The sequence below is a fragment of the Homo sapiens genome, chromosome 15, assembly GCF_000001405.40.
Source record: "Homo sapiens chromosome 15, GRCh38.p14 Primary Assembly".
In the NCBI taxonomy this organism is placed as follows: domain Eukaryota; kingdom Metazoa; phylum Chordata; class Mammalia; order Primates; family Hominidae; genus Homo; species Homo sapiens.
In genome coordinates, this window is record NC_000015.10 from 72,340,572 (window position 1) to 72,889,841 (window position 549,270).

Genomic DNA, 549,270 nt, shown 5'->3' on the forward strand with positions numbered 1-549,270 from the left:
GACTCATTGCAGCCTCAATCTTCCAGGCTGAAGTGATCCTTCTTTCTCAGCCTCCTGAGTAGCTGGGACTACAACCACACACCACCATTCTTAGCTAATCTTTTTAATTTTTAGTAGAAATCAGGTCTCACCATGTTGCCCAGGGTGGTCTTTAACTCCTGAGCTCAGGCAATCCTCCCACATCGGCCTCCCAAAGTGCTGGAATTAGAGGCATGAGCCACTGCACCTGACCCTGACATTTCGATTTTTAAAAATTTTGTTGAAAAACGTCACACACACACACACACACACACACACACACACCTGCTTCAAAGAGGATTTTTAAAAACAATGGTGGCTCGGCTAGAAAAGATACTAATTTTCAACCTTTATTTCAAAGTTTATTTATAAAGGAAATACAAATTTTGATAAACAAAGCACCCAATTCCTACTTATTTTTTTTCTTCGTGGAAAAAAAAGTATGTGACACATACTTGTCATGCCCTGTATTGATTAAGCTTACAAAAGATATTGACAGAAACTATACAAATCTAGAATTTAGAGTGCTAGGAATGTTGCCATAAGGTATGTGTACCTACATTAATACTAAATAAATTCCACCTACATCCTTTCTTTCACCCTTTCCCAGTATCATTTCAGCTTTCCTCACAGTCTCACTGTCCCAGAAGTCTAGGGGCAATGACTCTCCATCACTAGTGCTGTGGTGGCACCTGTGCTCCCACATCCTGATATCCTACCCCTACGGCAATCCTTTGAGAAGCACCTGAAAACACCAGTGACCTAGCTTTATTAGATTCCTCGAAGGGAAGGTACCTGGCATGCAGCCTCAGCTCCTACCAAGGAGAGGAGAGGTTGAAGACTCTCCCAGTCTCCATTCACTCCTTTGCTTTGATACCCGTTAGGCCTGCTTTGCCTCCTTAATAGACTCCTGGAATGGGAAGGGGTGGGGGTGGGGAGCGACTGGAGAACTCTTTTCCTAGGATGACTGGAGCCAGGAAGTCAGTCTGGAAACTTCCCCACCCCCTGGTGGTGCACAGCACACAAGATGGCCTGTGTTCCGCTCAGGGGTGGGACTTTCAATTTACAGCCTAGGTGAAGGGAGATGAGTTGGGGCAACAGCGATTCTGTTCATTGGAACAGACTGGGTGGTAACTGCAGGCCACTGCAGTTGACCTGTTGGCATTCGAGGTCTGACGACCTTCAGGTAAATGCTCTTATGATCAGTGGACCAAAGGAGCAACGGTGGAGGGTGAGGAACAGCACACTTTACCAATGAAAGTCGTGACCAGGCCACGTTAGTTTAGTGGTAAAAATAATAACATTAAAGAAAATGTTTACAACAGGAATAGAAAATGACAGAACCCTACTGCTTTAACTCAAGTGTATCACGATCTCTGCCTTCATCCACTTGAGACTTAAAACTCAGTGTCTGCTATTTTTACTTAACATTATCCCAAGCAATAGTAACATGAAAGTTATGACCAGGAGGGAAGCAGGGTCGCACCTGTGCAGGGTCCTTGTCTGCGGACCACCCCTCCTACAAGCTTCTGGGTAATAGAGGTAAGGGGGCTCCTGTGGTGGGTGCCAGTGCTGGGACCTTAACTTGTGTATCTGGGCTATAGCCCTGGACTTGGCTAGGCTGGGCTGTGTGAAAATTCCAAGAATTCTGTTGGTAGAAAATGCCCACCCTGTCCTTACAGGAACAGCACAAGGCTAGGCTTGTCTACCTCCCACCAGGACCTCGAAGGAACATGACCCAGGGGCTGAAGGATGGTGTTGAAGGACCGAGTTTTACTCAGATCCTTCTCAGCCCTGCCTTCCTGAAGTTTCTGTATCCACTACACTGGAAGCTTTCTGAAAAAAATGCCTGGAACCTGTCCATTGTTACCCCAGCCCAGGGCCCAGCCAAAGAACTTAACAAATAACCGCCAAGGAAATCCTCACCTAAAATGGCTGCGATGCATTACTGCCCCCGCCTCTGGCTTACAGTATCACTTCTGCATCTGAAACCAGGAGGGGGCAGTCTGGGTCCACGACGAGACATTTCCTTCTAGAGAAAATCACACCTGCAAAGACCCTCTCCAGAGCCACCGCCCACCTCCGCGCAGCCATCCATTCCCTGCGAAGATGCTTTGGGCTGAAAATGGTTGGGAGGAGGGGGATGGAAGTCGCCTACGTTATTTTGGAATTGACCAGGGCCTCTGAGTCCTTCAAATTCAACAATTTACCACAGGCCCGCGTGCGGTGGCTCACGCCTCTAATCCCAGCACTTTGGGAGGCCAAGACAAGTGAACATCTGAGGTCATGAGTTCAAGACCAGCCTGGCCAATATAGTGAAACCCCATCTCTACTAAAAATAGATGAATTCGGCCGGGCGCGGTGGCTCACGCCTGTAATCCCAGCACTTTGGGAGGCCAAGGCGGGCGGATCACGAGGTCAGGAGATCGAGACCATCCTGGCTAACACGGAGAAACCCCATCTCTACTAAAAATACAAAAAATTAGCCGGGCGTGGTGGCGGGCGCCTGTAGTCCCAGCTACTGGGGAGGCTGAGGCAGGAGAATGGCGTGAACCCAGGAGGTGGAGCTTGCAGTGAGTCGAGATCGTGCCACTGCACTCCAGCCTGTGTGACAGTGAGACTCCGTCTCAGAAAAAAAAAATATATATATATGAATTAGATGGACATGGTGGCACGTGCCTATTAATTCCAGTTACTCAGGAGGCTGATGCACGAGAATCGCTTGAACCCAGGAGGCAGAGGCTGCAGTGAGCCAAGATTGTGCCACTGCACTGTCAGCCTGGGCGACAGAGTTTTTGAGACAGTCTCAAAAACAAAAACAACAAAAAAACCCACTACCACAGTGCCTAGAGAACAATATGTGTTTAATAATATTTAAATAATGGTTGTATAAAATTGAAGCAGCAAGAAACCCAAAGGAGAATAGCTCTAGGGGAGGGAGGTGGATGAGTATGCATGGGGGAGAGGCTCTTCTGTGACCAGGTTGGGTCTGGAGCCCTCCCCACTGTCCAGAACACCTCCAAGCCCCTACATCTTTTTCCATATACCAACGCCTTGGAGATATAATGCAGAAGTGAAGTGAGCAGGCTGAGGATTAGGGCAGGTGTCTGGAATATGGTCAGGAGTGGGAGGGGAGTGACATAGCTCACAGGCAAGGCAGAACAGCACAAAGGCTATAGGTTTCATTCCCAGCCCTCAACTTAAAAGACCTCAGGGGCAGACACTGACTCCAGCCTGGCTGTGCCCTTACCCTAACGCCATTCACACTTTTTTTTTTAAACACAGGTAATCCATGTTTATTATAGAAAAATGCCACATTACTCTTTATTGAATGCGAGCGCCAGCACCGGCCCCTTTCTCTCCAAGCACAGGGGCACGCAGGCAAGGGGCACGAAGGCAAGGGGCTCCGTCCCCTGGCCAGGATGCAGTGGAAGCCTGGCTCCACTACCATTCACCTACAGCCAGCACCCTCCTCGGTGCCTGGGGCTCAGGTCTGTTCAAACTCCTGCTCACAGAAGCCTACATTGAGGGGTTGGGCCTGGACACCTCGCCTGCAAGAGGACATGAAGAAATGGCAAGATAAGCCCCTCAGAAGGGGCCCCAGCAACACTTTTCACACCAGTCAACAGTCTCTCCTTCCCCATTTCGGTGACTCTCAAACTGTCACTGTACACCAAATGCACCTGGGAATCTCAATTCCAGAGATTCTCACCTGGGGTGGGGCAAAGTATTGGCAAGAATCTGCAAGCTGAACAGGTGCCTCAGGTGATTCTGATACAGGTCTTGGAGATCCAGAAACGTTGGCGACATCTATTTATATCCTGCCCATCTCTGTACCCTAACCCCAAATAACTCAATCCCTTTAGAATATAGATGGATGTCTGAAAGGCAGCCAATGCTCTTGGTCTACTTAGCCCTCTGTTCCTGACTCTAAAATGCTGTAAATATGGTGGCACTGGGGGACTTAGGTGCTGTCCTGTCCATGAACATGGATGCGAAATCCTGTCCTTGGGTCTCAGTCTATAACCTGACCAATCTCCTTAGGGGACCTCTAGGCATGCTTCCCTTATCATCCAAGTAAGCAACATGCTTAGAGAACCAGCTGGAAGTTACCCAGTGAATGACATAATTGAGGCTTAGACACCATCATGCTTGACTCTCAGCCCAGGACTCTGCTCTGCACTAGGCTATGTCCCCCAAGTACTCAAGACCTAGCCAACGAAGGAATCAGGGAAATGACTATCTTACACAGGCACATCCCTGACAGAGGCAAAGGTGTCATGACATCCTGTAAGTCAGCCTGGTTCAAATCCTGCTTCTTAGTGACTTTGGGCAAGGTCCTGAACTCTGTGCTTCAGTGTCTATCTCTAAAATGCACCTGTCTCATGGGGCTGTGGTGAAGACTAAATGAGACAATATTTGTAACAAACTTAGCACAGTGTTTGCCACAAAATACAGTTGTCCCTCAGTATCCACAGGGGATTTGTTTCAGGACCCCCGTGGATACCAAAATCCAAGGATGCTCAAGTCCCTTATATAAAAATGACATAGTATTTGCATATAACCAATGTACAACTTCCCATATACTTGAAATGATCTTAGATTACTTATACCTAATACAATATAAATGCTATGTAAATAGTTGTTATACAGTATTTTTTATTTGTACCATTTTTTGTTGTATTTTTTTTTTCCTGAATACTTTTTATCGCAGTTGGTTGAATCCGTGGATGAGGGCTGACTATAAGCCTCTGTAAGTGTTAGCTATTGTTAATTATTGTCTTCCTCTCTCTAAGGGGTTCCCCAGCCCTGGATCTGGCCTGCTCCGCCTTGCGAAGGCCCCACAGCTTGCTTACCTCAGCAATTCACAGCGGAAGTGTGACAAACGTTCATAGGCAAATGTCAGGTCAGATGTCAACTTGTTGCTCCACAGCCTTTCGGCAACAGCCCCTGCTCTGGGCCTGGAGGAAAAGGGGCATGTGCCAGATTGGGCCCTGTATTCCCTGCAAAGGTGCTGGACATCCACAGGCTGCTACCTCTTGTCTAGGCACCCTGGACTCACTCAGGCCAAAGGAAGTGATCAATACCTTGTTATGAGCCACAGCCAGGTTGGATGGCTCCCAGAGAGTTCTACGGCTCAGCTCCACCTTCATTAAAATGTGGGTAGCAATCCCACTCTCTTCCTCTCTCAAAGATATGGGAATAAGAATAAACCTTAAAGCCATCATTAACCACAATGACAGTGGCAGCAGCAGAGGTCCTTAAAATGTAAACTTTGCACACCCAACCATACTTGGTAAGGCTGCAGTGAAAACAGCAGAGGGAAGCCTTATTACAGGAATCATGGATGCTTGTGCTGGGTCTTGAGCAACTCACCTATGTTCTCCAGGCCTCATTATCTCTCTGGGAAGTAAGGTTAACAATCCCTATCCCACATACCAAAGGGCAGCTGGAGGGATATAGACGGAAGTCATGTGGAGAGTGAATATTGCACACAAATCTTCAGAAGGCTCGTTGCACGGCCTGCTCTCTCTCAGGCCTGAAAGAAGGGTACTAGTCCAGAGGTGGCTAGATGGGATTGGGTCTCTAAGGGAGAACTCCTGCTCTCAGGCCCAACCCTCCACCTCCCCCCCGAAAACCCTTACCAGAGCCTGGGGACCAGGTTTGTGTTGTCCACATATTCTCCCCACATACAAGCCTCTCCACCAATCACCAGAGCCTTCTGCTCAGGGGTACCTGAGGGAAAACAAGCAACAACAGTCTGGTGATGGTGGGGTAACTCCAGGGTCCCTCTCAACCACCTTCCCAATGTGGCCCTCACCCCAGCTAAGTTGTTTCATTTACTAACTGGAAATGTCTGGCCCAGACCTTCCTGCCTCCCATCCTGTGCCCCAACCCAGCCTCCTTTGGTTAGCAAGGAGAGCTCTCTGCTTTCACCTTCAAATGCCAGGGGTTCCACTATGTAGAAATCCTTCCAGTCAGGGCCATAGGATATACGGTTCAGGTACCAGGGGGCAGAGAGAAGGGCCCGGAAGCCGGCCTTGGTGACCAGTTCCAGCTCCTTCATATAGTTCACTGGAATATCCTCTCGCCACACCTGTATGATTGTGTCTGGCTGAATCTGTTATAAAAGGTCAAATGGCAGTAAGGACACAAAGCTGAGGAGATTCCTGGGCCTTATTCATACACAGGCAACATGGGACAACAGGTATGTGCTCCCTCTGTTCCCCAGCAGCAAAGTATGTCTCTGTGACTCCTGACCATTGAGCTCACACCTCAGGACAGAGGCCAAGGAATCCAGGGCCCTAAGAGGCCTCCCTGCAGCTCTCCTCCCCGTCCCTCTGCAGCCTCCCTGTCCACACAGAGCTAGTAATACCAGCTGTGAGCTGAGGGAGGCAAGCAGTGGGACCCAGGAGCTGCCATGTCCAAAAGTCTCCAGATGTTTCTGGGGACGGGACAAGGTTCCTGAAGAGTCCTTGCATGTGACAGGAGACTGGGATCTTACTGATCAACAATAAAGGAGAAGGTAACCTTGGTCCCACAGACCCAGAAGACCCTCATCTATGATTTAGGAAGAAAAATCCAGCCTATCCAAGTAACCTAACAGCAGAAATAGTTCTTAATTAAGTTTGTAGTGAGGGAAGATAGAAACTCTGACACATAAACCCAGGGCTCATACCACAGCGGCCTTTGGTTTTTTTGAGGCAGGGTCTCACTCTGTTGCCCAGGGTTGAGTGCAGAGGCACATCTTGGCTCACAGCAACCTCTGCCTCCTGGGCTCAAGCAGTACCCCAACCTCAGCCTCCTGATTTTTGTATTTTTTGTAGAGATGAGGGTTTTGCTATGTTGGCCAGGCTGGTCTTGAACTCCTAGGCTCAAGCAATCCCCCTGCCTTGGCCTACCAAAGTGCTTGGATTACAGGCGTGAGCCACTGCACCCAGCACTCTGTGGCCTTTCTAGAGAGAAAAGGAGAGTGCTCCGACCATTAAAGCCCAATCCAAACCAGGAGGATCAGTCTCTGTAGAGGCAGGGAGGAGCTGGGGAGACCAGAGGGAGGCACTGCTGGTGGCTTCTTCTCTTCTCTGCCCCGGCTCACCTTTACTTTATTATCAAACACCTCCTGCCACACCACATAGCCCTTGCCATAAGAAGAGACGATGTCCAGCAGCCTGGAGAGGAGAGGAGTGTCTAGTAAGTGTCTGCTTAGCTCAGATGGGTTCTAGACTGTTTGTGCCAGTGCTCTAGGGGTTGAGCCTGGCCAGGGGCCTATTCCTCATTAAGCAGTGTCTTTCCCCTGGGCTGAAAACCAACCACTCCAAATCTGAAAGGATGGGACAAAGGACAAGGGAACCCTGCAGGGACCAGACAGTGGCCAAGCAGGGCCTGACTCGGTATGGAAAGGGAGGACCCCACAGGAGGACCCCCAAGGGACCCCACCCACCCTCCTTCCTTCCTCACGTCTGGATGTAGAAGGACTCCAGCTGCTTGAAGTCCTCACCGAAGCCTTTCTTCCTCATAAAGTCCTGGATCTCTGGGTTGGACTTCCTGAATCCCAAGAGAAAATGAAGATTAATCTTTCAACATCCTGAAAGCCTAATGCCTGGGGATTAGTCACCTGGCCCCCTATAACTTCCTCTTTTCACCTGAAAAATCAAATAAGCAAGGATCTCAGAAGCCCTACATGTGGAAAGTGTGGCCAAGCAAAGTTATGTGAAGCAGGTGGGCTGTTGACACAGGCTGAGAAAGGCTGAGTCTGGACCTGAAGAGTTTTAAGTTCAAACTCCCAAAGAGAAAACATATTAATCCTCTCTGGACTGCAACATGAGAATCCAAGGTCTTAACTTGAAGCTCCAGCACACTGGATTTCGGCTTTCCTATCTGCTCTTCCAGTTGGATGACAAGCCTTGCTGTCTAACACCTGCTGCAGATCCCTTGCGTTATGACGTCCACATTTTGCTCACATTGTTCTCCTTCTGGAATATTTTCCCCTGCTCACATCTCCAAAAAGCCAAATTGATTTCCCCAGATTCAGCTCTAGCGCCCTCTTCTCAAAGAAGCCCCTCAGCCTCTTTTGAGCTTACTAGAACCAAGGGTTTGGACTTTACAACTGAATACTAATTAGACATTGTCACCTATTAGTCTTGAATTCTGTGTCTTGACTCTTCAACTAGACAATTTTAAGCCTTCATAAACAGGGATTATTTTTCTCTATCCCGAACTTTTCCAAGACAATTCTGTGCCCAGGGCTGTTTTTTCTATCAATACCTCAAGGATATGAGAGTAGGAAGGAAGAGGTTCACAGTGAAAGCCTTGCCAAAATCAGGTAGGATCTCTACGTAGATGGGCAGAGGAAGGCCTAAGACCTGAGCAATGTGAGCCCATACAGACCCCTGAGAGCAGCAGCTGAGCTAAGCAGCCCCTCGGGTGCTAACTTCTATTCTGAGTAAGCAACTGATCAGGCCACAGTGGGAAGATCAAAGGGCTCATACCAGCAGGTGAAATCAACCTCATCTCCTCCAAGATGAAGATAAAAATCTGGGAAGACAGAGCTGACTTCTAAGAAGAATGTGCTCATGAACTCATAGGTATTATTGAGACTGGGATTCACTGGTCCAAAGGTGCCAGAGGGCTCAGACCCAGAGTAGCAAGGAGTCAGTAATCCAGGGATACCTAAGCCAAGAGAAAACCCCATATGAGTGTCACAAATACATAAACCCCCACGCACAGTCCTACACGTAAGGACACGAGTCACACAAAGCAAGACAAGTGTATTCATAAACATCACACACATTTAGGTAGGCACACTTAGGCACTCACAGACACTGGTAGTCACCACCATTTAGTCACAGTAAAAAGATACAAATATATCCACAATCATAGGCAGAGGCTAAGTTCCAGCCAGACAACTGTCAGTGCGCACACTCTTGCCTGGACACACTGCTTCTAGCAGGTGCTACCCTTGCTCCCAAGGCTGCTCTCCTCACAGGCCTTGAGGCAGAGAGAGAGCCTAATCCAGCCAAACTGGCAAAATCTTTCTTCTCTATCTCCTCCTGTAGGTGGGGTCAACCATCACCCAGAATCTTTTTACATTTGCTAAGGGATATCTCCCTTGGCCCAGAGACTACTTCCTGACGCTGAGGTCACAAGATATCTTCAGGGTTTTTTTTTGGTTGTTGTTGTTTGTTTGTTTTTGAGACAGAGTCTTGCTCTGTCGCCCAGGCTGGAGTACAGTGGCATGATCTTGGCTCACTGCAACCTCTGCCTCCTGGGTTCAAGCGATTCTCCTGCCTCAGCCTCCCGAGTAGCTGGGATTACAGGCGCCTGCCACCACGCCTGGCTAATTTTTGTATTTTTAGTAGAGATGGAGTTTCACCATGTTGGCCAGGCTGGTCTTGAACTCCTGACCTCAGGTGATCCACCCGCCTTGGCCTCCAAAAGTGGTGGGATTACAGACATGAGCCACCACGCCCGGCCAATATCTTCAGTTTTCTATCAGGCCAGTAGCCCTTTTCAACTGTCATTTAACCTGTGTTGGGGGCTCACACTGGAGGGCTGAGGGTATACAGAAGAAAGGGAGCAGGGGTACTGACTGACTCTGACCTCTGCAGGCTGCCCTTGGGCTTCTTTCTTTCAGATTCTACCCTGGTGGTCAGATTCCTCAGCATCCACTCTAGGCACAACTACCTGCAACGGCATCTGAGAAAAATGTGCCCTTACATAGTCTAACAGTACATATTTTAATAGTAAGAAGCAGCCTCCATTGTCCAAAGTGAGTTCTTCCTATCTAAATTCCCAGGTGGAAGAAGTCGATGGAAAACATTCTTCTAAGGACCAAGGCTGGGATATGCCACTTCCATGAGCCAGTGCCCTGAAGCTTCACTCTGAGCATAACAAGCAGAGTCCCTCTGGTCCCAGACATCATTCTTACCTGGTCCCCAGGACAAAGTGTGGCCAGGAGTGTCAAACTCTGCAAGCACACGGATACCCCGGAGCCGTGCGTATTCAATGACCTCCTTCACATCCTGTGCTGTGTAGATGTGGGTGACAGGGTTGTAGGACCCCTGAAAGGCACAAGACACCCTTCAGGTTCACACTTCCTGAAAGCTAGCAGAGTAGAAGATACTCAAAATGCCCACAAGACTCCCCAGATATCAGAAAACCTGCCCATAGCCCTTTGGTGTCAGGGACTATCTTCAAAAAACTTGATCATAATTTCCCAGAAGTTATCACATCTGTTTTATCTGAGTATCATAATGCCAGTGAGATAATCATGGTAGGTATTAATACTATGTCCATTTAACAGAATATAAATACATAAAAAGGGAATAAGGCCAGAAGAGATTCTCTCCTGAAGGTCACAAGGCAAATTATCGGCAAAGTTTTGGACTTGAACTCAAGTCTCCTGACTCCAAATCCAGTGTCCTTCCCCTATATTGGTCTAAAACTGGCTGGTTAGGATGAGAGACCCTGTTCTTGCCAGCAGGGCCACAGCCAGATTCAGACATTGACCCATAAACTTGGTCTGAGTGAAACGGGAACATACCTTTCTCATGAGCTCTGGAAAAGTGAAGCTCTCATATGGGAAGGAAGGATCATCTACCAGATGCCAGTGGAACACGTTCAATTTATTGTACGCCATGACATCCTGTAGGTTAAAGTGCACACTGTGAACCCATCACAGTCTCTCCGGTTTCAGCCTCAAACTTGCGATGTTGGGCGAGCTCTCAGGCCGCTCCACACACCCCTACAGGCTTGACCTGCCTCAGCTCTCAATTAAGTATTTATGGGGTCTATCAAACCTTCCCATCAGGGAGGGATGGCATGGAGGGAAGGCCCAGCACACTTCTACTTTTCCCAGAACACATCCAAAGATGGATGATAGAAGTGGTCTTTCCTCTTCTTGAAATAAATTCTGGCCACATTAAGAGGAGGGCTGCAGCTACTGTGGTAGCCTGGAATCTTCCAAAAGCCTGAAGATCAATACTTCCTCTTGCCATTTGTGTTCGGTTGTCTGACTGATGTTAAGCCCAACTGTGAGACCTCCTGGGAACTTAGTAGCCTCTTAACTCATAATCTCAGAAGCAAAGGCTGGCAGATGTGTGGCCTCCTTTGGTTCCGTCACAGGAGCAAAGGAAAAGGCAGACACAGGAACTGGATTGGGAACTGTCAGATAAGACTGCACATTAAACTCAAGAGAGTTAGGAACTTCCCCAGGAAAGGCTTTTTTTTTTTTTTTTTTTTTTTTTGAGACAGAGTCTTGCTGTGTCACCCAGGCTGGAGTGCAGTGGCACAATCTCAGCTCACTGCAACCTCCACCTCCCAGGTTCAAGTGCTTCTCATGCCTCAGCCTCCTTCCTTCCTTCACTTATTTATTTATTTATTTATTTTTGAGACAGGGTCTCTGTTGTCCAGGCTGGAGTGCAGTGGTGCAATCACAGTTCATGCATCCTTGATCTCCCCAGGCTCAGGTGATTCTCCCATCACAGACTCCTGAGTAGCTGGGACTACAGGTTTGCGCCATCGCGCCTGGCTAATTTTTTGTATTTTCAGTAGAGATGGGGTTTCACCGTCTTGGCCAGGTTAGTCTCAAACTCCTGAGCTCGGGCAATCCACCCGCCTTGGCCTCCCAGAGTGCTAGGATTACAGGTGTGAGCCACTGCACCTGGCCCCAAGTTAAGGCTTTGAACGTCTCTCTCCTATGACCTTGTTCTAACTAAAGTTAGCTCTGCCGGCCAGGTGTAGTGACTCATGCCTGTAATTCTACCACTCTGGCAGGCCAAGGTGGGCAGATTGCTTGAGCCCAGGAGTTCAAGACCAGCCTGGGTAACATGACGAAACCCCAGCTCTACAAAAAATACAAAAAAAAAAAAAAAAAATTGAGACGCTGTCTCAAAAACAAATATAGTTAGCTCTGCCAATGAAGCCAATTCCCCTAAACATTTGTATCCCTGGAAACAGCCTGAACATTGATCTACAGTAGCCTGTAAGGTAGATTTAAGTCACTCTGTTATTTTTTGAGTCTTGGAGCAGCTCATCTTCTACATTTTTCCCAGGAGCTCATAGAATTACATACAATTTTTTTTTTTTTTTTTGAGACAGCGTCTCACTCTTTCACCCAGGCTGGAGTGCAGTGGCGTGATCTCCACCCACTGCAACCTCTGCCTCCTGGGTTCATGCGATTCTCCTGCCTCAGCCTCCCAGGTAGCTGGGATTACAAGCATGCACCACCATGCCCAGCTAATTTTTGTATTTTTAGTAGAGACAGAGTTTCACCATGTTGGCCAGGCTGGCCTTGAACTTCTGACTTCAGGTGATCCGCCCACCTCGGCCTCCCAAAGTGTTGGGATTACAGGCATGAGCCACCACACCCAGTCCATACATTCCCTCTCTAACTCTTTAAGAATTTGGAACTTGGTCTGTCCGTTGCTCCATCACCCTAGAACTCTTAAGTGTGAAGAAGGCCTTAAGGCCTGGTTACCAGAGTGTCCAGGATGCTAGAGAGTGGCAGGTAATGGCGAGATGTATCCAACAGCAAGCCCCGGTGAGGAAAGCGGGGAAAGTCCTCAATCTCAGTCTTGTTGATAAAGAACTGTGCAGAACAAACATTGAACATGTCAGTTTCAAAGGAAGCTTACTATGGGGGCACAGGGAGATGAAGACAACTCTCCCAGGATTCTTAAAAAGCCAATCTGTGACTGTTCTCAGGGTCGCTCTCTCCCTAAATGCTCCCCACCTCTATAAATGACCATAAGCAGCCACCTTCCCAGAGAGCAATTGTCCAACGCCAGCCTAATACAACTGTCCCAAACACCACTCAGCCTACAAATTCTGGATTTTCCTGTTAACATAGTTTATTTTCTTCAAAGCAGTGTGGCCTCAAGGTCATTACTAAATGATGACTCAGGGGGACCAAATTACAGTGATTCCAAACAGACCAAATCTACCAAACCAGTTTTCCACTCACATCTCCTCTTCCATTTCTACTGGGGCTATCTCAAGCCACCAGGATCCTAAGGCAAAACAAGATTTTTCTAGGATTCTCAATATTGGGATCCAACCCCAGAGATGAAAAAGGAGCCCTTTTTGAGGGTCCACACTTACTGTGCCCTCAGCAGATTTCCAAACAAGCTGGCTAAAAGTCTCCAGACCTAGGAAGATGTAGAGAGGCAGAGTAAAGACTCAGGGAGTGGAAAAAGAGATGTCTCTATTTGGAAGGTTCTCAATGTAGCAGAGCATAACATTTGGGTACACAGGGAAAATGGATGTAGTGTAGGCTTGACGATTTTTAACACTGATGAAAAGGGGATATTAGGAAGCCACTATCCATCTTTACTTCTGTATTTCATTTTGGGAGATGTCAGAGTAAGGGTTTTAGTGCCCTTCCTTACAACATACTAACCTTCAAAACCCACATACCTCTTATCTATATTTCCTGTGCCTTCACAAGAATATTGAGAAGAGAGGCCAAGACATATACTCATGAGGACAGACACAGAGACAACTCAGCCTGCAAGAGTTGGACTTTTCATGGATAACCCCTATCAGGAGCTAAGAGAGCTGAGAAAAGGGGTCCCAGAATAAATTGTGAGAAAGTGATCATAAGCTTGGGTTTCCAAGGAGCCTGGGTTCATGGCTGGACCTAGAAGATAAAAAAAATCATCCACTCTTCCTCTTCAGAGTCTAAGAAGAGACCCAGCTATAGGGAGCTGAGGTGTGGTGGACAGCAACTGCCCCAGAAGGACTCCCCTAGTCCACTGACACTGTCTCCTAGAGTCTAGCAAGGCCCACACACAGGTATGTTGAACCCAGAGTATTGTATGTTCTCAACAGCTGGGGCCCCTCTTCTGGAAACCCTGCAGAAGCCCCATGAAAATTATCAGAGTCCCCAGTTTCAAAGTGAAAGAATCCATGAGACCTCAGCAGTCACTCAGCACCTGATTTGAGCAGACTGCTAGTGTACTGTTTTGGCTTCTCCCCACTCTGACTCTGACACCCAGCATTCTGGAGTTCCAGGTCCTCCCTTACCTCTAGCCTGACTCACCATCAGCACCTGCATGAAAGGTACAAGAGGGCAGGAAGGGGAGGCAGCATGCTGTTGCTCCAAGCATAGAAGTGGAGCAAGGGAATGAAGACAAACTAAAGCAAGGTGTGGAATTCCGAGAGAGTTTCCCACATCATTCACCAGCAGAGGGTTTACCAAAAGTGGGAGAGATATTTGGCTAAGTCTGTATCTAGGCACCAAATGCCTTCTCAGTAAACCCAGAAGAAGGGCAAGGGCCAATAGTTTAGCCAGTAAACTCATTTTCTCCAGAAATAATGTAGTTCTAAATATTTCACTACTATTTATCTTTTTTTTTGCATGTATCTATTTCTTTTGTTATAGTTTTCCTTTTAAAAAAACCTTTCCAATTACATGTCTTTAGCAAGAGCTGGACAGACAGTGTCTGTGGTAGCATCATTCCCCCTGCCCCCAGCTACCTGTCCCCTGCTGGCACCTAGAACATCAGCCCACAGACTCTCCTACTGCTTCCCAGAGCCCCTGACTAGGGCAGCAGCAGTTGCTGATGCTGCACAGGGTAAAACCTGTCAACTTCCAGGGACAATTCCACAGAGACGGGAAAACACGCCAATTGTTCCCATAAAAAAAGCTTCCTGGCTGGGCGCGGTGGCACACACCTGTAATCCCAGAACTTTGGGAGGCCGAGATGGGTGGATCACTTGAACTCAGGAGTTCAAGACTGGCCTGGGCAATATGGTGAAATCCCATCTCTACTAAAAATACAAGAATTAGCTGGGCATGGTGGCAGGCACCTGTAATCCCAGCTACTTGGGAGGCTAAAGAGGGAAGATTGCTTGAGCCTAGGAGGCAGAGGTTGCAGTGAGCAGGGACTGGGCCACTGCACTCCACCAACACCAACCTTCCCACATCATCCTTTCTCTCTCTCTTTTAATCAGCCCCAATTTGTTACCTCGGAGAGCTCCCCAGACAGTCTCAGAGAGGAGTAAACACTGGTCATCATTTATGGTCAGGGTATCTGAAATGACAGAAATGAACTCATTTAGTTGGTTAAGGTTTTCTATTCTCAGATTATAGACCAGATATTCTATATAAATCACTGGACTAAAAAAAAAAAACAGTAAGACCATATATTTTAAAAAATCTTTCAATGAGGAGATGTCCCCAGAGCAAGACAGCTGTAGGATGGCCTGGTCTGGGGCCAGAGTGGGAGGGTGGTCACCACAGTGACTCTGTAGACCCTGGATGATGATGTACAGCAAGAGTCAGGCTGGAGTGGAGGTCTGTACAAAGCACCACCTACCTCATGGGTCAGTTTCCACAGCAGAAAGATGAAAGAAGTCTTCTCCTGGCAAAGGGAACAGGGATGCCTGCAGGGGTGAGTGCAGCACGCGATGCTCCCAATGCCTTTGTAATCACCCTCCTTTCCCCTTCCTCTATGCTTCAGCTACTTCCTCCAAGAATGTGAGGAAGGAGCCAAACTCAACTGTTCACTTTGGAGACTGAGAAGTCCCCAAATGCTGCTCAGGGAAGACAGGAGGCAGTCACTGGACTAATGACTTAACTTCATCTCAGTATAAGTGACCAGAACCCCTGCTTTCCCCAGTGTAGGGTCTATTAGAGAAAAGTAGCAAAGTATACACTTTCCTAAAATAGAAATGTATTCAGTACACCAGGTAGAAGTCCTGTGGGACTCAGTGAAGAGCCAGTGTGATGTTCCACAGCCAACCTTTAGCACTGGTTAAGTTTCTGCATAGGAAAAACTCATCTTCCATGGCTCTCAGCACTTGGTGACCCTCGGTCCCCAGGGTCAAGGGGGACTCCAGGCCGAGCATCAGCAGTTTAGGCCAGGCCATCCAGAGTTACAGCTTCAGACAAGTGTTTGCTCTTCTAAGACAGGGAACAGGATGGTACTTACAATTCTCCACTGACTCCAAAGTAGGAAGCTGGTTACATCCAGGTGTGACTACAGAGACAACCAACACATTCTTCTCCAGTGTATGCCGTTTCCCTAGGAAGACAGGGTAAGCTTGGTGCGGCCAACCTGCCATTAGAAGCAACAGGCAAAACCAAGACCCTAGCTCTAGTCCCTCAGCTCACACGCCTGTGGTAAAGGAAAGGGAGGACATGGCATTTACCCTTGGCATAGGCAGTGCCTGATCATCTGTTCAGCTGTCTCACTCTCGTTGTGCCCCTCTTCTCCTCAGTAGCTGCCCTGACCCATGTCTGAATGCTCTGGGTGACAGCTCTTCTTAACCAGGGCTCTATATTTCTGACTGCCCTTGGCCTGTACCAAACAAACAACTCCATGACCTCAACAACTGCTTCTGAATGAAAGGCAGCTCTAGAGCACTGCTACTCCAAGTATGGTCTGCAGATTAGCTGCCAATTTGCAAACTGTGTTACTGGCTGGTCACTATATAGAAAACTTATATGAAGCCTGAATGTAAATCAATTATGTCAGAGTAAACACACTGTCTAGTTCTAACATTTTTTCATACAAGATTTTCTTGATGAAGAGATCAGTCTTACATTCTGGTACATATGCTTCTTATCTCATTGAAGATTGGCATATTAAGTAGTACTGCTCTTGAGGGCTCCAGATGAAGGGTTTCCAGTTTTGCAAAAGCCTAGGAGCTAATGGAGCAGATGACAGAAGGATCAGGCAGAGGAGGCCTGAGATGATGCAACTGATACCTCAGAGAAGATCAGGGTCACCCACCCATCTTGCTTCCTTCCTTCCTCTTCCCAAACAGGTTCTCTATCCAAGGTAGATTTTACCCTAATAGTGGAGGGTTGAACCAACATAGTATCTAATATAGCTTTACAGACCCTTGTCTATGCAGAAAAAATGCCAAAGCCAAAATATGAATACACTGTCTCTTCTCACCCTCCTGCTGGTTCTTCCCTGTGATTTTCAGGGTGGCTCTGGTGTTATAGCCCCAAGCCTTAACTTAATGAACCCCTCTCTATTCTATTCTTTCCTGGAGCCATATTCATCCCACTGGCATCACAACATCCATGACTTCTTATGGCACTACAATGTCAGGGATAGGATGGCCTGGCAGAAGGCAATGAGAGAATTCAGAACCAAACTGGAATCTCAAATGTTACCCATCTCCAGGCAGAAGGAATCCAAGCGCTCAGATCATCTCACGGAAGCCTGCTCAGACCTCTTGAGCACTACCACATGGCTGTATCTCAGCTCTTTGGTCTGCCAAGAAGCAAGCCAATAAGGGGGCCTTTCCTACCATCATGAACAACACATTCTTTCCCTTACCAGTAAATACCCTGGATCCCCACACCAATACCTGCCTACATTCTGCAAAGAGGAGGGAATCTGAGGCAACTCTGGGCCAGGTCAATTCACAGCTCCATACTTGAACCCTAAAACTACATTGTTACAACACAAAAGGACAAGCAGACCTTCAAGGCAAAGACCACACTCAAGGCAGAATCTGCAGGGCCATCCAAGCAGACAGGCTACAAACCCATCTCCACAGGAGACTCTACAGGGAGACCAATGAGGACTTAACCTAGGAGCAAGGGTGAGGAAAAACTATACCCCATCCTCTGACTTCTTGCCCCCACTCCCAACCCCACACATCATGGAGCCCCAATATCATTGTGTGGAGAATTCATCTGCATATCTACCCAGGCAGCCATCCAAAAGACAGCCGAAGTCCTGAGCTTTAGTTCTAATCCTCTGGGGCTCAGCCTGCCACATAAGGAGAAATCACAACTAATCCATATGCAACTACCATGGCTCGCTGCCCTCATGACAAAATAAGAGAGGCCACACAAACACCAGGTTTATCTGAACTATTACTTGGAAGACAGAAAAATACCTAATCTTTCGATTTTTAAAAAATTTATTTTTCTAAAAGACACCTGCACTGTACTCCCTAAATCTGTAGTCTTTTGGAGAGTCACAGACTCCTTTGCAGATCTGCTGAATAGGAAAACACTTTTTTTCCCAGAACAATGCCCCTAATTTAAGGGCTGTTTCTCCAGAATTACAATTCTTCCACTCCCTGCCATCAATCTCATGGTGAAGAATCCCTGTCCGAAGTTCTCTCAGTGACTCATCTGGGTTTGGGCTGAAAGAAGTAGATACGGGGGCATGGCTGCTGTTTAAACAAATTATGAGAGGGATGTTTGGGGGAGGCAGCAACATGAGAGCTGGCAAAACAGGAGGGACACTAGGTCATTGTAAAGGATGTAAATAGGGTATCACCACTGTGGTTTTCCGCCTCCAAGTTGCTACTTTGCCTGGCTATGAAGAGGGCAGGAAATAGGCAGGGGACAGTAGTACAGCCGCCTCTACACACACCCGCCCACACCCTGAACACTGAGAAGCACCAACGTGTGGGAAGCACAGTATGGCAAACAGCCCGGTCAGCCAGCAATGTCATGAGCACATGTGCCATGAGTCTGGCTGGAACAGCAGGAAATTGAGAAGCCTCCAGGGCTTAGGAGGTAGCATGAAAAACAGACCAGAGGGCTGGGAAATCAGGACAGGTTGCTTCTGGTTCTGGTTTTGCTGCTGCCAAGCTGAGCAAGTCTCAGGGCTCCCATTTCCTTCCCTGTAAACAATGGCAGGGTGGGACCAGATTCCAGCTACTCCTCTTCAGATCTAAGACCTTGTGATTCCATAGACAGATAATACACTCCAGGGTCCCATTCCAGGACCACAGCCTGCTACCTCTGCAGCTCACTCATCTCCCTGCTTTCATGTAAACCTACTCTTCTCTTTGGGTTCACTGAAAACTTTGTATCTTTTTTTAAAATCAAAACAGTTGTATAGGCCTGGTGCGGTGGCTCAGGTCCATGATCTCAGCACTTTGGGAGGCTGAGGCAGGCGGATCACTTAAGGTCGGGAGTTAGTGACCAGCCTGGCCAACACGGTGAGACCCTGTCTCTACTAAAAATACAAACAAATTAGCTGGTCATGGTGGTGGGCCCTGTAATCCCAGCTACTCAGGAGGCTGAGGCAGGAGAATCACTTGAACCCAAGAGACGGAGGCTACAGTGAGCAGAGACTGCACCACTGCACCCCAGCCTGGGCAATAGAGTGAAACTGTCTCAAAAAAAAAAAAAAAAAAAAAAAAAAGAGTAGTACATACTGGTTAAAAAAAAAATCAAACAGTACTACCAAACAGTAGAAAATATTTACGATTAAAAAAAAAAAGTATCTTTGGTACCCTTCCTTAGTCCCCTCAGTAAAGAGACAAACATCACTGGTAGTTTTCTACCCCTGTAGTACCTTATAGAGTAATTTTGCCTTATTCATCACAGACAGGTCACCTCTGGACATGGAATTCTAATAACAAGGACGCTCTATCACCAAAGTCCTACTGTTGAACCTTCTCCAGACTCCAGTACTATGACCCCTCCATTTCCCTTCTGTTCTCAGTCTTCTCTCATTCTTGCTTCCTTCCCTGCTGGCCTACATGTAGTGATTCATCACCTCAAACGCAATCTAGCCAATACTCCCAACGATCTGTCTCTTTTCTTCTGTCACAACCAATGGGCAAAACTTTCAACCCTGGATCAATCTAACATCTGCCTGCTGTGCCCCTGACCCCGGCTACTGTACCCTACTGGAGGGAAGGGAGAAAAATCACAAAACAGCAGGACTGGACCACTGCAAAATAATGGTCTCCATCTTGGCTGGGCCCTTGATGCTACCCTGAAAATCTTCTATCTCCATCATTGCTTCATTCTATTCTCTACACCTTCCTCAAGTCTACTTGATCACCACCTCCCTTATGCTCAGCAGACAATCAGAAGAGAACTTTCAACTATCCCTACCCTCTTCCCCTCTCCTCGCTGACAAAAATATCTGCAACACACACCTGCCTGTACCCTCTCCTGGACCTCCACCTTGATGGAAGGGGCTTCCTTTTACCTGTGCTCTGGAGCTCTTCTCAGTCTCCTCTTGTATAAATTATTTCCCCTTTTCCCAAAGCCTTCAAATTATTTCTTTCAACTCTCATCAGCATTAAAATGTTTGCAATCTTCCTGGCCTCACTTACTCTTTCTTTTGCCTTCCTGCCACAAAGACTCCCTAGAGGAAATGTAGCCTGGGCAGCTAAGGACCTGAACTCCAAAGGAAGACAGATCTGGATTCAAATCTTGGTTCTAACACTTTCTAGCTGCAGGCCTTCTCTAGGCAAGTTATTTACCCTCTCTAAGCTGCAGTTTCCTCAACTGTAAAATAGGGATCATAATACCTATATAATTGGGCTGCTGGGAAGGTTAAATGAGTTAATACATGTAAAGTGCTTAGCTCAGTGCCTGGTACCTCCTATGTGCTCATGATGTTGGTCATACTTAGTATTTTGTAGCTGCTTCCTTACAACCTATCTATTCCTCAATCCACTATAATCTGGCTTCCTTCACCACCACTTCTCTCAAAATGGCTTCACCAAAGTCCTGTGGTTCTGTAACCAAATTCAAGGGACTCTTTTCAATTCATTCATTCATTCAACAGTAATTTACTGAATGCTTACTATGTGCCAGGGTGTTGTAAGTGCTGGGGATACAGCAGTGGTCAAAACAGACAAAAATCCCAGCTGTCAGAGAGCTAATAGAAACCACTCACTCCTTCTGGGACCTCTTGACAGCATCAGACATCTCTGACCTTCTTGAAACTAAACTCCCTTAGCTTAGGGGACATTGCTCTCTTGGTTTTCCTTCTAACTCCTTGAATATGCTTCTTCATTCAACTTCTCCTTTACCAATCCCAATGTACTAATGTTACCCAGGGTATCCAAGGTTCCAAACTTCTCTTTTTCCCTTCGCTTACACTCTCCCTAGACAATGTCATCCACTCCCACAGCAGGCCAATGACTCCCAAATCTATCTTTCCAAGCCAACTCTTCTTCTGGAGCTCTAGACTTGTACACCTCCACTCAAATGTCTCAAAAGCCACTTGAATCTTAAACATAAAACTAATCTAACTCTTCATTCCTCCTCCTGGCTGATCCTCTCTCTCACTTTGATAACAGCCCCATCTATTCACCTATACCAGAAATCTCCTTCTTCTACACCTTCCATCTAACTGAGTAGATCACAAGTTCATCAACTCAAAATAACATTTACAGACTGTCTGATATCTCAAACATTGTGTTAAGCACTGAGATTACAACAGTAAAAATACTTTTTAAAAGTCTTACAATTACACAATCCTTATAATCTCTTAACACATCGCCATTTTCCCAGCCCCACTGGGCCAAAGCCTTAATTCAGCCTCTTGTAATTTCTCACCTGGATGACTATAAAAAATCTCCCAGGCAGTCTTCCCCTGCCTCCAGGAATACCCATGTCAATCTACTATCCTCAGAGATATTAGAATATGAAGATAAGAGCATGACAGTCTCCGCTTAAAATCTTCCAATGGCTCCCATAGCTTTCAGAATACAGTCCAGAATTCACTGGGTAATCATAAGAAAATGCCTTGTCTTTTTCTGCTCCTGTGCAGGAACTCTCACAATGAACAATGAACTCTTAACAGAACCCTGAAAATGCCATATTTTCTCCATATTTTTCTTTGCACATATTGCTTCCTCCAATTGAAACAAACTTTGCCTTCCCGCCACATCTCCCCTAATTAAGAAACAGCTCTATTTTCCTTTTAGGAAACTTTTCTGTTATTCCCCCCCTCTTTCCTAAGAAACCCTCCTATGTGATCATGCAGCAATGTATACATACATTTTTCAAAACACTTTTCTTAAGATATGCTGTTTATTTGTCTATCTCCTCACCTAGGTTGTGAGTTCCTCAACAGGAGGGACCAATCTCAGTGTCTTTGTATTCCCAGTGCCTGACACACAGCAGTCATTCAGTACATGTTTGCTGAAAAAATGAATGATGTTGGAATTCAAAAAATGCATATTTTATGATTGTGCTATGTGATAATCAGGCATAAATAGCAAGTAGTTAATGTAGAGATTACTTTTATATCCCCAAACCTAGTATTTCTGAAATCCTGAGACTGGGGTGGGCGATGCTAAGAAGACGCCCAGACTTACACAAAGTGCCTTTTCAGACACTGCTCTGAAGACCTCTGGATCCATAAATTCTAAGATTTAGGTCTTTCCACTTCTCTGAGAGGAAGAACTCGTTGCTGTATTAGGGTCACTAATAACTATTAGGGTAACCTGGAAACTATCAATCTTTACCTCAGTGCACAATAGCCTTTCCCTCTACCACCCGTTCCCTCCTGAATCAAAACACTTCCATCGTATCAATGTGTTTGATTCACAGAATCCCAGCACTATGGAAAAAAAACACATTGGTTTCGGTTATAAAGTGGTAGCTGATTTTGCTTCTGGATTGAAAACTAAGAAAGGCAACCCAGACTTTGCCACCTTCCCACTCTTTAATGTCTACTCTGCTCCCATATCCCCTGGTACCCTCCTAGGCTGGTGCCAAAGTTTGTTCCCATGCCCACTTTCTTCTCTTCCCCCTCCCACCTTTATACACATCATATCCAGGTTTCATCTCCCCCATATTCTGCCTAATAAAAGCCCATTATATCATTCATTTCCCACTCATTTCTTCATTCCAACCAAGATATATTGTGCATTTAATGTGCATCAGGAACTGTGCTAGGTGCTGGGGCAGTTAAAAAGAAAAACAAACCCTGGTCCCTGCCCTTGAGGAGATCACAGTCTAGCAGGAGAGATGAACACAAACAATAATTACAAACATTGTGATAAGGGCTATGGTAGATTTAATAGCCACGTCCAGGAAAGGTGGAAGGCTTGACGTTGAAGGGGACCTCTGAGTGGGATCTTGAACCCTGAATTGGTGTTCACCAAGCTACCAAGAGGAGAAAAGGTATTCCAAGCCTGGGAAGTGAATTGGTGTAGCTAGGAGAGAAGTCAAGGCCAACCTTGTCAAACTTCTTATCCCAGTAAAGTGGGAGTCTGTGAAGCCGACTGCCCTGAGCTGGGGCCTTCTCCTTAGTGCTGCTGAATTTAGTCTAGATCATGGTACCTCCTCCTGTAAGTTCCAAGATTCTTCACCCTCCACAGACTATTAATACCTACTTGGAAGTATCACTCTCTCCAGCCCACAGATGAATCCTGAATGTTCTTCCTTCCTCTCATTCCCATCCCATATTTTTTGGGTAAAAGTTGTACCCATCTTTTTTTGGGAAAAGCTGTAGTTAAAAATTTTCTATTTTCCCCTACTTTTAAAACTGATCTGTCCCTCCCAACCCTATCCCCACTGGAAAGAGAACATCTCCCTAAAATTCTAGATCTCAAGGGATAACTTTAGTTATAACATTTTGCACAATTTTCCAATTTTTTTGTAAATACATAAATTTATTAATTTTTAAAATAAAAATGGGCCCAGGCTAGGTGGCTCATACCTGCAACCCCAGCACTTTGGGAGGCTGAGGCAGGTGGATCACTTGAGTTCAAGAGTTCGAGCCCAGCGAACGACTTCAAGGTTCGCCAGTCAACATGGCGAAACCTTGTCTCTACTAAAAATACAAAAATTAGCTGGGCGTGGTAGCAGGCGCCTGTAAACCCAGCTACTTGGGAGGCTGCGGCAGGAGAATCACTTGAACCTGGGAGGTGGCAGCTGCAGTGAGCCAAGCGACCACGCCACTGCACTCTAGCCTTGGTGACAGAGCGAGACTGTCTCAAAAAAACCCCAAAACAAAAAACAAAAACAGAAAAAAAAAATGGGATCCTAATACTATTAGTTTGTAACATTTTTCCCCTTACCAAAATGAGCTGTAGATCTGTTAATGTCAATATATATAGATTTACATCCTTCTTGTAAATGTTGAATATAATTCCAATGATGAGATATACATTAACTTACCTAACTTCTCTTCTGTTTGTAGACATTCGGTAATGTTTCTAAGTTTTTAGTATTATAAACAACACTCTAGTAAACAAATATTCATATATATGTATATAAGCAATTGTGAAAGATATCTGTAGGATAAATTCTTGGAGGTGGAAATGCTAGGCCACAGGTAAGAAAAGTTTTGGTTTTGATACTGCCAAATTCCTCTTCCAAGTTACTGTACTGACTTACACCCAAATCCACATATATGGGCCCATCTCTCCACATCTTTCCAACACTAGAACATCTCAATTCTTTTTCACCATTGCCAGCTGGATTTAAAAAAACACATACATTGTTTCAATTTCAATTTGTATTTCTTTTTAAGTTTTAATTTAATTTTTTTTTTTTTTTTTTTTAGAGACAGGGTCTTGCTCTGTCACCCAGGCTGGAGTGCAGTGGCACAATCATAGCTCACTGCAGCCTCAACCTCCTAGGCTCAAGTGATCCTCCTGCCTCAGCCTCCCAAACAGCTAAGACTACAAGCGTGCACCAGCATGTCAGGCTAATTTTTATTTTTATTTTTTGTAGAGACAGGGTCTCACTATGCTGCCCAGGCTGGTCTTGAACTCTTGGCCTCAAGCATTTCTTTGCATTTACTAGCCAAATTTTTTTTACTCTTTTTTTTGAGACGGAGTCTCGCTCTGTCGCCCAGGCTGGAGTGCAATGGCGCGATCTCGGCTCACCGCAAGCTCCGCCTCCCAGGTTCATGCCATTCTCCTGCCTCAGCCTCCTGAGTAGCTGGGACCACAGGCGCACGCCACCGTGCCCGGCTAATTTTTTATTATTATTATTATTTTTAGTAGAGACGATGTTTCACCATGTTAGCCAGGATGGTCTAGATCTCCTGACCTCATGATCCACCCGCCTTGGCCTCCCAAAGTGCTGGGACTACAGGCGTGAGCCACGGCACCCAGCCATTCTTTTTACTTTTTAAAGTTACTTTTCTTTTATTGACTTGTTGCAAATATCTGCCTCATTTTATCCCTTATTTTTTAACCTTATGCTTTCTTTTGCTTTAATTTTTATGTAGTCAAAGCTATGACTCTTTTCCTTTACGGTCTCTTTATTTGCTTACTTAGAAAGGCCTCCTCTACCCCTAAAATTATAATAATAGTTTCCTTCATTTCTGTCTAACACTTCAATGGTCTTTTATCTTCAGATCTTTAATCTCCCTGGAATTTACTTTTGAGTTTGATATGAGGTAAGGATTTATTTTTTTCCCAATTGGATAACCAGTCATCCTTAGGTATTTATTGACTAATACATCTTTTCACATTTGATCAGAAATACTTCTTTGATCATATATTAAATTCCCACATATATACACATGCTTGCTTGTCTCTGGAATCTATTTTCTTGGTAATCTTATTGTCAGGGAAATCCGCCATGTCATATCTCTACCATATTTTGTCACTTTGCCCAATATATAACCCCCTTTGCTCACTTCTGGTCCTGCACTTCTATTTTTATACATGTTGCTTCCTCTTCTCCACCAGACCACCTGTGTACTACATATCATTCACCTTGTAAACCCTCTGAGATCTTGTTGTGTAGTTACTTAATTACTCAGCCTCTTCTACTTCCTCCCTAACTGAAGCCTGGCTCTCCCCAGGAATACCACACACCACTTCCCCTACAACATGCTCTGAGAGGCAGCCACTTCCCACATCATAGGGTTGAGATATGGGGCTGCTTCTGGGTCATCCATTCCACCACCACCAAGTAATAAAACACCTTTCTTCTGTGGTTCATGTCATCCAGCTGTTAAATCTTCAGCTCTCCTTGTTACAACACTCTGTAGCTTCCTGATCACTTCTTTATTCACTTAATTTTTTTTTTTTTTTGAGATGGAGTCCTCCTCTGTTGCCCAGGCTGGGGTGCAGTGGCGCGATCTCAGCTCACTGCAATCTCCGCCTCCCAGGCTCAAGTGATCCTCCTACCTCAGCCTCCTAAGTAGCTGGGATTACAGGTGTGCACCACCACACCTGGCTAATTTTTCTATTTTTACAAATTAGACGGGGTTTCACCACATTAGCCAAGCTGGTCTCGAACTCCTGACCTCAAGTGATCCCACAGCCTCAGCCTCCCAAAGTGCTGGGATTACAGGTGTGAGCCACCATGCCCAACCTTATTTACTTAATACTTTGGATCCTGTTGCCCAGTATTCCTCTCCACCTCAAGGCTGGCTATTATCCTAGATGATTTTCACACCCAAGAGGAAGAACTAACCCATGTTCTGGCTTAGCAGTCATCCAACAACATCCTCCTCCTCCTCCTCAACCACCCTCCTGTGGTTGCCTTTTGGACCTTCTTCTCCTCGGAAGTGTTCAAACTCATTCTCCCAAGCTCTAGTACTACATAGCTAACTGTTTGCTTGATACCTCATAGTCAACACGTCAAAATCAAATTTACTTTTCATGATTCTCACTCTACCTCTCAACCTCTTAATTTCACTGTTTTTTTTTTGTTTTGTTTTTTGAGATGGAGTTTCACTCCTGTTGCCCAGGCTGGAGTGCAGTGGCGCACTCTCGGCTCACTGCAACCTCCACCTCCTGGATTCAAGCGATTCTGCTGCCTCAGCCTCCAGAGTAGCTGGGATTACAGGAATGCACCACTATGCCCAGCTAATTTTGTATTTTCAGTAGAGATGGGGTTTCTCCATGTTGGTCAGACTGGTCTCGAACTCTCGACCTCAGGTAATCCACCTGCCTCAGCCTCCCAAAGTGCTGGGATTACAGGTGTGAGCCACCACGACCACCAATTTAGCTCTTTTTACTCCTTCCCTTCCTCTCCTACTATTTTCCCTATCTTTGTTAATGGCAGCACGAGTGAATGAGAGCCAACATTCAAACTGCTAAGTCAGAAATCTGGGAGTCATCCTCAGCACCCTTTCCCTCCAACCTAACTCCCACTTCCAAGCAGCCACCTCCTAAATCTCTCTTCAGTCTTTCTAGTTTTCTCTGTCCTTACAGCCATCAACCCAACTTCAGCCACTACTCTCTCTTATCTAGACCACTGTTGGCAGCCTTTTAACTGGGTTTCCTGCCTCTAATCCCACTCTACAGCAAGCCCCAATGTAGCTAGAGTTTAGTCACATCACTTATCCTGTTGACTGGACTTTACTGGCCTTCTTTGACCTTAGGATAAAGCTCCATTCCTTACCAGGGCTTATTAGGCCATTTCATGACCTTTCCATCTATCACCTCTTTAGCTTCAGAACTTGCTGATCCACCCTAGAGTTGTGTACTTCAGCTAGACACCTTGAGTTCCTTGAATATGGCATGAAGGCTTCTCGCCTGTAGGCCTTTTCCACGCGCAGTTCTTTCTATGCGGAATACTATCTTCACCCCCACTAACTTCTACTTTTAGATCTCCTTCAACAGCTCTCTAGGAAAGCCTTTTCAATGTGCACTTTCTCCTTTTCCCCCCATACACTTAGGTCAGGTGTTCCTCTTCTGCACTCCCAAAGTACCTTGTGCTTCAGTTATCATAGAAAAATATCACACTCTGTCTGTATCCCCACTTCCAGAAACTGTAAATTCTTTAAGGACGGGGAAGTTCAATTTAATATTCCTTGGACCTAGTACTATTGACAATTAAAGTTACTTAATAAATACTACCTGTACTAAGAATAGATGGGAGGAAGGAAGAAATGCTACTGGAATCTGGTAACAATGGGCCAGGGATCAAAATATTCATAACCTGAGTGCTTATGAGTAACTAGATGTTAGAAGTTACTACCTATTTGAAGTAATTAACACTAAGATGTGATTAGAGCTTAATCCTGCCAGAGGCCAGTAGTTTTCCAAATTGCTAACTGGACTGACAAAGACGTGTATGAGTATATTACAAGACTGTACAGTGACAAAAGCAAAATTTATGCATGACTGGAATTTCTGCTCCATCCCTACAAGCTGTGTAACCCTGGGCATGTTACTTAGCCTCTATGTCTCCATTCTCAAAGATTGGGATAACACTGACCTCACAGAGCTGTTTATGAAGATTAAAGGGCAATAACATACATCAAGTGCCAGACAATAAATGCTAGTTTCCTTCCGTGTTCTACTTCCCTTTTCCCAATAAGACAGTTTTGCCCCAGCAAACCTCGACTCTCTCATTTGGCCAGAGGAGTCCTGGGGCAGGGTCTCCTATGGCAAAGCCACACTCTAGGAGCAGCTTCCCTGAAGGGTTTTTCATGAGCCTCTTATAGGAGACTGAAGGCTTCACTACTGTGAGATGCCATTCTGTATATGAACAGGCTGACACTTCAAAATACAAGAGGGACATGGCCTTAGAACTCTGAATCTCCCCCAACCTAGGACTGCAGCTCCAGGCAAAACAACAAAGCCACTAATGTGGAATCCTAGTTACAACAAGGACAAGGTTGAACAAACAGTAAGTAGTTAAACTTTTCATGCATAACAGTGTACCTAGTAAGGCATCTCTCTTACCCCCTCAATCCCAAGAGCTTTACAAAAGAAGGGGAAGGCTGCTTAATGACAGCTGACAAACACCCATACGTCCTGTATTTTTGAGTATACGCTTCCACAGAAAGGAGCTCTACACCACACCCAAGCCTAACCAGCCTCAAGATGTGGACACAACAATAGCATACAGCAGTTGGCTGGGGATCAGGGCTGAGTGTGTGGCCAGGAAGCTTAAGCAAATGCCACAGCTTGAAACAGGAACAAAGGACAAGAAGAGAGAAGACTCAAGTTCCTGACCCAATAATGGGTTTTATTCATTACAGCCAGGAATACAGAAGAAAATATAATCCATTTCTGTATTACAATGGACTGTAAACATGTAAACCTTGAGACAGCTCACACCACAGAAAACTCTTCACACATACACCTCTCTGACCCCTACAGACCCAACCTCCTTTCTTCAGCTGACTTTGTTGTCAGTGGCTCCAAAAAGGTCATGGAACCTCTTGAGGATGATGCAAATTGACTCTATTTTATCACTTATTTTCAGGACCAGTAGAAGAAATTTAGGAAACTGCAGAAACATAAGAGTGATCCCTTTCTTTTGTTTTTGTTTCTAGGTTTTTGTTTGTTTGTTTGTTTGTTTGAGACAAGGTCTGGCTCTGTTGTCCAGGCTGGAGTGCAATGACACGATCTCAGCTAACTGCAACCTCCACCTCCTGAGCTCAAGCCATCCTCCCACCTCAGCCTCTGGAGTAGCTGGGACTATAGGCATGAGACACCATGCCCAGCTTTATTTCTTAAAAGAAGTACTGGTAAGGCTGTAAAACTCCTTTCCCTCTATATAACAACAGGAAAGGGATTGAGGCTTATGCCTTGAACAGGCTAAGAAACAGACAACATGCCCTAGCATGAGACGGTTAAAAACAAACAACAACAAAACGACAAGGTATCCATTGTCAAAAACCTTCCAATGCTATGCTTCTCGCTCCTGTTTGGAGGTAAGGAACTGGGGTAGAAGGAAATGGAAGGAAAGGCATCTCTGGGGCTTGGACTTTTAATTTTTATTGTTTTATTTTTAAAATCACCAAGTTCTTCCCACTATTATACCCTCCCTTAAAGACTGAAAAAACATTCATAACTATTTTCTTGTTATCCTCGGAAATGTCTGGAAGGCAGGCAGAGTTAAAAAAAAAAAAAAAAAAAAGGAAGTAGCAGCAACAGCTTGGAAATTAGGCAATTAGTCTGAAGGCACAGAGTTAAGGGGTTAATAAACACTTTCTCAGCTGACTCCTGAATGAATCATGTTCCACATCCTGAGTCCTCCAATGTATACTGTGTTCAAACAGAATATCCAAAGCAGGGGAACACCTACAGCTCACAGAAATAAAACTCAAATTTTTCATAAACCAGGCCCAGGCTACCCACATACACCTTGATCAAGTTTAGCTTCTTGGACTCAGTACTATACAGGGATACTAGAAAAGTATCATGCTTTAGGTAATAAATGGTGGCTCACACCTGTAATCTCAGCACTCGGGGAGGCCGAGACAAGAGGATCGCTTGAAGCCAGGGGTTCAAGACCAGCCTGGGCAACACAGTAAGACCCCCATCTCTACAAAATGCAAAAAATAAAAAAATTAGCTGGGTGCGGTGGCATGCGTCTGTAGTCCTAGCTACTCATCAGTGAGGCGGGAAGACTGCTTGAGTCCTGGAGTTCGAGGTTGCTGTAAGCCGTGATCACACCACTGCACTCCAGTCTGAATGACAGAGAAAGACCTGTTTCTTAAAAAAAAAAAGAAAGAAAAGAAAAGAAAAAAACAGGGCTGTGAGAAGAGAGGCTGGTGGAAGACTGCAGGCCAAGCTAATCTAGGCCCTGGGATTCAAAATGAAATATGACACTTATTTTGCCCTTCAACTAAAAACTGTGCTTCTGCCATCACCTTCTTTCTAAAGACAATTTATTCATCACTGTATTTCTCCTATGTATCCCTCGTTCTCCAGAAACCCCTTCATGAGAAAAAGTAATTCTACTACAAAACCTTCTTCCCGTGTTGTTTTCTTCCTCTTTGCTTTTAAAACAATAAACTTAGTGGCAATCATCTTTGGCAGGAATATGCCTTGTCTTTGCCGTGGGAAAGGTTAAAGTATAGTTAGCCGCTAGCCCAATTAAAGTGGAGAGAACTAATCGGCCTTATTCTTTCTCCCCAGCCCAGCTGCTTGACCTTATCTGTTTCCCTCCTAGATGCAATCCCAATGCATCTCTCACTGCATGCTGAGTTAAGAGCAGCACGAGTTGGGATCACACAATAAGCAGCATAGTGTGATTATCCTTTGCCTGGAATCACACACTTACACTCCAAATTGGTAACCTGAAAGGAAAGGTAATCCTCAATGAAAACCTGCAAATCATATCTTTTTGATGATCTTCTCAGACCTGTAATCCCAACACTTTGGGTGGCTGAAGCAGGCAGAGTGGTTGAGCCCAGGGGTTCGAGACCAGCTGGGGCAACATGGTGGTACTCCATCTCTACAAAAATTAGCTATGCACCTGTAGTCCCAGCTACTCAAGAGGCTGAGATGGGAGGACAGCTTGAGCCTCGGAGGTCGAGGCTGCAGTGGGCTGTGTTTGTGCCACTGCACTCCAGACTGGGTGACAAAATAAGACCCTGTCTCTAAAAGAAAAAAAAAAAAAAAAAAAAAAGAAAACAAAACCCAAACCCATAAAGCCTTCTTACAAATGTTTACACAAAGTAGCTCTTTAACGTTAATATATTTTACAAATAATTACTACATATCTACAACGTTCCAGATACAGAAGAAATGGCCAAAGAAGGTATTTTAGGAGATCCAGATTATAATGAACTATGCCATTTATTAATTTAGTCACTTCTTTAATATCTGAGGATGAGCAAATCAAATACTGATAATGGCTGCAGAAGGACACAGGCTCTTATATAATAATCTTACTTCCATTCCAGAATAAAAGGGCTGGAGAAGGGGGGCAGGATTATTCTGTTGAAGGACAATGGCATCCTCAGCAACTCACAGGGATGTGCAGGTGAACATCAGACCAGGATGGGAACCTTATAATATCTATGATATACTATGGCTTCTATCAACCAGTTTCAGGAAAAGCAAAGAAGAATGCAGTCATGGCCAGGTGCAGTGGCTCACACCTGTAATCTTGAGGTGGGCAGATCACATGAGGCCAGGAGTTCGAGACCAGTCTGGCCAACGTGGTGAAACCCCATCGCTACTAAACCCCGTCTCTACTAAAAAATAAAAAATTAGCCAGGCATGGTGGTGGGTGCCTGAATTCCCAGCTACTTGGGAGGCTGAGGCAGGATAATCACTTGAACCCAGGAGGTGGAGGTTGCAGTGAGTCAAAATCACACCACTGCATTCCAGCCTGGGCAACAGAGCAAGACTCCATCTCAAAAAAAAAAAAAAAATGCAGTCTAATGGCAGAATTAGACTTAGCCACTTTACTTGGAAAAATTTGGACTTTATCAGCTCCATCAAGCACCATGCTCCACACCATGCTTATTAAATGTCTGGAGCAACATTAGATGGGTGCCATTCCAAATTCCAAATAATCACATCTTTGCTTTGCAAACAGGATGTGGCTTAATAATCAAACAGGGAACTAGATTCATTCAAGTATCTAGTTCCTAAAATAAGTCTATTTAACAGGTTCAACAACATGCAACACACACCCTCCAATTGGTAGAAACACCTCTCAATGACAAAGAAAGGTGGCAAATACTAAACACCTTCACAGACCATTTAGCAACTGGTGGGACTAACCCTTGAAGGTGAATTCAAAATAGAACTGAACCTCAATACCAGACTTCTTTTTCAGAAAAGGGAGTATGAATTCTTAGTTTCAGGTTCAGACAAAAACCAGAAGTTGTATTGCATTAGGAAAAACACTGGGCTGGTCAGGTGGCTCATTCCACCCTGTAATCCCAGGACTTTGGTAGGCCAAAGCAGGGGGATCACTTGAGCTCAGGAATTGGAGACCAGCTTGGGCAACATGGCGAAACCCCATCTACAGAAAATACAAAAATTAGCCAGGTGTGGTGGCATGCTCCTGTGGTCCCAGCTACTCAGGAGGCTGAGGTGGGAGAATTGCTTGAGACCGGGAGGCAGAGGTTGCAGTGAGCCAAGATTGTGCCACTGAACTCCAGCCTAGGTGACTAAGCAAGATTCTGTCTCAAAAAAACAAAAACAAACAAACAAACAAAACCTACTGGCCCAGAGCCTACAAATAAGTTGTTTGGAGGAAGAGGATGGAAATCTGTTAGTTAAGATTTAACCTGCATATGTTGCCTTCTTTACTAAAATCAGACTCATAAAGAAATGTATTCTGGCTTCAGCCTTGTTGGTATTGCTCTACCTCTATTTGTTTCCCATGCTATTGCTTCATCCTTGTTTCTGCAGAACTAGGATTTTAGCTCAAAGTCACCTAAAAGCCTCCACAGGAAACTACATTCCAAAGGGAAGACTCCATGGGAAGAGCAATAGAGAAAGAAGTTACTTTTAAGTCTTTGGTAATGTTCACCCAACCCAGTTTTCATTTTCTCTCAATGGACAAGAACCCTCAACTAATAAAGCTAATGAACTTACAGGAAGGTAATATATGGAAATAAACATCTTATTGAATTTATCTGGCTCTAAATCTCTTTTGTTAGGGAATTTATAGTATTCCATTATCTTACAATCTCTCCATTTCTATCTACTTGATTAAACTATGGTGCTATAGCAATGGAGGTGAAGGCCTAATTTAGAAGTATAGGAATTAGGTATGGCGCGGTGGCTCATGCCTGTAATCTCAGCACTTTGGGAGGCTGAGGTGGGTGGATCACTTGAGGCCAGGAGTTTGAGACCAGCCTGGCCAACATGGTGAAACCCCATCTCTACTAAAAATACAAAAATTAGCTGGGCGTGGTGGCAAGCACGTGTAGTCCCACCTACTCGGGAGGCTGAGGCAGGAGAATCGCTTGAACCCAGGAGGCGGAGGCTGCAGTGAGCCAAGATCGTATCACTGCACTCAGCCTCAGTGTAGGCTGAGTGATAAAGCGAGACTCCGTCTCAAAAAAAAAAAAAAAAAGGAAAGGAATTATTCTCATGTATACAATAGTAGGAAACAACCTATAAAGCTTTTGAGAATCTTATAATTCACTGTGTACCTCCCTCTGTTTCATATTTTCGCAATTGAACTATAGAGCCTAGGCCTAGGTCTTAAGACTTTTCTTGTAACCTTCAGAGTGCCCAGCACTGGGATTGACATATACCAGTTAGACGGATTTTTTTTTCCATAAACCAGGCTCAAACTCTTCTAAACCAAAATCAACATATTCTGAGTGCCAATCTTGGGTAAGGCACTCTATTATTTGTCATGAAGGATTCAGAGGAAAATGTGATCTACCACACTCAACAGCAGGCCTCTTATCCTCTCCAGCTTAATGCATTTTACCAGTTAAGGACTACCCTGATGCTGAGATTGTGTTTCTTTCCCCAAATCAAATGTCACTCTCTAAGGGTCATCTGTATAATTAAATGCTTTTAATTCTATATATCAAATGATAACTTTTGTGAAAGTAATTTAAACACACTTGAAACATCATATAAAATATTACTACAAGACTTAACCGTAAATGTGGCTCCCACCCCCATAACATCTATACAATATAACCAAAGAGCTAGATTCCAGATTATCAAGAAACTTCTAAATTTTGAACCCATGCAGCAGAATTGTATTCCTTTACATTGTTGGCTCGACTTACAAATGTGCTGTGGAATAATTATCCTCAAATACAATTTTCAGTACTGATTACATAGCTGCCTAAAAGAAAACTGTTAGCCCCTTCCATTTTATGTGAAACCAATGTCTAAAGCGCTCTTGACTCTTCAACCCCACATTTTCCCCACCCTCATCCCTCCTCAATCCCCAGCCCCCACTCATCACATCCACTAGACCTGAACTTTGAACTCAATCATAATTCTTTGTGCCTCTGCTCAAGCCCTTCTTCCTGCCTGGAATACCCTCTTTTCAGTCCCGGCTAATTACATCTACCATCCCATTCCAAGTGGCCGCTGGAAACTCACTTCCTTATGTTCTATGATTTCTTTCACAATTTACACTTTTTTTGTTTTGTTTTGTTTTGTTTGGGGGGGGGGGTTGTTTTTCTGAGAGGGAGTCTTGCTCTGTTGCCCAGGCTGGAGTGCAGTGGCGCGATCTCAGCTCACCACAACCTCCACCTCATGGGTTCAACCGATTCTCCTGCCTCAGCATCCCGAGTAGCTGGGACTACAGGCGCGCGCCGCCACGCCTGGCTAATTTTTTGTGTTTTTGGTAGAGACGGGGTTTCACTATGTTGGCCGGGCTGGTCTCGAACTCCTGACCTCGTGATCCGCCCGCCAAACATTCTATGTGCCAGAAACTTGTATGTAACTTTGCATAGTTCTTGTATTATGTCTCCCCAATTTTGAGTGTTTTCTCTGGTCTCTACTCAGCCCTTGCTCACAGTCTCACTAGGACCCTGGCTAGCTTGAACACGGTCAGAAGGATCACCTTAGATTTCTGCTGGCACAGTATTTTCCATAAATTAATCTCCTGATTGAACCGTAGTCCTATAGTAGTTATCTTTGGATGAAAACCTAATGCAGCTCGAGGAGGAAGTGGAGTGCCTGTGATCAGAGGGCTGGACAAAAGCCCATAGGGCGTCTCTGGAGCCCTGGGGGAACTGTCCCCAGGCAGGCACTCTCAGGGCCCAGGAACAGGGCGGGACAAGTCCGACTCACCTGTGAGGTAAGGACGGGGCCAAGACCCGGAACCGAAAAGCAGGTCACGATAGCGCTGGAAGGCCTCGTCGAGGACTGAGCAGCCGGGCTGCGCGGCCGAGCTGACATCGTACTGGAATTGAAAGTTGTTCGGGTAAAGGACGTAGCGCTGGTCGGAGGTTTGGAAGTTCTGAGGCCAGGGCCAGAGGGCCGTCGCCCGTCCTGCGAACGCTGCCGCCAGCAGCAGCGAAAACCAAAGCCTGGAGCTTGTCATGGCCCGCTGGTCTCCCCTCTCGGAGGGGGCTGGCCACGTGAGACCCTGGTCAGGTGAGCGGCGCCCCCGTGACTTATCGGCGAATCACGTGACCAGAGGCGGCTCTGCGCCTGCGACCCCAGGAGGACCCACACCCTGCCCTTTCACTTCCGGCCTGGACCTGAGGCTCCTGCTACGTGCAGCGGATTGTGCCGGGCGTCGGCAACTGCTCGGCTCGCCAGACTGTTCACGGGCCCAGTAGAGCAGTAAATAACCGGCCACCCCTGCGGCCGTGCCGGCCGTGATGGAACTAGACAGCTCACCCGACTCGAGAAGAACGGGGTGGGGAGGCGAGGACGCAGGGCGACCTGGAGAAGAAAGTTTCCCAGATGGCTCTAGGGTGAATCTTGAATGTTGTGATGCAGCTCGCCAGGCCTACGGGGAGGTAAAGGACTTGCCAGGCTGAAGTAACTTCAGAAGCAGAAAAACGGAGGATTAAAACCACAAGTCGTTGTGATGTGAAATTTCGTGGGGCAAGAAAGGGCCGGAAGTAGGTAGTCTGCACGGCTCTGCTAGAGAGAGGATCACAAGATCACACAAATGTGATCTACTTATGACTGGAAAAAATGTGTACTTTCAGAGCCAGCTTGAGGCATTCCATTGCCTCCAATATGAGCTCTTCCCTTCAAGATTGACTATAAATCTCTTAGTTACAACTCACATCCCCTTTCCCCAGACAAAACCCCACATAGCCCGGTGTGTATTTACTGAAAGCAGTAAGATATTGCTGGGGCTTTGGGTGCAAGATGGAGAGTGCTCAGAGATAATGACAGGGGCCTGGTCCTGCAGGGCCTTACGTAGAAAGTCAAGGAATTTATTCTCTGAGCAATTGAAAATCATCCCGAAAGATCTGCATTTTAGAAATACCATGTTGAGTAGTTGCATAAGAAACCAGTTAGGAGGCCCCTTTTTATTGGAGGTAGAGAATAATGAGAGACTGAACTACAGAAGTGGGGAAGGAAGACAGCTGTAGATCCAAGAAATAGTATCCGGAAGAGAGGCTTGAGAAGTGATCAAGGAGAATTCCACAGTTATCAGAGACCCTGTCTTCCTTGTTCACCACTATATTACCAGAACATAATACAAATAATGCTATTGTTATTGGGTGGCATTATTTGGTTAGTAGGTACTTTTTAAAATTTTTAAATTTAATTTTAGTATTAAAATACATGTAAAGATCAGGAAAATGAACTTTTAAAAATAAAGGGCTTTCACTGGGCATGATAACACATCCCTGTAGTCCCAGCTACTCCCAGCTATTCAGGAGGCTGAGGCGGCAGGATCACTTGAACCAAGGAGTTCAAGTTTAGCCTGGGCAGTATAGTGAAACCCTTTCTCAAAAACAAATAAAGGGCTACTGAAATAATGATAATTTATATTCAGGTCGTAGGTACCTAATTACTAGTTACACATACATGGCTTTGATGGGAAATCAAAGAAACATTCTGACAATACAGAGATTCATCAAGCAATTTGTCTTTGAAAGTTGATTATTCAAAAACAGAGCTTGTAGCAAAAGAAGCAGAAATTAGATCCCACAGTCATCAAGTTTCAGATCCTAAGGCTTGCATTCTTACACCAATTTCTTCTTTGCTTAAATCTTAATTTTCATCAGCATTAATTAAGTGTCTGGGTACTCTGCCAGTCAGGAGAGATGTTACCAAAGGTACAGGATTTGAGAAGTATTGTCAGAAGAGCCAAGTTCATAATCAGGCCCACAGGATCAATAATTTGGGGGAGTGTTTAGAGCAGTTTCAAAGATGAGAGCAGTAGATCAAAGTAGAATTTCAGGACTGAGCACATGCCAAGGCACCCTTTTATGGATATTCAACCTGTACCAGAAGGGAGGAGTCATTTACTTAAAAGAGTTACACAAGATGAAAGAGCTAGATCCAAATAAAGACGCTATAAAAATTACTAATGGGGCTGAGCATGGTGGATTACAGGGATTCAGTTATTTAATTATTACTGAAAGAGCTCTTTTAGACTTAACCAGATTTTTAAACCAAATATTCTTATGCATACATAAAAGTAAGTTACACAAGATAAATTTGTTGATCTTCCAAAATATCCCCCCTTACTATACACTAGAGTGGGGTTTTGGCATAATGGCAGACAAATAGATGGAACGGAATAGAGGGTCCAGGAAAAGAGCCATTTGATTATTACTCCATTTCAATGAAGACACCAATTTAATTTAGTGGGGAAGGCAAGTTATTTTCAATAAAAGGTGATGAAGAAAATAGATATCCCTATGTGGGAAAAATGAACTATGATCCCCTACCTCACAGCATACACAAACTTAATTAAAAATGGATCACAGGCTGGGGATGGTGGCTCACACCTGCAATTCCAGCACTGTGGAAGGCCAAGATGGGAGGATCACTTGAGCCCAGGAGTTCAAGATCAGCATGGGTAATACGAGGAAATCCCATCTCTCTTTATTTTTTTCTTTTTTGAGATGGGGGTGGTTAATGGGTACAAAAAAAGTAGCCTGAATAAGACATACTATTCGAGAGCACAATAGGGTGACTATAGTCAATAATAATTGTATATTTTAAAAGAGTGTAACTGGATTGTTTATAACTCAAAGGATAAATGATTGAGGGTATGGATAACCCCATTCTCCATGATGTGCTTATTTCACATTGGATGCCTATATCAAAACATCTCAGGTACCCCATAAATATATACACCTACTATATACCAAAAAAACTTAAAATTAAAATTAGACTGGGTATGGTAGCTCATGCCTTAATCCCAGCACTTTGGGAGGCTGAGGCGGGTGAATCACTTCAGGTCAGGAGTTTGAGATCAGCCTGGCCAACACGGTGAAACCCCATCTCTACTAAAAATACAAAAATTAGTGTGGTGGCAGGCACCTGTAATCCCAGCTACTTGGGAGGCTGAGGCAGGAGGGTCACTTGAACCTGGGAGGCAGAGGTTGCAGTGAGCCAAGATCACGCTACTGCACTTCAGCCTGGGTGGAGGTTCTGTCTCAAAAAAAATTAAATTTAAATTTAAAAATGAATAAACAGTTTTTAACAATATGAATTATTTAAATTAGTATATATACAACATTGCCATCAATTTGGACAGTAGATGAATATAAAAAATAATAACATACTGTATATAATATTTGATGGTTTTTCTTTTTTTTCTAGTTGTCAAATGATCCTTTATTGAAATATTTTCCTTTGTGCTTAACTAGCTGGGCATTCCACAGCACCACTGTTGATGTCATCTATGATGTCATGAGGGTGCTGGCCATCAACATTACAGCCCACAGACTGGGCAGTCCCCAGGATCTCTTTAATGGTTCCAGAGAGTTCTCTGGCTAAGGATCAGTGCCGCATCTGTTGAGCAATGTTGACGATCTCATCAAAAGTGATATTCCCACTGTGTTTAATGTTTTTCTGTTTCTTTCTCTCTCGGTGGTTCTTTGAGGGCTTTGATGATCAGAGCAGAGGCAGAAGGCACCACCTCAATCTGGGCCTGTCTGTTCTGAGTGGTTAGTTTCACTGTAATCCTCAGGCCCTTCCAGTCACCCGTTGCCTTGGCAATGTCATCACCAACCTTTTTTGGAGACAGACCCAGGGGGCCGATCTTGGGGGCCAGGGCAGAAGTGGCACCGACTTCACCTCCAGTGCACCTCAGGTATACAACTTTGATCTCGTTGGGGTCAAACTTTGGCGGCATGGTGGAGGCAGCTGGTGTCGAATGAACCCGGATTCGGGATGACCGAAGAAAGTTGCACCTTGGCCTCCTCCGAGCCAAAAGCTGAGAGCTATTTTTTCTTTATTAAAGGCAGCTTGTTAAATGAATAAAAACATGATTTAATTTTCATATCTATAGCTTCTAATAAAATTAATTTACATATCAGAAAAATAATTCACTGTCAGACAATGTGTTCAGGTTTTTGGCTCATAAATTAAGGGATCAGAAAGAAGCAGGAAATAAATAATTTGCCTCAGGAAGTCTTTTACAATGGAGGTGAACTTTGAATTGACTCCCAAAGCATGAGTTAGCCAGGCAGGGAAGGGGAGCATAGGCAAAGCACAGAGATGTGAAAGAGATGACATATTGAACAAAGGGTTTATGGGGCTAGCAAAAGAAAATGTGCCACGATTACCTCACTTCCTGGTCCTCTACCATACTCTCTTCTCTCTGCAATGCCTTTCCCACTTTCCAATCCCTCCACCTACTTGAAGGTCTAAACTTATATTTTACCATCCTGGAAATTTCTGACTTCTCAAATCTGGGTAAGATCCCCCTCTGTGATCTCATAACTCTCTGAGTTAATCTCATGTATCTGAAAGTACAGTTGACCCTTGAACAACGTGGGTTTGAACTGCACTAGTCCATCTATACACAGATATTATGCAGCCAAAGGCAGATGGAAAACACAGTGTTCTTGGGATGCAAACCCCATGGATATGGAGGACCATATGCAGGACTTGAGTATGTGCGGAGTATATGCAGATTTTGGTATCCTTGGAAGGTTGGGGACGTGGGGGAGGCGGTTCCTGGAACCAATCCCTTGAGTATACCAGGGTATGGCTCTATTGTTATTGTTTGTCCATTTGTCTGTCTGTTCCACTACAGTAAGAGCTTCTTAAGGGCAGGTTCTGTGTTCACTAGCCCCTGGAACAGTGTCTAGCACACAGTAAATGCTCTTTAGCATGACTTTATTCATTTTAAGAGTATTTCTTGGCCAGGCACGGTGGTTCACGCCTGCAATCCCAGCAGGTTAGGGTCTGAAACTCGTGGGCTCAAGTGACTCTCCCACCTCAGTTTCTCAAAGTGTTGGGATTACAGGCATGAGCCACTGCGCCTGGCCTAGTATTTCTTGAATCTCCTACTGGTGTGCTGAGACAGCCAGCCCCTCAATCCTTGGGGTGGTAGGGCCTGGGGCAGCTAGACATCCTGGCGAGTCACCTGCAGTCAAGAGCAGTCTCTTCCTGTGTGTGCTGTGATGTGTGGAAGGGGAAACATCATCTCCTCTTGGGTACTTTTGTATAGTACCCTCATTATAGCCTCTTTACTTGTCCATGTCCTCCACAGCCCACATGCTGAATGAATGGTACCTTTTTCACAATTGTATCCTTACTGCCTAAGCCAGGACTCTGCACACAGTAAGTGTTCAGCAAGTACTTGTTGAATGAATGCATGAAAGAGGAAGCATTTGTGTTAAATTTTGAAAGAGTTTGAATTTCAATGTGTAAAGGAAAAGAGCAGTCTATAGAGGGGGACCACAATCTAGAAGGATAACTCTATGTAACTTGTTCACTTTAGGATCTCCAGGTTCTGGAAGAGTGCCTGGCACATAGCAGACACTTAATGAATATTTTCTGGATGCATACAATGAAATGGCAAATGAACCTAGGCAGAGATCTCCAAAGCATCTGGAGAGATACCAGGGAAGTAAGCAATTCTGTCTGGCTAGAACAAACAGTGCATGAAGAGAAATACTAACAGAAGGAATGTAAGGAATGTTAGAAAGTAGGTTGAGGCCAGGCGCTGTGGCTCACACCTGTAATCCCAGCACTTTGGGAGGCTGAGGCGGGTGGATCACGAGGTCAGGAGATCGAAACCATCCTGGCTAACATGGTGAAACCCCGTCTCTACTAAAAATACAAAAAATTAGCCGGCCATGGTGGCGGGCGCCTGTAGTCCCAGCTTTTCGGGAGGCTGAGGCAGGAGAATGACGTGAACCCGGGAGGCAGAGGTTGCAGTGAGCCGAGATCGTGCCACTGCACTCCAGCCTGCACTACAGAGCAAGACTCCATCTCAAAAAAAAAAAAAAAAAAAAAAAAAAGAAAGTAGGTTGAAACTGGATTGTAAAGTAAGGAAAGTAGGAAATTGAGTGAGGCACCAGACATATGTTGTCTTATTTATCTCTCACAACAGCTGTGTGAAAATGAGTCTTAGCTACATTGTACAGGTGAGGTAATTGACTCTGAGAATTAAAATAACCTGACCCAAGTCCCATGTAATTGTCAGAACCAATGTTTGGACCCAGGTCTTCTGTCCCAAAGTTCATTTCTTTTTATATCTATCACAGTTCCTTGAAAGCTAGGCTGCAGATTGTATTGAGATTTTACTCTTGAGTCCATGGGAAGCGAGAGAAACTTCTTTAGTTGAGGAACAACAAGGTCAGAGCTAAGATTCACTAAGATTAATCTGTTAACGTATGTAGGAGAGATTGAATGGGAAAGCCAAGTGCAGGGAGATTATCTCTGAGACTGTTAACTAAGAGTTTAACCTGACCATCCTCATGTGCTATGGGACTCAGAAAGTGTAGACTCAAATTCACTTGGGACTGATGGTTTCATTTCTCTTCTCCCACACTAGGTGGCCAGACCAGCAAGACTTAAGCTTTGTTTAACTTGTCAATGTTTACAGAAGTGCAGGTTGCCAAAATTCTCTCTGCACCCTGACTCCCACTCCCTTTTTTAATTTTTTATTTTATTTTTTGAAATGGAGTCTTGCTCTGTTGCCCAGGCCGGAGTGCAGTGGCTCAATCAGCTCACTGCAACCGCCGCTTCCTGGGTTCAAGTGATTCTCCTGCCACAGCATCCTGCATAGCTGGGATTACAGGCGCCCACCACCACCCACGGCTAATTTTTGCATTTTTAGTAGAGACAGGGTTTTGCCATGTTGGCCAGGCTGGTCTCAAACTCCTGACCTCAAGTAATCCACCCACCTCAGCCTCCCAAAGTATGAGGATTACAGACATGAGCCACTGCGCCCGGCCACCTTTATTTTTTATTAAAAAAGTTTTTTTAGAGACAGAATCTCCCTCTGTTGCCCAGGCTGGTGTTCAGTGGTGCAGTGGCACAATCAGCTCACTGCAATCTCAAACTCCTGGGCTCAAGGGATCCTCCCACATCAGCCTCCCAAGTAGCTGGGACTACAGGCACATGCTACCACACCAGGCTAATTTTTAAAGTTTTTGTAGAGATGGGGTCTCCCTATGTTGCCCAGGCTGGTCTCAAACTCCGGGGCTCAAGCGATCCTCCTGCCTCAGGCTTCCAAAGTGCTGCGATTATAGGTGTGCGCCACTGGCCCAGCCATCCTGACACTCTTTAAATCCATTCCATTTCACATGCCTCTGCTTCTCCTTTTTCCTGTTGCCTCCAAGCTCTTCCCTTCCTATTTCTAGATTTACAAAACTCTATCCAATTTATCACTACTGAACATATACAATTTTCTGTAGGGTTTCTAAAAATGTGTCCAGGGCCCAGTGTGGTGGCTCATGCCTGTAATCCCAGCACTTTGGGAGGCTGAGGCAGGAGGATTACTTGAGCCCAGCAGTTCGAGACCAGCCTGAGCAACACAGGGAGACCCCATCTCTACCTCTACCAAAAAGAAAATGTTGTGTCCAGTTTCCCTTCTTTTTTAGCCCAATCCCCTCCTGTCTTCTAGTTTTATAATTATCCTAGTTATCTTATTCAGGTTTACTCACTAAGTCTTAGCAGACTTTCCTAAATCTAGACATACACCCCTTACAATAACTGGCTTTGTCCTATATCCATCCGATCCGAGGCTATAAATAGACCTTTCTTTTCTTTTCTTGTCTGTAGAGACTTGCTGTACTTTTTAAGGATCTTGCTCTGTTGCCCTGGCTGGTCTTGAACTCCTAACCTCAAGCAATCCTCCCTCTTAGGCCTCCCAAAGTGCTGGAATGACAGTTGTGAGCCACCACACCCAGCCAGACTTTCATTTATGGCCTGAATTTTTTACAAAGGTTTTTCTGTGTGTCATAAAACTAGAAAAACTAGAGCCCCAAGGGAACTTTCAACAGATCTGAGCTAAAGGAGTGACAGTGGAAAGGAGGCTGTGGGACAAATGCATGTGGGACAAATGCAATAATATTTCAGATATGGAATAATGGAACTCAGCAGCTAACTGGGTGCTGTGGGAATGGGGACAAAGGAAAGGGGAGAGGAAAAGATGTGAGGGTGTACCAGCTTGGAAAGGAAAAGAGCATGACTTTAGTCATTCGTTTAAGGATTATTTCTTTTTTCTTTCCCTTCTTTCTCTCTTTTTTTTTTTTTTGAGACAGGATCTCTGTTGCCCTGACTGGAGTGCAGTGGCACCATCACAGCTCACTACATTTCCCCACGGAATGATGGTGTACTGGCTCAGTACAAATGGAAGAGCAGATATTGGGAAAAGAGGATGAGCTCTGAGACATGCTTTTTGAGGGATTTTTTTTTGGAGACGGAGTCTTGCTCTGTCGCCCAACCTGGAGTACAGTGGCACAACCTTGGCTCACTGCAACCTCCACCTCTCAGGTTCAAGCGATTCTCCTGTCTCAGCCTCCCAAGTAGCTGAGATTACAGGTGCACGCCACCACGCCTGGCTAATTTTTGTATTTTTAGCAGAGACGGGGTTTCACCACGTTGGCCGAGCTGGTCTTGAACTCCTGACCTCAGGTGATCCACCCACCTCGGCCTCCCAAGATGCTGGGATTACAGGCGTGAGCCACTGCACCTGGCCTGTTTTGAGGGATTTTAACAGACAATTAGGATGTCCAGCAGAGCTGAGATTGGTGGCTCACCAGAGAGCTTTAAGAGTCACCTGCCCAGAGATAACAGTTGAAATCATGAAAATGTATGATATAGTCAAGGGAAAATGGGAAAAGGGAAAGTTAGCTAAAAATTAGAGGTAAAGATGAGAGAGGTTTGTGAGAGACAAGAGAACAGGGGAGAGATGGTGGCTAGTAGAGTAGACTCAGATCAGAGGTGGTGTTGATGAAGGGAAAGGCAAGAAAGGACCTTTTCAAGGTCTCCTCAACATCAGGAGGACATTCAGCCTCTACATCAGGGGTCCCCAGCCCCCGGGCCATGGACTGGTACTGGTCTGTGGTCTATTAGGAACCGGGCCTCACAGCAGGAGGTGATCAGAGGACCAGCGGGAATTACTGCCTGAGCTCCACCTCCTGTCAGATCAGCAGCAGCATTAGATTGTCATTGGAGTGGGAATCCTATTGTGAACTGCATATGTGAGGGATCTAGGTTGCACACTCCTTATGAGAATCTAATGCCTGATGATCTTAGGTGGAACAGTTTCATCCCGAAACCATCCCAACTCATTCTCCCCCTCCCCACCCCCCACCCATTCCATGAAAAACTGTCTTCCACAAAACCAGTTCCTGGTACCAAGAAGGTTGGGGACCGCTGCTCTACACTACTGTCGGAGTTTTATTTATCTAAATTGTATTTCTGATCAAGTCATCTTCCTTCTCCAGAACTTTTAATGGCTATGGAATGCTATCAGGATGAAATCCACTGTTATGATCAGAGCCTTTTGCTTGCAAGGAATAGAGACTTACGTTATTTCGGGAAAACAGAAGTCTATGAAAGGGATATACAGAGCAAACCCAGAAAAGCACAAAACCAAATTTCAAAAAGAGCAGAAGTCAAGGGCCTGGCTACTCTCTCATCTCCCTCTCTCTCTCAGTGTTCTTCTATTCCTCTCAGAACGTCCGATCAGTTTTCCTCTTTGCTTGTCAGCTACTTCAACTGCCTTATAACCTCTATTTCCTCCTGACTGGAGTGTTGCACAAGACATGTAATGGCCACCTCAGCCCTATTCCATCTAATGTTCCAGCTCCAGGGCCCTCTCATTCTCCCATCTATGCCAGTGGTGATCCTACTGTCCTCCAAAGCTCTGTGCAAATCAAGATTGTTCTGATTCCCCCAGTCAGAGTTAATCCCTCCATTGTAATTCCATAGTCTGGGTTCCACAAGTACAGCTCTTACCACAGCCAAACTCGTGTTGTGATTAATTATGCATGTTCAGCACTCCCATGTATCTAGGAAGGCACATGCCATATCTTAGCTCTTTTTTTTTTTTTTTTTTTGAGATGAAGTCTTGCTCTGTCACCCAGGCTGGAGTGCAATGGCACCATATCGGCTTACTGCAACCTCCACCTCCTGGGTTCAAGCGATTCTCCTGCCTCAGCCTCCTGAGTAGCTCGGATTACAGGCACCCGCTACTACACCAGGCTAAGTTTTGTATTTTTAGTAGAGACAGGGTTTCACCATGTTAGTCAGGCTGGCCTCGAACTCCTGACCTCAGGTGATCCACCTGCCTCGGCCTCCCAAAGTGCTGGGATTATAGGCATGAGCCACTGTGCCTGGCCATACCTTAGCTCTTTTAACTGGCTTTATCATACCACTGTAATGGTATACACACACACATATATGTGTGTGTATGTATATATATATATATATATATGCAGTATGTATGCTAATTATAAGCTATTCCTATGAATTTACATATCAGATCCCTTAAAAGGCTGTTTTTTAATCTGTGTGATGATGGTGTTGATTAAAACATATATAAAATTTCTTCCAGATCCATGATTTTATTTTGTTAGAAAAAATTAACACACCTTCAGCAGTCACATTTTAAAATAACATTTAAACTATTATTTTTTCTATAGTGTACTAGGCTGAGAGCCTTAGAGATCTATAGATATAAAATGAAATAGCAACTGTCCTTCATTCTGTCTTCAAGATATTTTTCCCCCAATGAAACTTTAGGGATATTTGTATCCATATCTCCATTGCAGGCCAGTAGAATAAGAAGAACAAAACTAATGACTTGCATGCAACTCCTAACACTTGAGGGTTTTAGACCTTTTACAAATAAGGGACAACAGGATTGGACCCATTTTAGGGACACAAAGTTACACTCAAGATAGAAAATGACTCAAGATATACCTTGGAAACCTTGCTAGTGCTAGGCCACACAGGGTGATGCCCTCAGCAACTTTTTTTTTTTTTTTTTGAGGCAGAGTCTTACTCTGTTGCCCAGGCTGGAGTGCAGTGGCACAATCTTGGCTCACTGCAACCTCCACCTCCTGGACTCAAGCAATCCTGCCATCTCACCCTGCCGGTAGCTGGGACTATAGGTGTGCACCACCATACCCAGCTAATTTTTGTATTTTTAATAGAGACAGTCTTTCACTATGTTGGCCAGGCTGGTCTCAAACGCCTGGCCTCAAGTGATCTGCCTACCTTGACCTCCTAAAGCACTAGGATTACAGACATGAGTCACTGCAACTGGCTGTCCTCAGCATCTTTATGAAAATGCATTGAGTAGGCATCAGTTGGGCACAGTGCTGAGAAAGGCACTAACAATAAAAATAAGGAATTAAAAGATTTCTCTCTGGCGTTATAAAGAAGGAAATGCTATTAAAAGAAGGAAAATATGTGATGTGTGTTTTCATCTGTATTAGCATAGACTATGTCTCAAAGCACATATATGCAACCGGTGCCTCTGGAGAGGGATATTGGGTGGGTAAAGCATAAGATGGCAGGGGGACTTCCTGTATATCCTTTTGTGTGTTTCATATTTTGTACTATGTAAATATGTTCCACCTATAACATTTTTTAGTTTTTTAAAAAAGTCTATGTCATTTCCTTTAATTCTCACAATAATGCCTCGAGGAATGTATTGTTAATATCCCCTTTACCATGGCAGCTGTTTGATTAGGGCTCTTCCCACTTTAAGCTTATATCAAGGTTGGCTAAACTCATGGAAAAACATCAGAAGTCCCATCCAGGGTTAGACCAAGAGTCCAGGGCCCCGATATTGGGATTTTTAGATCAAAATTGGACAAATTTATAGGCATATGACAGCTCTATGGGGTTTAAGGCCCTTTTAGTGGGGACTCCTTCTGCCTAGACTATATCCTCCTGCCCCAGGCATCCTGAGAGCTGCTTCAGACTAGGATTATCTTGAGTCTAACCTGGTCCCTTAGACCTCATTCCTAGAGAGGTGATGGTGATACATTTTATGGCAGGGCTGCTCATGTTGACCAAATCCACAAAAATAATCTGAAATCCCCTGAAGGGAGGTGGGACAATGATGAAATGGAGTATATAAATCCTTCACAGAAAGTGATTCAGATCTTATGTTATTTTGCACTGGAATTTCCCAGTGGGCCTTGCTCACTCCTTGCCTTCTTCCCATTCTCTTCCTGCTTGAGTCCTCTATATCTTATTTTCCTTCCTTGACTAATAGCCAGGCTACACCCTCCAGGAACCCCAGAGCACAGATCCCTGTAACATTTCTGTCCTTTGGCCATCCACTAACATTTGGCTTCATAAAATGTTAGTGACATATTACTGTGATACAGGTTTCCAAAACACACAATTCACTGATGCTAGGAGTGGACTCTTCAGTGGTAAGAGCACAGTCTAAATGTCTTACCTCTGTTGGAGTGCCTTTTGGATCTTTCTCTTAGATTCCTTTTTTTTTTTTTTTTTTTTTTTGAGTCGGAGTCCCACTCTGTTGTCCAGGCTAGAGTGCAGTGGCATGATCTTGAGTCACTGCAGCCTCCGCATCCTGGGTTCAAGTGATTCTCATGCCTCAGCCTCCCGAGTAGCTGGAATTACAGGCACACGCCACCAAGCCTGGCTAGTTTTTGTATTTTTAGTAGAGATGGGATTTTGCCATGTTGACCAGACTGGTCTCAAACTCCTGACCTCAGGTGAGGGAACTGAGAACCAGTGAGGTGAAGTGCTGTTCCTCAAGAGTAAGGATAGAATCCTATTTATTGTGGTACTTCCAGCACCTAGCACAGTGCCAGGTACCTAGTGGGTGCTCAATAAATATTTGTCAAATGAAAAAATTTTTTCCTTGTTGTACATAGTATAGTGCTTTGCATGCCAATACATTTTTAAATTGAAATTATTTGATCCAGGTCGAATGCAGCCAAAGGGTGGCAGGGCTGGAAACAGACCACAGATGTGTGGCCATCCTGACAAGGGCTCTCATTACCACACTGGAACTGTGCCTCTGGAAATGCCTACAATCATCTAGCCCCCTTGAGTTTGGAGTTTTTTGTTGGTTTGTTTTGTTTTTTTTGATGGAGTCTTGCTCTGTCGCCCAGGCTGGAGTGCAGTGGTGTGATCTCGGCTCACTGCAATGCTATGTTGCCCAGGCTGCAGTGCAGTGGCACAATCATGGCTCACTGCAGCCTCAACCTCCTGGATTCAAGTGATCCTCCCATCTCAGCCTCCCAAATCACTAGGACCAAAGGTGCACACCACCACACCCAGCTAATTTTTTTTTAAATTTTTAGTAGAAATGAGGTCTCACTATGTTGCCCAGGCTGGCCCCCTTGACATTGAATGCAGTTTAATCATGGAGCTTTCCGTGCCTACATCCTTTTCTTAGCCCACTGCCTTATTCCAGAAAGGAATGATAATTGGATTTGAAGGTGCATGGCCAACTTTCAATTAACCCTAGAACTGGAAAGAAGCAGTGATGCGAATAATCTAAGAGTCACTGTGTTTGGCCAGTGGTGTTCCTCCCCGGTAGTAGCTGACTGACTTATTTTCCTAAAGAAAGTTTGCTTAGGGGAGTATTAAAAATCCATTAACCTTCCTTGAGTTTACATTAGCCAGACAGTGGCAGGAGGCCAGGGGAAAGATAAAGCATTGTTCAGAGCCAATAAGTGAACATACAAGTAACTATGAAGTGATTATAGCTCTAACCATGAAGACAAAGGTCAAAGAAATAGTGATTCTTCCCATTGTGATAAACGATGTTATGTAATATAAGAATGTTCCAAAAATGAGAAAGATTCTTTGCATTCTAGGTGCAAAAGATTAAATACTTGATGTTCTTGTCAGAGATCTTTTAGTTGCAAGGAAGAGAACGCCAAGTAGCTCAAGAGTGAGGAGTTTATCATCTTTACAAGCACCTAGAAGTAAATTTAACTATAGCAATGGTCAAATGGGCTAGAATGCCTTATTAGGAACCAAAGCTACCTGTTGATCTCTCAGGACCCACCCTTCTCTCAACCCTTTTCCTGCATCTGCTTCATTCTCCTGTTATTTCCAATTCGTTCTCTTAGTGTTCCAGTGTTCCCAAAGAGAAAATTTGGTTGGCCCAGCTAGGAAGAGATGTCATTCTTGAGCCAAACATTAAAGACGCATACTGTAGGCTGGGTGTGGTGACTCACGCCTATAATCCGAGCACTTTGGGAGGCCGAGGCAGGTGGATCACTTGAGGTCAGGAGTTTGAGACCAGCCTGGCCAACATGGTGAAACCCTGTCTGTACTAAAAAAAATACAAAAATTAGCCAGGTGTGGTGGTGTGTGCCTGTAGTCCCAGCTACTCTGGAGGCTGAGGCAGGAGAATTGCTTGAACCGGGAAGGCAGAGGTTGCAGTGACCCCAGATCACACCACTGCATTTCAGCCTGGGCAACAGAGCAAGGCTCTGTCTCAAAAAAAAAAAAAAAAAGTTAAAGACACAAACTACAGATAAGAATGGTAGGGTCATCTAATCCATAGACGATCAAAGCTCCGTCTTTGAGCAGGTGCTAGGGAGGGGAACAGATTCACTTAGAAAAGGATATGGGACAGGCAATGACTGTCATTTATTTATTGTAAAAGCAACATGTATTTATTTTGAAAAATTTAAACACCACAATATTGTGTGTAGAAAGTATGACTCTCAGTTCACCAACTCAGCTATGTAGAAATTACAAGTGTTTTCTACAACAAATTAATTTCTAACTTCATGACCCAAGTCCCCAATCTGCTGGGCTACAGGGAAATGTCACCACAGTCCTTCCTGATGTTTACGCATTTCCCAGGGCTTATTTCGCACTCTTGAGCCCTTTATGGTGCCAAGAGGCCATATAGAAGCCTGAAAGATAAAGACTACCATCACTTTAGCACATATATCTGTTTATGTATGTATGACATAGTATGCATGGTTCTTTCTTTTTTTTCTTTTTTTTTTTCTTTTTGAGATGGAGTCTTGCTCTGTCTCCCAGGCGCCCATGCAGTGGCACAATCTCAGCTTACTGCAACCTCTGCCTCCTGGGTTCAAGCCGTTCTTTGCCTCAGCCTCCCGAATAGCTGGGATTACAGGCACCCGCCACCACGCTTGGCTAATTTTTGTATTTTTAGTAGAGATGGGGTTTCACCATGTTGGCCAAGCTGGTCTTGAACTCCTGATCTTGTGATCCACCCACCTTGGCCTTCCAAAGTGGTGGGATTACAGGTGTGAGCCACCACGCCTGGCTGGTTATTTCTATGTATGACCATCGTTTTCTTTTCTTTTCTTCTTTTCTTTCTTTTTATTTGAGACAGGGTCTTGTTCTCTCGCCCAGGCTGGAGTGCAGTGGCGCAATCACTGCTCACTGCAGCCTCGACATCCCAGGCTCAAGTGATCCTCCCACCTCAGCCTCCCAAATAGCTGAGACTATGCCTGGCTAATTTTTGTATTTTTAGCAGAGACAGGGTTTCGCCACGTTGCACAGGCTGGTCTTGAACTTCCATGTTCAAGAGATCTGCTTGCCTTGGCCCCACAAGCTGTTGGGCTTATAGGCATGAGCCATGGCGCCCAGCATATTTTCTCTCTTTCTTTCTGTTTTTTTTTTTTTTTTTTTTTTTTTTGAGATGGAGTTTCGCTCTTGTTGCCCAGGCTGGAGTACAATGGCACGATCTCAGCTCACTGCAAGCTCCGCCTCCCGGGTTCAAGTGATTCTCCTGCCTCAGCCTCCCGAGTAGCTGGGATTACAGGCAAGCGCCACCACGCCCAGCTAATTTTATATTTTTAGTAGAGACGGGGTTTCTCCATGTTGGTCAGGCTGGTCTCAAACTCCCGACCTCAGGTGATCTGCCCACCTCGGCCTCCCAAAGTGCTGGGATTACAAGCATGAGCCACCGTGCCCAGCCCAGCCCCACTATTTTCTATATACACACATTTATAATCCTTCAAAACAAAAAATCAGGGCGTGATGTAACCACTATTTTGTAAATTTTTCAGTTGATAATATATTAGGGGCGTCTTTTCATGTGCACCTATAAAGAGCTAACAGTCTATTTTTATTTCATTTTTATTATTTATCTGTTTGAGACAGGATCTCACTCTGTCACCCAGGCTGGAATGTAGTGGCATAAACACGGCTCATTGAATCCTCGACCTCCCTGGCCCAAGCAATCTTCCCACCTCAGTCCCCCCAGTAGCTGGGACCTCAGACATGCGCCACCACACCTGGCTAACTTTTTTTTTTTTTTTTTTTTTGTAGAGATGGGGTTTCACCATGTTGCCCAGGCTGGTCTTGAACTTCTGGGCTCAAGCGATTTGCCTCCAGCCTCCCAAAGTGCTGGAATTACAGGGGTGAGCCACTGTGCCAGGACTATTTTTTATTTTACCAAGTGGAGAAAAAACTAACAAGAATAGGAACAACCTGAATATTATTGATAATTTTAATGTGATAGATTTAGAATCTTATATTCTACACAAATATATTTAAAACTTTATACTTTACACATTGTTTTTATATTTTATTTATTTTTTATTTTTTTTACACATTGTCTTTAAATGCCTAAAGGACGTTTAGGAAAACTGGCTAAATGACAAATGTTACTAAATTCCAAAAGGAAAAGAGTTCTTGTAGGACATGTTATTTGACCATAATATATTAAAACTAAAAAAAAAAATCTAAACATGTGGATATATTTTTAAAATTCTAGATTATTCTTGGCTTGAGTATATAAACAAATACTCCTAGCAGTATATTAAAGAATAATGTACTATGTTCATAAATACGTTATTAGAGGAATGTAAAATTAGATAAATGTTAAGAAATGTATCAATGAAATTTTTACACTAAATAGATTAAAGAAGAAAAGCCATATTCTAGAGGCTAAGAGGGAATTTGATACAGCCATTCTAAATTTTAAAATCTTGATAAAATAGAAATGGAATGGAACTTCTTTAACACAGAAATGAATACACAAATAGACAAAGACCAATAAAGCCAGTTCCATTAAAGTCAAGAGTAATATAACGATGTCCACCACCCTTAATACTTCATGAGGACTATTCTAAAGGGTCTAATCAATGCAATATGACTTTTTTTTTTTTTTAGATGGAGGCTTGCTCTGTTGCCTAGGCTGGAATGCAGTGGTGTGGTCTTGGCTCACTACAACCTCTGCCCCCCAGGTGCAAGCGTTTCTCCTGCTTCAGCCTCCTGAGTAGCTGGGATTGCAGGTGCATGCCACCACACCCAGCTAATTTTTTTTTGTATTTTTAGTAGAGACAGGGTTTCACCATGTTGGCCAGGCTGGTCTCGAATGCCTGACCTCAAGTGATCCACCTGCCTCGGCCTCCCAAAGTGTTAGATTACAGGCATGAGCCACCGTGCCTGGCCAGTGCAATATGACATATTTTGTAAAGGGAGAAACAGAATGATCATCATTTGCAGATGATAGGATGTTTACCTAGAAAATCTAAGAGAAATTGGCCAATAGAATGATTAGAATTTAAATAATTCAGTCAAATGATCAGATAAAAGGTAAATACATTGAAAAAATAATTTATTCATTAGCAATAACAAATCAGAAAATAAAGTGAAAAAATGTGATTCAGAAAGCAAGTAGGTTAATGTATATAAAGCACCTAGCACAGTTCCTGGTAGATGGGAGGTTATAGAAATAAGCTGTAATAATCTTAGTTATTGATTTTATAGATTTTAGGGATGAAATTACTGAGACAAAAGATGCAAACATTTTTAAGCTTCTTGATTCATATATTCAAATTATTCTTTTTTTTTCTTTTTTTTTTTTTTGAGACAGAGTTTCGCTTTTGTTGCCCAGGCTGGAGTGCGATGGTGTGATCTCAGCTCACTGCAACCTCCACCTCCCAGGATCCAGCAATTCTCCTGCCTCAGCCTCCCAAGTAGCTGGAGTTACAGGCACCTGCCACCATGCCCAGCTAATTTTTATATTTTTAGTAGAGATGGGGTTTTGCCACGTTGATCAGGCTGATCTCAAACTCCTGACCTCAAGGGATCTGCCCGCCTTGGCCTCCCAGAGTGCTGGGATTACAGGTATGAACCACCACATGCGGCCTCTTTTAACTTTTAGTTGAAGTATAACATGCATATAGATACTTTGGGAGGTTGAGGCAGGCAGATCACTTGAGGTCAGGAGTTCAAGCCCAGCCTGGTCAACAGAGTGAAATCTCATCTTTGCTAAAAATACAAAAATTAGCCGGGCATGGTGGCAGGCACCTGTAGTTCCAGCTACTTGGGAGACTGAGGCAGGAGAATTGCTTCAACCTGGGAGGCAGAGGTTGCAGTGAGCCGAGATCACACCACAACTCTCCAGCCTAGGTGACAGAGAAAGACTCTGCCTCAATAAAGAAAAAACAAAACAAAACAAAACAAAAAAACATGCATATAGAAAAATTGTGCATACAGAAAGCTGGTCATCAGTGTACAGATCGAGAATGAAACTTTATAGTACTCCAAGAGCTCTTCGCATGTCTCCTTCCAATACCTAGCCATCTTCCTCCCCAGAGTGTTTCTGACTTCTAACAACACAGATTAGTTTTGCCTGTTTTGCACTTCATATGAATAGAATCATACATGTGTACTCTTTTGTGTTTGGATTCTTTTGCTCAGCATTATATAGAAAAGATTCATCCCTCTTTGCTCAGGTGGTTGTAGATTACTCGTATTGCTGTATAGTATTTCATTGTATAACTAGACTGCAATCTTCCATTCTTCTGTTGATGGGCATTTGGGTAGTTTTGAATTTGGGGCTATTATGGAGTGCTGCTGTGAGCATGCTGATACATGTCCTTTGGGGGCCATATGGAACATTTTGAACCCAGCACTGCTATGGTATCTTGAAGAGCAGTGGCTTTTAGCACATTGGCTTATAGTCTTCTGGGCTATAGATACTGGCATATTCATAGTGGGCCCTGTCAGCAGTGGCAGTGGTATAGCAGCACCCTTAAATGGCTTCATGAGTAGAGGACATTGAAAAGAGGGAACCAGAGCCAAAAAGGGAGAAAAAGATGGACGCTGTATGAAGGACCATGACTGACAGACTGGTTCATGAGCCTATTGAGACAAACCTGGCATGAACTCCAGGCTACTGGCTACTGATAGGGATATAATTTTAAATTATAACCACAACCAATAGAGTTCTAGAGACATCTGAGTTGCCCCCTTTTTAAATTTTTATTTTAAGTTCAGGGGTACATGTGCAGATTTGTTATATAGGTAAACCCATGTCATGGGGGTTTGTTGTACAGATTTCATCACCCAGGTATTAAGCCTAGTACTTATTCGTTATTTGTCCTGACTCTCTCCCTTCTCCCACCCCCCACCCTCCGATAGGCCCCAGTGTCTGTTGTTCCCCTCTATGTGTCCATGTTCCCACTGATAAGTAGGAACATGCAGTATTTGGTTTTCTGTTCCTGCATTAGTTTGCTAAGGATAATGGCCTCCAGCTCCACCCATCTTCCTGCAAAGCACATGATCTTGTTCTTTTTATAGCTGCATAGTATTCCATGGTGGATATGTGCCACATTTTCTTTATCCAGTCTACGATTGGTGGGAATTTATGTTGATTCCATGTCTTTGCTATTGTGAATAGTGCTTCAGTGAACATACATGTGCATGTGTCTCTATGATAGAATGATTTCTATCCCTTTGGGCATATACCCAAAAATGGGATTGCTGGGTCAAATGGTAGTTCTTTCTGTCTTCATGTCTTTGAGGAATCATCACACTGCTTTCCACAATGTTTGAATTAATAATTTACACTCCCATCAACAGTGTATGTGTTCCTTTTTCTCCACAACCTCGCCACAGTCTGTTATTTTTTTGACTTTTTATAGTAGCCATTCTGACTGGTGTGAGATGGTATCTCATTGTGGTTTTAATTTCTCTAATGATCTGCCCCTCTTTCCACGGTCTCCCTCTCCCTCTCCCTCTCTTTCCACGGTCTCCCTCTCCCTCTCCCTCTCCCCTCTTTCCACGGTCTCCCTCTCCCTCTCCCCTCTTTCCACGGTCTCCCTCTCCCTCTCTTTCCACAGTCTCCCTCTCATGCCGAGCCGAAGCTGGACTGTGCTGCTGCCATCTCGGCTCACTGCAACCTCCCTGCCTGATTCTCCTGCCTCAGCCTGCCGAGTGCCTGCAATTGCAGGCGCGCGCCGCCACGCCTGACTGGTTTTCGTATTTTTTTGGTGGAGACGGGGTTTCGCTGTGATGGCCGGGCTGGTCTCCAGCTCCTGACCGCGAGTGATCCGCCAGCCTCGGCCTCCCGAGGTGCCGGGATTGCAGACGGAGTCTCGTTAACTCAGTGCTCAATGGTGCCCAGGCTGGAGTGCAGTGGCGTGATCTCGGCTCGCTACAACCTCCACCTCCCAGCCGCCTGCCTTGGCCTCCCAAAGTGCCGAGATTGCAGCCTCTGCCCGGCCGCCACCCCGTCTGGGAAGTGAGGAGCGTCTCTGCCTGGCCGCCCATCGTCCGGGATGTGAGGAGCCCCTCTGCCTGGCTGCCCAGTCTGGAAAGTGAGGAGTGTCTCTGCCCGGCCGCCATCACACCTAGGAAGTGAGGAGCGCCTCTTCCCGGCCGCTATCCCATCTAGGAAGTGAGGAGCGTCTCTGCCCGGCCGCCCATCGTCTGAGATGTGGGGAGCGCCTCTGCCCTGCTGCCCCGTCTGGGATGTGAGGAGCGCCTCGGCCTGGCCGCGACCCTGTCTGGGAGGTGAGGAGCGTCTCTGCCCAGCTGCCCTGTCTGAGAAGTGAGGAGACCCCCCGCCTGGCAACCGCCCCGTCTGAGAAGTGAGGAGCCCCTCCGCCCTGCTGCCACCCCGTCTGGGAAGTGAGGAGCGTCTCCGCCCAGCAGCCACCCTGTCCGGGAGGGAGGTGGGGGTCAGCCCCCGCCAGGCCAGCCGCCCCGTCCGGGAGGGAGGTGGGGGGTCAGCCCCCCACCCGGCCAGCCGCCCCGTCCGGGAGGTGAGGGGCACCTCTGCCCGGCCGCCCCTACTGGGAAGTGAGGAGCCCTTCTGCCCGGCCAGCAGCCCCGTCCGGGAGGGAGGTGGGGGGTCAGCCCCCTGCCCGGCCAGCCGCCCCGTCCGGGAGGTGAGGGGCGCCTCTGCCCGGCCGCCCCTACTGGGAAGTGAGGAGCCCCTCTGTCCGGCCAGCCGCCCCGTCCGGGAGGGAGGTGGGGGGTCAGCCCCCCGCCCGGCCAGCCGCCCCGTCCGGGAGGTGAGGGGCGCCTCTGCCTGGCCGCCCCTACTGGGAAGTGAGGAGCCCCTCTGCCCGGCCACCACCCCGTCTGGGAGGTGTACCCAACAGCTCATTGAGAACGGGCCATGATGACAATGGCGGTTTTGTGGAATAGAAAAGGGGGAAAGGTGAGAAAAAGAATGAGAAATCGGATGGTTGCTGTGTCTGTGTAGAAAGAAGTAGACATGGGAGACTTTTCATTTTGTTCTGTACTAAGAAAAATTCTTCTGCCTTGGGATCCTGTTGATCTATGACCTTACCCCCAACCCTGTGCTCTCTGAAACATGTGCTGTGTCCACTCAGGGTTAAATGGATTAAGGGCGGTGCAAGATGTGCTTTGTTAAACAGACGCTTGAAGGCAGCATGTTCGTTAAGAGTCATCACCACTCCCTAATCTCAAGTACCCAGGGACACAAACACTCTGCCTAGGAAAACCAGAGACCTTTGTTCACTTGTTTATCTGCTGACCTTCCCTCCACTATTGTCCTATGACCCTGCCAAATCCCCCTCTGCGAGAAACACCCAAGAATGATCAATAAAAAAATAAAAAAATTAAAAAAAAAATACAAAGATTAATTTCTCTAATGATCTGAACATAGAAACCAGCAAAGATTTCATGATGAAGATGCAAAAAGCAATTGCAACAAAAGCAAAAATTGACAAATGGGATCTAATTAAACTAAAGAGCTTCTGCATAGCAAAAGAAACTATCAATAGCGTACACAGAAAACCTACAGAAAGGGAAAATTTTTTTGCAAACTATGCATCTGACAAAGGTCTAATATCCAGCATCTGTAAGGAACTCAAATAAATTTACAAGAAAAAGACAAATAACCCCATTAAAAAGTGGGCAAAGGGCATGAACACTTTTCAAAAGAAGAAACACATGTGGCCAACAAGCATATGAGTTCCCCTTTTTTTATTTGCTATGAGGGAACTGTGTCTTATTTATTTTTGTGTCCCAGAAGCTAGCACAAAGCCTGACACACAGCCACTGCTAACAAAATGTTTGTGGATTTATTTAATAAAAGAGTTGGGAGTAGGTGGAGAATGGAGGGTGGGGAGCATCACACATACATGCACATGCTTAAAATGTGGTGATTTCTTCCTGATCTGACCAGATCAAAAATATAAAACAGAAACAGGATCTATGCCATGGGTCCTGGCCCTTTTTGCTTCTGCCAGCATGTGTGAGGAGATGCAGAGACAAATTCCGTGGCAGTTAGAGAACTAACTGCCAAGATGGAGCGAAGGGAACATTTAACCTTGACTTTCCACAGTCCTGAGGTTCCCAAAATAAAGGGGAACCGGAAATACCAAAGGGTGAGGAGGTATCTAATTGAAAGTCAGATGGGAAGAAGAGAACTTACTTAAAGGCAGGGCTACACAGAGCATCCTAAAGACAGAAAAGATCACCCTGAAAATTGTGGGGTTTTTTTTTTTTAGGAGTAGGGAAAAATATCTATAAATCAAACACACATGGGAATGCTTGAGGTAGAGAAGAGCGGGTGACCCTGGGGATCAGGGGTTATTCTTTCGGGTAGGCAATATTTCCCTCATCCTTGTAGCCTACCGTCCCTGCCAAGAAACATCCAAGTGCCTCGATGTCATGCCAAAGGCAGCAGCAGCTTATGGATCAGGCACACATCTACATCCGAACGCTCTGTGGCAGCCTCTGTAGTTTTAGCCTCCTAATGCTGATCGCCATGTCCCCACTGAACTGGGTACAGTTTCTGGTGATCAAGAATGGCCTTGAGCTCTACGCAGGACTCTGGACCTTATGCAACCATGAGCTGTGCTGGAGCCACACACCCAAGCCACCCTGTGAGTGCCACCGAATTAAATGCCACAGGCCCCACACAATTGCAGAGCTTTCTGCTCACACAAATTGGCCCTTCATGTTTCTTCCTCCAAGATCTTTTGGCCTTCACCTCTCCAAGTGCAGGATGGATCTTTCTTTGGTATCCTCAGTGTGCCCTTTCTCTCTCCTATTCCAGGTTGTTTCCTGTCCTAAATAATGGGTTATACTCTCTTTATGGGAAGAACTGTTTTTGTTTGTTGGTTGGTTTTTCGAGACAGGCTCTTGCTCTAACGCCTAGCCGAAGTGCAAAAGCACTATCATTGCTCACTGCAGCCTCCACCTCCAGGACTCAAGCAATCTTCCTGTTCAACCTCCTGAGTAGGTGGAACTACAGATGTGTGCCAACACTCCTGGCTAATTTTTAATTTTTTTAAATTTTTTTTTCTTTTGTAGAGACAAGTTCTCATTATATTTCCCAGGCTGGTCTCAAAGTCCTGGCCTCAAGTGATCCTCCCAAAGTACCAGGACTATAGGTGTAAGCCACCATGCCTGCCCTAGGAATAACTCATTTACAAGGTGTTACTGCTAAGCAATGTGATTGGTATTCTAATGTGGCTTGCAGAATTAGAAGAGAAGTGATTGATCATAGCTGGAAGATAAAGCAAATATCTTAACCTCTATTAGATTTAACTTTCAAGGTCAGCTTGTTCTTCTCCTAGCAGTGGAATAGAACTTAAATGTACGTTAGATATGTGGTATAACAAATGCCAGCTATGAAGATAATGTTATTTATGTCAAATTTTATGTGAATTTAAATAAATCTGAAAGTGCAACACAAAATATTTTAAAATAAGTTTTTGGGGCTAAAAATAACATATGCATGAATTTTTCAATCAAACCAAAAACTTAGAGGAAAGATATCATTACACTGACAGTTTTCCCATAACCCGCAAGATATACATTTACACAAAGAAGTGGGTATTGTGAAAGAAAACATATGTGAGTAAAGCATCTATTCTCATCACATAAGCAGGGGTCCCATCTATTCTCCTCACATAAGCAGGAGGGGAGCACCTGTGCCCAACTCTGAGGTACAGCATCAGTTGTTTGGCCATGGGCTGTGACATTTGATATTAAGGGACAGTATCCTGCATGATCTTGAGAAGAAACTAAAATCAAAGGCAGACAGACAATTCAACTGCATAAAACGAAAACTAGAGAAAATATTTGCAACAATTATGAAAGATAAAGGTTAATGGCCTTAATATAGTAAAAGGATACACAAAGTATTACAAAGACACAAACTCAAATAAATAAGTTCTTTTTGAACAGACATGCACAAAAGAAGAACTATAACTATCTAATAAACATAGGAAAAATAATTTAACCTCAATCATTAAAGAAAGGTAAATCAAATGAATAACAAGATGTAACTTTTCAACCACCATATTAACAGATTTTTAAATGATAATGCAACTGCTATCACTCCCATACGCATTCCTGTACATGCCATGCAAATTGGTATAACTAAAGCAATATGATTAGGTGTATCCAGAGACTTAAAAATGTTCATCTCCTTTGAGTAAATAATTCCATTTCTAGAAATTAATTCCAAGGAAATAACTAGAAATGGATTAAAAGGTTTAGGCAAAAAGATTAAGCTGCAATCATATTTATGTAACTGGGTGCCCAGGCTAAAATTTCATCCTTAAGATTATTATTTAAATTTTTAATAAATTAGGGCTGGGTGTGGTGACTCACGCCTGTAATCCCAGTGTTACCAGAAAGGGGTCCTGATCCAGACCCCAGGAGAGGGTTCTTGGATCTTGGGCAAGAAAGAATTCAAGATGAGTCCATAGAGTAAAGTGAAAGCAAATTTAAGAAAGTAAAGGAATAAAAGAATGGCTACTCCATAGGAAGAGGAGCCCCGAGGGCTGCTGTTTGCCCATTTTAATGGCTATTTCTTTATTATATGCTAAACAAGGGGTGAATTATATTCATAAGTTTTTGGGGAAAGAGGTGGGCAATTCCCGGAACTAAGGGTTTCTCCCCTTTTTAGACCATATAGGGTAAATTCCTGACATTGCCATGGCATTTGTTAACTGTCATGGCACTGGTGGGAGTGTCTTTTAGTATGCTAATGCATTATAATTCATGTATAATGAGCAGTGAGGATGATCAGAGGTCACTTTTGTTGCCATCTTGGTTTTAGCGGGTTTTGGCTGGCTTCTTTACCACAGCCTGTTTTATCAGCAAGGTCTTTATGACCTGTATTTTGTGCTGACCTCCTATCATTCAGTGACTAAGAATGCCTTAACCTCCTGGGAATGCAGCCCAGTAGGTTTCAGCCTTATTTTAACCAGCCCCTATTCAAGATGGAGTTGTTCTGGTTCAAACACCTCTGATATCAGCACTTTGGAAGGCTGAGGTGGGGGATCACTTGAGCTTAGGAGTTCAAGACCAGCCTGAGCAACAAGGTAAAACCCTGTCTCTACAAAAAATACAAAAATTAGCTGGGCGTGGTAGTGGGCACCTGCAATCCCAGTTACTTGGGAGGCCGAAGTGGAGAGTTGCTTGAGCCTGGGATGCAGAGGTTGTTGTGAGCCGAGATTGAGCTACTGTACTCTAGCCTGGGTGACACAGTGAGACCCTGTCTCAAAAAAGAAAAAAATTAATACATTAGAATCCCGAAATTATGTCACTTAAAGCAGTGAATAGTTTATTTCTTGGAGCCCTGGATTCACCTTTATGCAGATAAAGAAAATCAAGGAAATCAAGCCAGCCTGTCACTCAGATTTTGTGGAGTCACTTTGTCACTCACCTTTGTTTATGCTTTGTTTTATCTCTACAGACTGTAATTATTTAGAGAAAGTCAACTGAATCCTTAAGGTGCATAAGTATAAATCAAGTATCCACCCTATTTTCCATGTTATTATAACTAGCTCTAATTCAAGAGTCAGTAATTAATCTGCAATACAGATCTCATAAGAAATATCCCACAATGTAAGCAAAATGTCCAGGCCTCATCTCCCTGTGACAATATAATGTTATTATTGCCCGAATACATTATTTATTTATTTATTTATCTATTTATTTTTGAGATCGAATCTCATTCTGTCACCCAGGCTGGAGTGCAGTGGCGCGATCTTGGCTCACTGCAACCTCTCCCTCCCGGGTTCAAGCAATTCTCCTGCCTCAGCCTCCCAAGTAGCTGGGATTACAGGTGTGCGCCACTGCACCCAGCTAATTTTTGTGTTTTTAGTAGAGATGGGGTTTCACCATGTTAGCCAGGCAGGTCTTGAACTCCTGATCTCAGGTGATCCGCCTGCCTCGGCCTCCCAAAGTGCTCAGATTACAGGCATGAGCCACTGCACCTGGCCTCCGAATACATTATTGTCTAATAATTACTGTCCAATTCAATGACTTCAAACTTTTACCTACTGGATTGCAAGAATTTCGTTCCCCTCCCTGACAGTTTCCTTTCATAAGTCATTTTCGTAAGTTTCACAGGGGCTATCTCAGGTGTGTTTAAGAATGTGCATGCTCATATTCCTATTCCCTGGGCTCACTTCAGGGTGTTGTGCTTCTGTCTCTGAGTTCACCTGGGTCTAGATGACTGACAGCCTCTCTGTTGTGGCTGTTGCTAATGGGATGAAGAAGGGATGGGGAGGAAAGGACAGTATTCTTCACTTTTACTAGGAAGTCTCAAGTGTAGAACAGACCCTTCTGTTATTTTCCCATAGCACTGGTGAGATCAGGCTGAAATATAAAGGATATATTGCCACAGAGAGTAGTTTGAACTGTTTTGCAGAGCGTGGGAAAGAAAGGGTAAGTCTTTTTGTCAAGGCACTGGGCACCCTAGAGTTAGGACCCTAGGAACAACCATATAGTACACATTGCCAAGCTGTGTAGGGATGCTTTATTCTGGCACTCCAACTGGGTTACGAGGGGACTTAAATACTAAGCAGATTTCATAGATACCTCTTCAGGGTCCTAAGTCTCCACCCAGGATCATTTCCATTCCAAAACCACCCACTTGGGGCACCTCATCTGAGCCTGGAGAAGTTGTATGTTGCCTTCCGTGCCTTGAAAGCGGTCACAATGGCAGCAGCGTGGAAGTTCAGATTTGGCTAAATAAGTGAGCTGATTCCCCAGCTTGTCTCCAGCAACACCACTTTCCAAAAGCTCCCTGGCCAACTTTTACTTCCACAACAGTAGAAGGAGATCCCGCCCATTATTTACAAACTGCCAAATGGTGAACGTTCTCATTTCACTGAGATCTGAGGGGATGCCACAGAACACTACTGCTTTCTGGTTGGGTGATGCCCCCTCCAATCTTGGTAGGGGTTTTACATCTCACCCAATGGTACTCTGAAGTGTAGCATCGCTGACTGATGCTGGGCTGATCCCGAGAACATCTACGAAAATCTTACCAAGTTTTTCAGATGATTTGTACTTCCTCCTCAAATTGAAAGTGACATCCTTTCTCTTCCCAAGGTATTAGTTTCAGTAAGCTGGGAGAAGTGCCTTGGTATTCTTGTAACTTAAGTCTGCATCAAAGTATATCAGTAAGGAAAACATCAAAAATGTTTGGATACAGTTGACCCAGACAGGTGACACAGGGGTGTTCGTTTTATCTCAGGCACTCCTTTTTCCGGACCAAGGCTTCTTACAGAAACATACAAGCAGAGCCTTTTGTGATTTAGATCCTAAGATTTTTGAAACTTTGATGAGTAAGCTGTTGTAAAAACTGTTGTTTAAAAGCTGAAATTAGCTTTGGTGTTACAGGAGATAGAAGCTTGAAATCAGCTTTTGGACATTTATTTATTTAGAGTAATATGAATTAAAAAACTATAAAGTTAACCAAATGCAGATGTCTTAGACTCTGAATATAAGTGTGTAGTTTGTTTATATAATTTGTTGTATATGATTATTCCTAATAGACTTGGTTACTTTGGGAAGGTTAGACTCTTCTATGCTGCACATCTTTAAATTGTTCCTTCAGAGTTGTGAGGATCTTGTTTATGTAGTTTTCAGGAGATGAGAAGGTAACACAGAGAGAATTGTAAGAAATATATAAAGTTGCAGTCTTCTCCTCATGGTAGAAGAGGAACTGGACTTTATATGTTAGGCTGGAGTTGGACAGGAAATATCCTCGACAGTGCTCCTTGGTGTTTTGAATATTAAAATCATTTGAATTAGTGCAAGCTAAAGAGTGAACTTATTTATAAAGATTCAGAAGAATCTGCCAGGTGTGGTGGCTCAAGACTGTAATCCCAGCACTTTGGGAGTCTGAGGTGGGCAGATCGCTTGAGCTCAGGAGTTTGAGACCAGCCTGGGCAACATGGTGAAACCCCACCTCCACCAAAAATACAAAAAATTAGCCAGGTGTGGTAGTGTGCACCTGTGGTCCCAGCTACTCAAGAGGCTGAGGTGGGAGGATAGCTTGAGTCTGGGAGTTGGAGGCTGCAGTGAGTAGAGATCATGCTACTGCACTCCAGCCTGGGTTACAGACTGAGACCCCGTCTCAAAGAAAAAGATAAAGAAAAAAAAATGTGGCTCAGAAGAATAACATAGACTCCCAAGGCAGGAAGTTCGCTGGACCTTAGGGGATTCCAGAGGAGGCTGGGATCTCAGATAAAGAAAATCAAGCCAGCCAGTCACTCAGATTTTCTACAGTCACTTTGTCATTCAGCTTTGTTTATGTTTTGTTTTATCTCTACAGCTCAGTTTTTCCTGTTTATTAGTGTGTAAGTGCCTAAAAGGTGATACCCCGGTCAAACTTTACATCTTCTCAGTTCAAGCAAGCAAAAGAGGAAATCCAATTTCTAAGCATAAGAATAAAATTGTCCCAGGATGGGTCAGGTTCCCATGCTTAGTCCAGGTAGCTATAGTCAGAGGGCTATACAGACAATAGTCAAGGGCTATAGACAAGGGCTGCTAGAGCTCATGGAGGATTGTGGACTAAATACCACAAAGGCTGCCTGTTACCCTGGGCTTCATACAGCTCAATCTGGGCTTATGTTCTGGCTGGCTACATATACTGCTAATTCTGCATAACCCAGTCTTCAGAAAATGTGCAGCTTGTGAATTACTATGTTTTAATGTGGCTCACTTGTTAGGGCTACAGAGCAACTTAACATCTGTGGATAGGGGTGTGGTTTCTCTGAATGGAAATTCCTGCAATTCATCATATTAGTAAGTGGCAGGTTCTGGAGAACAAAATGAAACAAGGAGGCAGATATTAGACTGGATAAGCTTGATACATAATTTCTGCTCTCTGGGTTACTCAGAAGCTGGACTTGGATTCTTAGGCATATAAGTGGTTAGAGAACTTTCTAACCACTGGGGTGGGGGTGAGCTGGTCCCTGCTACACTGGGACAGAAAAAGAAGCTAGATAAGGAGGCACCTTATAAGGGATACTGAAGATATTCCTGGGTGTCTGGTAGCTCAGAAAAGCTATAGCTACTTGTAATTATAAGTTATCTTCTAAATCTTCAGTAAAATATTGATGGGGAAGTCGAAGAACCTGTTCCATCTTAGGGATGTGGTAGCAAAAAGTAAGGTTGAGCATATCCCCGCTGCTCTCTTACCAACATCCAGTCCGCAGTGGCAGAGCCAAAGAGAAGACACCTAGAGCCAAAGATGGAAGAAGGAGAGGTGTGGCACTTGGATAAGAGCAACTTGAACAAATATGAGATAGGACTTTGGGGGACTCTCAGAATAAAAAAAAAGTGGAGGGAAACACTTTGTGGTAAGTTCCTGCAGCTTGGTAAATTGGGGCTTGAAATCATCATAATATGGAATTAAAGTAAATGAGGCTGGGCGAGGTGGCTCACGCCTTTAATCCCAGCACTTTGAGAGGTCAAGGCGGGCAGATCACCTGAGGTCAGGAGTTCAAGACCAGCCTGGCCAACATGGTGAAACCCTGTTTCTACTAAAAAAAAACAAAAATTAGCCAGGCATGGTGGCATGTGCCTGTAATCTCAGCTACTCTGGGTGACAGAATGAGACTCTGTCTCAAAAAAATAATAATAAAATAAAGAAATAGATAAATAAAGTAAATGTGACTTCATTTTGTAGTCATAGGCTGACAAGGCCTGTACATGCCAGATAGAGCTGGAAGTGAAAAACCAATGGAACTAAACAATGGGTAAGTCATTAAGCAAAGTATATTAATATGATAGAATATTTTGTAGCCATCGAAAATAATATTTACAACAGATAATGGGGAAAATCACATCATATATTCTTAAGAAAAAAACCCACATGATATCTAGTATCATATCTACTATGTACAGAGGGTAGAAAAATAAAATATTAACAATGGTTGCCTCTAGGTAGTCAAATTGTGGCTAATTTTTTTCCTGCTTCTTTGTTCTTTTGTAGTCTTTTGAATACTTATGTTGAACGCGTATTACTTACTACTTTTAGAATTAGAATTAGAAACAAGAAAAAGGTTTAATCTGTTTTGTCATTGGTGACACCTTTTATAAGCTAGTTTATATCTAAATCAATGCATGCAGAAGTATTTGTATATTATCTTTAGTTTAACAATCATAGTAAAGAAATTCCAAGCAAAAAGGATGTCATGTAGCAAGCTCTGCTCCATCATCCTTTGTTCTTAAATCCTTCTCTAAGACTCTATCTGGCCTTTTTAAGGGAAGGTCCCTCACTGGACTAACCACGGTCTTCCTTTCCTCTTCTTCATGCAGATTATCTCCAATATTCCAGGGCCTTCTTTCTCATCTCTGTCTTTACCATACTTACTGGCCTTGGCTGGCTCTTCAGCTCTTGGATCCTTAATCGAGGAAGCATGACCACCAACTTGGATCTGAAGGTATCCATGCTCAGCTTCATCTCAGGTACAGACCTAGACTGGCAGGGTATTTTACCATGGTAAAATAGTCAAGGTAACAAATTTTCTCTGTGGAACTCTCATACTCTTTTTCTTATCTCTTTGCTCTTCTTCAGTATCACACCAACTTGCCAGCTATCTGCCTTATCTAATTATATAGAACACACCTTAGCTGACTTTACCAGGGTATAGAGCCTTTCTCTCATCTTGGTCAGTCCCCAGGTTTTTATCTTTTTGATCCTCGCTATACATATGGCCTCTGGAGGCCAAAGAGCTGGGGGTGGCGGGGAAGACAGACTGAAGATGCTGATGGGTTGTGACATCTTTCCTTCTGGTCCTAGCTACCTGCTTGCTCCTCTGCCTCAACCTGTTTGTGGCACAGGTTCACTGGCATACTAGGGATGCCATGGAGTCAGATCTCCTATGGACCTATTATCTTAACTGGTGCAGTGACATCTTTTACATGTTTGCTGGTGAGTCACTTCCCTGCTCTATGCTAGAAGGATGGATAGGGAAATCGCTTCTGGAAAGGGAGGTATAATCCAGGAGAAATAGAAGCACTGACTGTTCCTTTTCAGAACACTGATACTTGGAGAGTCAGGGGGGCATAATGAAGAAAGGGTGGATTTTAGAGTCTGAAAACCTAGCATTAGTAACCTGCTCTATCACAAAGTGAGGCATGGACAAGTTGAGTAACTTGCCCAAGACCACACAGAAAATAGTGGAACTATGATCTGAATCCAGGAGGTTCAAGCTTTGTCCTAATCAGTCTGAGAAATATTATAATGCAATTAGAGCACAGGAGGGTAAAGTAACTCCACTGGGGGAGAGAGGGGTTCACTGAAAAGATGCCTCTTGAACTGGTTATTAAAGGATGCATAAGAATTTTAAAAGCCAAAAGACCATTGCCTATTGAACCTCACCTCAAATTATTCCCTTCCCGTAGGGATCATCTCTCTTCTCAACTACTTAACTTCCAGATCGCCTGCCTGTGATGAAAACGTCACTGTGATTCCAACAGAGAGATCAAGGCTGGGGGTTGGTCCGGTGACTACAGTATCACCTGCTAAAGATGAAGGGCCAAGGTCTGAGATGGAATCTCTAAGTGTGAGAGAGAAAAATTTACCAAAGTCAGGACTGTGGTGGTGATAGGAAAACCTAACTATAGCTTGTCTTAAAAGCAGGGGAGAAGCTGAGTTGGGAATGGTCACATAAATTCTGGGAAACTCTCCTAATATCATGTCCATATTACTTGAGGAGACAGCATTAAAGCTGATGAAATGTCTTTTGCGTGCATTGGATCCAAAATATATATGATAGTCATAAAGTAAATAACTCACTTAAGAAAAACATTTCTAAAAGAAAACAACAATGTTTAGAGTCATGAATGAAAGAAACTAGTGAAAGATGCAGTGTGTAGACCAGAGACCTCTTTGGGTATCAGGGATCTCATGGACCAGAATGGCCCGTGGAGAAGAATGTTAATTACTTCTGTTTGGAATTTTCTTTATTATGTGTGGCTTTGGGTATACTCAGGATGGAAAGCACTTGGACAAATACTGTTGAATCTGAACTTAATAGCATTACCAGAAATGGAATAAATATCAATGGATATAAGACCTACTACTCAAAGGAACTGAGAGGTGCTGGGTAGATTCCAGGGAATCCATGGGGTCCCACTTACTGTGAGGATTGGTAATTTGAAACATTTACAGTCTATTACGTAAAACCACTGCTTCTCCCTAGGCAGGGAGATACCTTAACCAGGCATCCACAAACTCCCTGAAATTCTATACAAAACTTGTATATGTATTCTTCTGTGAAGAGAGCCAGAGATTCCATCAGATTCTTCCTTCCCCCCGCCCCGCCCCCAGAAGATAGTTTCATGTAAACTCCATCAAATTCTTGACAGGCTGGTGACCGCTTTGATTCCTTAAGCATCAATTATGTTTTACTGAGCCAAATGGGACTACAGGGCTTCCTTCAGCAGATGGATAGATAGATAAATAGATAGATAGATAATAGATTGATAGATGATAGATCGATAGATAGGCCTATCTATCTATATCTATAATACATCTACATCTATATCTATACAAACTGAAAGATTTTCCATGTTTTATATATCCTGTAAAGCTAAGTACGGAGGGAGGAGGTGGTATTTTCAGGCAATCATATAGGTCTTTTGATGGCTAAAGATCCCTTTCACACTCAGACTAGATTTCACACATAAAGTTCCTGATACTCATTTTGTCTTTCATACCCTTAGTTGCTGCCACTACTGCTGTATTGGTTGAGATCCATTCTTCTCCCCAAAGCTGGCAATGAAATGGACTATAGTGTCCAGCTTCACCTCTTGCTGCATGTAAAGATAAGCCCTTGGGTCTATTTGGTTTAATTTAGAGATTCACTAGTAACCTTTGCAGAAAACCCAAATAATAGACATTGAGCAATTATATAATTCTTGTAATCCTGGTCCTGATCAGTAATTCCCAAACATTTCCAGATGGTAACTGGAAGCCCTTTAAGTTAATACTTATGCTTTTATTCCTGTGGGTTGGAGCTTATACACAGCACACACTTGTATGCACCCACACACAGATACACAAACAGACATATATACACACACCTCATTTTGATCCTGCCTTAGAAAACCCTTTCTTCACGCCCCTCTTCCAATCAGGTGAGTTTCGTTATGGCAGAATTACTTGTGCCTCCTTGCTTCAAGTGGCCTTAGTTCAGAGGCTCTTCAGGCTGTTTCTGGGCCTTTGTCTGCTTATAAGAACAGGCATGTAGTCAAAGCCAACTCTCCCTCCTCACATTACCACTCACACAAACTCTAACCTATACATTAACTGGTTAAGTACTCACTGGGTTCACAATCTTTATTCGTAATTTAGTTTGAATACTTTCATTATATGACTAAATTGACAGGATGCTGAACACTGATGACTCTTCAGGGAACAAAAGTTCTAAATGGGGCGAAGAGAAGAAAGTAAGTCTGAGTGAAGGTGGAAGAAGCGAGATAATAAGAAAGTAACGCCAGGTACGATGGCTCACGCCTGTAATCCCAGCACTTTGGGAGGCCAAGGCAGGCGGATTGCCTGAGGTCGGGAGTTCGAGACCAGCCTGGCTAGCATGGTGAAACCCCATCTCTACTAAAAATACAAAAATTAGCCAGGCGTGGTGGCAGGCACCTGTATTCCCAGCTACTTGGGAAGCTGAGGTAGGAGAATTGCTTGAAACCCGGGAGGCGGAGGTTGCAGTGAGCCGAGGCTGCGCCATTGCACTCCAACCTGGGCAACAGAGTGAGACTTCATCTCAAAAAACAAAAAGAAAAAAGAAAAGAAAGGAAGACAGTAACAAGTGCCCTGGCTATTAGAGGATAATTGGCAGTAATTATAACTAAGTTTTCCACTTTGCTACTGGAGAATTATCTTTTAAGCAAAGATAATTTTCATTGCTCCTTTAGAAACTGAATGCTTTCTATTTTCTTTTTTCTCTTTTTCTTTGCTTGTAAATAATTCCTTAAAAGGCTTAAGTGGGCCGGGTGCTATGGCTTACACCTGTAATCCCAGCACTTTGGGAGGCCAAGGCGGGCGGATCACTTGAGACCAGGAGTTCGAGACCAGCCTGGCCAATATGGTGAGACCCCGTCTCTACTAAAAACACAAAAATCAGCCAGGCATGGTGGCGCGCACCTGTAATCCCAGCTGCTTGGGAAGCTGAGGCAGAAGAATTGCTTGAACCTGGGAGGCTGAGGTTGCAGTGAGCTGGGATTGAGTCACTGCACTCCAGCCTGGGCGACAGAGTGTGAGACCCTGTCTCAAAAAAAAAAAAAAAAAAAAAAAAAAAAAACTTAAGTGAATTTCCAGTCAGATAGCTCAGTAAATTACCCTTTCGTGCACTCTCTTTGTTCCGTATATATTTTATAATAGGTTAAGTGGGAAGAGAGAGAGGGAGAGAGAGAGAGAATAGTCCAGTCAAAACGAGATAAACATTTTCATAGACTGGAAAAAAGAAAAAAGCAATGGTATGATTCAAGCTAAGCCCTAGACTTCGTAAGCTGTAAGTCCCAGAGAAAGCATAGGTGAACAGGGAGATAGCTCCTATGGGGTGAAAGGGACTAAAAGTGCTTCTCAAGACACGGACTAAAGCCAGCTTCACAACCCTACATCAAAGAGGAGCTCTAGAAAAGAAGCTAAACAAAAACTGCTGCCCAGCACTAACTAGCTTATTTGGAACAGCAGACCTAACGAGGGAGAAGGACACAAATATAACCTTGCTAAACTAAGCAGCCTGTGGGTTCATTAACTGTGTCTCTGATATTCCTTGGTAGCATAATAGAACAGAAAATCTAAAATATCACATTATCAGACCTGATTCTGGACTGAGGCCTTTGGCCAATGTAAGGAAACCCCAAAACTACCAGGTATGATAGAATAAGCATAGAGGGAGAAAGAAACAAAAACAAATAAACCAAATGTTTGTGCCTACAAATAAGAATTCCAGACATGTAAAGAAATGTTCAGTTGGGCGTGGTGGCTCATGCCTGTAATTCCAGCACTTTGGGAGGCCAAGGCAAGAGGATTGCTTGAGCCAATTAGTTTGAGACCAGCCCTGACAACATAGTGAGACCCTATCTGTACAAAAAATTACAAAATTAGCTGGGTGCGGTGCCGCACTCCTGTAGTCCTAGGAGCTTGGGAAGTCCTGTAGTTTCTGAATCCTTGAGCCCGGGAGGTCGGGTCTCCAGTGACCATGGTCATGCCACTGCACTCCAGCCTGGGCAACAGAGCAAGACTCTGTCTGAAAAAAAAAGTTCAGAAAAAAACTAACAAAGTCAACAATCAGAATATGAAATCATTCTAGATTAATTTGGGGTATAATGTGATAAAGACTATTCTTAGGATGCACAGATACATGACAGAATCATAAATTTAAAAAAAAGACCCAAAACTGTGAAACAAAAACAGGTAGAAATAAAACAAGAACAGGTTTAAATAAGAAAGAACCAACTATCAATCATTAAAATGAAAAAGTACTAATTGGAATAAAAATCCAATAGGATAAAATCTAGATAGCACAAGCAACAAAAAGAGAAACTTTGATTTTTAGATCTATCTAGAGTACTTACAAAAAATCGACCAAATACTATATAGTTTTAATAAATGTCAAAGGATATATCAGTCCATGGATCCTGACTGTAATGAAATTAAATTAGAACTCAATAATGAGAGTGATTAAAAAAAAATACTTGGCCAGACATGGTGGCTCATGCCTGTAATCCCAGCACTTTGGGAAGCAGAGGCAGATGGATCACTTGAGTCCAGGAGTTTGAGATCAGCCTGGCCAACATGGTGAAACCCCATCTCTACTTAAAAAAAGAAAAAATAGATTGGGGAAGTTCTCCTGGATAATATCCTGCAGAGTGTTTTCCAACTTGGTTCCATTCTCCCCGTCACTTTCAGGTACACCAATCAGACGTAGATTTGGTCTTTTCACATAGTCCCATATTTCTTGGAGGCTTTTTTCATTTCTTTTTATTCTTTTTCCTCTAAACTTCTCTTCTCGCTTCATTTCATTCATTTGATCTTCCATCACTGATACCCTTTCTTCCAGTTGATCAAATCGGCTACTGAGGCTTGTGCATTCGTCACGTAGTTCTCGTGCCGTGGTTTTCAGCTCCATCAGGTCCTTTAAGGACTTCTCTGCATTGGTTATTCTAGTTAGCCATTCGTCTAATCTTTTTGCAATGTTTTTAACTTCTTTGCTGTGGGTTCGAACTTCCTCTTTTAGCTCGGAGAAGTTTGATTGTCTGAAGCCTTCTTCTCTCAACTCATCAAAGTCATTCTCCGTCCAGCTTTGTTCCGTTGCTGGTGAGGAGCTGCATTCCTTTGGAGGAGGAGAGGCGCTCTGATTTTTAGAATTTTCAGTTTTTCTGCTCTGTTTTTTCCCCATCTAATGCAATATGGATTAAAGACTTAAATGTTAGACCTAAAACCATAAAAACCCTAGAAGAAAACCTAGGCATTACCATTCAGGACATAGGCATGGGCAAGGACTTCATGTCTAAAACGCCAAAAGCAATGGCAACAAAAGCCAAAATTGACAAATGGGATCTAATTAAACTAAAGAGCTCCTTCACAGCAAAAGAAACTACCATCAGAGTGAACAGGGAACCTACAGAATGGGAGAAAATTTTTGCAATCTACCCATCTGACAAAGGGCTAATATCCAGAATCCGCAAAGAACTCAAACAAATTTACAAGAAAAAATCAAACAAACCCATCAAAAAGTGGGCGAAGGATATGAACAGACACTTCTCAAAAGAAGACATTTATGCAGCCAACAGACACATGAAAAAATGCTCATCATCACTGGCCATCAGAGAAATGCAAATCAAAACCACAACGAGATACCATCTCACACCAGTTAGAATGACAATCATTAAAAAGTCAGGAAACAACAGGTGCTGGAGAGGATGTGGAGAAATAGGAACACTTTTACACTGTTGGTGGGATTGTAAACTATTTCAACCATTGTGGAAGTCAGTGTGGCGATTCCTCAGGGATGTAGAACTAGAAATACCATTTGACCCAGCCATCCCATTACTGGGTATATACCCAAAGGAGTATAAATCATGCTGCTATAAAGACACATGCACACGTGTGTTTATTGTGGCACTATTCACAATAGCAAAGACTTGGAACCAACCCAAATGTCCAACAATGATAGACTGGATTAAGAAAATGTGGCACATATACACTATGGAATACTATGCAGCCATAAAAAATGATGAGTTCATGTCCTTCGTAGGGACATGGATGAAGCTGGAAACCATCATTCTCAGCAAACTATCGCAAGGACCAAAAACCAAACACCACATGTTCTCACTCATAGGTGGGAATTGAACAATGAGAACACTTGGACACAGGAAGGGGAGCATCACATTCCAGGGCCTGTTGTGGGGTGGGGGGAGTGGGGAGGGGGGAGGGATAGCATTAGGAGATATACCTAATGTAAATGACGAGTTAATGAGTGCAGCACACCAACATGGCACATGAATACATATGTAACAAACCTGCATGTTGTGCACATGTACCCTAGAACTTAAAGTATAATAATAAAAAAAATAGCTGGGTGCAATGGCAGGTGCCTGTAGTCCCAGCTACTTGGGAGGCTGAGACACAAGAATTGCTTGAGCCTGGGAGGAAGAGGTTGCAGTGAGCTGAGATCACGTCACTGCACTCCAGCATGGGTAACAGAACTAGACTCTTCAAAACAAAACAAAACAGAAACAAACAGAAACAAAAACAAAAACAAAGCTCTACATCTTTTAGGACAAAATAATGCTCCCTAAAAAAATTGGGTAAAAAGGAAATCACAATGGAAATGATAAAATATTTAGAACTAAACAACCATGAAAGAATTACTATAACCAAAACCCATAGATGCATTAAAAACAAAACAACCAACAAAAATAGTTTAAAATAAATGAGTTATGCATGCAATTCACGAACCTGTAAAAGAATAACTAGAAAAGACCAAAGAAGGAAGAAAATTTTTAAACTAAACTTTGTAAAAATATGAAAAAACCTTAGGTTCAAATGACAGACTAAAATCTATTTCTTTGGACAAAAACTAAATGAAAGGCAAACTACAAGTAAACCTAATTAAGCAAAAAAAAAAAAAAAAAAGAGTGAAAGCATGAAAAGGACATAACTAAAGTATATACGTAGGTATACATATTTACATATACATTACTCAAGCATATTTTATTGTTTAAATCTTCTGTTTCTTTACTGCTCTTTGGTGTTTTTGTTTGTTTGTTTTGAGATGGAGTCTTGCTCTGTCTCCCAGGCTGGAGTGCAGTGGCGTGATCTTGGCTTCCTGCAGCCTCTGCCTCCCGGGTTCAAGTGATTCTCCTGCCTCAGCCTCCTGAGTAGCTGGGATTACAGGCACTCACCATCACACTTGGCTAATTTTTGTATTTTTAGTAGAGACGGGGTTTCACCATGTTGGCCAGGCTGGTCTTGAACCCCTGACCTCAAGTGATCCACCTGCCTCGGCCTCCCAAAGTGCTGGGATTACAGGCCTGAGCCACCACACCGCACCATCTTTACTACTCTTTGTTTTATGTTTTTCTGTGTTAAGTCTCCCATGATGGCTTCACGTTTTAAATTTTTTCCTTGTAATACTATCAATATCTGCTTAATATTTTGAATCTATAAGATGGTAAATATCCAAATTAACCTGTGGATTCAATGCAATTCACAACAAAAATCTCACAGATTTTTTTTTCTGTGGAAAATGAACAAGAGTCAGGTACCCAAATTCAGGACAGCTCATTCTGTCCTTTTTGCAAAGGGCCCAAAAGGGCCAAGATAATTGTGAAAAATAAAAGGATGGAGACATTTACATTACCTGATGTGAAGATGACTTATCAAATTATTGTAATTAAGACTGTGGAAGTCAGGTGCAGTGGCTCACACCTATAATCCCAACTACTTGGGAGATTGAGGTGGGAGGATCGCTTGAGGACAGGAGTTCAAAACAAGCCTGAACAACACAGTGACACCCTGTTTCTCCCTCCTTCTCAAAAAGAAAAAAAAATAGATAATGTGGTATTGGCACATGATTACATAAACAGAACAGAATAGAAAGCCTAGAAATACAGAAGAAACATTAAAAAAAAAAAAACAGAATGAGGGAACTATGGACTGTCCACCTAATGGGGCTGATGTAACTGGTTAAATACGGAAAAAAACATAAAACTACATCCCTGCTTTGTGATCTTTTTGTTTTTAAGTTCCAAAAGATCAAAGGCCTATATGTGAAAAGCAAACTTTAGGGACCTTCACTGGCCGATCCAGAGGAAATCTAAGCATCAAAAAGAGTAATGAAAGTACTAGATTATTACACTTTGAATTTTTTTAAAAATCCATGAGTCCTAGGAAAAATCAATATCGTGAAAATGGCCATACTGCCCAAGGCAATTTATAGATTCAATGCCATCCCCATCAAGCTACTAATGACTTTCTTCACAGAATTGGAAAAAACTACTTTAAAGTTCATATGGAACCAAAAAAGAGCCCGCATTGCCAAGACAATCCTAAGCCAAAAGGACAAAGATGGAGGCATCATGCTACCTGACTTCAAACTACATTACAAGGCTACAGTAACCAAAACAGCATGGTACTGGTACCAAAACAGAGATATAGACCAATGGAACAGAACAGAGCCCTCAGAAATAATGCCACACATCTACAACCATCTAATCTTTGACAAACCTGACAAAAACAAGAAATGGGGAAAAGATTCCCTATTTAATAAATGGTGCTGGGAAAACTGACTAGCCATATGTAGAAAGCTGAAACTGGATCCCTTCCTTACACCTTATACAAAAATTAATTCAAGATGGATTAAAGACTTAAATGTTAGCCCTAAACCCATAAAAACCCTAGAAGAAAACCTAGGCAATACCATTCAGGACATAGGCATGGGCAAGGGCTTCATGTCTAAAACACCAAAAGCAATGGCAACAAAAGCCAAAATTGACAAATGGGATCTAATTAAACTAAGGAGCTTCTGCACAGCAAAAGAAACTACCATCAGAATGAACAGGGAACCTACAGAATGGGAGAAAATTTTTGCAATCTACCCATCTGACAAAGGGCTAATATCCAGAATCCGCAAAGAACTTAAACAAATTTACAAGAAAAAATCAAACAACCCCATCAAAAAGTGGGCGAAGGATATGAACAGACACGTCTCAAAAGAAGACATTTATGCAGCCAACAGACACATGAAAAAATGCTCATCATCACTGGCCATCAGAGAAATGCAAATCAAAACCACAATGAGATACCATCTCACACCAGTTAGAATGGTGATCATTAAAAAGTCAGGAAACAACAGGTGCTGGAGAGGATGTGGAGAAATAGGAACACTTTTACACTGTTGGTGGGACTATAAACTAGTTCAACCATTGTGGAAGACAGTGTGGCGATTCCTCAAGGATCTAGAACTAGAAATACCATTTGACCCAGCCATCCCATTACTGGGTATATACCCAAAGGAGTATAAATCATGCTGCTATAAAGACACATGCACACGTATGTTTATTGTGGCACTACTGACAATAGCGAAGACTTGGAACCAACCCAAAAGTCCAACAATGATAGAATGGATTAAGAAAATGTGGCACATATACACCATAGAACACTATGCAGCCATAAAAAATGATGAGTTCATGTCCTTTGTAGGGACATGGATGAAGCTGGAAACCATCATTCTCGGCAAACTATCGCAAGGACAGAAAACCAAACACCGCATGTTCTCACTCACAGGTGGGAATTGAACAATGAGAACACTTGGACACAGGAAGGGGAACATCACACACCGGGGCCTGTCGTGGGGTGGGGAGGGATAGCATTAGGAGATATACCTAATGTAAATGACGAGTTAATGGGTGCAGCACACCAACATGGCACATGTATACATATGTAACAAACCTGCACGTTGTGCACATGTACCCTAGAACTTAAAGTATAATAATAATAAGAAAATAGCAAAAAGACACCATGACACACGTAGCCTCTCCTGTCCCAATAAAGTATATACTCTGGGAAAAAAAAAATCCATCAGTCCATAGTGACATTCAACAAAAGACAGAGTCAGTGAAAAAGGAAAAAAGTAGAGGTAGCTTTTTTTTTGTATAGAAGAATGTCAGCTAATAAATATAGAAGGAATGATAGAAGTTGAAAATCATTATTTTATAATCTGCAACATAATTAAGGCAAGGATCACCGATAGGTCATCATTAAATGGTTATTTGGAAACAGGATATCAAATTATCACTCCACTAAATATTTATTAGTTCCAAAGGGGAAATGTATCTTTACAATGCAAATATTTGGCAATCACAATCTTAACTAAGTGGTCACCATGTGCGGTTTTTTTTTGAGACAGGGTCTCGCTCTGTTGCCCAGGCTGGTGTGCAGTGGTGTAATCATAGCTCACTGTAGCCTTGAACTCCTGGCCTCAAGTCATCCTCCTGCCTTGGCCTGCCAAAATACTGGGATTGCAGGTGTGCACAACCACACCCAGCCCATCATGTGCCTTTAGATATGATACAGTAGGAGGTATACACCATCACTTGTGTGGTGTTTTGTTAGAAATGTCTGCCCGAAATCTAACGATAAATAGTCAAACAAAAATCCAGAATATGGGACAGTCTATGAGATAACTGGCCACTATGTAAGGATTTAATATTATGAAGAGCAGAAGGAGGTAATAGTATTGTTTAAACTGGAGGAGACTATAGGCATATAACAGTCAGATGAAATCCATTGAATCTGGACTTTTAAAAAATGTATAAACTGGGCCGGGTGTGGTGGCTCATGCCTGTAATCCCAGCACTTTGGGAGGCCAAGGTGGGTGGATCAGGAGGTTAGCAGTTCAAGACCAGCCTGACCAACATGGTGAAACCCTGTCTCTACTAAAAATACAAAAAAATTAGCTGAGCATGGTGGCGGGAGGCTGTAATCCCAGCAACTTGGGAGGCTGAGGCAGGAGACTTGCTTGAAACCAGAAGATGGAGGTTGCTGTGAGCCAAGATTGCACGACTGCACTCTAGCCTGGGCAATAAGAGCAAAACTCCATCTCAAAAAAAAAAAAAAAAAAGCATAAACCTTTTTCTTTGACAATTTAGGAAATTTGAGTATGAAAAGAATGTTGGAAGTTGTGTTGAATTAACGATTTTTTCCCTCAGGTGTGGTAATGATGCTGTGGATATGTAGGAGAATGTCATTGTTTCCTGGAAAATATGCTGAAATATTTATCTTTTTTTTTTTTTTTGAGACACTGTGTCACTCTGTCGTCCAGGTTGGAATGCAGTGGCGTGAGCTTGGCTCACTGCAACTTCTGCTTCCTGGGTTCAAGCGATTCTTTCGCCTCAGACTCCCGAGGAGCTGGAATTACAGGCATGCACCACCATACCAACTAATTTTTGTATTTTTAGTAGAGATGTGGTTTCACCATGTTGGCCAGGCTGGTGTCGAACTCTTGACTTCAAGTGATCTGCCCACCTCAGCCTCCCAAAGTGCTGGGAATTACAGGTGTGAGCCACTGCGCCCAGCCGAGATAAGCTGAAATATTTAGAGGTAAAATATCACAATGCCTACACTCACTTTCAGATGTTTTGTCAAAAAGGAAAAAAATACACATAGAGACAGAGAGATAGAGAGAGCAAATGTGTCAAGATGTTAATAGTTGATAAATATAGGTGAGAGGTATAACAGTATTCATTTTAGTATTCAACTTTTCTCTGGGTTTGAAATTCTGCAAAATAAACAAGAATATTTTTGAAGGTAAAAAATTAGAGAATAATAATAAAAGTTTTATGAATTTAGGTGTTCTTAAGAGAAACAACATTTACAAACCACAACAAAAAGTCTTGATACATTTTACTGTTTTAAAACTAAAACTTTGGCTGGATGTCGTGGCTCACGCCTGTAATCCCAACACTTTGGGAGGCCCAGGCGGGTGGATCACCTGAGGTCAGGAGTTCGAGACCAGCCTGACCAATATGGTGAAACCCTGTCTCTACTAAAAATACAAAAATTAGCTGGGCGTGGTGGTGCGTTTCTGTAGTCCCAGCTACTCGGGAGGCTGAGACAGGAGAATTGCTTGAACCCAGGAGGCGAAGGTTGCAGTGAGCCGGGATTATGCCACTGCACTCCAACCTGGGCAACAGAGAGAGACTCTATCAAAACAAAACAAAGAAACAAAATAAAACAAAACACAAAAACCTAAAACTTCTATACTACAAGATATAACATAAAGCAGTCAAAGAGATAAGCTGGCTTGTAAGTAGATATTTACTATATATAACAAACAAAGGATCAGTATCTAGAATATACAAATAAACTCTATGCAAAGAAAAAGGAGGGATGGGGCCAAATTACCCAATAGAAAAATTGGTGAAGGGGTCAGGCACGGTGGCTCATGCCTGTAATCGAGGCAGTTTGGGAGGCCAAGGCAGGAGGATTGCTTGAGCCCAGGAATGTGAGACCAGCCTGGAAAACATATTGAGAACTCGTCTCTACAAAAAGTAAAAAAAAAAAAAAAAAAAAAAATTAGCTGGATGTGTTGGTACGTGCCTGTAGTCTCAGCTACGCAGGAGGCCAAGGTGGGAGGATTGCTTGAGCCCAGGAGGTCAAGGCTGCAGTGAGCTATGATCACACCACTGCACTCCAGCCTGGGCAACACAGTGAGACCACAGCTCTAAAAAAAAAAAAAGAGAGAGAGAGAGAGAGAGAAAAGAAAGTTTGGCAAAGGATCTGCATAATTAATTTACAAAAGGAAATCCAAATGGCTAATAACACAAGAAAGATGTTTGTTCAATTTTACTAGTAATTAGGGAAATAAAAAACAAAACACTAACAATAAAATGTTTAATAAAATTATAATACATATTATGAGATTATTAATATAACGTTATAGTAAAATGTGTAAATACATAATAAAATTATTATTACATTTAAAAGGCTCACATTATCAGACTTTTTTTCTTCCCTTATCTTCTGATAAAATAGGAATTTGTATACACTGCTGGTGGGAGTACAAACTGGTTAAAAAACATTTTAGGTAGGGCACAGTGGCTCATGCCTGTAATCACAGCACTTTGGGAGGCTGAGGCAGGAGGGTCACTTGAGTTTAGGAGTTCAAGACCAGCCTGGGCAACATAATGAGACCTCATCTCTACGAAAAAGAAAAAAGTTAGCCAGCCACAGTGGTGCACACCTGTATTCCCAGCTATCTTGGGAGGCTGAAGCAGGTGGATTGCTTGAGCCCAAGAGTTGGATCACTCCACTGTCCTCCAGCCTGGGTAACAGAGTAAGACGTTGTCTCAAAAAAAAAATTTTAGAAATTAATTTCTTAATACTTAGTAATCTAGGAGCTTCAGATATCTTAGGACTCAGCAATTATATCTCTAGACAGTTTCATTTCCTGCTGTTCTCCCTCTTCCTCATTCTGCTTCAGCCACATTGGCTTCCTTGTGGTTCCTTGATCCTTTCAAGCAAGTGCCCATCTTGGCACTTTTTCATTCACTGTTCTCTCCATTATCTTGATTCTTTACTTCAGGACTCAGCTTTAGTGTCACCTTTTCCGAAAAGCCTTTCCTGACCCACCCTATCTTAAAGATTACTCATTCTCTATGCCCACAACTTGCTTTATGTATTTGATATACCTTAGTTTACTTTCTTTCTCCCACCCTTCCTGATGGTAGATTGGATAATTGTTTTTCAGTTAATAAAATTTTTTTTTTAATTGAGATGGTGTCTCGCTTTTTTGCCCAGGCTGGTCTTGAACTCCTGAGCTCAAGCAGTCGTCCCACCTTGGCTTACCAAAATGCTGGGATTACAGGCATGAGCCACAGCACCTGGCCCATTGTTCTCAATTCTTTACTGCCCCATCCCAATATTAGAATTATCCAGCCATGCCTATCACCACGTGACTTTGCAAAGCCTCCCACTGTAGTTGATGGAATATATTTCTCTGCTCCCTTGATGTTAGTCATATCATGGCATGGTTTGGCTAATGGAATGTAAGCAGAAGTGACCATGACAATCCTGAGTTGAGACCTTAAAAGGCATTATGTATTTCTACTCACCTCTCTTGTACTTCTGTCCCCCACTGTGGGAAGAATGTATCTCAGGCAGGCAACTTGTTCTAGAATGATGAAGACATGTGAAGCAGATGTAAACCTGACCTGAAGATTGGAGTCCAGCCTAGCCCAGCCAAACATAGACAAGCCCAGCCAAGATCAGCCAAACTTTGATCTGCAGACCTGTGAGTGAGGAAAAAAAAAAGTCTGTTATTGTATGTCACTGAGAACATTCGAAGTATTTATTGTGCAGCATTGTTGCAGCAATGCAGCTGACTAATATATACCCCTCTGGAATGTAAACTTCAGGACAGCAAGGCTTTTACAGTTTTGTTCACTGGTATGTGCTCAGTGAGTAGAACAGTGTCTAGTATGCATAGGTGTTTAATAAATATTTGTTGAGTTAATTAATGCATTTGTGCTAAAGCCATAAAACTACTCATAATCCCAAAGGGCAAGGTAAATGTTCAAGTGTGCAAAGAAACAGATATAATTGGCTCTGTTATAAATATAGTCAGTCAGAAGCTGGCACCAATGTATAGTGAATGAACCCTGCAATCAAATCAACAAGCAGCTTAAACTGGCAATAGATACATATGAAACTAAAGAATAGTTGATAAGAGGATCAGAAATAGAAGGTCCCAGTAGAATTTCAATAAAATAGATATTTACTCAAATATTACCATCACCTCTGAATTGGAGACTATTTTCAAAAATAGATGGGGCATCAGCTAAGTGTTCCAAAGAATAAATGAAATGGGCTATAGTCATCCATGAGCTGGCTGGTGGCAAAAATAGAAGTCAAGGAGGCCTTATAAAACAGCCCAATGTATATAGATAAATCAAGAGAGCAAATGTTAAAGTATATAGGGAAAAAGTGAGTTTAGGTGTTTTTGAACTATTATAACTTTTCTTTAAGTACGAAATTTTTCCTAATTTTTTGTAACAAGTAAGAAATGGTGGCTGGGCGCAGGTGGCTCATGCCTGTAATCCCAGCACTTTGGAAGGCCGAGATGGGTGAATCACCTGAGGTCAGGAGTTTGAGATCAGCCTGGCCAACATGCCAAAACCCCGTCTCTACTGAAAATACAAAAATTAGCCAGGCATGGTGGCACATGCCTGTAATTCCAGCTATTCCAGAGGCTGAGACAGGAGAATCGCTTGAATCCAGGAGGCAGAGGTTGCAGTGAACTGAGATCATGCCGGTGCACTCCAGCCTGGGCGACAGAGCAAGACTCAGTCTCAAAAAAAAAAAAAAAAAAAAAAAGAAAAGAAAAGAAAAGAAAAGGTTTGTTCCAGTATTTCCAGAAATAAACCAAATATGACTAATCCTGAACATGACAACTTTTGTGGTCTTGAATGACTTAAGTAGCAATTGTCTAGTTTTTGTGTGGGACAATGGAACATATATTGCCAGAATGACCATAGGCAGATTGCTTCCTACCGGAATGACCTTCTCTTGTCTGCTGTTTGTTCTTTACACTGTCCTTTGACTTAACTGGAGGTATGTTGAGGAACTATCATACTGTTTCTCTTGGAACTTTATTACCTCCCTTAGGTGTTGTGATTAAGAACCACAACAGTTTTGAGCAAGTAGTAGATTCTGCCTCTTTAGCTGGGTGTCCAATGTTCAGAACAATCCTAGACAAAGATTCAAGTACATGTATGTTGTTTGAAAGGTACAAATGGAATGCTGTGGGGAGCTGATGCCCCAACTAGCATCATCAACAGTTCCTCCTTTTCATATTTTGATCTCCACCTCAAGATGTAAAGCTGAACATAAGGTGGGAAAGAGAAGAGGGGAAGTGAGGAAGTGAAAAAGGGAAGAGAAGGGAACCAATAAAGGATGCATTATCAAGCTTGCTTCCACTATGGTCAATAAGAGCTTAATCCTGCAGAGATAATGGAAGCAACATAAAATCCATGCTTCAGAGTTATACCTCCCACACACAGGGGCAGGGATCTGGTTGAGGACTACTCAGAGCCAGATATTAATTCCTTAGAACATCTGGGCCAGCTTAGGGAGAGAATCCTTCCCTGGCTCCAGCAAAAGTCTTTAGGAAAACAGATGCAGATGTTGGCTACTGGAAGTCTGCCAGAAAACACACAAGCGTTAAGGCCCACAGGATACAGGTAGAGCACTGAAATCATCTACTACTAGGTCTGAGAAGGTCCACAGGACACACACTAGTGATCAAAGGAACTAATTAGCACTACGGCCCAGAAAGACAACTCAAATTAAAGATGTTATATCGTTCTCCTCTTGACAAATAGACATCATCTACCTTAGTTGAAACTAGAATGCTACTTCTTAGGACATTGACATTCCATCTGTAACTACTTTATACATGAAGATTCATCCTGTTTTCTACCACATTATACAATACCTGGCCCCAAATACTCCTTTTTCTCATATTGTATTCAGTCCTGTTATTCTGAGATGAAGAAGAAGAGTGTGAAATGGGAGAAAGTATTGATGCCAGCTGGATGTGGTGGCTCACGCCTGTAATCCCAGCACTTTCAGAGGCTGAGGCGGGCAGATCACTTGAGGCCAGGAGTTGGAGACCAGCCTGGCCAATATGGTGAAGCCCCATCTCTACTAAAAATACAAAAGTTAGCCAGGTGTGGTGGCGCATACCTGTAATCCCAGCTACTTGGGAGGCTGAGATGGGAGAATCGCTTGAACCTGGGAGGTGAAGACTTCAGTGAGCCAAGATTGCGCCACTGCACTCCAGCCTGGATGACAGAGCGAGACCCCGTCTCAAAAAAGAGAAAGTACTGATGCCATTTGGGGCATTAAGTTCAGCTTCTATCAATGATATACTGGGAAAGAGATGAGCCAGAAAAATGAGAAACTGCCTCCTACCTGAATAATCACTAAGAAAATCATACCAGGCAAGTCTAGGAAAACTTCGCTACTTCATATGAGGAGGAGGGAGCTGGTCTCATTCTTGGACCATTGATACAGATCTACCAATCTATATACAATGTTGACATCATGTTTACCACTCAGAAATTGGCCCTGGCTTGTTTTATTTTGATCTCATTTCCTTTTCATTCATTAATTTAACAAATATTTCTTGAGTGCTTACAATGGATCTGAGATAAAAAGACAGACTCATGCTGTTTTCTGGAGCTTGTAATTTAGTGGAGAAGCAGATTATGCCACAAATAATTACTTAGTTACAATTGTGTTAAATGCTAAGAAGGACAAGTATAGAATACTATGAGTGTGTAATACAGAGATTACTCAATCCATGCTGAAGTGTAATGTCAAGGAAGACTTCACTAAGGAAGATTTAATCTAAGATTTGCAGAGTAGAGTTTGGCCAGGAGAAGGAGCAGCTGAAGAACAGCATTTGCAAGAAGGAGTTTAGGATGTTCCTGATACTAAAAGAAAGCCAGCGTGGCTTGAGAGCAGTAGTCACAGAAAAGAGTGGCAAAGATGAGGCTGGAAGGATGTGAAGAGCAGACAAGGACAAGATTTTGGAGGATTAGGGTGACAGAAGATAACATCAATTTTTGCTATTCTACATTTTTGCCAACATTTGTTGTTGTTAATCCTTTTAAATTTAGCCTTCCTAGTGAATATAAAATGGCACCTCATTATGTTTTAATTTGCATTTCCCTGGTGTTTAACGATTTTGAGTACCTTTTCCACACCCATTCGTATAACTTCCTTTGTGTCTTTAATTTGTCCTCTTATTTTTAAAATTAGGTTATATTTTATTATTAATTGTAGGAGTTCTTTATGTATTGTGGATACAAGTTCTTTGTCAGATATGTTTTGCAAATCTTTTCTCCCAGCTTGTGGCTTGCCTACTCATTTTCTTAATAGTGTCTTTTAATGACCAGAAGTTTTAAAAATTATATTAACCATATCAGTTTCCAGTTACATGCATTCATCACTATAGATCTGAGTTACTACTTGATGGCACATCTCATCAGACTGAATAACTTCTTTTAACATTTCTTGTGGTGGAGGTCTGCTGGCAATGAATTTTCTGTTCTTATGTGTCTGAGAATGGCTTTATTTCACTTTAATTGTTGAAAGATAATTTTGCTGGATGTAGAATTCTGAGTTGACAATATTTTGTCTTTTGACATTTTAGCGATGTCATTCCATTGTTTTCTAGGCCCCATTATTTCCATCGAGAAGTCAGCTGATATATATATATATATATATATATAATATATTATATATAATATATATATAATATATTATATATAATATATTATATATAATATATATAATATATTATATATAATATATATAATATATTATATATAATATATATAATATATTATATATAATATATATATAATATATATGTATATTTTATATATTATATATGTATTATATATATTATATATATACACATACATACACACACACACACATACACATATAATTGTTCCTCTGTCACATGTGGCTTTCCTCTGGCTGCTTTCAAGACTTTATTTTTGGTTTCAGCAGTTTGATTACAGTGTGCTTAGGTGTGGAGTTTCTTTGTATTCATCCTACTTTGAATTCTTTGAGCTTTTTGGATCTGTATGTCAAAATCTTTTATAAAATTTGATCAGTTTTCAGCCATTACTTTTTCAAGTATTTTTTTCTGCCTCAATCCTACTCATTCTAGGGCTCTTGTTCTACTTCTTGTTGTTATTCAACAGGACTCTGATGCTGTTTGTTTTTCTTCAGTCTTCTTTTCCTCTCCATTCTTCAGATTGGTCCAATTCTATTAACTTATTTCCAAGTTCACTGGCACTTTTTTCCTCACTGCCTCCAACCTGCTGTTGAGAACATACAGTGAATTTTTCATTTCATTTCATTTTTTTAATTATTTTTTTTTACTGCTCCTTGTGGAGCAGGGTTAACCCATAGGCCAATTTTTAAATTTTACTTGTTGTATTTTTCAATTCCAGAATTTCTAGTTTGTTTTATACTTTCTGTATCCATGTTAAGAGGCTGTAACTGTTCATTCATTATTCATTTATCTTCTAAGTTATTATAAAAATGATAATTACTTTTACTCAAGTAAAAGTAATGATAACTTTTACTTGAGTATGGATTATATTTTCCTGTTTCTTCACAGGTTTAGTGATTTTTTTAATTGACTACTGTACATTATGTTTGATACATTGTAACAACCTCTACACTTTTCCATCTTCCTCCGAAGATGAGTTTGCTCTAAAAGACAGTTAACTTGCCTGACCTCATTCTCCAAATGCTGTCTCCTACACAGTAGGCAACAGGTAAAATCTTGCACAGTCCTTTAAGCTTCCAAATGCTGTTTTTCCATAAGGCTCTCCGGAGTCACCCCCATGGATATGTAGTTTAGTCATGAGCCAAGAATGTAGTCTGATTTTATATGCAGGTCTTAAAGCTCATCTCCTCTGCAACCCACTCTTTTTCATGATTTCCCCCTAACTTTCTGGATACTCTACTAGGCTGATATTTTGTTTTTTGACACATCAAGCCAGTAAGCCATGGCTTTCTACTTCCTGAGCTGCATAGAAGCTGGGGAGTTATCTCAGGCAAAAACCCACAAACCCACAAATCTCTGACTTTATAGACACCTTTGAAGGGTAGACTTCCCTCCAGTTTGTGACTATTTTTGGTCACTCTTCAATACCTTCAAAGTATTGCTTGTTGTTGTGTTGGGTTTTATGCACTATTTTCTTTACATTTTCTTTCTTTTTTGCATTTTTAAAAATTGAGATAAACCATATAAAATTTATCATTTGAAAGTGTACAATTCACCAGACTTTCTTGACAATAATTTTTAATAGACTTTATTTTTCAGAGCAGTTTTGGTTCACAGCAAAATTAAGCAGAAGTTATAAAGATTTCCCAAATACCCCCAGTCCACACACATGCATAGCCTCCCCTGTTATCAATAACCCCTAACGGAGTGTACACTTGTTACAACTGATGAACCTACACTAACACATCATTGTCACCCAATGCACATAGTTTACATTTGTGTTCACTCTTGGTGTTGTACATTCTGTAAGTTTGAATAAATTTGTATGACATATATCCACCATTATAGTATCTTACAGAGTAGTTTCACTGCCCTAAACATCTTCTGGTCTCTGCCTAATGATCTCTCCCTCATGGCTAACTACTGTCAACCACTCATCTTTATACTGTCTCCATAGTTTAGCCTTTTCCAGAATGTCATATCATTGGAATCATGCAGCATGAAGCCATTTCAGACTGGCTTCTTTCACTTAGTAATATGCACTTAAGTTTCCTTTGTATCTTATCATGGCTTGATAGCTCATTTCCTTTTAGCACTGAGTAATGTTATTTTGTTTGGATGTATCAGAGTTTATTTATCCATTTGCCTACCGAAGGACATTTTGGTTGGTTCCAAGTTTTGGCAATTATAAATAAGGCTGCTATGTGCAGGATTTTGTGTGGACATAAGTTTTCAACTCAACTGGGCAAATACCAAAGGGCATAATTGCTGAATTATATGGTAATGGTATGGCTGTTGCTATGGGGTTGTTTTGGGGATATATGGGAAATCTCTGTAGCTTCTGCTTAATTTTGCTATGAACCTAAAACTGCTCTAAAGGTTAAAGTCTATTAAAAATGATTGTAAAAAAACCCAACTGAATCATACACTTTTGAATGGTGAATTTTATCTCAAATTTTAATAAATGCAAAACAAAAAAAGAAAGAAAATATAAAGAAAACCGTGCATAAAAACCAAACAACAACCACCACCACCAATTCATTGAAACTACCAAACTTTCTTCCAAAGTGGCTGTACCATTTTCATCCCTACCTGCAATGCATAAGAGTTCCTATTGCTCCACATCCTTGACTGCATTTGGTGTTGACAGTGTTCTGGATTTTGGCTAATGTAATAGGTGTTGTGGTGTTTCATTTTAATTTCCATTTCCCTGATGACATAGGATGTGGAATTTTTTTTTATTATACTTTCAGTTCTAGGGTACATGTGCACAATGTGCAGGTTTGATACATATGTATACATGTGCTATGTTGGCGGGCTGCACCCATTAACTCGTCATTTAACATTAGGTATATCTCCTAATGCTATCCCTCCCCCCCCCGACTCCCCCCACCCCACAACAGGCCCTGGGGTGTGATGTTCCCCTTCCTGTGTCCAAGTGTTCTCATTGTTCAATTCCCACCTATGAGTGAGAACATGCAGTGTTTGGTTTTTGGTCCTTGCGATAGTTTGCTGAGAATGATGGTTTCCAGCTTCATCTATGTCCCTACAAAGGACATGAACTCATCCTTTTTTATGGCTGCACAGCATTCCATGGCGTATATGTGCCACATTTCCTTAATCCAGTCTATCATTGATGGACATCTAGGTTGGTTCCAAGTCTTTGCTATTGTGAACAGTGCTGCAATAAACATACGTGTGCATGTGTCTTTATAGCAGCATGATTTATACTCCTTTGGGTATATACCCAGTAATGGGATGGCTGGGTCAAATGGTATTTCTAGTTCCTGATCCGTGAGGAATCGCCACACTGACTTCCACAATGGTTGAACTAGTTTATAGTCCCACCAACAGTGTAAAAGTGTTCCTATTTCTCCACATCCTCTCCAGCACCTGTTGTTTCCTGACTTTTTAATGATCGCCATTCTAACTGGTGTGAGATGGTATCTCACTGTGGTTTTGATTTGCATTTCTCTGATGGCCAGTGATGATGAGCATTTTTTCATGTGTCTGTTGGCTGCATAAATGTCTTCTTTTGAGAAGTGTCTGTTCATATCCTTTGCCCACTTTTTGATGGGGTTGTTTGTTTTTTTCTTGTAAATTTGTTTGAATTCATTGTAGATTCTGGATATTAGCCCTTTGTCAGATGAGTAGATTGCAAAAATTTTCTCCCATTCTGTAGGTTCCCTGTTCACTCTGATGGCAGTTTCTTTTGCTGTGCAGAAGCTCTTTAGTTTAATTAGATCCCATTTGTCAATTTTGGCTTTTGTTGACATTGCTTTTGGTGTTTTAGACATGAAGTCCTTGCCCATGCCTATGTCCTGAATGGTATTGCCTAGGTTTTCTTCTAGAGTTTTTATGGTTTTAGGTCTAACATTTAAGTCTTTAATCCATCTTGAATTAATTTTTGTATAAGGTGGAAGGAAGGGATCCAGTTTCAGCTTTCTACATATGGCTAGCCAGTTTTCCCAGCACCATTTATTAAATAGGGAATCCTTTCCCCATTTCTTGTTTTTGTCAGATTTGTCAAAGATCAGATAGTTGTAGATATGCGGCATTATTTCTGAGGGCTCTGTTCTGTTCCTTTGGTCTATATCTCTGTTTTGGTACAAGTAGCATGCTGTTTTGGTTACTGTAGCCTTGTAGTGTAGTTCGAAGTCAGGTAGCGTGATGCCTCCAGCTTTGTTCTTTTGGCTTAGGATTGTCTTGGCAATGCGGGCTCTTTTTTGGTTCCATATGAACTTTAAAGTAGTTTTTTCCAATTCTGTGAAGAAAGTCATTGGTAGCTTGATGGGGATGGCATTGAATCTATAAATTACCTTGGGCAGTATGACCATTTTCACGATATTGATTCTTCCTACCCATGAGCATGTTCTTCCATTTGTTTGTCTCGTCTTGTATTTCATTGAGCAGTGGTTTGTAGTTCTCCTTGAAGAGGTCCTTCACATCCCTTGTAAGTTGGATTCCTAGGTATTTTATTCTCTTTGAAACAATTGTGAATGGGAGTTCACTCATGATTTGGCTCTCTGTTTGTCTCTTATTGGTGTATAAGAATGCTTGTGATTTTTGCACATTGATTTTGTATCCTGAGACTTTGCTGAAGTTGCCTATCAGCTTAAGGAGATTTTGGGCTGAGACGATGGGGTTTTCTAGATATACAATCATGTCATCTGCAAACAGGGACAATTTGACTTCCTCTTTTCCTAATTGAATACCCTTTATTTCCTTCTCCTGACTGATTGCCCTGGCCAGAACTTCCAACACTATGTTGAATAGGAGTGGTGAGAGAGGGCATCCCTGTCTTGTGCCAGTTTTCAAAGGGAATGCTTCCAGTTTTTGCCCATTCAGTATGATATTGGCTGTGTGTTTGTCATAGATAGCTCTTATTATTTTGAGATACGTCCCATCAATACCTAATTTATTGAGAGTTTTTAGCATGAAGAGTTGTTGAATTTTGTCAAAGGCCTTTTCTGCATCTATTGAGATAATCATGTGGTTTTTGTCGTTGGTTCTGTTTATATGCTGGATTACATTTATTGATTTGCGTATGTTGAACCAGCCTTGCATCCCAGGGATGAAGTCCACTTGTTCATGGTGGATAAGCTTTTTGATGTGCTGCTGGATTTGGTTTGCCAGTATTTTATTGAGGATTTTTGCATTGATGTTCATCAGGGATATTGGTCTTAAATTCTCTTTTTTTGTTGTGTCTCTGCCAGACTTTGTTATCAGGATGATGCTGCCCTCATAAAATGAGTTAGGGAGGAATCCCTCTTTTACTATTGATTGGAATAGTTTCAGAAGGAATGGTACCAGCTCCTCCTTGTACCTCTGGTAGAATTCAGGTGTGAATCCATCTGGTCCTGGACTTCTTTTGGTTGGTAAGTTATTAATTATTGCCTCAATTTCAGAGCCTGTTATTGATCTATTCAGAGATTCAACTTCTTCCTGGTTTAGTCTTGGGATGGTGTATGTGTTGAGGAATTTATCCATTTCTTCTAGATTTTCTAGTTTATTTGTGTAGAGGTATTTATAGTATTCTCTGATTGTAGTTTGTATTTTTGTGGGATCGGTGGTGATATCCCCTTTATCATTTTTTATTGCATCTATTTGATTCTTCTCTCTTTTCTTCTTTATTAGTCTTGCTAGTGGTCTATCAATTTTGTTGATCCTTTCAAAAAACCAGCTCCTGGATTCATTGATTTTTTGAAGGGTTTTTTGTCTCTATTTCCTTCAGTTCTGCTCTGATCTTAGTTATTTCTTGCCTTCTGCTAGCTTTTGAATGTGTTTGCTCTTGCTTCTCTAGTTCTTTTAAATGTGATGTTAGGGTGTCAATTTTGGATCTTTCCTGCTTTCTCTTGTGGGCATTTAGTGCTATAAATTTCCCTCTACGCACTGCTTTGAATGTGTCCCAGAGATTCTGGTATGTCGTGTCTTTGTTCTCGTTGGTTTCAAAGAACATCTTTATTTCTGTCTTCATTTCGTTATGTACCCAGTAGTCATTCAGGAGCAGGTTGTTCAGTTTCCATGTAGTTGAGCGGTTTTGAGTGAGTTTCTTAATCCTGAGTTTTAGTTTGATTGCACTGTGGTCTGAGAGACAGTTTGTTGTAATTTCTGTTCTTTTACATTTGCTGAGGAGTGCTTTACTTCCAACTATGTGGTCAATTTTGGAATAGGTGTGGTGTGGTGCTGAAAAGAATGTATATTCTGTTGATTTGGGGTGGAGGGTTCTGTAGATGTCTATTAGATCTGCTTGGTGCAGAGCTGAGTTCAATTCCTGGGTATCCTTGTTAACTTTCTGTCTCGTTGATCTGTCTAATGTTGACAGTGGGATGTTAAAGTCTCCCATTATTATTGTGTGGGAGTCTAAGTCTCTTTGTAGGTCTCTAAGGACTTGCTTTATGAATTTTAAAAATATTTTTTAATATATTTTTTGCCGTCTGTGTATCTTCTTTAGTGAGGTGTCTGTTAAGATCTTTGGCCCATTTTTAAATTAGGTTATTTGTTTTTTTATTGTGAAGTTTCAACAATTCTTTGTATATTTTGAATAACAGTCCTTTAGCAGATATATTTTTGCAAGTATTTTCCCCCAGTGTGTGACTTGCTTTTAATATAAATAAATATATATAAACATATATATACATATACGTATATATACACACATACATATATACATGTATACATATATATATTTAAAGACAAGGTCTTGCTCTGTTGCCCTGGCTATAGTAAAGTGGTGCCATCATAACTCACTGCAGCCTTTAACTGCTGGGCGCAAGCGATCCTCCCATCTCAGCCTCTGGAATAGCTGGGACTACAGGTGGGACATGCCACCATGCCTAGCTAATTTGTGTATTTTTGTAGAGATGGGGTTTGGCCATGTTGCTTTTATTCTCTTGACAGTGTCTTTCACAGAGCAGAAAGTTCTAATGAAGTTCAGTTTATCAATTATTTATTTCATAAATCATGCTTTTGGTGTGTCTAAAAAGACATCATCATACCCACAGTCACTTAGATTTTTTTCTATGTTATCTTCTAGGAGTCCTATAGTTTTGCATTTTACATTTAGGTCTGTGGCCAATTTTGAATTAATTTTTGTGAAGGGTATTATGTCTGTATCTAGATTCAATTTTTTTGCATGTGTATGTCCAGTGATTTCAGCACTATTTGTTGAAAAGATTATCTTTGATCCATTATGTTATCTTTGCTTCTTTATCAAACATCAGTTGGCTGTGTTTATGTGGCTCTATTTCTGTGTTCTCTAATCTGTTCCATTGATTTATTTGTTTATTTTTTCACGAATACCACACTGTGTTCATCACTATAGCTTCACAGTAAGTCTTAAAGTCAGCTAGTGTCAGTTTTCTAACTTTGTTCTTCTCCTTCAATGTTGTGTTGGCTATTCTGGGTCTCTTCTCCATGTAAACTTTAGGATAAATTTGTTTACATCTACAATATAACCTGCTTGGATTTTTTTTCCAGTTTTTTTATTGTGGTAAAATATACACAACATAAAATTTGCCATCTTAACCACTTTTAAGTGTACACTTCAGTGTTAAATATCTTCATAATATTGTGCAACCATCACCATCATCCATTGATAACTCTGCATCTTGTAAACTCAAAACTCTATACCCGTTAAACAATAACCCTCCATTCTCCACTTCCCCCAACTCCTAGAAACCACCTTTCTATTTTCTGTCTCTATGATTTTGACTACTGTAAATATCTCATGTAAACAGAATCAAACAGTTTTAGTGAATGGTGCATTTCACTTAGCATACTGTCCTCAAGTTTCATTCATATTATAGCATGTGTCAGAATTTCCTTCCTTTTTAGGAGTGAATTATGTTCCATTGTATGTATATATCATATTTTGCGTATTCACTCATCTGTTGATGGGTACTTGGGTTGCTTCCATGGTTTAGCTATTGTGAATACTGCCACTATGAACAACAGTGTACAAATGCCTCTTCAAGACCCTTCTTTCAATTATTTTGGGTATATACTCAGAAGTGGAATTGCTGGATCATATGGTAATTCTATTTTTAATTTTTTGAGTAACTTCCATACTGATTTAAACAGTGGCTACACCATTTTACATTCCATCAACAGTGTACAAGAGTTCCAATTTCTCCACATCCTTGCCAACATTTTAATATAATAACCGTCATAATGAATATGAAGTTGTATCTTACTGTAGTTTTGATTTGCATTTCCCTAATGACTGAGATGTTGTGCATCTTTTTATGTGCTTGTCAGTCATTTACATATCTTCTTCAGAGGAATGTATACTCAAGTCTTTTGCCCACTTTTGAATTGGGTTGTTAGGATTTCTGATGTTGAGTTCTGTATTGTTTTATTATCTCAAAAGTTTAAATAAGATGGTCTGCTGCTATACTTGTTCTTGCTGTCCACTGTATTAGCACTTTCCCTGATGTGCTTTGGAAGTTGATCCATGAATTTCTTAAACTTTTTGCTGGAATTCCTTTAAAGGGGTCTGATTAGATGGTGAAAAGTAGACTGAGACAACCTTCAAGTGACCATGTCATTGTTTTCTTGCTATGTCTTTGGCTTGATGATTAAGATACAATTCTTTTTAAAACCAAATGGCATTTGTTATTATGTTTCCCAAATTAGGAATCTATTTTAGTTAATATTTTAAAGAAACACAAAGGCATAACAAATACTATCATTGTTTTTACTCCAGAGTGTTAATGAATGTAAAGAGGTTAGAGAGATGTAGTGTTTAATTAATGATGCTTATTTTAACTATATTTAACATGAGTGATTTTTCATTGTCTTTAAAGAGGAATAATGCTTATTGATTAAAGGTGAGAAATTATGGTTAAGACACTGATTCTGTGTCAAGGTCTTTGACTACATTATGCATTGTGCAAATAATTTCATTTTTCATGAATGCCTTAGTTTTCCTACTATAAAATAAAGACAATGATGAATAAAAAAGAAGAAGAAGTTTCTCTACAGATTCTGGATATTAACCCTTTATCAGATATATGACTTGCAAATATAGTCTCCCATTCTGTGGATTGCCCTTTTACTCTATTTATATTGTCATTTGAGGCAGAAAAATTTTAAATTTTCATCAAGTCCAAATTGTCTATTTTTTTATTTTTCTTCCTCTTGTTCTTTGTCTTTTTTTTTATGAGTCAGGGTCTCACTATTTTTCCCAGGCAAGTCTCGAATTCCTGGGCTCAACTGATCCACCTGCCTCGGCCTGTCAAAGTGTTAGGATTACAGGCATGAGCTACTGTGTTCAGCCTCCACTTTTTTGTTGTTGTGTCCTGTGTTTTTGGTGTCATGTCCAAGAAATCCTTGCCAAATCCAACGTTGTGGAACATGTTCCTTACATTTTTCTTCTAAAAAATATTTTATAGTTTTAGGTATTTAATCCATGTTGAGTTAATTTTTGTATACAGTGTTAGATAAGGATCCAACTCCATTCTTTTGCAAGTGGATGTCGAGTTTTTCTAGCACCATTTGTTGAAAAGACCATATATATGAGGGTTTATTTCTGAGCTCTCTATTTTATTTCATGGGCTACATGTCTGTCTTTACGCCAGTAAGTTTTGAAATCAGGACTCGTGAGTCCTCCAGCTTTGTCTGTCTTTTTCAAGATTGTTTTCGCTATTTAAAGTTCCTTGAGATTCCATATGAATTTTAGAATGGGTTTTTCTATTTCTCAAAAAATGTCATTGGGATTTTGATAGGGATTGCATTGAATCTATAGATCACTCTGGACAGTATTGATCTTAACAATATTACATCTTCCAGTCCATGAGCATTTATTTATATCTTCTTTAACTTATTTGAGTAAATTTTGCAGTTTTCATTATACAAATCATTTACCTCCTTGGGTAAGTTATTTCCTAAGTATTTTATTCTTTTTGATGCTATTGTAAATGGAATTGTATTTATAATTTCCTTCTTAGATTCTCCTTCTCCTTCTTCTTCTTCTTTTGAGACAGGGCCTTGGCTCTGTAGCCCAGGCCGGAGAGCTGTGGCATGACCACGGCTCACTGCAGCCACCACCTCCCAGGCTCAAGCAATCCTAACACCTCGGCCTCAAGAGTAGCTGGGACTACAGGCACGCAGTATTTAGCCTAATTTTTTCAATTTTTTTGTAGAGACAGTGTCTCACTAAGTTGCCCAGGCTGGTCTCAAACTCCTGAGCTCAATGACCTTCCACCTCAGCCTCCCAAAGTGATGGGATTACAGGTGTAAGCCACCACACCCAGCTTCCTCATTGTTAATGTATAGAAAGGCACCTGATTTTTTGTGCTGACTTTGTATCCTGCTACTTTGCTGAATTCATTTATTAGCTCTAACAGTTGTGTGTGTAATCCTTAGGGTTTTCTACATATAAAATCATTCATCTGCAAACACAGATAATTTAACTTCTTGCTTTCTGATTTGGAAGCCTTTTATTTCTTTTTCTTGCCTAATTGCTCCAGCTAGAACTTAGTACTATGTTGATAGACGTGGCAAAAGTGGGTAAACTTGTCTTGTACCTGGTCTTGGAGGAAAAGCTTTCAGTTTTTCACCACTGAGTATGGTGTTTGCTGTGGGTTTTTCACACATAGCTTTTATTATGTTGAGGTAATTTCCTTCTATTTCTAGTTTGTTGAGTGTTTTTATCATGAAAGGGTGTTGGAGTTTGTCAAATGCTTTTTCTACATCAGTCAAGATGATCATGTGCTTTTTCCATTCATTCTGTTAATGTGGTGTATTCCATTGATTGATTTTCATATATGGAACCATTGTTGCATTCCAGAAAAAAAAAAACCACATGGCCATGGTGCATATTCCTTTTTTATACGTTACTAAATTCGGTTTGCTGGTATTTTGTTGAGGATTTTATATCAATGCTGATATGGTTCGGATGTGTGTCCTCCTTCAAGTCTCATGCTGAAATGTGATCCCCAATGTTGCAGGTGGGGCCAAGCACTATTCCCTTGGTGATGAGTGAGTTCTCACTCAGTTAGTTTACATGAGAGCTGGTTGTTTATTTTTTTGTTTATTTAATTTTTTTACTCAGATCATTTCTTCTCCAGAATTTTTCATTTGGTCGTTTAAAGAATCCTGGCTCCTCCTCCTCTCTCACTCCCTCTCTCACCATGTGATACACCAGCTCCCGCTTTGCCTTCCTAAGGCCTCACCATAGACAGATATGGCACTATGCTTCTTGTACAGCCTGCAGAACCATAAGCCAAAATAAACCTCTTTCTTTATAAATTGCCTAGTCTCAGGTATTCCTTTACTGCAACACAAAACAGACTGACACAAATGTTCATAATACTTTAATCTCTGAAAGTTATAATGAGTTATAACACTCTAATTTGAACTATACCAGCTTAACTTCAATAACATGCAAAAATTCTACTCCTTTACAGCTCTGTCTCCACCCTTTGGTTGATGATGTCACAAAATTATATTTTACAGATTGTGTGCCCCAAAATATAAACTAACAAGTCTTTTTTTTTTTTTTTAATGGAGTCTCACTCTGTCGCCCAGGCTGGAGTGCAGTGGTGCAATCTCAGCTCACTGCAACCTCTGCCTCCTGGGTTCAAGTGATTCTCCCACCTCAGCCTCCCAAGTAGCTGGGATTACAGGTGCCCACTACCGCGCCTGCCTAATTTTTGTATTTTTAGTAGAGATGGGGTTTCACCACATTGGCCAAGTTGGTCTCAAACTCCTGATCTTAAGTGATTTTCCCACCATGGCTTCCCAAAGTGCTGGGATTACAGGCATGAGCCGCCATGCCTGACCATAAATGAATAATTCTTTTAAATGCACTACTCTCTTAAATTGTGTAGAAAACACAATATGGGGTTGTAAACCAAAGTTACAATAATACTAAAAAGTGTTAGTCTTTTAAAGCATGTAGAAAACAAAAAGTGAAGTTACAAACCATTGTTATAATAATACTAGCTTTTATAATTGCCATAAATTTACCTTTATTTAGATCTGTATTTGTTCATATGGCTTTGAGTTACTGTTGAGTGTCCGATCATTTCATCCTGCAGGACTCCCTTGAGTGTGTTTTTCTTATTTTGTCTCACTAGTGATACTTTGAGCATTTCTTGCAGGGCAAGTCCAGTGGTAACAGGCTCCCTCAGTTTTTATTTACCTGGAAAGGTCTTAATTTCTGCCTCACTTTTGAAGGACAGTTTTGCTGAATATAAGATTCTTGGTTGACAGACTTTCCCCTGCCTGCCTTTTAGCACTTTGAATATAATGGCCCACAGCCTTCTGACCTTCAAAGGTCCTGATGAGAAACCTTCTAATAATCTTATTGAGGATCCCTTATATGTGATAAGTCACTTTTCTCTTGCTTCTTTAAATATTCTCTCATTGTTTTTGGTTTCCAAAAGTTTAATTACAATGTGTCTCAGTGTGGATCTCTGAGTTCATCTTACTTAGAGTTTTTTGAGCTTCTTGGATGTTTATACTCATGTCTTTCATTTAATTTGGGAAGTTTTCAGTCATTATTTCTTCAAATATTCTCTCTGCCCCAACTCTCTCTCTCTCCTCTTTCTGAAATTACCATAATACACACTTTTGTCCACTTGATTGTGTCCCACAGGTCCCTTTGGCTCACTTTTCTTCAATCTTTATTCTTTCTGTTCCTCAGACTCAATACTTTCCATTGTCCTTCTTCACATTCACTGATTCTTTCTTCTGCCTACACAAACCTGCCTTTTCTTTCTTTCTTTTTTTTTTTTTTTTTGAGACAGGATCTTGTTCTGTCCTCTTAGTAAAATTTTTATTTCAGTTATTGTACTTTCAACTTTAGAATTTCTTTTTGGGCCGGGTGCGGTGGTTCACGCCTGTAATCCCAGCACTTTGGGAGGCCAAGGCGGGCGAATCACAAGGTCAGGAGATTGAGACCATCCTGGCTAACATGGTGAAACCCGGTCTCTACTAAAAAAAAAATACAAAAAATTAGCCAGGCATGGTGGTGGGTGCCTGTAGTCCCAGCTACTCGGGAGGCTGAGGCAGCAGAATGGCATGAACCCGGGAGGCAGAGCTTGCAGTGAGCCGAGATTGTGCCACTGCACTCCAGCCTGGGCAACAGAGCGAGACTCCGTCTCAAAAAAAAAAAAAAACCAAAAAACGGCTGGGCGCGGCGGCTCACACCTGTAATCCCAGCACTTTGGGAGGCTGAGGCAGGCGGATCACGAGGTCAGGAGATCAAGATCATCCTGGCTAACAAGGTGAAACCCCATCTCTACTAAAAATACAAAAAATTAGCTGGGCGTGGTGGCGGGCACCTGTAGTCCCAGCTACTCGGGAGGCTGAGGCAGGAGAATGGCGTGAACCTGGGAGGCGGAGCTTGCAGTGAACCGAGTTCACGCCACTGCACTCCAGCCTGGGCGACAGAGCGAGACTCCATCTCAAAAAAAAAAAAAAAGAATTCCTTTTTGGTTTCTTTTTAGGTTTGCTGTTTTTAGATTAATATTTCCATTTTATTTATACATTATTTTCTTGATTTTTTTTCCCCACATCTTCCTTTAGTGATTTGAGCATCTTTAAGACAGTTGTTTTAGAAGAATCATTTGAACCCGGAAGGCAGAGGTTGCGGGGAGCTGAGATCACATCACTGCACTCCAGCCTGGGTGACTGAGAAACACTATCTCAAAAAAAAAAAAAAAGTTGTTTTATTTATTTATTTATTTATTTATTTATTTTTGAGATGGAGTTTTGCTCTTGTTGCCCAGGCTGGAGTGCAATGGTAGGATCTCAGCTCACCGCAACCTCCACCTTCCAGGTTCAAGGGATTCTCCTGCCTCAACCTTCTTAGTAGCTGGAATTACAGGCATGTGCCACCACGCCTGGCAAATTTTTTGTATTTTTAATAGAGATGGGGTTTCTCCACGTTGGTCAGGCTGCTCTAGAACTCCCAACCTCAGGTGATCCGCCTGCCTCGGCCTCCCAAAGTGCTGGGATTACAGGTGTGAGAAAAGACAGTTGTTTTAAAGTCTTTGTTTGGTATGTTTGCTATCAGGTCTTTTTCAGGCACAATTTCTGTTGCTTTATTATTATTATTTTTTGAATAGGCCAAACTTTTCTGTTTCTTTGTATAACTTATTTTTTTTTTGTTGAAAACTGGACAGTTGGATCTAATAATGTGGTTAACTCTGGAAAGAAGATGCTCTCCCTTTCCTACAATAGCAGGTAACCATCCTCCACCCCTGAGCCACTTGGCAGGCAGTTTGTGCATGTGTTCCTAGAGCACCTTGCAAACATCATGCGGGAGCCCAGGTGGGGAAAAAGGTCCCTGTCCTTCAAATATTAGGCATCTAAGCCATGATTGCTGATTACCGCTTCTGATCATAGAGGTGCAGACAAAGAGGTTGGCTGCCAAGGTTTGCTATTTTTATTACTGTTTATTTTTATTTGGGTAGGCAGTCTCTGTGCCAAGAATCATCTGAGATGTGAATTTTTTTAGTTTTTTTTTTTTTTTGAGACAGAGTCTCACTCTGTTGCCTAGGTTGGAGTGCAGTGGCGCGATCTTGGCTCACTGCAACCTCCATCTCCTGGGTTCAAGTGATTCTCCTGCCTCAGCCTCCCAAGTAGCTGGGACTACAGGCACATGCCACCATGCCTGGCTAATTTTTTGTATTTTTTGTAGAGATGGGGTTTCACCATGTTAGTCAGGATGGTCTCGATCTCCTGACCTCGTGATCTGCCTGCCTTAGCCTCCCAAAGTGCTGGGATTACAGGCGTGAGCCACCAGGCCTGGCAAATTTTTTTAACTTTTAAGTTCAGGGGTACATGTACAGGTTTGTTATACAGCTAAACTTGTGTCATGAAGGTTTGTTGTACAGATCATTTCATCACCCAGGTGTTAAGCCTAGTATCCATTAGTTATTTGTCCTAATCCTCTCCCTCCTCCCACCCTCCACCGTCTGGTAGGCCCCAGTGTCTGTTCCCCTCTATGGGTCCATGTGTTCTCATCACTTAGCTCCCATTTATAAGTGAGAACATGTGGTATTTGGTTTTCTGTTCCTGTGTTTGCTAAGGATAATGGCCTCTAGCTTCATCCATGTTCCTGCAAAGGACCTGATCTTGTCCTTTTTTATGGCTGCACAGTATTCCATGGTGTATATGTACCATCTTTTCTTTATCAGTCTACCTTTGATGGACATTTATGTTGATTCCGTGTCTTTGCTACTGTGAATAGTGTTGCAATGAACATATGCATGCGTCTTTTTTTTTTTTTTTTTGAGATGGAGTTTCACTCTTGTTGCCCAGGCTGGAGTGCAGTGCCGCGAACTCAGCTCACTGCAACCTCCGCCTCCCGGGTTCAACGATTCTCATGCCTCAGCCTCCCGAGTAGCTGGGATTATAGGCACCGGCCACCATACCCAGCTAATTTTTTGTACTTTTAGTAGAGATGGGGTTTCGCCATGTTGGCCAGGCAGGTCTTGAACTCCTGACCTCAGATGATCTGCCTGCCTCGGCCTCCCAAAGTGCTGGGATTACAGGCGTGAGTCAACACACCCGGCCTGCATGTGTCTTTATGATAGAACAATTTCTATTCATTTGGGCCTATATCTAATAATGGGATTGCTGGGCCAAATGGTAGTTCTGTTTTTAGGTCTTTGAGGAACCACCACACTGCTTTCCACAATGGGTGAACTAATTTACACTCCCATCAACAACATATACATGTTCCTTTTTCTCTGCAACTTTGCCAGCATCTGTTATTTTTTGACTTTTTAATAATAGCCATTCTGACTGGTGTGAGATGGTATCTCATTGTGGTTTTGATTTGCATTTCTCTAGTGGTCAGTGGTGTTGAGTTTTTTCTCATATGCTTATTGGCCACATGTATGTCTTCTTTTGAAAAATGTCTATTTATGTCCTTTGCCCACTTTTTAATCGTTTTTTTTCCTTGCAAATTTGTTTAGGTTCCTTATATATGCTGGAAATCAGGCTTTTTTCCAGATGGATAGTTTGGAAAATTTTCTCCCATTTTGTAGGTTGCCTGTTTACTCTGTTGACAGTTTATTTTGCTGTGCAGAAGCTCTTTCATTTAATTAGATCCTATTTGTCAAATTTTGCTTTTGTTGCAATTGCTTTTGGTGTCTTTGTCATGAAATCTTTTCCCGTTCCTGTGTACAGAATGGTAATTGCCTAGGTTGTCTTCCAGAGTTTTTATAGTTTTGGGTTTTATGTTTAAGAATTTAATCCACCTTGAGTTGATTTTTGTATACGATGTAAGGAAGGGGTCCAGTTTCAATCTCTGCATATGGCGAGCCAGTTATCCCAGCACCATTTATTGAATAGGGAGTTCTTTCCCCATTGCTTGTTTTTGCCAGCTTTGTCAAAGATCAGATGGTTGCAGGTGTGCCACCTTATTTCTGGGCTCTCTATTCTGTTCCATTGGTCTATGTGTCTGTTTTTGTACCAGTTGATGTAGAAACTTAAGGTCCTCTCAGATCTTTTCTGAGTTTTTCCCTGTGCATTCATGGTCACTTTCTGCTTTTCCCCATATATATAGTTATGTTTCAATGTCTTAGTCTTTCAAGTCTGGATCCCAAAAGAAGAAAAAAGAGAAAAATGAAGGGGAGAAAGAAAGGGCATCAACCACTTAAATGCCAGTCCTTTCAATCCCTTGGAAGTCACTTCAGCTGGAGTGGGAGGGGCTTGCAACAATTGGGGAAGATGCAACAACAATGGCAGCCAACCTCTTTGTCTGCACCTCTATGATCAGAAGCAGTAATCAGCAATCATGGCTTAGATGCCTAATATTTGAAGGACAGGGACCTTTTTCCCCACCTGGGCTCCCACAAGATGTTTGCAAGGTGTTCTAGGAACACATGCACAAACTGCCTGCCAAGTGGCTCAGGGGTGGAGGATGGTTACCTGCTATTGTATTCAGGAGCTGAATTTGACCAAATTTATACTCACTTTAGCATCCAAGCCTTCTCCTGGATGGTGCAAGCCTTCAGTAGACTCTAGAATTTCAAAATAGTTTCATCAGACAAATTCTGCCAGTGCAATTGTTGTTAGGTTGGGAGACAGATTCCTGGTGCCTTCTATTCTGTCATCTTCCCAGAATCCTGTATCAAGTAGCTGGGATTTTAACTGGGAATGTATTGAATCTATAAAGTCAGGAAGAATTGACATCTTAATAATATTAAGTCTTCCTCAGTATGGCGATTCCTCAAGGTTCTAGAACTAGAAATACCATTTGACCCAGCCATCCCATTACTGGGTATATACCCAAAGGATTATAAATCATGCTGCTATAAAGACACATGCACACGTATGTTTATTACGGCACTATTCACAATAGCAAAGACTTGGAACCAACCCAAATGTCCATCAATGATAGACTGGATTAAGAAAATGTGGCACATATATACCATGGAATACTATGCAGCCATAAAAAATGATGAGTTCATGTTCTTTGTAGGGACATGGATGAAGCTGGAAACCATCATTCTCAGCAAACTATTACAAGGACAGAAAACCAAACACCGCATGTTCTCACTCATAGGTGGGAATTGAACAATGAGAACACTTGGACACAAGAAGGGGAACATCACACACGGGGCGTGTCATGGGGTGGGGGAGGGGGGAGGGATAGCATTAGGAGATATACCTAATGTAAATGATGAGTTAATGGGTGCAGCACACCAACATGGCACGTGTATACCTATGTAACAATCTGCATGTTGTGCACATGTACCCTAGAACTTAAAGTATAATAAAAAATAATATAAGTCTTCCTATTCATGAACAATAAATAGCTCTTGATTTATTTCTTTGATTTCTTCCATCAGAGTTTTGTATTTTCCCTCATATAGATTATATGCATATTTTATTAGATTTATATCTAAGTATTTCATTTTTGGTGGTGCTAACGTAAATGGTACGATGCTTTTAATTTCACATTCTACTAGTTTACTGCCGGTATATTTAGCTGGTATATAGGATAGTGATTGAAATTTTTATATTGACTTTGTATCCTGCAATCTTGCTATAATTGTTTATTAGTTCCAGAAGGTTTTTTTGTAAATTCATTTGGATTTTTACATAGAAAATCATGTCTTCTGTGAACAAAGACAGTTTTTATTTCTTCTGTCCAAATCTATATAACTTATTTCCTTTTCTTTTCTTATTTCATTAGCTAAGAGTTCTAGTACAACATTGAAAAGGAGTGGTGAAAGGGAACATTCTGGCCTCGTACCTGATCTTAGCAAGAAAGCTTCCAGTTTCTTACCTTAAGTATGTTGTTAGCTTCAGGCTTTCTGTAGATGTTCTTTATCAAGTTGAAGACATTCTCCTCTATTCCTACTTCAATGAAAGTTTTTTTTTTTTTTGAGATGGGGCCTCACCGTGAACCCGGGAGGCGGAGCTTGCAGTGAGCCGAGATCCCGCCACTGCACTCCAGCCTGGGCGACAGAGCGAGATTCCGGCTCAAAAAAAAAAAAAAAAAAAAAAAAAAAAGAGATGGGGCCTCACTTTATTGCTCAGGCTGGAATTCAGTGGCGTGATCATGGTTCACTGCAGCCTCGACCTCCTGGGCTCAGGTGATACCTCCTGAGGAGCTGGGACTATAGGTGCATGCCACCACACCCAGATAATTTTTGGATTTTTTGTAGACAATTTTCGCCGGGTGCAGTGGCTCACGCCTGTAATCCCAGCACTTTGGGAGGCTGAGGTGGGTGGATCACCTGAGGTCAGGAGTTTGAGACCAGCCTGGCCAACATGGCGAAACCCCATCCCTACTAAAAATACACAAAATTAGCTGGGCATGGTGGTGGATGCCTGTAGTCCCAGCTACTCAGGAGGCTGAGTCAAGAGAATGGTGTGAACCCGGGAGGTGGAGCTTGCAGTGAGCCGATATCGCGCCACTGCACTCCAGCCTGGGCGACAGAGCGAGACTCCGTCTCAAAAAAAAAAAAAAAAAAAAAAGAAAGAAAGAAAGGAAACAAGGAGACAATAGAGGACAGACAGGGCAAGAAGCATTAAAAGATATTCTTCTTAGTAAATATGAATTAACAGAGACCAGTTTTAAAGTACGAATTCTCTAAGAGGATAGTTAAAATTTCAGTCATACCTTAAATCAGATTATTCAAATCAATCATATAGTGATATACTGAAATATTACTAAGCAGACGCTTTGATAGTTAAGAAAAGAGAAGGAAGAAGAAACTTTGCAAAGGAAAGGTCTAGATAGGGGAAGAATTTTGACAGCTTTCAGGCAGGATGAAGGGGCTAATTACCTGGAGGACAGGGATACTGAAAAAGCATGAAGGCATGAAGGAGATTGTTAATGACAAACTTTACCTCCTTTATAATTTTGCCTAAAACCATGGAGGCATCAGATGTTTGACTGGCTTGAAAACCTGTAACTTTCATTTTCTTTTATTCATACCTGCATTCCCATGCATCGTATTTAAATAAATATTCTTAAAAAGTAAAAACGAAAAATGAAATTTCCTCAGCCATTTATATTCCTTTGACTCTAGCCTCTTGTCATAAATGCTTAGCTTTACTATCTTCCTTCTTTTCTCGTCCTCTTTTACTTTTTGCTGCCCCATTCTTTGATGGAACAAAATCCTATTTCCTTCTATTTTTTTTACACACAGCAATTCATGTTTCTCTAGTCTTTATCCCAAAATCAGCTCTGGGGCTATGGAGATTCAAAAGCTCAGCTAATTATTTGAAAACCTTGTGTTTCAAACTCTGGCCATTAGAAAAGATCCATACCCTCTAATACCCTAGTATTAGAGGAGGGGTTTATTCTGTTATTACATTTTCTCTTTGGAGTGTTTTGCAAAGCTGCTGCACCCATTTTTTTTCTAAGAGTAGACTGAAAAAAAGACCAAACACATTATTAATTGTGGTAATTTTCTTGCTTATCTTTCTGTTCTGGGAAATGACTATAGCTTTTCTGCCTTTAGAGGGGTATTAGCTCCACTGCTCTCTTCAAGCTGTGCTTTTGGATTTGTGCCAGGCCTTACTGGGTAGCTAAGCTAGTTCAAAGGGGCAGCATATGCAGTAAGATCTATGGAAGAAGCAGTACTTCCAGGGTATCGGTTGTTACATCTTCCTCTTCTACCTCACTACCCTAACTTACCATCAGAACTAAGAAGAAACTTTACTTATATGGATGAACAAAAGAACAAAATAATCAACACTCAAAAATCAGAAACTAATTTAAAAATTAGCAATATAACCAATTAGAAAATGTAACAATAAACTATATTCAAAATAGTAAAGAATAAAACACCCAAGAATAAAAATAACTGTAGAAGATATATATGAAGAAAACTTTAAAACTTTCCTACAGGACATAACAAAAGACTGATTTCAATAGTGGCATACCACATAATCACTTTCTTTCCTCCTCTACAGCTAGAGATAACTATACGATATATTTCTGTCCAATGAGACAATAGAGTAAACGTGTATTTGCTTTGTAAACACTAATAGTGCTGCTCTCAGCTTTTTCCTTTTTGTTTTGAGATGGTCTCGTTCTGTCACCCAGGCTGGAGTGCAGTGGTGCTTGATCATGGCTCACTGCAGCCTCAACCTCCTGGGTTCAAGCAATGCTCCTGCCTCAGCCTCCTGAGTAGCTGGGACTTCAGGTACATGCCACCATGCCTGGCTAATTTTTTTTTTTTTTTTTTTTGAGACAGAGGCTCTCTCTTGTTGCCCAAGCTGGAGTGCAGTGGTACGATTTCGGCTCACTGCAACCTCCCCTCCTGGGTTCAAGTGATTCTCCTGCCTCAGCCTCCCGAGTAGCTGGGATTACAGACATGTACCACCACGCCTGGCTAATTTTGTGTTTTTATTAGAGAAGGGGTTTCTCCATGTTGGTCAGGCTGGTCTCGAACTCCCGATCTCAGGTGATCCGCCCAGCTCCGCCTCCCAAAGTGCTGGGATTATAGGCGTGAGCCATTGCGCCCGGCCTGCCTGCTAATTTTTAAATTATTTTTTGTAGAGACAGGGTTTCACTATGCTATCCAGGCTGGTCTTAAACTCCTGGGCTCAAGTGATTCTCCTGCCTCAGCCTCCCAAATACTGTGATTACAGGTGTGAACCACTGTACCCAGCCTCCTCTGGTCTTAAATGCTATTGTGATGGCCAGAGCTGCAACAGTCATCTTGGATGTATGAAGAAAAAGCATGAAGTCAAGAGCCAACATACTGAGGATGGAAGAGCAGAAATACAGAAAAACCGTTAAGTCCTCAATGACAGTGTTGAGCAGGGGAAACTGCCAAGAACTACCTACTTCCAGAATTCTTGTTATATGAGAAAATTAAAGCCATATTTTCAAAGCCAGTATTAGTTGGATTGTCTATTACAGGGAGCTACATACTTTTCTAGCAAAGTGTAAATACTACAAAAGACAATAAGTCTAATATCAGCCAGGTGCAGTGGCACATGCCAATAACTCAGGAGGCTGAGGTGGGAAGACTGCTTGAGCCCAGGAGTTCAAATCCAGCCTGGGCAACATAGCAAGACCCCATCTCCATACTTGATCTTAGCCAAAAGGCGATAAGCAGTAAGATCCGATTTCTAAAAAAAAAATAAAATAAAATCAGATGATGGAAGACAAAAAGAATAAAGGGAAAGAACAGGAAAGATTCCATTATCAATTGCGTCCTTCTCATAACAGTCATTAGATCAATCCAAAGAAAATGATCATTAGGGCATATATAAAGTTATTATAAATGCATTCAATAGAAAAAATTCAAACATTCTAAATTATCGGAATAAATATAAACAAAAACAAAGGAAAGGAAACACAGACCACATTTTGAAAATAATTAAGGCTATAGACATGAAAAGCATATCCCAATAATATGATATATTCCAAACCAAATACAATTTGTGTAAATAAATGTGAATACTTGGGAGTCTCTCTAAGCCTTCTCTGGCTAGAAGGGCTGCCCATAAAAAAATTTAAAAACATTTTTAGGCTGGTCACCGTGGCTCACACCTGTAATCCCTGCACTGTGGGAGGTCAAGGCGGGCGGATCACGAGGTCAGGAGATCGAGACTATCCTGGCTAACATGGTGAAACCCCATCTCTACTAAAAATACAAAAAATTAGCCAGGCATGGTGGCGGGCGCCTGTGGTCCCAGCTACTCAGGAGGCTGAGGCAGGAGAATGGCATGAACACGGGAGGCAGAGCTGGCAGTGAGCAAAGATGGCGCCACTGCACTCCAGCCTGGGCGACAGAGCAAGACTCTGTCTCGGAAAAAAAAAAAAAAAATTAGCTGGGCGTGTTGGCACATGCCTGTAGTCCCAGCTACTTAGGAGGCTGAAGCAGGAGAATTGCTTGAATCCGGGAGGTAGAGGTTGCAGTGAGCCGAGATCATGCCATTGCACTCCAGTCTGGGTAACAGAACAAGACCCTGTCTCAAAAAAGAAAAAAAAATTAAAAATTAAAAATTAAAAAAAGTGAATACTTAATATTACCTAGTAGGCTGGGAGCAGTGGATCATACCTGTAATCCCAACACACTGGGAGGCTGAGGTGGGAGAATTGTTTGTGGCCAGGAGTTCCAAGACCAGCTTGGAGCAACATAGCAAGAACCTATCTCTATAAAAAAAAAAAAAAAGTATATATAAAAGGAAAAATTGACAAATTGCATTTCATGAAAATCAAAAACTTCTGTTCTGTGAAAGACCCCATTAAGAAGAGGAAGAACAAGCTATAGAGTGGAAGAAAATATTTGCAAACCACATCTGACAAAGGACTAGGATATATAAAGAACTTTCAAACCCCAGCAATTAAAAAAGCACACAAAGGAAACAATCCAATGAGAATGGGCAAATACATGAACAGGCATCTCACCAAAGAGGATATACAGATAGCAAATAAACACATGAAAAGATATTCAACATCAATAGACATTAGAAAAATGCAAATTAAAAATCACAGTGAGACATTACTACACATCTATTGGAATGGCTAAAATAAAAACTAGTGATATCACCAAATGCTTTGAAGGATACAGAGAAACCAGATTATACAGATATTACTGGTGAGAATGTTAAATAGTACAGCCACTCTAGAAAACAGTTTGGCAGTCTCTTATAAACTAAACATGCAATTACTATATAACCCAGCAACTGAACTCTTGGGCATGTATCCCAGAGAAGAGAAAACTTATATTCACACACATAAAAACATGTACATGAATGGTCATAGCAGTTTTGTTCATAATAGCCCCAAACTGGAAATACTCTAAATGTCCTTCAATGAGTGAATGGTTAAACTGTGGTACATAAATACCATGGAATACTACTCAGCAATAAAAGGAACAAACTATTGATACACACAACTTCGATGGATCTCAAGGAAATTATGTTGAGTGAAAAGGCCAAACTTAAAGGTTTTATATTTATGATTCCATTTATAAAACAGACTTGAAATGACAAAATATGAGAGATAAAGAAAGAATGTGTAGCTGTCAAGGGTTAGGAATTGGGGGATGGGAGAAGGATAAAAGGGAGTTGTGGTTATTAAAGAACAGGAGGAGATCCTTGTGTTGATGGAACTGTTCTGTATCTTCACTGTGGTTGTGGATACACAAACTTACATGTAATCAAACTGCATAGAATTAAATACAATTAAGCTTCTAGAAGAAAACAGTTATCTCCATGACATCAGGGTAAGCAAAGATTTCTTAAACAGGACCCACACATAAAAATAACAGTAACCATGAAAGATCATTTGATACTTTGGATTTCGTTAAGATTAAGAATTTTTTTTTTTTTTAGATGGAATCTTGCTCTGTTGCATGGACTGGAGTGCAGGGACACAATCTCCGCTCACTGCAACCTCTGCCTCCCAGGTTCAAGTGATTCTCCTGCCTCAGCCTCCTGAGTAGCTGAGATTACAGGTGTGCACCACCACACTCAGCTAATTTTTGTATTTTTAGTAGAGACCGGGTTTCGCCATGTTGGCCAGGCTAGTCTCAAATTCCTGACCTCAAGGAATCCACCTGCCTTGGCCTCCCAAAGTTCTGGGATTACAGGCGTGAGCCACTGCGCTGGCCAGGCAAATATTAAAATTTTTGATAAGACAATCTTAGAGTGGGGAACATAAATTGGCACTGCCTCTACAGAGGGAAATTTAACAGCAACAAGAGAAATGTTTAAATGTTTAAAATATACTCTTTAATTCAATTCCTAGGAATTTAATCCTATAGATAAATTCATACATATGGAAAGTGATTTGCATTTGTAGTCATTCACTTCAGGATTATTGGTAAATCTGTAAACAACTTAGTCTATCATAGAAGACTGAAAAATAAATTATTATTTATTCAGTCAATAGAATACCGTTAAACTGTTGAGAAAAAGGAAGCTTTTTTTTTTTTTGAGACGGAGTTTCGTTCTTATTGCCCAGGCTGGGGTTCAATGGTGTGGTCTCGGCTCACTGCAACCTCCATCTCCTGGGTTCAAGCAATTCTCCTGCCTCAGCCTCCCGTAGCAGGGATTACAGATGCCTGCCACCACACCTGGCTAATTTTTTTGTATTTTTAGTAAAGACGGGGTTTCACCATGTTGGCCAGGCTGGTCTTGAACTCCTGACCTCAGATGATCTGCCTGCCTTGGCCTCCCAAAGTGCTGGGATTACAGGCGTGAGGCACGGCACCTGGCCAAGGAAGCTTTTTATGAATCAGTAAGGAAGTGTTAAAGACAAAAAAAAAATTTAAGGTGAGAAAACAATTATATGTATTATATATTTTTTATTTAAAAAATTTTAAAGTTTAAAAATGTTTAATTTTAGGGGCAGGGTCCTGCTGTGTCATGCAGGCCAGAGTGCGGTGGCCCAATCATAGCTCACTGCAGCCTCCAACTCCTGGGCTCAAGCAATCCTCCCTCCTCAGTCTCCTGAGTAGCTAAGATGACAGGCGTGCACCACCATTCCCAGCTAATTTTTTAAAAAATATTTTGTATGTGTGGCTGAGGAATTTACGTGGAGGTCAGAGTGGAAGCAAGTGTGAGAGGGTCCAGCAGAAGGAAACATGGCTGCCAAAGTGTTTGAGTCCATTGGCCTGGCCTTAGTTGTTGCAGGAGGCATGGTGAACTCTGCCTTGTTGCAGGAGGCATGGTGAACTCTGCCTTATATAATGTGGATGCTGGGCACAGAGCTGTCCTCTTTGACTGATTCTGGGGTACAGGACATTGTGGTAGGGGAAAGAACTCACTTTCTCATCCCATGGATACAGAAACCGATTACCTTTGTCATTCTCGACCACGTAAGGTGCCAGTCATCACAGTAGCAAAGATTTACAGAATGTCAATACCCCACTGCGCATCCTCTTCCTGCCTGTCCCTAGCCAGCTTCCTTGCATCTTCACCAGCATGGGAGAGGGCTGTGATGAGCCTGTGCTGCCATCCATCACTACAGACATCCTTAAGCAGGTGGTGGTTCGCTTTGAGGCTGCAGAAGCAATCACCCAGAGAGAGGTGGTCTCCAGGCAGGTGAAGGATGACCTTATGGAGCAGTAGCCACATTTTATTTAGCTCATGCTGGATGACACCTCCTCGACACATCTGACCTTTGGGAAGGAGTTCACAGAAGCAGTGGAAGCCAAACAGGTGGCTCAGCAGGAAGCAGAGAGGGCCAGATTTGTGGTGGAAAAGGCTGGGCAGCAGAAAAAGGCAACCATGATATCTGCTGAGGGCGACTCCAAGGCAGCGGAGCTGACCGCCACCTCACTGGCCACTGTGGGGACTTGCCTGATGGAGCCATGCCAGCCAGAAGCCACTGGGGATACCACGTGCCAGCTCTTATGCTCCTGAGGCGGGGCAGTACCTGCTCCTCCAGCTGCCCCAGTGAGGCCCCACCTGCCTGCATCTATGCGGGCCAACTGGGCCACAGCCCCGATGATTCCAAACACCGCCTTCCTTCTCTCCCTACCCCAGGAATCACTGTGAAATTTCATGATTCGCTTAAAGTGAAGGAAATGAAAGTAAATTACTTCAGGCTGGGAGCAGTGGCTCACGCCTGTAATCCCAGCATTTTGGGAGGCTGAGGTGGTAGATCACTTGAGGTCTGGAACTCGAGACCAACCTGGCCAACATGGTACTACAAATACAAAAATTAGCTGGGCGTAGTATGCCTGTAGTCCCAGCTACTCGGGAGGCTGAGGCAGGAGAATCGCTTGAACCTGGGAGGCAGAGGTTGCAGTAAGCTGAGATTGCACCACTGCACTCCTGGGCGACAGAGCGAGACTCCATCAAAAAAATAAAAGGACAGGGTCTTGTTGTGTTGCCCAAGCCAATCTTGAACTCCTGACCTCAAGTGATCCTCCTGCCTCGGCCTCCCAAAGTACTGAGATTATAGGACTTAGCCAGACATACATACATACATATATATAATATATATATCATAATATTTATATATACACAAACATACACATATATACACCACACATTTTTAAAGGTAAAAAAGAATTGTACATATATATATACACTTTATATGTATATATACATTTATAGCTGAAAATGCATTGTATTTGTATATATACATATACTTATATATGCATATATGTAAATATGTAAAATATAAAATTTTGATTAAAAGGAAGACATAAGTGGTTAAAAAAAAACACACAAAAACCAAGCCTATCCCCTTACTTCTAGACTGCTTCTCTTCACTTCATACTGTGTATCACTTGGTCAATTCCTAAAATGCCAGCCTTCATCAGTTTGTTGTTAAAATGTAAAATTGTGATTCAGTAGATTCTGGGCGAGATTGGTGGGATTGGGATCTGAGGTTCTGTGTTTCCTTTTTTTTTTTTTTTTTTTGGAGGCAGGGTCTTGCTCTGCTGCTCAGGCTGGAGAGCATAGTGGTGCAATCACACCTCACTGCAGCCTCAACCTACCCTCCCACCTCAGCCTCCCGGGTAGCTGGGACTATAGGCAAGTGCCACCATGCTCCGCTATTTTTTGTAGAGGTGGAGTTTCTTTCACCATATTGCCCAGGCTAGTCTTGAACTCTTGAGCTCAGGTGATCTGCCTGCCTAGGGCCTCTTGTGGATTACAGGTGCGAGCCACCATGCTTGGCTGGTTCTCCAATTCTAACAGCTCCTACGTGATGCTTCTTTTGAGTAGGAAAGAGCTAGAATGTACAGCCTTTGAATTCACATCACATTTACTATATGCAACTTTGTTTTATAATGTGTGAATACCTTGCCTACTCACTTGTATTTTAAATTCCAAGAAAGCTTCTAGCAGCACTTGAACAGCTGATTATTCTTTCCTTCTCAAAACATTTTTTCTTTCTGCTTCCTTGACATTACAGTCCCCTACTTTTGCTTGTACCTCAATGGCCTCACCTTTCAGTCTTTGCATGTGCTTAATAAGTAAGTAAATCTTTATGTAGACTCATTACCTATTATTAAGTATAATATATACTGAAGTGAACACCATGCCATAGCTCCTGAATGGTTCTAGAGAGCCTTTCTCAGACTGTGTCCCTCAATAAGAGTTTACATATTTTGTAGGTAGGACAATAGCCTTATGAATGAAGTCTTGGTGATGCAGCCAGAAACTCAGAGACTCTAAGTCAAATACTCATTGGTTAGATCAAATATAATTTTGCCATAGTCTGAGGATTACAGCAGGTCACATTATGCTAATCTTAAAGTATGTGTTGGGCTGAACCTTGCCATATGTATTTTTTAAAAGACTTTATTTTTTAGAGCAGTTTTGGAGCAGCAAAATTAAGAGGACAGAGATTTCCAACATATCCCCTGCCCTCCTCACAATATATTTTACACATGAATAGTTAGGATATTTTCAGCTGTATATAGTGAGACCTAATTCACACCAGCTAAAACAATATGGAATTTTATTATCTCACAAAACAAAGTTCAGTGGTTAGGGTGTCTAGAGCCACGCTCTGGCTCCATTTCTATGCTATTTTCTCAGCTCTGCCTTCCTGAGGGTGTAGGGTTCATCCTTAAATGGCTTTCTTCTTGGCCACATGATGGCTGCCAGCAGCAGTAGTGATAACATGTACCCTTCTTCAAGTATAGGTGAAGAGAAAGGAAACCTCTCACCTACTATTGAATGTAAGTCTTTCCCTTCAGTTTGATTGGTCAATGTAGGTTCTCTCCCTGACCAGTAATAGTCACCGTAAGAATGCTATGTGCTGATTGCCTTAAGCCTAGTTCTGGAGCAAGTAACAAACATTGGCATGGAAGTAGGAATACCATGTTTTCACTAGTCCTAATAAAACAGCTAGGGCTAGGGATAAGGTGAGCTTCAAAGAATTATATAGAATTCATGGAAGAGAGGAGGAATGTTAAACAAAAGCAAAGTTCTTTAGGAAGGAGAAGGGGAAAAATAAATTCTGAAATTAACTAAGTTATATTACTATGCTAATAGTAATTGTATAATAGCTTTTATAATAAATTTTTTGCTTGTTCTCTATATAGCTAGCCTCAGAGTGAGATGTACACTGATATATTTGATAGTGAAACCTTAAATACAAGTGCCAAGAAGTATGAGCACATAATTCATAAATTAAGACACAGAGTCTTAATTTGTGAAAAAGTACCATTACATCCAGCTTCCTGGGTTTTACCATTGAACTCAACAGATATTCTGCCTATTTCCATGTTTCCATTAACATAGCCCCAAATTATGTGAAAACTGACACGTATGCCCAATTGATTATTAAGACATGGAGAAATTCTACTTTCTTTTTCTCTTTTTTTTTTTTTTTTTTTTGAGTCAGAGTCTTGCTCTGTTGCCCAGGCTGGAGTGCAATGGTGCAATCTTGGCTCACTGCAACCTCTACCTCCCAGATTCAAATGATCCTTCTGCCTCAGCCTCCTGAGTAGCTGGGATTACAGGAGGATGCCACCACACCCAGCTAATGTATTTTTGGTAGAGACGGGGTTCCACTATGTTGGCCAGGCTGGTCTCGAACTCCTGACCTCAGGTGATCTGCCCACCTCGGCCTTCCAAAGTGCTGGGATTACAGGCGTGAGCTATGGTGCCCTGCCGAAGAAATCCTACTTCTCTGCCTAAACTTGAGTAGAGGTTTCTAAAGTTTAAAATAGAATTTAAACCTCGTCCCCATCCTCCTTTGCTTAGATATCATACTATCAAGGACTTGTTTATGTAATAGATTTTATATTGAAGGTATTCAAGCAGAAGCTATACTAATGTTATTGATGGTACTGGTACATCTGATAAATGACTGGTCTGGAGAATGCTTCCTAGGCCTAGCTGATTGAGAGAATAACTCAGAAGTTTTAAACAATACAGATTCCATATCCTGATCATACTTAATCAGAATCTCTGAAGATGGAGCCAAAGATATGTATCTCTCAGAAGCACTACTAATAATTTTTTACAGCCAATCCAGGACCAGCTCCTGGGTAATTATTTAGGAATCTCTGGACTAAATTTTCTAAAAGACCCATTTAAATATACAATTTTAATAACTTTTGACAGTGGAAATAGCATTGCACTAGAAATTAGGTGACTGAAATTCTAGTGCCAGCTCTGCTATTGGTTACTTTGATGACAGGCAAGTTGGTTTACCCTGTGGAGCCTCAGTTTTCCCTTCTGTAAAATTAGGGATGTCTAAAGTCCCTTCCAGCTCCAAACTCAGTCAATTTTACTTGTTTGGGCATTCTGAGGAACCAAGAGTTGATTATAAAGATTCTAATTTCTAATACCTCTAGCTGTTTTTAAGGGCACATAAAGAGCTTACATAGACACTGCCATCTCAGAAGAAAGGTTCAAGATGGGGTCCATAGAACTCTTAAGAGTGCTATCATTGTTTTGGTAACTTTGAACAAATTTTCCTATAAAAACTGGGGACAAAATACTATAAATATGTGAACAAAAGTCTCTTTGTTACCAGTGGTTAATGGGTATCCCTGCAGCTACCACCTGAAACAGTTTTGGCTCTGACTCCAGAACCAAACTTTCTGGCCTTTAACTGTTTGGTAGGGTGATATAATTCATGTTATACAGCATACTGGTCCAGCTTTTAGAATATATATATATATATATATATATATTTTTTTTTTTTTTTTTTTTTTTTTTGAGATGGAGTTTAGCTCTTGTTGCCCAGGCTGGAGTGCAATGGCACAATCTCGGCTCACTGCAACCTCTGCCTCCTGGGTTCAAGCAATTCTCCTGCCTCAGCCTCCTGAGTAGCTGGGATTACAGGTGCCCGCAACCACGCCCAACTAATTTTTGTATTTTTAGTAGAGATGGGGTTTCACCATGTTAGGCTGGTCTGGAACTCCTGACCTCAGGTGATCCCCCCGCCTCGACCTCCCAAAGTGCTGGGATTATAGGCGTGAGCCACAATGCCTGGATGTAGTTTGTTGGTTGGTTTGTTAAGAACTAATTGTTATGGTAAGATTTGCCTTAGCCTGGGCATGGTGGCTCATGCCTATAATCCCAGCACTTTGGGAGAATAAGACCAGAGGATCCTTGAGTCCAGGAGTTCGAGACCAGCCTGGGCAATATAGTGAGACCCTGTCCCTACAAAAAATTTTAAAAAGTTAGCTGGGTGTGGTGGCGTGCGCCGGTAGTCCCAGCTACTCAGGAGGCTGAGGTGGGAGGATCATTTGAGCCCACGAGGTTGAGGCTGCAATGAACCATGATCACACCACTGCACTCCAGCCTGGGAGACAGAGTGAGGCCCTGTTTCAAAAATTAAATAAATAAAACAAAATAAAATTATCCTATGGTCCACTTCTCTTCTGATTATCTTACTGTAATTAACTCTAGTTTGTTTCCTGACTCATAATTTCCCTCTCCACACCATGCCCTTTTCTCTCTTCTCTGCTTCCATACACAAATTCAACTTCTTCAACCCCTTGTTTTACACATTTTTAGTGACACTCTTGCCCGTGATGTTATCATTTAAAAACTTTATTTAGGCTGGGTGCAGTTGCTCACATCTGTAATCCCAGCACTTTGGAAGGCTGAGGTGTGCGGATCACCTGAGGTCAAGAGTTCGAAACCAGCCTGGCCAGCATGGTGAAATCCTGTCTCTACTAAAAATACAAAAATTAGTCCGGCATGGTGGTGGGCTCCTGTAATCCCAGCTACTCAGGAGGCTGAGGCAGGAGAATCACTTGAACCCAGGAGGCGGAAGTTGCAGTGAGCCTAGATCACACCATTGCACTCCAGCCTAGGCGACGGAACGAGACTCCATCTAAAAAAAAAAAAAAAAAAAACAAAACTCCAAAAAAACTTTATTTACACTGAGTAACAAATAGCTAGTGTTTATTGAATGCTTACCATGCGCCAGGCACTGTATTAAGCATTTTACATACAATATATCAATTGTTATACTTTTATTTTGAGTACTATTAGATCCTCCACTATACAGATAAGACCCAGAAATATTGAGTAACTTGCCCAAAATTACATAACTAGTTAGGTGGTGACGTAGGATTTGAAATCAAGCATTTAGACTCCAGAGCCTCTACTCTATTGTCTCCTATAAAAGCAAGGATTAAAGAAAAGTAGGCCAGGCGTGGTGGCTGATGCCTGTAATCCCAGCACTTTGGGAGGCCGAGGTGGGTGGGTCACGAGGTCAAGAGCTCGAGACCATCCTGGCCAACATGATGAAACCCCGTCTCTACTAAAAACATAAAAATTAGCTGGGTGTGGTGGTGGGTGCCTGTAGTCCCACCTACTCGGGAGGCTGAGGCAGGAGAATCACTTGAACCCGGGAGGCGGGGGTTGCAGTGAGCTGAGATTGTGCCACTGCACTCTAGCCTGGCCACAGAGTGAGACTCCATCTCAAAAAAAAAAAAAAAAAAAAAAAAAAAGAAAAAGGAAAGTGTACTACACTATGATGAAAGAGATGAGAGTTTTGTGTTTTTTTGATAGTAACTAGCTAATATATCACTATGGACAGGTCATAATTGTTCTGATTTTCTCATTCATATATAAGTTGAAGTAGAACCAACTACTGTGTCATAATACTCTGTGATTCTGTTATGTGAAAAGTGTATCTTTTGATCTTTTGTCTCCTGATATGAAAGGACTTTGGCATTTCAGCCCCTTCTCCTATATTTTCATATTTATTCTAGCACTAGCTTACATTCTAACAGTGAAACACAGGTAAATATGTATTTTATGTGTGTTCTGTTTCTATTTCTGTAAAGCAAAATGTATCTGAGTAGCATAAAATTTTTAGAAAATTTCAAGTCTCATCCCTATTTTTCTGGTACTTTTAGATCTGATATCTTGATGATGGCAGAAGTGGCTTAAAGTTGGAAAATTATTGTGGTTTTGCCCAACGTGGCAAATCAGTGCTTTTTATTTTGTATATAATGTGTAATTTTCACAGCTATAACAATTGGTTATTATATATTGATCTTTGAAAAAGCAATGTATTCCAGTAGCATTTTTTTAAACAGGGTCTTGCTCTGTCACCCAGGCTGTAGTTCAGTGGTGTGATTGTAACTCACTGTATCCTCAATCTCCCAGGCTCAAGTGATCCTCCCACCTCAGCCTCTTGAATAGCTGGGACCACAGTGAGCACCACTTTTTAAATTTTTTGTAGAGATGGGGTCTCAATATATTGACCAGGCTGGTCTCAAACTCCTGGGTTCAAGCAATCCTCCTGCATCAGCCTCCCAAAGTGCTGGGATTACAGTGTGAACCATCATGCCCCACTAGTATTTTCTTTTGTGTTCCTATCTATTTCTTGAATTCATGTTTCCTTATGTTTATCAAGCCTAGTTTCTTTTACTTTTAGGAATTAAGGCTGAATTAGGACTTTTAATGACTCCCATACTAAAACTTCTTATCCTTTTAAAGCTGAAATACATTGGGAGGATCAGCAAGGTCAGAGAAAGAGAGGGTAGGTGGGGATAAGAGAGTAAAGCCCTTTTGCAAATAGGCATACTTACACAGACTGAAAGCAGGCCCTTCAATCTCTCTGCAAGTATTTAATCTCTCTACAAAAATTAAAGTGTGTTTGCTTGTTATCTTTTTCATTCTTTGGAAAACATTTTAGCTATCGTTACTATTATTTTGACATTTTATATTTGCCTTTTTTTTGGAGGAGTCAGTACTGAAGGGGGAATTTAACTTTTAAAATGGCCACTTATACATAACTAGCATAGAAGCAGAAGAAAATATAGGTAAGCAAGAAAAGAAAGATCATTTTAATTGGAATGTGATGGTGGCACAACTCTGTAAATGTATTAAAACTCATTGAATCATATACTTAAAATGGATGAATTTGCCTCTTTTTTCTTTGTTCAACCACATACGATAACCATCTTTCCAGGTCAATTCATATTCCACAATATCATTTTAAATGGGGACACAATTTTCGATTTTATATTATGTAATTTGTTTTAATTTTTTTTTTTTTTTTTGAGACGGAGTCTTGCTCTGTCGCCCAGGCAGGAGTGCCGTGGTGCGATCTTGGCTCACTGCAAGCTCTGCCTCCCAGGTTCAAGCAATTCTCCTGCCTCAGCCTCCCGAGTAGCTGGGACTACAGGTGCATGCCACCACGCCCGGATAATTTTTTGTATTTTCAGTAGTGATGGGGTTTCACCATGTTAGCCAGGATGGTCTCGATCTCCTGACCTCATGATCCGCCTGCCTTGGCCTCCCAAAGTGTTGGGATTACAGGCGTGAGCCACCACGCTCGGCCATAATTTGTTTAACCAATTGATTCCCTGAACATTTTTGCAGCTAAAGTTTGGTACAAATTTTTTTAGGTTAAATTACTAAAAGAATTATTGCTAGATCATAGGGCATGCTCATTTAAAGGTTTTTCTTACAAATTGCCCTCTAAAAAAACTACCAATTTATACTCCTATAAGTAGTCATTCTGTCCTTGCACTTCTCCCTTCGAAACTCAGTATTAGTATTTTATAAAGTCTCTATTATTCTGAAAGGTAGAAATGATAGCTTGTTATCAATTTCCATTTCAATTACTAATAAAGTTGAACTTTTCGTCATTTATTAGACATTTGTATTTCAGTTTATGTTCTCTGTCCCTCTCTCCAAAACACTAGCATGTGTACATGTGTTTCTTATTCATTCATATGACTTTTATACATTAAGGATAAATAACTTCATGTCATATATTTTGTAAGTATTTTTCCAGTTTGTATCTTTTATTTATGTTGTTTTTGCAGAAGTATCAAATTATATGGTCATACCTATCAATCTTTTGCTTTATAGATATTGCCTTTGGTGCTATCCTTGATAAGGCCTTCCCCACTCTCAAATATTTAAATATTCAACAATATTTCTCCCACTAATTTTATGTTTTCTTTCTTCAGACCTTTATGTAGATTTTATTTTTATATATAACATAGGACAAGGATATAACTTGGTAAAACGAATGGGGAGACAAATTTTTACCTTATTTATTGCATGTCTTCTAAATATCAAAAACTGTGTTATATATGGTTTGTAGTAATAAACACAGCAGGGATGTTCTCATCCTTATGTAATTTACCAACTCAGAGAGACAACATACTGTTTAAGTGCAAATTTGATAAATGCTATAAAGAAGTGCTAAGTTCTATGGTAGTGTATAGTATGTGGAATCTATCAACTGTTCAGGTACTTATTGAACAGTTGATCTTTAAAAGGAGATGGTTTGGTGGAAGTGGAGGAGAATTCAATTAAAAAACAACAGGGCACAGTGGTGTACGTTTGTAATCCCAGCTACTCAGGAGGCTGAGGTGGAAGTACTGCTTAAACCCAGGAGTTAGAGACCAGCTTGGGCAGCATAGGGAGACCTCATTTTTTGGGGGGAGGGGGAATACCCAAAAAACCCAACCATACACACACAAAACCAACCAAACAAAAAACAACAATGAACATTTATTATTTCAGAGTATCCCTGGGTCAGAATCTGGGTGTGGCTTAGCTGGGTTCTCTGTTTCAGGATCTCTCGCAAAGATGCAAACAAAAGTCTTGCCCAGGGCTGCGATCGCATCTGCAGGAAGATTCACTTCCAAGTTTGCTTACATGGTTGTTGGCAGAATGCAGCTCCTCATAGGCTGTTAAGCCAAGGCTTTCAGTTCTTTGGTAGGAATTCAGTTCCTCACAGGTTTTTTGGTGGCTGGAGATCTCCTTTAGTTCCTTGGCATATAGGTCAGAATAATTTATTTTTGTCCTAGGGTGGGTACTTAAGCTTTGATAAAACTGATTTATAATGTCTTTATGGAGTAAAAATTAGCACAGCATTCATGTTCTTAGCTCTATATTCAAGAATAAAATAAGTGTGTATATTCTGTGAATATTCTGGTTGGTATACATTTTTGGCCTGTATGTAAATTAATATGTGGGTGACTTAAACATTCACAGAGAATTAATTATATATTGCAAAGGACAAACACATAATTCTGTTCAAGATAGGAATGTCAAGAAAACTTTAAGATGATTTTGTCTTTTAATCACATCATGGTTATAATTTCAAATGATTTTTCATTCCCTCCTTTCCTTCCCATCACACAGACTATACTGTAAATATACTCTCTGAAGTTGCACAACGTGACAAGCTTAAGCTTAGCCACACAAGTATGTGCATATACAATTATTTTATTTTTTGATCTGATGCTGACAGTGCTGTGCGTTTTACCTGAACTCAGAAAATTTAATTTCTAAATTATAATATATGGTTAGATATTTACTAAAATCCTGAAACTAGAATTTTACTCCCAATCTTAGACCTTGCAAATGGTAACTCTAGTTTAGTGTACACATTTTCAACATGGGCAATATTACTCCCCAAGAGGAAAAAATTGTTTTTTTGGGAGGGTATGAAAAAAAGTATGTTTTATATATAAAGCATAGATACACATACAGTCCATTAAAGCATATACAGTGTATCTATGGTGTTAAAATTTTACAGTGGGGTGCTGAATAGGAAAAACAGGTCTAAAAGGGTTCCATAAGGGGGCTGATAATGGAAATAAAAGTTGAGAAACATGGCCCTAGTGCTAAGCTTAACAGACAGCTGTTTGACGAACCATCTGGCATTAGATTTTTTTCCTGCATGATTTCCTGTATTAGAATATAAGCTTCTTAAGGACAGAAAATGTAATCTGATTTGTATTTTCAATAATAGCTAACACAATAGTTACGTTCAACTGCATTCAGTATATGTATATTTAATTGAATTAATATGGAGTACATCTTCCCCTACTTGCACTCATCCTATTAGCTCTATAAAATCTAAATGTAATGACCAAAATTAGTCTAGTAAAGCACAACCTATCACAATCTCCCTCACAAAAATCCTAGTAAAATAATGACAAATTTTATTCAAAGAATGGAAAATCTTCAAAGTAGCATAAGAGAAGGAGTACAGACTAGAGACAGAGAGATGAATCAGGGCTTTGATTTCCACCTCTTATCATTTGCAAGCCGAGGAGCCTTGAGCCAAGTTATGTAAAGAGAAAGTGAAAGAGGATAAAAAAGAATAAAAAAGGGACCTTTCTAGGGGAAGGGTACAAGAAGGGACAATGGCATTTCTAGCAGGTTTTTGTTTTGTTTTGAGACAGGGTCTCGCTCTGTCTCCAGGCTGGAGTGCAGTGGTGCGATCTTGGCTCACTGCAACCTCTGCCTCCCGGGTTCAAGCGATTCTTGTGCCTCAGCCCTCCCCCCGAGTAGCTGTGATTACAGGCAAGTGCCACTAGGTTTGGCTAATTTTTTGTATTTTCAGTAGAGACAGGGTTTCGCCATGTTGGCCGGGCTGGTCTCAAACTCCTAGCCTCATGTGATTCGCCTGCCTCGGCTCCCAAAGTGCTGGGATTACAAGCATGAGCCGCCGTGCCTGGCCCTAACAGTCTTATATACACCCAAAATTTCAGGCATGCTGAATTTCTGGCAGTTCCCCAAATAATGCATGGCTCAAATATGCCGTATTTCACACTTACATATTTTATATATACATTCACATTCCTCTTCCCAGAACATCATTTATTTGTCCTCCAATACTCAGCTCAGGTCACACTTTTTTTTTTTTTGGATGGAGTCTTGCTCTGTTGCCCAGGCTAGAGTGCAGTGGCACGATCCTGGCTCACTGCAAACTCTGCCTCCCAGGTTCACGCCATTCTCCTGCCTCAGCCTCCCAAGTAGCTGGGACTACAGGCGCCCGCCACCACACCTGGCTAATTTAAAAAAATATATATTTTAGTAGAGACGGGGTTTCACCGTGTTAGCCAGGATGGTCTCGATATCCTGACCTCGTGATCCGCCCACCTTGGCCTCCCAAAGTGCTGGGATTACAGGCGTGAGCCACCATGCTTGGCCAGCTCAGGCCACATTTTCCCTAGGAAGGCCTCCATGACACGCTTGTGTGCCTTCTACACTGAGTTAGATACATATATTCTTGCTTCCCTAACATTCAGATCATACTTCTACTATAGTACTTATAATTAATGGTTTACATGTCTGCTTCTCTTACTAGCCTGAGAACTTCTTGAGAGCTGAAATGGTTTTATTTATTTATCTTTTCAGACAGAGTCTCGTTCTGTTGTCCAGGCTGGAGTGCAATGGCGGGATCTCGGCTCACTGCAACCTCCGCCTCCTGGGTTCAAGTGATTCTCCTGCCTCAGCATCCTGAGCAGCTGGTTTACAGGCGCATGCCAGCACACCTGGCTAATTTTTTTTTTTTTTTTTGCATTTTTAATAGAGACAGGATTTCACCGTCTGGCCAGGCTGGTCTCAAACTCCCAACCTCAGGCGATCCGCTCGCCTCGGCCTCCCAATGTGCTGGAATTACAGACAGGCGTGAGCCACCGCGCCTGGCCTATTTATCTTCTTAACCTCAACATCTAGCACAGTGCCTGACATGTTAGTGAACAACTGACTTGTTGAATTAACTAATAAAAATACAGGCATACAAGAAGAGCACAGTAGCATTTTCAGCAATTTGACAAATGAATATTGCTTTGTTTTCTTCAAAGGGCCACTACTTTAAAATTGAATAATCATCTTTGTATATAGTCAGACCTAAAACAAAGCTCTGTACACTTCCTGTGTCAAATAATAATAATGTAAGTCCTTTACACTAACTCATTTCATCATTGCAATCCAATGAGGAAAACCTTATTATTTTTCCTTTTTTTTTCCTCAGATGAGGAAACAGGCTTGTAAGAGGTAAACTAATTTGCCTAAGGTCACATATTTAATAAGTAGGGTTTCTAGCTCTGGCATGTATGGTGCTAACTACCACACTATTGTGCCTCTCAAAGTCAGCTGAGTAAGAATACTCACTGTTGCACAATATCTCATCCCTCTGTCTGACCCTCTCCACCTGCAATCTCCCATATACACTCACTTAGGAGAAACAAAGGCTCACGGCTCATACATGCAGCTTGTGATTTAGAAAAAAAATGTGCCCACATATGCTCGGCTTTGCTTAATGTAAACAAATATACTAATCAATATGGTATAAACCTCCAGGACTATTCTGTTTTAATAACATGTAGATACAATGTAATGATTTTAATTACTTTATTGTCCTGTCAAATTCTTTAAAATGGGAACTTGAGGCCGGGTGCGGTGGCTCACGCCTGTAATTCCAGCACTTTGGGAGGACAAGGTGGGCGGATCACCTGAGGTCGGGAGTTTGAGACCAGCCTGACCAACATGGAGAAACCCCATCTCTACTAAAAATACAAAATTAGCTAGACATAGTGGCGCATGCCTGTAATCCCAGCTACTCAGGAGGCTGAGGCAGGAGAATTGCTTCAACCCGGGAAGCAGAGGTTGTGGTGAGCTGAGATCGCGCCATTGCCCTCCAGCCTGGACAACAGCGAAACTGAAACTTCACCTCAAAATAACAAAAAAAAAAGGAACTTGGTATGCTGCTCCAGCAATTTAAATGTGTCAATCCACGTATCCAATGTTAAATTATCTTTTCCAGAAAGCAAAATGTGAAGCGGCTTATAAAGACTTCTTGTCAAGTATCACAAGCTCTCCATTATTACTTTACTAAAGATGTCTGTGATGCCACTTTGCAAAATAACTGTAGGGAGTGGCATTTGGTTCCTGGGGTGGAAGAGGTGACTATGCCTACTAAATCATGGTATTGTCTCAAATGAAACCAAAAGAACCAAAAAACCAAGAGAGAAAACAAAAAGACAAAAAAAGAAAGCTTTTTCATTTCTGAAAACTTTGGGGCTGTGTGGTCCTATCAGGTGCTGCTATTTCTGGGTTTACTATTACTACAATCTTCAAGTCCTAAAGATTTTTGCTTCCTGTTGCAGTCCTTTATTCATTCATAACCAAGCTGCATTGTACCATTTGTATCCAATTTAGCTGGATTCCAACATCAATCCTATCTTGCCATGAAGTATTAAAGGCTGAGTTACCACTGGGGATGTGGGAGGTAAAATGAGCATTTGCCCTAGAGAAATCCTAGATAAGGAGTGCCACGGAGAACATGCATATCAGACCCCCTCTTCCTTCTGCTCCACACAACCTTCAAGTTTTCATGAACACCTAGAAGAATTAACAGGCAAGAACACCAGTGTTGATTTAATGTTGGCAAGATTCAACATATTTTGAGGTAAGAATACAATACTACATGTCTATTATTTTCAGACATTTAGGTTTATACTAATTCATAAACTTTAGGTTTATATTAATTTATTCCAGCATTAACAAAAGCTTGGAAGTTTGTTGGGAATGGGCATTACATAGATGACTACATGTTCTAGGCATCAAGCACCATATTAGAAATGATACGAAAAAAATAGTAGTTTTGAAGCACATGAATTAGTTTGTGGGAAAGAGTAGGTGGAAAGGAGATCAGGCAGAGGCAACAGCAGTTACAAAGGCAGGACGCATAAGAAAGTCTAGCAATTATGCTTTTGTAGAATATGCCAGTCTAGTGACTTCTATCTTTTTTTCCCTAGCTAGGATTTGAACCTATCTTTTTTTATAACTTTTTTTTTTTTTTTTGAGATCGGGACTTGCTATGTTGCTCAGGCTAGTCTTGAACACCTTGGTTCAAGCAACCCTCCTGTCACAGCCTCTCAAGTAACTGGGATTACAGGCACATGGCACCATGACCAAGAACTCCTTTAGCACTACCATTTGTGCCAGTCTTCTTGGCTTGTGACATCTCTTCAACTGTGCACTTATCATTTTTTAAATTAACCTTTTAATTTATCTCCTTCCCTAAATTATAATCTCTCTTTGTTTCTCCAGAATGCCAAGAAAGGTGCTTTGCATTGAGTAGACACTAATAAGTAACTATTGATTGCCTGACCAAAAAAATCATGGCTTATGTACTGTAAGTCTTCATTAAGAATGCTAAGATTAAGTCAGGTGCAGTGGCTCACGCCTGTAGTCCCAACACTTTGGGAGGCCAAGGTGGATCACCTCAGGTCAAGAGTTTGAGAGCAGCCTGGCCAACATGGTGAAACCCTGTGTCTACTAAAAATACATAAAATTAGTCGGGCGTGGTGGTGGGTGCCTGTAATCCCAACTACTTGAGAGGCTGAGGCAAGAGAATTGCTTGAACCTGAGAAGTGGAGGTTGCAATGAGCCGAGATTGCGCAATTGCGCTCCAGCCTGGGCGACAGGGCGAGCCTCTGTCTCAAACAACAACAACAACAACAAAAAAAAGAATGCTAAGATTATATTTATAAGAATAAAGTAGAACGTTGTGAACAGAAGATAACACGTCTATTCGCTACGCTACTTTTATTACCTATTTCCAGGAGGAACAAATACTACATACAGTCAATGTTTATGGCTGTCAATCTAGAAAGCAGTAGGATTGACAGCAATTACTCCCTTATAAAAATACAAAGACAAATTTTAGAATAAGAATAAGATCTTATTATAATCACTGAGAATTAATATGGAAAAAAACTGGACTTGAACTCTGAAAACTTGGATCTGAATCAAGGTTCTGCCACTTGTTGTGTACTTTGGTAAATTACTTCCACCTTTGAGCTTTTTTCTCATCTATAAAATGAAGTTAAGACTTCCAACTTCACAGGATCATAAAGAAGAAATTAAAAATGCATATGCAGCCGGGGGCGGTGGCTCACACCTGTAATCCCAGCACTTTGGGAGGCCGAGGCGGGTGGATCACGAGGTCAGGAGATCAAGACCATACTAAACATACAAAAGGTCACGAGGTCAGGAGATCGAGACCATACTAAACATACAAAAAATTAGCCGGGTGTGGTGGCGGGTGCCTGTAGTTCCAGCTACTCGGGAGGCTGAGGCAGGAGAATGGTGTGAACCTGGGAGGCGGAGCTTGCAGTAAGCCAAGATCCGCCACTGCACTCCAGCCTGGGCGACAGAGCAAGTCTCAAAAAAAAAAAAAAAAAAAATGCATATGCATCTAGTGTGGCATCTAGTATAGACTCAATAATATATTTGCTCACTTTTTGCCCATTCATCCATTTAAATACATCCATAAAGCAACAAAATAAACTAGAGATATTGTGAACTACAGAGAAATGTTTGTTTTGCAAACTTTAGCTACAAAAATACTTTTCCTTCAAGTCCTTAAGTCATTACGATAAATATACGTTCACTTTTTGGAAGGTCATCATATGTTACTTTTTGTTGTAGTGTAAGCACACATTTAAGGCCAAATAAATGTATATTGCAATCATGGGGCACATAGACACTATGGTTTTGTACATTTGTCCAATTGTATGATAGTATATACTCTAGTTTCAGCATTATCTTTTTTTTTTCTTTTTTGAGATGGAGTCTTGCTCTGTCGCCCAGGCTGGAGTGCAGTGGCATGATCTCGGCTCACTGCAACCTCTGCCTCCTGGGTTCAAGCAATTCTCCTGCCTCAGCCTCCCGAGTAGCTGGGATTACAGGTGTCTACCACCACGCCCGACTAATTTTTTGGTATTTTTAGTAGAGACGGGGTTTCACCATTTTGGCCAGGCTGGTTTCAAACTCCTGACCTCAAGTGGTCTGCCCGCTTTGGCCACCCAAAGTGCTAGGATTACAGGCATGAGCCACTGTGCCTGCCCTCTAGTTCCAGCATTATCTTATCACACATTAGATAATTACTTGTATAAAAGCTCAGGCTCAATAATAAAGTCTATAGACCCTGTACAATAGGCCCCTTTGTATCTGCAGTTTCCACATCCACAGATTCAACCAACCATGGAGTGAAAATATTAAAAAAAAAAAAAAACATAAAAAGTAAGAATACGGCAATTAAAAAAATCAAATGTAACAATACAATATAACCACCATTTACAAAGCATTTACATTGCACTAGGGGTTACAAGTAATCTAGAGATGATTTAAAGTGCTTGAGAGGATGTACGTAGGTTATATGCAAATAGCATGCCATTTTATATAAGGAACTTGAGCAACCATGGATTTTCTTATCTGTTGGGGTACTGGAACCAATCTCCTGCAGATATCAAGGGACAACTGTATTTCTAGAATAAAGGTGAGGTAGCGAATATCTTTTATTTTTATTATTATTTTTTGAAACAGGGCCTTGCTCTGTCACCCAGGCTGGAGTACAGTGGCATGATCATAGCTCACTGCAGCCTCAAATTCCTGGAGGATCAATGGATCCTCCTACCTTAGCCTCCTGAGTAGCTGGGAGTACATGCATGCACCACCATGCTTGGCTCATTTTTTCTTTTTTTTTTTTTTGAGATAGGGTCTTGCTATGTTGCCCAGGTTGGCCTTGAACTCCTACGCTCAAGTGATTCTCCCATCTTGGCCTCCCATAGTGCTAGGATTACAGGCATGAGCCACTGCACTCAGCCCTCGCTAATTTGCTTATTTTTTATTCTTTTGTAGAGGCAGGGTGTCACTATGTTGCCCAAGCTGGTCTAAAACTCCTAGCCTCACGTAATTGTCCCACCTTGGTCTTCCAAAGTGCTGGGATTACAGGCATGAGTCACTGTACCAGGATGGGGAGATCGTAAAGAAATGGCTGCAGTTAAGAATCTTGGGTTCTACTTTTGGTTGTCACTATCTCTACCAGACGTCTAATGTGGCAGGTAACTTCAGTTTCTCTATACCTTATTATTATTATTAACACTTAGAACTGGTGTGATATGATCTCTCAATAATGCTGTAATACTTCATTGGTATCTATAGCAAAATTTGAAATACATAGATGTTTTTACAGAAATGCAAAGTACTCAGCTTATCAGTGTCTCTTTTTGTGCTTTGATAAAAATTTAATTTCTTTACCTCCTTCCTGGTAAAACACAGGAACACCTAAAACATTAAAAAACAAAAAACAGGCCAGGTGTGGTGGCTCACGCCTGTAATCTCAGCACTTTGGGAGGCTGAGGCGGGCGGATCACAAGGTCAGGAGATTTAGACCATCCTGGCTACATGGTGAAACTCTGTCTCTACTAAAAATACAAAAAATTAGCTGGGCGTGGTGGCACGCACCTGTAGTCCCAGCTACTTGGGAGGCTGAAGCAGGAGAATCACTTGAACCCAGGAGGTGGAGGTTGCAGTGAGCCGAGATTGCACCACTGCACTCCAGTCTGGGCGACAGAGCGAGACTCCGTCTCAAAACGAACAAACAAACGAAACAATAGAAAAACAGGCCAGGCGCAGTGGCTCACGCCTGTAATCCCAGCACTTCGGGAGGCCAAGGCAAGTGGATCACTTGAGGTCAGGAGTTCGAGAACAGCCTGGCCAACATGGTGAAACCCCATCTCTACTAAGAATACAAAAAATTGGCCGGGCGTAGTGGCGCATGCCTGTAATCCCAGCTATGCGGAAGGCTCAGACAGAAGAATCACTTGAACTGGGAGGCAGAGGTTGCAGTGGGCCGAGATCATGCCAGTGCACTCCAGCTTGGGCAATAGAGTGAGACTTTGTTTCCACCCCCCCCCCACCAAAAAAAGACAAAACAAAACAAACAAAAACAAAAAGTGCTGCATTAAAACTGATTTTATAAACAAAATGACAAAAAGCAATTTCTTCTCACTTGATTTTAGAGACAATTGCTTACATATAAGAATTTTTGGTCAGATGCCCTGTAGGGTGACCAAACCATCCCAGCTTGCCTGGGACTTCCCAGTTTGGGTACTGAAAACTCCATGTCCCAGGAAACCCCTGTCCTGAGCCAACTGGAACAGTTGGTACAGTTGGCTTTTCCATAGCTTACACTTCTATTATCTGCCCTTAGAAAAATTCCAGTGCTACTGTAATTTATATTTATCTGAAAAGCACCTGCATAGTCTTCCTGTTGGTATTCAGTACATAATCATTTGGTTAGCATATAAATATTTATGGAATTTTGTCCCATGAGTAGATATTTTATAAATGTATACGAATATTTTTTTACCTTACTAGGACTTGGGGACAATGGGAGTGCCAAATTACCAACAATGATTATCTCGGCACCAAAAAGGTATTAATTTGTGTATTTTCTTTTTCAAGAACCTTTTCCTGTTGTTGTTTAGAGACTACTGTGCTTCTAGCTAGTAATCACCATCGCTGGGAAAACAATAACACAGGCAATACCTTTAAGAACAAGTCATTAAAAAACAATACAAAATAATGTATGTGGGTCATCCCTTGGCCAATGTGGGGCCAGAGAGAAGTTGTTCTACTGGTTTTCCTTAAATAGCACCATAACCTAACCTGAATCTAAGATGGTTTCCAAAATATGTATAGAACGAATGTTAACTAATTAATTCTATAAAAATATGTATAGAATGAAAGCTAATTAACCATCAAACCATGGTTATAATGGTTTATCCATGGATAGGAGACCCAGAAATTCAGAAGCACTGTAATACTTTTCATGATATTAATAAAAAATGAAGTCATGAGATCATGGAAAAGGTTTCTGAGAAAAAAATCAGACCAATTTTCTTCCCTAGAAAATGGGGATGACACAGGCTGTGTACATATAAGCATAATTAAAATAAAACTGATTAGGCTGGGTGTGGTGGCTCACGACTATAATCCCAGCACTTTGGGTGGCCGAGGTGGGAGGATCATGAGGTCAGGAGGTCGAGACCAGCCTGCCAACATGGTAAAACCCGTCTCTACTAAAAATACAAAAATTAGCCAGGCATGGTGGTGCGTGCCTGTAGTCCCAGCTACTCAGGAGGTTGAGGTAGGAGAATTGCCTGAACCCGGGAGGCAGAGGTTGCAGTGAGCCGAAATTGCTCCACTGTGCTCCAGCCTGGGCGACAGAGTGAGACTCCGTCTCAAAACAAACAAACAAACAAATAAACAAAACTGATTAAAAGATTATAAAGGTGACTTATGACACTTTTTAAAAGCTCTGATTTTGTGAGTACTTAGCTATGTGCCAGGTACTGTGTCAAATGCTTTAAATACATAATTTCATTTGATACTCACAAATAATCCTATGAGAACAGGAATTATGATCCTCCAAAGTAAACCTCTAAAAGAGAGGCTTAGTAATTTGCTTAAGGTTACAGACAGCAACGGGGCAGGGGGGTGCATAGGCAAATTCAGATCCATCTGCTTCAATAACTTTTATCCTCTTCACCTTTATCCTATGCCGCTTCTAAACATTGCTGGTGTAAACTCTGGTAAAATTGTATCTCCAGCTCTAATTTTTCCTGACCTTCAGTCTTGTATCTTAGTTTATGGAACTGCCTACTCAACACCTCTACCCTGATGTCTAACGAGCACCTCAAATAACATGTTTCAGTGAGTGATGCCACCATTCACCCAGTCGCTCAAGCTCCAAATACAGTAGGCATCCTTGTTTCCTCCATCAAACCCACTGTCAAGCCACCAGCAAATATTTTGGCTCTTCTTTCAAATTCTATCTCAATCTGACCACTTCTTATCACCTCCACTGCCACAACCCTAGTTCAGGCTATTATCTACTTACCTGGACTACTGAGATAGCCTCATAATTGCTTTGTTTTCGTAGTCCATTCACCATAAAGCAGTCAGTTATCTTTTTAAAAACACAGATCATATAGTTTCACTCTTCTGCTTAAAACTCGTTAATAATTGCCACTGGAATAATGTAAACTTCTTAAGATGACCTACAAGGCCCCTACTGGCCCCCTACCTTGATCTGCTTTCTCTGACTTTATCCCTTAACACCCTCTTCTTTGCTCAGCATGTCTCAAGTCACATTGGTCCTGATATTTTCAAATTCCTCTGTGACTAAAAGTCACATGTTTTGAGAAGATGTGAAAGGGCAGGGCTGAAGTTTGAGGAAACTGCAAAGGTGTGAAAGAGTTGTCGAGAGTGGGAGAACAATCCAGAAAAATTTAATAGGATTGCTGGGAATTATTGAAGGTTGAGTTGTGCTTGGTGATTGAAATTAAGTAGGCTGGGTGTAGTGGCTCACACCTGTAATCCTAGCATTTTGGGAGGCCAAGGTGGGAGGATTGCTTGAGGCCAGGAGTTCCAGACCAGTCTGAGCAACATAGTGAGATGTATCTGTAAAAAAAAATAAAAAATTAGCCAGGTATGGTGGTGTGCACCTGTAGTACCAGCAACTCAGGAGGCTGAAGTGGGAGGATCACTTGAGCCCGGGACATTGAGCCTTCAGTGGTGATCGCACCACTGCATTCCAGCCTGGGTGCCAGAGCAAGAGTGTCTCCAAAAAAAAAAAAAAAAAGAAGAAATGTAGTAATAGAATACAGATGGCTATGCACATTTCTCTAATAGTGGTCAGCTGCTCCATTTATCAAAGTGGAGACTATGGATGGTAGGGTTCATTCAAGATAGGGGTACAATGAAAAGAAAGGTGAGGCAAAGGAGTTTAGGGTACTGACGAGTGTTACTGAATTTTTCTGTAGGTAATATCACAATGGAGACGGGGTGGACAGAAGTGTTCCTTGTGTCCATGGCTTGCCTTAGTTGTGGCAGCAATCTAGAATTGCTAAATAGAAACACTGAATCAAAGAACCTAGACCTGGCTGGGCGCTGTGGCTTATGCCTGTTATCACAGCACTTTGGGAGGCCGAGGCAGGTGGATCACCTGAAGTCAGGAATTCGAGACCAGCCTGGCCAATATGGTGAAACCCCATCTCTACTAAAAATACAAAAATTAGCCTGGGGTGGTGGCATGCGCCTGTAGTCCCAGCTACTCAGGAGGCTGAGACAGGAGAATCGCTTGAACCTGGGAGGCAGAGGCTGCAGTGAGCTGAGATCACCACTGTACTCCAATCTGGGCAACAGAGCGAGACTCCGTCTCAAGAAAAAAACAAACAACAACAACAACAACAAAAACCTAGACTACCAGTATTGAGGTTAAATGCTTTACTTTGTAAATCCTGAGGTTAAGAAATATAATTATCGGTATTTTAAAACTTACAAAATGGACAAATTGGAAGAGGCTTTTTAACATTATAATGGAATTTTTCACTTTTCAAAATCAATTTCCAAAGGGAACCTATAGGTTGAACAGTAAGATTTATCAACAAATCAGGGGTTTTGATTTTAAAAGGTTTTCAATCTGGCCAATTCTTCAGATTATCTCAAGAGGGAGCCTTCTTATGCCTCTTCTTCCTTCATAACACTTCTCTGGCTCGCATGTCCTGTTTGCAAAGATTTAAGCCCACTCTTAGGCATAAAATGCTCTTAACTGACATGACCCCTGACTAACTTGCCTAATATTTTGCCATGTACCCTCCATGCACTTTAAGCTCCCCAAACTATTACTTACTTGACACCTTCTGCGCTTTTGCTTGTTCTCTGCGGCTAGACCATCTTCCCTACCTTCTCTGTTGAACTCCTAGCCATTCATCAACACTCAGCTCACATAGCACACTTTCAGATGAGATTCAAGCATTATCTCTCTGGCTACATTTGGCCCTTGTAGATATTTCTATTATTGCCTGTATTTTGTTGAAGCATTCATGTCTTTTATGTACTACATAGTACATAATATATCTACATTACAAAGCATTTTTATGATTCATGTTTTGGGGCATCCAGCGGTTAAAATAGGGCAAGGGTTATGTGGTCTTGGCCAGGTCCCTTTTCCTTTCTGAGCTTCAGGTTCCTCAGGTATAAAATGGGTACTATGGCTCCGTGAAGATGAGACAGAATATATGTAAAGCCCTTACACAGTGCTCAATTCATGAAAATCATCGCTGTTTACATTGTTTAGGGCCCTCAAGAGGCGCTCTTGTCAGCGGGGTGGAGGAAATGCCTCTTTAAAATGACGTCATTATAGGAGACTTAAAAACCACTGCACGTCTGTACAAGTGGACAGAATCACACAGCTACCTAAAGTGGGTTCACCTGTCATACAGTTTAGAGGTTCCACTTACAACAGGTTTCCATCAGTAGCCAAAGCAACAGAAATTTTAGCTTAACGGCTGAGGGCTTCCGGGATTACCGCAGGGCGGGCGGGAAGCGCCTTTCCGCTCCGGAGGGAAGGCCGCGTCCCCAAGGGACTGCCTAAGTGGGCTGGATCCCTATGGCCTGCGGCAGACACCACCACGTAGGCGGTCCAGGGGTCCCTCTCTCGGTGACTGGTGACCAGGAGGCCGCAATCTCTTCACATAAAAGGTCTACGGGTTTCCGCTCGGCCCTCACAGCGGCAGCGGATCGAACCAGGAAAGCAATTCCCGCTCGGCTCCCCTCGGGTCCCAGGCCCAGGAAGGCCGGGCCGTGGGGTCTCCCCGGGCTCCACGCAGGGGCGGTGGGGCGGGGCGCAGTGACGCAAAGAGGAGTGACGCGACGACGCAGCGCGACGCGGTGACGCACGCCCCTTTGTTGGCTCAGTAGCGATAGCAGCGGCCGTGGAGGTGGCGTTGGGGACTGTTTTCTCTCGGAGGCCGGAGCGGAGCCGCGTCTGACTGAGGCGGGCAGCAAGCGGCCCCCTCGCTCCCTCCCTCCCTCCTCCGCGCCCTCCCCGCCGCCACCAGCCGTCAAACGCCAACCGCCGCTCCTGGGGAGGAGCCGCGGCTCGCGGGGCCGGAGCCAGGCCTGCGTCCGGACATCAGCCGGAGCCGGAGCGAGAGCCGGGGCCTCGGCGTCCCCGCCCTCTCCCCGCCTCGGCCAGCGTCCGCCGGGCCCCCGCGCGTCGCGCCATGGACTCGGACGAGGGCTACAACTACGAGTTCGACGAGGACGAGGAGTGCAGTGAGGAGGACAGCGGCGCCGAGGAGGAGGAGGACGAAGACGACGACGAGCCGGACGATGATACCCTGGATCTGGGCGAGGTGGAGCTGGTGGAGCCCGGGCTGGGCGTCGGCGGGGAGCGGGACGGACTGCTGTGCGGGGAGACGGGCGGTGGCGGCGGCAGCGCTCTGGGGCCCGGCGGTGGCGGCGGCGGCGGCGGCGGCGGTGGTGGTGGCGGGCCGGGGCATGAGCAGGAGGAGGATTACCGCTACGAGGTGCTCACGGCCGAGCAGATTCTACAACACATGGTGGAATGTATCCGGGAGGTCAACGAGGTCATCCAGGTGAGGGTGGCCGCCGCGCCAGCTGGACCGGGCCCGACGGGGGAGCGGATTCAGGCGGCACGCGCGGTCCCGAGGGACAGGCCTGGGCCTGGTGCGCAGCCTAGCCCGGTGCCTCCCGGCCTTGTCTTCTCCGCTGCCTCTGCTGGGGATAGAGGGTGTCGAAAGCAGAGGTTCGCCGATTAGCCGGGTGTGGGGAGGTGCGCTGGGGGCGGTGCTTCCCAAGTCCTGCTATGGCGGAGGCCTTCGGTCGCCTAAGCCTTCTCTTGCGGGCAATTTCTGCCAGTCCCTGGGCCGGGTGTCCTTTCTCTGGCCGGGCGATCGCCTACTGGGGCGGGGCGGAGGAGGTGGGGTGGAGAAGAGGAGTCAGGAAGAATTGGGCCCTGACGGGACTTACCCCGGCCGTAGCCTCATTTGAGCACTTTTGGAAGGGATTAGAGTAGGCCTAAGAGCAGCTTGGTGTACAGTTGCCCCAAGTGGGCACCAGTTAATAAAGAAATGGATCTTGGCAGTCTCAAGTGCCTACTTAAAGGTGGGGGAAGGGAAGTATTTCTCGGAAGAGGTGCTGATGGGCCTTCTTTTCAGATGGTGAGGCTTCTGCTTACATCTTTTTTATGTCTTTGCTGTTTGGGACCTAATTGCTACTTTTTCTAGTCGTAGCAGATGACTTGCTTGAAGCTGTTGGAATAGTTACTGCATATTGCATACCCTTCCTTGTAGCTAAAACAACAACAAAACGCAGTGTTGTCTAATATTGGACAAGACTCTATTGTGAGTTAGAAAGCAGAGGTTTTCTGCTTGTGAACTCCTTTCTCTGATATTTTCTATTTTGTGGTAAGTTAGGCTTGGTGTAAGTTGATAACCACATCTCATTTAACCATGTGCGTCAGATTTTGCATTTTTGAGCTTTAGAAACTCAAAAGTTTTCATTTGGGGAAAAAAAAAACCTCAGTTCTCCTGAGGAGTCAGGGATATGGCTGAAGAATAAAAATGAAGCTTGATTCAGTGCAATTTTTAGAAAACCTGGAAGGAAACATATATGAGCAGCAAGTTACTATTGCCTCTTTTATCAGTATTATTTCTTTTTTGTTTAACTTAAATTGGTTGGCTAAATATTCATTGACAAATTAGAAGTATGTCACTGTCAACTCGTTGACTTTCTATTATTAACTGATTTTTATAGTATTATAAGTAACAGTTTTAAAAATTGAAGCATCTATTCAGGCACTGTTTCAATACAGTGTTTTGCATAATAGAAAAATCTCTGATATCTAGTGCCATTACTAAATAGTGGAAGTCTTCATTTTTAATCTAGAGAACACAGTCTAAGAAGGAAGTTGAGGATTGTAGAAGATAATTTTTTGTTTGTTTGAGACGGAGTCTTGCTTTGTCGCCCAGGCTGGAGTGCAATGGCGCAATCTCTGCTCACTGCAACCTCCGCCTGCCGGGTTCATGCAATTCTCCTGCCTCGGCCTCCCAAGTAGCTGGTACTACAGGCGCGCTCCACCATGCTCAGCTAATTTTTTGTATTTTTAGTAGAGACGGGTTTCACCATGCTGGCCAGGCTGGTTTCGAACTCCTGACCTTGTGATCCGCCTGCCTCGGCCTCCCAAAGCGCTGGATTACAGGCGTCAGCCACCGTGCCCGGCCTGTAGAAGATGCACATGTAAGAAAAATCTGATTAGGTAAGAAAAAATAAAAAGACAAAACAAGCCTGCCACCCAGAGACGTACAACAAAATGCGAACTGTAGTTATTTTTCTAGACCTTTGGATAGCCATTAATATGGTTCCACGTTAATAACAGTGGAACCATACTGTATGTTCTGTTTGTGTTTTCAGTGGAAAAACATTACAGAAATACTCTGAACAACCTTCTGTCAAGTAAATTTTTCGAGAACTTATATGATTATAGATCTGAACTAATTTATTTAATCAATCTGTTATTTGCCTTCCTTTTTATTTTCTAGTTTCTGGCTTTTATAAATATTGAAAATATCCTCATAGGTCAGTCTTTGAGTGTTCTTATTTTCTTGGGATAAAGTGAATTGCTGAGTCAAAAGAATTTGCTCATTTTCAATGCATTTGATACATACTACCACATTGCTTTCAGAAAAGTTATGCTAGTTTTCCCAACCAGTGTTTGATGGGCAAAAAAAACCTGGTGAGATTGAATTTATGTTTATTGGGCTTGGTATTTCTTTTTTAAATTGCCCCTCGCTTTTTGCTCATTTTATTCTCTTTTGCCCATTGCCCCTCTTTGGGATATTTATCTCTTACTGGTTTGTAAGACTTCTTTCTATTAATAGAGGTTGGAAATAGCAGTTATCTAGGTTTTTAATGTTGGTTTGATAAACACTGAATTTTACTTAGTTTGCATTAGAGAGCTTACTGTTAACTCTTAAACATTTAAATTCCCTGTTCTCAGTTCTAATTTTCAGTGTGAAATCAGGTAAGATACATTTGCAGGTGAAAAAGTTTGAAATGTAAAAAGATAACCAAATTAATTTAATATTTCCTTGGGAATTTGATTACTTTTTCTGGGAGAGGAGTTCTGGGCAACAACATAAATACTGTTATTTGTGGATATTTGCAGGTTAGGTTTGGTCTTCAAATAAGTCAACATTATTTTCTTTCAGAAAACTTGGTTTTCTGGCTTTCTATAATTTCCCAATTAACATTTAAATAAAAGACCAAATTAAACAATTAAACTTTATTTAATTTGGTCTTTTGTTTAAATGCTTTGTGGCTACCTAGCTTACCTTTTCAGCTTTTAAGGAAAAAAAAAATCAGAGTTTTTTATTTTGTTTTGTTTGGAGACAGCCTCACTCTGTCACCCAGGCTGTAGTGCAGTCGCGTGATCTCAGCTTACTGCAACCTCTCCCTCCCAGGTTCAAGAGATTCCCCTTGCCTCAGCTTCCCCCCCTACCCCAGTATCTGGGATTACAGGCACCTGCCACCAGGCCCAGCTAATTCTTGTGTTACAGGGTTTCCCCATGTTCATCATGCTGGTACTGAACTCCTGGCCTCAAGTGATCTGCCCTTCTCGGCCTCCCAAAGTGCTGGGATTACAGGTGTGAGCCACCATGCCTGGCCAGGGTGTTTTTTGTTATTTGTTTATTTTGAGACAGAGTTTCATTCTGCTGCCCAGGTTGGAGTGCAGTGGCGTGATCTCAGCTCACTGCAACCTCCGCCTCTTGGGTTCAAGCAATTCTCCTGCCTGAGCCTCCCGAGTAGCTGGGATTACAGGTGTGCACCACCACACCCAGCTACTTTTTGTATTTTTTAGTAGAGAGGGGGTTTCACCATGTTGGCCAGGCTGGTCTTGAACTCCTGAACCCAGGTGATCCACACAGCTGGGCCTCCCAAAGTGCTGGGATTACAGTCTTGAGCCACCGCGCCCAGCCTAAAAAGTAGTTTTCTAATGTAACTATATAAGTAGCTAGGTAATTTATTAAAAGAACCCTGTTCAATTCTGCAGTTGGGAGTATTTAAACTTGCCATTTTGTTTTTCCACAACAGTGTTCAGCAAATGTTGATTGTGCTTTCTAAGTATGCCAGGCATTATGTTAAGCAGAGGATATGCTCCTTGCCTAAGGAGCATATAGGGATAGGGAATATGGAGGTCCTTGAACTCCACTTCCAGAGATTCTTACTCATTAATGAAGTCTGAGGTGAAACCTTAGCATCTCTGTATTTTAGCCTTCTAGTGATAACCAAACCACTGGAATAGTGATAGTTAATCCACTGTCACGATTTTGACTCAGGCAGGGTGAGTAGAGTGAGAAGAGCAGCAGCTCTTAGGGGCACAGATTGGGTATACCTAATCAAAAAATCAGAAATGCTCTGAAATCACTTTGTGTTGTTGCCCAGACTGAAGTGCAATGGCAAGATCATAGCTCACTGCAACCTCAACTTCCTGAGCTAAAGTGATTCTCCCGCCTCAGCCTCCTGAGTAGCTAGGACTATAGGTGTGTGGCACCACTCCTAGCTAATTTTTTTTCTTTTTTGTAGAGACACAGGGTCTTGCTCTGTTGCCCAGGCCAGTCTCAAACTCCTGGCCTCAAGCGCTCCTTGAACCTCAGCCTCTCAAAATGGTAGGCCTGGAAATCCAAAACTTTTTGAGCACCGTTGTGATGCTCAAAGGAAATGCTCACTGCAGCATTTTGGATTTCGGATTTTCAGATTAGGGATGTTGATTGTAAGTATAATTAAATATTCCAAATCTGAAAAACTTCTGGTCTCAAGTATTTTGGATAAGGAATACTCAACCTGTACCATATTTAGAGTGTGTGCCGAGAGGAATATGGACCTGGGACTATTGAATGTGAGTGGTCAGAGGAGGTATAAAAAACAGTGGATAGGTATCTTGCTTTTATAAGATCTGTTATGCTAAATAACTTTTTTTTTTTTTGGAGACGGAGTCTTGCTCTGTTGCCAGGCTGGAGAGCAGTGGTGGCGTGATCTTGGCTCAGTGCAACCTCTGCCTCCTGGGTTCAAGCGATTCTCCTGCCTCAGCCTCCTGAGAAGCTGGGACTACAGGTGCGCGCCACCACACCCAACTAATTTTTGTATTTTTAGTAGAGACTGGGTTTCACCATGTTGGTCAGATGGTCTCAACCTCTTGACCTCGTGATCCGCCTGCCTTGGCCTCCCAAAGTGCTGGGATTACAGGCGTGAGCCACCGTGCCCAGCCAAATAACTCATTTTAAAGAAAAAAATATCTAAGCCTTACTGAAGAAATTTTCTGTTGGCTGTTGGTTCGAAAGCTGTATTTCACTTATTTAATTAAGAGATTTAATTAAAGAACCTCAAGTTGAGGTTGCAAGCCTAAACTAAGGAAGACAGTGTACTATTCTTTTTTTTTTTTTCGTTTGAGACGGAGTCTCGCTTTGTTGCCCAGGCTGGAGTGCGGTGGTGCGATCTCGGCTCACCGCAAGCTCCGCCTCCTGGGTTCACGCCATTCTTCTGCCTCAGCCTCCCGAGTAGCTGGGACTACAGGCAGCCGCTACCATGCCTGGCTAATTTTTTTGTATTTTTTAGTAGAGATGGGGTTTCACCATGTTAGCCAGGATGATCTGGATCTCCTGACCTCGTGATCCGCCCACCTCGGCCTGCCAAAGTGCTGGGATTACAGGCATGAGCCACCGTGCCCGGTCAACAGTGTACTATTCTAGCATATTGTTTACTGATTGGGGAGTCAGTTATAGCCCTGGTTTTTACTCTGTCTAGTTAATATCTCAGAACCTTCAAATTTTTTTTTTTTTTTTTTATACATGTCTCACTGTGTCACCCAGGCTGGAGTGCAGTGGCCTGATCTTGGCTCACTGCAACCTCCACTTCCAGGGTTCAAGCGATTCTCCTGCTTCAGCCTCTCAAGTAACTGGGATTACAGGCACGCGCCACCACACCCAGCTATTTTTTGTATTTTATTAGAGATGAGGTTTCACCATGTTGGCCAGGCTGGTCTCGAACTCCTGACCTCAAATGATCGACCTACCTTGGCCTCCCAGAGTGTTGGGATTATAGGCATGAGCCACGGTGCCCAGCCACACTTTTTGTTGTTGTTGTTGAGATGGAGTTTCTCTCTTGTTGCCCAGGCTGGAGTGCAATGACGCGATCTCAGCTCACTGCAACCTCTGCCTCCCAGGTTCAAGCGATTCTCCTGCCTCAGCCTCCTGAGTAGCTAGGATTACAGGCGTATGCCACCACGCCTGGCTAATTTTGTATTTTTAGTAGAGATGGGGGTTTCTCCATGTTGGTCAGGCTGGTCTCAAACTCCCGACCTCAGGTGATCTGCCCGCCTCGGCCTCCCAAAGTTCTGGGATCACAGTGAGCCACCTTGCCCGGCCTTGTTTTGTTTTTAATCTGGGACTGAAAATGAGGGAGTTGAAATACTAGGTTGGTCCTTTTTTACATTAAGTGTTTTATTCGTTTAACATCATTTTAAAAACCTCAGTTAATTGGAGATGTTCATTTTTTCCAAGAAATTGAATTCAGGTGTGCATATTGTGGTTATGTTCATTAATTGGGAGAGGAGGAAGAGGGTGTACAAGCCTGTGCATGATGTGTGCAGGCACATGTGTTTTGAAGTTATTAAAGTGTTTGATATAGTTTAGATTTATTTCTTTTGGACTTTTATATTTTCCCAGCTGATCTCCTTGAGCTGTAAGTTTAAATTACACTGACTTGTTGAATTGCTATGGCAGTAGTCCTATGAATCAAACTCTGGGGATGGGGTCTGGCTGTCTGTTTTAACAAGCCTTCTAGGTGATGGTGATGCAAGCTAAAGTTTGAGAACTGCTGATGTAGTTGAAATTTAATAGCAGTGTTTCTCTATGTGTTACGTGTAGTGATAGATTACTACAGAGGTGGGTTAATGAGGGAAGATAAATTGTTTAAGAAACTAATAATAGGGGACCAGTCACGGTGGCTCACACCTGTAATCCCAGCACTTTGGGGACTGTGCCAGGCAGATCACTTGAGGTCAGGAGTTTGAGACCAGCCTGGCCAATATGGTGAAACACTAGCTGGGCGTGGTGGCCTGTGCCTGTAATCCCAGCTACTTGGGAGACTTGAGGCAGGAGAATTGCTTGAACCTGGGAATTGGAGGTTGCAGTGAGCTGAGATAGTGTCACTGCACTCTAGCCTGGGTGACAGAGGGAGACTCTACTTCAAAAAAAAGGTAATAATGGGAAAATTTCCAGAACCTAGGCAACGTTTACTAGGCTAATCATAGGGTTGGAAGATGTTTGTCATCGTAGATGCTATCCTTCATGCTATGCTATCCTTCAGCTAAGGTGGTCTTTACTCAGTATTTTCTTTTCTTTTCTTTTCTTTTTTGGAGACAGAGTCTTTTCTCTCTTGCCCAGGCTGGGGTGCAGTGGCGCCATCTCGGCTCACTGCAACCTTCGCCTGCTGGGTTCAAGCGATTCTCCTCCTTCAGCCTCCCGAGTAGCTGGGATTACAGGCGCCCACCACTACGCCCGGCTAATTTTGTATTTTTGGTAGAGACGGGGTTTCACCATGTTGGCCAGGCTGATCTCGAACTCCTGACCTCAGGTGATCCACCCGACTTGGCCTCCCAAAGTGCTGGGATTACAGGCATGAGCCACTGCACCCGGCCAGTATTTTCAAATAGACAAACTAAACTAGTGACATCTGACATTCTAGATTGGAGTTCTTGATTTCCCTTCCAGTCCTAGATTTTTTTAATATAGAATGTTGAGTTTTCTAATTTATTAGTATGCTGGAAGAGATATAAAGTCCTGGATAGATATAAAGTCCTGTTTAAAGGAATATGAGAAGACTTATTCTTAAGGAGTTGAGAATCTCTTAGAGTTAAAGCTGTTAGGTTAGTGAGTAATTTAAATAAGTGGATAGTAATAGATACTCATGGAAGAGACCTCTGTAGGTGTTGTCAAAGATGGCTAGGATTTGGGTGGATAAAAAAGAGGAAGTCATTCTAAGGAACTGAATGAGGTGAGAATGAGGAGAGTTTTTGGGTAATGGTGAAATCAGCTAAAGTAGAATGGAGCTTATAAATGCTGGATAATAATGTAGAACCTGGGAGATTAAATACTGTGATGAAAGGTAAGCAGAAGTCATCACATTAGATTCTTTTGGGGTTGACCTGTGGTAACTATGTAGATTGGTTATCTTTTGCCTTATGTTACCCCAAAACTTAGTGGCTTAAAAAAACAAGGATCTGTTATATCATAGTTTCTGTGAGTCACAATTCTGGATGCAGCTTACCTGGGGGCCTCTGGCTTATGGTCTCTTACAAGGCTGCAACCAAGGTGACGGCTTGGTAGCAGTTCTCTCTCTCTCTTTTTTTTTTTTTTTTTTAAAGACAGAGGCTTGCTGTGGTGCCCAGGCTGGAGTGCAATGGCATAATCTCGGCTCATTGCAACCCTCACCTCTTGAGTCCAAGTGATCCTCTTACCTCAGCCTCCTGAGTAGTTGGGACTATAGATGTGCACCACCACACCCCAGCTTATTTTTTTGTTTTTGTGGGTTTTTTGGTAGAGACCAGTATTTTTTTGTTTTGCCATGTTGCCTAGGCTGCTCTTGAACACCTTAATTCAAGGGATCTGCCCGCCTTAGCCTCCTAAAGTGCTGGGATTACAGGCATGAGCCACCGTGTCTGGCCTGGGTAGCAGTCCTCAAGGCTTGACTGGGGAAGCTTCCCCTTCCGAGCTCACTCATTTGGCTGTGACCAGGCCAGATTTTCACTGGCTGGTTGTTGCCCAGAGATATCAGTTCCTTGCCATGTGGGCCTCTCCATAAAGTGGCTGACAACACAGTAGCTTGTTTCCTCCAGAGTGAGGGATCTTAGAGAAAAGGCCCATACGATGGAAGCCACAAAGTTTTTATAACTTAATTTCAGAAGTAACGTCGCATCACTTTGCAATATTCTATTTGTTGTAAGTGAATAACCAAATCCAGCCCATACTCAATCGGAGGGGATTATACAAAGATGTGAAGACCAGGAGGCAGGGGTCTTTGGGGGCTATCTTAGAGGCCGGCTGTTTGTCTCTGTCTCTCTCTGTTAAGAGGTAAATTACAGCTATTGTATAATGCCTTTCTATCCAATCTTTTTGTATGCTATTGGGAGAACATAGTGTTTTGGATTTTTTATTTTGGATTAACCGTAAATTAATTACTTTTGGCTTTGCAAAACATTATACCTGTAAATGATAAACATTCCTAATAACCTTTCAGTGGCTTAAGTTTAAAATAGCTTGTAGTCTCAGAATTGGTAGGAATTTGAGATTCTCCAGTTTACTGATTTTTTTTTTTTTTAACTCTAGCTACGTAATGGAATCACCTGGGGATTTTTTTCATTACTGTTTTTAAAATAGAAAATTGTAGATTCACAGCCGGGCATGGTGGCTCACGCCTGTAATCCCAGCACTTTGGGAGGCCGAGGCAGGCGGATCACCTGAAGTCAGGAGTTCGAGACCAGCCTGGCCAAATGGCGAAACCCCGTCTCTACTAAAAAAATACAAAAATTAGCCGGGCATGGTGGTGGGCGCCTGTAATCCCAGCTACTCGGGAGGCTGAGGCAGGAGAATCACTTGAACCCAGGAGACAGAGGTTGCAGTGAGCCAAGATTATGCCATTGCACTCCAGCCTGGGCAACAAGAGTGAAACTCCATCAAAAAAAAAAAAAAAAAAGAAGAAAAGAAAAGAAAATTGTAGATTCACATGCAGTTACAAGAAATAATGCAAAAATCCCACATATTCTTTTTTCCAAAAAATTTTATTTCCCTAGGTTATTGGGGAAGAGGTGGTATTTGGTTACATAAGTAAATTCTTTAGTGGTGATTTGTGAGATTTTGGTGCACCCATCATCTGAGCAATATACACTGAACCCAGTTTGTAGTGTTTTATCTCTCACCCCCTTCTCACCTTTTTCCCCCGAGTCCCCAGAGTTCATTATATCAATCTTAGGCTTTTGCATGCTGATAGCTTAGCTCCCACTTATGAGTGAGAACATATAATGTTTGGTTTTCTGTTCTTGATTTACTTCTCTTAGAATAATAAGTCTCCAATCCCATCCAGGTTGATGCAAATGCCATTAACTCATTCCCTTTTATGGCTGAGTAGTATTCCATCATATATATATATATATGTGTATATATATATGTGTGTGTATACATATATATACGTATATGTATGCGTGTGTATACGTATATACGTATATGTATGTGTGTGTATATATGTATATATATATGTGTGCATACATATATATGTGTATATATATACATATATATACACACACACACACACACCACAGTTTCTTTATCCACTTGTTGATTGATGGGCATTTGGGCTGGTTCCCCATTTTTGCAGTTGCGAATTGTACTGCTACAAATGGCGTGTGCAAGTATCTTTTTCGTATAATGACTTTTCCTCTGGGTGGATACCCAGTAGTGTGATTGCTGAATCAAATAGTAGTTCTACTTTTAGTTCTTTAAGGAATCTCCACACTGTTTTCTATAGTGGTTGTACTAGTTTACATTCCCACCAGCAGCGTAGAAGTGTTCCCTTCTCACCACATCCATGACAACATCTATTATTTTTTAATTTTTTGATTATAGCCATTCTTGGCGTGACTGAAGTTGTATAGCATTGAATCCCACGTACTCTACCGATTTTTTCTACAGTGGTAACATCTTATAAAAACAGTATCTTGCAAAACATCTTGCACAGTATCACCATGAGGGTAATGACATTGATGTGATCTTACTCAGATTTTCTTACCTGGGGATTTTAAAAAATACAGGCAGGCAGGCCCTACCCCATACCAAGTAAGTGGGTCTCTGGGGGGTTTGGACCAGGCATTGCCGTTAAACAAGAATCTTTCCTGGATTATTTTAATGCACATCCAGGATCGAGAGCTCCTGCTTTTGTAAGAAATCTTTCTAAAACACTGCCGTCTCTGCTTAACTACAAATAAATAACAGTGAGCTATTTTTGTGATGCATCTCAATACAGTGTTTGCCTATTGATTTTTTTTTTTAATGGAAAGAAAATCTACTTCCGTATTAGCTTTCACTCATTGTTCTTAGTACCTGTAGCACCCTGAATGGTTTTGTTTTTTATATAACTATCATTTTGGAATCCTGAAGGAAAAATTTTTCTTCCTGAGGTTAATCAACCCCCCTTTCCTCAGTCATTCCTGCCTTCTAGGTAATTGCTGTCTTTCTTATAATAGGCATAGTATCATAGGCCATAACTTTGCTAAATTATTGACTGTATATACACAACTCATCGTTTGATCTTGACACTATATTACTATGTAACTTTGTATAAATAGCTTAATTATTTTCATTAAATGATGGGATAAATAGAAGAATGAGAATTTATTTAGGTTGACATTATTGGATGAGATAGTAATCAGGCTGTTTCTAACCTGGAGTGACTGGATCCTTTGGGGCCCATGGAGATAGTAGTGGTGGTCCTTGCATTATTTTCAGTGTTTTAAAAAGCCTCATGTATATTTTTTTAAAAAGCTGTCAAGCCACTTTTATAAAGTCAGTAGATTTCTATAATCACTTATGATTTAAGTTTCTTTCTAAATTTTTAATTTTTTTTTCCCTAAATTGTCATTCACCTAGTGATAGGAGGTCATCTGGCTTGACCATACAATGGTTTCCCCTTATCTACAGTTTCAGTTTCCAAGGTTTCAGTTACCTGAGGTGTGCAGCAGTCTGAAAATATTAAATAGAAAATTTCAGAAAAAAACAATTTGTAAGTTTTAAATTGTACACCATTCTGAGTAGTGTGATGAAATCTCTCACCATCCCACCCAGGACGTGAATCATCCCTTTATCCAGTATATAGCAGTATATAGACTACCTACCTGCTACTGGCCTCGGCTGGTCACTTCACTGTTACCAGATTGAAAAAACATAGCATGTATAAGTTCGGTATTACCTACACTTTCAAGCTTCCACTGAGGGTCTTGGGACATGTTCCCTGAGGATGAAGGGGACTGCTGTAATGTCTCATTTGATACAGCTTGGGGTATAGTTGATGCCCAGTTAGTGTTTAAGTGATGGATAGTATGCTATCTCAGAAGGTGGCTTAAAAAATTCTTAATGCTCTCTAACATCTGCTCTGGCAAATCAGCTTTCCAGAGCCCTACTTTTTTTTTTTTTCATTTTTAAAAATGACTTTTTTTTTTTTTTTTTTTTTGAGACAGAGTCTCTGTGGCCCAGGCTGGAGTGCAGTGGCATGATCTTGGCTCACTGCAACCTCTACCTCCTGGGTTCAAGTGATTATCGTGCCTCAGCCTCCCAATTAGCTGAGATTACAGGCATGCATCACCACACCTGGCTAATTTTTGTATTTTTTGGTAGAGACAGGGTTTCACCATGTTGGCCAGGCTGGTCTCGAACTCCTGTCTTCAGGTGATCCGCCCTCCTCAGCCTCCCAAAGTGCTGAGATACAGGCATGAACCACTGTGCCCAGCCTGACAATTTTGGTTTTAAGGCCAAAAGTTTGAAGATTTAAATGAAAAATGCCAAATATTCAGGAATTTTCTCCTATTATTATTATTATTTTTTTTTGTATGTAAATATTGTTGTGTAGTATTGTTCTTTCCTTTTTTGCTCTGTTCCATTTAAAAGTGTCAGAAGTGCCCTGACAATACATTTTGGCAAAAAACAGAGCAGGTAATGAAGTATTAGGTAACATTTTCTTGTTACTGAGACATTTGCTTAGACAATGCTAAGAATAGCTATCATCCTAGACACTTCTCCCCAGGCTTGCTTTGCCATTGCCTTTGAAACTGTCATACTTATAACTCAGATATTAACTGGCTCTAATTACCTGGTAATATGTCCTCTCTCCTAATCACAATTGTACAGTGTTTTTAGGGATAAAGTGTAAACTAGAAACCGAGAAGTATTACCTGATTCTTAGCAAGTATTTATAAGTGAAAGCCTCTAATGTGGACATTTATCTTGGAATTTGTGACATTTGGACAGATATTTATCTGAAACTTACTTGAAACTCAAATTTAATACCTTCTCTCTTTGAGGCTTTTCCCCCTTTTATTGGCTTATCTGAGAACCATTCTTGGGATTTGAGTCATCCTTTTTTTTTTCCTTCATTTTCCACATCCAGTTATCCCTGATCAAGTTACCTCTGAAATTTGTTTCATGTTGTTGCTATCCTTTTTACTAACTAATCCTAGTTTAGGACCTTTTTATTTTGCCTCCTTGTCTCTGGGCTTCCAGTGTATCATTCTGTTACCAAACACAAATTTAATAGTCATCCTCCTGCTAAAAAGAGACTTTCTGTCAAAAGTCTATCCCAGACTCCTTACTATGGCATTCATGGCTTCCCCATCTTAACATAGCTAATTTTTTTCAATCTCATCTGCAGTTGTTCCTCATCCCTTATCACCCCCAGTTGCACTGTTTGTAATTCTTTACTGTGTAACACATATTTGTGTTTTCATGCTTTTGTTCATACTTGTCCCTCTTCTTTTGATACCTTTTCTTTTCTTTCTGTCTCTCTTTTTTCTTGAGACAGGGTTTTTGCTCTGTTGCTCAGGCTGGAGTGCAGTGGCACGATCACGGCTCACTACAGCCTTGAACTCCTGGGCTCAAGCGATCCTCCCACCTCAGCCTCCTGAGTAGCTGGGACTACAGTTGCATGCCACTACACCTGGCTAATTTTTTGTATTATTATTTTTATTTATTTATTTTTTGTTTGTTTGTTTTGTTTTTGGTAGAGACAATTTTTTGCCATGTTGCCTAGACTGGTCTCGACCTCCTGGACTCAAACGATCTTCCCACCTCAGCCTCCCAAAGTGTTGGGATTACAGGCATGAGCCACCGTGCCCAGCTCTCTTTCTCTTCTTAACTGCCTGATATATTCCTATTGAGAATCTGCCAGGCTGGCTGCGGTGGCTCATCTCCTTTCAGGTTCTTCTCTACCTTTCCTGTGCTTCCTTATCTATGTTTGAATAGTGCTTCATATGGATATTTGGTATAGCCTATAAGAGGTTATGATATAGCTATCCCTATATCCAAGCCTCTAGCTATATATGAGGGTTTTGAAGGTGAGAACTAAAACTCCTTCATCTTTGTGTTCATAGCAGAGTTTCTTCTCTGACAGAAGAAACTCAGTAAATATTTGTTGAAGTTTGTCCTTGCCTAGTAAATGCTTGCTTTCTCAGTTTCCTTGTGGTAAACCAAAGGGATCCAGACAAGATTTTCTTCTGGCACTAACAAATTATTTTATGATTTCTAGATAATGCCAAAGTGGTAGTGTAAGAAGATGGCAAGGAAGAAATGTTTGAATTCCAAGAGGACAAGCTTCTTAAGGTCCCTGAATATTCAACCTTTTAGGTGAAGCTTTATTATTTGCGTATAGTTCCCTGGCGCTGGGTGTGAACTGACACAGTGATGATGTTAAAGACAGTGGAATCACCCAGGTGCAGTGGCTCACGCCTGCAATCCCACAACTTTGGGAGGTTGAGGCCAGAGGATTACTTGAGTCCAGGAGTTTGAGACCAGCCTGGGCTACATAGACTTTTTCTCTACAAAAAAAATAAATAAAATTAGCTGGGCTTGGTGGCATGTGCCTGTAGTCAGTTACTTGGGAGGCTGAAGTGGGAGAAGAGGATTGCTGAGCTCAGGAGGTCAATCAAGGCTGTAGTAAGCCGAGATTGTGCTACTGCACTCCAGCCTAGGCAACAGGGTGAGACCATGTCTCAAAAAAAAAAAAAAAAAAAAAAGACAGTTGAATCAGTTTAATACAGTACTTCTCAAAGTATGGTCCATAAGAACAAAACTATTTAATAATAACAGAAAGACACTATTTGCCTCTTAAAATGTTCTGGCATTTGTGCTGATGTTGCAGGGCAATGAGGAGGTAAAACCACTGGCACCTTAGTACAGAAGGTATCAGTGGCACCAAAGTATGCTAGTAGTCATTGTGTTCTTCACTATCACACACTCAGAGTAAAAAAATACGTTTCACTTAATCCTAAATGAATAAGTAAAAATTACTAGTTTTCTAAGTCTTTATTCCTTAAGGACACATCTTAATTGCTTGTGTGACAAAATGGGAGGTATGCCTAAAGCACTTCTGCATACTGAAGTATGGTGGTCGTCCCAAAATGAAAACATTTGTGTGTGCTTTTGACTTGTGAGCTTGTTTCTGTTTCTGGACCTACCCTGGGCAGGTTTCCACAGTTGAGAATCTTAGCGTATTGCTGTTACCTCAAATTTCCACACACTACCAGTTTGTCTTTTGAAATGTTATTTTTATAAGATGTCAACCCTGGTATGGTTCACTTTTGTTATATGTTGGCACCTCTGTGGGTTACGGAAAGCTTTGCCCTCCAAAGCAACCAGTTGGTTTTTAGGAAAGGGAAATATTGATCTTTGTGGATAAGTAGAGTCTTGTTAAAAGCTATTAGAAGGCTCTCTTTGGAAAAAAATCAGAAAAATCAAAAGAACTGTGAAAAGGATGATAATAATGGAAAAGAGGCCTTTGTAGCCTTGTGAATGTAATACGTATAGTCACCACAGATTTTTCAGGGAGGCCAGTCACGGTGGTTCAAGCGTGTAATCCCAGCACTTTGGGAGGCTGAGGCAGGAGGATTGATAGAACCAAGGAGTTTGAGACCAGCCTGGGCAACATAGTGAGACCCCATCTCTAGCAAAAAAAATGTTTTTCAGGGAATGCTGAAATGTCTCCTTCTCAAAAAAAAAAAAAAAGTCTCCTTCTCTTACAAGTTAGTCACCTTACTCAGTTTATTACAGCAGGAGTTCCCAATCCTCAGGCTGTGGCCTGTTGTGAACTGGGCAGCACAGCAGGAGGCGAGCAGCCAGGGAGCGTTACCACCTGAGCTCTGCCTCGTGTCAGATTGGCAGCGGCATTAGATTCTCATAGGAGTGCAAACCCTATTGTAAATTGTGCATTCAAGGGATCTAGGTTGGCACTCCTTATGAGAATCTAATGCCTGATAATCTGAGGTGGAATATTCATTGTTATTGTCTGACTCCACTCCCCTCCCGCTCCTTTCATGGAAAAATTGTCTTCCATGAAACCAGTCCCTAGTGCCAAAAAGTTGGGGACCACTGTACTGTAGTTTCAAAAATGTTCATATTTGGCCTAAATCTATAGTCTGAGGAAGCATATCACATCTTTATCATTCATGACAAGCAGGGATGGGAGAGGAAGCAGGGATAGGAGTGGTTATGTGGGCAGCCAATAGCATAGGAAACTTAAAAGGAACCTACTTAGCCAAACATGTTTTGAGCCTTTGAGTCCCAGTGACTAAACAATGCAGATTAGGATAAAAGATTTGCTCACACCTGTAATCCCTGCACTTTGGGAGGCCGAGGTGGGCAGATCATGAGGTCAGGAGTTCGAGACCAGCCTGGCCAACATGGTGAAACCCCGTGTCTACTAAAAATATAAAAATTAGCCCGGTGTGGTGGTGTGCTCCTGTAATCCCAGCTACTCGGGAGGCTGAGGCAGGAGAATTGCTTGAACCTGGGAGGCAGAGGTTGCAGTGAGCCGAGATCGTGCCACTGCACTCCAGGCTGGATGACAGAGTAAGACTCTTGTCTCGAAAAAAATAAAAATAAAAAATAAAAGATTTATTAGCATGATAAATCAGGCTTTTCATAATGTGCCCCTATCTACCTTAGCTGCCATTTCTTTATGCTTATTCGTATTATAGCATAATAATCACATTCCCTGTGGAAATTTTCTGTATGCCTTTGTAAGGTTTTTTTCCTATGCTTCAAATGCTTCCCCCCACCCCCCCATAAACCCATTCATACTTCATGACCCACTGTAAATATTGTTTCTTCCTTGAATCTTTCCCTGTGAGCCTCAGAATTTTGTATATACTTTTATAATAAAAAGCTCTTATCTCATTATTTCCTTACTAGATAGACTCTGAAATTCTTGGTTGTTTGATCAGTGTATTAATTTTGGTATTCACGTTGTACCCACAAAGTTCCTGGAACATAGCTGTTAGACATTGAGTGAAAAGTCAGATATGAATGAATTTTCTAATTGATTTTATTATTGATAAAAATAAGTCTTGGTACTATCCCCATTTTTTTCCTTTGTGAATTGTTCACATTTCTCTTCTACCAAATTCACTGAATTAACCCTTCCCTCATTCTCTAACATACTACTTTTTGCTCTTAACCAGTTATCTTACGGAACTTTAGTTATCACAACTGTTATGTGAAATAGGTGACATTTTTACTGTTTTGTGGTTAAGGAATTAGAGGCATAGAGGAATTAAATAACCAGCTTTTCATAGCTGGAGTTGGAACTCAGTATTTTATATCATTAAATATACACAAACGTGTGAATGTTATTGTTGTGTGTGCTGGGTATTTTCTGTTTGCCTCTGCGGAACTCTTCTACCTTTTTCCATCCTGCTGTGCTCCAGAAGACTGACTTATACAGGCTGAGTCAATGGGCTCTGACTTGTGACTTCATTGCTGTGGCCTCTGAATCCAAATAAATGACTAAGAGTGGAATAGAGTCAGAAGTCTACTACATACCCCATTTAAGACTTTACAGCTTACATATGTACCATCCTCAAGAAAATATCAAGCCAAAATTGCTGTTATATTTACTGTTTTCTACTCTAAGCATTTAAAAACACAAAGTTTAATAAAAAATAATTCTCGACCAAAGTAATAGAATACATATATATTATATAAAATTTGTTCGTTATTTATGTATGAAGTTACAAACTTAGACTAGTGGTCCAAAAAGCCCAGCATTCTTCTGAAAGAAGCACCAAGAGATTCTGGAAGAATAGCACCGTGAAACTGTTATGGAGGCACTAGATAACAAATGCTTGCTTTAAAGGGAGAAGAGCCAGTTTATTTTGCTCGGTAATGAGAAAATAGTTCTTTAGTAAAGTTCTCAGGTGAGCTTATTACTAATGCCGTTTAACTTCAAATGTGAGAAAATATGTTTACTTTTTAACCTGTTCACCACTTCACCTCTTATGAAGGGGAAAACTTAGGGAGTGGGCCTCAAATTACTTGTCATTTAATTTGGAAATGTTCCTTTGAAATTTGGAAACGTATGTACATAATTTTAGTCACTGATTTGTTACAGAATTTTTAAATGTAGTAATTACATTTCATTGGCCCTAAAAATGTTGTCTGTTTTTAATAATCATCTCTAATTGTATTGCATTAATATAATAGCTGGGTCCTTAGGATATATGATAATGTATGAAGCTTGATTATAATGTTGCATTCCACCCAGCTATAAAGCCAAAGTGGTGAAAATAGGACTTTTAAATATACAGAAGTATTCTAGTCACCCTTAGGAATGAAAGTATAACATTAAGCAATATTTGAAGATTTAAGGATGGCAGTAAGCTTGCCTAATCTTTGATTCATACCACTGTCAACACAGTTTTTGATTCATGTAGAGTCAAATTAACAAGGTTGGAAGGATCCTAATGGTTATCCTAGCCAACCACATATCAAGTACTACCTCCCTGGTAAGTGGTCCTGTAGACTATTCTTAAATGTCTACTCTGGCTAAACCTTCACAGCCACTTCCAGAAGACCTCTGATTTAGAGTTCTTTCATACTCTGATTTTGTCTTCCTGTAGCTTTTTACCTGAACCTACCTGGTTCTAACCCTTCTCATGATAGCGATTCTATAATTTTAAAGACTTATTTAACATATTGGAGACTAGCAGTGCAATAACCTAATCCAGACTAACACTTTTTGGGGGGGGAGGTCAGAACCCAGAATAAAGCTGCTGCTTATTCTGGGTTTACTTCTTATGGATTGTTGATTAGAAAGATTATTCTGCACTGGTATTTTGGATTGAGGCCTGTGCATGTCTGTTCAGGCAAAGTTTACATAAGGTAGAACACTACAGCAGCACATGTGCACCCTGCTCAATTAAATAAATATCAGGCAGATCTGTTTGTTCATACCCTCATTGCAGATACTGAAGGGTTGGTGGGTTTTGCAGTAACGAATGAATAATTCATCTTGATATTACTATATTAATAGTTTTGGGTTCTGTATATTTCCTCCGACTCAGAATTTACAAAAATAAAAGCACTTTCTAGACAGTTAACTAGTTAGCTCTGAGTAGAATGTTTTCTACTACCTTTTTAAAGATTCTAGATCATTTTGAGCAAAGAATATTGAAATTGCATTGCAAACTTATCTTTGTGAATCAGGTTTTTCTTCATTCTATGTACAAAACAAAATATAGAAATAAGATGTATACTGAGCTTTTCTCCATAACCTCAGATTTTTTTTAAAAAGTTAAAACAGTCTTAGTATGCTAAGAGTGACTGTTTATAAACTTTTTTAAAGGATTTTAAATTTTTTATTGTTTGTGCATACATATATTTTCTTGGTTCAAATTCAAAAAGCACAAAAGATTTAAAAAAAACATATATATCTGCCTTTATACCTCAACTACGTGGTTCCCTCCCTCACAGTATTATTGATGTCTTAGTACTTTTCTCATAAATGCAGAACCCTTCCCTAACCTGATTTTTATATTTCTTATAAGATCCTAAATAATCGTGTTATAGTTTATGAATTTCTGAGGTTAGTGGGTCCCTAAATATAATGCTTCAGTTTAATTGGGAACCATTTGTAAATTGAGTACTTGATTTATTTTTATCAGCTGAGATTTCTTTAGCTGCCACACTGCTGGGGGAATACAGATAATGGACAACTCTTTAAGAAATAATGTATAAATAAATTATAATGCGACGCTTTGTTTCATAGTAGAAGCATAAGGTCGAGAAGGAATATTTAATGCTCTTCTCTGGGAGGACCGACTTGCTGGTAGGAATGGAAGCTGAATTTTGAAAAATGAATGGTAGCTTACTAGGCAGATGGGGTTAGAGGTGGCATTCCAGACAAAGGAGGAAGAGGAATGGAAGAAGTTGTGGTATGTTGAATGAACAATAAGGAATTGAATATTGCTGAAATTACTGGGAAGTAGAGTGGTAGGAGCTGGGGCTAGACAGGCAGTGTGATCAGATTATGAAAGCTTTTAGCGTAGTGCTGTTGAGATGGACTTAATTCACTAGGACTACGTGAAACAACTTTAAACTTTTAAATTAATAAGGAATTAGAGTTTAAAAGGCCACTCTGTTGGTACTATAGGAAATAAATGAGAACAGGACGGGATTAGGAAACTGGGAGAGTAGTGAGTAATCCATTAGAATAACCTGTGAAAGAAATGGGTTAGCAAGGCTGGAATGGAGGAGGGAAGGCATTCAAGATACCGTGAGAAATGATGAATTATTAGGAAAAAAAAAAAAAACTTAGTGATTAAGTCTTTGGTGTCATTTAGAACCACATTCAGTTCCAGCTTTGCCTTTTACCAGCTCTGTGACTTCGTATGTAAATTTGATTTTAATAAATTCTGTTTCATCATCTGTGAGTATTGTAATTGTGTAGTTGAAGCTTTAAGCAACTTTCATTTAACTAACTTGGTGAATAGTTAATAGTTGCTCTCCATTCCCTCAGTAAAAGAGACCTAGGGCAGTGTTCATGACAGGCTCTCAGCTTGTCGGCCTAAGTGGCAAAATTAACCAGTCACGATAGCCCTTATACTGTGTGGTATCATTTATACAAAATGTCCTGAATTGGCAAATCTATAGAGATAGAAAGTAGATCAGTGGTTGTCAGAGGCTGAGTGGGGGAAATGGGGCGTGACTGCTAATGAGTATAGGGTTTCTTTTTAGGGTGATGAAATGTTCTAAAATTAATGGTTGACACAACTGTCACAATTCTGTGAATATAATCAAAACCACTGAACTACTTTTGAGAGTTAATTTCATGGTATATCTCAAGTTGTCACAGAAAAAAAGTCTAATTCAGTATTCCCCATTTGTCCAATACGTCTTTTATAGCTTTTCTTCTTTTGGTCAAGGATCATGGATTGCATTTGGTTATCATGTCTCTTTATTTGTCCATGTTCTTGATGGGTTAAAATAATAAAGAATATACAAATGGTTAGATCTCCTATAAACAAAAGAATATACAAATGGTTAGATCTCCTATAAACAAAAGTTTCCTGAAACTTCCTTAAACATGTAGCATGGATCTAGTTTATTTTAGTTGCATGCAAAATAAAACAATTGATTAAATTAAAATTGTTCTTTCATGGCTGTAAGCTCTTGGTGAAGACAGGTCAGACAGGTATTTGGGTTAATGTCAGGCAAAAATTTCTGTATCAAAACACAATATTTATACTGGCTTGAGCTAGAATGTTGAGACATTGTTTTAAGGTTTGTTTTTTTAAAATAGCTTTTAGAAGCTTATTGAGGTGTAACTATATATGCTATATAAACTATGATATACAAATATATATACTATACAAAAATATATCTTACAATTTTTTTCCTCAAGAGATACTGTTTTTCTGTCACCCAAGCTGGAGTGCAGTGGTGTAATCACAGCTCACCGCAGCCTTCAACTCCTGGGCTCGAGCAATCCTTCCGCCTCAGCCTCCTGAGCAGCTGGGACTACAGGCACACACCACCACACCTAATTAAAAAAAATTTTTTTTTGGAGATGGGGTCTGTTGCCCAGGCTAGTCTCAAACTCCTGGCTTCAGGCAGTCCTCCCACTTCAGCCTACCAAAGTGTTGGGATTACAAGCTTGAGCCACTGTGCCTGGCCATAGTTTTGTATATAAATGTCTTACTATTATAGTTTGGTAATCGACCTAAATAATACTGTTACATATTGTTTTAAGCCCCCAAAGTTGTCTTACCTAGATGTGGTGCTAGCAAACGTTTTTATAAAGGCAGGAATGTAGAATGGCAAAATGCTGAAATACAAACATACTCTAAGCACACAGACCTTAGTGTCACAGTAGAAACTTCCTGCTTGCAATAATTGCCATTTTAATTTTGGTGCAGAAAGCCTTCTATGGATGTGATAGTTTATGTACCAAAGAGCAATCTCTATTTGAAGAAACTGTGTGGCCTGGTTACAAAAGTGCCTGCTGTATCTGTAACTGTCAGTGGTATTAAAAATACTGATTTATTTTGCCTGTTGTGATAATCAAGAATAGCTTATTTGGATATATGCATGGGATGGTTGCAAATACCAAGTTCAGGTATTTTACTATGGAATATAGATAGGGGTGTTTTCTTCTGGTTTTCCCCACCCCTTTATATATACCTTGATTTTAATTTTTATCAAGTGTGTCTCTTTGGCCTTTGCCGCTGTGGCCCATTGATCTGTCCATCTGTCTGTTACAGTGCATATTGGGTACTTCCAGAAGTATGAATTCAGTGATGCAAAGGACAGGCGGGCTGCAGCAGCAAAGGTAGGACAGAATCATTCCAAAGACAAGTCATTAAAAGACCATTAAACACACATACTTACACACAGACATTGGCAACCAGTACCTCATTATTTAAGGGCACATCATTTATCCTATAAATCTTTGTGGGAAAGTTTGTTTTGACATGACAAATGTGATGTACTTGTAAAGGGCACAATTTTATTATTATGTTTTAAACCAGAAGCCTACTTGGCACTTAGGCAACAAAGTAAATGGCATTTGCCACTGTCTTTAAGATGCCGAATAATAGAAGAGATAATTAAATGGAGGATATTAATGGTATTAATTGATTCATGGAGCTGGCTGATTTTCAGAAACTATGATAAAGGATCCTATTTTGTAAACTGGGAGGAGAAACAGAGAAGATAGATTGAGCTATGTGTGTATATTTATGTGTTAATGTTTATTTATATTCCTGACTCTGGAATATTTTGATGAAAATAATCTAAATCTTCCTGTTATTTCGCTGACATCACTATGAGGAAGATTAAGAAATTCTATTTAAATGTTTGTACCATTTACTTAAGTATTTGTATCAGTTTACTTGCTAAATGATAGCAGTTATAATAGCAATTTCTGGCTTAAAAAAAAAACAGGGTTAGGATGGAAGGGCAATAGCATTTTTATACTGAATCCTAAAACATCAGTTATAGGCAAGTTTTAAAACTTAATCATACGTTGCAAACACTTGAAGATGAAATGGAAGGCTTATAAGGTTAAGTGTTAGGTTTTATGTGTCATTCTAGTATTGGCTGAAAAGTGAGTGCTATAGGGATGGTGGAATGATGCAGATATTTGCATCATTTTCTATGCTGTTATGCTTCTAAAAAGAAGAGGCTATGTTTTCCTAAATAGGTTAGTAGAGTGCTTCTCAAGGCTTCCCAAATGAAAAGTCAGACAAAAATATGTATTTGTTCTTCAGTGAAGATTGTTGGGTTTTCAAACCAGCAATCTTAGCTGTAAAACCTAAGATCTTACCACAGCCTAAATTGTGACTCAAATGCTGATGTTAGTTAATACTTTTATAAACTCCATATACTATATTGAGGAGATCTAGTTTCTTGAATGTGGAAGTGAAGCTTCATAATATACCATAGTAGGGATGTTTCGAATCAATAGTGTTAAAATGTTTTGGGTTTTTTAAAGATTTTTTTTCAGCTGGTCTTGGAAACCTTTTCAGTTATCTGTTTTTGATTCTACCAAAGGTATTAGGTATTTAATGCTCCACTAAATAGATCACAAAAGGGGAGTCTTAAGGAGGTGAAGATGTGAACTTCTTGACTAGATGTAAATCACTGCTCAGAAAGATTTGACTTTTTTAAATGATGCATTCTTATGTCAATAGACTTTAATCTGCAACCAAAATGTTTTTTTTTTAAATAAAAATGAGGCACATTTGTGCTTTCTCACTTCTGCTCCAATTCTACCTTATTCTGCAAGTTGCTATTTTTTCCTTTAGCAGTACACTATAGATTTAAAAATTGTATGGTATTTTCTAATATAACCATATCAATTTATCAGTTTTCCTATTGTTGGACATCTAATTCACTCATATTTGTGTCTTCTTCCTTTCCCTTACAGAGTTTTTGTAAAGAAGGCTGAGTGTTTTCAAAAGTTATGTTTATATTTACATGTGTGTGAACTACCATTTTCTGTATACCCTTGCTGATAACTATTAAGAATCTTGGTCTGGCGTGGTGGCTCACGCCTGTGATCCCAGCACTTAGGGAGGCTGAGGCGGTGGATCACCCGAGGTCAGGAATTGGAGACCAGCCTGACCAACATGGCGAAACCCCGTCTCTACTAAAAATACATTAGCTGGGTGTGGTGGTGCATGCCTGTAATCCCAGCTACCTGGGAGGCTGAGGCAGGAGAATGGCTTGAACCCAGGAGGCGGAGGTTGCAGGGAGCCAAGATCGTGCCACTGCATTCCAGCCTGGGCAACAAGAGTGAAACACTCCATCTCAAAAATAAAAAAAAAAAAGAACTCTTCAAATTTTTATTAATCTGGTAAAGAAAATACTAGTTGTTTTAATTTACATTTTTCTGAATTGCCTTTTTATGTCGTTTGCACCTTTTCATAAATTTTTTTTTTTTTTTTTTTTTTTTTTTTTTTTTTTTTGAGACAAAGTCTTGCTCTGTCACCCAGGCTGGAGTGCAGTAGTGTGATCTCGGCTCACTGCGACCTCTGCCTCCCGGGTTCAAGCCATTCTCCCGCCTCATCCTCCTGAGTAGCTGGGAGGCGCACGCCACCACACTTGGCTAATTTTTGTATTTTTAGTAGAGACGGGGTTTCACCATGTTGGTCAGGCTGGCCTCGAACTTCTGATCTCAAATGATCCACCTGCCTTGGCCTCCCAAAGTGTTGGCGTGAGCCACTGAGCCCAGCCAGTAATGGTATTTAATGTATAATTATTGTAGCTCTTTCTCCAGTTTGTTATTTGTAAGAAAAAAAAAAAGCAATACATGCATGTGGTAACAAATGTAAATGTTATATCTTACAATGATTACATTTATAGCTTTAATATGTCTCTTCCTTTTGACATTATCTCTTTCCTTTTTCTTCCTCCATCCTTGAGAACCCCACTTTATGCCAGCTATAGTTATATGTTATCAAAATATTTTTGTCTTGTGATTATAACCAAATGTTATTAGTTCGCTTATAGCTTGATTTTTGAAGTGACATCATTGAATGTTTGTTTTTATGGTTTATAAATATCAATGACATTCTAAGTAGTGTATTATGATTACTGTTGCTTTTTGTTTTTAACAGGTCTAATTTCAAATGCTGTGAACCTTCCTAAGAACAGTACTCTGGTAGCAAGATGGTTTGGGTTTATTTATACTCCTTGGAGCCCTTCATTCTGCTCTTGTAATCAGGATGGCTTTCCCTGTAAGCCTCTTACATATAGCTCTCAACCATGGACTTTGCATCATTCTCCTGTGTTGGAGCCTCTGATTCTTAGATACATGTCTTTTTCTTGACTGAATCTCATTGTGCTGGACTGCATCCTTAATTTAACTCTCACAACACTTTTTTCCCCCCTGCAACACTCTTAGGCTGTTACTTATTGTGGCTCTGATAATGTGCTTAATTTTCCTTCAAACTTGATTGCTAGATTGGCTAGGTTGGAAACTCTAGATTAGAATATTTGTGCAAGACATTGCCTTCTGCATTCACTGTTGGTGATAAGACTGATAGTAGTCTGGTTGTCATTTCTCTCTTTTTTTTTTTTGAGTTGGAGTCTTGCTCTGTTGCCAGGCTGGAGTGTAGTGGCACAATCTCGTCTCACTGCAACCTCCACCTCCTGTGTTCAAGCGATTTCTCCTGCCTCAGCCTCCCGAGTAGCTGGGACTACAGGCGCACACCACCACGCCCAGCTAATTTTTGTATTTTTAATAGAGACGGGGTTTCACTGTGTTGGCCAGGATGATGTCGATCTCTTGACCTCGTGATCTGCCCGCCTCGGCCTCCCAAAGTGCTGGGATTACAGGTGTGAGCCACTTTATGACTTTATTTATTTATTTATTTTTTAAGTTTCAGCCTTTTCTCTGAAGAGATATGTAAGTGTGAATCTTCTAATCCATTGTGCTGGATCTTCAGTGGACCCTTTCAACTGGAAGACTTGTGTCCTTATAAAGCTTTGGGGAATTAACTTCTGTTACTGCTTTGCTAATTTCATTCCCTCTCTTCTTCTTTTGGAATTCCTATCAGTTGAATGTGAAAAACAATGGATATAACTTAAAATAATGATAAGTTATGGAAGAAAGATTGAGAGGTGCATGTAGCGTGCCAGATCCTCATCTTTCACATTAGGAAGGTGACAGATAATATCTAAAATAGAAAAATAATAACTCCTTGAGCATAAGCATATTATTTAGCATAAAAGTAAATACTAGAAGACACAGAAGAGTTTAAAATGGTTACCTCAGAGGATTAGAAATCAGTAGTGACTGAAGTATGGCAAAGAACACTGTTAAATCTTGCAGTACCATTAACTTCTAAAACTATGTATGTATATTAAATAAAATAACTTAAAAGTGATTTAATGTAATCCTTAAGGTCTACATTTAATGATACCTTCATTCTTTAAAATATCGTCAGGAAGTTTATGTAGACGTGTTCTTAGACCAAATATACACTATCAGCCTTCATGGGAGGAGGTACACACTATGTATTCCTTTGTCATGATTCGTAATTATTGAGCTGTGTATTTTGAGAATAATTGATAGAGAATGTACTGGAGATTTACATGGCCTGTTATTGCTTGGTTTTAAAACTTAAAGGATACAGGGGTATATTTTTGTCTAATTCAAGATCATTTGGATTTATGACTTTTATTAGCTTTAAAGAAGCCTACAATGGCTTTTTTCAAAAATAGAATTTTTCTTAGAAAACAGTTTTTAAGAGACAAATTTATTTAAATGCCCACTCTTTTAAAATAAAGTTAGATGTATGGTTTTCAAATAATCTTATGTTTGTTATTGAACAAAATCTTATTTACTGTATATACAAATATATAGTATGGATGAGTAAGAAGCAGTGAATTGCTAATCAGAATCCCACCACTTATCAGTAAGTGTTTTGAGTTGCACGGTTTGAGAAAGTACTGGTTCAAATGCTGTTAAAAATCAAATTTTTGTATGCTGTCTCTAGATGGTTTGTTGATGACCTAGTGGTTGTGTTAAAGAAGTGGAGTTACATTGAAGTCACGCGAATGTTTTGCTTGTGTGTTTGGTGGAACATTTTTAGTATATGCCACAGCAGATACGTGGAATGCTGATACTTAGGGCTTAACAGTTGGAACCCAGAAGTGAGTATGTGAACAAATAACTGAAAGGTTACAAAATAACTTTAATCATCTCACAATTCTAATCACCACAAAAATAATAAAGTAGCATGAGGTGGTCTATATTTATGGTTTACATTAGCCCCACTGTGCCAGGGCAGTTTGGAATTTAAGTTACCTGGTTCTTGGCTCTACCTTTAGTTTGTACCCTTTTTATCAATAGGGCTTTTTTGCCCCTATAAGGAATAGCCAGTTAAGAGACTGCAACCCAAGAAAATCTTGCCTGAATGGAGTTTCAGGTAACGATAAAAGTTTAAAAACTAGGGTGTTATATATATTAGAAGTGACTTGTCTCTTGATGCAAAGTCATAGACTGCTATTTTAAGTCTTGAGTATTTTTTTTTGATATAACATTGAAGGATACCTTACCTATTGTTTCTATTGTTCATGTAAATATACCCTTCCATTATCTCTCCCCACTTTGGTTTGCCGCTGAATTTTTATGGAAGAAATCAAATGATTATACATAGTGATAACATCCTTCTACTTACAGAAACATTGTATTAAAACACTGATTAAACTCTTGATGTTTTCTAGAGGTGAAATCTTTATATTTGGGATGACATAGAAGGAAGTAATTTCCCTCATAAAATAAATGTGCAAAGAACAGCAAAGCCCAGATGTGTCATTGGCTAGGCACATTTATTAACAAGTTTGGATGCATCAGGATTACATATTTAAATCAAATGCATATCTCAGCAAAATTTCAAATTGTTATGTATTTATAGGATTGCCAACAGTTAATTGAAACTTGTCATTGTTAAATTTTGCTTTAAATAATCTCCAAGAGTAATGAGTGGCTGGGCACTCACTCATGGCTGTAATCCCAGCACTTTGGGAGGCTAAGACAGGCTGATTGCTTCAGCCCAAGAGTTTCAGACCAGCCAGGGCAACATGGCGAAACCCTGTCTCTACAAAAAAATAAAAAAATTAGCCTGGCATCGTGGCACGTGCCTGTAGTCCCAGTTACTTGGGAAGCTGAGGTGAGAGGATTGCCTGAGCCTGGGAGGCAGAAGTTGCAGTGAGCCAAGATCTCGCCACTGTACTCCAGCCTGAGCGACAGAGCCAGACCCTGTCTTAAATAAAATAAAATTAAAAAAAAGAGTGATGAAGGTATGACATTCCTGCCTGCTGAAGTAATCTGAGAAGCCTCTTTAAGGGGGAGTTCTCTCAAGAATATTATCCTCAACATTTTTACCTTTTACCTTCCTTCTCCTGTGGTAGCTTAGAAGTAAATATTCATAACTGGGAAGTTTGATGATCAGTGTTTAGTTGTAAATTCTTTTAAAATGCACATACTTTTAAGCCATCTAGAGATTGTGTGGATTGTCTCCCTTAGCCCCACTAGGTGCTTCTCTGTCCTAAGTAGTCTAGAAGGCCAAAAACTATTTCTCAGACTATTTTGCATTTAGGGTTCTAGATATAAAATAGTTGTGACAATTATAATATATATGTGGGAGATTTGAAGGGAGTTTATGTTTTCTTCGTTTTTGTGGTCTGGGTCATGAAGAAGTGAGATTTTGCCAACAGTAGCAGAAATGCAGCATAGCATTATTTATTCTCCAGCATCTTGAGTTATCAAGAGGCTTTTGTGGTTAAGGCAGCAGCTAGACTGTTTTATTGTGTACATCCCCTAGCTGGGTATTTAGAGGCAGTTGTGACAGTGGCAACTTCCTGATTCAAGCTTTCCAATCCTTGGATCACAGTTATCTGCCATGTGTTCTTGGATTTAGTGGTCCCATTGGTAGCTTCTTATGATTTCAGTTCTGTAGTGTTCTGGTAGTCACTCCTGGAGACATATTCCTATAGCCCCATTCCTCCATTCTTTCCCGTAACTAAGCATCTAATTCCTTTTTAACTCCCCTTTGCTCAGAATATCTAGTGGTTTCTATTCCCTCCACCAAATACTGATTGATCAAAGTCAAGAGCATCCTTTGGTGACAAAATGCTACTCTTACATTTAGTAGATGGTACTGTATGTGATGCAGGATTTTTCTTGACCCCTTCTTTGGACTTGTGATGGAGGTGCCCCATTTACTCTGCTTGCAGCCCTCAACCCCTTGCAGGAGGGAGCACGTGAGCAAGTGAATGCGGGATCTGGCTGGCTGCTTTGGGTGCTGGCAGGAGCAAGTTTCATGTGGGCCCTGCGATGGCACCCAGGTTGGGGTGCCTGCAACCCCTGAAGCCCTAGAGGGCATGTTACAATGCTGTCTTAGCTCCACCGTCTGTGGACAGCGGTGTGTTACCAGCTCAGTAGGCTCCTTGCCTTGTTGCGTGGGGCAGCCGCCCTCCACTAGTGAGGGCAAAGGGCCAGTGTGATAGCCTTTATTTATTTATTTATTTTTTAGATGGAGTTTCGCCCTTGTCGCCCAGGCTGGAGTGCAGTGGCACGATCTTGGCTCACTGCAACCTCTGCCTCCTGGGTTCAAGCGATTCTCCTGCCTCAGTCTCTTGAATAGCTGGGATTACAGGTACCCGCCACCATGCCCCACTAATTTTTGTATTTTTAGTAGAGATGGCGTTTTGCCATGTTGGCCAGGCTGGACTCGAGCTTCTGACCTCAGGTTAATCTGCCGTCTCAGCCTCCCAGAGTACTGGGATTACAGTGTGAGCCACCGCACCCAGCCAGACAGCCTTTTTTGGGTACCTGCACTTGGTGGGTCCCAAGTTCTTGTCTGGTGTCCAAGAAAAATGAGGTCCTGCCAGACGCTTGAAGGATGGTGGAGGCGGATAATTTTCTTTAGTGATGAAAATGGCTCTTAGCAGAGAGGGGAGCTAGAGAAGAGACAGGTTGGGCAGGTAATCTTTCCTGAAGTCAAGCTGCCCCTCTGAAGTCCAGGGACCTCTCTCCAGTCAAGCCGCTTCTCTCGTTCGTCTTTATCTGCACAGGATGAGGGGTGGGTTGGCCATCAGTAGTTTTGGAAAAAGCAACATTCGATTGGTAAAAAGACATTATTCGGAAAGAACCAACTGGGAGAGAATCGGCAGACGGAAGTTCTCATTTTGGGCCACAGGTTTCAGGCTTTTTGGTTTGAAGTTGGGGTTTCACTGGGAACCCACCCCTGTCTGCCTAGAATGTCTCTGCTTCCTGCCTCTATCATTGAACTTCAGATATATAAAGAAGTTATTCTATGATATGTCATTGACTAAGCATTAATTATGTTGACCCTTTTAGTGACTCTAAATAAAGAGCTCTCAACAAACCTATACCTTTAAAGGGAAGAAAAACTATACCTGAATTACACATGATAATTTCTTAGAAGGCATTAAGTATTTAATCATATCTGAGGAGAATTTGGAAATGAAACCATTTACAGTTGCAATTTAACCAGCTCTCAAGAGCATTACTTCCTGTAGCTTATATCAGTGCTCCTCAAACTTTAACATGCATACAGATCACCTCAGGAACACTTGAGGGTCTGTTCAAAGTGAAGATTCAGTAGATGGCTGTTGGGACCTGGGATTCTACATTTCTCACAAACTCAGGTGATTGTAATTTTGTGAACCACACTTTAAGTAGCAAAGCCTATAGTATTTACAGTTATAAATAAAGGTAATATTTTACATTTCTATTTATTTGAAATTTCTTTTTGAATATTACCATATCATAGAAATTTACTTTTTTAACACAAAAATGGAATATTGTGCACTACTCAGTAGCTTGTTTTTTTTCGCTCAGTGGTATCTCATGAATAACCTTCCATATTTTTTTAATGGCTGCATAATATTTCAAGTATGAATATAGCATAATTTATAGGCAGTCTCCTCTTGAAAAAATGTATAAATGGGAAAATGCTTTCCCAAATAATGTGGATGTGAAAATTCTTATACTTCTATACTTGGTATTTCTGTTGAGCAGGTTCCTATAATGGGTATTTCTAGGTCCTAGTTCATGTGCATTTTAAATTTTGATCACTTCTGCCAAACTACCCTCAGAAAAGGTTTGACCAAAGTTGCCATCTCATTAACAAATTATGACCTGTTTCTCTTGCCGTTGTCACTGGATAGTGTCTTTTTTTTCTCCCTGAGACGGGGTCTTGCTTTGTTGCCCAGAGGTGGAGTGCAGTGGTGCGATCTTGGTTCACTGCACCCTCTGCCTCCCGAGTTCAAGCAGTTCTCCTTCTTCAGCCTCCCGAGGAGCTGGGATTACAGGCTCGTGCCACCATAGCGGGTAATTTTTTGTGTTTTTAGTAGAGATGGGGTTTCACCATGTTGGCCAGGCTGGTCTTGAACTCCTGACCTCATGATCCACCCTCCTTGGCCTTCCAAAGTACTGGGATTACAGGTGTGAGCCACTGTGCCCAGCCAATAGTATCAGCTTTTAAAAACTTAGTCATTGTGGGCCAGGCGCGTGGCTCACGCCTATAATACCAGCACTTGGGGAGGCCGAGGCGGGCGGATCATGAGGTCAGGAGATCGAGACCATCCTGGCTAACACGGTGAAACTCTTTCTCTACTAAAAAATACAAAAATATTAGCCAGGCGTGGTGGTGGGCACCTGTAATCCCAGCTACTCAGGAGGCTGAGGCAGGGGAATGGCGTGCACCCGGGAGGTGGAGCTTGCAATGAGGCGAGATTGCGCCACTGCACTCCAGCCTGGGCGACAGAGCAAGACTCCGTCTCACAAAAAAAAAAAAAAGAAAAAAAAAAAGAACTTAGTCATTGTGGAAGATTTAAAGCATTCATTGTATTAAGGAGATTGGATATTTTCGTGTGTTTTTCAGCCAATTGTAATATGGGAATTGATGAACTGTCCATTTTTGTTGGATTATTTTCTTTTTTGAGTGGGTATGCTTGCTCATTTTTGTTGTAGCATTTATAAATATTCCTTAGAATACAGATGTTTTTATACTTTGTGACTTTTGAGTTTCTAATATTGTTTAAAAAGTATTAAAAAATTCTCTTTAAATTTTGGACCCATAAGCAGCTCATTTGAGGAGCTTGTAGATTTTATGCAAACATGAGCCCATGCTTCTGTAGGAAAATCTTAAAACTGAGGTTTAAGGTGGTGCCTCTAACCTGTTTAATTCTCGTTCAGATCAAATTCTGAAATAATAAAAAGGTGGGTTTTGGAGGTTTTCTGTGTATGTAAACTGGAATAAAAAAGTGGTTTTTTTTTGTTTTTTTTGTTTGTTTTTTTACTTAGCTTTATCCTAAAATAAGAAAGTTGTCTCTTGAGATTTTTGAAAAAGTAGTTGCCTCCCACTCTGCTAAATATAGGAATGTCATTCAGCAATTTGGTTGTGATTATTTTTATGTATGTATGTATGTATGTATGTATGTATGTATGTATGTATTTATTTATTTATTTTTTGAAACGCAGTCGTGCCCTGTCGCCCAGGCTGGAGTGCAGTGGCATGATCTCAGCTCACCGCAACCTCTGCCTCCTGGGTTCAAGTGTTTCTCTTGCCTCAGCCTCCCAAGTAGCTAGGACTATAGGCGCACACCACCGTGCCCGGCTAATATTTGTATATTTTTGGTAGAGACGGGGTTTCACCATGTTGGCCAGGCTGGTCTCGAACTCTGACCTCAAGTGATCCGCCTGCCTTGGCCTCCCAAAGTGCTGGGATTACAGGCGTGAGCCACCATGCCTGGCTTTGGTTGTGATTCTACCTGGAGAGTTTGTCATACTCTTGAATATGGGCCTGTCTGCACACATGTGTGCATCCAGATTATGATTCTCCACTGTGACTGCTTATTGGAATCTCTTGGGAGTTTTTGAAAATGGTAATGCCCAGGTGTCCCCCTCAGTCCTCTTCCTCACTCCCCCCATATTCTGATATATTTGGCCTGGGGTTTGTGGCTTGTTTAAAAGCTTCCTAGATGGCTGTGCACAGTGGCTCATTCCTATAATCCCTGTGTTTTGGGAGGCTGAAGCTGGAGGATTGCATGAGCCCAGGAATTTGAGACCAGCCTGGGCAACATAGCAAGATCCTGTCTTTAAATAAAAATAAATAAATAAATAACAGTCAATTAAGAGCTTATGTGCTACTAAAATTGAGAACTACTTGATCAAAGGATAGGGGATGATGGTGCAATTGATGTTAAAGCTTCAGCTAGGACAGTTGACATAATCAGACTTACTAATCAACTTTTTCAAAATGCAAAACTTTAAAGTAAATACAGCTGCTCTGAGCCTGGAATGTTATTTTCTTTAGATTACTAAAATACTATACTGCCACATTCATGGGAGTTCTACAGATGTACTTTTTCGGAGCCTGTGTAGTGGGAAATTGTTTAGAGCAGTAGTTCCCAGTTCTGTCTGCATGTTAGGATCATCTGGGGACCTTCAGATAAAAATGTTGGATGAAAATATATATATTCATATTCTACCCTTGACAGTTGAATCAGAATTGCTGGGGGCAAAGCCCAATTAATGGTATTTTTTAAGTTCCTCAGGAGATTCTTATATGTAGCCAGAATGGACAGGGGTGGGTGGTACTGATTTAGAGTTATAACTAGACAAGATGTAAGGTTTTAGGTTGTTCTATTGTCCTAAAAGTTAAATGTACTGCTGCTAGTATTAGTACTAGTTTTCTGATTATAGTGATTTTACTCAAACTGTTTTTGTTTGGTTTGTTTATATCCTTTAAAAAGGATGAAGAGCTCTTTATTTCAGCCAAGAGCTTGAATTGGCTTTTCACTGAACTATCAGTTTTGGTGGCACACCGAAGTGAATTTCTCTCCTTTGACAAGTCCTTGTAGGGAGTGGTGCTATAATCATAAATTAAAAAATAATTTCTCCATGTATTCAAATCCTACTAGCCTATTTTATCCTGGACCAAGACACTTAACCTCTGTAACCTCATCTGTAAAATGTAAATCATATCTAACTTGCATAAAATATTGATGTGAGTATTAAATGAAATAATGTATATAAAGTATCTAGCATTGTGCCCGGCACTAAATAATTTCAAATCTATGTTCTCCTTTTCAGCATTCCCTTTTACTCTCATTGTTCTTTCTTTCTTTTTTTTTTTTTTTTGAGACGGAGTCTCTCTCTATCACCCAGGCTGGAGTGTAGTGGTGCAGTCTCGGCTCACTGCAACCTCCACGTCCCGGGTTCAAGCAATTCTCCTGTCTCAGACTCCCGAGTAGCTGGGACTACAGGCATACGCCACCATGCCCGGCTAATTTTTGTATTTTTAGTAGAGATGAGGTTTCACCATATTGGTCAGGCTGGTCTCAAACTCCTGACTTTAGGTGATCTACCCGCCTTAGCTTCCCAAAGTGCTGGGATTACAGGTGTGAGCCACTGTGCCTGGCCCTTTTTTTTTTTTTTTGAGACTGAGTCTTGCTCTGTTGCCCAGGCTGGGTGCAGTGGCCTGATCTCAGCTCACTGCAACCTCCGCTTCCTGGGTTCAGGTGATTCTCATGCCTCAGCCACCCAAGTAGCTGGGACTACAGGCGTGCATCACCACTCCCAGCTAATGTTTATATTTTTAGTAGAGACAAGGTTTCATCATGTTGGTCAGCCTGGCCTTGAAGTCCTGACCTTAAGTGATCACCTGCCTCGGTCTCCCAAAGTGGTGGGATTACAGGTGTGAGCCACCACACCTGGCCCACATTGTTCTTTTTAAAAGAACTTCACTACAGGTGCTCCAGTGCAGGCTAGATTACGTTTATAGTTGAATACTTTAAGTTTCATACAATAAAATTTACACTGGAGCATACAGTTCTCTGAGTTTTGATAAATGCCTAGAGTTGTGTAAACCACCACCATAGTTAATTTACAGAACAGTTTCCCCTCACCATCACCCCTCAAATTTCTTTCTACCCCATTGTTTAGTCAAACCCTCCCCCACCTTTAATATTTGGCAGCTCTGGATTTGTACCCTATCCTTACTTATTTATTTCTATTTATTTTCACTCATTCATTTAAGACAGGGTCTTACTCTTTCGCCCAGGCTGGAATGCAGTGATGCGATCATAGGTCACTACAGCCTTGTGCTACTGGACTCAAGGGATCCTACTCACCTCAGTCTCTAGAGTAGCTGGGACTACAGGCATGTGTGTCATCATGCCTGGCTAATTTTTTAAAAATTTTTAGTAGAGGTCTTGCTTTGTTGCCCAGGCTAGTCTGAAACTCTTGGGCTCAAGCAGTCCTCCCGCCTTGGCCCCTCAAAGTGTTGGGATTACAGGTGTGACACCAATCGCCCACTCCAGCCCCACCTTTTTTTTTTTTTTTCCCCAAAGAGAGATGGGGCCTCACTGTGTTGTCCAGGCTAGAGTGCAGTGACTGTTCACAGATGGGATCCTAGCACACTACATCTTTGAACTCCTTAGCTCAAGTGATCCTCCTGCCTCAGCCTCCTGAGTACCTGGGACTACAGGGATCTCCCACCTCTTCTGGCCTGAGCCCTGTAATTTTGCCTTTTCCACTGTGTCATTTAAATAGAATTGTAAATCAATTTTTAAAATGGGCTTTTATTTTCTTGTTAGGTTTTTAGATTTTTAAAAAATTATTCTAGGTACAAATTCTTCATCAGAAATGTAATTTGCAGGTATCTTCTCCTAGTCTGTGGTATATCTTGTATTTTCTTAACAGTATCTTTTACTTTCGATGGATTTCAGTGTATCCGTTTTCTCTAATGGATTGTGCTTTTGATGTATGTACGAACTATTTGTGTAACTCAAGGTCACAAACATTTTCTTTAAGTTTTACAGTCTGATTTACATTTGGGTCTGATCCATTATTAATTTTGTATTAAATGTGAGCTAAAGTACATTTTAAAAATATGTACATCTTAATTATTCCAGTACTACCCAGCACTTTGGGAGGCCGAGGCGGGTGGATCACGAGGTCAGGAGATCGAGACCATCCTGGCTAACATGGTGAAAGCCCATCTCTACTAAAAAAATTAGGCGGGCTTGGTGGTGGGCGCCTGTATTCCCAGCTACTGGGGAGGCTGAGGCAGCAGAATGATGTGAATCCGGGAGGCGGAGCTTGCAGTGAGCCGAGATCACGCCACTGCACTCCAGCCTGGGCAACAGAGCAAGACTCTGACTCAAAAAAAAAAAAAAAAAAAAAAAAAAAAAAAAAAGACTTTTTCCCCGTTGAATTGTTTTATCACTTTTGTAAAAGATCACTTTTGCTGTATTTATGTGGGTCTATTTCTGGTCTCCATTCCATTCTTTTGATCTGTATATCTTTTTGCCAGTACTGTAACTTCATAGTTATGTTTTGAAATCAGGTGTTCTGTTTTAAAATTTTTCAAAATTTGGCCACTCTAGTTTCCTTGGTATTCCATATAAAATTTAGAATCACTTTGATGTTTATCCAAAAAATATTTGGAGTTTGATTGGCATTGAGTGGAATCTATAGGTCAGTTTGGGAAGAATTAACATTTTAATTATGTTGTTTTCCAATCCATGAAGATGGCATCTCTCTCCATTATTTAGGTCTTATTAAAATTTCTTTCATCAATATTTTGCAGTTTTCCGTGTACACGTTCTTCACATATTAAATTTATACCTATGTATTTCACGTTTTGGTGCTATTGTAAGTGGCACTTTAAATTTTTTTGATCTTCAGTTATTCATTACTAGTATGTAAAAATATAGCTGATCTTTTCTTTCTTTCTTTCTTTTTTGAGATGGAGTTTTGCTCTTGTTGTCCAGGCTGGAGTGCAGTGGCGCCATCTTGGCTCACTTGTAACCTCCGCTTCCCGGGTTCAAGTGATTGTCCTGCCTCAGTCTCCTGAGTAGCTGAGATTACAGGCGTCTGCCACCATGCCCTGCTAATTTTTTGTATTTTTAGTAGAAATGGGGTTTCATCATGTTGGCCAGGCTGGTCTTGAACTCCTCACCTCAGGTGATCCACACACCTTGGCCTCTCAAAGTGCTAGGATTACAGGCATGAACCACCGTGCCTGGCCCAGCTGATCTTTTTATATTGGCCTTGGACTTCGCTAAACTCATTTCTTCTAGGAATTTTTTGTAGATTAATGGGATTTTCTGCATAGCCACATACATAGTCATCTGATTAGAAACAGCTTTTTTCCTTTCCAATTTCTTTTATTTCTTTTTCTTGCCATATTGTATTTGTAAGACTCCGTCCAGTACAGAGTTGACTGAGAGTGACTGGGCAGCTGGCCTAGAAGTGCCTCTTCTAGGCACTTCTTTTTCGTTTCCTAGTTTGCTGAGAGATTTTTATAGTAGTGGATGTTGAATTTTGTCAAATGCTTTATTTATATCCTATCCTGTGACTTTTCTTCATTAGGCTTTTAGTGTGGTAATTAAATTGAATTTTGAATATTTAAAACTATCCGTGCAATCCCAGGACGAACCCCACTTGATTGTGGTGTAATTATCCTTTTTATATATTGCTAGATTGTATTTCCTAATATTTCATTGAGGATTTTTGCATCTTTGTTCATGTAGTAATTTTCTTGAAATGTCTTTGTCGGATTTTGATATCAGTGTGATCTTATGGAAATTGGGAAGTGGTCCCTCCTATTCTAGTTTTTGGAAGAGTGGTGTAGAATTTTTTTTTTTCTTCCTTGAATGATTAGTAGAATTTTCCAGTGACACCATTTTTGGTCCATGAGTTTTCTTTGTGCAAGAGAGTTAATTACATACTCAGTTTGCTTAATAGATATAGGATCATTCGTGTTGTGTCTTCTTTAGTGAGGTTTAGTAATTTGTGTCTTTAAGAAGTTGGCCTGTTTTATTGAGTTGATGAATTTAATGGGCAAAGAGTTTGTAGTATTTGCTTATCATCCTAGGTAGAGTTTTATTAGTTTCATTGATCTTTAGCACTAGCTTTTGGTTTTGTTTCTCGGTTTTTTTCTTTTTTTTTTTCCTTTTTAATTTCATTGACTTCTGCTGTTTATTATTCCCTTTCTTCTGCTTGCTTTGGGTTTTTCTTTTTCTTTTTTTTCCTGAAGTGTTTGAGATCTTTCTGATTTTCTTACATAAGCATTTAATATGATAAATTTTCCTGTAAACACTGTTATGTCCCACAACTTTGATATGTTGTATTTTCATTTTTGTCTAGTTCAAGATATTTCTAATTTTCTTTGAGATTTCCTCTTTCAAGCTTGGATTTAGCAAAAGATGGTTTAATTTGGAAGTAGGCTGTCTACATATTCAGTGGATTACTGAGAGAGGAGTGTTGAAATCTCTTAAGTATAATTGTGGAATCATCTATTTGATTTCTATCAGTTTTTTCTTTATTTTGAAGTTACTGCTGCTAATTTTTCTTGTTCTGGAGTTTGCTTTGTCTGATAGAAATATGGCCACTGTAGCCTTCATGTGATTAGTGTTTGCGTGATATATCTTTTCCCATCTTTTTACTTTTAATCTGTATATATCAATCATTACATTGAAAACTGAGCTGTTATGGACAGCATAGAGTTTTGCCCTTTTTAAAAAAAAGATCTGAGCGGTTGCCCTGCCTTTTAAATGGTTTGTTTTGAACATTTACACTTGATGTAATTATTTACGTGGTTAGATTTAGGTCTTTTAAAATTACTTTTCTCTTTGTTCCTCCTTTTTCTGCCTTTTGGATTACTTGAAATTTTTAAAATATTCTACTTGATATATTTATTGGCTTTTTAAAAGCTTTTCTCTTGGTCTTACTATTTTAGTGGTTGCTCTAGGGAGTATAATCTAACTCTTGACATTCTAGTTAAGGTAAATATTTTACCTTCTCAAAGTAAAACAGGTTTTTTTCCTAGCCTCTTTATATTACAGTTGTCGTATGTGTTATGTCTAGAAACATTTAACTCTTCCTACCAAGCATGATGTTACAGTTTTTTATTTCAACAGTTTTATAAGTTTTCAAGAATTTAAGTGGAGAAAAATAGTGTATAATATTTACCCAGGTATTTACCATTTCTGTCGCTTTTCCTTCTTTCCTGTAGTTCCAAGTTTACCCCCATATCATTTCCCTTCCACCCAAAGAATTTCTTATAGCTTTTCTTTTAGAGCAGGTTTCAATCTCTCTCTCTCCCTCTCCCTCCCTCCCCCTCTCCCTCCCTCCCTCCCCCTGTCCCTCCTTCCCTCCCTCCCCCTCCCTCCCTCCCCCTCTCCCTCCCTCCCTCCCCCTCTCCCTCCCTCCCCCTCTCCCTCCTTCCCTCCCTCCCCCTCTCCCTCCCCCTCTCCCTCCCTCCCTCTCTGTCTCTCTCCCTCCTTCCCTCTACCCCCCGCCCCGCCTCCGCCAAAGACAGAGTCTTGTCTGAGGCTGGAAGGCTGGAGTGCAGTGGTGTGATCACAGCTCATTGCAACCTCAGCCTCCTCAGCTACTGGGACTAATACGCCACCACGCCCAGCTAATTTTTTGTAGTTTTTGTAGAGATGGGGTCTCACCATGTTGCTCAGACTGGTCTCGAACTCCTGGGCTCAAGTGATCCTCCTGCCTTAGCCTCCCAAAGCACTGAAATTAGAGGCATGAGCCACTGCACCTAGCCTGTTTTTTGCTTTTTTGTCTGATAATGTGTTTGTCTTCATTTCTGAACTATACTTTTAGTGAATACAGAATTCTAGCTTGATACCTTTTGATATCCTATAGGGGCCTGAGAGATTGTTTGTTTTTAAAAAATATTTCTTCTCTCTTTTGTTAAGATTGGATAATTTGTGTTGCCATATCTTCAAGTTCACTGACTCTTCTGTCATCTTCTTTCTGATAGTGAGCCGGTCCAGTGAGTGAGTTCTAAAATTTTCATTTTTTTAAAAAATAGTAAACTCTTTCTTTTTTGAGAATTTCAGACCGGGCTCTGTAATCCCAGCACTTTGGGAGGTCAAGGTGGGAGGATCATTTGAGTCTGGGAGTTCGAGACCAGCTTGGGCGGTATACAAAACCCTGTCGCTACTGAAAATACAAAATATTAGCTGGGCACGGTGGTGCATGCCTGTAGTTCAGCTGCTCAGGAGGCTGAGGTGGGAGAATCACCTGAACCAAGAGGTTGAGGCTGCAGCAAGCTGAGATTGCACCACTGCACTCCATCCTGGACGACAAAGCAAGACCTTGTCTTAAAAAAAAAAAGAGGATTTTGGCCAGGCGCAGTGGCTCATGCCTGTAATCCCAGCACTTTGGGAGGCCAAGGTGGGTGGATCATTTGAGGTCAGGAGTTTGAGACCAGTAGAGGGGGTTTCACCCTCTCTACTAAAAATAAAGAAAATTAGCTGAGTGTGGTGGCATGCCCCTGTAATCCCAGCCACTCAGGAGAATTGCTTGAATCCAGGAGGCAGAGGGTGCAGTGAGCCTAGATCACGCCACTGCACTCCAGCCTGAATGACAGAACAAGACTCCATCAAAAAAACAACAAAAAAGATAATTTCACATTTCATTTGTTTTAAGGTGTTCTTTTTTTACCTAATGGATCATGGTTGTAATAACTGCTGGCCTGTAATCCGAGCACTTTGGGAGGCCGAGGTGGGCAGATCACCTGAGGTCGGGAGTTCGAGACCTGCCTGACCAACATGGAGAAACCCTGTCTCTACTAAAAATACAAAAAATTAGACGGGCATGGTGGCGCATGCCTGTAATCCCAGCTACTTGGGAGGCTGAGGCAGGAGAATTGCTTGAACCCGGGAGGTGGAGGTTGTGGGAGCCGAGATCGTGCCATTGCACTCCAGCCTGGTCAGCAAGAGTGGAACTACGTCTCGAAAAATAAAAAATAAAAATAAAAAAATATAAAATAACTGCTTTAAAAGTCTTTGATAATTGTAATATCTGGGTCATCTAGGAGTCAGCATCTGTTGATTATCTTCTGCTTTAAGAATTGGTCAGTTTTTTGTTTTTTGTATTTGCTGTGTTTGGTAGTTTAGATTCTATCGCGGACATTTTGAATATTGTATTGTGAGATTCTGAGTCCTGTTGAAGTGCTGTAGAGAAAGTTTAAGATTTGTTTTAGTAGACAAATTGACCTATTTAGTTTATACCTGCAAATTCTTTCTCATCTTACATAGGCAGTGGTTCCATTATCTCTTCAGTTTTCAAAGTCTTTGCCATGTTGTTTGCATTTGCCCCTCCCATTCCCACTTTGGTTGATCTAGCACTTGAGCAGTGATTTATATCCTAATTTTATTGTGAAAGCCTCCCTTACACTTCTTTGGATCTGTTCCATATATATATAGATAGCTTGCAGCTGGGCCCACAGACTTAGGGATCTACTTTTCTGTCTCTTAATCATCAGTGATTTCACCTATATTCTTCAGCTCCCAGGGGCCTTCTTTATTCCCCTAGCCAGAAGCATGGAATTATAGTTTGAGTCTCCTACCTGTCATGCCTCACATGGCAGTGAGCACATTTAGGGAGCCCTTGCCCTAACCATATTAAATAAAAACATGGTGGTGGAAACTAGGAATCTGTTTTAACAAAACTTACCATAGTTACTTTTGATAAACCAATAACAGATTTGGGAACTTGTGGCTAGAAACAATATTTGGCACTAGCAACATCAAGTTATACTCCCTCCCCTCTGTTTTTTCCCTTTTTGCAAGTTGAGGCTCTTAACAATTCCTGAAATAGTTTACCCCAAGCACCCTATCCAGTGGTAGAAAATACAGTGTACTGGATGCCACAAAGTTATAGTCATGCAATTTTAGTTAATAACAGGAGACTTAAGTCTCTTGATTGATGGAGAGACTTAAGATTTAGCTTATTTTACATATAGCTAAATCTAAATTAGTGACTTTATTTCAGTTGTAGGCAAATCCTCTTGTTAAAACTTGTTTTTAATTTCTGAGTTCTTTTAAAAAAAAAGTTTTACATCACATTTCTAAGAGCTGGAGATGACAGTGTCTCTGTTTTCTGTTTTCTCTACAAATAAACGTATAACTTAGGATCAGTTAAAATATTTCTTTTCACATCTTAACTCTTATAGATGGGTGGTGTCTATCAGCAGTGCTCTGTTAAAGACAGATTCTTAGGGGAGTGTGGGTCCAGAGAAGTAAGGAGTACCTAGATTAGCAAAATGTACTAAGGTGAGTAAGTGAGTGTCTGTATCTTTGGCTTTTGGAGGGGAGTATGCATGTGTGTAAATTTTTCTGTAACAAATGGTACTGTCGAAAACAATTGACATACATTTCTTTCATGACACTATTTTTATACAAGATTACTTTAAATCTGTAGCTAACTACGGTCTGCTTGTGGTGAAGTAAAGTGGTTTTAGTCCACAGAGATCTTTTTTGGAAGGTTATTTGATGTAGTAAAATTATATATGAGATAAAAATAAGCAGACACATGTTTGAGTTCCACTTCTGCTATTGTAACTAGCTCTTGTATCTTTGAATGAGTCAGGCCTTGCTGACTTCTTAGGCCCCGTTGCATTTTGAGTTAAAATTTTGTGCACAAATAGTGAGCTCACTAGTTTCATGGGAAATGGAGATATTTGTGACAGCATTGAATGATAAGGCAGTAAACTTTGGTTTTATTTCATAGTGGTAACTTTTCTTTCTTGAAATAGCAGCCTAAAAGTATGCCCTGTAAACTACTATGTGGTACAGTATTTTTTCATTTTGGTTAAATATCTCTGAAGTATCCTTCTAACTTAAAAGTGATTTGAACTCATTTGAACTATTCAGTGTATAAGGTATTAAATTATTTTTTTAAAAGAGACTGGGTCTAACTATGTTGTCCAGGCTTCACTCGAACTCTGGGGCCTGAGATCCTCCTGCCTCAACCTCCTGAGTGGTTAGGACTATAGGCACATGCGATCGTGCCTGAGTGTTGGAAATTTTCCTTTTTTAAAACAAATTTTTTTTTTTTTGAGTCAGAGTCTTGCCCTGTTGCCCAGGCTGGAGTGCAGTGGTGGGATCTTGGCTCACTGCAACCTCCATCTCCCAGGTTCAGGTGATTCTCGTGCCTCAGCCTCCCAAGTAGCTGGGACTACAGGTGTGTACCACTACACCTGGCTAATTTTTGTATTTTTATTAGGGACGGGTTTTGCCTTGTTGCCCAGGCTGGTCACAAACTCCTGAGCTCAAGCAGTCAGCCTGCCTTGGCCTCTCTAAGTGCTGGGATTACAGGTGTGAGCACCCTGCCTGGCTGAAATTTTGATTACATTTAGTGTGCTGATGTGGCAGTCTGCTGAAATTATTTTTTTTTTGCAATTAAGACAGCGCCGGATTTACTATAGTAACTTACTTTCTGTTTAATTTCTTTTTGGCTTATTTTTAATCCTAAAGAAACCTGACATAGTAGTGTGGCAGACTATGTTTAAATAGTCTTGATCTTATCATTCAAATATATTTCCTTAGAGGAATAAAGAAATAACTCTAGGGATGGAAATTTGGGTGGAGTATTGTGGAAATTTAACTTCAACCTAGGAGTTCACTAAATGTCCATGAAGTGCTATTACCTTAAAATGACTTTTTTTCCCCTCCTTCTTTAGAATCCAGCAACTATCACAAGAATACTCCTTAGCCACTTCAATTGGGATAAAGAGAAGCTAATGGAAAGGTAAGGAACTATATTGTCAGCTTTGTACTTAGAAGTAACACAGAAAGCCTATTGAACCGAATTTACAAGAATCAAGTAAGGGAATTGATGAATATACCAGTATGTGGACAACCCAGTGTGCAACTAGTGACTGCTTTAATTTCTTGTATTCCCCTTTTGTAAATTTTGCAGTAAATTTAATGTTAGGGAGTTCAGTCTTAGTGTTTCTTTTTATTTGGGAGTATGTGTGTTTGGGGGTGTGCTTCAGTATCTTCTACATATATCCTCTTGGGTACCAAGAACTGAAAGCAGGTAGAGAAAAAAAGCACCTGATAACATTCTTGGAGTACATGAGTAAGATCCTCCTTTAATTACTTAAAAAGATTTCTTGCTCATCCGGGCATGGTGGCTCACGCCTGTGATCCCAGCACTTTGGGAGGCTGAGGCAGGTGGAACACGAGGTCAGGAGATTGAGACCACCCTGGCCAACATGCTGAAGCCCCGTCTCTACTAAAAATACAAAAATTAGCTGGGTGTGGTGGCGTATGCCTGTAGTTCCAGCTACTCAGGAGGCTGAGGCAGGAGAATCACTTTAACCTGGGAGGCGGAGGTTGCAGTGAGCAGAGATGGCGCTACTACACTCCAGCCTGGCAACAGAGCGAGACTCTATCTCAAAAAAAAAAAAAAAAAAAATTCTTGCTCACAAACCTTTAACCTGTTATTAGTAGCATTTATTCAGTAGAAACAAAATTGAGAAGTTGCTTAGGCTTTTCTGGCCACCAGACCAGGTGCTTGGACTGGTTCTCTGGTTTCAGGGCAGGATTCTATTCCATTGGGTTTTTAAAAATATTTTCTTTCTGAAAATCTTTATAGTTTTAAAAGAGAAGAAATTAGTGGGACTGGAGAATGACAGTATTAATGTCATTCTTAATCTTGTTCTGCTCTTTGGTTTGGAAATTTGTTTGAATGGAAATTTGGGACACTTGTTAATGGTGAGGTTGACAACTTATGTTTATTTCATTATCAATTCTAAATTTAATAAAAAATTAAACCTAGTTGTTGGGAACTGACAACCCATATATTATAGAAATAAATGGAAAGTATTTCCCATTTGATTTTAAAATTCAGAGAGTACTTTATAAAACATAAATAATACCGAGAATATCACCCCATTTCATACACCTTGTATCTATTAAATTACATTGTAAATAATATCTATTGTTACTATTAAATTACAATTTAATAGTAACAACTATCTCAAAACAAACACATACTGTATAAAGCTTTCCCATGGTTCATGAAGGATAACATGTTCAACTAGTTTGATTTTTCTTTTTATGCATTCTGACCATGTTTTTTTTGTTTTTTTTTTTTTTTTTTTTTTTTTGAGACGGAGTTTCGCTCTTGTTGCCCAGGCTGGAGTGCAATGGCGTGACCTCGGCTCACTGCAACCTCCACCTCCTGGGTTCAAGCGATTCTCCTGTCTCAGCCTCCCAAGTAACTGGGATTACAGGCGCCCTCCACCATGCCTGGCTAATTTTTGTATTTTTATTAGAAATGAGGTTTCTCAGTGTTGGTCAGGCTGGTCTCGAACTCCCAACCTCAGGTGATCTGCCCGCCTCAGCCTCCCAAAGTGCTGGGATTACAGTTGTGAGCCACTGTGCCCAGCCCTGACCGTATTTTTTGACATCAGTGGTGTTTCTTAATTTTGGTAACATTTACTTTCAGGTTTTTTTATTTGATGACACCTCTACTAGGAGAAAGAGTTTTTATCGTTTACTTGTGAAACTCTAATGAATTAACACTGATTTACTCAGAGTTTCTCTCATATTAATGTATTTCTCCAAGACATTCTGAATTTTATCCTATAACACTGCTGAAAATATTTTTCCATTAAATATTGTACTTAATATTTGTGTACTATTGGATTTAATGTTGTACTAAATTTTGTACTTTATATGGGAACTGTAGCTTCTGCTCAGTTTTTCTGGGAACCTTAAACTGTCTAAAAAAATAGGTGGTAAGTGTGAATTTAAATTAAAAGGAGGTTTCTGGGAAACTTCTGAGTATGTGAACGTTTCAGTTTCTCCTTGTAGTTTCTGTAGAGAAGCTATTGGATACCTAAAAGATTTATAATTCAGTCTTTAAATAGTGTCTTTAAAATCAATATGCAATATCTTTTTGTCTCATTTAATGATTTTCACATTATATTTTATGTTGTCTGCTATTAGCACTGCCACACTTTTTTTTTTTTTAAAGCATTTGACTGATGTATCTTTTCCATTTTTTAAATATTCAACCTTTCTGGGTTTTAGGAGTGTCTTTTGTAAATACCATGTAGGTGCCGTTTAAAAAAATCTGAATGAAAAAACTATTATCTTTTAATATCAGAGATTAACATATTCATGTTTTATAATTAATGTTTAGATTAAATTACTGTCATTTTAAGTTGTGCTTTATATTTGTTATGTTTTCTGTTCGCTTATTCTGTTGGCCTCATCAGATTTTCCTTTTTCTCGAATAATTTCAAATTTATATATGTATTCTATTTCAGTTTTTCTAGTCACTTTTACAATTTGTACATGCCTACTTACAACTATATAAAAGTTTCTAACAATATTTACTTGAAGTTTTAATCCATCCTCTGTACAAGACAAAAACTGTAGCATAAATTTTTTTCTTTGTCCTTTCCTTGTCCCTATCAGCTTGATAAGTTGATGTTTGAATTTTTTTTTTTCTTTTCTTTTTGAAACAGGGTCTCACTCTGTCACCCAGGCTGGAGTGCAGTGGTGAGATCATGGCTCACTATAGCCTTGACCTCCTGGACTCAAGCAATCCTTCCATTTCAGCACCCCCAGTAGCTGGGACCACAGGCACGCATCACCATACCTAGTTAGTTTTTATATTTTTTTGTAGAGATGGGGTTTCACCATGTTGCCCAGGCTGGTCTCAAACTCCTGGACCCAAGCAACCCTTTCACCTTGAACTCCCAAAATGCTGGAATTACAGACATGAGCCACTGTGCCCAGTCGATATTTGAATTTTTTATTTGATTGTAAGCATTTTTACTATGTATGTATTTAATGCCCCCCCCCCCCCCTTTTCTGGCTAATTCGCTTTTTGCATACCACTATTTTTTTTCTAAATACACTGTTTTTCTTAGAATATATCCTGTAATATAAATTGTTTCACATGTGACAAACTTTAAGTCCTATAATAGAAACTCTTAATATACTGAAACTTACTGTAATATTTCTGGATGTGAGTTTTGAAAACATAAACTGTTGGGCCCTTTAAGTCTGACAATTCATATTTTTGGTTTTGGAAATTCTCAGCTGTTATTTGTTCAGCATACCTTTTCTCCATTCTCTTGATGCTTTCTGGAATTCCTGGATCCATGTTGAAACTTGGGGATCTCTTTCCATGTCTTCTAACTTTTTTTTTTTTAAGATGGAGTCTTGCCTCTGTCAGCCAGGCTGGAGGGAGTGCAAGTGGTGCCATCTCGGCTCACTGCAACCTCCGCCTTGTGAGTTCAAGGGATCCTCCTGCCTTAGCCTCCTGAGTAGCTGGGGTTACAGGCACCCACCACCATGCCTGGCTAATTTTTGTATTTTTAGTAGAGAGAGGGTTTCACCATGTTGGCCAGGCTGGTCTCAAACTCCTGACTTCAGGTGATCTTCCCCTCTCTACCTCCCAAAGTGCTGGGGTTACAGGCATGAGTCATTGCATCCAGCATGTCTTCTAACTTTCTAAAAAATACTTCTTCTGTATTCATCTCCCCACCCCCAGCACTTGGGCAAGTGCCAGTGACTGTACTCATCTTTGTTTTTGACTTTGTTCTGTGAAAATTCCTCAGTTTATCTTGCTTTTCTTCCTGCATCCATTCTGCTTTATAGTCGTATTGAATTGTTTATTCAACAGTATCCATCTTATTCCTTTTAATAACTTTGTTCTTGTTTTGTGGGTACAATTTTTGCTTTATCTCTCGGTTTATTCTTACATTAAAATAATTAGAATTAAATAATGAGAATACAAAGATGAGATGTGGCTGAAAAGGTCCAGGGCAATTTACAGTCTTAAGGGTTTTTATTAGAAAAAGAAAATGAGGTAAAAAACTGGGCTGCGCACCATGGCTCACACCTGTAATCCCAGCACATTGTGAGGCCAGGGAAGGCAGCTCACATGAGGCCAGGAGTTTGAGACCAGCCTGGCCTACATGGTGAAACCCCATCTTTACTAAAAACACAAAAGTTAGCCAGGCGTGGTGATGGACACCTGTTATTCCAGCTATGCAGGACGTGGAAGCTGAGGCACGAAAATGGCTTGAACCCGGGAGGCTGAGGTTGTGGTGAGCTGAGATTGTGCCATTGCACTACAGCCTGGGCAACAGAGTGAGACTCTGTCTCGAAAAAAAGAAAAATAAAAACAAGAGAATGAGGTAAAAAAAAGGACCAAGCCTTTGAAACAGGAAGTTAGAAAAATAAAATAAACCCAAAGAAAGTAGAAAAGGTATTTAAGATAAAATTAGATATTAATGAACTAGAGAGCAACAACAACAACAAAAAAGATAAAGATCTTTGACATGAATTTTCTGGAAGATAAGCTACAGACTGAGAAGATATTTGCAAAAGACACATGTAACAAAGGACTCTTGTCCGAAATATACAAAGAACTCTTAAAACTCAACAGTAAGAAAACAGTCTGATTAAAAAATGGGCCAAAGAGCTTAACAGACACCTCACCAAAGAAGTTATACAGATGGCAAATAAATGAAAAGATGCTCCATGTCCTATGCCATCAGGGAAATGCAAATTAAAACAACATTGAGATACCAGTACATACCTATTAGAATGGCCAAAATCAAAATACTGACTACCAAATGTGGACCAGGATGTGGAGCGGTAGGAACTCTCATCATTTCTCGTGGGAACGCAAAATGGTACAGCCACAAAATGGAAGACAGCGTGGCAGATTCTTAAAATACAAAATGTACTCTTACTATGTAACTCAGCAATCAAAACTTCTTTAAAATTACCCAAATGAGTTGAAAACTGTGTCCATACAAAAACCTGCACATGGATGTTCATAGCAGCTTTATTCATAATTGCCAAAACTTGGAAGCAACCAAGATGTCTTTCAGTAGATGAAAGGATGAGTAAACTGTGGTACATCCAGAAGTGGGATATTATTCCGTGCTAAAGAAATCAGCTATCAAACCATGAAAAACCGTGGAGGGACTTTAAATGCATATTATTAAATGAAATAAGCCAATCTGCAATGGCTGTATACTGTACGATTCCACCTATGTGACACTCTGGAAAAGGCAAAACTATGAAGACAATGAAAAGATCAGTGGTTGCTAGGGGTTAGTGAAGAGGGAGGGATGAATAGTCAACAGCACAGTTTTTTTTTTTTTTGGGTGGGTGGGGGCCTAAACTATTTTGTATGATACTGTAATGGTGGATATGTATCATTATGCATTTGTCCTGACCCATAGAGTGTATAACATCAAATAAGAACCCTTATGTAAACTACAGACTTTGGGTAACAACGGTGTGTCAATGTAGGTTCATTGAATGTACCACTCTGTGTTGTTGATAGGGAGGCTATGGGTATGTATTAGGACAGGGTTATATGGGAGCTGTAGCTTCTGCATATGTTTGCTGTGAGCCTTAAACTGCTCTAAAAAATAATAAGTTTTTTTTTTCTTTTAAAGGGGGAAATAAACCGTTGGCAAATGTGTTGGGGGAGGGGGAGAAGACACAACATTGAGAATAATAAGGCATAATTAGAGGTAGGAAAAATACCGTGTGCTACTTTTACATCTTTTTTTTTTTTTTTTTTTTTTTTTGAGATGGAGTCTCGCTCTTTTGCCCAGGCTGGAGTGCAGTGGCGCAATCTCGGCTCACTGTAAGCTCCGCCTCCCGGGCTCACGCCATTCTCCTGCCTCAGCCTCCTGAGTAGCTGGGACTACAGGCGCCTGCCACCATGCCTGGCGAATTTTTTTGTATTTTTAGTAGAGACGGGGTTTCACCATATTAGCTAAGATGGTCTCGATCTCCTGACCTCGTGATCCGCCCACCTCGGCCTCCCAAAGTGCTGGGATTACAGGTGTGAGCCACTGTGCCCGGCCTTTTTTTTTTTTTTGAGATGGATGGAGTCTTGCTCGGTTGCCCAGGCTGGAGTGCAATGGTGCAATGTCCACTCATTGCAACCTCTGCCTCCCGGTTCAAGCGATTACAGGCGTGCGCCACCATGCCTAGCTAATGTTTGTATTTTTTGGTAGAGATGGGGTTTTGCCATGTTGGCCAGGCTGGTCTGGAACTCTGACCTCAAGTGATCCGCCCACCTTGGCCTCCCAAAGTGCTGTGTGAGCCACTGCGCCAGCCCAAGCTGGTCCACTTTTACATACATTTGAAAGCTTAGAAATGGAAATTACCTAAATTGTCCCTCAAGAAGAAGTAGAAAAATAGAGTAAACCCATAACCAGAAAAATATGGTGAATATAGTAAAAGATTCCACTCCTTCCCCAAAAAGTACTGGATGATTTTATGGGTAAGTTCTGTCTCATAAACGTTCAAGGAACTGCCAGTTCCTGTAGAAAATTATCTCCAAACATTGAAAATGGTAGGACATCATTAATTCATGTTAGCCAGATCAGAATAACCCAGTTCCAAAATTTGACAGACAGTAGGAGAAAATGATACTTATAAATATAGCTGTTGAATTTATAAATAAAATAATGATTGAATCAACGACTCTTAGTAGGATTTCTCTTTTTTTCCTTTTGAGACAGGGTCTCACTCTGTCACCCAGGCTGGAGTGCAGTGGTGCAATCTTGGCTCACTGCAACCTCCGCCTCCCAGGTTCAAATGATTCTCCCGCCTTAGCCTCTCCCAAGTATCTGGAACTACAGGTGCGTGCCACCATCTCTGGCTAGTTTTTTTCTTTATTTTTAGTAGAGATGGGGTTTCATCATGTTGGCCAGGCTGGTCTCGAACTCCTGAACTCAAGTGATCTGCCCGCCTCAGCCTCCCAGAGTGCTGGGATTATAGGCATGAGCCACTGTGCCTGGCCAATTTAGTAGGATTTCTCCTAAGAATGCAAGAATAGATCATCATCGGGGGAAAATTTTTTCGTTTATAACATTTACAACATTAACAGATTTATGAAGATAAAGAATAATCATAATAAATGTCAGTTATGCATTTTAATAAAATTGTGTATTAACTCGTGATTTAGTGAAAACTAGATTCTTAGCAAACTGAGAAAGTGATTTCTCAGATTGATTAAAGGTATCAACTAAAATCTACAATAAAATTATAGTTAATGTTGAAGCATCAGAAACATGCCCATTGTAATCAAACAAGGATTATGGCTGTCACCACCATTTGAATGTATTGGAAGTTCTGATAAATAACGTAATACATGGAAAATTAAATAAGTGGCATAAAGACTAGAAAGGAAGATAAATTATATGTAAAGTATATAATCTAGGAAACCCAGAAGAATCGACTGATTAACTATTAAAGTGATTGCCCATTAAAATCACCTGAGAAGTGAAAAAAACCCACAGTGCCCAGTCCCTTTCCATTACTTCTTCCTTCAGTTCTCTTGGAAAATGAAAAGAAACATGGAATGTAAGTAGTTGTAGCTTCGGTGACCCCTGTGTTCCTCCACATTCTTTTTTTTTTTTCTCAATTTTTTTGTAGAAGCAGGGTCTTGCTATGTTGTCCAGGCTGGTCTCAAACTCCTAGACACAAGCGATCCTCTCACCTCAGCCCCACAAAGTGCTGGGATTGCAAGCGTGAGCCACCACGTTCAATCTCCACATTTTTTGCATATAAAAATTGAGGTTACCCATATGGTAATCCTGTAGGTATTTAGTATCCTAGGAATTGTTAAGAAAAGGTAAGCAATATACCTACCTTTAGTCTACATATAGCCCATAAGGTTTGTAACATCGTATTTTTTAAAAATCGTGCTTCCTAATGGGTAACACTGAATGTATTAAAGTGTCATTTCTCCTTATTTCGATATATTTAAAGATAAATCTTATCCTAGTTAAAATTGTGAAATATTTTAAAACTTTCTTTTCCTTTGTCATTTCCATATACCAGGCATATTAGTATTTCTTTTTATTTTATTCATTAGTAAGCCATAGTCCCTGCCCTGGAGGGAGGTGCCCATGGTCCCCTGAGGGCAATAGAGGTATAAATAGATCCTTGCCAGTTATTCCTCTTGTTTGCCCCATGCCTCTTAGTCTGTAGTTTAAACAAATTTATACTGACCCTAAAAATGAATGTGATTTTTTCTTTTTAAAAATATATTTTGAGGCAGGTACAGTGGTTCAACCCTGCAATTCTAGTGACTCAGGAGGCTTAGGTTGGAGGGTCACTTGAAGCCAGGAGTTCCAGACCAGCCTGGGCAACACAGTGAGACTCCGCCTTTAAAAAGAAGTAGGAAACTTAGCTGGGCATGATAGTGTGTGCCTGCAGTGCTGCCTACCAGAGAGGCCGAGGTGGGTGTCTCACTTCAGTGCAGAGACTGCAGTGAACCCTGATCTTGCACTCCAACCTGGGCGACAGAGGAAGACCCTGACTCTTAAAAAATTAAATAAGATATAAATTTTGGGCAAAGGTCGGAGCTGGTGGAGAAAGGACACCTTTAACTTTATGGTCTTTTCTTTTATCCATTATAGCAGTTTTCCAGACCACTGTCATTTTCTTTCTTTTACTGTCTAATGCTTTTTTTTTTTTTTTTAAATCTCTGCAGATTAATTTCTCTTCTGTTTTACAAACTAAATAGAATTTTCTATAATTACTAATTTCTTTCCATGCCTCTCCAGATGAAGCAAAGCAAAGCATAAAATCAGAAATACAGCAACAACTGTTATCTGTCAAGTCTTCCATCTGGGTTTTGATACTATCATGATTTTTGTGGGATATTGCCTCCATTATTTCATCTGTCATATCTTGAACCTTTTCCTCCTTTCTTGGTATATCAGTCAGGATTTTTCATTATAAACAAACTTTAAGAAGTTAAAAGTGAAATAGACATTAAAGATTGAGAATCTTAGGTGTGAAGGTTGTGCAGTCAGGAAAATGCCAAAATCAGAATGTCAAACTATTTTAGTGGAGGCACTGTTGCTGCTGCCATTGGGCACAGGTATCACTGCTGATAACATCAATATTGGGCATATGACACCACAACTAATACCTCTGCAACGTCTGAAAGCTGGATATCTCCTTACTCCTTTGATAGATTACCTCATTGAACCTTCTTTGAGTAGTGAGTTTTTGATAAACTGTCTCCCTGCTCCTGCCTGGGAGGAATTCTCTCACCTGGAGGGATGGGAAAGTGAATTGTGTCCTCTGTTTACCTTGCTAGCTTTTTTTTTTTATCTCCGTATCCTTATGTCTGTTCTCATATTACACTTTAGTAGTACAAAACTTTTGTGACAGTCACCAAATTCATTTTTCTGCTGCCTCAGCTTTGCAATTGTGTTTTGACCCAGGGCTTCTGTTTACTGTGCAGCTCTAGGGAGCATCTTTGGAATTGTACTGTCATTGGCCCAGGCCTGACTTGCCTTTCTTACTGTCTTTTTTCCTAATTTTCCTTCAAAACTCAAGTTAACCTTTTCTTCTGAGACAGCTTTTCTTATCTCTCAAGATCTACTTGCTTTGCACTGTATTGTTTATTTGATTTAGTATTTTACCACTTCTATTTGAGGTTCTTTGTGCAGAAACTATCCTACTTTTCTTGTATTCCTACACATAACGCAGTTCCTAATATATAGCCATTGTTTACTAAGTATTTTAATTAAATCCAGCCATTTATAGGTTTTCTTTTCTGTAATAGAATTTTATTGAAGTTATGACATGAATGTAAATCAGATTTCATTTTGGGAGCTTTTAGAAACAGCATCAACAATGGAGCTACTTTTAAGTTGATAACAAGTAAAAAAAAAAGTGTCTTTCTTGCAGCTCAGATTTCTTGTAGGTTATTAAATTATAATAACATTTAAAAACTCATTTCAGTTGATAGTATGGTAGTATATAGGGTAAATGCTAATGAATTAATTGGTGTGTTTGAGGTGGGATGAAATACAGGTGGTTGAAAACTTAACCACCTATAAAACTTAATTATACTTGGACAGGTATAATTAAAGAATCCTGAAGAAGGATTTCAGTCTTTCCTGGACTCTGTTACAAATAGCTTTTCACTTTTCATTCTGAAGCATTAATACCCATTTAATGGGTAGGTACTAGTGTTAATACTTGGATGTGATTATGATAACATGGAACTTTTTGTAGCCACATTATTAATAATATATAATTTCATAATTAGCCTCAGGGATGGTGAAAGTAAATTTGGTTTTTCAGAAACCTTGCCTTTTTGATGACATTTATCACTATTCTACAATACAGTGAAATTTTTCCTGTTTAAACAATCCACGGCCGGGCACAGTGGCTCATGCCTGTGATCCCAGAACTTTAGCTGACTGTGGCAGGAAGATCGCTTGAGCGTAGGAGTTTGAGACTAGCCTGGACAACATAGGGAGACCCCCATCTCTACAAAAAAATAAAAAATTAGCTAGGTGTGGTGATGCACACCTATAGTCCCAGCTACTCAGAAGGCTGAGGCAGGAGGATTGCTGGAGCCCAGGAGGGTGGAGCTGTGATCTGTGATCATGTCACTGTACTCTAGCCTGAGTGACCAAGTGAGACCCTGTCTCAGACAAAAAACAAAAAACAATTCACGTATTATTGAGGAGAGTAGTGAAGGGCAAGAGGCAAATGTACGGCTGGGTGTGGTGGCTCATGCCTGTAATCCCAGCACTTTGGGAGGCCAAGGTGGGCGGATCATGAGGTCAGGAGATCGAGACCATCCTGGCTAACACAGTGAAACCCCATCTCTACTAAAAATACAAAAAATTAGCCGCGTGTGGTGATGGGCTCACGTAGTCCCAGCTACTCAGGAGGCTGAAGCAGGAGAATGGTGTGAACCCAGGAGGCGGAGCTTGCAGTGAGCCGAGATCCACCACTGCACTCCAGCCTGGGCGACAGAGCGAGACTCCGTCTCAAAAAAAAAAAGCAAATGTACTATCTCATTATAGTACAGTGATTAAGAACACAGAATTCTTGCTCCCCCTATCTCACTATCTCACCTAGACTGGAGTGCAGTGGCGTGATCACAGCTGACTGCATCCTTGAACTCCGGGGCTCAAACTGATTCTCTCGCCTCAGCCTCCCTAGTGGGTAGGACTGTGCACCACAACACCTAGCAAATTTTTTGTAGAGATGGGACCTTACTTTGTTGACCACACTGGTCTGGAACTCCTGGACTCAAGCAGTCCTCCTCTCTTGGCCTGAGCCACTGCACCCTGCCAGGAATTTTTTAAATATCAGCTATGTTTAAGACATTGAGCAGGAGCTTGGTGATGAGGAGTTACACACAACAGTGTATCATACAATAGACCACCATGGTACGTAGAGATAAGTTTTTATGGCTCCATGGTACTTAGAGATAAATTTTTATTTTTGACCTAGGTGGGAAAGGATTTAGTAATGAGGTGTGGCATTTGATTGGACAAGGAAGGGCAGAAGTGATATGGGAACCTGGGTATTTAAGGCTCAGAAAACAAAACTAAGTGGGGCACAAAGTTTAAGGAATATATGTTGAACAATTATGAGATTGAATGTCTGGAGTATGCGAAGAATAGAGGGGAAATGGTTGGAAATGTTTAATGCACGTTATAAGGGCCTTGAATTTTAAGTAAGTGAATTTGGAATTTTTCTGTCTTTATTGGGAAGCCCTTGAACGTTGTTTTATGGAGAAATAGTGATGGAAAAGCATTATTTCAGAAAAAAATCTAGTAATAAATGAGCTGTTTTAACTATCCAGGTAAAAGGAAAATATTGTCCTGACTTACAATAGTGACAGCTAAATTGATAGCAGAGGGTAGATGGAAAGAGAAGTAAAATTAGTTTTAACTGAGACAAAATATAGGAGACTCTGGGAAACTTCTGGTAATTTTGACCGTTCCTTTCACTAAATACACTAGAAGAGGCTAGGTGAAATACTGAAACATGTTTGAAAAGTAAGATTATCAAATAATTAGTAAGATAGGAAATAGAGGTTCAAGGTTGAGAGTTTGGGAATCAAGGGAAATTTAGAGAAACAAGCTTCCAGTCCTTGTTGCTCTAGCAGTGTATGTTGATCCAGAAGAGGTAGCTAAGAGACTTAGCTGTGAGTTTTGTTTGCCCTTTGTTAGTAGAGGGGGAAGTTGGAATATTAGGTCTACTAAGAGCGAAAATTGAATACACTAGCTCCTTAAAGACTGAAGATGATCTTCATGTCTTTTGGGTAGTCCAGAAAACCTTAAACCTTGAACTTGGGTTAAGATAGCCCCCGTATATAACAGAAACAAACGTAAATCTTCTCTAGGGAAATAACATTATTTAAGACCTTAAACTATTTTCTCAAATTATTTTTCTAATTAAAACATAACAACCTGGAACTTAAGATACTGGAATTGTCAGACCTAGACCAAAATGAGTATGCTATCACCAGGGAGCTGTCATTCAGATTTGGAAAAAAATCAGAATTTTTATAACTAAACAAAATAAGCAAAATTAACTTTGTGACATAGTTTAACAGCAGACTGGACAAAGCTGAAGAGAGTTTAGTGTATTTGAAAATCAAACAATGATCCAGAATTAAGTATATCCATTAAAAGATGGAAAATACAGAAGAGATTAAGAAATACAGAGGATATAATGAGAAGGTCTCATTGAGTTTTAGAAAGAGAGGAGAGAATGTGGCAGAGGCAGTATTTTAAGATAAAAATGACTGAGAATTTTGCAGATTGGTAAAAGACCCAAATGTCATAGATTGAAGAAACATAACAGTTCCCATGTGTGATAGCTACTTGTTTCACTGATCCTAAGATACACAGTTTTTCACATTTTAACATCTGAAATCTGGATGCATCTTTCAATTATTGACACCTTACAGTCCAAAAAGATTGAAATTTTGACTCGTGAAAAATTTTCCATGTCAACTTCTGTTAAGATCATGAAATTTCAGCACGAAAGCATTTTAGATTTTATGAAATATGGTAAAAAGAAATCCACATTTTTATTTATTTATTTATTTATTTATTTATTGAAACACAGTTTCATTCTGTTGTCCAGGCTGGAGTGCAGTGGCACAGTCTCAGCTCAGTGCAGCTTGCACCTCCCGGGTTCAAGGCATTCTAGGGCCTCAGCTTTCTGAGTACCTGGAATTACAGGCACGAGCCACTAGGCCTGGTTAACTTTAGTATTTTTAGTAGAGATGGGGTTTCGCCACGTTGGCCAGGCTGGTCTCGAACTCCTGACCTCAGGTGATGTGCCTGCCTCAGCCTCCCAAAGTGCTGGTATTATAGGGGTGAGCCACTGGGCCTGACCAGAAATCCACATTTAAAAACATCTTAGTAAAACTACAAAATCAGCAAAAATAAAAAATCTAAATCAATGAGATACAAGAAAGGCTGCTTTCAAAAGAGTGAAAGTATAGGTATAATAATATTCTAGAGCACAGCTCAACAGCAACAGTGAAAGTGATAGTAAGATGATACCTCAGTCTTTTGAAAGAAAATAAACCTTACCTAGAATACTATGTTCATGGAAAATATATTCATAAACAGTATGTTTTAATTAATATAAATGGTTTTATGTTGTACCTAGCTTTTGTATCTTTTTAAAGCCAACCAACATTTTGTTCTGCCAGTGTTGATTGAAGTTTCAAATACTCATAATTGTTATTTAAGCAACTATTTGTCTGTTAAAGGGAAAAATCTTGCAGAATGTTGTACTTTGGAATTTATAACCTTAAATGCATAATGAGCTAAGCATTCATCTTAAAAGTCTCAAGTAATAAGCTTAGAGGTCTCAAGTTAGGAAAAGAACAACAAAATAAATATAGGGAAAATACAAGGAAAGAAATAAAGAACAGAATATAATAAAATAGAAAACATGCAGTAGAAGGGATCAAGAAGCCGTAAGATTTTTTTTTTTTTTTAAGACTGATAACGTTGACACTTTGATGAGGTTAGGAAAAAGAGAGATCCTAAATAACCAGTATTAGGAATGAAAACAGAGTATCACTAGGATCTTGTGGATGGTTTAAAAAAAAACTCTTAAAATTATGGACAACTATTCAAACTTGATAGACGAAATGGGTAGATTCCTAGAAATAGGCAATTTCCCAAAACTGACATAAGAAATAGTAAACCTGTATCCTTATTAAGTATAAAGAAATGAAATCCATAATTTAAAATGTTCTTATAAAGAAAAGTTGAAATTCAAATGGTTATACTGGAAAGTTCTACCATAACATTTAATATGACAGTAACTTCAACCTTATTCTAAAGAACAGAAAAATAGGATCTTCTGCCTTCATAAAGATATCATAACCTTTATACCAAAACCCAAGGAAAGATGATACACCAGTTTGTCTTATGTACATAGATACAAAAAAACCATACATACACACACGCACGCACACAAAACAAAAACTGGAACAACAGAAACACCTCAGAATATTAGCAAATTGAATTCAGCAATACATATATAAAAAGGAGGGTAACCCAGCATGGCCACCTGAGGTGAATCCTGGGAATGCTAGGTTGGTTTAACCTGAAACAATTCAGCATGATTGGTCACTTGAACAAATTGATGAGAAAAACATTTCAGAGATGCCAAGGAGCCTTTGCTTCATGATTTTAAAAAGAAGCTATTAGCAATCTAGAACTTTGTTAACCTTATAAATCTTACAGAAACATTTGTAGGAGATATCATAGTTTATCCACTGAAATGTTAAAAAAGATTTCCCTTTTAGATGGGAGTTCAAGATGTGGATATCGTATCTCCAGTTCAATTCAGCATTATACTAGAAATGATTCTAGCCAGTAGAACATCAAAAAATGAAAACAAAATACAGTGTTGTAAGAGAAATGCCTGTGTTTTTGGGGGTTTTCTTTTTTTTGAGATGGGGTCTTGCTCTGTCTCCCAGGCTGGGGTGCAGTGGTGAGATCATGGCTCACTGCAGCCCCCTACCTGCCAGGTTCAAGCAATTCTCCTGTCTCAGCCTCCCAAGTAGCTGGGACTACAGGACCATGCCCCCAAGCACAGCTGATTTTTGTATTTTTAGTAGAGATGGGGTTTCACCATGTTGGCCAGGCTGGTCTTGAACTCCTGAGCTCAAGGAATCCACCTGTCTTCAGAAGTGCTGGGATTATAGGCGTGAGCCCGTGGGCCCGGCCCCTGGCTGTTAATATTCACTGACAATGTGATTGTGTATTCACAAACAATGTGATTGTACATGTGGAAAAATCAGAATCTGGAGGTAAATTGTTAGAATAAATGTCTTTAGAAAGAAATATGAAAAATTTCTTTTTTCTTTGACCCAATAATTCCGCTCTCAGGTATATATCCAATAGAAAGAAATACGTGCACATCTACATTGAAAGTCATATATAAAACTGGTGGTGGCTCATGCCTGTGGACTCAGCAACATGGGAGAATCGCTTGAGGCCAGGAGTTACAGATCAGCTTGGGCAACATAGTGAGACCCCGTATTTACAGAAAATTAAACAATTAGCTATGCATGGTGGCATCTGCTTGTAGTCCCAGCTACTCAGGAGGCTGAGGTGGGAGGATTGCTGGAGCCTAGGAGGTCAAGGCTGCTGTGAGCCATTTTTATGCCACTGCACTACAACCTGGGCGACAGAGTGAGACCCTGTCTCAAAAAAAGAAAAAGTCATATATAAGCATGTTCCTAGCAGTATTTATTCATACTTCAACCTATAAACAACCCAGATGTTTATCACTATTACACTAGATAGATAATTATGGTATATTGACATAGTAACTATTCAGCAGTGCAAAATAAATGAGCAAAAGCTACAAGCCACAGCATAGATAAATCTTAAAAACATAGTGAAAAGAAAAGGACCCCAAGTAATACCTATCTACTATATGGTTCTACTTACATAAAATATAAAAACAGTTGAAACTAAGTTTATATTGTTTAAGGATGTGTGTTTAGGTGGTGTAGCTATTTAAAAAGGGCAGTGATTAAAACAGTTGAAACTAAGTTTACATTGTTTAAGGATGCATATTTAGGTGTAATTATTAAAAAAAAAAACAGGGTAGTGATCATACGTTTAGGGGGGCTTGTAGAGTACTAGCAGTCTTCTGTTTCTTGTCCTGGGTGGTATTTATATACTGGTGTTTGTTTTATAACAGTTTGTAAGCTGCATGTTTATGTACTTCTCTAGGATTGTGTTATTGCAAAATAAAAATCATTTTAAAACACATATACACAGACATAGGAAAAGGATCAGTCTTAAAGGGAAGGTCCATCTTTTTTCCTGGACATGTAGGATTAATAGTTCCTTTGTACCTACAAGTAAACTTACATTTTGCCAAGACAGCTTTTCTCACTGCTCTCCTAGGCTCTAGTATATTAAATCTATCCTAAATTTAACTTAGATTGTGTTAACTTACTTGAGCAACCTCTGCTACCCTTGTGGTTTCTGCCACATCAAAGCCATACTCCCCGGATTTGGGGTTTGAAAACCTTGTGTACATTCACTCCATTCTGTATGTCTTTGCTTATAACTGTATATTCCTTGGGATGCCCTCTGCTATTCAGGCCTCAATCTTAAGAGCTGTAGCTTTGTACAGAATCAGAGCGTATCAAGAATACTTCATTCTGGGGTTGTGCTCATAGCCATCACGTACAATTCTGTGCATCACAAATCGATGCCTCCTATGTCTTCTTATTGTCTGTATTCTTTTTTTTTTTGAGACGGAGTCTCGCTGTCGCCCAGGCTGGAGTGCAGTGGCGCAATCTCGGCTCACTGCAGGCTCCGCCCCCTGGGGTTCATGCCATTCTCCTGCCTCAGCCTCCCGAGTAGCTGGGACTACAGGCGCCCGCCACCTCGCCCGGCTAATTTTTTGTATTTTTAGTAGAGACGGGGTTTCACCGTGTTAGCCAGGATGGTCTCGAACTCCTGACCTCGTGATCCACCCGCCTCGGCCTCCCAAAGTGCTGGGATTACAGGCGTGAGCCACCGCGCCCGGCCTTATTGTCTGTATTCTTACCACATTTACCAACTTGTTTCAACATCTTGAAGTTAGTTTTCTGTACTTCTCTAGGATTCTTCTCCCATTCTTGCATGCTAAGTAGCATGTCATACTACAAACAGGTATTCATCTCTTTCCTTCCAAACAATTGACATTACAACTAACTAGCATAATTCCTACATATAGTTGCTGAATAGGTGAGGGAACTGTGTTAAATGGAACTTAATTATATTACTACCTTGTGTTTTGATGGATAATTTGTTTTAACATAGCTGAATTTTAAACATACTTGTTTGATTCATAGGCTTTCAACTTTTACAGCCTGAGGACTTGCATTAGATATATTGAAAAATCGTTATCAAAACAATAAAAAGACAATTTCTTTTTATATACTTGAAGAAACGATATTTCTCTTCAGTTGGAATGAGATCCACTGTTGCATGAATCACAAGTAGTAGTGTGTTTTATTTTCTAGATAAAAATGTATAGCAGGAGCAAAAGACCATTAAGCAGAGGGTGTAGATTTCCTTTAATGCACGTATTTGGAAAGAGGTGGACAAAAAAAGCCACTGTCTTGGTTTTCTTTGAAGTAAAAATAGTTTTTTAAAAATAATGGTTCTTGTCGTTTTGGGGACTGTAGTCTCTTTTGAAAAAGTAATACAATCTTGAACCTTCTCCTGGGAGTGCGGGGGTGGGGCGGGGGCAGAGAACATTTGTAAATAAGTTATAACATTTGGATTCTGCCCAATTGTTGAAATGCCAGGGACCTCCAATTACAAATTTATGTGTTTGATGATCTTGGTAAAACTGAAATAGTCATAAGCCAGAAGTCGTAGACAACCACCAGTAAAGATGACACATGTGTTTGTAGTGTGGCTGGAACACCCTGTGAAAACCAGCATCTGTGTCTTCTAAAGCCTGTATTGTACAGATGTTCTCCATTCTGTGTTAGAAAAAGAATAGTCATTAACTTCTTTTGTAAATGTCCTCCATACTTTTATTTTTATCTTTTAAATTTTATTTCTAATAGAGATAGGGTCTTGCTATATTGTTCAGGCTGGTTCCGAACTCTGGGCTTGAGCGATCCTCCCAGCTTGTCCTCCCACAGTGCTGGGATACAGGCTCACTAGCTACTGCACATAGCCTTTTTTTTCTTTTGAAATTTTATTTACCTGCATAGTTTTACATCTACCTTTAAAACTCATGAGAAACAATAAAATTTTATTATGTAAAAAAGCTTTTTGATTAGCAAAATTTTTTATCGTAAAAGCTGAATGGGGGGGATGTAAGAGGTCAATTTACTGTTCACTTGGCTTTTGGGTATTTAGGTTTTTCTGTAGTAAATGGGTATTGGATCCCTTTGGAAGATGGCATAGTTTATTGTAATTCTGTTATGGTTTTGCGAATTCGAGCCTAGAAAGAGTTATCTTAACATCTGTTTCACTGTGGTTAGTTCCTTAATCCACCTGCCTTCATCCTGGCTCAGAACTAAAAAGGTTAAAGTATGCAGTAAGATTTTTGTGCTGCCACTTGGAAGTAGTATTAATTAGTAGCTGCTCTATCAAGCATTCTTTTGCTTAGCAGTAAGCAAACTTAGGAGATTTTATTACAATGCTGTTTTTTTAGGTTTTATTTTATTATAATGCCTTTTTAAAAAAAATTAGGCTAATAAGAAAAATCTTATGGCCTCAAAAAGTATTCTACTTTTTCTGAAAAATATATGAGCAGTATGTATATTTAGCTATAAAAACTACATAGAATACCCATTTTTTTTTAGAGATTAGCTTAAGAAACCTAAGTCTTTTATAGCAAGCTGTTACAGATTTGTGTGAGTTCTCATTTTTGTTGTTGTTGTTGTTGTTGTTGTTGTTTGTAACATGAGGGCTAAAAGCTTTCCTTAGGATAAAAAGGTTTTCTATCCTTAACTCCTTTAGATGGTTTTTGTTCTTTGGAATTCTGAACTTACCTAGTAGAGGTATGTAGTTATGCCAGTCATCTTACATTCTTTTGAAAGAATAACTTTAAAAACCACAAAGGATGCAGTAATATCTTTTAATTTGTTTGAAAACTTACATTCTGCCTCAGGAACCCTTTTTTAAATTTAATTTTTTATCAAAGTAACACAATCATGATTTTTTAAAAGTCCAATAGTTTCCCAAGAGTTATAAATGAAAAATAGTGCTCCAAACCCTCAGTTCCAATCCCATTCCCCAGAAGAGAAAGAACTATTTATTTTAGTATTTTTTATGACTTATTATTCCGTATTGCTGTTTTAAGACAGTCATCTTCATACCTCATGTTACTTTTGCTTTTTATAAATGTGACGGCAGTTCTTATTCATTCGTATGATTTAAATGAATTTAAGATATTCCTTTGCTCCTTTGACATTTTCCCTTAAATGTACATTTTCTAAAAGTAGAAAAAAATTACATCATTAACAGGTTAATGTGGCTGGGGGGAGTTGAAATGGCAGTTCTTGGAAGGGTTTTGGCACCCTGGATTTTTGTTCTTTGTCAGAACTATAAGGTATAGAATAATTGTGACTTTTGTAGTATTTTGAAATTGCAATCCGATACCCATAAACTGCCATATGTGAGTGTTAAAACAGAAATGTTTTGGTCATTTAGAAGTAAACGTTATGTGTATATACATTTTCATACATGGATACATATAACCTATAATGTGTTTTTTAATACATTTTCATATGTGTGCTTATTTTTACTCCCTCTCAGGCTTATAGCAATAGCTAGTTGACTTGCAAATGTATAATGGAAGCATTAAAAGACTGGATAGGAGGATTGAGCTCTGATAGTTTAAGAATAAGCATAGAGGCTGGGCGTGGTAGCTCACACCTGTAATCCCAGCACTTTGGGAGGCTGAGGTGGGCAGATCACTTGAGCCCAGGAGTTTGAGACCAGCCTGGCCAACATGGCGAAACCCCATCTCTACTAAAATCACAAAAAAATTAGCCAGGAGTGGTGGCACACATCCGTAATCCGCTACTCCAGAGGCTGAGGCACAAGAAATGTTTGAACCCGGGAGGTGGAAGTTGCAGTGAGCTGAGATGAAGCCAGCCTGGGTGACAGAGAGAGACTTTGTCTCCCTCTCCCCCGCAAATAAATAAGTAAATAAAGGAATACAGCGTACAAAAGCCTACTTTATATCTTTAAATTGGTTTTACATTTTGCTTTTCTGATTCTATTGTGAGAATTAGTACTTCTCCAATAGTTGTTGGTCTTTATGAAGTATGAAGACTTAGTAGCTTTGAAGATAAAATTAAATATTCGAATGGCAGTGATGCCACAGTCACTCAGGATTCAAGAAGAAGCATTAGCCAGTGGTGATCCCTACCAGCCCCGTTTCCTCTCTCCTCAACCAGACATAAGAGCTCTTAGGCTGTAACTTTCCTGCCTTGAAATTTAATTCATATTATTTGGTATGTTTCTCTATAGCAGGCAAGTAAAATGAAAAATTAAGATTCAAATATTCTGGAAAGTTGTCTGAGTACCAGGTTGCTCAGCTGTATTTCTGTAAATATACTCAATGTGCAGAAATAATCCTGGAGAGAAGAGAATTTACAATCTACTGAGAAACTGCTTAAATCCAATATTTTTTAAATTGACAGATTATTGTCTATATGAAAATCTTAATGTAGAGAAATATAGGCCATAGGAATGGGTGTTAACCTGCTTGTGCCCTTTCTTCACTAAGGAAAGGCTGAAGGAGAAACCATACTGCTGCTTGTTTTTTTACTTTGATCAATATGATTTCCTGAAAAGGATAGGCAGGGTTACAGGGAAGGAGAGAAGCACAGTCCTAGGATAAGCTTTGCAGCTCTTTCAAGTCAATGAAGCAGAGAGAAGTATTTGGTTAACTCATTAAAGATGCCTCAACTACAGTGCTTTACATTGAGTCAGTTCCTTTTTATTTTGGTCTGATTTTCAGAAGCAATGATTTACATAGAAGCCAGCAAACTGAAGGAACTTCCAGATAGTGCCCAGGTAAACAGTGTGGATAGTTAAGAATCCAGCCTATTCTTCTATGCCTGGACTACTATCCAGGCACAGTAGTCTTAAATAAAACAATCATAATTAGAAGAAATCAGCTTTGTCTTAGGAAATTAAACATAAGACTCTTGAGATGAGGGATCAGAGGTAAACTGATAAAACAACAGAAGGTGAAAAGGGAACTGACAGAACAGAAAAAAAAAAGAAAGGATAAATAATGATTTTGTAGAACTTCAAACCATGTTGATAGCAGAAAGAAATAGAGCAGGCATTACAGAAAATAGGTCTGGAAGACAGGAAAAGGACAAAGAAGTAAGTAGCAACTGGTAAACATGGAGGACAAATTAAGAGACTGGATGCAAACCAAACATATTCTTAACAACTAAAGGATCTTGAGGTAATTAATATCCAAATGACATTTCAAAAGAGAAAGTTAAGTGCTTAGAATAAAGCCTAGTGGAACTGCTAAAGTTCAAGAATAAAGAAAGAAGAAAATGAGAAAATTATTTTGGCCAGACTTCCTCAGTAACAACAGGTAACAAGAAAATAGAACACTATCTCTATATGAATATTGAGGAGGGAAGGGATTTTGGCCAAAGTGAGCAGTTGAACACATTTAAACATTAGAATTATGTCTAAGTAGTTGGAGGTGATCAAGTTTATGAGACAAAAAACAGTTATCATTCTTGAAAGAAAGGCTACATGATATAAAAACAATGGGCCGGGCACGGTGGCTCATGCCTATAATCCCAGCACTTTGGGAGGCTGAGGCGGGCAGATTACAAGGTCAGGAGTTCGAGACCAGCCTAAACAATATGGTGAAACTCTGTCTCCACTAAAAATACAAAAATTAGCTGGGCGTGGTGGCAGGCGCCTGTAGTCCCAGGTACTTGGGAGGCTGAGGCAGGAGAATCGGTTGAACCTGGGAGGCGGAGGTTGCAGTGAGCCGAGATTGCACCATTGTACTCCAGCCTGGGTGACAAGAGCGAGACTTTGTCTCAAAAAAAAAAAAAAAAAAAAAAAATTAGTGAAAAAATTATATAAAACTGTAATCAACTGGGAAGAGCTTTAGGAAGTTCTGACCAAAACCAAAGGGATGATCAATGTATTATTTAAGTTTTATAAATTAAGAAATGTATTTAAGTATTAATTACATAGGCCACTCCTAGTAAAACTAAATTAGATTTTAGTAATTTCCAAATAAACATTGTGGAGTCAGGGGTGAATGGACCATATAATAAATACAGATCAGAACAAATACATGAAACTTTGGTAAAAGAAAAAGATTTCTGGGCCTACTACCCCCAAGAATATGAGTGGATTTTTAGCTTCCCACTCATATTTCATTTAAAATACTTAGCAGTATTTGAAAGTTCCTTTGGTGGCTTCTAGAATGGATCAAAAAGCTATAAACTCCAAGCCACATGTAGTGGTGTGCACGTATAGTCCCACCTATACTCAAGAAGGTGAGGCGAGAGGATCTCTTGAGGCCAAGAGTTCAAGGCTGTATGCTATTATTGCATATGTGAAAAACTGCTGTGCACCAGCCTGGGCAACATAGTGAGACCCTAACTCATTTTTTTTAAAAAAGGTATTAACTCCAATATACGCTATTTTTAAAAATGCTGCAAACTCCAGTACATGCTATCTAAAGCACAGGAATTCAGATTGATAGTAAAAGTGTTGATGTGATCGGACCCAACACCAGGCTGTGGGGGCGACAAAGTCCAGCGGAGTCAAAGGAATGAGAAAAGACAAGAGACAAAGTGGGACCAGGGGGCCAACGCTAGTATGGAGGCTGCGAAGGCCTGGAGCTCTGGGAGCCCACGCTATTTATTGGTGATCAAACAAAGAAACAGGTGGTGAGGATGTGGGGGTTAAAAGGAAGCGGTGTATCAAGCGAATGAGCTACAGCTGTGAGGGTTTAGCATTTTCTTTGAAACATATGGCTAGTTGAGATAATGGGAGTGCTAGAAGTAAGGAGCCAGCAGTCTAGCAGGCATGCAAGCCCTGCCTCAGCTTCTCTCCCGACACTCAGCTTTTCTCCCAACAAAAAGAACTTGAAATACCTGAGAATAAAGTTACTGGAAGATGTGCAGGATCCACATAGTGAAAAAAAGTTATAAAACTATTGAGAGACTGAATAGGAATTGGAATTAAGTAAATTAAAAGATACTTTGTTCTTGGCTAGGAAGACAATATTATAGAGTCAATTCTTTCAGTCAGTTTACTCTTGATATAATTGTAGTAAAAGTTCCAAGAGGATTTGAAAAAAAAATTAATGATTGTACTTAACTTGAAAAAACAAATATGGAAGAACAGAGAAAATTCTGTGAGAAGAATGATAAAGGGATCTTTGTCAAATATTGAGAATTTATCGACTACAAGAGCAGACAAATTAGTGGAATAGAATGGAGAGTCCAGGAATAAACTTGTCTAAATAGGAAATTTGGGTATATAGTGAACAGATCAGTGGGGAGAGTTAGATTAGTCAGTTACTCTTTAAGAAGAAACTAAGTGCTTGTAACATGCCTGTAGACATTAAGGGCTCCAGGAATAATAAAGTAGTCCTCATGGGGTTTACATTCTAGCAGAGCAAACATAAAGAGTGATTACAGTTAGTAATGTTGTAAGTGCTGCAAAGGACTGCAGAGTAACAATGGGATGTAATTCAAGGGAACCTTATCTAATGGGGGTGGAAGTGAGGAGCTGTCAGAGATCAGTTATTTGAGGAAGCTGGGTGTAAGCTGGAACCTAAAGGTGGGAAAAAGTGTTTCCAATAGATGAAACAACCCTTCAATAAGTGATTAGATTTTTGGATTGAAATGAAATGGAATCCTGGCTTTACTCCTTATTACGCAAAAATAAATCAACAGTTTTAATGGAAACAATTTAAAGGTGAGATCTAAATCATTAATGAATTTCCATTAAAAAATCTTTGGGTATAGAGGTCTTTTAAAGTGTGATATGAACTGCAGAAATCACAGTGGAGTAGCACGATAAATGTGCCTACATAAAAATTTTAAAGTGGTAATTAAACACTATTAAAGAAGGTTGAAAGACAAGAAAGAAATGAAAGAAAGCAACCCATGAAACAAAGATTTACTCTTCCTCTTTGCATACTGAACTTAATAGGGAATAAGATCACCACAGAAAAATGTGTTCACCTTCACTAATAAATAAATAAATACAAGTTAAGTCTAGGTATTTTTCCCTATCTGATGGGCTAAGATTTTAATCTAGGATTATTTATATGTGGCACATTTAAATGTCCTTCAGAATAACATTGGTTGGATATATTATAGTAAATAACTACAGTGGAATATTGTGCAAAAATGAAAAATGTAGACATTTAAAGACAAAGGTGTCTGTTAGATATTGTCTAGTGAAAAAAGCAGGTTATAAATCTGGACTAGGGTGTTACTTATATGAAATTAGGGACACATGTCTGTGTGGCTGTATACTCATAGAATGCTGTCTAGAATGTTAACCAAAGTATGAGAGTCATTAGTTCCCTGTTGTCAAATTTTGGATGACAGAAGTTTGTCTTGTCTTGGGAGCATGAATATTTTTATAAAACAAGGTGTTTAGCTGGTTTATGAATTGATATTTAGTGTTAATCTCTTATGCTTTCAGTTTTTCAGGTAAAACTTGGTATTTTATATTATCTTTTTTTTTTTTTTTAAATTTGAGACAGTCTCGCTCTGTCACCCAGGCTAGAGTGCAGTGCAGTGGCACCATCTTGGCTCACTGCAACCTTGCCTCCTGGATTCAAGCGGTTCTCATGCCTCACCCTCCTGAGTAGCTGGGATTAGAGGCACCTGCCACCGCGCCCAGCTAATTTTTTTGTATTTTTAGTAGAGATGGGGTTTCACCATGTTGGCCAGGCTGGTTTTGAACTACTGACCTCAAGTGATCCACCCACCTCAGCATCCCAAAGTGCTGGGATTGCAGGTGTGAGCCACCGCGGCGCCTGTAATCCCAGCTACTCGGGAGGCTGAGGCAGTAGAATCGCTTGAACCTGGGCGGCAAAGGTTGCAGGGAGCCGAGATGGCGCCACTGCACTCCAGTCTGGGCGACAGAGTGAGACTGTCTCAAAATTGTAGGAAAGCATTTGATTTTCTGCTTTAAATATATTCTGATTATCTGAATCATCAGAGACATTAATTTTCTATTTGTATGAGTTCCTGACAACTTTTAACTTTCTGATAATCCTCCTTTTTATAATGTGTTGGCATTTCGATTGATAATATGATTATTTCATTGAACTATGCTGTAGTCAAAGTATTTATAAAAAAGATATTTATTTATTAGTCTTAGGAGAAGTGATATGGTTTGTTCTCATTTGAATGATTTTTCTGGAGGTACAGTAAGATATAGTAGCCTTTGACACAAAGCCTAAACAAGACCTTAATTAAAAATATTGGAAATTTCTTTTGAGTATTGATTACTTTTAAAATTGAAAATCTCCTGTTTGTATATAAAGAGCATTATAGTTACTGTAATCTGGGCTTTACAACCCAAAAAGTAATTGACCAGATTGCACATTAATATTTTTGCTGGTTATATTGGTTTTACAGATTGAAAAGTTTTTTTTTTTTTAATATCTATTGCTTTTCCCTTTTGAATAGTAAGCTGTTTCAGGAGGCCAGGGAACATGTCTCATCTGAATTAATTGGAAACATTGTGCTAAGTATTTACTGTTATCTTAACCACCTCAACCCACCTTAAGGTCTGCTCTACTATCTTCTGTCCAGAGGTTTGCTATTTAGTTAAAACTCTAGGTAGTACTTGGCATATATATACTCTTGATGTCTTAGATATGGAACTACTCTATATTTAGATACATATTTTATGAAAAGCTAATATGTAATTTATTTTATATAAAATGTTTGAAGATACACTTCTTTGTTTTATTCCTCCTCCTTTCTCAGTAAATTAAAAATATTTCAAAATAATGTTTAGAAAGCAAGTCTATTATGTAAAATGAGACACGTAATAATTATATTTTTAAGATGATTTGTGCAGTAAGATAAATGCTTTACTGAAGCTAATATGTTTAAATTGCTTTAACTAAAATTATTAATAAAATGAATTCATTTGTATAAAATACAGCCTACCCATGTAAAATATTACTCTTCATAGGTACCCCAGCAACAGCACAACTTTAATCCTTAAGTTTTAGTTGCAGTACTGTTAAAATACTAATAGCTTAATTTCCCAAGATTCAGTTATTTAAAACCAAAGTTTAGGGGGAAAAAGGCAGCAAAACTCAGTCTACTAGTTTACATACATACACACACACACACACACACTCATATATATGAGAGTAGACTGAATTTTTGCTGTTTGCAATATATATATATATGCACATGTATACACACACCTTTATTTGCTATAATTTGTACCATGTAGCTTTTATTTCCTCTGAATAAAAAGGTTGTTATCTTGTTTTATTTTAATTCAACTTCTTGCTTTTCCCTATAGAAAGTCAGGTTTTTGGAGAGCTCTAACAGTGTGCAAGTTGCTGGGCTCTTATCCTTTCTGTTTAAATAATGCAGGTACTTTGATGGAAACCTGGAGAAGCTCTTTGCTGAGTGTCATGTAATTAATCCAAGTAAAAAGTCTCGAACACGCCAGATGAATACAAGGTCATCAGCACAGGATATGCCTTGTCAGATCTGCTACTTGAACTACCCTAACTCGGTGAGTATCTGGTAGTTTAAGGCTAGTGCTGACTTTGTATTTCAGAGGGTAAATCAACTTCCATTATTTAAACAAAGGAAAATTTGTGGGTCTGGGAGTAGTAACCTCTAAGCCATAACCTATCAATGTATTCAGTGTGAGGAAAGGAAGAAAAAGAGTAAAAGCTTGGTTCCTCTTACCTCCAACCCCCATTTGTTTTTTAAAGCAGCAACAACTTGTCCAAGTTGTCATTTATAGACCTAAATCTTTCTGGAGTTTATTCTATCACCATGGGAGAATTGTGTAATAGTAGGCAGTAAGTAGAATTCTTTCTCATCCAAATTAAAATAGATTTAAACTTTAAGTGTTTTTTAAATATCCAGAAACACTCATAAAATACCGTTAATACTATTTGCTAGGGAACTCTCAGAATTCTTCAGAAGATAAGATTTTCACTTAATCAAATCCATTCAAATGGAGATTGTTAAATATGGTATGTGGGGACAGAGTTGGAGCAGAACCAGTGATATAGCAAGAGAACCAAAGAACTGATGTTAATCCCTTAAGTACAAATAACCTTCCTAAAAATTTATTGAACTGAAGCTGGACTCAGTGGCTCATGCCTATAATCCCAGCACTTGGGGAAGCCAAGGTGGGCAGATCACTTGAGGCCAGGAGTTTGAGGCCAGCCTGGCCAACATGGCGGAAACCTGTCTCAACTAAAAATACAAAAAAATTATCCTGGCATGATGGTGCATGTCTATAATCCCAGCTACTTGGGAGGCTGAGGCATGAGAATTGCTTGAGCCTGGAAGGCAGAGGTTACAGTGAGCTGACATCATGCCACTGTATTCCAGCCTGGGCGACAGAGTGAGACTCCGTCTCAAAATATAAAATAGAATTTACTGAACTGAGATGATTTACTTACTTGATTTACTTGAGTGTTTACTAAGGAAGTTTAGTCTTAAGATGTCTAAGATAACTTAATTCTATGATAATTACAACTGTCTTGTTCATATTCTCTGCTTTAATAGTTAAGCATCTCTTTCTAATAATTACTATATAACAAGTCTTTGACACTGTTATTTTAACAATTATTTGGTTGATGGGGGTCTCACTATGCTACCCAGGCTGGAGTGTTATGGCTATTCACAGGCACAGTCAGTGTACTACAGCCTTCATCAGACTCTTGGGCTCAAGTGATCCTTTTCCCTCAGCCTCCCAAGTAGCTGGAACTACAGACGTGCACCATCAAGCCTGGCTAATATTATATTTATATTGAAGGATTTTTATTGTTTATCTTAGAGTTGTATATGTGTATCTCTAATGGGGTCCATTTGTGGGGAGTTAACTTGTTCACATGTACAAGTGATGAGAAAAGTTTTAAAAGAAAATAAAGTACTCTTAGAGAAATAGAATGATCAGTGAGTTATTTAGTAGGTAAAGTGGTGAACTGAATTTTCAAATTCTCAAGTTCTGATCGTAACTCTAACGTGAAATTTTTGGCTTTAGCGGGAGGTAAGCCATTTAATGTCACTGGGTTTTTCTTTTTTCTTTCTTTCTTTTGAGACGGCCTTGCTCTGTTGTCTAGGCTGGAGTGCAGTGATGTGATCACTGCAGCCTCAAACTCCTGGGCTCAAGCGATCCTCCCACCTCAGCCTCCCAAGTAGCTGGGACCACAGGCGCATGCCACCATGTCTGGCTGATTTTTCTGTGTGTGTGTGTGTGTGTTTTGTTTGTTTTGTTTTGTTTGTTTGTTTTTTTTGTAGAGACGGGGTTTCACCTGTGTGTGTGTGTTTTGTTTGTTTGTTTGTTTTGGTTTTTTTGTAGAGACGGGGTTTCACCATGTTGCCCAGGCTGGTCTGGAACTTGTCTGAGCTCAAGCAGTCTGCCCACCTGGCCTCTGAAAGTGCTGGCATTATAGGTGTGAGCCACCACGCTCCTCCAGTTTTGGTTTCTTCTCCTTTTCTTTTCTTTTCTTTTTTTTTGGAGGGGGGGGGGTGGGACGGAGTCTTGCTCTGTCGCCCAGGCTGGAGTGCAGTGGTGCGATCTCGGCTCACTGCAAGCTCCGCCTCCCAGGTTCATGCCATTCGCCTGCCTCAGCCTCCCGAGTAGCTGGGACTACAGGCGTCTGCCATCACGCCTGGCTGATTTTTTGTGTTTTTAGTAGAGACGGGGTTTCACCATGTTAGCCAGGATGGTCTCGATCTCCTGACCTCATGATCTGCCCGCCTCAGCATGCCAAAGTGCTGGGATTACAGGCGTGAGCCACCGCGCCTGGCCTCTTTCCTTTTCTCTTTTTTTTTTGACACGAGTTTTGCTCTTGTTGCCCAGACTGGAGTGCAATGGCACAGTCTTGGCTCACTGCAGCCTGCGCCTCCTGGGTTCAAGTGATTCTCCTGCCTCAGCCTCCCGAGTAGCTGGGACTACAAGCGCCGGCCACCACACCCGGCTAATTTTTGTATTTTTAGTAGAGACGGGGTTTCACCATATTGGCCAGGCTGGTCTTGAACTCCTGACCTCAGGTGATCCACCCACCTTGGCCTCCCATAGTGCTGGGATTACAGGTGTGCACCACCGCACCCAACAGTTTCTTTTTTCTTTCTGATGAGTTGAATAAGATACTCTTTCAATTTTCTTCCAACCTGAGTATTGTATCATTTCTCTTACCTTAAATCACAATTCTAATTTGAATATTTTTTAAAAAGTACTACTGTTACAATATATTAATATTTTGACTATTTTATTGTCTTTAACAGATTCTCCTTGCCAGTTGACATTTATATAGTGCTTACAGTTAAATGTTTCTGTGAGGTAATACTAAGACCCAGGTTTTACAAGGTTTCCTTACTTCTTGGCGTTTTTCCTCCTGCCCTATCATAGACAGTTCCTTCTTAACTTAAATCTTAACTCTGATTTGAGTACTGAAGCTTGGCTGCTTCCAAATATCCACTATAACTTTCTCGCTGTTCTTAATATGGTCTAACAATCTCAACAAACTAGAATTCAAAATCATGACTTGAGATTTACAGTGTAAATTTTTGTTTTGTACTTGTAACTGATGATGGAGAAACCTATTCATTGAACACACTAGGCACTATTCTAAGAAACAATGGAGAATAAATACATAATTCCTAACCAGATAATTTGCAGGTTAGTTGGGTAGATAAGTAGTAAGGTGACATATTCAGAAAGAGTGGTAAGTGCTTTGGTAGGGCAAATATAAGATACGATACTGTGGGAACGTGTTGGAGGGATACCTAACCCAGTTTTTGATCAGGCAGGACTTACCACAGAAATCTGAACTAACATCTGAAGGCATGGTAGTTAGGCTAAGGAGGAAAATGTAGCAAGTCCAAGGAAGAGAGAATGTACTTTCAAGAACTGGGGGATGGTAAATAGTACTAAAAGATTCAGAGAAAAGATTTAAAAAGTTAATTTGAAATGAAATGAAGGAGTGAGGTAGGATGGGAAACCAGACTTCATGGGCTAAAGAGTCACTGACTTGAAGGTGGGAAAGGAAATGGAAGCAATAAATGTAATGAAATTACTCTTTTACAAGAAATTTCACTATGCAAGTGATAGGATAAGATAGCAAAAGGAACAACATGGGTTGGCAAGTAAGGTAAGGCATTATGGAAACTGCTAAGTGTTCCGAAAAGTATCATGACAAAACTAGGATGTCCTTTCCTCATAATTTTTAGACTCATATAGAAGGATAATTTTAACCTCTTCAGTTTTGGAAGTAAATGTCACCTGAAACTCTTCATAAAGTTTTATTATTGGATGAGTGAGTTCTTCACTTACATTGTATAACTCCCACATTTTACTACTCTCCAAGCATTTGTACTTTTTTATTATATATATCTTCAGTATCTTTATCCTTCCAGAAAGCAATTTTTGCTTTATGCAGTGTCACATGCACATTTTAAAATAAGTGCTTTTGATAGCTTAGTTTACAACCCTTTGGAGTTAACTGTCCTGAGTGGCTGCTTCTTTCAAAACAATGTCCTGAGACATTGGAGCACTTTGTAAATTCATAGATTCCAACTTAATGTTTTAGGTTAAAGTAGTTAAGATAATAGCTGTACTGGCCCACCACTGTGCTAGGAAATGTAGCTTCGACTACAGCGTCTCTCTCTCTCTTTTTTTTTTTTTTTTTGAGGCAGAGCCTTGCTCTGTCGCCCAGGCTGGAGTGCAGTGGCATGTTCTCGGCTCACTGCAACCTCCACCCCGCAGTTTCAAGCGATTCTCCTGCCTCAGCCTCCCGAGTAGCTGGGATTACAGCCGCCCACCACCACACCTGTCTAATTTTTGTATTTTTAGTAGACATGGGGTTCCACCATGTTGTCCAGGCTGGTCTCCAACTCCTGACTTAAGGTGATCCACCCACCTTGACCTCCCAAAGTGCTGGGATTACAGGAGTGAGCCGCCACGGCCAGCCAGTGTCTCATTTTTATGAAGTAAATAATTTGTATTTTCTAAGAATAAGATATGTGAAGTAGGTAAAGGCAGAGTTGAAATTGTGAGGAAGGGTGGTCCACCATCCCGTCCCCCATTCCTGAAGCCCCTCTGTGGAATCTTGGTGCTGCTGGAAACTGCTTGAAAATACCTACGTCCCACCCTATTTTCCTTTTAACACATTACATTTTACACACAAGGGAACCGATTCCCAGGTCATTTGTTCAATTTTTATAAACAAAGGGGTTTCAATTTTAGAGGTTATATGGACAACTTATTATGGAAGAAAGATTCTTAATTTTCTTACTGCTATTTGACATTAGTTGCTGTGTATGTAAAGTGATGCAGATAAATGAAACCTTTAAGAGTGTATTCTTAAGTTTCTTTAAGTCCATTAATTTCTTTTGTAGATAATATTTCATGTATTTTTCGTGTACTCTCTTGATCGGATGTATTTGTGATATAAACAGGGATAAGTTTAGTGAATAGATAATATGATCCCCTGGGACAGGGGAAAGCCCAGGGAGCCATGTAGGTGAACCTAGCTCAAGGTTATGAGGAAACGAATATATCAGAGGAGGGAGAGGGAAAGGGAAGTAAGACAGACAGGAAGATATCTGCGATAATAATATGTTCCTCGAAAGCACAATGAATATGTATCTTTAGACTACAGATTTGTGTCTTGGTTTTTGGTGTTTTTATTTTTTTGCTCTATCTTTAGACATCCATGTATGATTTATTTTTCTAACTTGTTTAATCTTGTTATCTGATTAGAGAAGTTATTTAAAAAGAATAAAAAGCTTTTATCTGTGTGCTGAAGTTGTAACAAGGTTGAGAGAGGTGCATCTCACACGAGTGTGATTACATTTATGAACTATCTTTTTATCTTAAAATGAGCTCTAGACTAGAAGTCAAAAAAGGTTGAGACTTAAAGTGATCACTTAGTAACCATTGTGACCGTTGATCTCTGTTAAGGATTCCTACTTGAAAAAAGAATGAAGCACATATAAGCATGTGTATATGTTTTTAAGTTTTGAATAAAACATTTTAGAGTTGCTGATATATTTACTGTATTTGTGTCTTTTACAGAATACCCCTTCCTTTAACAGCCTTAAAAATCAAAGACTCCATTAGTGATGTGGTAACAAGTTAGTGCCAAATCTCCTTCTCTGATGGGGAGTAATGATAATAGATTCCCTTTAAGCTTGATATTTATTTTACATGTCATTCTTTCAGTAAACCTAATTGCAGGACTGATACACTTCATATATATATATATTTTAATGAGATGAAGTCTCACTCTGTTGCCCAGGCTGGAGTGCAGTGGTGTGATCTCGGCTTACTGCAACCTCCGCCTCCCGGGTTCAAGTGATTCTTCTGCCTCAGCTTCCCGAGTAGCTGGGATTATAGGTGTGTGCCACCATGCCCAGCTAACTTTTGTAGTTTTAGTAGAGACAGGGTTTCACCATGTTGGCCAGGTTGGTCTTGAACTCCCGACCTCAGGTGATCCGCCTGCCTCAGCCTCCCAAAGTGCTCGGATTACAGGCACGAGCCACTGTACCCAGCCCTCTCATAGATTTCTTTTCATGTCCTTGTCTTTGTATTTAAAAAATATAGTTGATGTGCTGTATATAGAATTTCTGTCCTAACGAGATATTTGTATCTAATATCATAAGTAACATCAGAAATTTTATAAGTACATGTCACATAATGGCTAAATAGAAAATCTAAGGGAATTTTAAAATACCCTTTATAAGAGCCACGAAAGGAAAGAATAAAAGAGCTAGGAATAAACTTGATAAGAAATGTGAAAGATTGCTATGAAGAAAACTTCAAATACTAAGATAAAAGAATGACTTGAATATTTGAGATAGAAGAAATAGGAAAATATTGAAAAAGAAGATTAAATTGACAGGGGAGAGCTGAGTGAGGACTAGTCCTGCTAGATACAAGAGTAGACAGAGCGGTGGAACAGGATAGAGTCAAATATGCATGAGGAGAATTTAGTGTATTACAGAGGAGGCATTTCAAATAAGGTGTATTATTTGATACATGGTAGCAGTGGAACAGGATACAGTCAAATATGCATAAGGAGAATTTAGTGTATTATAGAGGAGGCATTTCAAATAAGGTGGATTATTTGATACATGGTGTTAGAGCAACTTGGTAGCCATATGGAATAGAAACTTAAGATTCCTACCTAGCTTCATAAATAAAAGTTAATGAATTCACAAGCGGTAAATTTAAACGGTGATAAGTTTCACTGTGAGTGAAGAGCTTCTGTATGGCAACAAAATATGAACACTAAGAATTAAAGTGGGGGAAAAGATTTCCCCTACTTATAAATGGCCAATTTCCTACATAAGTAAAAAGCCTCCGTAAATAAGTGAAAAACCCACAGGCAAAGTTGGCAAAATATATCAAGAGAGTATACAGAAAAAGAAATATACAGTGTAAAACCTTTTTTGAAATATTATAATTTCATTTATAATAAAAATTCAAATCAAAACTAAAGAAGTTAGTGTGTTTTTCACCTATTAGATTGGCAAAGATCAAGGAGTTGGATCATATACTACATTGTCATGGGCATGAGAAATCAAGTACTCTTGCACGGCATAAATGACGACAATCTCTTTGCAGGGGAGCCTGATGATAGCTATTAGATTGTAAATGTATATATTTATTATAATGTCACCTCTACAGATTTGTCCTAAGATACATTCATAAGATCACAAAGATGTATATATAGTCAATGCAGTAGTATAGTAGGAAAAAAAAAGGCAGTGTAAAGGTTCATTAATAGTAGACTATAAATAAAATTGTGGTACCTTTCTATAAAGAGGCAAACCCACACCAGTGTGGTACCATATGAGAAATCCATTGGATTTATTTTTGTTTTTTTAAGACGGAGTCTTGCCCTGTCATCAGGCTGGAGTGCAAAGGTGCGATCTTGGCTCACTGCAACCTCTGCCTCCCGGGTTGAAGGGATTCTTCTGCCTCAGTCTCCTGAGTAGCTGGGATTACAGGCATACACTACCACACCTGGCTAGTTTTTTTGTATTTTTGATAGACACAGGGTTTCGCCATGTTGGCCTGGCTGGTCTCAAACTCCTGACCTCAAATGATCTGCCCGCCTTGGCCTCCCAAAGTGCTGGGCTTACAGGCGTGAGCCACCGTGCCCAGCCCTATTGGATTTTTTTAAACAACAACAACAAAAAAAAACAAGGTGCAGAAGAGAATTTGTGGTACTGTTACAGTGTGTGTGTAAGTGTGTACGTTAGAACACCTCTGGAAGAATATGTAAAAAACTGGAAATAGCAGTTGCTTCTGGGTAGAGGAAACAAACAACAGGGATGGGAATGAGGGAGGCCTGTTTTTTTTTTTTTTTGAGACAGAGTCTCGCTTTGTCACCCAAGCTGGAGTGCGGTGGTGCGATCTTGGCTTACTGCAACCTCCATCTCCTAGGTTCAAGCGATTCTCCTGCCTCAGCCTGCCAAGTAGCTGGGACTACAGGTGCCTGCCACCACACCTGCCTAATTTTTGTATTTATAGTAGAGGCAGGATTTTGCCATTTTGGCCAGGCTGGTCTTAAACTCCTGACTGTAAGTGATCCGCCCACCTCTGCCTCCAGTAGTGCTGGGATTACAGGTGTGAGCCACCGCACCCGGCCTAGGGAGGCTTATTTTTCAACATAAACTCTGAACTTGTACTGTTAAAGTAATTGTTTTTAGTAATGTCTATTTAACTTACTCAATTAAAAATAATTTAGAGGTAAATTATGGCAAAATGTTCTTTAAAATAAGGTAACCATTATTTGAATCTTTTTAAAAGACATAATCCTCCAGATCATCTAATATTATTTAAAGTATTTACTTAATGTCCCATTACAGGATACTGCTTCATTTAACGATCCCTTAACTCTTAAGATTTTAGAACAAAGTGTTAGTTACTATTATCCTTAGCTATTCTGAATAAATCTTTTCATAACAGGTTTATTGAGATATAATTTATATACTATCCAGTTCACCCATTTAAAGTGGTTTTAGTATATGCTACAGAGTTGTGTGCCATCGCCATAATTTTAAAAACATTTTATAACCCCCCAGGAGATAACTTTTTAAATTCACCCCCTAATTCCTCCCAAGTCCCCCAGCCCCTAGGCAACTGCTCATCTGTTTTCTTTGTCAATGGATATACCTATTCTGGACATTTCATATGAAAGAATCAAACAAGGTTTTGGTACGGTGGCTCACGCCTGTAATCTCAGCGCTTTGGGAGGCCGAGGTGGGTGGATCACGAGGTCAGGAGTTGGAGGCCAGCCTGGCAATATGGTGAAACCCTGTTTCTACTAAAAATACAAAAATTAGCTGGGCGTGGTGGTGCGTTTCTGTAGTCCCAGCTATTTGGGAGACTGAGGCAGAAGAATCACTTGAACCTGGGAGGCGAAGGTTGCAGTGAGCCGAGATGGTGCCATTGCACTCCAGCCTAGGTGACAGAGTGAGACTCTGTCTCAAAACAAAAAGAATCAATATGTGATCTTTTATGACTGGCTTATTTTCATTCTTTTACAAGAAATTTCACTGTGCAAGTGATAGGAGAACAACCTTGGAAACAAGGTTCATCTATATTGTGGCATTTATCAGTACTTTATTTCCTTTTATGGCTGAATAATATTTTATTTATGGAAATATGGAAAAATATTTTTTTCTTCAGTTGATGGACATCTGGATTGTTTTCATTTTTTGGCTGTTACGAATAATGCTATAATGAACACTTGTGTACAAGTTTTTGTATGGATGTATGTTTTCATTTCTTTTGAGTATATACCCAGGATTAGAATTGCTGGGTCCTATGGTAACTCTATGTTTAATATTTTGAGGAACTGCCTGATTGTTTCCAAAGTTGCTGTACCATTTTACATTTCCATCAACAGTGTACGAAGGCTCCAATTTTTCTACATCCTCACCAACACTTGTTATTAATATTGGCTTTTTTTTTCCAAATAGAGTCTCACTTTGTTGCCTGGTGTGGAGTGCAGTGGCATGATGACAGCTCACTGTAGCCTTGACCTCTCAGGTTCAAGTGATCTTCCCACCTCAGCTCCCCTGAGTAGCTGGGATTACAGGCATGTGCTACCACACCTGGCTAATTTCTTAATTTTTTGTGGAGACAGAGTCTCACTATGTTGCCCAGGCTGGTCTTGAACTCCTTGCCTCAAGTAATCCTCCGCTCTCAGCCACACAAAGTGCTGGGATTACAGATATGAGCCAGTGTGCTCTGCTTTATCTGTCTTTTTATTATAGCTGTTCTAGTGAGGGTGAAGTGGTGTCTTACTGTGGTGTTGCTTTGTTTTGTTTTGTTTTGTTTGAGACAGGGTCTCACTCCTTTGCCCAGGCTGGAGTGCAGTGGTGTGATCTCAGCTCACTACAACCTCCGCCTCCCAGGCTCAGGCAGTCCTTCCACCTCAGCCTCCCAAGTAGCTGGGACTACAGGCGTGCGTCATGATGGCTGACTCATTTTGTATTTTTTGTAGAGACAGGGTTTTGCCATGTTGCCCCGCCTTCATGGTGGTTTTGATTTGCATTTCCATGATGCTGAATGATACTGAGTATTCTTTCATATGCTCATTTGTCTTTTTATATTTAATACAAACATTGTTGCCCGCCTTTCCTAAGATGTATGTGTGTTCGGTGTATCTGCATGTCTAGATTCACCATGAAAAGTTCATTTTAGGAGCCCATCTATTGTCAAATTGGACATTTTAGCCACGTAAGAAATGTGACCTTACAGAGCCCTGTTGAGTCACTGTTTATAGTGAGTTTTCTGATAATACCTTTGTTAAGTTCATGTTTTGTTTTTCTTACAGTATTTCACTGGCCTTGAATGTGGACATAAGTTTTGTATGCAGTGCTGGAGTGAATATTTAACTACCAAAATAATGGAAGAAGGCATGGGTCAGGTAAAGATATCAAGTTGTTTTTCAGTTTTTGTTGAATTTCCTATAGTGTTAAGACCCTTGCACAAATTTGCACAAATAAAAACAGGTGAAGCTTTATGTGTCATGATTCTAGATTCAAACAACTAAAGATAATAGGCTTTTTCCTAAAGTAATGTGGCATTCCAGTTAAAGAGCCACTCCAGGTAACGTTTTCTCAGCCGGCATCAATATTGGTATATGTTAACTTAAACTTGTTGCACGATTTTGTCAGATTATCTCGCTTTTGCCTTTAAAATTGTGTGTTTAAAAACCAATTAGTCAGGTTAGCAAGTCTAGTTACTTTATGGTGATAAACATACTCTCACACACATTTCCTTTAAGGAGAAAGGGAAGGATTGAGATCCTGTAAACATTAAGGTATTCCCAGAACCTAGCAAAGTGCCTGGCGATGGTAAGCATTCATTAAATATTTGTTGAATGAAGACAGTTTAAATTTCAATCTTTTTCAGACTATTTCGTGTCCTGCTCATGGTTGTGATATCTTAGTGGATGACAACACAGTTATGTAAGTATTTTTGATAGATTCTGCATGTGAATATTGGTTAGTTGGTTAAACCAAATTAATTTTTACTTAGTACCTCAAAGGAAGTGAAACTTTTTAAAGTCTGAAGAAACTTTTTAATCTGCGTTCCTTAGTAGTAGTACAAAAGCCCATTTGTAACTTGGTTAAATGCCTGATCACTATTCTTACAAACTTAGAAATGCATGGTAGCTAGATTTTGATAAACCTTGGGATTGGAGATTAGAATGTGTGTATGTGTTAGTTGAGGTGTTCTTGGAAGCAGATCCCAAGATAGAATAAAAGGTGAAACTGACTTATTGTGGAATAGCATCTGTGCAAGGTAAACAGCAGGAGCAGATAGACATTGATATAGGCCTGACATCTGTTAAAAGACAAAGAAGGAAGATTCAATAGGAAGAGACTTTATATGATACAGCTATGAGAGTCTTTGGCAGCCCTGATGGGGGAACTTCAGTGCATAGATTGCCCATAGAGGAATACCTCAATAAGTAGAAAGAGCTGGGCCCAGTACACTTGATATGCTCAGTTGTTGGCTGGGACTACCCAGGGAGTCATGGTCTTTGCTGAAACACTGCTGCTGATTTCAGATACACTACAGCTGGATGCTTTCAGCTAACAGCTCTTCTTGTGAAAGGTTCTTTCTTTTTTTTCTTTTAACTTTTAGGTTCAGGTATACATGTGCAGGTTTGTTACATGGGTAAATTCCTTGTCCGTGAGGTTTGGTGTACAAATGATCCCATCACCCAGGTAGTGAGAACAATACCTGATAGTTTTTCAACTCTTGCCGTCCCACCCTACCCACTCTAGTAGTCCCCAGTCTAAATAGTCTTTTATTCTCATCTTCATGTGTACTCACTATTTAGCTCTCACTTATAAATGAGAACATGTGGTATTGAGTATTTCTGTGTTAATTCATTTAGGATGATGACCTCTAGCTGCATTTGTATTGCTGCAAAGGACATGATTGTGCTCACTTTTTTTTATGACTGCATAGTGTTTCATGGTGTCCATGTGCCACATTTTGTTTATCCAGTCCACTGTTGATGGGCATCTAGGTTGATTTCGTGTGTTTGCTATTGTGAATAATGCCACAGTGAACATACTAGTGAATGTGTCTTTTTGGTAGAATGATTTATTTTCCCTGTGATCTCACCAACATCTGTTATTTTTTTACTTTTTAAAATTATTTTTTGTTTAATTTTTTTTTACTTTTTAATAATATTCCTTATGACTGGTGTGAGATGATGTGGTACATCATTACGGTTTTGATTTGCATTTCTCTAGTGATTAGTGGTGTTGAGCATTTTTTTGTACCTGTTGGCTGCGTATATGTCTTCTTGAGAAATGTCTTTTCATGTACTTTGCCCTTTTTCTTTCTTTTTTTTAAGTGAAAGCAAGTTTATTAGAGAAGTAAAGAAACAAAAGAATGGCTACTTCGTTGACAAAGCAGCCTGCTCATTTTTAAATGGGGTTATTTGTTTTTTGCTTGTTTGATTAAGTTCCTTATAGATTCTGGATATGAGGCTTTTGTTGGGTGTATAATTTTTAAATATTTTCTCTCATTCTGTAGGTTGTCTGTTTACTCTGTTAATAGTTTCTTCAGCTGTACAGAAGCTCATTAGTTTAATTAAGTCCCACTTGTCAATTTTTGCTTTTGTTGCAGTTGCGTTTGGGGACTTAGTCATAAATTCTTTGCCAAGGCTGATGTCTAGAATGGTATTTCCTGGATTTTCTTTTAAGATTTTTATAGATTGAGCTCTTACATTAAAGTATTTAATCCTTTAGTTAATTTTTGTATATGGTGAAAGATATAGGGGTCAAGTTTCATTCTTCTGCATGTGGCTAGCTAGTTATCCCAACAACCATTTATGTGTGTGTGGCTATTATCGATAGGATTGCATTATTAATTTGGCGCTTACCTTGAATGTTATTGGTATATATTAAATGCTACTGAATTTTGTACATTGATTTTGTATCCTGAAATTTTACTGACTTTGTCAGCTCTAGGAGCCTTTTGGCAGAGTCTTTAGGGTTATTTCTAGGTATAGAATCATCATCAGTGAAGATTGATAGTTTGACTTCTTTTCTTATTTAGATACATTTTATTTCTTTCTCTTGCCTGATTGCTCTGGCCAGGACTTCCAGTACTATGTTGAATAGGAGTGGTGAGTGTGGGCATCCTTTTCCTAAGTGGAATGCTTCCAGCCTTTGCCTGTTCAGTATGATGTTGGCTATGGGTTTGTCATATCATAGATGGCTCTTAATGTTTTGAGGTATGTTCCTTCAAAGCCTAGTTTGTTGATAGTTTTTATCATGAAGAGATGTTGGACTTTATTGAAAGCTTTTTCTGTGTCATTTGAGATGATCGTATGGTTTTTAATTCTGTTTATGTGGTGAATTACATTTATTGGTTTGCCCAGGCTGGAGTACAAGTGGCACCATATCGGCTCACTGCAACCTCTGCCTCCCGGGTTCAAGCAATTCTCCTGCCTCAGCCTCCTGAGTAGCTGAGATTACAGGTGTACACCATCACGTCCGGATAAGTTTTGTATTTTTAGTAGAGACAGAGTTTCGTCATGTTGGCCAGGCTGTTCTCGAACTCCTGACCTCAGGCGATCTGCCCGCCTTGGCCTTCCAAAGTGCTAGGATTACAGGCGTGAGCCACCAAGCCTGGCCAATAACTATTTTCAATTTGTGATGGTAACAAATCTTTGTCAAGAGAATTGTCTTATTAATGACCAGAGTGACACTTGCTGCCACCTTCTTGAGAATGCCTATTCTTGAAGATGGATGCTCACTTTCTTTTACTTCCTTATCAATATCAGATAAACTAAGGGTGGAACCTTGTCCTAATAACTGTTGGCTGATGTTTGCTCTCACGTCCTGGTGGTCCATGCCAGGTTTAGATAGCTTTTTAGGCTAAGGCCAGCTATCAGAAATCATTAGGGTTTGTCATACCAGAAAAGCATTATGGGTAATACATGTGTAAATAAGATGTGTGTGTTTGGCAATCAAGGCATCTGACTTTTGGCCTGATACATTCCTTATTATTATTTATTGATATAAAATCTGTAATATAAAACTCATTTTAATTACAGTTATCCTTAGTATACTGGGGATTGGTTCTAGGACCCACGTCCTCCACCCTGAATATACCAAAATCTGCGCATGCTCATGTCAGCCCAGCAGAACCCATGTATACAAAAATTTGACCGTCCATATATGCAGGTTTCACATCCCACAAATAACTATTTTTGATCCCTGTTTGGTTGAAAAATATTCATAAATAAGTGGACCCATGCAGTTCAAACCTGTGTTGTTTAAGAAGCAATGGGGTTTTTTTTGTTTTTTGTTTTTTTAAGATGGAATCTCTCTCTGTTGCCCAGAGTGGAGTGCAGTAGTGGCATGATCTCGGCTCACTGCAACCTCTACCTCCTAGGTTCAAGTGATTCTCCTGCCTCAGCCTCCTGAGTAGCTGGGATTACAGGTGCCTGCCACCATGCTCGGCTAATTTTTTTGTATTTTTAGTAGAGACGAGGTTTCACCATGTTGGCCAGGCTGGTTTTGAACTCCTGACCCCAAGTGATCACCCACCTCTGCCTCCCAAAGTGCTAAGATTACGGGCGTGAGCAACCGCACATGGCCAGCAACTGTATTTTTAAGTATATTATCCAGTGGCTTTTAGTATATACATAATATTATTCTACAAACATCACCTAATTGCAGACTATTTTAATCACCTTATATCCGTTAAGCAGTCATTCGCTATTCCTTTCTCCCCCTAGACCCTAGCAACCACTCATCTGCTTTCTGTCTTTGTGGATTAGCCTATTCTAGACATTTCATATAAAGGGAATCATGTAATATGTTGCCTTTTGTGATTGGCTTCTTTAATGTTTTCAAGATTCATCCATGTTGTATCATGAATCATCACTTTACTCCTTTTCATTGCTGAATAATGGTTCCATTATATGGACATTTCCATTTTTTACGGAAATGTCTTATGTGAACATATGAACATTTGTGTACAAGTTTTTCATTGAACATCTGTTTTTAATTCTCTTAAGTATATATATTTCAAAGGAGAATTCCTGGGTCTTGTGGTAATGCTATGTTTAACTTTTTGAGGAACCATCAAATACACAAATTATTTTTAGACCGCAGGTTCCACTTCTGTGAAATATGGAGATTTACTCATTTAAAAAATATTAATTGAACACTTTCTACAGGCGTACTGGACACCTGGGGATCCTTTCATGGGGTTGGGAGGAGAAAGACAGATATTAAACAAATGATTATACAGATAACTGTCTAATTAAAATTATGATAATTTCTATAAAGTAGATGTTTAAGGTGCCATGAGAACTGAGAGGGTATCTATATCCAAACGAGTGTGGAAACTCAGGAAAGGCTTCCTTGAGTAATACTTTATTGTAACTGAGTGAAGTAATACAGTAATAGCGTCTAATATTTATTGAGTGCTTACTATCTGCCAGGCACTATTCTAGTCTCACAACCATGTTTCTGATATCTATTTTACAGATTAGTAACTGAGAAATGGAGAGTTCAAAGAATTTACCTTCAATTCATAGCTAGTGAGTTGTGAGGCTGGCATTCAAACCTAGGCTGTCCCACCTTAGAGCTCCATTACAATATTCTTGTCTTTCCAAGGGAGGCAGCCTTATGCACAGCCTCTGAGGAAGGGTGGTACTTACTGTTTTGAGGAAATACAAGAATACGAATGTGATAGGAGTGCACTGAAAGTGCCACAGGACAGGGTGGGATCTTGTGGAAGGAGAGAGGCCTATGAAGCTCAAGAGTCAAATGAGGCCAGATTGGTTCATTTAAAAGATTTTAATGGGGTTGAACTACATGCATGTTCTTCATGTCTTTCTCAGTGGGAATACACTCAGAGGAGTATTTACCATAGAACTAATGAAACTTAAACTTCAGGATTCCTCACTACGTGGGATCCTGTGAATTCTGGAAATTCTTGTGAGTTATAGTGTTCAGAAGAGGCCAGGATGCAGTCAGTGAGCATTTCTGGTTAATTTCTAAGAGCTCTCAGAAGAAGAAGGCTCTTAAAATTGTATCAGCTTTAGGTATCACAAAACCTGGATCCATTTCTTAACATTTCTGGCAACAATATCTGTCTCATTTCGCATACTGATTTGGGTGGGGTGTCTGAAGGAAGGTGGCTGAGAATTGCTGTCTTAAGGCATGATATGATATCAGAGTCAAAAGACCCTGAAATGCGCTTATACTTGGCACTAGTTGGTAAGTCATTAGGCTGTAATAAAAACTGGGTAAAAGTAGACTATTTAAAAAATAAGAACCATGGAAAAAAAGTCTATGAAAATAAAACTATACAAACTTTGAAATTATTGTTCTGATCAGTACAGTTATATTTGTTGATAGCCTATGTGCATTTCAGTATTTACAGCTTAGGGCATAAACATGTAGCCGTAGCATAAACAGCTTTTGAAACTATGTTTTATAAATGTGGAAAATACTCTTGACTGGAAACTTTCTAATCTATTTTTATTCTTGGTTTCAGGCGCCTGATCACAGATTCAAAAGTTAAATTAAAGTATCAGCATTTAATAACAAATAGCTTTGTAGAGGTAAGTGATTTGTTTTCCTTCTTGTAAGAAGGAATTCTGTTTATTAATAGAAATACTATTTTAAAAATTATAATTTATTGACAGTAAAAAACATCTTTAACATATTTATGAAGCATGCCAAAATACCTTTATTCTCAAAAGAGTATGACAGGCCAGGTGTGGTGGCTCATGCCTGTAATCCCAGCACTAAGGGAGGCCGAGGCGGGTGGATCACCTGAGATCAGGAGTTCAAGACCAACATGGCGAAACCCTGTCTCTTCTAAAAATACAAAAATTAGCTGGGCACAGTGGCACAAGCCTGTAATCCGAGCTACTCGGGAGGCTGAGGCAGGAGAATCGCTTGAACCCTGGAGGCAGAGGTTGCAGTGAGCCGAGATGGCGCCACTGCACTCCAGCCTGGGTGACAGAGCGAGACTCCCTCTTAATAAAAAATAAAATAAAATAAAATAAAAGAGTATGAGAAACCAGTAAGTACATCTCTCCATAGATCTTGACCTTGGATAATAAAATTATTTTTACTGTATTCTTCCTTTACTTTTCTTTATCCCTAGCTGAGAATTGTAGTAGATTACTAATCGTGTCATGTTTAATCATGTTTGAGATTCTAACCCTGCTATTTCTCTGCTCGTTTTAGGTTTCATTACCAGTAAATCTTGTTAATAAAGAATGCTATCCTTTATTGGACCATGCCTTTGCCCATTTGTTCTATGACTCCTTTTGTGCTACAGTGGCAGAGTTGAGTAGTTGCTACAGAGACTGTTCTGGCCTGCAAAACCAAAATTCTTTACCCTCTTGGCTTGTTACAGAGGAGTTTTTCAGCCCCTGTATGACAACATCAGTAACTTGGTCTTTTAATTCTAGAAAGTAATTATTTCTGTTAGAGATTAAACCTGGAAACAGCCTATTTTAGAAATAGTGTATTATTTGAAATGGTCAATGGACTTCTGAATTCTGGTGCAGAGTGTTTTTTTTTCATAATACTATAAAAGTTATATTTCCTTTTGAGGAACTAAAATGCAATCTTTGCCTGTGGTTTAGGAACTGGGTTTTTTGTTTGTTTTTTTTTTTCCTTCTTACAAGAGCTTTTTATGGGAGAAGTTGTATGTATATCCTTTAGCCTATCTTGAACTATTCTGTAGCTTCTAAACACCTTCCTTGATAAAGAGTATATCTGATTTTCTTGTGTCTTTTGAAAATTGTTCTGAAATAGAACTGTAAATAAATTAGTGGTTTTTAATGGTCACATACATGATATTTAATTAAAGTTATTCAGTGGGATTTTGAAGATAGAACAAGAGGTGATTCATGTATTTTATAAAACCAGGTCTTCAGGGATCAGTCATCTTTAAAAAAAAAAAAAAAAGGCACATCTGAAGTGTTGCTATAGAAGACCACAGCAAGTTTTCATAAGCTTGTGTAATTATCCCCCATTTGCCCCTTGTACCAGAGAAGCAATATAAATAGCTTGATGTACTAGGAAATCTTGCATCATGACCTAATTTAATTTGCTGTCTTTTTTTGAGGCAGGGCCTCATTCTAACACCCAGGCTGGAGTGCAGCAGATGATCACAGCTCTCTGCAGCCTCTACTTCCTGGGCTCAAGTGATCCTCTTGCCTCAGCCTCCTGTGTAGTCGGGACTACAGGCACATACCACCATGCCTGGCTAAATTCTTTTTTCTTTTTTTTAAGGTAGAGACAAGGTCTTGCTATGTTGCCCGGGCTGGTCTGGAGTGCTTGACCTCAAACAGTCCTCCCGCCTTGGCCTCCCTAAGTTCTGGGATTATAGGTGTGAGCCACTGTGCCCAGCCAGCTGTCATTTTTTATTTTCTAACTTGTATTTCAGTGCAATCGACTGTTAAAGTGGTGTCCTGCCCCAGATTGCCACCATGTTGTTAAAGTCCAATATCCTGATGCTAAACCTGTTCGCTGCAAATGTGGGCGCCAATTTTGGTAAGCAAGTGATTTCCTAAATTGAAATAGTGCACAAAGCGTTTCCATTTCTCCTGTTTATTCTTGGTAGTAAAATAGCAGAAAAAAAGTGTTTACCTTAGGCAGGGAGATGTTTGATACTGGTTTAAAATAGTATATATCTCTTTCAGAATTGAATGAAAAGGTCACATCTTAAAAAAATTTTTCCTCTTTCCTTGATGTTCTAACTTTTTTGAATTTTTTTTTATGGAGAAAATATACAACTCTAATCATATCTTCCTGTATGCTCCACTGTAACTTAATGGGAGCAAACTTGTAGATCTGGGACTATACGTTTTTCTTTACTCTGCCAAATTTTAACCTTACTTATGCAAAGGAAATGTGCAGGTAAATTCTGCTGATGGTCTCCTTTTTAACTAAGAGTTTTCCTGTGGCTCCTCTCGCCCAGCTTTCTTGGTAACTTGGGCTTTTGGAGTTCTATAGTATACTCTTCAGCCTCTGAATTCTAGATTTGAACTGCCAGGAAGTTTCCAGTGCCACATATTAGGGGATGTCTTAATCAGTTCAGGCTCCTTTATAGGTGTTCTAGTTTTTTCCAAAGTGGATAGGCTGAAAATTTTTCAAATTTTTGACTTCTTATTTCCTTTTGATGAACAGTTTATCTCTAGGTCATTCATCTCTTCTTGCATTTTCTATAAACATTCAAGAGAAGCTAAGCTGCGTCTTCAACACTTTGCTTAGTAATTTCCTCAACCAGATATTCAGTTTCATTTCTCTACCTTCCACAAAACAATTCAGCCAACTTCTTTGCCACTTTATAGCAAGGATGGCCTTTCCTCTAGTTTCTAACAGCATGTTCCTCATTTTCATCTGAGACCTCATCATAATGGCCTTTACTGTCCATATTTCTAACAACATTCTGTTCATGGCCATTTATTTAGGTTTTCTCTATGATTGAGGCATTCCCTGCACTTCTGTCTTTCTGAATCCTCACCAGAATTACCCTTAACAATTCAGTTCATTCACAGTGATCTAGGCTTTTTCTAGCTTGCACTTCCAAGCTCTTCCAGCCTCTACTTACTACCTAGTTTCAAATCGGCTTTCACATTTTTGGTTTTGTTAGAACAGCACCCTCACTTCTTGGTACCATTTTCTGTCTTAATGTTCAGGCTTTTATAACAAAAGACCATAAACTGGGCGGCTTCTAAACAACATAAATTTATTTCTTACAGTTCTTAAGGGTGAGAAGTCCAAGATCAAGGTGCCAAAAGATTTGTTGTCTGGCGAGGGCCTGCTTTTCTGGTTCATAGATGGTGCCTACTTGCTGGGTCCTCATATGGTGGAAAGGACAAGGCAGCTCTCTGGGCCCCTTTTTTTTTTAAAAAGGATGCCAATTCCATTCACCTCCTAAAGGCTCCACATCCTAATACTGTCACATTGGTTATTAAGTTTTAACATACACATTTTAGGGGGACACAAACATTTATATCCTGCTAGAAGTTAAGATGATTTTCTGTTCCTTTGAGGGTCTTGAGGAGTAAGAAGCCAATCAAGTCAAGGGGCTCTAGACCCAGCAAATAGATTTTTTGTTTTGTTTTGTTTTGAGAGAGGGTCTCACTCCATCACCCAGGCTGGAGTGCAGTGGCACGATCTCGCACTGTAACCTTTGCTTCTCAGGTTCAAGTGATTCTTGTGCCTCTTGAGTAGCTGGGATTACAGGCGTGTGCCACCACGCCTGGCTAATTTTTATTTATTTATTTATTTGTTTATTTATTTATGTATTTATTTTTAATAGAGACAGCATTTCACCTTGTTGGCCAGGCTGGTCTTGAACTCCTGGCCTCAAGTAATCCACCTGCCTCGGCCCTCCCTAAGTGCTGGGATTACAGGTGAGAAGCACCATGGCCAGCCAGATTTTCTTTTTTGCTGCGGGGTGGTTTGGAGGGGGAAATATTTTATTGGTATTCCATACCTTTCTTTTTTTCCTCCAAACATCTATAGAATTACACTTAACACATCATTAATAATAAATATTTCCAAAAAGAGCAGGTAAGCTCACAGAGATTAAGTATGTGTAAAATACATACTGTTTCGATAAAGATTAATTATGTATTGTTATTTTAGAGAAAAGGTGGATAATACCTACTTTCCAATGTATTTTTAGCGTGACACATTTCAAACATAAAAGTATAGAGAATACAGCAGTGAATACCTATATAGCTACAATCCAGTTAAATCAAAATTAGTATTTTGTTTTTCTTCATTAAGAGATAAAACATGACACATATATTTGAAGCTCCTTGGTTCCCTGCTCCTTCCCATTCCCCATCTTTCTTTTCAGAAATAACCATTTATCTTAACCTGATTTAAATCAATAGTAGTTTGTTTCTGTCTTTAGCAAAGGACTTTTTGCCATTCGTAAATTACTTAATTAGCTAATTAATCTGTCATTTTATTATTTTTTTCTTAAGCATTTGTGTTTGTTAATTATACTTCTTTTACAAGTGTATATGTCATGAACTTAGAAAACAAAAGTGAATTACTGATTAACACATGTTTAGTGAGTATTTAGTCTTTTTGTTTTATACCTTGCCCAGTACCATTTCCCTCTACAGGGCGGAGGTTCATTTGTTTAAATAATGCAAAGATGTGACCTATTTGCTTCCCATATATTGTTTACTGTGTATTAGTACTAAATTATATAAGTAACCTACAAAGTCAGCCTTTTATTCTTCATTTAGGGTGTTAAGTAAAAGATTAAAAATGCACTGATGAAGCATGGGTTGAAACTTCTCAATATAGTCTGAGGCACCTTAGCAACAATTATTATGAAATTGTCATCAAAGCGTGTCTTCATGCTTATAGTCATTCTTCACACATATTGAGTACCCACTATGTGCTAGTTCTACTACTAAATTCTAGGTAATTAACTGTAAAGCAGACATGGGTTCTCTCCTTGTATTTGCCAGTCACTAGAAACTAGTGACAATACTGTGGAACTATAAGGCATGAAATGATTGGCTTATTTACTTGCTTACAGTAGGTAGGCCTTAATTCTATTAACTCTTTGTGTCACTTAACAGCTTTAACTGTGGAGAAAATTGGCATGATCCTGTTAAATGTAAGGTGAGTTTGTCTGACATTTCAATTTTTAAATAATGGCACACTTCTAAGACTTAGTGACTAAAAATCATAGCTGATGATTTTGTTATCTATCTATTGATAGATTTTTTTTTATCCTTTTAATTTCAGATGATCATTACATGTATTCAGAGGTAATTCCTTAGGATAAGCCAAGTCAGCTCCTGATTGTTATTAGGATAACCATGGCTAAGGCACCTCTTTGTCAGGCTTTGTAATTAGGGGAATACACACCTTGCAGTTGGGCTTCTCTTCAAGCTCTAGGTTCCCCACTCAGCTTCTGCCAAAGAAAATCCTGCTTTGGTTGATTTTATATATACTGGACATTGTAGCTATGGGATTTCCCTGGCTTAAGAGGATGTGAGCCTAGTGATAATCTTATTCATTGGCTTTTACATTTAAGCTTGACTATAGTTAAGTGCTAAAGTAATTTGCTATTTTTAAAAGTCTTTTGTTGTATCCTAACCGTTGTTATTTTCAAACAGTGGTTAAAGAAATGGATTAAAAAGTGTGATGATGACAGTGAAACCTCCAATTGGATTGCAGCCAACACAAAGGTTGGTGTTTTCCTTCAGTAACTCTTGGTAATAAAAATGATAAGGATTGGTACTTTGGCATTAGCAAAAGCAATGAGGTGACCTACTTACAGGCTTTGTTTCATCTTTTTCTCCATTGAGTCTTTTTTTTTTTTTCCCAGAATGTTTGCCTGTTATTTCCTTTTTCTCTTTGAGTTTATTTTAGAGTATTGAGTACTGTAGTACAGCATCCACAGTTCTCTGCCTTAGGTTTCTTCTACTGGAAAAAAAATTAGTGTTCTGTAGAGGAAAAAGCTGATAATTTTTCAAGTGTGGGATTTGTGCTTGGCTGCCATTTAGTATACAAATGCATTGGAGTTTACTCCGCCTAGCTTGGTTCTGTTAGGCTAATTTACATTTTTGTTTCTAATTTTTTGTTTTGAAGTACATTGCTCTTGATACTAGTTTCAAAATTCAATTTCAAAATTCACTTTCTTAACCCCAGACAAATGTCTTAGAAGTGTTTAAATCTTGAGTACCCTTCTCCTCGATCACTAATCTAATGAGCAAGCATTTGAATGCCAACCGTGTACCCAGCTAGTCTTTTAATACAAAGTCGTATTATCCATCCTTTATGTAATTCAGTCCTATCCTATCCCCATAGTGAGTGACTTGGGTAATGAATGGTAGGTTGGTTCATGGGCTATTCATTTTTAGTATTATTTTGTACATGTAAAGATGATGCTTTAAAGAATGCTGAGTTGTTTGACCCATAGTATATAAAGCTATCTTTGAACTGTTGCCTCAGTCATCACAGGACAATGAGATTAAGAAGTGTGTAAACAATGAAGGCCGACGCAGGTTGTCTGTGTGTGTTTAAATATACATCTTACATACTTATATATAAAACATGAATTTATATTTCTGTCTCCCAGAAAGTAGTGAAACAGTGAATCTTGCCACATAAAACAAATGCCCAAGTCTTTAAGGAATATATGGTAGAAATTAATATTTTTTGTTCCCTCCAAAACCATCACGATAAGCATAACTCACGTCAATCAAAGAAAACCTTACTATAAATATACTGTAATGTCAGAAAGTGGTTACTTGTTTTGTTATTAAAAAAAAATTCTTAGCCAAGCATTCTTTTTTTGAAAATTGAAGATTTTCCCACAAGAAATGTTCCTTAAGTCCCAGAATTCTTTAATATGCTCTGAAAAACTAATATTTAGAATAAGGCAATTATATTTTCACTAAATTGTTTAATTAAATGGTAGCCTTTTTTCTACATCTAGAGAAATTCCTACTTGTAAGCCCCAAAGATGTTTAAAATAGGGAGTACAGGCTTGAATATGTTTGGCTTAGTTTAGATTGTAGATTACCAAGGAAGAATGGCAATTTGTAAAACAAATTTAGCTGCTCAGTATTTTTGAGAGAAAACTGAAGAGTTTTTCTCTTGAGGTTTTAGAAGCTTTTAAGATTATTAGCTCCCTAAACAGATATGCATATTGTCAGTGATATCCTAACATTTTGGAGGTTTAATACTATTAGGTTAATTATAACCAAGAAATGTAGAATGTAGAATGACGCATATTTTATGCCTGAAATTTGCTTGTTTGGAAAAAATGTAAAATTTCTTATGTGGGTGATTTCAAAAATTTGATTTGAAATATATAATTAAAAAGTTGCTATATTGGCCTATTTTAAATTGCTATCATTGATGGGCAGCATAGTCAATTTCACAAAGAAGGCCAAATTGTGCAAATACTAATATAGTGGGTGATCCCTCCTTGGGAGAGTTACAAACCTCAATCACAAATGCAAAAACAAAAAATCCATAGGCCTACAGAGCAGTAATTTTGGCTTACTAGCAACCAAGAATATGATATGAGGCCAGGTGCAGTGGCTCACACCTGTAATCCTAACACTTTGGGAGGCCGAGGTAGGCAGATTGCTTGAGCTTGAGAGATTGAGACCAACCTGGGCAACATGGTGAAACCCCACCTCAACAAAAAATTCAAAAATTAGCCGAGCATGGTGGCATGCACCTGTAGTCCCACTACTTGGGAGACTGAGGCAGGAGGATGACTTGAACCCTTGAGGTCAAAGCTGCAGTGAGCCATGATTGCACTGCTGCACTCCAGCCTGGTCGACGGTGAGACCCTGTCTCAAAAAGAAAAAGAAAATGATTTGGACTTGGAAAAAAACAATCTAACACGATCTCTGTAGCATACTTGTTAAGGAGTACAATGAAAAGAATTTAAAACATGGTTATTTGGTAGGAGAAAGTTGGAAAATCCAGTAGCCACAAAATGAATTTACCAATCAAGGTCTGATTTCCTAGTTACCTGACACTGAAGTCAGATTGCTTGGATTTGGATCCTGACTTGACTTATGTGACCTTGGACTAGCTTCTTTATAATTTTTCTCTCCCTTAGTTTATTCATCTGACAAATGGAAATAGGAATAGCACCACTATAAGAATTATGAGTTGATGCATATAAAACACTGAGAACGGTACATGGGATATGGGAAGTACTCAATTATTTCTAGATGACACTAGAGAGTATAGTATATTTATATGAATAGAATGCTTTTATCTCCTATAGTACTGTTATTACTATATATATGACTAAAAGTACTTAAAATGATTTGTCTCTCAGCCCTACTTAAAAAGAAATCCTAGGAAGGCTGAAGTGGAAAGATCACTTGACTCCAGAAGTTTAAGGCTTTAGTGACCTATGATTGGGCCTCTGAATAGCCACTGCACTACAGCCTAGGCAATGTAGTGAGACTCTGTTTCTAAGTTTAAAAAAACAAGTCCTTAAATTGTTGTATGTCTTAAAAGCCAGTGGTAATAATGGTAACAGCTCATTTTAAATAGTGCTTAAGTGTTCAACACTGTTCTAAGTGCTTTATATGTATTAACCACAATAAATAAAATGTTTAAAAACAAACCAAATCTAGAACTGGCTTTTCCTTAATGTTAGTAATGCAACCTAGTGTAGCATTGACACCAACTTTATAGTTTCTCTTCATAGGAATGTCCCAAATGCCATGTCACAATTGAGAAGGATGGTGGTTGTAATCACATGGTCTGTCGTAACCAGAATTGTAAAGCAGAGTTTTGCTGGGTGTGTCTTGGCCCATGGGAACCACATGGATCTGCCTGGTAGGTTGGGGAAATTAAGGGAAGAATGTGTTTACATAAGTATGTGCCATGTATTATGAATAACATTTCTACCTCATAGATATCACCATCTAACTTGCAAGCTAAATAAATACATAGTGTGTGATTAATGTTATAAGTCTATGCAAGACATAGAGGGATTAGTTAGATATATTTCATAAAGGAGGTAACAATTTAGATGAACTTTAAGGGGACCAAGAGTTCATTAGTTATAAAAGTAGTAGGAAAAACATTTAGGGCAAAAGTTGCAACATGAGCAAAGGTAGAATGTTGTGAAAATACATGACTTTTTCAGAGAATAACTGTATTATCAAATGTGCCTCTCTAGGCCAAAATTGAAAACTCAGATGCTGTTGGCAAAACCCAACCTGCAGGTGGTTTTACTCTGCATATCATTAGACATTGTGGAATGCTTTAAAGCCTTGCTAAAAGGCTTTGTCATATTTTTTCTTTAAATAAGCATATATATGTTGCTTTCCTTGTTTTATTGATGACTTACTTGAACTAATATAAGAATCTTGGGCCAGGCACGGTGGCTCACACCTGTAATCCCGGCAATTTGGGAGGCCGAGGTGGGTGGATCACCTGAGGTCGGGAGTTCAAGACCAGCCCTGACCAACATGGAGAAACCCCGTCTCTACTAAAAATACAAAATTAGCCAGGCGTGGTGGCGCATGCCTGTAATCCCAGCTACTCGGGAGGCTGAGGCAGGAGAATCACTTGAACTCGGGAGGTGGAGGTTGCACTGAACCAAGATCGCCCCATTGCACTCCAGCCTGGGCAACAAGAGTGAAACTGTGTCTCAAAAAAAAAAAAAAAAAAAAAAAAAAAAAGAATCTTACACAGCATATGAAGCAGTTTTCTCACTGGTTAAGGGCATAAGCCTCCACTGGGTGACAGGCAAAAGTTTAAGCTCTGAAACTCTGTAGTTATGTGACCTTAAGTATGTTTCCCATCCTCTGTAAATTTTATTCTTCATCTTCTCAATGAAGAAAATAATGCATATTTCATAAAATGTTTAAGGGATTAAATGTGTTAGTACATTTAAAGTCATTAGCCAAGTGCATGGTATATAGTAAGCACTCATGAAATAGCTGCTCCCATAATGTAGGCTCCCATAACTGATGTATAGTAACCACTCCAGGGGAAGTGCAAGTCTTACTCATCTATGCTCTGAGCTGACCTCTCTGGGTATGTTTTCCCCTTCCCACCATTCTGTATATCATGCAGTTTTAAATGACTCTGAAAAACTGTAATAGCAAAGCACATAGCACAGCATCTGTTACATGGTAGGCTGTCAACTGTTGGTTCTCTGTGGTTTATAAAAGAGCAGATAAGGTGAATAATCCTGGAAAATTAGAAATATTTGGCTTAAGTAACAGATGGCCTAAGAGATAAGATTATCTCTTTCTCAAAAAGTTGAGTTAGGAATTCAGACAGTCAATAAAGGTTCTAGAAGGACAGTGTTTTCTAATAATGATAGGTGAGCTGATTTGAAATGGACTGCCTCAGGAGGTGGGGAATTTCCTATCACTGGATAGAGAACTAATTTATTATAGAGAGAATTCAAACACTAGATAGGGTTAGAACAGTTCCTTTCAGCCTGCTAATTCTGTCATTATAGCAGTAGAACCCTGGGTGTTTTAACATCTCAATTTCTCTGTTATAAAAGATAACGTTGGTGTTAGATAATCTGTAAATCCAGGTTAAAATTCTGATTTTTTTTTTTTCCTTTTCATTGATTTTTTTTTTCTTTATGGAATCCTCTTTATTTACTTGAAGGTACAACTGTAACCGCTATAATGAGGATGATGCAAAGGCAGCAAGAGATGCACAGGAGGTAAGTATATGTATAACAGGACAATAGTTGACTAAGAATGCACGTTGTATATTCATATTCATTAGAGAATAATTTTTTTTTTTTTTTTTTGAGACAGTGTCTCGCTTTGTCGCCCAGGCTGGAGTATAGTGGCATGATCTCAGCTCACTGCAACCTCCACCTCCTGGGTTCAAGTGATTCTCCTGCCTCAGCCTCCTGAGTAGCTGGGATTACAGGTGCGCGCCACCACACCCTGCTAATTTTTGTATTTTTAGTAGTCAGTCTAGTCTCGAACTCCTGACCTCGTGATCCACTGGCCTCGGCCTCCCAAAGTGCTGGGATTACAGGCGTGAGCCACCACGCCCAGCCCAGGGAATAATTGAGTAGAACTTTTCAATTCTGAAGGATTTGTGAAAGACATTCCAGTAAATATTGGATATCTATTTACATTTAGAAAGGGAATCTTATCCAAAATATTTATCAAGAACATTCTTATAGTAAGTTTATTTTCTTTTCATTAATGTAGTTACATAGCACATTTTAGCTTTTGGTAGAGTCTTGCTTTCAAGATCCCTCCTACCCCAAGAAGAACAGTAGTGAACAGCATTTGTTAAATGGCCCTGGTGCTATTTATAGGCAATATCTTACTTACTTAAATTTTTTTTAAACCTTTTTGTTCATCAAGAAGCGCTGATGATTATAGGTGAGCTGATTTGGTATGGAGTGTCTCAGGAACTGAGAAATTCCCTATTGCTAGGTAGGGAAATGACCCACTGTTATAGAAGGGATCCAAACACTAGGTGTGGATTAGATTCTAAAGCACTTTTCATTCCTTTCAGTCTGGTGATTTTATTGTAATTGTGGAACCCTGGAATTTAATAGTTCCTACATTCACCCATTCCATATTGAAATTCCCCAGTTGTCCCAGAAATATTCTTTTCAAATGATTTTCCTAGCCAGGGTACAATCTAAAATATGGTTTGCATCTGTTTCTTATTTACTTGTTAACATATCTTCAAAATGTATTTCTAATAAAAATATCATATATAGAAATGAGTATATATGTAACCTAGTCTGTCATATTGCTAGAAGTGAAAGTTTTGTCTTTCCCTTTTTAAAAAGACTGGGAAATACGGCCGGGCTTGGTGGCTCACACCTGTAATCCCTGCACTTTGGGAGGCCGAGGCAGGCGGATCACCTGAGGTCGGGAGTTCCAGACCAGCCTGGCCACTATGGTGAAACACTGTCTCTACTAAAAATACAAAAATTAGCTGGGCATGGTGGCTTGCACTTGTAATCCCAGCTACTCGGGAGGCTGAGGCAAGAGAATCGCTTGAACCCAGGAGGTGGAGGTTGCAGTGAGCCAAGATTTCACCACTGTACTCCAGAGTGAGACTCTGTCGCTAAATAAATAAATAAATAAATAATAAAATGACTGGGAAATTATATTTTGTAACTATAAATGATGTTTCACAGACCTTCACAATGTTTGGGTCCATTTAAGGGGAAAAAATCCCTACAAATTCCAATATTGATTTAAATTATATTTATTATAATATTATTTAAATATGTATAAACAAAAACCAGCTATAAATTCTTGTGCTCTTGCACAATTCTACAGCCAAACCAAGAGAGCCACAAAATCAGTGAAACTCAAGTAAATGTTAATTTGGTAGATACTGTTGTTGGGGTTTTAAAAATGTATTATTACTGTACTGTTAAATATCATGAGATAACTTGTTCTCCCACCAATTTTCTTTTCTTTCTTAAATGATGTCCCTTAAGTCATATCCCACTAACTTTCTATATATTTCTATATTTCCAACATTAATTTTTATGATGCATTACTTGATTTGCCCAGAATGTATTATGGATATATGTTCTTATCACCTTTTTTTCTCCATTAACCTGATGTATTTATTTAGCCAGATATGCTGTTTATCAACAAAGAAAATATATGTGGTTTATCCTTGACCTCACCTGGTCTTTATTTGGATGCCGGTAGAATCCCTTTCTGAGATCTATAGGGAGGGTGGGTTATGTGCATAGCTTTTGAGCCAGAGTCTAATGTTTAGATTCTAGATACTAAAATAGATTATTTTTCTGTTTCACATCTGTTGGACTAAACTAGAATCTTCTATAACTGTGGGAGTACAAAGAAAGATTTCCTATCACTCCATTGGTTGTTTGGTTGATTGACTAATTGATTGGGAGCCACGCCTCCCTGAAAGGATCACACCATTGCATGCCTATCTGGCCTCCTCATCTTTCCCCACTCCCAAGCTCTTGGCCTAGCATTTACTGGGAGTTGTAGTCTGAAAAATTACTAGAAGGTTGACACATATTCAAAAGATCCTTGATGGTACCTTGACTGCCCTGCAAAAGATGTACCTGTGTTATAGAAAATTGTTGACTCATTATATTGTACCACAGTGCCGACAGTTGTGGATATTTGAATCTTCTTGTCCTCTAGACTAGGGTCAGCAAACTTTTTCTGTGAAGAATCAGATGGTGTATATTTTTAGCTTTGCGTACTACATAATCTCTGTTGTGACGGCTCAACTCTGCCTCTGCCCTTATAATGCAAAAGCAGCCATAGACTTAAATGAGTAGGTATAACTGTTCCAAGTAAATTTTATTTACTGGCTGGGCATGATGGCTCAAACCTGTAATGTTAGTGCTTTGGGAGGCCAAGGCCAAGGATCACTTGAGGCCAGGAGTTCAAGACCAGCCTGAGCAACATAGTAAGACCCCCCCGCCGCCCCCGCCCATCTCTACAAAAAAAAAACAAAGAAGGTTTTTAAATTAGCCATGCATGTTGGTGTGTGCCTATAGTCTCAGCTATTTGGGAGCTGAGGTGGGAGGATTGCTTGAGCTCAGGAGTTCCAGGCTGCAGTGAGCCATGATGACGCCACCCCTCTTTAGCCTGGATGGCAGAGACCCTATCTCAGAACAAAAAAACAACAAAGAAAGCAAAACAGTTTTATTTACAAAGACAGGTGGCAGCTGGATTTGTCATGCAGGCCAGAGTTTGTATACCCCTGTTCTAAGCAGTCAAGTTTGTTGTCTTTTCCACGCTCCCCAAACTGCTTTCAGGTCGCTGATTACATTTCTCATTCCAGATTCTGGCATTTGATTGGAGAATTTGTCTTGATCAGGCTCAGTGGCTCACGCCTGCAATCCTAGCACTTTGGGATGCTGAGGCGAGAGGATTGAGTGCGGGAGTTTGAGATCAGACTGGGCAACAACTGAGACCCTGTCTCTACAAAAAATTTATTAAAAATTAGCCAGGTATGGTAGTGCACGCTGGCTGAGGTGGGAGGATCACTTGAGCCTGGGAAGACTTCAGTGAGCCATGGTTGTGCCACTGCACTCTAGCTCAAGCAACAGAGCAAGACCCTGTCTCCAAAAAAAAAAAAAAAAAAAAAAAAAGTCTTATTAGCAGTGATGGTATGGGTGTTCTTTTTTCATGTTGAATTTTAGTGAGAAGCAGTTTCAGAATTCTTAGATTAAGTCAAGTCCCATAACATCATACATGTCAATATGGTAAGGGAGGGTTTTCATTTCATTTGGGGAACTTGACAGGCTTGGAAATATTAGTACTTTAGGGGAAGATAAAATGCCAAGCAGATTTTCCACATATTTTCAGATTGGCATAATTTTCCTGTTCATAAGCATTGGTTTGATACTTACCTGACTCTTGAAATAACATGGCTGTGGTTTTGTTGTTTTTTCATTGAGATGAGGGTCTCGCAGTGGCATGATCATAGCTCACTGTAGCCTTGAACTCCTGGGCCCAAGTGGTCCTCCTGCCTCAACCTCTGCATTAGCTGGAACTAGAGGCAGCTTGAGGTGTGCACCACCGCGCCCAACTTGTGTTGGTTTTTTGAAGTGTTTCGTTGTATAATGCTGGATCATGTGGTTAGCTAATTATGTGGCTCAGAATTAGTATTTCTAAGCAAGGGACCAACCATAGGGCCAAGTAGTATCTGTTATGTAGGCTTTAAAACATGGGGAGAGAAAGAGGAGGTAAGGATAAAGGAAAAGAACATACGTGTGTTAGGAACCCCTTTGATAGGGGCCGGGCGCGGTGGCTCATGCCTGTAATCCCAGCACTTTGGGAGGCCGAGGCGGGCGGATCACAAGGTCAGGAGATGGAGACCATCCTGGCTAACACAGTGAAACCCCATCTCTACTAAAAATACAAAAAAATTAGCTGGGCGTGGTGGCGGGCACCTGTAGTCCCACCTACTCCAGAGGCTGAGGCAGGAGAATGGCATGAACCCGGGAGGTGGAGCTTGTGGTGAGCCGAGATTGTGCCACTGCACTCCAGCCTGGGTGACAGAGCAAGACTCTGTCTCAAAAAAAAAAAAAAAAAAAAAAAAACCCTTTGATAGTGGTTGCATTTAGTAAGCATTTATTAATGGTTTTCTGCAAATCAGGTATTGGAAATACTTTATCTTTTTAAAAGTCCATTCCCTCTAGAGATTTATGGTATAATGGTAGAGGCCTCATATGAATAATTATATATTATAATGTAATAATACAAAACAAATCTAAACTAGATACATTGTTGCTTTGATAACAATATACTTTACATATCTCTAAAGACAGACTCTCTTTACATAACTGTAATACCATTACAGTTGACTCTTGAACAATTCAGGGGTTAGGGACACTAACCCGCCCTACCTCCGCAATGGAAAATCCACATACCACTTTTGATTTTCCCAAAACTTACCTGTTTTAATAGCCTACTGATGACCAGAAGCCTTACCGATAACATAGTCAATTAACACATATTTTGTATGTTACATGTTTTATTATACTGTGTGCTTTTTTTTTTTTCTTTTTTTGAGACGGAGTTTGCTCTTGTTACTCAGGCTGGAGTGCCAGTGGCAGGTCTCAGCTCCCTGCAACCTCCACCTCCCGAATTCAAGCGATTCTCCTGCCTCAGCCTCCCAAGTAGTTGGGATTACAGACATGCGCCACCATGCCTGGCTAATTTTTTTGTATTTTTAGTAGAGACGGGATTTCATCATGTTGGTCAGGCTGGTCTTGAACTCCTGACCTCAGGTGATCCACCCACCTCAGCCTCCCATAATGCTGGGATTACAGGCGTGAGCCACTCACTGTGCCTGGCATATACTGTGTTCTTAACAATGAAGTATGCTAGGAAAAAAGTTATTTTAAAAAATTGTGAAGAAGAGAAAATGTGTTTACTTTTTATTAAGTAGAAGTGGATCAGCCGGGCCCAGTGGCTCACGCCTGTAATCTCAGCACTTTGGGAAGCTGAGGTGGGCAGATTGCCTGAGGTTGGGAGTTTGAGACCAGCCTGGCCAACATGGTGAAACCCTATCTCTACTAAAAATACAAAAATTAGCTGGGCGTGGTAGCAGGCGCCTGTAATCCGAGCTACTTGGGAAGATAAGGCAGGAGAATCACTTGAACCCTGGAGGTGGAGGTCGTGGAGAGCCGAGATCGCACCATTGCACTCTAGCCTGTGCGACAGAGTGAGACTCCATCTCAAAACAAAAAACAAACAAACAAAAAAACGGATCATCATAAAGGTCTTCAAGTTGAGTAGGCTGAGGAGGAAAGAAAATACAGGAGGGCTTGGTTTTGCTATATCTCAGGTGGCAGAGGTAGAGGAAGTCGAATGGGATTCAGGAGATGCAGGCACACTTGGTGTAACTTTACAGGAAAACCTTACGAACCGTTTTGCATTTTCATTTCTCTAAAAATGTTTCTGTATAGTAACAATCCTCTTTCCATTTGCTTTAGTTTCAGTGCTGGTATAATAGAAGGGTCCATTCATAAAGGAAGTCCAAAGCAGTCTTAAGTAATCAGAACCCTTCTGCCAAATTGTCTAATGTCAATTTATTTTCTGGCACTGCTTCTTTAGTGTCTTCTTCCTCATCATCTGGCACTGGTTTGGAAGCAGCTCATCTCCATCAAGTGGTCTTTTAATTCCTCTGGTGTGGTGTCTGTTAGCTAACCCTTCACCTTCCACGTTTTCTTTGCCATATCCACAGTCTCTTTCGTGATTTCCTTGATGGGCTCTGTTGTAGATACTGCGAAGTCACGCGCAACATCTGGACACAGTTTTCTCTACCAGGAGTTTATTGTTTCAGTCTTGATGATGCCATGGTTTTTTCTATAACAACGATGACATCTTCAGTGGTGCTCTCCTTCCAGACTTCCATGATGTTCTGTGGGGGTTCTCTTCGATAGCATTGACAGTCCCTTCCAGAGTACCGTGTGCATCTTTACGTTTGTTTACATTTCTCTCAATGTGAATGGTACCATATACGGTCTGTAAGAGTTTGTGTGCATAAGTTTTGATAAATCTCAACTTTTTATTAATAGATTTATGTATATTTTATCGTAGTAAATCATAAGATAGGCTACATATGTCTTATGCATTCATGACAACTCTTTTTCTTAATTTTGGTTTGTCCGCAAGTGTTTTCAAATTGTTGGCAAACCTCCAAAAAATATTTCAATATATTTATTGAAAAAAATCCACATATAAAGTAGACTTACAGTTTAATCCTGTGTTGTTCAAGGGTCAACTGTATATGTTTTAAAGCAATACTCTGTTGGTATCAACTATCTATTGTTCAAATATCCCCAATTATCTTAAATTTTGCTTTTTTTTGTTTTTTGGTGTTTTGTTTTTTTTTTTCAGAGGTAGAGTCTCGTTCTCTCCCCAAGGCTGGAGTGCAGTGGTGCAACTCGGCAATTCTCCTGCCTCAGCCTCCCAAGTAGATGGGATTACAGGCACATGCCACCACGCCCAGCTAATTTTTTGTATTTTAGTAGATACAGGGTTTCACTGTGTTGCCCAGGCTGGCTCAAACTCCTGAGCTCAGGCAATCCACCCGCCTCAGCCTCCCAAAGTGCTAGGATTACAGGCATGAGCCACCACACCCAGCCTATCTTAAATTTTCTTTTATAGTTGGTTCAAATTGGGATCCACATAGGTCCACAAATTGGATTTAATTGATATCTCTTGAGTCTCCTCTACCTGTTGTTCCTTCTCTTCCCCCCTCCTTGCTTTTTTTTCTTTGTTGAAGAAACTAGATCGTGTTGTCCTGTAGAGTTTCCCACATTATGGATTTTGCTGGTTGCAACTGCATGGTGTCATTTAATAGGTTCTTCTATCCCTGCATTTTCTGCACTGGTGATTAATTCAAGAAACTTGATCAAATTCAGATTCAGTGGTTGGGGGGGGAGCCCAGAATACTTAATTGATTATACTTTCTATTGTATTATATCAGGAGTTACATGGTATGTAGTTGCCACTGTAGTTTTCTACTTAAAAATATCTCTGCTTTTTGCTTGTTTTACATCTTGTGGCATACTGTAGAACAGTGCCATCCAGTAGAACATTTTTGTAATGATGTAAATGTTCTTTATCACCAGTGTCTAATTTGGTAGTCACTAAGCACATGTGACTATTGAGCGATGAGGAACTGAATTTTTAGTTTCTTAAATTGAATTTTAAGTAGTCAGGTGTGGCTTGTGGCTACTGTATTGGAAAGTACAATTAATAGGACATTTTTCAAGAGTATTAAATAACAAAAGTAGCAGTAGATGTCTATTCCTGATTTTAGCCTAGATCACAGTACTGTTTCATCAGTAAATCAGCTTTTTAAATTATTAATATTTTTAATGGACAAATCATAATTATACACATTTATGGAGTACAGTGGAATGTTTTGAAATATGTAAACAATGCAATGATTAAATCAAACTAATTGTTGTATTGCCTTGCCTTAACATTTTTATGGTGAGACATTTGAAATGATACTTATTTTGAAATATATATTATTATTGACTATATTCACCCTGTTGTGCAATAAATCTCAAAACTTACTCATCCAGTCTATCTGAAACTTTGTACTCTTTGGTCACCAACTCCCCATTCCCTCCCTTCCTACCCCTCTATCCCCGCAAGCCTCTGGTAACCGTCATTATACTCTGTATGTCTGTGAGTTCAACTTTTTTAGTTTCTACATATAAGCGAGATCATGTAGTATTTCTTTTCTGTGCCTGGCTTATTTCACTTAGTGTAATGTCCTCCAGGTTCATCCATGTTGTCACAACAGAATTCCTTTTTTGAGGCTGAGTACTCGTGTGTGTGTGTACATACATGACGTTTTCTTTCTGTGTTCATCCATTGATGGACACTTTACATGGATTCCATGTCTTGGCTATTGTGAATAATGCTGTAGTGAATGTGAGAGTACAGAGATACCTTTGACATACTGATTTCAATTCCTTTTCATATATACACAGTAGTGGGATTGCTGGATTCTGTGGTGGTTTTGTTTTCAGTTTTTTAAGGAACCTCCCCATACCATTTTCCATAATGGCTATACTAATTTACATTCCCATCAACAGTGTATCAAGAGTCTCCTTCTTTCTTTATCTTTGCCAAGACTTATCTTTCATCTTTTTGATAAAAACCATTCTAACAGGTGTGAAGTGAGACTTCATTATGGTTTTAATTTGATAATCAGCTTTTATGTACAGTTTATGTGTTATAATTATATCACCCAATTTTTCTTAATGGGACAGCGATCTAGGGCAGCCCTGCAGAGGTACCTGTTCTACTGTAATCGCTATATGAACCACATGCAGAGCCTGCGCTTTGAGCACAAACTATATGCTCAGGTGAAACAGAAAATGGAGGAGATGCAGCAGCACAACATGTCCTGGATTGAGGTGCAGTTCCTGAAGAAGGCAGTTGATGTCCTCTGCCAGTGTCGTGCCACACTCATGTACACTTATGTCTTCGCTTTCTACCTCAAAAAGAATAACCAGTCCATTATCTTTGAGGTAGGAGTAGTTCTGGGTGAGGAAAAAGCCCACCTTGTATCATAGGTCTACCTGATCTTTCATATATAAGATACAGAGTTTTCAGGGTTCTTGTTTGTTCAGAACATGTAGGTAGACGAATGTATTTATTACAAAGATACAAGAAATTTCTATTTCTTGTCCTAAATTATATTCAGATCGATGTGGTTTAGCCAGCTAGTGATTAGGTATGCAGGTTCTGGAGTCAGCCCTAGATTTTAATCTTTACTTCATTATGTTTTAGCTCTGTTGATTTGGAGCAAATTCCTTAACCTCTTATTTGTCCATTTTAAAGTGAGGATAGTACCTTTCTAGGTTGTTATGAGGTTTAAGTGAGACAATTTGTGTTTTATGTGAGACAATTTGTGTTAATTGCTATACGGCACCTGGAACATCATAAGTTCTCAATAAAAGCCTTTATTCAGGCTAAACTAACCCTGCAATATTAGAAGTTAATGTGGTGGTTATCTTTAGTGGAGAAATAATGACTAAAAAGCCAGCTTTTAGCAGTAAAGGTTTTCTCAAGTAAAGATGTTCATTTAAAATTGATGCATAAAACATTGATATCTGTATATGACTAGACAATAAGACTGACTAGCAGATGGGACTTCAGTTGGGTAACAGGTACAAAACTAGCCATAGTGGTAAAGGATGATACAATTTGAATCTTCCATACAGTGTTTTCTTATAAGAAATAAGTATAGCCAGATGTAAGCAATAATAGGTTTCTATTTTTTCTCATTTACCTTTGAGTTTTCAGCAAAGAGCAGCTCTCAGAACGAGAAGATTCCAAAAGACATTTTAAATCCTTTCAAATGGTCTTCAGTATTCTTCCAAAAGTAATGGGTGAAATCTTTCGTTCTTTTAACATTTAAAAAATTGTTCTGGAAAAGAACAAACAAGTTATTAGAGATGAAAGCCCATAGAGCTTTACAGGTGCAGTTAAACCACCTATGAAAGTTACAGAATGAGTGTTGAGAGCAGTCTGTAGTCAACAAAACAGTGAAAATGGTTTATCTTTTAGCTTTATTTTGAAGCCAAAATTTACTTTCATTCTTCTTACAGAATAACCAAGCAGATCTAGAGAATGCCACAGAGGTGCTCTCGGGCTACCTTGAACGAGATATTTCCCAAGATTCTCTGCAGGATATAAAGCAGAAAGTACAAGACAAGTACAGGTAATTTTTTTTTAAGCTGTTGAATAAAACTTTCTGCCAGTGATGATCCTTACTGGTAAAGTTCAGTGATAGTGAAACTGGGTTTAGCATATCCAGCAACTGAGCTTTTGCCATGTTTCTCACAGATTGCTTCTGTCCGTTGGGCACTAAATTGCAGGTAATAGTATTGGTGAAGCATACATAGAGAAGGAATTCAGCCATTTATTCTATTGGCTAATTCCACTTCTGTTCAGTTATTTAGTTGCTACCTTGCAAGGAAGAAAGAATCCAAAAAGGCCAAGTGGCCTTTAGGATGAGAGTGAGAATTGAATGTTGGTCTTAGCCTGAGAATCCTATGTATGGGTCATGGCTATTCACAAATGAGCTATGGAAACTTACTTTTTAGAGTTTTTATTACATATATATATATATATTTTTTTAATCTAAGGAGATACTTGTCCTAGGAGTCGATTTTTCAAGATGTGCCGCCTCTTAAGCTAGAGATGCAAAATGTTTTATTTCTCAACATGAAGCTCTTTCTCCCAAAGTGACAAATGCTAGTGTCTTTTGAAAGTTGTAGGAAACTTGGGGAGTTTGGAAGACTTGGAGATTTAGTCCTAACCAATATCTTCCCTTCCCTTAGCCAATTTTAGCTACCATATTTTGTTTACAGTACTTTTACAGTTGACAGAGATTTTAAGGACGTGAATAAAGAACCCATGAAATTATTTCTGAACCTGTTTATCTGCAGAACTGTGGGATTGAATTATGATTTCTAAGGTCCATCAGAACTTGTAACACTTTATTGCTTTAAAATTAATTCCCATGGAATCATGGCTTTCAGAAAATACCATTTTAATATTAGAAGCAGTTTGATGTGTCTGTACATCTAGACCTGAACATGTGCCTATTAAAATAAAAAATAGGTGCTTGGTTCCGAGTCTGGATAAACTATAGGGATGCCTTAAAAATAAGTAAATGCCTCTTTTTTTATTATTAGAGGCTGACAACAAGTTTTTTTTTTTTTCTCTTTGATTACAGATACTGTGAGAGTCGACGAAGGGTTTTGTTACAGCATGTGCATGAAGGCTATGAAAAAGATCTGTGGGAGTACATTGAGGACTGAGAATGGCCCTGCATAAAATGAACTCTGAAAACTTTACCATCTAGAGTGCTCATGCAATTAAAACAAAACAAACACAAACAAGGAGGCACTAAGCCTATTCTGACACCACTGGTCTGTAGTACCAGAATTGTTTTGTTAATGGAAAGTTTAAGTAAATTATATTGTAATAAAAAGGTAGATAAACCATTGTACAACAGTATTCTAGGCCACCAACAAAAGTGTGACAGACACACTAAAAGCCCTCCAACTTTAACTTGTAACGTAGCTTCATTCTCAAAGCTGACTCCTTTTTTTTCTTTTTCCTTTTCCTGAGTGTAGTACAGTTAAAATTTCAAACAGCTCCTTGACACTGCTTTTCATGTTCAAACCAGCCATTTTGTTGTACTTTGGTAAAGGACCTCTTCCCCTTCCTCCCCTACACATACAGATACACCCACACACAGACTGACTCTCTTTCTCTCATACCCCAAGGTCATGAGTGAATGATGCTTAGTTCCTTGTAAAGAAAATCTTGGGATGGGGAAAGGGGTAGGCAGCAAGAGGATTCAACAAACGAAAAACATAAAAACTTTGTATATGACTTTTAAAACAAGAGGACAACACAGTATTTTTCAAAATTGTATATAGCGCATATGCATGGACAAAGCAAGCGTGGCACGTGTTTGCATAATGTTTAATTACAAAAAAATATTTATTCTTTAAAAATCTTCAAGATTATGTCTATTTGCTGTGCATTTTCTTTCAGTTTGCTTATCTTTCCCGGGTTGGGGTTGGGATAAAGGTGTGTCGGTTTAGCACCTCTGGAAGACCTATCTAGAGCTCTTTCACTTTCCTGAGGTTATTTTGCCCTTTCTGGTGTTGGTATGTCTGTTGCCGGCCATGGGCCTCATGCCTTGAATTCCTGCTCTTGATCAGGGACAAGGGAGGTCAAGCTCTGACTAATGCCATGACCTGATTAAGGGGTACAGCAGGGAGTTTTGTTGCTACAGCTCATGAATTAACCTGTCCCAACCTAATCCCCCTCCATGGCATCATGCCTCTACCCAAGCCTTTGTGTGCCCATGTTATGCACACAGCTGTAGGCATTCTTAAGTCCCCTGTCGCATCCAGTGGAAGCATTTTAAAATTTCTTTTACTTTTTGGTTTTCCCTTAATTGCTGCTTTTCAGATTTTAGTTATGGCTCGTCTGCTCACCCCTTCTCTACATTAGGGTGTCAAAGAGAATGTTTTGCTTTAAATATAAATAGCCATTCATTTAGTCTCAGATTGTGAATTTAAAATGGTGGATACCGAAATTGCTTGTGTGTGTTGCTGTGGGTTTGGTTTGAAGGCAAACACCCCTAGAACATGATATTCCCATCTAGTGCATTTAAATAGAAATCACTGAGTTTGCTGCTTTTTTATTGTCAGCAGATAGGAGAATTAATAATGCATTTTAGCTGTGATGTCCATTTTTATGAAATTCCTACTAAGAGCTATGTTAAAAGTAAAGGATGGTGGTGGTTGTATTAACTATATACCTGTTTAGGCCATTCTGGCTGTGGTATTTTTCAATAGGTCAGCATCTGTAAATCTGTCAGTTTTATACAGGAGTGCAGAGTGAACTAGGCAACTAGATTAAGAGGTCTAAATATGAAATACCAGTTGAGGCTGAGGACCTCTTCGTCTTCCTTTAAATGTCTTTTGCCTAGGGAGTGTTTACCATTTGTGAGGCAGCTTTGTCTGCTCTTACACTGTACATCCTATTACTCCATTGGGAAGTAGGTTCACTTTCCTCTGGCCTTTTGCCTAAGTTAGGCTTTGCTGAATCAACCCTACTTTTCCTTTTAGAAAAGGTTGTTACAGGAGATTTACTGGCAACTGTTCTTTTCCCATCAAAAATCAGTGAATGTTTGCTGAGTATAAATGCTGCTTCCTTAAACCACTTGTCGCTTTAGGATCAACTTTACCTGTACCTTTTCTCCTTTCCTCCCTTGCCACCTCAGGTGCAAATCTGAACTCAGTGTCTGCTTCTTCCATTTTCTCGTCTCTCTCCCCTCTTCCCCCATTATCCATATGACATTATTTTACTTCAAATGACAGCATCAATCTTAAAAAGATATACATTAAAACTAAGGAGTTTTTTTAAAGAAAGCCTGAATAAGTTCCTTTCCCTGGTAACTTTGAAAAGCAGTCAGAGTTGCTATATAGATATATGTGGCTCCTTTAAAATGCTTTGTGTATGTGTGGTGTTTAAAAAAAAAAAATCTTACCAGTTAACTTTGCAGTGTCTAGGTTTGAGTGTCATAAATCCACGTGTTCCTGTTGCAACAAATACCCAAAAATTGTGTGTGCACTTCCTAATACCAGTCTTCACCCATGGAGGAACAGTGCTTTTTAGAGATGCTTTCTATTTCAATGTTGGCATACTGCCTGAGGGTATTGCAGTTGTGGGTGCATTCCCTAATTTGTATGATCAAGATGAACTGGCCCTTTTCTACTTCCAAGCTTTTAACAGATACCACCATATTTGACAGAATTCCCAGAGTGAATTGCTTGTGTTATTAGTAGATTCAGTGCCCCCAGCTGGGATAGGCAAGCCATGACAGCTTCCCTGTTTCACCTACAGAAGTCTTATCTGAGGGATCTATTCACAGTAAGCACCAAGGTCTCCATGTCTTGAGGTCAGTTTCATTGTCTTTTGAAAAGTGCATGCTTCATTTGAACAATTCATTCAGCAGCAGATGGACTTTCAGTGATTTAAAATAAAATTTTGATCCAAAGCTCAGGACACAAACCACAGTGGTAAAATTGAGTAGCATATAATATCAGACTAAATTATCTGTAATTTTCCACAACCCAGATTGTATGTGTTTTATGTGTGTTTAAATAAATATGTTAGATACACGTGTATACATACACCCATATACAACAGATCCAAGACTGGCTGACTTCATTTGAAATGGTTGAATCTGCTGTGTAATAAAGTGGTTCAACCATGATTAGGAACTGAAATTTAGTAGAAGAGGGAAAAGGAGTTAATGTAACAAATTATTTTAGCTACAAACCCCGGTAATAGAGCACTTGGGGGATGGGATGGGGTGGGTTGGTGAGACAATCAGAATGGTAAATTGATTAAATGCTCCTAACCCTGTAATTTTGTGCATAGAGCACCCTATGCTGTGGAAATAACTGTTCTTAGATTTCATTGTAACTGGACTGTTCAGGTTGCCCAGAGGGAAAGAACATTCCTAATTCTAATAAAATAAACTTTTATTTTGTTATTCCATTAGTTACTTATGTTTATTTTTATAGTTAAAAAATGACTAAAGGTGGCTAATAGCCACCCGTATTATGTGCCTTATTCACTGTTCCCACTTAATATAAAATGTCAAAAATTGGTTGTTTCTTTGCAGGGAACTGTGAATGAGCCCATTCCCCCAACATTTAACTTGGTTAATGAAGCTTTCAGAGCATTTTCTGAAAGATTTCCAATTTCTGCATCTCAGATATTGAATTTAAATTGTTTGTGTTGTAACAGTGATACAAAAATGTTCAATAGCTCTTTGAATGCCACTTTTTTTAAAGAAAATACTTTAAAAGTCATTCTTAGCTAACCTCAAAACTCCTTTACATTACTTTCATTTTAGCTCACTCTTAAAGCTGATACTGTTATATAGGGATGAAGGGAGAGTTTTCTTAAAGAAGGTCCCAAAGTTGAAGATCGTTTGTCATTGATACTCTGGCCAAGTCCAGGTTTTAGGACAATTTAATTTACTCTTATTTGGATCTGTAATTATGGGAGTTTATCACTTTTCCTCTTCAAAGCACTTCAACTTACTGTCTAAAACAAGTGGAGAAGAAATTGCCATTTTTTATAAAGGAGGAAGATAAGGCTCACTGAGGTTAAATAACTCCCTCAATTTTTCATTTCCTTCTACCTGAAACTTAACATCATGCTACCTCTTTGTATCATATTTTGTTATTCTGGTCACAGAATGACCTAGTATTCTGTACCAGGGAAGGTAGTTCTTAACTATATTGTACTTTTAAACCACATTAAAGACTATTATAAATGCCTATCACTGCTACTGTTAGAGGTTGCTCTATACTATCTCTGATCTTTCATTTGTTGCAGTTTGCAACACAGTAGTTGAGAATAAGTGGTTTAGTATGATTTGCTTAATAGTACCCAAGTAATTTGCAGTTGTTGGTTTAGTTATTCAAATGAATTTCCATTGTAAAGAATTTTGGATAGTCTGCAGGAAATTGTTACAGGATGCACAGAACATCCCATATCCATTGGATCTCAGCCTTTGAGGCTTTAAAAAGATGATAAGCAGTGAGTTTTATGAGAAAATTTTGGCTCCTTCAGAAACAGGAAGATAAGTGGGCCCCTCAGATTTTTCATATATCTTTGGGGATAAAGTTGGTTATATCTGGTTTATTTTAGGGATTTTGCTTCTGTAGTTACCCAAGATCAAATAGCCAACTCAGAAATACTCAGTTGGATATCAATCAAATAGTGCCTACCAGGGGAGTAAACAGACAACTTTTAGGTTTTTAGTTTTTGCTTTTGTGTGGAGTTGAGTCCAATTTTTAAGGCAACTATTGTTGACCTTTCTCTAGGCGGTAGCATTTAGGATGGGAAAAAATAATATGAGTTATGTGCGAAAAGCAGTTTTCAGGCTATCATTTAGGGCCACAGATATGCTTATTTAGGACTATTTTCAGGGTAGGAGCCAGTTAAAGTTTGTATATCAGTCACACATTGATATGTAGCAGCTCTATCAATACCACAACAACCTTATTACCATAGTAATTCAGGGGTCTCAAGTAATCCAGGAGTCTCAAACTGAAATGTCAACAAGAGCCAAGTAAATATTTTAGAAATAGAGTACCCTGGAGTAGATGGGCTCTGAGAGGAGCCTGTGAAATCCAGACTTCATGTGAATTCTCTTAATTAAATGTGGGCCAAAGAAAACCCGGCCATGGGCAGTTTTTTTTTCCCAGCTTCTACTAGTCTTGGCTTGCAACAATGCCACTGTCCATCTGGCATTACCTAGACCAGTGATACTTAAACTTGACTGCGAATTGGAATCACTGAGAAGCTTTAAAAAATATTAGTGCCTGAGTGTTACTTTATGGAGATTATGATTTAATTGCTTTGGGTAGGCATCAGTAATTTTTGTAAAGCCCTTTACGCATTCTCACCCCTAATTCCAGCCGGTGATTCTCACATGCAGACTAGGTTGAGATCCTTGATCTAGACTGCCTTCTATAGTTGCAAAAAGAGAATATAGGCGAGCAACTCCAGATCATAAGGGACAAAATGATTCAAGGCAAATTGACTGGCTCAGAATAGGGCCTCACTGGAGGCCCTAGTTGAGTGGGTTTTGTGGAATGGTGCCTCCCAAGGGTCTGGTGTGCAGTGCCCAATTTGGTTTTTTGTTGGTTTTCTGGTAAGTGGTCCACCTTGGAGAAAATCACAAAACTAAAAGTCTTACCAAGAAGTAGAACTGACAAGCAGCCATGTTGATTGGCAGTACATTCTCTTACCAAGGGGGAGAAATCTATCTAGGGAAAATAATACAGAGTCTGAGCAAAGGAAGTTGAGTGGTTATAAGCAAAACTGTCATTAAAGCTAGTTGCGTCAAGTCTGCACAATTCCACGAGCACTTAAGAGTTTACAAGTTTCTCATGTCTATCATTCTTTTGATAATCTTGTATTTTTATTTCAAGTGTGGTATAGTAGTAAGAATATTGGTATTTCTCAGCCATAGATTTCCCTTTTGTAAAATGGGAATACTAATAGGAACTGTAATTTGTTGAGTGCTTTTTGCCAGATGCCTTACTTTTGTCTGTATCTTCCAAGCAGCCCTAAAGCAAAATGGGCATTGTTACCCTATTTTTATGAGGAAAGACACTCATATACTACTAACTTACTCAAAAGTTACACATTGAGTGTATAACAGGGCCATGCTTGTCTGATTCCATATGTTCATTCTATTATGCTGCTGTTGTCTGTTACATAGGAATATTGTGAGGATCAAAGAACATGTGAAAACAAAACCTAGTTACAATAATAAGCACACCAGTGCTAACTTGGGCAAAAGATAAGGATACAGAGCTGTCTCAGAGACTCCCAAAGGCAGGATGAGATTGGGAACTAGAAAACCATTTTGGACCCCTAAAGTGGTATTGTCTACTATCTGTACATCATTCTCTTACAGCTCTTACTGCTGCTTTTCCTGTCAGTTACCCCATAGCTCCAGGTATTACATGTTAACTGTTCCTGACACATGTAGACAGAACCAATCAGATCCATGGGGCAGGATCATCAATACAAACATGGGTGTTGAGAGCTTAACTTAATCGGGAAGGAGATCTTGGAGATCATAGTTCGCTGGGTTCACATCATGGAAATCGTCTTTGACAAAACTGAAATGCCCTGAAGTTTTAATTTTTTAAATACATGTAATGAATTGGTATATGGTAGATACTCGTGGCTACTTAGTATTTACCAAATGCTTTGTTTCCATCTCGTTTATTTTTATTTTTTATTTTTTTAAGAGACAGTCTTGCTATGTTGCCCAGGCTGGACTTGAACTCCTAGTCTCAGCCAACCCCTTCTGCCTCAGCCTCCTGAGTAGCTGGGATCATAGGCATGTGCCACTGCTCCTAGCTCTTCCATCTCAGTCTTATGATGTAGTTACTATTTTCATTTTATAAATAAGAAAATAGAAGCTCAAATAAAATGGGTAGTTTCCTTGAGGTCATCCTGTTAGTAAGTGGTGGAATGAAGTTACAAACCTAGGTTTTATTGGTCAGCACACACAGTGCCGGGCACTGGCAGTACAGCAGTGAACAAAAGGTCTGTTGGTTTGTCTGAAGCTCTCAACCTTGATTCTGCATAGACTCGGTGGATTGCCCAAGGCCACTCAACCAGTTAATATCAGAGCCAGCTCTGCTGTTTGACCAGTATATTATTTTCACCATGCTGTATCTGCTTCTCAGTCACCAAAAGCACCAGCTAAAATTGTATATAGACTGATTAGGGGACTTCCAACCTAAGATTGTCCTGGAAACTTAATTCTTATCTTGGCTCATCTCTTCAAAACAGATGCCTCTTTCGTTGGTGACCTCAGATACACTGTTCAGAAGTACTCAAAGTATTCCTTTTTTCTCACATTTGAGAGTCACTCTAGCATTTTAATGAGTTAAGCAAGCCAGCCCTGCATTTCCAAACCCTTCCCAGAAGTCTAACCTTACTTTGATCTGATGACATGGGCTTTTTAAAAGATTACTATTTTTTTAGAGGTGGGGTCTCACTATGTTGCCCAGGCTGGAATATAATGGCTATTCACAGGCACAGTTAGGGTGCACTACTGCCGTGAACTCCAGGACTCAAGCCATCTTCCTGCCACAGCCTCCTGAGTAACCTAGGACTATAGGTGCATGCCACCATGCCCAGCTGACAATGGCTTTATATACATAATATTTCCTCAGCAACAATTTATGTCTTATTTGGCACCTGTAAAACCCTCTTCACTGATTATGCCTGTTTAAAGGTTTGGTATTTACTCCAAGTCACCTGCCTTTAGCCATGGAGTATTCAAGTTTCTTTCAGAATGAGAATTTGGAGGGTGCTCATAGAAATATAAAACAAGGCTGGGCATGGCGGCTTACACCTTGTAATCCCAGCACTTTAGGAGGCTGAGGCAGGTGGATCACGAGGTCGGGAGTTCGAGACCAGCCTGGCCAACACAGTGAAACCTCATCTCTACTAAAAATACAAAAATTAGCCAGGCATGGTGGTGCATGCCTGTAATTCCAGCTGCTCGGAAGGCTGAGGCAGGAGAATCGCTTGAACGCGGGAGGTGGAGTTTGCAGTGAGCCAGGATCACACCACTGCACTCCAGCCTGGGCGACAGAGAGACTCTGTCTCAAAAAAAAAAAAAAAAAAAAAAAAGAAGAAGAAGAAGAAATACAAAACCAACTCTTTATAGTAGACAGTTTATCCCCCAGAAAGCTTTTTAGGCTGAAAACGTTTCTATAGATTTTGGATTTCCTTCTGATAGCTAAAATTTGTTTCTGTATAACAGAGTAGTGCCCTATAAGCCAGTTCAGTGCACATTAAATGGCTGTTCTTAGAATTATGAATCTGAGGCTTATGCAGTGAGGCTCTAGCTCTCTGGAGTCAGTTGGTCAAGTGGGATTCCTGAGGACTGAGCAAACACACACAGAGCAGGATTTTGTCCTAAGTTTTCTTAGGGATCCTATCCAAAAACACCATTACTTGAATTTCCCAGCTTCCTTTTACAGGGAGACTTCCTTGCTATGTGTACTCCCACCTCGGTATGTCAAATCATTTTCTCAGAGGAAGTACAGCATAAAATAATAACCAGCATTTGTAGAGCACTTCTTGTGGGCCTTCTTGGGCAAATAGACATTCTCATGGAATGCTCTAAAATTGTTAAGTTCTTGCACTTGCTCTCAAGTCATTTATAATCTAATTGCTGGTCTTCCTGGTATGAACAAAGATGTTTGCTTGTTAATAAATTCCTACCACATACCCAGACTTGTGGTTTATTTCTATCTAACTAGGGAAAGCACTAAAGAGTTTTCCAATAAGGAAGAATGATCTGAGTGTCTACCTGCTTTGGAAAAGATGTCTGCCATGGATAGGAAATGATTTTGTATCCCAAAATCCTAGTACTAATTTGGAGTGTTGTAAAGGTCAGGGCAGCAAATGCTAGAGAGTGGGATTAATGAAAAGTTATAGTGTTCTGCATGCCTTTGAATAATTAATTTTTACTCCATTTTTACTCGCTTGCAATAAAGTAGGTTAAGTGCTGTACTTTAAGGAAGTCCATGTACAAGCCAGTGCCTTAACAATGGTCAAATGGTTGCTCACTAACCAATGGAAATAAATGACTGTTGTTTCCACAAAATTGCTTTACAGATTCTAAATGCTATCTCTGGGACACTGGATTGTGTGCTCTTTAAGATAAATTCCATAATCAAGGGCCTGGCCCTGAATAGATTGGAGCCCAAAAATCTCACTGAAGCAAAGAGATAATAGGCCAGTAAAGAGTGGGAGACAAACACTCCTGGAATAGGAAGCCACTACTCACCTTTATTTTAAATTGATATATAGAAATTAATATTACAAAATGCACACATCTTAAGTGTGAAGTTTGATGTTTTGACAGTTGTATACGTCTGTGTAATAACTACCAAAAGAAGACATAATATGTTACAATTAACCCAGAAAATTCTCAAGTACTTTTAAATCACCCCTGAGCACCTCCCCACTCCAGTGATCACTTCTTGATTTTTATCACTAAAGATTTGTTGTACCTGCTTTTGGATTACATATAAGTGGAATCATATAATAATGTACTCTTTTGCATCTGGCTTCTTTCACTGATAATGCTTTAAAGACACGCATACTGTATGTATTAGGACATTGTTCTTTATTGCTGAGTAGTATTTCATTCTATAAATATACCACAATTTGTTTATTCATTCTCCTATTGAAGGACCTTTAGGTTGTTTCCAGTTTGGGGCAATTATGAATAAGGATGCTATCGATATTCTTACACAGCCTTTTGTTTTTGTTTTTTGTGGATATACATCTTCACTTGTCTTGGATAAATAAGAGTAGAAAATTACTGGGTCATATGGTAAGTGCATGTTTATAAGAAACTGCCCTCTTATTCTCCAAAGTGGTTTTACCATTTTGTACTCCTATCAGTGATGTATGAGAGTTACAGTTGCTTCACATGTCTGTCAACATTTACACTGTCACTGTTTTTTATATTAGCCATTTTAGCATATATGAAATAACTGATTTTAATTTACATTACATTTCCCTGATTAATGAGTTGAGCACTTTTTCATATGCTTATTTTTCATTTGTATATCTTTCAAGAAGTGTCTTTCATGTCTTTTCTCATTTTAAAGTTGGGTGTCTTTTTATTGTAGGTGTTATTCTTTGTATTTTGAATATAAATCCTTTGATAGATATGCTATGATTTTTTAAAGACTCTATGTATTCACTTATTGGGATCTTTCGATGAACAAATTTTTTTTATAAAATCCACTTTATCAGTTTTTTATTTTATGGTTTTATGACCTCAAAGTCACAAAGAATATATTTTCTTCTAGAAGTTTTATGGTTTGGGATTTTATGTTTAGGTCTGTGATCCATCTCAAATTAATTTTTGTGAACAGAATGAGGTTTGGTTTTTTTCCAACATGGATATACAGTTGTTCCAGCAACATTTACTTAAAAAGACTTTTCTTTACCCATTAGATTGACTTGGTAGCTTGGTTAAAAATTGATCACGTGTGTGTGTATTTCTACATTTTCTGTTCTGTTCCATTAATCTATTTGTGTATCCTTACATCAGTACCACACTTTGGATTATTGAAACTTTCTAGTAAGTCTTTAAATTAGTAAATCCTTCCTTTTTGTTATTTTTCAAGATCGCTTTGGTTATTGTCGATTCTTTGGATTGTCATAAAAGTTTTACAATTAGCTCATCTTGTTTTTCAAACGTAGATGTGCTGGGTTAGCTGTGTTCATGCCACTGCATTCCAGCTTGGGTGACAGCAAGACCCTGTCAAAAAAAAAAAAGAAAAGAAAAAACTGCTAGAATCTTGATATGGGGTTTTGTTGAGTCTATAGGTCAATTTAGAATGAACATTTTAATAGTATTGAGTCAGCTAATTCATGAACATATTAAGTCTTGTCATTTATTTAGGTATTAAATTTTTTTCTCAGCAATGTTTTGTAGCTTCCCTTGCGTAACACTTGCTTATCTTACATTAGACTTTTTCTTAAGCATTTGATTTTTAAAATATTTTTGATTTTCTTTTCTTTTTCTTTTTTTCTTTTTTTTTTTTTGAGACGGAGTTTTGCTCTTGTTGGCTAGGCTGGAGTGCAGTGGCGCGATCTTGGCTCACTGCAACCTCCGCCTCCCGGGTTCAAGCAATTCTCCTGCCTCAGCCTTTTGAGTAGCTGGGATTATAGGCACACACCATCATGCCTGGCTAATTTTTGTATTTTTAGTACAGACGGGGTTTCACCATGTTGGTCAGCCTGGTCTCGAGCTCCTGACCTCGTGATCCAACCACCTTGGCCTCCCAAAGTGCTGCCATTACAGGCGTGAGCCACCGCGCCTGGCTAATTTTCATTTTTAAGTTGTTTGCTGCTAGTATCTAGAAATACAATTGATTTTTTGTTTGTTTCTTTAGAGATGGGTCTCACTATGTTGCCCAGGTTGGTCTTAAACTCCTGAGCTCAAGGGATTCTCATGCCTCAGCCACCCAAGTAGCTGGGACTTTATTCACGTGCCAGTGTGCCTGGCTGATTTTTGTATGCTGATCTTGAATCGTGCCACCTTGCTAAATTCATTTATTCTAGAAATAGTTCTTGTAGACTCCGTAGAGTTTTATATTAAATAGATACACAACAGTGTAGTCTGCAAATAATGTTTTTACTTCTTTTTCTGATTTTATGCCTTTTCTTCTTTTTTTTTTTTTTTTTTTTTTTTTTTGTCTTTCTCCACTGGCTACAATATCTAGTGCAATGTTTAACGTGTGGTGAGAGCAGACACCTTGCCTTGTTTTCTTAATCTTAGGGATAAAGATTTTAATGTTTCATCACTAAGTATAATGTTAACTGTAAGTTTTTCACAGACCAGCCCAAAGAAGTTCCTTTCTATTCCTAATTTGTTGATAATTTTTATTAGGAAGGGTTATTAAATTTTGTGAGATGCGTTTTTAGCTTTTAATAAGATTATTATGTATTTCTCTTTTTATTTTGTTAAGATGGTATGTTACAGGGGTTGGCAAACTGTGGCCCATGGGCCAGATCCAGCCCATGGACAGTTTTGTTGTTGCTGTTTTAGAGACAGTCTCACTCTTTTGCTCAGGCTGCCAGGCTGGAGTGCAATGACATGATCATAGCTCACTGCAGCCTTGAGCTCCTGGACTCAAGCGACCCTCCTGCCTCAGCCTCCTGAGTAGCTAGGAATACAGGTGCATGTCACCACACCAGGCAAATTTAAGAAATTTTTTGTAGATCTTGCCGTGTTGCCCATGATGGTCTCAAACTCCTGGCCTCAAGCAATCCTCCTGCCTTGGCCTCCTACAGTGCTGGGATTAGAGGTGTGAGCCACCACACTTGGCTCTCATGGACTGTTTTTGTTTTTGTTTTGAGACAGGGTCTCTGTCACGCAGGCTGGAGTGTGGTGGCATGAACGTGGCTCACTGCAGCCTCAACTTTCTTGGCTCCAGCAATCATCCTGCCTCAGCCTCCCGAGTAGCTGGGACCACAGGTGTGCGCTACCACAGCTGGCTAATTTTTCTTTTTCATTTTTGTAGACATGGAGTCTTGATATGTTGCCCAGATTGATCTGGAACTGCTAGGCTCAAGTGATCTTCCTGCCTTGCACTCCCGAAGTGTTGGCATTACAGGCATGAGACACAGTGCCCAGCCTATTGCAGTGTTTTTTGTTTTTTCTGTTTTTTTTTTTTTTTTTTCATCTTTGTTTTTGTTTTTTTGAGACTGAGTCTTGCTCTATCTCCCAGGCTGTGGTGCAGTGGTGCAATCTGCAACCTCCGCCTCCCAGGTTTAAGCGATTCTCCTGCCTCAGCCTCCCAAGTAAGTGGGATTATAGGCACATGTCACCAAGCTCAGCTAACTTTTATATTTTTAGTAGAAACGGGGTTTCACCATATTGGCCAGGCTGGTCTTGAACTCCTGGCCTCAGGTGATCTGCCCACCTTGGCCTCCCAAAGTGCTGGGATTACAGGTCACTAGGCGTAGTAGGGCTACTACGCCTGGCCCTACTGCAGTTTTTAATAAGAGATGAGTTCTCTCAGCTTTTGTCTATAAGAGAATGTCCTTACTTTTATTTTTGAGGGGTATTTTAGTTGGATATAGGACTCTATGTTGACCTTTTATTTCTTCTTTCAGTACTTTAAAGAAGTTATTTTATTGTACTCAGGCCTCATTTGTTTCTGGTGAGAAGTCATTCATCATTTTAATTTTTATTTCCTTTCCGTAATGTGTGGTTGTTCTCAATGGCTGCATCTGTGCATTATATTTACTTTTCAGTAGATTGACTAGGGAATGTCTAGGTATGTTTTTCTTTGTATAGAGTTTACTGAACTTCTTGGATCTGTGTTGATGTCTTTCATTAATATTGGTTCTTTCTTGGCCGTTATCCGTTTACATTTTTCTCTTGTCTCATACTCTCTTGCTTCTCCTCTTCTTTGGAGATTCTAGTTACATGTATATTAGATGATTTGATATAAACCTACAGATCTCAGATGATTTTTCCCCTGCCCTGTTTTCTTTTTGTTTTCAGTTTGGATACTTTCCATTTAACCATCTTTAAGTTTTTTGATGCTTTCCAATGTTAACCTGTTAAACTTGTTTATTGAATTCTCCATTTAAAAATTTTTATTTTTAGTTATTTATGGATACATAGTTGTACTGAATTATTCATTTCTAATATTTTTATTTCTAGCATTTCATTATATTTGTATAGTTACAATTTTCTGCTGAAATTTCCTATTTCTTCATGCATGTTTTCCACATTTTCCATTCTACTTTTTAGCATTTTAATCAGTTATTTTATTGGGTTTTTTCTGTTTTTTCTTTCATTTTTAATCAGTTATTTTAAGGATCCAAACTGATAATTCAACATCTGGGTCTTTTCTAGTTCTGCTTCTATTGAGCCCTTCCTCTCCCTTACCATGAATCTTATTTTCTTGCTTTTGCACGTCTTGTATATTTGATTGGATGATGGACGTTTTATGTTGAAAAAAAAAAGAAATTGAAGAAAATGTTTACTTCCAAAACAGAGCATGCCCTTTGTTTTTTTTTCAGGCCACTTGAATGGTGGCTCAATCTGATGTATATGAATTCTAGACTGGGGCTTCACTGCAGTTTTAGTTTGATTCAGTTTGCCTCTAGCTTCAAATATTTGAAGGAACGTAGAATCAGAACTCTCATATCACCAGGGCCTGAGTTTTGGGCATTGGCAAGATTCCAGAGATCTGACTTTGCTTCATAGCTAAGCCACCAGCTTTTATCAATGTGGGAGATCTTTCCCTACTTTACAACCTTGCTGCCAGGATTTTTTTTTTTAATCAATGGGCTGGGGATAGGAGGATCTTTCTCAGCTCTCATGTGTGCCCTGCCCTTTTGTAGAGGAATGCCCACAATGCCTAGGGGATGGGTTTCTCAGCATTTCTGACCCCATTTAGGCTCCAAGAGTGCCTCTGTTGGATTTCACAACAATCCTGCCTCCCCTTTCATTTTTAAAGGGTATTTTGCCCTTGGGAGAAGTCAAGCTCTCTCAGCGTTCCTTCTATTATCCACACCTTTAGTGTACTACACCTTCCTGTACCTGGTTATCATCTAAGGGGTAAGATTGGTGGGAAGCCTTCCTCTGTGGATTTGGGTCATCTAGGTTCTAATGTCAAACCAGCCTCCAAGGGGTTGTGAAAATGTTGTTAAATTTCAGCAGGTTTCTCTTTTCTCCCCCCTGTAGTATTCCTCTTCCTACCATAGTTCAACTAGGAATAACAACAGCTAGGGGGTCTCTTCTCTCCTATGAAGGACTTGGCACTTTCTGGAGTTTGGATCATTTAGGTTTCTTTGGTTTTTGTTTTTATTTTGAGACAGGGTCTCACTCTTACCCAGCCTGGAGTACAGCCTGTAGTGATCTCAGCTCACTACAACCTCTGCCTTCCTGGCTCAGTTGATCCTCCCACCTCAGCCTCCTGAGCAGCTGGGACTACAGGCGTGTACCACCACACCCGGCTAATTTTTGTATTTTTTGTTGAGATAGGGTTTTACCATGTTGCCCAGGCTGATCTCAAACTTCTGAGCTCAAGCGATCTGCCTGCCTCAGCACCCCAAAGTCCTGGGGTTACAGGCATAAACCACTGCACCCAACCTAGATTTCTTTGTGTCCTTAGCTTTCTGATGAATTAAACATATGTTTTATTTTCTAGCTCATCTGGCCTTTTGTTGTTGTTTGCTAGAGTGGGAGGTATATTCCTTGTGACTTTGTTCATATCACTAGTGAATTTCAGAAGTAGGAGTTTATTTTTTTAATAAAAAATTTTTTTAGGTCAGGCACAGTGTCTCATGCCTGTAATCCCAGCACTTTGGGAGGCCGAGGCAGGTGGATCACCTGAGATCAGGAGTTTGAGACCAGCCTGGCCAACATAGTGAAACCCCAACTCTACTAAAAATACTAAAATTAGCCAGGTGTGGTGGTGGGCGCCTGTAATCCCAGCTACTTGAGAGACTGAGTCAGGAGATTTGCTTGAACCTGGGAGGCGGAGGTTGCAGTGAGCCGAGATTGTGCCACTGCACTCCAGCCTGGGTGACAGAGCAAGACTCCCTCTCAAAAAAAAAAAAAAAAATTTTTTTTTAAACACGTCTCACTGCCACCCAGGCTTGAGTGCCATGACATGATCATAGCTCACTGCTGGCTTGACCTTCTGGGCTCAAGTGATCCTCTTGCCTCAGCCTCTTGAGTAGCTGGGACCACAGTCATGTGCCACCATGCCTGGCTTTTTTTTTTTTGTAGAGTTTGGGTCTCGCTATGTTGCCTGTGATCCTCCCACCTTGGTTTTCCAAAGTGCTGGGATTAAAGGCATGAGCCACCATGCCTGGTTAGGAATGGGAGTTTAAACAATGGTTTTATTTACATATTTCATTAGCTAGTATTTTTTTCTTTTTTGAGACAGAGTCTGGCTCTGTTGCCCAGGCTGGAGTGCAGTGGCACGATCTAGGCTCATTGCAACCTCTGCCTCGTGATTCTCGTGACTCAGCCTCCTGAGTAGCTGGGATTACAGGCGCCCGCCACCACACCCAGCTAATTTTTGTATTTTTAGTAGAGACAGGGTTTCACCATGTTGGCCAGGTTGGTCTCCAACTCCTGACCTCAGTTGATCCACCCGCCTCAGCCTCCCAAAGTGCTGGGATTACAGGTGTGAGCCATCGCTCCTGGCCTCATTAACTGTTTTCAAAAGTAAAAGTACATGGATAATACAAAGTTAAATTTTGTAGAATCATAAAGAAAAGCAACACCTTCCCATCTTAACTCCCCTAGTGCCTCTACTCCCTCCACAGAGACAAATATCTTACCAGTTGGTTGTGTTTTCTTTTCCAAACTGTATTTCTAAAATGTGTCAATATCTCTTCCTTTTATTTTTTATTTTTTGTAGAGACAGGGGTCTCACTGTGCTGCCTAGGCTGGTCTCAAACTCCTGGCCTCCTACCTCGACTTCTCATAGTTCTGGCGTGAGCTACTGCACCTGGCCTCCCCCTTATTATTTTTTTAAACATGAATGGAAGCATACTATATTTTCTACACTTTATTTGTTTTATGTAACTATTTTAACAACCTGAGGACTTTTACAGGCTGCATAATATGTCTTAATATGGATGTATCTTAGTTTATTTAAACAGTTACTGGTGATGGACATTTCCATGTTTCCAGTATTTTTTCTCACAAACAATGCAGTATTATGCCTTTGTCCACATTCACCATTGATTGCTATTGAGTATATCTGTAGCATCAAGAATAGGCATACTGAAAATCCTCCATGAAGTCCAGTGAAGCTTCATATTATTTTGAAGTGATATTTCCCAGTGTTGGCTGGACTCTCAAGCGTTTGTGGTATAGGTTTTGGGAGGACTGGACACTTCCAAAGAGAAATAAGATGTTACAGACTTGTCCAGCAGGTGGCATCAGAACAAAGCTGGCTATGGACCTTGTCAGTACAAATGATAAAACATTAAAAATGTAAAAACTCAACTGTAGCTCCTTGTTTATACATATATTGGGGGTGTTGAAAAGTTACCGATGCCTGATTCCTCTTCTATGTCCTCAGCCCCCACCATAAAAATAGATAAATGCCATTTTTTTTGTATGCCCAGCACAGCTATATGATTTGAATAATCTTGATAAGCAGGGTCACATTTGAGGAGATTTGCTAAGGGAAATGAAGATCCATCTGTGACACAAGAAACATGTTCTATGTGATTTCTGGGATTTTCCTGTGAACATACTTCTTGTTTGTTTGTTTTACAGTGGATCTCACTCTGTCACCCAGGCTGGAGTTCAGTGGTGCAATCATAGCTCACTGCAACCTTGAGCTCCTGGGCTCAGGAGAGCCTCTCTCCTCAGTCTCCCAAGTAGCTAGGACTACAGACACATGCCATCATGCCAGGCTCATTTTAAAATTTTTTGTAGAGACGGGTCTCACTATGTTGCTCAGGCTGGTATTGAACTCCTGGGCTCAAGCAATCCTCCTGCCTCAGCATCTCAAAGTGTTGGGATTACAGGTGTGAACCATAGTATCCAACCTATTATGTTTTTTTAAAAAGAGATTGTTCTAATTATGTATATAATTAAAGTACATTAGGTTTAGTGATTGCAATTTGAGAAACCAATGTCCTTTCTTATTGAAAAAGGCCCTGGTACAGAAAGTGTTCTATCTTCCTCACAAGATCTGAGGTCAAAGGAGAGATTTTGAAACATTATAGCAATGGCTTCTAGTTATTGAATAAAGAATGTCATTTGCTCCTCACAGGACCCCTTTCAGGGAGATTTCACATATTGGGAAACAGCCTCATGAGCTTTCTACAAACATCTTTGTCCTTAAGTCTTCCCATTTCAGTAATTGGCTGTACCACTCATCCAGCAGCTTTCAAAGTAAGAAACCTGGCAATCTTCCTTTAACATCCATTTCCCTTTCCCTCATTCCCCCATATCCAATCATGTGTATTGGAGGTTTTTCCACCTCTAAACTTGAGAACCCATTTACTTTTTCTCCATCTCCTTTGCCATCACACTAGTCCAAGTGAAGTGTTTCATCATCTCATTTGCAGCATCCTTTAGTTTACCCTAGATTATCAATTTTTGTCCCCCTCCCAATTCAGTCTCTACTCATGAGCTAACATGAGTTTATTAAGTGTTCATTCTGACCATGCCATTCCTTGCTCAAAATTCTCTAGTGCCTTCCCAATGCCCTTAAAATAAAATTCCTCATATGGCCTTTGTGGATCTGCACTCCTACCTCTTCTCCTATTGCAACCAACCCTGTTACCTTTTTCTCTTTTCACACTGGTCTTCATTCTGTGCTGCAAACTGGCTGAGATTCTTCCATCCTCAGGGCCTTTGCACAAGTTCTTCCTTTGCCTTAGAATTCTTTCCTGGCCTGCACATGTCTTCATCCCCTTTCCCTAAGCTAATGCCTTACCCTTTAGGTCTCATTTTAAACATCTCTTACCCAGGAAAAATTTCCCTGTCCAAACAAGTCTAGATTGGCTCCCCATTGTTTGTTCTAACTGTTCTATATTTCTCCTTCTTAGCATTTATCACAATTCTTGGTATGTTGTGCTTTTCACTTTCTTAGTCGCTATTATTGGAGTAGGTAATACATCCATATAGTACAAAATTCAAAATGTATTAAAGGTATAGAGTAAAAAGTCTTCTCTTCCCTGTCCCCCCGCTACCCAGTTCTCCTCTTTAGAACCACTTTTAGCATTTTGAATATCCTTCCAGAAATATTTTCTAAGTATACAAGCAATTATGTATATAATATTCCTCTTTATTTTTGCCTTTTTATTAATACAGATACTATATGCATTTTCTGCACTTTATCTGTTAATAATATATCTTGGCAATTATTCAATATTAATATGTAAATAGTTGCCTCTTTCTTTTTCATGCGCCATATAATATGGACTTATAATTTATTTAACCTCTATCTAGGTTGGTTTTAGGCATTGGTTATTACAAATAATGCTGCATTGAATACCTTTGTATGTAAAGTCATTTCCCACATCTATGCCTATAGAATAAATTACTAGAATTGAAATAATTCAGTTAAAGATTATGTGCATTTTTAATTTTGGTAGTTATTGCCAAACTGCTCTCAATGGAAGTTTTATGAATTCCCACTAGTGAATGCATTTGTCCTCACAATTATGTCAGTGAAATTTTTGTTCTTTGCCAATGCAAGAAATGGAAAGTATCTCTTGGAAACTAATTTGCATGTTTTTTTTCCTTGCACAGTTATATTTTCATATGTTAAAGAGCCATTTGTATTTCTTGGTGAATTGTTCATAAACTTTGCTTACTTATTATCTAATGTCTGACTAATTTGCTACACTCTAAATTCCCAATTCATACTTAAGTCTCGCCCTTGCAATTTAGATGTACAATCTGCCTCTTCAGTGGTTTCCACACCAAAAAATCCACAGGCTCCTGAATTTTATATGGGCCTAAGAGTCTTACTGAAAATTGGAAGTCTTAAGGTGTAGTCTATTTTATGCAGTGTGAGGCCTTTCATGCTCTGAAATGTACCACTCTTGACTGACTTTTTCTTCTTCACCCTGTCCGGCACTGTGCCCTTATTAGCCAGAGAAATGTTCCCCCTTTCTCCCAGGAAACGTTCTGACCTTACCCTGGTCCCTCAAGGACTCTCCTTCTCCCCCAAATTAACTTTCAAGGAGTTTCTCCAACCCAAAATGGCACCCTTCCTGAAAAGATTTCTAGTGGATACTGTTTTCTGTACCTCACTACGGATGTATTTTGCTGCTTGGCTCCCCGTCTCCATTTTGCTATGGCAAACATTTTTTTCCAGAAATATATCAGATAAAATGAACATGTGGTCCCTTTTGTTGATTTTTGTTGGGATCCATGGTATTGATTTCTTCTAGTTTAGATAATTCCACCGTGGCAAGCTTTTATTCCTAGCATAGCGCTCATGAGGAGAATGTTAGTCACTTGGTGTTATTAATGCTAAAATAGTAAACAAGAACACAAAATTTGCTAGATTAGAAGTGGATTTTTTTTCCAGGCTGGGCACAGTGGCTCATGCCTGTAATCCCAGCAGTTTGGGAGGCTGAGGCAGGCAGATTGCTTTGAGCTCACGAATTCGAGACCAGCCTGGGCAACATGGAGAAACCCCGTCTGTACTGGGGCTAATTTTACCAAAAAAACTAGCCAGGTGTGGTGGCACACACCTGTGGTCCCAGCTACTGGGGAGGCTGAGGTGGAAGGATGGCTTGAGCCTGGGAGGCAGAGGTTGCAGTGAGCCTAGTTAGTGCCATTGCACTCCAGCCTGGGTGACATGTCTCAAAAAAAAAAAAAAAAAAAAAAGGTAAGGAATGAATTAACATGAATGAAAAAGGCATGATCTGCAGTCAGTCACCCATGGTCAAAGATAGCAGATACCAATTCATTCTCAGAGCGAAACGAAATCAGCCCAATGCTTTTGGCAAACTGTGGTTGCCTCCCTGTCATCATCATCTGGGCTCACTGTGGCTCGCCCTTCTGGCCTTGCTTCTGACCTTGCCATCTCTGGGGAGGCTTCTTTGCAAGCCCAAGCTTGGGCTCCCCTTCTCAGAACCATGTGCATACTTGTCCTGGAACTGTTTTTTTTTTTTTTTTTTTTTTTTTTTTTTTTTTTTTGCCTGTGCCTCTTGGAGGGCAGGGGCCATCTGGCACAAACCTGCATCCCCGCAGTTGCTAAATTAATGAACAAACAAATACCAAGTCTTTCACAATGTAACTTGAGAGTGGAGGTAGTGGTAGTGGCAACTCCATCTGGGGGATGAGAGAAGGTGGAGGCTGAGTTTTGGGGATGGCTTGCAACAGAAGAGGAGAGATTATTAGCAGCTAAAGGAGTGGCCAGGGTGAACACCAAGCATTTTCCTGACTGGGGAGCTGTGGGTTTGTTTATGGCTGGGTAAGGGGTGAAACCAGTGAGCAGGAGAGATAGCTAGTACTGGACTGGAGTGAAAGGCATCTGTAGAGGCAGGAGACAGGATGGGGAGGTAGAGGAGTTGGCCTAGGACAGGACAGCACTTATTTGAAGACTGGTGGGCAGGAGGAAAGGAAGGAGAGGGATTGAGAAATGACCTGGAGGTCCTCAGTCAGCTGGGAGAAGACCTGGAAGAGGGGGATTGGCTGCTGTTGGGATGGAGAGGAGGGCCAGGGGAGGCAGTGACTCACACGGAGGGAGGCTCGGGGATGGGGACTTTGGCAGTGGGGGGTGGGAAAGACATACTCGCAGGGGATCGGAAGGCCCCGTGGCAACTTTGTGTAAGTCCTGGTTCAGTCAAGGAGAGGAATCCGAGGGAAATGCCTGATTGGACCCATGGCCCACTCTGAGAGAAAGGGGTACTGTGGGTGTGCAGGAGGAAGAGCAGCTGGGAAGTAGGAGTGCCTAGGACTGGATCCAACTGGAAAGGGGGCAGATATGCTCCCAGGATCAGGGTAGGGACCCTCTAGGAAGGGGGCGTTCTGAGAGGGAGGTTGTGGGGAGCACTGTATGGGGGTCCTTGGAGGTGATTTCTGGGAAGGGGAAGTCTGGGGCAGGGCTGTGAGGAGTCAGGAAAGAAACTGTGGAGTCCGTTCCTCACCCACCTCCTGAGCCCTGGGGTCTGAGGCCCCCAGGAAAGAGGGTTCAGTGGCACAGGAGGGTCCAGGGCAGGAGAGAGAAAGCAGCCTCTCAGGTCTTCTTGGAAAGGAACTCTGACCACCAGTGTGAATAGTCTTGCAGAAAGCTAAGCGGACACCAAGTGAAAGCTGGCCCCTCCCCTCTCCCAGAGTGGGAGGGGCCAGCGGTTGCATGGGCAGCTTTCCTTGTGATGCCACAGTCCTCTGGACACACTGCTGCCTTGCCACACCTCCTTTCCCTTTCATCTTTCTCATCAACCAATGGGCTTGGCAGCATTGAGGCCATGCCCCTATTCTGTGTTCTAGTGTGGCCCTGGTTATCCCTCCTCTGACTCAGTTGCACAGCTACCTGGCAGGTGACCGGAGGTGTTTAGCAGTCTTGCCTGGATTGCGCTGATGTGGCCCCAACCCCGCCTCCCTCCCCACACCACCATGTAGGAAGAAACTCAACAGAGCAAATTGGCTGCAGCCAAGAAAAAGGTAAAAACCACCAGGTCATAGCCCCTGACCCACCTGCAGACTTCCTCTGACGGCAGGACTACTGCCAGAGTCTGTGCCACTCCTGAGGCACACCGGGTTAGGCCCCCCTGGTGCCTCTGCACTCCCCCTACCAAAATATTGTTAGCCAGCGCTGTTCCCTCAGCAGCCCAGCCCCTGCCCTCAACAGTCACCCCAGGGTGACTACTGGGGCAGGTGACTCCTGGGGCTCCCTGCTCCAGACTAGGCCCTGACCTCCTGCCCCCTCCCAAGCCTGACCTCCCTGGGCTCTTTGGCCTGGCATCTCCAAGGACTAAGACAACCACTTCTGGTGGTTGCCACTCACCTGGGGATGTGAGTTTTGGCTGGCCAGGCTCCTGGGGACAGGGGGCCCAAGGGGCAGTAGAGGGTAATTGTTAAGATTGCTGGGTACTGGTTAAAAATTCTGGGTTTGAATCCTGCCTCTCTGTCTGCTGGGGATATGATTTAGGGCAAGTTACTTGAGCTCTTTGGGCCTCTCTTTTCATATCTGTATAATAGAGGTGGTATTGTTTGACTTCCATTTGTGAAGTTTAAATGAAATTTGTTGTTGTTTTTATGTGAATCCCTAGTACATAGCCTGCTGTAAACACACAGGACACCCAGGAAATGGTCATTGCTGTTTGATTTTCCTCGCCCCAGTCTCAAGGGGAAGCCAGGCCAATGAGAAAAGCCACTTGCCATCAGCCTATCCCTTTAGAAGTCACTGAAAGGGCCCCACGTGTGGTGTAAGAGAAGATCTTACTTGCCACCAGCTTGCTGGGTGACCACAGAAAAATCACTATTTCCCCTGAGCCTCAGTTTTCTCCTCTATAACATGATACTGGATAAGATCAGTGTCTTTCAAACTTGTTTTTCACCTGGAGTCACCTTAGCTCAACTGAACCCTTACTCAGAAGTCTGGTTTTTTTTTTAACAGAAGTGGAGGTCTGGAGCTCTACCACATTCATCGCCCATGTCCTGGGCCTGAGGAGAGGGGTCCAGTGAGCGTATTGAGAGGTGCATTGGTCAGCTGACTCCACTCTGTGACTGCGTCACTCAGGGGACTTTTCCATCTATTTGTTCCTGCCCCTGGCAAGGCAGCAGGTGGCCATTTGGAAGAATGGCACAGGCCATGGTTTTAATCTCCTCTGCTCTTCTTCAGCGTTTCCTTTCCCTGAATCCACATCTTTCTCCTACCCTGACTTTCTTGCTTCTCTCTAAGCCACTTCTGTCTTTCTCCCCCTGCCCTTGTTTTTCCCTTTTCATCTCCTGTAGATTCAGGACATTCCGAAGGTGCTGGTGTCCAACCTTAACTACTCCAATGGGGTAGCACTCCTCGACTGGACAAGTGGAAGGTGAGGCAGTGCCCAGACCCCTCTCTGGCTTGCTGTCTCCAGCTATGCATGTTCCTGAGGCTTCTCTGGTTTGGGGGATACTTTGCCTCTGGCTTATTTTATGTTGCTGCCATTAACCTTCAGCCTGTTTATGTCTGCTTCTTCACTTGCTTGATTGATTGAGTTTTTTTCCTTTCCAGCATCTTTTATCATCTTGGAAATGGTGAGACATACCTTAAAGTTTAAAAGTAATTTGGGAATAATGTACAAAGCAGGAATATGGGATTTGGGGCTTTTTTTTTTTTTTTGAGACAGAGTCTCACTCTGTCACCCAGACTGGAGTGCAGTGGTGTGGCACAATCTCTGCTCACTGCAACCTCTGCCTCCCAGGTTCAAGCGATTCTCTTGCCTTAGCCTCCTCAGTAGCTGGCATTACAGACACCTGCCACCATGCCCAGCTAATCTTTGTATTTTTAGTAGAGACGAGGTTTCACCATGTTGGACAGACTGGTCTTGAACTCCTTACCTCAAGTGATCCACCAGCCTCAGCCTCCCAAAGTGCTGGAGTTACATGCGCAAGCCACCGTGCCCAGTCCCTTGCTGTTTTTATACTTTCTCTATATCCATAACTGTTTCCCATGGAAGTTTTTGTTTCTTTGAATTTCTCATTTTTATTACCCCTGCATCATCTGCTACCCTAAAGGATCTGGAGGTAAGAGGCCCTAGGCTGAGGTGCAGTGACCCTGCAGGCCAGCCCTCCAACCTCCTCTCACAGTGGGGGCTGGGTGCCCCTCTGCCAGCTGAGACAGCCCACACACACCCCAGCCCTAATGATTGTTCTCTCTACCTCTCCCTGCAGTCCTCCTCCAACTCCTCCTCTCTGTATGCACCTCAGAGCCGGTACCAAGAACTAGCAGTAGCCCTGGACTTGAGCTCTGCAACAATCAGTCAACTCATTGAAAACATAGTCATTGGTAAGAGTCCAGTAGAGTCCCCTGATTCCACTCTGCCAATCCTGGGCTCCAGTTTCCCCTTGGGGCCCTGAATAAAGGGGCTGGGGGCCCCTGGTGCCAAGGACAAATGGAGAGCTGGGGTGCCCATGCCTCACCTAGAGGGACCCCAGAGCAAGGAGCATGCAGCATGGCTCTTCCATTGCTGCCCTCTTTGCTGACTCTCTCTTCTTCAGGTACCCCTGCTCCAGTCCTTGCCACACACGCCCTGGGGTTGTCACCTCTCAGGGAAGCGCTAGCCTGATTGGTTGTCAGGGGCCCCATATTTCTGCCCTGACTCAGTCTCTAATTTGCCCTTGAGTCTGGACAAGCCACCTCTCCTCCTTGGGCTTGTGTTTCCAGAGGAGGTAGAGAGTATCAAAGGTCTCTGTTAGCTCTGAGAGTCTGAGATTTAAAGTCCCCTAGAATGGAAACCTCAGGGCGAAGGCCTCCTGTCTGTCCTTTTCTGTCCTGTATCTCTGTTGTGAAGAACTGTACCTGGCCTGTGTGTGCTCAGTAAATGTTCATTGAATGAACGCACCTTTCTAAATCACAAGCTGGCAGAAGGGTGGGCCTTTCTCAGACTCCGTCTCTGGAGGTTTATGTTACTGTCCTTTTGAGAGAATCCAGATTCAGACTTTGAGTTCTGTGGCTGTGGGCAAAAACCAACAAAGACCCACATCCTGTGTCCTTGGGAGCTTGAGGAGAGTTGACCAGTTTGTGTTGCCATTGGGTCTGAGAACTTTGCCTTTAAAATCCATTCCTGGCCCCTGCCTACCGCTTCCTGGTCTGGGGAATAGAGCTGAGGGGGCCACCCTCAGTCACCTGAATTTGACTCTCCCCACAGAAACAGCAGAAGAAACAAGTGGAACATCAGCTGGAAGAAGTAACATGATTTCTTTCTTTGCTCACGACATAAATGCTGGGTTTGGGGGACAATCAGATGTAGAGGTGCCAGTCTCGTGTCGCCCACTTCCAGCCTGGGGAAGAAGGCTCACCCCTCAGATTCCACCCCATCCTCCCAGGTTATCCCGATAACCTGGTCCCATGGGTGGGCCTGTCCTGGGGCATTGGTGGCATTCTGGGGGCATGTCTCTTGCTGTGCCATCTCTGCCTCCCCCTGGTAAGAGCTCTGTCTTCCTCTTCCTGTAGGAAAAGAAAACCAACAATGAAATACACAAAGCACAAATGGAGCAGTTAGAGGTGAGTGGAGGGTGGGGAGTTTTCTCCTGTCCTCTGGAGAATGTTTCTTTCCTTCTCTTTCAGCACTTGCTTGGCTTTTCTCCCAAAGGTTCAATTCCAGACAATCAACATCCTCATGTTGGAAAAAGCAGACTTGAAGACCACCCTTTACCATACTAAACGTGCTGCCCGGCACTTTGAAGGTGGGAATCTGGGCACCCCATCATCCTTCAACCTGGCACTTTGACAGGTCTTTAGGGGGAGTCCTTTGGGCCCCATCTCAACCTCTTTCATTACAGCAGAATCTAAGGATCTGGCCAGCCACCTGCAATATTCCTTGCAGTGTATTGGAGAGTTGGAGTGGGCTCTCTGTGCTGTGTCTCCATGCAGCAGCAGGAGGAGGACAGGGTGAGTCCAACCAGCTGCCCCATCCCCTGGCAGCCTGGCTTCCCAGATAGAGGAGTGAGCCTAAAGGTCCCTTCTGCAGGATGGAGTGTCCTGCCCAGAAGGCAGCATGGTCATTTCTCGCTGCTTTTGTGTATGGTTGTTAGAGGCAGCCTGGGGCTGAGTCAGCTGCTGTGGGTGAGTTGGGGGGCACTGTGGGGAGCGAGCACTGGATGCAGAGCTCAGAGGCCACACAGCAGCTCCAGAACTGGATGGTGAAGATGAGAAGTTTATATCTGGGGAGCCCAGGCCATTCTACACAGTGCCCCTTAAAAGGGCAAGGGGTAGGCTCAATATACAACTCGGTCGGTAAAGATCAAGTCATTTCCAAGCCTGTGGTCTGGTTTTTAAAAGAACTGTTCCACACAGTCCTGAAACAGGAGAGGCTGCGGGAGCAGGAGGAGAGGCTGCGGGAGTAGGAGGAGAGACTGCTGGAGCAGGAGAGACTGCTGGAGCAGGAGGGGCTGCAGGAACAGGGGGAGAGGCTGAGAAAGCAGGAGGAGAGGCTGCTACAGAAGGAGAGGCTGCTGGAGCAGGAGGAGAGGCTGCAAAGGCAGGAGGAGAGGCTGAGGGAAGAGGAAGAGAGGCTGTGGGAGCAGGAGCAGAGGCTGAGGGAGCAGGAGGAGAGGCTGCTGGAACTGGAGCAGAAAGCCAAGCTCTGGGACGAGCAGGCAGAGACACACATGCAAACCATGCGGAATGACTGCACCACCATCAGCCACATGCTCTCGCAGAACCACGAGCTTGATAAGCAGCTGGGCGAGCCACAGTACGACTTCCAGGAGCTGGTGGGTTGCCCCACCTGGGGAGCCTGCCTTCCTCCCTAGCCCTCCAGGCCTTTGTTTCCCCACCTGTAAAATGGGCATATGTAGCCCTCACGTGAAATGGTACTTCTAAAGGAACCTGTGAGCCAGAGCCCTGCTCTGATGGCTGTGAGAGAGAGGGAATGATTTTTCTAACTTGCCTCCACCCTTCCCGGTGACATGGGAGGCAGACATCAAGTTCTGGGGTCTCCAGCTGCAGTGGGTGACCGCTGATTGCTTCTCTTTGTCCAGAACAAAGAGAGCAAGGGCGCACTGCAGTTGGAGCAGCAAGTAAAGTTGCTGCAGGAGAAGCTGGGTGACCTGAAGGAGACGGTAACCTCCGCCCCATCCAAGAAGGGCTGGGAGGCGGGCACCAGTCTCTGGAGAAGGGAAGTGTGAGGCCAAAGGCAGCTCCAGCCTGGAGGCAGGTGACGCCAGCACCCTTCAGGGCAGTCCTGTGACTGTTTCTTGCTTCCTGCCCTCTGACTTTTAGAGGTAGGTAGCCCTGGGCTCCTCCCAGGTCTGGACATCATCATCCCAGCTAGAGGCATGGAGCCCCCAATCATAGGGGAAGAGACAGTGGTATAAGAGGCTCCTTTGCTGGGGGCAGTAGCTCACGCCTATAATCCCAGCACTTTGGGAGGCTGAGGCAGTAGAATCACTTGAGGTCAGGAGTTTGAGACCAGCCTGGCCAACGTGGTGAAACCTCATCTCTACTAAAATTACAACAACAACAAAAAAAAATTAGCCAGGCATGGTGGCGCATGCCTGTAATCCCAGCTACTCAGGAGGCTGAGGCACGAGAATCGCTTGAGCCCACGTGGTGGAGGTTGCAGTGAGCTGAGATTGCACCACTGCACTCCAGCCTGGGCCACAGAGTGACACTGTCTCAAAACAAAACAATAAAGCCTCCTTAGATTCAAACTGGATTCTGGCCTGGGTTCCTCTGGTCACCGTTCAACTACTTTTCATCTCTAAGTCTCTGTTTCTTTAACTTCAAAAGGAAGTTAGCATTTTCCTTGCAGAGGTGCTGAGGATTGAATGAGAGAATACCTGGAAAGCATTAGGCATGTAGCACACTTAGCAGATGGTGGTTGGCTCCCTCTGCTTTTCCACCAGTCTGTGGCCTACAGTTTAAATGGTGGGAAGAAGGACATGAGATTTGAGGCTGAGGAAGGAGGCATGGAGTTCTAGGCAAGGGAGGAATTCTCTAAGGCCTGGAGCAAGCGGCCAGGGGCCTGGGCAGGTGACAGAGCCCCACGGTGCCCTCGCTACCCTATTAATGGGCCCAGAATCTGGAAGCCAGCCACCATGTGCCCTCACGCCCAGGGTCTTCCTGCAAGTGGAGCTGAAGAGCCAAGAGTCTCAGAGTCTGCAGCAGCAGCGAGACTAGTACCTGGGTCACCTGCAGCAGTACGTGGCCACCTGTCAGCAGCTGACCTCTGAGAAGGAGGCGCTGCACAGGCAGTTACTGCTGCAGACCCAGCTCGTGGACCAGCTGCAGCAGCAGGAAGCTTGGGGCAAACCGATGGCTGAGATGGCCCACCAAAAACTGCAGGAGACTCAGGGGAGGGAGTTGCTGAGGACGGGGCCCCAAGAGGGATGACCTGCATCTTCTGTGCCTTCTCACTCTCTTTCCTGGCCCCTTAGGAGTGCCTAGAAGCTGCCAGCCAGCAGAAACAGCAGCTAGAGGCCCAGTTGAGCCTCATGGCTCTCCCTGGAGAAAGTACAGGAGATCACTTAGAGGAAGAAGAGAGAGCCCCAGGAGGAAGGAGGGGGGATTGTTAGCAGCATAGGACTGAGGAGTTGGAACAGACCTTTAGAACAGCTAGTCATTATGCCGACCGGGTGTCTGCACTAAGTTTGGTATCAATATGGTGACCTCCTGGGGAGCAGGGGGCCACCAGGTTGCCTAAGGATGGGTGAACTGGCCCAGATCAGAAAGGGAGCAGGTCAGAACTCCCACACTGACTGGTAGTGGGACTGTGCCTGGGAAATATAACAAGATCTTGGTTCTTAAAAGTAAAAATAAAAGTAAAAAAATAGTAAAAAAAAAAAAAAAAAAAAAAAAAAGAACAGCAGCTCATTTCCCTCTGGGGAGGGGCTGGCTCAGGGTTACACAGTGAGGGTGGGGGCAGAGGTGGCCCCACAGTACCTCCCTTGTTGGGTTGTCTGAAGACCCCTTTGGCCAAACCCTACAGATGGAGGAGGACATCTGGACAGTGAGGAGGAGGAGGTGCCTTAGCCCCTTCCGAGCATCCTGGAGGACCTGGAGAGCCGGGAGGCCATGGTGAGCTGACTCCCCCTGCACCTCCTTTGCCACCTTCCTCTGTGGTCCCTCCCAGACCCCCTTATGCTCTTCATCTCCCCACCGTCTGATTTCTCTGGACCCTCACCCCTTCCGGGAGCCAGTGATCAGACACCATTTCACCTGTGACCAACAGGTGCACTCTCTGAGGCCCCAAGGGAAGGGGCTGCACTCCACCACCCTGCCCTGTTTGTTCTGTGTATGCCCCTACAAGAAGGGCATCAGGGTGGCCAGGCCATGCAGCCAGGCTCCAGACATCCCCAGGATCTCAGCCCCTCCAAGGGTACCTGGAACATTGAGGCACAGGGAGAAGCAACTGGCCAGAACACACATCCAGCTCCCCACATGCTCTAGAGGGTTTCAGGTCTCTGCCTCTCGGGACCTTGGGCTCCCCCGATTCAGCCTCGTCTTAGTTCTGACTCTAGTACCCATAATTTGCCTCCATTTCCCAATCCAGAAATTGGAAAGGAACATCTCCATGTCCCTTGCTTGAAGACCTGGCCAGAGCTGGTGCCAGGCTACAGATGCCTGGCAGGAGGCAAGAAGGGCACACTCACTTTCCCTTTGTCCTGGGAGGCCCACATACCAACATTGCCACCACTGCTGCCACCTGGAAGCACAACCAAACTAGACACAGGAAAAGGGGAAGGGTTGAGTGAACCTGGGACACTGCACCCCAACTTTAATGTGTTGTTGGATTCAATTTGCTAATATTTTGTGGAGGATTTTTGCATCAATATTCATCAGTGATATTGGCCTGTAGTTCTCTGTTTTGGATGTATCTTTGGTTTTAGTATCAAGGTAATACTAGCCTTGTAGAATGAGTTTGGAATAGTTTGGGTAAGGTCTCTAGTTTTGGAATAGTTTGAGTAAGGTTGATATGAGTTTTTCTTTAAACGTTTGGTAGAATTCAGCAGTGAAGCACCAGGTCCCAGGCTTTTCTTTGCTGGGAGACTTTTTATTACCATTTCGATCTCATTGTTTGTCACTCGTCTGTTCAGGTTTTGGATTTCATCATGGTTCAATCTTGATAGGCTGGATGTGTCTAGAAATTGATCCATTTTTAGTTGGTTTTCCTATTTCTTTGTATATAGTTGCTTATAATAGCCACTAGTGATCCTTTGAATTTTTGCAGTATCAGTTGTAATGTTTCCTTCTTCATCTTTGATTTTATTCACTTGGGTCTTCTCTTTTTCTTAGGCTAAAAGTTTGTCAATGTTGTTTATCTTTTCCAAAAACCAACTATTCTTTTCATTGATGCTTTGTTTTCTTCATTTCAATTTCATTTATTTCTGCTCTGATCTTTATTATTTCTTTTCTTCTAGTAATTTTGCATTTGCTTTGCTCTTGCTTTTCTATTTCTTTAAGGTGCATTGTTAAGTTGTTTATTTGATGCTTTTCAACTTTTTAAAAGTGGGTGTTTATAGCCATAAAGTTCCCTCTTAGTACTGCTTTTGTCGTATCCCATAGGTTCTGGCATGTTGTGTTTCCATTATCATTTAAGAAATGTTTCAATTTCCTTCTTAATTTCTTCATTGACCCACTCGTCATTCCAGAGCATATTATTTGATCTCCATGTGTTTGTATAGTTTCCAACATTTCTGTTGTTACTAATTTCTAGTTTTAGTCCATTGTGATCAGAGAAGATGTTTGATATTATTTCACTCTTTTGTAATGTTTTAAGACCTGTTGTTTGACCTAAGATATGGTGTATCCTTGAGAATGATCCATATGCTGAGGAAAAAAATATGTATTCTGTAGCCCAAGGGAGAAGACACCTGCCCCCACTCTGCTGCAACACACAGCGCTCTGCTCAGGGATGGGGCAGTGGAGTGCTGTTGTTACACAAGGGGCTCTCTGTCGGGGAGGGAACAGAAATCTGTTCTGTAGTGTTTGCCATTTTTGGTGGTGCAAATATTCCATGGCTGATTTCAAACTGCCACCGTCTTCTCAGCCTGGGCTTGTTTGTACCCACCCTTGGGAAGGCTATCCAAGTATTTGAAAGGATGTGGGTGTTGTGATCTAAAGTGTATCTTTATTAGATACACTCCAGCCCAGTTATGCTATGGTTCTTGCAGACTCATAGAGGAACTGCCTTGTTGGTCTCAGATAAGATCTGGAAGAATTCTCTGGGCTACCAGGTAGTAGAGACCCTTATTCTGTACCTGTAGTTTCTCTCCAAAAAACAGTCTCTCTCTCTCCCTCTCTCTCTCTCTCTCTCTCTGCTGAGCCACTTGGAGCTGGGTGTGGGCTGACACAACATCCCTATGGCCACCACCACCACTGGGACTGCACTGGGTCAGACCTAAAGCCAGCAAAGCACTGGGTCTCACTCAGGGCCCGCTGTCAACACTACCTGGCTGTCGCCTATGTTCACTCAAAGCCAAGTAACTGGGGCTCTACAGTCAGCAGGTGGCAAAGCCAGCCTGGCTTATGTCTTTCCCTTCAGGGCAACGAGTTCTCTCAGGCCCTGGTGGGTCCAGAGATGCTGTCTGGGAGTCAGGGACTACAGTCAAAAACCTTAGAAACTTACCTGGTGCTTTATTCTAAGGCGGCTGGGCTGACACTGAAACCATGAGACAAAGTCCTTCCCACTCTGCCTTTCCCTTTTCACAGGCAGAGGAGCCTCACCCTGTGGCCACCACCACAGGCCCACAGGGAGTGCTGCCAGGCTACTGTCGATGTTCACTTAGGGCCCAAGGGCTCTTAAGTCACTTGTGGTGAATGCTTCCAGGCCTGGGGCTCACCCTTCAGGGCAGTGGGCCCCCCTCTGTCTCAGGGCAGGCCCAGAAATGCTGTTTAAGAGCCAAGGCCTAAAATCAGTGACCACAAGAGCCCATTTAGTGCTCTACCCCATTGTGGCCAGGCAGGTACCTAAGCTGCAAGACAAAGTCCCTTTTACCTTTCCCTCTGCTTTTCTCAAGCAGAAGAAATCTCTCACCACAGCCACCAAAGCTGTGAATGTGCTGGGTCTCACCTGAAGCCAGCATGTCGCAGAGCCTTACTCCAGGCCTATAGCACATTACCTGGGTATCACTGTTGGCTATTCAGGGCCCAAGGGCTCTTGAGTCAGCAGGTGATGAATCCTGCCAGGACTAGAATCTTTTCTTTAAAGCAGCAGATTCCCTTCTGGCCCAGGGTGTATCTAGAAAGGTAATTCAGGAGCTAGGTCCTGGAATGGGGGTCTCTCAACTCTGACTGGGGCTGTATCCTACTGTGGCTATCCAAGACGTAAGACAAAGTCCTCTTTACTCTTCCCCCTCCTCTCCTCAAGCAAAAGGAAAGAGCCACTTTTGTTGCTGCAAGCTGCACTGCCTGGGGTTGGGGGAGGGGTGGTACAAACACTCCCTTGGCTGTCCTGGCTGGTGTCTCTCTAGGTCGTGTGCCTCTTGAGTCCACTGGCTCTGAGCCCAGCATGGCATTAGGATGTGCCTAGGAGTTGAAGTCCTTATGGACTAGACTGCTTTCAAGTTTATTTAGGACCCTGGGGCATAATAGCCTGCCATGCCAAGGCTTGTCAAAACCCAAGCCTCAAGCCTCCTAACTACTGGGATGGGTGAACCCCTCTGGGTAGGGCTGGTCTAAATGCTCCCTCCATGGGCAGGTGTCACGTGAGTTCCACCTGGTTTCGCTTTCTGCTGTGACAGGGCAGCACTGAGTTCAAGGCAGAGTCCCACAGTTGCTGCATTCTCCCTCCCCCAGGTGCACAGATTCTCAGCACCACAGCGACCACTGCTGGGGGAGGGGGAGGGGTGATATTGGTGTTTCAAGGCTGTCTCTCCTACCTTTTCAGTGCCTCTTTCAGCGACATGAAGTTAAACCCAGGTACTGTGAGTCCTCGCCTAATTTTTGGTTCTTATGATGATGGTTTTCTGGTGGAAACAGTTGTTAAATTTGATTTTCCTGCAGGGGGAATGATTGGTAGAGACTACTATTCAGCCATCTTGCTCTGCTCCTCCTCCCTCCCTTCACTTTAATTACCTCCTAATAGCCCTATTTTTAAATACAATCATATAGGGGGTTAGGGCTCCAAGTATGAATTTTGAGGAGACACAATTCAGTCTATAGCATTTGGACTTGGGAAGAGGGAGGAAAAGAACACGCACAGGAAAGTCACAGTGTAAGCAACAGTATGGAGGTGGGAAAGTTCAGCTCATGGATAGGAAAAATTGATCCAAGTTGGCAGGGCCCACAGGGAGATGTGGTGGGGTGGTGAGTGGCGGCCACATCAAAAGAACCTTGAATGCCAGGCTGAGGTGGGAGGCATTTCCTGTTGTGTGGAATGTGCCATGAGGTGGTGGGGAGGGTAACGTGATGAAAGGACATTTGGGAGGATGGATCTGGCATCAGTGATGGGTGGGGGTAAGGAGTGAACAAAGCTGGAGGCCAGGAAACCGGACACATGGCCCAGAGTTCAGGCATAGGCTGTTCAAAGGCAGTTTCCACACTGAGTTCCAATGTGGATCCAAGCATGCAGCGGATATATTTGGAAAAGCAAAAGCATTCCCTTCCCATTACCACACAGTTTCCCAGCTGAGTTCATCACCAGAGTCCTACACATCAGACAGTCAACCTGCCCCAAACTCTGTCCCTAGAAGCTGTGGCCCAGAGGGAGCCCTTGTCCAGCTGTAGCCCGGGGACGCTGCAGCCTGAGCAGGACTGCACCTGTTCCCTCCCAGGAGCCTCATCTCTGTCCGGCCTGGCTTTGGCTTCAGATGCCCTCAGCTTTGGCTTCGAAATCTGTTGGGTCAGATTCACGAGAGCTCTGGCCTTCTTTGGGTTGGGAATTTTAAATAGTTTTTTCAAGCAGGCAGTAGATCAACTCTACTTGCTTACTTCTGGGTGCATCTCCTGTTCCCCGGCCCCAGATCTTCTTTTTCCTTGGTTTATCCTCTCATTGTGTTGCAGCACATCTTCCAGTGGCTTCCAGAGAAACAGTGAATGGAAGCCAAGCTTTCTGACCCTCACATATTTTAGAATGTCATTGTTCTACCCCAATTCCTGATTACTAGTTTGGCTGGATGTAATGCTCTAATTTAAACATAACTTCTCTTCACATTGGGAAATATTGCTCTATTATTTTCTAGTTCCCAGTGTTGTTGGGAAGAAGTCAGTGTCATGCGGAGTCTTGGCTCTTTACATATGACCTGTCTTTTCTCTCTGGAAGATTTTAGGATTTTCTATCTTTGGGTTCTTGGAATTTCTCAGTGATGTACCTTGTTATAGGTCTTTCTACCTATACTGTGCTAGTCACTTGGTAGACTCTTGAACTAGAAAATTATGTGCTTCTGTGGGGGGAAGCCACCAGCATGTTTGGGTCCTGGTTTGGGTCCCAATGGGGCACATGTGGGAAAGACCATGAATGCCCATGTCTCCGACTAGTTTCCCCATCAGAAGTGTTGTTGCACCAATCATCCTCCTCCATTAAAACTGGACAGACTAAGGGCCACTTTCCTAATGGATGGGTCTTCTTGGTTCATCTCATGCTCCCAACAGAGCTCCCTCCCGGGGATGGGAACGCGCCATGCCAGGAGAGCCCTCTTGATCCAGCCTCCAGCCAAAGCCAGTCCCCCTGCCAAACAGGCCCTAGAGTTACACTGGAGGGTGACAGGCCTAACCTGGAAATTTCTTGCTGAAAATTGTCAGTTTCCCACACAAGTACAGCCTGGCAGTTAATTCAAATTCAAACCAGAAGACTGCTGCTTCAGTCTCGACTGCTTGAAAATTAGGTTGTGTAGAGCTTTCATTTGCTGGAAATTGTGCAGCCAGACATTGTGCAGATTGACCCAGTAGCTACAGCAAGTACACACATAGGGCGCCAAGCAAGGACAAGTGTGCACATGTGCGCACGCACACACACACACAGCAGAAAATCTAGAAATAAACTATTTTAATGTCAGCTGTCATGGAAGTTTTGTGTCATTTCCCCAAAAAAACACAAATTTTATTTTATGATTTAGTCTAGTATTTATTTAGAATTACTTAAGGAAAAGGAGACGTGAGTGCAGTGGCTCATATCTGTAATCCTAGCACTTTGGGAGGCTGAGGCAGGAGGATCACTTGAGCCTGGGAGTTCAAGACCAGCCTGGGCAACATGATGAAACGCCATCTCTATAAAAAATATGAAAATTAGCCAGATGTGGTAGCATGTGCCTGTGGTCCCAGCTACCCAGGAGACTGAGGTGGGAGGATCCCTTGGGCCCGGGAGGCGGAGGTTGCAGTGAGCCAAGATCACATCACTGCATTGCAGCCTGGGTGACAGAGTGAGATCCCATCTCAAAAACAAAGAGAAAGAAAGAAGAAGACAGAGAAAGAGAAGAGAAAAGAAAAAGAAGAGAGGAGAAAAGAAAGAAGAGAAAAGAGAGGAAAGAAGAGATAAGAGAGGAGAGAAAAGAGGGGAGGGGAGGGAAGGGGAGAGGGGAGGAGAGAAGGGGAAAGGAGCAATGGGATCCTGATATCTGGTATGGGAAAACTTAAGTGGATACATCTGAGAACTTTGAACCTCCAGTTTCCACTAAATGCTCTGATCTAAAAGAAGAAATGCTCTTTCCTTGCTAAGAGAAGGGCAGCTGCCCCTTGCCTGGAAACTAGGCAAAGAGCCTCCAACAAGGCCTTACAGCAGGATGAAGTGTGTCGTCATTGCTGCCCCACATTGACACCAGGCTATGGTCATTCCTCATCATGGCCTAAGGTCACAAGCACAATCTGCTCTGGGAGAATAATATTTTTGCCAAAAATGTCACAAAGTATGTACTGGCAGAATCTGAGAGAGGAGGTGGAGGAGTGGACATAAGGGTGTTGGACCAGGGGGAGACTAAAGGCTGTATACACGAGAATACAGTGACCTGGGAGCACTCTCAGGATTTAATGGCTTGGCAAAGACACCTGGGGCTCCAACACACTGCTGAGTGGCTCCTTGAAATGTGGACAGAACAGTTGCTTCAGTGAATTAGGAGGAGATTATAGAACTGCATTCGCAAAGCATCAAAGAAGCAGGAAAGTACAGGGAGGTAGGAATGTTGGAATGGTTCATTATATGCCAGCAGATTCGGAATCCACCACTTGACTGTGTGCCCTTGGAGGGCTCACAGGAACTCCCCTCTCTAGGCTAACAAGGAAGGCACTAGTGAGAAGGGCACCTGAATCTTTAAGAGACTCAGTGGCACTATCCTTGGTAGGCCAGGATCGACAAGAGGAGATGCTGCCATGAGACCAGGCTTCGTGGTGTCAGTGGGAACGGTGGAAGGTGAGAACAGCGGATGCCAGGTGGTGGCCCTTCACCATCATCCACAAGGTGGATGTAATTAACTTAATTGGTAGGAAGGCTAGAGTGACAGCCAGGATGCCTTGACCTCCAGGGAGCTGTTGTGTTAGCTACAAACTGATGGCATTCCAGGGGAGAGTTACATAGGCAGTTGATTAGGGTATTTTGGGTTTTTTTGAGACAGGATCTTACTCTGTAGCCCAGTCTGGAGTGCAGTGGCACAATCATAGCTCTCTGCAGCCTCAACCTCCTGGGCTCAAGCGATCCTCCCACCTCAGCCTCCCAGGTAGCTGGGATTACAGGCATGCACCACCATGCCTGGCTATATTTTTTTCTAATTTTTAGTGAAGATGAGGTCTTGCTATGTTGCCTAGACTGGTCTCAAACTCCTGAGCTCAAGCAATCCTCCTGCCTTGGACTCCCAAATTGTTGGGATTACAGGTGTGAGCCCTAGGATATTTCCTGATTTGTGTATTCAGGAAACAACAACAACAAGATCTGGCACATGGAAGGCTGCAACAAAAAATTACAATTTCCTAGCCAGTTTTCAGACTGAGACAATTGAGACCTATAGCTCATGGATTGTAGGGGAGGCTGGGTATTCTTGGAAAAAGATCCTGCAACATTACCACATGGTATTCATTAATTATTCTCCAAAGGGATCTGGGGTCATTGATGAAAGTAACTGTAGCTGATGAAAAGGGAATACCCAGACTGTTTGAGGGCCATTTATATAGGATTAGAGCTGACCCTGACACCATAAGATCCACAATGCCACCATGTCCCCTCCCCAACAAGACTGAGGACATGTGAAATCTAGGTAATAAATGGATCCCTGGATGAAGAGGCCACAGCCCCATCCGGTTGTCATTTCTCTGTCCCTAAATATGCAATTGATATGAGTATGCTTAGAAGCTAACAGAGCTCTCACTTTACTCCCTGACCTGTGGGTATGAGCCACTATAGTAGGAAGAGCCCAGGGGAAGTCTCTGAAACTACCTCTTCCCACTTCCGGGAGCAATGCAGTATTCCAGGTGGAATCACAGAGATTTATCACCTCCCTCAACTGTGACCGCCACCTTATAATGATGGTATTCTTACATTTCCCCACCTGTCCCTTGTGCCATTCTCATCATCATTTTACTTCCACACGTTATAAACCCCACAATGTTATTACTTTTGCCTCAGTCAATTATTTCTAGACATCAAAAAATGAGAAAATAGGATCTTTTCTATTTATCCATGTATTTATTATGTCAGTGGTCTTCATTCCTTTGTGTAGAACCAAATTTCTATCCAGTGTCATTTTTCTTCTGACCAAAGAACTGCTTTTAACACTTCACAGAGTGCAGGCCTGCTGGTGATTATCCTGGCTTTTGTCTGTGTGAAAAAGTCTTTATTTTGTCTTCATTAAATTTTTTAAAAATTTTTTATTCTGTTTTTTGTTTTTTGTTTTTTGTAGAGATGAGGCCTCACTGTGTTGCCCAGGCTGGTCTCAAACTCCTGGCCTCAGGCAATCCTCCTGCCTCTGCCTCTCAAAGTGCTGGGATGATTACAGGCATGAACTACCACACCTGGCCTCACTGACTTTTTAAAACTGCTTTTAATCCCTTATCTGCAGAGTTAACTTTTTCATGTCCAGTAATTCTTTTTTGTTTTATTTTGAGACAAGGTCTCACTGTGTTGCCAAGGCTGCAGTCCAGTGGCACAATCACAGCTCACTGCAACCTCGACCTCCTGTGTTCAGGTGATCCTCCTGCCTCAGCCTCGTGAGTAGCTGGGACTACAGGTTCATGCCACCATGCCTGGCTAATTTTTAAATTATTTATAGAGATATCTCTTCTTATGTTGCCCAGGCTGGTCTTAAACTCCTGGGCTCAAGCAATCCTTGTGTCTAAGCCTCCCAAAGCACTGGGATTACAGGTGTGAGCCACCACACCCAGCCTGTGTTTTTTTTTTTTTTAATACATCTTCCATTTCTCTCTTCTCATCATGTTCAGATTTTTCTAGCCTTCTTGAACATATGGAGCATATTTATAATATGTTTTTTAATGTCTTTATCTGCTAATTACATCATCTTTGTCATTTCTGGGCCTATTTCCATTGATTTATTTCTCTCCTGGTTATAGGCCCTATTTTGCCTGTGTTTTTCTTTTGTTTTGTTTGTTTGTTTGTTTGTTTGTTTTTGGAGACAGGGTCTTACTCTGTCACCCAGGCTGGAGTTCAGTGATGTGATCTCGCCTCACTGCAATCTCCATCTCCCAGGTTCAAGTGATTCTCGTGTCTCAGCCTCCCAAGTAGCTGGGACTACAGTTGCATACCACCACGCCTGGCTAATTTTTGTATTTTTAGTGGAGACAGCATTTAGCCATGTTGGCCAGGCTGGCCTTGAACTCCTGGCCTTAGGCAATCTGCACGCCTTGGCCTCCCAAAGTGTTGGGATTACAGGCATGAGCCACTGTGCCTGGCCATTGCCTGGTAATTTTTTATTGACTGTGTTTTTGTGTTGTGACTGCTGGATTTTGTTTTGCTTTAAATAGTGTGGGACTGTGTTCCAGCACTAGTTAAGTTATTTGAAATAAGTTGGATCTACAAAGGTTTGCTTTCAATCTTTGTTAGGACAGTTTCAGAGAAGTCTTTACTCCAGTGCTCATTTAGCCCCACTATTAAGGCAATAGTTTTTTAAAGCTTCTCTTCCATTTCCTAAGTATTATGAGGTATTTTCATTCTGACTAGTGAGAATATGAATTCTCTCTAGCCTGTTGTGAGCTCTGGGGATTCTTCTGTCTGCTTTCTGGCAGTTCTTTCCCTGGGTACTTTCTTCTCACATATGTCCCTATCAGCCCTTTGCCAAAGGCTTGAGGGCATCTTCCATAGCTCTCCAGAGTTCACGCGCTCTCTTCTCCCACCTCCTCCCTGGTACTCTACCTCACAAATTCTACCGGCCTTGAAGATCTTCCCAAGCTCTGATCTCTGTCTCCTCAATCCACCAAGACCACCGGACTTTGGATTCCCCTCCCTGTGTTGGAGCCTGTAATTGCTTCCGGCAGTAAACCGAGGACACTCTAGGGTTCACCTTCTTTTAGGGATCATAGTTCTGCTCGACCTGTTCTCCGATGTCTGAAAACTATTGTTTTATATTTTGTTCCATTTTTCTAGTTATTAAAGGTGGGAGGCAAATCTGGTCCCTGTTATCAGTCATGGCCACATGTAGAGGTTGCAGGATGTTGTTTACATCTGTATCTTTTTTTTTTTTTTTGAGACAGGATCTCACTCTGTCACCCCAAGTGGCACCATCTCGGCTCACTGCCACCTCCACTTTGTGGCCTCAAATGATCCTCCCACCTCAGCTTCCCAAAGTGCTGGGATTACAGGTGTGAGCCACTGTGCCTGGCCTGAAACTGTATCTTTCTTATTACCAGAGAAGTTAAACATTTTTTCCTGTGTGTCAGCAGCATTTGTGTTTCTTTTTCTTTGAATTTTCATTTTTCCAGTTTGAACTTTCCATTTTTCTTAGAATTTTTGGTCTTTGTCTTCTCTACTTTTAGAATAGAATGAATATGATATTAATCATACTTCGAATTGTGGCCATGATGGAGTACCTGTATTGATGATGGTCTCCCAGCATAAACAACTACAAAGCTGGACAAAGTACATGAAGAAATTGTCTTCAGCCATTGGGCAATAGGCAGTTCCAGGTACAATCTGAGAGAAGGGAATCACATGAAGTTACTGCTACATTTTTCTGGTGGGGAAAGTTTCAAAACCCTCAATGACAGCACGAGGAAGCAGAGTCCAGGCAAAGGATCAGTCTTGTTTGGTGGAGGAAACGGAGACTGCTGCTCAGGGCTGCTAAAATGTGTGTGGCAGGGTATCAGAAAGGATGGAGTTGCAGAGAAGGAGCCCCAGAAATCTTATAGAGGTTGCTGCAGGTCCTTGGCCAAATCCCAAACTATGAATGTGTGGATTGAGACTCTGCAAGGCCTAGCACAGAACAGCCGATGGGGAGCTGAGAGCTAAACAGCGATTTCAGTGGTCACAGAGTGCTGGAAACACATCTGAATTCTGGCTCAGCCAGCATCTCCACTCTTGGAATCTCAGGACTTGATGAATATCCCAGACATTCACAGGAGGGCCTAGAAGGCCATGCCTTGGGATTAAGGAAGATTCTCTAGGAATAAGGTCAAAACTAAAAACCAGCTCACGCTAACAAAACCTAAAATGTAGCCTTGACACACGTGATCAAGTTAACCCATCAGTAATTTAATTCCCTGCCAAAATAAAACTCAACACTGGAGTAGGATAACATAACCCACATCTCTACAATGAAGGTTCACAATGTCCAACAGCTCAAGAAATACTTAGAAGACATGAGAAAAAGTGAGAAAATATATCCTACAATTAAGAGAAAACCAGTCAATACGAACTGACCCACTGTGCATGGTGGCTCACGCCTGTAATCCCAGCAATTTGGGAGGCCAAGGCAGGTAGATCACTTGAGCTCAAGACTTTGAGATCAGCCTGGGCTACATGGCAAAACCCCATCTCTACTAAAAATTCAAAACTGAGTTGGGTGTGGGGGTGTGCAGGGGCCCATAACCCCCAGGCTGTGGACTGTACCCGTCGGTGACCTGGTAGGAACCAGGCTGCGCAGCAGGAAGTGAGTGGTGGACAGCGAGCATTACTGCCTGAGCTCCGCCCCCCGTCAGATCAGCAGGCATTAGATTCTCATAGAAGCGTGAATCCTAATGTGAACTGCACATGCAAGGGATCTAGGTTTCACACTCTTTATGAGACTCTAATGCCTGATGATCTGAAGTGGAACAGTTTCATACCAAAACCACCACCCCTGACCCTGTCTGTGGTAAAATTGTCTTCCACAAAACCAGTCAGGACTGCTGGTGGCACATGCCTGTGGTCCCAGCTACTTGGAAGGCTGAGGTGAAAGGATGGCTTGAGCCTGGGAGGTGGAGGTTGCAGTGAGTTGAGATCATGCCGCTGCACTCCAGCCTGGACAACAGAGTGAAATCTTATCTCAAAGAAACAAACAAACAAAAGGGCCGGGCATGGTGGCTCCCATCTGTAATCCCAGCACTTTGGGAGGCTGAGGCAGGCAGATCACCTGAGGTCAGAAATTCAAGACCAGCCAGGTGAGGTGGAGGTTGCAGTGAGCCGAGATGGCAGCATTTTACTCCAGCCTGGGCTACAAGAGTGAAACTCCATCTCAAAAAAAAAAAAAAAAAAAAAAAAAAAAAAAAAGGGGGCCCATAAATGGCTCACACATTGGAATTAGCAGGCAAGAGCTTTAAAGTAACTGCATACATACATCAAAGATTTTAGAGAAATATCAACACCTGTGAAGATGGTGAAAAAAGAATTTAGAGAAATAATTTTTAGTATAAGTATGTCCTAAATATGCATGGTACATACTTACTAAAATATAGTTTATTTTTTAATCAGAAATCTAAATTTAACTGGGCATCCTATATTTTATCTGGCATCTCTACCCCAAAGCCAAGAAAGAGAGAATCCAGAGTCCTATCTTTTAGCAGGTGACCTAGCCTAGGACAGGGCCTGGCCAGGGGCAATTGTGCATTGGATGGATTAGAGATGCCAGTCATTCAAAGGTTTGCCAGACCTGCATACAATCAACATTATTTTTATTTAATATTTTTGTCTAAAGCAACTTTAAAAATGTTAACCCTTTATTTGGAAATATAGATTCAGAGGAAATTTCAAAGATGGTACAGAGAGGTTTCATGTACTTTTTACTCAGTTTCCTCCAAAGGTTCTATTTTGTATAAATGTAGGACAATATCTAACAATGTCACATGACTATGTCTATGCCATTTTATCACATATGTAGACTCCTTTAACCACCGCTACGATCAAGATAGAGAACTGTTCCGACACCACGAAAATTCCACTCCTGCTATTACTCTGCACTCATTCCTGGCTCTTCCCCTCCACTATTCCTACTCCTGGCAACCACTAATCTGCTTTCTGTCTTTATAATCTTCTCACTTCAAGAACATTATAAAATGCAAAAATTAGCCAGGCGTGATGGCGTTAGCTTGTAGTTCCAGCTACATGGAGGCTGAGGCAGGAGAATCACTTGAACCTGGGAGGTGGAGGCTACAGTGATCCTGCCATTGCAATCCAGCCTGAGAGACAGGGTGAGACTCTCAATGAATGAATGAATGAATGAAAGAAGATCTGGCATGGTGGCTCACACCTATAATCCCAGTGCTTTGGGAGGCCGAGGCAGGTGGAACCGCTGAGGCCTGGAGTTTGAGTCCAGCCTGGCCAACATGACAAAACGCTGTCTCTACTAAAAATACAAAAATTAGCCAGCATGATGGTGCGCGCCTGTACTCCCAGCTACTTGGGAGGCTGAGGCATGAGAATCACTTGAACCCAGGAGGCGGAGGCTGCAGTGAGCCGAGATTGTGCCACTGCACTCCAGTCTGGGCCACAGAGTGAGACTTTGTCTAAAAAAAACAAACAAAAAAAACAAAACCAAACAAAGAAAAAAAGAACATTATATAAATGGAATCACACAGTATGTGGCCTTTTGAGACTGGCTTTTTATTTTTTGTACTCAGCAAATGCCCTTTGAGATCCGTCCAAGTTGTGCATGTTCCTTTTTATTGTTTTTTTTTCTGTTTGAGATGGAGTCTCGCTCTGTCACCCAGGCTGGAATGCAGTGGCATGATCTCAGCTCACTGCAACCCTCCACCTCCTGGGTTCAGGCAATTCTCCTGCCTCAGCCTCCTGAGTAGCTGGAATTATAGGCACCCACCATCATGTCTGGCCTTTTTTTTTTTTTTTTAGATGAAGTTTTGCTCTTATTGCCCAGTACATAGGCATGATCTCAGCTCACTGCAACCTCTGCCTCCCGAGTTTAAGCAATTTTACTGCCCCAGCCTCCTGAGCAGCTGGGATTACGGGTGCCCCCCACCATGTCCAGCTATTTTTTTTGTATTTTTAGTAGAGATGGGATTACACCATGTTGGCCAGGCTGGTCTCAAACTCCTGACCTCAGGCAATCCACCTGCCTTGGCCTCCCAAAGTGCTGTGTTTATAGGCATGAGCCATCGTGTCTGGCCCCCTTTTTATTGTTGAATAGTATTTCATAGAATGGATGTATCAGTTTGCTTAACCATTCACCTATGGGGGAGTATTTGGTTGTTTCCAATTTGGGGCTATCACAAATAAACCTGCCATAAACAATCATGTATGAGTTTTTGTGCAGACATCAGTTTATTTATTTTCTGGTACAAATGCCCAGAAGCAATTGCTAGGTCATATATTGAGGTGTATGTTTAATTAAAAAAGCTGCCAAACTATTTTCTAGAGAGTCTGTACCATTTTATATTCCCATCAGTGATGTATGAGTTAGTTTTGTCTGCATCCTCGCCAATATTTGATATTATCACTATGTTTGATTTGAGCTGTTCTAATAGATATGCAGTGATATCTTACTGTGGTTTTAATTGCATTTCCCCAGTGGTTAGTGTTGAAGATCTATTCATGTGCTTTAAGTCAACTCATTTTTAAAACCTAAATAAATGTATTTAAAAAGGAAACTTTCGCTTTGGGAGGCCAAAGCGGGTGAATTGCTTGAGCCCAGGAGTTCAAGACCAGCCTGAGCAACATGGCGAAACTCTGTCTCTACAAAAATTACAAAAATATCCAGGCATGGTGACGTGAGCCTATAGTTTCAGCTACTTGGGAAGTGAGGCAGGAGGATTGCTTGAGCCTGGGAGGTTGAGGCTGCCGTGAGCTGTGATCGCACCATTATACTCCAGCCTGGGAGACAGAGCAAAACCCTGCCTTAAATAAATAAATGAATAAAAGGAAATTTGTGATTAGTGGTTCTCAAAGTGTGGTCCCTGAGCCAGCAGCATCAGCATCCCCATCAGCTGAGAACTTGTTAGAAATGCAGATTCTCAGGCGCCACCCCAGACCTCCTGAATCAGAACCTCTGAGGCGTGGGTTCAGCGACCTGTGGTTTAACAAGCCCTCCCGGTGAGAATCGGTCTCATTCACTACAGATAGAAGGAAATGGTAAAAATCAATTCATCCCCGTATCGCCTAAAATCCTCCTGTGGGCCCCAGGTTGGCACAGCACACTTTTGGGCAGGAGCCCCACTCACAGAGGCCGTGACAAGAATGCTCCTGCCCCTGGGGTTGTGCAGTGACAGCTCACACAGCTCCACGTGGCGGTTCTGAGTTTGGGAAGCGCTGATGTAGTCCTACTACAGCCCTTCCTGCCCTTCACTGGACTGAGAAAATCCAGGCTCTGAGGAGGGAGAGACTTGCCCAAGGTCACCCAGCAACATGGTCAGTCTCCTTTCCCAGGGCCCTCACAATGCGTGGCCTGTTTAAAGCCTGCCTCTATTCACTGCTGAGTGAAAAATCCAGCTCCAAAACAGAATATGGGGAAGGATACTATCTTGTGCAGCTTATGTTTATAGCTGCAGATACGTGGGAAAAAAAGTCAGAAAATACTGTTGAAGCAGTTACTTAGGGAGAAAAGGTGTTTGCTGGTCTTTTGTGTTTTTAACTTTTCTATATTTCATAATTTTTATCACAATAATGTTTAGTTACATAATCAAAATGTATTAAATGTTAAAAATTGACATGAAGCCTGATCCAGCCACGGCCTATTGTTGGCAGAGTCAGGAAGCCTTCCAGATAGAGCAGCCCCGCACCTGCCCCAGGTCACACCCTGGGCCTGGGCACATGCTAGGTCCTCTGTCTGGACACCCTCACCCTGTGGTGGCCTCCACGTCCGTACCCACCAGCACCTCCTGTGGGCGAGGCCCTACATTACATCCAGCCCTGGGCACCCACTAGCCCAGAGGGCACCTCATGGTCTGAGAGCCCGCCTGTCTGTCTCTAAAGAGAGGAAAACTCCTTGGGACATGTGTTCCACTTGACCCATCACCCCTGGCCTGGTACAGAAAGGTAGACAGTGGGTATTTGGTGAATAAATGAATGGATGATTAGAATGAATTCCCAAAATGGCAATTTCCTGAGGCCCTTCTCCAGCTGGCCCAGGTGGAACCAGTTCCACTTTTCACAGGAAAGCCAGGTGGGAGGAGTGGGGCAGGTGTGTGTGAGGGGCCAGATTCTTGAGGGCTGCATGGACATGGGGCTTTGGCGGGTCTGGGGGCGGCAGTGCTTCTGTGGGAGCCTCAGGGAGGGCTCATCCTTGGAATCCACCAGGGTATCCTGGTACCCCCAGCTGCTGCGTGGCGTGAGAAGTCCTGGCTGGTGGGGACACACAGGTACTTGTTTGGATTGGCCACCTGGTCCAGCCCAAGGAGCTGTGCCTCCAGCCCCTTGGGGAAAAACTCACTTCTGATGTGTGACAACAGCTGCAGGCAAGGGGAGGGAGAGGTGTGCTGGGCCTCGGCCTTAGAAGCCAGAAGCCCTACCTTGGTCTATATGGGAAAGGCATGCGGCCTCAGCTAGATCTAGGGTCCTGGGTTATGGTCAGAACCCTCCCTTATGGACTCAGTGACTTGGGCTGACCCCGCCCCTCCCTGAGCCTCATCAGTGAAACCAGGATGGGGCCAGGGCTCTCGACACCTCCCAGCTCAGACCTCTGACTTTCTCCCAGGAGGGCAGGAGATCAGACAGAGGTGACCCGGGCTCTCCTGTTTACCTCAACCTCCTTGTGAAGCCTCCCTCTTTCTGCCTGTGAGGTGGGTGGGGCCGGAAGGAGGGGCATTCACCTGTAGGCCTCTGACTTCTCTGCCCAGGTGTACCTGGAGAGCCTGGTCTATACCCGGTGCTCTGCTACACCCCATGGCCTGGCCATGACCTCCCTGCCTCCAGAGCAGCCCTGGCCCAGGGAAGAAGCTGTCTCTGCATCGAATGATAGGTGGAAAATGGAAGTGGGGATGATAGCTCTGAAAAGGAGTCAAGGAGGAGGTGCCTTCCCAAGGATGCTGAGGGTTTTTCCAGAATGGAACTTGACTGGTGCGGGCAAACATCAGGAGGTGGGAAGGGTGGCTCCCTCTGTGGGAGCCAGGGTGACTTGCCTGGATCGAACAGTGGTAGGCAGTGGGTAGGGCAGGCAGAGCTGGGGTGCCCAGAGCCTGGGGTCCCTGTCCTTGCAGAGGACTGGATTGCAAAACAAGTGTCCCCTGCCTTCTGGCTGGGGGACATCCTCTACTTCCAAGCCCAGACATACACCTGCTGCCACAAGCCCCTGAGGTTCTTCAGAGGACCAATGGGCAGCCACACCCATGCTGGGCCAGCCTGCTGGGCCCACCTGCACCATGGTCAGAGCCCATGACTGAGGGGACTCTCTGGGGACAATGGGGGCAGTCTCATGCTGCCCTCTTACAGGTGGATCAGTCCCTGGGATCTGGTGTTGGGCCGGGGTAGGCTGAGTATGTTCTCTGATGGGGTGCCTTGTGGACAGCAGGTAGAGCAACTTCTTCTTGGCTTTCTTGGACCTCAGGACATAGCTGAACACTGCGCTTTACCCTGGATGCCTTCAGATTCTCAGGGGACCCTGGGAAGGAAGAGGGGCTGCCCCTGCAAAGGGCCAGGGCCCTGGCCCATGGTTGCTTCCCCCAGCAGGTACCTCCTCTCCAGATTGACATCACCTGATTCCTGAAGGCCTGAGCTACAGACCAGAGCCCCAACACCCTCACCAAGGCCTGTTCTTAATCAGAGCAGCTAGTATATGATTCCGGAGCTGAAGCGGGCAGAGAGAGAATGCGGGGCTCTGTAAGACTTCTTGGCTCCCTGCTGCGGTGGGCCCTGTAGAAGGCCCCCCAGAAATCTGCAGCTGCTGTAAGTCACTGGGAGGAAGCTGCAGCAGACATGTGTTTCCCAGCCTGGTAGATGGAGAAGGGTTTCCGGGTCTCCGAGTGGGAGGCCCAAACGTGGCCTTGGTTGTAGCAGTGCAGGAATTCTAGCCAGCTCTGGGGCCCAGGGCAAGTCATTTAACCTCTCAGAACCCCACTCCTGGTCACCATGTGGCTCTTGTGTGGTTGTAAAGAACACCCCTGGCCACTTATGTCCCATCAGTGGAAGCCTAGCATGGGTGGAGACCCCCGAGACTGAACTCAGTGGCAGGATCCAGCCTTTCCAGCTCTCCTACATAGAGCCCAGAGCCAGCAGGGTGGGTTTCCTGAAGAAGCAGGCACTCCTGTGGGCTGGAGAGCATGATTAAAGGTCCCTTTGGGAAGGTGGAAGAGGCTGCGGTCAGTGGAGGCCATAATGAGGCAGAGCTTGGGCAGAAGGGGCATGATTGGGGGATCTGAGACCCAATAGAGACTGGACTGAGGACACTGTGCCACTCAGGTGGTGGAAACTGAGCTAGGGCTGGGCCCCCTGGTCCCGAGTGAGGCCTCACCAGTCTTGGAAGCTGTGCCAAAGGTGGCTTCATGTAAGGGTGCATCTGAACACTTTTTTTTTTTTTAAGAGATGGGGTCTTGCTCTGTCATCCAGGCTGGAATGCAGTGGCATGATCATAGCTCACTGCAGCCTCAAACTCCTGGGCTCAAGCGATCCTCCCACCTCAGCCTCCCAAAGTACTGGAATTACAGGCCTGAGCTACAGAGCCTCGTTTTAAATCTTAATAAATATCTCCCCCTGGTCTGCTTCCCTGGCTGACACACATGCTGGCAACTTGCCCCTAGACAGACATGTTTCTGGACTTGGTTCCATTTGTTCTGATGGGCTCCTCTCTCTCAATGACCGCACGTTATATTATGTGGCCATTCTTACACGTTTCTGTATAGACCTGAGGGTTAGTGTATTAATGTCAAAGTTCTACTGGTTTTTCGAGGCTGGGTGGAATGTTTGGGTTAATTTAGGAGTGGGCATCTTGACAATATAGGCTTTTCCTCCGGGAATGGTGATTCTGGGACGCAGGTTTTGCACATTCTGGTTTATTGCTTGGCTCGCTGCCACAGAGGGATGGCACTGCTCCACATGCCATGCCCAAGAGATGTCCCACCTTATCTTTCTAAATCAAGCTGAATGTTCTCAGCTGACAGGATATCCTATCAGTGCTGCGGGGACTCACACCTTCCAAACTGAGATGAAGTGAGGTGGAGACTATGGAGCAGATCCGTGCTGACTGCATTCGCCCTTCCTGACCCACACTGCTGCTGGCCGGGGCTATGTCTGAGCCATCAGAGGGCATTGATTTGGGGACGGGGCGGGGGGCGGTCCTGGAGAGATGCCCCTCACCTCCCTCAGCTCCTCCTGTCCACCTAACACTTGGCCACCAAGGTCCCTGACTTCCAGGCCCCAGTCACCACTAATGGGGTGCTGCATGGGAACAAAGTGTAGGCCCAGAACCTGGAGCTCAGGTCACTCCTCCTTCCATTCGAAGCCTCTGCCCCTCCCAGGTGATTCCACCCTCATTCCTCCATGGGCCAAATATCCTAAACAAAGGCCTGGACAGGGGTCTTTATCCGAGTACTCAGAAAACACACACGGAAATGCTTTGCATGCCCCCTGTGGCCTGCCAGGGGTAAGAGCCTGCCCGTCAAAATGCACAGTCCTGGTTCTTGCAGGGAGGTGAGGAGCGGAGGAAGAAAAGATCCATCTCATTCTTTCAGCAGGATCCTAAACTTGGGAAAGCCAGATGCAGTACATTTCTTAATCCTGATACTTTTATAACTGGTTATAGCGGGGTCACATGCGCAACTGTTTTCCAACATCTTTCAACGGGCCACATAACATCCTGTAACTTCTTTTTTTAATTTTTATTTTGTAAGGCCAGGGGCAGTGGCTCACGCCTGTAATCTCAACGCTTTCGGAGGCTGAGGCAGGAAGACTGATTGAGGCCAGGAGTTTGAGAACAGCCTGGGCAACATAGCAAGACCCCATATGCAACAGAGAAAAAAAATTTTTTTTTTTTGAGTACAGTGGCATGATCACAGCTCACCATAGCCTCCAACTCCTGGGCTCAAGCGATACTCCCACCTCAGCAGCTGGGACTATCAGAGCGCAGCACCACATCTGGCTGATGTTTTAATTTTTAGTAGAGATGCGGTCTCACTATGTTGCCCAGGCTGGTCTTGAACTCCTGGCCTCAAGAGATCCTCCCAATGTGACCTCACAATGCACTGGGGTTACAGGCATGAGCCACCATGCAGCCCCTGCAAAATCTAACTGTCCTTCAGGTGCTCCTTTTGGACCTCCTAGCTAGACTGCCATTGGCAAATGCCAGTTGATTATCCACCCACATTTATGTTAATGGATTTCCCATGTTTTATTTGTCTAGACCAGGCTTTCTCCACAGCAGCACTGTTGATGTTTAGGGCTGGACAGTTCTCTGTTCTGGAGCTGTTTGCGCCTCGCAGGATGTTTAGCAGCATCCCCAGCCTCCGCCTGCCACATGCCAGCAGCACTCCTCAGTGTGACAGCCAAAGTGATTTCAGATACTGTCAAATATCCCCAGGGCGGCAAAATCACCTCCAGTTGAGAACTGCTGACCTAAAACCCTCTGGAACAATGTTAGATCATGGTAATGATAGCGCATACTGCTCCTGACCTTAATGGGAATACCTCTAGCATCAAAGTATAGTAGTACCTGTATACTACTGTCTGGGCTGTTATTAGTACACTGTATTAGTCCATTCTCATGCTGCTATGAAGAAATACCCAAGACTGGGTAATTTATAAATAAAAGAGGTTTAAGTTGACTCACAGTTCTGCATGGCCGGGGAGGCCTCAGGAAACTTACAATTATGGCAGAAGACACCTCTTCACAGGGCAGCAGGAGAGAGAAGGAGAGCCGAGCAAAGGGGAAAGCCTGTAATAAAATCATCAGATCTGGTGAGAACTCACTTACTATCATGAGAACAGCATGGGAGAAACCACCCCCATGATTCAATTATCTCCACCTGGTCCCACCCTTGACATGTGGGGATTATTGCAATTCAAGGTGAGATTTGGATGGGGACACAGAACCAAGCCATATCATATCCTTTATATTAGCATACTGTATCAAAGTATAATTTTCTTTCTTTTTTTTCTTTGGGACAGAGTCTCACTCTGGCTCTGGCTGGAGTGCAGTGGCACAATATCAGCTCATGGCAACCTTGGCTCACTGCAGCCTCAGCCTCCTGGGTTCAAGCAATTCTTGTGCCTCAGCCTCCCGAGCAGCTGGAACTACAGGTGTGTGCCACCAATGCCCAGCTAATTTTGATTTTGTTTTTAGTACACATGGGGTTCGACATGTTGGCTAGGCTGGTGTCAAACTCCTGGCCTCGAGTGATCCAGCCACTTCGGCCTCCAGAAGTCCTGGGATTATAGGCGTCAGCCACTGCACCCAGCCTGAAGTATAATTTTCACAATATGAAAAGCTTGACTTTCATACAAATAATGAAGGAATACGTATAAGATATTTTCTTTAATTTACAAGGGAGTCAGCAACACGGTGAAGCTAGTTCAAGGAGCGTTTTGAGAGACAGTGTCTGTAGTGCTCCAGGAAGGGCATTCCGAAATGCATTCTGAGATAGAGACAAAACTTGTTAATATCCTAAAGGGAGGCCGGGCGTGGTGGCTCAGGCCTGTAATCCCAGCACTTTGGGAGGCTGAGGTGGGTGGATCACCTGAGGTCAGGAGTTCAAGACCAGCCTGGCCAACATGGTGAAACCCTGTCTCTACTAAAAATACAAAAATTAGCCAGGCTCAATGGTGGGTGCTTGTAGTCCCAGCTACTCAGAAGGCTGAGGCAGGAGAATTGCTTGAACTGGGAGGTGAAGGCTGTAGTGAGCCAAGATCATGCCACTGCACTCCAGCCTGGACAACAGAGCAAGATTCTGACTCAAAAAAAAAAATCCTATTGGGAAATAAAACTGTCATCTTTGGGAGTTATCTTTTCTACTGTACTGAAATCTGTAAGTTAACATATATACATATTCTCACATATATTCATAACATATTCTCTAGTATATTTCCCTACATTAGTGGTTTTCAAACCATGGTCTCAAATTGGAAGCACCAGCGTCACCTGGGAACACAGACATGCAATGCTTAGGCCCCACCTCAGTCCTATTGAGTTAGAAACTCTGGTGTGGGGCCCAGCAGCCCATTTCACAAGCCTTGCAAGTGATTAGGATGCACTCTAATGTTTGAGAAACACTGCTCTAAATAGTCAATCTTTAATAGTAAAACAAGTATCTATGAAACAATGCTCAGTATGACATTAAAAGGGCGCACCACCCACCTTTTAACTTTATTTCTGAATTTAAATATTTTGTCTGTCTAATGTTAAATTTGCTGTTTTGTTTTTCAAATACTCTTAAGATAAGACAGTTTTCATCTGTTCCTAATTTTCTTTTTAAATAAAAAATGGTCCCAAAACTATCCATTTTTCTCTTCTTTAACCTACTGACAGCATGAAATAAAAGTTGAACCATTCCTACATCTTTTTTTTTTTTTCTCACCTTGTTGCTCAAGTTGACTGAAATGCAGTGGTGCAATCTCGGCTCACTGCAACCCCCACCTCCCGGGTTCAAGCGATTCTTGTGACTCAGTCTCCTGAGGCTGGGATTACAGGCACCCAGCACCATGCCCAGCTAATTTGTATTTATTTATTTATTTACAGTAGAGACGGGTTTTGCCATGTTGGCCACACTGGTCTCCAACTCCTGACCTCAGGTGATCTGCCTGCCTCGGCCTCCCAAAGTGCTAGGATTACAGGCATGAGCCACCGCACCCAGCTTTTTTTCTTTTCCTTTTTTTGTTTTGAGATGGTCTCATTCTGTTGCTCAGGCTGGATGGAGTACAGTGGCGCCATCATGGCTCACTGCAGCCTCCACCTCCCATGCTCAAGAGATCCTCCCATCTCAGCCTCTTAGGTAGATGGGATGACACGTGTGCACCAGCACAAGCAGCTAATTTTTTGTAGAGACTGGGGTCTCCCTATGTTGCCCAAGCTGGTCTAGAACTCCTGGGCTCAAGCGATCCACTGGCCTTGGCCTCCCAAAGTGCTATGATTACAGGTCTTATGTTCTTAAAATTTTTCTTTGACATGGTATAGGATAGTCTAGTAACTTAACACACTGTTGCTTTCAAGAGGATAGTGCTTATGATTTGTAAAATAACTCTTCAGAAATGAGTTCAATTTTACCATGAATTGGGACACTTTCTATTTCTATTCTATAGAGCAGTTTACTTGTCATGAGGTCTGTCTTTTGAAAACTTGAAAGCCTGCAACAATAAAACCAGCTGCACCTGGTGCATGGGATAGGCATGGAATTGAGGAGAGAGCTCAAACTATGGTCAGCCTTCTGTATCCTCGGGTTCTGGGTCCTTGGATTTAACCAACTGTGCATCAAAAATATTTGGAAAAAGTAAAACAATAAAAAAACACAAAAATTTAAAAATACTTTATATCAGCTATTTACAAAGCATTTATGTTGTATTAGGTATTATAGCAATCTAGAGATGATTTAAAGTATACGGAAGGATGTGCATAGGTTATATGCAAATACTATGCCACATTATATCAGGAACTTGAGCATCTGTGAATTTTGGTATCTCTGGGGTCCTGGAACCAGTATCTTGAGGTTACTAAGCGACGACTGTATTCAATTTCTTCTTTGGTTATTAGTTTATTCTTTAATGTATTTTTGTTGTTGTTTTGTCTTTTTGTTTTTGCCTCTTCAAGTCAACGTCGGAAACTTAGTTGTTCTAGACTACCCATTAGCTCAAAGCTACCAGTAATCAGACTACCACTGCAATCTAAGCAACCGATTTTTTTTTTACCCATCAGACTGGCAAAAATTAAGATAAGATCTATTGATGTTGAAGCTGTGGGGAGTTTTCCTGAGCATGTTAATTATGACAGCCCTTTTTACTAGGCACCTAGACGATTCATCAAAATGAAATAAAATACCCATGCACTTGAAGAAGTTACCTGGTTATTTCCTTATCTGGGTGCTGGTTATGTGAGGTCTACAGTTGATGAAAACTTATTAAGCTTTATATTTCTAATAGGTACAATTTTCTGTATGTGTAATATATTTGAAAAGTTTTTAAAATGTTTTTTGCCACAGCCCGCAGCTGTGTATAATGCTATTCGCTTAACAGTGGAAAACATGGCAATGACCTGAATCTCCCTGGCTCCCGGGATCCTACCCCCTTAAGTTAACGAAAATAAAAGTAAAAGAAATAACTTCCACTGTCTTTCGTAATGCCTTAAATCCGTCCTCAGTTAAACCGGCGGTTGGCGCTGGTTTTTTCCAGGGCAGGATTCTGGGAGACGGAGGAGCAGACGCCAGCATTTCGCCCCCGGCACCTCCAGCGGGCTGCGGTCCGCTCCCGGCCTCACTCGAGCAGGCCCCGCCCCGCCAGAGGCCGTTAGTCCAAGTCACGTGATCGTCGACTCAGCTGACCTGGCGGGACCGGAAAAAGAAATTCCCGGGCGATGATGAGGCACCAGGGGTGAAGCGGACATGGGCTGCTGGAGCGGGAATGAGGGGGCGCCAGTGGCTCCGGAAACGGGTTGAGGTTGTCTGCACTGGCCGCTCCGCAAACACAGTGTGTGCGGGCGTCAGGGCAGCAGGTCTGGTAGAGAAAAGTCCACCGCCATCCCTCTCCCGAGTGGGGCGGGTAAGACAGAGCAGGCCGGCCGGCTTAGAGTTCCCTGCTTCCCTGGCGGAAGGAAGGGCCCCTGACTCCTGGGGCAGGAACTAGGGCTTGTCTGGAGCTGGGAGTCCTTTCAGGTCTTCTCTAGCTCCAAAAGGACCTCCCAAGGACACCCCCTTCCCCAGCCCTGCTGTGGGACTTGGACAGGAAAGTGCTAGAATCAGGCTCACTCTTGCACACTGTTAGGAAGCCACTCCGCTCTTTTCAGATCCAGAAAGTAGTAGTTTTGGGGCTGATACTTATCCATCCATTCATCCAATCCATCCATCCATAGGTTCAAAGTGCCTAGTCTATACCATGAATTGTACTAGGCACTGGGAGGACTTGAGCTGCCGCGGGAAGGGGAAATCAGAGGCTTGAATTGGCAGTCATAGTTAAGGCTCCAGGGGCAGAGACCTAACTGCGCCTTGTGTGTAGTGCTAAGGGGGCTTCCTGAGGATGCCTTCAACCTTAAAGGCGATGGCAGGAGTTGGCTGGCTGAAGTACAGTTTGTGTACCAGGGGTTGGGAGGCAACGGTGGGAGGCGTGTGTCTTCAGACAGGGAACAGCATGTGCAGAGACTTCAGGTGAGAGAGAGCATGGCTCCCCAGGAATGAATGCATTTCCCGTAGCTGGGAGAGTATCATCTGGAGGTTAGGGAAAGATGAGTCTGGACAAGTAAAGGCCAAATCTTCCTGACTGTTGGATCACCACAATCAAGATAACGAATATATCCACCGGCCCCCAAAATTTCCTTGTGTTAGGGGCTATTTTAGGAAGTATGATCAAGAAGGGCTGGCCTGCCAGGGTGGAGTGGCTCACGCCTGTAATCCCAGCACTTTGAGAGGCCAAAGTGTGCAGATGACCTGAGGTCAGGAGTTCGAGATTAGCATGGCCAACACGGTGAAACCCTGTCTTTACCAAAAATACAAAAAAGTTGGGTGTGGTGACGCATGCCTGTAGTCCCAGCTACTTGGGAGGCTGAGGCAGGAGAATTGCTTGAACCCGGGAGGTGGAGGTTGCAGTGAGCCGAGATTGTGCCATTGCACTCCAGCCTGGGCAACAGAGCGAGACTCCGTCTTTAAAAAAAAAAAAAAAAAGAAGGGCTGGTCTGATGAGGTGTCACTTGAGCAGAGAGTGGAATGAAATAAAGGATAGCAAGCCACATAGAGAGTGCAGCGGAAGCAAGGCTGGTGTCCCTGAGCTGCAGCAGGGAAGCTGGAGTGGCTGGAGTTGTGTGGGTATGGGGAAGAAGGGAGAGAGTTCACTCGTCTCTGTGAGGCCCAGGACTTTGTTTTATCCCATGCTGTACCCCCAGCACTTAGAGTGGGAGCTAGCACAGAGAAGGTGCTCAATTGATGTTTGCTGAGCAGATGAATGCCTGGAGTAGACCTCAGAGCAGGGTTTGGTGGCAGGGTGGGTCAGGTAGAGTTTACTCAACAGCCTGGTGATAGGGGAGAACAAGTGGCCAGAGGGTATCCATCTATGTCGGGGACCAGGGGTCCCTGCTGGGCAGCAGTGTGGGAGACACAGGGATCCTGGCCACACCTCAGTCTTCTTTCCAGCCTGATTACCTGCCTCCCTCCCTTGCAGAGGTTTCGGTTCTGTGGTGATCTGGACTGTCCTGACCGGGTCCTGGCAGAGATCAGCACGCTGGCCAAGATGGTTGAGTGCACAGGGTCTACACTGGGTGGAGGAGGGGTGTTGGGCTGGGGATTGTGGCTGTAGAGGATGGTGAGGTTTCTCTGGGGCTAGGGCCTCAGTGCTCTCAGCCTGTGCTACCATGCTTTGTGACCTTGATCAGTGGCTGGCCTGCTTTGAGCCAGTCCCCAGGAAGAAGGGGTGAGGTTTGCCAGCCTGGCTGATGTAAGGACTTCCTTTCCAGTCCTCTGTGAAGTTGCAGCTGCTCTGCAGCCAGGTACTAAAGGAGCTGCTGGGACAGGGAATTGATGTGAGTACAAGATCCAGCACCCCATTGTCCCATGACCTTATGACCACCACTGCCCTGAAACTCTGCACTAGGCCCGGGGAGACGGGTGAGCCAGCCTCTCAACCTCTCTGGGCACCTCCCTTCCTTCTTTCCAGCCTGTCTGTTCCTTATTGCAGGATCCAGGCTGGGGGTGAGGGGCTGGTGAGCAGGGACCTGGCACCCCCTGAAGGTCTCCTTTCCCCATAGTATAAGAAGATCCTGAAACTCACAGCTGATGCCAAGTTTGGTGAGCACCCCGCTGAGTTCACAGGCCCCAGGCAACCCTGGGACCTCGGCCTGGTGCCTGGTACAGAGCCCGCCCCCCACCCCCCCGCCAACACACACATCCCAGCAGTATCCTTAACCTGCCTTCCCTAGTGGAGGAGCATGAGGGAAAGAAAGACATTGACAGTCCCACCTTCCTGTCCTCTGCCAGCTCCTGGTGGAGCAGTAGCAGTGCCTATGGCTCCAGGAGGCCTGGGGGCTTTGAGCTGAAGTTAATAGGGCAACAGGGAGGTGGCTGGGCCCACAGTGACACCCCCTGTCCCATGCATGGGTCCCTGAGAGTCAGGCGATGTGAAGGCCACAGTGGCAGTGCTGAGTTTCATCCTCTCCGGTGCGGCCAAGCACAGTGTCGATGGCAAATCCTTGGCCAGTGAACTGCAGCAGCTGGGGCTGCCCAAAGGTACGGGTTGTGGGTGGGCAGCTGGGCAGCCTGTGGGCCAAGGGCTGCTAGAGAGTGGGCCAGGCCCTGTGACCCTGAGGTGTACCCTGCCCTGTCTGGGCCAGGAGCCCAAGCCCAGCCCCCACCTGCTACCTCCAGAGCTTCTCCATTCTACCCCCAGAGCACGCGGCCAGCCCGTGCTGCTGTTATGAGGAGAAGCAAAGCCCCTTGCAGAAGCACTTGCGGGTCTGCAGCCTACGCAGTAAGTATGAGGCCAGCCAGGGTCCGGGCTCATCCTAGAAGGTGCACGCAGCACACAAAGTGCGTGGAGAGTCCAGGGAGACAATTTAACCGCAGTCACATACCGAGCAGCCGCAGAGCCGGGACGTGGCCCTCGGTCTCCTGACCCCGCGCGCTCTGTGATGTGTACGTACAGGATCAGACCTTGCCCTTTCCTCCTGGCTGACCCTTCCTTAGTCCCCCGTGCCCCATGTGTGAGCACCCAGCTCACTCTCATTCCTCCCTCTCCAAAGCGTGGTCCCTGGCAGCACGAGTGGCAGAAGGGACAGCAGAGACTGTGGACCCCTCAGCTGCACCTAAGACCTCTGTGTGGTCTAGCCGTGTGTGCTGGGGGAGGCTTTTGGCCACCATTTCCCCCTCTGTAAATGAGACCGATACCTGTGGCATGGAGGACAGGAGGCTGGTGTGAGTGCCAAGCACTTGGAGCAGGGCCCTGAGTGAGCATGGACATGGGAACAGGGGTGTTTCTCGACTTTGTGCACCTTGGGGATGGGAGTGGGGCTCCCTGCATGGGTTGACAAGGCATTGCTTTCCCCCACCCCACCTCTGTCCCAGCCCTGCAAGTCCAGTCCTTGGGGGTCTAGGAAGGAAGAAGCCCCTGGCTGTTTGGCCTCAGGCTGGTGCCTGGCCCTCTCTGGCTCTGAGTTCCTGGGAAAGTCAGCACCCAAGGCATGCCCTCAAGTTTAGCACCTTGACAAGAAGGGCGGGGACACTGGGATCAGGCCCAACTCTTTGGCCCCAAATCCCACGGCCCCAGCTGGAGGATGAGGAGACGCTGGGCTTGGATGGGGAAATCAGGGGTGTAAAGGGGCCTGCTCACCCCTCAGCTTGGCTCAAAGGCTCAAGGCGTCAAAGGCTCAGCCTGCCACTCAGGAAGGAGCCCTGGCCAAGCCAGACACTCACCAGGACAAGGGCAACTGTGATGAGCAGGAGGCCCAGGATGAGGAGAGCCATGGCATAGCTGGAGATAAAGGCATCCAGCAGGCTGGAGGCTTTGGGGCTAGGACTGCCTAGAGCAGAGCAAGAAGGCTATGGCCAGGCGGGGCTCTGCCTCTCAGACTTCTGAGAAGACAGAATCTGGGCCCAGAAGTTGCTGCGGGACCAGAGAGCTGGGGCTAGGAGCACCTTAGAGGGCTCCATGAGGAGGGGAGGCAGGCTTCAGATCAGGGCATGTGGAGGCAGCGAGCCCAAGGGAGGAGGCAGAGGGACAGAGGGAGGCAGCCTGCAGAGGGAAGGAGGTACTGACCGAGGTCTAGGATGACCATGTCTACCAAGACGCCCGCTGCCTCCCACAGGGTGTGCAGGCCCTGGCGTGCACAGTGCCACATGACGGCCTGGGCTGGCGCCACCCTGAAGAAGGTGGCACCCACTCTGGCGGTCAGTGGGTCCAGCCTGCTGAGAGGATTATCACAGACTTCAGGGGTCTGTGCAGCCTTGGGGGACTAGGGGAGGTCATCTCTTCCAGCCTCCTGTCCTCAACCCCAGAACCCCGGTATGAGCCCTGGGTCACCCAGGGCCACCCCGGACCCACTGGAATTCCTCCACCACCGCTTGGTCAAAGTTCTGCAGAGATCTGAGGACAAGGGTCAGCTGGGGGGTCAGAAGAGGATGAAGAGGGTCACAGCTCTACCAAACAAAGCTTCATTCCTTGTGGCCCCTGGCCCACCCCTCTGCTGCCAACCTCAGGCTGGCCCAGCCCTGCAGAGTAGGTGCCCAAAGGCATCGTAGCAGTTCCTGTCATGCTGGTCTCCCCCCGGGGCCCCCTCTGGAGCCTGGTACCACAGATCTCAGGGTAGGGGGTACAGCTCAGTCTCCCTTCCCTCTCATCCCCCTCATAGGGGCTTAGTCCACCAAGGCCCCTGACTGCTAGGGGACCCACACCCACGGCCTCCTTCTTTCTGACTGCTGGCCCTTCCCCAGCCTGGATACTTGAGCCCTGGGCAGAGGGGTAACAATCCCAGGACTGTCTTCATAAGCAGAGAGGCCACTTGGCACCAGGCTCTTACTCCTTGGGCTGAGCTCAGCAGCAGGTGTGTCACCAAGGTCCCCTGGGCAGAAGGGGCTCAGCCCTGAGGGCCCATCACTCGCCATGCCTGCACGTTCCTGCTAGGCATCCACCCTGGGGACCCAGCTTTCCCCCTTCCCCCAGCTGCTGGCAGGCCTGTCTTGATTCATCCAGGGTCCTTCAGGCCATGCCGGGAAGCAGCCAGCAGCTGGGAGGAGCACTTGGGGTTTCTGCATCTTTTTTTATGGAGCTGACTTGGGTGGGAGGGGCTACAGACTCAAGGGAGACTGCAGGCCACCCCTTCCCCACTCCCTGGCTGGGTAGGCTTCCAGCTCAGGAGTCTGATTGGAAGGATGGGACCGTCCTGTCACAGAGGCAGGTCTGAGTAGTCCAGGCCCAGTTTTACCCTCCAGCAGGGCCCCTTTCATTCATTTGTCCAGCTGGCTTTGCCCAAAGCACAAGTAATGTCTATGTGTACTGTGTCCCCTGTCCCCAAGGGGAGTATGGCTCCAGTCCTGGCCTGGAACTCAGAGACCTTAGAATTAGAGGCCACATCTGGCAGGGTGGACCAGCATGGTCTGCCCACGGCCAGGGCAGGTACCATGTTGGCAGCCCCAGACCTGACACCACGGCTCCCGTCTCCCCTCTCCACTTCCATCCTGCACATCACCTACACTACGCGCTGTCCCTGATGAATCCAAGCTGTCAGCTTCTGTCAGCTTGGCTGGGAAGTCATGCTGACCGTAAGGGGAATGGTGCAGCCTGAGTTGGGGGCTGAGTGGGAATGGGCCTGGTGTGGGGTGGGGGAGGTGGGGGTGAGGCGGGTGTCTGGCGCCTCTCTGCTTATCTTCCTTTCTCCTTTGTCCACAAAGGAGGCATCTTTTCCATGTCCCTCTGCCACCCTGGGGACATAAAATACTGCCCCACTTCTGTCTTCCCTTGGACATAGCCCACCTATCTTCCTGTGGGACTCAGGGCTTTGTTTTGTCCTGTGGCCCACATGAGAAGCAATTATCCCTGCTCTGCTCAGCTGAGAGAGGACAAACTGAGGCAGAGCAGGGGAACAACTCTGTCATAGTCTGGCTGTTAATGGCAGAGTAAAGACCAGCCCTTCCCTGAGTGTCAGGTCCAGTAGACATTATATTAGTCCGCTTTGCATTGCTCTAGAGGAATACTTGAGACTGGCTTATTTATTTATTTTTGAGATGAAGTCTAGCTCTGTCGCCCAGGCTAGAGTACAGTGGCACAATCTCAGGGCACTGCAACCTCTGCCTCCTGGGTTCAGGCTACTCTCCTGCCTCAGCCTCCTGAGTAGCTGGAATTACAGCCATGCACCACCATGCCTGGCTAATTTTTTGTATCTTTAGTAGAGACAGGGTTTTGAAATGGAGTTTCGCTGTTGTGGCCCAGGCTAGAGTGCAATGTTGTGATCTCAACTCATTGCAACCTCTGCCTCCCAGTTCAAGCAATTTTCATGCCTCAGCCTCCCAAGTAGCTTGGATTACAGGCACGCACCACCATGCCCGCCTAATTTTGTATTTTTAGTAGACAGGGTTTCACCAGGTTGGTCAGGCTGGCCTTGAACTCCTGACCTCAAGTGATTCACCCGCCTCAGCCTCCCAAAATATTGGGATTACAGGCATGAGCCACCACTCCTGGCACTGAGACTGGTTATTTATAAAAGAGGTTTATTTGCCTCACAGTTCTGTAGGCTGTACAAGCATCTGCTAGGCTTCTGGTGAAGCCTCAGGAAGCTTTTACTTCTAGTGCGAGGCAAAGAGGGAGCAGACATGTCGCATGGTGAGAGAATAAGCAAGAGAGAGGAGGCATCAAGCTCTCCTGTGAACTAATAGAAAACTCACTCATTGAATCACTTGAACCTGGGAAGTGGAGGTTGCAGTGAGCCAAGATCATGCCACTGCACTCCAGCCTGGGCTATGAGCGAGACTCTGCCTCAAAAAATAAAAAAATAAAAAATAAGAAAACTCACTCATTACCATGGGGAGGGCACTAAGCCATTCATGAGGGATCCCCCACCATGACCCAAACACCTCACACTATAGGCCCCATCTCCAGCACTGGGGATCACATTTCAACACGAGATGTGGATGGGACAAGTATCCAAACTATGTCAGAGGCCTCCCCCTCCCTCTCATCAGAATCTTCTGTCCTCAGTTCAGGTGCATGCTGGCCTCCATGCCTGGCTTCCTAGAAAGTCATCTTGGCGCCAAGGGGTTGGGCAGGGCCACTAGGCTGAGGGTTGGAGCCCTATCTCTCCTAGTCCCAGCCTGGGTCTCCATCACTGGGTAACCCGTACTGCTCGCTGCATTCTCTCCACACCTGCTCCCTACAGCCCAGGGGTCAGTCTGGGTGCAGGCCTGGGTAGAGGTCCAGGAGCAGATTCTGCCCCCCAGCTCATACTTCCTGTGCACCATGGCAGAAAATGCACCAGCATGGCCAGGAGCACTGGCTTGTCCCTGTAGTCTCAGTGTTTTGGGAGGCTGAGGTGGAAAGATCGCTTCAGACCAGCCTGGGCAACATAGTCAGACCCTGTCTCGAAAAAAATAAAATTAGGCATGGTGGCATGCACCTGTAGTCCCAGCTACTCAGGAGGCTGAGGTGGGAAGATTGCATGAACCCAGGAGGTCCAGGCTGCAGTGAGGTGTGATTGCACCACCACAATCCAGCCTGGGCAACAGAGCAAGACCCTGCCTCTGAAACAAGAAACAAAGTGCACCAGTGTGTGGATTCCAGCTTCTCCTGGTGTGTGGACCTGACCTCACTCAGCCCCATCAGTGAGTAGGAGGCTTCCTGCTGTCTTCCAGAACACTCTCACCACTACACCTGTGTTCCTCCTGCATTCTCTGGCAGGCTTTGTGAGGAGACCTGTCACCTGCCTCTCTGGCTGCCCTAAGGCCCAGCTCAAACCTTCCCTGACCCTGAGAACCTTTTTCTGAAGAGTCTTTCCCCCACCCATAGGCCCCCTCATTTCAGAGCTTTTGGTGGGGTGAGTACAAGGATCGACTCTCTGCTACCAGCCTGGGTAGGGTCCCTAGGGTTGGGTCTCTGGATGGCATATGAGGGTCTAGACCAGGATCCAGATGCCTGTAACCTGAAGGGCAGGCCCTCAGCTGCCCCAACTTCATGGAGCCCCTCGTCCAGCCTGACCTTCTGGGATAGGCCCAGCCCCTGCATCCTTTGGTCTTGGTCCCTGCAGGGAACTCTGGTTACCCTGGCTTACCTACTTTGACTCCAAAAGTAATGCTGACATCCCCCGTGAGACACAGTGACAGACTGAGACTAACGTAGGGTTACGTGGCTCAGAGTCACCATGGCCAGGCAGAGCTCAGGTCCTAGCACTGTTCAGCCCTGCCTCCCGGGTTCAAGTGATTCTCCTGCCTCAGCCTCCCAAGTAGGTGGAACTACAGGTGCATGCCACCACACCCGGCTAATTTTTTGTAGTTTTAGTAGAGATGGGGTTTCACTGTGTTAGCCAGCGTGGTCTTGATCTCCTGACCTCGTGATCCGCCCACCTCAGGCTTTCAAAGTGTTGAGATTACAGGCCTGAGCCACTGCACCCAGCCTCCCTAACACTCTTCTAGCTCTGGTGCCCTGCAGGGTCTCCCTTGGAGCACCTGGAGCCCAAGAAGCTGTCCCTCACCTTTGCAATCCCAGGGACTCGCCCCCTGATCATGATGAAGGTGGACCCAAACCCGCTGAGGGGCCTGAAGGAGCAAAGGTCAGCCTCTGCCTCCCACGGCCTCTCTGATGGGGGGGATGTTATCCCAGCAGCATGAGCTGGGAGCAGAATTGGGAGGATGGGGGGTTTTCTCTGTGGGTAGCTCTGGGCTCCAAGGTGGAGCCCTCTTAACCTGGCCGCTCCCCTGTGACTCTCCTTAGCCCCAGGCAAAGAAAGCAGCTTGCCGGAGGTCACCTGTCAGATAGGGAAAGAGTGGGACCTGGGTTCTTTCTCACCCAGCTGCAGCTCTCCCTTCCCCCAGCCCCTTCCCCCAGGTGATAGAGAACCTGGCAGGCTGTGTCCCATAGAAGAGTTCACTTTCCTTCTGGTAAGGGATGGGAACCAGCTTGGGATGGGAGGGATGAGGGGTCTGGGGGCTCTCCCAGCCCTGCCTCACATTTGAAGGATGGCATCTGGGTGTCAGCATGGTTTAGGCTAGACGGGGCGGCCCCGAGGTTTATAGCCTGGCCTCGGGCAGGATGCTGCCATGCCACCTTCTCTTCTGCACGTCCTGACCTGGCATCCTACCTAAAGGTCCTCAGGTCTCCTGCCCCCTGGGCATTGCCCCCACTCCCTGCCCAGACACAGCTGTCCTTGTCCTGGACTAATCTTCAGAGATTCTTGTCCAGCCCACAGCTTTGCTGGACATCGCAGGCTGGGCCAGGCCCCCTGCCCAGCACTAACATCTCTGTGTGTCTCAACCAGACTGAGCTGCAGCTTCAGGGTCAGGGTAGGCTCTGACTTAATTGACGTGACCCAGGACAAGGGGATTTATTGATGGTGTCACATATGCTTAAGCTCTTGGCCTCTATGATTTCTTTGGGGCATGATACCCCTCTGTCCCATGCTTAGGTGCCCACCTGTGGCCACAAGTACCTTTCTTACCACCATCCCTACTTGAGATCGGTGTCCAGGCACCTGTGGCTCCACGCAGAACGCTGAGCACAGAGCCAGGCCTGGGCGGATGTTCTGCAGGGGCTGCAGGAGCTGACAGTCCTGACCACCCAGCCCGTGGCCATCCATTCCCTTTCACCGTGGCTGGCTCTTCATCCACCATCCTTCCAGGGGCCAGGCCTGAACCCAAACTGACTTTTACCTGCCCTGGTCCCCCTTGTGCCTATCAGGTTCTTGGCTGAGCATGATGTTCTTGCCCATTTCCTTGATTATCCTCAAAAGGTTTATAGAACCACTTGGGGACATCACATCTGTCTACCAGGTCCTCACCAGAGACATGACTGCCTTGGGCCGGGCCTGGGATAGTCAGGGGTCACACTCACCTGTTGGGACCTAGCTTCAGTGGCTTCAATCTGGGCAATGGCCTGATGGGCGGCTGCCCCTTCTCCTCTGCTTGGGGGAGGCAGGAGAGGAAGGTCAGGGAGGAGATCTGCTTCCTGCCCACCTGACACTGGTTGGAAGCAGGGCGCCCACCTGTGCCTGTCTCACCTTGCTGCAGGTGCATCGGAGGCCGAACCCCTCTCCCGATCTCCTGCAGGTGCAGATTCCAGGTTTCCAGTGGGTGTCAGTGTGGGCTCCAGAGCTCTCCTGGTCCTAGGGAACCCTGGGCTCCATGAGGCCTTCGCCTAGCCAGATTGTTTCCCACACTGTCACCTCCCCACCCTGTCACCTCCCCAAACATGGGGCTGCATGCTCTGTGCCCTGGGTGGGACATTGGAAGGAGTGCCACCTTCCAGGTTTGGATCACAGTAAAGCCTCTGCCATGGGGATGTGCTGGCCGAGACAGATGGGGTTGAACCAGTCATGATATGTTGGCCTTGGGCAAGTCATCTGTGCCTTGCTTCCCTTTCCCCAGCAGCCAGAAGGGATAATAGCACCTATTTCACCCATACTCAAGTGTTCATTTGTTAGCAGGAACTGAGTCCCGGAGGAGGTGCAGGTGGAGCCATTGAGGCAGCACTGCAGCTGGACCTGGGTCTGAGTCCCAGCTCCTGGCTGTGATATGCATCACTCTCTCCATTTATTTATCTGAAAGACAGGGCTGTGCTGTTCTGGGGTCACTGTGAGAATGCAACTGGCCTGTGTGAGTTGGTGGTGGCCTCCTGTGATAGCTTGAGGTGGGCTGGAGGTGTGTCTTGAATGCCCCCTCACCCCCATGGGGAAGACCCACTTAGGGAAGACTCAAGTGTCTGTATGGAGGAACCCACATTCCCTGCCCCTCAGCTGTCCTCTGTCCCTTCCTAGCCCCCTCTGCTGTCCTGCAGGCTCTGGCGGTGGCCATCCAGCTTGGTGGCCATCTGGCTGATCCACTCCTCCAGGTGGACCCTCTGTCCTCATGTGGTGCAGGTCCCATTGTGCCACCTCCAGACAGGCCATGCTAGCCCCAGGGCCTCCGTTCCCTGTTACCCAGCCCCCACCCCCAGGTACGTGCCACCTCCCTAAAGCCCACTGTGTCCACCAGCTGTGTTTCAACTCTGTCTCTGAGCAAGGCCTAACGCAAAGCCTGAAACAGCCTGGCTTGTAGAGGGCCAGGAGACCAAAGCTTGAAGAGAGAGTGACGGTCTCCCAGAGCCCACTTAGCCTCAGCCCCAGGGCTGTGTCCATGCTGTTCCTGGCTCCAGTGAGCCAATTCTCTCCCCTGACGCCCGTAAGGGCTCCAGTGGTGATGGAGGTAGCTGGAGAGAACAAGGCTGTCTTAACCCTCCCTCCCTGAGAAGGCCCAACGGGGAACGTTTTAGGCATCAGGGCATTCTGGGGGGCATCTTCCAGGGACCCCTCCTATACCCTGCCCTGCCCTGGCTCTCTAGTGAGAAATTGCAGTTGCTTGGACAGTGGGGCTGACCCAGGACAAATGCATATATTGGGCTGGTCTTCAGGGTGCTGGGGTAGGGGCAGGGGCACTTCAGGGATAGGAAGGAGGGGCCTGTGTGTTCCAGAAGTACAGAGGAACCTGGTGCCGGCCGCCGTCAACCCCTATGTGATGATCTTTCTACCCGCCCTCTTTCGTGTCTTGGTGCTGGCTGCTGTCTTTGGCCAGGTAAGCTCATGGTCTGGGCTCCTGGGGTCCACTCACTGGGCCTCCACACTGCCTGCAGGTAGGGGAGCCTTTGGGCCAGGACTATCCTTGGCTCCCCTTCCAGGTGGTGGGTTCAAAGACCATTCCTGGGTTCCACCACCGCCAAGCCTCAATGGTGTCTCGATGGTCACAGGAACTGCTGGGGCTTTCTAGGTTAAGACCCTTGCCTATCCCGGTGTTCCTCCCTGCAGTAGGGGGCTGCAGGGGTCAGCCTCAGTCTCTGCCTTGGGAGCCTGCCTTACCTTGCCTGAACTCAAGCGATCTGCCTGCCTTGGACTCCCAAAGTGCTGCAATTATAGGCGTGAGCCACTGCACCCAGCCCAGCCTTGACTTTGAAATATATGTTGTACATCCAGACAGCAGTGAACTCTGGGGGAACACCAAAGATGAGGAGAATGAGAGAAGAGATACCTCCAATTAAAGGAGTTAGGAAGAGATGCTTGAACTTATGTTTTAAAAAGTCAATGCAGGTTGGGCACAGTGGCTCGCACCTGTACACACAGCACCTTGGGAGGCTGAAGTGGGTGAACGGCTGGAGCCTAGAAGTCTGAGACCACCCTGGGCAACATGGCAAAACCCCGTCTGTACACAAAATACAATAATTAGCCAGGCACGGTGGTGCCTGTGGTCCCAGCTACTCGGGAGGCTGAGGTGGGAGGTCGAGGCTGCAGTGAGCTGAGATCCACCACTCCACTGCAGCCTGGGCGACAGAGTGACACCCTGTCTTAAAAAAAAAAAAGTCACTGTTTTGGGGTTTTCTGGGTGAAACCTCTGTTTCCATAAAAAAAGAAAAAGGTCGAGACAGTGTGTATTACTGATTCAAAATCATAACCTGATGCTTAGAGTAAATCATTGTATCTATTGTTTCAAAAACCAACGTCAGGATTATTAAAAGTTAATTTTATTGGGTTTTTCTTTAAGCTTGGCTGATTCACTCAGGTCTGTCACTTCCAAGCCCATGTTTTACTACTTTGTAACCCTATTTGGAAGGAAAGCTGCAGCTCACATTATGATCCATCCTGAGATGAAGAGTTTCACACATATACACCACATATACCCCCCACCACAGTATGACGACACAGCAACCCAACCTTGGGCAAATGGTACCACTGCCAGCAAATTTTTTTCTTTATTTTAAATATTTTTACTGTATTTCTTCTAACAGCAGCAAATGCATTTAACACTTTATTGAGATTCTCAACAGCTGCCATTTGGTTTGTATAGCAAATTGTTTACAAAGTAACTTTTTTCCATTTTTGATATTTTAATGAAAATTATGTTCTTCAGTTTTAAAGCTCTGTCCCTCTCCCAAAGAAAGGTTAATAACTAACTACCAAGTAATGATTATTTGGGAAAAGAAGAAAAGCAAAACCAGCTTGTAAACACTTCTGGAACGTGGGTAAGGGGCCAAAGTCAAGACCTTCTGGGCCCAGTGCAGGTGCTAGGCTTGCCTCGGGACACCATCAGCACTTCCCCATCCACAACATCCTCAACAGCTGGGAGCCATGTGCAGACCCCAGGGGGCTTCCTGTTCCACAAGCTCCCCTCTCTTTTTCCTCTCCACCCTTGCTGTTGGGCCTCCCTTCCAAATCTGCCTAACAAAGGCAGCAGGATCTTTAATACTGTTCAGCTTTGTCAATGGAGACAGGATACTCTAGAAAGTTGAGAGATTCCCTGGTCCAGTCTGGGGGAGGAAAAAATATGCAGTGTAGCATAGATGGTTTTACTTGTCCACTCAGACACATGCTCATACTTATTAGATGGATGTATCAGATGCTTCAAAAGTCCTGATGTGTAGTAGCACAAAAGCTGCTTGTAAAAAGGAAGTTGCAAAATGATAAAAATTTCTGCAGCAGTTCAGGCTCCTGATGACAAAGCTGGTTCTGATAAGTAGTTCTTTTGACATGCACAGCAGCTTTCACTGTTAAGTCCTGTGTTCCAGCGGTTTCATTTAGACCATAGGAAGTTGAAAGCAAAGTTTAAATGTTCTCTGCTGACAAAATGTGGTATATATCCATCAATGGACTTCTACTCAGTAATGAAAGGAACAAACTACCAAAACCTGTTATATGTCATGGACCAACCTCAAAAACCTTAGCTAAGTAAAAAGCCAGACATGTGACCACATATTGTATAATTCTGTTGATTTGAAATGTCCAAAAAAGGCAAGTTGATAGAGACAGAAATGGTCTGATTTACCTCAAGAAGTAGGGATTCAAGCTCTTAGGGTACATGTGATACATACATTAGAAGAAATAAGGAAAAGAAAAGAAATTTATATGTAAATAAATGAAAATAATACTTCTCCCTGATTATAAAGAAAATTGCATTCTTTTTGTAATAATTTGGAAGACAAAATATGAAGAAAAGTCTTTAATTTTGCCACTGAAAGCATTCTGGTTTGTTGCTTTTTATATTTTTTTATGCATATGAACATTTTAAAAAGTAGAATCGTAATATATAGTCTTTTGTCACTATGTTTTGGGCATATTTCTATGGCAGTAAATATATCCTTGGCATCATCTTTTTAAAAGCTCGATGTGTATTAAGTTAATCATTGCCACCCCAGAAGTAAATTTTCTTATATATATATTTTAATGGACGCAAGCAAGCATTTTGGGGCTGAAGTCATAGAAGTAGAATTTCTGGAGAAAAATAACATAAAATAGTTTTAAGATTTTTAATAGAAATTTTCAAATTATCCTGCAGAAAAATTGGTTCAGTTTATACTCCCAACAGGGGCAGAGCTCCAGTATCCCGTTTCCATTTGTCCTCTTTGCTGATATTTAAGGAGAAAATCTCATTGTTTTCATTGTATTTCTTTGGTTTCTAGTGCTTTTGAAACTTTTTTTTTTTTTTGAGATGGAGTCTTGCTCTATGGCCCAGGCTGGTGTGCAACAGTGCAATCTCGGATAACTGCAACCTCTGCCTCCTGGGTTCAAGCGATTCTCCTGCCTCAGCTTCCCGAGTAGCTGGGATTACAGGTGCCCACCGCCATGCCTGGCTAATTTTTGTATTTTTTAGTAGAGATGGGATTTCACCATGTTGGTCAGGCCCGTCTCAAACTCTTGACCTCAGGTGATCCACCCACCTCGGCCTCCTAAAGTGCTGGGATTACAGGCGTGAGCCACGGCCCTGGCCTTGAATCATTTTTATGTGCTTATTGGCCATTTTTATTCTTGTGGGAAGTGCCTGTTTCTCCATTGCCTATTTTCTGGCCAAGCTCCCAAGTCACATTTCACTTAATTTTTATCCTGCTGATTGAAAGCATTTTAACATAAACAGGAGCAGGACAGACTGTAATTATCTAGATCTTGCTCTGTCACCCAGGCTGGAGTGCAGTGGCATGATCATAGCTACCACAGCGTCGTACTCCTGAGCTGAAGCAGTTTTCATACATCAGCCTTCCAAGTAGCTAGGACTACAGGTGTGTGCCACCACCCCCAGCTAATTTTTAAGATTTTTTGTAGAGATGCGAATTCACTATGCTGCCCAGGCTGGTCTTGAACTCCTGACTTAAAGTGATCCTCCCACCTTGGCTTGCCAAAGTGTTGGGATTACAGGTGTGAACTACTGCTCCTGGCCGAGGGCTCATTTTGTTTGCTAGTGGTGATATTGGTATCTGTTTATATTTGAGGCTTTGGTGCTAGTGCTGATGTATTACACTCACCATCCGAGGTTTGCAGGACTTTTGTTTTAATATTGAATAGATGGAACTGTTTACTTCTGCATCTTTGCAGGCATACAAAATGTGCCTACCAGGACTCTGCTTTATATCTATCGAAAGCAAGAAGTAATACAGTAAAACTTTGCCTGGCTAGAGGCTTTGGAAGAATGGAGTATTCTGATTTAATGCTATTGAAGTGTGAAGGTGAAAAGAATGAAAAACTTACATTTCCTGTTGAATGCAACTTGAAAATACAGCCAGTGATTCCACTTTTCTTCTCTAGTAAGTTTGGACATTCTGATCTACTTGGTGTTTTATTATAGAACTGCTAGTGTGCCCGAGACTTACATTGTGAAGACACTTTTTAAAAAACTTGAGAGGTAAGAGGGTGTAAATGGTATTGTGTGAGATCAGGCTGGATGAGAACTGACACTTGTAAACATACTTTTTAGGCTGAATCTCTGATTGCCGTTTGTTTTCTTATTTAACTCATAAAAATAAAACACATTGGATGGAGGGTGGGAGCAGGAAGGAGATTTATGTCTTTTAATTGCATGCCATTGTTTCATATCAAGACAGAACATATGGTATCCCTGGCTTTGGACCTACAGAAGGAAACACATTTTTCTGCCTGCTGTATGCCAGAGGTTCTTGAACACCTGGAGGGATGACTGCAGCACAGATTGCTGAGCCCTACTCCAGAGTTTCTGATTCACCATGTCCAGGGTGGGGCCTGAGAATTTGCACTTACAAAAGGTTCTCAGGTTCTGCTGCTGCTGCTAGTCCAGAGACTACATTTTTGAGAACCACTCTTGTCTACTAACTGTAAATTGTAGAACTCTAGAACAAAGCTTAGTTTGGTGTAGGAAAAGAAGCTCACAGGTTATGGAGCAAATCATGAAAGATTCAACCCTTGATCCCAGCCTAGTGTGGAATTCAGGTAACAATCAATACACAGTGACATAACACAATTCTTGGTTTTCATGATTGCAAGTCATAGCCAAGTATCAAGTGAGAAATTCAGTTTCATTTGCAAGGCTTAGAGAGGCCAGGTGATTCTAGAAAAATAGGCCTTGTATTTGCTTTAAACCAGTAAAGAGCTTTGAGTGCTTATTAAATGGAAAGCTTTGTGTTTTTATTTATTTTTGACTATTTTATTTTATTTTTTTGAGATGGAGTCTCAGTCTGTCACCCAGGCTGGAGTGCAGTGGCGTGACCTTGGCTCACTGCAACTTCCGCCTCCCGGGTTCAAGTGATTCTCCTGCCTCAGCCTCCCCAGTAGCTGGGATTACGGGTACCCACCACCACACCTGGCTAGTTTTTGTATTTCGAGTAGAGACAGGGTTTCACCATGTTGGCCAGGCTGGTCTTGAACTCCTGACCTAAGGTGATCCACCCACCTAGGCCTCCCAAAGTGCTGGGATTACAGGTGTGAGCCACCACACCCGGCCCAAAAGCTTTGTGTTTTTAAAGATATTAGACATGTTTCTTGTTTTTTAAAAAATCTTAATAATGTAGGAGAATAAGAGAAATGTTTTTTCCAAAGCCGAGAAATCATTGTGATTATTTTACCTTATTGGGATGTTGGATAATATAGTCCACTTCATTCATTAATCATCAAACATGCTATGGATTTTCCATTTTTATAGGATTTGTGTCTTAACTGGGGTAATACTGGTAATTCTTATACTCCCTCTGAAGATGAAAAATGTAGGCCAAAATCATAGACCATGCATAGAAGCTGGATAATGAAGACAGCTCTGGAGGAACATGTAGACACACACACACTGACACACATATATATAAAGTATAAATACATATTTTTTTAAAGTTTATTTTTAACATTTTAAAGCAAAAACCAGCCCTCCCCTCTCCCGGAGTAGGCAGGCCCCGCCCCTCTCCCCAAGTGGGCAGGGACAGCAGTCGCATGGGCAGCTTTCCTTGTGATGTCACAGGTTCCTCTGGGCACACTGCTGCCTGGCCACGCCTCCTTTCCCTTTCATCTTTCTCATTGACCAATGGGATTGGAGCATTAAGGCCACACCCCTATTCTGCATTCTAGTGTGGCCCTGGTTACGCCTCCTCTGGCTCAGTCACACAGCAGCCTTGTAGGTGACTGGAGGTGTTCGCTGATGTGGCCCCAACCCTACCTCCCTCCCCACCCCATGATGTTAGAAGAATCTCGACAGAATAAATTGGCAGCAGCCAAGAAAAAGGTAAAAAGCCAAGAAAAAGGTCATGGCCCCCCAACCTAGCCAGAGATCCCCTCTGATGACAAGACCACTCCCAGAGTCCATACCACTCCTGAGGCACACCGGGCTGGGCCCCCCTACCCCGGCGCCTCTGGACTCCCCCCACCAACGTCTTGTCAGTCAGCCCCGCCCCTTCAGCAAGCAGCCCAGCCTCTGCCCTCGCCAATCACCCTGCGGTGACTTTGGGCGGATGACTACTGGGGATACCTGCTCCATATTCAGCCCTCACGTCCTGCCACCCCAAGCCCAACCTCCCTGGGTTCTTTGGGCTCACCTCTCCAAGGACCTGGGTCCCCCAGCCCCAACCCCCCAGCATCGCCAGTCATCCCGGGGTGACTTTGGGCTGGTGACTCCTGGGGTTCCCTGAGCAGACTCTGCTCTCCCCTCCTGCTGACCCAAGCCCGACCTCCCTGGGCTCTCTGGACTGGCATCTCCAAGGACCTGGGTCCCAGCCCCACGTCCCCCCTCCCCCATCGTGGATCGGCAACTCAGCCATTGCACTGATGAGGTTTCCCCCACCCCCAGGAGGAGTGGAATGTAGTGATGTCACAGTCCTCCTAGGAACTGTCATTACTGCTGCAAGACCGGCCTTTGATCTTATAACCCAGTCCCCTAAGCATTCTCACCCCATTTCTGGTTCCTCTGGTCACAGCACAAATTTCCAGCTAGAAGGGAAATGGGGACCATGGGACCTAGGAGCAAGAGGTTTCAGGCTGCCTTACTCCCTTCACATAGACATCGACAGTGTGAAAAGCCTACACTTCCCCTGTGAGCTCAAAACGTTGACAGTATCTCTGGGTGGTAATGGGAGAATGGGTTTGGTTTGGTTTTCTCCCAGGCTTCTACTCTCCAGAGAGACTTTAACATTTTTTTCCGAGTTCTCCACCTCATATTCTAATTCTCCACGGTTCTGGGACCAGACTGCCCTTCAGTCAGTGGTCTCTGAAGTGAGATTTGCTCATCTTCTGTGGAATAGGTCTTGGGAAACTGAACTTGACAGCTTGAATCTTCCTCATATCATCTCAACTTAGGGTACATTGAGTGCCACAGGATAAATGTGGGAGATCTTTCTGAAGCATCAGTTTCCCTTGAGTCTCTTGAGAGAGAAAAAACATTAATGTACTTAGGGGTGACCCTCACATAGGTTTCTAAGAGTATACCAGACTTCTCTCTGAAATGAGACTTGGGTTGTCCTCTTTCTGATAAATTCCCAGATTTAACAAAAAAGCTGCCTTCTGCCATGAGGACACATTGATATAAAAGTTTGAGAGATACTGGTGCACTTCTTCACACTAACAGACATTTGAGGATGTATGACTCTAAACCACACAGCGTGTAGTTCATGCCTATGTAATGTTTACTTTTCTACCTCTGCGTCTGGTTTTGGTCCCCGGCAGCTGCTGATTCATGGCAAAACCCCAGAGCTTGGAGTCAGAAGACTGAGTTTAAGTTCCATTATTGCCCCCCCACACTTTTTTTTTTAGCCATAATATCCATCCCTCTCAGTCACTTAAGTGATTGTGACAACACCTTGTACAGTTGTTGGTGGCATTAAATCAGATGGTGTATAAGAGTATTTTGCAAAAACTGTAAGGAGGGTGTGGCTGTAAGGGCTGGTAGTTCTCATGAGTATTACTGCTCTTCTTTCCCACAGCTAAAAGAATATCAGCAAAGGAAGAGCCCTGGTATTCCAGCAGGAGCAAAGACAAAAAAGAAAAAAACTGACAGTAGCCCTGAGACAACCACTTCCGGTGGTGGCCACTCACCTGGGGATGTGAGTCTTGGCTGGCCAGGCTCCTGGGGACAGGGGGCCCAAGGGGCAGTAGAGGGTAATTGTTGAGATTGCTGGGTACTGGTTAAGAATTCTGGGTTTGAATCCTGCTTCTTCATCTGCTAGCGATCTGATTTATGGCAAGTTGCTTGAGCTCTTTGGGCCTCTCTTTTCACATCTGTAAAATAGGGGTAGTATTGTTTGACTTCCATTTGTGAAGTTTAAATGAGATTCCTTATTGTTGTTGTTTTCATGTTAACCCCTAGTACGTGGCCTGCTGTAAACACCCGGGATACCCAGGAAATGGTCATTGCTGTTTGATTTTCCTGATCCCCACTCGCAAGGGGAAGCTGGGCTAATGAGTACAGCCACTTGCCATCAGGCTGTCCCTCTAGGAGTCACTGAAGGGGGCCCAGGGTGTGGTGAGGAGAGCCCAAGGCACTAGGAGCAAGAGAAGGTCTAACTTGCCACCAGCTTGCTGGGTGACCACAGAAAAATCACTTCTTCTGCTGGGCCTCAGTTTCCTCCTCTGTAAGATGATACTGGATAAGATCAGTGTCTTTCAAACTTGTTTTTTAGCTGAAGTCCCCTTAGTTCAAGTGAACTCTTACTCAGGAGTCTGTTTTTTTTTAATGGAGGTGGAGGTCTGGAGCTCTACCAGATTCATCGCCCATGTCCTGGGCCTGAGGAGAGGGGTCCAGTGAGCGTATTAAGATCTGCATTGGTCAGCTGACTCCACTCTGTGACTGCGTCACTCGGGGGACTTTTCCATCTATTTTTTTCCTGCCCCTGGCAAGGCAGCAGGTGGCCATTTGGAAGAATGGCACAGGCCATGGTTTTAATCTCCTCTGCTCTTCTTCAGCGTTTCCTTTTCCTGAACCCACATCTTCCTCCTACCCTGACTTTCTTGCTTCTCTCTAAGCCACTTCTGTCTTTCACCCCCTGCCCTTGTTTTTCCCTTGTCACCTCCTGTAGATTCAGGACATTCTGAAGGTGCGGGTGTCCAACCTTAACCACTCCAATGGGGTAGTGCTCCCCCATTGGACAAGTGGAAGGTGAGGCAGTGCCAAGACCCCTCTCTGGCTTGCTGTCTACAGCTGTGCATGGCCCTGAGGCTTCTCTGGCTTGGGGGATGCTTGGCCTCTGCCTTGTTTTATGTTGCTGCCATTAACCTTCAGCCTGTTTCTGTCTGCTTCTTCACCTGCTTGATTGATTGGGTTTTTTCCTTCCCCGCGTCTTTTATTATCTTGGAAATGGTGACGCCTAAAAGTTTAAAAGTAATCTGGGAATAACGTACAGAGCAGGCATGTGGGATTTGGGCTCTTTTTTTTTTTTTTTTTTTTTTTTTTTTTGAGACAGAGTCTCACTCTGTCACTCAGACTGGAGTGGAGTGGTGCGATCTCGGCTCACTACAACCTCTGCCTCCCGGGTTCAAGTGATTCTCTTGCCTTAGCCTCCTGAGTAGCTGGGATTACAGGCACCTGCCACTACGCCTGGCTACTCTTTGTATTTTTAGTAGAGATGCAGTTTCACCATGTCGGCCAGGCTGATCTTGATCTCCTGACCTCAAGTGATCCACTTGTCTCAGCCTCCTGAACTGCTGGGATTACATGTGTGAGCCACTGTGCCCGGCTCCTTGCTGTTTTTATACTTTCTCCATATACATAACTATTTCCCATGTAAGTTTTTTTTTAATTTCTCATTTTTATTACTCCTGCATCATCTGTTACCCTGAAGGATCTGGAAGTAAGAGGCCCTGGGCTGAGGTGCAGTGACTTTGCAGGCCAGCCCTCCAACCTCCTCTCACAGTGGGGGCTGGGTGACCCTCTGCCAGCTGAGACAGCCCACACACACCCCAGCCCTAATGATTGTTCTCTCTACCTCTCCCCACAATCCTCTTCCAACTCCTCCTCTCTGCATGTGCCTCAGAGCCAGTACCAAGAACTAGCAGTAGCCCTGGAGTCAAGCTCAGTGACAATCAGTCAACTCAATGAAAACATAGAATCATTGGTAAGTCCAGTGGGGTCCCCTGATTCCATGCTGCCAATCCTGGGCTTTAGTTTCCCCTTGGGGCCCTGAAGAAAGGGGCTGGGGGCCCCTGGTGCCAAGGGCAAATGGGGAGCTGGAGCACCCAGGCCTCACCTGGAGGGACCCCAGAGCAAGGAGCACGCAGCATGGCTCTTCTGTCACTGCCCTCTTTGCCGACTCTCTCTTCTCCAGACACCCCTGCTCCAGTCCTTGCCACACACGCCCTGAGGTTGTCACCTCTCAGGGAAGCGCTAGCCTGACTGGTTGTCAGGGGCCCTGTATTTCTGCCCTGACTCAGTCCCTAATTTGCTTTGAGTCTGGACAAGCCACCTGTCCTCCTTGGGCTTGTGTTTCTGGAGGAGGTAGAGCATCAGAGTTCTCTGTTAGCTCTGAGAGCCTGAGATTTAAAGGCCCCTAGAATGGAAACCTGAGGGCCAAGGGCTCCTGTCTGTCCTTTTCCATCCTATATCTGCTGTGAAGAACCGTAGCTGGCCCGTATGTGTTCAGTAAATGTTTGTTGAATGAAGGCACCTTTCTAAATCACAAGCTGGCAGAAGGGTGGGCCTTCCTGAGACTCCCTCTCTAGGGGTTTATGTTACTGTCCTTTCAAGAGAATCCAGATTCAGACTTCGAGTTCTGTGGCTGTGGGCAAAAACCAACAAAGACCCAAGTCCTCTGTCCTTGGGAGCTTGAAGAGGGTTGACCAGTTTGTGTTGCCATTGGTTCTGAGAATGTTGCCTTTAAAATCCATTCCTGGACCCTGCCTACCGCTTCCAGGTCTGGGGAATAGAGTTGAGGGGGCCACTCTCAGTCACCTGAATTTGACTCTCCCCACAGAAACAGCAGAAGAAACAAGTGGAACATCAGCTGGAAGAAGTAACGTGATTTCTTTGCTCACAACATGACTGCTGGGTTTGGGGGACACTCAGATGCAGAGGCGCCAGTCTCATCTTGCCCACTCCCAGCCTGGGGAAGAAGGCTCACCCATCAGATTCCACCCCATCCCCACAGGGTCCCTGATAACCTGGTCCCATGGGTGGGCCTGTCCTGGGGCATTGGTGGCATTCTGGGGGCATGTCTCTTGCTGTGCCATCTCTGCCTCCCTGTGATAAGAGCTCTGTCTTCCTCTTCCTACAGGCAAAGAAAACAAACAATGAAATACACAAAGCACAAATGGAGCGGTTAGAGGTGAGTGGAGGGTGGGGAGCTTTCTCCTGTCCTCTGGAGAATGTTTCTTTCCTTCTCTTTCAGCATTTCCTTGGCTTTTCTCCCAAACGTTCAATTCCAGACAATCAACATCCTCACATTGGAAAAGGCAGACTTGAAGACCACCCTTTACCATACTAAACGTGCTGCCCGACACTTCGAAGGTGGGAATCTGGGCATCCCGTCATCCTTCAACCTGGCACTTTGACAGGTCTTTAGGGGGAGTCTTTTGGGCCCCATCTCAACCTCTCTCATTACAGAAGAGTCCAAGGATCTGGCTGGCCGCCTGCAATACTCCTTACAGCGTATTCAAGAATTGGAGCGGGCTCTCTGTGCTGTGTCTACACAGCAGCAGGAAGAGGACAGGGTGAGTCCAACCAGCTGCCCCATCCCCTGGCAGCCTGGCTTCCCAGATAGAGGAGTGAGCCTAAAGGTCCCTTCTGCAGGATGGAGTGTCCTGCCCAGAAGGCAGCATGGTCATTTCTCACTACTTTTGTGTATGGTTGTTAGAGGCAGCCTGGGGCTGAGTCAGCTGCTGTGGGTGAGTTGGGGGGCACTGTGGGGAGTGAGCACTGGATGCAGAGCTCAGAGGCCAAGTGCCTGCCCTGCCCTTTCCTGGCTGTGGCCTTGGCCAAGTCCTAGGTGGGGTATTGGGTAGTTGTTCTGTGAAGGTACAGAAGAGCACCTTTAGTATGTTACCATTTCTGTAGAGAGAGGAAAGGGGTGTGTGTGTGTGTGTGTGTGTGTGTGTGTGTGTACTATGATAATATACAAAAACATGTCTGCAAGCATTCATAAAAAACTCAGGAGAGAGTAACAGGGTGCCTGGAGACACCTCCCTTCTGTACCTTCTGAGTTTTGGACTATATGAATGTATCATCCTTTCAAAAAGTGAACAAAAGATTAATTTCCCCCTTCCTATCTGTGTCCCCACCCCCAGCAAGAAAAATGGGCTTAGAGAATAGGATAGACCTGGGTGTTCAAATCCCAGCTCTGTCTAAGTGATCTTAGGCAATCACTTAACCTTGAACACTCGATGTTTTTCATCTACACAATAGAGGTAATCCTAGTAACTGTCTCATATGGTGGTTGTGAGGATTAAATGGGATCGCTAGCATGGAACCTGGTGAAGCACTCCATAACGGTTCAAACAGTGGTAGTAATAACAGTAATAACAATAGCAATATTATCTGATCTCTCTGGGCCTCTGTTAGCCAGCTGTAAATTCTATCTCTTTCCCTCTCCCTTCCAACTTTACTGAGTTCTTTTAATAACCAGGCCACGGGCTTGGAAATGCCTTGACCTTTACTGACCGAGTTGTATATTGAGCCTAGCCCTAGCCCTTTTAAGGGGCACTGCCTGAGCTCCCCAGATCAAAACTTCTCACTCTTCACCATCCAGTCCTCGAGCTGCAGAGAAGCGGTCCTCCACCGGCGGTTACAGCAGACCATAAAGGAGCGGGCGCTGCTGAACGCACACGTGACACAGGTGAGGCTTTGCAGAGGGAGGGATGTGGAAGGAAGATGACCCCAGGTGGCCAGGAGCAGGTGAGGACCAGTGACAGCCCTTCCTAACTTCTGTGCCCATTTCTTGCAGGTGACAGAGTCACTAAAACAAGTCCAGCTAGAGCGAGACGAATATGCTAAACACATAAAAGGAGAGAGGGCCCGGTGGCAGGAGAGGATGTGGAAAATGTCGGTGGAGGTGAGGTCTGACCCTTCAGCCCCCACTTTAGATAGGTCACTGGATCTTTCTGGGCATCTGTAAAATGGGAATAGTACAGCCAGAGGTGGTCATGGGTCTGGGCTTTGTGGAGATGGGGACAGAGAATGAGATGGTAGCCTGTCCAGCCACCAGCCCCTCTCTCCAGGGCCCTTTCCCCTGTGCTTTGGGCAGGCTCGAACATTGAAGGAAGAGAAGAAGCGTGACATACATCGGATACAGGAGCTGGAGAGGAGCTTGTCCGAACTCAAAAACCAGATGGGTAAGATGGGGCTGGTGTGACCTCGGAGCAGGACTGGCATCAGAGGTCTGTGGGGGTGGCTTAGAATGCCCCAGGGAGGTGGGTGGGTGGAAGGGCTTTGAGGCAGAGGGAAAGAGGTCTGTGCCAGGAGACGGCAAGTTTTGTCATCTCCATGAGCCTCAGGGTCCCCATCAGCAAAGAGGGAGGAGTGCCCGTTGTCAGCCACCCACAGTGCTCTCTATGTGAAAGTGGCTTGGAAATTGGCTACCATTGGGTGCGAGGAATGATTAGCAGTGAGGCCAAGTTTGGGAAGCCTGAGAGGAGCTGTGCATCAAGAGGAGGTTTTTTTTTTTTTTTTTTTTGAGGGGGATGTGGGTAGAGGGGTTGGGGAATCCAGAGGCCCTTATTGTCTGCTTCATTTCTCAGCTAAGCCCCCATCCCTGGCGCCCCCAGCAGTGACCTCTGTGGTGGAACAGCTACAAGATGAGGCCAAACACCTGAGGCAGGAGGTGGAAGGTCTGGAGGGAAAGCTCCAATCCCAGGTGGAAAACAATCAGGCCTTGAGTCTCCTTAGCAAGGAACAAAAGCAGAGACTCCAGGAGCAGGAGGAGATGCTCCGAGAGCAGGAGGTGCAGAGAGTGCGGGAGCAGGAGAGACTGTGTGAACAAAACGAGAGGCTTCGGGAGCAGCAGAAGACGCTACAGGAGCAGGGTGAGAGGCTGCGAAAGCAGGAGCAGAGGCTACGCAAACAGGAGGAGAGGCTGCGAAAGGAGGAGGAGAGGCTGCAAAAGCAGGAAAAGAGGCTGTGGGACCAGGAGGAGAGGCTGTGGAAGAAGGAGGAGAGGCTACAAAAGCAGGAGGAGAGGCTCGCGCTCTCCCAGAACCACAAGCTCGACAAGCAGCTGGCCGAGCCACAGTGCAGCTTCGAGGATCTGGTGGGTTGCCCCACCTGGGGAGCCTGCCCTCATCCCTATCCCTCCAGGCCTTTGTTTCCCCACCTGTAAAATGGGCCAGTGTAGCCCTCACATGAAATGGTACTTCTAAAGGCACCTGTGAGCTACAGCTCATCGGGCTCTGCTCTGATGGCTGTGGGGGAGAAGGGATGATTTTTCTAACCTGCCTCCACCCTTCCTGGTGATATGGGAGGCAGACACCAAGGTCTGGTGTCTCCAGCTGCAGTGGATGGCCACTGATTGCTTCTCTCTGTCCAGAACAACGAGAAAAAGAGCGCACTGCAGTTGGAGCAGCAAGTAAAGGAGCTGCAGGAGAAGCTAGACGAGGTGAAGGAGATGGTAACCTCCACCCCATCCAAGAAGGGCTGGGAGGCGGGCACCAGCCTCTGGGGAGGGGAGGTGCCAGGCCAAAGGCAGCTCCAGCTGGGAGGCAGGTGACCCCAGCACCCTCCAGTGCAGCTCTATGACTGTTTCTTGCTTCCTGCCCTCTGACTTTTAGAGGTGGGTAGCCCTGGGCTCCTCCCAGGTCTGGACATCATCATCCCAGCTAGAGACATGGAGCCCCCAATCATAGGGGAAGAGACAGTGGTACAAGAGGCTCCTTATCCAGGCACGGTGGCTCGCACCTGTAATCCCAGCACTTTGGGAGGCTGAGGCAGGAGAATCACTTGAGGTCAGGAGTTTGAGACCAGCCTGGCCAACGTGGCGAAACCTCACCCCTACTAAAATTACAACAACAACAACAAAAAATTAGCCAGGCATGGTGGCGCATGCCTGTAATCCCAGCTACTCAGGAGGCTGAGGCACGAGAATCGCTTGAGCCCACGTGGTGGAGGTTGCAGTGAGCTGAGATTGCACCACTGCACTCCAGCCTGGGCCACAGAGTGACACTGTCTCAAAACAAAACAAAAAAGCCTCCTTAGATTCAAACTGGATTCTGGCCTGGGTTCCACTGGTCACCATTCAACTACTGTTCATCTCTAAGTCTCTGTTTCTGTGACTTCAAAAGGAAGTTAGCATTTTCCTTGCAGAGGTGCTGAGGATTGAATGAGAGAATACCTGGAAAGCATTAGGCATGTAGCACACTTAGCAGATGGTGGTTGGCTCCCTCTGCTTTTCCGCCAGTCTGTGGCCTACAGTTTAAATGGTGGGAAGAAGGACATGAGATTTGAGGCTGGGGAAGGAGGTATGGGGTTCTAGGCAAGAGAGGAAGCCTCTTAGGCCTGGAGCAAGGGACCAGGGTCCTGGGCAGGTGACAGAGCCCCACGGTGCCCTCGCTACCCTATTAATGGGCCCAGAATCTGGAAGCCAGCCACCATGTGCCCTCATGCCCAGGGTCTTCCTGCAGGTGGAGCTGAAGAGCCAAGGGTCTCAGAGTCTGCAGCAGCAGCGAGACTAGTACCTGGGTCACCTGCAGCAGTACGTGGCCACCTATCAGCAGCTGACCTCTGAGAAGGAGGCGCTGCACAGGCAGTTACTGCTGCAGACCCAGCTCGTGGACCAGCTGCAGCAGCAGGAAGCTTGGGGCAAAGCGGTGGCTGAGATGGCCGGCCAAAAGTTGCAGGAGACCCAGGGGAGGCAGTTGCTGAGGACGGGGCCCCGAGGGGGATGACCTGGCAACCTCCGTGCCTTCTCACTCTGTTTCCCGTCCCCTTAGGAGCACCTAGAAGCTGCCAGCCAGCAGAACCAACAGCTAGAGACCCAGCTAAGCCTCGTGGCTCTCCCGGGAGAAGGTACAGGAGACCACTCAGAGGAAGAGGAGAGAGCCCCAGGAGGAAGGGGGGACTGTTAGCAGCATAGGATTGAGGGGTTGGAAGAGACCTTTAGAACAGCTGGTCGTTATGCCAACCGGGTGTCCGCACTAAGTTCAGCATCAATATGGTGACCTCCTGGGAGCAGGGGGCCACCAGGTTGCCTAAGGATGAATGAACTGGACCAGATCAGAAAGGGAGCAGGTCAGGACTCCCGCACCGACCGGTAGTGGGACTGTGCCTGGGCAATATAGCAAGATCTTGGTTCTTAAAAGGAAAAATAAAGAACAGCAGCTCACTCCCCTCTGGGGAGAGGCTGGCTCAGGGTTACACAGTCAGGGTGGGGACAGAGGTAGGCCCACAGGACCTTCCTTGTTGGGTTGTCTGAGGACCCCTCTGGCCACCTCCCTACAGGAGATGGAGGACAACATCTGGACAGTGAGGAGGAGGAGGCGCCTCGGCCCACGCCAAACATCCCAGAGGACCTGGAGAGCCGGGAGGCCACGGTGAGCCTGACTTTCCCTGCCCCGCTTTGCCACCTTCCTCTGTGGTCCCTCCCAGACCCCCTTATGCTCTTGGTTTCCCACCTTCTGATTGCTCTGGCCCCTCACCCCTTCCGGGAGCCAGTGGTCAGACACTTTGTCACCTGTGACCAACAGGTGCACTCTCTGAGGCCCCAAGGGAAGGGGTTGTTCTCCACCTCCCTGCCTCATTTGTTCTGTCTATGCCCCTACAAGAATACTCACCTCTTGCCTTCAAGTGGCATTTTTCACCTCTGCTGGAGCCAGTTCCCAGGAGGAGCAGGCACGGCTATGTGGGCAGCGGAAGGTGTGAAGGCTGTGCTGCCTGCACCTGGCTCATCTGTTGGCCTTGGCCTGGAAGGAGCCAGAGGCAGAGGCCCCAGCCCCAGGGAGTGGGGGTGAGTTTGTGTGTGGGGAGAGCTACCGGGCCCTGAAGGAGGCCATGGTGAAGCTGAAAGGGAGTGAGTCCTGGCATGGGCCAAGAAAAGTGGGGGCGGGGCAGAACAGGTCACTCCCGAGATGTGACCCCATTATTTTGGCTCCAGAGCAGCTTTATGGACCTCCCGAAGGAGAAGGCGGACGGGACGGAGCAGGTGGAGAGACGAGAGCTTGGATTCGTCCAGCCTTCTGGAGTGACAGACGGCATGAGTGAGCGGGAGGCCAGGGCACGGGCACGGGGAGCTGCAGGGCCGTCGGAGGGACCCTAGTGTCTGAGCTGTGTCCTCTCACAGGAGAGTCCTTCACCGTATATGAAAGCCAGGGGGCAGTGCCAAACACGCGGCACCAGGAGATGGAGGATGTCATCAGGCTGGCCCAGAAGGAGGAGGAGATGAAGGTAGGGCGTGCAACATCTCTGCGGGGGTGGGGGTGGGCATGGGCGCTGGTGCAGGCTCCAGGGTGGGAGCTGAGCACCCCTCCCTTCAGGTGAAGCTGCTGGAGCTGCAAGAGTTGGTGTTGCCCCTTGTGGGCAACCATGAGGGGCATGGCAAATTCCTCATCGCTGCCCAGAACCCTGCTGATGAGCCCACTCCAGGGGCCCCAGCCCCCCAGGAACTTGGGGCTGCCGGTGAGCAGGATGGTGAGTAGAGCTCTCAGGCGGGGTGGGCAGGCAGGGGCAGGGGAGGCTCGCACTGTGCTCAGACCCCCGCCTCCCTCTCTCTGAAGATTTTTATGAAGTGAGCCTGGACAACAACGTGGAGCCTGCACCAGGAGCGGCCAGGGAGGGTTCTCCCCATGACAACCCCACTGTACAGCAGATCGTGCAGCTGTCTCCTGTCATGCAGGACACCTAGGAGCACCCAGGCTTGCCCAGCAAACCCTGCGTGCCATTCTTCTACCAGGCAGCCGAGAACAGGGAGATAAACATCATCATCTTCTAAGAGCTGATCAAGAAATTTAAAACAACAACAACAACAAAAAGTTACGGGGTTCATCTCCTACACAATTCATTTACTCCATTTGAATGCTAGAGCCACTCACATTTATTTGTGTTTCTAATTTACCGTTTAAATTTATTTGTAAAAAGTTAAGGGAGAGTTGGTCTTTCCCTGATGTTCTTTCTGGCATCCTTTAGCATTTTTATTTTTAATTTGATAATTGTAGGTCATTAGTATGCATATCGAGTTTGCCCTTAGGTGGTGGGAATTCAAACACACAAAGACCCACTAATTTGCACAAAACTATTCTGGCTGGTTTGGAACAGGCTGCCATGCTTTTTTAATGTTATTGCAGCATGTATATTCATTCCAGAATTCAGATAAAATGTGCTTATGTTCTGCTATGACGTTTGATCGAATCCTAACCACAGTGAGCTCTTCATTAGCTCAATATGTGGTTTGCCCTCAATTGAGCACTGTTTATTACTTTGTAATATGCCACTGTGAGTACTGACATTTAGAGTTGTTTAAAGGCCAAGAACTGGAAACAGCCTTTTCCCTATTTTCTGTGTATTGGGGATGGGAGTAATAACATTTTGGGGAGCTTTTTAAATCTCACAGAAGAGGAAAGTGGCCTGCTCTGGCAGGTGTGTGCAGGATAGAGTGTGTTTCATTTGTTCTGGTGCCAAGAATGAGCGCTGTACTATGGTAGTTCCCTTAGGATTTGTATGTGCTCTGGGCTCATGAAGATATTGCATCATGAGCTGCAGCAGTTGTACCCTTTCTTGATGACCTAAAAAGGGATTATTTCTGAGGAATGAAAGGCTCCCATCATTGACTGTGGATGTGGAAAACCTTTTCTAGCTTAGAGCATTTATATCTACAATACATTTTAAAGTCAGAGTTCATGTTACCTGTTTTAATCACATGAGTATATGTCCCAGTACACAAAAGGGCACTGGTTGGCATTCTTCTTAAGGTATTTAGTGAAGATCATAAGAAATCCTTTAAGAGTTTAAATGTCCCTGGAAGAGGCATACAGGCTCTAGTCAAGAATGAATTCGAGTGAAGGAAAGCTGTGTGACACCTGGCCTTCCTCTATGTTCATGGAGCTTCTTTGAGGCTAGAAGATTGATTTTATCATCTAGACCTCTCTGGCTAATACCTATTCTTCAGCCACATTAGTTACTCTGACGTAGGAATTTACTTCTTTTCTTTGAATGGAAAACACTTTAAAAATAATAACAACCATTATTATAAACCAATATATGTGAGAGTACTTAGTTGAAACAAAAAGGAGTTTTAGTAGACAGTATTATACTACACATGAAAATCAAGGCGAAGTTTATGCAACTTAAAATGTTTACAAGCTGCAGTGCAATCTAATGTTTGCGAATGTCCAAGTATTATGAGAAAAAGTGTCTATACAATGACAGACTTACGTTTCCTCACAAAGTTCTTCACAAAGAGTGAAATATGTTTTTATACCTCTCAGTTTCAGTTAGAGGCATATTTTGTGCCATATTTATGTTAATGTGCCTATACGTGATGAGTGAATTATTTCAGTCATACATTGCCTAAATCATAACTTTAAGATGCTTGGGAAAGAATCAACAGCTAAAAGTTCATGAAGTTCTAATGTCTGTGTTCCAAAATACGTCACAGTATTAGGATGCAGGGAGAGATGTGTGTGCGCTCCCTGGGGTGGGCATTTCTAGTTACTAGACCATCTCCATTTTTAGCATTTGGCATCCTCATGATACTTTTATACATATGACGTTAATAGGAGAGCAATAATACGATTTTACAGATGGAATAACAGATGTGCCTGCATTCAGTGAAAGAGTGCAAATATTAAGTCCTTGTGACTTCAACTGACTCTTCCAAATTGTATGAATTTATCAATGTATTAGATAAACTCAGTTCCAGAATTATAAAGAAAAACTGTTAGACCAACGAATGTGGCTAATTAACAGTAGGACGATTTCTAGCCCGAGGGTTTAAAATGGACTTCAAGTCCTGTTCTTGCCTTTTATTTTCTGAACTTGCCACTTTTGCATTCTTTGAGTTCAGTTTAAAGACAGTTTGAGTCCAATTTAGACCCTCGGGCTAGAAATCATACCACTGTTAATTAGCCACCTTATTTGGTCTAACAGTTTTTCTTTATAATTCTGAAACTGGGTTTACCTAATACATTGATAAATTATTTCAAAGGTATTTTTATAGTTCAAATCACTTCACTTTTACCCTGATAAATATAAATGACTAGGAATGATCTTCAGCTAGCCTTTAGCACCTGCAACCAATCGGACAATAATGTGTTCATCAGGTACCTGTGGATTAAATCACACACCGGCATATTTAAGCTGAATGTCAGTCTGGAAAATGAATGTACTATATTAACTGAAATACCACTCTTTGTGTAGGTATTCTGTCATATATTTAAGAAAAATTAAATAGCATGTAAATCATATAACAACAACTTAAGTCTTTCTTCAAAGTGCATGTGGTCCTTTGCAATACCTCATTCAGCCAAGTATTTGTTCTCTTCCTCATTCAGTTTAAGGCAGCTTTCAATTTGCTTAGAAGGCAACATTAGAAGGGTAGAGTTTAATCAGAAACATAGAATTTTAAAGTGTGGGTTCAACTGAATAAATTTGAATTTCTGTAGGAAGTAAAGAATTAAAAATCTATTTAAAGATTGCAATATATAATCATTTTTAAAGTATTTGTTTAACCTGATGGGTTTTCCAGAAATGAAAACAAGTCAGTTCTAAAACCAAAGCTGATATTTAGAAAATGTGAAAATGTAAATCAGCCCTATCCATAATATAGTTTCTCTAAAACTTTATCTTAAAGAGTCATTTTAAAAGAATATAACTATTCATAAGTGTAACTGCTATCTTAATGTTTTGAAATAAGTTAAAACACTTTAAAATATGAATACTGTAGTTTGAAAGAAAGAAACTGGGGGAAGGAAAAGTAGAGAAAGAAATGCCAATTCCAATGCAAGGCTTTATTTGCCAAGTTTTCTTAGAATGACTTTTACCAGTTTATGAATTCTTGTAAACAGAATGTATAATAGAAATACTGAAACACTGTTGCCTAAAGTGGCATTGTTGACTGCTACTGTGATGCTACTGTAATGTAATAAATTATTAAATGGTTGCAAAGTGCTGTTTTTGCCTTAAAATTTTGTGTGTCTTGAAAACTATAGTATTACAGGTATTGAGACTGTGCAAATGCTGGGCACGCTTGGCATGAGATAATCAGTTTTTATTTTTACAAAATTGTAATTAACTATGCAAGTGTGTTTATTAAAAGAATACAAACTAAAAAGAAGTTATGGGATTTAGAAAATGTTGTAGGATGAAAAAGTTATGGGATAAAAAATGTGGAAAAGTCGTGGCAAAAAAAGTTGTGAAAAAAGTATTTAAAGTTTTATGAAAAGTTTAAAAAAAGTATTATGAAAAAGAAGTTACGGGATTAAAAAATAAGTCATGGGATATAAATAAAAATAAATAAAAGCAGGCCTCTGTCAGCATAAGCCTGGAGAAGTGGGGCTGGAGTCTCTGCCGCCATCGTGTCCCTACCATCCCTTCCTACCCCTTTATCATTAGGGTAGCAAGACAAGACCCCTGTCTAATGGGGGGAGACAAACAGACCCTTTGCCACCTTGACCAGGGCTGAGTCCTTAAATTTCTGGATGATGATGATTGTTATTTAAGAGCCAGAGGCTGGTGGAGTCGGTTTGTTTGGAGGCGGCCTGATGGCCTCCCTACCCTCACCAAAGCAACTTTTCCCTCAGGGGGCTCCCATCTTCTTATTCAGAGAGGCAGCTGAGGCAGGGACAATGGGGCTAACTGTAGAGCAGGTGAGGGCACGGGCTGCTGGGAAGGCCCCAGTGTACATATAGTATCTGTGTAACATTTTGTATATTCCAGGGGGTAGGGCCACCCCCTGTATCGTACCTAGCAGAGGTTGGAGCTGGCATATGAGGAGGAGGTTCTAATCATTATTTGTGGCTGGGAAACTTATTTATTGATAGCATGGGGCAGAGGAAGGAGGCGGGGATGGGGTTGTGGCTCCCTGGTGATGCGACTCCTGTTTATTTTGCCTTTCATTTTGGAATAAATGGATTTAGCCATACTGCTCAGCCTGGTGTGTTCCTTTTTCCCTCACTGGGTCCTGGAGTTTGTGCCACTGAATGAGGAGCCCCAGAGTTGTCTGAGCATGTCCAGCTGGGCTGTTGGTGACCTTCCAGGCCTGTTACCTTTATGCTGCCTAGTGACACCTGGTGGATTTCATTGGGACTGCCATGGCGCCTATGGGGCACAGTCCAGCCCTGACAGCCAACAGGCTCAGAAGCCTGATCTAGCGGTGGCCGGGAAGACAGATACTAGCACCCAAGGGCACTGACTTCCATTCACCCCAGGAGTCTTCCATTCCGTCCCCCTCCCTCCTTCTCCTGTCTGCACTGGGTGGCCTGTTCTGTCTGTCCCTCCAGTGCACCTGGTGACCTGTTCTGTCTGTCCCTCCAGAGTGCCAGCTGCCCTGCAGGCTCCTCGAGGCTGAGTTCATGGCCCTGCCCCTAGTGGCCAGAGCCGGCTTCACAGGATAACAGCCAGCTAAGCTCCAGGGGCTTTCCAGGAAAAGTGTCCCTTGAAAAGGGTGTGGCTTTTTCACTGCTCCCAACAGCACCCTAGAAATGGCTTGGCCTTTTCCCTCCCCTGAGTTCCAAAAAGAACACAGCCAGCAGAGGACACATTCCCTGACATACGAGGGACTGGAAGACTGGTAGAGATGTCAGGTCACAGGCTGCCAGCACAGCACCCCCATGATTGGCCACGGGAGTGCTGGAGGAATGGTGGGGGTTGGCTGTCCACTGGCTGGGCATGACAGGGAGACTCACTGGAGGTGGTGCACTTTGGAGGGGCGATGTCAGGGATGTATTTGGGTCTCAGTAAAGAGATCTGTTCTTTTTAAATTTCTGCATCTAGTTGCCTATACGCGATGATGACACATAGCAACTTATTTTTTACTTTCTAAAGACAGGATATCATGCAAAGAGATCAAGCTGCCCTTCTATAAATATAACTCAATTGCCTTCCAGCCATAGGCTGCATGCTTCAAGTTGTTTTCAGAAATAAGAAATGGGTTGAGCTGAACCACTTATAGCCTTACATGGAGAGTTCCCACTGTGACCTGTAGCACATGTGAATTGACTTGCTTAATGTATGAAACCAATGGAAATGAGATGAAAAGTCCTATTCTCATGCAAGCCCGTTGGGTTATGCAGAGACACAGTAGCAGAGACACAGCCCTAACTACAGCCTGCCCTCCGGAAAACATGTGTCTGTTCATATGGAAATGACACAAGTCTAGTGCTTGTCTGAAAGTCATGCAGCAAAACAAAAAAAGTCTCTGCAAAACCGGGGAGAGTTTTTTACAATGACTTTAACTTTGAGGGTGCTCTTTAGCAGAGGCTTTTGATAAAGGAAGAATTCTATCAACCAGGATCACTGAGGAGGAATGAATTTATAACTACTCTTTTTAAGGCTAGAAGAGACCTTAATTAAATTCCTTCTATTTACAAAGGAGGGAACTGAAGTCCAGAAATGACAAAAGGTTTGGCAGCTTTAGAAATAAGGCAACATTGAGTTTCAGTATTCTAAACTTTTGGAAAGTGGTAAAAATGAAGGATATTGAACAAAAAATACTAGTTGTTTTTTTTCTATCTTGTTCAGTTAGTGTCAACATGCTGTAAGTTTTCATAATTTTTTTTTTTTTGAGATGGAGTTTGACTCTTGTTGCCCAGGCTGGAGTACAATGGTGCGATCTCAGCTCACTGCAACCTCCGCCTCCTGGGTTCAAGCGATTCTCATGCCTCAGCCTCCTGAGTAGCTAGGATTACAGGCATGCACCACCACGCCTGGCTAATTTTGTATTTTTTAAATAGATAGGGTTTCTTCATGTTGATCAGGCTGGTCTTGAACTCTCAACCTCAGGTGATCCACCTGCCTCAGCCTCCCAAAGTGCTGGGATTACAGGCGTGAGCCACTGTGCCCAGCCTATTTTTTTTTTTTTTTTTGAGACGGAGTCTTGCTCTGTTGCCCAGGCTGGAGTGCAGTGACGCAATCTTGGCTCACTGCAACCTCTGCCTCACAGGTTCAAGAAATTCTCCTGCCTCAGCCTCCCGAGTAGCTGGGACTACAGGCGTACACTGCCACGCCCGGCTAATTTTTTTTTGTATTTTAGTAGAGACGGGGTTTGACTGTGTGGCCCAGGCTGGTCTCAAACTCCTGAGTTTAGGCAATCCACCCACCTCAGCCTCGCAAAGTGCTAGGATTACAGGCATGAGCCACCGCACCCTGCCTGGTTAATTTTTATGATAATAAAAATATTCTCATAAAATTTGGGAAATTCCAAAACCTATGGAGAAGAAAATTTAAATTATTCATCATCCCACAATTTATTCATTTGCTTATTTGAGCAACAAATAAAAGTGCACACCTTATTAAGAGCAGGGCATGTTCCAAGACTGACTATCCAGAAATGATTGATAGCCTCTAACTGATTCCCTTCCAACCCATTTCTCAGTGCACTACTACTAATAATTTTAAAATCAGATTATTTAGTTTTGAAATCTCCTTTTCACCTAATATATCATAAGCCTTTTCCCAGGTTATCAAATAATATTCCAAGCTATGATTTTAACAGCTGCATAACGTCACATCATATAAATTTACACTGATTTATTAAACCATTGTACTTGGGACATAATAAGATGATCAATTTTTCAATATTATAAATAATGTTGCATGTAACATTCTTTGGCCACATGCCTGATTATCTTTGAAAACTTCCCTAGAATTCAGATTGTTAGATCAAAGCCTTAAATATTTTTAAGGTCTTAAATACACAATACTCAACTGCTTTCTTGAAAGACTGTAATAGTTTTACTTCTACCAGCTACAAGAGTGTCTTTCAGTCATGCAACAAAGCCCACACCTCAAAACAATGAGTATTAGCTTTAAAAAAGTCATTGTCAACTGAGTTCAAATGGTTTTTCCTTTAATTTGCAGTTCTTACTTGGCAATGGTTAAGTCAAACTTTCCAAAAAAAACTTTGTTCTCTTTTTTCATAAATTATATATGCATGCTTTTTGTCATTTTCTATGGAACTGTTAACATTTCTTCTTAGCATTCTAGTCTTAATATTTCTCAGTGAGGGATTTTTCTGACTGCATTCTGAGATCTAGGCTCCTGGCTGGGGCAGCAAGAGGTGGGATGGAGAAAGGGCGGGGAGTCAGAGTCAGGCTTGTTCTCTTAGTCCTTCCACAATCACCAAGGTGTGACCTGGGCCAACTCTTGGTATCTCTGGGCTTCAGTTTCCTCCTCTGTAAATAGAAGGGTCTTAATTAAGGTCCCTTCCAGTCGTATAAAAGGGAGTTAGAGATCCGTAGTTTCAAAGCTTCTTTCACTATCATGATTTGTGATCAGCTTTGAAGGAGGTAGTGCTAGTGGGTAAACATCAAACCATAAGCTTGTTTGCCAGTTCTAACCTACCACTACCACCTACCACTGAGAAAATCATTTCAAGGCTCTTAGTTTCCTGATCTGTAAATGGAAACCTCGTTTTACAGATTTGTTGTAAAAATTATGTGAAATAATAGAAATCAGGCCAGGTGCGGTGGCTCACACCTGTAATCCCAGCACTTTGGGAGGCTGAGGCGGGTGGATCACCTGAGGTTGGGAGTTTGAGACCAGCCTGACCAACATGGAGAAACCCTATGTGTACTAAAAATGCAAAATTAGCCGGGCATGGTGGCGCATGCCTGTAATTCCATCTACTTGGGAGGCTGAGGCAGGAGAATTGCTTGAACTCAGGAGGTGGAGGTTGCAGTGAGCCGAGATCATGCCATTGCACTCCATCCTGGGCAATAAAAGTAAACTCCATCTCAAAAATAATAATAATAATAGAAATCAAAGTGTATAGAGCATAATATACCACAGACAGGCAGGATGCAGTGGCTCCTGCCTGTAATCCCAGCACTTTGGGAGGCCGAGGCGGGTGGATCATCTGAGGTCAGCAGTTCGAGACCAGCCTGGCCAACATGGTGAAACCCCGTCTCTACTAAAAATACAAAAATTAGCTGGGCATGGTGGTGAGTGACTGTAATCCCAGCTACTTGGGAGGCTGAGGCAGGAGAATAGCTTGAACCTGGGAGGTGGAGGCTGCAGTGAGCTGAGATCGTGCCATTGCACTCCAGCCTGGGCGACAAGAACAAAACTCTGTCTGAAAAAGGAAGAAAGAAAGGAAGGAAGGAAGGAAGGAAGGAAGGAAGGAAAGAAGGAAGGAAGGAAGGAGAGAGAGAGAGAGAGAAAGAAAGAAACAAAGAAAGAAAGAAAGAAACAAAGAAAGAGGGAAGGAAGGAAGGAGACCATATTCATACTAGTAGCTGCTTATGACTAATAGAAGTAAGGATGAGGATTAGAAGGGATTTCAACTTTATAATACATTCTTTCCTTTATATAATAATAATGAAAAAGACAGCCAGTCACAGTAGCTCATGCCTGTAACCCTAGTGCTTTGGCTAAGGTGGGAGGATCATTTGAGCTCAGGAATTTGAGACCAGCCTGGGCCACCGAGCAAGACTCCATCTCTACAAAAACTTTAAAACAATTAGCCATGTATGGTAGCCTGTGCCTCTAGTCCCAGCTACTAGGGAGGCTAAGGCAAGAAAATCATGTCAGCCCAGGATGTCGAGGCTGCAGTGAGCTATGCTAGTGCCACTGCACCTGCACTCCAGCCTGGGTGACAGAGTGAGACCTTGTCTCCCTTTTAAAAAAAAATGAAGCAAATATAACAAAATATTAACAACAGTCAGTGTTGATTCTGTGGTAGGAACATAGTTGTTTGCAAGATCATGCTCTGTACTTTTCCGTATCTTAAAAAATTTCCTGGCCAGGTGCGGTGGCTCATGCCTGTAATCCCAGCACTTAGGGAGGCCAAGGCAGGCTAATCACGAGGTCAGGAGTTTGAGATCATCCTGGCCAACATGGTGAAACCCCGTCTCTACTAAAGATACAAAAAATTAGCCGGGCGTGATGGCGCGTATCTGTAATCCCAGCTACTCGGGAGACTGAGGCAGGAGAATTGCTTGAATCTGGGAGGCAGAGGTTGCAGTGAGCCGACATTGTGCCATTGCACTTCGGCCTGGGCAACAGGGCCGAAGTTGCACTCCAGCCTGGGCGACAAGTGCAGCCCATCTCAAAAAAGAAAAAAAAAATTCCCCCTTCCCATACAAATATGCCTAGCTCATAAAAGCAATCCTAAAAGATTACATACAGTATGTGTGTAATTTTTTACTTTTTTCTTATTTTTAGAGTTTATTAAGCAGGGGAGTGGAGGGAAGATGTGGCACAAATAGAAATATGTAACATTCAAACAACAGAATCTGGGATTTTTGAAAAAATCTTTCAGTTATGGTTACAGGAAGGGTCACTTCCTCCCCCAACGACACAGGGACCTCTCAAAGGAGAGGAGAGAGTAAGTCCCATGGTAGGGCCAGTGGTTGCTCCTGGGTTTTGGAATGATTTCTGCAGAGTTTTCAAGACCCTGGGCTCAGGGTGGAGACTTCATAGCGGTGGCAGCTAGACCCAGCAAGATGGCTGCAATGGTGAAGCCCTGGGCGGCGATCTGGGTGTGCATCATAAGCCGTGAACATTGGCTGTTGCCCTGGTGGAAGCAGTAGAGGCCGTTGGTGAGGACGGCCGCCGTGCACAGGAAACCTATGGGTACCACCGGATTCTCGCGGGTCTTGCGAAGGAACTTTTCCTTGAAACCCTCTGGATTGCTGTAAACAGTGGGGCTAAGCCCCTCAAAGATGGGGGGCTTCGATGATTCAAAGGGGGCCTCCGGAGTCACAAAGCCGAGAGTCGCCATGCCTAGGCCACAGCTGCAGGAGAAAATCCTTTGTTTTTTTTTTTTTTTGAGAAGGAGTCTTGCTCTGTAGCCCAGGCTGGAGTGCAGTGGTGCAACCTTGGCTCACTGAAACCTCTGCCTCCCTGGTCCCAGTTAAAGCAATTCTCCTGCTTCAGCCTTCCAAGTAGCTGGGATTACAGGAACATGCCACCATGCCAGGCTAATTTTCATATTTGTATTTTTAGTAGAGACGGGGTTTCACCATATTGGCCAGGCTGGTCTCGAACTCCTGACCTCATGATCTGCCTGCCTTAGCCTGCCAAAGTGCTGGGATTACAGGTGTGAGCCACCATGCCCAGCCTACATGTTTTATATAATGTTATTTGATATAACAACTTGGAAAGGACAAAATTATAGAAATGGAGAATAGATTAGTGGCTGCAGGGGTTAGGAATGGGGAGGTGGTGGGAAGGAGGTATATGTTTATTAAAGGGTAATGACAGGGAGGCTTATGGTGATGGAACTCTTCGTATGTTGACTATGGTGACAGATAGGAAAACCTACACGCGTGACAAAACTGCACAGAACTAAATACACACAAATGAAGTAAAAGTGGGGAAGTCTAAATCAGATTGGTGGACTGTATCAATGTTAACATTCTGGCTGTGATATTACACAATAGTTTTGGAAGATGTTACCATGGGATAACTGTAGAAAGGGTATATGTGATCTGTCTATTATTTCTTATGACTGCAGGTGAATCTACAATTATCTCATAAGAAAAAGTAAGAAGAGGCCAGGGGTGGTGGCTCACACCTATAATCCCAGCACTTTGGGAGGCCGAGGCAAGCAGATCACTTGAGGCCAGGAGTTTGAGACCAGCCTGGGCAACATGGTGAAAGCCCATCTCTACTAAAAATACAAAAATTAGCCGGGCATGGTGGCACACTACTCAGGAGCTACACAAGAGGCTGAGGCAGGAGAATCGCTTGAACCCCGGAGGCGGAGGTTGCAGTGAGCTGAGATCACACCACTGCCCTCCAGCCTGGGTGGGCAACAACAGCAAGACTGCAAGGGAATAATGTTCTGTTTGGGAAAGAGACTGCATGTAAATAGGGGGTCTGGTAGGTGGGCATGGTGGCTAACACCTATAATCCCAGCACCTTGGAAAGCTGAGGCAAGAGGATCACTTGAACCTAGGAGTTCAAGACCAGCCTGGGCAATATAGCGAGATTCTGTATCTATAAAAAATGAAAAAATTAGCCAGGCATGGTAATGCATGCCTGTGATCTCAACTACTCAAGAGGCTGAGGCAAGAGGATCAATTGAGCATCCAGAAGTTGAGGCTGCAGTGAGCCATGATCATGCCACTGCACTCCAGCCTGGGCAACAGGGCAAGACTGTATCTCTAAAAATTAAAAAAAAATAAAATAATAAATAGAACATATAAAAGTAAATAAAAATTAAAAATAGGGATCTGGAGCTGGTAGGGAAGAAACAGAGCTGTATGGGAGAAAAGAATACTTTTCCTTGTTGATATATGGTCTGTGTCCCCTTTTTCTCCTCTTATTTTCTTTTGCATTCTTGCTCTGATTGACTTCTTTCTCAAGTGCCTCTTCTCTCTGACTTTCCCTGTGTCATTATTTTCCTCAACTCATTATTTTCCCTCTTTGCTTTGCTAAAAGACTCTATCCCTGCATCTTATTCAGAGCACACTGACTGCACTGGACAGGAGTTACAAGAGGGAAGAGGTACTCATAGAATCCTGGATTTCTAAAACACTTAAGCTACAAAGGTTGGTGAATATCAGAGTCCAATAGTCACATATTACACAGAGGAAAACTGAAGTGCTGAGAAAGGAAATAACTTGTGTCACTCACAGAGGGAATTTTTGGTAAAGTTGGAATATAAGCCTGGGATCCACTAGAACAGCTTCCCTAATTTTCTTTTCTTTTTTTTTTAGACAGGTTCTCACTCTGTCACCCAGGCTGGAGTTTGGTGGCATGATCAAAACTCACTGTGGTCTTGACGTCCTGGGCTCAAGTGATCCTCCTGCCTTAGCCTCCCAAGTAGCTAGGAATGCAGGAGTGTGCCACCATGCCTGGCTAATTTTTTTGTATTTTAAGTTTGTAGAGATGGGGTCTGGATATATTGCCCATGCTGGTCTCAAACTCCTGGACACAAGTGATCCTCCTACCTTGTGCTCCCAAAGTGCTGGAATTAGAGGCGTGAGCCACTACGCCTAGCCCTAGTTTCTATAATTTTCAACAGACGGAGCTCACTAGTTGGAGAAAAAGAGATTCCTGGGGGCAGCCAATTAAAACATAGAGAAATTAGAGCAACATGGTGAGAGAAATAATCTGATCAGGTGCAGTGGTTCGCGCCTGTAATCCCAACACTTTGGGAGGTCAAGGCAGGAGGATCACTTAAGCCTTGGAGTTTGAGACCAGCCTGGGCAATATGGCAAAACCCCATCTCTACAAAAAATAAAAAATTAGCTGAGCATGGTGGCGCATGCCTGTAGTCCCAGCTACTCAGGAGTCTGAGGTAGGAGGATCGTTTGAGCCTAGGAATTCGAGGCTACAATGAGCCATGATTGTGCCACTGCATTTCAGCCTGGGTGACAGAGCAAGAGACTTTGTCTCAAAAATAGAAAAGAAAAGAAAGAAAAAGAAAAGGAAGGAAGGAAGGAGGGAAAAGAAAAAAGAAAAAAAAAAGAAGGAAAGAAAGAGGGCAGCCAGGCGTAGTGGCTCACGCCTGTAATCCTAGGACTTTCGAGGTGGGCAGATCACCTAAAATCAGGAGTTTGAGAGCAGCCTCGTTAACATGGTGAAACCTCATCTTTACTAAAAATACAAAAAATTAGCCGGGCATGGTGGCACACTCCTGTAGCCCCAGCTACTAGGGAGGCTGAGGCAGGAGAATCGCTTGAACCAAGGAGGCAGAGGTTGCAGTGAGCTGAGATTCTGCCATTGCACTCCAGCCTGGGCAACAAGCACAAAACTGTGTCTCAAAAAAAAAAAAAAGAGAGAGAGAGAAAGAAAGAAGAAAAAGATGCAGAGAGGGGAAGAGGAAAGAAGGAAGGGAAGGAAGGAAGGAAGGATATAGTTATTAAGTAGTTATGAGCCAGAATTATAAACTAGCCAGATGGTTTTGTGATAGGATTTGGGTAGAATGAAAATCTCAAGAGGTTAAATTCCTAAGAGGCAACTCTTCTCTCTTACTAACTATGGATTATTTTAAATGCACCAGATACCCCTCCTCAAGATGTAATATTATACCATAAATGTTATGGGGAGAAACTGCCCAAATGAACAGACCAGCGCTCACACTGAGAACAGGAATAGGGAGTAGCCTATTTTGAGCCTACCTTTTTAAAAAACACTTGCATTTTGGGAAAATATAAAAAAAAATGTCCAACAGGGTTGTCCTGTTGGTACCAAAAACCTTCAGAAATTTCAGAGTATAGGATGTTGGTAAGAAGCACCAAAGCAGAAAGTACCTCTTTCTGCATGCGAGAAACCATCATTTATCTGAGAGTGATGTTCCCTAACACAAGAAAGGGTCTCTGTTAAGCAAGTGAGGGGTGGAAGGAGCTGTTGCCAGAGCCCGCCAGAAGCATCCTGGTAACCAACTGCTGGTCCAAACATTTCCTACTTACATGGAACAGTGGAAAGTGCCAACAGAGTTCTCCCGACGAATGTCTTCATATTCCTCATAGATTCCCTGCTTTTGCCTGGGCAAAATAGTCCATCAACCAAAGTTTAGGTTTTCTGATCTTCTTCCCATTCTTACCCAGCTGGTGGAGTCTACAGCCTATTTCAGGTTTGACCTCAGTAGCTAGAGGAAAAGTGGTTAAACAAAATAAAGAAGTTAGAAGCTGATTTACCTTTAAAAATAACAAACTTAAGTTCTTGTCTACAGTAAGTTTTATGGATCAAAAACTATTCTGACTTCTTATCTCAACAGATATCCTACACATATCTCACATCAGCATATATATATGCCTTTTAGAAAATTCTGTTATTAAAACTCGAAGGAAAAATGAGATCATGAATAAACTGAACATTTTTAAAAAATTATCTTTCATAACTTTTCAATCTAATATCTGTGTATTATAATCATTTATTGTTTCATGTACTAATTCATCTATGTATTTACCAATCAATAAATATAATCTGATATGCACTATGATAAATGAGGTCAAAAAAAAAGGAGATACCCTGATCCACACAGGATATAAAGATGAAGGGCTGGGTGCGTTGGCTCACGCCTGTAATTCCAGCACTTTGGGAGGCTGAGGTGGGCAGACCACCTGAGCTCAGGAGTTCAAGACCAGCCAGGCAAACATGGCAAAAACCTGTCTCTACTAAAAATACAAAAAATTAGCTGGCCGTGGTGGCAGATGCCTGTAATTCCAGCTACTCAGGAGGCTGAGCCTGAGGCACGAGAATTGCCTGAACTCAGGTGGTGGAGGTTGCAGTGAGATCGTGCACTCCAGCCTGGGTGACAGAGTGAAATTCTGTCTCAAAAAAAAACAAAAGTGCTGTATTGAGGACTGAGACCTGAGATAGTGAGAGACAGGGATGTACAACTTGAGTCATACTGTGGACTGACAGGATGGGAATAGCTAAGGGACTGTCTGAGGTGGGGATGCCTGTCTGGTTCACTTGTTACTGCCTTGTTTATGTGACTTAGATAGTACTTAGCTTCCGCTGTTGATACTCAGTGGGAGATACACCTAAACCACACAGACAGCATTATTCTGAAAAGGAGAAGTTGCCAGGGAGTGTGGACCAGTAGTCTCCGTGGCCCTGTACTCTCCAAGCAGAAGTGTAGACTTCTTCTTCCCTGTGACTAGCCTTCAGGTGTAATTTCCAGTACATAGTTCCTTATAAATTCTATAGCTCAGGAGAATAAATAAGAGGCTCCTTTTCCAGAAAATCCAGTATTGGTTTTCCTCCTTTGGAGGCGTAGAGTCAGAACTCTCATGGCATGGCAGGATCCATGGAGGTGGCCACATCTCCCTTTTTTCAGTGAGTATTAGATCCCACAAGACAACCGCACAGCTAAACATAATTAAAACTTAGGTTTTATGATATTTGTTCCTTTCCTAAAACCTTCAGTGACTCCTTATTATCCATAGGGAACATATAAGCTAAATAAATGTGAACTTTTTTCTCCAAGCAAAACATTCTCCCCAGTGAATAGAAAATCTTGTTTTCCTGTGTTACCTTGAACCAAAATTTTTTTTTTTTTTTTTTTTTTGAGGCAAAGTCTTGCTCTGTCGCCCAGGCTGGAGTGCAGTGGTGGCGCGATCTCATCTCACTGCAACCTCCACCTCCCGGGTTCAAGTGATTCTCCTGCCTCAGCCTCCCGAGTAGCTGGGATTACAGGCGCCTGCCACCACACCTTGCTAATTTTTGTATTTTTAGTAGACATGAGGTTTTGCCAGGTTGGCCAGGCTGGTCTCAAACTCCGGACCTGAAGGGATCCATCTGCCTACCTTGGCCTCTCAAAGTGCTGGGATTACAGGCATGAGCCACCGCACTTGGACTCCTTTAAAATTATTATTATTATTGAGACAGAGTTTCGTGCTGTTGCCCAGGCAGGAGTGTGGCACTACCTTGATTATAGACGCAAGTCACTGGGCCTTGGGATTATAGACGCGAGTCACTGGGCCCAGCTTTCTTTCCAGTTTTAAAGTATTATTTTTAATTATCCAAACTAAATGTGTAGTAAATACTCTTCTTATAAATCTTTGTTTTCTTGATTGCTTCCTTAGCATATAATTTCAGAAATAGAACTGATCAAAGGGTATGCACATTTTTAAGGATTTATAATGCCAGATGCCTTCCAAAAGATGTTAACAACTTATTGAACTGACAGTATATAAGGGTGCTATAGAGTAATTTATTTATTTGAAAAACAAATCTTTATTGTGTAGAAATATGTATTTTAAAAATCCCCCAGAAAAGATGCTCTTCTCTCATTTCCCCATCCTCTTCCTTTTCTTCCACACCTCTGATATGAAGGACATTATTATACCTTATTAAAACTTCATCCACACTAGGCATGGTGGCTCATGCCTGTAATCCTGGCATTTTGGGAGGCCAAGGCAGGCAGATCACTTGAGGTCAGGAGTTTGAGACCAGCCTGGCCAACATGGTGAAATCCTGTCTCTACTAAAAATACAACAATTAGCCAGGTGTGGTGGCTGACGCTTGTAATCCCAGCTACTTGGGAGGCCAAGGCACGAGAATCACTTGAACCTGGAGGTTGCAGTGAGCTGAGATCGCACCACTGCACTCCAGCCTGGGTGATAGAGCGAGACTCTGTCTAAAAATAAGATAAAATAAAATAAAATGAAAACTTCATCCAGATGTCTAGACAACACTTTAACTATGTATTCTTCTGTATTTGCAAGTTACATGTTCATATAGCCATCTACAGATACCAGTTAGCCTTTGTAATCCATTCCCCACTTAAGTTTCACCATCTACTGGCTTTTCTGTTAATCCCTTGAGGAAAGGTTTGGAATTGAGGAGTAAATCCTTTATAAGGAGAATGCTGCAGTCTATTCGCTATTCACCGCTGACCAAGCTGCCACCTGGCCCTCCTGACTGCAGCAGGCACCCCCAGACAGTCATGTAAATGGACTAGGCCTGAGTCTGTAGTTCTTTGCTCTGAAAAAGGAGACGTAATGGCTTCTACTTTTTATCATTTGGTGGAAATAATAGAGGAGTTTTTCTAGAATGTTTTTTGATCTGGTGGTTAAAGGGAACTTGGACATTTAGTCCCTGAAATAAATTGTTGCATCTTTGAAGGAAAAGATGAAAGTAGTTTCTTACACTTTAGTGAAGAAGCCTTTGGAAAATTTTGTTCTGGATGTTGTATATTCTCTGTAGAGGAGTGTTGGGGATTCCCCACATCAGCAGAACTAAAGGGTAACTGAAGAGAACAGGGAGTGACATGTCAGATTGAGAATCAGTCTTTTGAAAGTGGCAAAAAGAATATGTGTTAAAAGAAAAAATAGGGTAGAAGATAAAAAGAATAGGGCAGAAGATATTAGCTTCAATTCCTCCTTTTTTTTTTTTTTTTTTGATCCTTTGGAATGATTTCTTCCTAGACTGCCAGTGTTGCGTAGTAACCCCGCCCATGAAGAGGACTGGAATACTGAAAAACTGCATGAAACTAAGCGCTGTGGGTTGGGCGGGGTGGCTCACGCCTGTAATTCCACACTTTGGGAGGCCAAGTTGGCTGGATTGCTTGAGCTCAGGAGCTTGAGACCAGCCTAGGTAACATGATGAAACCCCATCTTTACAAAAGATACAAAAATTAGCTGGGTGTGGTGGCATGAAGCTGTAGTCCCAGCTACTCAGGAGGCTGAGGTGGGAGGATCACTTGAGCCTGGGAGGTAGAGGCTGCAGTGAGCCGTGATTGTCCCACTGCACTTCCGCCTGGGCAACAGAGCGAGATCCTGTCCCAAAAACAAAAAAACTAAGCACTGTGGATTAGAAATTAATAATTTTTCATCTTTATATCTTTTTTTTTTTTTTTGAGACAGTCTTGCTCTGTCTCCCAGGCTGGAGTGCAGTGGCACGATCTCGGCTCACTTAGGCAAGGTGTTTAATTAATCTCTGAAAAGTGGAGAATTTAGCACCAGGCATGGTGACTGGTGCCTGTAATCCTAGCTACTTGAGAGGATGAGGTGGAAGTGTTAAAGGTGGAGGGTGTCCAGGTTCTTGGTGTCTTGAAAAAAGAATTGGACAAAATGCACAAACAAAGCAAGGAAGGGACAAGGAATTTACTGAACATGAAAGTACACTCCAGTGTGGGAGCGGGCCTGAGCTTAGAAGTTCAGTGGCTCCGTTACAGAATTTTGGGGAGTTTAAATAACCCCAGAGGATTCCATGGTTACTTCGGGTATGCCTTATGTAAATAGAGAAGATGAAGTAAAGTTACAAAGACATTTATGGCCTATGCCCTATGGACAGAATATTACCTGTTATAGCTGAAGTGTGAATTGGCCTTATGTTCCCTACCTCCAGACCCTATTTTCCTGCCTCAGGAGGATTACTTGAGCCTAGGAGTTCAAGTCCAGTCTGGACATCAATAGTGAGACCCCTGCCTCTGAAAAAAAATTTTTTTGAGACAGAGTTTTGCTCTTGTTGCCCAGGCTGGAGTGCAATGGGATGATCTCAGCTCACTGTAACTTCCACCTCCTGGATTCAAGCAATTCTCCTGCCTCAGCTTCCCTAGTAGCTGGGATTACAGGAGCCGGCCACCACGCCCGGATAATTTTTTGTATTTTTAGTAGAGACAGGGTTACACCATGTTGGCCAGGCTGGTCTTGAACTCCTGACCTCAGGTGATCTGCCCACCTCAGCCTCACAAAGTCCTGGGATTACAGGCGTGAGCCACCGAGCCCAGCAAATTTTTGTTTTTTAGACGGAGTCTCCCTCTATCGCCCAGGCTGGAGCACAGAAATGCGATCTCGGCTCACTGCAACCTCTGCCGCTTGGGTTCAAGTGATTCTCCTGACTCAGCCTCCCGAGTAGCTGCGATTACAGGCGGGCACCACCATGCCCGACTAATTTTTTGTATTTTTAGTAGAGACGGGGTTTCACCATGCTGGCCAAGCTGGAAAATTTTATTTTTAATAAATGAAAGGCAGAGTATTTATCTGAAAAAAGTGGGAGACCAACAGTCTCATGGGATTGTTATAAAGATTAAAAGAGAGAGTGTTACTGAAATACTTAGAAGAGCTGTTATTCTATTGCTGTCCTTTCCCCTTGTATTTGGATAGATTACCGTACTTGTTTCTTCTATGTAACTCTAATTGTCAGTGGGGTTCTCCCTCTCTTAGAGGCCTGGAGAAACTTGTCTTAAATGCTTTCCCAGTTAATGAATTGGGAGAGGCAGATTTTATGTCTAAATTACAAGGGCGAGACTTAAAAGTATGAATTGGGGCTAATGTCAGTGCTCAGGTGCAGGGATCCTCCGTTTTGTTCATCACACAGCTCCCGGCACTTTAATAAATGAGGCTCAAAGAAACGACGGGCTTAGGTCATGCAGTAGTCAAATTCAGAACTCATGTTTGATTCCAAAGCCCACACGTTTTCCTAGTTTAGAAACACTAAACATTTAATTCACCGCACCGGGGGCCAGACAGGTAATGGAGAACGCCTTAAGTATGTTAGGAAGGGAAGTTATCTACAGTCGCAGCCGCTATTCAGATCTATTTCACTGCCTTGCAGAAAACGCCGACTGTCGTCTCTTTATCCCATGGCCGATTTCTTGTGAAATCTCCTAACTTTTAAATATTTCCAATCAAAAGACTGCCGTTCAAATGCAGCCCACCAGGAGCATGTTTGCAAACTCTGGAGTAAACAAGAGTGGGAAGCTGATAAGGTGAGTACCTCAGTTCGATAGTGACAGCCAAGAAACGGGGAGTTTTGTACCTAAGGCGAGAAAGAAATTCTCCGCCGAAATCTCCCGGAAGAAGGACTGAATTAAATGCAGATTAGAGTCAGGGCAGGGTAAGGTGGCGGGAGAACTAGGCTGCCATCCCAGGTGGCTGGCCTACCAGCCAGCGCGGCCGGAGGTACAGACCATGTACAGACCACGGCGAGGGGTGTTAGGGGCTTCTCGGGATAAAGGCAGCGAGTGGCTGCGCATTCCCTCCCCGACTCTTTCAGAGGTAAGCCTTCTGTGGAGCAGACCCTAATCCTCCCCCTGATTCCTTAGGTCACTCGGCGATTTACTTCCTTCCCCCGCTTCCTCACAGTCCTCCACAGCCCTACGACTTCCGCTTGCCTCGTCGTCTGGGAAACCGCCGACTTCCGGCCGCGCAGCGGTGGGCTGAGCTAAAATGGCTGAGGAGAGAGTCGCGACGGTGAGCGCCGAGATTCTCTTTAGTTGCCCGGCCGCAGGGCAAGGCAAGCTGGCGGGTGGCTTTTGTCCCATGCAGCGGTTCCTGGAGAGAGGCGGAGCTGGGTGCCGAGCGTCTCAGGGTGGGCGGGGCGACACGGTCCCCTTTTTACTGTCCCGGGAACTGGTCGCCTGGGGCAAGTCTGGATACTTAGCAGCACAGGTCCTGTTCTAGGACTGTAGTCCCTCTTGGGGTGCGCTGGACGGAGAAGGGAGACTTTTCACCAGTAATGGCTCTTACCGTAGTGCCATCTTTTTCTGTCTCGGGGGTTTGGAAGGTAATGACTAGCACTTGTGTAGACAGTTCCTGTTAATCCCGTGAATTGGGAATTTAACATGCCTGGAAGCTTGCAGCGTCACTGCCTTCTGCCAGTGGAGCGGGACTGTGTTTTTTCTGTGGTGATTAAGTTTAGGAAAGTACGGTTTTGGAATTCATCTGAAGGCTGAGTTGGGCGTTCACTCCACAGAACTGCTAATATAGAGGAACCCGATGAATTCAGGATGACCTAGTCGCTATTTTTTGAGGCATATATCTATAATTGGATCTAATTTCGGTAAAGTGCCAAGTGTGAAGCTTTGTTTACCTTGCTTTAGTGTTGGGTTTGAAAGCCTGTTCTGTCCATTTGTTAGAATGATTTTAGGTATTCGGAATTTATTGTCTTTCGAAAAACGCCCTGGAAAACAGTACAAATAGCAGCCTTTGGCTGTTTTACAACTTAGTTTTGGCTAAGCAGCAAGGTTAGTGTTATTGTTAGAGGGCCTTTTGTTTGTTTTCTACTCTCATTTGCAGAGTAGTCATATTATTCTAGTCTAATTAGAAAACTCTGAAGACAGAAACTTTTTTTTTTGAGACGGAGTGTCGCTGTTGTCGGCCCGGGCTGGAGTGCAATGGCGCGATCTCGGCTCACTGCAACCTCCGCCTCCCAGGTTCCAGCAATTCTCCTGCCTCAGCCTCCGGATTAGCTGAGAATACAGGCGCCTGCCACCACGCCCGGCCGAAACATTTTTATTAAGCTAAGAAATTTAAAATAGCTAGGCCGGACGCGGTGCATCACGCCTGTAATCCCAGCACTTTGGGAGGCCGAGACGGGTGGATCACTTGAGGTCATGAGTTTGAGACCATCCTGGCCAACATGGTGAAACCCCGTCTCTACTAAAAATACAAAAATTAGCGGGGCATCGTGGCGCTCGCCTGTAATCCCAGGTACCTGGAAGGCTGAGGCAGGAGAATCGCTTGAACCCCGGAGGCGGAGGTTGCAGTGAGCCGAGATCATGCCATTGCACTCCAGCATGAGCGACAGAGACAGACTCCTTCTCAAAAAAAAAGAAAGAAAAAACAGATTTTAAAATAATTAAATAGGCCAGGCTCAGTGGCTCACGCCTGTAATCCTAGCACCTTGGGAGGCTGAGGTGGGTGGATCGCCTGAGGTCAGGAGTTCGAGACCAGCCTGGCCAACGTAGTGAAACCCTGTCCCTACTAAAAAAATACAAAAAATTAGCTGGACGTGGTGGCGGGCGCTGGTAATCCCAGCTACTAGGGAGGCTGAGGCAGGAGAATCGCTTAGAACCCAGGAGGCAGAGGTTGCAGTGAGCCGAGATCGTGCCATTTCACTGCAGCCTGGGCATCCAGAGCAAAACTCCGTCTCAGAAAAAAAAAAAAAGTAAATAGCATGGTTAATGTTACTGGGTTTTAAATATTAAAAACATAGGAAAGAAAATACTTCCACTCCAGCCTGGGTGACAGAGCAAGACTCCGTCTCAAAAAAAAAAAAAAAAAAAAAAAGAAAATACTTCTAAGTAATCTTAAAGTGTAAAAGATAATGGGTAACATAACATTGCTACAAATATAGCTTATCCTCTAGTGCTCATCACAAGTGTTTGTGTAATAGAATATGAACTTGAGTCTGTGACGGCAGAATTGTCATGTACATTTGAATGTCTAATACTGTTTTAAAGAGAATAGCTTTTGTTTCGATATGACTTAGCAATTAAGCCTGAAGTTAACTGTTTTCATTGTTGTCAAATTTATTGCTAGTAGTGTTACGTTTATAGTAATTTTCATCTTTTCAAGTTACCAATGCATGGAAATGTGAATTTCTGTCCTTTTAGGAAGTGGTATTTTATCTTTTTTTTTTTTTTTTTTTTGAGACGGAGTCTCACTTTGTCGCCCTGTCTGGAGTGCAGTGGCGTGATCTCAGCTCAGTGGAACCTCTGCCTCCCGGGTTCAAGTGATTTTTCTGCCTCAGCCTCCCGAGTAGCTGGGGTTACAGGCCCTCACCACCATGCCTGGCTTATTTTTGTGGAGATGGGGTTTCACCACGTTGGCCAGGCTGGTCTTGAACTCCTGACCTTGTGATCTGCACGCCTCGGTCTCCCAAAGTGTTGGGATTACAGGCGTGAGCCATGGCCCCCTGCCTTATTTTTTAATACAATTAAAAGAACCCAGTAATCCTACTCCTAGACCTGTGTCCCACAGAAAAAAGTGTTAAACATGAGCGTGTAGTACTAGGGCATTCGTTGTAGTACTATCCGTAGTGGCAAAACGCTGGAAGCAAATTAAATGCCCATTAATAGGGTAATTGATGACTTCAGATATTTCCATACTGTGGAATATTATGCAGTCATTAAAAAGAATGTTACAACTAATTGCTTTTCCTCTCAGAAGCCCCTCTCTCTCACTAGAGAAAGCTGTTCTCCTTTCTTTCTTCTGCCTATTAAACCTCCATTCCTAAACTCAGAAAGAAAAAAAAAAAAAGAGAATGTTACGACTAATTGACTTGGAGGGACTTCCATGGTGTACATTTAAATAAAAGGTAGATGTGAAGTGGGGTATATTATGTGATCTTAATTTCATAACACAAAGGAAAACATATAGATCCGTAGATAAGGATATATGGATATGGAGGAGAGAAAAGGAAAAGACTCAAAACTCACAGAATTTTTGAAGAAATGTATAGCTAAAAATCTAAGAAGGCTACAGTCAAGGCCTTGAGGCCAGAAGACACCCCATCAAAACTGAGTAAAACTAGCCCAGTGTGGGACGCAGAAATTCTAGTATGCTACCAAAATTACTTACGGATTGCTACCAGTTCCTTAGAAGGAAAACTGAGGACTAATATTTGTATTTTCAGTATAGTTTAGAATTCTTAAAAAATGAGCAAACAGGCTGTACTTGGTGGCTCATGCCTGTAATGCCAGGACTTGTGGAAACTGAGGTGAGAGGATAACTTGAGTCCAGAGGTTTGAGACCAGTCTGGGCAACATGTTGGAGCCCCATTTCTACAAAAAACACAAAAATTAGCCAGACGTGGTGGCACGCGCCTGTCTTCCCAGCTACTGGGGAGGATCATCTGAGCCTGGGGGAAGTTGAGGCTCCAGTGAGCCATGATCATGCCACTGGACTCCAGCAGGGGCAGAGTGAGACTTTGTCTGAAAAAAACAAAAAATGAATGAGCAACTAACTCTGGCTTTCATGATTTGTGCTTATAAATCTTTTTATTTATTTATTTATTTATTTATTTATTTATTTATTTATTTATTTTGAGACGGAGTCTTGCTCTGTCGCCCAGGCTGGAGCGCAGTGGCGCGATCTCGGCTCACTGCAACCTCCGCCTCCCGGGTTCACGCCATTCTCCAGCCTGAGCCTCCGGAGTAGCTGGGACTACAGGCGCCTGCCACCACGCCCAGCTAATTTTTTGTATTTTTAGTAGAGACGGGGTTTCACCGTGTTAGCCAGGATGGTTTCAATCTCCTGACCTTGTGATCCGCCCGACTCAGCCTCCCAAAGTGCTGGGATTACAGGCGAGCCACTGTACCCAGCCTATAAATTTTTTTTATAATGCCCTGATTCCCATTATTTGATGTATTTGGATAAATATGTCATCCTGTAAATTGAAGGATTAAACTGATAAGAGCAGAAAACAGAAATTAGTACACTAGTTGATCTGGCTCAGATATAGTGCCTATGTATCAGGTGCTCCATGAATATTTGTTGGATGAATAAATGATCATAAAACTATATAAAAATGAAGAAATAACAGAATAAAATAATTTGTTCTATATAAATCCTATGAATGAGATTGAGTGGGCTAATAGAATCCTTTCCATCTCAAAATGTTCTGGAAAGTCTTGAGTAAAAGACTCATCAAAAAAATAATTCTGCTTTGTGCAGAAAGAAGGGTTGCTGACCTTTGAAGGTGCTTTTTGAGTCTTTAACATTCTTTAGTAGTATATTCCCCAAAGTTAAGAAATTCTAGTTAGATTTTAAAAAATTGAGTTAACATTTAAAAAACAGTTTTGTTGAGGTATAATACACGTACCATAAAATTTACTCAATTTAAGTACAAAGTTTGATCAGTTTTAGTAAATTTATATAGTTGCACAGCTGTCATCAGAGGCTGCTTTTAAAACATGTCCATCACTCCAGAAGGGTTCCTGTGTCAATGGAATTGCTGGGTTATATTGTTTAAGTATTTGTTTAAAAAAACAGAAACAAATCTGCCTAACTTCTGCAGGCTATATACGAGTTAACATTTCCATGAGCAATGCATGAGGGTTGTGATTTTTCCACATCCCTGTCAACACTTGGTTTGTCAGTTTGTTTTTATTTAGCTGTTGTAGTGGATGGGTAGTGATGGTGTATGGTGGTTTTAATTTGTATTTCCTTCATGAATAATGATATTGAAGATTTTTTATATGTTTATTTTCCACCCGTATCTCTTTGGTGAAATGTCTTTATAAATTTTTGTGAATTTTTAAATCAAGATCATTAACCAAATGAGCCCCTCATTTGGGCTCAAGTGATCCTTCCACCTCAACCTCCCGAGTAGCTGGGACCACAGGTGCAGGCCACGCTTGGCTAATTTTTGTATATTTTGTAGAGGCGGGGTTTTGCCATGTTGCCCAGGCTGGTCTTAAACTCCTGAACTCAAGCAATTGGCCTGCCTCACATAAGTATTCTCTTTTATTTTGAGGATTAATTTTTGTTGTTGTGAAATATATCCTACCTGTAAAAGAGTGCTTAAAATGTCGTATGTGTGCTTTAAAGGATAATATAATGGAAACTTGTGTTCCTACTGCCCAGGTTAGGAAATGGGTTATTAATAACTTTGAAACCTCCTAAATGCCTCTCTCCTACTGCATTTTCCTTCCTCCACATCAGATGTAGTGTTTCTTCAATTTTATATTAATATTTTGTACTTTTTATAGTTTTACCATATATGTTTATATATATCCTTAATATATTAGTTTTTAAAATTTGTTATTAACCTTCAGTTTATTCATTATTTCAACACTGTATAGTATCTTATTGTAGTAAAGTATGTCAATTAACTTATCCATTCCACTAGATGGAGATCGGGATTATTTCTGGTTTTTAGTTATTAAAAACAATGCTGCTGCTGGGTGCAGTGGCTTACGCCTGTAATCCTAGCACTTTGGGAGGCCGAGGCTGCGGATCATGAGGTCAAGAGATCGAGATCATCCTGGCCAACATGGTGCAACTCCGTCTCTACTAAAAATACAAAAATTAGCAGGATGCGGTGCTGCGCGCCTGTAGTCCCTGCTACTCGGGAGGCTGAGGCGGGAGAATCACTTGAACCCAGGAGGCGGAGGTTGCAGTGAGCCGAGATTGTGCCACTGCACTTCAGCTTGGCAGAGCGAGACTTCGTCTCAAAAAAAAAAAAAAAAAAAGCTGCTATAAATATGGCCAAGACTAAGGAAAGGTAAGTGAGGTGCTTAGGGTTCACATTTTATGGAGTAAGAGTAAGTACCTTCTTAAGGTTTATACCCTAGGTTCTTCACATGCCTCACTTTAGTCCTAGCCCTGAGCATTATTATGTAGGTCTTCTGATGCAATATCTAAGAGTTTCTCTAAGGTATACCTAGAAATAGATTGCTAGGTAATGGAGTAACTTTATTACTTACAGGAAACTATATGGTGGTTGTAACAATTTATGCTTCTGCCACCAGTCATGGTGGATATGAAATTATGTCTTAATGTGATAATTTACATTGCAATTTTTTTTTTTTTTTTTTTTTTTTTTTTTGAGACAGAGTCTTGCTCTGTCACCCAGGCTGGAGTGCAGTGGCGTGATCTTGGCTCACTGCAACCTCTGCCTCCTGGGCTCAAGTGATCCTTCCACCTCAGCCTCCCGAGTAGCTGAGACCACAGGCGCAGGCCACACTTGGCTAATTTTTGTATATTCTGTAGAGGCGGGGTTTCGTCATGTTACCCAGGCTGGTCTTAAACTCCTGAACTCAAGCAATCGGCCTGCCTCAGCCTACCGAAGTGCTGGGATTAGAGGTGTGAGCCACCACACCTGGCTGTTTGTTTGTTTTGAGCCTGTTCCTCAGGCTGGAGTGCAGTGGTCCAATCATGGCTTGCTGCAACTCCGCTTCCTGGGCTTAAGAGATCCTCCCACCTCAGCCTTCTGAGTAGCTAGGACTAAGGGCACCTGCCACTATGCCTGGCTAATTTCTAAAGTTTTTTTTATAGAGGCAGAGTCTCGCTGTTTTGCCCAAGCTGTTCTCAAATTTCTAGGCTCGTGTGATCCTCCTGCCTCAGCCTCCCAAAGTGCTGGGATTATAGGTGTGAGCCACCACACCTGGCTGATCTATCTGTCTTAAACTGGAGAATTGCATTTTTTTCTACCTCCTTTCTTTTTTTTAAAAAAACTGAATTTCCATCTGTTACCCCTCCCTTTCTGCTCCTCTTATTTCATGCCTTGGAAGTTATACTTTGCCTTCCTTTAATGAGTACCAAAGAAATTAAAAAATACATGTTTACTGTAAGTCCAGGCCTAAATGTTGCTACTACAGGGACCATCAAATGCTTTACTACCATCTATTGCCATCTGCAAATGTATGCCATTGTTGTTTAGTTTTGTAGTTCTTAATGTATTTTAATTAAACACCACAAATTATGCTTTTTGTTTGTTTTATTCAGTCAGTAGATGCTTAGAATACTTGCTTATTTTACCAATTCCTTTGCTTATTCCACTCCTTTGTTCTGGGATTATTTTTCTTTTTCCTAATATATTTTCATTAAAAGTTTATTTGGTGAGAATCTAAAAACTCTCAAATTCTGAAAGTTTTAAAAATTTGCCTTTGTTGTTGAAAATTAGTTTTGATGGGTGAGAGAATCTAGATCAGGTGTTAGCAAACCTTTTTTTGTAAAGGGCCAGATAGTAAATATTGTGGGCTTTGTGGGCCATAGAGTCTCTCTGACAACTACTCAGCAATGCTGTTGTAGGACAAAAGCAACCATAGACATTATGTAAACATGAGTGTGGGTATGTTCTCACAAATTTTGTTTATAGACACTGAAATTTGACTCAATTTTCATGTGTTAAAAATTATTATTTTTTGAATTTTTTTAACCATATAAAAATGTAAAAATCATTCGTAGCTTGTAGACCAAATAAACAGGATGGATTTGACCTGTGGGCCATAGTTTGCTGACCTCTGGTCTAAATTAACATTCATTTTACTTAGTACCTGACACTGGAGTAATTATTCTTATGATGTCTTATTGTGATATTGTCTTCCATTTTTAATTGTTGAAGAGCCAGCTGTCAGTCTTTTTTGTTTTTCTTTTTCTTCTTCTTTTTTTTTTGAAATGGAGTTTTGCTCTTATCGCCCAAGCTGGAGTGCAGTGGTGTGATCTTGGCCCACTGCAACCTCTGCCTTCTGGGTTCAAGCGATTTTCCTGCCTCAGCCTCCCAAGTAGCTGGGATTACAGGTGCCTGCCACCACACCCAGCTAATTTTTGTATTTTTAGTAGAGATGGGGCTTCACCATGTTGGCCAGGCTGGTGTTGAACTCCTAACCTCAGGTGATCCACCTGCCTTGGCCTCCCAAAGTGCTGCAATTACAGGCATGAGGCACGGCGTCTGGCCTTTCTTTCCTTTTTTTTTTTTTTTGAGACGTAGTCTTGCTCTGTTGCCCAGGCCGGGGGGCGATGGTACGATCTTGGCTCATTGCAACCTCTGCTTCCCAAGTTCAAGCCATTCTCCTGCCTCAGCCTCCCAAGTAGCTGGGACTATAGGCACGTGCCACCATGCCGAGCTAATTTTTGTATATTTAGTAGAGACGGGGTTTCACCATGTTGTCCAGGCTGGTCTTGAACTCCTGACCTCAAGTGATCCTCTCGCCTTGGCCTCTCAAATAACTGTCCTTTCTTTGTTGGTAATCTGGTGATATGTTTTCTTGTTTGGCTGCTTTTAAGAGCTGCTTCTTGTCTCTGGTGCAGTTCGCTATGATGTATCTAAGTATGTATTTATTTTCATTTAACCTGGTCAGGATTTGTTGAGTATCCAGAAACTAAGGATTGGTGTTTCTCATTACATCTGGAAAAATTTGAGCCATTATTTTTGCTTATATTGTGGTATGTCATAGGAAGTTGAGAAAAGAAAAATTCATTTGATGGTTTTCTATGAGGTTATAGTGGAAAATAACTATCTCCCTTTTAGAATTGAGTGCTAGACAGTTTCTGTGTAGATGATCTCATAAGCTTCCTTTTATCAAACAGCGATCACTTTTTTGGTTTGGCTGCTGAGAAGTATGGCATCAAGTATAATACTCATATGAGGTGTTTAAGAACTGAGTATATTTCTTATGCACATTTTACTATATACTATAATTATACATTAAAAATGCACATTGTAAATATTATAAATATGTGTTATACATTGTTAATAGTTTGGATAGCAAAAGTATGACTTGACATTTGTTTTTTAAACCATATTTAAAGTAACTCTATCACAATATGGATTTAATGGATTAATTGCATAATTGGTGAGCTACTGATTATTCTTGTTATTTGGATGCTTCTTTAAGTTAGCAAGTTTATATTGTGGTGCTTCAATATAGACTACTTATTTCATTTCAGAGAACTCAATTTCCTGTATCTACTGAGTCTCAAAAACCCCGGCAGAAAAAAGGTCTGTATGCAGTTTCATGGTATGTGTATGTTTGCACAGACAGATTTCTCTTTTATTTATTTATTTATTTTTTTTTTTGGAGGCAGAGTCTCACTGTCACCCAGGCTGGAGTGCAGTAGCACAATCTTGGCTCACTGCAACCTTTGCCTCTGGGGCTCAAGCAATTCTCCTGCCTCAGCCTCCCGAGTAGCTGGGATTACAGGTGCACGCCACCACACCTGGCTAACTTTTGTGTTTTAGTAGAGATGAGGTTTCACTGTGTTTGCCAGGCTGGTCTCGAACTCCTGACCTCAGGTGATCTGCCCACCTTGGCCTCCCAAAGTGTTGGGATTACAGGCGTGAGCCGCCACGCCTGGCCAGATTTCTCTCTCTTGTTGATTCTTTTATCTATTCTATATTATTTCAAAATGAGTGTTGGGAAAAGAAGTAATAGTCTAAATGTTCTGTCACATCTAGCTTTTATTTAATAGAGTTATTAGATATTAGGAGGTTGGTTTGACCTGGAAATTATTTAAATGGGGTTTGATTATTATGTAAGTGTGTACTAATTTTCTGCTTCTGGAAAAACCACTTTGTGAAGTTCCAGGTATCTTTTTGCTTTGTTGGTTTCTAGTTTAATTCTATTGTGGGTAGAGAACATTCTTTATATGGTTTGTTTTATGGCCCACAATGTGGCCTGTGTTGGTGCATGTCCCATGTACACTTGGAAATAATGTGTATTCTGCTCTTGTAGGATGTAGCATTCTGTAAATGTCAATTAGGTCAAGTTGGTTGATAGTGTTCTGTATATACTTACAATTACAGATATTCATATTCTTACTGATGTAGTTACTGATTGGAAGGGTGATAGAAGAGTGTTGAAGTGTGCAAATGTAATTGTGGATTTGTTTCTACTTTCAGTTCTATCAATTTTTGATTTGTGTATTTTGAAGATCTGTTGTTGGATGCATATACATTTAGGATTGTCTGATTTCTTGGTAAATTGACCCGTTTGTCTTTATATAATATTCCTCTTCAATTTCTGATAATATTCCTTGTTTGAAGTCTACTTTGCCTGATAATATTTTAGTTTTAGTTATTTATTTAGCTATTTTAGTTTTGCTTTGGCCAGTCTTTGAATGGTATCAACATATAATTTTCGTAGAGTAAAATTCCCTTTTTTTAGTACAAATTCTGAGTTTCGACAAATGAAACTAGCCATGTAACCACTAGTAGCACCATAATCAAGTTATAAAAGTTTAATTACTCCCCCAAAAGTCACCTTTACTTTGTAGTAAACCACTTCTTCCATTCCCAATTGCGGGCAGCCATTAATCTGTTTCTTTCTTCCTAGTTTTGCCTTTCTTGGAATGCCAAATAAATGGAATCATACATTATTATTATTTTGAGAGAGAGGGTCTCGCTCTGTCACCCAAGCTAGAGTGCAGTGGTGTGATTATAGCTCACTGCAACCTGAAACTCCTGGGTTCAAATGGTTTTCCCCAGTAGCTGGGTCTACAGGTGCATGCCGCCATGCCTGGCTAATTTTTATGTATTTTTTTTGTAGAAATGGGGGTCTGGCTCTGTTGCCCAGGCTGGTTTTGAACTCCTGGCTTCAAGTGATACTCCATCTTCGGCCTCCTGAAGTACTGGCATTACAGGCATGAGCTATTGCACCTGGGTTATGTAAATTTTTCAGTGGCTTTTAAACCTCATATAATGTTTGTTTGTTGGTTTGTTTTTGAGGCGGAGGCTCGCTCTGTCACCCAGGCTGGAGTGCAGTGGTGCAGTCTCAGCTCACTGCAACCTCCACCTCCTGGGTTCAAGTGATTCTGCTGTCTCAGCCTCCCAAGTAGCTGGGATTATCGGCATGAACCACCATGCCTGGCTAATTTTTTTATTTTTAGTACAGATGGGGTTTCACCACGTTGGCCAGGCTGGTCTTGAACTCCTGACCTCAAGTGATCCACCTGCTTTGGCCCCCCAAAGTACTGGGATTACAGGCATGAGCCACTGCATCCAGCCCAATATAGGGAGGTATTAAGAAAAGAGAAGAACTATCATCCTTAAGTATTAACGGGACTTTAACAAATTAAAAAAGTAGTACTTTGAATAAAAAGCTGTCACATTTTACTGTGAAATCCTTAGACTTTTTTTATACCTCTAGTTCAGGTTTTTTCAGCTTTGGCATGAATGATATTTTGAGCAAGATAAATCTTTGTTGGAGTTGTCCTGTATATTGTAGGATGGTTAACAACATCCCTGGCTTCTACCTGGTAGATGACAGTAGCACTTAATTGTAACAACCAAAAGTGTCTCCAGATGTTGCCAGTTATTCCTTCTGGGGCAAAATTGTTCCCACTTGAGAACCACTGCTCTGGTTAAGTAGTGTAATACTTGGAAATAGAAGGCAGAAAGTTGGTAAGTGCATAAAGAATTCACACAGAAGTTGGATTAGCAAGCTGAGAGACGTTATTTGAACAAGTAGCAATTGGAGGCATTTTGACTGAGAATGGATGTTGTGCCTCTCCCTCACTCTTTCCTCCTCAGCTTGAGAGGTCCATATTCTCTCAAAGTTTGACTCTTTAGTTTTGAGGGTGATGACTGCCAACTGTGGAAGGGATAAACAGATTTCTGTTTGGTATTTTTGTCCAAATATATCAGGACTTTTTCAAGAACAGGCAATGAAATTATTGATCAGAACTACTTGGTGGTTCTGAGAAAATAATATGCTACATGAGGCTACTGAAGTCCTCTTCCTTTTGCCCCATGATGTAACCTTAGGTGACTTTCTTCTGGCTTTCAGTTGAAGATCTTACCCATCATTGAGGTGAGCGAACTGATTTACTGCTTGAGTCTATTTTCTTCCTTAAAGGAGTCTTCATTGAAAACTTTACCCATTTTGGGGTGGCCATAGCTGAGGATGAGTTTTGTCCACAACCTGAGACAACATACTCACTATGTAAAAAACCTGATCTCAGCTTGATATCTGGTTTTAGACTAATTGTTTAATAGAATAATTTATTATTGTAAAATATATATAAAATTTACCATTTTTAAGTGTGTAAGTCAGTGGCATTAAGTACATTTACAAAGTTGTGCAGCCATCACCACTGTCCATTTCTAGAAGTGTTTCATCATTCCAAACAGAAACACTGTACCCATTAAACAATAAATCTCCACATCCCCTTGCCTCCCCAGATCCTGGTAATCTCCATTCTATTTTCTGTATCTATGAATTTGACTATTCTAGGTTTTTCATGTAAGGTGAATCATACAATATTTGCCCTTTTCTGCCTGGCTTATTCCACTCAGCATTTTCAAGATTCATTCATGTTGTAGCATGTGTCAGAATTTCATTCCTTTTTAAGGCTGAATAATATTCTAGTGTATGTATATATCACATTTTGTTTATCTGTCTGTTGATGGGCATTTGGGTTGTTTTCCTTAGAGTCTTTATATGTCAGTAATTCTTAAAGAATTTAAAAGTTGTAGAAACTAGGAATTTTGTAGATATTCTAGAAATATGTCATTTCCTGTACTGTATATAATAATTTATTCTACAGACTAATTACTGTGTATATATTTGGTTCTCAGACGTGATTTTGATTTTGTAGATGCTGTACATGCTCTTCACTTCATTAATCTTTTCCTTTTGCTAATTTTGGTTCTTGTGTATACAGAATTATAGAGTTACAAGGTAATTTAGTTGTTACCTAATTCACCCTAAAGTCTACATGAAACCACTGTCACAGTCTTTGATAAGTAGTTACCAAATCTCACTATTTCTACTGTGATAGTGAATGACTTTCATTGATTAGCTTTCTGAAAGAATAGTTTATCTTACTTGTCTTGGTATCCTCACCTCTGAGTCTATTTGTCTATTGTAATCTGGCTTTTGCTCCACCGCTCCACTGATTAAATGGATGAGCTAAGCATTTTTTTTTTTTTCCACTGCAACCTCTGCCTCCCGGGTTCAAGTGATTCTCTTGCCTCAGCTTCCCGTGTAGCTGGTATTACAGGTGCCCACCACCATGCCTGGCTAATTTTTTGTCTTTTTAGTAGAAACGGGGTTTCACTATGTTGGCCAGACTGGTATCGAGCTCCTGACTTCATGATCCACCCCAAAGCCTCCCAAAGTTCTGGGATTACAGGTGTGAGCCACCGTGCTTGGCCCAATTCTGTTTAATTTTTGAGGAACAATGTTAACTTCTAATTTAAATGGAAGGTAGTATATATCTAATTTTTCCCTATTATTTTTAATTTCAATGCTAGTAAATCTTTAAATCTGAAATACACACTCTTGAATTTTGACAGATATGTATACTCATGTACATATTTATATTCCTGTAATCATCAGATCAAATTAAACATTTTTATCACTTAGAAAGTTTCCTCATGCCTTTTTCCAGTAAGTCTTCTGCTTCACTTCGCCAGATGCAACCACCATTCTGATTTCTGCCTGTATAAATTGATTTTGAACTTTCCTATAATAAGTTGTGCTTGAACTTCACACAAAGGGAGCCATACAGTATCTACTATTTAGCTTTTGGCAGCTTTCATACAACATGTTGTTTTGGAGATTCATCCGTGTTGTTATATGTATCAGTAGTTCTTTTATTTAAAAAATGCTGTTTAGTATTCAGTTGCATGAATATACCACCGTTTGTCCATTCTCCTGTTAATGAGTATTTGCAATGTTTCCAGTTTTTGAGTACTGTGAAAGTTTCTATGAACATTTATTTATTTAGAGATGGAGTCTCGCTTTATTGCCCAGGCTGGAGTGCAGTGGTGCGATCTCAGCTCACTGTAACCTCCGCCTCCTGGGTTCAATCGATTCTTCAGCTTCAGCCTCCTGAGTAGCTGGGACTATAGGTGTGTGCCACCATGCCCGGCTAATTTTTCTATTTTTAGTAGAGACGGGATTTCACCATATTAGCCAGGCTGGTCTTGAATTCCTTACCTCATGATCCGCCCGCCTCAGCCTCCCATAGTGCTGGGATTACAGGCATGAGCCACTGCACCCGGCCTGAACATTTATTTACTGGTTTTTTTTGTGTGTGCATGTGTGTGCAAGTTTTCACTTGAATAAGTGCCTAGGGAGTGGAATTGCTTGGTCATATGTGAACTGTTTGTTTTAACTTTATAATAAACTGCCGAAGTATTTTCCAAAGTGGTTGTACAGTTTTACCCGACCGCCAGCAACGTGTGAGGATTCTGTTTGGCTACATTCTTGCCAACATTTGTTACTATCAGTCTTTTTCATATTAGACTTGCTGGTGGGTATATTGTGTTTTATTGTGATTTTAATTTGCATTACACTAATGACTAGTGATGTTGAACACCTTTTCATATACTTATTGGTCATATCTTTTGTGTAGTGTCTGCTCAAGTTTTTTGCCTATTTTTAAATTTCTTTTTTCCTTATTATTGATTTGTGAGACTTCTTAATATATTCTGAATGTACGTCCTTTGTCTGTTATATATGTGGTAAGTATTTCCCCCCAGCCTGTGTTTTACTACTTTCATTTTATTAAGGTATCTTTTGATGATCAAAAGTTTTAATTTTGATGAAGGCCAATTTACTATTATTTTTCTTTTGTTATTAATGCCTTCTCTGTCTTGTCTAGGAAATCTTGATCCTTACCCCAGACTGAGTTGTGTGTCCTCTCCCTTTTCTGCATTAATATTGCAGAAATTAATTTTTTGGTTTTAGAAAATGTCTAATTTGGCTCAATCAGTAATTTTTGATATCTTTCTATTGAAATATATATACAGAAAAGTACATACATAAATCATAATTGTACTGTGCAGTGAATTTTTACAAAGTAAACATATCCATGTAATCACCATCTAGATTAAGGTATAGAATATTATCAGTGCCCTCCAGGCCGCCTCCTTATTCCCTACCAGTCATTAACCACCCCTCCCAAAGGTAGTAACTTGTATTTAACTTCTATCTTCTACATCAGTTTTGCCTGCTTTTGAATTTAATGTAAATGGAATCATGCAGTGTGTACTTTTTAATATCTAACTTCGTTGCTCAGAATTATGTTTGTGAGATTCATTTATGTTGTTGCATGTAGTAGTGGTTGGTTGTTTTCTTCCTTGTTATATATATTCCATTGTGGGGCTCTACCTAAGTCTATTCATTTTATACTTGATGAACATTTGGGATATTTTTATTGTGATGTATTATGAATAATGCCACCATGAAGAGTCTTGTACATGTTTTTTGGTACACATACATACTTAGGAGTAGGATTTTCAGGGTCACCAGGAAGGATATATTTAGGCTCAGTGAATACTAGCAAGCAATTTTTAAAATGCGGTCAATATAATCCCCATGTGTAAAATAAAGGTGTACAAACGCACACACACACACTTGCTCATATGCTTATATGTGCATAGAAATTCCTTGAAAATACTCAAGAAATGCTTCACCTCTGGTAAGGGATAGGAATGGAATGGGTCTTTTGTTTAGTATCCTATGTGCCCTTTGAATTTTGTTTTACTGTAAGTATGTATTTTTAAGAAAACCAACTAGTTATTTTTAAAAATCATTTGAAAGTCTTCCTACTTTGATATATGAAAAACACTGGTTTTAAAAAAAATAATAGAAAAGCTTTAAAATCATTATTATTTTTTTGAGACGGAGTCTTGCTCTGTCGCCAGGCTGGAGTGCAGTGGTGCGATTTCCGCTCACCACAACCTTTGCCTCCCGGATTCAAGCAATTCTCCTGCCTCAGCCTCCCAAGTAGCTGGGACTACAGGTGTGTGCCACCAGGCCCAGCTAATTTTTTTTTTTTTTTGTATTTTTAATAGAGATGGGGTTTCACCATGTTGGCCAGGATGGTCTCAATCTCTTGACCTCGTGATCTGCCTGCCTCGGCCTCCCAAAGTGCTGGGATTACAGGCGTGAGCCACTGTGCCTGGCCGCTTTAAAATCATTAATGTTGCGTTGCTCAGTTATGTCTAATTGACAGCCCAAACATTTACATTGTAATATTAGAAAATCCTTTATGATTGGGCAGAAACTTGGTTTAATGTGTCACCTTGGAGACCTGGGTTATAGTCCTGCCTCTTCCATTAACTACTTGTTGAATGTGGACAATTTACTTAACCTTTAGGGCCTTAATTTCCTCCTTTATAATGTGAGAATGTTCTCTGAATTGCATAACTCACTGGCCTTACGTGACTATTCAGTGGAATAATAAGAGAGAAAAACTTTGAGATACATGCACACACACCCTTAAGAAGGATATAATTGTTAAATTTTGCTTTGAGGAAATAAAATAATCTAAGCTATAAAGTAAAACCATAATTAGCTAATCTTTTATATGACTTTTTTCTTCCTCATTTCAAGCTAATGAGAAGCAAACAAACTGGATAGCAGCAATATAATTAAAAAATTATAGGCCAGCTTCTAGCATGTATTCTTGAGTCAATACTGACTCAGCCCAGTCTCTTCCTCTTCCTTCATCATCATTTATGTACCTGAACAGAGTAGATGTTTCTCTTGATCCTGGGCCTGTTCGCCCTCAGATCCATTCCTTGCCTTCTCTTCTCTTTTTGGTATAGTGAGGAGCTGACTCTTTTTTTTTTTTTTTTTTTTTTTGAGACGGAGTCTCGCTCTGTCGCCCAGGCTGGAGTGCAGTGGCGGGATCTCGGCTCACTGCAAGCTCCGCCTTCCGGGTTCACGCCATTCTCCTGCCTCAGCCTCCCAAGTAGCTGGGACTACAGGCGCCCGCCACTACGCCCGGCTAATTTTTTTTGTATTTTTAGTAGAGACGGGGTTTCACCTTTTTTTAGCCGGGATGGTCTCGATCTCCTGACCTCGTGATCCGCCCGCCTCGGCCTCCCAAAGTGCTGGGATTACAGGCGTGAGCCATCGCGCCCGGCCGAGGAGCTGACTCTTGCAGCCTCCTTTTCTTCCCAGGCTTCCGTGTCAGCAGTTTCTGGCTGGATTAGCAAGTGGAGGAACTGGCAGGAGATTAGAAGGCAAGAGGAAAGAGAAGACAGGGCTTCCCTCCCCGACCTTCAGGCCTCAGAGTCGTAGTGGTTTTTTGCTCATGCAGACTTCTGATTTGTCTCACCATTCCCTGTTGGGCCTCTCATTTCTTCCATTGCCTGTTCTCTGCATTAAAGTCCTTGTGTTTCAAATCCTCAAGTGGCTTTTTGTTAGGCTTTGACTGATACAGGGCTCAAAATGATAGTAATGAAAATGTCTTACATTTATATTCTTTTCAAGATTTGTTATCTCTTTTGATACCCCAAATATCCTATTGAGGTAGAAAAGTGTTATAATTCCTGTTTGGCATGAGGAAATTAACATTTATTGAATGACTATTTTCAGATTCTTTGGATTTTCGGGTGAAAATTTTAGGGGGGATAAATGGAGGCCCAGAGAAGTGAAATAACTTGCCCTAGGCCCCATAGAAGGCTGGTATTGAATCAAGATTGAAATTCTGCATGTGAAAACTTTTACGTGCTACATGTCTGCTAGTCCTGGAAGAAATCCTTTCTTTGATGAGTATTTTTTTTAAAGGCTTTACTTGCAATATATTTACAAAAGCCTTAGTTATTTAGTAAATTTTTCAATGAAAAATCTGAACCATAATAATTTTCTGCTTAGTACTTATATAGCTAGCATACTATCCCTAGCATTAATCAAAGTGTCATGTAAAGGTTTGATTTTTGAGCCTAAGCAGAATTTGAAATTCTTCTAAGAGAATTTAGCACCTAGGGCAAACTACAGGGGAGAATTCTTGAGGTGTCATGTTTATTCACTTCTGGAATTGTTTAAAATATGTCAGGTGCATCCTTAAAGGGAGAAAGAAGGGGGAAGAGATGTTACAAAAGAGTAGAATGGGGCAAGAGAAGTGGCAAGGGAGTATTGTTGCTAGGTTGCCAGCCTTCTGCCCCCACTGTCTTGGTGATGGTGGAGGGGTAGTGTGGCAGCTGGGATATGAATGAGGTCTTTTTTATAACTCACTAAAAGCCATTACCTTGTCTTCATCTCGTCAGCTGGCTACCTGACCTCTGTGGTAACATAGGCTCCTGAAATGTAGCATTGGAGATGATCACTGTGCTTTATTGCAAAATAGGGGAGACTCTGCTCTGCATTTACATGCTTATGTTTTGTGGAGGATCTTTCAACTAGTAATTCTCATAATACCTGTGAAAGCATATAAGAACCAGTATCTCCATTTTTAGGGGGAGTTGGAGTGAGCAATGATTTGGAATACCAGAAATTCAACTTATATATTTACAGGTAAAATTCTAATTGTAAATTCAGGATTCATAGATTCTAGGGATTTCTGAGGTATCCAGAATTCCTTCATCTTTGATGATAAGTAGATAATAATGGTAATAAAAATAACAGCAACAGGCCCAGCACAGTGACCCACACCTGTAATCCCAGCACTTTGGGAGACTGAGGCAGGTGGATCACTTGAGGTCAGGAGTTCAAGACCAGCCTGGCGGACATGGCAAAACCCCATTTCTACTAAAAATGCAAAAATTAGCTGAGCATAGTGGCATGTGCCTGTAATCCCAGCTACTCAGTAGGCTGAGTCATAAGAATCATTTGAATCTGGGAGGTGGAGATTGCGGTGAGCTAAGATCGCGCCACTGCACTCCGGCCTTTATGACAGAACTCGACTCCATCTCAAAAAAACAAAACAAAACAAAACAAAACAAAAACAAAATGCAAAAAAACAGCAACAATAATAGGTAACATTTCTTTAAGGCCTACTATGTACCAGGCACTATTTGAACCTCTTTATATATTAGGTAATACGATACAACTCTATGAGAATGAGTATTTTATTTCCTGACCCTTCTATTTAAAAGTAAAACCCCCCACCCGGCACTGTTTCTCTTTCCTGCTTTATTTTTCTCCATAGAAAAATATCACTCATAAGTGTAACATACTTTATTATCTGTCCTGTGTGGTAGTAGCCCCTGCCCTCAATTATAAACTCCATGAAATCAGGGAGTCAGTTTTGTTCACTGCTGTATTCCCAGTGCCTAGAACAGTGCCTGGAATCATGGTAGGTACCCAGCGAATATTGGTTGAATGAATGAGTCTTGGTTTTACAGATGAGGAAACTATAAATTTCCCAGGTCACACATTTGGTAATAGGACAGTTGTGTACACTGAAATGTTCTCTAAAATATTTGATGGAACGAAAATTAGCTTTTGGACAGCTACATCTCCAAGAGTGTGAAATGACCTTCAGCACTGGATTTGGTGGATTTTCCTTTTTCTAATCCCTAGAGTTCCATTTAATGAGCGTTTGGGTTCTTGAGCTACCTTACAAATTGAACACTTTTTTCTCCAGCTTTCACTCAAGAAACACAAAACATGGCTTGTCCTTTTTTTTTTTTTTTTTTTTTTTGAGACTGGGTCTCACTCTGTCACCCAGGTTGGAGTGCAGTGCACAATCATGGTTCATTGCAACCTCTGCCTCCCAGGCTCAAGCAATCCTCCTAACTCAGCCTCCTGAGTAGCTGGGACTACAGGCTTGTGCCTCCACTCCTGGCTAATTTTTTTGTATTTTTTGTAGAGATGGGGTTTGTCCAGGCTGGCCTTGAAGTGCTGGACTCAAGTGATCCGTCCACCTGGGCCTCCCAAAGTGCTGGGGTTACAGGCGTAAACCACTATAGCTAGCCCTGATTGTCTTTTATTGTGAGATTTTAATAACAGCTAAGACTTGAAAATTAACATTTTATAAATTTTCTTTTAGACTACTTAGTGATATACTAAGTATCTAAGGTTTGTAATACTTAGTATAAACTCAAAAGGGTTCAGTGCCTCATTCTCTTTTACTCTTTCCCTTTAGTAGATAGGTGACAGAGGACTGGGTCATGCAGTTGAGACTTGGTCCAAGATGACTTAGTAAGCTACTTGTCCCAGAACTATTTATTTATTTACTTATTTTTGAGATGGAGTCTCGCTCTGTCGCCCAGGCTGGAGTGCAGTGGTGTGATCTTGGCTCACTGCAACCCCCGTCTCCTGGGTTCAAGCGATTCTTTTGCCTCAGCCTCCCGAGTAGCTGGGATTATAGGTGCCCGCCACCACTCCCGGCTAATTTTTTGTATTTTTAGTAGAGACTTGGTTTCATTGTGTTAGCCAGGATTGTTTCGATCTCCTGACCTCATGATCCACCTGCGTGGACCTCCCAAAATGCTAGGATTACAGGCGTGAGTCACCACCCCCGGACCCTGGAACTATTTATGACGGTGCACTTTATGCACTTAACACACTCACATGTCTTTAAGCTTGGTGACTCGTGTGGCTTTTTCGAAGGAGATTTGATTCTGGAAGTGGTTAAGTAGGATGTGAATGGCTAAGGTCTGGTCATTGGTGAAGCCTAGGGGAAGAAAAGAAAGGAAACACAAGTCTTAGAAGAATTTCAGATCGGCCCCAACGACTAGAAGGGTGGTTCTACTAAGAAAATGTGTGTAGTCAGAAAATGAAGAGTCAGTTGCTTAAAATTTTACTTTTTTTCTTGTTCCTGGCATGTAAAGTCATATCCATACTTTCTGTTATAATTTCTTCTTACAAATTCCATTGATAATCCCTATTCTTGGATAGCAATGAGCAGCATTACTTCTTTTTTATTTTTTTAAAAAAATTAAATTTTTTGTTGAAATGAGGGTCCTGCTGTATTGCCCAGGCTGGTATCAAATTTCTGGGCTCAACTGATCCTCCTGCCTCAGCCTCCCAAAGCGCTGGGATTACAGTTGTGAGCCAGTGTGTCTGGTTGTACCTTTTAATTTTTGTGTTCAGGCAACATTAACTCTGAGTCACAGTAAGCTTTTTTTTTCTTCCTGTCATATTATGGACATAGAAGTTTTTTGGTTTTCTTTAGATTGTTTCTCCTTAGGTTGCAGAACATCAAGAAATGGATTACAGTCATTTTCCTCTCTTCCCCATGCTCTTCCCTTTCTTTTCCTTTTTTCTTTTCTTTTTTTTTTTTTGGAGACAGAATCTTGCTCTTTGGCCGAGGCTGGAGTACAGTGTCATGATCTTGGCTCACTGTAACCTCCCCGCACCAGGTTCAAGTGATTCTGGTGCCCAAGCCTCCCTAGTAGCTGGGATGTCAGGATGCGCCACCACACCCTGCTAATTTTTGTATTTTTTTGTAGAGATGGGGTTTCACCATGTTGTCCAGGCTGACCTCAAACTCCTGGACTCAAATGATCTGCCCTCCTCGGTCTCCCAAAGTGCTGGGATTATAGGCATGAGCCACCACATCTGGCCTCTTTTCCATTTTTAAAAAGGACTGTCTCCAACATATTAAAATTCACAAAAAATAATATAAACACACATGTACTCACTGGCTAGGCTTAATAAAAAACATTTAGTCATGTTTACTTTAAAGCTTTTTATTTTTTTGAGAAATAGGCATTAAAGAGTTGAAGTCTCCTTTCTGTCTTTTCATAATTCTGTTCTTCCCTCTTCCTTCCTTGAGATCTTCACTATTCTTGGGTTAATTTGGATCTTTCTACTCCTTGTTACCACAGAAAAGTAATTCTTAATGAATTTGACCATATTTTAAACTTCTGATTTCAGTGGGCAGGTAACTCATTTTATGGTTTCTGTATTGTGAGCCATTTTCAATGACTCAACTAGATTTTTTTCATCGTTGACTTCTCATTTCTGGGCAACAGCATAATGTTCTCATTTGAGCTATTTCTAAAGATTGTGTTTAACTATTTAAAATATTTGTGGTACTCTGATCATCAGATGTGATTTTTTTTTTTTTTTGAGACGGAGTCTCACTCTTTCACCAGGCTGGAGTGCAGTGGCGCGATCTCGGCTCACTGTAACCTCCTTCTCCCAGGTTCAAGTGATGCTCCTGCCTCAGCCTCCCAAGTAGCTGGGACTATTGGTGCGGGTTACCACACCCGGCTAATTTTTTGTATTTTTAGTAGAGACAGGGTTTCACCATGTTTGCTAGGATGGTCTCGATCTTCTGACCTCGTGATCTGCCTGCCTTGGCCTCCCAAAGTGCTGGGATTACAGGCGTGAGCCACTGCACCTGGCCAGAAGTGATATTAACTATCTTATATGTATATTTCTGTTGCGGGAAGTCAGGGGCCCCAAACGGAGGGACCGGCTGGAGCTGTGGCAGAGGAACGTAAATTGTGATTATTTCATGGACACTTACCAGTTCCCAAATAATATTCTTATAATTTCTTACACCTGTCTTTAATCTCTTAATCCTGTTATCTTCGTAAGCTGAGGATGTACCTCACCTCAGGGCCACTATGATAATTGTGTTAACTGTACAAATTGATTGTAAAACGTGTGTTTGAACAATATGAAATCAGTGCACCTTGAACAGAATAACAGCAATTTTAGGGAACAAGGGAAGACAACCATAAGGTCTGACTGCCTGTGGGGTTGGGCAAAATAGAGCCATATTTTTCTTCTTTGCAGAGAGCCTATAAACGGACATGCAAGTAGGGAAGATATCGCTAAATTCTTTTCCTAGCAAGGAATTTTAATAATACTCTGGAGAAGGAATGCATTCCTTGGAGGAGGTCTATAGGGCATGTCTGTCTTATGCTGTTGACATAAGGACTGAAATACACCCTGGTCTCCTGCAGTACCCTCAGGCTTATTAGGGTGGGGAAAAAACCCCACCCTGGTAAATTTGAGGTCAGATCAGTTTTCTGCTCTCAAACCCTGTTTTCTGTTGTTTAAGATGTTTATCAAGACAATTTGTGCACCGCTGAACATAGACTCTTATCAGTAATTTTGCTTTTGCCTTTTGCCTTGTGATCTTTGTTGGACCCTTATCAGGAGTTTCTGATTTTGCCCTTGTCCTGTTTCCTCAGAAGCATGTGATCTTTGTTCTCCTTTTTGCCCTTTGAGGCATGTGATCTTTGTGACCTACTCACTGTTCTTAGGCCCCCTCCCCTTTTGAAATCCTTAATAAACACTTGCTTATTTTGCAGCTCAGGTGGGCATCACGGTCCTACCGATATATGTGAGGCCCAGCTGTGAAATTCCTCTCTTCGTACTCTTATTTCTTAGCCGGCTGACGCTTATAGAAAATAGAAAGAACCTACATTGAAATATTGGGGGCAGGTTCCCCTGATATATTTCCTTAGTGACATTCCTGCAATCTCCTTTAGAAAGTCTTTCTGTTCACCTTCTATAACCAGGGAAGGAGAGATTGAGAAGAGACGAAGGATGATTTTATGTTTTTCAGTCCCAGTCATTATTTGATGAGAAACTGATATTACAAGCTTTAAAAACTCAAGATATGTATTCAACATGTAGTAGTAGAACAAGTATCTTAGTTTAATAGTCTATAAATTTTTGATGCACTATAATATATTATTGTAGTCAGTAGCATCAAAATTTTAATGTGATATTGCAGTATGTTTATGGTTAGTTTAGACATGAGGACAGTGCTAAAGGAGAAAATCTAATGACTGTGTTGTTTGTTTTGTCAAAATATGCTGCCTAGCTCCAGAGTTTCCTATTTTGGAGAAGCAGAACTGGTTGATTCATCTTCATTATATCCGGAAAGATTATGAAGCCTGCAAGGTAAGAGATTGCCATAATAATAAAAATGAGAGGCAGGATGTTGGGTAGGCAACTAACAGTGCCTGCTAAACAGAGTGTGGCAGTTTATATCTCAGTGATAAAACATGAATTCCTTCTTCCCCATACTTCATACACTGGTTATCTTTTGCTATGGTAGTGATGTTTAACATACAACCTCAATATTTCAGTGGCCCCCAACAAACAAATATTAATTGCTCATGGGCTTTCAGATCAGCTGTGGGTTGGCTGGGTTTGACTGCAGGCTGTGGGTCAGGTTTAGGTGTGTTCCATGTGTCTTCTCATGTCAAGAGCAAACAACTCTCTTGGACATGTTGGTCTTCTGGTGGAGGCAGATGTTCAACTCAGCATATTAACTTTTTTATCTTTGGATAGATGAAAAATGGTATTTTGTCGAGTTTTTTTTTTTTTTTTTTTTTTTTTGAGATGGAGTCTCACTGTCACCTAGGCTGGAGTGCAGTGGCATGATCTTGGCTCATTGCAGCCTTTGTCTCCCAGGTTCAAGCAATTCTTCTGCCTCAGCCTCCCCAGTAGATGGGACTACAGATGAGTGTCACCATGCCCAGCTAATTTTTTGTATTTTTAGTAGAGATGGGGTTTCACCATATTGGCCAGGCTGGTCTCGAACTCCTGACCTTGTGATCTGCCCGCCTTGGCCTCCCAAAGTGCTGGGATTACAGGCGTGAGCCACCGTGCCCAGCCCTGAGTTTTATTTTTTAATTTCTCTCTTACTGCAAGGTTGATCATCATGTGTATATTTAAAAACCATTTGTATTTCCCTTTCTCTGTATCTTTGGTGACATACCATATGTGTTACAAACTTGCAGGCAGACAGTGGTAGTACTAACATGCAGAATGTATCCTTGGTGTCATCTTTTTTGGTATCCAGAGCTTTGTGACCCATCTAAGGTTTTTAATTTATACCCATGGCATTTATACCTATGGCAATGCACAGAACTAATTCATACTGGTATGACAAAGATTCATACCAGTTTTTTTTTTTCTTTTTTTAAGTGGAGTTTTGCTCTTATTGCCCAGGCTAGAGTGCAGTGGCGCAATCTCGGCTCACTGCAACCCCCGCTTTCCAGTTTCAAGCAATTCTCCTGCCTCAGCCTCCCAAGTCGCTGGGATTACAGGTGCCCGCCACCATGCCCAGCTAATTTTTTTTTTTTTTTTTGTATTTCTAGTAGAGGTGGAGTTTCACCATGTTGGTCAGGCTGGTCTCAAACTGCTGACCTCGTAATCCACCTGCCTCAGCCTCCCAAAGTGCTGGGATTACAGGCGTGAGCCACCGCACCCGGCCCATACCAGTTTTTTTTGACACCGCTGATCCGAAGGCAGATACCAGTATGAATCTTTTTTTTTTTGAGATGGAGTTTTGCTCTTGTCGCCAAGGGTGGAGTGCAATGGCGTGACCTCGGCTCACCACAACCTCCGCCTCCTGGGTTCAAGCGATTGTCCTGCCTCAGCCTCCTGAGTAGCTGGGATTACAGGCATGTGCCACCACGCCTGGCTAATTTTTTGTGTTTTTAGTAGAGATGGGGTTTTTCCATGTTGGTCAGGCTGGTCTCAAACTCCCGACCTCAGGTGATCTGCCCGCTTCGGCCACCCAAAGTGCTGGGATTACATGCGTGAGCCACCGCGCCTGGCCACCAGTATGAATCTTGAAAGGTTCTCTTTCTTTTTCATCTGTGATAATACTTGGAAATCTTATCACACTTTTCTTAGCTTGCCTAGTTAGATTTTAGACAGGGGTTGGCAAACTTTTTCTGTAATGGGCCAACAATATTTTAGGGTTTGTAGGCCACATACAGTCTCTACATCATATTTGTTATCTTATTTTTTATAACCCTTTAGAAATAAAAAAACCACTGTTAGCTTGAGAGCTGTACAAAAATATACAGGGCCTGTAAGCCCTGTAGTTTGCAAATCCCTGTTCTAGAAGAAGTAATCACAACAAGGGAGTTGAAATTTTAAGAAACTGAATGAACTAATACTTTACTAGGCATTATTAATACTCTAGGTTTTTTTACATATGATTCTTGTCCACGTCTGCTTTTTCATTACTATTTGTTTTCTTTTTTTTTTCAGACAGAGTCTCACTCTGTTGCCCAGGCTGGAGTGCAGTGGCGCTATCTTGGCTCACTGCAACCTCCGCCTCCTGGGTTCAAGCGATTCTCCTTCCTCAGCCTCCTGAGTAGCTGGGATTACAGACACGCACCACTACTGCCCGGCTAATTTTTGTATTTTTAGTAGAGATGGGGTTTCACCATATTGGTTAGGCTGATCTTGAACTCCTGACCTCATAATCTGCCTGCCTTGGTCTCCCAAAGTTTTGGGATTACAAGCATGAGCCACCGCACCTGGCCTGTCCATGTCCACTTTTTCTTAAAGACACCTGAAGAAACTTAACCACTGCTCAGAAGCATTTTTCTCCCTCTTTCAGGCTGTTATCAAAGAACAGCTTCAAGAGACTCAGGGATTGTGTGAATATGCTATCTATGTCCAAGGTAAGACACATACTTCTTGTCTTCTTGCTAGAGAAATACACTTTTCCTAGGTTCTTGAAAAAGATCAGGCAATTGAAGAAACAAGTTCAAGTACAGTCATGCACCACTTAACAATGGAGATATGTTCTAAGAAATGTGTTGTTAGGCAATTTTGTCATTGTGTGAACATTACATGGAGTGTACTTACACAAACATAGATGGATGATATAGTGTACTATACACATGATATAGTCTGTTGCTCCCAGGCTACAAACCTGTATGAGCAGGTGTTATACCGAATACTGTAGGCAGTTGTAAAACAGTGGTAAGTGTATCTAAACATAGAAAAGGTACTGTAAAAATATGGTATAAAAGATAAAAAATAGTATACCTGTATAGAGTACTTACCATGGATGGACTGGAAGTTGCTCTGGGTGAGTTAGTGGTGAGTGAATGTGAAGGTCTAGGACATTATTGTATACTAATGTAGACTTTATGTTGTATACTAATGTAGACTTTATAAACACTGTACACTTAGCCTACACTAAATTTATTTAAAAATATTTTTTCTACAATGATAAATTAACTTTAGCTTACTATAACTTTTTACTTTATAAACTTTAAAACTTTTTGGCTCTTTTGGGGTAATACTTAAAACACACAACAACATTGTACATTTGTACAAAAATAGTTTCTTTAGGTCCTTATTCTATAAGCTTTTTTCTTTTTCTTTCTTTTTTTTTTTTGGTAGAGAGACAGAGTCTCACTTTGTTGCCCAGGCTGGTCTTGAACTCCTGGGCTCAAGCAGTTCTCCTGCCTCAGCCTCTCAAAGTGCTGGGATTATAGGCATGAGCTACGACACCTGGCCCTTTATGCTATTCTTAAAACTTTTTATTTTTTTACTTTTAAACTTTTTTGTTAAAAACTACGATACACACACTACTACAGTGGTGGTACTAACATGTGGAATGTGTCCTTGCTGTCTTTTTTGGCATTCAGAGCTTTGTGACCCATCTAAGGTCTTTGTGACACACACACACACACACACACACACACACACACACGCACACGCACGCACGCACTGGTCTAGGCCTACACTGAGTCAAGATTATAAATATCACTGTCTTCCACCTCCTTATGGAAGGTCTTCAGTGGCAATAACATACATGGAGCTGTCATCTCCTATAACAATAGGAATACCTTCTGGAATACCTCCTGAAGGATCTGCCTGAGGCAGTTATTCTTTTTTTTAGTAAGTGGAAGGAGTACACTCTAAAATAAAGATTAAAATGTATAGCGTAGTAAATACATAAACCAGTAATGTAGTCATTTATTATCAAGTATTAAGTTCTATATATATGTAATTGTATATGCTGTACTTCTATGTGACTGGCAGCACAGTAGGTTTGTTTATACCAGCATCACTACAGATAGGTAAGTAATGCATTGCACTGTTTTGATTGCTATGACGTCACTGGGCAATAGGAATTTTTCCTCTTCATTATAATCTTAAGTGATCATCATCATTTATACAGCTGTCGACCAAAATGTCATTACAGGTGCATGAGTTTAAATGTTCCAGAAAGGTTTTATTCAGTATTAATCTTTTTATGGAATCTGAATATAATTACTGTGTTGGATTTGACTTCAGAAATGACTAGTAATGTTAAAAAATTGCTATGATTACCCATTTTTTAGTTTCTGGCTAGTGTTTTTTGGAATGGATGCTTAGGATTCCTGCCTAATGCAGTGATTTCAGGGCCAAAAGATGCTTTTGGAAGGATTGCTTGTAATCAAGCTAAAAGAGATGAAGAAGAGCTTGAGGATTTCTGTAAGGTGAATCAGGATGAGGGGAAGAAGCCTGGAAATAAACAAGATAAAGCAGAGCATAAATTCAGCTCATTAGAAACCAAAGATAAGGACCACTCACTTACTTTTTTTTTTTTTTTTTTTTTTTGAGACAGAGTCTTGCTCTGTTGCCCAGGCTGGAGTGCAGTGGTGCGATCCCAGCTCACTGCAACCTCTGCCTTCCAGGTTCAAGCGATCCTCCTGCCTCAGCCCCCCTATTAGCTGGGATTACAGGCACATGCCACCATGTCCAGCTAGTTTTTGTATTTTTAGTAGAGACAAGGTTTTGCCATATTGGCCAGGCTGGTCTCGAACTCCTGACCTCAGGTGATCCACCTGCCTTGGCCTACCAAAGTGCTGGGATTACAGGCATGAACCACTGCACCTGGCCCACTGACTTAAATTTTCCTCTTTAGTGGCATAAGTAGCATTCTTAGTTTTTCCAGGAACTTTCTTTTTGACTCTTGGGTGTAAATAAATGGTTTTGTTTACCATTCATTGCATTTGTAGTCTTCAGATTAACATATAATTTTCTGACATAATTGTTAAGATATTGACAAATTTAGGACATCATGGCAAAAAATGCTCTTATTCCCAGTGTCACAAGTATCAGACTTTCAGTGCCTGATAAATTCTTCTGGAAACATAGGCCTAGGAAAAACCTCTGGTTCTAATTGGTTGTTACACTGACAACTGAAGTCTTAAATGTTACTTTATCCTTTGCCAGAATCTCCATGTTGAATTTGAGGTATTGATTCCATTTGCCCCATTTGGGGGTTCGCTCTGAAAACTATCAGTTGGAAGTAAATTATGATAAATGAAGCATCTGATGGGGAAGCCCCAAAATGTTGTTAATGTGAAGAGTTTGTGTGATAATTTGCAAAGGAACTGATTATCTATGTGATGGATCCTGGGAGTAGAGAGAGAAGTAGGTAGGTTTGAGCTACCTTGCTAAAAGACAGTTGAGCTTGTCAGCAGTTTTGGTTGTTGTTTCAGCCTGTCCAAAGCCATATCTGATTGTTTTAAGGATACAGTTGTCCAAAGGATTTACTTGATGTGGTTTCCCAGTTTTCTCTTCTCCAATTTTTCTGACCCCAGGCTCCATTCTTCCCAGAACATGGTTTTACTTTTTTTTGTATTTTCTGTTTCTTGGCAGCATTGATATTTCGCCTAGAAGGAAATATCCAAGAATCCCTAGAACTCTTCCAGACATGTGCAGTTCTTAGTCCTCAGAGTGCTGATAACCTCAAGCAGGTGGCCAGATCTTTGTGAGTATTGGCAACCTGGAGGCCCTAGGGCACTCACAGAGAACAGTGTAAAATGCATTCCTAGGTCCAGCCTGCTGCTGGCAGCTGCATCAGCCTGATACACAAGTGGGGGAATGGTTTAATAGGTACAGTGGGATTCACTCTGAAGAGCATGGATTAAGTTTGAAATTTGAGAAAATGAGATAACTAGTGTTAAGGAACTAAGCATTTTAAACACTGTGCATTCTAGTTTGATGGGGGACCAATATTGTTTATCATGTAAATAGAGACACCTTGTACCCTAAGTCTTCTAAACTTATTGGCAATCCTTGGAATTTTTCTCATCTACTCTTCTAACACTTAGTATTTGTCACACAGTAAGTTTTTAGTAAGGACAGAGAGTTCCTGACTTCTGATGGTTCAACTTACATAATTTTTCAACTTTACAATGATGTAAAATTGTTATGTATTCAGTAGAAACTGTACTTCAAGTATCCATACAGCCATTCCGTTTTTCATTTTCAGTATAGTATTCAGTAAATTACATGAGATATTCAGCATTTTATTATAAAGTTGGCATTGTGTTAGATGGTTTTGCCTAACTGTCAGCAAATGTAGTTAAGAAAGTGGAGATAGGAACTCCATGGAACAGAGTAAGTGTTCTGAGCATGCTTAAGATAGGCTAGGCTATCTATGATGTCTGGTAGAGTAGATGTATTACATGCATTTTTGAATTACAGTGTTTTCAATTTACAATGGGTTTACTGGGATGTAACCCCATCATAAGTTGAGGAGCATCTCTATTTGTTGAGTGAATGTCCTAAAGATTCCTAGATGGAAAGAATCTCAAGTGTTTATAAACTACTAGGTACTCCCTTTTCAGTCCTTTGTTCCATGGAGTTCCTATCTCCCCTTTCTTAGCCACATTGCCATTCATACCTGTGTTGTTTTTGCATAGAGCTTGGTTTTCCCTGTTTCTCTCTAAACTCAGGATCCAATATCAAGGAAAGAGACTTAGTCTTGGAAGGAAAGGATGTGTCCCTAATGGGTGATGATAAATGATGGTAGTTACTGCTTAACATGGTATATCATTAGGCTTATTTCTTTTTTGGTCTGCATTTATAGTACATTGTAGAAGAAAAATTCCACAAGACTCTCACTAAAATTGGTATAGAATGAGACCAAGGCCTTGGAACAGCTGCCAGTGCAATCCCTACTAAGAGAGCTTCTGCTGTTAGTGTATAGCAGCTTCACTGACCAAACCAGCACAACCACCTCATAGAGAAAAGGCTTCTAGAATTCTCTGCTGGATGAAATATGATTAAAATGTGGGACTAGTAGGGTTAGTCTTCTAAGAATTTTGAGGTAATAATTATGGAAAATATATCTTTTACAGATTTCTTTTGGGAAAACATAAAGCTGCCATTGAAGTATATAATGAAGCAGCTAAACTCAACCAGAAAGATTGGGTAAGTAGAGAACTTTCAGTTCTTTCTTATTAGTAAACTTGCTAATGGTTCCATTTATCATCTGGCTGTCTTATTTCTGAATTCTTACATTCCAAAAATGTCTTGATTTTAACCTCATACTTAATTCATGATTTGTATAAGTATAGGATCAAAAACCATGTTTCCTCATAACTTTGCAGGCATTGCTGCATGATTTTCTAGCAGTTTGCTGACGAGCAGTCTCTTACCAGTCTGATTCTTGTTGATGACCCCTAGAAGCTTTGGGTATTTTTTTCGTCATTGGAATTCCACAGTATCAGCAATAGGCATCTAGTTGTGTTTCATGTCTTTTTCCCGTCCCCATCTGTGTGACATTCAATTGACTCTTTCATTCTGAAGACCCTTGCCTTTCTTTGGGTCAGGGCCTTTGAGTAGTTCTTTATTTTTCCCCTCCCCTTCTCTTTGTGTCAATTGAGGATTGTGTGTAAATGCAACAGAAAATTTGACTAAACATTGGCTTTACAAATTCGTTTTTGTTTTTTTTTTTAATTCTCATGAAACAAGATGTCCAGGTAAGTAGTTGCTGGCATTGATTTGGTGGTCCTAGGATGTCAAGACTGAGAGTTTTTCCTCATGGTTACAAGAAGACTGCTGCATCCAGCATCATATCTGCATTCTAGGGAGGCAGAAAGAGAAAGCAACAAGGAGAAAAGGACAGAGCCTATACTGGGAAAGCACAACTTTCCCAGAAGTCCCCCACAGACTTCCACTTATGTCATATCAGCTCCCCTTCTATAAGGAAGGCTGGTTAAATGTCGTTTTTAATCTGGTCACACTGCCACTCTAAACAAAATTAGGGTTCTTTTAGTAAGGAAAAAGAGAAGAGTAGGTAGCAGGTAGGCAAGTAGATAACTAGCAGCATCTGCCACACTGTTTTCCATTCTCTATGAGAGATGTTCTCTAACTATTCTCTACAACTCTTAACTTGCCTCTCATTTTCTACCTCTGTGTCCTTTTCTTTGTGTGTGGTGCGGGGGGGTACAGAGGCTCACTCTGTTGCCCAGGCTGGAGTGCAGTGGCGTGATCTCGGCTCACTGCAACCTCTTTCTTCCAGGTTCAAGTGATTCTCCTGTCTCAGCCTCCTGAGTAGCTGGGATTACAGGCGCCTGCCACCATGCCCGGCTAATTTTTGTATTTTTGGTAGAGACGGGGTTTCACCATGTTGGCTAGGCTGGTCTCCAACTCCTGACCTCAGGTGATTCACCTGCCTTGTCCTCCCAAAGTGTTGGGATTATAGGTGTGAGACACCACGCCTGACCCTCCTTGTCATTTTATTATATGTTCAGGACATGTATTCAGTCTTATCTTCCATATCATCATTTTTGTTTTTAGCTATTTGTATTCTGTTATATACCCTATCCATCCAATATTTTTTATTTCATTTCCTTTTATTGTATTTTTAATTTCCAAAAATCTTGTCTTTTCTTCAATGTCTCTGATTCTTGAAGTTCTTTTCTGCTTCTCAGAATTATCTTTTTCTTCCTCTCTGCATTTTGGTTCTTCTATTTTATGCTGTTGGTATTTTTCAAGTATTTGGTGATTCTCAGAGAGACATTCATATCTGTGAGTGAAGAACTAGATTTATTAGTACAGAGAATTAGCATGGATTTCCTTTGCAGTTCTTACGGGGCACTATTATTTTTGAAGTGTGTTCAATTTGTTAGTCGCTTTTCTTCTGTACATCGGAAGATTGAGTTGAGTCTTTATGCCATGGAGTATGTTATAGCTAACAGCCAGAGTGAAACTACAGATGAAGAAAAATTCATGTACTTTTCATTCAGTCGGTTTTTCAAAAAATGAGTATGTCTGCTATATGCCAAGCACTGATCTATGCCCTGGAGATGCAAAGATGGACTGTTGGATTATAAGATACTCAACTAGAATAGGAAATGAAGGAAGAAGAGCAAGGTTTGGAAGAAGGTGATGGTAAGAAATCAGAGTTAAATCCTGTCTTTCAGAGGATTTTGGATATGATAAGTTTTAGGTTCTGAGGGGATATCTAAATTGAGATGTGTCCAGTAGGATTGGATATAGAAATCTGAAACTCAAGTGTTTTGGAGTAGAGATGTGAATTCTGGAGTCAGCAACATAAAGGTGGTAATTGAAACCATTAGATTGGTTGACATTACCCTGCAATGAGCTGAGGATGGGACCCTGGAAAAAAAGAGTTTTTTACTTTTTTTTTGTCTGTTTGAGACGGCACAGGAAAAGTTACTGCTTTAATGCAGGGAGGAAGCCCTGCATTCTCTATGGGGGCCAGGATCATGGGGGTGGCCAGTGCCACAAATGGTCACCATACAGGCCAGGGAGGAGCCAGGGCCCACCAATAATCCCTGGAACATCCCTGGATGCTAGCAGTTTTTTACTTTCTAAATTTTTTTTTTTTTTTTTAAGAGACAAGGTTGCCTAGGCTGGAGTATAGTGGGGTGATCATAGCTTACTGTAACCTCCAACTCCTGGGCTCAAGTGATCCTCCTGCCTCTGCCTCCTGAGTAGCTGGGGCTACAGGTGCAAGCCACCATGCCTGGCTAAATTTATTTTGTGGAAATGAGGTCTCATGTTACCCAGGCTGGTCTCAAGCTCCTGTCCTCAAGTGATCCTCCTGCTTTAGCTTCCCAGAGTGCTGGGATTACAGGTGTGAGCCATCAAAAAGCAATTTTGAAGGACTGAGCAGAAGAAGAGAACCCATAGAGGGAGATAGGGAAGAGGTAAAGCAGGAGAGCTCAGGGTCACAGGGGGAATGGAACGTATTTCTTAATCTATCCAGTTGGTTGAAAGAGCTCATTTGGTATTACTGACTCACTTGGGATAACCATCCCATTGTTACTAGTAGATGTGATCATTCACAAAACAGCCATTCTTTTTTTTTTTTTTTGTTGAGACAGAGTCTCATTCTGTCACCTAGGCTAGAGTGCAGTGGCTCAATCTTGGCTCACTGCAACCTCTGCCTCCTGGGTTCAAGCGATTCTCCTCCCCCAGCCTCCTGAGTAGCTGGGATTTACAGGCACCCGCCACCATGCCCAGCTAATTTTTGTATTTTTAGTAGAGATGAGGTTTCACCATGTTGGTCAGGCTGGTCTCGAGCTCCTGACGTTGTGATCCGCCCACCTTGGCCTCCCAAAGTGCTGAGACTACAGGTGTGAGCCACCACCTTTTTTTTTTTTAACTTTAAAATTTTTCTTTAAAATTTTCCCCTTCATGGCATTTTTATTTTCTTTTTAGAATATTTTAATGATTTTGAATTTTACTTTTATTAATAGCCCTTACCTACCCTACATATTTCATAAGTACCTGTAGAAAACCTTATAGTAGCTGGAGCATGGTGGCTCATACCTGTAATACCAGCACTTTAAAAGGATGCTGAGTGGGGAGGATCACTTGAGCCCAGGAGTCTGAGACCAGCCTGGGCAACATAGAGACCCAGTTTCTAGGAAAAAAAAATAAAAATTAGTGGTCGTGTGCACCTGTAGTCCTAGCTATTCTAGAGGCTGAGGTAGGAGGATCACGTTAGCCCAGGAGGTTGAGGCTGCAGTGATGCGGTGAACTGTGATTGTGTCACTGCACTTCAGCATGGAAAGCAGAGCAAGACCCTGTCTCAAAAAAAAAAAAAAAAAAGAAACAACCTTGTAGCCCTACTTTCTTGGACTCATCAGGGTATTCCACAGTCTTGCTGCAACAGGGGAATAGTAATTCCTCCTGCCATTATCTTAGTTGACTTTTGGAACAGTTCTGTTAAGTAGGGAGAATTTCCCCCATTGACAAGTGAGGAAGCTAAGGCTTTGGAAGATGGAAGTTGCTACAGTGAGGTAGTTGCTGAGCCAGAACTGGAATTCAGACCTGTGATCTAGGATGATCTAAGATTCCTCGTCTTAAGACTGTGATCTTTTCCACTGTACCAACTGCCTTTGCAGGATGTCTGCTGGGTTCCCTTACCTCCTGAAAGATAGGATTTGACTCTGATTTGTTCTGTTGCCCTTTCCAAATTTCTTTTGCAGTTAGTTTGTTAAAGGTATATTGCTGCCTTCTCAACTATCTATGTCAAAGATTTTAAAAGGTCAGAGGTTAGCCTTCAGGACATCTATTTACTTACCTACCTTAACAATTCCTACTGTAGAGCAGGACATTTAAAGGACAAGAAAGGCTTTATTTCTGCCTTGTCTCTCTCCATGCATGCATTCTTATAGCATGACAAAGTTGGCAGTATACAAGTTTTGGAAGCAGGCCTGAGTTCAAATCCCAATGTTCTATAATATGGACATGATTTGTGATTGAATAAAAAAAATTTTTAAATGTGCGGCATTTGTGAGATAATTGGAAATTTTAACGTAATTGAATATCTAATATCAAGCAGTCACTACTTTTTTTCGAGTGTGACGATGTGGGTAGTTTAAGAAAAAGGCCTTATCTTTTAGAAATAAATACGGAAACATTTGTGGATAAAACGTTGGGCTGTTATTTGCTTACAAAAGTTGTGGGAGTAGATGGGGTGTGGATTGGATGGTTGTTGGGACAGGATGATTAGTACCTAATTCTGTCTGCACTTACGTATGATTGAAATTCTCCCTAGGATGTAGAACTAAAAAAGAAAAAAAAAATCCCAATACTCTCTGTCTTAAGTTAGGTAATCTACTCAACCTCTCTGAGCTTCAATTTCCTTATCTGTAAAATTGGAAAGATTATAACTATGTTGCAGGTTTGCTGAAAATTAAAGTAACATATATGAAAACATCTGGCATAAAGCCTGATGTTAGTAGGTGCTCAACCAATGGTTGCTGTTTTGTTGTTTTTACTATTTTTGGAGACTTGGAAAACATTAAATCAGTTGTTATCTCTGAGCCTGGGGGTCCATGTTTCCTCAGACAGGGACACATCTCCACTACTAATAGGGTAGTTCTTACTATGTTTCCCAAGAGCATTTTCCTTACCCTTGCTTTCTCCTTTTCCAAAGCTACCTTAAATAAAGGGAGGTTTATTATAAAGGAATTTGAGAGTCCATAAAACAGTATCAAGAGATGCAGGTTGGTCTTTTAGTGAAGCAGAACTGGAACGCTTCAGCATCCAAGGTAGCTACTCTGCCTTTTCTGCTTCATCTTTTCTTTCTGTAGATCAAAGGTTGGCAAACTTTTTTTGTAAAGGGCCAGTTAATAAATATTTTAATTTGTATAGCTTCATACAGACTCTGTTGCAACGACTTAACTCTGCAGTTCTAATGCAAAAGAGCCATACAAAAACAATAGTTGTGTCTGTGTTCCAATGAATCTGTACTTATAAAAAAGGGCAGGGAATGGATTTGGCCCATGGACCATAGTTTTCCCATGTCAGCTCTAGACTTCTGCAGATGGCTCCAATTACATGTATTCCATCACAGCAGACTCCAGGTGGCGCTGTCAGTCCTCAAGTTCACATCACCTAGTAAATTTAGTACTTGTAACTAACTAGCTCTCTTCCAATTCCAGATTCCTAGGGAAAGGACTTCAGTTGTGTCAGGTGTCACTATCCAACTGTGTTGCCTTAAGGGCGGAAATGTGTGGCTAGCAGCCCTCTCAGCAGGGGCTGTGGGTAGTCTCTCCTGAGAAGAAGGAGCAAAGGGTATGGGTGATGGGCAACTCTTAAAGAAAAAAGGTATGGGGATGGGCTGGGTATGTGCCCCAGGGTTCCCCATAGATCCAGGAAGATCACCTGTTTATTCTGCTTTTATTTCTTATAATCTGTATTTTTTTATGTTGAGGAACTTATTTTTAACAATTAATTTGAGTATGAACTCTAATAAAAAGCTGACTGTAATGCATAGTTTAAAGTTTAAACCTTGCCGAGCAATAACAATCTCTAGATGTCTGTTGTTTCACTCTAATACTTACTGTGGAATTACACCTGAGTTGTTTTCCTTCTTTTTTATGAGCCTAGGAGATCAGCCATAACCTAGGAGTTTGCTACATATACCTGAAGCAGTTCAACAAGGTAATTTATAGAAGTGGTGATAGATTTCACTGAGGGTGCACTTGTTGCAGAAGTTGTTACATTGCTCATTTGGTATTATCCCTAGTGCTTGCAGAGGTTTTTGGAACTGAAAATTGAAAGTACCTTTATACATTTTTTTCTGTTTTAATTCTCACTTGTCATTATTCATCTGTTGTTTTCTGCTTGTAATAAGAACATGGAAAGTTCTAGAAATATGAGGGAATGGCAGTTTTTCTCCTTTCTTCTTTTTCTCTACCTCCAGTTAAATTTCCCAGTTTAGAAACAGATGCTTAATAAAACATACATATCAAAAAGTGGACCCTTAAGTCTTAAAGGTGTGATCATGACCATGTGAGCTATCTCCATGCCCTGACGGCAACTTAGTTTTTAGGGTCATTGAAAATAAATTTTAAATTTTAAGTGGATCTGATTTCTGAGTTTTCAGTTTTAATTTTATAGTTATTTTCCATGATGAGAAATTATATTTCACTGTGATTAAGCTATAGACTCCTATATCAGAGAAGACAAGTTGAGCTTACCTCAAATTTGGTACTCAGGTAAGAAAAAGTATATATCATAATTGAGGAGTAGACAAAATTACTGAGAGCTCTAAAACTTAGTGATGAGAGCGTTGGGTAGTTTCCTTCATAGAGCTCACAGTTAGTGATTGTGAAGTTTTATTCTCCTTTCTCCGATGCCACCAGGACTGAGAATCTGAATTGGTTAGTACCCATTTGACAATGTTTAGTTTGTGTCAATTTGCAGACTGGTGTAACTAGTATCCCACACTGGTGTGAAAAAAAATATGCACATTAGCAGTTGGGGTGTAAAAGTAACTTTTCTCCTGAGATAACAATATATATACATAAAATACATTTAGTGGGCCCCTTAGGTTTTGTAGATGGATCTATAGTTTTATATACTTGGTTAGGAGATTTTTCTCTTCAGAGACAATTTCAAACAGGCACATTTCTATTCACAGGATTATTCTGAGTCAGGGGAAAAGAAGGATTTGTCTTTGGTTGGATCTGTGCTGAGAAGAAATATATTTAGATTTTACTGTACAGCTAACAGGCTAGGCAAATACAATACCTGGCATTTATATAAATGCTTGTTGAATCTGTGAATGACTAAACAAAGCCCTTTTGTTTACTAGGAGAAGGTAAGCTCCTCCAGAGCAAGGAGTTGGTTTTATAAACTCAAATATATTTAGCATCTAGAACAGCAAGCAGTTGGGTGAATAAATGAGAACAATCTATTTATTCATTTATCATCACATTGATGGGGAAACCTGGCCCACCATAGGGAAGGTTGTGCACTTGGTCAGTGTTACAGCTGGGATTTAGTTTAGTGTAGTACTCTACACTGTACTATGATGGCCCTTTTGACTTATGAAGTATGAGTCATAGGTGTGAATATCAGGCAGAAAACATTCAGAAAGATTAATCGTCTTGTATAAATTCTTCCAAGTGGCTCCAGAAGCAGATATCCCATGTTGCCAGCTGTCTTTTCAACAAGGACAGTTTTGGTATGTTTTGGTCTTTGGGTAGTGGGGGCTGTTTGCTGAAATGTGATGTTCCTATGTCAATACAGCAGAAAGTGTCTTTACATTAGCCATATAAAGGTATAGTTCGTTCAGTGGTAGTGATTTGGTTTTCTTTATTTTGTTAAACTTGTCAGGCACAAGACCAGTTGCACAATGCCCTGAATCTTAATAGGCACGATCTGACTTATATAATGCTGGGGAAGATCCACTTGCTGGAGGGAGACTTGGACAAGGCCATTGAAGTCTACAAGAAAGCAGTGGAGTAAGTGTATCTGTTTCCTTTAAAACAGTGAGAAACTAAAAAAATTGAGTGGATATGTGAACTCCCAAGCCTAAAAGAGTGAATATGTTTGATTAATTACTTACTGTATGAGTTAAAGGTTAAGCTGAAGTTTAAGAGCTCCCAGTAGCTTCAATAAGGTAGACTGTGTTTCTTTCTTACCTATAAGGATGACTGCTGCTTTAGGTTAGCTGGGCAGCTCTATTCTACAAGGTCAGCCAGGGATCCAGGTTTCTTCCTTATTAACTCACCATTCCTTAGGCTGTTGTCTTTACCTGCATGGTTGATGCTGAATGTAACATCCACATCCAGGCTGTGGTGGAAGGAGATGGTTTGGGAAGCTAAGCATGGAATAAGCATCTGGCTATATATATATATATATATAGAGAGAGAGAGAGAGAGAGAGAGAGACATGATCTTACTCCATCACTCAGGCTGGAGTGCAGTGGAGAACACAGCTCACTGCAGCCTCAACCTCTTGGGCTAAAGCAATCTTCCTACCTCAGCCTCCCAAGTAGTTGGGACTACAGGCATGTGCCACCATGCCCAGCTAATTTAAAAAAAAAAACTGTTTTTGTGTTGACAGGGTCTTGCTGTGTTGCCCAGGCTGGTCTTAAACTTCTGGGCTCAAGCGATCCTCCTGCCTCAGCCTTCCAAAGTGCTGGAATTACAGGTGTGAGCCACTGCACCTGGCCTTGGTAATAAGTTTTAAATGACCCAGAAATTGCACACATCGTTCCTGCTTACATTCCATGGTTCAAAACTACATGATAGTTACAAGGGAAGTGGGCAGACATGCACTCAAGAAGAAGGAAATAACAGATTTAAGAGTTGGCCGACAGTCTGCCATTTTGGTATCATATGTTAATAACAGATCTTCTGTTTTCAGAGATATTATTAGGGACAGAAATCTCCTGATTCAGTAAAAAACAAAACAAAACAAAACAAAACATTTGGCCTTATTAGCATGAGACCAGTATCTTTTTTCCCCCTTCCCCATTTTCCCTTCCCCTTCCCCGTTTTCCCCTTCCCTTTCCCCGTTTTCCCTTCCCCCTTTTCTCTTCCCCCTTTCCCTTTCCCCCTTCCCCCTTCCCCCTTCCTCTTCCCCTTCCTCCTTCCCTCTTCCCCCATCCCCCTTCCCCCATCCCCCTTTCCCCATCCCCCTTTCCCCATCCCCCTTTCCCCATCCCCCTTTCCCCATCCCCCTTTCCCCATCCCCCTTTCCCCATCCCCCTTTCCCCATCCCCCTTCCCCCTTTCCCCTTCCCCCTTTCCCCTTCCTCCTTTCCCTTCCCCCTTTCCCCTTTTCCCATCTCCCTTCCCCTTTCCCCTCCCTCTCTCCCTTCCTTCCTTTTTCTCTCTTTTCTTTCCATCCTTTCCCTCCCTCCCATTCCCATCTTTCTTTGTTTCTTTCTTTTCTTCCTTTCTTCCTTCCTTTCTTTCCTTCCTTTCATTTATTTCAACAGTCTCGCTCTGTCGCCCAGGGGTGAGTGCAGTGGCGCGATCTCGCCTCACTGCAACCTCTGCCTCCTGGGTTCAAGCGATTCTCATGCCTCAGCCTCCTGAGTAGCTGGGACTGCACGAGCACGCCACCACCCCTGGCTAATGTTTGTATTTTTAGCAGAGACAGGGTTTCACCATGTTGGTCAGGCTGGTCTCGAATTCCTGGCCTCAAGTGATCTGCTTGCCTTGGTCTCCCATAGTGCTGGGATTGCAGGCGTGAACCACTGCGCCCAGCCTTGTGTTGTTACTTTTAAATGGGATAGCTGTAGCAAAATGCCTTGTCTCATTTGTTTGGTCCCTTAATAGAATGTCTGGTCTGTGGTTCAAGGCTTATTATTCCTAATAATTAGATTCTGAACTAAACTTAGATTTCTATTAATTTGTTAATCATCTTTGTCTTCTACCATGGTAGTAAATTTTCTGGTTATATCAGTCACAGCACTGCTTTCTGAATTTTCTTCAACCATATTTTGTGTCTAAAACAGAAAAATCCCTTGGTTTGTTAAGCTACAGAACAGACTTTTGTCATCAAGAGGCTGTATATTTGGGCAAGTAGTAAGGAGCCATGTAACATGTTCAGTGCCTCTGTGGTGCTAGGTAGTAGCCCTGATCCCTGACCCCTGCCTTCTAGAGGTTAGCTCTTTGAGAATAGCATACATAAATCCCAAGGGGAACATTCTTCCAGTAACTGATCAAGGACTTTGGTCACTAAATTTCCTAAGGGAGAAATGTGGACAGCTAAAATCTGAAGCCTTACTGAGAAGATAGAGACCATTGTTCATGACCTACAGCTTTGAAGAGAGTAGTCATGTTGTAGTGGGGAAGCCAATATTGCTAGAATTACAGAAGTTACCTGGCTTTGGGGAGGGAAGTGATCAAAGTGGATGTTTATTATGGCAGAAAGTGAAAGGCGGATTCCCAGTTGAATTGAGAAAGCTCTGTTTGGTCAGCTCAGGCCTCCCCTGGCTGGGGCTTTGCATCTTCTGGTTCAGGTCTTCCTATAGGTAACCAGTGCCCTATATCATTCCTTAGAAGCAGAAGACATTGTTCATAGCCCTTTGGTGTTTTACTGTTGAAACTGTCTGATGATCCTATGGTCAGATCATCTCAACTCAGTGTTGCCTTGGTTTTGTGACAAAGACAAATACTAGTGAGGGATTGAGCAGGCAATCCCTGATGTGAGTATTTTACTTACATCAGTGTTTACTCCCAAAGGTCAGTAGCACCTTCTTTCCTAGGATTGGTATGTATCTTCCTTCTTTTGTTTAGTTTGGCTACTTGGTATAGCTCTTTGTTTAAGTGGAGAGAACAGCATTAGGGGCCTTGGGATCCTAAATTACATAGAAAATTATGCTGCCTGGCATTGTGAGCACAATGAGGATAGAAAAAAAATTCCACAAGAGAGGACTGGTGAAACTGTGTGTGTTCTAGGCTGACTTGGTTTATAAAGCATTGTTCTTTAATTTTATCAGTGTGACCAAGACAGTCATGCAAAACATTCTATAGGTTCTTTCTTAGGACTTTTACCCTAAGAAAGGAATCTGAATTCTAAGCCTCATTTTTCTTGCTGAGCAGTTCTCCTTATCACCAGGGTTGAGATGACCTACTTTTGATGGCAATTCCCAAATTGCCTTCAGGTATTTCCACGGGGAGGAAGAGGCTCAGTGGGGTCTGTCAAGTATTGCACGAGGGCATATTACTGTGCATGTGTCTTCGTGTTTCTCATCTACATCTTGTTTCCCTCTGAGCATCTCTATGTTGCAGGTTCTCACCAGAAAATACAGAGCTTCTTACAACTTTAGGATTACTCTACTTACAGGTAATGAAAACTCTGTACTCATTCATGCACTGATGTTAGAAATGGTTTTGGGTTTGTGTGTATGGTGGTTTTCCTGCATTCTGATATTTATTTTATTAAAGGTCATATAAAGTTCATGAACTACACTCTCTCTATTCGATACTCTTTGCTAAAGGAATTAATTTTCTGCATTTAAATTGGAAGCAATTCTATTTTAGCCTAGTGCAATTATAATTCTTATCTAGGCTGGGTGTGGTCTCATGCCTGTAATCCCAGCAATTTGGGAGGCTGAGGCTGGTGGATCACTTGAGCTCAGGAGTTGGAGACCAGCCTGGGTAACATAGTGAGACCCTGTCTCTACAAAAAATAAAAAAATTAGCCAGGCATGGTGGCATGCTTCTGTAGTCCCAGCTACTTGGGAGGCTGTGATGGGAAGATTGCTTGAACTCGGAAGGCAGAGGTTGCAGTGAGCTGAGATTGAGTCACTGCACTCCATCCTGGGTGACAGAGCCAGATCCTGTCTCAGAAAAAAAAAAAAATTCTTATGCTATCCAGGAAAGAGCATATATGAGAAATAACTCTGGTCTTGGAGGCTGTTATTTTGTTGTGAGGAGAGAAACAGATACAAGTGAGCACTTAGGGCTTTGGGGCAAAGCCATTTCTTTTGATCTTTCTTCCCAGCCAGAGTCTTATTGGAAAGAGAGAAGGCAAAGTATACTTTTATCTAGAATAAGAAGTTTTCTGTCCCCTCAACATTCCTGAATGTGAATGGGATTCTTTTAGCTCCATTGATTCTCTGGCTGAGGACCCAGGGCCCAGGTATCCAAGGGGCTTTTCCCTCTTCCCCAATATACACATTTGCCAAGTTCCTTGGTCAGCTGATTCTGCCTCCAGCCCTGCCTCTGTGGTGGCCTTTATGTCTATTTCATTTTTCTTTAAAAGGAATCAGGAGCTTAACCCTGGGTCTTCCTGGGCTTTGGCTTGGGAGGTTGGCTCCACGGGAGATGAGGATACCCAGCTCATTTCCTGCAAAGAGGCATTAATGTGGAACAGTACTAGTGTGGCAGAGATGGTTCTTATCAAATAGATACTTTGACCTTATCAGGTGACAAATTAACAAAAATAGAAGGAAAACCATGACTGGGGATTTTTAGTTTTCTTTCTTTATTATCTGGTAACTGTAGCTGCTTTTTTTTTTTTTTTTTTTTTTTTTAAAGTCAAGAGAACTCAAAAAAGCCAGAGCATTTCTGTTCTGGGTGAGGTTGGCCAGACTGTTTTTTTTTTTTTTTTTTTGGAGACGGAGTTTCACTCTTTTTGCCTAGGCTAGAGTGCAATGGCGTGATCTCGGCTCACTGCAACCTCTGCCTCCTGGGTTCAAGCGATTCTCCTGCCTCAGCCTCCCAAGTAGCTGGGATTACAGGCATGTGCCACCATGCCTGGGTAATTTTGTATTTTTAGTAGAGATGGGGTTTCTCCATGTTGGTCAGGCTGGTCTCGAACTCCTGACCTCAGGTGATCCACCCACCTTAGCCTCCCAAAGTGCTGGGATTATAGGCATTAGCCACCACGCCTGGTCTGGCCAGACTCTTTTAACTGCCGTCTCCTTGCTGATGTAAATTGTCTTGTTTGCTTTTTTTCCAAGCTCGGCATTTACCAGAAGGCATTTGAACATCTTGGCAATGCACTGACTTATGACCCTACCAACTACAAGGTATTACAGGCTGTGAAGGCTCTGGCCTTCATATAGACGGTCCCACTGCTCCTAGAGGTGATCTGACCCTGGAAAGCAAAGGAATAGCTTCTTAAATTTGGATACCTGAGAAATAGAAAAAATATAAATAAAAGGTGGCTCTTCTTATTTGAAAATAGTGTCAAGTATGCTCTACTTATCTTCTAAAAGTGCACATTTGTTATAATAGACGTGTAACCCCTGCAGAAGGCAGATCATAGTGCTAGTAAAGCTTATGTGTTACTTAGGAAATTAGCAATGCCTCCACAACTATTGTCAAAAATAAATCTGCGGCCCGGCGCGGTGGCTCACGCCTGTAATCCCAGCACTTTGGGAGGCTGAGGTGGGCAGATCACGAGGTCAGGAGATCGAGACCATCCTGGCTAACACAGTGAAACCCCGTCTCTACTAAAAATACAAAAAAATTAGCCGGGCGTGGTGGCGGGCGCCTGTAGTCCCAGCTCCTCGGGAGGCTGAGGCAGGAGAATGGCGTGAACCCGGGAGGCAGAGCTTGCAGTGAGCTGAGATCACGCGCCACTGCACTCCAGCCTGGGTGACAGAGCGAGACTCTGTCTCAAAAAAAAAAAAAATAAAAAATAAAAAAAATAAATCTGCTGGGCATGGTGGCTTATGCCTGTAATCCCAGCACTTTGGAATGCTGAGGCAGGAGGATCACTTGAGGCCAGGAGTTCAAGACCAGGCTGGGCCACATAGTGAGACCCCCATTTCTACAAAAAAAATTATCCAGGCATGGTGGCACACACCTGTAGTCCTAGCCACTCGGAAGGTGGAAGAGGGAAGATCACTTGAGCCCAGGAGTTTGAGTCTACAGTGGGCTATGATGGCACCACTATACTCCAGCCTGGGTGACAGAGACCCTGTCTCTAAAAAGAAACAATAATTATGTTGAAATGACTTCTAGAGTCCTAATGATTTGATACTACAACTTTTTTTCTAGATGTGACTTTGGGAATGAGAAGGAATAGCATCAAATGGATGAACATCATTGAGGAGATGCAGCAAGACAAGCTGTTTATTAAAGGATACAAACTGAATTCTGATTTAGGAAGTAACATTAGACTGTCAGCTCCCACCTTGATACCTTTCCTTAGAGAAATGAAAGGGCTGGGCTGATGAAGCCTAAAGCTGACTCGCCCTCTGTTCTACGGTAGAAAGAAATTTACCTTAAGTAGCCACGTACAGGTGTATTTCAGGTATCTAGAACACTTGGTATACCAAATAGGGGCTGCAGAGAACAGATTAAAGGAAGTTTTTACTTAAAGGGCTCTGGTATTCATTCTGAAATACTGACTTTCCTGGCTAGAAGTAGGAAACAGATGGGTAAAGCAAGTAACATTTTATCTTTTTTTTTTTTTTTTTTTTTTTTTTTTTTTGTGCTGTGCCAGAGAGCCACAGTGTAGAGTGCAAGGACATTCCTCAGGAACATTTGTCCCAATAGGTTGGATATATTTATGTCCCTGGAAGAAATTTTCCAGTCCCATCTATGCTGATGGGCCTGCTGAGTATAGACTCAGGAAAGCTGCCCCACTGCTACAGCCTTTTGGGAATGACTGAATGACTTTCTCTGTGCCATGTTTTCAGGCCATCTTGGCAGCAGGCAGCATGATGCAGACCCACGGGGACTTTGATGTTGCCCTCACCAAATACAGAGTTGTGGCTTGTGCTGTTCCAGAAAGTCCTCCACTCTGGAATAACATTGGAATGTGTTTCTTTGGCAAGAAGAAATATGTGGCGGTGAGTGTCCCCTCATGTTCTTTGTTTGTATTTCTACATGTGGTTATTGGGTCTGTTTAGCTTGCCCTTCTCATTGAGTGCCCCTTCTCTCTCATAGGCCATCAGCTGCCTGAAACGAGCCAACTACTTGGCACCCTTTGATTGGAAGATTCTGTATAATTTGGGCCTTGTCCATTTGACCATGCAGCAGTATGCATCAGCTTTTCATTTTCTCAGTGCGGCCATCAACTTCCAGCCAAAGATGGGGGAGCTCTACATGCTCTTGGCAGGTAAGAAACATTTATGTGGAAAACTCTCTCTGCCATCTGTAATGAGGGAAAAATGGATTAGAATCATAGAAGATCAGTGGCTGTCTCATAGGAGCCATTCCCTTAGAGATCCTGTAGGAATCTGGATTACTGTCCTGGAGCTTGAAGAAATAGAAAAAGATGACAAAGGAACTTGGTTGTTTCTAACTTGGGGGAGTTTGACTCAGAGACCAACAGGTTAAATAAAGATCATCCCTAGTTCACCTTTTACCAGTTTTTTCCTCTTGCCTTGACAATTCATTTATGTATATATTGAGTCCAACTAAGTTCCAGACAGCAAGTGTTAAGAGCTTGGGTTTTAGGTAGGGTCCTGCCTCTACTACTTATTATATGTACCTAGGGCTGATGTGAGGATTGCATGATTAAGCTCTCAATTAATAATACTGGTTTTGTTGAAATACTGATTTTTGAAAACTGTTGGTTTTACTGTGGTTATATAATTGGTCTATTATTATCAATATTGTTGTTACTATAATTGGCCCCTAGGTGATACTTCCAAGTCAAGCTACCTTATGTTGAAACCCTTATCTCTTCTGAGCATGTTATATAGAATGCCATTCTCTTCCTGAAACTCCATTTTATGCCATGCAAATACTAAAATTGATCATAAAAATAAGTTAAAATTAATCAAACACTTTAACAATTATGCACAACCATTTTAAAGTACTGACTAGTCTTTCTAGGAATTTTTTTCTCCATATACATTTACTTACTAAATGTAAGACCCAAAGCAGATTTCCATGTCCTCATTTGGCAGTCGTCTTCCAGTGGCTTTTTGTTCATTACTGTGGGTTCTTATTTAAAAGAGAAAGCTTGCAAAAGCAATTGTGGTTATTTGAGGGTTGCCTGAATACAAAGATAACTTTAAAAAAAAAACATAGGTTTTATTATTATTCAGATATGGTATGGGCAACAGATCAGAAGACATCTGCCACTGGAAAGATAGTCTGTTACAATTCCTGAGAAGGAGGGCATGCTACACCGTGCAGGGCCACATGGGGAAGCACCAGGTCAATCAGGAGGTAGAGGGAGCAAGGGGTAAATGTGGGCACAATTCTTTATTGTAGTTTTCATGGGTAGAAATGCCCTCCCCGGGGCAAGACCGGGAAAGCAGGTTAACCAGGTTGGGGATTGGCCAGTTTGAATAATTTCAGTGGGCTCTGGGCTATAGGGCTGTCTCTAGGTGTCTGGTACCTGACCCTCGGGTGACTAGGACTAGGGAATATTGGCCCAGTGTCAGGGCCCAGTAAAGGAGGCAGTTAAGAATATGAACACTGGGTTGGTCGGTCTGCATACAGAAGGTACTCTTGTAGGGGTTATATCTAGGAATTAGCTGACTGTGGGAGGGACAGTCTCCCCAGGGTCAGTAAGGCCCCAGATGTCAAAACATCAGAATAAAAAGGCTAAAGTGGGGTGTGATGGTACATACCTGTAGTGCTGGCTACTTGGGAGGCTAAGGCAGGAAGTTTGCTTAAGCCCAGGAGTTGGGAGTACAGCCTGGGCAACACAGTGAGACTCCATTCCTCTCTCTTTTTTTAAAAATTTTATTTTAGGTTCAGGGGTACATGTGCATCCTGTTACACAGGCACGTGTGTCATGGGGATTAGTTGTACAGATTATTTCATCACCCAGGTACTAAGCCTAGTACCCAATAGTTATTTTTTTCTGGCCCTCCCCCTCCTCCAGTAAGCTCCAGTGTCTGTTTCCCTCTGTGTCTCCATGTGTTCTCATCATTTAGCTCTTATAGTGAGAACATGCAGGATTTGGTTTTCTATCCTTTATTAATTTGCTAAGGATGGTGGCCTCCAGCTCCATCTATGTTGCTGCAAAGGACACGATCTTGTTCTTTTGTATGGCTGTGTCGTATTCCATGGTGTACATTTACATTTTGTTTATCCAGTCTACCATTGATGGGCATTTAGGTTGATTTCACATCTTTGCTATTGTGAATAGTGCTGCATTGAACACACACATGCATGTGTCTTTATGGCAGAACGATTTACATTCCTTTGGGCATATACCCAGTAATGGGATTGCTGGGTCGAAGGGTAGTTGTATTTTTAGCTCTTTGGGGAATTGCCAGATTGCTTTCCACAATGGTTGAACTAATTTACACTCCCATCAACAGTGTATAAGCATTCCCTTTTCTCTGCAGCCTCACCAGGATGTTATATTTTGAGTTTTTAATAATAGCCATTTTGACTGGTGTGAGATGGTTATCTCACTGTGGTTTCAATTTGCATTTCTCTAATCAGTGATAGAGTTTTTCATATGCTTGTTGGCTGCATACATGACTTCTTTTGAAGTGTCTGTTTATGTCCTTTGCCCATTTTAATGGGATTGTATTCTTCTTGTAAATTTGCTTAAGTTCCTTATAGATCCTGGATATTAGACCTGCATGGTTTGCAAATATTTTCTCCCATTTTGTACATTGTCTGTTTACTGTGTTGATAGTTTCTTTAGATAGCTGGGTTCTAATGGAACACAGAAATGTAAACAGCCATAATGTAAGAGATAACAGCGATGCTAACTTTACAAAGTAGAGATGGCATTCAAACTGGATCCTGAACAACAAGCTAAAATGGAATAGCACAGAATGGCTGAGGAGCCACTGTGAAGAAAGGCATGCAGCCATGAAACTGCAGTGTCCCTTGCTGTTAGTGGGGGTTAGTGTTAGAGAATATGATGGGAGATGAATCAGGAAAGATATTCTGGGGTCAGATTATGGAGGTCATGCGTACAGTGCAAGGACTTTATCTTAGAGGCCATGTTTGTCCAGCTGTCTTCCTAGATCTCCTCTTAGGTGCCTGGTAGGAGTGAGTGCATAGCTGGTGGGGAGGTGGAATGGGCAGGGCTTCCAGAGCAGCTGTTTTTGTTTTATATATTAGGTGTCAAGGAAATACTGATTTTAAAAAGTGGGGGGAGTGTTTTACTGCTAAATGAAAGTGTAAAGATCATGGTTATAGATGTGGGGGGCCAGTGAGGATTCCTAAGTAGGATGGTAATGTGGTCAGATTTGTAAGGCAGTGAGATACCTGGCAGCGCTGTGGAAGGTGGAATGGAGGCAGGTGGGGACTTTGACACTGGGGAATAAATGGAAAGCCTAAAACTACTTGGGCCTGAACAAGGGCAGTGTCAGAAAAGAAACTGCAAAAAAAGGATGCATAGAACCTGGCAACTGATTGACTGTAGAAGAGATGGTTGAAGATAGCACCAGGTATCTAAGCTGACTTAGTAAACTCTGGTGCCATGAGCTGACAGGGTGAAGTTTACTTTGGGGGTAGTCTTTAATACTCCTTTTGTCTTCTAAGCTGAGCTCTCCAGCTGCAGTGCTTTCTTTGTTGCAGTGGCTCTGACCAATCTGGAAGATATAGAAAATGCCAAGAGAGCCTACGCAGAAGCAGTCCACCTGGATAAGTATGCACTTTGTTGAGAATGGTACTGGCGGGGGTTGGACTCTCCAAAGCCATGAGGTGGTGCCATACATAGCATTGGTGCTGCCTGTGTCAGCCCAGCTGTTCCTCTATGGCATTAGTACATAGCAGACCTCAGTGTGGAGGGATGTGTCTCCTAAGTATGTGGTGGCTCAGCAGGAATTGACACTCTGAGAAAATGTTTCCAGTCCTAAACTGAGTAATCAGGAGGCTAGAGAATGTCAGAACTGGCAGTGGGCTTGGGTTGCTGATAGCTATGGGCTAGCTGGAATATCAGATGGGACTCTGGGCTGTTTAATTCAAGATAAAACTTGACTCTTCCAGGATTTACTCCGCTGGCATCTTCTAGACAGCAGGGTAGAGATCCCTTTTTCAACCCTGGCCTAGGTAGTCTCTGTTGAGGGCTGAGATGCCAGATTTGGTCCCAATACCAGCTTTGCTTGTTAGGCCATTAACTCCTTGATTCTTCTCCACAGGTCTGCTTAGCACGTATGTACCTACCTTGCTGCATAATGGAGAAATCTCTACTTAACCAGTTTTGTTTTGTTTTTGTGTAATGAGAAGGATCTCTAAATGACCATTTGTTGCAGAGCCCCCAGCTCCATAGAATCTCTGTCTGCCACAGGTGTAACCCTTTAGTAAACCTGAACTATGCTGTGCTGCTGTACAACCAGGGCGAGAAGAAGAACGCCCTGGCCCAATATCAGGAGATGGAGAAGAAAGTCAGCCTACTCAAGGACAATAGCTCTCTGGAATTTGACTCTGAGGTATGTCTTTTATTAGCTCCCAAGAGTCATAAGTAAGCTCTCAGGAGACTTTTAAAAATCAAGCCCAGATCATCCAAATCCAAGGTATTACACGTTCATGGCTGTTCTGGCTTTGATGTTCCTAGCAGCATGAGTTCATCAATTAATAACAGCCTGAGAAAAACTTTCCTAGAATAATAATAAAAGGAAATTCAGGCTTACTGAGTTGTTATTGCTAATTCAACTCATCAAAGTTGAGGTCTGTGTCTGTCTGTAGCTTCCTTCTATTTCACTTTTTTTTTTTTTTTTTTTTTGAGACGGAATCTCGCTCTGTTGCCCAGGCTGGAGTGCAATGGCGCAATCTCAGTTCACTGCAACCTCCGCCTCCTGGGTTCAAGCAATTCTCCTGCCTCAGCCTTCCAAGTAGCTGGGACTACAGGCGCGTGCCACCACGCCCAGCTAATTTTTGTATTTTTAGTAGAGACGGGGTTTCACCATGTTGGCCAGGATGGTCTTGATCTCTTGACCTCGTGATCCACGTGCCCAGCCCTATTTCACTTGTTGTAGGAAATGCACTGTTTGGCCCGGTAATGCACCAGGCTTGAATTGTTGGGTTTTGAGATCCTATGTGAACCACCATGCCATCCAGTAAAGGCAATCTGTAATCTCTACTGTTTGATAAGTACTTCCTGCCTCAACTGCTAGTACGACCAGACACTATTTCAGCTAAAACCCCAGCTCGAAGACCAAAGAAGTGGGTTGGCTTGTCTCTGACAGTCACGCTTTTGATTCTTTTACTTCCTTTGTGGACACAAGATGGTGGAGATGGCTCAGAAGTTGGGAGCTGCTCTCCAGGTTGGGGAGGCACTGGTCTGGACCAAACCAGTTAAAGATCCCAAATCAAAGCACCAGACCACTTCAACCAGCAAACCTGCCAGTTTCCAGCAGCCTCTGGGCTCTAATCAAGCTCTAGGACAGGCAATGTCTTCAGCAGCTGCATACAGGACGCTCCCCTCAGGTAGGACCATACAGAGCTCCATGAAGACCTGGCAGGTACAAGCCACATGTGTCTGTCAGCAGAGATTATAGCTTTCAGTGAGGTTCTCTTCAGACTCATATGTCCAACGTAGTATTGGCCACAAGGGGAGAAAAAAAACACAGGGTGGCTAAATTGGCACTTGTTTCCTTAAGGCGAGCTATGTAGTAGGTAACAGCTACTCACAGACTTAGTTGGATGGTCTATACACTGGTCTTTCCAATTTTAGCAATATGTTATTAAGTATATCCTGTTATGCAATGTTTAATTTTTACTGCTTTATCAGAAGTTGACACGTAAATATTTTTCAGTGACTCATTGAAGGCAAACTTGACTGTTGCTTTATTTCTCAGTTATAGTCTTCCCTTATAGTTAATGGGTCAGTCCCACTGGTTCCAGAAAATATGGGGTTTCCTCTTGAACTCTAACAGCAAAAAAGAATGATTTCTTCTGAAATTGTGGAACATGAGGATTCAAGTTTTTATTTTGTTACTAGGTGCTGGAGGAACATCCCAGTTCACAAAGCCCCCATCTCTTCCTCTGGAGCCAGAGCCTGCGGTGGAATCAAGTCCAACTGAAACATCAGAACAAATAAGAGAGAAATAAGAATAGAATGAATGACCCCAAAATAGGGTTTTCTTGGGCGAGGATGTGCTGGATTAGGAAAGGTGACATGACACAGGCAGAGCAGAGTGGCACCCACCACAGAATACAGTGTGTGTTATTACGAGGAGCCAGCAGTTGAGCCTAAGGTCCTTCTACCTACCTGGTATTGGCATTTGAGGTCGGAAACCCTCTACTGCCCCATAAGCCAGGAAAAGTGAAAAGAGAACACAGTTCCTTTAAGAACTGGCAGCAAGGCTTGAGGCCTTATGTATGTAGCTGAGTCAGCAAGGTACATGATGCTGTCTGCTTTCAAAAGGACTTTTCTCTCCTAGCTGACTGACTCCTTCCTTAGTTCAAGGAACAGCTGAGACAGACCTCTGCTGAGTAGCTCTGTGATGACAAAGCCTTGGTTTAACTGAGGTGATCCTCAGGTTGTGAGGTTTATTAGTCCCCAAGGCAAACACAAATATTAGATTAATAATCCAACTTTAATAGTATACATTTAAAAGAAAAAAAACAAAAGCCCTGGAAGTTGAGGCCAAGCCTGCTGAGTATTGCAGCTGCATTTGCCCAAAGGGAATCCAGAACAAGTCCCTCCCTGTATTTTGTTCTTGAGAGGGGTCAGTCTAGAAGCTAGATCCTATCAGGATGAGGAGCAGCAGCCCAGGGCTTGTCTGGATCAGCACCAACGATTTTAAAGAAAAAAGGAAGAGTTTCTTAGATGAGTAATTGTTATTGAAGATAGTCAGTGATAACCACTGACCAGATGCTATCAATACACTATGTGTCCTTTTTAGAATAAAGATTACATATCATCATTCCTTTGGGGAAAATTGTTATTCAGGTATAAAAACAAGAGATCATAATAAAAACCTAAAAGAACCTATGATCACGGTCTTCCCTTACCTGTGTCTAAGCCTATTTTGAAATTGGAGGAGGAACCTCAAGGCCAAGTTCCTGCTTGGTACAGGCATGGCCTCTGCAGCAACCCTGATGCATGATAAGCCAGCAATTTGCTTACTGAGGGCCAGTCCCCATTTTGCACTGAAAGTGCCCTTTAATCACCATAATTTAAAGATAGATAGATTAGATAGATGATAGATAGAAAACTGACCTACTACCAAACCGGTTGGAGTTCCTTATTTTATTACAGGGTCTGTTTTGACATTGAAGAAGCAGCTAACTGAGCAGGACCCCCTTCATTTCTTGTATCTCAAAAAGTATCAGAAGTGATGCCTTTGTCATTCAGCTGGTGGTATGTGGCAAACGTGGATTTGTACCCTGAACAATTGAGAACACTTCTACTTCAGCATGGAGTCTAGTATATTAGAATGAAATGGTCTAGTTACTTTCTGAAACTGGAAAAGTCTTAGTGAAAAAAGAGGAAGAGAGATTTAGGAGCTAATATCAACAGGAATTGGGGATTGATTGGATGTGGCAGGTTAATAATTGGGTACCCATTTCAGGGCTTAGATAACCAGGGAGAGTAAAGGAATATTGGACTAGGGTTGAGGGTTGGTTGTGGAATCTAGTTTTAGATGTTTAAGATATCTAATGATGATATCCATCAGATACCTGAATAGCTAGATTTCAGGAATGAAACCTGGTTTGAAGATAAAGATTCAGGAGTAGGCCAGATACGGTGGCTCACACGTGTAATCCCAGCACTTTGGGAGGCCAAAGCCAGAGGATCACTTGAACCCAGGAGTTGGAGACTGGCCTGGGCAAGATGGCTCAGACCTCATGTCTACAAAAAATTAAAAAGCCAGGCGCAGTTGTGCGCACCTATAGTTTCAGCTATTTGGGAGACTGAGGCAAGAGGATCACTTGAGCCTAGGAATTTGAGGTGGCAGTAAGCTATGATCATGCCACTGCACTCCAGCCTGGGAAACAAAGCAAGACCCCATCTCAAAAAAAAATTTTTTAAGATTCAGGAGTAATTTAGATTTGAGGAATCATCAAAACCATAGTTTTGAAAGGAGTCATCCACGGAAAGCTAGGAATAAGACGACAGGCAACCAAATGAAAGAAAATAAGTATTTAGAGGGAGAAGCAGAAGAGCCCACAAAAAAGCATATGATACAAGAAAAAACCCAGGAGAGTGGTATTATGGGAAGCCAACGAAGAAAGGTTTGGGAAGAGAATGGTCAGCCTCATTGAACACTTCCAACAGAGAGGTACTGTTATCCCCATTTTATAGAAGAGAAAGCTTAGGTTAGGAGAGACAAAACAAATTTTCAAAGGTAAGTGGCAGGACCAGGATTTTAATCCAGGTCTGGATGCAGAGCTCTTGCTCTTAACCATCAATCATCAAGCAGTGATGTATCTTTGATGAAGCAGTGGTGGCAACAGAAACTTAAGGACTTGAAGACTGAATGAGTAGATATTGGACTACTTTTATTTCAGAAAGCTTTGATGTAGAGGGAAGAGGTTTTCAGAGGACAGAACTGTATTCATTACTCTGATATGAGAAACTTCTAATATTTGGGGAGAGAAGGGTAAAAAGGTAGTCTTTTTTAAGTATAGCATGGTGGAAACAGAGAATGCAAGAGTAGAGTTTTTGAGTTTTTCCACATTTGGGGGCAAGATGGTGCTTTGCTTCCAGGGATAGCAGTAAAGAAGCAATGCTTTCCACATTAATTTGACTTAGATTTTCTTTTAAAAATAAACTCTACTAGGGTGTGCAGGGTCAGTCTTTTGGGCATGTGAATTTGCAATTTTTCTTTTACTCTGGTGAGATAGGAGCTATTCTAACTTCTAGTATGGGGGTTGGTTGCTCATGTCATCAGAATTTGTAACAGAATTAGGAAAATGAAACCAAGAACATAATCACAGCTACGGATGTGGTTTTAGAAAACTGAAAGAGAGAGGCAGGAAAGTAGAAGTATGAACTAGCAATGAGAAAAAAGTATCCTTCTTGCTGAATAATATTGGGCAAAACTGTGCATTCCAAAGACAGTAAACCACTTTGGAGTGTGTCACTACAATGATTTTTGTTTTCAAGGAAAACTCATTATTGTCTGATAATGGCTTAGTAGTTCATGTCGGACCAATCCTTCCATAAATAACAAATGTAAACAAGTGGTAAATATAAAATACTCTCTCGGTTTAACTTTAAAAAAATACATATGATTGTTCAAAGAAAAAATATCACAGTGTATGTGAGGCTGAACATACATAAATAACATGACAACTATAAAGCATATATGGTTGCAAGGTTTTAATATTTTATGTAGTGGGACACAAAATTAATCCTAAATAGTTTGTGAAAAGCTGAACATGGTCCTAGCCAGAGCAATCAGACAAGAGAAAGAAAGGGCATCCAGATCAGTAAAGAAGAAGTAAAACTGTCGCTGTTTGCTGATGACATGATCGTATACCTAGAAAACCTTAAAGACTCATCCAAAAAGCTCCTAGAACTGGTAAATCAATTCAGCAAAGTTTCAGGATACAAAAGTAAAGTAAAGTACATAAATCAGTAGCCCTGCTATATGCCAACAGCAACCAAGCTGAGAAATCAAGAACCCAACCCCTTTTACAATAGCTGCAAAAAAACAAAAAACAAACAAAAAAACAACTTAGGAATATACTGAACCAAGGAAGTAAAAGACCTCTACAAGGAAAACTACAAAACATCACTGAAAGAAATCATAGATGACGCAAACAAATGGAAATACATCCCATGCTCATGTATGGGTAGAATCGATATTGTGAAAATGACCATACTGCCAAAAGCAATCTAGAGGTTCAGTGCAATTCCCATCAAAATACCAAAATCATTCTTCACAGAATTAGAAAAAACAATCCTAAAATTCATATGAAACCAAAAAAGGGCCCGCATAGCCAAAGCAAGACTAAGTAAAAAGAACAAATCTGCAAAGCCAAAGTGAGACTAAGTAAAAAGAACAAATCTGGAGGCATCACATTATCTGACTTCGAACTATACTACAAGGCCATAGTCACCAGAAGAGTGTGGTACTGGTATAAAATCAGGCATATAGACCAATGGAACAGAATAGAGAACCCATAAATAAAACCAAATACTTACAGTCAACTGATCTTCGGCAAGCAAACAAAAAAGTGGGGAAAGGACACCCTATTCAACAGATGGTGCTGGGTTAATTGGCAAGCCACAAATAGAAGAATGAAACTGGATCCTCATCTCTCATCTTATACAAAAATCAACTCAAGATGGATCAAACACTTAAATCTAAGACCTGAAACCATAAAATTCTAGAAGATAACATTGAAAAAAATCCTTCTCAACATTGGCCTAGGCAAAGACTTCATGACTAAAGAACCCAAAAGCAAACGAAACGAAAACAAAGATAAATAAATGGGACTTAATTAAACTAAAAAGCTTCTGCACAACAAAATAAATAATCAGCAGACTAAACAGACAACCCGCAGAGTAGGAGAAAATTTCTGCAATCTATACACCTGATGAAGGACTAATATCCAGAATCTACAAGGAACTCAGATCAGCAAAAAAAAAAAAAAAAAATCCCATCAAAAAGTGGGCTAAGGACATGAACAGACAATTCTCAAAAGATATACAAATGGCCAAGAAATGTGAAAAAATGCTCAACATTGCTAAAGATCAGGGAAATGCAAATCATAACCACAATGTGATACCACCTTACTGCCACAAGAATGGCCATAGTCAAAAAATCAAAATATAGATGTTGGCATGGATGTGGTGAAAAGGAAACACTTTTACACTGTTGGTGGGAAAGTAAACTAGTATAACCACTATGGAAAACTGTGGAGATTCCTTAACTAAAAGTAGTTCTACCACCTGATTCAGCAATACCACCCCTGGATATCTTACCCAGAGGAAAATAAATCATTATATGAAAAAGATACTTGCACATGCTTGTTTATAGCAGCACAGTTTGCAATTGCAAAAATATGGAACCAGCCCAAGTGCCCATCAACTGATGAGTGAGTAAAGAAATTGTGGCTCATGCCTGCAGTCCCAGCACTTTGGGAGGCCAAGGCAGGCAGATCACTTGAGGCCAGGAGTTTGAGACCACCCTGGCTAACATGGTGAAACCCTATCTCTATTAAAAATACGAAAATTAGCCAGGTGTGGTGGCGCACGCCTGTAGTCCCAGCAAGTCAGGAGGCTGAGGGAGCAGGATTGCTTGAGCCCAGGAGTTTGAGGCTGCAGTGAGCTATGATGGCACCACTGCACTCCAGCCTGAACAACAGAGGGAGACCTTGTCTCTTACACACACACAGCAACTCATAAATCAAGGGAAAAAAAGAAAAAAATACTTTGAACTAAATGATAATGAAAACAAAACGTATAGGATTCAGCCAAAAGCAGTGCTTAGAGGGAAACTTAGAATTGTAAATGCTTCTATCAGAAGAAAGGAGAAAATCAGTGATAACAGGTTTCCACCTTAAGCTAGAAAAAGCAGAGAAAAATAAACCCAAAGTAAGTAGAAGGAACAAACAAACAAGTATTAAAGAAAAATTTGAGAAGCCCCAAATTCTATGGAAAAAAAATTTATGATAAATCCCTACAAAGAGCTGAGTGCGGTGGGTAGCTCATGCCTGTAATCCCAGCACTTAGGGAGGGGGAGTATTGCTTGAGCCCAGGAGTTCAAGACCAGCCTGGGTAACATAGTGAGACCTACGTCTCTCCAAAATAATTTAAAAAATACAGAATAAGTTAGCAGGGCACGGTGTCACATACCTGTGGTCCCAGCTACTTGGGAGGTTGAAGTGGGAGGATTGCTTGAACCCTGGAGATTGAGGCTGCAGTGAGCCATGATTGTGCCACTGCACTCCAGCCTGGGCAATAGAATGAGACCCTCTCTCCTGAAAAAGAAAAAAAAAAAAAAATCCCCAGCTAAACTGATCAAGAAAAAGACAAATTACCAGTATCAGGAATGAAAGCGGGTATAATATTACAGATTCTGCAGACATGAAAAAGGGAATGTTATGAACAGTTTTATGGCAATAAACCTGACAAATGCAACAGACAAAAATCTTTGAAAAATACAACATACTGCCTGGCATAGTGGCACACGCCTGTAGTCCCAGCTACTCAAGAGGCTGAGGCAGGAGAACCGCTTGAACCCAGGAGGCGGAGGTTGCAGTGAGCCAAGATCGTGCCACTGCACTCCAGCCTGGGCGACAGAGCAAGACTTCGTCTCAAAAAAAAAAAAAAAAAACAGAAACAAGATGAAATGTAAAATCTTAAGTCCTACTAAAGAAACAGAATTTGTAAATCAAAAGTAATCCTTGAAAGCAGACTCCTGGCTCAGATGATTATACTGGTAAATTCTGTCAAACATTTATGGGGCAAAATAAATTCAACCTCACAAAAATTTGCAGAAAATAGGAGCGAGAACTTAACTTGTTTGTATCAGGCTAGCAATAACCCTGATGTCAAAACTGGACCAAAGACATTACAAAACAACAAAACTATAGACTATTACCCTGTATGAACATAGGTACAAAAATCCTCAACAGAATATTAGCAAATCAATCCAGCAATATATAAAAAGGTGAATATGTAAATCATGACCAAGTTGGAGTTATCCCAGGGACCCTAAGCTTGGTTCATTATTGAAAACCAAAGTACTCACATGCATTAACAAAAGAGAAAAGTCATATGATTTTAGTAGATACAGAAAAAAAGCAATTTTTCTTTTGAGACAGTCTTGCTCTGTTGCCCCGGCCAGAGTGCAGTGGTGCAACCTCAGCTCACTGCAACCTCTGCCTCCTGGGTTCAAGTGATTCTCCCACCTCAGCATCCCGAGTAGCTGGGACTACAGGTGTGAGCCACCAGGCCCAGCTAATTTCTGTATTTTTTCTGGGGGAGGGGAGGGGGGGCTGTTTCGCCATGTTTGCCAGGCTGGTCTCGAATTCCTGGCTTCAAGTGATCCACCTGCCTTGGCCTCCCAAAGTGCTGGGATTACAGGCATCAGCCACCACACCTAATAATTTTTTTTTTTTAGATAAGGACTCACGGTTGCCCAGCCTGGAGTGCAGTGGTTCAAACAGCTCACTGCACCCTCGAAGTCCTGGACTCAAGTGTTCCTCCTGCCTCAGACTCCCAAGTAGCCGGGATCACAGGCATGCGCCACCATGCCCAGCTAATTTTGTTTAAGAGATGGGGGTCTCACTTTGTTGCTCAAGCTAGAAAAAAATAAATTTTTAAAAAGCCAGTATAGCCAGGCATGGTGGCTCACCCCTGTATTCCCAGTACTTTGAGGGGTGGAGGCAGAAGAATCACTTGAAGCCAGGAGTTCAAAACCAGCCCAGGCAACATGGTGAGACCCCATCCCTACAAAAAAAATTTAAAAGAAAAATTAGCTGGGCGTAGTGGCACATCTTGTGATCCTAGTTACTTGAGAGGCTGAGGCAGGAGGCTCACTTGAGCCTGAGAGGTTGAGGCTGCACTGAGCCATGATCTGTGATCATGTCACTGCACTCCAGCCTGGATGATGGAGTGAGAGCCTGTCTTAAAACACACAAACACAAAAAACCCATCATGTTTCTTAAATGATAAAGGACTGTTACATAAAATATACAAATAACTTCAAAAACTCTACATTAAGAATACAACCTGAGGCCGGGCGCGATGGCTCACGCCTGCAATCCCAGCACTTTGGGAGGCTAAGGCGGGCGGATCTCTTGAGGTCAGGAGTTGGAGACCAGCCTGGCCAACGTGGTGAAACCACGTCTCTACTAAAAACACAAAAATTAGCCAGGCATGATGCCTGTAATCTCAGCTACTTGGGAGGCTGAGGCAGAAGAATTGCTGGAACCCGGGAGGCAGAGGTTGCAGTGAGTGGAGATTGCACCATTGCACATCAGTCTGGGCAACAGCGAAACTGACTTAAAAGCAAAAAAACCAACCTGACTAGAAAATGGACCAAAACCCCTCACCTCACCAAAGATACACAGATGGCAAATAAACATATTTAAAAATGTTCCACATCATATATCATCAGAGAAATGCAAATTAAAATGAGATACCACTACATACCTATTAGAATGCCCAAATCCAGAACACTGACACCACCAGATGCTGGTGAGGATATTGAGCAATGGACTGTTCATTTATCGATGTTGGGAATGCAAAATAGTATAACCACTTTGGAAGACAGTTTGGCAGCTTCTTACAAAACTAAACATACTTTTAATGTTAGAACTCAGCAATCACACTCCTATTTACCCAAAGGAGTTAGAAATATATGTCCACACAAAAACCTGCACATGGATGTTTACAGCAGCTTTATTCACAGTTGCCAAAACCTGGAGGCAACCAAAATGTCCTTCAATAGGTGAATAAATGAATAAACTGTGGTACATCCAGATAAAAGACTACTACTCAATTCTAAAAAGAAATGAGCTATGAAAAGACATGTAGGAAACTGAAGTGCGTATTACTATAGAAAGGAACCAATTTGAAATGGCTGCATCCCACATGATTCCAACAATATGGCCTTCTGGAAAAGGCAAAACTATAAGACAGCAAACGGATCAGTGGTTGCCAGGCATTAGTGGGGAGGGAAGGATGAACAGAGCACAGAGGGTTGTTAGGGCAGTGAAATTACCCTGTGTGATACCATAGTGGTGGATGCATGTTGTTATATTAATATATTTGTCCAGGCCAGGTGTGGTGGCTCATGCCTGTAATCCCAGCACTTTGGGAGGCTGAGGTGGGCAGATCACCTGAGGTCAGGAGTTTCAGACCAGCCGGGCCAACCTGGCAAAACCCCGTCTCTACTAAAAATACAAAAATTAGCCGGGCATGGTGGCGCACACCTGTAATTCCAGTTACTCAGGAGGCTGAGGCAGGAGAATGGCTTGAACCCAGGAGGTGGAAGTTGCAGTGAGTCAAGATTGTGCCACTGTGCTCCAGCCTGGGTGACAGAGTGAGACTCTGTCCAAAGCCACAGAATGTACAAGACTGAAGCCAAAAGTAAATTATGGACTTTGGGTGATAAAGATGTGTCCGTATATATACATCAGTTGTAACAAATGTGGGAGATGTTTGCTTTACATGTTCTTGTGGGAGATGTTGATAGGGAGGGAAGAGGCTATGCATGTGTTGGGGCAGCTGGTATATGGCAAGTGTCTGTATTTCCTCAATTTCCTATGAACCTAAAACTTCAATACCCTTCTCAGCCCCTGAGAAAGTAAAAACAAAACAAAATCATAAAAATTCTCAGCAAATAAAGAATAGATGGGAACATCTTCAACCTGATGAAGGGCATCCATGAGAAAAAAAATGCAATGGATATCATATTTAGTGAAATATTGACTACTTTGCCCCTAAGATCAGGACCAAGGCAAAGATGTTTGCTCTTACCACTTCTATTCAGCCTTATACTGGACTAGAGTTCTGGCCAGTGCAATAAGGCAAGAAATAAAAAGGCATAAAGACTAGAAAGGAAGAAATAAAACTCTTTACAGATGACATGATTATGTGGAAGATCCTAAGGAATCCTAAAAATAAATTATTAAAATAAAAGTGACTACACCCAAGTGGATTTGGCAGGGTCACAAGATACAGTCAATGTACAAAAATCAATTGTATTTTTATATACAAGGAACAATTTTGAAAATAAAAAAAATCACAAAAGTGTCAAATACTATTGATACGAAATACTTAGGAATTTAACAGACTACACGTTAAGACCTCTACTCTGAAAACGGCAAAAGCACTGGTGTGAAACAGAAGGCCATTATAGAAATATATATCATGTTCATGCATTGTACGACTAAATACTGTTAAGATAAAAATTCTTCCGAAATTCATCTATAGATCCTATCATAATCCCAGCAGGTTTTGGGGTAGAAATTGACTTGACAAGCTGGCTCTAAAATGTTATGGAAACACAAAGGACCAAGAACATGTAAAGCAATCATGGAAAAAAACCAAAATTGGAAGACTTACACTGCCTTACTTCAAGACTTACTATAATAGTGCTCATGTAGCACTGGCATAAAGATAGACAAATAGAGCAATAAAACAGAAGTGAGTGCATACATAGACCTTACAGTTATACAGTCATTTGATTTTTGATAAAGGTACCAAAGCAATGCAATGGGAAAAGTCTTTTCAACCAATGTTACTGGAACGACTGGATAGCTGTATGGAAAAGCAATCTAGGGGCAGGGGTTGGGGAGATGTACAACACGGTGACTCTACTTAATGTATTATTGAAAATTTCCTAGTATATAAAAATACAATACAAAAGAATTTAAAGAAGAAAAAGTTATTGAAAATTGCCAACAGAAGATTTCAAGTGTTCTCACCACAAAAAACTGAGACAATGCATAATTAGCTCAATATAGCTATATACCTACAGCTAATGTAAAGGTAATATATACATATTTCAAAACATGCTGTACATGATAAAAACTTACACATTTTATATACAAAGTGAGACTATATTTGTGACATGGGCATGGTCCAATATTTCTTTGGGCATAGAGAACATTAAGACATTAAGAAAAAGGATATCAAACCACAGACTTGGAGAAAGTACAAAACATATCTGACAAAGGACTTGTATCCAAACATTTTGGATGCAACTCTTATTACTCAAAAAAACCTAACAACCCAAACAACATACACAAAGCAAACAACTCAACTGGGGGAGAAAAAGGCAAAAGATTTGGACACTTCACAAAGAAAGATATATGAATAGTCAATAAAGCACATGAAAAAGTGCTCATATGTCATTAGGGAAATACAAATTGAATCCATGCTGAAATACCACTGTATACCTGTCAAAATGGGTAAAATTAAACATTGACAACTCCAGATGGTTGTGGGGAAGAAAAGCAACCACAACTGTCATATGCTGTTTTAGGGAGTGTAAATGGTCCAACCATTTTAGAAAAAAGGCCTTTCACCCAGCAATTTCCCTCCTATAGGCCTTTACCCAAGAGAAATGACAGTACGTCTACACAAACACTTGTTGACAGCAGCTTTATTCATAATAATTCCAAAGTGGAATGCTCTGTACTCACAGTGGAGTACTATCTAGCTATAAAAAGCAACCAACTACATGCAACATGGATTACTCTAAAAAATACTATGCTAAATGGAAGAAGCTCTATACAAAGGACTAAATACTGAATGGCTCCATTTTTAAGTTGCATTCTGAAAACAGGCAAAACTGATTTCTGGTGGAAAATAACTGGTTGTTCTGGGGCTTGAGGTATGCGGTGGGGATGACTTGGAAGTGGCATGAAGGAACTATCTAGGGTGATGGAGACTTTTCATTTTTGCTGCTCCTTGCAGATCAAGACTAACTCAGACAATGTGCTTGGGGCTGTCCATTCTGAATCTTTTTTTTTTTTTTTTTTTTTTGAGACAGAGTTGGCTGTGCTGCCCAGGCAGAAGTGCATGATCTTGGCTCACTCCAACCTCTGCCCCATGGGCTCAAGCAGTTCTCTTGTCTCAGCCTCCCCAGTAGCTGGGATTACAGGCACCCACCACCACACCCAGCTAATTTTTGTATTTTTAGTAGAGACCGCGCCTGACCGTTACCTGGCCAACATGGTAAAACCCCATCTCTACAAAAAATACAAAAATTAGCCAGGTCTAGTGGCAGGCACCTGTAATCCCAGCTACTAGGGCGGCTGAGGCAGGAGAATCGCTTGAACCTGGGAGGTGGAATTTACAGTGAGCCGAGACTGAGCCACTGCACTCCAGCCTGGGTGACAGAGCGAAACTCTGTCTCAAAAACAAAAAGGCCAGGTGTGGTGGCTCATGCCTGTAATCCCAGCACTTTGGGAGGCCGAGGCGGCTGGATCACCTGAGGTCAGGAGTTCAAGACCAGTCTGGGTAACCTGGTGAAACCCCATCTCTATTAATAATACAAAAAACTTAGCTGGGCGTGGTGGCAGGTGCCTGTAATCCCAGCTACTCCGGAGGCTGAGGCAGTTGAATCACTTGAACCCAGGAGGTGGAGGTTGCAATGAGCTGGGATTACACCATTGTACTCCAGCCTGGGCGACAGAGCGAGACTCTGTCTCAAAAACAAAAACACAAAAACAAATTTACCAAATGGCACACTTAAAATTTGTGCAGTTTCACTATATAAACATTTTCACCTTTAAAAAAAAAAAGACCAGAAAACAAAATGTTAAATTATTACAAGTAGCTTTTCAGTGATTTAAAATAGTTCTAAAGAGACCCAAGAAATTGTCTGTTCAGCTTGGTTATAACTGACAATTATTTAGCTCTTAAGTATGTGCCCCATACTGTGCTAAATATTCCACATGGCAGTCTCCTGTAATCAACAGCCCTATGAAGGTAGGTACCGCCATTAACCCCATTTTACAGATAAGCAAAGTAAGGCTCAGTAAGGGTAACTTGTCCAACATCATTCAATACTCACCACCTCAAAACCTTTTGTACAATTTGGATTTCTTCTCAAACTTGCCAGGAGAGAATACAATGCAAACTGTACCTGCATAAGATGACGGATTTTTGGCTGTACTCTTACTTCTTGGTAGTGCTTTGTATGCTGCAGCTTTTCTTTTCCCTGAAACTAAAATCAGTTTCAAATGAAAGCCAGAGGGAGTGTACCAACACTTTTCAGGAAGACTCACCCTTCACCAGGCATCCTTTTTAGGCCAATGGATTTTCAAAGATTTCTTCATATAAAATCATATGTAAAATACCTTTGTAAAACACCAAAGGGTTGAGAAACCTGAAGCCCCCACCTGTTCAGCTTATCCTACCCTTCCAACTCACCTCTGCATAATCTGTCTTGTGTGATAAATACCCATCACTTCTATTGCTTAGCTGCTTCACAAAAAAGATGGACATTCTGCAGGGCGATGTATGTATGTTTAAATCTATATACACTTAGACAGTCAATGACATTTTATAAAACAATGCTTACTTATACTTACCCTTATAATGTATGATGTTTTTATACTTTTTGTGATAACCACCAAATGGATTTAGTAGCTATTAGTTCAAGATCCATTATTTGAAAAACACTGCTCTAGGGTATGTGTAGTCTATACTCCCTGAACTAGTCTTTACTGGCATCACCAATCAAAAAATGGAGAACGAGTTAAGAATACACACTCAGGACCAGGGGCTTAGTCAACTTAGACATTAGAAAAGATCATGTGAACACTTCAGGACTCCTAATAAAGTCTTCTTAGGTTTAGAATATAAATATTTCAATTCTTGAGAAAACAAAAATTTCATGTGAGCCTTTCTAATAAAAATAGGCTAGAAGGTTGGTGGTTATTTTTAACTTATCTGGGAAACAGAAGGAAGAGGTAGCAGCCAGAGATTTCCTTAATTTAAGCCTAGAATGCAGCTTTGAGTTACAAGCTGCATTCTAGGCTTAAATTTACTTTGAAGGAGTAATCAAGCTTTCTTATCCAAAGCAGGGAAAGGGAGGTCATAAATGAAGAGCTTGAGGTAGCTTTGAGATTCCAGAAGCTGCTGTGGGCCCAGGGGAAATGAAGACCCCTGAACTAGGCAGGCCCACCACCAGCTGCCATGTTCATACTGCCCTCCCAACAAGCTGAAAAGGCTCACCATGCTCTCAAACTGCTATGCTCCAATTCAGCTTTAACTGGGCTACTTCATACTAGTACTTTGTGTCACTTTCAACCCCACAGGACAAGCCTATAGCTCAGGCTCAGCATGAGGGACTGCAAGCACCTCAAGAGCAAAGTAACATGCACATCACAAATGAAGATCAGAATGATTTTTATCTTATCTGGTTCCAGAGTGGTGATGGAGACAAAAATCAATTACAGACAGAATTCCTGAAATGTAAATTGTTTTTAATATATTTAAGAGCACACAGAAGTCTTGATTTATAAAAAAATAAATATATAACATGACAAATTTACTGATGATCCTGGAGCTCTGAGGTCAAACTCTTTAAATGATCAGTGAAAACATAAAACATCCATGATCTGTTAACACACACAGGAGCATATTCCAGTTGTAAAAAACAAATTCCTTGAAGGCTCAGAACGAACAAAAATCAGTCTTTATGGCAGAAAGCACATCCAAAGCTAGGCAATGAAGTTCAGCCTGGGCCACGTGAACCTTTCACCAGCCAGCCTATAACCTATGGAGCCAGGACAGGAAAGCATGATCCTTCAGCTCATGACGCCACCCAGGCTTCCAGACAACTGCAGAATGAAAGAGTCCCTCAGAGGCTCCCCAGCCCCTGCTGCCATCATAAAGCACGGGAGGGATTGTTTTGTCCTTAGCGGCTCTGTCCTAAATTTGAGAGCAGGAGACTGAGAAGGTTATGCTCATTAAATATTGTCATTGTAACACGGAATGGAAATCATGATCCTTGCCCATGGGCACTGAGCTGAAAGAAAGAGGAACCTCACATGAGGCTTTCCTAGAGACCAGGATGTTGGGTGAGTGGGCGTGCACTTCTCAAGTGGGCAAGGAAGAACTGCTTTTCTCCAGCTGACATGCTCTCAGGGGTGAAGAAGTTTAGCTTAAAATACCTGATGGCGCTGCATAAACTGGGGATTTGGGAACTGAGTTTTTAGCTCTGTGACACACAACATAAAAAACAAAAATCCAGTCTCATTAGCTAAATTCGGATTAAAATCTGAAATGTTTTTATGGAGTTGCCAACAGGCTGGAATGTACCTGATACAGTTTAATCTGCTTTTATTTCTTTGGCTGTCTTCCAAACCACTTTCTTCCTGTAATTCTTAAGTTGGCTAGTTCTCCTTCCTCAGAAAAATTACCCCTAAGAATCTTCCTAATAGTGAGGGTGTACTTCCGAATAGAAGAGTCCTTCGGCTGAAATGGCATCTCCAAGGCCTACAGTTCGAATGGGGTCTTTACACACCAATACTGGTGTGAAGTGGAAGGATATTCCCTCTCTGTGCCATTCTACTACTGGCTTGTTTGGGTTTAATACAATCCTGGAGCCTGCCTCCGAATGGGAAGTCATGAACTCTTGGGGTGCCCTCAGAGACACTCGGCTGGTGTCTATGGTTTCTGTGGCGCAGGCCTGTGTCCCAGCCACACGAGCTCCTGCAGCCACGGCTGCCAGCTGGTTGGCCCAGTGTCCATCCACAGTTGCCAGGATGTGGTAGACCAGCGTGTGGAAATGGATCCTGGTGAGATCCGAGGCTCTGCTTTTACTCCTCCCATGTTCTTTCAAGATCCAGAAGAGGATGTCACTGACCATGCCCACATCAGGAACACCGTTCCAGGAAGAGAGAGAAGAGTGAGGTCCAGAGGCTGACTGGGTGAGAAATAACAGCTCCTGTTCATTCAGCCCAAGGGAAGTCACCGCGGGAAAGACCTGCTAACAAAAACAACAACAGGTATCTTTCTGATGGAGATAACCTGGCTCCTAAGATGTCTTATGACACAGCCAGTGACTAAATGACAGGGAACACAGGCAGGCAGCTTTCTTCCTTGATACAGGACTCCCTGGCCCTGAAGTCACTGTTTTAGCTATCACACCCCTATCTTCACCTTCATCATCATTTGGGAGAAACTGGAAAGCTGCAGTAACATTGTTTCAGATGCAGTCTTTTGTGATATGCCACTGTAAGACAAAAGGCAGAGGTGTCTATATTTTGTGTTTCTTTCCATGGTCCCTAGCTTTTGCCACTGCACACATAGGAGATACTCTTACCACTGATGGGGCATGGCTCTCAGTTCCTGAATGTCAGCAGTATTAGACCAGTAAAATGGAGACCTCAAGCAACATACTGTCAGGGTTATAATGATTTTTTTTATACAAAACACCAAGAAGCAAAAAGCATACAGTTTCATGTTAGAGCTAAGCTTTTTAAAAGCAGGTGTGGGTTAGGAAGACTGTCTGAATTTAGCAATAACACTGTAAGAAAAAGATTACCAAACAGGTGCCCGTGTTTTCTGTCTGATGGGGAACCACAATATCCACCTCCCTGTCTTTCTTACTTAGCACTTCCCTCCTTAGAACCAGAGAACCACACTTAAGGTAACAATTTTTGCAGGAGAGAGGAGTCCTTGTATGTATGTGTGCATGTATAAAATGGTTTTAAAAATTTAATGGCCTACATCTTTGTTGGAGCAATAGCAGCTTTCCTTCACTGCATGTTCTTCTGTGTCAGGCACTGAGCTAAAGGCTTTATTTCATCCAATTCTTACTGTAATCTTCTGAGGGAAGGAGGGACTGCCTCCATTGTACAGACTAAGCCTCAGAAGGGTTAAGTAGACAGTTACAGAGAAAATGAAATAGAAATGGCTCATTTTTTTAAAGGTGAGAAGAAAAACCCAAACAAAAGCTATACTGAAAAACACCAAGAGTGAACCCAAGTGTAAACTATGGACTTTGGGTGCTGATGACGTGCCTGTGTAGGCTCACTAGCTTAACAAATGTACCACTCTGGTGCAGGCTGCTGGTAGTTGGGGAGGCTTGTGTGTGAGGGGACTGGAAGTATATGGGAACTCTCTTGGATTCTGCTCTATTTTGCTATGCACCTAATATTACCATAAAAAAAAAATGAAGTCTATCAAAAAAAAAAAAAACAAAACCAACGACAGTCAGCCCTCCATATCCATGGCTTCAACCAACTTCAGATGGAAAACAGAGTATTCAAGGATGTGGAACCTGCAGATAGGGAGGGCCAACTTGTCTAATCCACAGATTCCACAGGGCCAACTGCAGGACTTAACCATCTGCAGATTCTAGTATCTGGGAAGGGTTCTGGAACCGCCCCCGCCGCCCCACACACCGCTGATGACGAGGGATGACTGTATACTGAAATACCATTTTTTCATCTGTCAGACTGATATAAATGCAAATTTTAACATTCTGGTAGCAAGGATATGAGGGAACAAGTATTTGTAATTATTGCCAGTGGGAAGTAAACTGGTATAATTCTTATGGAGGGCAATCTGGCAATCTCAAAATTACAAGTGCTTTTTTATGCTCCAGTCCAGCTGTTCTACTTCTGAGACTTTCTCCTAAATATGGACTTGTTCACAGGCAAAACAAAATCATGTATCAAGTTGTTCACTGCAGCACTGTGTGTAACAGCAAAGGGCAGTAAATAACCAATATGTCCATCCAGAAGGTTCAGGTTAAGTAAACGGAGGTACATCTACACATTCATTTTAACCATATGGCTATGAAAAGACAGAGGATACTCTCCATGTTAGTGATGCAGGAAGATCTCCAAGATATATTTAGTGAAAAAAAGAGCAAAGTGAAGAACAGAGTATTCAGTAGGCTATGCTATCTTTTTGGGTAAAAAGGGATGGAAAACAAAATCAGGATATATTTCTGTATTTTCTTATACTTGTACAAAAGAACTCTGGAAATAAACTGATGAAGGGTGCAAGTAGGGAAGGGGAGGAAGTAGAAGGGAGACTTCATTGTATATCTTTTCATAGTTTTTGGGTATTTTTTAACCAAATGAATATATTACCAATTAAAATTAGGTAACACTAGATTGCCAGGTGAGGTAACTTGCCTGAGTTCATGAAGCCCGTGAGTGCAAGGCTGGCATGCGAACCCAGGTCTCCAGAGCTTGTGTTCTGAAGCTTCACCTGCTCAGATTTATACTAGTCAATGCTGCTGCCCAGAGGCAGGCACTGAACACCCAGATGCCTGAGGAAGGAGGGAGGTTCCCTCAAAGTTTCTTTGCTTTGAGCTTCTTGAAGTTCAACTGAAAGCAGCTGAGCTGGGCTTTCAGTTTTTTCCATTCACTTTCAACTTTTCCATTCCAGAGGAGAAATATGATCAACAATCTGTCAGTTACACTGCCATAACTTTAACCTAGTAGGAGATACTGCTGTTTCAGAACAGTCCTGGATCCTTATTTGGATCTCCATGGACTTGGGTCTGAGTGACACAAACCTACATGTCAGTGAGCCAGTCCCTGAGCCCAAACAGATGGTCCCACTGCACAAAAAAGCTTCTCTGCAAGGCTCTATGAGGATCAGGGCCAAACGATGGTCCCATGAGGTTACCTGATGGACAATGCTGCTCATGAGCTCCCTGTTAGTCATACTGGCCAGCTCTAGGTGAACTGGAATACCAGTGGGGATGTCAGAAATGGAGGTTACAACCTGCAAAGAGAAGAAGATAAGCACTGCCATTAGAAATAGAAGGAAGTCAAGAAAGAGGGAAGAAAAGATCAGATCCTGAGAGGCGGTTCCTCCTGGTAATGGCCTTCTTTGCATGCTCACGGGAGCTACAAGCAATGTGGGTCCCCACCACCTCTGTGGACAAGGGACACTCTTCCCACCAGGGAAGACTAGGCTGTGCAGAGCCATCAGGGATACAGAATCAGAGATGGCAGTTCACTTCGACTGCTGTACGAATCTGTAGGAGTTGCAGCATAGCTGATGTGAAGTGAGATGATACAAATAACACAAAGGACACAAACTACAAACCCTGCAGCTTGCAGCCATGGTCGGTTTAGCACAGGATGCAGAGGCTCAGGCAAGAAGATGTTCTGCCCTGTCCTACTCAAGCTGCTGCCCACATCTGAAGGGATACAGTGAGGTGCCTCACTGCAGCAGGAGGCAAGCTCCACAGCCAGCTGCCAAGATATGTCCCTGGGAGGCCAGGACCTAAGACAAGGCAGCAGATGCCAAGAGAGGCTGGAACCTGAAGAAAACCACCAGCTGAGATCTGTGAAATTCTGTAACAGTGCCATTACCTCCAAGAGTCTCTTCCTCTGGAGCTCCTTGCTTTGTCCCTCCATCATGTGCAATCCAGAGAGGACCACCAGGTCTGGCTGAAACTCCTCCAGGCTAGACACAAACACCTCCAGCATATTCATGGCCCCGTTGGAGAGGTCGTGAGAGAAGATGAATCGGTTGGCATGGGGAGCTTTTAACTGGCCCCACTCCTCCCCTGGAAAAACCCAGTCAACACAATGGGAAGAAAAGGAAGAGGCTTTAGGTCTCCTAGCTGTGGGGGCACTTTCAGGCACCTCACAGGAGCCTTGGCTCCAAGCAGGCTGGTTTCTGGCTGAGGAGACCCCAGCAACAATGGCCTAAGGTCAGCATGGCACTGCAAGAAACAAACCAAAAACCTAAACCCAAACCCAGCCAAGAAACAGAAACATAGTATGGGTGCTATATGCCTTTTTCAAGGTAATTAGCTCCCCCTGAGTCCCAGGAGAGCCCTACTTGAGCTCTCAAACACAGGAGAGACAGTACAGAATGGCAGCATGACTTCCAAATACCAGCATACAGTGTGCAGCACGCACGCCCTGCAGACAGTATAGGCTGTCATTGTTTAAAGCACATTCTTCCTCACAGCATTGCCCTGAGCATCTTTCATTCAGTTGGAACTTAAGCAGGCTGAATTTCTTCCCAACAGCCAAGCTCACTGCATCTCCTCTTCCCTGCTGCCCATCAGTGGTTTCTGGGCACCTGATCCAAAGGATCAGACTATCTAGCTGCTCCAGTTGCTTCTATGTGAGTTGCTTTAGAGGAATGACTGTTTAAAGACCCAAGTTCAAGTGCTAGTTCCTCCCTAAACATGAAGCCTTTCCTAATCCTACCACCCCTAAGCAGACTTGATTACCTCCTTTCTGGGGCCACCACTGTACCCTAATACAGGACTGAGGCACATGATTTTGCAATTCCTTTTTCTTTTTTCCTTTTTTTTTTTTTTTTTTCTTCTGAGATGGAGTTTCACTCTGTTGCCCAGGTTGGAGCGCAATGGCGCGACCTCAGCTCACTGCAACCTCTGCCTCCCAGGTTCAAGCGATTCTCCTGCCTCAGCCTCCCGAGTAGCTGGGATTACAGGTACCCGCCACCACGCCTGGCTAATTTTTGTATTTTCAGTAGAGACGGAGTTTCACCATGTTGGCCAGGCTGGTCTTAAACTCCTGACCTCAGGTGATCTGCCTGCCTTAGCCTCCCAAAGTGCTGGGATTACAGGCGTGAGCCACCATGCCCGGCCTGCAATTACTTTTTCCAAGTGTCTATCTCTGGCAGTAAACTGTGAGCTGAGGGCAGGGCCTGTGTCATCCTCTGTCGTATTCCTTCTGCATCATGCTGTGTCTGGCATATAGCCATGGGAATGAATTAACAAAAGAACAAGCAAATAAGAGAACAGACTGATGACCTAAATGCCCATGACAACAAAAAATATGGGTATGAACCCCAAATCCAACATTTTGCAAATCAACAAAGACTCTGTACGATGGGAAAAATACATTACATTGACATTCTCCAGAGAGCAAGACGTGGACTCAACCCTTGAATAGTGACACTGCTAGGAAACACGACCTAACTGAACCTAGGAGAAAGGAGCCACACTGTATTGAAAATACACTGATTTCTTCAGGAAGTGACAGAGGCAAAAATAAACAGGCTCTTCTGCAAGGCAAGGATGAGAAGAACCGTGCAGAGCTGCTTGCTGTTTCCACAGGAAACAAGGCAGCAGATGCCAAGAGAGGCTGGAACCTGAAGAAAACCACCAGCTGAGATCTGTGAAATTCTGTAACAGTGCCATTACCTCCAAGAGTCTCTTCCTCTGGAGCTCCTTGCTTTGTCCCTCCATCATGTGCAATCCAGAAAGGACCACCAGGTCTGGCTGAAACTCCTCCAGGCTAGACACAAACACCTCCAGCATATTCATGGCCCCGTTGGAGAGGCCATGCAGGGGGCAGATGCAAATGGATCTAATTCTGCCTGTAATGGTAGTTAGCGCCCCTCTTTCCTCACAAAGTGTTGTATTCATTCCTGTAAGCAATCTCTTCTCAATGTATCATCCTGCCCTCAGCCAGTAAGTCAGCAAAACCTCTGCGTAGTGACTCACTGGATTCCCAGCCCAAGCCTGACAATGGGCTTCTCTGGGGAGATCTGGTAAGAGAGAATGTGGAAAAAAAAATGGACAAATCCCTTGGAATTTCCCTATTGAGGTCAGAGACAAGCTGGGAATGGATTTCTGTTGAGAGAGCTGAGCCCAGGGCTACTGCCACTAGACTAGGCTCCCTCCTTGGACCTAGGAAAATGTCACCTCACAAAGTTTAATGGAAGTCCACTGCTTTGTATGCAGAAGAGGCATAGGAAAGAAAAACTGAAGTGTGAAGCTTATAAACCCAAGGATGGAGACACTCTCTTTGTGCGGTGAACTGTGCTGTCTCCTTAACTACATACGAGGCACAGCTGTCCAATACAACATCAAAGTCTTGCTGAAGACGTAAGACTCTCCACTCTGTAGTCACCAGGAAAAATGACAAACCAGGAATCACAAAGGTCCCCAGTTCCTGCTGTGGGTGCCAAAAAAACTGACACGAATCTGGAACTCATGGCAGCAATACCTCAGGGGCTCATCTTTAGCAATTCCAGACCCTTCCAGTCCACAGTCAGGTCATTCTTTTATTTATTTATTATTATTATTTTTTGAGACGGAGTCTCGCTCTGTTGCCCAGACTGGAGTGCAGTGGTGCAATCTCAGTTCACTGCAACCTCCGCCTCCCAGGCTCAAGCAATTCTCTGCCTCAGCCTACTGAGTAGCTGGGATTATAGGCGCCCGCCTCCACACCTGGCTAATTTTTGTATTTTTAGTAGAGACGGGGTTTCACCATCTTGGCCAGGCTGGTCTTGAACTCCTGACCTTGTGATCCACCCGCTTCAGCCTCACAAAGTTCTGGGATTACAGGCATGAGCCACCACGTGCGGCCAGGTCATCTTTTCATCCAAGCTGCTCACAATGTTTCCGCACACCAACCAATCTCTTAATCCTTACCACAATGATCAGGCAGTAAAAACTATTACTCTTACTTCCCATTTGGGAAAACTAAAGCTGAGAAACTCAAAAACTTGTGTAGCATTAAGTATGAATTGCCTACGTCAACGCTGTGTCCCTAATTTTCAGACCCTATCCTTCTTTAATTCCCAACTGATTCTAGTAAGCACCCGAAAGAGAACCAGAACATGTTACAACTCTTTTTTCTACCTGGAGAAAGGCATAATTCTCAAGAAATAACATAGTTCATATCTTATGTTAAAGTTAATTACTCTAGTAGAGAAGATTCTCTTAATTGACTTGGAAGTAGTTCACTGAAGAGTATTAAGTGCTGCTTTAAGGTACCAATTAGTCTGTTTAGATGCTTGAGTCTTTAATGTGTATTAACAATGTGTTGAATCAGAAACTCAAGAGTCTGAGTTCTGAGCAGAGGGAAAATTACAGCAGGAAATACACAGGATCAAAGTATGTCCAAGTATTTAATATTCTCTCAGAAACCAGATGCCTAATCTACGTAACATATAAAATCTGCTGGGAAGAGGGGATGGGATGCAGTGGATGTGGATTTATTAACATTAGAACATCTGATGGGAAACAATATAGTGATGTTAAATACAAAACACTTCCATTCACACACCCAAGGAAAAATAAAATGCTCCAGAGAAACTTGCCAGAAGCTTGGAATCAACCCCAAGCAGCTTGGAAGAGTCAGTCAGAAAGGCCTAGGGCAGAATCCAGCACAGAGTTGAATGGATGCTACCTGCCTTTCTCTTGTCTTAGTCATAAAGGAAAACTTTATATATGTGTGTTTAACACGTTTTCACTTTTATTTGAGATGCTTGCTTTCCTATGACCTGATTTATCTTGGGTTCGGAGCAATTCTGCTTGTAGACCTGGGAATTTTCTTCCATGTTATAATACTCAGTCTCCCTTGAGACAACGGCCAGTATCAGCTCAGTAGAACCAATAGGTCAGGAAACTTTCAGTATGGCAAAAACAGGATCCTGCTAATTTACAAAGATAAATTTCCGGCACAGTCACACCCCAATCTGACAATACACAGCCCCTTGACTGGTCTTGCCACCATTACTTACTCATTTCCTTACCTGCTTGATACTCTAAAATGAGGTGGAACTCATCCACTTCCTGCAATGACTCTGGTGGAACAAAGACATTGTCATCAAGAAGCTCATGTAGCTTTGGACCAACTGGACCGCAAAGAAGAACCTGGAGGCAAGCAACACGAAGTCCATCAGGAGCCCCGTTCCTTTCCCCACAGAACCTCAACAGCACCCCAGGACAGTACATTCAGGCTGATTCTAATCATTTCAACAAAATATTGGAATCCAAATCTAATTTTGAAAGCTGTTGGTCTGGAGGTGTGCGGCAGAAGGCATGTCACCAGGGCTAAGGCCTCTGGAGGGTATGGCCATAATGTACCCAGAACTGAGAGGCTGACAAAAGAACTGTGTCACAGCCGTCAGGCACCTATGCAGCTGCTACATCTCATTCCCTCTGCTGCGGACTGCACGTTTGTGTCACCTCCCCAAATTTAGATGGTGAAGCCCAAACCCCCATGTGGCTTATTTGGAGATAGGGCTTTTGGAAGGTAATTAATATGAAATGAGGTCATAAGGGTGAGGTGAGGTCCTAATCAGATAGAACTGGTGGCCTTATAAGAAAAGAGAGAGAGATCAATCTCTCTCCCCCCACCGCATGCACCAAGGACAGGACATGTGGGAACACATTGAGAAGGTGGCCACCTGCAAGCCAGGAAGAGACTTCTCACCAGAAGCCACACCTTGCTGGAACCTTGTTCTGGGGCTTTCCAGTCTCCACTGTGAGAAAATAAACTTCTGTTGCTTGAGCCCCCAAGTCTATGGTATTGTGCTACTATGGCAGCCAAAGCAGACCCTACCCCCACTTTCTTTACTCACTCACACCTTGTGCAGGCAAACAGACATGGGATGTTGTCTGCAACAAAGCTGCCAGATGAAAACTGTTTGAGTTTTTATACAGTATAAAAAAAGTTTCTGGATCACCATATCCTCAACCGGGTGACCTCATTTGTGGAATAAAATTCTCTCCCATTACTGAACTGTTAAGTGAATAGGACAGCCTTTCCAATATGAGAATTAAAGAGCATCCCAACTGAGAGACTTCAGGGGAAGGTGCTCTGCAACTTTTCCAAAACCTTTTTCTTCAACTCCAACCAGAGCCTCCCTCTGGCTATTCTTTCTAGAAGCCATTTCGTATCTGTTCCTGCTCCTCAACTCCAATAAACCGCTGTTTTTGACACAACATTCAAGGCCAGGCTAGCAGATTCAAAACCACTGAACAATGAGGACGGCACTGAGATTTAAAGGAAAGTCCACAGAGATTATCAGCACTGCTTCATGATTTTTTTTTTTTTTTTGAGACAGAGTTTTGCTCTGTTGCCCAGGCTGGAGTGCAGTGGTGCAATCATAGCTCACCACAGCCTTGACCTCCCAGGCTCAAGCGACCCTCCTGCCTCAGCCTCCCGAGTAGCTGGGACTACAGGCATAAGCCACACCACCTGGCTAATTTTTTATTTATTTTTAATTTTTTTGAGACAGAGTCTCACTCCGTCACCAGGCTGGAGTGCAGTGGCACAATCTCGGCTCACTGCAATCTCCACTTCCCAGGTTCAATCAATTCTCCTGCCTCAGCCTCCCAAGTAGCTGGGATTACAGGCGCGTGCCACCAGGCCCAGCTAATTTTTCTATTTTTAGTAGAGACGGGGTTTCACCATGTTGGTCAGGCTGGTCTCAATCTCGTGACCTCGTGATCCACCCGCCTTGGCCTCCCAAAGTGCTGGGATTACAGGCATGAGCCACCGCGCCTGGCCTAATTTTTTATTTTTATTTTTAATAGAGACAAGACCTCACTATGTTGCCCAGGCTAGTCTCGAACTCCTGAGCTCAAGAGATCCTCCCAACTCAGCCTCCCAACTTGCTAGGATTACAGGCATGAGCTAACATACTCGGTCTGTTTCAGATTTAGTATGTCCCACCCAGAAGCTTCAAAAGGCATTAACTTGCTAATTAACTGCTTATATAGACTGCTTTGTACAGAGGTACTTTCGTGTTATTTAAGAAATCCCACCTTCTGGATAAAAACATACTCCTCTCCCTTTTCTGCCTTGACACATGCCCATTACAGGCCAATTCTGAAAAAGTCTTGCCCCAACCACTTTACTTCCTTTCTCTAATTCTTGGCTAGTGCTTCACTTCCAAGATGAGACAACAAGGGCCATAGGCCATATTTACCCTCCTGCCTGAAACAACAAAAAAGACAAAATATATGAAACAATGGTTTTCAAAACATTGTGTGAACATCAGACAATAAAGGACGATCCCTAAAAAACAGGACTAAACTGGCCAGGTGTGGTGGCTCATGCCTGTAATCCCAGCACTTTGGGAGGCTGAGACAGGCAGATCACCTGAGGTCAGGAGTTCGAGACCAGCCTGGCCAACATGGTGAAACCCTATCTCTACCAAAAATACAAAAAATTTAGCTAGGCGTGGTGGCACACACCTGTAATCCCAGCTACTCAGGAGGCTGAGGCAGGAGAATCACTTGAACCTGGGAGGTGGAGAGCCAAGATCATGCCACTGCACTCTGGCATGGGCGACAAAGTGAGATTCTGTCTCCAAAAAAAAGGAAACAGGAATAAACTTAGTAAGCCCTACAAATGTCTTAGCATATTACTGTAAAAGAATTTCCAGGTATACGGAACCTGAAAGAATTTATCACCAGCAGACTCGCACCACAAGCAATGTTAAAAGAAGTCCTTCTGGCAGAAGGGAGAATGACATGAGATGGAAATATGTTTTTATATTTTTTTGAGACAAGAGTTTTGCTCTGTGGCTCAGGCTGGAGTGCAGTGGCGTGATCTTGGCTCACTGTAACCTCCACCTCCTGCGTTTAAGTGATTCTCCTGCCTCAGACTCCCAAGTAGCTGGGATTATGGACACACACCACCACACTCGGCTAATTTTTTTTTTTTTTTTTTTTTGTATTTTTAGTAGAGATGGGGTTTCACCATGTTGGCTGAAACAACCTGACCACGCCAGGCTGGTCTCAAACTCCTGACCTCAAATGATCTGCCCGTCTTGGCCTTCCAAAGTGCCGGATTACAGGCGTGAGCCACCATACCCAGCCAAAAATATGGATCTAAACAAAGAAATGAAGAACAACAGAAATGGTAATGCTAGATAAGTACATAAGATTATTTTTCTTATTATTTAAATCTCTTTAAGAGATAACTGAAGAGAAGTACTAACAAATTTAATGTGAGGTTTGTAACATGAGGAAGTCAAATATCTCATAATAATAGTATAAAGATTGGAGGGAGAGAAGTACAGGCCTACCTCATTTTATTGTGCTTCACTTTACTGTGCTCTGCAGATACTGCAGTTTTTACAAATTGACAGTTTGTGGCAACCCTGTGGTCCCCTATGGGCACCATTTTTCCAACAGCATGTGCTCACTTCGTGTCTCTGTCACATTTTGGTAGTTCTCACATTTCAAAGGTTTTCATTATTATGTCTGTTATGGTGATCAGTGATCTTTGATGCTACTATTATAACTGTTTTGGGACACCACAGATCATTCCCACATAAGACAGTGAACTTAATCAATAAATATTTTATGTGTTCTGACCACTCCATGGACTGGCTGTTCCCATCTCTCGCCCTCTCCTTGGGCCTCACTAATTTCCTGAGACATAACAATATTGAAATTAGGCCAGTTAATAACCCTACAATGGCCTCTATGTGTTCAAGTGAATGGAAGAATCACACATCTCTAACTTTAAATCAAAAGCTAGAAATGATTAAGCTTAGCGACGAAGGCATGTAGAAAGCTGAGTAAAGCCTCTTATGCTGTTAGCCAAGTTGTGAATGCAAAAAGTCCTTGAAGGAAATTAAAAGTGCTACTCTAGTGAACATACGAATGTAAGAAAGCAAAACAAAACAGAAACAAAAAACAGCAACAAAAGGAAAGCAAAACAGCCTTATTGCTGATATGGAGAAAGTCTGAATGGTCTGGATAGCAGATCAAACAAGCTACAACATTCCCTTAAGCCAAAGCCTAATCCAGAGCAATGTCCTAACTCGCTCCAATTCTATGAAGGCTGAGAGAGGTGAGGAAGCTGCAAAAGAAAAGTCAGAAGCTAGCAGAGGTTGGTTCATGAGGTTTAAGGAAAGAAGCTGTCTCCACAACATAAAAATGCAAGGTGAGGCAGCAAGTGCTGATGTAGAAGCTGCAGCAAGTTATCCAAAAGATCTAGCTAAGATCACTGATGAACATGGCTACACTAAACAACAGGTTCGATGTATACAAAACAGCCTTCTGTTGGAGGGTAATGCTGAAGAAGTACGTAAAATTATTGTAAGAAGATGCCATCTAGGACTTTCAGAGCTAGAGAGTAGAAGTCAATGCCTACCTTCAAAGCTTCAAAGAACAAACTGACTCTCTTTTTGGGGCTAACACAGCTGGTGACTAAGTTGAAGCCAATGCTCACTGACCATTCTGAAAAATCCTAGGATTCTTAAGTATGATGCTAAATCTACTCTGCCTGTGTTCTATATATATAACAAAGCCTGAATGACAGCATACCTATTTACAGTTTAATAGGTATTTTAAGCCCACTGTTCAGAACTACTGCTCAGAAAAAAAAAAAAAAAAATGTTTGAAGTATCACTGCTCATTGACAGTATACCTAGTCGCCCAAGAGCTCTGATGGAAATGTATAAGGAGAAGGATGATGTTTTCACACCTGCTAATGCAACATCCATTCTGCAACCCATAAATTAAGAAGTTATTTTGACTTTTTTTTTGAGACAGTCTGGCTCTGTCGCCCAGGCTGGAGTATAGTGAGTGGCACGATCTCAGCCCACTGCAATCTCCACCTCCTGGGTTCAAGTGATTCTTGTGCCTGAGCCTCCTGAGTAGCTGGGATTACAGGTGTGCACCACCACACCTGGCTAGTTTTTGTATTTTTAGTAGAGACGGGGTTTTAACCACATTGGCCAGACTGGTCTCAAACTCCCAGCCTCAAGTGATCTGCCCACCTCGGCCTCCCAAAGTGCTGGGATTACAGGCGTGAGCCACTGCACCTGGCTGGAATTTTGTCAAGTCTATTATTTAAGAAATACATTTCATAAGGCTATAGCTGCCATAGATAATAACTCCTCTGATGGATCTGGGCAAAGTAAACTGAAAACTTCTGGAAAGAATTTACCATTCTAAATGCCATTAAGAACATTTATGATTTATAGGAGGAAGTCAGCATATCAACATTAACAGGAGTTTCAAAGAGATTGATTCTAACCCTCTTGGACGCCTTTTGAGATTCAAGACTTCAGTAAACTGCAGTAACTGCAGATGTGGTGAAAACAGCCAGAGAACTAGAATTAGAAGTGGGGCCTGAAGATGTGACTGAATTATTGTATTCTTCATGATAAAACTTGAATGGATAAAGAGTTGCTTCTTATGGATGAACAAAGAAAGTGGCTGAGATGGAATCTACTTCTAGTAAAGATGTTATGAATATTGTTGAAATGACAACAAAAGATTTAGAGTATTACATACACTTAGTTGATAATGACAAATAGCAGGAAGGTTTGAGAGGACTGACTCCAATTTTTAGAAGTTTTTTAATTTTTCATTTTTAGAGATAGGAATTTGCTCTATCACCCAAGCTAGAGTGCAGTGGCACAATCATAGCTCACAGTACAGTAGCCTCAAACTCCTAGGCTTAAGAGATCTTCCTGCCTCAGCTTCCCAAGCAGCTGAGACTATAAGCATGCGCCACCATGCCTAGCTAATTAAAAAAAATTTTTTTTTAGAGATGGGGTCTCGCTATGTTGCCCAGGCTCAAGTGATCCTCCTGCCTCATTTTCCCAAAATGCTGGAATTACAGGTGTGAGCCACTGTACCTGGCCTGATTCCAATTTTGAATGAAGTTCCACTGTGGGTAAAATGCTATCAAACAGCATCACATGCTACAGAGAAATCTTTTGTGAAAGGAAGAGTTAACTGATGTGGCAAACTTCATTGTTGTTTTAAGAAATTGCCACAGCCACCCCAAGCTTCAGCCACCACCCTGATCAGCCAGCAGCCATCAACATCAAGGCAAAACACTCTGCCAGCAAAAAGATTATGACCGTCTGAAAGCTCAGATGATTGTTAACATTTTTTGGCAACCAAGCACTCTAAAATTGTGTACACTTTTTTTCAGACATAATGGTACTGCACACTTACTTGACGATAGTACGGTGTAAACATACCTTTTAATGCACTGGGAAACAAAATTCATGCGTTTTATTTTATTGCAGTATTTGTTTTATTGCAGTCGTCTAGAACCAAACATGCAGTATCTCTGAGGTATGCCTGTTATCACTTGAAAGTAGACCGTGATAAGCTAAAGATGTACAGTATAAACCCTAATGCAACCACTAAGAAAAAAAGAATTATACCTAATAAAGTCAGAGAAGATAAAATGAAATCATAGAAAATAATCCAAAAGAGTACAGAAAAAGAGGGACAAAGATAGAGATGGGGCAAACAGCAAACAAATAGCAAGATGTTAGATTTAAACCTAACCTGATATATCAATAATCACATTAGATGTAAATGGTCTAAACACTCCGATTAAAAGGCAGAGATTGTCAAAGTGGATTAAAAAGCAAGCCCCAACTATACGCTGTCTATAAAAAATACACTTTAAGGTAAAAAGATGCAAATAGATTAAAAGCACAAGGACAGAAAAAGATATACCATGCCAATACTAATCAAATGAAAGCTGGAATGGCTATTTCAATCAAAATAGATTTCAGAGCAAAGAATATTATGAAATGATTTTATTTATCCCTAGTAATGATAAAGGAATTAATTCATTAAAGGGATGTAACAATCCTAAACATTTATGTACCTAATAAGAGTTTCAAAATACATAAAGCAAAAAGTTACAGAACTATAAAGGAAATAGACAAGTATCCAAAATTACAGTTGGAGACGTCAACATACCTCTTAATAACTGACAGATCAAATAGACAAAAAAAAAAAAACCAATAAGAATATAGAAGACTTGAACAACACTATCAATCAACTTCATCTAATTGACATTTACAGAACACTCGACCCAACAACAGAAAGGCTTATGTATATTCTTGAAGCTTTCAAGTACACACAGAACCTCACCAAGATAGAATATTCTGCACCATGAAAAAGGTCTCAAAAACTTAGTAGGATTCAGGTCATAGAAAGCATATTTTCTGACCATACTGGAATTGAAATAGAAATCAGTAACAGAAAGACATCTGGAAAATCCCCAAATATTTAGGAACTAAATAACATACCTCTAAGTAGTCCATGAATGGGCTATTAAATGGCACATCTCAATAAATCAAAGGGATATTAGTATTTTGAAATGAATGAAAATAAAAATAATCCATCAAAATCTTTGGGATGCAGCTAAAGCAGTACTTAAGGGGAAATTTATAGCACTAAACCCCTATATGAGAAAACAGGAAAGGTCTCAAATCAATGATTGTAGCTTCTCACCTTAAGAAACTAGAAAAAGAGCAAGTCAAATCTGAAGCAAGCAAAATCCAATGAAAATAGAAAAACAGAGAAAAATAAATTCACCAAAAGCTAATTACTTATTAAAAAGAGCAATAAAATTTATAAACCTCTAGCCAAGCTGATCAGGAAAAAAAAGAAGATACAAATGACCAATATCAGGAATGAGAAGGAAAACATCATTACAAATTGTAGAGATCTTAAAGGAATAATAGAATACCATAATTAACTTTATGCCAATAAATCCAACAACTTAGATGAAACAAATTCCTTGAAAGATACAAACTACTAAAGCTCATTTAAAAAAAAAAAAGGAAAATCTGGATTTCCCTATATCTATTAAAGAAATCAGTTATTTAAAATCTTCCTACAGAGAAAACCCTGGGCCTAGAAGGCTTCACTAGAAGGCTTAAATTCTATAAACATTTAAGGAAGATACAATACCAATGCGACACTCACTCTGTTTTAAAAATTGAAGAAAGGGCCAGGTGTATTGGATGAATCCAAGCACTATGGAAGGCTGAGGCAGGTGGATTACTTGCAATCAGAAGTTGGAGACCAGCCTGGCCAACACAGTGAAACTCCCTCTCTACTAAAAAATACAAAAATTAGCTGGGCATGGTGGCACACACCTGTAGTCCCAGCTACTCGGGAGGCTGAGGCATGAGAATCACTTGAACCTGAGAGACGGACATTGCAGTGAGCTGAGATCGCCACCACTGCACTCCAGTCTGGGCAGAGCGAGACTCCATCTTAAGAAAAAAAAAAAATTGAAGAGAAGATAGGTGTGGTGGCTCACACCTGTAATCCCAGCACTTTGGGAGGCTAAGGCAGGCGGATCGCTTGAGGTCGGGAGTTGAGACTAGCCTGGCAACATGGTGAAACCTCAAGTCTACAAAAAATACAAAATAATTAGCTGGCTGTGGTGACGTGTCTGCAATCCTAAATACTCAGGAACTCGGCTGAGGTGGGAGGATGGCTTGAGCCCAGGAGGCAGAGGTTGCAGTGAGCCGAGATCATGCCACTGCACTCCAGCCTGGATGACAAGGCCAGATCCTGTCTCTCAAAAAAAAAAAAAAAATTGAAGAGGGGGAAACACTTTCCAACTTATTCTACAAGGCCAGTATTGCCCTGACAGCAAAACCACAGACATTACAAGAAAAGAAAAATACAGACCAATATTATTCTTGGGCATTGATGTAAAAATTTTAAACACAATTTTAGTAAACTGAATATGTGAAAAGGATAATGAATACATCAGAACAAAGTAAGCTTTATCCTAGAGATGCAAGGTTGGTTTAATATGTGAAAGTCAATATAATTACCATATATCAAACTAAAAAACAAAAAACCACACAATAACCTCAGTAAATGCAGAATTTGACAAAAGCATTTGACAAAATAAAATAACTATTCCTAATTCTTGCCTAATTCCACAAGTATATATTTTTTTGAGATGGAGTCTTGCTCTGTCGCCCAGGCTGGAGTGCAGTGGCGCAATCTCGGCTCACTGCAACCTCCGCCTCCCGGGTTCGAGCGATTCTCCTGCCTCAGCCTCCTGAGTAGTTGGGACTACAAGCGCCTGCCACCATGCCCAGCTAATTCTTTGTATTTTTAGCTAAGACAGGGTTTCACCATGTTGGCCAGGCTGGTCTTGAACTCCTGACCTCAGGTAATCCGCCTGCCTCGGCCTCCCAAAGTGCTGGGATTACACAAGTATATTTTTTAAAGGCACGGTTCCTCTCCTGAAATTTGGCTTCTATTCTATCATTCCACTAAACCTGCCTTTACTATATTCACCAGCGTCTATTTCAAAGATGCAATATAGCATGGCTATTAGGAGAATGGATTCTGAAGCTTGACTACTTGGGTTCAATTCCCACTCTACTCATTATCAGGTATGTGATTTTCACCAGTTTTAACTTCTCCATGCCTCATTTTTCCTATCTGCAAAATGGGGATAATAAAAAGACTTCCCTTATAGGGCCCTATGAAGATTTAAATTGGTTCATACACATTTAAAGCACCTAAAACTTAAAACAGTGCCTGGTATATGGTAAAAAACTATAGAAGGAAGTGCCAGCTATAATTACCACCTCTGGAAAATACCTAGTTCTTAATCTCTGTAGTTCTCAGATGATCTCTCAGTCCATGTTGAGAAGCATTTCAGAAAGTTAAACTGAGTCTCTTTGAGAGTGCATACAGGGTGAAGTAAAGGCAGAGCCTGACACTTGAATCCTGACTCTATCATTTACTAGCCAGGTGCCCCTGGGCACCTTACTTAGCCTCTCTAGACCTCTGTCTTTGAAATCATAAGACTGTTGTGAGGATTGAGTAACAGAATGCTTCTCTTTCCTCAGTCTCCTACCAAAGCCAGACCTGTTTTATTAGAATGCCTTCCAATCAGACTGGTCCCAGGACCAGCTACTCCAGAGACCAAGAGCAAATGCTGGTCCCAGGGGAGGTCAATACTGAAAGGTCAATCTTGTACTCAGCCATGACCGTCCTGGGTATTGTCTTCCCAGAGGGCAGAATTATTTCTCAGGATCAGGAGGGTGGCTTCTTAGGAAACCATGAAAACTCCTGGGATTCTGATGGGAATGGCCTGGGCTCTCTCTAAAGGGCTTATGATCAATCTCCTTTTCTTCCACCCATTAGCTGGTAATATTTCCAAAGGTCAGCCCTGGAATTTCTAATCTTCTCTATTTGGGAGTTAATTACAATTTATAAACATAATGACTGCAAAAGTCTTTATTTTCTTTTTATTATTCTTTCTTAAAAGTATTTTCTACCCTAATATTTCATGAGAACTTTGATTCCTATTAAAATATGAATGTTCACATTTTAATATCCTCTCTAAACTGAAAGCACATCTATCTCCAGGTGTATAGTGTGGCTCCATATGAATTTTTCCCTGAAACTGCTGATGACCTATCCGTATTTCTGAGTTCATCTCTGGCTTCTGGTTCCACCACTCTGACTCACATTTCTATTTTTAGGCTGGTCCCCCAAAACTAGAAGACTGTTCACAGTCTGTTTTCTAGTGTTAGCGGCCACAACCATTCTGCACTGATCAAGGTTATTTACTCCATAATCATCTTTGATAAATCTCTTCTTTGTTCCCCATGTATTGTAGTAGGTTTTAGATACATGTTTCTCCTCTCTGGCTGCTCTAATCCAAACCTTAATCATTATACAGGAAAACAGCGATAACTTTCTTGTTGGCCTCCCCCTTCAGGCCTATTCTACTCATAGCAAGAGAAACTTCTTACTCAGGTGTTACTGTGAACATGGCAACGATTTTTAATTCTACTTAAACCAAACAATTTAAGTCTTGAAGACACTCCCCTACTGACTCTCATCTAGTGGCTTTTATTTTTTGGCACTCTGGATCCAGGCTCACCAACACGGCCAACCGTTGTTTTCCCTCATGACTTGTATAATCCTTAGTCTCAAGGCCCACATGCTCCTAACTATTAAATGATATGGTGCCTAAGAACATGGGTTATTGGGTCAGACTGCCTGGGTTAAATTTCTCATTCCATTACCAATCAGTTGTGAACCTCTGTGTGCCTCAAGTTTTCTCATGCAGAAAGGAAGAACAATGGCAGTACCGACTAGCCTTACAGGGTTTGTTGCAAGGATTAGATAATCTATGCAAAGCACTAAAGACAATGTCAGGCACAGAGTAAACACTCAAAGTATTAGTTACTACTATCTCCTACTATTACTGCTTCCTAACAAAAGACCCAGGGTCTGGTACATAGTAGGTGATCCATAAGTTGAATCAAGGAATAGATACTCATTCTTGCTCCTAAAATTATTGAAACACTAGGGAAAGGCATAGGTTTTAATCTAAAAACTTGACCTACCTTTAAATCTGAGTTGGCTGCAAATTTCTGTCCAATTAAAGCTGCATTTCCTCCTACATAGTGCTGTAAGAGAGTTCAAGGCTTTTAGACAGTATTTTAATACAACTATATCACCCAAGTTTAATCATTTTTTATTTTAAAAATTAATTTATAGTCCATTTCCCAAAAACATTTTGAGGTGATTTTACATCAAAGGACACACAGATGAAGTGAATGCAACACAGAAATAGAAAGTGAGTAATAAGATGAAGAAAATAAATAGGACAACCATGAAAATGAGTCTGATTGCTTTAACTGTTGATCAAATTCAGCTCTGAGCTTACAGACAGCCAGAAGAGACACAGGAAACAGGAAAAGTGTGGACAGGGCTTATCGTCTACATTATAGTCCTTCTAAAATGAAGAAAAATTTCACTATCCTGTGGAAAAATCATTCAGTAGATACTATAATGAACTAAAATCTAACTCTTGAGTGAGGCACATATGGCCTTTATCTAACCCATGTTTTCCTTACTACCTTCATCTCCTGCCCTTCCCTTCCACACCCTGCTTACAGCTCTCCAAGTCAGCCTTCCCCTGTCTCTGTGCCTTTGGCACATGCTGTTTCCTTCCATTAGGACACCCTCCCTTTCTCATATACTAGGTAAAACCCTGATCACTTTCCAAGAATCAGCTGCAGTGTCACCTCTTCTGTAATGCCTTCTCTGTTCCCCTTACACCCCACTGACATCTCAGCCTTCACAACCGCCCTCACCAGATAGGATTACAGATCTCTTCCTACCCCTATAACCTGAACAAACCTCTAATGCAGCTCTTGTCTGCTTGGGCTACTATCATCTGGGTACACAACTAGGTCCTTCGGGGCAGGGACTGTCTTCTTCTGAAGTGTTCAGTAAATGTTTGTTGCTAAATTTTGAGAAACGAAGAAACACACTGATGTGTTGGGAAACATAAAAGTTTTCCTGGGAGTAAATTCTAAAGATAATGGGCCCCTAATATAGGACAGTACTTTCCCTTAAACACCACATCTCTCAGCTGAGGACCTGGAGAACAAATAATTCAAGGTTGGTGTTCCATGTTGCTAAGGATGGATCCATATGCCTTGGAAATCTGACACATAACAGCTAAGGCTGCTGTTCTATTATAAAAGTTGAAAAGCCTGATAGTGTTACCTGGGTGGAATGCTACTATCCCAGCTTCCTAGTCCTCAGCCCACGCAGAGGCATAGACTAAACCAGGGGTGTCCAATCTTTTGGCCGCCCTAGGCCACACTGGAAGAATTGTCTTGGGTCACACATAAAATACACTAACAATAACGACAGCTGATGAGCTATTAAAAAAAAAGGGTGGGGGGGAGGTTAAATCTCATAATGTTTTAAGAAAGTTTATGAATTTGTGTTGGACCACATTCAAAGGCATCCTGGGCTGCAGACTGGACAAGGTTGGAGTAAACAATTCTAGATGGTAGACATCACTCTTATCCCAATTTTGTGCTGACTAACCTCTGAATTCAGGTGGGACAGTAATAGCTTTTTAGAGATAATTTAAAACTTTCTGTGATATGTAGGCTGAAATTTGGCCCTTTAACATGTCAGCCTTAATGTTTTATTCAACCACGATAGTTAGAATTTACTAAAAAAAATCTTGGGAAAATAGTAAGATATCTACAAAGTGGATTTCAGAATTTTCATATAATGTTTATCAACCTGCCTTAAACTATAAGGAAGTATGAAAAGGCACTCCTCTAGTGAAAGGGGTTTTACAATGTTAAGAAATAACCTGGACCATCACAAAGCTAGATCAAGTTGCTGTAAAAATTTTTTTCATCAAGAAATAAAGGCAGAATCAAGAGAGAAGAGAAATCAAACTGGTGGTTTAAATTCCGTAATCATAAAGACTTTTGAGCAGTGAACTCATCATGTTAGAACTATCGAGATTCTCTCATAAGAGATAAGAATCTCACTACTGATCCCAGTTGTCAAAATGATAACTGAAATCTTAACTTGCTGTCACCTTTAGAAACTCAGCTAGGTAATGCCTATGTCCATTTCTAATGTTCAAATAGGCAGCTTCGAAGACAAAAAACTTATTTTTAAAATTTTTTTGAGACAGGGTCACACCCTGTTGCCCAGACTGGAGTGAAGTGGCACGGTCATGGTTCACTGCAGCCTTGACCTCCCGGGCTCAGGTGATCCTCCCACAGGCACATGCCACCATGCCCAGCTAATTTTTTGTATTTTTTGTAGAGACAGGGTTTCACCATGTTGCCCAGGCTGGTCTCAAACTCCTGGGCTCAAGCAATCCACCTGCCTCAGCCTCCCAAAGTGCTGGGATTACAGGCGTGAGCCACTGTGCCCGGCCTAAAATCTTAAGTCATCAAAATAAAAGTAGTCACAAAGGTTTGCCTGTGAAAGGTGCCAATTAAAAATGGCATTAAGAGCTTCCCTGGCTAGAACTACCAAACCAGACTGGGTGCCCAGCCAAAGGGAGGTTTAAATGAGGAGGAAGAATGGGGTGGGGGCAAGACATGGGAGATAACCAACCAACCAAAACTCAGCCTCAAGAGGCATGAGGGTACATGTAGGAGCAGGCATACTGGGGTGAGGTAGGAAGAGCCATGGTTGGGTCTCCAGCCCCAGCACTGCCTCTTATTCCACGTGAACCTCCAGGAAGTGCCTGGACCATGCAGGGCTTTGTATATAATCACCAGGTGAACTTGGAAACCACTAAGGTTCTAACTTCGACAGGTTCTACCTTGCAGACCAGTGGTTCTCAAAAGGAGGTTCTCAGACCTACAGGATCAACCAGGAAACTTGCTGGAAAGGTAAATTCTTGGGTCCCATCCCACATCTACTGAATCTGAACTCTGGTAGTAGGCCCAGAAATCTGTGTTTCAACAGCCTCTCCAAATGATTCTGACACATGCTCAAGTCTGAGAACCATCAACCTAGACCCACAGTTTTCAACCAGGGGTGATTTTGCTCCCCTCCTCTTCAAACTGGAATGAAAAGTTGCTTGCTTGCTTCTAGGAACCATATTAAAAAGGCATCTTTTTCCACCCTTAATTTACTATTGCTGAACCAAACAGACCTGGGCTCCTGGGAACTCTGATGCAACCTGGGCAATGTCGTGAAAAGTTTCCTTATCACTGAAGAAGCGCTCAGCAGCTGCTCCCTTCCCCATGAAGTGAATGAAGGCTTCTTCCAGATCATTCCTTGAATGCAGAATGCTGTGATCTTTCCCATTCCCAGGACTAAGGCCAAGTGCCTGCAAGAGCTTCACCCCTGAGAGCACCACATCAACACATGCATTGACTCTAGAAGGAGGAAAAAAACTGTGTGAAAGCAGCAGAAGCACCAAGTAGCCATTTTGCATTTAACAAAAGGAAAATGTTTCTCAGAACCTTATTCAACAGAAAAAACAGGAAGTAGGTCTGAAACCTGAATTGGGAAGTAAACAGCACATGGCAGGAGAAAAATTACTTTAACTGGATTTATGTATTAGCATCAGAACACAGGACTCTTCAATAATTTGGCAAACTTTTACACTAGTTACAAAGTGAGAAGATAGGTGCTTAGCATTTCAGAACAAAGCTACTGTAACAAAAATGTAACATTTCTGAGAAAAACGCTGGCAGAGCCAAACAGGATTCATGCTGGCCGTGTGACTTGGGCAAGTCACTAATTTCTCTGTGCCTCGGTTTCCTCATCCACAAAATGGCAATAATATGAGCATTTAACTCATAGAGCTATGGTTAAGATTAAATAAGTGAATGTATACTTAGGAACAGCAATTGGCGCAGAGTAAGCAAAATATGTGTTTCAGTCAAAGGCTAGGTATCAGGCATCTTCCCTCTAAAAACAAATGAGGATGGTAAGATACAATAAATTCCTAAATGCCTGAGTACTCCCAGCTGAAACCCTGCCTCTTAGAATTTAGTGGTGTTTTACAGACTTAGGCACACCTGCAGCATTTTAAGAACTCACCCTTTGGCCAGTGTTCACAGGACTGACCCATGAACGTTAAAGACCTGCCACTCCTGGTTGTCTCGATGGAAATTATAAAGTACAGGTTGAATCCCTTATCTGAAGTGCTTGAGATCAGAGTGTTTCCGATTTTGGAATATTTACATATACATGAGATATCTTGGGAATGCAACCCAAGTCCAAACACATTTCATATATACTTTATACATACAGCCTGAAGGTAACTTTATACAATGTTTTAAATACTTTTGTGCATGAAATAAAGTTTCTATTCCTTACGTGTGGGTGGAATTTTCACATATAAGTACTTAATATACATCAGTGGCATCATGTCAGTGCCCCAGAGTTTTGGATTTCAGAGCATTCTGGATGCTCAACTTGTACTAAGGTTGTCTGGCATGACCTCTCCTATGTGTGTATGGAGAAAGTCTGTCTTACATTTTCAGGGTTTCTTTGCTAAGTCATCCCTCTTTTAAAGAGAACGTTCAAATAATTAAGGTAGCTAGATGAGGTCTTCCCGCCCCTACCCCTATCATGGTCATCTTTATTCCTGCCTCTGCCTATTGGGATGTCATTCTGGCCAGTGAGGTTGGATTACCACACAGGCAGCTCCCAGCCGGCAAACTGAGACCACCCCTAGTGATACGGGTGACTGGGCTTCAGAGTTAATTCTGAGCAGCTCTGAAACCACAAGGTAAACTCATTAATAAAAATGTCCCAATGGATGAGATTTTGGTGTAAAATACATAGTTGTATTTCCCTTTTAGTCTCTTTCAAAAATGAAGAGGAATGAGACTGGGATGAAGAGGAATTTTACCAGGTATATTTCTACTTTTAACATGCTTGTATTCCTTTTAGAATTTTTAAAATGACATAACTTTAAAAAGGTTTGTATGCAGACTAGATATTATTTACATCACTTAAGGAAGATTTACAAGGGCAAGGAAGAGACATCCTCCCTCAAGACACAAAGAGACTGCATCCTCATTATAAGGGTCCTTTTTATTAATTCTTCCCCTAGGGATTCATGTTTTGAAAGGAGTTTTGCCTATCAAATAGCATTTAAATACTCAGTTTCTTGTTCAAGACACACATAATGACTCTGGTCAACTGGAGAAGCATAACCTAAGATTTACTATGCCTTTCAGTGCATAAAACATCTAGCTACTGTATTTGGCCCTTCTCTTTAAAAGAGGGATGATTTCTAGTAAAGAAACACTGAAAATATAAGCCAGAACTTCTCCATGACACACACAGAAGGGGCCATTCTGGACATGCACGTGGCAGTTGCTTAAAGATATGTTTAAAATCTTTCCTTTCACAACCTTCAATGTTAAGAAACCAAACACACCTTGCAAACTGGTCTCAATTTTACCTCAGACATGGTGCCCTTTATTTCTAATGAATGCAACATTAGATTGGTAGAATCAACAGGAATACAAGTATCTGTAGCTCTCAGACGCCAGTAGGTTCCTAAGTTTCAGACAGTGAGGGCTTGAGTAAGGAGGGATACCATTTCCTCCAGACAGCCCAGTCTAAAAAAATTGTATCCAAATGGATTTGGGTCCCGAGTCTGAAGAGTAAAGGTTCAGAAATGGAGGGAAACCTGTCTTTGAAAATAACTACTTCAAAAACTATAAACACCCTCAAGCCTGTAATCCCAGCACTTTGGGAGACCGAGGCAGGTGGATCATGAGGTCAGGAGTTTGAGACCAGCCTGGCCAAGATGGTGAAACTCCATCTCTAATGAAAACACAAAAATTAGCTGGGTGTGGTGGTGGACACCTGTAATCCCAGCTACTTGGGAGGCTGAGGCAGGAGAATCGCTTGAACCCGGGAGGTGGAGGTTGCAGTGAGCTGAGATCGTGCCATGGTACTCCAGCCTGGGCAACAGAGCAAGACTCCATCTCAAAAACAAAACAAAACAAAACAAAACTATAAACACCCCACTCTCCATATCTAGTACTGCTGAGATTTTAAACAGTCTGACTCCTTAAAATGAGAATGGGGAAAGCTGTTCAGTATATTTTGTAACACAAGGCAAAACCCAACAGAACTAATTTTGAGTTACAAAATATCACTATCATGGAACATTTTCCATCCCTCACCTAATCATACCAGGAATACCGGGGGAAAATAACCAGTTTTTCAGACTGGTTCACAGTTTACTTGATAACTTTTTATAATTAAAAAAAACCAGGCTGAGCACGGTGGCTCACACTTGTAACCCCAGCACTTTGGGAGGCCAAGGCGGGTGGATCACTTGAGCCTAGGAGTTCCAGACCAGCCTGAGCAATATAGCAAGACCCCGTCTCTACAAAAAATACAAAAATTACCTGGGTGTGGTGGTGCACACCTGTAGCCCCAGCTACTCAGGAAGCTGAGGCAGGAGGATCACTTGAGCCTGGGAGGCAGAGGTTGCAGTGAACCAAGATGGCACCACTGCTCTTCAGCCTGGGTGAGAGAGCAAGACCCTGTCTCAAAAAAACACTGAACATCTACTACATGCCGGATGCCAAACAAGTACTTTACATGTACTTTCTTGTTCTGTTTTATAATACTTTAACCAGAATAAGAATCTTTCTCTGCACTTTCTCAACTCAATAGCATCCCAAAATGTAAAAAGCATATTACCTAAGGGGCTGTATTGTCAAGGGGAAATAAAGGGAGACACAGTTAAAGAATCAGAAGACAAAATTATGCTCATCTGACATGCAAGCAGAAGCTCACACTTCAGTAAAAAATGTATATTAGATGACTGTGATTTTGGAGAAAACACAGATGAAACAACTAGAAAATAGGTCAAGACAACAGATGCTGAATGTCAAAATGGGTTGGGGGGCTGGCAAAGAGGGCACAGTTCTCCCTTCTAGACCATAAGTGCCTCTAAGGCAAAGACGATGTTTCCTATCTCCTCCCTTCTGTTTCATCACCTGTAAAATGTTTTCTAAGGTTTTCTCTAGCTTTACATTATGTGCATCAGCTGTTATAAGAGCTAATCGTAATTGTTAAGACATAGAACTGTAAAGAGGCGGGGGAAAAATGGCTAGGGCAGTGGTCCCTGTGCTGAACCCTAGCTCCTGCATCTAGATAGAAGAAAGGCGGCTGATCTTTAAGAAGCACCCCACGCTAGGCAGGCATTTTCAGATAGATTAAACCTATTTGCAAAATGCGGTAAGATCGCTAATTAGTCATCACTGCTTTCAGCTGAGAAGAGTGAGGCCATGGATTAACTAACATTCCAAAGCCCACAGACAGGCAGAGCTGAAATTCAAACCCAGATTTATCTGATGATACTGAAACCCACGTAGGAAGTATACACAAGCAAAGTTGTACATGAAGGGATTAACCTTGTGTTTGGATACAATAAAGAATTATCTAGCTAGAATGGAGAATTCATACAGGGGAGAAGACCAAGATATGTTTCAAGGTTCAGGGTGAAGCCAGTTCCAGGGGCAATAAATATTAGCATGAGGGTTTTTTTTTTTTTTTTTTTTTGAGATAGAGTCTCACTCTTGTTGCCCAGGCTGGAATGCAACGGCGCGATCTCGGCTCACCGCAACCTCTGCCTCCTGGGTTGAAGCGATTCTCCTGCCTCAGCCTCCTGAGAAGCTGGGATTACAGAAATGCATCACCACGCCTAATTTTTTTATTTTTAGTAGAGATGGGGTTTCTCCATGTTGGTCAAGCTGGTCTCGAACTCCTGACCTCAGGTGATCCACCCACCTCAGCCTCCCAAAGTGCTGGGATTACAGGCGTGAGCCACCATGCCTGCCGGGTTTCATCATTTTTAAACCAATGAATAGGTACCAGAGTCTGATTTAGAAGCAGGGGAAGTTTCCTAGAAACGCCTTAAAACTCCTCCTATCCTTTACTTCTTTGACCCCTTTTCACCAGCCCCTTAATGCACTAGCATTTAAGGGCTAGTGCCTCCCAGAATTCCACCTTTACCATTTTTACCTTCTCCTCTTCTCTTCCTGGGTGATCCTATCCAGTCTCTGGCTTCAACCTAAGTGCCAGTGTCTCCAAAATTTGCAATCCTGTTTCTCAATATATTCCTAAAAACCAGCTTCTCATTTTCAGTAGCTGACAGAGAAGCTTCATCTGAAATCCCATAACAATGTATGTACATTTCTCCTCCTCTGAAATCCAATTTATCTTCTGAAACTTGTTTTTCTTAAATCTCTCTTAATGGCAACAACATGGCATCAACAAGGAACCAGAAATGGGAAAGACCAGGCTTCAATTGCTCCTCTGGCACTTGATAGCTACAAGATCTTGGGCAAATAAATCAATGTGAGAAGACTCGGTGACAATATCTGTTATCTGCCTCCCTCATAAAGTTGTTGCATTAGTCAATTTTCATAATGCTATAATGAATTGCCCGGGACTGGGTAATTTATAAAGGAAAGAGGTTTAATTGACTTACAGTTCAGCATGGCTGGGAAGGCCTCAGGAAACTTACATTCATGGTGGAAGGTGAAGGGGAAGCAAGGCACCTTCTTCTTAAGGTGTCAGGAAGGAGCCGTGCCGAGTGAATAGCAGGGAAGAGCCCCTTATAAAACCAAAGGATCTCATGAGAACGAACTCACTATCAGGAGAACAGAATGGGGGAACCGCCCCCATGATTCAATTACCTCCACCTGGTCTCTCCCTTGATTAGCTTATGGGGATTACAATTCAAGATGAGATTTGAGTGGGGACACAAAGCCTAACCATATTAGTTGTTATAAGATATTTAATACTGGGCTGGGTGTGGAATCACAGCTGTAATTCCAGCACTTTCAGAGGCCAAGATGGGAGGCCAAGGCCTGATCCCAGTAGTTGAAGACCAGCCTGAGCAACTTGGCAAATCCTGTCCCTACCAAGAATATAAAAATTAGCCGGGTGTGGTGGTACATGCCTGTAGTTCCAGCTACTCGGGACACTGAGCATGACAGGTCAAGGCCACAGTGAGCTTGAACATGCCACTGCACACGCCAGCCTGGGTGACAGAGTGAGATGCTGTCTCAAACAGAAAACAAAAACTAAACAAGATATCCAATATTAAAAACCTGTCGTTTTTGACTGCCTTTCTTTACTCCACCACATCCAAACTATTATTCAGGTTATCTCTCAAATCTCACCTCTTCTACATCATTGCCGAGTTTGGTTCGGGCTCCTTTCTCCCTTTACACAAACCCTACAATGGCCTCTTAAACCAGTGTCAGGATGTCAAGATATTCCTCCTTATGAATCACATTAAATGGCATTTTGAGTGTGTCTGTGTGACAGAGAGTGTGAATACGAGTGTGTCTCTAGAGAAGTCAAACTACAACCTCAAAATGAGATTCTGATACAAGTACTACACCTGCTCCCCCTCATCCCTCCTATATCCCCCTATCTTTGGGCTAAAAATCCTCTTTGGGTAATAAATGATGAGAAGCAGTGAAACAGTTTAGAACCACTGCTCAAAATCCACCCTTCACATTCCCACCAATTCTCAACAAAGAACTTGTCATCAGTTAACTACTTACAAACCTTTATGGCTTCCCCATAAAAGGCCCTTCACAATCTGGTCCAACCCTTCGTTCTCAGCATCATCTCTTTACAACCCTCTACCATAGGATTCTCGCTCCAAAACAAGGCCGACCTGTTCCCAAACAAACCATGTACTTTTTCACATTTGGTTCTCTTGCCTAGGTGGACCTGTTCCCACTTTGGCTTGAAGAAATCTCATTTATTTAGTGTCTGTCCTATGAAAGTCACTGTAGTAAAATATATTTTCCAAGATGGTGGCAATAAGATGCCCCATTCCAAATGTTCTTTTCACAATGTGACACTGATGCTCCTCCCATCAAGGTTTGTTCTATGTCCCCTCCCTTAAAACCAGGTGGACCTGTGACTCTGGTAGAAGAGTTCCTATGTGCTTCTAAGGTAAGGTCGTAAAAGGCATTAAGGCTTCTGCCTGGTCCTCGTGGGTTGTTCCTCTTCTAACCATAATTGTTATGGATTGAATTGTCCACCCCCCACCAATTCATATGCTGAAACCCTAATTCCCAATGTGACTATATTTGGACGTAGGGCCTTTAAGGAAGTAGTTAAGGTTAAATAAGGTCATACGGGTGAGCCCTATTCCAAAAGGACCTAGTGTCCACATAAGAAGAATAAGAGGCACCAGGAGTGTACATGCGCAGACTAACTGAAAAGCCAGCTGGCTGCAAGCTAGGAAGAGAGGCCACATCGGAAGCCAATCCTGCCAACACCTTGATCTTGGACTATCAGCCTCCAGATCCACGAGAAAACAGATTTGTTGTTTAATCCACCTAATTTGTGGTATTCTGTTCTAGCAGCCCAAATGACTGATACAATAATATGTTTCCAACAAGTGAGACAGGGGCCTTGCTTCACCCATCTCTGTATCTTAAGAACCTAGCACAGACCTGACACTAACCATGTAGTTGGTGAATATCTGCTGAATGAACGCGCATAAAGCAAGGAAGGACAATTTAATCCCAGCACTTTGGGAGGCCAAGATGGGAGGCTGGCTTGAGCTCAGGAGTTCGAGACCAGCCTGGGCAATATAGCAAGACCTCGACTCTACTAAAAAAAATAAAATAAATAAAAAATTGGCTGGGCGTGGTGGTGCTTGCCTGTCGTCCCAGCTACTCCAGAGGCTGAGGCAGAAGGATCTCTTGAGCTCGGGAGTTCGAGGCTGCAGTGAGCAGTGATTGCACCACTGCACTCCAGCCTAGGCGACAGAGAGAGAGACCCTGTGTCCAAAAAAAAAAAAAAAAAAAAACCCCAAAATTATAGCTAATATCGAATGCTTTTTAAAGCAGGCACTATGCTAGAGAGATTACATGAATGATGTCATTTAATCTTCAGGCCAAGTTTGCTCTACTTTACCCCTCCCGGCCCCAACACTCCACAGAAAGTAGTGAGCTACATGGTAGAGGGCCTGCTTTTATGTGGTGGTTATACATAACTCTGAGATTACGGCAAGAAAGTCAAATCGAACTGAGACAGGGACTAAAGTTAGTGTTTACAGTATCAATACTATAAAGAAAATAATTACATTCCCAAGGAAAAGTACAAAGAAAGGAGGTAGTGTCATTTGGAAGAACCTTAAATATGCAGTGTCACTGAAGTCAGGGGAAGAAAAGAATTTCACGGAGAAGGGCGTGTTCAATGCGTGGAAGGCTGCAGAGTAGATAATGAAGATTCAAAAAGGCAAATCTGAGAGGAGTTGCAGTACAGTCGTGTGGTTTCTAGACTACACGGCGTTTCGAAAGTGGGTAAAGGCAGACATCACGCGTCTTCAAGAAGTTCAGAAGAAAGAGGAAGAGTGTTGTCATAGTGGGTAAGGTCAAGTATCTTTGATTGCAAAACAACAGTCGCCAGAAGAGAAGGGGCTAAAAGTTGGAACGAGGAAGAAGGCTCGGAGAAAGGTGTCAGACAAAGCGGGATTAGCAAGAAGCTGTTAGGGCTGGTCCTACCGGGATGAGAGAAAGGCGCAGAGGCCAGCCGAGTGGAAAGAGCAGCGGTGACGAACCGGGTTCCACTCAGACGTCCGACACTTCTCGCCAAGGGGCCAGCGCGGACAGCAGCGCCTCCCGGGGACCTCTGAGAAGCCCTGTTTCTGCGCGGCTCCGCCCGACCTCCAAGGCCGACCTCGGAGGCTCAGAGACCCAGGCCCCGTTGGCACTCACCCCACTGCCACGCGGCGCCAGCGCCGGACTGGCCGCACGATAAGCGCGTCCCAGGCTGCCGCCAACCGGCCCTCGGGGGAGACGGGTCCCGGGGGCGCAGGCGCGGGCCCCAGACACAGCGAGCTCCAGAGAGAGCGCAGCGCCGAGCCTGGCAGCTCTGGCTCCAGCAGGAAGACGCAGCCCACGGCCAGCGCCAGGAAGCCCGCGTACGCGGAGCCGCGCCACAGCGCCATGGGGACCCAGGCGCCGCACCTGCGCGAACCAACTCCTTTCCTAGCCCGCGCCTCTTCCGGGCTCGGCGCGCGCCGATGTCGACACAAGCGCTACGTCACAAGGGTGCGCCACGGGGCCCCCCAAGGGGCGGGGCGACGGGCGGCGCCAGGACGGAGCGAGGGGGGACCCCACGCCTCAGTCCCAGGCCTGGCACTGCGGTGTTGCCGCCCCGGAGGAGGTGGGACAACGGCGGTTGTGCCAGTCCGGGCGCTGCACCCCCTTCCCGGAACTCTAATCGTATCCCCAAATAGAGGGATGGGAACACATTTGCTTTCGCAGTAAAACGAAACGGACAGATTGTGAAGAAGCGGACAAACCTCGCGTTAATATTCGAACCAGTGGGTGTCCCCATTGGCACGGATCACACCCCCATCTTTTAATCCCTCCCTCCGCCCGTGTCCCCTCATTTGCTAGACTTGTCCTCTTCCAGGCCTAGTGCTCGGCGCTTCTGAGAGGAATAGGCTCACAGAATAGCGGCGCTGCCGAGACCCCTGGGGTACGCGAGGCAGGGGGATTCCGCCCCTTTGGAAGGTGGCCGAGACCCTCAGCCACTAAAGGACTTCGTCGAGACAGGAGAGCCCGCAGAGATCGTTCTCTTCTGGATAACCAGATTATTCCACAATCAAACTTTAACCCTTTTGGGGGCGCTGTTCCCTTTAACAAACTCTGGAAAATGTACACAATCTTGTGCACAACACGAGAGTTATGGACCTGGGTTGAGAAACGCTGCTTTCTTTTGTTCCCCCTTGGTGACATCACTTAAACCCAGCCCTCTCTTCGCTGATACTTTTCTGTGCATGAGGCTAGGTTGAGAGACAGTGAAGCTAGGCTGGGTACCAGCTCATTCTCATCAGCCACAATGCCCGGCCTAGTCTTGTTCCCTGGTTTGTTTCCACTTTTCCAATTCTCTCGGCTCCTGACCTTGGCTTTGTGTCCAGTTTTCCACTGTGACCCTGACCTTTGGACTTGGCAGCGAAACTTTATTTCCCTAACTTTGATCTTGGGCATTAGTCTTCATTCTCCTCAGCCCCACCTCATCAGAACTTCCCCATCCTGGTCATCTACCTTCCCGCAGTTCATCCTACCCAGCCTACCTGACCATGCCATCCCTTTCGACAAAGATATTCACACAGGAACAGATTTGGGCTACCTTGGAAAAGAAGCCAAAGAGCCAGTCAGATCTTTATGAAGCCATGAAAGCCATCTTCCCTAGAGTTGCCTGTCACTTCTCTCTCCTTAGGGAGACATGTCAGTCAGTTCCTAGAGAAACTGCTTCTTCTCACAACCCTCAGCTGTCAGGTTTCCCTGGCACCCAGAGGGGACTGAGCCAGCAGCTGACCTGAAAACAGCGAGTCTGCTGACTGTCCAGCGATCATTTCCCTCTATTGAGAATTTTAACCAAGTTTCTGTTGTCTGTAGTTATTTGATATTGGCTGTGGACCCACAAAGTCACACAAGGCTAAAGGTCAGAACCAGTTAAATATGTTTCCAAGGTGAAGTTTTGGGGAGCACAGGAAGCTGAACTGTGGGAAGGTGATAGAACAGACAGATCTAGAGGACTAGGAGAGTGCTCCACATTAAAGTGATGTGGACAGAAACCTGCCTGGGGCTTTCTTGCTCCCACGAGAGGCTGCTAAACTTCCAGCACTTTGCACCTAATTCTTCTGCTTCTTTCTAGATTTGCCAGAATTGTTGATTTAGTCACAGAGACAAAACAACAGCAGTTGAACAAAGTGGATGTTTATTTCTCATGTAAAAGTCTAAATGGGGTGTTGGCATGTTGTGGGCTGTGGTAGCAAGCTTGGCCCCCTCTGGTTGCTATGGGACCTGCTGTGGGCCTCTTGCTGGTTAGTCACTCAGTGTGGGTTTGCATTGTGGGTGGTGAAGGGGGCCAGACAAGGAAACGAGAGAGCTGACCTCAATTCCAACTGAGAACTGAAGAGTCAGGAGCCGCAGGAGGTGAAGAACAGAACACCAGGGACAGTTGCCAGGCCTGGCGGAGCCTGATGTGGCTTCTGGTCACATACAGAGTCACAGGGCCCTTAATTCCTTCTCATCGGGGCTCAGGGGCAGGCATTCACTGTCTTGGTGCCACAGTCCCTCTTGAAATATTTCCTTAACGAAAATCAGAAAAGATTCTGATCATCTATCTGTTCAGAGAGTCTGGAATCCTTTGCAAGCCAATTGTTTTTCTAGAAGTTAGGTTTCTGGGGACAATTAAAACAGCTCTGAGTGGGCAGCTGTGGCTCCTTTGCCTAGGCTGAACAAAGAGGAAAGGGCTGGGCTGGGCAGGCCTCAAGACACCCCCCGCCCCCACCCAAATTGCTTCCAGACATGGCCTTTCCTATTGGTTCTCTCTCCTAGGACCTTGAAATGAGAGAAGAAAAGCAATTTGGTTCTAGAAAATTCAGAGGCAAATGGAGGCTCCAGGTGCCCCACCCAAGATCCTGACCTGGAAGGCCAGGGAGCAGATCCTGTATGAACACAAAGAATTAGCAGAATCCTGTCAGCTTCCAAATTAGCTGAAGGTTTTGGCTTTAACATAAATACCCATCAGCGTCACCCCCGCAATCTGAAAGGCCTTAAGGGGCACATTTGTTCCCACGTGGAGCAGAAACTAAAGTGGGACCAAATGGTCCCTGTGAAAGCTGGGCTAACCCACTTTCCTTGCAGCTCCAGGCCTCTGGGGTTTCATCCAAGCTGCTCTTTGAAGGCCACACTGTGTCAAAGCCTTTGTTGATGCCAGGGACACAGCCCACCACAGGCCATGCCCAAAGGCCAGAGTCAGAGCACAATTTTGAAGATTACAGAAAACTCCAAAGAGATTGAAGAGATGGAATAAAGGATCCCAGCCCCCGAAAAGAGAAAGCTTTGTGTCTGTAGCCATAGCCCTTGGCAATCAGACATCCTCCTCACTAATGTGAGGTCAGGAGGGGACTAGAAGTGCTCAGAGGATGGACTGCCTCTGGCCAGTGCAGGGGAGAGGCAGGGGTGTTGAGGCACAGGAGCCAGATGAGAGGAACGTCAGCAGCAAAGCAGTAAGAAGAACATGAGAGTTTCTTGATAGTAATAGAACTTCCTACACAGACTGGGAACCGGGTTGTAGCTTGAGGGGATGTGACAACATAGTGGCCCGGAATTTTCACTTTGGAAATTAACTGCTTTGGACCAGGAAGAAGCGCTGAGCCTAGAAAGGCAGGAGGCACAGGACTGTGTGGGCTTCTGTCTGGCAGGGACCTATGAGCTTCATAGGGCGAATGAATCGGGGCAGGATAAAGCAGAGGCCTCCACCCTCACAGTGCTCTTAGCCATCTCAGGCTTCCCGGAACACTGCTACCAGGCTGCCTGCTGGAGCCCTTTACACTCACAGGCCTTCCTGCTTGGGTTCTCTTCTGCAGGCTGCGTAAACCAGTCCTGTTGTAGCCCTTGTAGCATCTGCTGTAGTGATCTGGTTTGGGTTTCAGTATTACTTGCAATGGTTTGGAAGGAAATGGGAAGTTTGCCTTCTAACTACATTTTCTTTTTGATTCAAGAACCCTAGCAGTTCTACAACCACTGGGCCTAAAACTAAAATAAAGGAAAAATAAATAAAAGGAAGCAAAAACATCTAACTGGGATGGCCTGGCAGCATTGCCAGAGAGAGTCCTCAGGGGCCCATGCTTGTTCTGTCTTTTGCTCTGCCATCCCTAGGGTGGACAGCACGGAAGAGGCAGTACATCTTAACAAAATCAGGGTTCTGGATGAAGGGAGGGGTGGTGAATGGTTGCTGCAATCAACAGTTCATACTTCAATGGAAAGAAGGTGGGATTTGATTCCTGGCTGCAAATCTTCACTCTGTCACCTGCTATCTGTGTGCCCTCAGGTAAGTCATTTAACTTTTCTGTTCTTCAGTTTCCTTATATGCAAAATAATTCCTACTTTGCAGAATGGTTGTGGGAGGTAGAGTTATCTTAAGACAGTCTAGCACAGTGTCTGCTACATGCTGGAATTCAAAACATTCCCTGCTGTTGCTATGGTTGGTTCTGAGAGCTATATTTAATTTTCTTTTTAGTCTTTCTTGCTGGTCTGTCACTCTCTTACTATAAGGAAGACAGCCATTTCTGCATAGGTCACTATGCAGTAGCCTTTTCTATTTTTTGACGGCTTAGCATCTATGTAATATCCCACTGAATGAAAATACTAAAATTTATCTATTGTACTATGAATAGACGATTTGGAGTTTTCCCAGTTTTTTTACTATTACATACAGTGTTGCTATGTATATGCTGTGGTACACGTGTATAGCCATTTCTTCAGGGTAGAAACAAAGTAACATTTCTGGGTCATATGATATGCCTGTCTTCAACTTTACTATATAATATCTGACATCTTTCCAAAGTGGTATGCCAGTTTATCTTCCCACTGGCAGCATATGAGAATTTCTGTTGCTCCAGCTACACTCCAACAGATTCTTAAAGCTTTGTCATTTTGTAGGGTGTGTAGTGGTATCTTACTGTGGTTTTGACAAGTTTCCATTTGTTGGTTATTTGCAAGTATCTTGCCTCCCTCCCAGTCACTTGTCTATTCATTCTTTTTATAATATCTTTAGTGAGTAGAGTTCTATGAAAAATTATTCTTATTTATGTATTTTTGTAGAGATAGGGTCTCTCTGTGTTGCCCAGGATGGTTTTGAATTCCTGACCTCGAGAGATCCTCCTGCCTTGGCCTCCCAAGGTGCTAGGAATACAGTTGTGAGCTACCATGCGCAGGCTTAAAGTTCTTCGTTTTTAGTGTAGTTACCGTTTTGTTCTTTTTTTATTACTACTTTCCCCTTATCATTGGTGCTTTTTGTTACTTATTTAAAAAATCTTCCCATACTCAGGATCGTGATGGTATTTTCCTGTACAACCTTCTAAGAGCTGTAGGCTTTCACATTTCATGTTTAGGTATTTAATCTACCTTGGAATTGATTTTTGTGTGTTGTGAGAAGAATGCTTATAGATACCCAATTGACCCAGTGCCTTTTACTGGTCATTTCTCAATGACTCTGCATTCCCACCTCTGTCCAATACCACGTGTCTATGTATGTGTGGATCTGTTTTGGGGCTCTTCAATCTGTTCCATTGGTCTATTTGTTTATCAGCGTCTCACTGTCTTGATATCTGTTAATATAAATTCTTTCTCCTTACTCTTCAAGAGTGTCTTGGCTATCTTTGGCCTTTTAAAATTCCCATATACATTTTTGAATCAACTTGTCGCCCTCCCTCCCAAAAAAACCCAATTAGGATTTTTATCATTCTAGGACTATGGTAGATCCCTTCATTTATTTAGATCTACCTAAATGTCTCCCAATATCATATTAGACTTTTTGTGGAGGATTTGTATGTCTTTAGTAAGTTTTATTACTAGGCACTTAATATTTTTAGTATGCTTATTGAAGTAAAATTGATATGCATTAAGTGCATAATATTTAAAGTATACAAATTAATAAGTTTAATATATGTATACACCCTGAAACTGTTACAGGAAAGGGGTCCAGATCCAGACGCCAAGAGAGGGTTCTTGGATCTCATGCAAGAAAGGATTCAGGGCTAGTCTGTAGTGCAAAGCGAAAGCAAGTTTATTAAGAAAGCAAAGTGGTGAAAGGACTGCTACTCCATAGACAGAGCGGGACGTTCCCGAAACTAAGAGGAGGAACGCATCCACCCTAGGTACAATGCTTGTATATATGGAGAGATGTGCTCTGCTACAAGGGTTTGTGATAAACTATTAATTTTCTTAATTATCGTATTTGGCAAGAATCAATATTATTATCTTTCAAGCAAAATTAGGAATGCCTTTGTTCCCCAGATATTGGGATATCTGGACACTCCCGAGTCTGGGTCTGTTTTAGTAAACATTATTAATTTGTTCCCTTAACCGTAAACATCTAGAGGCTAAGAATGCCTAACTTTCTGGGAATTCAGTCCAGCAAGTCTCAGCCTCATTCTCCTAGCCCTCACTCAAAGTGGAGTCGCTCTGGTTCGAATGCCTCTGACAAAACCATCACCACAATCAAGGTAATATAGTAAACATATCCATCACCCCCAAATACTTCCTCATGGCCCTTTGTAACCCTTCCCTCTTACTCCTTCCTGCCTGTACATCCTCCCACTCCCTGTACCTAGGCAATCTGCTTTCTGTCCCTACAGTTCAGTTTACACTTTGCAGAATTTTATATAAATGGGATCATACAGTACATACTCTTTTTGATGTGGCTTTTTTCATACAGCATAATTATTTTTGAGATTTATCTAGGTTATAGTGAATATCAACTGTTAATTGCTCTTTAAAAAACTTTTAACTTCAAAACAGTTATATATTCACAGGAAGTTGCCAAAATGGTAGGGTCTGTGTACCCTTCACCCAGTTTCTTTCAATGGATATATCTTACATAATCATAGTGCAGCATCAAAACCAGTAAACGGACATTGGTGCAAGGTGTATGTATAGTTTTGTGCCGTCTTATTATATATGGAGATTCGGGTAATCACCACTCAATCAAGTTGCAAGAACTGTCCCATCACCACGAAGATCTCCCTCATGCTATCCCTTTAGTCACACCCAACCCCCATCCTCTACCATTCCTAGACCCTGGCAGCCACTAATCTGCTTTGCATCACTGTAATTTTGTCATTCTGAGAAATGTTATAAATGGAATCATACAGTATGTGATCTTTTGAGAGCATAATACCCTTGAGATGCATCCAACACTGTTGCATGTGTCAATAGTTCATTTTTGTTATTTATTTTTATTTTTTGACTGAGTAATGTTCTGTGGTATGGAAAGATCACAGTTAGCTTAGTCATTCACTCATTGAAGGAGAACTCCCCAACAATTGCTCTGGACATGCTGGAATTTTTTTTTTCTGTTCTTTGTTCATTCTTGCTCATGGTGTGTTACAAATATCATAATTCTCCTTTTTCTCTGTGACCTTGTCTCTCAGTCTCCCATCAAGGAGTGATGTCTATTTCTCCACTTCTTGAATCTGGGCTGGCCTTGCCAATAGAATATGGCAGAAGTGACATCGTTCCATTTCTGAGTCAAAGCCTGAGTTGTTGCCAGTTTTGGGCAATTGGTTGTTGCCAGTTTTGGGCAATTGCAAATAAAGCTGCAATAAACAATCATGTACAGAGTATTGGGTGCACATATTTCATATCTCTGAGAGAAACGCCCAGGAATACAATTGCTGGGTTTTATGTTTAGTTTTCTTTTACATCCCCACAGGCAGCATATGAGAGATCCAGTTTCTTCACATCCTCACCAGCACTTGATATTGTCACTAATTTAGGTTTTGTTCTAATGGGTGTATAGTGACATCTGTTTGTGGTCTTAGTTTACATTGCCCTAATGGCTAGTAGTGTTGAGCATCTCTTCATGTATTTATTTGCCATCCATATATCTTCCTCAGTGAAGTGTCTCTTCAGGTTTTTTTTTTTCTTTTTTGAGACAGAGGCTCGCCCTGTTGCCCAGGCTGGAGTGCAGTGGTGTGATCTCGGCTCACTGCAACCTCTGCCTCCTGGGTTCAAGCGATTCTCCAGCCTCAGCCTTCCAAGTAGCTGGGACTATCTGTGCGCACCACCACACCCGGCTAATTTTTGTATTTTTTAGTAGAGACGGGGTTTCATCATGTTGGCCAGTCTGGTCTTGAACTCCTGACCTCAAGTGATCCGCCTGCCTCCGCCTCCCAAAGTGCTGGGATTATAGGCATGAGCTACCGTGGCTGGCTGTCTCTTCAAGCCTTTTGCCCATTTTATAATTGAATTGTTTGTTTTTTGTTATTGAATTTTGAGACTATATATCATATATTATAGATAAAAGTCCTTTGCCAGATACATGGTATGCAATATTTTCTTCCAGTCTTTTCATCCTCTTAATAGAGCCTTTCACAGAATAAAAGTTTTTCTTCTTGATGAAGTGTAATGTGTTGATTATTTTTTCTTCTATAGATTGTGCTAGTTTATTGCTTTTTGTTGCTGAATAGTATTCCATTGTATGGATATACCATTATTTGTTTATCTATTCATTTGTTGATGGACATTGGGTTCTTTCTAGTTTTTGACTATTACAAATAAAGTTGCTATGAGCATTTGTTTACAGGTCTTTTTGTAGGCTTTAATTGCTCTTGGGAAATATCTAGGAATGGAATACCTGAATCATGTAACAGATGTATGTTCCACTTTTTAACAAACTATCAAATTGTTTTCCAAAGTGGTTGTACCGTTTTATATACCTACCAGCATTCTATTAGAGTTCTAGTTCTTCTGTTTGCTTGCCAAGACTTGGTACGGTAAGTCTTTTAAATTTAGCCATTCTAATAAATATGTAGGTATATCTTTGTCTTAATTTTTATTTTCCTAATGACTAATGATGTTGAGCATCTTTTCATATCTTCATTGGTCAAGTATCTGTTCATATCTTTTGCCCATTTTTATTAGATTGTTTTTTTCTTATTACTGAATTAAAAAAATACTCTGGATGCGAGTCCTTTATAAGACCTGTGATTTGCAAATATTTTCTTGTCTGTCTTTTCATTCCCTTACCTGTTATATTGGATTAGTGGCCACCCTACTGACCTCATTTAAACTTAGTTACCTTTTTAAAGACTGTACAGTCACATTTTGAGGTACTAGGGATTAGGACTTCAATATATGAATTTTGAAGGGAATACAGTTCAGCCCATAACACTCCCCAACAATTGCTCTGGACATGCTGGAATTTTTTTTTTCTGTTCTTTGTTCATTCTTGCTCATGGTGTGTTACAAGTATCATAATTCTCCTTTTCTCTGTGACCTTGTCTCTCAGTCTCCCATCAAGGAGTGATGTCTGTTTCTCCACTTCTTGAATCTGGGCTGGCCTTGCCAATAGCATATGGCAGAAGTGACATCGTTCCATTTCTGAGTCAAAGCCTGAGGAGGCCTTGCATGCTTCTACTCTCTCTTGCAACCCTGCACTGCCACATATCAACAAGACTTATCAACAAGCCTGGGATAGCCTGCTAGATGATGAAAGAAATATGGCCCGCTTGCTCCCATCACTCCAGCTGATAGCCAGGCAACCCTAAGAAGCAAAGTCACCTAGCTGATTAGTAGCTGACCACTGACACAAAAGTAAGATCATCTGAGACCAGAAGACAGCCCATCTGAGCTCAGCCCAAATTACTGACCCACAAAGTAATAATAAATAAATGGTTATTATTTTTATGTCACTGAATTTTGAAGTGGTTTATTATTGAACAAAAGCTACCTGATACCCATCTTTTTTTTTTTTTTTTTTGATATGGAGTCTCCCACTGTTGCCCAGGCTGGAGTGCAATGGCGTGATCTCGGCTGACTCCACCCTCCGCCTCCTGGGTTCACGCAATTCTTCTGTCTCAGCCTCCTGAGTAGCTGGGATTACAGGCGCCCACCACCACACTGGCTAATTTTTTGTATTTTCAGTAGAGACGGGGTTTCACTATGTTGGCCAGACTGGTCTTGAACTTCTGACCTCATGATCCGCCCACCTCAACCTCCTAAAGTGTTGGGATTACAGGCATGAGCCACCGCACCAGGCCTACCCTTCCTAAGAGTCTTTGCTCTGGCTCTTACTTTCATCTGGAATACTCTGTGACTTGATCTTTGCATGCCTGGCTGCTTTATGTCATTCATATCTCTGCTCAAATACAATTTCCTCAAAAAGGGCTACACTGACCAATCAATATAATAAGCCTGTAGGTCTCTACGGCTTCTCCCTATTTATTTGTTTATTTTTAGAGATGAGGTCTCACTCTGTTACCCAGGCTGGAGTGCAGTGGCATCATCATAGCTCACTGCAGCCTCAAACTCCAAACACTTGGGCTCAAGCAATCCTCCCTCCTCAGCCTTCTGAATAGCTGGGACTACAGGTGCATGCCACCTTGACTGGCTAATGTTTTTTTTTTAATTTTTTTTTAGAGAAGGGGGTCTCACTATGTTGCCCACACTAGTCTTGAACCCCTGGCCTCAAGCAATCTCCTACCTCAGCCTCCTGGGTAGCTGGGATTACAGGTGTGAGCCACAATGCCCAGCCATTTTTTTTTTTCTTACACAGAAAAGCTCCAATATTCACTTAGATACTGCAGAAGGAAAAGAGAGGCTGAAAGGGTTGGATCAAGGAAGTAGGAAAGGGAATTTCTGGGGCATTTCCTTCCCCCAATCCCAGAATAGCCACAGAAATCACAGTCACCAAGAGCTGCTGCTTCTGAATAACATGACAGTGATGGTAAATTTTCCAAAATGTTGATTGTAACAGAGTTTGCCACATGACCAAACTGGTGGATCATAGAGTGGACAGACATCAGGAGCTCTGGAAAAAAAATTGCTACTCAGTACCTACTCAAGTTGTAATGGGGAGAGAAATGGACTGATATGCCGGATTTTTGTTGCAGAGAGCTGGCAAACTTGCAGTAAGTAACTAGCTGCATTCAAACTGACTGACGCACATAGATGGAGCCCTGAAATCCATAGCTCCGTTGAAGAGGCAGCAGAATTTATCTACTCCGACCCAGGTTTGCGGAATTTATCAACTCCAACCCAGGTGCTAGGCTGCTTGTGGTAGGGAGTGAAGCCATCATGCTGATGGATTTGGTGGTGACAAAGCAGGCTGTCAGGAAGAAGTAGGTCCCCCAGATTCTCCCGGGCAAGGGGACAACACTGGAAACTACATGTGGTAGTTTCCAGTATGTTAGGCTTTTCCTTCTGAAACTTGGCAAAGTAGAATTTGCTGAAAAGTAAGCAGTACAGCTTGTTTTTAATTTCGTTTCTCAAGAAAACCCAGCTAAGTCTCATCATGACTGTTTACTCTTGTTTCTTTTGGGAAATTAACTTCTTAATATAACTTTGACTAAAGATATGTAGATTTGTGGTATGAAAAGAAAATCTATCTGTTGGATGATGTTCCCAGTGAAGTACTATCCATTTGTTATTTTAAAAGTTATTCTCTTTTGTTCTAAACAGTAAATAGTGCCAAAACTAAGAAAAACATGTATTATAGTTTCAACGTCAGGCTGACTTGCCTGCAGATCTGTTCGCAATAGACTGTAATGCCCCTTTAAAGAAAGATTTAGAAATAAATTATTAAAAGTATTAATTCATTTAAAAAAATGTAAGCATGAATGGGGACAAGCTGGGGAGAATGATTTGTCTGCTCTTTCTGGGAGGGTGGCGAGCAACATCCATGAGAAACCTGCAGGCCTTGCCACTGCTGCTGAGAGCCAGTGACCCCAAGGGCTGACCACTTGGGATGTTAGCTGCTTCTAGTCCAGGCACTGTGGTCTGGGCCTGTGGTATAAAGAAGGGCTATTGCCATAAAAGGAGATAGACACAACCAGCTTCAGTTCATCCTGCTTCCTGTCTCAGAATTTTTTTTTTTTTTTTTTGAGATGGAGTTTTGCTCTTGTTGCCCAGGCTGGAGTGCAATGAATAGCGTGATCTTGGCTCACTGCAACCTCTGCCTCCCAGGTTCAAGCGATTCTCCTGCCTCAGCCTCCCAAGTAGCTGGGATTACAGGCACCTGCCACCACGCCCAGCTAATTTTTGTATTTTTAGTAGAGACGGGGTTTCACCACATTGGCCAGGCTGGTCTCAAACTCCTGACCTCGTGATCTGCCCACCTTGGCCTCCCAACAGAATTTTTTTAAAAAAGAAATATGGTATGTCTTTGGAAACCCGAGATTCAAATCTTAGCACCCTATATCCCCACCACCACTACCATTAACAGTGCAGTTTGGAGCAAGTTGCTTAATCTTTTCCAGCCCAGTTTCCCATTTGTAAAATGGAAAGAATGACATCCATATAATGTAGTTGCTGGAGGATTCATTATTTTATTATTCAACAATTGTTTATTGAGTGCCAGACATTAGTCTAGTCACTAAGACAGACAAGGTCCATGTTCTCATGGAATTCATATTCTAACAGGGTAAGGTCACAACAAATAAATAATAAACAAATGAAAAATATCAGATATTGATAAGTTTTAGACAGAAAATAAAATAGGGAGCTGGGCATGGTGGCTCCTTTCTAATCCCAAAATGAGAGAATTGCTTAAGCTCAGGAGTTCGAGACCAAACTGGGCAACAGGGCAAAACCTCGTTTCTACAAAAATACAAAAATTAGCTGTCCCAGCTACTTAGAAGGCTGAGGTGGGAGGATCATTTGAGCGCGGGAGGTCAAGGCTGCAGTGAGCTTGATCACACCACTGCACTTGATCAGCGTGGGTGACAGAGTGAGACCTTGTCAAACAAAACAAAACAACAAAACAAACACAAAACAATACAGATTCACTGTATAATATTATTTAGAAAATGCAGAAAGGTACAAATACTTATTTTATAATAACTCTTAATCTTAATATTCAAGTTTTTGGTGTATATCTTTGCAGAGTTTTAAAAAAATGTGTGCACACACATGCGTCTTCACAGAAATGGAACTTTGTTATTGTATATGCTGCATTGTAACCTGCTTATTTGCTTAACAATAGAATGGCGTCTTTAATATATCCAAACTTTTTACCCAGAATGATTTTTCATGGCTGCGTAGAATACCATTTATTTAACCAAGCGGTAGAGAGTTAGACTATTCACAAGTTTTGCTATTATGAACAACTAGGGAGAAGCACTTACACAGCAAAATCTGCTGAGTTTCTGAATTGTCTCCTTAGTATAGACCACGCAAGTGAAACTATCAGATCCCAGGGCGCTCCCGTGCGGTTGTCAGATTTCCCTCCTGTAAAGTGGATGAGTAACCCCACCCCACATGCACTCCCGTCCACACAGCTCTTGAAAGGCCAAACCAGGCGACGCTGTGGCCCAGAGAGAACCAGAAGAGAGGGTGCGTGGGGTGCACGGCAAGCCATTGAGTCTGTGGCCACACCTAGGCGGAGAGAGACGAGCTCGGGTGAGGGTGGGCCGCGGGATCCACAGACTCCTCTTCGTGCGGTGGATGCATCAGGCTCCGTCTCTGAACCTCGGTTTCCCCATCTGCAGAATGGGGATGGGATCTCCTGGTGATGGGGATCTGTGGACGCGGCGCCCTCGGGGGTGCACAGAACTAAGGCCGGCCTGCAGCAGCGACCTCGGGGGCTGGTGGGGACGGAAGACCGGACCTCCTGGCCCGAAGGCTGGGCGCAGCCCCCGCCCGCCCGCCTCTTCCCGCCGGCGCCTCCCCGGGGTGGCAGTGTGGGGAGAGTGGCTTGGCGCCCGCAGGGGGCGCCGCGAGCCCACCGCGAGAGCGGCCGCGGCGCGGGGTGGGTGCCGAACGGGCTGCGCGCCGCGCTGCTCCCGACCCGCGGGTCAAGTCTGGCGCCTGGGAGGTCCTTGAATTCCGCGGGATTTGTTTTTCCGCAAAACCAAAAACGCCATCCACTTAACAGATCCGTGCTAGGAGGCCCTGGCTCAGTCCTTCCACCAAACACCTCGGCCCAGCCGCGGCTGTACGGCTCCCAGGCTCCCAGTGTTTCCTCCACGCTTTCAAACCTCAGCGCTGAGGTGACCGCCTCCGGGCAGCCTTCCCGGACTACCCCAGGACTTGGGGGCGTGGCTCCACAGCGGGCCTAGTTCCGCCCGTGTGCTGGCCTCTTCCACGACCGGCAGTCTTTGAGGATGGGGCTTGGCCTCCATCCCCTTGAACCCCTCAGCGTCGCACCCCAGAGCCACTCTGACCCCTGGCCAATGATTATAAGTGAGGGAGCCACCTCTTCTCCCTGCGTGGCACAGGCCAGGGTCCGCAGGAAGGGGCCTTGCTCATCCCCAATCTTAAGCTCCGCTGAGATGAAGGAACCAAGAGCAGGCTTGGCACTGGGAGGGCGGCTGTCCCAGTGGCGGGGAGGGGAGCTCTGGATCTGTGGGGGAGTTTGTGCAGCGTGTCAGCGGGGGGTGGGGTGGGGGGGGTGGGGGCCTGTGGATGCCCGCAGGTGTTTGTGTTTGTGCATGTGTAAGTCTCTGTGTGTATATATTTGTGGGAAAGCATCTTCTAAATTAAGAATATATTTGTGTAGGGTAAATGGTCAAGTCAAATAGAAAGTGACTTCAATACTTGTTACTTGATGGTATAAATACAATAGCCAAGGAATTCAGTCCAGAAGCTCACATTTGAGGGTTAGGGATTGGTGCTGTATTTGTTACAACAGGCGTCTAACCTTGGTCAAATCTCTTCCTCATAGTCTTCATTGTCTCTGGTTTGTTTGTTTGTTTTTCTGGTTTGTTAAATGATCCTTTTTTTTTTTTCCCCGAGACAGGGTCTCACTTTGTCTCCCAGGCTGGAGTGCAGTGGCGCAATCACCACTCACTGCAGCCTCACCTACCGGGCTCAAGTGATCATCCCACCTCAGCCTCTCCAGTAGCTGCGACCACAGGCACGTGCCACTAAATGATTATTTTTTCAAGGGAGAAATCATGCCTGTCATACAAATAAAAAATGAACAAGTGTAAAAGATTTTATTTAACTCATTAGTTAATGAAGTTAAAAACTGATTCAAAGGACAACACAAAGGCCAGATACACACACTGGCATCAGAAATAATGAAATAAGTTTGTTAATTGATACAAAACTGGCTTCATCCACAGTGTGTGTGTGTGTGTGTGTGTGTGTGTGTGTGTGTGTGTTTGGCGGGGGGTGGGGTGGGGGGTGGGGGATCACTTGCATCTCCACCTGACAAAACTTGTTTGCATTGCCATGGACAATAATAATTTGTATTATTTTCAGTTTTCTACAGTTTACAGATTCAAAGACAATGAAAAATGGAGACTACCATAGAATGACATAACCTGGAAGGGCACACCAGGCCTGCATTCCATAGGGTACATTTTCTCCCCATTTCAAAAGTCTTTCACAATTTTTCCTGGCCACTTATACAACAGGCTTGAGTTGCATAAAGGTTTTTCAAACTTTTTAGTGGCGGAACTCTCTTTCTAAGTGAAATGTAACAGCAAACCCTAATATCTATCTATATATCTAATAGATAGATACTTTATTTTTTAATTTTTAATTTTCTATTTTTTGAGATAGGATCTCACTCTGTCGCCCAGGTTGGAGTGCAGTGGCATGATCTCAGCTGACTGCAGCCTTGACCTCCCCAAACTCAGATGATCCTCCCACCTTAGCCTGCCAGGTAGCTGGGAGTACAGGTGCATGGCACCACACCCAGAAATAATTTTTGTATTTTTTGTGGAGATGGCGTTTCGCCATGTGGCCTAGGCTGGCCTAGAACTCCTGAGTTCAAGCTATCTGCCCACCTTGGCCTCCCAAAGTGCTGGAATTACAGGCGTAAGCCACTGCACTTGACCCGAATATATTTTTTTTAACATCTCAGAGGGTTAAAATAATGTATTATACAGTTAATATATGCTTACCGTAAAGATGTCAAATAGTACAGAAAGTTAAGTGAAACATTTGTTTCCCTTCCCTTGCCCTTTCTCCCTGTCCCCTTCTCATTCTCCAGAGCCACCTACTTTAACAGTTTCTTATGTACCCGATAGACACTCTATGGATATATACAAACATATACATATATTTTTTGAGACAGGGTCTGGCTCTGTCACCCAGGCTGGAGTGTAGTGGCCCAATCTCCGCTCATTGCAACCTCTACCTCCTGGGCTCAAGCTATCCTTCCACCTCAGCCTCCCGAGTAGTTGGGATTACAGGTACACACCACCGCACCTGGCTAATTTTTGGGGTTTCACCATGTTGCCTAGGCTGGTCTAGAACTCCTGGGCTCAAGTGATCCTCCCAAAGTGATGAGATTACAGGCGTGAGCTGCTGCACATAGCAAACACACACACACACATACACACACACAAAGACACACATACACACGCGCGCTCGCGCGCACACACACACACACACACACACACATATATATATATATATTTTTTTTTTTTTTTGAGATGGAGTCTTGCTCTGTCGCCCAGGCTGGAGTGCAATGGTGTGATCTCGGCTCACTGCAGTCTCCACTTCCCTGGTTCAAGCAATTCTCCTGCCTCAGCCTCCTGAGTAGCTGAGATTACAGGCACCCACCACCACGCCTGGCTAATTTTTTGTATTTTTAGTAGCGATGGGGTTTCACCATATTGGCCAGGCTGATCTCGAACTCCTGACCTCAAGTGATCCACCCACCTTGGTCTCCCAAAGTGCTGGGATTATAGGCATGAGCCACCACGCCCAGCTGCAAACATATATTTTTAAAAACACAAACAGGATAAAATACATTGTGGATATCTTCTGATGTCAGAACATAGAGGTCCACCTCAGCATTTTAAGTGATTAAGAGTGTTCCATGGTATGGCTGCCCCTTAACTTATTTGGCTAGGCTTCTATTAACAGACTTTTTTTAGTTGTTTCTAATTTTATGGTAATATAAACAAATGCTACAATGAACCTCCTTAATCAGTATTGTGTGTGTGTGTGTGTGTGTGTGTGTGTTTGTGTAAACTTTTTAGGAGTGGAATCATTAGGTTTAAGGGTAGCTGCATTTAACATTTTGATATATCTTGCTGAGCTCTCTTCCCTGGAATTGCAATCATTTACTTTTTCTGCTACATGCTGTATCTTTACACCCCCGCCTACGTTGTGTATTATCAAACTTCTAAATCTTAGCCAGTCTGATAGAGGGAAAATGACACCTCATAATTTCAGTGTACTTTTCTACAATTATCTCTAGCTGTTACAATATTCCCTTTGGTGGGAAATTGCTTCATTATTTTCTGTGACTTCCCTTTGCAGAAAAACTCACGCGGCATAGTTCGAAAACCCTTGATCTTGACAGATTCCCTGAGCTCTCATATTCCAGGAGGCAGATTCTCTGCAAGTGTGTGTTTGTCTCCGCTCTGTGTCAGTGTGTAGCTTGTGTGCCACCTCTGTGTGTGTGATGTGTGTCTGACTGCCGATGTTCATGTTAGTGAGTGTTTACCTTTCCCTTCCTTGAGGATCAGAGACCTACTCAGGAGAGCCCAGGTTACCAAGAAGTTTACTGTAGGATACAGAGATCTCTCCCAGTTGGGAAAAGAAGAGCAACTGGATTTTCTGTAACCAAGAACTGCATATGGGAAAGGGATAGAGGACAGAGGCTGCCTTCTCTCTGCGGACCCATAAACTTGCCCATGGGCCGAAGCCAGCCACCCTGGTCTGACTCTGCATGCCTTTCAGCTGAAGGAACAATTGCTGCCTGCAACAGTCATTCAGTTTCCCAAGGAATCAACCTCTCTGTGTGACTGGGGAAAAGGAAACAGACATCAAGAGGTCTGCTGGCAGGGGCTGATGCAAGGATTGTAAATCTCTGCTTCATCACATGTGCATTATTTGGGAAGTGGCTGGAAGTTCAATTCATGCATCTACTGGCAGTGCATCTAGGGGAAAGAGCGGGAACACAGGAAGAGGAACAGGCTGTTTCATCCTTAATTCTGCCACTTACTGGCTATGTGTCCAAGGGCAAGCTGCTTAATTTTTCTGTACCTCATTCCCTTATCTGTAAATCAAGGGAAACAACGCCCACATCATGAAGTCATTGTGATGAGTAAATTAAACAATACGTATCATGGATCTTAATAAGCGTCTCAGTCAACACAGAAGTTCCCTCTCTTAAGGGTGACGTTTTGATAATGACACCTTTTCAAAATGAGGATCTCAAAGAACATCCCCAAACATTAGAGGAGGAGGGAGTCTTTTTTCCTTTAGTGTGTCCATTCAGCAGCAGCCTTGTGCCTGTGTACCACCGTGAGAATGGCAAAGTCCAGTCCTGCCTGCCCTCCTGTGCCACTCACGGCCACACGTTTTTAATTTTCACCACACTCATGCAATCTCCTGCACACATCGTGATACTTCGTGCCTCCGTACCTTTGCTTGTGCAGCTCCTGCAGCCTGGAATGTTCTCTCCCACTCCACTGTACCTGGCAAATGCTCACTTATACCTCAAAACATATCAGGACAAAGGACATAGTATTTAGTCTAACACATCTGGCTGTTTGCCTGGAAGAGAACCAGAGTGAACCCCTATCTCTAGCCATATACAAAGATAAAATTCCAGAGGGATTAAGGGCTTAAAAATGTAAAAAATAAAATGTTAACTATCTGTCAAGACAAGCCACAATGCAACATTAGCGTGTACCTGCCAGAGTAGCTAAAATGCAAACGTCAGATGATAGAAAGTATTGGGGTGGGTGTAGAGCAGCTAGAAGTCTCTTACATTACTGGTGAGAGTGTAATTGATAACGGCCACTTTGGATGACTGGCAATATCCACAAAAGCTGAACATACACGTTCTCTATGACCCAAAAATTACACTCTTGGGTAAATACTCAACAGAAATGCAGACATAAATTCACCAAAGAAAGTTTGCAAGAATGTTCATAGCAGCACTATTTGTAATAGCCCCAAATTGGAAGCAACCCAAACGTCTATCAACAGTAAAACATAAAGTGTGGTATGTTACATACAGGACTGCTGCACAGCAACGAGAATGAATGAACTACATGAATTCATCTCACAAACATAATGCTGAGTCAAAGAAGCTAGATACAAAAGAGTACACATGGATATTTCATTTAAATAATGTTCAAACACTAACCTACGATGTTAGAAGTCAGGGTAGAGGTTAATCTTTGAGGACGGTTGTGACTGGCAAGGGGGTGTGAACTGAAGGAATGTCTAGGGTACTGGTAAGATTCTGTTTCCTGATTTCAGTCCTGGCTACATGAGTGTGTTCACCTCGTGAAAATTTATTGATCCATAAAAAGATGTGCATTATTTCATACATATATCTCAATAAAAATTTTGGCAAGGAGGCATCATATAATCTAAGGTTAGAATACCTTCTCAACCAAGGTTGGAAACCTAGAAGATGAAAAAGGTATTTTTGCATATATATACATATACATACACACACATATATATAGCATTTTTGTGGGAAAAGATACTGTAAGCAATGTCAAAAGACAAGCAGACTTGGAAAAAGTGTAATGCAGATGATGGACAAAGGCTAATACCTATAGTATGCAAAAAACTCTTATAAATTGATGCGAAAAGACAAACAATCCAATAATGAAATAGGCAAAATGATATGAGTAGGTGATTCAAAGAAGAAAAATATCCAACTGATGGAAAGATGCTCAGATTCATTAGAATTCAGTTGAATGCAAATTAAAGTAGTAATAAGATACTCATTTATGCTCTTCAGGCTGGCAAAATTAAAAAGAGTTTCTATAGGTATTGTGTGTGAGGTTGTGGGGAGCATGCTCTCATTCATTGCTGGTGGAGATGTAAATTATTACAGCCTTTTTGCAATCAATCTGGAAAAATCCATTAGAATTAAAAATACATATATCCTTTGACCTAGTGATCCCACTCCTGGGAATCTATTCCACAGAAATAGAAGGATCCACCTAAGGGTCCATGTAGAAGGGTGGTTATTGCAGCATTGATTGCAGAGGTGCATTCGTGGTGTGCATGCATGCACACACATGCACACACACAGAAAACAAAGCCTGTGCCTCTCAGCAGGGAAATGGTATAAATGGTGGTACTTTCCCTTGAGGCTCACAGTCTAGAGGGCTGGGGTAAACTCTTGCTGGTTCACAGGAGGTCTTCACATCTGGAGGGGGTGGTCTGGGAGTGGGGTGGGCAGAGTCATGGATGATGAGAAGCCCTCTTCCTCCTAGCCTGAGCTAGTAGCATTGATTCCAGAGCAGGCTTTGGAGAAGTGACTATTTAGAGTTCAGACATTCCCATGTCCCCTCTTGGCGGGACTCAGTTCCTATCCCTCCAGTATCAAAGAAGTGACATCAACAAAGGATCACAGAGGTAGCTCTTATTGACACCCACTGCGGGTCTCATTTAAAATGGCTTTCTTAAGCCAAAGGCAGGCAAATATCTCTACTAACTGAAGAACAAAGGAGACATGGAATCAATTGCAAATAATTATTTCTAAAAATCATGCCTCTCTTCTGAAGTTTGTGTTTGTCATATCTCTGTCTACCTAAAAATTGCTCTCTCTTAGGTGAATTAAAATATAGAGTCAATTCCCTAACATTCGGTCAGTTGTTGGGCAGCCCTGGCCTAGCTTAGGAAGGTAGCCCTAAGCAGGCCTTTAACACTAAGTGAAAGCCCCCGTAGCATATGTATAAATATTTAAAATCATAAACTAGGCCAATAAACTATTAGATAAAAAGTTCCATCTTTCTGTCTTGAAAAATATGCCCTCTTAAGATCAAAATTTTTAAAAAGTATAGCACTACGATTTTTATATGAACAAAAATTGGTAAAATAGTAAAGATGACAGAATTTAATTATGTGTGCATCTATTTGGATATTCTGTTGATGGGCTGGTGATGTTTTGGTAAGTTATAAAGTCAGCATATACCAAATTTATATTGTAAATCATTCAAATTATTATTTATCTTTTCATTAGATTTGTTTTTCTTACCTTCCTTATTGCAAAATTACCTAATTATGTTGTTATAATCAAGATTTTTGCACAATTTGTGTTTTATTGATGATGACGCCAAATTAGACTACCTTTTTTGAGTTGTAATTCTTAGATAATTAAAAAAATTAATTTCAATTTGGAGAAAGTTTCAGGAATAAATGGAATTTTCATTAAAATCTTAAAACGATGTTTACATTTGGAAATGAACCATGAATTTTACATATCCTGTTCAAATACTTTAGTAGAGTTGTGTTAGGTAAACTGTAATTATTGCAGAAAATACTACAAAATATTTTAACTTCATAATAGAAATTTCTATCATACTGCAATTTTTGCTATCTTTTAAGGTAATAGTTTATGCACTAACATGAAGAATAGCTTCGTACATATTACATCTACACTTATACCTCTACTGATTTGAAGGTAAAATAAAGTGTTCATATTGCACACATGTTCCTCAGCCACTGTACAACAATCAATACCACACTAATTCATGAGACCTCCTGAACCACGAACTGGAGCACAAAGAGAAACATGAAAATGGACGTGTGGCCCTACTGGGAAATGGTATTTCACTGTGCAAGAAACGATTGCGTTCTTGCTATCAGAGATAAAGGATTTGACAAGCTAATAAATTTGTCTTTTCCCTTACCTAAGTGCTTCCGCCACTCAAATCCTCCCTGTTCTCTGAAGCAGTGTCTGTCTCCAATATTGGCGGAAGCACAACCCAGAAACCTCCGTGACGTTCAGACATGGTTGCTTTCTGTTTTGAGGACACAGGGCAAAAGGTGAGGAGCCGCATTTCCCTGGGACCTGACCGGTGTTGTCATTGGAACTGACGTTTCTGTTGCCAGCAGCGCTATGCCAGCGCTGAGCACTCGATCCCATGTGCTCCATAACCAATACATTTTATGGGTGTTTGTGATATATGCAACCTTTTCAAGTAGGGCTTCTTAGTTTCTAATTATTAGTTTTTAATTTCCCAACCCAATACAGATCAATTATTTGATTCAATAATTCACTAGAAATAATTCACTAGAAAAATGAAATTAAAAAAAATCTATATGAGGACCTGTGGGGTGACTCACGCCTGTCCCAGTACTTTGGGAGGCTGAGGTGGGTGGATGATTTGAGGTCAGGAGTTTGAGACCAGCCTGGCCAATATGGTGAAACCCCATCTCTACTAAAAATACAAAAATTAGCCAGGCGTGGTGGTGGGTTCCTGTAATCACAGCTACTCGGGAGGCTGAGGTAGGAGAAACGCTTGAACCCAGGAGGCTGCTGCAGTGAGCCAGGATCACACCACTGCCCTCCAGCCTGGGCGATAGAGTGAGACTCTGTCTCAAAAAAAAAAAAAAAAAAAAATCTATACAAGTTACAAGCCCCAAGTTTTAAAGATTCAACAGATATAACCTTACTGTTAGTTTCTGTGTGTAACTCATCAAGAACAAGTAACAGACCACGTGTGGGCTGGCACTGGTCCACCGACCACACTTCTCTGTGGAGGACTGCTTCGAGTCACTGGAGTCACCAGATTCAGGGTAGGGACCCCCTCTTGCCTCTGTCTAAGAGTGGTGCCGGTAACCACGAGGCTGAATCCTGCCCCACAGTCTTTTTCAGTCTCTGTGTGAGCACTTTTGCCTGTGCCATGCAGCTCTCATTTCACGCCAAGTTCTCTGTTCTCTTACTGTCCTGATACAAGTCTAGCTCCCCACGGCCCCTTCATTTCCACCAGCCTTGCAGCCCCTTCTCCTTCCTGAGGGCCCCATATCAGTGTATGATGAGGGGCCTTGAATGCATGCCGAGAAAGGAAGCTTCTGAGCTGGGGGTCAACTCTGAGAATGTGATGTGGCCTTTCACCCAGCCAGGACCTCTCCTGGGCTAAGCTGTCAGCACCAGGGAGTCCACGTACAGCTGATGCCTCCCTGCGGTGGGGGAACAGAAAGGATGGGGCAGCTCCCCAGAAGGCCTTGGGATTTCTTAGCAGAGATAGGAACTCCCATTCACACTCTGCCAGGGGTCAGCAGCAGTTCTAGAGCTTACCACGTGCTCCCAGGAAATCATACATGTTTCTAAAATCATCCATGTATCTTTTTTTTGTCACCTACATTTTTTATTTATTTATTTATTTTTATTTATTTATTTATTTATTTATTTATTTTATTGATCATTCTTGGGTGTTTCTCGCAGAGGGGGATTTGGCAGGGTCATAGGACAATAGTGGAGGGAAGGTCAGCAGATAAACAAGTGAACAAAGGTCTCTGGTTTTCCTAGGCAGAGGACCCTGCGGCCTTCCGCAGTGTTTGTGTCCCTGGGTACTTGAGATTAGGGAGTGGTGATGACTCTTAACGAGCATGCTGCCTTCAAGCATCTGTTTAACAAAGCACATCTTGCACCGCCCTTAATCCATGTAACCCTGAGTGGACACAGCACATGTTTCAGAGAGCACAGGGTTGGGGGTAAGGTCACAGATCAACAGGATCCCAAGGCAGAAGAATTTTTCTTAGTACCGAACAAAATGAAAAGTCTCCCATGTCTACTTCTTTCTACACAGACACGGCAACCATCCGATTTCTCAATCTTTTCCCCACCTTTCCCCCCTTTCTATTCCACAAAACCGCCATTGTCATCATGGCCCGTTCTCAATGAGCTGTTGGGTACACCTCCCAGATGGGGTGGTGGCCGGGCAGAGGGGCTCCTCACTTCCCAGTAGGGGCGGCCGGGCAGAGGCGCCCCTCACCTCCTGGACGGGGCGGCTGGCCGGGCGGGGGGCTGACCCCCCCACCTCCCTCCCGGACGGGGCGGCTGGCTGGGCAGAGGGGCTCCTCACTTCCCAGTAGGGGCGGCTGGGCAGAGGCGCCCCTCACCTCCCAGACGGGGCGGCTGGCCGGGCAGGGGGCTGGCCCCCCACCTCCCTCCTAGACGGGGCGGCTGGCAGGGCAGAGGGGCTCCTCACTTCCCAGTAGGGGCGGCCGGGCAGAGGCGCCCCTCACCTCCCGGACGAGGCGGCTGGCCGGGCGGGGGGCTGACCCCCCCACCTCCCTCCCGGACGGGGTGGCTGCCGGGCGGAGACGCTCCTCACTTCCCAGAGGGGGTGGCTGCCGGGCGGAGGGGCTCCTCACTTCTCAGACGGGGCAGTTGCCAGGCGGAGGGTCTCCTCACTTCTCAGACGGGGCGGCTGGGCAGAGACACTCCTCACCTCCCAGACGGGGTCGCGGCCGGGCAGAGGCGCTCCTCACATCCCAGATGGGGTGGCGGGGCAGAGGCGCTCCCCACATCTCAGAGGATGGGAGGCCGGGCAGAGACGCTTCTCACTTCCTAGATGGGATGGCAGTGGGGAAGAGGCGCTCCTCACTTCCTAGATGGGATGGCGGCCGGGCAGAGACGCTCCTCACTTTCCAGACTGGGCAGCCAGGCAGAGGGGCTCCTCACGTCCCAGACGATGGGCGGCCAGGCAGAGACACTCCTCACTTCCCAGACAGGGTGGCGGCTGGGCAGAGGCTGCACTCGGCACTTTGGGGGGCCAAGGCAGGCGGCTGGGTGGTGGAGGTTGTAGCGAGCCGAGATCACGCCACTGCACTCCAGCCTGGGCACCATTGAGCACTGAGTGAACCAGACTCTGTCTGCAATCCCAGCACCTCGGGAGGCCGAGGCTGGCGGATCACTCGCGGTTAGGAGCTGGAGACCAGCCCGGCCAACACAGCGAAATCCCGTCTCCACCAAAAAAATACGAAAACCAGTCAGGCGTGGCGGCGCGCGCCTGCAATCGCAGGCACTTGGCAGGCTGAGGCAGGAGAATCAGGCAGGGAGGTTGCAGTGAGCCGAGATGGCAGCAGTACAGTCCAGCTTTGGCTCGGCATCAGAGGGAGACCGTGGAAAGAGAGGGAGAGGGAGACCGTGGGGAGAGGGAGAGGGAGAGGGAGGGGGAGGGGGAGAGGGAGAGGGAGAGGGACTCACCTACATTTTTTAAGGACCCAATTCCAATTTCCTGCCCTTATCATCTCTCCTTCTCATTGATATTTTTCCAGTAGATGTAGCTTTACTCATTACCAACTACTGCCAATTCACTTAAGCTTTCACCTTTAATGTTTTAAAATAACAAGGGAATTCAGAAGTATAGAATGTGGAAGTCTGCCTTCATCATCCTCACAGGCCTGTGCTCCTCAATCCCATTTCCATGAGTTAAGGACTTTTAGCAACTATTAACAGCATGTCCTTCCCAGTTCTTGCCTACACATTTCAAAACACCTATCTCTCTCATCACTCAAACTGGGGGAGCAGGATCATGAGCAGCCCTGTGGAGAGGCCCAAGTGGAGGGGAATTGAAGACTCTGGCCAGCCACCATGTGAGTGTTTGGAAGCAGGTCCTCCAGCCTCAGCTGGAGTTTCTCACGGCAACCTTTTGAGAAACTGAGTCAGGACTGCTCTGAAGCATTCGTTACCCTCAGAAACTATGAGATAATAAATTTAAGCTGCTAAGTTTGGGAGGTTCTGTGTTACATAGCAATATAATACAACTTTCATTTCTCTCCAATGACCGTGTTAGTTTTTAGCCCCTCTGTAGCAAAGCCCCTCAAAAGAGCTGTCTGTACACAGCGTCTCCCTTTCCACCCTGTTTTCTCCCACCCAATCCCATCTGTTCTAATATACATTCACTGAGGTCTGCTCCCTGTGAGACTAGGATGTGTAGTTAAAATGTCCTCATGTTCCCTGTTGCAGACCCTGAGATGAGGATTCTTATGCAAGCAATTTGTTGTGGAAGTGCTCCCGAGAGAAACAGGGCAAGGAAGCAGGGAAGCAGGACAGGGAAGGGGAGGAAGTCAGGTAAGGGTGAAATTTCAGGCAAAGTCCAGGTCTCAGAATGATCTTGATGGCTCTGGAGAAAAGGACACTTTACAGCTATCTGCATCCTGCTGGTGGGGCAGAGACTCAGCTACTCCCCACAAGCCTGGACTCCAAGCCACTGCTGCCTACTCTCACCCCAGGCCCCGGGAGCTTTAACCCACAGCCCTCAGTTCAGGTGGCATTAAAGTGAGCCCTTCCTAGGAGTACTGTTGTCCCTTCCTGAAGTGAGGCTCTGTCTGGGGCTGCCCCGGTCCATAAGACATATTTTTCTGTACTCAAGGGGACAAGAATGATAACTGTGCTTGTCCCATAGCAATGTGTGGTGCAAACTACACTAAAGGCTAGATACTAAAGGCTCAGCTTAATTCTACTGTCAGCAGCTCTCAGGCCCACCCCTGTGGAAATAGACATTGGAGGGAGTGTGTTACCTGACACGGATCAGCATGGCACCCTCAGCTTACTAACACAGAAATGGATGGGTAGGCTTGAAGAGAAGGGGAAGGGTGTGGTTAGCGCCTTTTCCCGCAGTCTGTGGGAAGCCAGCTGCCACCCAGCCAGCATGTCTTATGACTTATTTTAGTTTTCAGAACTGCCCTTAGACGATTGAAGCATGAACATCTTTTCCTGTAAAAATGGATTATTCTACTTCCTTGCTTTAGTCTGGGACTCTGCTCTTGTGGTCTGGTGAGACTTTTGTACATGTGGGGCCTGAGAACACTTTTGGTAGAGCTGTCTCTGCTGAGGTCTTCAGAAGGACCTTTGGGCAGCCTCATGTCTGTCTTGGGCTGCCAGGACAGAAATGCCCAGGTGGCTTCTGGAAGGCCTTGTGGCCAGAGTGAACATTCAAGCTGTTCACTCATCCTCAGCCCAGGCCGCGCACTGTGCTCCTCCCAGAGCTCTGACATTCGTTCACTATGGAAAAGGTGTGATGTAGAAATACAATATTTGTTATTTATGACCCCTCATTGCTTTCTAAAGAAAATGAAGTCCCAGGACTATTTGTTGAAAGTCATGGAAGGGAGAATACAAAATTGGAAGCAAGGTGGGGAAGAGTTAAATTGTTCTGCAGAAGGAGAGGGAAATATATGGGGAGGGGTGGGAAGTAGAGGCTGAAGCTTCCTGGAGGAGGATCAACTGGGAGGGGAATGCGCATGGCTGGGGAGAAACTTTGTAGGGAGAGTTACACAAAAATTTAGAGTTTGCTGTGTGCTATGCGATGTGATCCTTTACTACATCTCTCCTGTTGACACTTCAGAACACTATCAGTTTCTTACTCGAATGCATTGTGGACTGGGTTTTCTTTGAAGGAACGAAGAGGAATGCTGAGTCTTGCTTCGAGGTTGGTGAGGTGTGGATCAGAGGCTCCCAGTGGAAGCTGCCAGGCCTAGGTTCAGGGTTACATGGAGCACTAGGTACCTGTATGCTATGCTCTCCAGCCTGGCCATTCCCTTCTTTAAGGAAAAGAACATTTCAGGTAGAGGGCACGACCAGAGAAAAAGGTAAGTTTGGAGAGGGAGAGAGAAACCAGAGTGGGTGGGGAATGTATGTGAGTCTGTTGGGAAATGGGGTGAGGAACAGAGGCAGAAGGTGGTGCTAATAGGTGAATTAGTCCATCCAGGCTGCTGTAACAAAGCACCATACACTGAGTGGCTTATAAACAACAGAAATTTATTTCTTATGGTTCTGGAGTCTGGGAGTCCAAGGTCAGGGTACCAGCATGGTTGGTGGCTGAATTCCTACAGTGGGCCCACTTCTGGTTGCAGACTACTGACTTCTAATTGTAGTCTCATACTGTGGAGAGCAGAGAGAAGCAAGCTCTCTCGGGGTTCTTATAAGGGCACTAGTCCCATTCTTGAGAGCTCCACCGTCTTGAAGTCACCTAATCCTAATTATCTCTCAAAGGCCCCACCTCCAAATACTATGACACTGGGGGGTAGGGTTTCAACACATGAATTTTGTGGGGACACAAACATCCCGCTCATAACAGTAGGTTAGGACTCCAGGTAGGGCCTTGCTTATCTTCCACATCAGAGGTCCTCTCAGCTGTCCTACCACTCAAAATCTTAGGGTAATCCAAATACACCTCAATGCACCATGTGGCCCAGGCTTGATTCAGTATTGCATTCAAAGCAACACAATTCACCTTCACTGTGCAATTCATATTGTCTCTTATAATCCATTAGCGTCTTCCAAATGGAACCCTCAGTTCTATGGGTAAGAAGGCTCCCACCTGCAGGGGCAACCACCACCTTAGGAACTGGGCATGGCACTGGGCAATCCTAGGCTGCTCTGGATGGTTCATAAGGCATACCCCAGTGGCAGATGGACTGGCACTGGGGAAAGTGGTGTCCTGTTGGCTGCAGGGAGGCATTTCGGACAACCCACTGCCTCTCTGTACGTTCTTGCTAAGGTCCCCAAAGAACTTCCTGGCAAAGACATTTTAGACCTTTTAACTACTTGGCAAGTGGCTTACGAGTCCTTCTAAATACAGCAGATTAGTCAATGGAAATACAAAACTTTAGAAGAAATTCACGGAAAGAGCTATTGAATTGGGGAGGTTTTGCCGGAGTAGGTATTTTCTCTATGGAATTCTGATCTGTTCATTTAGTAATCCTAATTATGGTTTTGCTAATTTGGAGGTAATTTCAGAGAAAGGGTTTTATTCCACTGGGAACTGTCAATAGGTTAAGAGGATTTTGCTTTTTCATTTGTAATGTTTCAAAGGAATGTCATTCTTGCAACAGCTTCAACTATTTTTTGCTTATGTCTGCCACCTTGCTGCTCAAGGTTGACAAGAAAATACCTCTGCTTGTTAGCTCCCATGGCTGGTTTCTTTTATACCAGCTGTGATCTCTCTACCAGCTCTCCTAGGGACCAGCAGAAGATATGTGCAAAGGTGAATGTACTGCATTTTCCAGGAGTTTCCATTCTCTTCATTATCTTCAAAAGGATGGCCAGACTATCAGAGTAGAGGCCAAGCCTTCCTGGGCCTTTGGGCCTCTGTGTACCCAGTGCCTCTGTGTACCCCATGCCTTTACCTAAGAACACTCTCTCTCCTTCCTCTTACCAGGCTCTTTTTATTTTATTTTATTATTTTATTTTATTATTATTATTATTTTTGAGACGGAGTCTCGCTCTGTTGCCCAGGCTGGAGTGCAATGGTGCCATCTCAGCTCACTGCAATCCCTGCCTCCCGAGTTCAAGCGATTCTCTTACCTCAGCCTCCTGAGTAGCTGGGATTACAGGTGAGCACCACCACACCCAGCTGATTTTTTTGTATTTTTAGTAAAGACGGGGTTTTGCCATGTTGACCAGGCTGGTCTCAAACTCCTGACCTTAGCTGATCCGCCTGCCTCAGCCTCTCAAAGTGCTGGGATTACAGGCGTGAGCCACTGTGCCCAGCCACCAGGCTCTGTTTAAGTCATGCTTGGGTTCTCAGCTGCAGCTCCCTTTCAGAAGTCTTCTCTGACCCCATGTCAATATCCACAGCCATGGACTCTTCTCTGGGGCTCCAGACCTGTGCACTCATTAATATCAGACATTTCATTGGATGTTTCATAGGCACCTCAAATTCAGCATGTCCCAAACCAAATGCATCATTGCCCTCTCCCTTCCACCTTCATCCCTTCCCTCTCTTCTCCTCTGAACCTGCTTCTTCTTCCATGCTCTGTGTTTCCAGGCAGGGCACTATTGGGCTATCCTTCTAAATACAGCAGACTAGTCACCAGAACCAGAAACCCAAGGGTTACTTCAGAATCCTCCCTCTCCCTTACCCTCACATCTCCCTCCATTCTACTCTATTCCGAAATCCAGTAGATCCCACTTCTTAAATCTCTCTCAGATCCTTTCTTCCCTTTTCTTCCTCTCCCTGGCCTGGGATGCCATCCTCATTTGCTTGAATTACTGTATTGGTGTCCTAACTGGCCTCACTGCCTCTGGTCTTATCTCTCATCCTGGCCACTGTAGTGATATCTGATGTGAACCATGCAGATCACAAAATTATACTCCTTGCTCTGGCTTCTCCACTTTCCACAACATCTCTCCCATTGGATATCATCTAAATTCCCATCTGGTGACTCCTGACTTGTCTAACTTCATCTTCTGTCAGTTTGGACCAGTTAAGATTTCTAACATTGCAAGGAAGAGAAAATCCAACTCAAATTGACTTAAGCAAAAAGGAAATATATTGGTTCACACAACTGAACATCCAGGGAAAGATGTGGCTCGGTTTCAGGCATGGCTGGATCCAAGGGCTCAAGCAGTGTCATCAGAAAGCTGTTTCCATCTCTCAGCTCTGCTTTTTGCTTTGTTAGCTCCCATTCTCTGGCAGGCTTCTTTTCATGTTGTGGTGAGATAGCTGCCAGCAGCTCTAGACTGCTACCTCCTCACAGGAACAAATCCAGCAGAAAGAGTATCCCTCTCCCATTGCTGCTCAAACCAAGTACCAGGATTACCTTTGCTTGGACCTGATTGGCTTGCCTTGGGTCAGGTGCGCACCCCTTAAACAGTCACAGTGGTCAGAGGAAGGCAATGCTCTGGTAATCCAGGTCTGAATCATCATATGCTCATCCCTAGAGCAGGTTGGAATCAGCTTTTCCCAAAGCACATAGACTAAGAGTCGGGGAGGGCAGCTTTCCCCAGAAACAATGGAGAAGTGACTCTAGGAGCAGGTGGAATGGAGAATGGGCTGGCCAGCACAGGCGAGCACCGCACCCTCCCTTCTTGCAGGACCGCCCCTCGTGCCAGCTCTCTTTCCAGCTCTCCCCACTGGCTGACTCCTTCTCTATCAAGTTGCAGGCCTATGTGCTGCCTCCTTGGGGCCTCCTTCCCTAGCTCCCCAGAGACTTGGAGGCCCCGCCTCCTGCTGTTCCCAGGGTCCTTTGCTTTGCAGCAGTGATGCTGCTACATTGTAACTTTTTGTTTGTTTGTTTGTTTGTTTGTTTGAGACAGAGTCTCGCTCTGTCACCCAGTGTCATGATCTCGGCTCACTGCAACCTCCGCTTCCCAGGTTCAAGTGATTCTTGTGCCTCAGCCTCCCCAGTAGCTAGGATTACAGGCACGCACCACCAAGCCCAGCTAATTTTTGTATTTTTAGTAGAGACGGGGTTTCACCACGTTGGCCAGGCTGGTCTCAAACACTTGACCTCAAGTGATCCGCCCGCCTTGGCATCCCAAAGTGCTGGGATTACAGGCATGAGCCACCACGCCCCGCCGCTACATTGTAATTTTGGGCTTTCATGCCTCTCCCTTCTAGACTGTGAGCTCCTTGAAGACAGACTCTCTCTTTATATTTCGGTATTGCCTGTATCTGGTACAGGGTCTGGCCTAGAGTGGGTCCCTATTAAGTGTTGAATGAGAGAAGTTATAAGGAGAATGTGGATGTCACGTGGGCCCTAATCCTGCATGTCATCAAGGTAGGAAGAATAGCCAGGATCATGGATAACAGAATGAGAATCCATAAAGAGCTCAGTAGCCTGGAAAAATGGACCAAATCTGTCAAGAGGAACTGAAATAGAACTAACTGTGGAGCCCTATATTGAGGTCTAAAAAGCATTTGTTTGGGTATAGGGTGGTGGTGGTAGGAGTATCTGGAAAAGATGCTTAGTTGTCTTTATGTGGCTACCTAAAAATGCTAAGATAATCTTGGGCCACATTAATGGGAATATACTGTTTCTCCATATCTCTTTACTGTGTAAACTCTGATTCTTGGCACACCACCATCGTTAGTCCACACAATATCCCTTTCTTGTTTTGTTTGTGTATTCCTTTTATCTCCATTCCATTCCCATATGGAATACATTCTTTTTGTCTGTATGCCTTCCTATACTTACAAAGTTTGTATTGCTGTTGTTTTGAATTTGTGTGAATGGTGTGGTGTCATGGAGCACATTCTATTTCTTATTTTTGTCATCCAGCATTTTGTTGTTAAATTTCCACTTATGTTGCCATGAGTATACCAACTTCATTGCTTCTAAATGCTGAATCCCCCCTACGTGTTACCTATCCATGCTCCTGGTGATGGACACCCAGATTGCTTTCAATTTCCTGCAACCACAAACAATTGTGGTGAACATTCTCATACATGTGCTTTATGAATCTGAATGAGAATGGAATTGAGATATATGCTCAGGTGAGGATCTGCTGGAACAGAGGCTAGTCCATCCTTATTTTACCTGGCAGTGCTAGGTTGTTGTCCCAGGTGGGTGCACTATTCAACACTCTCACAAGTGGTTAGAGTTCCATTGTTCCCACACCCTGCTGCCAATACTTGTTACTCAGCTTCTGTTTTTGCCAGTGTAACAGGTATAGTCATATTTCACTGTTGTTTTCATTTGCATTTCTTGGATTACTGATGTGGTTTGCACATTTTTTGCTTTTATTAGAGAAGGGTTTTCCCTATGTTGCCCAGGCTGGTCTCAAACTCCTGAGCTTAAGCAATCCCTCCAACTCATCCTCCCAAAGTACAGGGATTACAGGAGTGAGCCATTGCTCCTTGCCTGATTATATTTTCAAATGCTACTGAGCCTTTGGGTTCTCTACTCCATAAATTGTTTGGTCATTATCCTTTGCTCATTGTTCTATTGAGATGCCTGTCTTTTTGTATTAATTTTCAGGAGTTCTTAGAATTTCCTAGATATCAGTCCCTATCTCTACCTGGTTTTGGACAAGGCAAATACTTTTCAATGGTCCTGCTTACTCTGATTTGTCTGGTCCGAGAATTGTGTTGAGTTCTGAGGTTCATATCTTAAAGAGACCATGATGAGCCTGGGACGGAGAATAGACACTTGGTTTATGAAACTCATCAAGGAGGAGCTGTATCAGTAAGCGAAATTTACAGGGGTGTTGATTTCAAGCAATATAAGGAAGGTATTTCCAGTGATTAGAGCCACCGATGATAGGGTATACTCTCTGGAGCAGCAATGAGCACCAGAAACAGCAGCAGGGGTGCATAAAGAGAAGACAGACAGTGACTTGTTGGGGAGGTTGCAGAAATGTTTCCCGCATTAGATGGTTCATTCCAACCTTGATATTTTCAGAGCTTTTCTGAGTCACCATGTGTTGAAAGTCAGAGAAGGAATCATGGAAGAGGAGAAGGGGAAAACACAACTTTAATTCCCTTTTTCTTCTGCCCTTATGAGCTCCCCATAGTCTTCATTTATCACACGGTGGCACTTCATTCTGCCTTGTCCTATACGTGAGTTACACACACACACAGACATGCTTGTGCACAGCCATGTTCATACAATCACTTTCACATTATGAGACACACATACATGCCATGTAAGTACATAGATACACACCAACATCGCAATAAAGCAGTATATGCCCCCAAAACACACATGGCTATACACGTGTATGAAGGAACAGAAAAGATGTGAGATCTTTCCTTCACCATCATAAGGCTCACAGCTGACACTTCTATAACAAAAGACAGGTTAACAAGAGAAAAACATAACAGATTTGTTTAATCAAAGTTTTATGTGACATGAGAGACTTCAGAAATGAAAATTCCAAAATACTGGGAAAAACGATCTATTTTTATGCTTCGGTTTGATGAAGCTGGGACAGCCATGTAGAAATAGGATTGTACAGAAAGGGTATGATCTCATGCTAATAGACTTAGTGGGGAAACCCAGCAAGGCCTGTCTGTCCAGATTCTTGCTGGGCCTCTCTGTGCAGCATCGCCTCTCCCAGGTATAGGATAGGACCCTTTCTGGAATAGGGGTCTTATGACTCCCAAACAAGTTGTGTCAGAGAATTTCTTTATGGCCAGCTGTTACACCAAAAGGTGTGGGGGGAAGGTAAGAGTAATAGTTTTAGGTTTTATGACTGGCTTTGGGGTAAGGGGGTTTTGGTTTCTTCAATGACCCATCTGGGGGAAGAGGGCTTTTAGTTTCTATGGCTGGCCTCAGGAGAGAATGAGGGGCAAGAGACAGGAGGGCAGGGGAATGTCACAGAGAAACTTTGCTCCTGAGGCAGCTTCTGAGGTCTTCACTTTGGGGCATCATTTCCTGAGCCCCAACGTGTTCATGTGCCCCATGCATGTTGTGTGTGTTTGCAAAGTGGAGGGAGCGGTTCTGGGTTAAATGTGAAAGGCCACACAGTCCTCCATCCTTCTTGGTGTGGAGGCTCCATTCGTGGTGGTCCAATCCTGCCTTCACTTCTGAGAGAACCCAGAGCCTGTGTTCTGCAGGAAGGTAAATATTTGATAATTTACCTCATTCCAGAGGCTAGAGGCCTGAGCAGGGACAAGGAACCGGAACCCTTGGTTCCAAACTCCCTTCGCTCCCAGCCCAGTGTCTTCCTGGACTTCCCTTCAGTCTTTTCTGATAGAGCTAAATAAAACTCTAGAATTGGCCTGTCTCCTCCCAGGAAGACCGCTTTCAGACTATTGCTTCCTAATGTTGTAGCATCTTGGTCATTGAGCTTCCAGGCCTTGCACGACCCTCACCCTGGCTTGGGGCTATTCTCCTAAGTGCATGTGAATGAGATGGTCCAGGAAGCAGAGTGTCTCAGGGTTGGGCTGGGGGTGAGGGGACTGCAAATCTGGCCAATGGAAGCTGTCTTGTGGGTTGGGGGTAACTCTGGGGCTGGACTGGTCTTTTTGATCTTTTTGATCCTGTACCTCTCAAGAGCTTCTGGACAGAGTCAAGCAGCTGAGAAACTGCCTGCTGGACGTCGGACTTAAATACCCAAGGCAAGGCAGATAACACTATGCACCAGTATCAATCACATTGTCTACTGCACCTTGGCCAATTTCCATCACTTACTCGAGTCCAGTGAACAGGACACTCTCACATAACAAGTTACATGGAGCAGGGTTATTACTTATAGATAGGCAGCAAGGGACAACAGAAACCTAGGATTCATGGCGAGCCAATCCCCATGGCTCAGGAAAGAAGCAAAATTGGATGGAGTCTTGTCTGAGTGGGCTCCACTTGCACTGCAGCTGAGGGACCCCTGAAAGCAGCCTGCTCTGGTTTTTCTACCCCATGGTAACATGACTTGCTGGGATAAAGTGTTAAAGGATATCCTGTTCTACGAGGGAGAAAAACAGAGCCAGAACTGTTGCAACCACTTCCTCCCTATCTCAGGATGTTGCATTCCCAGGACATTCTACAGTTAATCTTTTTTTTTTTTTTTTTTGAGACAGAGTCTTGCTCTGTCATCCAGGCTGGAGTGCAGTGACACGATCTTGGCTCACTGCAAACTCTGCCTCCTTGGTTCAAGTGATTCTCCTGCCTCAGCCTCCTGAGTAGCTGGGATTACAGGTGTGTGCCACCACACCCAGCTAATTTTTGTATTTTTAGTAGAGACAGGGTTTCACCCTGTTGGCCAGGCTGGTCTCAAACTCCTGACCTCAAGTGATCTGCCTGCCTCGGCCTCCAAAAGTGCTGGGATTACAGGCTTGAGCCACTGCACCTGGTCTCTACAGTTAATTTGAAAATTGTAAGTGAAAAAGTGGGGAGAACTGGTTCAATCCAAGGCCACCTGGACACCTGGAGAACTGTCCTGCACCTAAAAGCTGCAAAGATCCAGTGCAACACTGCAGACAGGCTCTTGCTGATTGCGGAGGAGAGAAGAAAAGGGCACTAGACAACTTGGCTGGGAGAAGATTTCTCGAAAGACGTGATGGGGATAAATGTGCCACCAGGAGCCCTGCTGCAAGTGGTCACCCACTGAGGCTTTGTCGGATCAGATGGATTTGTATAATTTAGGCCCCTTCTATCTCCAGCTCTAGCTGGTTGTCAGCTAGCTGGTTCTGAGCCCTGCAGGAGGCAGCCAGGCACCCAGTAGGCTGCCCAGACAGTTTGAATGCAAGAGGTCCGGATGGAGATGCAGGGAGCTAGCTGAGTTATGGGCGCCTGGGGAGGTAGAGATATGTAACATGAGGGGCGAGCAAAGGCCACTGCACTTCATGACAAAGACTAAAAAAAATAAAATAAAAGAGGCCATGAAAAGGCTTTCCCCACCATGAAGTATAATAAAGACTAGGAAGCATTTAAGCATGATCAAAGACCTGAAAAACTCTAAGATTGTGGAACTGAGCACCAAACTAAAATACATGCGCCTCTAAGTCTGATGCTTATTGAGGAAAAACTCAAGAAGTTTGCCGAAGGACATAAAGTGTCTATAAAACCTTGTTTGTTGCCTGTAAGGTCGGGTTTCTTTAATCGAAAGATTGTCCTGATGTCATAGTGAGTAATAAAGCTGTGTGCTGATGCAGACAATGCAGAAATCTTTAGGAAAGGGAGAGCCTCTCTCTTTGGAAGTGGTCTCTGCATTTCCCACCTGGATAAGATTTGTGCAAGGCAGAGCCTTCAGGAATGTGGCTTCAAGTTGTTATGGCAGGTAGTTAGACAGGAGCAGGGCAGGAGAGGGCTCACCACAAACCAAGAATGTCAGGCGACCATCAGGTGATGGTCAGGTGGTTGTTAACTGTCTCTCTAAAATAATAATTTGTCACAGCAAGCTCCAGGGAAAAGCAGTCTCCCAATAGACAGAAATACCTGAAACCGGTGATCAGCAGCTTCCTAATAAGATCTCAGGAATCGGGCCAGTGGGTTCAAGCATGTGCACTAAGAGGCAACATGTCAGAGTTTAATTGGTATACGACCTTCTAGGAACAGGTGACTGGTAAAGGAAGAACGCCTCAAGTGAGCATGTGTACAACTCCAGTAAACACACTGCACATGCAGCCCCTCCCAAGTGCTGGCAGGCCACTGTGCACGTGGACAGCCCACCCCAAGAAGAGAATCAGGAGAGAAGGGAGACTTAAGACTCCAGAAGTATGCCAACATATAAAACCCCAAGTCAAAGCTCAAACAGAGCACTCGACTCTCTCAGGTTGCCCGCTTGACCCTCTTCCAAGTATACTTTACTTCTTTCCATGCTGGACCTAAAGCTTTTTAATAAACTTTCACTCTTGCTCTTCATCTTGCCTCGGTTTCTCTTCCTTATGCCTCTTGGTCGAATTCTTTCTTCTGAGAAGGCAAGAATTGAGGTTGCTGCAGACCTGTTCTGATCTACCACTGCTAACAATGTCAGACTTTGGGATTTCAAAAACGGGTAAAAAATGTTTTTAAAAAGGGAGGTAATACTAGGTTGAAAATTTTTATTTTGCCAACTGAGGACATGAAAAATACATCATTCCACCATTTCATAAAAATAGGAAGGGCATAATCTAAGATAAAGGACAACCCTTGAATGGAACACATTTAGCTTTAAGTGGAACCCAGGTGTAACTGACTTAGTCTATTTCCCACATCCACGCTGGAGCAGGACTTGTCATTTGATCACATCCCCCAAAAGTCAAATAGGATTCTGCAAATCATTAGCAAGTAATGCAGATTTTACTGATGATTTGGTGAAGCAATGGGATAGAGTGGCCTTGTAAACCACAAAACAGAACTAAAGTGAACTCCCCTCGCCGTGACTGTGAACTTCTCCTTGGTGACCTCATCTCCAGTTACCTCATCTCCAGCTCATCATTCCCCTTGCTACCTCCCAGAAAGGTTGAGGTGGGTGCCGGAACATCAGTTTATTGCTTTTCATAAAAATGGGCAGACCCAAGAGTGAAATAGTTGAAATCTGTAATCCAAACATCTCAGCCTTCCAGCTTCCTAGGGTGCCCTTTCCACCAACATCTAGGTAAAGGATGCCAGCCTGCTGTGGGAAAACCAGTGCTGTCCCCAGCAGTGCCATCGGCAGGGGAACAGGGTGGTGGGGGAAGCCTGTGCTCCTCACTGGCCACCTTTTTCCTTAGGCCCCTGAGTTTTCCTCTTGTTGGGGGCCCCTTTCTTCAGGCTACCTCCTGGGAGAGGTTCAAAATTTCTGTGAGTTTATTATGCAGTGCGATTTAGCTTCTTCTTTGTCTCATCCTTTCCAGTCCAAAGCAGCCCTGGGGCCTCTCTTTGCATAATTAAAAGATCCATTAAGGTGTTTTCCCAAACAAAAGAGCAGTTTTCTCCCTCAGAGGAATTCTATCATTCTCTTAGGACAACCATCTCCAACTGCGGTGAGATTTAATTAGGACAACCATCTCCAACTGCGGTGAGATTTAAAAATAATCACACACACACACACACACACTCGAACTCAGAATGAGAGCGAGAGAGAGAGAGAGAGAGAGAGAGAGAGAGAGAGAGAGAGAGAGAGAAACATCAGGCATCTCTTCCCTGTGGTTGAGGTACAGGTGGAACAGATTGTAACCAGAAGCTGCTGGGTTGATTTACTAGAATGCATGACTCCAGGAAGGCATATGTGGCCAGCAGTTTCTCTGTGTCTGCAGGTAGAGACTGAATGTGGAGTCAGGTAGATGGAATGTCTGGTGCTTCCACCCCAGGATGAGAGATGTCTCCCCTTCAGGTATGGAAGAGCTCTTGGTCTGCTGCTCCCAACTCCTGCCTTTACCTTCATGCATGAATCTCCTCAAGGCCACAGCCAAGTGCCTTTCTTCCTGTGCAGTTTACATGGGCCCTGCTGTCCCTGTCCTCCATGACCCTCCTGGTTCCTGTTTCCCCTTTTGGGCTTTGCCTTTTGGAAGCCTTTTCTAGTTCCCCTTCTGGGCTGACCCAAAGGCAGGCTAGTGCCTCAGCACAGGCTACAGTGGAGGGCCCTACCCTGGGTGTTGTTTCGTCGTATTTAGGGCACTTTCCATGTCCCTTGTAGTGCTAGTCTCAGAGCTTAACCAAGTTAAGCTCAAGCTGGTCTCCACGGTCTGGTCCTCAGGGCAGCTGGAGGGTCATAGCCCTGAGCTGGCCCCATGGTCCTCAGGGTTGGGGTATCATATCCCTGGGCTGGTCCCCATGGTGCTCAGGGTTTGGGGATCATGGTCCTCAGCTGGTCCAAGGCTGGGGGATCATACCCCTGGGCTAACTCCACATTCTCAGGGGTGGAGATCCACTGACTGTGAGGCCTTCCTCTCTCTTTGTGCTGGCTGCAACTCAATCCTACTCTTTCAGAGGCCTCTTCTCTCCCAGGAAGCCTTGTCAGGCTGCTTGAGCTTGAGAAGAACACCACTGGGGATGTTGTTAGCATCATATTCAAGAAGAGTGTGGATATTTGGGTGATGTCCAGTGGCTCTGTACTGGAACTTCCCTGTAAATGCAGAAACCAAAGGTAACGGGGTTAAGCCTTTCAGGAGAGAATCACTCCAGGCCAGTCTGAAGGGGAAATGAGGTGGGAGTGTTAGCAGAGTCCCCTGGGGAGGTCAGTTCCCAAAACTGCAGGGTCATCAGTCTTCATGGCCTGTCTCTGAGCAGCAGTGCAGGGGCTGGGAAGACTGAGCAAGTGTCCTGAAGGCTGGAGCTGGAAGCTTGGGGAGGAAGAATGTTGTTTTCTAGCATGGATCAGTGTTTTAGTCTTTCCAGGCTGTAACAGAATACCATAAACAGGATGGTTTATAAACAACAGAAATTTATTTCTCACAGTTCTAGAGGCTGGGAAGTCCAAGACCAAGGTGTTGGCAGATTTGATGTCTGGTGAGGGACTGCTTCCTCCTAGATGGACTTCTTGTTGTGTCCTCACTTGGTGGAAGAAGGAAGGGTCTCTCTGGGGCATCTTTTATATTTTGGTGTTTGGCCTTTTTTTTTGAGATGAGGTCTTGCTCTGTCATCCAGGCTGGAGTGCAGTGGTTCGATCACAGCTCACTGCAGATTTGACCTCCTGGGCTCAAGTGATCCTCCCACCTCAGCCTCCTGAGTAGCTGGGACTACAGGCACACACCACCATGCTTAGCTAATTTTTTTATTGTTTGTAGAGTTAGGGTTTTGCCATGTTGCTCAAGCTGGTCTTGAACTCCTGGGCTCAAGCAATCAGCCTGCCTTGGCCTCCCAAAGTACTGGGATTACAGATATGAGCCACTGCACCTAGCCTGGGGCATCTTTTATATGGTCACTAATCTCATTCACGAGGGCTCTGCTCCCATGACTTAATCACTTCCCAAAGGCCCCGCCTCCTAATACCATCACCTTGGAGGTTAGGATATCAACATATGAATTTTGGGGGGGAAACAAACATTGAGACCATAGCTGTTGGTATTCCCTCCCTTCTTCCACACCAGTAGTCTTCACTTTATAAGGAAAAGCAGCAAGTGGGGTCATGGGAGTGGGAAACACCAAGACCTTGAGAGGTCGTGGTCCCATTTTAGCCTTTAGCAGAGCACAAGCGTCTGCCCAGGGCAGACAATATTCTTGCCTTTTGGGCCATTGCAGTTGGAATTGGTGGTAAACAGCCCCAAGCCCAGCTCTTGCCCCGTCATTATTAGGGTGTCGTTATTACTTTTGCAGGCTGAACATATATTTGGGTGTAACAGGGTTCTCTTGAGCCAAACCAGTGTCCATCTCTTGAATTCAGTGAGGCTAGATATCTCTGGCAACAGTGGGACAGGATGCTCTTTTGTGTGGATTATGGTCCTTTGGGAAGAGTCCTCACCTAGGGGAATAGGCGGCCAGGCCAATAGATTTGCTCAGCAGAAGTCATTAGGGGACAGGAAAGTTCTGGGTCCTCTCTCTCTATCACTGACTTCCATGGACTCATGTCTGGATGCTAAGGTATGGGAGAGCAGATGGGTGGCATGGTTGGAATTGCAAAAGTCATTTTCCTAAAATTCCGTGAGGCAGTGAGGCACAAGCAACTCTGTTCCAGATCCCTTTGATAGAGTGGCATGGGAGGAGGGAGGTTCTGCCTCTGCTTTCAACTGCTGGGGGCACAGCTTTGCATCTGGAGGAATGGGCCCTGGCCCCACAGTGATGCCAGGTGGACCCAGCAGTACCCAGCAGAAGCGTCAGTGTCAGGCAGACACAGTTCCCAGCAGAAGAGAAATACATCAGCTGTCATATAGCAACTGACCAGCCATGTCCATGAACATATGTGGGACACCTGCTGGTACTCCCAGAAACACTTTGGGTTGGGGGATTTGCTTGTCAGCAGCCTTGGAATGACATGAGAAGAAAAAGAAACCAGGTTTTCTGTTGAAGAAAACAGAACCCCATTTTTGTCCACAGACGGATCCTTCCAAGCAGCTGCTCTGTAGAAGGGCTGGGCCTGTAGGTTCCTGCCTCGCATGTACCCTAGAGATGAGAGGCTGCCTGGCAGAACTGCCGGTGGCTGTGGCTTGGGCTGTCGGGGTCTTGGGGCCTGGATGCAATGTGATCTGACCCTGGGCTGCGCAGACCACCCAGCTCATAGCCCTGGCTGCCGCCAGTGCCTGCAATTTCTCAAGGTGAAAGCACTCTCCAGCGGGTCATTCGTCCGCGTCTGAGTGGTTTTCTGTTCGTGGAATCATTTATTTCTGGTGTCAGGGAGGCCCAGGGCGACTTTTCCCACTGGCTGTAAATGCTCCGAGCATCATCGATTCGTCTACTCCCATCTCCGGAAATCTGCTGGAGCAGCAAGTCTGTCTGGGATTCCTGGCTGGAAGGGCATGGGGCAGGGCAGGGGCTGGGGTGGCTTTGGTTCCCTCCCTCTCAGCAGAGGCAAGTGGAGGGATGCTGAAGCCTCCCCATCTCTCCAGAGAGCAGCCTCATGGTTTGGGCCCTGTGTTGGAGTTTCCTGATCTGCAGCTGGGGAAGTGTGGCTAGCTTGGCTTGTAATGACATCTGACACTCTTGAAGCCCACCCTTGAAGCCCACCCAGGGCCACTGAATGTGCCCCAGCTTGGCTGAGGACTCCCTCAGAGGGCATTCTCCTCCTCTCAAAGATGCCCCCAGATCTCCATTAATCCTCCTGTCAGTAGGCTGGAGCCCATCCAGGTAGGGACGGCAGCAAAACCCCAGACTGTAGGCAGGGGCACCACCCAGCCCCAGGTGGAGCAAAGTGGACTGGAGTCAGTGTAATGCACTCACCTCACAGCGTGATCATGAGACTTTGGGGACCTCATGCGAACTTGCCTGTGTGTGAATGCCTGTGTGTGTGTGTCTGTGTGCCATGGCTGCAGCATGTGTGGGCCTCCATGTCATCTTTGTGTTTGCACATGATCTTGTGCGATGAGGTGGGTGCTCGTGGGCTTCTATGTGTGTTTATGCATGCATGTTCACTTGGGTGTGACTTTCTGTAGGTGTTCATGTGTCTAAGTATGCATGTGTGTCTGTGTGTATGCTGGTATGTTTGTATCTGGTTGTGTGTCTGGTGTTCGCATTGCTGTGTGCGTGCATACTCATGGTGTTTGTGTGCCTGTGTCTCTGTGTGTGTGCATGTTCCTGGCATGCGTTTGTGTGTGCATGCTCATGGTGAATGTGTCTCTGTGCATGTATGCTCATGGTGTTTGTGTGCTTGTGTATCTGTGTGTGTGCATGCTCATGGCATATGTCTGTGTGCATGCTCATAATGGGTGTGCCTGTGTGCATGCATGCTCACGTGTGTGTCTGTATGTCTGTGTGTGCATGTTCACTGTGTGTATGCATGCTCATGGCATGTGTATCTGTGTATGCATGTTCATGGCACATGTGCGCCTGTGTGCATGTTCATGGTATGTGTCTCTGTGTGCATCCTCATGGTATGTGTGTCTATGTGTGACGCATGCTCATGGTGTTCGTGTGCCTGTGTCTCTCTGTGTGTGCATGCTTGTGGCGTGTGTGTGCCCATGTCCGAGTGGGATGTGTGTAGGGCTTGTGCCTATGTGTGCATGAGGATGCCTGAGAGTGTGCACCTCTCTCCAGTTCTCTCTCTCTTCTTAATCTTTTTTACCCAAGGATTTATGGAAAATTCCAGGGTGGAGGTGGTGGCTGGGGAGGGAGACCCTTAGCTATAGTCTCATTGGCCTCAGAGCTGCTCTGGAGCCAGAGGGGACAACATTTCCCAGGCTCTAAGAGCTTCTCCTGACAGAAAAGCATCAATCTGCTTGTCAAAGGGAAAATGGCCATTTGTCCTTGTCTGGAAGGACCCGAGGGCAGGGCTGGACCTGAGTAATCTCTGTCTCCTGGGCCCAGCACCAAGTAGGGTAAGTGACGGATGAGCTCAGGGGCTGGCAGGCTGTTCACCCTGGGGGCTGACACAGGCAGGCAGCCTGGTGGGGGTGGGCTGCAGCTTGGAAGAGGTGGGAGGGTCAGGAGAGGTGGGGGCTGAGGGAACTGGCCTGGTGGAGGTTGTGTTGGGGCTGCCTCCGTTGGCAGCTGGGGCAAGAGGCTGGGGATGATGGGTGAGCCTTGAGGGTGGGGTGGGGCCCCATTCCTTACTGATAGGCCGGGAGGAACATGGCACGCTCAGCATCTAGAGACACTCCCAGCCCTGACCCTACTTGTCAGGCCCTGCTGTCAGGAGGCCCTGGGTGGGGAAAGGGTCTGTTTCGGGGTTTCCCTGGGGAAGGGACAACTCTTCTCCATTTCCTCACCTTTCCCCTGCACTGTCTCCTAAGTGTTTTGGGCAATCCTTGCAGGTCTTCTCATCTGGGTGGGTGTCTGCTGTGTGACTGCCTGAGAAAACTGATGAACTTTGAGATCAGGCCCTTATCCTGGGATGTGACTCTGCCACTGACCTCTGACCAGAGGCTTCTCTCTCTGTGCCTCTATTTCCTTCTGTGCAGTGGATAGGGACCTTCCTGATCTGCCCATCTATGATCCTAGGGCTGGTAAGGCCTTTCTGGGAGCAGGAGTGGGGACACCCCTATGCACACTCTTCCCCTCCTTTCCCTTTCTGTGATTTGCCCCACGAGAGTGAGGCTGCTGTGCCGGTGGGCCTTGCAGAAGAGTCCCTTCCTATTGGGATAGTCCAGGCTTCATGACACCCCAGAAGCGAGTGGGCAGGAACCTGTGGTTACCTAGATGATCCATCTGAGCTTGGTCCTACATCCGGGGGTGAGCGGGTAGAGGAGGGAGCCACATGCTAGGGCTCACATTGAGGGGATGAGGATGCCACAAGGGTGGGACTAGATGACGCCTTCCTCCTGGTACAAGTGACTCTTCAGCCGGTGAGGACAGCACATTGCACATGTTTATTTGGCCCGTTCGTCTAATGCTGACTGAACTCTTACTCTGGGCTAGAGACTCTCCTTTGGCCCAGAGAACCCAGACTATTTTCAATCTTTGAGGATCCTGGTATATCGAGAAATGAAGGTCCTGAATTGCTGCCCTTCTGTAGTTCTCTCCTTGTTGAATCCGGGCCAGTCTTGTGGCTTGCTTGGGCAACAGAATGCAGCAAAAGGGACATCGTGCAAGTTCTGAGGCACGATGGAGCCTTACAGCCTCTGCTTTCAGTCTCATGTTGCCCTAGGACTCCCTGTAAAGGAGCCCATGCTAACATCCTTGAATATAGGAAGCCCTGTGGAAAGAGAGTGAGGCCTAGCCCACTCTCAGCCATGTCAGTCATCCCAGCTGGGCCTAAGCAGGTGAGTGAGGCTGTCTTGGTTCCTCCACCTCCAGTTGAGGTACCAGCTGGCTGCAAGTGCAAGAGTGAGTCAGCTGAAACCATCTGTTGCAGAAACAAGTTGCTCAGTTGAGCACAGCCCAGATTGCTAATTTTAGGCTACTAAGTTTTGGAATAGTTGTTTTTTTTTTTTTTCATGTAGCAGAGGCTAACTGAAATAGAAATTTGAAATAGGAGTAGAGGTGCTACTGTAGCAAAAATTTAAAACATATGGCAGCTGGGCACAGTGGCTCAAGCCTGCAATCTCAGCACTTTGGGAGGCTGAGGCAGGAGGATCGCTTAAGGCTAGGAGTTCGAGACCAGCCTGGGAAACATAGCAAGACCTCAACTCTAAAAAACAAACAAACAAACAAAAAACAATTAGCTAAGTTTGGTGGCTCACCCCTGTAGTCCCAGATACTTGGAAGGCTGAGGCAAGAGGATTGGTTGAGCCCAAGAGTTTGAGGGTGCAGTGGGCTGTGATCCTGCCACTGCAGTCCAGCCTGGGTGATAGAGCAAGACTCTGTCTCTAAAAATAAGTAAATAAATAAAATAAAAATAAAATACACAGATAGACTTTGGGACTTCATGGCAGCTGGAGGATGGAAGGATGACAAAGAAACTGTTATTGGACAATGGGAGAACAGTGAGGAAGCTGTTATTGGAGGCTGGAGAAAAGGCAACCTGTGTTATATAACACAATTAGTGTTGTTTGGAGGATAGAAAATGCAGCTAATAAACCTGTGGATCTAGCTAAGGAGATTTCCACAGAGAATATTGAAAGTGCCTACTGGCTTCTTTTAGCAGCATAAGATAAGGTATCATAAGGGAGGGAAGAATTCAAGAAGGAGCCATTCAGTTTTCAAGCAAAATCTAGACGCAATATAGACAGTCTAGGACAGTCTCTCCAGCAAAAGATACTCAAAATAAGAAATGGTCCCAGGGTAAAGAACGAATCAATATTGTGGCTGTAAGACTCTGTTTAGACCTCAGAAAGATTTAAGCCAGTACCTCGTAGATCCTCTTAGCTAGACAAAGGAGCTTCTGAAACAATCTGGACACCAACCCAAAGTAGAAAGAGATGTAGCTCGGAAAGTATTATAAATGTGGCTTTTGAAGCATGGAGTCGCTCCCACCCAGATTCATGGGAAATCCACACAAAAAAGAGAATTGTCTTGGGAAAAAAAATATACTAACTTGGATTAAAAGGTACAGAGGCTGAGTGTGGTGGTTCATGCTTCTAGTCCCAGCACTTTGGTAGGCTGGAGTGGGAGAATGGCCTGAGCTCAGGAGTTTGAGACCAGCAGCCTGGGCAACATAGCGAGAACTTGTCTCTACTAAAATTTTTTTTTAAAAATTAGCCAGCTGTGGTTGCGTGCACCTGTAGTCCCAGTTACTTAGGAGGACGAGGTGGGAGGATTGCTTGAGCCCAGGAGTTCGAGGCTGCACTTAGCTATGATCACACCACTACACTCCAACACCCCAGCCTGGGTGACAGAGACAGACTCTGTCTCAAAAAATAAAAATAAAAAGACAGAAACAACAAAATGAAAAACGATCTCTAGGCTTCCAACTTTTTACAGGCAGAAAACAGAGATCCAGCTGTAAATAGGATCTATTCATTTTTGAAAAGGGAGATGTCTCAGATAGTGGAGCCCAGAGTATGAAGCCAAGAACCAAAGAGAACAATAGGTTAGGAAATCACTCCCAGGAAGCACAAAATAGGTCCTAGTCAAAGAAAACTCCTTGCCTTTAGAGTAGAGGGAACTGATAATATCTGCCCAGCTAGATTTCAAAATCACTATGGAATAGTGACTACATGTACCTCCCACTTGCCTCTCCCCTTTGTTAAATTAATTAATTAATTAATTAATTTAGAGACAGGGTCTTGCTCTGTCACCCAGGCTGGAGTGCAGTGGCTGGATCATAGCTCACTGCAGCCTTGAACTCTTGGGCTCAAGTGATCCTCCTAACTGGGACTATAGTCGCATGCCACCATGACTGGATAATTTATTTTTTGTTGTTTTATTTTATTTTTTGGAGAGACAGTATCTTGCTATGTTGCCCAGGCTGATCTTGAACTCCTGGCCTCAAGTGATCCTCCCACATCAGTCTTTCAAAATACTGGGATTGCAGGCATGAGTCACTGTGCCTAGCCTACCCCCGCCTTTTAGATGGGGGTTTCTCTTGAGGGATATTCTATCCCCATCTTGGTATGGTATGTTAAGTGTGTCGAGGTCAAATAACTTTTTAATTCCTGAGTCTTTGGATCAACATAAGCTCTACCCACGGAACTACACCTAAGGACCCCCATCAGTCTCTGCTTCTGTGGTTCCTTGATGTTCCCCTGCTTCTGTGCTATATGTAGGGAACAAGAATTGCTTCACAGGAGCCCTAATATCTTGGGTGACACTTTCTATAGGGGAAGCACAGGCAGCCCTGATGGGTTCCCCCAGTCATCTTTTCCTTTTTTGAAGGATAATACATGTTCACAGCTGAATCACTCTATTGGCTGGTTTCCTGCCTATAGAATCCCAGAATAATGGCAGCTTTCTTTCATTTTTTCCTGTCTCTGTTCCATTTAGCCCAAGCTGGTAGTGTTGTTGGTGACATGACATTCTCAAAATCCTGGTGGGTCTCCTGTGTATATTAAGAGGATCCACTTCATTAGACACAGAGTTCTTTACAGATCCTTCCTCGGTAGCCCCATCTCTATTCCTGGCTCCTGCTGAGATGGTTGGTTGGATCCGTAATTTGTACATCTAACGGCACCAGAAGATTGCTCAGCCACACCCTTGGTGTTCCTCTAGAGCATGCCTTATCATCTTTTATAATATGGATGAGTTGAAAATATTCCAAATAATCAAGTTCTGGTTCCTTTTTGCTTAGTAGCTCCTTCTCAATTTATCTCTTTCCCCTTGCATTTTACTAAAAACAGCAAGGAGAAACCAGACTGCACCTTCCATATTTTGCTTGGAAATCTCTTCAGCTAGATATCCAAGTTACTTACCAGTTCTATTTTCCACCCAACACTAAAACACAACTCAGCCAAGTTCTTTGCCACTCTTTCCTCCAGTTTCCAATGATAGGCTCCTTATTTCAATCTCAGATATCACCAAAGATCTTTAATGTTCATATTTCAACTGATATTTTTTCATGACAATATACATTTTCTCTAAGATGATAGGTGCTTTCTCTGCTGTGCTCTTCCTTCTGAGTCCTCACCAGAGTATACTTTAATGCCTATATTTGTACTGATAATCTCTTTCGACAGTCTAGGCTTAAAATTCCTCCAGCCTCTACCCATCACCCAATTCCAAAGCCCTTACATATTTTAGGCAGCACCACTTCTTGGTACCAAAATCTGTATCCGTTGTCTAGAGCTGTTGTAACAAGTTACCACCAACTAGGTGGCTTAGACCAATAGAAGTTTATCATCTCACAGTTCAGGAGGCCAGAAGTCCCAGATTAAGCTGTCAGCAGAGTTGGATCCTTCTGGAGGTTGTGAGGGAGGACACGTTCCATGCGTCTCCCTGGCTTCTGGTGGTCCCTGGCAACCTTTGGCATTTCATGTCTTGTAGTTGCCTCACTCCAATATCTGTCTCCATCTTTACATGACTATCTTCCCCATGTTTGTCCTCTGTGTCACTTTATGGCCTTCTTAGAAGGATACCAGAAGGTCCACCCTAAACCAATATAATGTCATTTTAGCAAATTACATTTGCAAAGACCTTATTTCCGAATAAGGTCACATTCTGAGGTCCTGGGGTTGACATGCATTTTGGGGGGCACACTATTCAACCCTGTACAAATATTCATTAATTTCTTAACTCCTACAACCCTCTGAAGAATACTTGCATAGATGCGTGAGAGAGGAATGAATTTATTTCAGAAGAGACTGTAGGAAATACCTGGTCCCATGTTTGGTCCAAGGCTGTGATACCCTCCATAGTATTCATTGTGATCTTTCTTCTCTTCCTGGACTTTTTCAGTGCAGTGTTCCCGGGTTATCCCAACTAAAAATTCAACCCATCTTGTACCCTGATTGGGATTGACACTAAGTCCCTTGTCCTTGCTTTATTTTCTTTCTAGCATTTATCACTATTAACAAAACTTATATTTTACTTATTTCTTTTGTTCATTGTTTGCCTTCCCCACTGGGATAGCCTCTGTGAGGGCAAAGATTTTTGTTCATGTATCCACTTCTATATTCTCAGCACTCAGAACAGTGTCTGGTGCATAGTAGGTGCTCAATAAAAAGTTGTCATATAACTGAATGCATGCGTGAATGAAAGGACTCCTGGAAACTGGGCATCTAGCTGTTGTGGACAGGGAGCCCGTTCTTTCACTGGGCAAATTTTGCCATTTTTAGTCATGTAGTGAATCCTTAGAAGAGGCAGGGCCAGGCCTCCAGAGTCCTTGCTTTGAGCCTCATGGGTCTGTTGGACAGTTTCAGAATCTTAGGAAATAATTGGGGTGGTTGGTTGGCTGGAGGAGAAAATGAAATAAGAGTTGGGATTCTCTGGGGCTGCCACTGACCCACTGGGTCATCTTGACAACTTTGTTCTGTCTCTCCTGGCCCCTGGCTCCCTGACCTCAGCCTCCTTCACTTGGCTATCTGGAAAGCAGTTACTTTCTCTCCTGGCCCCCCGTTTTCTCTCTTTGGCATGTGGGAATTAAAGACAAAAGGTCTCAAAATCACTTTGAACTCCATGGAGGGTGCCAAATAATCTGAGGACATTATTAGTATAAGACAATTCCTTTGAAAATGGAAATTGCGTATCACACAATCTCTCAAACACAGGGTGGAATTAATGAGCAATTTGCTCAAGATTCACAACTTCAAAATGATCTTCCAGGTGGCCAAAGGAAATTCACATTTACACTTCAATCAGAAATTTTTTTGTAGAATGTAAGGGGGGAGGGTTTAATTTTCTGAGATCACAAATGCCTATCCCCATCCCAAGGAGAAGAGAGCCCGTGATAAAGACCGCCCTGGTATCTGTGAACTCTCCAGCTAATTAGAAAAGTGAATCTAATTTCATGGATTTCAGCTCCTATTAATTTATCCTAAGCTTGTTGGTAATGAAGCCATGTGTTTGTTTCTTAAGAAGGAAACATCAGAGAGGAAGAGAATGGGTGTGAGGCTGTGCTGTTTATTCCCTTACCTTCAATCTATTAATTGAGGAAATAACATATGATTTAATATATATTACAATGTCATCAACACAGCACTTGCTTTAGCTACTGATGGAGCCCTGTGTGGTTATCTCACATAGGCTTACAGTGCCTGCCACAGCTAAGAAAGAAGGAATAACTGACAGGGAAGTGACCAACAGGGTCTGCTACCTTCCTAATTTCTACTGCTTCATTCTATCCTGTAATATTCAGCAAACATCTATTGAACACCTTCCATGTTCCAGGCAAGCTAGGCTTGAACAAGACTGATAGGGATTTTAGAACCTATGTACGACCATCTTAAACACATAATTATTCCAAATGATTATTTACAATTGTGATAAGGACTTTGAAAAAGAAGTAGTGTGTTTTGTACTTCCCCTTTCCACATAGATATCTTGTTAGCCAGCTAGAGAGGAAACTTAAGACATCAGAGACTGGCCTGAGCTGTCTTTCATAAATCCTCTGTAATCATTACAAGACAAAGCTCACCTTGGTACCTAGATATTATGTAGAGTATTAACTGCTCAGAGTTTAGCAGTAGAGATTAGTAAAAGTAAGTAAATGTTCAAATAAGTGTAAAATTCTGAAACAGACTAGTATCAACAGTATCTGGACAAACTTGGCACTAAACAAAGCAAACTGGAGGCTCTGGCCTCTGAGATGAGAAAGTTCGTCCCCAGATACAACACAGAGACTGACAAGAGTAGACAACAGAGTCTAGCTCAAGACAGAAGTGTTAAATTCTAGTGCCATGGCCAACATTAGCCCCTTGTTTCAGGAGATTTACATGTAAGATTTTCTCAACATCAGCCATGGTTAGAACTGTAGTCCCGAGGGAAACCAGCCATTCATTTCAGGGAAATGTGGGTGTTGACAAGGGAACCCTTGCAGGAGTGTTCTACAGGTGGTCTCCATCCTGCCCAGTAAGACTTGGCTATGGGAGTGAGCTGTGTGAGGGGGGCCAGGCAAACAGCGATGAGATCCCTTTATGTGGAAAATTATATTTTCCCAAAGTGGCCACAATCTGTTTCCTGTTTTTTGAGAACTTGCTACTGCTCCATCAAGATGTGGATTCTGTGTCTCCTCTCCTTGAAGCCGGATGGCCCTTTGTGACTGCCTTGATGAATTAAATGTGGTGCAAGTGATGCTGCATGACTTTGAGGCTAGGTCATGAAAGGAGATGTGACATCTGTCCCACTTGCATATTTATATTCTCTCTCTCTTTCTCTCTCTCTCAGTGCTTGCCCTTGGAACCTAATCTCCATAGTGTGAGGAAGTTCAGGCCATGGAAAGACTACAGGAGACATGAGGGGAAGTCTGCAGGGGGACTTTTGAGAAACGTTTCCTCACTTCTAATAAATAGCTCAGGAAAATATGGTTTCTCTTCTTTGTCCAGCTGTGATGCCTGGGAACTTCTGTGGCAACCTTGCTTCCAGCCAATACACAGAGTGGGGCAACTCTCAGAAAACCATTGAGAAGAGAGTCAGAGTGCTGAAGTACCGTGTCTGGAATCCTGTCTTCCCAACTCCGTGTTTCCTGATCTATCAGGTAATAAACCCTCTTACATGCTAAGATACTTTGAGTTGAGGCGTTCTGTTACTTGTAGCTGAAGTAACATTCTCCCTGATTTGGAATCTGCTCCCTGAGGGCTTTGGTCAGTTCCTGCCCTCTATGTGTGTTCTGGGGACCTGGGCTCTCCCACAGGAGTCATTAGGCTGCAGAGAGCCCCCCAGAGCTGTGCTTTGGGAGTCAGAACAGAGACTTCTGGAGTTGGATCCATTTTCTAGGAGTGTTCATGATTTCAGCAGAACCTGTTTTATTACTTCTTCTAGGGTTACATGTGTGAGCTGAGCCTTTGTACTTTAGAGATCATTTCCTGAGAATGAGAAGTGGAGAAGGGGGCAGGGAGTCATCCTTTATTTGTTATAGTCCCAGAGACAGGTGACATGAGAGACTTTCCTTGGTGGCAGAGGATGAAGGAGGAGGGCATGAACTGTGGAGTCAGATCCAGGATTGAACCTTGACACCTTCCTTGCAGGCTGTGTGACCTTAGGATGGTCACTTCACCTTTCTAGTTCTCAGTGATCACATCTTAAAGTGGAAGTACTAGTCCTATTTCAGAGGATGCAATTGGAGGTTTACAGCCTGTTATCTGATCTGCAACTATGTTTAGTCAGCTGACTGAGTGGTTTTTTTTGAAAAAATTGAGTTTATTCACGGGTGTTTACAAATATAAAAACTTACCAACTTGTAAACTTCAAATATCTGGAGTGTGTTGTATGTCAGTTATACCTCAATGAAGCTGTTAAAAGTTGAATTTGTTGTTTACAATCAGGAACGCTGGAATGTTGGTTTCTTTGGGGGAAAAGAGGGGAAATATTTGGCAATGCTGAGCCCACCTTTTTGTGAGGTTGCAGAGGGCTACCTCCTTCAGACAAGGCATCCCTGCTTCAGTTTGCCATGGTCCCACCAGCACCTCTTGCTCAGAGTGAGTTTTGCTGCTGGCCCTCTGGATTTGAGTTTGTGACCTCTGACCTACCTCATGTATTTATATGTAAGCCTGGATACTCAGAGAGTGGTCTGTAGACCAGCTGCATCCTGAGAGCTTGTTAGCAGTACAGAATCTCAGGCCTCACCCCAGGCCTCCTGAATCAAAATTGCCTTTAAACAAGATCCTTGCACATTCCTTGTGATCCTTGTGATTCTTTGCACCTTCAAATTTAAAAAGCACTGCCTCTGATGATCAGAAATCATGTCTAAAAGTCATCTGGCCCAGAGTAGGCACCCACTAAGGGTAAACTCTTGCTGTGTCATTTAATCCACAGGGCAGTTCATTGTTCAGAGGAGCTCACACTTAAACTGTACTCAGTGATTCTCCTGGATCTCACAGCCAATAGGGGGCAGAGCTGGGATTCAAACACAGGGCTGTGACAGAGATTTATGCTCTTCCCTCTCTACCACCTGCCCCCCTAAGAAGAGAAAGAAAGCATATGCAGAGGGAGAAGCCATAGAAATCACCTAGGAGACCCAAGCTTATCTCTGGGGATAAGATCAGCCCTGTAGAGCAGGTGGCAGGCTCTCCCCAGGGCTACCTGAAGTTTCACTCCTTTCTCTCAGGGCATGGCCCAGAGCTTGGTGCAGAGTACAGTCTCAATGAGGAAGGGGGAAAGGGAGGAGATAAGGGAGGAGGGGGAAGAGGAGCAGGGGAGGAAGGAGGGATGATATCAAACAGGCATGTCTTCAGTTACCTGCCCAGCCCCATGCCCTGGGTGAAAGATAGTGCATTAGTCCATGTTCACACTACTATAAAGATACTACCTGAGACTGGATAATTTATAAAGAAAAGAGGTTTAATTGACTCACAGTTCTGCATGGCTGGGGAGGCCTCAGGAAACTTACAATCATGGTGGAAAGCAAAGGGGAAGCAGGCACTTTCTTTACAAGGTGGCAGGAGAGAGAGCACGTGGAGGACATGCCACGCTTGTAAACCATGGGATCTCATAAGAGCTCCCTCACCATCGCAAGAACAGCATGGGGGAAACCGTGTCCATGATCCTGTCACTTCCCACCAGATCCCTCCCTCAACATATGGGGATTACAATTCAAGATGAGATTTGGATGGGGCCACAGAGCCAGGCCATACCATATCAGATGGTTTATCCATTAGGACTTGCATTCAGTCAAGAGATGGAATTTAAACCTGTAAGTATTTATTATTTTTTTAACCCCACACAACAAGAGTGATAAGTAGTGGTAGTGTTTTAGTGGTTCAAAGATTTGGATCCGCAGTCTCTGTTTCTCTTGGCCATTTCCTCATGGTCACAAGATGGCTGCTGCAGCCCCACTTATCAGGACGTGGGCAGGAAGAGAGGAAAGCAAGTCTTTCTTAGAAACCTTTTAATGTATGTATGTCTTATTGGCCAGAGGTAGGCTAGAAAATATAATGTTTAATTTAGCCTTTTTTTTTTTTTTTGAGACAGAGTCTTGCTCTGTCACCCAGGCTGGGGTACAATGGTGCAATCTCTGCTCACTGCAACCTCCACCACCTCCTGGGTTCAAGCAATTCTCCTACCTCAGCCTCCCAAGTAGCTTGGATTACAGGTGCGCACAACCACGCCTGGTTAATTTTTTTTTTTTTTTTTTTAGTAGAGACAGGTTTTCACCATGTTGGCCGGGCTGGTCTTGAACTCTTGACCTCAAGTGATCTGCCCGCCTCAGCCTACCAAAGTGCTGGGATTACAGGCATGAGCCACTGCGCTTGACCTGTTTAATTTAGTTTTGTCTTTAGCTGGGACTCTTTGTTCTGTTGATCCCTTTCTCCACCCCCACCTTCCTGACAAATGAGGTTTATACTAACAAGAAAGGAGGACACGGTTATTGAGTAGACATCTGGCAATGTCTGCCACGAATGGGAACATAGGACCTAATTCCTGATTCCTTGTTGACCTGGAGTAGTTCTCCCTAGTCTGGAGGTAGCTTGCGCACTCTCTTGGGCTCAGCTTTGCTCTGGGAATGAGAAGCTGTGCCTCCTTTTGTCCCTCCCAATGCTGTGGCCCAGCAAGGCCTTTGGAGAGAATCCATGTGTCTGGGGACAGCTGGACCACAGCCTCCCCACCCTGGCTGCACACCTGTTGGAAGCTATATTTAGAGCAGTAAGTCTAAATCTTGGGGCAAGGAGAAGAGAGAAGCCAAAGGGGCAAGAAAAAAATGAAAGATGCAGCCCAGAAAAATGGGATGTTATTCCCTGTTGTGCACAGCCACAGCCTACTCTGGGCTGGTTCTTAAGAAGAAGGAAGGAATAGCTGTGGGCACTTGTGGGGGCCAGGCTGGAATTAGGAAAACCGCTGTTCACAGGATTTGGAGAGTTATAAACTCTGCCTGCGCTGGCATGAAGGTCTGTCCTGAAAAGTCCTAAAACCCCTTCTAGAATTGTAGAACTGGGGCCCCTGAACCTTTTGACTGTGGCACTCACAGGCAGGGTATAAGACTTCGTGCTCTCCCCTCCCCTCAAATTTCCACTCAGGAAAAAACTCAAGGATTATAAAGAATGGAAAGAAATAAAACAGATTGAATTTGCCGTGCTGCTAGCAATACATAAATGATTCACTTAGTAGTTACTTTAGAATACGAACATACTAGGCTGGGCGCGGTGGCTCACACTTGTAATCCCAGCACTTCGGAAGGCCAAGGTGGGTGGATCATTTGAGGTCAGGAGTTCGAGACCAGCCTGGCCAACATGGTGAAACCCTGTCTCTATTAAAATTACAATAAATTAGCTGGGTGTGGTGGCAGGTGCCTGTAATCCCAGCTACTCAGGAGGCTGAGGCAGGAGAATCATTTGAACCCAGGAGGTGGAGGTTGCATTGAGCCAAGATCGTGCCACTGCCCTCCAGCGTGGGCAACAGAAGGAGACTCAATCTCAAAAAAAAAAAAAAGAATATGAACATACTAAAGGATTTTTGTACTATAAAACAATTTCCTAAAAACTTAAAAATAACTCTCAATAGTTTTGTTTTACTTATGAAAGTAGCTGATATTTGCTAACAGCCCATCATAGGGATATGAGTGATTAAGGGTTGAACATCAAACTTAGACGGCCTTGATGAAATACAGGAAAATTGCAGGTTAAATATTATCGCTGCCAATCTGGATTATTGTAGACTGTGAAGTAAACCTAGCAACCCACTAAAAGGTGAATGGTCACATTAAAGCTAAACTAAAAGAAGCTTTTATAATAAAAATAGCAAGGCCATCAGTAACGAAACAAAAACCACAGCCAGTGGGCAACACTGATGAAGTCGTAGCCATGAGCCCTTCCGGAAAGTTGTGAAATTCTAACCATTTGCAAGTGTGCTTGCAGGGTAGGAGCTTGACAGTGTTGCCAAGTGTTGTGTGGCAGCCAGGTTTTTTAGCAAAGGACACAGTCAGAGTCCTAGGTAATTTTAGTTTATGGATAGTACATTTTAGTAACTTTTCATGACTCACTTATTACGTTACTAGTAAGTAACCCTTCTAAGCCAAAAGTATGAGAGTCTATAGAAGCAGGAGTCACTTGCCTGTAAGAAGTGAAGAAGAGACATGAGGGGTCACTGTGACCCACTGTGGGAGCTCCTGTGGCCTGGCAGGGAGCTGCAGACCACATGTGGGAACTCTGCTTTGAGAAGTAGGTCGGCTACTGGAGGCTTTTCTCCTGCAGTGATCTCTGTCTGTATGGTGCAGCATTATCAAAAACTTTCTCCCTACTGGATTATTTCCATTCGCACACACACAGGCTGTAATTACTCCTATCTTAAAACTTAACTTGCTGGACACCCTATCCCCCCCACCTCCCCAGTTACTACCGCAATTCTCTCCTTGCTGCTGGAACAAAAATTCTCAAAAGAGTTGTCTATATTCAGTATCCCCAATTCTTCTCTCATTCTATCTTGAACTATTCCAGAGGGTTTTTGTCCCCAGAGTCCCACCGAAACAGCCTTTGTCAAGGTTGCCACTGACTTCCATGACAGATGCCCCTCTCATCCTGTCAGCGTCAGCAGCTCATCCCTGATTGCCTGGGACATTTCCAGGCTTTAAAATGGAAAGTCTTGTGTTCCAGGAACCACCACAGTCCTGGGCAAATCCAGACTGGAGGTCGCCTAGATTAATGACCTCCACATTGCTGGATCCAGTGATAATTTTTTTTTTTTTTTTTGAGACAGGGTCTCACTCTGTCACCCAGGCTGCAGTACAGTGGCATGATCTCAGCTCACTACAACCTCTGCCTCCTGGGCTCAAGTGATCCTCCCGCCTCAGCCTACTGAGTAGCTGGGACTATAGGCACACGCCACTGCACCTGCACCCGGGTAATTTTTTTATTTTTTGTAGAGATGGGGTCTCCCTATGTTACCCAGTCTGGTCTCAAACTCCTGGGTTCAAGCGATCTTTCCACTTCAGCCTACTAAAGTGCTGGCATTACAGGAGTGAACCACCGTGCCAGGCCCATTGATAAATTCTTAGTTCTCTCTTGGACCTCACTGCACCTTTCTAAAACACAACTTTTTTTGAGATATCATTTACATATAATAAAGTGTACATATTCAAAGTGTATGAATTAGTAAGTTTTGACATATGCATACACTCATGAAACCATCATGGTCATCAAGGTAGTGACGCTATCCTTTACCTCCAAAAGTTTCTTCATGCCCATTTGCAACCCCTCTCTTCTGCCTTTCATACCTGTGTTCCCCCCAATTCTCACACCTGAGTATTAATAGCAATACCTAATAGTAGTAGTAATTAATAGCATTACTCAATCTACAGATGTATTACTTATCTATTTATAAAATTGGATCTATTTATTATATATAACTTATGTTTTATTATATGCAATCCATATATTATAATCTATTTATTATATAAGGATTATATATTATCAATTACTATTAATAGTAATAGTAATTAATAGTGATACCCAATCTACAGATGTATTACTTATCTATTGCTGTACAAAAAATAACCCCAAAATTCATCAGCTGAAAACTGCAAATGTTTATCATCTCTCATCTTCTGTGGGCCAGGAGTGTGGGGCGCAACTTACCTGGGTGACTCTGCCTCAGGGTCTCTCCCAAGGTTGTAACCACGGGATCCGCCAGGGCTGTGATTTCATTTTATAGGCAAGACAGAAGTCACCACCTCTTTGAAACCTAATCTCAAAAGCGACATCTCATCATTTTTGCCATATTCTGTTCATTAGAAGTGGGTCACAAGGTCCCGCCCACTCTCAAGGGGAAGGAGTTACACAAGGGTGTGAGTGCCAGGGGGTGGGTATTGCAGGGAGACGTTTTAGAGGTTGCCTACCACAACAGGCAACTATTGATCTGCTTTCTGTTACTATAGATTAATGTGCATTTTTTGTTTTAAGTAAGTGGAATCATACAGGATGTAGTCTTTTTTGTCTATCTTCTTACACTCGGCATAATTATTTTGAGATTAATTTATGCTGTTGCATTGATCAGTAGTTCATTCTTTCTATTGCTGAATAGTATTTGTACGGATACACCACAATTTGTTTATTCATTCACCTGTTGATGGACATTTGAGCCACTTATTAATAGTTTTGGGCTATTACAAATAAATCTGCTGTGGACATCCATCTACAAGTCTTTGTATGGACATATGCTTTCATTTCTCTTGGGTAAATATTTAGAAGTGGAAAGGCTAGAACATACGGTAGGTATATATTTACCTTTTTAATAAACTGACAAACCATTTTCCAAAGTGACTGAACCATTTTACATTCCCATCAGCAGTGCATGAGAGATTCAGTTTCTCTGTTTCCTTATCAACACTTGATACGGTCAGCCTTTTTAATTTTAGCCATTCTTGTGGCTGTGTAGCTCTATTTTGTTGTGGTTTTAATTTGCATTTCCTTAATGATTACTGACGTTAAAAATCTTTCTGTGCTTATTTGCTATTCACATACCTTCTTTGGTAAAGTGTCTGTCTTTAGACCATTTTTAACTACGTTATTTGTTTTCCTATTTGGTTTTGAAAATTCTCTGTATATGCTGGATACACGTCCTTTGGCAGGCACATGGTTTATAGACATTTTCTTTTGGTCTGCAGCTTGTCTTTTATTCTCTAATGGTGTCTTTCAAAGAACATTATGTTTCAATTTTGATGAAGTTCAATTTATCAATTTTTCTTTTACAGATTGTACTTTTGGTGTCACACCTAAGAAATCTTTGCCTAAGTCAAGGTCACAAAGATTTTCTTCATACTTTTTTCTAAAATTTTTTGTAGTTTTAGTGTTTACATTTAAATCTAGGGTCATTTTTAGTTAATTTTTGTAAACAGTGCAAGCTGTTGGATTGAAGTTCATTTTCCTTTGTGTGGATGGTCCAGTTGTTCCTACATCACTTGCTGAAAATATTATCTTTTCTCCATTGAATTTCCTTTGCACCATTGCCGAAAATCAGTGTGTATCTATTTCTAAATTCTATTTTTTGTTTCAGTGATCTATTTTTTGTCTTTACAGTAGTAATTATATTGATAATTGTAGCTTTAAAATAATTCTTAAGATCAGGCCGTGTTAGTCCTCCAACTTTGTTCTTTTACAAAGTTTTGCTTTTCTAGGTCTTTTGTGTTTCAACACAAATTTTAGAATTAGCTTGTCAATTTCTACCAAAAAAGCCTGCTGGAATTTTCATTGGGATTGCATGGAACCTACACATAAATTTGGGGAGAACAAACATCTTGAGTCTTTCAACCCATGAACATGATATATCTCTCCATTTATTTAGGTTGTCATTGGTTTTTCTCAGCAATATTTTACATTTTTCAGTGTTCAGATCTTTCATATCTTTCTCCTAAGTATTCCATATTTATTTATGCTATTGTAAATGGTGTTTTAAAAATTTCAACTTCTGATTGTTCATTGCTGGTATTTAGAAGTAGAATTGATTTTTACATATTGATCTTGTGTCCTTCAACTATGCTAACTTACTTAAGAATTCTAGTAGCTATTTTTGTAAATTCCATCACATTTTCTACATAGGGGATCATGTCACCTGCCAATAAAGACTGGTGCCTTTTTTCTTTTCCTTGGATAAACTCCACTTGGTCATGATGTATTATCCTTTCTTACTTATTGTTGAATTTGATTTGCTAAAATTTTGTTTAGAACTTCTGCATTTATATTCATGAGGAATATTGGTCTATCTTTTTTTTTTCTTCTGATGTCTTTGTCTGGTTTTGGTATCAGGGTAATGCTAGTCTCATGGAATAAGTTGGGAAATATGCCCTGCTCTTCAATGTTTTGAAAGAGTTTGTGCAGAATTGATAATGTTTCTCCTTAATCTCTGGCATAATGTTTGAAGGAAATTTTCCTCCTATAATGTTTGGTGAAACCACCTGGGCTGGAGTTTTCTTTGTGTGACTTTTAAATTTTTTAGTTAAATTTAATTTTTTCAGAGACAGGGTCTTGCTCTGTCACCTAGGGTGGAGTGCAGTGGTGCAATCATAGCTCACTGTAACGTTGAATCCTAACTCCTGGGCTCAAGTGATCCTCCTGCCTCAGCCTCTTGAGTAGCTAGGACTACAGGTCCATGCCACCACAACTGGCTAATTTTTAAATTTTTTGTAGAGAAGGGGTCTTGCTATGTTGCCCAGGCAGGTCTCAAACTCCTGGTCTTAAGCGATCTTCCTACCTCGACCTACCACAGTGCTGGGATTACAGGCATGAGCTGCTGTGGCCAGCCTTTTTGTGTGAATTTTTAATTAACGAATTAAATTTCTTTAATAGATATATGGCTATTCAGATTATCTATTATTCTTGAGCGAGTTTTGGTAATTTGTGTCTTTTAAATAATTTGTTCATTTTTATCTAAGGTGTCATAATATTAATTTGTTCATAATACTCCCTTATTATCCTTGCTTTATCTGTAGAATCTGTAGTGATATCATCTCTCTCATTCCCAATATTGGCAATTTTTGTCCTTTTTCTTTTTTTCCTTAGAAGCCCAGCTAGAGGTTTATCAGTTTTATTATCTTCTCAAGAAAATCGCTTTTGCTTTCATTGATTTTTTTCTATTGCTTTCCATTTTCTGTTTCATCCGTTGGCCTTCTGATTTTTATTTTTTTCTTTCTTCTGCCTACTTTGCATTTTTTTTATTATTATACTTTAAGTTCTAGGGTACATGCGCACAAGGTGCTGGTTTGTTACATAGGTATACATGTGCCATGCTGGTTTGCTGCACCCATCAACTGGTCATTTACATTAGGTATTTCTCTTAATGCTATCCTTCCCCCAGCGCCCCCGCTCCCCAACAGGCCCCGGTGTGTGATGTTCCCCACCCTGTGTCCAAGTGTTCTCATTGTTCAATTCCCACCTATAAGTGAGAACATGCGGTGTTTGGTTTTCTATCCTTGTGATAGTCTGCTGAGAATGATGGTTTCCAGCTTAATCCATGTCCCTGCAAAGGACATGAACTCATCCTTTTTATGGCTGCATAGTACTCCATGGTGTATATGTGCCACATTTTCTTAATCCAGTCTATCATTGATGGACATTTGGGTTGGTTCCAAGTCTTTGCTATTGTGAATAGTGCCACAATAAACATACATGTGCATGTGTCTTTAAGTAGCATAATTTATAATCCTTTTGGGTATATACCCAGTAATGGGATCACTGGGTCAAATGATATTTCTAGTTCTAGATCCTTGAGGAATTGTCACACTGTTTTCCACAATGGTTGAACTAATTTACACTCCCACCAACAGTGTAAAAGCTTTCCTATTTCTCCACATCCTCTCCAGCACCTGTTGTTTCCTGACTTTTTAATGATCGCCATTCTAACTGGCGTGAGATGGTATCACATTGTAGTTTTGATTTGCATTTCTCTGATGACCAGTGATCATGAGCATTTTTTCATGCATCTGTTGGCTTACTTTGCGTTTTATAAGATCTTCTTTTTCTAGTGTCTTAAGGTGGAAGTTGTAACCATTTCTTTTTTTTTCTAAAAACTGTGGCTCTATGTCAACCTTTCTTTTCTAATATAGGTGTTTACTGCTTAAATTTCTCTCCAAGTACTGCTTTAGCTGTAGCCACAAATTTTGGTATGTTGATATGTTTTCATTTTCATTCAGTTCAAAAGACTTTGATGTTCTTGGACTATCACCTCCATCTCCTCAAGCTGGGGTGTCTATCAGGCTCTGCTTGAGACCCATCCCTCTTTTGAGTCTGGAAATTCCCTTGCAGCAGGAAGCTGGGGTAAGAAGATGGCTGACCTTATTTATTTCCTGTCTCTGAGGGAGACCTGTCTTTCATTGCTTGATGTCCAGTGCTTTGAAAACCTTGTTTCATATGGTTGTTTCATGTTGCTGAATTCTTTTTTGTTTTTTGAGACGGAGTCTCTCTCTGTCACCCAGGCTGGCATGCAGTGGTGCCATCTCGACTCACTGTAACCTCCACCTCCCGGGATCAAGCGATTCTCCTGCCTCAGCCTCCTTAGTAGCTGGGACTACAGGTGCCTGCCACCACGCCCAGCTAATTTTTTGTATTTTTAGTAAAGACAGGGTTTCACCATGTTGGCCAGGCTGCTCTCCAACTCCTGAGCTCAAGTGATCCACCTGTCTTGGCCTCCCAAAATGCTGGGATTACAGGCATAAGCCACCACGCCTGGCCTCATGTGGCTAAATTCTACTAAACAGTGAAAGAACAATAATTTCAATGCCATGTAAATTCTGCCAGCATATAGAACACGGTAGCATACCCTTAAACAACTTTTAGGAGACTTGTGCAGGCTTGATTAAAGAAAAAAAAAAAACAGACAGGACAGTATGAGAAAGGAAAATTATAGGGTAATTTCGAGTGGGTAACAAAGTGGAAATCCCAAACAAAACAGCAGTAAACAGAATCCCACACGGGTAAAAAAGATAATACATCATGATCAAATCGGATTTATCCTAGGAATGCAAGATTGACTTAATATTAGAATTTTTCTTACTGAAATAGAGATTCATTTTTGTTTTACTTGTTTCATTTTAGTTTTGATTTTAGATGTTTTTTTAACATTAAATTTTATCATTATGGAGAATGTTTACATGGTTCCAAAGTCAAACCTACAAAACCAGGAACATTCTAAGAAGTCCAGCCCTGTCCCTGCCCTTGCCACATTTTTCTTTCTTTCCTGCCCTTTTTTCTTTTTTTTTTTGAGATCGAGTCTCACCCTGTCACCCAGGCTGGAGTGCAGTGGCGTGATCTCGGCTCACTGCCACCCCCACCTTCTGCTTTCAAGCGATTCTCCTGCCTCAACCTCCCAAGTAGCTGGGATTTCAGGCATGCGCCACCACACCGGGCTAAATTTTTTTTTTTTTTTGTATTTTTAGTAGAGTTGGGGTTTCACCATGTTGGCCAGACTGGTCTCTAACTTCTGACCTCAAGTGATCCACCCGCCTTGGCCTCCCAAAGTGCTGGGACTACAGGCGTAAGCCACTGTGCCTGGTCTCTTTCCTGCCTCTTTAGTAACCATTTTTTAATAATAAAAAAAACCTTCCATTAAAAATATGATTGTATCCTACCCCTTTTTGGATAAGTGGTAGCATACTATACACACATTTGCCATCTTACTTTATGTACTTATATGTGTTGGAAACTCCTTTGTCATGTACAGAAATGGTTCTCATTCCTTTTTACAGCTGCATATAATTCCATTATATAGATATATAGGCTGAGTGTCCCTTATCCAAGATGCTTGGGACCAGAAGTGTTTTAGATTTTGGATTTTTTTTGTGGTGTGGGGGGAGGGTTTGGAATATTTGCATATATATAACGAGATATCTTGGGGATGGAACCCAAATCTAAGTGTGAAATTCATTTGTTTCATATACACCTTAAACACAGAGACTAAAAGTAAGTTTCTATAATATTTGTAATAATCTTGCATGTGAAACTAAGTTTTGACTGCTTTTGACTGCATCTGTCATATGAGGTCATTTGTGGAATTTTCCACTTGTGGTGTCATGTTCATGCTCAAAATGTTTTGGATTTTGGAGCATTTTGGATTTCAGATGTACCATAGTTTATTCAACAATCCCCTGTTGTTGGGTGGGTCAGGGCAGGTGGCTTTTGCATTTACAAATAACTCTGTAATGAATAAGCTTGCACATGTGTTTTTTTTCTTTTTGTCATATTTGGGAGATGTTTCTAGAAGTGAGATTGCTGAGTCAAAGAGTGAAGACAGAGAGAATTTTGCCAAATTCTTTCCATGGTGATTGTACAACAATTTTGCATTCCTGCCACCAAAGTATGAGAGTGTCTATTCTCCAGAGCTTCATTAACAGAATTATGTTGTCAAAGCTTTGAATTTTTACCAGGAATAGGTGAGTATGAGATCTCAGTTTTCATTTGCATTTCTCTTATTAAGAGCAAGGTTGAGCATCTTTTCATATGGTCAAGAGCCATTTGCATTTCTTTTCTGTTAATGGTCTGTTCATCTGACTTGCCTATTTTTCTATCTAGTTGAGGTCTTTTCTATTTTAGGACGTTTGTTAAAATATCGGGAATATTAACTCCTTGTATTAGAAGTTGAAACTATTTTTCCCCAGTGTATTGGTTCAGATTTTTTCCCTAATGCAAGAAGTCCAGAGGTGGGGACTGTCCACATTGGCTCCGTGGTCCCCTGTGTCAGGGCCAGCTTTTCTGAGATTCTCCAGGCATCTCCCCAACAGTCACGTTATGACTATGTCAAAGGCAAGTAGGACCAGGAAGGGATGGCTCCAGAGATACTTGTCTCTTATTAGGAAGGCAAAACTTTCTCAGAAGCCCCAACAGATTTGCATTCAGATTTAATTGGCCAGAACTATGTTATAGGCCTCTCACCTCCAGCTTCAGGGAAAGCTGGGAAAGAAAATATTTCATCTTCCCAGTCTCTGGAGTGGAGGTGGGCAAGGCAAAGGAGATTAGAATGCATGTTGAGTTATCCAACCAACTACCACAGACAAGAGGGGTGAGTTTACATTAAATAAAAGACCTATCTTTTCTCCTGTTCTGTGACATGTCTGCAAATCCACAGTAAATCAGTAGTTGGGCTTACAACTCCAAAATGGAATTCAGTTTGTTTGATTGTTTGTTTTTGAGATGGGGTCTCACTCTGTTGACCAGGCTGGAGTGTGTTCACAGTTTACTGCAGCCTCTACCTCCTGGGGTCGAGATCCTCCTGCCTCAGCGTCCTGAGTAGCTGGGACCACAGGTACGTGCCACCATGCCTGGCTAATTTTTGCTTTTTTTTTTTTTTTTTTTTTTTTTTTTTGGAGAGACTGGGTTTTGCCATGTTGCCCAGGCTGATCATGAACTTCTGGGCTCAAGCAACCCTCCTGCCTCGGCCTCTCAAAGTGCTGGGATGACAGGCGTGAGCCACTGTGCCTGGCTGGAATTCAGTCTTGGATGCCTCTGTAGAGGTTTCGTGTCCTTCCTTCTGAAGCAAGGAAGGTGAGATGACATCTAGAGACCGGTGTTTCCCCGTAGGAGCCTATTTGTAAGGAGTACTGCTAAATGGGATCATGTCCAGAGGCAAGTCACCAGGGCAGGGGAGCAAGGACCTTAGGAACCCTGCCCTGCCAGGAAAAGCCTGAAGATTCAGAGATGTCATCTTAGCGAAGATGTGGAAGAGAGCAAGACATGCCTCACTGAAAACCCAGAGGACTGGCATGTGGAAAAAATCAGATTTGATCTGTAGTAACAGTTGGTGCATGTTACAGTGAGGCGGATTCCAATTCATTTTAAACAGTAGTTTTTACTAATTCGGGATGGGTTGCTTTGTGAGGCCGTGAGCTTCCTACCCTCTGTGTGATCAGTCTTGCCACTCTCATGGCTTTATCCTTCATTACTCTCTGGTTTTATCCTCCACCTCTATGTCAGTGATTCTCTAACCTGTGTCTCTCCTCCAGAACTCTCCCCTGACCCCTGTCTTCTTCAACCCACCACAAAGCCCTTTCTTATTCTGAGTTGGATCAGTCAGGGTCTCACCAGGAAATGGAAACCTCTTGAATATTTAAAAACAGAGGGACTTTAATGCAGGGAATTTGTTAAACAGGTAATAGTCAGTCGCCCAGCCTAGAAGTTAAACAGAGGACAGTGAGACAATTCAAAGTAACAGCAGCAGGAAGCACTGTCACCCCCAGGCTGCAGGGTCACCCAGCAAGAGCTGGAACCACAGTGGGCTTGTCGGGGCAGCATCTATAGGAATGGAAAACACACAGCAACTGTCCGAGATTCTCTTAAAGCAGAGGCAGAGTGAGAAAGAGCCCAGCACCCAATTTCCTGCCAATGCTCCCCAGTGGCCAAACAAAATAAAAAACCAGATGATAGAGAAACCTGAGAAATGCAGCCCTGCAGAGCACAAGAAAGGTGAAGGAGAATGGGCTGAGCACAGATACACAAGGCAAGAAGGGGTGGAAGGTCTCCTAGATTTTCTGGGGTCTGTGGGCAGGGCTGGGACACTAAGAAGAAGGTTCTTTCAGAAGCAGCCTCTGAGCCAGGGATTTGTATGCAAATGATTTTTTTTTTTTTTTTTTTGAAGACAGGGTCTTACTCTGTTGCCCAGGCTGGAGTGCAGTGGCACGACCTTGGCTCACTGCACCCTCCACTTCTTGAGTTCAAGCGATTCTTGTGCCTCAGCTTCCCAAGTAGCTGGAATTACAGGTGTGCACCACCATGTCTGGCTTTTAAAAATTTTTTTATTTTTTAATTTTTTTTATTTTTAGTAGAGACAGGATTTCCCCATCTTGGCTAGACTGGTCTCAGACTCCTGACCTCAAGCGATCTGCCCACCTGGGCCTCCCAAAGTGCTGGGATTACAGGTGTGAGCCATCATGCCCAGCGTGCATGCAAATGACTTATAAAGAAAGTGTCCCAAGGAGAGCTCAGTGAGAGAGTCAGGGGAAGCAGTGTTGGAAAGGGAAGAAGCCAATGGAAGGAGAGATTTCAGGGGAAGACTGAACATCGTTTGATCCGGTGGAGAGGTCTGAGGTATAAACTGCTTCTGAGAGTTTGTGCCTGCTCAGGCAAGAGGGTGGGCTTTTTAACCCTGTACCTGTCAGTCCTTGCTGGAGGGTGGGAAGGGGATGGACCTCTGGCTCTGAGTCTGGTGGATGCCTGTATGCTCCAGGAGCCCAAGGATGAGCCGCTGGAGAAGGTCACAGCTGCGAACGATGAGTAGCAAAGCACATAGAAGCTGGGGGTGGGACCATAGCATTAGAAAGGGGATGTGTGGGGGATCTGGGTAGATGACCGAGCATGTCTGCCAGAGAGTGTGCAGGTGGGAGGGGATGGTGGACCTTTCCCATAGACATGCACATGGTAAAGCGGGAGGTAGAAAGCAATACACAACCTCAGAGAGAGACAGATAAAGTGCCACGGGTGGGGGTGCTGTATGGGAAGGAGAGGTTGCCTCTCCGCTCTGGTTTGTGATGGCAATTTTGCTGTAGTGACTGTCGTAGATGTAGAAGTACCCTTAAGATGCTGCACAAGGGCCAGGCATGGTGGCTCACACCCGTAATCCTCGCTTTCTGGGAAGCCAAGGCAGGCAGATCGCTTGAGCCCAGGAGTTAGAGGCCAGCCTGGGCAACCTGGTGAAACCCCACCTCTACAAAAAAAAAATACAAAAAAGTAGTCATGTGTGGTGATGTGTGCCCATAGTCCCAGTTACTCGGGAGGCTGAGATGGGAGGAAATCACCTCCTCTGATCACTGACTGGGTTCTTAAAGCCCTGGGGACTTTGGACTACGCACGTTGTGTCCTTTGTTGTTGTCTCCTGGCTCTGGGGCCATGTTCCTTGTGCTCTAACTTTGCTTCTCACACCATGGCAACGGAATCTGGTGCCTTCTCAGGCTGTCTGGGGTTGACCCTGCAGACCCCTGGTGTCTGTCTCTGCCTAGTCCCCAGGTCATTCTGAGTGCAACTCCGGCCACCTTTTCTTTTCCAAATGGTCTGGAACTCCCCCCTTCATATAACAGGGGGCTCTCTGTTCTCTCTCTTTAAGAAGCTAATTTCTAAATATAATCCTGCTGTATTATGGGTAGATGCAGCGATACAGTTAATGAGTCTCTAATGTAGACAATTATAACCTAGAATACAGCTTGGCTTGGTTCTCTACCACTCACGTGCACAGACAGTTGCAGTAACACATACCCACTCACAATTATAATCTTGTTCTCTGAGAAAATACCATACCCAGGCCTCACAGGCAGCAGACCCAGAGTTGTGTACCTGCACACACACACACAGGCACACAAACACTCAGGGGCCCTTACACACTCAGAAACATCCACTGTAGTAGAAGCGAGGACCTGCCACTGTACCTGCGAGAGAGGCAGAGGAGGTAGCTGTGTTTATAGCAGGCGGTCCTGCCTCTGCTCCCACCAGCCACCTCTAATTGGACCAGATGGTTACTTGCCCTTGGTTCCATAAGCACCAGTACTTTTAGGAATTCTTTGGTGGCAGAAGCAGAAACCAACTTAGAGTTTCTTAGGAATCAGAGGTATCCACAGAACACAAGGGCAGAAATGATGGAAGGGTCTTACGTGGGACTTTAACTGAAAACTGGAAGCCGCCTTCAGCCGAGGCAGTTAGTTTCTCTCTCTCTCTCTTTTTTTAAATCATTCTGGGGCAGCAAGGTCTTCCATCTGTCATCTGCTTCTCTTTTTTCTTTCTCTCTTCTGTCTTGCTAAAATACCTACATTCAAATCACTTGAAGCATTTATTAAAAATTTAGAGCCCTGAATCTCTGGGGATGAAGCCAAAGAAACTCCACTTTTAACAAATGCCCTAGGTGATCCTTCAACATGCAAAAGTTTGAGAACCACTGTGCTAAGGAGGTACATAATTCAAACATTGACACGTGCCTTCGAGACATGCCCTCCTAGTCACAGCACCACCAACTAACTAATTTGCATGTCTGTGTCCCAGTTTCAAATTTCTGGGAGTCAGAAGCCAACTGAATCAGCATGGGTTGGATGTCCTGGTCCAGTGAGCTGTGGGTGTTAGTGAGGGGAGTGGTTTGGTCCCATTGGAAGGTGTAGACGCTGACAGAGTAGGGACATTGCCCAACTTGTCTGTTACAGTGAGATGTTCCCAATTCCTCATAACAAATTCTCTTTTACAGAAGTTGGTTTGGGTGGGCTTTTTGTAGTCAAATGACTGCTGAGGCACAAATTGTCAGAAATACTCAGGCACACATTGTCACTCACACATGCATACATACGCACACACCCATCATTCTGAGCACTGTGGAGAGGTTTGCTTGGTAATGATCTCTTTGCAGCTTAGTAAGACTATAAAGAAGGTGGGGAACCTTTATTAATTATATATCTTACATTCAATGAAACATAATATTTAATTTAAATACTTGCGGGAGGCGTCTTTGATACTTTGATTTGCTTCCCAGAACAAATGGCTTCTCTCCCTCCCTGGCCTGCTGAGTTGATCTCTCATGATGAAAGACCAACCTGGTTTGTCCCCTTCACAGGATTTTTGTCGTAGAAAATGATGAAATGCTTTCCCAACAGAGTGTAAAGCCAAGGCTGCAGTCATGTTGCCAGGCTTGACAAGGAAATGCCAGGAAAATCTATCCATTTTATGTTTTCTAGACAACAGGCTGGGGAGGTGAGGCTTATAACAGGATCCTCTGGGTTGCAGCCTGAGAGGCTGACTGCAGGAGGCAGGTGTTCCGTGCAGATGACCCCACAAGCACGGTAACGGTGGACACTACCCCCCGCTGTCCCTCACCCTACATCAGCCATGCCTCCTGATCTTGGCCACACCCTCCTTTGTGCGGGGAACTGTTGATCTCTGTGGGCTCTCAGGAGTGAAAGAAAAACCATCTCCTGGGCTGGGTGCAGTGGCTCACGCCTGTAATCCCCGCACTTTGGAAGGCCCAGGCGGGCAGATCACTTGAGGTCAGGAGTTTGAGACCAGCCTGGCCAACATGGTAAAACCCAGTCTCTACTAAAAATACAAAAATTAGCCAAGCGTGGTTGTGTGCACCTGTAATCCCAGCTACTCGGGGGCTAAGGCACGAGAATTGCTTGAACCCGGGAGGCAGTGGTTGCAGTGAGCCGAGATCATGCCACTGCACTCCAGCCTGGGTGACAGAGCAAGACTCTGTCTCAAAACAAACAAACAAACAAACAAACATCATCTCCTGAGGTGAAAGTTTGGTGGCCTGGTGACAATTCCAGACAACCTCCAAACACTATAATGCTACAGAACCTCTTATAATACTAGAACCCTGGCAAAACAGGCTAGGAATTCTTGTTTTGACCAAAGCTTCCAGAGTTCAGATAGCCCAAGATCTGATTGGAAGAAGGAATCTCAGAGTACTTCCTTAGCTGGGAGTTTCCAAAGCAATGCATCTGGCCGAGTCCAGGCCAGCTGGCTGAATGCATCCCTGGAATTGCCTCTCTTCCCTTCCTGAAAGACGAGAGACTTGGCACTAAATGTAGGTCAAGTTTCTATCCGAGATTCTTTTCTCTTTTTCCAAGACAAAGTCTGGGAAGTAGCTGGGCTGGGGATGGTTTGGGACATGGAGGAGGAAATCTAACATTAGTTGAGTGTCTCTGATGTGTTAGACACTGTGGCTGGTGTATGAATGTCACTGCATCAGATCCTCACAAGTCTTGTGAACAAGAGAGGTTTGTCCCCCACTTCACAGATAAGGACACTGAGATTCTGGAGGTAGTCACTTGCAAAGATCACGTAGGAAGAGGCAGAGACAGGATTTTAAGCTGCATTGTTTGGCTCCAGAAGGTCGCCCTTTTCCACTGCACCTGCCACAGGAGAAAGGTAAGGTGCAGGCTTCTCTGGCTGGGTCTGCTTTCCCCAACTACTTCTTCTTTTTTTTTTTTTGAGATGGAGTTTTGCTCTTGTTGCCCAGGCTGGAGTGCAGTGGTACTATCTCGGCTCACTGCAACCTCCGCCTCCCGGGTTCAAGCAGTTCTCCTGCCTCATCCTCCCAAGTAGCTGGGATTACAGGCACGCACCACCATGCCCGGCTAATTTTTGTATTTTTAGTAGAGACGGGTTTCACCATGTTGGCCAGGCTGGTCTTGAACTCCTGACCTCAAGAGATCCACCCGCCTTGGCCTCCCAAAGTGCTGGGATTACAGGTGTGAGCTACCGTGCCCCAACTGCTTTCCCCAACTTCTAAGGGCTCACAGCAGTGGAGGAGGGGCCCGGCAGGAACTAGGAGCTCTTTGGCTTTCACAGGGCCAGGTCGCTTTGCTGGCTATTCTCTCTCCCACCTCTTCATTCTTTCCCTCTTCCAATCAAACAACCTCCAATCATTCTGAAGCTTAAACAAACAACAATGACAAAAACAAAACCTCCTTGACCTTCCTCTACTTCTAACCACCATTTTCTCTTTACAGGCTGATGAACTCCTCTTCTCAGTTGAGCTACTCAAAAAAAGTTATCCTAATGTCTCATCCCTACCTTCCCCCCCCATCCTCTCTTCATCCCATTCCAAAGTGGGTTCCTGTCTCACTGCTCTACTGCAACTGCCCCAGCAGGGCCACTAATTACCCTCTCATTGTTGAATTCATTAGACACTTTCCATTCTCATATTATTTGATTTCTCAGCAGCATTGACCTGTTAACCTCTCGGTCCCTCATGATAACTTATTTTCCTTTTCTTTCATGATGACATAGTCTCTGGATTTTCCTCCATCCTCTTGCCTACTCTTTCTCCATCTTATTTTTGGGCTCTTTCTCCTCCATCCAACCTTCAAATGTTCAAGTTTTTCAGGGCCTGGCCTCAACCTCTTCCCTTCTCATTCCACACTTGCTCTCCAATCCCACCCATTTCCTTGGCTTCCATGCCTCCACATTTATGTCTCCAGCCTGCATGATCCCCCTGAGCTCCAGATCCACGTATCCGACTGTTGACAGAGGAGTTGGCAAATTTTTTTCTGTTAAGGACCAGATAATAAATATTTTATGCTCAGTGTTGTCTTCTGCAACAATTCAACTCTGTCATTCTAGTGCAAATTCAACCATAGACACTAAAAGAACAAATGAGCACGGCTGTGCTCCAAAGAAATTTGTTTATGGACATTGAAATTAGAATTTTACATAATTTTCATGTGTCAGGAAATAGTGCTCATCTTTTGATTTTTTCCAACCATTAAAAATTTGAATTTTATATAATTTGAATTTTATATAATTTTCACACATCAGGAAATATTATTCTCCTTTTGATTATTTTCAATCATTTAAAAATGTAAAAACCAGATGACAAGCCAGAAGTGACCCATGGGCTGTAGTTTGTTGTCCCTTCATCTGCGTGTTGGTTCACTGGGATGTTTCATAGGTGTCGCACACCAGCATGGCCAAAATGTCACCCTGGACTTGCACCTCCAGATCTCAGTGTCCACAGCTACGTCAAAGACCCTTTAATACTCATAACTGCTGTGCAAGAAACTGAGAGTCACCCTTGATGGAGCCTTTTTTCTCATCCCTCCCTGGTCTCAACTTCCAATCCAAGTCCTATTGATTCTCCCTCCTAAGTAAGTATAGCAGGATAATATTGTGAACTATCTGCTATGTTTTTTTTTCTTTTTTTCTTTTTTTTTTTTGAGACAGAGTTTCACTCTTGTCACCTAGGCAGGAGTGCAATGGCACTACCTCGGCTCACTGCAACCTCCGCCTCCTGGGTTCAAGTGATTCTCCTGCCTCAGCCTCTGGAGTAGCTGGGATTACAGGCATGCACCACCATGCCTGGCTAATTTTTTGTATTTTTAGTAGAGACGAGGTTTCACCGTGTTGGCCAGGCTGGTCTTGAACTCCTGACCTCAGGTGATCCACCCACGTCGGCCTCGCAAACTGCTGGGATTACAGGTATGAGTCATCGCACCCGGCCCTGCTATGGTTTTTATTCTGGGAATTTTGAGTGGTCTCGCCTTCTCCTCTCCTTCAAGTCTTTTCTCAAATGTTACCTCTACACAAGGTCTCGTCTGACTGACCACCCTTTTTTAAATGGCAACCTGATACCCCTTACCCTGTTTTAAAAATCTTCCTTTTTGCACATATCACCTATTAATTTACTATGAAATTTAAGATTTGCTATTGTTATTGCTCATTGCCTGTCTCTCTCCTGGCTAGAATGACAGCTCTTCAAGGGCAGAGATTTTTGTCTGTTTTATTCACTGCTGTGTCCCAAGCACCTAGAACAGTGCCTGGCACATAGAAGGGGCTCAACTAACATGTGTTGAATCAATGCATGCTGCTGAGGCTTAGCTTCCTTCATGGGGAGGGAGGGCAGGATCCGCAGCGACAAAGAAGTCATTGCTATTCTTAAATGAAACTCTTTGAAGCTGGTTCTCGGCCCTGGCTGCAAGGCGGAATCATCAATTCTGCCCTGCAGAATTGATTAAATTGATTTATTCATCAACTAAATCAATTGAACTTTAAGATCAATTGATCAATTAAATCAGAAGTTCTGGGAATGGAAACTTTTCAGGTCCCTACAAAAATTAAGCCAAGGTTAAGAACCACTGCTTTAAAGCGATAGAAAGACAATGGTCAGAAAAGCAAGACTTTCATTTGTAGAAGCCAGGCTTTGTGGGGGTGGAAGAAAGCATGCGTGGGCTCTGAAGATCCTAAGCTTAGATGACTGGCCTTAGATGGGTGTCTGAAAAGGGAAGAAAACAGAGCATGACACAGATGGAGATGCAAGTGCCGCTGGGTGGCAAGAGACGAGGATCAGTGAGGACATGGAGGAGGCTGGCACCTCAGTCCCTGTGTCATGGTTCAGACTAGGGGTGGGCTGGGATGTAAAGATGGAGGAGGCTGTCTCATTTCTTCCAGAATCTGCAAGTATCAATGGGGGAACACTGAAGCAGGGAGGACCTGAAGCATCCTCTCAGTCCATCTCACCCTGAGACCCTTTCCCTTCCAGTAGTGTGTGAAGGGAGTGAGGAAATGTTCCCGGGCCCCAGAGAGGGGTCACGCAGGTGGCTGATATTGGGATCCACTGTGCTGTGGTGCAAGGGAACCCAAGAGACAGTGGGAGGGACAGCTCCAGGCCCGTGCAGGATAGGCTCAGTCTCAGAGGATTGACTAGGTCCATGATTGCAAAACTGGGTGGTGGGTCAGAGGAAAGTAGACCATCATACACTTAATCTGTTGAGAAAATGCAGCAATGGTCGCTGTTGCTGGAATGGAGGGGGAGCCAAGGCTGACACTCAGACAGGCCTAGTCACCTCTACAGGGCTCAGCACCCCCTGGCTCCATAATGTCTTCCAAACCATGGTAGGTCTGTGTTTTTTGTTCATGTAACTCTCGTAACTGTCATCCTATGGTGATGTGAGTATTGCTCAATGATTATTTTCTATCTAAACTGTTAGGCCCATGAGTGCTAGGACCACGTCTGCACCCCCAGAGGCTAATGCAGTGCCTGGCACAGGGGCATGGATAATTATTTTAATAAACAAAGAGAGGAATGAGTGGGAGTCATGCCGTTAGTCGTTGGCTGAGTGGAGCTAGAATCCCAGGTCCTGGGTCGGCTTGCATAGTTCCTCAAGGTGCTACTGGAAGGAGGAAAGCCTCCTCCTTGGGTGCCTTGAAGACAAGACCCACACATGTTTGCTGATTTGAGCAGGTCTGGGCTTGTCTCCACATGAGTGGGTCTTGCATGGGATTCGTCAGCTTCGGACACAGGTGTATTAGGCTGGGCCACATGTCACACTGTGTCCTGCCTCAGCCCTCTCAAAACTTGGCTCCCCTAACACCTAGAGGGGTCCTGTCCTGGCTAAGGGCTTTCCCAGCTCCCTTCCCACCCCACTCTGCCCTTCCCGCTGGCTGTAGGGCTTCTCCCCACCTCCCTCCACCAGGGGCTCCTGCCTTCCAGTCTCCTCCCAGTCTCTTTCCTGTCTCTGGACTGAAGGCCCCATAAAAAGTCACTTTGGCCTCAATCAATAGACCATCTCTTTAACAAGGGAGATGCTGGTTTGTAAAATGGAGCCTCCAAGGCTGGGCTGGGTGCAGAGCCAGCCCTTGCAGACAGCTCTGCCTTTCCGGATGGTGCATTAGGCAGCATCAGCAGATTTTTGCCTTTTATGAGGACATATATGACTCCCCAAAGAAACCTTAACAGAGAGGGGATCGGGAAAGTGGGAGAGTAGAAAGAAAAGTGAAGGAACATTATTCTGAAAGTGCAGAGAGGCTGCTCAGGTTTGGTTCTCTCTGCCACCTTCCTGTTCCTTTTCTAGAGTCCTTAAGTGCATCAGTAGCGTTATGCAACTAAGAAATTCACTCACACAGTGTGAACACACAAGTTCACCCAGATAGAGAACGCACACAAACATGCACACGTGCTCTGGGCTGTCACCCATCACCATCACATACCCATGATGCTGTTCTTTAGGCCAGAAGTGCTGTCTGTCTGTCCCCTCCCTTCCATACTGCCCGGCTACCTCCCGGTCCTCTCTCACGCCTTGGCCCACTTTTCAATCATCATCCTCAGGGAGTCCCCGGGCCCAGTCCCCTGGTTAAAGGCACAAGGTGCCTCCCTCTTTTGAGGCATTTTCTGTACTTGGAATTTGACATTTATTTGCATATGACACACGCCTCACCTACCAGGCTGTAACCTGCAAGTGACAAGGACAGTTTTGTTCTATCTTCCACCCTTAGCATGTTGTCTTGTACATAGCAGGTCCTCATGAAATAATTGCTAAATGAATTAATGGATGTGATAGACAACTTCTAAACCAGCGCCCAGTGCTCTTTACCCCTGACATTCATGCCCTTGTGTAATCCCCTTCCCTTGAGTGACTCACTTCTAATGAATGGAAGACAGCAAAGGTGCAGTGGACTGAATGTTTCCCCCAAACATTTACATATTGAAATCCTAACTCCTGCTGCGGTGGTATTGGGAGGTGGGACCCTGGGGAGGTGATTAGGTCATAAGGTTGGGGTCCTCATGAATGGCATTAGTGTCCTTATAAAAGGAACCCCAGAGAGCTGTCTTGCCCTCTCTGCCATATAGGATATGAGAAGATGACAGTCTGCAACCCAGAAGAGAACCCTCACAGAACCTGACCATGCCGGCACCCTGATCTCAGGTTTCCAGCCTCCAGAACTGTGAGAAGTAAGTTTCTATTGTTTATAAGTCACTCAGTCTCTGGTACTTTGCAACAGCAGCCTAAATGGACTAAGACAAATGGGGATAGGTGTTGCCTGTGTGATCAGGTTCCCATTCTGTCCTCTCTCTCTCCTCAACTTGCTTGCCCTGATGCAGCTGGCTTCCATGTGTAAAGTGCTCTATGGAGAGGCCTGTGTGGCAAGGAACTGGGAGTAGCCTCCAGATGACAGCCAGTAAGGAACTGAGACCCTCAGTCCACCAACCCATGAGGAACCCATGCAATGACCACATGAGTCAAACTTTGAGATGACTGCAGACCGAGCCAGCCCCTTGATAAGAGCTTTGTGAGAGGATCAGAGCCAAAGGACCAGGTAAGTTGTGCCAGATTCCTGACGCACAGACACTACAAGATGATAACTGTTGTTCATTTAAGCCACTAAATTGGGGTCATTTGTTATGCAGCAATAGATGAGTTTTACAACAAATGGATGACTGAGAAACAACCACCAACGCCCCATCATGCATTGAAGCCTGTCCTCATCATGTAGTTGAATACAATCAAATCTGCCCCTCCACACAGCTCAACCACTTTACCATACAGGAGCAATGTTTTGCATAGACACACACACACACACACGCATGCATGCACACACACACACACATTCTGAAAGGTACTCTCCCTTTCTCTATTTTTGCTACCTTACTACCCCATTCAGGTAGATAGCACCCAAAAATCTCACTGTGTCAGGCCAGAGTGCCAGGCCCACTTGGAAACCACCCCCTGGCCTGTCACTGAGCCCATCATCCTCATGGGCCCTCCTGTCCGTTTCTGTGTCACCACTAAGGCCAGAGTTACCAACTGCCCAGTGATCTCATCACAGAGACTAAGTGTTAAGGCTAAGGAGCTGCAGCAAGGGTGGGCAATTGCAGGGGAAGTTGTCCCTCGAGCACCCCCCAGCCACCCAGGTCTGCCTCACAGAAGGCCGCCTGTGCTTCTGTGGCTCAGCCCCTCTCCTGCTGTCAGCTGCAGGCCTGGCCTGGCCAGCGTGGAGGAAATAAAAGAGAACTGTTCTCGGCCTGGAGCTTCCACTAGGGCAGCATTGGGAGGTGGCAGTGCACACCCTTCCCCTGTTGCCTCACTTGCCCTGTCCCAGCCTCCCTAGGCTCTGGAGGGGAGCCTCTGCTGGCCCACGGCTCACAGGGCCCTTCTCTGGGGGTTGTTTCTATAAGGAGGACCACCACTTAAACTGTAACAGAAGAGGCTCACATTTCTGGTGTGGGGACGGGCTAATTTTTAGAGACTCTAAGCCAGGCAGATCTTCCAGCAGTAGCACAGTATCCTTTATTGAGGGGTGGGGAGTGGAGTGAAGGCTATTGACAAGTCAAAGTCCAGAAAACCTGCATTTCTTCTCCTCTCTCCCTATCATTAACCCAGAGGGCCTGCCTTGTCCTGGGCCTAATGAAGCTATTCGGAGTCTAGAGCTGGCTTCCCTGGGAAGGATAGTCGAGGGACACCTGCAGGCGTTTTGCTTCTTGCTTTCTCAGACCTTGTTCTCTCTCAAATCTGCTCTCCGTAGGCAAAATATGGGGAAGATTGGTGCTCTTCCATCAGGCCCCATGACCCTCCTTTGTGGAAATGAGCAGCACGGGCCAGTCTTCTAGAAAGATTGTCTTTCCGACGCTTCCTGTAGGCAGGTCCAAGGCTGTTGTTCTTTGCCTGTCACCTCCGTGGAGCCACTGCTTCCGTCCCAAGAGCTTGGGTAGTAGGCTTCTGGTCTGGAAAGTTCTTACTGGCACTAGCAGAGTCACAGGCATTCACTGGGGAGGGGGCCAGGTGAGGCTGGAGTCTTGTTTGAAAAGCAGAGTTGGGATGCCTTTAGAATAATCAGTGGTGAATCCTCACATGGCCTCAGTCCCTGCGTCCCTGAGCCCTGCACCCAGCATGTTGTACGTCCACGTGTTTTTGTGTGTTTGCGTGTACAGATGCTCCTTGACTTATGATGGGGTTATGTCCCCATCAACCCCATTGTAATTCAAAAATATTGTAAGTTGAAAATGCACAGCCGGGCGCGGTGGCTCACGCCTGTAATCCCAGCACTTTGGGAGGCCAAGGCAGGTGGATCATGAGGTCAGGAGTTCGAGACCAGCCTGACCAACATGGTGAAACTCCATCTCTACTAAAAATACAAAAATTAGCCGGGTATGGTGGCATGCGCCTGTAATCCCACCTACTCAGGAAACTGAGGCAGGAGAATTGCTTGAACCCGGGAGGCAGGGGTTGCAGTGAGCCAAGATCATGCCACTGCACTCCAGCCTGGGTGACAGAGTGAGACTCCATCTCAAAAAAAAAAAAAAAGAAAAAGAAAATGCACTTAATACCCTGATAAACCTATCTAAGGTTGAAAAATCTTAAATCCAACCATAATAAGTTGGGGCCCATCTATAAAGGCGATAAAAGTGGGGACTCCTACCTGGCAAGTAGCCCCATAGTTAAAGAAATTGAAAATTTTCCCTAATGCAGATCATCTGTCATCTATCTACCTATCTAATCCCTAATAAAATCTACTATCTATCTATCTATCTATCTATCTATCTATCTATCTATCTATCCATCCATCCATCCATCCATCCATCCATCCATCCATCCATCCATCCATCAACATCTATCTATCTTCAATGGCCAAGTAGCTCTGCATATCAAGGAACTCATAATCTAGTTACAAAGACCAAAATCACAAATGAGACGATTAACAGATACCATGAGACTGTTATACAGTTATGCTGAGATACCTTTTATAAATGCCCCAGGGATTCAGAAAAGGAAATCAGAATAGCTGATAAAAGCTTCATTAAGGAGAGGGGATTGACCAGGGCCTTGGAGGGTAAGAGAGAATTTGAATGGGCAAAAAGTGTGTGTGTGTTTGTGTGTATGGAGAAGTTATAAGGGGGCCGGGATAGGGAGGACATGAGGAAGGGCCCAGAGGCAGTAAGGATGCGGAATGTAGGGTGAGGAGGGAAGGAGACAGCTGACCATGTGCAGAGCGTGGGGGGAGAAGTTGTGAAATCAGGGACAGATTGTGAAGACAGACTTAGCGCAGGTGGCAGCGGGGCAGGCAGTGGGTCTCTGGTCCACGTCAGACAGGGGCTGCATGAGTGATCTGAGCTGTTACATGCCCTTCTCACCTGTTCTTCAGCCTCCCAGGCAAAAATGGGGACTTACCAGGTAGGAGTCCCCGCTTTTATCTGAGTCCTAGACCTTCTACTTCAAGCCTCTCAGGGCTGCTTTCTCTCTTCCCTTCCATCTTTACTCAGCTTTCCAAGAGCCTCTACTCCTTGTCCTTCAGTTCTGTTATACTCCAGCCATTTGCTGTCTTTGTGCCTATATTGACACAGCTGAGCACTACCCCAAAGCCTCCCATGGCCATGTGCATTGGAGCCATTGTAACTTCATTGTCTCCAACAGTTCCCTCCATGACTAGTAATCTTTCTATGTCTCTAATGGCCTCTGTTTCCTGCTCCACACAGGCCATTACAATTCTTCTCTCAGACTCCAACCCCACCATTCCCCTGCCTGCTGCCCTGCAGCCCCTGTCACCATCAGCAATAACCTTGCGAATGCCCCAACTTCCTGCCATCAAACCTAAACCTCTCTGAACTTGCACCTATATTTTCCTTCTCTCTCCTGACACCACAGATAAATCTGAGCCCTTCTCTCATTTTTCAGGGACCACTCTTCCCTCCCTTGCTTATATCTGTAAGCTTTACCTCTCTGCTGGTCTCTTCCCATCAACATTTCAATATGTTCAAGGCTTTATTATCTTAAAAAAAAAAACCCTCAAGTTTTCTCCTTTACTTTCCATCTTTCCCCCTTTGTCATCTCCTTTCTTTCTTTCGCAACCACATTTCCTGAGTGTTTTCTGCCATCATTGTCTCACTCCCTTCCATGCCTACTCTTCAACACTTGGTCATTAAATTTCTGTCCCATCCTGTCCATTGAGATTGATTTCCTCAAAATCATTGGGACATGCTTCTGCTAAATCCAATGGGCATTTCCATTTCCTGTTTGTGTGACCCGCTAGCTGCACTTGGCACTGTGGACCATTCCCTTCTTCCGAGTCTCACTTCCTTTGTCTTCTGTCACTCTCCCTATTTTCTTCCCATCTCTCTGGTCACTAATTTTTTGTCTCCTTTAATGCTTTTGCTGAATGTTGCTTGAATGTTCCTGCCCTTTGGGATCCTTCCTTAGGCCCTCTGCTCTTGTCAGCCTTCATACTTTGACCAGGCTCTGTCAGCGTCTAACCACGATGACATCTATATAGTCAGGACTTTGGGTTGCAAATGACAGCAACCCAATTCACACTAGCTCAAGCAAAACTAAAGAGAAATGTTTGGCTAGCATAATAGGCTAGTTTAGAAGTAGAGTGAAACTCGGCATGTCTGGATCTAAGGACTCAAATGATGTTGTCAGGCCTCTTTCTCTCTGTATTAGTTTGTTCTCACGCTGCTAATAAAGACATACCCTAGAGTGGGTAATTTATAAAGGAAAGAGGTTTGATTGACTCATAGTTCCACATAGCTGACAAGGCCTCACAATCACGGCAGAAGGCGACTGAGGAGCAAAGTCACATCTTACATGGCAGCAGGCAAGATAGCTTGTGCAGGGGAACTCTTATTTATAAAACCACCAGATCTTGTGAGACTTACTCATTACCACGAGAACAGTATGGGGGAAACCATCGCCATGATTCAATTATCTCCACCTGGGCCCGCCCTTGACATGTGGGGATTATTATAATTCAAGATGATATTTGGGTGGGGACACAGCCAAAACATATCACTCTCCCACCATTTCCACTCCAGCCCTGTCTCTATCATTGTCTTGGCCTCATTCTCTTCTGTTGCACAGGATTTCTCATGGAGTCTGGGGAGGGCACAGGGTGATCATAAATGACTCGGCCTTTTAGCATCCTAGATAACTACTCTGGAGGAAAGAAAGAACTTCTTCTCCCATTCCTGGGAAAGGACAGTGGTTGATCTAACTGGAGTCACATGCTGACTCAAAGGACCTGAATGAATTTGGGGTAGTAAGAATTGCCAGCCCCCCTGGACCACATGGAATTGTGGAAGAACAGATCCCTAAAGAAAAAAAGAGTGCTACTGCCAGAAGAAGGGAGAGGAATACAGGATGCACAAAGCAGATATTTACCATAAAAGCTCCTATTTATGTTTTCCCATCCAGACCTTTACCCTGCATTTCAGAATTATAGATATCTTCATTTGGATGTTGCAAACTCAGCAAGTCTTTCTTTACACAAATTTCCTAGAAAATAAATCCCTACACAAAATGCCTATGGTAAGGCTGTATTGGGTGGTACAAATCCAGGGTAGCAAAGTATAAGAGAAGTAGGCACATGGGGCAGAGGAGGAGGGAAGCAAACATGAGATGGTGTGTTACCGAGTGTTTGGGGTTGAATTGTGTCCTCAGAAAGATATGTTGAAGTCCTAACTCCTAGCACTGCAAATGTGCCCTTATTTGGAAATAGGGTCTTTGCAGATGTGGTTAATTATATTAAGAGGAAGGCTAGCTGGATTAGACGGGATATGATTGGTGTCCTTATAAGAAGAGGAAAGGGCACGCAGAGGGGAGGAGGCCATTTGAAGACAGAGGCAGAGATGGAGTAAAGCTGCCACAAGCCAAGGAACACCTGGGGCCCCCAGATGCTGTAAGAGGCAAGAAAGGATTCTCCCCTAGAGCCCTCAGAGGTAGCATGGCCCTGCCAGCATCTTGATTTCCAACTTCTGGCCTCCAGAACTGTGAAAGAATAAATTTCTGTTGTTTCAAGCCACCCAGTTTGTGGTACTTTTTTACGGCAGCACTAGGAAGTGACTGCACCAAGCTAGCCACAACTTCGTTAAAAATGCAGGCAATTTTGGGAGGCCAAGGTGGGAGGATTGCTTGAGGCCAAGAGTTCAAGACCAACTGGGGCAACATAGTGAGATCTCCATCTCTAAAATAATAATAAAAAAAATTAGCAGGGCATGGTGGTGCTTGCCTGTAGTCCCAGCTACTTTGGAGGCTGGAGGCTGAGGTGGGAGGATCATTTGATCCCAGGAGTTTGAGGCTGCAGTGAGCCATGATCACACCACTGCATTCCAGCCTGGGCAACATAGTGAGACCCTGTCTCAAAAAGAAATAAAATAAAAATGCAGCCTGTTGCTTGGGCACATGGAAAGTTTTATAAACAGGACTAACAGAAGAACCATGCCTTGGAACACTTCTTTGGGGTTGGGGGTAGAGAGAAAAAGATTTAGCTGGTGGCTTCTTTCTGTACTTATAAGCCAGGTCTGTTTCATGGTTAACTCCCACCCATTTCTGGGTTGTGTTAATTGGCCCCTCCAGGGATCCACTGGAGAAACCAGACCGCAAGCTTTCAGTCTGGTGCTTCAGCTGGACCAAAAAGTGATCAGAGAAGCCGTAGTCTCCAACGGGTTCAGCCAAGTCCAGGGATGACTGGAGCTTGAAAGAGCTGTTGATGAAGACAGAGTGGGATGAGGCAGAAAAGCTGTAGTACATTATGGCATACAAAGAACTAGAGATGCAGCTTTGCCTAGGAACCTGGTGGATGAGCTGCAGGACCTGGGCTGGAAAAGAATTAAGCATTTGTGGCAGCTGCCCATGGAACATGTGGAGAATGTGCTGGTGGCATTGCTACCCAAGTCCACCTCCTGCCTACTACATGACAAGCCAGTGTCCTTGTTACGGCTGCACTATAAGCAGTTCAGATCGCCAAAGGGCACTGCTCTAAGTCCAACTTGATGTGGGATGAGATGAGCGTACACTCATGATTGCAGCTGGAGATCCTCATTGACCAATGATTAAGACCTGTGGGGTAGACGGAGATCAGCAAATCTTGGGGTATGTATATAACAAGGCTTAGTATAACATCCAAAGTGCATTCATCTTCCCTCTACTCTAAACACAAACCTGCTATTTCTGTGCTTCCTGATTCAATGATTGGTAGCACCAGAGACTCAGTAACTTGAGCCAGAAATTCAGAGTTGTTCTTGACTTTTCTCTTTTCTCCCGTGTTCAATCCTTTACCAAATGCAGTCAGTTCTGCCTCCAAAATATCTCTTGACTCTGACCACTTTCTGTCCCCATTACCACATACTCTTCCAGGCCACCTTCTTTTTTACCTTGGATATTGCAATAGGCTCCAGATGCACTCCTTACCTTTTGTCTCATTCACCTCCAAAATGTGCCCCTCCCTGCAGGCAGCATGATCTTCCCAAACACAGACTAATCAAGTTACACCCGATAGACAGTTCTTCCAAGGCTCTTTGTTGCTCTTTGTATAAAGATCCAAACACAAGTCCCCTGAAGCTCTGGCTGCCATGTAATCCCTTGCCTCTTGTCTTGCCACTTCTTGTCTTAAGTGCTACAATACAGCCAGGCTGAACTTCTTGTGGCCTTTGTACCTATGATCTCATTTCATCTATCTGTTCACTCCTCCAGCGAGTGTCTGGTGAGCGCCTGCTATGCCCCGCAGTGGCAGGCACTGCGATCCCAGCAGGGATGCTCTTGCTCTTGAGCCTTTGCACATGCTGTACCTCCTGCCTGGAATGTTCTCCCCTTGTGTAGAAAAAGCAAACAGACTGCTCACAATCTTCTCCCTTGCCTTCCTATTATAGAGATTAGAAAACGAAGACTCAGCTTTCCTTGTAGAGGACACACAGTTCTGGCCAGTGAGATCAAGGCAGAAGTCCATAGAGAGGGCATCCTTTCCTGAATAAAAGTCCTCACTAAAGGCTTTCTGCCTTTCTCTCTGCTTTCCACCAGGAACACGACTGTAAAGCCAATGGGTACAACAGCTGCCCTGCAACTATGTGGCTGCAAGAATGATCAATGATCAGTGATAAAGGACTCGATGCTAAGGAGAATGGGTGGAAATAAGGGCCTGGTTCTAAGGCCGCTGTGTATAGCCATGTAGGTTGTGTGTTGCACAATTCTAGGAGGCACCATTGTCATAGACTGTAACATGGTTAGGCTGTGGTCCTGGTCCAGCCTCTGGTCTAGTCTCTGAAGGGAAGGGAGTGAAGGGAATGGCAGAAAGCTTGGAATTCTGTGAATTGTGAATTCTCCCAAATCTCTCTAGCAACCAAATTGTTTCCATAATTCTTTATGACAAGGCTTTTGAAACTCAAAGGCTGAGAATTGATTTCATCTTCTGCTGTGTCAACTTTTGCCTAAGGCAATGAGTGATGACTCACCTGGTTCAGACCAGGAGAGAAATCCAGGCTGAAGGAAAATACAGGGAGAGGGGTAGAATTCCTTGGTTAATATTTCAAAATCTTAGTCTGCAACAAATGTACCCATAAAGTGTGTGCCAAGTAATATAAATACTCTTAATAGCAAAGAAATAATTCTACTTAAATTGGAGTAGGAAATGAGGAAAAGTTGGAGAAAGCTCCCCAGGGAGGGTGACGGTTGGACTGGACTTTGAAGACTGCATTTATTTTGGCAAGACAGGGAAGGCATTCTATACAAAGGTCTGGCATAAGCGAAGTCAGAGAGGCCTAGTGTGCATGGTACATTGGCAGAAGTAATCAAGCGTGGCAAAGGAGTTGCCAGGAGGGAGGTTGGGGCAAGGGTGAGAAAGTTCTTGAATGTGCAACTTTCAGGGAGCTGAGGAAAGGATGGAGAAGTCCTGACTGTCCTCTCACGGACATCCCCACCTGGCCTCAGGTGTCCGTACAGCCCCTTCACCTTGCTTGATAAGCAACTGCCCAGTGCTGGCCACTCTGGAGGAGTCATGGGAGCCCACACTGGCTCTGGGAGAGTGTGTACTCTAGGCGATGGGGTTGCCCCTGGCTCATGGGCTCACTGTCTCCTGACAGCTTGGCCCCTGGTGTCTCCTGGGAACAGCCCTTCTTGCTTAGGCCATTAGCACACCCTTAAAGAGGGAGAGAACTGCCGTCAGCAGACCTCTGGCTTCTCCCAGCCATGGCTGGGGAGAAGGAGCTTCCCAAGGTGCTTTGCAGCTGCTCCTGTGGGCCCACAGTGCTCTTTCTGCACCATCTTGGCACTCAGCACTGTGTGTACTCACCCTGGAGACACAGATTGAGCCCTGATCTGTATTTAGTCTTAGTCACAGTCCCAGTGTGGGATTCCCTCCCCTGCCCACCCCACCCCCACCCTTGGAAACAAGTGAGTGGGAGCCTTTCTCATCTCCGGGGGTGGATCAAAACTCCCTTGCCCAGAGTGGGTGGGAAGAATGCTGAGCCTGGGGAAGGATTCTGGGGTGCACTCTTTCCAAGCCTCCCTGCTTCTTCAATGGATCATGAATCTTAATTCCCCATCCCAGCAAGGGCTGCTTCCAGAGCTGAGAGAGAAGCTGTGTAGTTGGGATCATTGCAGCCCTCAAGGATGCACTCAAGCCAGTGAGGAGGAGAAAGACCACTTGACCACCCATGGAATCAGGGATCATTCCTGAACCCCTTTCACTGTCTATTTGGATAGAAGGATAGAAAGTAAAGGTGGTGATCATCTTTTGATTCTACTCTTATCTTGCCCAAATCCCCACTTGCTAGAGTCTAGGAAGCCAACAACCCCTTCATGGGTATAGATTTTCACCCAACCTACTTCAGTCAGGTATGAGCCCATAAAGCCTAGGCCAATTCCTGCTTGGTTCCCAGCACCCATTTACCTCCTGATCTCTGGTAGGGATAAGAGTGTGTTGGGGATGTATTAGTTTTTCTATTGCTGCTGTAATAAATGATCACACATTCAGCAGCTTAAAATGATATCTGCTTCTTAGCTTACAATTTTGCAGGGCAGAAGTCAAAATTGAGGTGTCTGCAGGCTGCATTCCTTGCTGGAGGTTCAAGGGAGGATCCATGCTTTTGTTCATTCAAGTTGTTGGCAGAATTCGGCTCCATGCAGTTGTAGGACTGAGGGTTCTTTGTTGGCTGCCATCTAAGGGTCACATTCAGCTTCTAGAGGTTGCCAGCATTCCTTGATTGGTGGTCCCCTTCCTCCATCTTCCAAGCCACCAATGGTGGGTAGCGTCCTCTCACAGTTTACATTTCTCCTGTCTTTTCTTTCGTTGCATCTCTCTGAGTTGAGCAGGGAAAGGCTCCCAGCCACCTGGGTGGCCCCAGTCTAATCGCCTGAGCCCTTAAAAGCTGGGAGCCTTTCTCTGCTGAACTTTCACACTTGACTTTGCAGGTGTGATTAAATTTACCAATCTTTCTGTCTCAAGATCGGTAACCTTAATCACACTTGCAAAGTCCTTTTGCCATGTAACATAACATATCACAGGTTCTGGGGATTGGAGTGTAGACATCTTTGGAGGCCAGTATTTGGCCTGCCATAGAGTGTGATTAAGAGCTTCATCTCTGCATCCTCTTCCCCTCCCCCTCACAAATTCTGGTCCTTTAACCTCAGGGTGAGGAAGAAGCCCAGGACACAAGAGAAAAGCCAGGTCTCTTCTTGGCTTACAGGTGAAGGTTTCCCTTATTTGAAGTTGTCTGCACAACTTCTTCAAAGAGAGGCTGGTTTGAGAGCTGGAATCCCACTAGGGGTGTTGAAAGTAGGAAAAAGTGAGGAAGAACTGAGGTTCTAACTAACCTCAGCCTTTATCCAAAGCCTTCTCCATTTACCAGCAACACAGAAACAAACATTGATGTGTGAATATTCTATAGATTCCTCTGCCCAGTATGTAGCTTCAAGTAGACTATGAACTCTCCTCCCTTGCTGGGGAGCCCAGGCCAGACAACCAGGCTCTAGGAAAGCATTTATATGTATTAAAGATGTTCATATGTTAAAAAATACAATTTGGGGGGGTGTTTGGAAATATGAAATATTTTCACCAGGGGCTAGCTGAGAGCCAGGCGACCCTGCAGGAACCGGTTCATGGGCTGCTTCTGTGTACCCTCCCCTGTGTGCCTGCTCAGCATCTGGGCCCCTTGACCTCCTGCTCTCTGGAAGGGTCTGTCAGTCTCGCAGGTAGCAAGCCTGTAGGATGCAAAGCAGTCAATCTGTGGACACTGTTAAGGACCAAATCCCTAGCCATAGACACCATCTGCTCCCAGGAGGATTGGTGTTTGTCCTGTAGGACCGACCTCTACTTCTACCCCAGCTATATGGGGAGCCAGGGCAGCTCTGGCTTCTGGGTTGACCTCCACTTCGGGCTCTTGGGCTCCCACTGCTTGGGGTGTGTCATCACCTCTCAGACTCTCAGTGGTGTGATTACACTTTGTGAGCAAGAAGGAGAAATGTCAAGGTGGTGCCTTATTGGGTACAGGGCTAGGGAATAAGACCTCAAAGTATCCCAGAAACCTAAACATCTTCACTACCACCAGGGGAGGTCGAGTGATAAGAAAGACTAATCAGTACTTTCTGGGTTGCTTATTTCAGGAGCCTAACCTTCACCTCCCTACTCAATTCCCTTTTCTATTCTCAACCTTCCTGATATCCATTGCTATCCCCACCTTGCTTGTCCTAGTTCTGATCCTCTTTCTAGCTTCACTATAAATAACACCACTAACACGCCACACACACACACACACACACACACACACACACACACACACACAAAACTAGATATATTACCATAATAAAAAAGTCACTATGTTAGGGATCCTTAAACTTTGGTTTGCTTAGGGGTTGCTTAATAGCAATCTGGCAGTGGCCTGAGCCCCACCCCTGGACATTTTGATCTGGGTCTGGGGTGGAGTCTGAACTACTCTATTTTTAACAAGCTATATTTTTAACAACTACCCAGGTAACTGTTGACTGATGCAGCTCACTGTCTGTGACCTGGATGATCAGGCTGCAGCCTGACCTCCTTTTAGGGGTAGGTATTTTTAAGCTGTTTTATAAGCACTTTGTTCTAGTCTCTTTCCTTTATAGGTTAGAAATACCTCTGATTTGAACCAAGGCCAGTTCAGTATTTGGTACAGATCTTAATACACTGGTAATTTTAAATAAATACTTACACTGGTAATTTTTTATAAATACTTTTTAAATATCAGAAGTCATTTTTGCTTGAAACAAGCCTTTCAACTCTGAATCTAAATAGTCACTAGTGGATGCAAATTCATTTGGAAAGGATAAACATTTTTTATTTGTTTTCACATACAGTACTCTGGTGTCTCTCAATAGACAATCATCAATTTACATTCATTTATTCAACACTGATTAAGCAGGGACATTGTATTAGTCCATTCTCACATTGCTTTAAAGAACTATCTGAGACTGGGTAGTTTATAAAGAAAAGAGATTTAATTGGCTCACCATTCTACAGACTGTACAGAAAGCATGGCAGGGGAGGCCTCAGGAAACTTACAATCATGGAGGAAGGCAAAGGGGAAGCAAGCACGTCTTCACGTGGCCAATAAAAGAGGGAGTGAGCGAAGAGGGAAGTGCTGTATGTTTTTAAACAACCAGATCTCGTGAGAACTCTCTCACAAGACAGCATGAGGGGGATGGTGCTAAACCATTAGAAACCAGCCCCATGATCCAATCACCTCCCACCAGGCCCCACCTCCAATACTTGGGATCACAATTCAACATGAGATTTGGTTAGGGACACACAGCCAAACCATATCAGATATAAAGATGAATAATGACTAGATGCCTTTACGAGAATTTCAGGCCCTGTGTGCTCTGATCCTGACCTGCACCCCCATTGTCATTTTGCCATGACAGGAACTCCCAGCCCTGCACCAGCCACACTTAGCTTCTTACAGGTCCTTGAACTTGCTAAGCTTCCTCTCACCACTGAGTCTTTGTCCATGCTAATCCCTCTGCCTAGAATGTTCTTCCCTCCTTTTTCTAATTCATTTCTACTTATTTTTCAGCCTTCAGCTCAAAGGACACCTCGAGGAATATTTCTCTGGTCTCCCAGACCTAGGTTAGGTTGGGCTCCCACATCATAAGATCTCTTAGTTTTTATGCCTTTTTTTTTTTTTTTTTTTGAGAGAGAGTCTCGCTTTGTAGCCAGGCTGGAGTGCAGTAGCATGATCTTGGTTCACTGCAACCTCCGCCTCCTGGGTTCAAGTGATTGTCCTGCCTCAGCCTCCTGAGTAGCTGGGACTACAGGTGCACGCCACCACACCAAGCTAATTTTTGTTTTTTTAGTAGAGACGGGGTTTCATCATGTTGGCCAGGATGATCTCGATCTCTTGACCTCGTGATCCACCCACCTCGGCCTCCTAAAGTGCTGGGATTACAGGCGTGAGCCACCGTGCCTGGCCTATGCCTTCTTTTAAGAATAGTTTTAGCCATTCTTATGTGCCTAATGCACAGTGGGCTCTCTGTATTTGCTGAATGAATAGATGCATGTGAACATGTGGATTTCTGAATCCTCAGGCTGTCACATCCTAGTGGGAGAAACAGACGTGTGAAGTAACCATAGTAATAGGTGCTACAATAGAGGAGCAGACAAGATTTGATTTGTCAGGGAAATCAAAACACAAAGATTGTTTGATCAGTACCACTTGTGAGGTTGGGCCAGGGAAGACTTTATACAGAAGGTGATGCTTCAGATGAATTTTGAAGGGCAACCAGTTTTCCAGGCAGAGGAGAGGGTATTTTTGGCTAGAAAGGACCATGTGGTGATGCTGCAGGGTGGCCTCAAGCAGTTCACTGCACCTGGAGGGATGGGGTTTAAACTCAGTGGCAGGACTCCACCCAATGCCATTTGGGAGCCAGATCTCTCCCTGGAGGGGTTGGATTGTGCACCCCCAACCAAAATGTCCAAGTCCTAACTCACAGTACCTGTGAATGTCACTTTATTTGAAAAGAAGGGTCTTTGCAGATGTAATTGAGTTAAGGGTTCTTTGAAATGAGATCATCCTGGATTAACTGGATGGGCCCAAATCCAATGACAAGTGTCCTTATAAGAAGAGGAAAAGACAAAGACAATGGAAGAAAGCCCGAGGAAGACCATGTGAAGGAGAAGGCAGAGGTTGGGATGATGCAGCCACAAGTCACGGATCACTGAGGATTGCCAACAGCCACTAGAGGCTAGAAGAGAAGCAGGGAACAAACGGTTTCTCCCTCAGAGTCTCCAGACGGCACTGTGCAGAGCCTTGCCAGCTCTGCTGACACCTTGATTTTTAGTCGTCTGGCTTCCAGAACTGTGAGAAAATAAATTTCTGTTGTTTTAAGCCACTCAGCTCGTGATAAATTGTTATGGCAGCCACAGGTAACTAAAACATATCCTCAGTGCTCAGCCCAGATCCAGCATGGCTCTGTGACCAGCAACCCGCAAGACTAGAATCCAAAGAAGGGCTCTCCCGAGCATGGGATGCCAGACCTTCCCCTTTGGCTGCTTAACACAGAGGAAACTGTGGCTACAATAAACAGAGAGGGGTCTTTGTAAACAGGCAACCGGTTGGCTGCCCAAAGTGGACAACCTTTTCAGGATTGAGAAATGGCAGTCTTCTTGACATTTTAGAAAATCTTTTCCTGGGGGATTTGGCTTCACTTCCTGCTTGGATTTGAAGCCTGCAAATACATTTACAAAGTCAAGCATTTCCCTGGTGGCTCCCAGGCTCTTTTCAGCAGGGAGAGGGTAGTGGGGTGTCATTGGTGATGTTTTCTGCCAAGAACGAAAGCAAAATTTCTCCTGTTCACCAACCTCCTTGCCCAAAGCAAATCTGAAGAAGGCTCTTATGACGCACCTTTCAAAAGAAAAAAAACTTTTTAGAAACGTAAGATTTGTTTAATGCTTTTAATTAACCAGACATATAGTTCTCTTGGCAGGTTTGTGGTAGGGAGAATAATGGCTCCCCAAAGACATCTCTGTCCTAATACCTGTCCTAATATGTTAGGTCATATGGTAGAGGAGAATTAATGTTGCAGATGGAATTAAATTTGCCAATCAGCTGCCCTTAAAATAAGATTATCGTGGATTATCCAGGTGGGCTAGATGAAATCACATGGGTTTTCGTAAGACAGAGGGAGGTGATATGAGAAAGATGCTTCAACCAGACATGGTTGCCTTTGAAGATGGGAGGGGGCATGAGCCAAGGAAGCAGGCAGTCTCTAGAGGCTGGAAAAGGCAAGATAATGGGTTTATACTTAGTCTGCAGAAAGAAAAGCAGCCAAGCCAATGCTTTGATTTTAGCCCAGGGAAGCCTATTTCAGACTTCTGACCTCAGAACTGTAAGATAATACATTCATGTTGTTTTAAGCCTCTAAGTGTGTGGTAATCGGATAGGAAACTAATATAGGGGAGAAGGAGGAGATTGGAGAGGGAATTGGTGGTAGTTCCTTTTGGTGTTTCCAATGAGGCCACCCTAATGGGAACTGTTGATGAAATACTGGCCTGAGCTACCATCAGTCGCAGAAGGAGATTGGTGATAACAATCTTTCAAACACAATTCCACTGCCAAGAAAACTGGCAGGACCCCCTCCCTTCCTTCCCTGAAGTGGAACCAGCTCAGACTTTCTGACTATAGCAAAGCCCCATGGGGTTCTTGGTTGGGTATGGCCACATCCTGACTCGTGTCCGTGGAGTACAAGGATGCATGGGAGTCTCCTCTCACTGCCCAGGACAGCTGGCTCTGCAGGAGGGCACTCCTGTGCCAGCCACGCTGACCTAATGAAGCCTTCAGCCCCTACATGGTGTCTGGTTCCTCCTGCAAAGGATCTTTGAGGCTTCCCTGTGTCTGCTTCTTTCTCTTCTGGTTCTTGCAAGCTCTCCCAGGCCTCATGAGACATGCTGGAGCACCTGTCACTGCTGGGCCACGTGCCTGCTCTGGGATGATTTGGAGAAGTAGTTGAACCTGCAGATATTTCAGGCATGCCCTCATGCGTCACTTTTCCCAACAGCTTTTGTCTTCATCTTCTCAAATGTCTCTCGGAGCACTGGCTCCCAGCCTCCTGGCTTGGAATTCATGAGAACGATGCTGCCGAAATCTGAGCTTGTCAGCGATGGCCCTGCCTGCATGGCCCAGCGGCAGAAACAGGAGGAGAAGAGCTTGTGGAGGCTGGGCAGGGCCCAGCAGAGTCAGGAGGGCTGGGGGTCACTGCAACTGAACTTATGCCAGCATCTCTCCAGTGCTATAGAAAACCCAGGGCTCCCTGCAATCTGTTCCAGAAACTCCCCAGTGATCTGGTTAACTGTGTGGGATCCAAATCCCTGTTCCACCTCTCACCAGTTCTGTGACCCTGTGCCAGTTGCTTAGATTCTCTGGGCTTCATGTACCTTCCCTTGTGTGAAATGATAAAATAGTAGGCAGACAATAATCATTAGCTATAATAACAATTATTATTTCTATTATTACCTATTGGATCCTTCACCTTCCAGAGTCATGAATCTCAATGTTCTCTCAGTGATATTCTCCAAACATCTTAGACCCTCCCTTCCTAGTGTTCTGTGTCTATTTCTAACAGTTTTATTGAGATATAGACATCCAATGAACTGCATCTTAACATGCATGGTGTGGTATGTTTTCATGTATGTGTACACTCTGGACACCATTACTACAATCAAGATAATGAAAATATCCATTATGTCCCCAAATTCTGTTTTGTAATCTTTCCTTCCCACTCCTCCCTGCCTACACTTCCTGCCCCCAGTCCTCAAACAACTACTGATTTATTTTCTGTCAGTATAGTTTGTATTTTGTAGAATTTTATGTAAATGGAATCATAGAGTATGTACTCTGTTATTGTTTTCTTTTTCTTTTGAAACAAGTTATTGGTCTGTCACACAGGCTGGAGGGCAGTGATGCAATCACAGCTCACTGCAGCCTCGGCCTCCTGGGCTCAAGCAATCCTCCCACCTCAGCCTCCTGAGTAACTGGGACCACAGGCATACACCAGCATGCTTGGCTAATTTCTAAATTTTTTGTAGAGATGAGCTGTCCCTTTGTTGCCCAAGCTGGTCTTGAACTCCTGGGCTCAAGCAATCCTCTTGCCTCAGCCTCCCAAAGTGTTGAGATCACAGGTATGAGCCATCGTGTCTGGCCTATTGTCTGTCTTTTATTTCATTGAACATAATTATGTTGAGATTCATCCACATTGTTGCATGTATCAATGGTTCATTCATTTTTATTTCTGAGAACTTGTCTACTGCATGGATATATCATAATTTATGTATGCATTCACCTGTTGATGGACATTTGGGTTGTTTCCAGTTTTTAGCTAGTTTGAATAAAGCTGCTATGGACATTCATGTACAAGTCTTTTTATGAACATATGCTTTCATTTTCTTGGATAAACATATAGGAGTGGAACAGACAGGTTATATGGTAGGTGTAAGTTTAATGTTTTAAGAAACTGCCAGACTGTTTTCCAAAGTGGTAGCATGATTTACATTTCCACCAGCAGTGTATGAGGCTTACAATGATGGCTTCACTTCGTTGCTGATGCTTGGTATGATCAGTCTGTTTGATTTTAAACATTCAAATGGGATGTAATGGTTATAATTCGCATTTCTCTGATGATTGATGATGTTGAGAATGTTTTCTTGTGCCGTCCATATATATCTTCTTTGGTGAAGTGTCTCTTTAAACCCTTTTACCTATTTTAAAAATTGGGTTGTATGTCTTATTACTGAGTTTTGAGAGTTCTTTATATATTATGTTTATAAGTCCTAACAGATATGCTTCTTTGAAAATATTATCTCTAAGTCTGTGGCTTGTCTTTTGACTCTCCTAATAATGTCTATCAAGGAATAGAAGTTCTTAATTTTGCTGATGTCTGATTTATCAATTTTATCTTTTTATGGATTATACTTTTTGTTGCATTTAAGAAATCTTTGCCTAAATCAACTTTACAAATATTTTTCTCCTGGATTTTATTCTAGAAGTTTTATAGTTCTAAGTTTACGTTTAGCTTTATGATCCATTTTGAGTTTGTTCTTGTAGATAGCGTGAGGTGAGAATTGGAGGGGATTTTTTTTTTGGCCTATGAATATTTAATAAGCCAAATTTGGGCATCATTTGTTTAAAAGGTTATCATTTCCACAAGTAATTGCCTTTGCGTCTTTCTTTAAAATCTATCAGTCTATCTGTTTTGGGTCTACTTCAGGACTCTATTTTGTTCCATTAATTTATTTGTCTTTCTTTATACCAATACCATGCCTTCTTGAATACCATAACTTTAGAAGACTTGAAATCAGTAGTGAGGCAAGAGAATAGGGTCTGGAGGCAGGGAACCTAAGGCCAATTCATGCTGACTTCCCAGGACTGAATCAAAAGAAAAACCCCCACCTCTCCATATCCATGTAACAAAAGGATCAGAGGCTATTCCCTTTGCAACCCCTTCACTTTTCTGCATTGCAGATGAAAAACGAAAGTACCTCTGATTGGTCCCCTCCTGCAACCAATCAGACTGGTCTCAGGCCAAGTCTTCATGTGTAACTTTGTAACTTCACGTCAGTCTCTGATTAGTTATCTTCCACAACCAATCAGACTGGTTGCAGGCCACTACTTCATTTACATAGGATATAAACCAAGTAATCAATGGGAAACCTCTAGAAGGTATTTATACTCCAGAAAATTCTGTAACCAGACCTCTTGATCTGCTTGCTCAAGCATGCTCCTACTCTGTGGAGTGTACTTTTATTTCAATAAATCTGTGTTTTCCTTTCCTTGCTTTGTTTGTGCATTTTGTCCAATTCGCCAAGAACTGGACAGCCTCCACCAGTAACAGTAGTGTAAATCCTCCTACTTTGTTCTTCCTTTTAAAAGTTGTTTTTAGCTACTCTAGGTCCTTTTTTTGACTTACATGAATTTTTGTTTTTAGCTACTCTAGGTCCTTTTTTTGACTTACATGAATTTTAAAATAAGCACGCCAATTTCTACAAACTGTCCTGGGCTTGTGATTGAGATTGCATTGAATCTACGGATCCATTTAAGGAGAATTGATATCAATATTAAATTATCCAAACCATGAACATGGCATATGTCTTCATTTAGGTTATCTTTAATTTCTTTCACAGGTGTTTTATAATTTTCAGTGTACAGTCCTTGCATACCTTTTTTTAAAATCAGATTTACTGCTAAGCATTTTATTAATATTTGTTGATGCTATTGAGAATGGTGTAGGTTTTTAAATTTAAATTTTGGATTCTTCATTTCTGGTATAAACAGATTGATTTTTCTTTACTTATTTTGTCCTACAACATTGTTAAGTTTGTTTATTCTGGTAACTTTTGAAGACTGCGTAAGATTTTTTATAAGGTAATAATGTTGTCCATAAACAGAGACAATTTTATCTCTTCCTTTTTAATCTGTATGTCTTTTTTTTTTTCATTGCCTTATTTCACTGGCTAGAATCTCCACTACGATGTTGAACAGAAGTTATGAGAGTGGATATCCTAGGTTTTTCTGATTTTAGGAGGAAAGCATCCAGTCTTTCACCACTAAACATGATGTGCTTAGGTTTTTGTAGACTTTTGTTGATCTCCTTTATTAGGTTGTGAAACTTCTATTCCTAGTTTTCTGGAAGTGTTCTTTTCCTTAAAAAAAAATCAGAAATGGATGTAAGATTCTGCCAAATGTTTTTTTCTGCATCTATAGAGATGACCATATTTTAGTCAATGTATTTTTTTTGAGACAGGGTCTCACTTTGTCACCCAGGCTGAAGTGCAGGGGTGCAATCAGGGCTCACTGCAGCCTCGACCTTCTGGGCTCAAGTGATCCTCCCACCTTAGCCTCCTGAGTTGCTGAGACCACAGGCACATGCCACCATGCCCAGGTAACTTTTTTATTTTTTGAGATAGGGTCTTCCTGTATTGCCCAGACTGGTCTCAAGCTCCTGGGCTCAAGTGATTCTCCCACTTCAGCCTCTCAAAGTGCTGGGATTACAGATGCAAGCCACTGCACCCAACTTATTCAATAATTTTTAATGTTCAACCAATATTACATTAGTGGAATAAACCCACCTTATTGTGATATATCATTGTTTTAGGCTGTTTGGGCTGCTATAACAAAATACTATGGACTAGGTGGCTAATAAACAACAGAAGTTTATCTCTCACAGGTCTAGAGGCTGAGAAGTTCAAGATCAAGGTGCCAGCAGTTTCAGTATCTTGTGAGGGTCCATTTCCTGGTTCATACAGGGTCTTCTTGCTGTATCCTCACATGGAGGAAGGGTGGAGGGCTCTATCCTCATGACCTAATCACCTCCCAAAGACCCCACCTCTTAATGCTACCATTTCATTAGTTAGGACTTCAACATATGAATTTCGGATACAAACATTAAGAACATAGCCATTTTCCTTTTAATATATTGCCGGATTCAATTTTCTATAATTTTGTTTTTGTTTTTCTTTTAATTGACATTTTGTTTTTAATTGACATTTTGCTCTTAATTGACATTTACTAGAGATGTAGATTGGTAATTATCTGTTCTCACCTCTGCTTTTCTAATGTCTGTCTGACTGGTAGCAGTGTAATAATGCCTTCATCACTGAATAAATTGGGAAGTATTCCCTCATCTTTAATATCTAGAAAAGTTTGTGTAGGATTGGAATTACTTCTTTTTTAAGATTTGATACAATTAATCAGTAAAGCCGTCTAGACTTGGAATTTGTTTTGTGCATGTGGGAATGTTTTTAACTACAAATTAAATTTCTTTAATATATATAGGGTTATCTAGATTAATATTCTCTTACCCTTTTCTAGAATCTCTTATTTATCTCTTTCATCCCTAATATTGGCAATTTGTGTCTTCTGTTTTTTTTTTTTTGTGGCTATAGATTTATCAATTTTATTGATCTTTTCAATAAATACCGACCTTTTGGTTTTATTAATTTTTCTCTATTGTTTCTCCGATATCAGTTTGATTTCTGTTTACCTTGGGTTTAACTTGCTATTTTTTTCTTAGTTCCTTAAAGTGGAGGCTTAGTTCAATGACTTGAGATCTTTCTTTTCTAACATAGACAGTTAATGTTATAAATTTCCCTCTAAGTATTGCTTTAATTGTATCCCACAAATTCTGATACATTGTGTTTTTATTTTTATTCAGTTCAAAATACTTTCTAATTCCCTTTGATTTTTTTCTTTGGCTTATGGGCTATTTAGAAGTGTATCATTTAGTTTCCCAATATTTGGAGGTTTCCTAGGGATATATGTTATTGATTTCTAATCTTATTTCACTGTGGTGTGAGAATATATTTTGTATGAATTGACTCCTTTTTTTTTTTTTTGAGACTGAATCTCACTCTGTTGCCGAGGCTGGGGTGCAGTAGCGCGATCTCGGCTCACTGCAACCTCTGCCTCCCGGGTTTAAGCTATTCTCCTGCCTCAGCCTCCCTAGAAGCTGAGACTACAGGCGTGCACCACCACACGCCTGGCAATTTTTGTATTTTGAGTAGAGATGGGGTTTCACCATGTTGGCCAGGCTGGTCTCGAACTCCTGACCTCAAGTGATCCACTCGCCTTGGCCTCCCAAAGTGCCGGGATTACAGGTGTGAGCCACTGCACTCAGCCAAATTGACTCCTTTTAAAGTTACTGAGAGTTATTTTATAGCACAGAATATAGTCTATCTCTGTAAACATTCTGTGTGCACTTGAGAAGAAGGTACATGCTGCTGTTATGTGGAATGTTCTATAAATGTCAATTAAGTTGTCAGTTGATACTGCTTTTCATGTTTTCTATATTCTACACATTATCTTTCTACTCATTCTATCAATTTGGACAGAGTGTCAAAATCTCCAACTATAATTGTGAATTTGTCTATCCTTCCAATTCCATCAATTTTTGCTTCATGTACTTTGAAGTTGTTATTAAGTGCATAAATGTTTAGAATTTTGATATTTCTTGATTAATTGACCCTTTTACCAATATAAAATGACATTAGTTATCCCTGGAAATATTTGTTGTTCTGAAATCTACTTCATCTGGTATTAACATGGTCACCCCAGGTTTCTTTTGTTTAGTGTTAGCAAGTTTAGTGGGTTGAAAAATGTCCCTCCGAAATTCATGTTTATCTGGAATCTCAGAATGTAACCTTTTTTTGGAAATAGGGTCTTTGCAGGTGTAATTAAGGTAAGGATGGAGATGTGATCATACTGAATTTAGTGGGCCCTAAATCCAATAAGAGTGTCCTTATAAGAGACAGAAAAGGATATCAGAGAAGCAGGGAGAAGGCCATGTGAAGAATGAGGGGGATATTGAAGTTGTGCTGCCTCTAGCCAAGGAGTGCCAGGAGCCACCAGAAGCTGGAAGAGGCAAGGAAGAATTCTTCTTAGAGCCTTTAGAGGAATTATGGCCCTGTCAACACCTTGATTTCAGGCTTGTGGCCTCCAGAACTGTGAGAGAAACAATTTATGTTCTTTTCAGGCACTAAGTTTGTGGTAATTTGTTAAGTCAGCCCTAGGAATCTAATAGGACATGGTGTATCTCTTACCATTGGTATTACCATTCTGTCTCCAGAGAGGTAGAACCGAGAGAGAGACAGGAGCAGGGAGGTGCGGGGGTGAGAGAGGGAGGAGGAGGGAAGGGGAGGGGAGGGGAGGGAAAGGGAGGGCAGGGGAAGGGAGGAGAGGAGAGAAGAGGGAGAGAAGAGAGGGAGAGAAGAGGAGAGGAGAGGGGAGGGGAGGGGAGAGGAGAGGAGAGAGGAGAGGAGAGAAGAGAGAGAGAGAAGAGAGGAAGAGAAGAGGGGAGGGGAGGGGAAAGCAGGGGAGGGGAGGGGAGGAGAGGAGAGGAAAGGGAGAGAAGAGAGGAAGAAAAGTGGGGAGGGGAGGGGAGCAGAGGAGAGGAGAGGAGAGGAGACGAGAGGAGAGCAGAGGAGACGAGAGGAGAGGAGAAGAGAGATTTATTAGGGGAATTGGCTCTTATGGTTACAGAGGCTGAGAAGTCTTACAGAAGACTGTCTGCAAGCTGGAGAACCAGGGACGCTGTTAGCTCAGCCTAAGTCCAGAGGTCTGAGGGCCAGAGGAACCAACAGTGTAACTAAGTCCAAGGCTGAACGCCCAAGAACCCAGGGGGCTGCTAGTGCAAGTCCTGGGGCCCAATGGTTGGAGAGTTTGGAGTTCTGATATCCAAGAGCCGGTGAAGAAGGGTGTCAGGCCCCGAAGACAGAGAGAAAGTGAACTCACCTTTGCCTTTCCTCTGCTTTTTAATTCTATCTTGGCCTCAGCCGACGGAATAGTGTGGGCCCACATTGAGTGAGGATGGGTCTTCCTAACCCACTCCATGGATTCTAATGGCAGTCTCTTCTGGAAACACCCTCACAGACACACCCAGAAATAATGCTTTACTAGCCATCTGTACATCCCTTAATCCAATCAAATTGATACCTGAAATTAACCATCACATCCTCCCTTTCCTTTTAACCTATTTGTGTCTTTATAATTAAAATGAGCTTCTTGTTGGCAGCCTATAGTTGTAGCTTGCTTTATTTATCCAATTTGATAATTTTTGCCTTTTTCTGGGACTCTTAGACCATAACATTTAATGTGATTTTTTAATATGGTTAGATTTGATAGAGCTTTTAAACTCTAATAACTCGCTGTTTTCTGTATTCTTTTTCAGTCTTCTTTTGAATTAATTGTGTATTTTTAATTATTTCTTTTTATGTCCTTAGTAGAGTTACCAGTTATCCTTTTCTTAGGGCTGCTTCAAGGTGTATAGTACACATTTTTAATAATCACATTCCACCTTCAAATGATATTATACCATTTCATGTAAGTGTAATAACCTTACAACAATATACTTCCATTTTTCCCTCCCAAATACCTTGCTATCATTTTTGCTATAAAGAGTCAGCTGGCTGGGCATGGTGGCTCATGCCTGTAATCCCAGCACTTTGGGACACCGAGATGGGTGGATCACCTGAGGTCAGGAGTTCGAGACCAGCCTGGCTAACATGGCGAAACCCTGTCTCTGCTAAAAATACAAAAATTAGGTGCCTGTAATCTCAGCTACCTGGGAGGCTGAGGCAGGAGAATCGCTTGAACCTGGGAGACGGATGTTGCAGTGAACTGAGATCACACCACAGCACTCCAGCCTGGGGGACAAGAGCAAAAATCCATCTCAAAAAAAAAAAAAAAAGAGTCAGCTGTGCTTTAAAGAGATTAAACAAGATAAACAGTCTATTTAGACGCATAGTTATATCCTCTCCAGTGCTCTTCATTCCTTTGGGTAGGGACACATTTGTATCTGGTATCATTTTCCTTCTGCCTGAAGCACTTGCTTTAACGTATCTGTAGCCTGCTTGTGATAAATTCGTTCAGCATTTATATGATTTTAAAAGTCTTCATTTCATCTTCACTTTTGAAATATATTTTTGCTGGGTATAAAAGTCTAGGTTAACTTTTTTTTCTGTATTTTTAAAATGTGGTTTCACTCTTATGGCTTACATTGTTTTTGATTAGTCTCCTGCCATGTTTATCTTTGTTCCTCTGTACATAGGGGTATTTTACTCCAGATACTTTAAAGATTTCCTCTTTCTCACAGGTTTTAAGCAACTGCTTATAATATATGGTGTAGTTTTCTTCATGTTTCTTGTGCTTGAGTTTGTTGAGCTTCTTGAATATGTGATTATATAGTTTTCATCAAGTTTGGAAAATTTCCAGCCATTTTTTTTCTACTTTTTTTTTTTCTTGTCTTCTCCTCCTTTGGGAGCTTCAACTGCCTGTGTATTGGGCTTCTTGAAGTTGTCCCACAGCTCACTAATGCTTTGTCTGTTTTTCAGTCTTTTTTTCTCTCAGTATTTTATTTTAGATAGTTTCTATTGTTATATCTTCAAATTCAGTATTCTTTTCTCTGTGGTGTTGAATTCTATCCAGTTTATGTTTCGTCTCATACATTGTAGTTTTTCATCTCTAGACATTGCTTTTTTTTTTTTTGTTTTCTATCTGCCACGTCTCTACTAAACATGCCCAAACTTTCTTTTCCTCTGGCTTCTTGAACACATGGAATGCAGTTATAATAACTTTTAATTCCCCCATCTATTAATTGTATCACCTGTGTCATTTCTGCATCAGTTTCAATTTATTGATTTTCTCCTTATTATGCATCTTATTAGCCAACTTGTTTTCATATTTAATTTTTTATTAGACATCAGACGTTGTGAATCTGACTTGTTGGGTACTGAATATATATATTTTTTATTCTTATAAGATCCTTGAGATTTATTCTGGGATTCAGTTAAGTTACTTGGAAACAGTTTGACCTTTTTAGGTATTGCTTTTAAGCTTTGTTTGAACCAGAAAAGAATTTATTCTAGGACTAATTTTGCCCCCACAAATTAGGTAAAATCCTTTTGGGTCTCTTACCCAATGCCTCATAAATCTTGAGGTTTTCCAATCTGGCTGTTGAAAGCAAGAACCATTTGCAGCCTTGTGTGATCTCCAGGAATTTCCCCCCTAATCTTTATTCTTTCCCTGGTCTTGGGTTGTTTCCTCACTTATGTGAACTGATGAGAAGTAGCTGAAGACTCAAAGAGGACTCTCTATAGATTGCTGGAGCTTTCTGCCTGTGTAGCCTTTTATTTTTCATTCTCTGGTGTGTGAATTCTAGTTGTCTTGGCACCCCACCTCCATCTCCCCATCTCAAGGGGACTTCTGGGTTCTGCCTGGGTTCCCCCTTCTTGCAACGTGGCCTGGCAGATAGGTGGGGCAATTGTGGGACTCCTATAATTTGTTTCCCATCTCCTAAGGATCACTGTTCTTCCAGTATCCAGTATCTTGAAAACTGCTGTTTAATTTATTTTGTCTGGAATTTCCTTAGTTGTTTCAGGTCAGAAAGTAGCTGGCAACAGAAGTTGTACCCTTGCCTCCCTCTGTATCCATTCTCCCATATCCTCCTATGCCCCTCAAGCCCTGCTACTGCCAAGAAATGTCATTTATTTAGAGCCTTTCTATATTTCAGCAGCAGGTAATATGGGCAGCGACTGGTTATATGTCCCTGGAGTCATATATACTGGGGTTCAGATCTCAGCTCTGCCAGTTCCTGTGTAGCCTTGGCCAAATTACTTCATCAGCTTGAGCCTCAGTTTCCTTATTTGAAAAAGAGAAAATGATACCTAGCTATAGGGCTGTTGTGAGGGTTAAATGAGGTAATGCATAGAAGGTAAGTAGCACTACACGATGGCATCCATAATATAATTCAATGAGTACAAGCAGGATGAGTTTTTTAAACTGCCTCAAATTTCTCCATTGTCTGCTCCTGCCTCTGTTCCAGGGGACAATCCCACCATTCCTCTTAAGCTCCTGGAAAGGGGCGTATGACCGGCCCTAAATTTCTTGCACCAACAGAGGGGAGCAGTCATGTGGAGAACTTCCAATAACACATGCAGCACATCATGGACATTTGGCCGCACGAAGCATTATAATGATCTTTTCTTTGCGGCAGATTGACTTTACTAATTAGGTTGGGTTCGAACCAATGTTAAATACAGTTTGCATGTACAGAACGCAAACCAACTGGCAGCAACAGGGAACTCAGAAACATTTCAGGTAACAGGACAAGCCAGCTATGATTAAAACTTTGCTTCAGATAATCCTTTCTCTCTCCCTTGGCCTCCATTTTTATGAGCTCAGTAAATATTGAAGATATTAACCCTTTATCATATTTGCTACAAATACACTTTCCCCAAGTGTTGTTCAATTCTGTTTTGAAATTCAAATCTGTCTCAAACAGAATTTTAAAATCTGTGTGTAGTTAGACTATGGATCTTCCCTTTTCTAATTTACTCTACTGCTTTCAGGCCTAGGAAAACCCCTTCCAATGACTGAATAAACATCCACCTTTATTTTCTGTTTTCAACATTTTATTTCTTATCCTAACTAGAATTTATTTTGATTTTAATATGTGGTATAAGGTGCAAAGGTGTTGGTATTTGAGATAATTAATGCCAGCTGCTACAATGGCCAAACCCTGAAATCTAATGCCTTAACACAGCAAAGCCTTAGGTTTCACTCACATTAAGCCCAGTGATGTTTGGATGGCATTCCTTGTTTGGTGCTCTTCCAGGCAGTGACTCAGGGACCCAGGCTGCTTCTACCTGCAACTCTACCATCTTAAAGTCTTTTGTTTCCAGCTGGGGGGATCCCATAGAATATTTGATAAGCACTATCTGTCTCTGCCGCAAGACTTAACTGGATTTTTCAAAATAACTAATCAACAATTACATGACCCGGAGGCATTTACTAATCACATATTAAGTTGTTATATGTGTACTATGGTCTGACTGCTTATCTTGTTCTATCAGGCACTGTACCACTTTTTTTCTTTCAAACTAGTTTTATATATGTCTTCACATCCGGTGGGGTGAGCTCTTCTCTCATTATTTTTCTTTATCAAAATGTTCTTGGCTATTACATCATAGATCATATTACATATTGCACATGATCTCTTAGCATATGAGACTGCACTCACTGCCCAGAAGCTCAGCTAACATCTCAGTTAGAGGATGTCAAAATCCATGTATCCATCTTCTACCCCTTTTCCAAACTCCAGGCCCACATTTCCAGGCACCTGATTTGTAGTTGGAAATACCTGGAAATTTGGCCAGGTCTGGTGGGAGCTAGAGTACACAGCAGCCAATGGCTGATTTTTTTTAAGTCAGAAGTAGACATAAATCAGAAGGAAAAGAGCCGATGCTTTAAAATATTTCCCCATCTCCATTGAAAAGCTCAGGAAATAATAAGGCGTGATAATTCTGGGATCCCCTTACTCAGGAGGGCCTACCGCATTTGAGAAACCTTGAGCAAGTCGTTTCAGTCCTTCATGAGTCTACACTCTCCTCACTGTGGCTGAGTTGAGGGGGGAGGAAGAGAAAAAGCACAGTAAGTGGCTGGTGGTAGTAGCTCAGAGCAACGGTTCAGAGGTTGGCCCCAGATGCCAGCAGAGGTCTTTAAGATTTGAGTACCCTTGCACAATATGCAGTGAAGGACAGATGTCACCAAAACAAGAATAATAGTAACTACTCCCAGTTTTTGAGCACCGACTCTGGGCTGGTCATCTTTGAACATAAACTCATTAGACCCTCACGACTACCCTGCAAGCTAAGCAATGTTACCTCTAGTATACAGATGAGGAAGCTTAGGTTCAGAAATGTCAAGTCTCTTACCCAAAGCCACAGAGCTAATGAGGAGGAAAACCAGGATTTAAACCTGGGTCAGCTGACTCCAAAGCCTGTGCCCCATCTACTCAGCTATGCTGTATCTGCCAACTTTCAAAATAGTAGGGAGATCTGGAATGTTGAATAGCTCATGAACATAATTAAAACTGGCCTTGAACATTTTTTGCAGTTGTGTGGGAGGGGTGATGGTCCGTGTTAACTGTGCAGTGGAGGGAGAATTTACAATACTCTCCCTGGATCATGCTGAAGAGGAGTAATGTGGGTGGTGAACTGGGAACCAGTTGTCCAGAACAACCATACTGAGTTTCTGGACACTAGACAGTTGCTTATTTTGCTCTTTGCCTCAACAGATAGACCGGCTATTAAGGAAGAAAGCCATCTTCTATAACATACAACACAATGGAACTGTTTAAGAAATTGGGATGGGTGCATTGACTCGTGCCTGTAATCTTACTTTGGGAGGCCAATGCGGGTGGATCGCTTGAGCCCAGAAGTTTGAGACCAGCCTGGGCAACATGGTGAAACTCTATCTCTACAAAAAATAAAAAAAAATTAGTCAGGTTTGGTAGTGGCATGGGCTGAGGTGGGAGGACTGCTTGAGCCTGGGAGGTTGAGGCTGCAGTGAGCCATGACTGCACCATTGCACTCCAGCCTGAGTGACAGAGCGAAACCCTATCTCCCCACTGCCCCTCGCAAAAAAAGGAAGAAATCTTAATGAAACTTGAACTGAACTTGGGCTAGAAGAAACCCGAAGTGTGAAGCAGGACTAAGACCAATTGCTCTTAGTCTCCTAAAGGCCAAATAAGAAGCAAAAAGCTTTTATATGTATCAAAAGAAATTATCTGTCTTCTGAGGAGACCCTTCTTTCATGGCATTCAAACTTCGGAGTATTAGGCTTTTAAATGCAGAAAAGCAGTAGTCCTAATTAGGCATCACATGATTCTGACCAATTTGAATTAGGAAGCAGAAAGAAGCTCGATTGATAGAGGATATTATTGCAAGAGAAATGCTTGGGAGACAGTGTGGAGTGAATCTAGGCCTGGCCTGCCCCCTCTGCTGCCCTTTGGCATCAACCTATGTCACTCACATAGTTAAGGAGAGTCTCAGACAAAGGAAATACTCTACCATGATTGGGATTTGCTGAGCACAAGTCTATTTCCACAGTGTTTCAGGCACAAGAAACAATTATGCATTTTGCTAGAGTGCCTGTTGCCTTAATGATTACATCCATGTGTATTTTAGGAGAACGTCTGTCTTCTGCTTCTTATTCATTTACACTTTACACTTCAAAAGATTGTTTTGTAGGAGCTACTCAATGCACAAGAAGTCTCATGAGTTTTTCTTCTAAATGAGCCAGCAACTTTCCAAGAATCAGGAAGCTGAAAGTTGCCAAGAATAAATAAATGAACTCCAGAAGGTTCAAGTTTGGTTTAAAAACTCTGTAAGGTTTAAAGTAGGTTCTATATCTGGCTTAACTCCATGTCCTCATCTAAGACATAAACCACAGGAGGGAATACTCCTCCTGGCATGTAACTTTTTCCCAAGCATTCCATCTAATAGTCATTTCCAATAATGATTGATTGGAAAATCTTAGCAAAGTAGTCCTAATGCAATGCTATAAGCAGAAATAGAGGTATGGTGGAATAGCTCTTGCCTGACAGTTAGGCAGCCTCTGCCTCGGTTCTGCCACAAAATTTTCTGGACAAGGTAAAGCGTGTCTCTCTGTGCCTCGGTTTCTTCATCTATGAAATGGAGAAACAACACTAGATGGTGTCTAAAATTCGGTGGTAACAATTCCAAATGAACCCTTGTCTAGTCCATGGAAGCAGGGAGTCTGGGACTTCAGTATTATTGATCAAGATTGGAATTAGTTGGTTGTGTTCATGTCCAACTATGAAGATTAAAAAAAAAATGAGTAAGCTGGTGACAGACATGTCAAAAGAAAATATGTGTGATTGAGAAAAAGTAAGGAGGTACAATAGATATTGTTGGTGTCTCACCTAGACACCCTTTACCGAGCCAGTGCTCCCATCTCTGAGCTGCTGTGGGTGTTGGCTGCTAATTGCACACATCTGTACCCTTCCCTGGAGGCTGGAGGTGTGGGAGGTTACAAGACCCCTCTTACCCTACTCTGGAGGCATTGTGGCCAATAGCTGATAGGTGTGTGGGGGGGGTGTCTACCAGCCCAGCCCTGTTGCCTCTGGGCAGGATGACCTTGATGGTGCACTTTGTGCTCCAGGGCACCCCAGGGGATCAAGCTGTGGCTGGATTTCCCCTGACATTCTCACTGAGCTCCTTCCCCTACCTTCTCCTGCTCCTCTCACTCCCCTATGGGTTTCTCCTGAGAGCACTCCCTCAAAACATCACTTGCCTAAGAATCTCCATCTCTGACTCTGCTTCTAGGGACCTGACCCATAATGAGGGGAGGAAGAAAGTGAGCCAAGCCAGTAACCCATTTGTGTTATGAGAAACCTCCTGGGCTCGTATGTCCTGAGCCTGGCACAGAGCAGGTAATGATGGAGACTGCAGGGTTGCAGGACATGAGACAGCCATGCACACAGAGTTTTGTGGTCTGGGTAGGAATTTCATGTCTCCATCCATTCAGCAGCCATTCACTGAGAATGAGTACCGTGATGGGTCTGGGTCTGCAAGCAGCTTGGCTCAGTCAATTTGGTTGATGCTGTAACTTGACCAAGCTGGGCTTTGCTGCTGCTGAGGCCTCAGAAGCAGGCCGAGAAAGGGAGGGGACAGGCATTGTAGCAGGGTGTGGATGGCATACATTCTTCCCAGGGGATGTCTGAATACAGTACTAGGGAATTTGAGAAGGAGGAATGATGACATTCATCTGGAAGAGCACAGAAGACTTCCCGAAGGAGATAGCATTTCTTCCGGGTCTGACGGATGTGCCTGACTTAAAAATGTGGAAACATGCCGGGCAGAGCATTCTAGGTGGAAAAAGAGTCTGAGCTAAATGGACGTGCTCTTCTCTCCAGTCTTCTCCTGTCTTCCTTTCACCTGCTTCAAGGTGGGACTGTGATCTTCCCCCACCTTTCTGATGGTGGGCCTTAGAGCCTTAGGACCTTGTCCAGGGAGGGTCCCACCCTATACACTGGGGGAAGGGACACTGACATCATGAAGCTTCCATAAAATCTCAAGGGGACTGGGGTCAGAGAGCTTCTAGATAGCTGAACACGTGGAGGCTCCTGGAGGGTGGTGCCCAGGGAGGGCATGGAAGCTCCGCGCCCCCTCCCCCATACCTCACCCTACACATCTCCTCCTTTGTAATATCCTTTATAACAAATCAGCAAATGTGAGTGTTGCCCTGAGTTCCATGAGCCGCTCCAGCAAATTAATTGAACCTAAAGAGGGGATCATGGAGACCCCAACTTGAAGCCAGGTGATCAGAAGTTCCAGAAGCCTAGACTGGCGACTGGTGTCTGCGGATATTAGGGGCAGTCTTGGGCACTGAGCCCCCAGCTTGTGGGATCTGACACACTCTCCAGGTGGATAGCATCAGTAATTGAATTGGAGGACACCCAGCTGGCGTCCACTGGTTGGTGTGTGTGTGGGAAACTTTTGGTCACAGAAGCCTTCTATGTAGGTGACTGTTGCCACG

General features: G+C 42.7%; 8 protein-coding genes, 5 long non-coding RNA genes, 1 other non-coding gene and 5 pseudogenes across 49 annotated transcripts, besides 36 other annotated features; 12 read left to right on the forward strand and 7 right to left on the reverse strand.

Moving 5' to 3' along the window:
• Positions 353-35,443, reverse strand: HEXA (hexosaminidase subunit alpha). 3 transcript variants are annotated; one of them, NM_000520.6, is made up of 14 exons: positions 35,149-35,443; positions 15,954-16,046; positions 14,988-15,053; positions 13,120-13,166; positions 12,497-12,607; positions 10,562-10,663; positions 9,947-10,079; positions 8,508-8,688; positions 7,477-7,563; positions 7,115-7,187; positions 5,956-6,139; positions 5,664-5,754; positions 4,875-4,979; positions 353-3,569 (listed from the first exon to the last, which is right to left on the reverse strand). In NM_000520.6, the coding sequence occupies exons 1-14, from the start codon at positions 35,399-35,401 to the stop codon at positions 3,506-3,508; spliced, it is 1,590 nt and encodes a 529-aa protein (NP_000511.2). In that variant the 5' UTR covers positions 35,402-35,443; the 3' UTR covers positions 353-3,505. The 3 variants fall into 3 exon arrangements, 2 of the variants coding, with proteins under 2 accessions (NP_000511.2, NP_001305754.1); NM_001318825.2 differs by having other exon boundaries at positions 15,954-16,079; NR_134869.3 differs by lacking the exons at positions 353-3,569; positions 5,956-6,139; positions 7,115-7,187 and having other exon boundaries at positions 4,658-4,979.
• Positions 1,787-2,286: an enhancer, noted in NCBI's record as "H3K27ac hESC enhancer chr15:72634699-72635198 (GRCh37/hg19 assembly coordinates)". NCBI's record gives its function as "activates a minimal SCP1, AML or CMV promoter by ChIP-STARR-seq in naive H9 embryonic stem cells {active_cell/tissue: H9 hESC(naive)}" and the evidence as "EXISTENCE:reporter gene assay evidence [ECO:0000049][PMID:30033119]".
• Positions 25,614-25,763: an enhancer, noted in NCBI's record as "active region_9719". NCBI's record gives its function as "activates an Ori minimal core promoter by ATAC-STARR-seq in GM12878 lymphoblastoid cells {active_cell/tissue: GM12878}" and the evidence as "EXISTENCE:reporter gene assay evidence [ECO:0000049][PMID:35858748]".
• Positions 34,679-35,234: an enhancer, noted in NCBI's record as "H3K27ac-H3K4me1 hESC enhancer chr15:72667591-72668146 (GRCh37/hg19 assembly coordinates)". NCBI's record gives its function as "activates a minimal SCP1, AML or CMV promoter by ChIP-STARR-seq in naive H9 embryonic stem cells {active_cell/tissue: H9 hESC(naive)}" and the evidence as "EXISTENCE:reporter gene assay evidence [ECO:0000049][PMID:30033119]".
• Positions 35,235-35,791: an enhancer, noted in NCBI's record as "H3K27ac hESC enhancer chr15:72668147-72668703 (GRCh37/hg19 assembly coordinates)". NCBI's record gives its function as "activates a minimal SCP1, AML or CMV promoter by ChIP-STARR-seq in naive H9 embryonic stem cells {active_cell/tissue: H9 hESC(naive)}" and the evidence as "EXISTENCE:reporter gene assay evidence [ECO:0000049][PMID:30033119]".
• Positions 35,235-35,822: a biological region, named in NCBI's record as "H3K27ac hESC enhancer GRCh37_chr15:72668147-72668703".
• Positions 35,542-38,217, forward strand: HEXA-AS1 (HEXA antisense RNA 1). Its single transcript, NR_027262.1, has one exon. It is a non-coding gene; the product is annotated as an HEXA antisense RNA 1 (long non-coding RNA).
• Positions 35,683-35,822: an enhancer, noted in NCBI's record as "active region_9720". NCBI's record gives its function as "activates an Ori minimal core promoter by ATAC-STARR-seq in GM12878 lymphoblastoid cells {active_cell/tissue: GM12878}" and the evidence as "EXISTENCE:reporter gene assay evidence [ECO:0000049][PMID:35858748]".
• Positions 36,153-36,202: an enhancer, noted in NCBI's record as "active region_9721". NCBI's record gives its function as "activates an Ori minimal core promoter by ATAC-STARR-seq in GM12878 lymphoblastoid cells {active_cell/tissue: GM12878}" and the evidence as "EXISTENCE:reporter gene assay evidence [ECO:0000049][PMID:35858748]".
• RPL12P35 (ribosomal protein L12 pseudogene 35) lies at positions 38,603-39,227 on the reverse strand (annotated as a pseudogene).
• Positions 57,734-67,796, forward strand: TMEM202 (transmembrane protein 202). 6 transcript variants are annotated; one of them, XM_011521497.3, is made up of 5 exons: positions 57,734-57,844; positions 58,082-58,337; positions 66,031-66,180; positions 66,515-66,646; positions 67,120-67,796. In XM_011521497.3, exons 2-5 carry the CDS (start codon positions 58,118-58,120, stop codon positions 67,320-67,322), a joined length of 705 nt encoding a protein of 234 aa, XP_011519799.1. In that variant the 5' UTR covers positions 57,734-57,844; positions 58,082-58,117; the 3' UTR covers positions 67,323-67,796. The 6 variants fall into 6 exon arrangements, 4 of the variants coding, with proteins under 4 accessions (XP_011519799.1, NP_001073931.1, XP_011519801.1 ...); NM_001080462.3 differs by having other exon boundaries at positions 57,734-57,836; XM_011521499.3 differs by lacking the exon at positions 58,082-58,337 and adding an exon at positions 65,399-65,468 and having other exon boundaries at positions 57,734-57,836.
• Positions 67,208-133,668, reverse strand: TMEM202-AS1 (TMEM202 antisense RNA 1). The gene is made up of 4 exons (NR_135678.1): positions 133,304-133,668; positions 80,854-81,030; positions 68,803-68,945; positions 67,208-67,274 (listed from the first exon to the last, which is right to left on the reverse strand). It is a non-coding gene; the product is annotated as a TMEM202 antisense RNA 1 (long non-coding RNA).
• PHB1P20 (PHB1 pseudogene 20) lies at positions 110,015-111,051 on the forward strand (annotated as a pseudogene).
• Positions 110,851-111,350: an enhancer, noted in NCBI's record as "H3K4me1 hESC enhancer chr15:72743763-72744262 (GRCh37/hg19 assembly coordinates)". NCBI's record gives its function as "activates a minimal SCP1, AML or CMV promoter by ChIP-STARR-seq in naive H9 embryonic stem cells {active_cell/tissue: H9 hESC(naive)}" and the evidence as "EXISTENCE:reporter gene assay evidence [ECO:0000049][PMID:30033119]".
• Positions 121,435-121,704: an enhancer, noted in NCBI's record as "active region_9722". NCBI's record gives its function as "activates an Ori minimal core promoter by ATAC-STARR-seq in GM12878 lymphoblastoid cells {active_cell/tissue: GM12878}" and the evidence as "EXISTENCE:reporter gene assay evidence [ECO:0000049][PMID:35858748]".
• Positions 133,123-133,222: an enhancer, noted in NCBI's record as "active region_9723". NCBI's record gives its function as "activates an Ori minimal core promoter by ATAC-STARR-seq in GM12878 lymphoblastoid cells {active_cell/tissue: GM12878}" and the evidence as "EXISTENCE:reporter gene assay evidence [ECO:0000049][PMID:35858748]".
• Positions 133,463-133,802: a silencer, noted in NCBI's record as "silent region_6623". NCBI's record gives its function as "represses an Ori minimal core promoter by ATAC-STARR-seq in GM12878 lymphoblastoid cells {active_cell/tissue: GM12878}" and the evidence as "EXISTENCE:reporter gene assay evidence [ECO:0000049][PMID:35858748]".
• Positions 133,463-133,850: a biological region, named in NCBI's record as "ReSE screen-validated silencer GRCh37_chr15:72766566-72766762".
• Positions 133,654-133,850: a silencer, noted in NCBI's record as "fragment chr15:72766566-72766762 (GRCh37/hg19 assembly coordinates)". NCBI's record gives its function as "represses an EF-1alpha promoter that drives an FKBP-Casp9 reporter gene in an ReSE screen in K562 erythroleukemia cells {active_cell/tissue: K562}" and the evidence as "EXISTENCE:reporter gene assay evidence [ECO:0000049][PMID:32094911]".
• On the forward strand, positions 133,759-262,416 carry ARIH1 (ariadne RBR E3 ubiquitin protein ligase 1). The gene is made up of 14 exons (NM_005744.5): positions 133,759-134,443; positions 177,496-177,563; positions 204,249-204,393; positions 214,700-214,792; positions 215,281-215,336; positions 220,912-220,978; positions 222,823-222,929; positions 225,992-226,034; positions 226,535-226,606; positions 229,606-229,736; positions 231,537-231,594; positions 240,160-240,420; positions 241,504-241,616; positions 242,637-262,416. Exons 1-14 carry the CDS (start codon positions 134,069-134,071, stop codon positions 242,719-242,721), a joined length of 1,674 nt encoding a protein of 557 aa, NP_005735.2. The 5' UTR covers positions 133,759-134,068; the 3' UTR covers positions 242,722-262,416.
• Positions 133,893-134,122: a silencer, noted in NCBI's record as "silent region_6624". NCBI's record gives its function as "represses an Ori minimal core promoter by ATAC-STARR-seq in GM12878 lymphoblastoid cells {active_cell/tissue: GM12878}" and the evidence as "EXISTENCE:reporter gene assay evidence [ECO:0000049][PMID:35858748]".
• Positions 134,673-134,882: an enhancer, noted in NCBI's record as "active region_9724". NCBI's record gives its function as "activates an Ori minimal core promoter by ATAC-STARR-seq in GM12878 lymphoblastoid cells {active_cell/tissue: GM12878}" and the evidence as "EXISTENCE:reporter gene assay evidence [ECO:0000049][PMID:35858748]".
• Positions 192,674-192,723: a silencer, noted in NCBI's record as "silent region_6625". NCBI's record gives its function as "represses an Ori minimal core promoter by ATAC-STARR-seq in GM12878 lymphoblastoid cells {active_cell/tissue: GM12878}" and the evidence as "EXISTENCE:reporter gene assay evidence [ECO:0000049][PMID:35858748]".
• Positions 200,433-200,633: a silencer, noted in NCBI's record as "peak2380 fragment used in MPRA reporter construct". NCBI's record gives its function as "represses an SCP1 promoter by STARR-seq MPRAs in K562 erythroleukemia cells {active_cell/tissue: K562}" and the evidence as "EXISTENCE:reporter gene assay evidence [ECO:0000049][PMID:32103011]".
• MIR630 (microRNA 630) lies at positions 246,646-246,742 on the forward strand. The gene has a single exon (NR_030359.1). It is a non-coding gene; the product is annotated as a microRNA 630 (primary transcript).
• LOC100420930 (SWI5 recombination repair homolog (yeast) pseudogene) lies at positions 263,782-264,421 on the reverse strand (annotated as a pseudogene).
• On the forward strand, positions 264,607-271,753 carry LOC646665 (golgin A6 family member A pseudogene; annotated as a pseudogene).
• Positions 267,910-296,384, reverse strand: LINC02259 (long intergenic non-protein coding RNA 2259). Of its 2 annotated transcripts, NR_135684.1 has the most exons (4): positions 296,215-296,384; positions 292,767-292,835; positions 275,559-275,676; positions 267,910-268,182 (listed from the first exon to the last, which is right to left on the reverse strand). It is a non-coding gene; the product is annotated as a long intergenic non-protein coding RNA 2259 (long non-coding RNA). The 2 variants fall into 2 exon arrangements; NR_135685.1 differs by lacking the exon at positions 275,559-275,676.
• Positions 269,227-269,727: an enhancer, noted in NCBI's record as "H3K27ac hESC enhancer chr15:72902139-72902639 (GRCh37/hg19 assembly coordinates)". NCBI's record gives its function as "activates a minimal SCP1, AML or CMV promoter by ChIP-STARR-seq in naive H9 embryonic stem cells {active_cell/tissue: H9 hESC(naive)}" and the evidence as "EXISTENCE:reporter gene assay evidence [ECO:0000049][PMID:30033119]".
• Positions 275,270-275,409: an enhancer, noted in NCBI's record as "active region_9725". NCBI's record gives its function as "activates an Ori minimal core promoter by ATAC-STARR-seq in GM12878 lymphoblastoid cells {active_cell/tissue: GM12878}" and the evidence as "EXISTENCE:reporter gene assay evidence [ECO:0000049][PMID:35858748]".
• Positions 287,880-287,949: an enhancer, noted in NCBI's record as "active region_9726". NCBI's record gives its function as "activates an Ori minimal core promoter by ATAC-STARR-seq in GM12878 lymphoblastoid cells {active_cell/tissue: GM12878}" and the evidence as "EXISTENCE:reporter gene assay evidence [ECO:0000049][PMID:35858748]".
• Positions 288,071-288,663: an enhancer, noted in NCBI's record as "H3K27ac-H3K4me1 hESC enhancer chr15:72920983-72921575 (GRCh37/hg19 assembly coordinates)". NCBI's record gives its function as "activates a minimal SCP1, AML or CMV promoter by ChIP-STARR-seq in primed H9 embryonic stem cells {active_cell/tissue: H9 hESC(primed)}" and the evidence as "EXISTENCE:reporter gene assay evidence [ECO:0000049][PMID:30033119]".
• LOC112268145 (uncharacterized) lies at positions 288,195-308,972 on the forward strand. The gene is made up of 14 exons (XM_024450114.2): positions 288,195-288,272; positions 288,811-288,982; positions 289,171-289,267; positions 289,558-289,639; positions 296,247-296,345; positions 296,423-296,644; positions 297,055-297,246; positions 298,253-298,324; positions 298,545-298,610; positions 298,836-298,875; positions 299,194-299,313; positions 299,474-299,554; positions 308,228-308,328; positions 308,432-308,972. Exons 1-14 carry the CDS (start codon positions 288,195-288,197, stop codon positions 308,786-308,788), a joined length of 1,779 nt encoding a protein of 592 aa, XP_024305882.2. The 3' UTR covers positions 308,789-308,972.
• Positions 306,377-307,259: an enhancer, noted in NCBI's record as "H3K27ac-H3K4me1 hESC enhancer chr15:72939289-72940171 (GRCh37/hg19 assembly coordinates)". NCBI's record gives its function as "activates a minimal SCP1, AML or CMV promoter by ChIP-STARR-seq in naive H9 embryonic stem cells {active_cell/tissue: H9 hESC(naive)}" and the evidence as "EXISTENCE:reporter gene assay evidence [ECO:0000049][PMID:30033119]".
• Positions 309,685-310,202: an enhancer, noted in NCBI's record as "OCT4-NANOG-H3K27ac hESC enhancer chr15:72942597-72943114 (GRCh37/hg19 assembly coordinates)". NCBI's record gives its function as "activates a minimal SCP1, AML or CMV promoter by ChIP-STARR-seq in primed H9 embryonic stem cells {active_cell/tissue: H9 hESC(primed)}" and the evidence as "EXISTENCE:reporter gene assay evidence [ECO:0000049][PMID:30033119]".
• Positions 314,126-329,028, forward strand: GOLGA6B (golgin A6 family member B). Its single transcript, NM_018652.5, has 18 exons — positions 314,126-314,250; positions 315,941-316,060; positions 317,987-318,067; positions 318,923-318,961; positions 319,223-319,273; positions 319,374-319,455; positions 319,552-319,658; positions 320,693-320,779; positions 320,888-320,995; positions 321,188-321,275; positions 321,681-322,189; positions 322,466-322,534; positions 323,865-323,940; positions 324,373-324,464; positions 325,025-325,127; positions 325,211-325,314; positions 325,404-325,557; positions 325,644-329,028. The coding sequence occupies exons 1-18, from the start codon at positions 314,167-314,169 to the stop codon at positions 325,769-325,771; spliced, it is 2,082 nt and encodes a 693-aa protein (NP_061122.4). The 5' UTR covers positions 314,126-314,166; the 3' UTR covers positions 325,772-329,028.
• Positions 321,703-322,204: an enhancer, noted in NCBI's record as "H3K27ac hESC enhancer chr15:72954615-72955116 (GRCh37/hg19 assembly coordinates)". NCBI's record gives its function as "activates a minimal SCP1, AML or CMV promoter by ChIP-STARR-seq in primed H9 embryonic stem cells {active_cell/tissue: H9 hESC(primed)}" and the evidence as "EXISTENCE:reporter gene assay evidence [ECO:0000049][PMID:30033119]".
• Positions 322,205-322,704: an enhancer, noted in NCBI's record as "H3K27ac hESC enhancer chr15:72955117-72955616 (GRCh37/hg19 assembly coordinates)". NCBI's record gives its function as "activates a minimal SCP1, AML or CMV promoter by ChIP-STARR-seq in primed H9 embryonic stem cells {active_cell/tissue: H9 hESC(primed)}" and the evidence as "EXISTENCE:reporter gene assay evidence [ECO:0000049][PMID:30033119]".
• Positions 324,006-324,228, forward strand: RN7SL853P (RNA, 7SL, cytoplasmic 853, pseudogene; annotated as a pseudogene).
• Positions 330,187-331,164: an enhancer, noted in NCBI's record as "H3K27ac-H3K4me1 hESC enhancer chr15:72963099-72964076 (GRCh37/hg19 assembly coordinates)". NCBI's record gives its function as "activates a minimal SCP1, AML or CMV promoter by ChIP-STARR-seq in naive H9 embryonic stem cells {active_cell/tissue: H9 hESC(naive)}" and the evidence as "EXISTENCE:reporter gene assay evidence [ECO:0000049][PMID:30033119]".
• Positions 330,543-330,592: an enhancer, noted in NCBI's record as "active region_9727". NCBI's record gives its function as "activates an Ori minimal core promoter by ATAC-STARR-seq in GM12878 lymphoblastoid cells {active_cell/tissue: GM12878}" and the evidence as "EXISTENCE:reporter gene assay evidence [ECO:0000049][PMID:35858748]".
• HIGD2B (HIG1 hypoxia inducible domain family member 2B) lies at positions 335,227-345,611 on the reverse strand. Of its 7 annotated transcripts, none has more exons than XM_024449841.2 (4): positions 345,550-345,611; positions 342,634-342,733; positions 339,444-339,622; positions 335,227-335,816 (listed from the first exon to the last, which is right to left on the reverse strand). In XM_024449841.2, the coding sequence occupies exon 4, from the start codon at positions 335,801-335,803 to the stop codon at positions 335,483-335,485; it is 321 nt and encodes a 106-aa protein (XP_024305609.1). In that variant the 5' UTR covers positions 335,804-335,816; positions 339,444-339,622; positions 342,634-342,733; positions 345,550-345,611; the 3' UTR covers positions 335,227-335,482. The 7 variants fall into 7 exon arrangements, with proteins under 7 accessions (XP_024305609.1, XP_024305608.1, XP_024305607.1 ...); XM_024449840.2 differs by having other exon boundaries at positions 345,398-345,611; XM_024449839.2 differs by having other exon boundaries at positions 345,247-345,611.
• On the forward strand, positions 345,636-397,902 carry BBS4 (Bardet-Biedl syndrome 4). Of its 11 annotated transcripts, none has more exons than NR_045565.2 (17): positions 345,636-345,680; positions 354,606-354,657; positions 363,853-363,910; positions 369,129-369,208; positions 371,673-371,736; positions 374,720-374,831; positions 376,207-376,279; positions 382,223-382,276; positions 383,957-384,084; positions 387,369-387,423; positions 389,045-389,113; positions 390,734-390,886; positions 390,984-391,155; positions 394,542-394,611; positions 395,254-395,395; positions 396,191-396,392; positions 396,907-397,902. NR_045565.2 is itself a non-coding variant. In XM_047432911.1 (17 exons), exons 3-17 carry the CDS (start codon positions 363,871-363,873, stop codon positions 397,014-397,016), a joined length of 1,524 nt encoding a protein of 507 aa, XP_047288867.1. In that variant the 5' UTR covers positions 345,636-345,993; positions 354,606-354,657; positions 363,853-363,870; the 3' UTR covers positions 397,017-397,902. The 11 variants fall into 11 exon arrangements, 9 of the variants coding, with proteins under 9 accessions (XP_047288867.1, NP_149017.2, XP_016877939.1 ...); XM_047432911.1 differs by having other exon boundaries at positions 345,636-345,993; NR_045566.2 differs by lacking the exon at positions 363,853-363,910 and having other exon boundaries at positions 345,636-345,993.
• Positions 365,813-366,013: a silencer, noted in NCBI's record as "peak2381 fragment used in MPRA reporter construct". NCBI's record gives its function as "represses an SCP1 promoter by STARR-seq MPRAs in K562 erythroleukemia cells {active_cell/tissue: K562}" and the evidence as "EXISTENCE:reporter gene assay evidence [ECO:0000049][PMID:32103011]".
• Positions 410,723-443,187, reverse strand: ADPGK (ADP dependent glucokinase). Of its 11 annotated transcripts, XM_011522104.4 has the most exons (8): positions 442,888-443,187; positions 434,301-434,526; positions 431,212-431,274; positions 419,836-419,956; positions 415,680-415,876; positions 414,985-415,083; positions 412,498-412,570; positions 410,723-412,321 (listed from the first exon to the last, which is right to left on the reverse strand). In XM_011522104.4, the coding sequence occupies exons 1-7, from the start codon at positions 443,118-443,120 to the stop codon at positions 412,544-412,546; spliced, it is 966 nt and encodes a 321-aa protein (XP_011520406.1). In that variant the 5' UTR covers positions 443,121-443,187; the 3' UTR covers positions 410,723-412,321; positions 412,498-412,543. The 11 variants fall into 11 exon arrangements, with proteins under 11 accessions (XP_011520406.1, NP_112574.3, NP_001352154.1 ...); NM_031284.5 differs by lacking the exon at positions 412,498-412,570; NM_001365225.1 differs by lacking the exon at positions 412,498-412,570 and having other exon boundaries at positions 410,723-412,324.
• Positions 442,264-457,628, forward strand: ADPGK-AS1 (ADPGK antisense RNA 1). The gene is made up of 3 exons (NR_040107.1): positions 442,264-444,625; positions 446,851-447,022; positions 457,433-457,628. It is a non-coding gene; the product is annotated as an ADPGK antisense RNA 1 (long non-coding RNA).
• Positions 442,563-442,632: an enhancer, noted in NCBI's record as "active region_9728". NCBI's record gives its function as "activates an Ori minimal core promoter by ATAC-STARR-seq in GM12878 lymphoblastoid cells {active_cell/tissue: GM12878}" and the evidence as "EXISTENCE:reporter gene assay evidence [ECO:0000049][PMID:35858748]".
• Positions 442,883-443,342: a silencer, noted in NCBI's record as "silent region_6626". NCBI's record gives its function as "represses an Ori minimal core promoter by ATAC-STARR-seq in GM12878 lymphoblastoid cells {active_cell/tissue: GM12878}" and the evidence as "EXISTENCE:reporter gene assay evidence [ECO:0000049][PMID:35858748]".
• Positions 443,393-443,452: an enhancer, noted in NCBI's record as "active region_9729". NCBI's record gives its function as "activates an Ori minimal core promoter by ATAC-STARR-seq in GM12878 lymphoblastoid cells {active_cell/tissue: GM12878}" and the evidence as "EXISTENCE:reporter gene assay evidence [ECO:0000049][PMID:35858748]".
• Positions 443,503-443,712: an enhancer, noted in NCBI's record as "active region_9730". NCBI's record gives its function as "activates an Ori minimal core promoter by ATAC-STARR-seq in GM12878 lymphoblastoid cells {active_cell/tissue: GM12878}" and the evidence as "EXISTENCE:reporter gene assay evidence [ECO:0000049][PMID:35858748]".
• Positions 456,278-456,507: a silencer, noted in NCBI's record as "silent region_6627". NCBI's record gives its function as "represses an Ori minimal core promoter by ATAC-STARR-seq in GM12878 lymphoblastoid cells {active_cell/tissue: GM12878}" and the evidence as "EXISTENCE:reporter gene assay evidence [ECO:0000049][PMID:35858748]".
• Positions 466,615-467,511: an enhancer, noted in NCBI's record as "H3K27ac-H3K4me1 hESC enhancer chr15:73099527-73100423 (GRCh37/hg19 assembly coordinates)". NCBI's record gives its function as "activates a minimal SCP1, AML or CMV promoter by ChIP-STARR-seq in naive H9 embryonic stem cells {active_cell/tissue: H9 hESC(naive)}" and the evidence as "EXISTENCE:reporter gene assay evidence [ECO:0000049][PMID:30033119]".
• Positions 480,151-480,676: an enhancer, noted in NCBI's record as "NANOG hESC enhancer chr15:73113063-73113588 (GRCh37/hg19 assembly coordinates)". NCBI's record gives its function as "activates a minimal SCP1, AML or CMV promoter by ChIP-STARR-seq in naive H9 embryonic stem cells {active_cell/tissue: H9 hESC(naive)}" and the evidence as "EXISTENCE:reporter gene assay evidence [ECO:0000049][PMID:30033119]".
• On the forward strand, positions 493,377-519,011 carry LOC107984801 (uncharacterized). Of its 2 annotated transcripts, none has more exons than XR_001751596.2 (3): positions 493,377-493,528; positions 517,501-517,602; positions 517,753-519,011. It is a non-coding gene; the product is annotated as an uncharacterized LOC107984801 (long non-coding RNA). The 2 variants fall into 2 exon arrangements; XR_001751597.2 differs by lacking the exon at positions 493,377-493,528 and adding an exon at positions 505,669-505,840 and having other exon boundaries at positions 517,753-518,585.
• Positions 494,459-494,960: an enhancer, noted in NCBI's record as "NANOG hESC enhancer chr15:73127371-73127872 (GRCh37/hg19 assembly coordinates)". NCBI's record gives its function as "activates a minimal SCP1, AML or CMV promoter by ChIP-STARR-seq in primed H9 embryonic stem cells {active_cell/tissue: H9 hESC(primed)}" and the evidence as "EXISTENCE:reporter gene assay evidence [ECO:0000049][PMID:30033119]".
• Positions 519,012-549,270: the final 30,259 nt, after the last annotated feature.

Coding starts and splice junctions, on each gene's coding strand:
- HEXA (NM_001318825.2), bottom strand. CDS start 35,401: ATGACAAGCTCCAGGCTTTGGTTTTCGCTGCTGCTGGCGGCAGCGTTC. Junction 15,054..15,953: donor TTTGGAGTCAGTGGAGAATT/GTAAGTACCATC, acceptor CTGTCATTTCAG/ATACCCTGACCATAAATGAT. Junction 7,188..7,476: donor GAGTCCTTCTACATCCAGAC/GTGAGGAAGGAA, acceptor TCTCCTCTCCAG/GCTGCTGGACATCGTCTCTT.
- TMEM202 (NM_001080462.3), top strand. CDS start 57,756: ATGGAGCGAAGGGAACATTTAACCTTGACTTTCCACAGTCCTGAGGTT. Junction 58,338..66,030: donor CCACACACCCAAGCCACCCT/GTGAGTGCCACC, acceptor TTCTTCATGCAG/ATTATCTCCAATATTCCAGG. Junction 66,647..67,119: donor CATCTTTTACATGTTTGCTG/GTGAGTCACTTC, acceptor CCCTTCCCGTAG/GGATCATCTCTCTTCTCAAC.
- ARIH1 (NM_005744.5), top strand. CDS start 134,069: ATGGACTCGGACGAGGGCTACAACTACGAGTTCGACGAGGACGAGGAG. Junction 134,444..177,495: donor AGGTCAACGAGGTCATCCAG/GTGAGGGTGGCC, acceptor CTCCTTCTTTAG/AATCCAGCAACTATCACAAG. Junction 177,564..204,248: donor AAAGAGAAGCTAATGGAAAG/GTAAGGAACTAT, acceptor TAAATAATGCAG/GTACTTTGATGGAAACCTGG.
- LOC112268145 (XM_024450114.2), top strand. CDS start 288,195: ATGGGGCTTTGGCGGGTCTGGGGGCGGCAGTGCTTCTGTGGGAGCCTC. Junction 297,247..298,252: donor AGCATGTGCAGAGACTTCAG/GTGAGAGAGAGC, acceptor CCTCCCTTGCAG/AGGTTTCGGTTCTGTGGTGA. Junction 299,555..308,227: donor GCGGGTCTGCAGCCTACGCA/GTAAGTATGAGG, acceptor TGTGTGTTCCAG/AAGTACAGAGGAACCTGGTG.
- GOLGA6B (NM_018652.5), top strand. CDS start 314,167: ATGTGGCCCCAACCCTACCTCCCTCCCCACCCCATGATGTTAGAAGAA. Junction 314,251..315,940: donor TGGCAGCAGCCAAGAAAAAG/GTAAAAAGCCAA, acceptor TCTTTCCCACAG/CTAAAAGAATATCAGCAAAG. Junction 320,996..321,187: donor TGTGGAAAATGTCGGTGGAG/GTGAGGTCTGAC, acceptor TGCTTTGGGCAG/GCTCGAACATTGAAGGAAGA.
- HIGD2B (XM_024449842.2), bottom strand. CDS start 335,803: ATGGCGACTCTCGGCTTTGTGACTCCGGAGGCCCCCTTTGAATCATCG.
- BBS4 (NM_033028.5), top strand. CDS start 345,657: ATGGCTGAGGAGAGAGTCGCGACG. Junction 345,681..354,605: donor CTGAGGAGAGAGTCGCGACG/GTGAGCGCCGAG, acceptor ATTTCATTTCAG/AGAACTCAATTTCCTGTATC. Junction 387,424..389,044: donor TAGGATTACTCTACTTACAG/GTAATGAAAACT, acceptor TTTTTTTCCAAG/CTCGGCATTTACCAGAAGGC.
- ADPGK (NM_001365225.1), bottom strand. CDS start 443,120: ATGGCGCTGTGGCGCGGCTCCGCGTACGCGGGCTTCCTGGCGCTGGCC. Junction 415,877..419,835: donor CATTTTAGAGTATCAAGCAG/GTAAGGAAATGA, acceptor GGGTTTTTCCAG/GGGAGGAGTGGGGCCAGTTA. Junction 412,325..414,984: donor TGAGCAGCATTGTCCATCAG/GTAACCTCATGG, acceptor TGTTTTTGTTAG/CAGGTCTTTCCCGCGGTGAC.